The sequence below is a fragment of the Homo sapiens genome, chromosome 14 (genome assembly GCF_000001405.40).
Source record: "Homo sapiens chromosome 14, GRCh38.p14 Primary Assembly".
Taxonomy (NCBI): domain Eukaryota; kingdom Metazoa; phylum Chordata; class Mammalia; order Primates; family Hominidae; genus Homo; species Homo sapiens.
Window position 1 is genome coordinate 35,508,162 of NC_000014.9, and position 561,988 is coordinate 36,070,149.

General features: G+C 38.1%; 3 protein-coding genes, 1 long non-coding RNA gene, 2 other non-coding genes and 6 pseudogenes across 32 annotated transcripts, besides 18 other annotated features; 6 read left to right on the forward strand and 6 right to left on the reverse strand.

Moving 5' to 3' along the window:
* KRT18P6 (keratin 18 pseudogene 6) lies at positions 3,606–4,974 on the reverse strand (annotated as a pseudogene).
* Positions 24,797–25,621: an enhancer, noted in NCBI's record as "H3K4me1 hESC enhancer chr14:36002164-36002988 (GRCh37/hg19 assembly coordinates)". NCBI's record gives its function as "activates a minimal SCP1, AML or CMV promoter by ChIP-STARR-seq in naive H9 embryonic stem cells {active_cell/tissue: H9 hESC(naive)}" and the evidence as "EXISTENCE:reporter gene assay evidence [ECO:0000049][PMID:30033119]".
* Positions 25,440–25,519: a silencer, noted in NCBI's record as "silent region_5677". NCBI's record gives its function as "represses an Ori minimal core promoter by ATAC-STARR-seq in GM12878 lymphoblastoid cells {active_cell/tissue: GM12878}" and the evidence as "EXISTENCE:reporter gene assay evidence [ECO:0000049][PMID:35858748]".
* Positions 25,620–25,989: a silencer, noted in NCBI's record as "silent region_5678". NCBI's record gives its function as "represses an Ori minimal core promoter by ATAC-STARR-seq in GM12878 lymphoblastoid cells {active_cell/tissue: GM12878}" and the evidence as "EXISTENCE:reporter gene assay evidence [ECO:0000049][PMID:35858748]".
* Positions 25,620–26,445: a biological region, named in NCBI's record as "H3K27ac-H3K4me1 hESC enhancer GRCh37_chr14:36002989-36003812".
* Positions 25,622–26,445: an enhancer, noted in NCBI's record as "H3K27ac-H3K4me1 hESC enhancer chr14:36002989-36003812 (GRCh37/hg19 assembly coordinates)". NCBI's record gives its function as "activates a minimal SCP1, AML or CMV promoter by ChIP-STARR-seq in naive H9 embryonic stem cells {active_cell/tissue: H9 hESC(naive)}" and the evidence as "EXISTENCE:reporter gene assay evidence [ECO:0000049][PMID:30033119]".
* Positions 26,003–28,893, forward strand: INSM2 (INSM transcriptional repressor 2). Its single transcript, NM_032594.4, has one exon. It carries the CDS (start codon positions 26,092–26,094, stop codon positions 27,790–27,792), a length of 1,701 nt encoding a protein of 566 aa, NP_115983.3. The 5' UTR covers positions 26,003–26,091; the 3' UTR covers positions 27,793–28,893.
* Positions 26,446–27,269: an enhancer, noted in NCBI's record as "H3K27ac-H3K4me1 hESC enhancer chr14:36003813-36004636 (GRCh37/hg19 assembly coordinates)". NCBI's record gives its function as "activates a minimal SCP1, AML or CMV promoter by ChIP-STARR-seq in naive H9 embryonic stem cells {active_cell/tissue: H9 hESC(naive)}" and the evidence as "EXISTENCE:reporter gene assay evidence [ECO:0000049][PMID:30033119]".
* Positions 26,950–27,099: an enhancer, noted in NCBI's record as "active region_8280". NCBI's record gives its function as "activates an Ori minimal core promoter by ATAC-STARR-seq in GM12878 lymphoblastoid cells {active_cell/tissue: GM12878}" and the evidence as "EXISTENCE:reporter gene assay evidence [ECO:0000049][PMID:35858748]".
* Positions 27,270–28,092: an enhancer, noted in NCBI's record as "H3K27ac-H3K4me1 hESC enhancer chr14:36004637-36005459 (GRCh37/hg19 assembly coordinates)". NCBI's record gives its function as "activates a minimal SCP1, AML or CMV promoter by ChIP-STARR-seq in naive and primed H9 embryonic stem cells {active_cell/tissue: H9 hESC(naive and primed)}" and the evidence as "EXISTENCE:reporter gene assay evidence [ECO:0000049][PMID:30033119]".
* On the reverse strand, positions 30,195–301,134 carry RALGAPA1 (Ral GTPase activating protein catalytic subunit alpha 1). 24 transcript variants are annotated; one of them, NM_001346245.2, is made up of 43 exons: positions 300,569–301,134; positions 267,474–267,584; positions 266,845–266,894; positions 262,781–262,838; positions 254,549–254,592; positions 252,668–252,845; positions 248,632–248,747; positions 243,863–244,001; positions 242,321–242,529; positions 240,424–240,663; positions 234,207–234,404; positions 230,352–230,489; positions 220,201–220,349; positions 216,863–216,992; positions 214,866–215,103; positions 213,527–213,688; positions 192,001–192,141; positions 181,675–181,842; positions 178,381–178,505; positions 176,768–176,984; positions 175,648–175,824; positions 169,789–169,941; positions 166,355–166,548; positions 166,019–166,117; positions 164,706–164,861; positions 163,228–163,356; positions 156,481–156,606; positions 150,977–151,035; positions 147,646–147,754; positions 146,206–146,316; positions 143,644–143,712; positions 127,303–127,437; positions 126,413–126,596; positions 118,929–119,790; positions 117,200–117,271; positions 97,425–97,548; positions 87,473–87,628; positions 64,399–64,557; positions 62,456–62,583; positions 40,949–41,073; positions 40,347–40,377; positions 33,866–33,868; positions 30,195–31,529 (listed from the first exon to the last, which is right to left on the reverse strand). In NM_001346245.2, the coding sequence occupies exons 1-41, from the start codon at positions 300,672–300,674 to the stop codon at positions 40,370–40,372; spliced, it is 6,252 nt and encodes a 2,083-aa protein (NP_001333174.1). In that variant the 5' UTR covers positions 300,675–301,134; the 3' UTR covers positions 30,195–31,529; positions 33,866–33,868; positions 40,347–40,369. The 24 variants fall into 24 exon arrangements, 23 of the variants coding, with proteins under 23 accessions (NP_001333174.1, XP_006720164.1, NP_001333172.1 ...); XM_006720101.4 differs by having other exon boundaries at positions 180,298–181,842; NM_001346243.2 differs by lacking the exon at positions 192,001–192,141.
* Positions 42,657–43,631: an enhancer, noted in NCBI's record as "VISTA enhancer hs348". NCBI's record gives its function as "enhancer in: forebrain[6/9]" and the evidence as "EXISTENCE:transgenic organism evidence [ECO:0001131][PMID:17130149]".
* Positions 248,166–248,302, forward strand: LOC124900348 (uncharacterized; annotated as a pseudogene).
* SNORA101B (small nucleolar RNA, H/ACA box 101B) lies at positions 254,639–254,770 on the reverse strand. Its single transcript, NR_135620.2, has one exon. It is a non-coding gene; the product is annotated as a small nucleolar RNA, H/ACA box 101B (small nucleolar RNA).
* QRSL1P3 (QRSL1 pseudogene 3) lies at positions 257,650–258,994 on the forward strand (annotated as a pseudogene).
* LOC124903425 (small nucleolar RNA U13) lies at positions 278,698–278,801 on the reverse strand. The gene has a single exon (XR_007064408.1). It is a non-coding gene; the product is annotated as a small nucleolar RNA U13 (small nucleolar RNA).
* Positions 300,784–301,344: an enhancer, noted in NCBI's record as "H3K27ac hESC enhancer chr14:36278151-36278711 (GRCh37/hg19 assembly coordinates)". NCBI's record gives its function as "activates a minimal SCP1, AML or CMV promoter by ChIP-STARR-seq in naive H9 embryonic stem cells {active_cell/tissue: H9 hESC(naive)}" and the evidence as "EXISTENCE:reporter gene assay evidence [ECO:0000049][PMID:30033119]".
* Positions 300,861–301,100: a silencer, noted in NCBI's record as "silent region_5679". NCBI's record gives its function as "represses an Ori minimal core promoter by ATAC-STARR-seq in GM12878 lymphoblastoid cells {active_cell/tissue: GM12878}" and the evidence as "EXISTENCE:reporter gene assay evidence [ECO:0000049][PMID:35858748]".
* Positions 301,181–301,280: an enhancer, noted in NCBI's record as "active region_8281". NCBI's record gives its function as "activates an Ori minimal core promoter by ATAC-STARR-seq in GM12878 lymphoblastoid cells {active_cell/tissue: GM12878}" and the evidence as "EXISTENCE:reporter gene assay evidence [ECO:0000049][PMID:35858748]".
* Positions 311,174–311,675: an enhancer, noted in NCBI's record as "H3K4me1 hESC enhancer chr14:36288541-36289042 (GRCh37/hg19 assembly coordinates)". NCBI's record gives its function as "activates a minimal SCP1, AML or CMV promoter by ChIP-STARR-seq in naive H9 embryonic stem cells {active_cell/tissue: H9 hESC(naive)}" and the evidence as "EXISTENCE:reporter gene assay evidence [ECO:0000049][PMID:30033119]".
* On the forward strand, positions 311,597–312,453 carry NUTF2P2 (nuclear transport factor 2 pseudogene 2; annotated as a pseudogene).
* BRMS1L (BRMS1 like transcriptional repressor) lies at positions 318,177–363,802 on the forward strand. 4 transcript variants are annotated; one of them, XM_047431806.1, is made up of 12 exons: positions 318,177–318,497; positions 321,634–321,746; positions 322,520–322,619; positions 323,249–323,339; positions 324,817–324,944; positions 326,683–326,762; positions 354,429–354,525; positions 355,709–355,792; positions 356,774–356,838; positions 357,561–357,600; positions 359,724–359,871; positions 362,199–363,802. In XM_047431806.1, the coding sequence occupies exons 4-12, from the start codon at positions 323,251–323,253 to the stop codon at positions 362,314–362,316; spliced, it is 849 nt and encodes a 282-aa protein (XP_047287762.1). In that variant the 5' UTR covers positions 318,177–318,497; positions 321,634–321,746; positions 322,520–322,619; positions 323,249–323,250; the 3' UTR covers positions 362,317–363,802. The 4 variants fall into 4 exon arrangements, with proteins under 4 accessions (XP_047287762.1, XP_005268185.1, NP_115728.2 ...); XM_005268128.2 differs by lacking the exons at positions 321,634–321,746; positions 322,520–322,619; NM_032352.4 differs by lacking the exons at positions 321,634–321,746; positions 322,520–322,619 and having other exon boundaries at positions 359,745–359,871.
* Positions 318,218–318,317: a silencer, noted in NCBI's record as "silent region_5680". NCBI's record gives its function as "represses an Ori minimal core promoter by ATAC-STARR-seq in GM12878 lymphoblastoid cells {active_cell/tissue: GM12878}" and the evidence as "EXISTENCE:reporter gene assay evidence [ECO:0000049][PMID:35858748]".
* Positions 318,568–318,737: a silencer, noted in NCBI's record as "silent region_5681". NCBI's record gives its function as "represses an Ori minimal core promoter by ATAC-STARR-seq in GM12878 lymphoblastoid cells {active_cell/tissue: GM12878}" and the evidence as "EXISTENCE:reporter gene assay evidence [ECO:0000049][PMID:35858748]".
* Positions 372,795–373,558, forward strand: EWSR1P2 (EWSR1 pseudogene 2; annotated as a pseudogene).
* Positions 424,851–424,910: a silencer, noted in NCBI's record as "silent region_5682". NCBI's record gives its function as "represses an Ori minimal core promoter by ATAC-STARR-seq in GM12878 lymphoblastoid cells {active_cell/tissue: GM12878}" and the evidence as "EXISTENCE:reporter gene assay evidence [ECO:0000049][PMID:35858748]".
* Positions 439,613–440,812: an enhancer, noted in NCBI's record as "CDK7 strongly-dependent group 2 enhancer chr14:36416980-36418179 (GRCh37/hg19 assembly coordinates)". NCBI's record gives its function as "activates an origin of replication core promoter dependent on BRD2, BRD4, P300/CBP, MED14 and CDK7 cofactors, with strong dependence on CDK7, by STARR-seq in HCT116 cells {active_cell/tissue: HCT116}" and the evidence as "EXISTENCE:reporter gene assay evidence [ECO:0000049][PMID:35650434]".
* Positions 467,935–468,589: an enhancer, noted in NCBI's record as "NANOG-H3K27ac hESC enhancer chr14:36445302-36445956 (GRCh37/hg19 assembly coordinates)". NCBI's record gives its function as "activates a minimal SCP1, AML or CMV promoter by ChIP-STARR-seq in primed H9 embryonic stem cells {active_cell/tissue: H9 hESC(primed)}" and the evidence as "EXISTENCE:reporter gene assay evidence [ECO:0000049][PMID:30033119]".
* Positions 537,971–559,568, reverse strand: LOC105370452 (uncharacterized). Its single transcript, XR_943752.3, has 3 exons — positions 558,827–559,568; positions 540,569–540,811; positions 537,971–539,783 (listed from the first exon to the last, which is right to left on the reverse strand). It is a non-coding gene; the product is annotated as an uncharacterized LOC105370452 (long non-coding RNA).
* Positions 545,665–547,230, reverse strand: ILF2P2 (interleukin enhancer binding factor 2 pseudogene 2; annotated as a pseudogene).
* Positions 559,569–561,988: the final 2,420 nt, after the last annotated feature.

Here is a 561,988-nt window from a genome sequence, read left to right on the forward strand (position 1 = left end):
TTCAGGCGATTCTCATGCTTCAGCTTCCCGAGTGGCTGGGATTACAGGCGCCCACTACCATGCCTGGCTAATTTTTGTATTTTTAGTAGAGATAGGGTTTTGCCATGTTGGCCAGGCTGGTCTCGAACACCTGACCTCAGGTGATCGACCCGCCTTGGCCTCCCAAATACTTTCTCTCTTTCTCTCCAAGTATATATGTTGTCTCTAATTGTGTAAAGAAAGGATAAAAGGCATTTTACTTTTAAATTTCAACACTACAGGCCAGGCATGGTGGCACATTCCTGTAATCCCAGCACTTTGGGAGGCTGAGGTGGAAGGATCACTTCAGGTCAGGAGTTCCAGGCCAGCCTGGGTAACAGAGGGAGATCCCATCTCTATAAAACATAGAAAAAATTAGCCTGGCATGGTGGTGCACGCTTATAGTCCTAGCTACTTGGAAGGCTGATGCAGGAAGATCACTTGAGCCCAGGAGTTAGAGGCTATAGTGAGCTATGATCATGCCACTGTACCCTAGCATGGGTGACAGAGTGAGACCTTGTCTCAAAAAAAAAAAAAAATTCAATACTATATGTCTTTATAGCAGGGATGATTTATAATTATGAAATGGAGATATAATTATGAAATGAAACATAAGATTTTCAGCTTTAATTGATAGCACCAATTTGTAGATCCTTGTAAATAACACAAAAAGTTATTTGTGTGGTACTCTTAATTTTAAGATGAACATTTGACGTTAGAGAATATATAACTGTCCCTGTGTAAAACTGGCTTGTTTTCAAACTTACCTTTTGTTTCAATTATTAGTTGTGGTAAATCTCCCAAATGATTTGTAAATAGCATGTATTAAGTGGTAAAATGCACTGAGCTAGGATCTGCTCAAGGCTAAATCTCTCCCTGTTCATTTCGAATAACACAAAACAAAAAACAAAACAAAACATACCAAGTAGAAAGACCAGGAGCGGTGGCTCATGTCTGTGATCCCAGCACTTTGGGAAGCCTAGGTGGGCGGATCCGTTGAGCTCAAGAGTTGAAGACCAGCCCAGTCAACAAGGTGAAACCCCATCTCTACCAAAACCAAAACAAAAACAAAAAACTCCACAAATATTAGCCAGACGTGGTGATGCACGCCTGCAGTCCCAGCTACTGGGGGGCTGAGATGGGAGGATCACCTGAACCCTGAGAGGTTGAGGCTGCAGTGAACCGTGATTGCACCACCACACTCCAGCCTGGGTGACAGAGTGAGACTGTGTCTCAAAAGAAAAAAAAAAAAAGAGAGAGAGAGGAAGATACAACTACTTAAAGAACATCCCAGCAAGAGATATATTTGACCTGTTCTGTTAAAGAGATCCAACGGATTTGGGAGTGGATAGGACAATCAAATAATTTTCAAAATCAGCCTTTAATGTCATTTTAATACATTTATTTCTATTGGTATAATCCCAGACGTTCTTTAATTCTGTTTCAAACAGGTGTCTGTTAGTGTACTTTCTTCCGTTTAGGACCTACCATAAACTTAAAAATTGAGCTGTTTTGTCAATCAGCATCTGTTAAACTCAGGGTCTATATTTCAGTAAATGTGCTTCTGTTTAACTATCTTTTTACGGTCATAAGAGAAATAAACATATAAAATAAATGCATGTCAATGCATAGCTGTGCAGGAGTACAGATGTTTTATTAATGAAAATGAATCCAGCTTTTTGTAAGTCATGGCAGCAATATAACATTTCATTGTTTGCTTCTGTGCTAGACAGTCCCTGCTGTTTCCACATAGAAATTCCTGTAATGCTTAATGGACATCTGGAAGAATTCAGCCAATTAATCGAATTCATGTAGGAACTAGGCTAATGGCTGTCTGAAAGGCAGATTACATTAAATCAAACTTGCAATATGAATGAAAGCACTTAATCATACATGCAACATTCATTAGATGCGACACAGCAAGTGTTTTGATTACTTTAATGAAAGATCAGGTAAAGTGCATCAGCTGAACAGATTGAAAAGACAGCATGCTTACAAATGTTTGATTATGCTGAATATCAACAGAAACAGTGCCAGTAATTTATAGCAAAACATATTTGTAAGTGTCTAGAGCTGGTGAACTCAGTGAAATTCAAAGCCCATGCTCAAAACAATAATTAATAGCCATATATGATAAAACTTTAATCGGATGTCAGGAAAAGAGACAGATTGCCAGAAGTTTAGTAATTTATAGTCACTGGGTGCCTTCATATTTTGAATGGCTTGAAATATCTTTGAACCTCAATTTCATTTACTTTGAGGTACACAGTTCTTGAGTCATAAGGTGTTATTATACTAAAAACACTGTACTAAAAGAGGAATTAAATTTGTATGTTGGGCTTTAAAACCTCATGCCAGGAATTAAAATGCTATTCTTAATAGTTGTTTCTGCCTATTTCATGAATATTTCCACTTTTTCCTTTTTAATTATCTCATCGATTTTTCCCTAATATTCTACAGAAAGAAAGGCTAAAAAGTACATTTTCTAGATAATAGTATTATAAGTCTTGTAATATATTATAGCAAATGCTATTTGCAGCTTTTTGGATAAAATAAAAAAGATACAGCAGTGGTCCCCAACTTTTTTGGCACAAGGGACTGGTTACATAGAAGACAATTTTTCCATGGACAGGGGTGGGGGTGGGAATGGTTTTGAGATGAAACTGTTCCACCTCAGATCATCAGGCATTAGATTCTCATAAGGAGCACCAACCTAGATCTCTCACAGGTGCAGTTCACAACAGGGTTCGTGTGCCTACGTGAATTTAATGCTGCTGCTGATCTGAAAGGAGACAGAGCTCAGGTGGTAATGCTCGCTTTCCTGCCACTCAATTCCTGCTATGTGGCCTGGGTCCATGGCCCTGGGGTTGGGGACCCCTAAGATAAAGGATATATGTATCCTTTTATATTTCATATATTAAATAATTATTTTATAATTAATAAAATTATGAAATGTATATTTTACATAATTTTCCATATATATATATATAAAATTTCCTTTCGGTTCTCTTTTTTTTTTTTCCCCAGAGATGGGGTTGGTCTCATTATGTTCCTTAGGCTGGTCTTGAATTCCTAACCTCAAGTGATCCTCCTGCCTCAGCCTCCTGAGTAGCTGGGATTACAGGTGCCAGCCATCACACCCAGCTTTCTTTCTTTTTTTCTTTTTTTTGAGATGCAGTCTTACTCTGTTGTCCAGGGACCGGTAGTTGGTAAAGAAGGTGGTGGAGCAAGTGGAGAGCACAGTGGCACAGCCTCTGCTCACTGCAGCCTCCACCTCCCAGGTTCAAGTGATCCTTCTGCCTCAGCCTCCCCAGTAGCTGGGACTACAGGCGTGCACCATCACACCCGGGCTAATTTTTATATTTTTAGTAGAGACAGGGTTTCACCATGTTGGCCAGGCAGGTCTTGAACTCCTGACTTCAAGTGATCCACCTGCCTCAGCTTCCCGAAGTGTTGGGATTACAGGTGTGAGCCACCATGCCTGGACACCCAGCTTTCTGTAAGTACTTTTAATACTAGACAGGACTGACTTTAAAGGTGGTGGAAACCACTTTTTTTTGGGTTTAACAGAAGGACTTTTTTTTAACCTCTGAACTTTTTATTGGCTTCCTGTTCCCCAAAGGGTATCCTGCTTCTGCTGGCTCAGTGTCTCAGAACTTCTGTGTCATTGGTCTCAGACACTACTTTGCCATCCACTATCCTGCAGGTGGTGGTCTTGTGGATGGTTTGCATGGAGTTGCTGCTGTCCAGGGCATCATCAAGATTGAAGTCCTCCCTGTCTTCCAGCAGGCGGTGGTAGGTGGTGATCTCAGCCTCCAGCTTAGCTTTGATGTTCAGCAGGGCCTCATACTTCTGGGCCTGGTGCTGCCCCTCTGCCCGTGTGTGCCAGCAAGATCCCATTGAGCTGCTCCATCTACATGGGTAACGTGTCTCTACCTCTCTCAGGCTGTTCTGCAAGCTGAGCTTCAGATTTCTCATTGGGTCCAGGTCGATCTCCAAGGACTGGACTGTATGTCTCAGCTCCGTGAGTGTATTCTCAGCAGCTCCAATCTCGGCGAACTGCGTGGTGACCACTGTGGTGCTCTTTTCAAACTGCTGGGACCAGTAGTCTAGCTCCCCTCAGTTCTTTTGAGCCAGCTTGTCATATTGGGCCCAGGTGTCTGCCATGATCTTGCTGAGGTCCTGAGATTTAGGCGCATCTACCTCCCCAGTCAACCCAGAGCTGGCAATCTGGGCTTGTAGGCCTTTTACTTCCTCTTTGTGGTTCTTCATGAAGAGCAGCTTCTCCTTGAGAACCTCCATCTCTGTCTCCAGCTGCAGCTGAGTGACATTGGTGTCATCAGTGATCTTGTGGAGCCCATGGATGTCGCTCTCCACAGACTGGCGCATGACCATTCTGTCTCATAGTTGACTCTAAAGTCATCAGCAGCAAGATGGGCACTGTCAATCTGCAGAACGATGCAGGCATGGCTCACAGTATTTGCAAAGATCTGAGCCCTCAGATCCTTGATGTTCTTGAAGTAATGCCCCCAATCTCTGACCTGGGGTCCCTTCTTCTGCAGGTGCTCCTGCATTTTGCTCTCCAGCTTCCATTTCTTGGTCTCCAGACTCCTCACTCTGTCCAGGCAGTAGGCCAGGGAGTCGTTCAGGCCTTGCATGGTCTCCTTCTCATTCTGGATGCCCTCCACTCCTGCCAGACCCCTGGCCATCCCCACAGCCAGGCCCCCAGACCCCAAGTTGCCCCAGAAACTGGTGGAGTGGGACATGGAGATCTGGGAGCCCAAGCCCCCAGCACCTGCATAGATGTTGGCCATGCTGCTGACTGGCAGGGCGCCATAGCTTGGCGGCTTGATAGAGCCAAGGGACTGGTAGTTAGTAGAGAACATGGTGGACCAAGTGGTGAAGCTCATGCTATCCAGGGAGGAAAGCGAGAGGGCAGGACTCAGGTTTTGCTGAGGTCCAGAAGGACTGGTTTTTATCTCTCTAGAGTGATATAAGTGTGATTCTGAAAACAGGGAAATGGACATAGGATCTTTCAAGTCCTTTTTAGATATTTTCTTCAACTCAAGCCAATGAATATGCATTAAGCACTCAACTGTTTTAGGTGCTATGGGTTATATCAAGATGTGAGATAGATCGTTGTGGCTATAAGGAGTTTATAATACTCTATTCACCAAAACAACACAAAGAAAAATTAAAGCAACAGCAAAAACAAACAAGAGAACAACACACCGTAGAATATATTCAAGAAGTAGAATGTGAAGTGCAGATTTATAAATTTTGTAGAAAATTAAAGAAGAGCTAAAATAATGAGGAAGTTTGCATTTGAGCTGCTTAATTTACTTGATAAGAGATATAATTTCAAAGAATTAAAATTTCATTATTCTAGAATTGTCTTAGTCTGTTTGGCTGCTATAACAAAATGCCATGCACCGGGTAGCTTTCAAAAAACAGAATTCTTTTTTGTCACACTTCTGGAAGCTGGGAAATCCAAGATCGACTCCAGTAGACTCAGTATCCACTGAGGCCCCACTTTCTGGTTCACAGATGGAGATGGTGTCTTTTAGCTGTATCCTCACAAGATGGAAGGGATAAATGAGTTCCCTTAGGCCTATTTTATAAGGGTACTAATCCCATTAAAAGGCTCCACCCTCATGACCTAATCACGTCCTAAAAGGCCTTACCTCCTAATACCATCACCTGAGGGGTAAACATTCAGATAGAAAAATCTATGAATACTGTTTTGTTTTCTTACAGAGATTTAAAACATTGAGTGTTTCTCCAAGCACTTTTCAAACATCAAATTGTACAACATATTTTTAGGTTAAATGAGTTGACTGTTTTTACAACAGGCTAGAAATTCTTTCTCTTAATTTCCTCTCATTATACACACATTCACAGAAAGGGAAAGAAGAACTCACTGGCTCAGAATATGACCATTGTTTATAGTTTACCTACCAAATAATTCTTTTTCTACCTATGACCTCTTGAACCCTAGTAACATACTAAGAATATAACTAAAAGGAAAGCCTCATGCAATGCTACTTAAGCCTTCCTAAAACATTTAGCTCAGTTACTTCAAAATGTCCACATTGTTAGTTACTTAAACTATATAATCACACATCATATAACATATTTTTAGTCAATGGACCACATATACAATGGTGATCTCATAAGCTTATAATACCATATTTTTACCGTACCCTTTCTATGTTTAGATTGCCTACAGTATTCAGTACAGTAACATGCTGTCCAGGTTTGTAGACTAGGGACAATAAGGTATACTATATAGTCTAGATGTGTAATAGGCTATACCATCTAAGTTTGTGCACAAAGATGAAATTGCCTAACAATGCATTTTTCAGAATGTATGCACTTCGTTAAGTGATACATGACTGTAAAGTAAAAAACAGCAGCCCAGCGTGGTGGCTCACACTTGTAATCCCAGCACTTTGGGAGGCTGAGGCAGGAGGATCAAGACCACCCTGGGCAACATAGTGAGACCTCATCACTACAAAAAATAAATAAAATTAGCTAGGTGCAGTGGTCTACACCTGTAGTCCTAGCTACTCAGATGGCTGAGGTGGGATGATCGCTTGAGCTCAGAAGTTTGAGGCTGCAGTGAGCTATGATAATGCCACGGGACTCCAGCCTGGGCAACAGAGCAAGACCCTGCCTCTAACACTAACAGAAAAACAAAAGAAATGGCATTGTTGTTCTGAACTCTCTGCTCTGTCCCATTTATTTGTCCCATCTCTTATTATAAATGGTTAAATAATCTCAGAATTTCAAGTTGTTAATGTTCTGTTTGGAAATGTAATAATTATTTGTATTAGCTCAAGTAGGTAGAAATAAACTAAAAGACTTTATATTTCTCTCCACTGGCAAACCCTCACCTATTTCTTTGTCTGATTGATCAAGAACTGTCTCTTCAAATATGTTTTTAATCTCTTTTGGAGCATAAAGTTTGACGTCATTCACCATGGAGAAACCTCCTATAATGGGATTTCACTAATAATAATTCCTATATGTCAGTTTATTAGTCTTCCTATCTATCCAGTTATCTATTTGTCTGTATCTTTAATTTTTCTAAGATGTCTTCTATGAATTTTTTCCTCAAGTAGTTTACTGGGAAAAAGTAGCTGTATGTATCTACTCCCGTTTGGATTTGTGATTATCTTTTCCAGAAATTTGTGATCATATGTAAGATGCCTGAAAGACTTTTTCCATCTAAAATATAGTCTTTTATATTCCTCCAATTATTATTATTATTTTTTGAGATGGAGTCTCGCTGTGTCGCCCAGGCTGGAGTGCAGTGGCGCAATCTCGGCTCACTGCAAGCTCCGCCTTCCGGGTTCACGCCACTCTGCCTCAGCCTCCCGAGTAGCTGGGACTACAGGCGCCCGCCACCACGCCCGGCTAATTTTTTGTATTTTTAGTAGAGACGGGGTTTCACCGTGTTAACCAGGATGGTCTCAATCTCCTGACCTCATGATCTGCCCGCCTTGGCTTCCCAAAGTGCTGGGACTACAGGTGTGAGCCACCGCGCCCGGCCCAATTTTTTTTTCAAAAAGAGAATCTCAGGGTGAAGAGGCAGAGTTACTATGCATCCTTTCATCTGTGTCTAAGGACTCCCCATTTTTCCAGATTTCTGAAATAAAACATTACTCCAGTGTAGAGTGTATCATTTAGTACTAATTCCTACATAGAACCTACAGGAATAAGGTGGGGATTTTGTAATCAGATCAAATGTTTGCCTCATTGCACTCTTTCTTATTTAAACTGGCTAGATAATCCAAGGACTTGTGATATCTAGAGATCCTCTTTCTCAAAGAGCATCTCTATGACAAAAGTGGAAGGCATTTTATTTCAAACTCAGTGATCTTATTATTCTTGATTTATAATTCTTTGACCAAAGGTTTCACCCTCAAGAGTGAGATAGGATAGAGAAAGTTGTCATTTCCTGCCTAGGCAATGAAAAGACTCCTTGTTGTTCAATATATGAGGCTTTCCCTTGGGCTATTTTCAGTAGTGTTTCATCTTTATTTTGGTTAACGTAACTCTTCAGTTGCTCATTTTCAAAAATTTCCATGATGTGTTTTCTAATAATAATAATACCTTTTATTGAGGTATTATCTACATTGGGCCAGGCATGTGTAGTATTATTTACAGTAAATGATCTTCACAACTTTCCAAGGAGAGTTTTTCTTTAAGGATGAGGATGTAGAGGTTCAGAAAGGTTAGGTAAACCACTCCATGTAACACAGCTAGCAAGTTGCCCAGCCAGCTGGATCTGTCTAGCTTTAAGGCCTCTAGCTAACTAATTTACTCAACATCATCCTTTTATTGTATACTTTGTGTATTCCTTTATTTAATTTGAATTGTGTGCTTTCATTATGTACTTTGATGCTTCTAAGAGTACCTTTCTGAAGAAATAGTTGTATAATAGCAAAGGGGCTCATATCTTTAAATCTTACAATGGAATCCTCTATTAGCGCTCCAGAGAGAAGGGTTCAGTCAAGATTTGGCTTGCAGATAATAAAAATGATCCAGATTAACTTCTAGGGCCTTGTCAGGCAATTCTCAATATTGAAATTACTTTAAATTTGGAAATAATGGGCAGCAGCATATTTAGGCTCAGTTCAATTTGGCTCCAATGATTTCTGCAGTACAGCTATCTTAGAAAGTATATTTAGTTTTATTTAATTACTTTGAATCATGTATTCAATACTTACTATAACTAAAACATTTTGTTGTCCTAGTGTGGTGGCTCACACCTGTAATTCCAGCACTTTGGGAGGCCAAGGCAGGGGGATCATAAGATCAGGAGTTCAAGACCAGCCTGGCCAAGATAGTGAAAACCCATCTCTACTAAAAATACAAAAATTAGCCAAGTGTGGTGGTGGATGCCTGTAATCCTAGCTACTATGGAGGCTGAGGCAGGGAAAATTGCTTGAACCCGGGAGGTGGAGCTTGCAGTGAGCCGAGATGGCAACACTGCACTCCAGCCTGGGTTACAGAACGAGACTCCAACTAAAAAAAAAACAAAAAACAAATAACAAAACCCCCAAAAACCAACAACATTGTGCTAGGTACTTTGTGGATAGACCCAGTCACTTCTCTCAAGGGTGTTCACAATTTAATGAGAGAGAATATATTCATTAATACAAATATGTAACTGGGGGACAGAGAACATAAATATAAGGTCACAGAGTGGCATATGGTGGCAATAGTGTTCAGTAATGCCCTATGAAGTCTTAAATTATGAATTAGTATTTGGGAGGCTCCTTGGCTGTAAGATTAGACTATGTCCAGGTGTGTTACCTATAAAACAGATCATTCATGACTCAGTTCATGGAAGCAATGATTCTATGGTAGTGAAACCAAAAGGGGCTCACAAAGAAATAAAAATAGAAGAAGTTGAAGGAAATAAAACTAAATTTCAACTTTCAATAGCATAATATTTCTCCTTAACATCCAAACGATAGCAACAAAACAAAAAAGAAAATGGCCAATTTGAAAGGAACTGGAAGAATAGATGACAATACAGTTTTTATTTCCATTAACCCTCACATCTAAGGTTTCTAAAGTACTTTACAGAAGATTATACCTCACAATATCTTGATGAGTGAGGCAAGTGTTATTATCTCCATATAAAGGTGGGAAAAAGAAGGCACAGAGGTTTGCTTCTTTTATGCCAAGTGAGGCCAAATATTTTGTGGAGTATTTGAAATGAAACTTGAAAATAGAGAAGCAAAGAGAGAAGGCTGGAAGAATTTGTAATTGAGGGGCATAATTTCACACCACATAAGTGTCTAGAGAACGTTAATATAGCGAATCTTCATTTCCAGTGAAGTGGAATGAAAGCCTTGAATTGCTTCAATGCACCATGTCGTGCAAATAGCAATTTCAGTTTCAGAAAATCCTCCACTCATGGTAAAGTTGTTCAGTGAAAATGGTCATGATGAGGCTTTCTCACATAATTGTCCAATATATGTTCGTAGTTGTACCCTACACACACACACACACACACACACACACACACACCCTTACTTGAAATATTAAATATTTATGGGCATTGTGTAGACTCTTGAAATACACTAATGGATATCTAATATGTTTTACGTCCACTATGTTACTCATTCACAGATTTCTTTTTCTTCCCCCAACTTGCCTTTTTATCTACTGCTTTTCCGTGTTCTCTTTTGTTGTCACTTTCTTTAGGGGGTTCTGCCCAGGGAAGATAGATATAATAGCTTATAAGAATAAATATTGTAGTCCTAGTTTCTTATTTACTTATTTAGACAGGGTCTTGCTCCCATCACCCAGGCCGGAGTGCAGTGGCCTGATCACAACTCACTGCAGCTTGGACTTCCGCAGCTCAGGTGATTTTCCCACCTCAGCCTCCTGAGTAGCTTGGACCACAGGCATGTGCCACCATGCCCAGATAATTTTTTGCACTTTCAGTAGAGATGGGGTTTCACCACGTTGCCCAGGCGGCTGGTCTCAAACTCCTGGCCTCAAGCGATCTGCCTGCCTTGGCCTCCCAAAGTGCTGGGATTACAGGCGTGAGCCACCGCACCCGGCCCTAGTTTTTTATTTATTAAAAATCCTATTAATACATATTGATTTCCTTTAAGTAAAGACTTTAATTCCCAGTGAAAAACGTGGTGCTTATAGTTATTTGTTCTTTCACATATATCTATTTTTTTTCAAGATGGGGTCTCACTCTGTCACCCAGGCTAGAGTGCAGTGGCACGATCATAGCTCACTGCAGCCTCAATTTCCTGGGCTCAAGCTATCCTTCTGCCTCAGCCTCAGGAGTAGCTGGGACTACAGGAGCATACCACCTTCCCAGGTTTTTTTTTTTTTTTTTTTTTTTTTTTTTTTTTTGAGGCAGGGTCTCACTTTGTCACCCAGGCTGGAGTGCAGTAGTACCATGATCACAACTTACTCCAGTCTCAACCTCGCAGGCTCAAGAGATCCTCGTGCCTCAGCCTCCTGAGTAGCTGGGATCACAGACGTGCACCACCATGCCTGGCTTATTTTCATTATAATTATTTGTAGAGACGAGGTCTCCCTATTTTACCCAGGCTGTTTTTGCTGTTGTTGTTTAGCAGAGATGAGGTCTCACTATGTTGCCTGGGCTTGTTCTTATATTTTTTCAATCAAGTGGTTGAAGTTGAAACCTTTAAAAAGTTAGGTTGTCTATCAATAAGCTGCTGACCAAACTAGGAAAAACCTATTGATTTTGACAGCAAGTTAGGACTTTTTAAGCAGTAGAAATGAATTGAATGTTAATGAATATACCATGTGGCTTTTGTCTTAATTAACTAGCACTCTAATTCTTGATCCATAAAAGATTTGAGATAACAATGCTGCTTTAATTGTTAAACAAGTTTCAAAGGTTAATCACAATTAACCTTTTCAGGGAGCAAATCAGTTTCTTTATTCATAATAGATTTTATAAGAATAATAGAAATTATCAAAGCTGCATACATAAGTTTCAACTATATTTTGAAGTTACAATGTACTATTTAAGGAATTATGTTTAAATATAGTGGTAAGTCTTTCTTGACTGGTTTTGGGGAAAATTAAGTCCTGGTACTTTTAGGAATCCATTGTGTATAACAAACGAACTTCTCTCCTGTGTATCTAGAATGGTACTAGTTATGTGCCATCCTTGGGAGAAGTGAGAAAATAGTCGAGTAATTTTCTGTGTACTGTAGTTCAGATGAGAAATCTTGGTTTAGAATGTTAAAGTTTTAAGGTTCTCTTGGTTTAGCCTTCTTGGTTTTCTACTGTCTCTTAACAACCTCCTCTACCTAGCAAAACATCAACAACAAATAAGCTTTTGGGGAAATCTGCTTATTGTAAAGCATAACACCCTTTACATATGAGCACCACAGATACAATGTAGCAAGGCAGGAAAAGGTTTTATTACTGACAGGCAACTCTGTTAGACAATAACAACCAGGCTAATATTCTAATTACCCCATGTGAGGTCCCCAGAGAAATATAAAGGAAGTAAAGGAAATGTAGCCGAGATTTTCAATCTTGCTCTCTCACAATAATACTGTCCTCTTTAATAATCATTTCCAACACACCCCCGCCAAAATACTGTACTTAATGTCTTCCACTAAATTAGCATGGTTGATATTTAAGCAGAAAAAATAAAAGAACAAGAAATATGTTACAATTTATTCTATGAGCTATCACATCCTTAATTAAAAAAAAGAATTTACCAACAAAAACAGTTAAGATTAGAGGATACAATGATTTAATGTTATAGATAATTTCCTCTAGTCTGCTCATGTTTCTCCTGGGTTTTGATTCATTCATTACTGGATAGAGAAACTAACTATTAGTAAAGGAGATACTTGTAGTGAGTAAATAATGACAGTCTTTTTGAAGTTATTCTATTTATGCTGCCTTGTAGTATCCTCTCTCAAGTTACTGTTTCGTGAACTATGTGCATTTGGTGCTACAAATGCTGATCAAAATGGCTCCCAAGCAAAAAATTTACACATACATTCTCCCAGTGGGCAAATTATTCCCTGGGTATTATAACTGAGTGCTAAATCTGGGTTGGTTTGGTTGTTTTAAACATTTATAACAAAAGTTGAACATCGGGGAAACTGTATATGTCAGTTTAGGCTGAGCCTGGTTGAAATTAAAACATAGGAATATCATCAAGGTTATAGTGAGCTGTGATCATGCTACTGCACTCCATCCTGGGCGACAGAGCAAGACCCTATCTCTTAAAAAATGGAAAAAAAAAAAAGATACAGGAATACCAAAGGGAAGTAGGTTGTTCATCTCTCCTGGAAATAATGCTTTGTAAATCCATTAAATTTGTTAGCTAGTTAGTTAGCCTAGGGCCTTTTTGATTTTCCCAAAGTTAACATACAGTTTAAGGCAAATGTTACTTATGGAAATAAGCCACAGACTACAGAAGCCCTCATTTAAATGTAAAAGAAATAGCATCAACAAATTTACCCATTTTGTGTAATGATACGGTAAGCAATGAATAGAGTTTTTGTTCATTTACCTTGAAATACAGAACAACTATCATTTTTCTTGGATGAAGCACAATGATCATTCTGGTGTAGTATAATATATAACAATTTTTCTAATGAAATAATTTCACATCCAGTGTATCTCATTATTAATTTCTGATATAATACTCAATTTTAACTAAATCTAACTATGTAGCATGGAATCCAGTGTTAATGTGTCCTATAAGTACATATGAAAGAAATATTCTTTGTTTTGACCTACATTTCCTATTGATGTAACAAAACACTACTTATGACACCCAGTATAATGATTTAGGTAATAATGTCACCAGTTAAAACTATGACATTGATATAATACATAGTTTCAGTTAGTTATCAGATACAAATCTTCAGGAAACTAGGCTTTATTGGTTCAGATACTTGCCTGCTTGCTTCACAGAACACTTTGTTAAGTGAAAGGAAAAATAATGTCTCCATTTGAAAAACAGAGGGAGTTTGGGGCTGGCAGAATGCAATTGCCCAAGTTAGAGGGAACCAAATTGATCTGAAATCATTTAGATAACAATGTGATGGGCAGAGGACAGCATTTGTTTATGAAGACAAATCATGCCAGGCAAATCTGATTTATTTGGTCTTATAAAATTACTCAACAAGTTTGTGGATAAAGAAAACTCCATGGACAAACAATATATCTAAATGTTTGTAAAAGCCTTTGATGTGGGTCTGCGTGAGATTAAGATAATTGAAATGCTGGGAAGATATTGCCTGGATAACAATGCAATGGTGTGGTTATCAGATTTAAAACAGAATAATCATAAAAATAGATCATAATATTTAACTGATATATTTGGCAGAAGACTATAAAAGAGCTAGTATCTTTATAGGTCAATATGGAAAGCAAGTATGAAAATGACTTAGTCCAAAAAATTAGCTTATTCTTTCTTCAGGAGGTACACATATCATAAGCAAAAATTATTTCAAAATGTTTTACTACTTGTCCAAAATGAACTATTACTTTATTTTGGCCTTTACTGATATTAATAAAATTTGGAATCTATGATGTCTGCTAAAAGCATTAAAATAGATAAGTTTGATAAATGTGTAAAGCATAGCAAAATTCAATGAAAAGCTTACATAGGTTTGTGAATAAATTCCTTTGTAGATTTTTAAGAACTGAGAGATAATTTAAAAGAAAATAGCTAGAGTAGTAGTAATAGTTTTGGGAGAGAGAGCAACTAATTATAAGTAAAAATTAAGAAAAGAGAATTTGGAAGGAAAAAGGAATACAGTTTGATGCATTTAAAAGTCTTACTGGCTAGGCACAGTGGCTCACGTCTGTGATCCCAGCACTTTGGGAGGTGGGAGGATCGCTTGAGCCTAGGAGTTTGAGACCAGCCTGGGCAAGATAGGGAGACCCCATCTTTATAAAAAAAAAAATTTAAAAATTAGCCAGGTGTGGTGGCTCGCCCCTGTGGTCCCAGCTACTGGGGAGGCTAAGGTGGAAGGATCACTTGAGCCTGAGAAGTCAAGGCTTCATTGAGCCATGATTGTGCCACTACACTCCAGCCTGGGTGACAGGGTAAGACTCTTTCTCAATCAATCAGTCAGTCAGTCAGTCAGTCAATTGTCAAATGGGAAAAATACTTTATGTATCCACAGGGGTTATGTTAAAATATTTAACAATATTATGAAATGGTTACTATCCAATCAGAACTGATAATGGCCATAGAGCTGGAGCAGGGCCCTAGAGCCCCATTGGTATATTGGGCGTTAACTCTTTAGCTGATGGATAATGGGGAGGTGGGTAGTGAAGAGGCTACAATAACTGACCAGAGTCAAGGGGAAGAGCATTTGGAAAGGTAGTGGTTATTTGCTAATGTTATGGAAGTATTTTAATATTTTAATAACTGAAATGGTTTTTTCTGGTGGAACCAGCTATATAATAAACAAAGGACTCTGAGAAAAATAAACAGAAAATTTGAATAGGTTAAATTACAAAGAGTAAAATTACAATTTCAATAAATAGATTATAAGATGTTAAACTTCATTAATAATAAAATACAAGTTTATTTTCGCAAAACAACACTTTTATTTATTTATTTTTTTGAGATGAGTCTCACTCTGTCACCCAGGCTGGAGTGCAGTGGCGCGACCTCGGCTCACTACAACCTCCTCCTCCCGGTTTCAAGCAATTCTCCTGCTTCAGCCTCCCGAGTAGCCGGGACTACAGGCGAGCGCCACCATGCCCAGCTAATTTTTGTAGTTTTTGTAGAGACTGGTTTCACCATGTTGGCCAGGCTGGTCTTGAACTCCTGACCTCGAGTGATCTGCCTGCCTTGGCCTCCCAAAGTACTGGGATTACAGGCGTGAGCCACCGTGACCGGCTACACTTTTTACTTATCTTACTGGCAATATTTTTTCTCATGTTTGACAGAACATAGTTGAGAGAACAGGAAAAGTGGCACTCCTATGCCTGCTGACAGAAGTATAAATAGGCACAATCATTGTGAAGGATAGCTTTGTAATAATTACCAAAAACTTTTAAAATGTTGTTCTGATTTAATGGTTCTGGTAATGTTAGGCTAAATTAAGCAGATAAATCCTCCTAGTGAAAATAACTAACAGAGCTGGATTTTAAAAATATTCTTAAAGCATAAAAGAGTATGAAACACAGTAAGGAATTACTAAAGGTGAAGGAAAAATGGGAACCCATATGTGGAGACTGTTCTGCCCTGAGGAAATTTTCTGACTCATGACAATTAGAATCTTCATTCTGGTAGACTTGCAGGGCAAGGGAGACAGAAAGAAAAACCCAGGATGTGTATAAGATAGAAAATCTAATAGAAGATCCTCCCCAACAAGATACTGGGACTCCAAAGCCCTTGAGAATTTACTGCTTGTATTCAAATTGCCTGGGTCAGTGAATTTTAAGCCTTGAACTTGGGTTAAAGTAATTCTAAATTGGTAGTGCCAGAAGCAAATATAAATCCTCTTTGAAGCAAGACACCTTTATTATAGGCCTAAAATCATTTCTAGAAATAATTCTTCAAATGTAATGTTCAGCACCTAATAAAAAAATAACAGATACATAAGGAAACTAGATTAAACGGGCAAGTATCAGTAGAGACAACAGACAATAAAAACAGACTCACAAATAACTCAAATATTGAATTTATCAGACTCAGACTATAAAATAAGACTACAAAACAATTATGAAGAGTATGTTTAAAGACAAAAGACCAACTTGATGCTGTCTACAGAGAACAGAAAACCACAAAGAGTAACGCAGCAGGTTTGACTTTGAAAAAAGAATCATATAGAATTTTATTGTGATTTTAAATATATTTTTATTTTATAAATAAAAATAAATTTTATAGCTAATTTTTAAAATACAAATTTAAAATCCAGGGCCAGGTGCCGTGGCTCATGCCTGTAATCCCAGCACTTTGGGAGGCCAAGGCAGGCAGATCACGAGGTCAGGAGATCGAGATCATCCTGGTCAACATGGTGAAACCCCGTCTCTACTAAAAATACACAAATTAGCTGGGTATGGTGGTGCACACCTGTAATCCCAGTTACTCGGGAGGCTGAGGCAGGAGAATCGCTTGAACCTAGGAGGTGGAGATTGCGGTGAGCCAAGATTGCACCACTGCACTCCAGCCTGGCGACAAAGCGAGACTCCGTCTCAAACAAATAAATAAATAAATAAATAATAAAATCCAACAGATTTTAAGTGTATACTACATTAGACATACTTCAAGATTTAGTAAACCTGAAGAACATCAGAAGAAATATTCCAGAGGCAAGAAAAGAAAAGAAAAAAATATATATAAGAAGGAAAAAGACACAGAAGGTACAGTGACAATGTCTAACATAGGTTTGGCCAGGGTTCTAGAAGGAGAAAAAAAGATAAGACAAAATAGAAGCAATTATCTGAAAAGTTAACTGCTGAGGATTTTTCAAACTGACATTACTTCAAAGCACTGATTTTTTTTTTTTTTTTTTTGAGATGGAGTCTCGCTCTGTTGCCCAGGCTGGAGTGCAGTGGCGCGATCTTGGCTCACTGCAAGCTCCGCCTCCCAGGTTCACGCCATTCTCCTGCCTCAACCTCCCGAGTAGCTGGGACTAGAGGCACCTGCCACCACGCTCAGCTAATTTTTTGTATTTTTAGTAGAGACGGGGTTTCATCGTGTTAGCCAGGATGGTCTCGATCTCATGACCTCATGATCTGCCTGCCTTGGCCTCCCAAATTGCTGGGATTACAGGCGTGAGCCACCACGCCCGGCCCAAAGCACTGATTTTAACAAGTCTTACAAACTGAAAGAATAATAAATGAAAAGAAATTCATACCTAAGTGTACTAAAGTGAAACTTCTTAAGACTGAAGACTAAAAACAAATATTAAAATAACCTAGGCCAGGCGTGGTGGCTCACGCCTGTAATCCTAGCACTTTGGGAGGCTGAGGCAGGCAGATCACCTGAGGTTAGGAGTTCAAGACCAGCCGGGCCAACACAGCAAAACCTTGTCTCTACTAAAAATACAAAAATTAGCTGGTCATGGGTGCCTGTAATCCCAGCTACTCAGGAGGCTGAGGCATGACAATCACTTGAACCCAGGAGGCGCAGGTTGCAGTGAGCTGAGATGCCCCTGCACTCCAGCCTGGGCGACAAGAGCAAAACTCCATTTCAAAAAAAAGAAAACAAAAAACAAAAAAAAAAGAATCCAGAGAAAAGAAAATTACTTTCAAAAGAGTCCTAATATACTAACAGCTGACTTTCCACTAGTAAAAATGGGAAAGAAGAGACAGTGGAATATTATTTTCAATGTGCTGAAACAAAACAGTTACCATAAAATAATGACATTTGAGATATACTAGAGGAGACATATTTTGCCACTATCAAATCTACAATGAAGGAAATTTTAAAGCATGTATTTCAGGTAGGAGGAGAATGATCTCACATGAAAAGTCTTAGATACAAGGAATTAAGAGCAAAGAAAATGGAAAATGTTTAAGTAAATCCAGTGTTTAAGTGTATAAAACAATAATAATAGTCTTGTGGACTTTCAAAAATACAAAATTAAAATACACAACAATAGCATACAAATCAGGAAAGAATATATGGAGTTCAAGTGTTCTGACTTCCTTATATTATTAAATTTTGACAAATTAAAAATGTGTAATATAATTTTAAAAGTAATCAATAAAATAATACAAAGAATATAATTTTAAACTGGTAAAGAGGAGGATTTGATACATAAAAATCAGATATCCATCTAAAAGAGGACAAAAAGGAGAGAAGAAGAAATGTAATAGATCAGACAAATGAAAGCACTTTGGAAGATGGCATATTTAATTCTAAATATAGTAGCAAGAAATGTAAAAGGACTAAATGGTTCAGTTAAAAGCTAAAGATTGACTGTTAAAAAAAATCCAACAGCTAATAGGAGACACATTTGAAACATAATAATAAAGAAAGGTTGAAATTAAAAGGAAAATACATACCTTGTAAACACCAACGAAAAGAAAGCTGATATGTCTAGAGGAAAACATCAGACAAAACACTTTAAGGCAGAAAGCATTAGTACAGATAAAGAGGGATACTTTATACTTATGAGAGGTTTCAATTAACCAAACGGATATTGTTTTTCATTCATATGAATCTTAAGACTATGAGAAAGTCTCAAGATTTTATATAGCAAAAGTTGAGAGACTATAAAGAGAAATAACATAAATTACCATATATATGTGGAGGGGTGGGCATAATATAAAACTTGGTATGTACAACTGCAAAATATACATTCTTTTCAAGCATGTGAATGGAATCTTAAATATAAATATATAGATATAGATAAAAGTTGACATGGCTTTTTCCCCGTCCAGCCAGGTAGCAATTTTCATTATTCCCAAGTGTTTATTTGGAACACATATAACACATTATTTGTGTACATAAAAGCAGGTTAGATAGGCTCTACCCTTATTACAAGCAATGCAAACACACCAATGTTGAGCACTTGGTAAGAGCCAGCTCTGTAGAGGATACTAGTTTATCTCCTTTAATTTAACTCTCATCCTATTATGTCGGTATTATTATGCCTAATGTGGGGAAAAGAACTAAGACACAGAGAGATTGAGCAAAAATTTTAAGATCAGCCCCCACTTTTTTTTTTTTTTTTTTTGAGATGAAGTCTCACTCTGTTGCCTAGGCTGGAGTGCAGTGGAGTGATCTCGACTCACTGCAACCTCCGCCTCCTGAGTTCAAGTGATTCTCCTGCCTCAGCCTCCTGGGTAGCTGGGATTACAGGCAAGTGCCACCAGGCCTGGGTAATTTTTGTATTTTTTGTAGAGATGGGGTTTCACCATGTTGGCCAGGCTGGTCTCGAACTCCTGACCTCAGGTGATCTGCCCACCTCGGCCTCCCAAAGCACTGGGATTACAGGCATAAGCCACCGCGCCCAGCCGAAGATCACCTCTTTAGTAAATGACAGTGCTAGGATTCGAATCTACTCTTTATTAGCAATGAGCCAGCTCCAGAAAATACTTATTCGTTTAAGGCTGGAAGTAGGGAGGTAAGCATTCCTATCGGAGGATCTCTAATAATATTAGGAAGCTATCTTTGTACAACATTGACAAACGTTTAAGTGTCTGCAATATAGTAGAATTACATATTGAGCCAAAGAAGTGGCTAAAATAGTTTGATGAGAGAGCTGTCTTAGAAGACACAGTTAGTGCTAGTGATTTGGAATGTGAGAATGGCTGAGAGTAAAGAACTATCATGTACCCAGCATAAAGAAATTAAAAAGCCTCTTCTATTTGACATCTTATGCTATTGAAAATCCTTTCCTTCTAGTTCAAGTTCACTATTTTCCCATTGCTTATACGTCCTGAAGTGAATTTCAATCTCAACAGTCTTTCATGACCAAATGAAAGTCGTTATAAATTCCCTCTGCTTTCAAGTTTTTAGAATGTGTATTATCTATTTTACTGCTCAATACAGGGAGGAAAACATAGATAAGTATAATTATAGAGTGTATCAGTCAATTATTTAAATCTATTCAATATTTGAATAATTAGGCCCACTTCATCTTCTATCAACTGTTTTAATATTTGTTCAGCTGAGCTTCACGCCTCAAGTCTCATCCCACTTTCTTACCTTCTCCACATCTTTCCCTCAGCCTCACAGCTGCATTGCTCCAACATAGCCATACAGTTTTCTTTTCAAAGCAAATATTTGATTATATCATTTAAATGCTTTAAAAAAAAGCAGTAGCTTTCACTTAAAAATATCCGCACTCAATTTAGTGTGGTTATAATGGGCTTTGCAATCTTGCCCCAGTTTATCTTTCCAGTCTCAGCTTCTCCACTCCTTACACCCTCTTAGGACAAAAATAACAGACTGATGGCCCATTTATGGAAAATACTGTACTGTGTTGTCATGCCTATGTGACAAGAAACTGAAGCCAGAGAGGTTAAACAGCCTGTTTAAGTCACGCAATAAGAAAATGGCAGAGCCGAGATTCAAACTCAGATCTGACTGACTCCAACTCATGGGCATAACCCAGTACACTACATTGCCTTCTTTTGTCTTTTACATCTTTTGTGAATTTTGTTTTAACCACATGAAACAAAATTAATTTTGAGCACATTAAATGGTGTGCATAATCACTACTGTCTTGCATCATAATTGGGTATAAAATATCAGCCAGTCACACAAGAAATTATTGTTATTTCTGAAGAATTTAGGGTTGCCATTAGTGTCAATAGTCTTCCTTCGCCTCAGACACTTAATAACACCCTCTTTTCATTTAAGACTCACTATGTGCCATGCATTGTGATAAGTATTTTATAAACACAATAACATGTAATGCCCAAAGTACCCTGTGAGATAATTATTTCTATTTCCATTTGTGATGAGGAAACTGAGGGTTAAAAAGGCTAAATTGCTTAAGATTAAACAGCTAGTAGTGGAGCTGGAACTCTACTAAACTCAAACTGTCTAACTTTAAAGCCTGTGCCCTCAACTAACTACCCTATACAACCTCCCTTTAAATGTCCTAGATTGAACTTCTCAATAAACTGGATCCTATCCTGTACATCTTATTTTTGCCTAAAATTCCCTGTTTCCTAAACATGTAGTTTTCTCTTGCCAGTCTTATCTTTCCTACTAAGTAGCTGACCGCTTCTTTCTGCTCCCATTCTTCTAGTATCCTGGGTACTAAACAGCTTAAAATAAGAGGCTCCTGTCATGAATTGGGGTTTATTTTCCCTATAGGTAATGGCTTCAGAGGAAGAAAATGGTGGTGATCTAAGCCATGGGTCAAGTGGCTGAGGTGGGAGGAAAAGACTTCCAAGGGCATATGATACAAGAAAGACTTTCCTATTCCTTTCATTTGTCTGGACTAAGATTCCCAAATGCCTAGGATCTAGAACTCCTTATGACTTTGTATACTTTCTTTTGTACTCAGTCAGGGTGGGCTTCAGGCCTGTGGGTTGCAGTAACAAGAAACTGTGATGCTTTTTTTTTGAACCTGGTAGCTTATGATTTTAGACATCAATTCATTTATATATGTCAGGCATTGATCTAGATACCAGATGAAAACGAAGCTGAGAACAAAACAAAGAACCTACCGTCCTGGATTTTATAGAGACAACAGACAATTAACAAATACATAATACAGTGGCAAATAGTGATAAATGCTATGAAGAAAAAGTAAAGGGACAGAAAATGATGAAGATATCCTTCAGGCAGTAGAGAAAAAGAAGAAAATGATGAAGGGTGATGGTGGGTTAGGGCTGTTATTTTAGTTTGGGTGGTCAGGGAAGATCTTTCTCAGGTGGTATTATTTGAGTAAAGATCCACAAATGAAGTTAAGAAACAAGATGTGAACATATCTGAAGAAAAAACATTCTGGCAGAATAAACAGCCTTGAGGTGGAAGTGTGCTTGTCATGTTTGAGGAAAATAAGGTGTCCACTTAGATGGAGCAGACTGAATGAGGAAAAGAGGAGTGGGAGATGTGGTTTAAGAATATCCAGGGACCAAGCAGAGCTTTGGATTTTATTCTAAATGTGTTGGGAAGCCACTTGAAGATTTTGAACAAAAGAGTGAAAGAATCAGATTTATATTCTAATAGGATACAACTTGCTGCTGAATAAAGTATACACTATAAGGAGGCAAGGATGGAAGCAAGAGACCAAATAGAGTAACAGTGGTAGAGAATTTGAGAAGATTCAGATTCAGGAAATGCTTTGAAAATAGAGCTGATAAGAACTGCTAATGGATTGAATATGGGGTGTTTAGCTTTAACCCAAAGTCTTTGGGTTTTGGCTGAGGCAACTAATTGAATGAAGGTGCCATTTACTGGGATGAGGAAAACTGAGATGGGGATTAAGTTTAGGAGAGGAAATCAAGAGTTTGGTTTTAGATTTGTGAGAGACTGTTTGACTTTCAAGTTCCTAGGGACAATGGGCCTGTAGTAGCTGCAGCTGGTGTTAACCTTTTACAGGGACATGTCTAAGTGGAGGTGAGGGGGCAGAGAAACAGAAGAAATAAAGTTCCTTCTGAGTAATCTCCCAGATATTCAAGTGATAAAAAGCAGGTTAGTCATCTGAGCCTGTCTTATACACACTGATTTCAGGGCAAGAAGAAGTCTCCTCTCTCTTCAAAAAATGTTCCGATTTCTATTGTCTCAAAATTTCTGAATTTAAATTAAATGTATCCCGCAATTAGAGAAAGCAGAAAATGTAAATAGCTTGAGAGATAATCCAGTGCGTATGAGTTTTTACCAAAGTATAACTGAGAGCAGATGAAGGTCCTGAATGTTTAATCTTTTTGTGAAGAGAAAGGAGGTAGATATTAAATAAAACAAAGATTTTATAATCTTGCTTTGGCAATGCCCTATTTATCGTAATTTTTAAGTGAGAAACTACAGAAAGAGTGTTTGTATCTTGAAGGATCATCTAAGTTTATACCCAAGGGGGGATTACGCATTTAAATTCTTTCTCTTCCCCACATTTTAATCCTTTCTATCTTTTAACCCTTAGTCTTTTCCCAAAAGTGTTCTTCAACTAGAAGGCCTGTGGCATGATTGAGGCTTGTCAACTCTCTTCTAGGGCCAGATTTCAAACAGATGGCCCTGGAGAATGCTACTTATCTGTACAGTTCTCCATTTGATGTTGCAGTGTGCTAGTATCCTAGGGGAAGGGTACCACATTTAACTCCAGAAAGGATTTAAGGCAGTTTTGCAATTTTTTTTTTTCTGATTATCAGAGTAATATACGATTATTGCAAAATATTTTAACAAAAAAGTTAAAAAAAGACTATTTGAATTCCTACTTACTAGAGGCAATCCCAACAACATTTTGGCATATTTCCTTCCACTGTCTTATATGCATTTCGTTTTTTTCATAACTGAGCTCTTTATTGTACAAGCAACTTTTGCTGCCTGCTGTTTTTGCTTAGTTATGGTATATATGTTTGTCTCTATCATTACATTTTTAAAGCTACGTAATCATCTATAACACGGCTATACTATAGTTTACTCAAGATGGTTTCTGATTATTTATAATTACAAATAACACTGTGATAAACAGCTTTGTGCATAAATCTTCGCTCTTCTTTTGGATGACTTACTAAAGGAGGAATTGGTAGATTAAATGTATACATACTTTTTAAAGCTTCTGATGTAAATTGTTACAATGATTTCCAGAAAGGATGTTATTAAATTACACTTGGGAAGGGAAGGAGAGAGCTATTGGAACTATCGGATCTGGTAGAAAATATCTGACAGCAATTCTTACAAAGTACTATGCCCCTGGGGAAGAGTCCTTTCTCTCTCTGGAAAAGGGGTTATCTTAAAGTATTAAAATTATTACATCAGATTTTCCACACCACACAATATGTATGGATCATGAGGAGGAAAGGAGAATTGAGAATTTGAGTTAGAAGTCACATATAAGCTGACATGTCAGAAATGACCAATTTGGGAAACTAAGTTTACCAACACTGCTAAAGGACTCAAATATTTTAAACAGTGGTTCAGATATTGTGATTATGCAGTATCAGGTTTATTTAATTTTGTATCATTTCATGCTATTTAATGAGACAATATAATGAGTGTTTTTCAAACTGTGGGTCCTAATCCATTTGTAAATTATGAAATCAATGTATTTTCTATGACTGCTATTTTTAAGAAACAAAATACAATACAATGAAAAATATGAGAATGCACTGCAAACATTTCAATGTATGATTTCATAATTTACAAATAGATTAGGACCCACAGTATTATTTTGTGAGACTTTTGTTTCAGTTACATGTGTGTATATACTATAGAACACATTTATTATTGTGGGATGTGATTAAGGAAAAAAATAGTTTGAAGCCATTGGTGTAGTGGAAAGAGTCTGGGCTTTGGAATTAGCCAGAACAAGTTTGAATCTGAGCTCTGCTTGGCTTTTACCCATTATCTAACTAAATGGCTCAATCACCACATTGAAAAAAGAGAGAAATAATATCTCCTTTTTGGTTTGTGTGTGTACATGTTGTGTGCGTGTGTATGAAGATTAGAGATTACTTAAGCAGAATGCCTATAACATAGTCAATGATTAATATATAATTACTTCCAAATCTTTCTCAAAATAATGTTCTCCCTGTAAAAATACTTCACTGAAGAAAGACAATGTGTTTTATTGATGACTACATCTGTTATGCTATCGTGTACTTTTAAAACACCTCTGTCAGTCTTTTTCTCCAATTTGGTTTAGTAAGGAGACTTGTGCACATAGTCTTTCCCCTTCCTGTTCTCACACTTTATTTACCTATATTATGGATCTTGGCACTTTATATCTGTCATAGATGGTCTAATTGTTGCCTAGTTCAATTACTACTAAACACTTTCAAACCTCTTCTAGTTCTCAAAATAGTGGTGGGAGCATTGCAGGGTGCCAGATGAAAATCTGTTGAGTTTGCTCTACAGCACACCTTTTGCAAAGTATCACTTGTGGTGTACGGGGAAGCAGCTGTAATGCTGATTCCGCCGGCATTTCTCACTCAATCTACTCCATGCTAAACAGGCCGGTTAGGAATTAAGTCATACTCTGGGTAGTACAAGTGGAAAGTGTGAACAGAGAAACCACTTTATGCGAGGACAGTGGAAAATGAGATCCTCCTTTCCTCTCCCTACTCCTGCTCCTATCGAGAAGCACTTAAGAGCGCAGACGCCCAGGACCCAGCCGCGCTCGGGCGTCCCGACTCGGAGGCTGGCGGCGGGCAGGCACGCTCTCCCGCGCTGAGAGCCCTTCTGCGGAGATGAACTCTCGAGTGTCGCCGCCGCGCGCGGGCCCGATCGATACCGGCGGGCGGACGTGCTCCCGCCGCCGACAGCAGCCACAGGGCGGTGCAGTCAGCTGTCCGGCCGCTCGGTCGCACTTCTCATCAGCTCAATACCCGCAGAGGACGTGCACCGGTTCCCTCCCGGACACCCACCCCGTGGTCTCCGCCGCACCTTCTGCCCACCGCCCCTTCCGCTCGGCCGTCCGGCGCAGAGCGGGAGCTTTTCAGCCAGACGCCCTCGCGTTGGGGGCAGCCGGGTCCCGGCCCGAGCGGAGGGCGTCGTGAGGTGGCCTTTTCGCCCGGCTCCCCAGTGGGACGCTCCGCGGAGGCAGCCAAGGCGGGGAGTGTCGAGCTCCCTCACACTCTGGACCTTACCTTCTGGCGTCTTCGCCCGGGAGGCTGCAGGGGGAGGCGGACCCAGCCGGCCACAGGGGCAGGTTCGCGGCGCTGTGAGGCGGGGCTGGGCGTGCGCCGCCGCCGCCGCCAGATTCGTCTACTCCAGTGAATCGGCACGGGAGAAAGCCCCGCCCCCGGCGCCCGCTCCCACTCCTGATTGGCCGGGCCAGCCCGGGGAGGCCCGGCGGGACCCCGGCCCGCGTCTCAGCTATAAAGATAGCCCCGGCATGACAGCCGCGGCGAAGCTCTTCTAGTTCATCTGCTGGCCGGCTCTCAGTCCCCGTGGCGCCCCCTTTCCTCTTGTCCCAGAGCGCTCTCGACTCCACCATGCCAAGGGGATTCCTGGTGAAGCGAACTAAACGGACAGGCGGCTTGTACCGAGTTCGCCTTGCGGAGCGTGTCTTCCCTCTGCTGGGGCCCCAGGGGGCGCCGCCCTTCTTGGAGGAGGCTCCCAGCGCCTCCTTGCCCGGCGCGGAGCGGGCGACACCCCCCACCCGAGAGGAACCAGGAAAGGGGTTGACGGCGGAGGCGGCCCGGGAACAGTCGGGGTCGCCATGTCGGGCGGCTGGGGTGAGCCCGGGGACGGGCGGGCGGGAAGGCGCGGAGTGGCGGGCGGGTGGCAGGGAAGGTCCCGGGCCCAGCCCCAGCCCCAGCCCCAGTCCAGCGAAGCCGGCAGGCGCAGAGCTGCGTCGGGCGTTCCTGGAGCGCTGCCTCAGCTCGCCCGTCTCCGCCGAGTCTTTCCCCGGGGGCGCCGCCGCCGTGGCCGCTTTCTCCTGCTCCGTGGCGCCAGCAGCCGCACCGACCCCGGGGGAGCAGTTTCTGCTGCCGCTTCGGGCGCCGTTCCCAGAGCCCGCGCTTCAGCCGGACCCTGCGCCCCTCTCGGCCGCCCTTCAGAGTCTGAAGCGGGCGGCCGGCGGCGAGCGCCGCGGCAAGGCACCCACGGACTGCGCGTCTGGACCCGCGGCCGCGGGAATCAAGAAGCCAAAGGCCATGAGGAAGTTGAGCTTTGCCGATGAGGTGACCACATCCCCTGTCCTGGGCCTGAAGATCAAGGAGGAGGAGCCCGGAGCGCCGTCCCGGGGCTTGGGGGGCAGCCGCACGCCACTGGGGGAGTTCATCTGCCAGCTGTGCAAGGAGCAGTACGCAGACCCCTTCGCGCTGGCCCAGCACCGCTGCTCCCGCATCGTGCGCGTAGAGTACCGCTGCCCTGAGTGCGACAAGGTGTTCAGCTGTCCTGCGAACCTGGCCTCCCATCGCCGCTGGCATAAGCCGCGTCCTGCGGCTGCAAACGCCGCCACAGTCTCCTCCGCCGACGGGAAGCCGCCTTCTTCGTCGTCTTCGTCCTCCCGGGACTCCGGGGCCATTGCATCTTTTCTGGCGGAGGGAAAGGAGAACAGCCGAATAGAGCGGACTGCGGATCAGCACCCGCAGGCCAGGGACAGCTCCGGGGCGGATCAGCACCCGGACAGCGCCCCGAGGCAGGGCCTCCAGGTGCTGACGCATCCAGAGCCACCGCTGCCTCAGGGCCCCTACACGGAGGGGGTGTTGGGGCGCCGGGTACCTGTGCCGGGCAGTACCAGTGGTGGCAGGGGATCCGAGATTTTCGTGTGCCCATATTGCCACAAAAAGTTTCGTCGCCAAGCCTATCTGCGCAAGCACCTGAGCACTCACGAGGCGGGCTCGGCCCGTGCGCTAGCGCCGGGCTTTGGCTCCGAACGCGGTGCCCCACTTGCCTTCGCTTGCCCATTGTGCGGAGCGCACTTCCCTACAGCAGATATCAGGGAGAAGCACCGGCTGTGGCATGCTGTCCGCGAGGAGCTGCTCCTGCCCGCTCTGGCGGGGGCTCCTCCCGAAACGTCGGGCCCTAGCGGGCCATCTGACGGGAGTGCCCAGCAAATTTTCTCGTGCAAGCACTGCCCGTCCACTTTTTTTAGCTCTCCAGGGCTGACCCGGCACATCAATAAGTGCCACCCCTCAGAAAGCCGGCAAGTGCTGCTGCTGCAGATGCCACTGCGGCCTGGCTGCTGAGGGACGAGAGACCAGGATGATTTCGAGGTTGGCCTTAGAGGAAACAGATCATGGGAATTTCTGTGGGGCTTTCTTCAACTTGCAAGTTTACTTTCATTCCTTCCTATGTTTTAATCCCCTAAAATTCTCCCTGTAGTCAATGTTCCACCAGAGGAGCGGACAGTGAAATGTAATATCCCTCTCTAGAGCAGGTATGTATATGGTATAAACCTTGAGATCAAAGACTGTCAGCTTTAAATCCTTCTCACTTTCCCCACTAAAATAGGATTTTTCCCCTTAAAACTCTGGAGACCCTAACGAATCCTATATGATTTGTAATTCCTATGGAAAGTCGCGGTGAATGCGTGCATGTCTCAATGTCCACAAAGGATTCTGGCTACCCTTTGGTAGCCAATGTTTTTTTTGTCTTGTCATCACAGGCGCCTATACAGCTTCTGTCTCAATAGGGTCAGATATTTTGCACTGTATATTCTGTGAATTAAAAGTTATGTGATTGGTGTCAAACTTAAGGAGATTCAAGACCTGGCAGAAAATGTAAGAGGATTTTTGCTGCTTTTGGGGTGCATGGGGATCTCCCCTGTAAACTTTCCTTTGCCCAATTATATGTACATGTCCATTCTTAAGTTGGTGTTTGGAGGTGGGGAGGATGCTACTTTACTGGAGTTGAGACACCCCCTAAAATTCTCACCCTCAGCTATTTTGTGGGCAGTATTCAGGAAGAGCTACTTCAAACCTTTCTTTAAATGGCTTTTTGGAAATACAGAAGTCGTTTCCTCAAGTTTGACTGTTTTAATGGGGTTTCACCCAAATTGTTTAATGCTTCTGCTGTAAATGTCATACTGTGTATTCATTATGAAAATATGTACAGCTTAAGGAAGATGTTAACACCTGTAATCCACTAAGGAACTGAATGGCAATTTGCTCAATATTCAGTATTTTCTTTTCAGCGGCAACTTGTTTTTGATTTTTTTAAAAAACCATTTCAGTGTACATTGTGTACTAATTCCCTACTAGCCAGTTTGGGACATTGGCTGAGCACTGCCTGACAGAAAGCCCGTATTTGTAAGATGCTTACCACCAAATAAATGTACATAGACTGTGCTTTTGTTGTGTTCTGTGTTTGTCTTAAGAATCCTGTTGAACACAGCCTATTTTCAAAGCCACATTTCTTATCTCCCCAATGTCGGTATCCTGTTTTAGAATGTTAGTGACCCATTTGGACAGAATACAAAGACGGAAATATTTTGCAAATGAATGTGATGGTGCAGGAATGCAATGAAAAATTTTCCTTTGAAGTATGGCTGCAAAGACTGAGCTGCAAAAAGCAAGGAATATGCACTAGTCTTTGAATCTAAAAAAGACATCCCCCCCAAGAAATGTCAACCGAAAACATATTTTAAATATATATATATATATATTTCAAGCTAGTGAACAGTGTTACCTGAAGATGAAAAGAAGTATTTTAATGGTGCTAATTAATTTCATTATTTCAGGTTTGTATTTTTACTCCATATTGTTATATATCATCAATCCATTAGATTTTTTATAGCACTTTAGAAACATGTATGCAGTTACTCTGATTTTCCTTTTTGTAATTCTTCACCTTGGCTGTAGGAAATTGTCTACATTGTTCAATCTTCTTCCCAAGGACTCTATCCATTTGTTTATCTTCTACATCAGCTTACATAGGACTTTTAGTTTTCATTTATAAGAAAATGAAATTGGGTGCACAGAATTTCTGAAAGATTGTCTTAGAAACTTGTTAGTACGAAGTTTTATTGCTGAAAGTATATTATAAAACAAAGTAAAATTTAAGAATCAAAAAAACATGAAGCTGTAATCCCAGCACTTTGGGAGGCCGAGGTGGGCGGATCACGAGGTCAGGAGATGGAGACCATCCTGGCTAACACGGTGAAACCCCGTTTCTACTAAAAAACAAAAAACAAAAAACAAAACAAAACAAAAAAATTAGCCGGGCGTGGTGGCACACGCCTATAGTTCCAGCTACTCAGGAGGCTGAGGTAGGAGAACTGCTTGAACCTGGGAGGCGGAGGTTGCAGTGAGCCGAGATCGCGCCAGCCTGGGTGACAGGGAGACTCCGTCTCAAAAAGCAAAACAAAACAAAACAAAAACATGAAGCTGAGATAAACTAACAATCTAACCAACTGCATTGGGTGAATTTCTGGCCAGCCTTTATGAAGACAGAAAATTTCCTGTGTTTTTAACGACTGTGGTAGGATCTGTGAGAAATAAGTTGGAATGTATCTTGAAAAGGGAATTCAAGTTTATTTTTGATGATTAGCTAAGATAATCTAGGTTCATGCTTTAAATCTCCTCACTACTCATATAGCCCTGCTTATTGAAAATATATGAAACATAGAAGACAAATCAACACTCATGGATAGGAAGTGATAAGAATATTTTTATTGTATTATTAAATACCATGTCATCTTTCCCCCCCACTGTTACAAATTATAGATACTACATGAATGATGATACATAATTTATATTTTACGGTTTGCCAGTATGATGTATTTACACATGCAGTTAGTACCAATGTCATGCTACATTTCCTCAGGAGATGCCCATTCAAAACAAAATGTGAGCAGCTTATCTACTGTAAGAAAATACTTCTAGAGGGTGGAATGTATACCAACCTGGACCTGCAAGTTCAGTATTAACAATATTAGATTTAACTTAGACTCCTGGGTTATGTTCCTTTTTCTTTTTTAAATAATACTCATAATTTGAACAACATATTTATATCAGAAAATTTTCCTTCTTTTCTTCCCCATCTTCTTTTTGGTGCTTAAAAAAGAACATAGAAACACCAGGATCTAGCAGCCAATAATAAAAGGCCACAATCTGAAAACAAATGGCATTTAACAGTGATACCACTTGAAATGCAAAACATTAGAAAAATACTTGGAAGCTAAACATAAAAGTTCAGCACAGTGATTTTTCTAGTTATTGGATATAACATGGCATCACCTGCACAGCCAAGAAATGAGACATTGCTTTGGGAAGAAGAGTTAATACTAAAATGATTTCAGTTGGAATTTGAGATGCTAAAGACCATTTATTTTGAGTGTTTTATTGTCATAACAAATAATCTGTACACATTCTGTGTATTAACAGGTACATCTTTTGCTGTAACTTTACAAATGCTTAAATGTAAAATTTTACATTTGTAAAAAATTATATATTTATTGAACCATAAAGTTGCAATGGGGCACAATAAATAATGAGACTAATTGTCCAATTGTATTTTGGCTCACAGTTAACCATGAAATTAAAGATAAAACTACTTAGACATAATTATCTAGGAAGGTAAAGGGTGTAGAATAAAACTCCCCCTGCCCTCAAAATATGGCAGCTTGGATTGTGGGAAAAAAAATGAAACAATAAATAACTTAAATCTTTAATATTAAGCTACAAATTATTTAAAATTATTTAAATCCAGTGTTTTCTCAAATAAATGTACAGGAAGAAACATGCATGTTATGGCAGACATGAAGGCCTGAAAGGGTTAACCCTATGTTCGTGCTAAGGTGGCTACTGCTGATCACTGCTGGGCTGCTTGTCTCCTTAGGATTTATTGGCTGAGCCAGAGGAACGACGCAGCTTCATGGACATGCGGCTTTTGCTAGTTCGAGGAGACATTGGAGAGGCCAGGTCAGCCCCATCTACCTGCGTTGCTGTGGGAGTTTCACTGGGTAGAATCTCTGGGTAGGAGCCTGTAGGAAACAGCAAGAGCATTACTACAGTTATCCAGCCTCTCATCCCCTGAGAAATAATCTTTCTGCTACTAATCTGCAGCAAGGATCCCATCCCTTAATAAGATCTTTCGAGGGAAAAAGCAAGCCCCAAACTTGCTTGTTACAATAGCCTACTAATGTATTTAAAACCCAGCAATCTGGTGGCTCATGTCATTATATTAGCAAGAAAGCGCCAATCATCATTCCCAGGGCTAGAACCCTGGAAAAAGCAGTGGGAAGCAAAATCTTTGAGCCAGAAAGAACAGGGATCCAAAGCACCATCAGCATGCAGGGAAGGGGTCAAGAAGCAGGTGAGAAGGACCAATTCCTATCTCTAGGATTCAGGGTACAACCAAGAAAAGAGCCTTCACTACTCAAACTTGAAAAACAGCACCAAACAGTTCCAAACAGTTTTGGAACCACGGGTTTCAAAAAGGAAGTCAGTTTCACTAGATGCCCTTATAAACAAAACAAAACAAAAAAAGGAACTCAGCACTATGAGATCATATACATGCTAGGTATTTAAAGACGGCTTTAAGAAGGAGCAAGATAAATTTGTGGATGAGGGGAGGACAAGAATTCTCCTCTGAATGTCAGTTAAAAAAAGGCAAACTGACTCCCCCAAAATGTCTTAATTTAAAAGACATAAACAATGCTTTTGTTTTCATTAACTTAAACTTTTGCAGGTATCTTATTCAATCATAAGCAAGCAGGTAACCAGTAGAATTAGTAGATATACAATTTTAGAAGTAAAACAAAATCAAATAGGAAAGTTCTTTGTGTCATTTATAAAGTAGTTTTTCATCTCTGTGCTTTATTTCTATAAATTATCATTCTCTAATATGCAGCAATACTACAGAACCTTGCACACTGTAGGCTTTCAAATATTTCCTAAACAAAATGAGTAATTAATTAAAATCACATTAAAAATAAAAGTCCTTCAGAAAAAAAAATCTGAAAACAATAACAGCAAGAGATTCTGGATATTTTAAGGCATTTTAATCCAGATTTTCTGGGTCTTAAGTACATGAAAATTTTCTTTATGTGTTTTACAAACAAAAACACCACACAGGTTGCAGGTTTAACTGTACACATACATGTCCTTACTTTACAGGGAGACTTTCAGCATATTTGTTAGCCAATGTAGCACCTCATTGATACTTCAAACTAGGAAATAATTATGCTAGCACTTTCATATCTATGAAATGTTTTGTGCTTAAACTGAAGTTACTGAATGTTTATAAACAAAAACAAAAAGTTCAGTAAGGGGTGAAGATCCTATTGAGATGTCTTAAGCAATTAAGAATATGTCTTTGCAGAACACTTCAATTTTTTTTTTTTTTTTTTTTTTTTGAGACGGAGTCTCACTCTGTCGCCAGGCTGGAGTGCAGTGGCACGATCTTGGCTCACTGCAATCTCCACTGCCCGGGTTCAAGCGATTCCCCTGCCTCAGCCTCTTGAGTAGCTGGGACCACAGGTGCGCACCACCACGCCCGGCTAATTTTTTTGTATTTTAGTAGAGATGGAGTTTCACCATGTTGGCCAGGATGGTCTCAATCTCCTGATCTCATGATCCACCCTCCTGGGCCTCCCAAAGTGCTGGGATTGCAGGCGTGAGCCACCGCACCCGGCCTTCAAAAAGTTTTTAAGACCAAATGTTAGAGTTATACTTAAGAAAAAATATATGTTTCCAAGGAAAAATATTCTGTCACTCATAATCCAGGTCAATTGCCCTTCTTCTCAAAGTAACTTTTCCAGCATTATTTTCTAATTGAAATAAGACTGGCCTTCAAAATACAAGGAGAAGGAAACATATTTCTGTTCACCTTTACTCTTCCTGAAGATCTGAATTGGTTCATAGCAGACCCATACTGGAAAATTTATGGGAGAATATGAATCCATGACCCCCTTTAGGGAAGCACTGCAGATGGATGGCAGAAGGAAAGTGAAGAGCAGTAGTAGCTCATGCTTTTCTGGTAATGCATATCATTCCCGGCCATCACGAGAGGCCCTCCCATTGCTGTTTACCTTGAGATGGCCAATGTTTTCTAGCGGAGGTTTTGGGAGGAAGAGAACTATCACTGCATTTCTTTCTTTGTTGTGAATGAAGAAATGGAGTAGCAAGCAGAAGTGAGAAAGCAAAAGAGAAGATAGATAACAGATATGAGAGACACAGTGCAGAATTTTCTAGGTGTTAACTGAGGAGCAGAGAGAGAGGAATCAAGGTTTTTATTATGAAATATAATTGGGCATGCAATGCATTAGGGTGATGGTTCACAATGACAATGCTTTGTAAATTCAAATGTTATACTTACCAACTAACAAAACAAGTTCAAATAGGAAAAAAGAAAAGAAGAAAAAAGGTCTATGAGAGATTCTGTAAATATCTACCTTTTAAAGTGTTCACTGTACTGTTGGCATGTTATCCTAATCACTCAGACATAAAATCTCTAGAGCTGCATTGTCCAATGTGGTAGCCACAGCCACATTAAGTTTAAATTTATTGAATTAAAATGAATTAAATAAAAATTCAGTTCCTCAGTACACTAGCCACATTTCAATTGTTCAACAGCCACATGTAGTTAGCGGCTTCCACATTAGACAGTGCAGATATAGAACATTTCCATCACCATAGAAGGAGGGCTTTATCAGAGAGCATTGCTCTACATTATGGCAAACTCAAATAATATTTTCCTCAAAAACAATTCTTCCATGTCTTCCTCACTGCCTTTAAAGTGAAATCTCCCTTCACTCAACAGAGTCAAATAAGGATTTTTAGTGTGTGTGGTGTATAGTTATCAGTACTTCCTAACAATTTAGCAAATTACATTTGTGGTATATATTCAACATTCCCAAACTCTATAAATAATTTACAGTAGAAAGACCTCAATTTTAGATGTAAAAAATGTAGTAACAACCTACATTTCATTTCACATCCTACTCTACCTATTGATTTATACTACTTGAGTCATAAAGAATGCTGATTTATTTCTATTATTAATATATCCTCAAGGATGAGGTTTTAAAAGTACACATGAGCTCCTATGTTTGTGCATACCGTATCTGTTACTAACATTCTTACAGTGCTCACACAGACTGTGTAATCTGATGGGATAAATTGATTCATATATTGCACATTGATTACAATAAACTATTATTACAATTAACATAATGGATATGACTTTTGGGATATATAGGGATTATAAGAGGGAGCTCAAAAGATCATTTTTTATTGTGGTTTCGTTTGTACTGTTTGGTGACAGGTATGACTGGTTTAAAGCTGCTAATTATTGGGCAGATATAGCCCTATAAAATATTATATCTTTAAAAGCAATTTCAATTAATACTGAACTCCAGCGACGATGTGATTTGTTAGAAAGAACATGGGCATAGGTTAGACAGTCCTAGATTAAATGCCGACTCTGTCACTTTACCAGCTGTTTGATCTTGGGCAAACTGACTTGAGACATTTTTGTATTCGTAAAATGGAGCTAATACTTGCAATTTTGTCAAGTCATCCCAGGGATTAAGATTACATATGCAAAGATATTGGCACATAGTAGGAGCACAGTAAGTATAGCTACATAATAATGCTATTAAACAGAGAAAAATAAAAGCTGATACATTTTGAATCAGAACAGATGAGGATTAGAAACGAAGGGATAGAAATGAGGAACATTTTTGAAGAAAATGACCACCTATACAAAATATTATTGTTCAAATGTGAAAAGCACAACATACCATTAAATTTAGTTTGAAGGAAATTTATCCTCTCTTATGTTGATAGTCCTATAAAATATAACCTTATATTAAAGGTTAAAGGCTACCCAAATAACCTTGCTTTTAATATTTTTAAAGGAGTTGATAAGTTATTAAGATTAGCATGGATGGCACTGAATATCATAAAGGAAATAACACAATTTATTTTTTATTTTTATTTCTTTATTTTGAGAGGGAGTCTCACTCTGTTACCCAGGCTGGAGTGCAGTGGCGCGATTTCAGCTCACTGCAGCCTCTGCCTCCCGGGTTCAAGTGATTCTCCTGCCTCAGCCTCCTGAGTAGCTGGGATTATAGGCGCATGCCATCATGCCCAGCTAATTTTTGTGTTTTTAGTAGAGAAGGGTTTTGCCATGTTGGCCAGGCTGGTCTTGAACTCTTGGCCTCAAGTGATCTGCCTGCCTCAGCCTCCCAAAGGGTTGGGATTACAGGCGTGAGCCACCATGCCTGGCCAGGAAATAACATAATTTAAAATAGTAGAGAAATAAAGGCAAACATGTGGTTTCATTTTAAGATACATTCAAGAACTACTAGTATTTTAGATTTAGAACAAATCAGGCCAAGCTTGTCATATTTTACCTCCTCCTTACAAAGGAAAAAATTGGGAGAATTGATTAATTTGCATTTATATGGATAACAACTGGCAGAACTAGGATTTAAATCCAGATTAGTTTGATTCCAAAGCTCATACTTCTCCCCTGGCAACCTTAAAGATATATGGGGGAAAAGAGATTTTTCAATGGGTGGGAAAGTAAAACCCTTAAAATAAAAATCTTTAACAATTTATAATTTGTAAATATGACAGGTTATTGGGCAATATCTCTCTATCAACAGCAGGAAGGGGATGAAAATATTTAGACTAAATGGGTAACTGTAATAGTTAAGATCATGCCCTCTGAAATCAGATCAGTCTAGGTTGAAATACTAGCTTGACAAAGTACCAGGTGACTCTGGGTAAGCATTTTTTAATTTCATAATGTATGTACAGTACCGAGCACAGTGTCTGGCACTCAGTAATAGCACAATTATTATTTTATTATTTTCATTACAAAAATTTCACATCTCAGTGAATGTTCTATGTGGAAACTGAACCAGCAGTTATCACAAAAGGTTAGTGGGTCTTATTTAAGATTATTACTTGCCTCTTGGTCAACAACATATAAGCCAAATTTCCAAGTTCAAAGTATCAAATAGAACATATCTGGCTGCCTATAATTTCAGGCTAATCTAATGATAAATTAATATGCGTAGGAATCTGTTTTTAAAAACATTAATTAGCCAGGTATGGTGACTCAAATCTGTAACCGCAGCAATTTGGGAGGCTGAGGTGGGTGGATTACCTGAGGTCAGGAGTTTGAGATCAGCCTGGCCAACATGGTGAAATCCTGTCTTTACCAAAAATACAAAAATCAGCCAGGAGTGGTGGCATGGGCCTGTAATCCCAGCTACTTGAGAGGCTGAGGCAGGAGAATTGCTTGAACCCGGGAGGTGGAGGTTGCAGTGAGCCAAGATTGCGCCACTGCACTCCAGCCTCTGTCTCAAAAAAAACAAAAACAAAAACCAAACCATTAAATAAACAGATTTATAGCTTATGTTACATATTGCAGGCAACTAATTCTTCTGTTGGCACTTACTAATATTTAAGATATTTATAAAATAACTATCTTCTAAGGAGCTAAAATATTTTATTTCAGATCATTTCAAAGCCTGAGTAGTTTAAATAACTTTTAAAGGACATTGAGCTAAAAAAGGTTACCTAAAGCAATGGCTAAATTTTGATGATCCATCCCACTCAAAGATTCAAAGAAATAGATCTGACCATCATAAATTCCATCCTATCTACATATGGGAATATAGATTTTGCAAATTAACAGCACAACTGAGGTTAGAAGGCAGACTAGATACTACTCTAGGTTTTCATAGTCACTCTTGATTATCTCTGAATTTGGTATCATAAAAATTATATTTGAATTTTATTAATTTTATAATATTGCTTTAAATAGGAACCCCTATATTCTCCAAAAGTAATTATAAAAAGTGTTATGTATGTATAGATATATGTTTGTGTATGTATATATATGTATATGAATACAGAAAGACAGAAACACCTATCAACACTTTAACTGTAAATAACTAAAATCTGTAACTTAAAGACATAATACTCCAAAAAATTATGAGTATATTTTTAATGTTGAAATTGAGAAAGTTAAACCAATTAATATTTACTATACACTTTCAGCAAAACAGGATCCTGTTTCTTGTTGTCATTCTAGAATTTCTCTTATTACAAAATAAAAAAAGATAATATTGAAAAGACAATATAACATTGGGAGAAACATGTACATATGAACAAACAGTGTAATCTGGCCAAGAAGAGCAGTAATTTCATTTTAAAGTTTATAATTAAAGGAGAGGTATTTGTAAATATGAAAAAACTTTAAGAAGTCACTAAAAACTTTTGATATTTTCCACACACATGCCTGACAAAGATAAAGGGATTTTTTCCTGTAATTTTTTAAAAATAAAAGACAAGAAAAATCTAATAATATTTTAACGTAGTTATGAAAGATCAACAAAGTGTGACATCACGATATTTCCCTCAATGACCTTAGGGATAAAAATAATTTCCCTTAAGTATCAGTCTACTGCCACAGACAGTACATTTTGAGAAAATACAGTTATGAAATTTATGGATCAACTATGATGCACCAAAATCTTTCATATCTATTTTAATAATACTGAAAGTAATACGGAAAAATGTTTTCTCGGATTTAAATGTCACCACAGTTGATTTGCACGTTACCGCTAACCAGAAAGTGGGCTTTAGATAATCTTGAACCAAATTAAGAAATCTTAAAAAAATAATGCTAAATGACGAGTTAATGGGTGCAGCACACCAGCATGGCACATGTATACATATGTAACTAACCTGCACATTGTGCACATGTACCCTAAAATTTAAAGTGTAATAATAATAATAATAATAAATATTATTTTTCTATACTATTCCACTGAATATAATTATGTTATAGGGTTGGTTAGACAGAATATAATCACCATTTTGGCATTTCTTTAAAATTTAATTTCAAATGACCATATTAGTATTGATTAGTACTATTTTATATACATAGGGTGTGCACAGGATATCTAAAGTTGATTTTTCAATTGCAATTATGAATCCATTTTTTCAATGTGGTGAACACATTTTATACTTCTGCTAGGAAAAAGATTAAAAACTTTACACTATTATGTCATTTTTGCAAACCAGCAGTCAGGTCCAAACTGCTATTATACAGCTTATTTTATGTCTTCTCTGTCCACTTTGACTTATAACTTTAAAGGGAGCTCTATATGTATGGGACTTATGACAGAAAAGTTAAGATTTGAGATAACTGGAAAAAAATTATTTTTCAGATTCTATGTTTTTGCTACTCTTAAGAGTAAATATTTCATTTTTATTTTGTGTTGAACTGAGAACCACTCTGATAAAAATTTATGTCATAACTATTAAAGTCTGCAAAAACTTATATAGAAACGTATTCAGTAATACTGGCACAAGTTATTTACAAGCAAAAACACCCTTTTGAAAATCAGAGTGCATATTAAAATTAGAGGATGGTTCTTAAATGCAGTGACAACTCTTAAAAATTAACTGAAAAAATCTGTAGCACAATATTAGGTTTATGTTCAAATTCACATTTTTACTACTATTTAGACAATCATAAGTGTTATTTTAAACAACTTACACAATAATTTTGTAAGACACATTAAAAATGAAGCCAACAGAACCCTGACTTGGCTGCTGTAGCATCCTTTAATGTCTCAGAAGTGAGATACTACTCACTTCCACAATACCTGGCCAAATGTGCAGGATAACATGCAAAATATGGGGAGAACATTAAGATGACAAATACGAAAGAGTACAGCTGGTAAACAACGACACATGAGAACTGAACAGCCTTTATCAATCTAAGGGGGAAAGTTAGTCCAAGTGTGGTTCTATTATCAATATTTTTCACTTGTGAAATTTATGGCTTGACTATAGGATACACAAGTGTTATTCATATCTCTTTTAATATAATCTGACATTTTATCGGACATTCTCCATTATTAAACAAGAAAATTGCCAGATATACTTAATTAGTTATTTTGCTGTTCATTAATTTAATATTTCTCTTTTACCATCTTTTTTAATGCCAAACTGGGTAATTTTGGATAGTGTCAATCCATTAAAGTGAATCTTAGACTTTTTATCTCTTTCAAAAGATTCAACCTGGTTTAATACGGTTTTGTCTTTGCTAGGTCTTTTATACTATCTGAAAGCGATCTAAATTTTTTGTAAAATTATTTTTCTAATAGCAATTTAATGATGACAGGAATGGAAACTTTAATTTCACTAACTAAATCTCAATTGAGAATTACAGTAACTTTTTCCAAATAAATTAGGCTAGAAAAGAAGTGTTGTGCCTTTTGAATTTATTTAATATAAAGAAAACTTATTTAATATAAAGAGATTTGAAGGTTTATTATGATAAACTTCAAGCATATTATGTCCTCTTTTCCTGCTTCCCTTGAATACCATTACAACAGTCATCTTTGTATTTCAGGTGCCTAGTGAAGTGCAAGGCACACAGAGAGTTATCATTTGATGAGTTAGGATATCCAATAACAATGCAACACATCACAAAATACAAAGACACACTACTTCAGTTCAATAGTACTACTTTTTCATGCTGAGAAACAGAAAAAAAAGGTCAATATAACAAGGTGTAACTAATTTCAACCAAGGGATTCTATTATTAGTTATTTTTATCCCCAAACCATGTTAGTGTTTCATGCAGACCTGGGTTAGTCAGTATAATACTGGAAAAAATTTAGTGACAATTTCTGAAATGTTTAGTATGAACCGGACAGTGTTAAGTTTACTTATTGTTTAAGTTACAAGCTTAGAGCCTGCTAATTTTGAAAAAAGGAAATGGGAGAAGAACAGAGGGTGTTTTGGTTGACACTTTGTCTTACCTTCAGATAAACAGAACTGATATTTAATGATCTAAAGAGGGAAAATAAATGAAACAATCATAAGGAGAGCAAGATATTACAGAATAGGAAGGCCACGAGTCATTTATTTTCTTACTGATTTCTTCAAAATTAATCATAAAATGCAGTACCCTCTTACACTCTTTAATTATTGTAACATAAATTACAGTATTAAGTACTTCTAAATCTAGACCAGTTATATTAGCTTTAGCTGTAAAATCAGAGATGATGGGGTGATATTCTTGGCCACAAAATTTGATCCTCTGAAGTTCAGAGTGCATGCTTAATTTGTATTTCTTTTGCAGATACTTCAGAAATGATTCCAGAAGATGCAAGAGTCATTGAATATTAGCTCATATAAAATGTGGTACATGTACTTTTATGAAGATAGTTGACTTTTTAAGGAACTGCATTTAGGTAAAAGAAACCATAAATCAAATTTATAGGCCAAATTCAAATATTAAATAGTGATTAAAAATTCATATTTCAATGATTAGAATTTTTTTCAAGCAAGTTTTTAGAACAAAAGGGTACTGCATTTCAAGTTCCAATAACAAGTAACTAATACTCGCTTTTAATCTTACCGGCATCAGATGGTAAATGGTGGTAGGGAGCTGGAGAAAAAACCTGTGCTGCAAAATCTTCAAATGTTGTTGGTTCTAAGTGGTGCTGGACAATTGTTTGCAGGTATCGTGCTCTCTCCTCATAGCTGATTTCCTTTGGTTAAGGATAAACTTAAGTGCAGCTTATACTGGAAAAAAAATCTTATCAAAAAGGACTGCTATGATTGCTAAGCCATTACTTCTTAATAAATAGAATTATTCACTAATTATTCTTATATATTGTTAACAGTATGGCTTTTTAAAGTGCAAAAATATAGTTTTTAATGTATGTTTACTCTTCATGATCCCAGTATAAATGACAACTTAACAGGGAGACATTTATTAGATAATAATTACAATAATACTAAACTACTGAAATGAAGGAAGTTAACAGTTTACTTGAGAAAGGATTCAATTTCTATCAGGAGTCTAGGCTGAAATTTATATCGGCCTAGGCTCATCTTATCTTGTTAATCAGCTTCCATCTGCAGATTTACTCTCAAAAGCCACGCAAGAAACATTGTAATGTTGCTTAAGATACTACGTCCAAAATTCTGTTTTTCATTTGTAAAGATTTATTGTGAAAAATTCCTACATATCTTCTTCTTTTTCTAAAATCCCTGCATTTTCTCAACAATTGTTCTCATTTTGAATGGAAGATTACTGTTGCTGTAATCCTCGAATAACTCCATGTGGTTAAGATAAATACATAGCTGAATCTGTATGCTGGGAAAAAATACCTAGTCAATTATAACACTGAAACAAGCAGGAATATTTGCAAAGAGTCCACAGGACTCCTAAATACTGTCTAACAAAGCATCTCCAGGGCACTGACACTGACAGAAAAATACTGTAGTTCCTTTTCACCACATTTTCTTCTCTGATATTATTGACAAGCAACCAGTACCTTGAAGCGTTGTTGCTTTTGAACAACCCACTCCAGGCTTCCTGTTTCAGCAGGCCTGATTGTGCTGTTAGCACAGAGAGGGCGAGAAAGAGAGAGAATATTTCTGTTGTTCACGAAAGCAACTATGGAAATGGCTGTCAAAATGTAGAGCAGCAGGCAGCAACATACAATTATCAGGAAAAACTCACATGCTGACTTCATGTCATATAGTTCCTGAACTGAGAAATCAGTTAACCTTTCTTTTAAAACTTTTAAAAGTTTCCCTGTGGTACTCAGTGTGCTATGCTGACAGGCTTTACATAAGACATTTAAATAAGGATAATAAAAATTTGTCTACTTGTTCTTCTTTTTTTCCACTGAATTTTTCCCCAAAGTCCACTTTAATATTTTCCCTCAAAATTCCTTATTTTTTAAAAAAATGCAATTTAATTATTATATAGTTCTAAAACTCTAGAAATTGTAGACTAAGCCAAGACCCAAAAAAATAATTTGAGAGGAAGATAATTTTAAATAATTCAATGGGAGATACCATGGCCAGTTAGTTATATTTACAAGTTCACTGAGTAAGAAGAGAAAAAAAAAGTATAAGAGTTAAAGGCAAGACTATATTCATTATGCACTTGACTTTGATTGTGGTAACTTTTGCTAAGTGGCTTTCATATTACAATTTATCTGCTTCTATTACAATTTATCTTATGTATCAAATATTAAAATAACCTTGAATCCCAATTCTATTACCTTCCATTCTGTACACTGGGGGTGAACTTCAAAAGAATTTTACTTTTGAGGTGGGAAGCAATAGGACAAGATGCATATTAAAATGATCAGCATCAAGGATTTTACATGAGGATAATACGGACATTTTTGAGTCTTAACATAAACAAGTAATATGGCACACTTTTAAAGGGGGTATATGGTTATAAATAGAAGAGGATGAAACTGATGGTACAATCTAAATAATACCACATATCTCACAACTTGTTGGAAAGTACTTTTTTCATTGGGGGAGATTCACAGCTGCCGAATTTTCTGCAGTTAATAGAGTCCTTTGATTCACAGCAGTGCCCCTTGTACAAAAAATACTGGCCTTTGTGTATTACCAGAAACTAATTTTCTATTTGGCTGAAAAGGGAAAAATGGGGTTATTGCTTCTCCCTCCTACAGAGCTTTTCATTATGCCTGATGCACTCAACTTCTAAGCTCTTCTGAGAAAAAAAATAACTGAAGAGGCAAGAGGTAGAAAAATGAGCTTGTTAGCACATTAGAAGTGAAGTATCTTGGTGGGCCCTAGAAATTCCCAGTGGTGTGTTAACTTATCACTCTATGCATGCTGGCACTGATAGTCTTCCAATTGATCACTCTCTTTTCGCACCAAAGGTGCTGCCAGGAAGCAAAGGCTGAAGGCCCACAGGAGAACAGTCTGCTATCAAAACAAGCTGTTTTTAAAAGTCTGCTTGAATGGGTAAAATGCTTCATGAAAAGTAGGGTGGAGACACCTACCTGCTTTTAAAAATGTTCTACTTTCAGAGGGCCTATAAATGAAATATTTTACATTATATTTAGAATTTATATAAAAATTAGGCAGAAAGAAAGCAAATGTTAATATTTCTAAAGCAGGGGAGGATATTTCCAATGTAGTAAATTCATCAAAGCAAGAAAATGATTATCTAGCTAAAATACATTTTGCAGACTAATTCTACTTCCTTATACAAAGAGGCTTATAAAATGGAAAAAATCCTAATACACAGCTGCACAAAACTAAAATTATCCAGATATAACATACTCATTTTGTATAAAAAATATATTTAATACATTTACAATAAATTAATTAAATTTCATTAATGAAAACAATGCTTTCTAAAATTATTTTAAAAGTTCAAGTCAGGATGGCAGAGTGAAGGGAAGCAATCATTAACGGTTGAATTTAAATGAAAAAACTACAGTGCTCATCACTTATTAGGTAAGTTTCCTTTTTGGGGGGTCAAACACTGTTAGCTTGGTAAAATAACTATATCTAAGGTAAATCACTTTCTAAAAGCTAAATGATCTTTATAAGTTTCCCAGTTTGATGTAGCCAAATAAATAAATAACAACATGAAAACAAGCCAACCCAATCTACAGGACTTACATCCCCCCCCGGCCCCCGCTTTTTTTACTTCTGAAAACATGTATTAAGGAAATATAATAAACTCTAAGCACTTAGACCACAGTTCTGAGTCCACAACGAGGTGCTTTTTGTGATTGAGATGATTAAAGTTCCAAACAGTGCTGTTAGAATCTGCAATTGTAATCATCCAAAGCAGTTAATTCCTATATCTCATTATAATAGGTTAGACACTTACTCCATAAAAGGCATCTCTCTAGGGAAGAGTTATTAGTACATATACATTGAGTGGCACACAAACTCCACAGCTGGCAACAACAGGACAACTCAAGCTATCGTTTTATATGGTGAGTGCCTGTTGCCATTGGCATTGAAATTAAAAAACCGAAATGGATAAGATGATAAAAAGGTGAAGGTAAATAAAAAAATTCAGAACAAAAATTTAAAGTACAAATCTAAGTTGAAGTAAGCAGATTTTGGTTGTAAATTTAAAACAACTCAAGCCAAAATTAGCTAATAAAAACCATTTGATGAGGGAGACTTTTAGCTAGTAGGAATCTTTAATACAGAACTAGCCAATCAAAAAAAAAAAAAAAATAACACACAGGTGCTGCAATCACAGCAATATAATTATCCACTAATCCTCCTTCCGCTTTCTACAAAAGGAAAAAAGGGGGGAAGGAATATTATTATTCTAAAAATAAGGGAACAAAATGTCTATAGCGTAAAGAAACAGTTTAAATGTAATCTGTAATTCATTAATATTAAGTTAACATCATTACATATTTTAAATTATTACTCTTGATTTTAAGCTTCAAGACCAGCTATTAAGAAACTGGGTTCAATTTCAGACTGATCCTGGAAAGATAAGCATAAATTTTCTGTGCCATAATTTATCTGTATGTTAAATGGGGATACATCTGTAAGTTAAGTGGGGATACCATCACCTGCTCACTTCATAGGGTGTTGAAGATAAAGGATACAAATACGGGGTAACACAAAAGTGCCCTGACACCTGTCCTGAAATACTTTATTTTGACCTTTGGCTCACATCTTTGTAAACAGCAGGTGCTGTCTCTAGGAGGGCAATTTTTGATGTCAGTTTAAGAAATATACCTGTATTCATGTGCAAGAACTCTTTGATAATACTACTACTATTTCTTGTTTGCGGCACGTACAGAGAGGGAATTTTGACTTATTCTGATGCAAGGAAACTGATTTCTCATGGAGGAAAAGGACAAAAGATACTGCAGAAGGTTATGCAGTATCAAGTATTTCAACTTTATTAACACATAAAAGAATAGATAAAGGTAGATTTGGTTTTAAAGAAGCAACACCTTTCGTTCTCCACAATAATTTTATTAATCTGGTAATTGTGAACTGCTTGTAATGTTAGAAAAGGGAAAGCTTTCAGTTTTGTAATTCCATGGCACAACCAGTAGGCTGTATAAACATTCAGTTCAAATCTAATTTGTGACTAGTCTGAAAGAAATGGAAATGTGTGTGTGTGTGTATATATGTATGCGTATACATATGTTATACACAAGAATGAATATAAGGTATAATTTTCACAAAAAGGAATTATAAAAATTACAACTTGTAAGCAGATATCAAAAATCTGTATAATTGCTTATTTTCCTCTTAAGTTCAGGTTTCATGTTTTATTTCCTAAACAAGAAAAAACGATTGGCTCATTTTAAAATAAAGGCAAGTATAAAGTGTTTATATCTGTGCTCAATGGCATAGTCTCAGGGATTTAAGGCCCATTCTGAAATTCTTAATTTAGTAAGCACTTCCCTACACTCATATATTTCTATGGCTTCTTTGCAGTTTCAGCACTTAGGAATTTTATCTCCCTTCTCTAGACAGAAGATTCCAAAAATAGTAAGCACAGGAAGAGGGAGTGTTCCAATAGTTACTTAGAAATGTTGCCTACTGATTTAAAAAAAATTTTTGGTGAGTACAACTTAAATCATATTTGAGTTGTAACTTAAAGTAGCTGAAATCTGAGTACTACTTAAGTTGAGCAGATTAGAGTAAATTATTCAATACTCATAAAGTTTGTAAGGTTGGTAGCCTGAAATTGGCTATGGTGAGTTTCCACATCATACATCTTGAAGATTGCTGCAAAACGCCCACCTGCCAGGTCCCCTTTAGAGAACTCTTTCCTTAGGCTTGTTCTTCTACTAAATACACTTTCTTTTTTTTTTTTTTTTTTTTTTTTTTGAGACGGAGTCTCACTCTGTCGCCCAGGCTGGAGTGCAGTGGCGGGATCTCGGCTCACTGCAAGCTCCGCCTCCCGGGTTCACGCCATTCTCCTGCCTCAGCCTCCCAAGTAGCTGGGACTACAGGCGCCCGCCACTACGCCCGGCTAATTTTTTGTATTTTTAGTAGAGACGGGGTTTCACCGTTTTAGCCGGGATGGTCTCGATCTCCTGACCTCGTGATCCGCCCGCCTCGGCCTCCCAAAGTGCTGGGATTACAGGCGTGAGCCACCGCGCCCGGCCTAAATACACTTTCTTAAGAAATAGTTTTTATACCCGATTCTTGGGGGCAGATTTGGTGGTTCTTCAATGTTACTTCTTCACTTTAGAGACTACTAATCCAGCCATTCTACTTATGTTATTGAAATTTTTATGATCCATTTTGTGGTTACAGATAGTGGTGAGACCAACGCCATGGGGACAGAGACCTTGTCTTCTTATATTTATGTCTTCAACACCCAACACAGGGCCTGGTAGTATTCAATGACTGTTTACAACTTCTAGAAGGAATGAATAAAGTTGGTTTGATAGTAGATTAGGAGATGTCTGTTATGCTGACAGCCCCTTTCCTCTAATCCCCATATGGCTCTGTAAAGGCAAACCTTTTAGGGGGAAATATAGTTGGAACTTTCCTAGAACTGGATTTAGACTTTGAATCTTTCTTGTGAGAAAGATTTTGGTTCTACCATGCCCCTTGATCTTGCTGGCCCTCTCTGGAACCAAAAAAAAGTAAATAAAGCACAATGTATAAATATGTAAAGTATTACATTAAGAGAAAAGAAAACTGATAATTACTTCTTTAAATCCTCATAATCTTAAAGAAGGATTTTTTCTTTAGGCAATGTAATTATAACTCATAATTTAGCATTGAAATAAACATTTCCCCCATTGGTTGTGATAATTGTTTAAATTTTTTTCATAAATTCTACAATGGCATGAGAAATGAATTTAGTCAAACTAATTCTATTTGCTTAAGTGGCCATTTATAGAGAAGGGAAAAAAAGGGAAGAATGAGAAAATCTTTACAGAGAAAATTAAATGAAGGGTAATTTCAAATCATTTTAGGCAGATTTCCAAAACTGCTCTGTATACCATAAGAATAGAAGTAATAATACCCTTGAAAAACAACACTTGAAAAATGTTAAATATTTAGGTTTTTAAAAAGGCCACCTTGAAAGAGGTTATCCCAAGACAAGGCATCATTTATCGAGAATATTTAGGACAGTTTGAACTAGAGGAAGGATACATCCATCAACATTACTTCCAGGAAGCTTGGTAAAATTAGTTTATTTTACTAATGTTTATAGGCAGCAATAAGGCTTGCCTGAATGGAGAGTACAGAGATTTGCTTGGATAAACAAAGCTGCTGATGGATAGAGCTGGGACTAGAATCTTGGTCTTTTAATTAATAGTCCAATGCTCTCTCTACATCCAATCTCAATGACCTAGGTGTTGTGCGGTGAAAAAGCAAAGGTATATTAGGCCTTTTAGTTATGTCAAAATAATGAATATTAGCTTAAATTCTAAGACTGGCAATTTTTGAAAGATGTTTGTTTACATATTAGTAGAGTAAAATACTATTTGCTATACTATAGTTTACTATACATTAGTGACTATACTACAGTAAAACCCCTTGCATGTTCTAAAATAAAAATTTGAAAACAAACCACATTTGGCACTTCAGTTTTAAAAGGCCTTGAAATATCTTTAAACATTCTGAGGCAATATCATTACACAGGGTCTTGAAAAAAGAATGAAAAATAAGAATTTTATTGAGACATAGCATATGGGTAGACATATTTTGCAAGTACATCTCAAGGATCTCATGGTTATTATCGGTAGTAAAGTAGCAAATTTTCCGAAATACACCGGGTAATTAGTATCTCATGGACTAATATATAATATACACTGTTCATTTATAAGATGAAAGCAAACTATACTGCTTACCTTATAAAGCAAGATCTGATAAATTAAGATCTGGCAGAGGGAAAGATATTCCATTTCTTTCCTACTGTAACTAATTTTTTCCAGAAACATGCAGTCTAGTTCACATGTAGTAAAAAATAAAATTCCCCTAAACAAATTGCATGAATCTTGTTATTAATATTGCTTATACTATGTTAATAAAAATTCTTCTGAAAGTCTGCAACAGGTTATGACAAATTATTGTCTATTTTTATGATGCCTTATATTCATGAAATTCTTTAGTAGTTGATACTATCTACACCATGAAGGAAAAGCTGTGATTTGTCAGAGCAGACAAAGCTGGGCTTTAATCCATCCTTTTAACCATATTGCCAAGTCTATATTGTTTTCACTGCGTCTCAATTAGGAGACAGGCAGGACACCTGGTACTTCTTTATCTAAGTCCCATGGGCTGCCAGATGACTCAAAATCCATAACAGGTGCTAAGGCAGTGTGAGGATAGCCCTATTATTGAAAGCTGGAGTTGAATAAAATTTGGACCACATATAATTGCTCATAAATCAGTCAATTACTAAATGAAAACATTAAGTAAAAAGTTGATAAGCCCAATTCCACCAAAGTTTGTGTAAATACATTTAAAAAGATTAACCTTAAATAAATAGGCTTAAAAATTTAAACCTACCTAAAGGCTCTGAAAATCCTTCCTGATTTAATAATCCAGTAATCATTGGTGGGTTTCAAAAAGCACTAATATGATTATCCAATATGTATGTGTGTGTGTGTGTGTGTGTGTGTGTGTGTGTGTGTGTATATATATTCTATTTTCATGAAAGTTGTACGAAGCAAAACAAAAACTAGGGTATCTGGATTTCAAATTTAGTGAAATTATAATGTCCTCTCATTTAATGAAATTATAATGTCCTCTCATTCTTGGAAAGATCTACTTGGACCCTGTCAGAAGACTGCAAAAAGAAAAAAAAAAAAAACCCAAATAAGTGAAATTTTACAGTGTACAATTACTTAAGTGTTATCTCTACTTAAATGTGCACTAATTTAATTAAGATTTTATTTAAGTGCTATAATTATTGGGAATACAAAAAAAGTGATTTTATTATCATAGTAAGTAGAAACAAAGTACAGTAAACTGTCATTTAAGACAGTGTCATAGAATCTATGATAAGCAGTACATTGGCTTAAACTAATGCACTATATGCCCCCAGGGAATGATAGGCATAGACACTGGACTTTAACATCAAAATCTATCCATTAATCTTGACTTAAATACAATCTATTCTGCAGTAAAAGGAAGAATGGGCATTCAATGAATTACTGTTTTTGAAATACTGCACTGGTGCCCATTTACTAAAATTACTTAAGAGAACACAGGATATGGAATAGTAGTAAATTTTACAGATTTACTGATTTTACAAAACATGCATTTGAATTTCCCCAAATCTAGCAAGAGCATCCCATTAAAAAAATTTACAGATTTAAAAGGTTTCTTAAAATATCTCTTCCTTATCCTATTTAAGAACATGCTGCATAAATTATAATACTGCAATATAATTTAGTCAACTTCATTTCAGCTGAAAAGAAAGAATCATCTATGGGGTCAGAATCCCTGGAGTCTGAAAATAAGCATTAATTTTTTTTTCAGGTTGTAGATCATTGTTTCTTTGCAACAAAACTACACAACTGCTTGCTGATAAAGCTGACCAAGAAAACAGAAAGGCCAAGGAGTGTTTATATAAATATCAGCGCATACAATATTTCATAAAAAAGGAAACAACCCTCACATTAAAAAAAATCCAACCAGAGGGAATTCAATGAGTGAGATAATCATACACGACTGAAATAGTTATGAGCTACTCACTTAAATGATAAATCTGGCATTTAACCTTAAGATGTGCTGACTAATTTATCTTTAGTGGATTATTTTAGCACTTGTGTTATGCAGAAAGTTAATTTACATTTCTATACTAATATCGTTTATATGTATTCAGATGGTATTTGGGAATCCTAAAAAGCAAAGTGTAAATTAAACCAAATTTATAACCTTATCTGACATGTGAATTGTGACGATTTTATCCACTTCACCTCAATTAAATTATGAAGATAAAAAATTCCTTATTTTCATCTAATAAAAAAATAAGGCAAAACTGACTTTTGCTCTGCAATAATCTGATGGGCTAAAAATAGATAATGGCATGTTAATAAGGAATTACTACAGGTGGTTGCTTATATTCATTTGCCTTCTTTTTTGATAGTAGTTACATGCTAAATAAGTCAACATTCTTAGCAAGAGAGTAAGTAAATGTAGAAACATCAGTTCTGCAACAGCTATTTTTGCTTCTTCTCTTTTCTGAACAGCAATTAGTAAAGCAACCCCTTCCCCTCCTCCCTAGTGCTGTCAAGCTGTTCAGAGCAGTTTGCAACTCGACAATGGTACCATTGTGAATGCTCTCTGGGCTTCCTTCCCACAGAGAGTTAAATGGGCAGTTCCTGCTGCCCATGATTGGTGTCCAGTGAAATAATACTCAAGAGCCAGGTTTTATCAGCTTCACGCCAAAGAAGTGAAGCCAGGGAACCCAAGCCTTCATATCATACTGGACCATATGCCAACCCTGATGGCCCCAAAGGTTTATCACTAAGAATCAGGATCCATCATGTCCCTTGTGAAATTTCACTTCACATACCTTATGTGAAATGCAAAGCTTCACTAAAAACTGAACCTTCTTTACAATTGGCATGAACAGATGGGCGGTAACAGTGGTTTGGCAAGCAAAAGTTAAGATTTAAATAGGCTCTATTCTAGTGTTTGAGAGGAATAGCAGTTAGAAGAAAATGGATAGATTTGTGACCCATACTTTAATTTTAATTCCATTATTATTAAAAATTTAATATCAAAAGGCCTATGTTTAGTCAATGAAAAGAATGAATGAAAACCACTTCAATTCCTATGTCAAATATGTTTAAAGACTAATTTCTGCTTTACATCCTTTCTTCTTTGCTCTTTGAAATCCCGAAATAGCATCTGAATCTACAGTTGTTTTCATATTTAAAGAGTAGAATAAAAGTTGTACATTATGTAGTAGGTGTGGTGAACAATAATGTGAGTGGAGCAGTGCACAGTCATCACAAACTGCAACATCATAGGGTTTTAATACAGGAAAAAAAAAAATCCCTATTCCAGCACAGGTGAGAAGTTGATAAAGATAGAAGCAAACTTCAAGTTTCGTTGTTTTTAGGGAATACTGTACTTTGTCCGTGCCCTGATGGAGTTCTCTTTCTTCTCGTGCACTGTGATATGACCCAACTGTCCAGATTGGCATATGTGGACCATACTGTTACACTAAATTTGACAAAACAGATAAGATGGTGGTAATGCTTTCTTTTGGTATTTTTGTCGTTGTTGCCATGAAGTCAATGTATTATAAGACTAGGACAAAAGTACTTTATTCATCAATAACGTGTAAAAGTGTAATAATGTGTAAAAACTCAATAATTGTATAAAAGTATCTCATAGGAAAAGTGTAAAGGATTGTTGTGCAAGAATGAAGAGTATCATGAGTCTATCATAAGAAATATGAAAATCTCAGATGCTCTTTTAAAAATGATACATATGTATAAATACTATCAAACATTTAGAGATCTTAGTCTCATTGAGAAAATGCAATACTGGCTATTAGCCTGGCAATTATTGCTCAACTAATTATCATAAAAAAGACTTTATGAAAATAACGATCAATAAACATTTTGGAAAGGCTTCGCTAGAAAATGAAAAATAAGAAATTCAAGCTGTAATTGTTTCGCTAGTCAACGGGTAAAAAACACACAATAGCAGAAGGAACTGTTACCTTAGACACTGGCTGCCATAAAACAATCAGTAGCATTAGAAAACCACATTTATGTTTATTTTCTTTCTGCTTGACTGTATTATCTGGTTTTGACCTACTTCTTGATCTTTATCTGCCACTGCTCTTCCCTTTATATCATCCAGCAGTACTGAACACCTTTTATCTCTTGACCATATCACATTTTTATGCCTCCATGTCCACTTCTTACCCTTAAAAAATTCTTCCCTGACCATATCTGTCTAGAAAAGTTCCATGTGTCTCTGAAATATTAGCAGAATTCTTCCATAGTAAAGCCATTCCTCTAATTTCCATCCCATCCTCTCACCCTATCCTCTCCCACTTAAAATTAATCACCTTTACCATCCTACTTGGTCTATATCACTATTGCTGAATGACCCCAAATTGCTTAAGTTTATCATTAGTGCATTAAGTTCTTGGTAGAAGATAAAAATTGAAAATATCTCTAGAATTAAAACAATGTTAACAGAAATGGAAGTTGGCCATATACTGAAGTCATTTTTGTGAGCTCCCACAGTTTAACTGTAAGTAATTATTGGTCAATATTAGTAAAACCTTAAAGACTGTCTCTAGAGACCATTAAGAGACAATGCTATTTTCAGACAGAATAAACTTTCTTTACTATTATCACAAAGTTATTACATATCAGAGATTCACATTTATTGCTTTTTGAAAGGACAAGGATTTGCTAGACCAAAACTACCATCTTTAAAGGTATGCAGTACTTTTAAAATACGGTAACATCGCAGGGCGTGGTGGCTCACACCTGTAATCCCAGCACTTTGGGAGGCCGAGGCAGATGGATCACGAGGTCAGGAGTTTGAGACCAGCCTGGCCAACATGGTGAAACCCTGTCACTACTAAAAATACAAAATTAGCTGGGCGTGGTGGCAGGCACCTGTAATCCCAGCTACTTGGGAGGCTGAGGCAGGAGAAACGCTTGAAACTGGAAAGTGGAGGTTGCAGTGAGCCGAGATGGCGCCACTGCACTCCAGCCTGGGGGAAACAGCAAAACTCTGTCTCAAAAAAAAAAAAAAAAAAAAAAAAAATACAGTAACATCATCAACAGGCATATACTGCCATTTTTGAAAAGAATAGCTAAATAAATTAAAACTGACATAATCAAAAATATACTAGAGTCACTGTAGAAGTGTGGCACATATATGGGGCCCCTGTTTAAATAATTACTCTGTATACACAGACTACAAAGACTACAAGACTTGGCAGCAAAATCCATGACAAGGGGATGTGTAAGCACAGCAAAAAATTCTTTAATTGTAATGCCATGTCTTTAATATAGGAGTTTTTTTTTTTTTTTTTTTTTTTTTTGAGACAGAGTCTTACACTGTTGCCCAGGCTGGAGTGCAGTGGTGCAATCTGGGCTCACTGCAACCTCTGGGTTCAAGCAATTCTCATCCCTCAAGCCTCCTGAGTAGCTGGGATTACAGGCGTGTGCCATCATGCCTGGCTAATTTTTTGTATTTTTAGTAGAGACAGGGTTTCACTATATAGCCCAGGCTCGTCTTGAACTCCTGGCCTCAAGTGATCTGCCCACCTTGACCTCCCAAAGTGCTGGTATTACAGGTGTGTACCTGTAATACCTAGTTACAGCCACCGCGGCTGGCTGAATACAGGAGATTTAAATCCTTCAATTATGGAGCAGATTGTTAGGTAAAGAAGAATGTTTGTCTGCTCTTGGAGAGATCCTACTACAATGGTTAGTACCAGTAGCACAATGGCTGTGAGCTTTTCAAAGACCACAAAACCTGGATCACTTAGCTGGTAAGACATTTTATTTGAAGAATTATCTTCTCTTCTTTTGAAGAGAATGACCATAACTATACATCTTAGTTAAAAATCAATTTGACTTAACAACTAATCAATTTGATTTAACAACTAATCAATTTGTCCATGATATTTAAGACCTTCATAGAAAGCATGAAGAACAAATGGCACAAAATTTTGAGAGCTCCTAATGGACTCAGTAACATAGGTGGTACAAATGTTAAAGCAGCAAAATTGGAAACCTCATCAGCGTCTAGACTCCCATTGCTTCCCCCTACTGCTCTCCTGTTGCTACCACTTTCCTTGCCTTACAGCAGGAAGTGTGAGCCTTCAGGGCTCAGCCTCATGCTGCCTCCTCCTTGGAGGGGACACCAAGATGTGTCCTCCCCAAGTCATCTGCCACTGCCATCAAGTCAGAGATGTCTTAGCTCATTTTTCTCCCTAAGAGATCTCCCAACCCCAAATGAAGTGAAAACCCTCATTAATGAATGACGTCTGAAAATTATCTTCAGTAAACTATAATGGGCTCTAATAAAAATATACTACTGATTAAGTAGTCAAAATAAAAAACCCTTGTATGTGTGCTAGCCTGGCTTATTGATGTATCAGAGGCAATTTTCACTGATCCTAGGTTTCCTCTTCTTACCTACCCAGTAAACTCTTAAGAGTTGTAGCCTAGTCTAATACAAATCACAAACTATAAGTTACTACAAAAAATATTTGGGGCTTTTCCATTCTTAAAAGAATCCATGGCCGGGCGTGGTGGCTCACACCTGTAATCCCAGCACTTTGGGAGGCTGAGGTGGGCGGATCACGAGTTCAGGAGATCGAGACCATCCTGGCTAACACGGTGAAACCCCATCTCTACTAAAAATACAAAAAATTAGCTGGGCGTGGTGGCATGCACCTGTAGTCCCAGCGACTCGGGAGGCTGAGGCAGGAGAACTGCTTGAACCCAGGAGGTGGAGCTTGCAGTGAGCTGAGATAGCACCACTGTACTCCAGCCTGGGCAACAGAGCGAGAGTCCGTCTCAAAAAAAAAAAAAAAAAAAAAAAAAAAAGAATCCATGCTAAATCTAAACTTCAAAAAGATAGATAATAAATACATCCACCTTGTTCTAATTAGAATAAATTACTAGCCATCTACCATAGGCTAGGCACTGTGCTGGAAGTTAGTGAAACAAGGAGGGTAAGTAAGACTTGCTAATATATACACACACAGTAAGTACTATAACAAAATGTTTTGAGGCAGTGTAAATAATAGTTTTACATAGTAAAGGAGGTTTTTTTTCTTTTAAAACAAAGGATATTTGGGTCATGAATAATAAATATGTTAGGTAGAAAAAGTAGAGATGGGCATTACTGGGGTAACAACATGGGCCTGAAAAAGAAGAGCATTCAGGAATAATGAATATGACTTAGCTGGACACATAAGGTGCCCTGGGCGTCAGTGTGGTAGGAGATGAGGGTAAAGATGGGGGATGGAGCTGGGGAGGAGTACAGGTATATTGGACAAAACTGCAGTGAGAAACATAAGGGTAGGGAGGGTAAGGTAAAAATAATTGCTTCCAGGTCATCAAAAAATTTACACTTGTTTCAATAAGCAGTTAAGAGCCATCTTAAGTCTTTTAGTATACAGATGTTTCTTGACTTACAATGGGCTTACATTCCAAAATACTCATCATAAATTGAAAATGCATTTAATACACCTAACTTACTGAACATTATAACTTACCCGAATTATAAGGAATATAACTTATCGTCCACTTTAAATGTTCTTGGAACACTTACACTAGCCTGCAGTTGGGTAAAATCATCTAATGCAAAGCCTATATTTTCTTGAGATGGAGTTTCTCTCTTGTCGCCCAGGCTGGAGTGCAATGGTATGATCTCGGCTCAGTGCAACCTCTGCCTCCCAGGTTCAAGCAATTCTCCTGAATTTTGAATCAAAATTCAAAATTCTAAGTACGATTTCTACTGAACAGTGTATTGCTTTTGTACCATCATAAAGCTGAACCATCCTAAACTGAGGACTGTCTGTACTTAGGTTTGCATTTTAGAAGAATATCCCAAGTGTCAATGTAGATGATAATAACGATAGCATCATTAACTCCCATGTAGCTACCATTTTCTGAACTCTTGCTACATGACAGATAGGTTACCTAGTGCTTCATGTGGATAATTTTACTTAATCCTTACATCATCCTGAATTTGGTACTATTATCCTCTTTTTACACATTAAATTAAGGATAACCCATACTTATTGATGTTATCTTCTGAGAAAATAATCTACAAAAGACAGTAGATACATAAAATTACATAGTTTCTCAATAAACTCATTTTCTTCTAACGTGAAATGGCAACAATACTGACAGACCCCCCCAAAAGGTTTTATAATGTTTTATTATAACGAAAGGCAACTGCATTAGCAGAACCAATCAATTCATCAATTCCATTCCACTTAGTTTTGGCTTTCCTACTTTGCAACAGGTACTGGACATTTGAGTAGCAGAGCTTGAGGGAGAATAAACTGTAACTAATTGAAGAATAATCACTGACTTCTGGTAATCTCCCTGATCAAGTTAAATAGAAACCCAATTCTGGTATTTAAGAAAAAGTCAAATCTAAACAGATTAGAAGAAATCAAACGATACTAGTTGTGGTAGGAAAGAATATTCTAAATCGAGGAATAAAGTATTCTTTTAAAATGCCATTTAATTATATAATATCCCCCATACTGTATATTTCAGAATATTATACTTCTATAATATACATATATGCATACAAAACCTTAGGACTATAAATTACAAGAATTAAAACAGACATGTTGCATTCCATCTACTCAAACCCCACCTTCTGAGGCCCAGATTTTCTAAACACTCTTTCCTGATCTTCTTACTCCAAAGTAATTTCTTCACCCTTGGAACTCTTATAGCATTTTATCTATAACCCTACCAGGACATTTTCATTTAGTCTTCTATTATAATTAGTAATTACATATTATTCTCTCCTTGTTAAATTATAAGCTTATGAGGACAGGATTACTATCTGATTTGTCTTTGTATCCCTCTCAAAATCTTTACTGTGTAAGTGATCAATAAATATTTTTGAAGGAAGAAAAACTACAATTCTATTTCTTGACTTGTTGATAGTTAAACTGTAATAATTCATTACCTAGTACATTTATGATTTATGTATTTTCTCAAATTATAATTTGTAATAAGGATAAAAAGAAAAGAAAAACAGGATATGTTGGTTAATTTTATGTAAACTTGGCTGGGTCATGGGACCCAGTTTTTGGTCAAACATCAGTCTAGATGCTACTGTTATATTTTATAATATTAATATAATATATAACATATATTATACTCTTAATTACTGTACAATACTGTTATATTTATACTGTTACAGTTATATTTTAGATTTGATTACCATTTAAATCAGTAGACTTTGGGTAAAGCAGATTACCCTCTATAATGTGGGTGGGCCTCATCCAATCAGTTAAATACTTTAAGAGAAAACACTGAGGTCCCCTGAGGAAGGAGAGAATTCTGCCTTCAGACTCAGACTGCAACATCAACTCTTCCCCGAGTCTCCTACAGATTTCGAACTTGCCAGCGCCCACAACTACATGAACAAATTCCTTAAAACAAATCTCTTTTCTCTCTCTTTATATATACATCCTATTGGTTCTGTTTCTCTGAGAACCCTCACTACTACAACATGATTATATATTGTAAATTCTGCAAATTTCTATGTATAATAAATCTCACTAAAAGAAGAAACAGTATTTACCTAAAAGTATCATATTTAACATTTGTATATTCAGAAGTCATAGTCAAAATGTCTTTAGGATCAAAAGAAATAATTGCTTTAAAATTTTTATTTAAGGAATAGAATCATGATGGCTGAGGTCATGAAATTAATAATTTGGGATTATGATTCCCACTGAAAAAACAGAAACAAAAAAACCATGAACACTCTTTCAATAGGTAACTAATAAACGATGGCTAGGATTAAAGCTGAAATACCTCTCTGGTCCAATGGTTACACAGAATCTGCTTGGTTTTCCTCCACAGTGTTGCATTTCAATTCTAATTGCATGATTAAACTAACAAATTGAGCTCCAGACCCCTCCCCTGCCTGAAAAAAAAAGTACCTAGCTGACAAAATCAGAAGTTGTAAGAAAATGCTTTTCCAGTACAAGTAATGTAAGAAACAAGTGCAGCGAAGGAGAGGTTTCAGCTTGAAAGACAGTCATCAATACGGACAGATTACTGTAATTCTGGCTGCTGGTATGATCGATTTGGGTAGCATATGACAATCAATACTGTCCCCATTTAGTGAACAACATTAGATTCATGGTTTCAGAACATGTTCCTAGGATAAAATTTAAACTGTATTTAATGATCATAAATAGCACAATTTATGCTTTGGAATCTTAGTGAGTACTTTTATTGGGCATAAAATAACTGACACAGCAGTACAATTATCCAAATATAATCAAGCTTATTATTTTTTATCCCTTCATTTCTTTTATGAAGAGTAAAGGATTAACTGGTGGTTTCCAAAGCCTACCTGTATCTCAATTTCTGTTGTAATTTATGTTAACTAAATTGTTGACCAATTTTAAAATGCTTGATTTTTTCCTTAATGAGAACGTAATCTGATATTTCAAAAAGGTACATCTTAAAATTTAATACATTATGTTTCTGAAATAAGTATTTATTTAAAATTAAGACAGATGTACCTGTATTTCAATATCTTAAAATACAAATGTCTAGTTGTAGTTTATTATATAAATGTTCATTTGAAAATCAAGTAATCCACCTGTATGAAGTCATTTCCCCCCAACATTTAGAATATAGAACTTTGTACATTATATATATATATATATTTGTACTATATATATATATATTTGTACTATATATATATGCATATGTATGTATGTATTAAGTAGAGATACTATACTACTAGCCTTTGCTGCATGTATATACATACTACACTAGGTATATATACTACACTCAGGTAGCATAGGAAAACAACTTCCTGTAGTTTCTAAACTCAAGATTCCAAGTCAAGAAAAATTTGTTTGATCTACCTGATTTAATGTATTTACTCTGTGTCCCAGAAGTAATTTTGCTGGTAGAAAACTTCAGATTTTCTGTTTAAATAAAGTATTCATGTTTACTATTTTCATCAATTTTCTCCAATGTGGTATCTATTAACATCTTAGCAAGATTGGCTATTAAAAACATGATGAAGTAGGCCTGAAAAATCCAACCCAATCGATCAACCTACCAATCAACCAAACATAAAAATCCAATTAGGCAATTCCTTGGTGTTGGGTAGACTTGTTTTATATTGACTGTAATCTTTACACATAACAGGATTAATCATTGCACAAAATAATGTAACTTATTATTATATCTACTAAGTACATCCAAGTTCATTATCTCATTTAATCTTTACAACAATTCTGAGATGGTTATTAGCATCTTTTTTACTGCTGAAGAAAGTGAGGTTCAGAGATTCTGTGACTTGGCCAAGATCACAAGGCAGAGCTTGAGTTAAAAATTAATGCTTTCTAACTGCAAAGCCAGCTTTTATATACCTTTAGTGTAACATGAAGTCTGAAATAGAAGACTATGAACAGGGATGTAGAAAAAAAAATTAAGCCATATTCCCAAAACTCTTGAGTTTGCATTTTAAAACTACTTGGTAAGGAGTGCATCTTAAATGTTGTTGTACCTCATGTCAGAAAGTTTGTGCTTGCTCAATAAGTTGAGTTCCTATTTTATGACACAAGAGGCAAATAGAGTTTTGCATTACAATCTAATTGATCTCACCACTTTCCAAAAAGACCTAAGACATTTATTTACACAAGAAAGTACAAACTCTTCCATATCTACCTCTATGCTCCACTTTCAATTGCACCTTTAATGAAATGACAGAGGACACTCTCAGAATGGACATTAGGATATAGTGAACTGTGAAAGAGGCAAAGGTCAGAGAGTAAACATCCTTGATGAAGCTAACAGAGTGGATAAAATTTATGGGTAATAACCTGTATATTACATGTTAGATTAGCTACTGTTCTAGAGATATTCAGGAGACAACAAACTGAAAAGTATATGCCAATAAACAGATTAAAACTACAAAGCTTTTATGGAAGTACAGGTTGAGTATCCCTAAGCTGAAAATCTGAAATCTAAAATGCTCCAAAATCTGAAACTTTTGAGCTCTGACATGACACTCAAAGGAAACATTCATTGAAGAATTTCAGATTTCAGGTATTCAGATTAGAAATGTTCAATTAATTGGTAAGTATAATGAAATTTTCCAAAATCCAAAAAAATCTGAAATCTGAAACATTTCTGGTCTCAAGAATTTCAGAGAAGGGATATTCAACCTGTATTACAATGAGATAAAAATCAGAATAATAAAAATTTAGAAAAAGTAGACTAGGAAAGTGAGAATTTGTCAGTAAGCATCTTGTTTTGTTTAAAGGAAAAAGATACTGTATCTAGGGAATGAAGCCGTAATTCCTAAAAAAGGCACATGGTATGTGTGGACCTTATAAATGGTAAGCTGTGAGTATGGGTTTCACAAATCATTCTCCCCATAGTTTATTCACATCTGGGGAAAAGACTCAAGATTCCAGGCCCCAAAGGTAAAGGAAATGAAACTGATTGCTGGCTGAGCTCAGCAGGGTTCACAAAAACTCAAGGGTCTTCTTGAATAGTTCCTCCTAATGCTTCAAACAATCAACAGACAATATAGTCTTCAAAACAATCTTCAGAAACAATCAACAGACTGTATAGTCAAAGACAAGTGACTTAGAAATAAACTCGCCATGTCCATACTACTCACTGAACTTGCCTACCGAAATTTCTTTTCAATTGATAAATCTCTACTTAGTGGATGTCTCCAAATTATACTTTTGTTAACAATTCAAGGCTCATTTTAGTCATTATGATTTCACTAAAATGACTACTTCAAATATGAGTTTTCAGTTTAAAGTAAGTGAAGATATAAATGCTATGAAAAAGAAATACTACAGAAATGTCATTAAGCTTAATCAATGTAACATACCATGATCCACCTGCAATTCCATTTCACTGTGTCAGAATACATGAGAAATTACAGAGTAATCAGATAGCTTAAGTCAATTTTCGTCAAAAGAAGAAAATGTACGTGGTAAACTACCAAGTTAAGATAATAAATCTATTTCATGTGGACTGGAACATAAGATATTTTTAAAAACTTTCCTTTAAAGCTTATCATTTACAGTTTATTATATAAAAAATAAAATGTTTTAAATCATATAGAAAAATTATATGAAAAACATAAATTTATTTTAGAAAGGAATATCAGAAAACAATTTAAATTTAAAACTTTGTGTATGTTGTGTGCCAGGCACTGTTTTAAGAGCTTTACACATATTGACTCATTATTAGTTGTCATAACACCATGAGCTAGATATTATTATCATTCTCATTTTATAGACAAGAAAACTCAGGCTCAAAAAGGTTAAATAATTTTCCCAAGTCTACACAGCTAAGAAAGCATGGCCAGCATTTGAGTTTAGGCAATCTGGCTCTGGAAGTTATGCTCTTAAACATTCCCCATCTTCTCATACCTCCATGTCTCTGATTATGTTGTTCCCTCTGCTTGGAAGGCTCTTTGGCTCTTCCACCTGATTAACTCTTATTTGTCCTTCAAAATTGGTTCAATCCTCACTGTTTCAGAAGTGTTTCCTGACAACACCACTCCATCCAGGTGAGTGAGAGACCCCTTGTTACTATATTTCTGGAATACCTGCCCATATCTCTATTAACAACATGTACGCTGAATACAGTATGTTTCCCCAACTAGATTGAATTATTTGCAATGACTATTTTGATTACTTCTGCAACTCCAGAGTCGTAGAGTACCTGACACATAATGGGACTCTAATTAACCAAAAGATTAGTACTGATTAAAAGTATATAAAAGAGGGCTGGGTGCAGTGGCTCAGGTCTGTAATCCCAGCACTTTGGGAGGCCGAGGCGGGCGGATCACCCGAGGTCAGGAGTTCGAGACCAGCCTGGCCAACATGGTAAAACCCTGTCTCTACTAAAAATACAAAAATTAGCTGGGTGTGGTGGTGGATGCCTGTAATCCCAGCTAATTGGGAAGCTGAGGCAGAAGAATTGCTTGAACCCCAGAGTCGGAGGTTGCAGTGAGCTGAGATCGTGCCACTGCACTCCAGCCTGGGTGACAAAAGTGAGACTCCATCTCAAAAAAAAAAAAAAAGCATGTGAAAGAAAATATATCATTCAAATATAACTGCTCCAACACTGGGGAGGAACTGAACCATCTATACATCAATAAACAGGGAATCAGGCTGGGTGCAGTGGCTCACACCTGTAATCTCAGCACTTTAGGAGGCTGACCAAGGTGGGACAATCATTTGAGCCCAGGAGTTTGAGACAATCCCGGGAAACATAATGATACTCCATTTCTACAAAAAATAATAATTAAAAAAACCCTAGAAAATAAAAGGCTTTAACAATATATAAGAAATATTTACCTTTGTGAGTAGACATACGTTAGAGTAGAAACCATTACATTAAAAAAAGGATACAAGTTTTGATACAATGGAATCAGAGATTTCAGAGCACGGCTTGCATTTATAGCTGTTGCTCTAACCATAATGGGTAGAACCTTTCCATTCACAATAGCACCATCAAAAAGGGGACCAAAGAAGGGAACCTGATTGAGAAATCAGAACATAATTTTACATTCAAATTACAGACAGATTGTAAATAAGAGCAATCAAGACACTTTGCATCCAAAAGTATTTCTGCTGCTTCTTTAGTTCTTCCTTCAGTAAAAATACTATTTGAATTCAATTCTTTTCTGTGATGGGTCACTCATACTAGGACAATAAAAATGTCAAAGGTTTATAGGGTGTCTATTCAAAAGAACTATGTGCTTCATGTAACTGAGTAAATAATTTACACACTTAGCCAATTTCCAAATTTTACTAGTTTCAATTGTATACAAAAAGCCAACACTAGAAGTAAATTTCCTTTTCTCCATTGAGTGAACAAAAGAAAAATATATACTTATAGGCAAGAAGTTAGTTTTTCATTATTTTTGTGACACTAGCTTTACTACAGAACCTAAAACCCTTATTACACAGTTTATTAGAAAAAATATCTATGTTTTGATAATTAAATGTTATTTTTTTGAGGTGACTCACTCATGGTTTCAAAACTTAGAAATTCTGTTTGAATAAGGTTGGCATAAATGGCAGCTGAAGGCAAGGAGGTAAGCTCTGGATAAGATGGTAAATATTTTAGATTTTGTGGTCACATGTTCTCTCTGTTGTATATTCTTCAATTTTTTTTTTTTTTAATTCTTTAAGGCTGGGCGTGGTGGCTCATGCCTGTAATCCCAGCACTTTGGGAGGCCAGATCACCTGAAGTCAAGAGTTCGAGACCAGCCTGACCAAGATGGTGAAAACCTGTCTCTACTAAAAATAGAAAAATCAGCTGGGCATGGCGGCAGGCACCTGTAGTACCAGCTACTCGGGAGGCTGAGACAGGGAATTGCTTGAACCCGGGAGGCGGAGGTTGCAGTGAGCCGAGATTGCGCCACCGCACTCCAGCCTGGGTGACAGAGCGAGAGCCAGACTCCGTCTCAAAAAAACCAAAAACCAAAACAAAACCACCACCACCACCACCACCACCAACAAAATGTCTTTTTAAAAATGTAAAAAAACCCAAAACCAAAACCGAAATATTCTTAGCTTGTGGGTTGTATGAAACCAGGCTATGGGCCACAGTCTGCTGGCCTCTGGTTTAGGTGAACCCTGAAGAAACCTAAATTCACACATAAGAAATTCATACATGAGAAACTTAATCTAATTCAAGGAATTCTGAAGATTCTTAATCAATTGTCAAATGTAGGTTTTCTAGAAACTGAAGAATTCAGTTTAAAAAAGGGAAGGAACACACCAAAAATACTACCAAACTTTTATTATCCTGGAAGAAAATATTTCTGCAATAGTGTGTTTGAATTCTATGGTGTATATATAAGACATCCAACTATAGGATAGGTGACTGAACCATTTGGCTTATTTTTTTTCAATTTGTAGAATCCTCATTTATTGACATGACTAATAATCATGCAATCTTAATAAGATATATCAACTAAAAATATAGGAATCATATAGTCCTATTATAAAGTAAATGATTACTTCTTACTGTGATTTTTAGGAAATTGTAATTGTTCTCTTAATAAAAGGTAAGTCCTTTTTGAGCTTGGTACACAGGAACTTTCACTCTGGCACTACCTAGCCAAATCCTCCATTTAAACACAGTTTCTTGCTATTTATTCTGTTTTAGCTCCTTCTGAACCAGGCTTAGGCAATCCATGTAGCTACCAGGGTCTATGTAACATTTACCCTCAGTTTCACAACTTGATGCCTACTCCAAATTTTATTCTGTAACATGGAAAGAAACCCATGAACCCCTATAGAACCAAAATCTATTACTAAAATGGAAGATAAGGAGTTCTTACCTCTGGTTTTTTCATTATCTGAATACTGAACATGTGATTTTTCATTGGATATATTACAATAAGGACATCACCAAATTCTGTGGGAATAATTCCTCTCCTGTAGTCTCTAGTATGCTCTGACCAAACAATGTGCACTTCATCATTTCCCAAATGTCTCAACTGGAAAGACAAGAAAACAATTTATACTGCTTTAAAAGCTCTTTGAGTACAGTCATACAGTCACATACAACATAAAAAGGGGAAAAACGAAATTAAAAAATTGTTAAATTGCACTTGATCAGTTTTACATATGAAACACAAACACTCAAAAACATCAGGAGACACTGCAGAAGACCAGACAATTTCAATTGTCAATAATCAATGGGTAACAGAGAACTTAGATTTAAAAAGATTCACATATAGCCCAAATACTCTCCTTAACCAGCAACTGCACCAATTCTCCACTAACAGATCTTTTAAAAGATTGTTTTAAAAAAAGAAGTAAGTAACTCATAAATTGGATAATCCCCAGTTGAGTAAGAGAAAGTTGATTATGTTTCGTTTAACGAATTTATTTCCAGGTTTTCTTTGCCCATGAAACTCAAAAATTCTTCCAAATAGATGTCTTGAGAATTGTTAGACCCTCAAGACGTTATTTAAATGTTTGTGGGGTTTGCTTACAAAGGTGTTTCTGGCAATCAGAGAGAGTTAACATTATGATAATTAAAACTGTAAAAACACAAAACATTCAGAAGTTGGATTTCTAATAAGGTGTTAAAAAAATGAACTTAATGCCCTTTAGTCTTAAGTTTTCTTCATAGAGACTGCTATAATGCATTTTATTATAAAATTTCATTATACTAGTACGTTTATTGATTCTGCCACTGTGAGCATTTGAGTTGACTTTTAGTGCAGATCTTACATGGGATTTCCATTAGTTTCAGATAACTAGACACACGGCAGGTGGAAAGGTTTAGAAGAGTAAACCTGGGATAACTGTCATCAATATTTACGCTATCAGCTAACATACGGGCAATTTCTATCTCAGAAATATGTCATTTATTTTGGCTTAAGGATGAACATAGGGTAGGAAAAAGAACTTAATATCTGATTTAAACAAAGAAAGGAGTTAAGTCCAATTAGTGAAAGCCTCTCTTCTGTCACTCCTTAATCCTGGAGTAACTCCTTATATGCATACACAAGTTGAATAATATAAATGTGTGGGACTTGGGCTTTGTGACATTTTTAAAAAGCAAAAAAGATTACACAACTCAGAAAAGCCATGGCTTCATAATTTCATTTTTTAATCAAAATACTTTAAAAATATCCTTCCTATACAGCCATCCCCATGTGTCAGCTTCCCTAATAGGTTTATGTTAACTGAATACAAAAGAAATGTGAAATAAATTTAACCAGGAGGGATGATCCAATCTAATTTTGATACATTAATGTCATATGCTGTACATGTTACAATAGCAGCCAGATCTAATACTAAGCTCCAGGCTATACTGAGATTTCCAAATGGCAGATTGTTCTAAGTGATATCAAGTATAATTGAAGTAATAAACGATAGTAAAAGCTGAGCACACTGTCAGGAAGAATTTAGGTATTTACTTTTTAAAATTAAATGAGTTAGGTAAGGAAAGACAAGACAACTGAAATAATGCAGGTCTCAATTTACAGAAAATTCCTTTTATTTATCTGCTACATTAACCCTTGAACTCTTGCCAAAACTATCTATAATTTCTAGTGCCCACTTATCTAAAGAAACGAGAAAAAAGGGCAAGTATACTTTTATTTTATAACTGAAGCTTGTTCAAATATCTTCTGTATAGTATTAAAAGTCTGTTAAATAAGTTTAATGGAAAAGAACAACATATTTTTGCCAAGCTGTTGTAATGAAGATTTCTGGCACAGAACCATGTACATAACAAAGTCATTCTAAACATGTTCAAACATTTTAAGCGAAAAGCTTCATGAAATCCCTTATCATTTACATTCAAATGCTAAATAAGTAATTATTTTAGGCTGTCATAATGAGATATGACATTATGATATATCTTCTTCAAGATATGTTTTTATATCTTTAAAATCTCTTACATAGTAATTAGACACAAATTGAGAAATTGCTAATCATTGCTATGTGTCTTGGGAATTTTTGAAAGACTACTGAAAAAATCAATTTTTAATGGTTAAGCATTAATAGAAATTTCAGGCATATGTATGTTTGACAAACTTTATATATTATTTAATATTGATTTTATTTATTCCTTATCTCTATGGACTTACAAGATTGTGTCCTATGGAGCAGGGTGTGGTGGCTCACACTTGCAATCCGAGCACTCTGGGAGGCTAAGGCGGGCGAATCACCTGAGGTCAGGAGTTTTGAGACTAGCCTGGCCAACATGGTGAAACCCCATCTCTACTAAAAATACAAAAATTAGACAGGTGTGGTGGCATACACCTGTAATCCCAGCTACTCAGGAGGCTGAGGAGGGAGGATTCCTTGAACCTGGGAGGCAGAAGTTGCAGAGACCTGAGATCATGCCACTGCACTCCAGCCTGTGCGACACAGTGAGACTCCATCTCAAAGAAAAAAAAAAAAAGATTGTATAACCAGTAGGTTTTGCTATACTCTAAAACCACCAAAGAAGTTCCTATCTACATGTTTATTGACCCAGATGCTAATTCATTTCTGAAATAGAGTAGAAGACTTCTGTACATGGGATAGGTCTGTTAAAACGATTGGCAACCAAACTACTCTTCTAAATTTCTTTCAACTGCTACTGAAGTCATTTTGGAACTCAAGGTATATAACATAGGCTACAGATGACTATTATTACTTGAAGAAGACAAAGCAGCTAAATGAAATTTAACATGTGTACAAGTGAAGTCCTCAAATACACTAGAATGTTAATACTGGAAGAGACCTTAAAGTTCTAATTTCCCACCTGATACAGGAGCTTGTGCCACCATATGCCTGATAAGTAGACATCCTGCCTCGGCTTGAATACTTCTAAGGTTGGGGATTTTATGAATTCACAAATCAACCCATTTCTTATTTATTTATTTTGAGATGGAGTTTTGCTCTTGTTGCCCAGGCTGGAGTGCAATGGTGCAACCTTGGCTCACTGCAACCTCCGCCTCCCAGGTTCAAGCGATTATCTTGCCTCAGCTTCCCAAGTAGCTGGGATTACAGGCTCCCACCCCCACGCCCAGCTAATTTTTTATTTTTAGTAGAGATGGGGTTTCACCATGTTGGCCAGGCTGGTCTCGAACTCCTGACCTCAGGTGATCCACCTGCCTCAGCCTCCCAAAGTGCTGGGATTACAGGCGTGAGCCACCGTGCCTGGCCCCCATTTCATTTTTAAAGAGCTACAATCATTAGAACATCTTAATACTAAGCTAAAAACTGCCTTCTGGATGCTAGCTCTTCCAAAATGAGCCTTACCAAATAAATCCAATCTGTATTCTATATATTTTCTGTTATCTGAAGATCAGTCTAATATATATCTTACCTTTCCTTTTCCAGGTTAAAAGTGTTCTTCTTAGCTCCTCTTACAGTTTACAAACATATTCATTATCTTGGGTTATTGTCTCAGTTTACTAATATTTCTATTAAACTTGTGTATGGAATAGAATTACAGTATCAACACATGCTCTGGATAATACAGCAAACCCACAGTGGGGCTGTTTCTTCCTTCAGTCTGTTCAATAAATTACTTTCTGCATTTTAAAAATGATGGCTCAAATGGAACTTGTAGTCAGTTCAAGTTGCTAAGTCTTTTTCTTACAAAGTTCTTTTAAGCAGGTACAATTGACTGCTAGAACTAAAGAAGGGATTTCATAATTTTCCCTTGCCAGGTTCAGATTATCTTTAAGCTTATGAAGGTCTATTGTTAGCCTGACTATGCTATTCATGTGCTGGCTCTCTGCCAGATTTGGGCTATCCTTAAGTTCAAATTCCAGTGTCTTCATTTACATTTTGGACAAAAATGTCAAATGGGACAGGCTTGGTTAAGAGCCTTACAGCAAGTCATTACAGACTTTCCTCCTGGTTAAAAAAATCCACAAAACCCTATATTTATTAAAGGTATTTATTAAGTGCTTACTGCTTACTGTTTGTGACAATTCATTAAATTTCCACAACAACACTATGAAGTAGTAATAATTATTATTATCCCTATTTTTACAGGAGAGGAATTGAAGCTTAAAAGGATGAAGTAACTCGCCTAAGGTCATACAAATAGTAAGTGGCAGAGCCAGGATTCAAACCAAGGCAGGCTGGTTCTAGAACCTATACTGTAACCACCTCCCTATATTGTTTCTTGTTAAATAATTAATTTATGTGCTATGAATATGATTATACAATCACTCATGAATATACTTATCAAACTCTTATTAAGACCACATTTCTTCAACTTGTCCACAACAAGCAACTTAGTTAAATGCTTTATTGCAGTCTATGGTTTTCCCTAATCTAGTAATCCTATTAAAACAAATTAAGTTATTTTGATGTGATTTGTTATGGTGAACTCATGGTGGCTCCTAGTGATCACTACACTTCATTATCTAAGTGCTCACAAACCATCTGTTTAATAATCCTATTTTGCCAGGCACTGACATGAAGCTCACGAATGTTGGTTAATTTCTATAGTCTATGGCCTGCTCCATGTTCTTCTGTGAAAATCAGATGTTCACCCATTGCTACAGACTGAATGTTTGCATCCCATCCACCCCCCAAATTCATATTGTGAAATCCTAACCCCCCAGTGTGTTGGTATCGGAAGGTAGGGAACTCTGGGAGGTGATTATGTTATGCGGGCTCCTTTATAAGGGATTAATGTCCTTATAAAAGAGACCCCAGAGAGCTTACTTGACTCTTCTGCTATTATATATAAGGTTACAATGAGAAGATGGTCATCTGTGAACAAGGGAGTGGTCCCTCATCAGACAATGAATCTGTCAGCATCTTGATCTTAGATTTCTCAGCCCCCAGAACTGTGAGAAATAAATTTCTGTGGTTTATAAGCCATTCAGTCTATGGTATTTTTGTTATATCAGCCTGAATGGACTAAGACATTCATCTTATGGCAATGCACTCATTCTCCATGATTACCAACAGGAATTCCAGAGTCAATTCTAGATTTCCTCAGTGCCATATAATATCACTTATCTGGGGCTGGAGACTAGAATTCTTATAAAGTAACTGTATTATGTCTCTCACTAAATCAATTTATCTTCCTGACTTCTCCATTTCTGTTAAAAGTACCTAACAACTAATTATAATCACTCAGGATTAAAACCTGATTGTCTTTTAGTCTTTTTTGATTACTCTGTTTTCCTTACTACATTGCTAATGAGCTCTTCATTTTTTTAAAAAAGTATATTCCTTTTCTGTACTTTCCTTCCTATTCCTCTACTGCTGTCCTAGATCACATGCTACTCATCCTACATACCACACATACTAATTCATGAGGTCTTAAAAGTCTTTTTTCTCTTCCTTCCCTCCTCCATATCCACCTTCTTTCATTCATAACCAAATATTGAGAGCTGACCAAATGCTAGCTTTTGCAGATGCAACAATGAGTAAAAACAGACATGGTCTCTGCTAGCAAAGCTTTGTGTACAGTGGAGGAGACAGAGTAAAATAACCATACAATAAATAAATAAATAATTTAAAAATACAAATGATGCTCTAAATATACTTTTCTCAATACAAATAACAAAGGACATGGATCTATAATAGCTCTTGAACTAAAAGCTGAAGAACACACAGAAGTTAATTAGGTTACGCAATTACTTCAGGAGATAGGGGTATACGTGTAGAAACTGTAACTTAGTATTCTTACTGCCCCAAGTTCCCATTCTTTCCCCCATCTTTCAGGCACTCACACTTAGTAAAAAACACTCTATGATATAACCCTCAATCATGTGAGAAAACATGCTTTAATATACCTTCTAATAGTCACACATATTTTCCTACATTCACTTGCTGTTTAGATTATTCATTTTTAGCAATCAGGAAAAGTTTCTTGAAAACAACAGGCACAGCATCCAATACTATGCCTTAGCAGAGTGGGCATTCAATAAATACTGGTGACTATTAAAAAGATAATATAACAATACTTATCTTGCATTTTTTTCCTATCATTACCCAGTACATAGCATAAAAATAGAATTATCTGCAGTTATGGCATTTATTTAAATATGTCACTTTGATAAAGACAAAGGTGTCTATAGATAGTTCTTTTGATTTGTGGCTATGGTAGCTGTGGTAATTCACTGAAAAAACATTTGTTAAATGCCAACAGGCCTGGTACTAGGTGCTGGAGATACAGCAGTAAGCAAAAGAGACAAAGTCCTTGTTCTCATGACCTTGATATTCTAGTGGGAGGAGTCAGATAAACATATACAAAAATAAACAAGGTAAACTTACATGCTGATAAATCTATAAAGAAAATAATATAGGGTAATGTGATAAAGTTCCTGAGTAGAAAGGGGCTTATTTAGCTAGGATGGTCTAAAAAGGTCTTTCTGAGAAACTGTCATGTGAGTTTAAGAACAGAAGAATTAGAATGAGGAAGCCTGATAATGTGGAGAAAAAACATTTCAAACTGAGAGAGTAGTAAGTGTACACAGCCCTTAAGATGTGAATGAGTTTGACATGTTGGAAGGTCAGAATGTCAGTCAGTGAGGCCAGATTATGGTAAATGAAAAGGAAAAAGACAGGAGATGAGATCTAGAGGTAGGCAGGCTGGTGGGGCCAAATCACGTAGTGCCATAGTGAGGAATTAGAATTTTATTCCCGGCCGGGCACAGTGGCTCACGCCTGTGATCCCAGCACTTTGGGAGGCTGAGGCGGGCAGATCATGAGGTCAAGAGATCGAGACCATCCTGGCAAACATGGTGAAACCTTGTCTCTACTAAAAGGTGGTGCACGCCTGTAGTCCCAGCTACTCGGGAGGCTGAGTCAGGAGAATCGCTTGAACCCAGGAGGTGGAGGTTGCAGTGAAAAGAGATCGCGCCATTGCACTCCAGTGTGGCAACATAGTGAGACTCCGTCTCAAAAAAAAAAAAAAAAGAATTTTATTCCCTATACAATGAGAGGCCTCTGCTATCTCACCCACATAACATTTACTGTGGTAAGATAAACTTGCATTGAACCATTTATATTTTCTGTTTTCTCAATCCTCTATTCTTGTCATCAGGAGTATATATGTAAAAACTGGAGTTATGGGCAGAGTTTCTTCTATAAGATTGTTATATTTAGGACTCAAACAATGAGTATAATTTCACAGCACTTATTAACTATAATCCTAACTTCACTTTTACTAAAATAATGAAAAAATTTAAAAATTATTCCTTAAATTTATTTTTTAACAAATTCATTTTTCAGACTATATTTAGCATATAGTTCTTTGGAAAGTATCTTATATTTCTGTATAAAATAAAGAAAAACAGATTTAAAATAAAAAATCAGACCAAGCAGCACTACAAGGTTCATTTATTTGCACAACTATTGTGAGTAAATTTCAAGACAGAAAATGAAACACTTTCCATTACACTAATAGTATTTCAGAGGAAATGGACTTAAATAAAGTGCTTCTTTCCCCCTATTTTGGGGGGTCCAGGAAATGAAACATAGACTAGAGAGTTCAACTAAGTATGTTACAATTATCTCAACTTGATCTTCATCAAACTTCTAAAAGGATGATTCAGCTACCTATGAAGCAGAGTATCAGCAAGTGGCTAGAACAAGGAGACAGAGGAAATGAGAGAGGCTCCTATGAACACTTTATACCAATGCTTGCAGCACTTTTGATTTTTAGGGGTGAATACACTCAGTTAAGTGGAAATTATTTTTAACCATTTTCCATCAATCTTCCTCAGGAAGAGATAATTTATAGAACAGATTGCTTGGACTGGGGTTATATCAGGATTTTTATATGGTGGTGCAACATTTCTAAGAGAAACTTAGCTAAACTGAATGTTTGGCTAATTTGCTCAAGAAGTATAGTCTATGTTGTAAATATTCTGCTGCTACTGTCTTGAGCCTTGAAAAAGCTTCTCTTCACAAGAAATATAAATGCTACATTTAAATAGGTCCAAGGATATTTACTTCTCATTCTGAGAAAATAAAATGTTTGAAAATAATTTACAAATCACATATTTTAAATAAAAAATCAGAACTAAAATTAGTTTCTATAAAATGGATATAAATGATTTTACCCTACCAAGTTTAAAGCAAAGGACCAGAGTCATAAATAATTCTAGCTTGCCAGAGGCATGGCTATTTCTTTATACTGACTGTCGACTATCTAATTTAATTAGAGGTATTAAACTCCTTGCTGAGGTCAACAAGCCTTACTTCCTCCAATATTACACTTCAACCCGTGCTCATTAATGTGTCTACTGAATGGATTAACACACCTAAAGATATATGTACAAAGGATAGGGGGGACAACCTAATGATATCCAATTGTTCATTTATAATAGGACACATGTTCTAGCCTCAACTTATTACCACTAATGTGGAATTTATTAAATTCAGGAGAAAAAATACCAATACAGAAAGTGATTTTTTATCAGGGACAACTGGTATAAGACAACTGGCTTCTACGATTAAGTTTAAACATTTAACCTATCAAAAATAAAGTGATACTAAAATAAAACTAAAATATAAGCCTGCTACTTAGAAAAATCTTATATACTAGAACTCTGAGGAAAAGATTAAGGCAACAGTCATTAGGTATAGGGAAACGGGAAACATCAGTATATAGAGAAATCAATGTTTATAAGGTTTTAAAAAATTTCTACGAAAAGAAAGTTTAAGCTAATTACACTGAATTATGAGATCAAATAAAAATTCCCTTTCTGTTGGACTTAAAAGCTGCTATTGTTTCTTGGAGAATCGCAGTATCAGGACGTATATGACCACATTGTTCATACATATAGAGCTGAAACATTGCTTTAATTTAGTTTGACGCTGACAAAGTAAATTTTACTTAAATTGATTTAAATTACTACTAGAGAAAATAAGACATTTCTCCAAAGAGTATATACAAATAGGCAATAAGCACATGAAAAGATGCTCAATATCATTAGAAGGGAAATACAAGTCAAAAGCACAACGAAATATCATTTCACACCTACTACTATGGCTATAATTATTTTTTTAAAACAGAAAATAACAAGTGTTGGCAAAGATGTGGAAAAATTGCAACCCTTAAGCATTCCTGGTGGAAATATAAAATGATGCAGCTGCTGTAGAAAACATCCTGACAATTTCTCAGAAAGCTACATATACAATTACCATATGATCCCAGCAATTCCACTCCTAGCTATATAGCTAAATTGAAAACAGGGATTCAAATAGATATTTGTATGCCAATGTTCACTGCAACATTGTTTACAAGAACCAAAAGGTGGAAACAACCCAATTTCCAGCCACAGATGAATGGGTAAACAAAATGAGGTATATACTTGCAACAGATTATTATTCAGCTTTAAAAAGGAATGAAATTCTGATGTATGCTACAACATGAATGGATCTTGAAAACATGCTAAGTAAAACAGGCACAAAAGGACACATATTTTATGATTCCACTTATTCGAGGTTCCTAGAACTGGCAAATTCATAGAGGAAGTGGATTAGAGGTTACCAGGGGTAGTGGAAGGAGGAATGGGGAATTACTGTTTAATGGGTACAAAGTTGCTGTTTGAAAATTTAAAAAAGTTCTGGAACAAAAACAAAAAACAAAAAACAACAAAACAAGTTCTGGGTCTTCCAGTTTCTGGTGCAGCATATAAAGGTTTGGAATCACCACTTTGATCTAACAACAAATAAAATGCCGAACAAACTGAAAATCAACAATTCTTTTTAGCATCATCAGAGACATGAAGTCACAGGAAAAATGCTCCCCTCCCCATTCCTGGTGTCCCACTGGAGAGAGACAGATAATTACAGCTGACTGATGGAATCTAGTGCCAGTGTAGGAAAACCTGAACTAAAATTGAACTGCTGGAAGCTCAGTGTGGACAAGTCTAAGAGTTAGCAACTCCAGGAGAAACCAGTCTTATGGGGAACTTCCCTACTTTTGTGAGTTTTATTTCCAAGAGCTCTACCAGGTCCTCACAGTGAATAATAGAGAAAAATATCCTCTTGCTTTATGGAGGGGGAGGGGAAAAACAATTATTTGAAACACACCAAAACATTCTGTTCTTCTTTAAAAGGCCTGCCCTCAGTAGAAACTATTTTACCAAAGCCTAATCTACCTGGGAGAAGAAAAATAGCCAACTCTGGCTCCTTGGAAGGTCATACTGTCCCACCTAAGGGAAGAGACTGAAAAACACTAGTGAAGTTCACAATCCAGGGCCACAGGCTCAGCAAAATACTGAAACCTAATGATGGGACAATGGAGTGCCTCCCCTTCCCCCACACCTTACCACCATACCACTAAAGGCCTATTTACCAGAGTTCCTTTTACTGAGCATATGTTCAGATTTCAACAAAAAATTACAAGACAAAAAACATAGTCTAAAGAGACTGAACAAGCATCAGAACAGAATAAGCACCAGAGTCAGATGTGGCAGAGATGCTAGAATTATCAGACCAGGAATTTAAAACAACTATGGTTAACATGCTATGGGGCTCTAATGGAAAAAGTAGACAACATTTAAGAACAGATGGACAATGTATGTAGAGAGATGGAAATTCTAGGAAAAAATAATCAAGAAAAAATGCTAGAGTTAAAAAAACACTGGAACAGAAATTTTAAAATGTCTTTGATAGGCTCATTCACAGACAAGACACAGCTGAGGAAAGAATCTCTGAGCTTCAGGATATCTCAATAGAAACCTCCAAAACAGAAAAGCAAAGAGAAAAAAGATTTATATTCAAACAGAATATGCAAAAACTGTGGGACTACCATGAAAGATGTAAATACATGTAATGGGAACTCCAAAAGAAGAAGAAAGAGAAAAAGGAACAGAAGCAATATTTGAAGCAATAATAACAGAATTTCCCCAACTTAATGTCAGTCATAAACCCAGATCCAGGAAGCTCAGTGAACACCACGCAGGGTAAATGTCAAAAAACTACACCTAGGTGCATCACATTTAAACTTGGAAAATCAAGGGGAAAGAAAAATTCTTCAAAGAAACCAGAGGAAAAAAAATCTTACCTATAGAGTAGCAAAGATAAAAATTACTTCTGATGTCTCAGAAATTACATAAGCAAGAAGAGAGTAGAGTGAAATATTTAAAGTATTGAGAGAGGAAAAAAAATACCACACACCTAGAATTCTGTACCCTGTGAAATTACCCTTCAGAAGTGAAAAAGAAATAAGACTTTCTCAGGCAAACAAAAATTGAGGGAATTTGCAGCCTGTAGACCTACCTTTCAAGAAATGTTAAAACAAGTTCTTCAGAGAGAAGAAAAACATATGTGTCATAAACTTGGATCTACATGATGAAAGGAAGAGTATGCAGAATGAATAAGTGAGGGTAAATTAAAACTTTTATTTTTCTTAGTCATAATTGGTTTAACAGAATATAGTTTAATAATAGCAGCAATGTATTTGAATATGTATGCTCATATTCATATATATATATAGGTTTATATATACCTAAAACAAGCGAAATGAATGACAGCAATGATACAAGGGATGGAAAGGAGGGATTAGGAATACTTTGTTATTGCAAGCAGTAATATATAAGCAGTATAGAATAATTTTTTTTTTGAGACAGATCTCACTTTGTCACTCAAGCTGGAGTGCAGTGGTGCAATCATGGCCCACTGCAGCCTCAACTTCCCCAAGCTCAGGTGATCCTCTCACCTCAGCCTCCCAAGTCGCTGGGACCATGGGGATACACCATCATGCCTGGCTAACTTTTGTGTTTCTTGTATAAACAAGGTTTCACCATGTTGCCCAGGCTGGTCTTGAACTCCTGGGCTCAACAGATCTGCCAGCCTCTGCCTTCCAAAGTGCTGGGATTACAGGTGTTAGCCACTGCACCCGGTTGGTATAGTGTAATTTGAAAGTGGACTTGTAACTTGGATTAACTACAAATGTATAGTGTAAACTCTACAGCAATCACTAAAAAGTTAAAAAGTTAAAAAAAGAAGCATAATTGATATGTTAAGAAAGGAGAGAGAAGGGAATCATATAAAATGCTCAATTAAAACCAGAAAAGGCAGAAAAAGTATAAAAGACAAAAACAGGAACAAAGAACAAGGGCAAAAATAGAAAACAGAATACAGCAGACAAAAATAGAAAACAGTAAAGAATATAGTAGATATTAATTCAACTATATTAATAATCACTTTAAGAATTAATGTTATAAATAAACCAATTAAAAGAGATTGTCAGAGTGGAGCTAAAAACATATATATTGTCTACAAGAAAGCCACTATAAAGACAAATATAGACTAAAAGTAAAAAGATATACCATGCTAACACTAATCAAAAGAAAGCAGGAGTAACTATATTAATTTCAGACAGAACAGACTTCAGAGCAAGAAAGTTATCAGCGATAAAGAGAAGCCTCATATAACAAAGGAGTCAATACTAGAAGATGACATAGCAATCTGTACATGTAGGTGCCTAACAACAAAGCATCAAAATGCATCAAGCAAAAACTGACATAACTTCAAACTCACAAGGAATATTCACCAAGACAGACCATATTCTGGGCCATCAAATACACCTTCGGAAATTCAAAAGAACAGAAATCATAAAATGTCTGCTCTTGAACAATGGAATTAAATTAGAAATCAGTAACAGAAAGATAGTTGGAAAACCCCAAAATACCTGGAGATTAAACAACATACTTCTTAAAAACACATGGGTCAAATAATATATCTCAAGAGAAATTAAGAAATATTTTGAAACAAATGAAAATGCAAAAGTTCTGTAAGAGACAGTGGTGATGGTTGCAAAGCACTGTGAGACTACTTAAAGCCAATGAATTAGTTAAAAATGGTTTAAAAAATAGTTAAAATGAACTTATTCTCTAATAAATCTAGTGCATAAAAGTTTCATCGTTTCAGAGTACAACTTTAATTAAAACTCAATCTTTTTTTGTATAAGGTTTAAGGAAGGGATCCAGTTTCAGCTTTCTACATATGGCTAGCCAGTTTCCCCAGCACCATTTATTAAATAGGGAATCCTTTCCCCATTTCTTGTTTTTGTCAGGTGTGTCAAAGATCAGATGGTTGTAGATGTGTGGTTTTATTTCTGAGGGCTCTGCTCTGTTCCATTGGTCTATATCTCTGTTTTGGTACCAGTACCATCCTGTTTTGGTTACTGTAGCCTTGTAGTATAGTTTGAAGTCAGGTAGCGTGATGCCTCCAGCTTTGTTCTTTTTGCTTAGGATTGTCTTGGCAATGCGGGCTCTTTTTTGGTTCCACGTGAACTTTAAAGTAGTTTTTTCCAATTCTGTGAAGAAAGTCATTTGTAGCTTGATGGGGATGGCATTGAATCTATAAATTACCTTGGGCAGTATGGCCATTTTCACAATACTGATTCTTCCTATCCATGAGCATGGAATGTTCTTCTATTTGTTTGTGTCCTCTTTTAGTTAGTTGAGCAGTGGTTTGTAGTTCTCCTTCAAGAGGTCCTTCACATCCATTGTAAGTTGGATTCCTAAGGTATTTTATTCTCTTTGAAGCAATAGTGAATGGGAGTTCACTTATGATTTGGCTGTTTGTCTATTATTGGTGTATAGGAATGCTTGTGATTTTTGCACATTGATTTTGTATCCTGAGACTTTGCCGAAGTTGCTTGTCAGCTTAAGGAGATTTTGGGCTGAGACAATGGGGTTTTCTAAATATACAATCATGTCATCTGCAAACAGGGACAAGTTGACTTCCTCTTTTCCTAATTGAACACCCTTTATTTCTTTCTCCTGCCTGATTGCCCTGGCCAGAACTTCCAACACTATGTTGAACAGGAGTGGTGAGAGAGGGCATCCTTGTCTTGTACCAGTTTTCAAAGGGAATACTTCCAGTTTTTGCCCATTCAGTATGACATTGGCTGTGGGTTTGTCATAAACAGCTCTTACTATTTTGAGATAAGTCCCATCAATACCTAGTTTATTGAGAGTTTTTAGCATGAAGAGCTGTTGAATTTTGTCGAAGGCCTTTTCTGCATCTATTGAGATAATCATGGATAATCATGTGGTTTTTGTCTTTGGTTCTGTTTCTATGCTGGATTACGTTCATTGATTTGTGTATGTTGAACCAGCCTTGCATCCCAGGCATGAAGCCAACCTGATTGTGGTACATAAGCTTTTTGTTGTGCTGCTGGATTTGGTTTGCCAGTATTTTATTGAAGATTTTGGCATTGATGTTTATCAGGGATATTGGTCTAAAATTCTCCTTTTTGTGTATGTGTATCTGCCAGGCTTTGGTATCAGGATGATGCTGGCCTCATAAAATGAGTTAGGGAGGATTCCCTCTTTTTCTATTGATTGGAATAGTTTCAGAAGGAATGGTACCAGCTCCTCTTTGTACCTCTGGTAGAATTCGGCTGTGAATCCGTCTGGTCCTGGACTGTTGTTGGTTTGTAGGCTACTAATTATTGCCTCAATTTCAGAGCCTGTTATTGGTCTATTCAGGGATTTAACTTCTTCCTGGTTTAGTCTTGGGAGGGTGTATGTGTCCAGGAATTTATCCATTTCTTCTAGATTTTCTAGTTTATTTGCGTAGAGGTGTTTATAGTCTCTGATGGTAGTAAACTAGTTCAACCATTGTGGAAGACAGTGTGGCGATTCCTCAAGGATCTAGAACTAGAAATACCATTTGACCCAGCCATCCCATTACTGGGTGTATACCCAAAGAAGTATAAATCATGCTGCTGTAAAAACACATGCATACGTATGTCTACTGCAGCACTATTCACAATAGCAAAGACTTGGGACCAACCCAAATGTCCATCAATGATAGACTGGAGTAAGAAAATGTGGCACATATACACCATGGAATACTATGCAGCCATAAAAAAGGATGAGTTCATGTCCTTTGCAGGGACATGGATGAAGCTGGAAACCATCATTTTGAGCAAACTATTGCAAGGACAGAAAACCAAACACCGCATGTTCTCACTCATAGGTGAGAATTGAACAATGAGAACCTTGGACACAGGGTGGGGAACATTACACACTGGGGCCTGTCGTGGGGTGGGGGGAAGGGGTAGGGATAGCATTAGGAGATATACCTAATGTAAATGATGAGTTGATGGGTGCAGCACACCAACATGGCACATGTATACATATGTAACAAAGCTGCACGTTGTGCACATGTACTCTAGAACTTAAAGTATAATTTAAAAAAATTAAAAAATAAAACTCAATCATTTAACAACCCTTTTATTTTATTTTTTTGAGACAGAGTCTCACTCTATCACCAGGCTGGAGTGCAGTGGTGTGATCTCAGCTTACTGCAACCTCCGCCTCCTGGGTTCAAGCAATTCTCCTGCCTCAGCCTCCCGAGTAGCTGGGACTACAGGCACGTGCCACCACGCCCAGCTAGTTTTTGAATTTTTAGTAAAGACGGGGTTTCACCATGTTGGCCAGGATGCTCTCAATTTCTTGACCTCATGATCCATCAATCTCTTGACCTCACGTTCCGCCCGCCTCAGCCTCCCAAAGTGCTGGGATTACAGGCGTGAGCCATCGCTCCCGGCCAACAACTCTTAAATGGTGCTATCATGCCTAAAATTTGTCTTATTTGCTATGATAAAGGATTATTAAACATCCATTTCAGATGCTTCTTTTAAAATAATTAAGGGCCCTTGTGACTACTTTGAGGGAAACAGGCATCTTATTTGACATTTCTACAAAGGTCACAGGAATAAACTATCAAGTGCCATATAATTAGCAAGTTTAATACAGTGAAGTAAAAATATCCTGACATAGTTTTCTTTAACAAAAAAGTCATTTTAATAGAAAATAATCTACTTTGTTCCACTTTTAGGTTTGCAATCTAAGATACTATTAATTTTTACAAATAAAACCATGATGAGATATCCTATTAGAATGACTATTATCAAAAAGACAAAATGTAACGGCAAGGATGTGGAAAAAAGAGGACTTTGTTACATAGGTAGTGGGAATTTAAATTAGTACAGGCATTACGGAAAACAGTATGGGGGTTCTTCAAAAAATTAAAAATTAGAACTATCATTATGATCCAGCAATCCCCCTACTGGGTATATATCCAGAGAAAATGAAATCAGTATGTCAAAGAGATTATCTGCACACTCACGTTCAGTGCAGCCTTATTCACAATAACCAGGATATGGAATCAATCTAAGAGTCCATCAATTGATGAATGGATAAAGAAAATGTGGTATATATATAAAATGGAACACTATTCAACCTTACAAATGAAGGAAATCCTGTCATTTATAAAAACACGGATTAACCTGAAGGACTTTATGTTAGGTAAATTAAGCCAGGCACAAAAAGACAAACCATGATCTCACTTTTAAGTGGAATCTAAAAAAGTTGAATTCATAGAAAGATGGAGTACAGTAAGTCCTCACAATGTCATCAATAGGTTCTTGGAAACTGCAACTTTAAGCAAAACAACATATAGCAGGCCTTCAAATAATGTCATATCCTTCATAATTTCATTATAAATTTGATGATAAAATACAATTGGTTTCATTATATGCCATTTTCCTTAAACGGAGAGAGTCATCACTTATGGGGAAGAGTTTGAAAATGGAGAGAAGCTGGTCAAGGGACACAAAATTTAAGTTAGGAGGAATGAGTTAAAGAGAGCTATTGTACAACATAATGACTATAGTTAAGAACAACATGCTGTATACTTGAAAATTGCTAAGAGAATAGATTTTAAGTGTTCTCAACATGAAAAACTGGTATGTGAGGTAATGCATATTTTAATTAGCTTGATTTAGCTATTCCACAGTGTTTACATATATCAAAATGTGTTGTATATCATAAATATATACAATTTCAATTTATCAATTAAAAAAGTAAATGTTTAAAAAAGAAATATATGAGAAATATACTTAAAACAGTCACTATTGTAGGACAGCAGAATAGTAATATATTATTAATTTTAAACTCTGCATTGGGGTTTAAAAATTATGCCCATGGAGCCCTGATTAAATTTATGTATGTATTTATTTATTTATTTATTTATTTTTGAGACAGTGTTTCACTCTGTCACTGAGGCTGTAGTGCAGTGGTGCAATCTTGGCTCATTGCAGCCTCAAGCTCCTGGACTCAAGCAATCTTCCCACCTCAGCCTCCAAATAGCTGGGACTACAGGCATGCACCACTATGCCTGGCTAATTTTTTTTGTAAGGACAGGGTGTCACTATGTTACCCAGACTGATATCGAACTCCTGAGCTTGAGCAATCCTCCCACCTTAGCCTCCCAAAGTGCTGGGATTACAAGTGTGAGCCACTGTGCCTGGCTTATTTATCTTTTTACACTATACTTATAACTGTGTCTACTTTGGGTATAATTTATTTTCATAGAGATTTAAGATAAATTCCTGGAACAAATGGTTTATGTGAAGTTTTAACAAATCTTTATTCCAATCCTATTTAACATCATATACTATTATCAGTATTGATGTCTTATCTTGTACTTCTAAAAAGCATATGCCAAAAAATTCTGTAACAAACTTTTCACTGAATATGCTTTCATAGACTTATTAATTACCTCTACCCCACCACTCATTGCAATCTAATTAGTACCCATATATTAGTTTTCCTAGCTATTATCCATTTATTAGGCAATTTCTAACAATATTCTAAAATGTAAACAAAAGGCATAAAAGGTAGTTGATATAGTTTGCCTTTGTGTCCCCAACCAAATCTCATCTTGAATTGTAATCACTGGGTATTGAGAGAGGAACCTGGTGGGAGGTGATTGGATCATGGTGGCAGTTTTCCCTATGCTGTTCTAGTGGTAGTGAGTTCTCATGAAAGCTGATGGTTTTATAAGGGTTTGACAGTTACTCCTTCACATGCTCACACTCCGTGGCCTGCCGCCATGTAAGATGTGCCTGATTCCCCTTCTACCATGATTTTAAGTCTCCTGAGCCCTCCCCAGCCATATGGAACTGTGAGTCAATTAAACCTCTTTTCTTTATAAATTACCCAGTCTCAGTATTCTTTATAGCAATGTGAAAACAGACCAATACAGTAGTCAATCAAATCTTATAAAAGATTTGTAAAGAGTCCTAAACTTCCTTTTAAAAACAGTATGTTAATAACCCTGTTTCAAAGCTTATTAGTGAAGTGCGAAGAGCTTTGATATCAGGCAACAGAGTATCAAGTGAAATGGCTGATCATGTTCAGTTGGTTACATTTAGTAATAGTTTTGGATAAACTGAGGATAGGATTTTCAATAGAAACCCTGGGGCAAAAACAAACAAACTGAGAAGAAAGAGGAGAAGGAAGAGGTAAAGGAGAAATGTTGGATAAAGTTTTACTTTTAAAAATGTTTCTCACAAAACCAAATATGAGTTGAATACATAAAACTGTACTCTGAGGTATCTCTGTAGCTACAATGACTTTTCCATGGCTGTGTGAGATACAGCAAAATGGTGGTGTAAATTTTAACAGTTGTGGACCATCAATATCATTCTATGATACCCCTTACAGATTCTAAGGTAGCAAGATTTATTTCAATTAAGTAACACTTATTTGTTACATTAGTTTTAGCTCAAATGTATAGGATACAGCATGTTATATTTTAAGTGCTATGTATGTATGTATGTATGTATGTATGTATGTATGTGTTTTTCTGAGTCAGGGTCTCACTTGGTCATCTAGGTTGGAGTGTAGTGGTGTGACCATGGCACACTGTAGCCTGGACATCCCAGGCTCAAGCAATCCTCCCACAGTAGCCTCCTGAGTAATTGGGACTATAGGCACATGCTACCATGCCTGGCTAATTTTTAAATTTTTGGCAGGGGGTCTTGCTATGTTACTCAGGTTGGTCTCAAACTCTTGGGCTGAAGCAATCCTTCCACCTTGGCCTCCCAAAGTGCTGGGATTACAGGCATAAGCAAGCCACCACACCTGGCCTGGAATAATTTCTGTTTTATTTTTTCCTCTCCCTCAATCAATATAAACATTGTATCAGAGTCCATGTACTAAGGGCCTTGAAATATAATTTTACCAATGTAAACAAACACAGAAATCTTTCAATTTGTTATATCCCTTGATACAGTTTGGCTCTGTGTCTCCAACTAAATCTCATCTCAAATTGTAATCCACATGTGTCAAGGGAGGAACCTGGTGGGAGGTGACTGGATTATGGGGAAGGTTTCACCTGTACTGTTCTTGTGATAGAGAATGAGTTCTCATGAGAGCTGATGGTTTTAAAGTGTGGCACTTCCCCTTTGTTCGCTCTCTTGCCTGCAGCCATGTAAGATGTACCTTGCTTCCCCTTTGCCTTTTGCCACGATTGTAAGTTTCCTGAGGCCTCTCCAGCCTTGTGGAACTGTGAGTCAATTACACCTCTTTTGTTTATAAATCACCCAGTCTCAGGCAGTTTCTTTATAGCAGTGTGAAAACAGACTAATATATCCCTATTTTCTTGAAGGTAAATCCTTTGTTAAGACTGTAACCAATCAGAAATGAAAGTGAAGACATTACAACAGGCACTTCAGAAATAAGAAGGATTATAAAGGACTATTATAAACAACTGTATGCCAACAAATTGGATAACCTAGAGGAAATGGATAAGTTTCTAGAATAAAACAGCCTACCAAAATTGAATCAGGAAGAAATGGAAAGTCTGAACAGACCAATAACAAAGAGATTGAAGAATTAATTAGAAACCTTTAACAAAAAGCCCAGAACTAGACAGCTTCACAGCTGAATTCTACCAAACATTCAAAGAATTATTACCAATATTTAAACTCTTCCAAAAAACAGAGTGAAGGGGAATACTTCCAAACATTTTATAAAGCCAGCATCCCCTCGATCCCTAAGCTAGACAGACACCAGAAGGAAAGAAAACTACAGGTCAATTTCTCTGATGAACACTGATGCAAAAATCCTCAATAAAATATTAGCAAACTGAACCAATCCAACAACATATCAAAAAGATTATACACCCAGACGAAGTGGGACTTATCCCTGGCATGCGAGGCTGATTTAACACACACAAATCAATTGATGTGATACACCACATTAACAGAATAACAGTTAAAAACTATGTGATCATCTCAATTGACGTAGAAAAAGCATTCAACTAAGTCCAATATCATTTATTGAGTAAAACTCTTGACAGTTTAGGTATAGAAGGAAAGTTCTTCAACACAATAAAGGTAACTTATGAAAAACTCATCACTAACATTATAACCAATGAGGAAAAATCGAAAGCTTTTCTATTAACATCTGATACAGGGAAAGGATGCCCACTTTTGCTGCACCTATTCAAGATAGTACTGGAAGTACTAGCAAGAACAACCAGAGAAGAAAAAGAAATATAAGGCATCCAAATCAGAACAGAAAAAGTGAAATTATCTTTATTTGCAGATGACATGATATGCTATGTAGAAAGCCCCTGAGATTCCACAAAAACAGTGTTACAACTAACATATGAATTCAGTAATGGTGCAGGATACAAAATCAACATACAAAAATTGCTAGCATTTCTATATACAAATTATGACTTAGCTGAAAAATCAAGAAAACAATCCTATTTATGATACCATAAACATACTTAGAAATAAATTAACCAAGGAGGTGAAAGATTTATACTCTGAAAACTATAAAACATTGATGATAGAAATTTAAAACACAATGAAATGGAAAGATATCTTGGATTGAAATAATTAATATTGTTAAAATGTTCATACTACCCAAAGAAATATATAAATTTAATGGAATCCCCATAAAAACTCCAATGGCATTTTTCACAGAAATAGAAAAATCAATTCTAAAATTCGTATGGAACCACAAAAAACCCTCAAATGGCCAAAGCTAAACTGAGAAAAAAACACAAAGGGGCATCATATTCCCTGATTTAAAATTATATTACAGGCTGGGCACAGTGGCTTACACCTATAATCCCAGCATTATAGGCTGAAGAGGGATTGCTTGAGCTCAAAAGTTTGAGACCAGCCTGGGAAACATGGCAAAACCCCATCTCTTCCAAAAATAAATAAATTAGTCAGCGTGGTGGCGAGTGCCTATAGTTACAGCTACTCAGGAAGCTGAGGGAGAATCACTTGAGCCCAGAAGTTGAGGCTACAGTGAACTGTGATTGCACCACTGCATTCCAGCCTGGGTGAAAGAGTGAGACCCTGTCTCAAAAATAAATAAATAAAATATTATATTATATTATATTACAAAGCTACAGTCATCAGAATGGTACGGTACTGGCGTAAAAACAGAAGCATATACCAGTGGAACAAAACAGAGATCCCAGAAATAAATCCAAACATATACAGTAAACTAATTTTTCACAAGGGCACCAAGATCAACAGGGAAAGGATAGTCTCTTCAACATGGTCTTGGGAAAATGGCATTTCCACACGGAAAAGAATAAAACTGAATCCTTATCTTACACCATACACAAAAATCAACTTAAAATGGGGAAAAGACCAAAATATAAGACATGAAACCTAGAAGAGGACATAGAAGAAAAGCTCCTTGATACTGGCCTTGGCAATGATTTTTTGGACATCACACCAAAAGCTCAGGCTACAAATACAAAAATAAATAAATGGTACTACATAAAACTAAAAAGCTTCTGCAGAACAAAGGTAACAGTCAACAAAACGAAAAGGCACCCTACAGAGGGAAAACATATTTGCAAACCGCTTATCTATTAAGGGATTAATATCTAAAATTTATAAGGGTCTTATAAGTCAATAGCAGAAAAGCAAATAAACGGATTAAAAACTGGACCTAAACAGACATTTATTCAAAAACATAAAAACATTATTGAGGACCTAAACAGACATTTATTCAAAAATGGTGAACTGGTATATGAAAAGGCTCAACAATCTCATTAATCATCACAGAAATGCAAATTAAAACCACTATGAGATATCACTTTATACTCATTAGAATGCTATTGCCAAAAAGGTAAGAGATAACAAACATCGGTAAGGATGTGGAGAAAGGGGAACACTAGTACACTGTTGGTAGAAATGTAGACTGTACAGCAATTATGAAAAAAAAAAAAAAAGTACGGAGGTTCTTAAAGAAATTAAACATAGAACTACCATATGACCTAGCAAACCTTTTTCTGGGCATATACTCAAAGGAAATGAAATCACCACCTCCTCAGGATATCTGCATTCCTATGTTCACTGCAGTATTATTCACAATAACCAAGATATGCAAAACTGTCCATCAATGTACAAATTGATAAACTGTGGTATATATGCATACAATGTAATATTATTCAACCTTAAAAAAGGAGATTCTGCCACTTGCTACACATGAATGGACTTGGAGGACACTATGTGTCCTAAGTGAAATAAGCCAGACAAAGAAAGAAAAAATATTGCATGGTATCACTTATATGTGGAATCTAAAAAAAAAAAACAAAGGAGAAAATATACAGAGATAGAGAATAACACAGTGGTTACCAGGGGTGGAGTGGGGTATGAAATTGGGACAAGGAGCTCAAAGGATACAAAGTAGCAGATATGTAGGATGAACAAGTCTAGAGATTTAACGCACAATAAAAATTGTATGGTATTTGGAATTTTGTAGATTTTAGCTGTTCTTGTCATACACACATAAAAAAACTAGATGAGATGATAGATATGTTAATTTGCTTCAATATAGTAACCGTTTTATTATCTATATGTATCCCACAACATTTCATGTTGTAAACCCTAAATATACACAATAAACTTTATTTTAAAAAAAGACTGCAACCTTTAACCATATCATTGTTTCTTAAAGAAAACATAGTTTGCTGTACAACCACCCTATTTTCAAGACAGCACTGGGTGGAGTGGTGTACTACAACCAGAAACAGTGCTTGATCAATTCGATTTCTTACTTACGTATTTTCTGTATTAACTGTCTCAATTATGAGCATTTTAATTTGAAAGCACTTCTCAGCACTTACTTTTTTGGTCAAAGAATCATCAGAATCAGAAGGCATTCTTGTTGACACGTGAAATATTACCTCTACTGTAGAGGTAGCAAAATATGGAGTGGTCAATCCAGTGCTTTTGTTTTTTTGTAGTCCTCCCATAAAACCACAATGGTTTGTAAGATTTACCTAGAAGTAATGAAGAGTCACATAAATTAATTAAACAAAACCCAAATACACTACAGAGAAAGACTCAAACTTCTTGCTTAAGAAAAAAATTGGGAACAAAGTCTTTTGCATGTTATCAACCAATATTTAATCTAGAATTGTTAGAATTGATTTGTTTGTACTGGTACTTTTTAAGTATTTGAGGATTTCTAATTAGTAGGAGTTAACCAGGAAAGGTATCAACTGCTGTGTACTATGCATCTTTTGTTAGCCTACTAGGTGTTAATGGTAAATTATAAAGGCTGTCAGAGCACACCAAGGCCAGGGAGAAAAAGATCAAGTATGGAAATAGTTTGGGGAAAAGTTAAAATGGTAATATCAGTTTGACAAAATGATTAATTTGGTGTGTTGTATTTACTCATAAAACTGGCTTCCTGATTTGTTAGTACTTATTACAGTCCACAACAAAAATTAGAAATGCAGAACTTAATTACAGTTTAGTTACATTTAAAAAACAACAAGGTGACCTGTAAAAAGATTTTAAACAATTTTTATTTTCTGATTATAAATATAATACATGTTAATATCAGGGTTGTTGCATTGGATGATATTCCCCGGACCTGTGTGATGTACAGAAGCCAAGAATTTGTGTTCATTACAGAAAATTAGGGAAATACAGGAGAATAAAAAAAAATTGAAAATCGCCAGTATTTCCCTACTTAGAGAAAACCATTTATATATATGCTTTGCAATTAAAAAATGAGAATAACAGGTAAAATGGAGAATTACAAAAAAAATCCCTGCACCATATGAACTGAACACATGTCAAATATCAGTGTCAGTTACTAATGGCTGAATACATATATGATTGTTAGATTTTTGTGCCATTACTGTAAGATTACCTCAATCTCTTCCAGTTTAAAATTTATTTTTAACTCAGTAATACATTTACATAATTAAAAATTTTAAAGCATTAAAAAAGCACACCAAAATTCTTCCTTTCATGTCTCTCGCCTGCAACTACTCAGTTACCTTCTCAGAAAGCAATTTAAGTATCTTTAGAAAAATATTATCTGCATATATAATCAAATTCTTATATGTTTGTATGCACACATCCATTCACGTTAGTGTGCACATACACACAGTACATGCATATAAAACATTCTGCATCTTGCTTTTGGAATTAATATACCTTGAAAAACACTCCTTATTAGTAAGTAAAGAGATTCCTCATTTTTGGTTCCTGGCTTCACAGAAGTTCATTTTACTGAGGTACAATCATTTAGTCCCCTACTTGAAGGACATTTAGGTTGTTTTCTGTCTTTTGCTATCACAGTCAATGCTGCAGCAAATAACACTGAACTCATATCATGCTCCATTTGTGAAAGTACAGCTACGGACAAATAGTTAAACGTGAAACTTTAAGTCAAAGGGCATGTGGACTTCTAATTTCAAAACACACTACCAAGTTGCCCTCCACAGATGCCACCAACAATGTATGAGAATGCCCGTTTCCCTCATAGCCTTTGAAATATAGTATATTATCACACTTTATGATCTTTGCTAATCTGATAGGTGACAAATGGTATCTCCAGGTAGATTTTTTGTTTTGTTTTACTTTAGTTCAGAAAGTTACTTATTTTCAAGTCAATTCTCTGATAATGTAAAGGAGAAAGTCTCAGTTTAGTGTTCCTTTGCTGTAAACACTTCACATTTGCTGATCTCTATTGTTTAAATTAAACATCTGGAGAGTCATATGAAGAAATGAAAAAAATAAAAAGAAATCCCATGTACACTTTACCCAGAGCCCCCCAGTGCAAAACTCTATCACCACCAGGATACTGACGACATTGATATAGTTAAGAGAGCATGTTCAAAAATTCAAGAATCCCCCATATTGCCCTCTTATGTGAGCCATACCCACTTCACTCCTACTCTATCCCCTCCTTAACCCCTGGCAATCACTCACTCATCTGTTCTTCACTTCTATAACTATCATTTCAAGAATGTTGTACGAATTAAAGGACATAGGATGTAACCTTTTCAAGTGTTTGGAGATTTTCCTGTTATCTTTTTGTTAATGATTTCAAGTTTGATTCCATTGGGGTTCAAGGACATACTCTATTATTTCAATGCTTTTAAATTTGTTGAGGCTTGTTTTATGGCCCAGGATATGATCTGTCTTGGTATATGTTCTGTGGGAACTTGAAAATAACGTATATTCTGCCATTGTTGGGTGGAATATTTTACATATGTAGATTAGATCTTGTTGGTAGCTGCTGTTGTTGAATTCCTCCATATACTTGCTGATTTTGTCTAGTTTTCCTCTTAACTGTTGAGGAGTGAAGTCTCCAACCATAATTGTGAATTTCTCTATTTCTTCTTTCAGTTCTATCAGCTTTAGTGTCACATATTTTGTAGCTCTGTTATTTGGTGCACATGTATTTAGCATTGCTATGTCTTCTTGGTGAACTGATCCTTCTATAATTATATAATGTCCTTCTGGTCTCCAGTAATTCTCTTTGCTCTAAAGTTGATCTGATATTAATGCAGTCACTCTGGCTTTTCTTTGATTGATGTTTGCACAATATAACTTTTTCTATCCTTTTACTTTCTGCCAGTCTATATTGTTTTATATATATATATTTTATTTATTTATTTATTTTTTGAGATGGAGTCTCGCTCTTGTCACCCAGGCTGGAGTGCAGTGGCGTGATCTTGGCTCACTGCAACCTCCGCCTCCTGGGTTCAAGCAATTCTCCTGCCTCAGCCTCCTGAGTAGCTGGGATTACAGGTGTCTGCCACCACGCCCGGCTAATTTTTGCACTTTTAGTAGAGAGGGGGTTTCGCCATGTTGGCCAGGCTGGTCTCGAACTCCTGGCCTCAGGTGATCTGCCCACCTTGGCCTCCCAAAGTGTTGGGATTACAAGCATGAGCCACCGTGCCCAGCCTATATTCTTATATTTCAAGTGAGTTTCTTTTAGGTAACACATAGGTGGGTCATATTTTTTAATCCACTCTGCTAATCTCTGTCTTTTAATTGGTACATTTAGATCATTTATATTTCATGTAATTATTGACAGGTTAGGGCTTAAGCTTGCCATCTTATTTTCTGTTTTCTGTTTTTCATTTCTCTGTTTTATTTTTCCTGCCTCCTGTGGCTAACTTGAACATTTTCTAGAACTCTGTTTTTAACTATCATTCTTTTGAGTGTACACTGTTGTACAGTTTTGTAGTGGTTGCTCTATGTCTTACATTATATATACATAACTTATCACAGCCTACTAGTGTTGTCATTTTACCAGTTTAAGTAAAGTAACCCTACCTTACTATATGTTCCTTTACCATCCCTGTTTGAAATATAGTTGTCATAAATATTTCCTCTACATATATTTGAAAACACATTAGACAGTGTTATAATTTTTGCTTCAACAGTCAAAAATAATTAAGACAACTCAAGATGAGAAAGCACAGTGATTGTATCTATCCATTTTTTTCTTGCCATGGTCTGCCTTCCTGATGTTTCAAAATTCCTCCTTTTATCATTTCCTTTCTATTAATAAAACTGCTTTCAGTGATTGTTTTAGGGTAGGTCTGCTAGTAACAAGTTCTCTAAGTTTCTCTTCATTTGAGAATGTTTTGACCTTCTCTTCATTCCTGAAGGATATGTTTGCAAGCTATCAGATTCTGGGTCTGCTGGGCACAGTGGCTCATGCCTGTAATCCCAGCACTTTGGGAGGGGGAGGTGGGAGGATTGCCTGAGAACAGGAGTTTGAGACCAGCCTGGCCAACATGTTGAAACCCTGTCTCTACCAAAATTACAAAAAAAATTAGCTGGGTGTGGTGGCGCATGACTGTAATCCCAGCTTCGTCGGGAGGCTGAGGCACAAGAATCACTTGAACTCAGGAGGTGGTGGAGGTTGCAATGAGCCGAGATCATGCCACTGCACTCCAGCCTGAATGACAGAGTGAGACTCCACCTCAAAACAAACAGACAAAATAAACAAACAAAAAACAGATTCTGAGTTGACAGTTCTTTTTTCTTTCAGCACCTGGCTCCCACAGTTTCTGATAAGAAATTTGCTATCTCTTTAATAGTTTCCCCCCACAGATAAGGTACACTTTTTCTCTGGATGCTTTCAAGAATTTTTGTCTTTAGCTTTCAGAAATTAAATTATGATGTGTGTTACTATAGATTTCTTTTGATTTATCCTGTTTGGGTTTCACCGACCTTTTTGAATCTACAGCTTTATGTCTCTCACCAAATTTAGGAAGTTTTCAGCACTTTCTTCAAGTATTTCCAGTACTTTTTCAGACCCAGGCTCTTTCTCCTCTCCTTCTTGGACTCAGATAACAGAATGCTAGACTTTTTTTTTTTTTTGTTAATGTCCCTCAGGTCCCTGATGCTCTGTTCATTATTTTTAGGTTTCTTTTCTTTTCCTTTTTTTTCTTTTTCTTTTTTTCTTTTTTTTTTTTTTTTTGAGACAGGGTCTGCTCTATCACCCAGGCTGGAGAGCAGTGACATGATCTTTACTCACTGTAACCTCCACCTCCGGGACTCAAGCAATCCTCCCATCTCATCTTCTCAAGTAGCTGGGATCACAGTTGCCTGCCACCACACCTGGTTAATTTTTGTATATTTTTGGAGAGATGGGATCTCACTATGTTGCCCAGGCTGGTCTCAAAACTCCTGGCTCAAGCAATCTCCAGCTTCAGCCTCACAAAATGCTAGGGTTACAGGTGTAAGCCACCATGCCCAGCCTAAGTTTGTTTTCTGTGCTGTTTAGGCTGTTTCTACTGTTTTATCTTCCAGTTTACTGATTCTTCTGTACCCCCATTCCCACTCCACTTGGTTGTTGGGTACAACTACATAGCCTTTTATTTCAGTTATTACATTTTTCACTCTAAAACTTTCATTTGGTTGTTCTTTACATTTTCTATTTCTTTGCTGAGACTATTTTTCATTTGTTTCAATTGTGTTACCAATTACTTACTGAAGCATTTCTATCAAGGTTGTTTTAAATATTTGTAATCTTGGTGTGGGCATCTGCTGTCTTTTTTTAAAATTCATTTTGAGATTTTCCTGGTTCTGGATATGATGTGTAATTTTTTATTGAAATGTACACATTTTCATAAGACTCTGGATCTTATTTAAAATTCCTGTTTTAGCTGGTTGTTTGAAGACTCTGCTGTATGCGGGAAAAGAGCAGAGAATCAGGTGAAAGTGCTGACTTGTTTCTGTCAGGTGGAGGTAAAATTATATGTTCCCTACTCAATCTCTGTTGACACCTGGGAAACAGGGAAGATCCTCATTACTGATATGTGGAAGCAGGAGTTCTGGCTTCCTATGTGATGTTCACTGACACAGTCGTAAGGGTGACCTCACTACTGCTGGGTGATGGTAAAAGTCCCAATTCTCCATGAGGCCTCCTCTGAAATGACTCCAGTGGACAGCAGGTGCCTCAGTAATATTGGTGGCGATGGAATTCTACATTTCCCATGTAGTCTCCACTGACTCTTGGGTGTGAATGGGAGACTCATTACCAACTGGTAGACATGAAAGTCTTGGATTTCTACTTGGCCTTCTCTGGCACTATTTGATACTAGCCCAGTGTGGTGTTGGGGGCACCTCATTACAGCCTCATGAAGATGGAAGTCTAGGCTCCTTACCTGACCTTTGCTGTGAGGTTGGGGATGGGGTCAAGGAATTGTCTGTGGTGTTTGGCTACAGTAGTGCAGTTATTATCTAAATGTTTTTCTGTCTTTTTAGGTTGCTCCTTTCCTGGTCCTTTGGCTAGGAAGAGCAGGCTTTGGTTGGTGCTTTTTGTTTGCACCCATTGGTGTTTCTAGGTTGCTGACTTATTCAGCTCCAAGTCTGGGATATATGAGGCAAAAAAGAAAACCCAGAAAATGCGCCACTATGTCATTCTTCCGTCCTAAAGTCCCTAGTTATTCTGTCTTTTCTCCATCTTTCAGAGTCTTCTTATGCTTGTTTTATATGTAATGTCTTATGCTTATTGTACTCAGTAGGAAGAATACAGAAAGTATATCTATTTGACTTTCCCAGAAGTGGAAATCTCCTCTGTACAATTTAATGGATTTCAGGATATTCACAGTTAAGTGCAATCATCACTACAGTCAATTATAGAACATCTTCATCATTTCCCAAAGAAACCCCATATCTTTTAGTTGTCACCCCCCTCCTCCCTCATGCCCTTAACTAGCCCTAAGCAACCATTAACCTACTTTCTGTCTCTATAAATACACCTATTGTGGATATTACATATAAATGGACCATTAATATGTGATCTTGATGATTGGTTTCTTTCATTTAGCACAATGTTTTCAAGGTACATTCATGCTGTAGCACATAATCACTTTCTTCCTTTTTATGACCGAATAATATTCCCTTTTATTGGATACACCACAGTTTAGCCATTCATCCATTGATGGACATCTGGGTTGTTTCTACCGTTTTGCTAGAGTAAATAATGCTGCCAAGAACATTCATGGCCAGGCTTTTGCATGGACATATGCTTTCATTTCCCTTGGGTATATACTTTGGGGGTAGAACTGTTTGGTCACATGGCAACTCAACATTTAACTGTTTGATGAACTGCCAGAATGTTTTCCACAGTGGCTGCACATTTTACATACCTACTAGCAGTGTATGAGGGTTCAGATTGCTCCTAATCCTAGCCAACAGTTGTTATTACCTGACTTTCTGATTATAGTTATCTTAATGGGTGTGAAATGATACCTACTATGGTTTTGATTTGCATTTCTCTGACAGCAAAGGATGTTGAGCACCTTTTCATGTGCTTATTGGTCATATATCTTTTCTGGCGAAATGTCTATTAGGTCCTTTGATCATTTTTTAGTTGGGTATCTTCTAATCATTGATTTGTACAACTAGTTTGTATATTCTAGATACTAGTCTCTTATCAGACTTCACCTTGAAGCACAAAAATTTTAATTTTAATAAAGTACAATTATCTGGTTTTGTCTTTGTTGCTCATGATTTGTGTCTTATCTAAAAATCCTTTGCAAAATCCAAGATAATGAGGATTTATTCCTATATTTTCTTCTAAAGTTTTAAAATTCTAGGTCTTAACATTTAGGTCTGTGATCCATTTGGAGTTAATTTTTGTATATGGTATGGGGTAAGAGTCTGGTTTCATTCTTTGCATATGGCTCATGGTCTCAGCACCATTTGTTGAAAAGACTATTCTTTCTCCATTGGATGGTTGTGGCACCCTTGTCAAAAACGGCTGACCACAAATATGGGGTCTATTTGTGGACTCTCAGTTCTATTCCACTGATCTATATGTCTATCCTTGTACCAGCAGTACCACACTATCTTCTTTTTCTTTTTCCTAAGTTCTGCCCCAGGATCTATCCACACTACCTTGATTAGCATTGCTGTGTAGTAAGTTTTGAAATCAAGAAGTGTAAATCTTCCTAACTTGTTCTTTTTCATGTCTCCCTTACTTTTACTAATACTTTTATGGTATTTTACTTTTTTTAACAGAAAATCTACTTAGGATGTTTTTTATACTTTTCAAAGCATTTTCACATACATAAGCTCAATTGAACTTCACATCATCTCTGTTGGGTAAAAAAGTATACTACACGTTTGACAAATAACCAAAGAGGCAAAAAGAGCTTAAATAACTCACTTAAGGTAAAACAGCAGGTTAATATCATCCATCAATTCCACTACTGGGTATTTATTCAAAGAAAAGGAAATCAGTATATCAAACAGATACCTGCACTGCCATATTTATTGCAGCTTTATTCACAACAGCCAAGATATGGAAATAACGTAAATATCCATCAACAGATGAATGAATAAAGAAAATGTGGTATGCATACACAATGCAATACTATTCAGCCATAAAAAGGAATGGAATCCTATCATTTGCAGAAGCATGGATAGAATTGGAGGTCATTATAAGACAAATAAACCAGACACAGAAAGACAAACATAACATGTTCTCACTCATATGTGGGAGCTAAAAAAGTTGATTTCATGGAGGTAAAGAATAGAATGACAGTTACCAGAGGCAGGTGAAGGTGGTGGTTGTGGTGTGGAGATGAAGATAGGCTGGCTAATGAATACGAAACATATAGTGAGATAGAAGGAATAAGTCCTACTGTTCAATAGCACATTAGCATGACTGTAGTTAACAATAATATATTATGTCAGAATAGCTAGAAGAGGAGATTTGAAATGTTCCCAACACAAACAAATGATAAATGTTTGAAGTGATGGGTATCCTAAATACCCTGAACTGATCACTACACATTGTATGCACTTACCAAAATTATATGTTCCACATAAATATGTACAATTATTATGTAGCAATAAAAATTTTTAAAAGAAATGAAGTCAGTAAAAACATACTGATCTAAATACTACCAACAACCACCTTGACCTAATTGACATACCTAGTTCATTACACTCAATAACGACAGAGTATACACATTGTTTTCAAGGGAACAGGGTACCTATACTGGGTTATATTATATTTCAAAATACTGATATCTTACAGAGTATATTCTGTGATCACAATGGTATAGAATTAGGTATCAATAACGATATCTAGAAAAAACTCACATATTTTGAAATTAAACTACACATTTATAAATAAGCTATGTATCCCAAGGAAAAAATAATAAAAAAATAGGTTAGATTAGCCATAAAAATCTATATAAAACACTAAAGGCTGACATATCAGACACTGTGAAAGGCACTGAGAATTAAAAAAAAAAATCACTGAGATGAAAATGCCTGCCCTCTAGAAGCTTATAGTCTAATGCAGTGCTCTTTAACAATTTTGCTCATATACTCTCTATAGCAATTTTGGAAAACTATTAAATTGAAAACTGTAATAATAATTTTTATCAAAAGTTTAAATGGTAGCCAAGGATACAATTTCCAGTGTACTATATAATAAATATATGTGCTTTAAGTGTATTTTCATCAAAATCTTGGAGCTACAGATTTGGCTGATTCAATATATGTAAAATGTCTGGTATTAAACTGATCACAAGCCAATTACCCACATCAGATTTACTTTCTGTTAGAACATGTCTGGTACTTCATTTTTCAATTCAAATAAACATACTTATACAAATCCTTATGACAAATACCCACCTTCTGAGTTATAATTCTAAGACAGACAGATTTGGTACAGGAACCTTGACATGGGTTGGTTTCTTGAATGACATAAAGTATAATACCTTTCAATATTTCTTGCTTTGCTGACAGGGACTTTCTCCTAAAAGTATACCCACTAGAACTGTCTATTTTGTTGGTGCTAAAACCCTCTGGGACAATGTAGGATTTGGGATGGGTAAGCAGTATGCTTTTCTTTTACAAAGTAAATGAGAGACAAGAGACTGTAGAAGGGTTTTCTGGCATTAGTTTTGGTAAACTTGAGGATCTGGAAGCTAATTTCCTCAAAACTGTGTATACCCACACATTCCTGGAAAGCCTTTGTGTAGCCATTAGGTCCTAGTTTGAAGACCACCAGTCCAGTGGTCACAGCTGTAAGGAAAATCCAGATCTTATAAACCTATGAGTTTAGTACTCTTTCACAATATACTGTCTCATAAAATAGTCAACATCTTTCCTTTCAAAGTCCCAACTGCTGCTGTATGTGCAGACAAAATGGAAGGCAGAAACAATAACAAACTAGTTGTTAAGTTGTTGTATCTCCTAAAATAATACTTCTATAATAAGCTAGGAAAAAAAAGAAAAATAAGCTTATGCTTCCAAATATAAATATTTCGTATAATTTAAAAATAATACCTCCCAACCAAGACCAGCTACAAAATCTTCATATGCTTGACTTCCTCCTGTATTGGTGAGAATGGAGTGTTTGTCTTCTTGTCCTTCAGCAACATAAAATACTGCAATCTTGTGTGTCTCTCGGCTATAAAACAAAAGATTACACCATTAATTTAATCACTATTTTATCTACTCATTCATCCAACAATTAAGTTCTATGTACAAAGTATGTAGCAATAAAAAGATGAAAAAGAATTAGATCTTATAGTCTACAGAAGGAGATATAAATGCAATGTAAGTAAAAAATTACTACAAAATTGCCATTAGAATAAAAGACAGGCACGATCACTTTTGACTGCAAAAACAGAAACTTAAAGGAGAAGATAAAATTGAGTTAGATGAAGGTAAGAAAGATTTGACAAATGAAGAGAAAGAGCATCAGGAAGGACACATAGGTGTGAATACATAAGCATCTTAAGAGTTGTCTGTTTTGCAATGTAGCCGAATCCCATGGTTGAAGGGACTGCATTTTAGAACTAAGTAGGAGTACAGAGATGAGTGAGAAAGGACCCAATCCTTCAAAGTACTTACGAGGTAGAAGAAGAAACACACACAGTTATGTGTTGCTTAACAACAGGGATAAATTCTGAGAAATGTGTCTTTAGGCAATTCTGTTATTGTGTGAACATTATAGATGTACTCACATAAACCTAGATGGTACAGCCTACTACACAACCTTGGCTATCAGGTATATCCTATTGTTGCTAAGCTACAAATCTGTACAACATGTTACTGTAGGAATACTGTAGGCAATTATGACATACTGTTAAGTATGTGTGTGTGTAAATACACCTAAACAGAAAGGGTGCAGCAAAAATAAGGTATTATAATCTTATGAGACTACTGTCATATATGTGGTCCATTGTTGATGAAAGCATAGTTATGCAGCTTGGTTTACAAATATAAAACTGTATGGAGTAATAGCCAAGTTCTTAGACATTTTATTTTTAGTCCTCTCTAAAATTAAAAATGTTTATAAAAGCACATTTCTTGTTTGAAATTTAGCTTTGAAATTTGGCTTTCCAAGCTAACTAAGTCATGCTACATTTACTTTAGGTTGATTTAACAAAGCTTGGGTTAAAAAACTTTAAGACCATTAGTAAAGTTTTCACTACTATACCATGTAGGAATTAAAAAAAAAAAAAACCCTGCAACAACAAGTAAATAAGGATTAAAGTTCTTTAAAGAATTTAGTCTGACAACCAAATTTTCCCACACGTCTGGAGTAAGTTACCAAATCATGATAGTGGGTTGAATATCAGCAAGAAAGATGTTTTAGCTGCTTTCAATAATGGAATATTTTACTTTAGGTGATGAGCACATAGGCAAACTTTCAGTGCGTCAGATGTATCAGTAGGATATGCTAGTGTAAGCAGTAAAATATGATTTGGGGTTGGGTAGACTTCCAAAGCTGCAGAATAAGGGTCTACACAGCCTCTCTCCCAAGCAAAACACAGCTTATCTGCTGAAAAAATTTAAAACATTATTTAAAGTCCCTGTATATTGTCCTAAAGTCATAGAGCAAACAGGGAAATATTCATTCAAGGAAACTCACTAAATCTCAGTAACAACACAGAGCTTTTGATATATGAATTACAACTTGTTTCCTTGCCCCACTCCCTCAGCTCAATGTTGCAGAAGTTTTGCCCTGGGCATTCTACTCAGGCCTAGAAGACAGAGGTTCCCTCTCTCTCCAGCTTCCAATCTGGAGCTATGGCTTCATCAGGGAAGAGACAGGTTACTAGAGGCATTTCTCATCCTTCTCTAGCCCCATGTTACAGAAGATCTATTTTAGATAGGTGTGGCTGAAAGAACCAGGTCTGCTCTCCCTCCCTCCCTCTCTTAGGGCAGAAGCTCCAGGAACAAAACGTTGAGAGTCTCAATCTTCCCCATTCTAGCTTGCTCATAGGGTAGAGATTCTGCCAGAAGAGCGAGCTAAGACCAGGGACTGCCAACTCCTCCCAAGTGCTGACTTGTAGAGTGACACTGCCACTCCAGGAAAAGCTGGTCCGTGACCCCAGGTCAGGTTGTAGTGAGAGATAGGTTTTGCCTAAGGTGAAAAGCAGGTTATAAGGACAAAGAACTCTGTAGCAGTTCTGCCTGAAAGGGCTGACATTATTTGCAACAGAGCTTGGAGGAAAGCAATTAAGAGAAGCTGGCAGCCCTATGACAAGCAAAACAGACAGAACTTTAATAGAATCAGGAAACGAGACAGCCAAGAAGGACCCTTTGGGGATCACAGTCAATTTTGGAGTTCAAAAACCCTGTGCACATACACTAGGCTGCACCCAATAAGGAACAATTAGAGTAAGATGTAGGACGGACAGACATGAAAGCATTCCCAAAGTCACACAGAGACTTATCAAAACAAGGTAAATCCTCACTGGCACTGAATAACCTGAACTCAGGGTCGACTCCTGGGAAGCTAAGACTTAAAAATAACATCCAGTCATTCCTTGCAGTCTGGAAGACCGTGTGCATACCCAAGGATGTACCCTCTTTAGAGTAATCAGGAGTGAACCTTCAAGCTATTAGTCTCCTGGTGCATGTGGGACAAAAAAAACATAAACACTCTAAACTGTGATAGTAGCCTCCAAGCCACACACATCCAACAGTAAATGATAAAAATCAAATGGTAAGGGGAAAAAAATCATACTGGTAAGGGGACTAAGCACAAACTTTGACCAATAAGTACGTGATAACCCAGGGAAGACCCCTCATTAGCCAGGCTAAAAGAAAAACAATTTTTAAAAAATCTGAGCATGGAGATCAGAGGCTAATTACTGGGGGGAAACCAAGTTGTTAGAAAATAAACAAATGACCAAGCAAACACCAACCAACAATATATTTTTGGATTCAAAGACACAGATAAAGTTGAAGTCAAAGGAATGGAAACAAGTACCATAAAATAGAAACCAACAGAGCTACAGTGGCTATACTAATGTAAGACTTTAGAACAAAAAATGTTAGAGATAGAGATATTTCATAATGATACAATGTCAACCTAACAGGAAAATATGAAAATTACAAATATATATGCACCCAAAAACAGAGCCCCAAAATACATGATGCAAAACAAAGACAGAGCTGAAGGCAGAAACAGACATTTCCTCAATAATAGTTGAAGATTTTAATATCCCACTTTCAATAATGGACAGAACAACTAGAAAATATCAACAAGGAAACAGAAGACTTGAACAATAATATGACAACCGGACCTACCTGACATCTACAGAATACTCTATCCTACAGTAGCAAAAAATACATTCTTCTCAAGCATATGTGAAACAACTTACAGGATAGACCATAAAACAAGCCTTGGCCAGGTGCGATGGCTTACGCCTGTAATCCCAGCACTTTGGGAGGCTGAGGCGGGTGGATCACGAGGTCAGGAGATCGAGATCATCCTGGCTAACACGGTGTAACCCCGTCTCTACTAAAAATACAAAAAATTAGCCAGGCGTCGGTGGGGGGTGCCTGTAGTCCCAGCTACTTGGGAGGCTGAGGCAGGAGAATGGCGTGAACTTGGGAGGCAGAGGTTGCAGTGAGCCAAGACCGCGCCACTGCACTCCAGCCTAGGCGACAGAGCGACACTCCGTCTCAAAAAAAAAAAACCAAAAAACAAAAAAAAACAAGTCTTGATAAATTTAAACGATTTGAAATCATGCAAGGTATATTTTTTATCCACAATGGAATGAAAGTAGAAATCAATGAAAGAAAATTTGGGTAATTCACAAATGTGTGAAAATGTAACAATTTACTCCTAAATTACCAGTGGGTCAAAGAATAAATCTCAAGGGAAATGAGAAAATACTTAGAGATGAATGAAAATAAAAAATGAAAATAAAAAGAGAGAATGAATGAAAATATGGCCTGTAAGTAAAGAAGTGCTCATTGGGAAATTTACAGATCTAAATGCCTCTATTAAAAAAGATTTCATTCACCTCCTTTCAGAATGAAAGAACAAAAAGTTTTAAAAAAGATTTCATACCAATAACCAAACCTTCCACCTTACAAAACTGGCACAGTGGTTCATACCTGTAATCCCAGTACTTGGGGAGGCCAAGGTAGAAGAACTGCTTGAGCCCAGGAGTTCGAGACCAGCCTGGGCAACACAGAGAGACCCCATCTCTACAAAAAGAAAAAAACCAGCTGGGTGTGATGGTGCACACCAGTGGTCCCAGGGCCCCTACTTGGGGAGGCTAAGATGGGAGGATCACTTGAGCCTGGGAGTTCCAGGCTGCAGTGACCCATGATTGTGCCACTGCACTCCAGCCTGGGTGACACGGTGAGACCCTGTCTCCAAAAAAAAAAAAAAAGAAAAAAAGAAAGCACAATTAAATTCAAAGCAAGCAGAAGAAAGAAAAGAAAATAATAAAGACTACAGTGGAAATAAATAAAATAGAAGAGAAAAACAATAGAGAAAAAAATCAATGAACCCAAAAGTTGGCTCTTTAAGATGATCAACAAAATTAACCATCTTTAGCTAGACTAAGCAATAAAAAAAGACTCAAAATGACTACAGTCAGGAATGAAAGAAGGGACACCACTATATATTTTACAGAAATAAAAAATATTATAAGGAAATGCTATAAGCATTTGTATGCCAACAAATTAAATTAGATAAAATGATCAAATTCCTAGAAAGACACAATTTTTTTCTTTTTTTTTTTTTTGAGATGGAGTCTCGCTCTCTCGCCCAGGCTGGAGTGCAGTGGTGTGATCTCTGCTCACTGCAAGCTCCGCCTCCCGGGTTCACACCATTCTCCTGCCTCAGTCTCCCAAGTGGCTGGGACTACAGGTGCCCACCACCACGCCCGGCTAATTTTTTGTATTTTTAGTACAGATGGGGTTTCACCGTGTTAGCCAGGATGGTTTTGATCTCCTGACCTTGTGATCCGCCCTCCTCCGTCTCCCAAAGTGCTGGGATTACAGATGTGAGCCACTGCGCCTGGCCAAAAGACACAATTTCTAAAACCAACCTTAAAAAGAAACAGAATACCCGAATAGACCTATAACAAATGAAGACATTGAATTAATAATTTGATTAGAAAGGAAGAAGCAAAAATATCTGACTTGCACATGAGGTGACTTTTTATATAGAAAATCCTAAGGAATCCGCTAAAAAGGCTATTAGAGCTAATAAACAAGTTCAGCAAGGCTGCAAGATATAAGATCAAATACACAAAAACTGATGTTCCATACACTAGCAATAAACAAGCCAAAAACAAAAAACAAAATTTTAAAAATTCTTTTATAATAGCACCCAAAAGAATAATACTTGGGTATAAATTTACTGTGAAGTGCAAAACTTATATTTTGAAAATTATAAAACATTGTTGAAAGAAATTAAAGATCTACATTAAAAAAAAGTCATGTTCATGGGCCTAAAGACTTAATATTGTTAAGATGATAGCATCCCCCAAACTGATCTACAGATTTAATGTAATCCCTATCAAAATCCCAGCTGCCTTTGAAATAGAAATTGGCAAGCTTGGCTGAGTGTGGTCACTCATGCCTGTAATCCCAACACTTTGTGAGGCTGAGGCAGGAGGACTACTTGAGGCCAAGAGTTTAAGACCAGCCTGGGGCCGGGCATGGTGGTTCATGCCTATAATCCCAGCACTTAGGGAGGCCAAGGCGGGTGGATCATGAGGTCAAGAGATAGAGGGGGCGAGACCATTCTGGCCAACATGGTGAAACCTCATCTCTACTAAAAATACAAAAATCAGCTGGGTGTGGTTGCGTGCGCTTGTAGTCCCAGCTACTCGGGAGGCTGAGGCAGGAGAATCACTTGAACCTGGGAGGTGGAGGATGCAGTGAGCTGAGATCATGCCACTGCACTCCAGCCTAGTGACAGCGAGACTCCATCTCAAAAAAGAAAAAAAAAAAAGGAAAAAGAAAAACACCCAGCCTGGGCAACACAGTGAGACCCCGTCTCTACAAAAAAAAAAAATTGGCTGGGCATGGTGGCACATGCCTGTAGTCCTAGCTACTGGGGAGGATGAGGTGAGGTGGGAGGATCACTTGAGCCCAGGAGTTCCAGGCTGCAGTGAGCTCTGATCATGCCATTGCACTCTAGGCTGGGCAAAAGAGTGAGACTCTATCTCCACAAAAAAGAAAAAGAGAAAACAGGAAAAAAACCCTCTGAAATTGACTAGCTCATCCTAAAATTCACAGGAAAATGTAATAGACCCAAAATGGCCAAAACAATCTTGAAAAAGAATAGAATTGGAGAACTCATACTTCTTGATTTCAAAACTTGCTACAAAAGTCATCAAAGCACTCATAGTAATGATGTAAGATGAGACATACAAATCAGTGGAACAGAATCATGTGACCAGAAATAAACTCATATTTATAGTTAATTGCTTTTTGATAATGGTATCAAGACATTTCAATGAATAGTGTTTTCAACAAATGGTACTGGGACAACGAGATATCTACATGAAAAAGAATGAAGTTGGGGCCAGGCACAATGGCTCATGCCTGTAATCCCAGCACTTTGGGAGGCTGTTAGGAAGACTGCTAGAGCTCAGGAGTTCAAGACCAGCCTAGACAACATAGTGAGACCTCATCTCTACAAAAATTTAAAAATTGGCCAGGCGTGGTGGCATGCGTCTGCAGTCCCAGCTACCTGGGAGGCTGATGCAGGAAGATCACTTGAGCCCAGGAAGTTGAGGTTGCAGTGAGCTGTGACTGCATCACTGTACCCCAGCCTGGGTGACAGAATGAAACTCTGTTTCAAAAAAAAAAAAAAAAAAAAAGAAGTCAGACTCTTCCACCATATAAAAAATTGAATCAAATGACTCATAAATCAAAAATGTAAGGGCGGAAACTATAAAACTCATTAAAACAAAAAATAAAAAACAACAAAGGATCTTACATTAGGCGAGGTCTTCTTCTTCTTCTTCTTCTTTTTTTTTTTTTTTGAGACAGAGTCTTGCTCTGTCGCCCAGGCTGGAGTGCAGTGGCGCAATCTCGGCTCACTGCAAGCTCCGCTTCCCAGGTTCATGCCACTCTCCTGCCTCAGCCTCCTGAGTGGCTGGGACTACAGGCGCCCGCCACCACGCCCCGCTAATTTTTTGTATTTTTAGTAGAGATGGGGTTTCACCATGTTAGCCAGGATGGTCTCGATCTCCTGACCTCGTGATCCGCCCTCCTTGGCCTCCTAAAGTGCGGGGATTACAGGTGTGAGCCACCGTGCCCGGCCTAGGCAAGGTCTTTTTAAATACAACACAAAAACACAAGTGACAAAATAAAAATAGGTAAACTGAACTTTGTCAAAATTAAATTTTTTGTGCTATGAGTGATGCCATCATGAAAGTGAAATGACAATTTACAGAATGAGAAAAAAATTGCAAATCATATATCTGATAAAGAACTTGTATCTAGAACATACATATAAAGAACTTTAAAGTCAATAGTAAAAGACCAATTTTATTTTATTTTGTATTTTATTCTTTTTTTTTTTTGAGATGGAGTCTCCCTCTGTCATCCAGGCTGGAGGGCAGTGGCACGATGTTGGCTCACTGCAGCCTCTGCTTCCTGGGTTCAAGCGATTCTAGTGTCTCAGCCTCCTGAGTAACAGGGATTACAGGTGTGCACCACCATGCTTGGCTAATTTTTGTATTTTTAGTAGAGACGGGGTTTCACTATGTTGGCCAGGCTGGTCTTGAACTCCTGACCTCATGTGATCCACCTGCCTTGGCCTCCCAAAGTGCTGGGATTACAGGTGTGAGCCTCCACGCCCAGTCACATAACCCAATTTAAAAAATAGGCAAAGACGTTTATATTATTTTCCTAGGGTTTCTGTAACAAATTACACAAACTAGGTTGCTTTCAACAAAAAATATTTATTCTCTCACAGTGCTGTATGCTAAAAGTCAGAAATCAAGGCATAGACAGGGCCATGCACCTTCCAAAGGTTCTAGGGGAGCATCCTTCCTTGCCTCTTCTAAGATTCTAGCTGTTGCTGACAATTCTTCAGCATTTCTTGGCTTGTGGCTGTATGACTACAATTTCTGCTTCCATCTCTACATACCCATCTTTCCCGTGTATGCAGAAGTGTTTCTTCACGTGGCTTTCTTATAAGGACACAAGTAATCAGATTTAGGGTCAAATCTAGTGCAGTGTGACCTCATCATAACTCTGAAAACTCTACTTCCAAATTGCACTCTGAGTTTCAGGGTGGACATGAGATTCTGAGAGAATACAATTCAACCCAGTACACATTTAAATAGGCATTTTTTCAAAGAACATATATATAGTCAATTATCATAGCAATGAAAAATACTCATGATAAGTCATTAGGGAAATGCAAATCAAAATCATGAGATATTTTAGGCTGATCAAAGCTGTACAGGAAAAAGCAATACTAAAAAAATCTCACAAACTCACAAGATTCCACTTTATATCCACTAAGACGAGTATAATAAAAAAGAATGACAATAACGAGTGTAGGCTAGGGCATGGAGAGTATGTAACACTCATACACCATCGGTGGGAAGGTAAAATGGTACAGCTGGTGTGTAAAACAGTTTGCAGTTCCTCCAATGGTGAAACAGAGAGTTATCATATCATCCAGCAATTCTACTCCTAGGTATATATTCAAAACATGTCCACACAAAAAACTGTACATGAATGTTCACAGCAGCATTATTCATATTCGCCCAAAAGTGAAACCAACTGAAATGTCCATCGACTGATGAATGGATAAACAAATATTTATCAATATAATGAGATATTTTCTGGTAATAAAAAGAAATAAAGTAGAAACATGCTGCATCGTGAATGAACTTTGAAATCATCATGCTAAGTAAAAAAAAAGCTGCCACAAAAACCCACATATTATTTGATTCCATTTATATGAAATTTCCAGAATAGGCAAATTTATAGAGACAGAAAGTAGATATGTGTTATCTAAGGCTGGGGGGAAAGAAAGGCTGGTGGGTAATGGATACCAGGTTTCTTTTCAGAGGGACTAAAATAATCTAAAAATGAGATTGGGGTGATAGTTGTACAACCCTGTGAATATACTAAAAATATGTACACTTTAAATGAATTAACTGTATTGCATGTAAAATATGTCTCAGTCAAGATATTAAAATTTTAATTTGAAAGCATCTATTAAGTGTAAATTCTAATTGTGAAAGAAAAAAAACTCAGTGTTTTTGCTTCTTCAGGTAAAGGGCTATCAATTAGAGCTCATAAATAATAATTTATAAAATTGAGAAGAGCTGGATAGAAATCTTCATCTAATACTATATAAATTTAAAAGGTGAGAGAAGTATATGTGCCATATAGGAAAAAAACAGAAAATAAATCTTTAAAATGCAATAAAAGAGAAGCAGAGTTCAGCTGCCCTTTATGTCAATTAATCTTTCACTACTCCTTCTTATTTTTCTCCTTACTAACTATGGCTGCTAAAATGTTTTATATTGTCATTAGATTAATATGCACCACAATAGTGAATAATGAGGCAAATGTATTAGAAAAAATAGTTAAAATTAGTGAACTTGCAACTACAAATGTTCTATAAGAATATGTATAGTACTGGCAAAATATTATTAGCTCACTACTGGAAAACTCAAAGTGACATCTGTCAAGTTTTAAGCATTTCTAAATCCCTGTATATACCTTGCAATAAAATAATAATACATATCATTTTGTGATTTGAAATTTAAAACTCTGGTGGTTCAACCACAAGGAATAGGAAACAATTAGTCTAGGCAAAGAAAATAAAGAATCTATAAATGGTCTAGTGAGGTAAGTCTGTTAACAAAGTAATCTTTCATTTTCTCCCGCCCTAGTCCTCCCTAGACAAGTAATCAGGTTTGTTTCCAGGTTTCCTGGTTTAAGAGGAAAGCTCAAAAATTGTCTTACTGTCATGTAATTAGAATGAATTCTTACTTGAGCTCATTGTATTGAAAAAACTATGTAGTTTTCTTTAAAATTATTTTTAAAAAGCAAACAAATAAATGTCATGCATTCATTTAATGTAGTGTATAAAAAAATGTATGCTGACTCAAGGCAATGTCTCCCCTTCAAGGTATGCATGAGAATGGAGGTTTGTATGAGAATTGAGGTATGTATTCATACCACAATTCATTCAAGGTATGTATGAGAACGGAGGCAGTTTAGCAGGAGCCAAGAAATAAAAAAGCATAAGGTAATTTAAATAAACTGAATAGCCAAGATGGCTGGTATGGGTTGAGCTCTAGACTGAAGAGTCTGGCCAGGCATTATTACGGAGTCACTAAGGAGTGTTCTCATTAACATCAAATTTTAACATTAGAAAGATTATGTTAGTGGTCAGGATTGTCTAGATGGGGAAGAGTCAGGAGATGAGATCCCACAGAGTACTTAGACAGTTGTTAAAACTGTCTTGGAAAGAAGTGATAAGGACATGAATCAATGAGTTGGGAGCGGTAAAGGCAAGAAGAGACAGAGTTGAGAGATAAAAAGAAGAATGGACATCATGATTATGAAAACCTAAAGGCAAGGGAAAGGGAAATGGTCAAATTTGGGTAACTCTGAAAGGGTACTTCTAAACATAAATATGACCATCAGGAGGAAGATCCGATTTTGAAAAGAAATGTGACCTAGAAATGATAGTAGAGAGGCAGGTAAAAGAAAAATGAGGGAGATACCTATGTTATGAAGGTAAGAAACAGAAAATGAACCAGTGAAGACCTGGAATAATTAGAGAATTAGGAGTTGAACTGAGTAATTTTAGTGTCATAGAAGTTGGGGCAGAGGACTTTAAAATGATCAGAGAGAATTTTAAAAAGACAAAATAGATAACAATATTAGATATTTAATATAGGGGATTTAATATACAATAGATTTTTAGAGCAGTGAAACTATTCTGTGTGATACGCTAATGGTAGATACATGTCAGTACACATTTATCAAAACCAATAGAAAGAATGAGCCCTAATGTAAACTTTGGACTTCAGACACTAATGTAAGATGTAAATAATAGGGGAAACTCTACAGGGGGAATGGAGAATATATGGAAACTCTGTACTTTCCTATCAGTTCTTTTGTAAATCGAAAACTGCTCTAGTTTTAAAACACACCTATGAAGTTAAATTTAAATTTAATCAGATAAATTAATGAGGCTGGTGAGGACTAAAAGAACTTTAGACTTGATGGTCAGGATGCTAACCTTCAGAAAGACAGTTTCAGTATAGCAGTAGAGGTAGGAGCTAGGTAGTTCTGAGGTAAGCAAGACAGAAAAAGTGGTATGATTCCTGTTCCCAAGGACTTGACCATCTAGTACCAAGATATATTGTTATGGAGAACAATCAGAATTGAGAACCCACAGACTACTTAGAGAGTTCTTATAACCGTCTTGGAAAGAATAAGAATAGCTAAACAATAATGATAATAATAACTATGCTATATGATAAATGCTATGACAGGGACATGCTACAGGGTTCTGTGAAAGCATATGGAAGGAGATTCAAACATAGTCTGGGAAGGAAGGTGAAGCATAGGAGTAGATTAAGGTAAAGCTTTCCATATAAAGTGATGTTTAAGCTGAGACTTCAGGAGTGGACAGGAGGGGGACTGGGAATGGTGGTTCACACCTGTAATCCCAGCACTTTGGGAGGCTGAGGCGGGTGGATCACCTAAGGCGAGGAGTTACAGATCAGTCTGGCCAACATGGTGAAACCCCGTCTCTACTAAAAATACAAAAATTAGGCTGGGCACAGTGGCGCATGCCTGTAATCCCAGCACTTTGGGAGGCTGAGGCAGGCAGATCGCTTGAGGTCAGGAGTTCGAGACCAGCTTGGCCAATATGGTGAAACCCCATTTCTACTAAAAATACAAAAATTAGCTGGGCGTGGTGGCGCATGCCTGTAATCCCAGCTACTCAGGAGTCTGAGGCAGGAGAATCACTTGAACCCCGAAGGCGGAGGTTGCAGTGAGCCGTTATCATGTCATTGAACTCCAGCCTGGGTGACAACAGCAAAACTCCATCCTGTGTGTGTGTGTGTGGGGTGGGGGGGGGGGGGGGAAGGGGGTGAATTTACAGCCTAAGATTATTTCATTGTTAAATAATAAAGTATGAAACAAAGATAAATAGAAATCAATTCCAGATATAAGAAAAAGGAAATAAACTTTATAAAAAAGAAAATAATGAAACAGAAAATAATGAGTTAGAAACAGAACATAACAGAATGTAACAAATTAGGACCTGTTTCTTTGAAAAGACTGAGCAGATTGTCTGCATCAAGAAAATTTTAAAAAACCACAAAAAACTAAAATGAAAAAGAAAATTTAATAAAAATTATAACACCATGTATGAATCTCTACTAGTATCTATTTAGAAGTCTCAATGAAATGGATTTTTAGAAAATAGAAAACAAAACAAAACAAAAAGTAAAATTTTCCCAAGAGCTAAAACCTGGAAAGAGTAATAAGGATGAAACAAACTGAAAGAAAAATTAGAAATGTTATGATTTCTTCCAAAACTTTAAGCAACAGATAATATTCATGTTATGAAGCTGGGTATAACCTCAATTCTAAAAACATAACAGGAACAGGACAAAAAATAACTACATAATCTGCTAATAGTGGACTATAACCGAACTCAAAATGAAATTCTGGTAAATCTAACACAACGAGAAGCCAAAAGATCAGGCAGGGTTTAGCTCAAAAATGCAAATATCATTTGATATTAGCAGTCTAGTGATATTAAAATACAATATACACCAATTAGTTAAAAAATCAAAACTATATGAAAATTTGAATAGATGCTGAAAATAATTTTGATATAATTTAACATCCTTTCCATATAAGAACTCCTAGAAAACAGGGTACTTTTTCAGCACAATAAAAATTATCTTTTTAAAACTAATAACTAATATCTTCCTTAATGATGAAACAGAAGAGTTGTTTTCATCAGAATCAGGAAAGACAAGGATGTCCACTGTTACTATACTATTAAACACTATCCTGCAAGTTCTGGTCAGTGCAATAAGACGTGATATAAGCAAAGACAAGCATAACTACTAGAAAGGAGATTATCTGTAGATAATGATTATATATCTAGACAAATCCTGAGACAGACAATAAAATGCTTAAAATCAATAAGAGAATTCACTTCAGTGTTTGTAAACAAAGTAAATATTAAAAAGAGAAAAACCTAGAAAACGTAATGGGGGAAAAATCCTATTCAGAATATCAATAAAACAATAAAACACCTAGAAATATACAAACAAGAAATGTCTGGGTCTCAGAATAAATGAAAACATACTATAATTACTAATGGGAAGAATGATGATTATGATGGTGCTTTGCTTTTTCTACATGAGAGTTTTATTGAATATCCAATCAAATACCAATGGGATTTTTTTTTCTGAAAAACAACAGCATAATTTTAAATGTATCTGGAAGAATAAGTAGGTGAGACTATCAAAGAAAAGAGGAATAATGTGTGTGGGTGCAGTGAGGAAGAAGACTTGGCCTATCAGATATTAAAATATATTATAAAGCTATATTAAAGTGTAATATTTACACAAAAATGATAGACAAATCTAACCAGAAGACTGTAAGTGTTAGAAGGAGCAAGATTACATGAAAAAAGATAAATAAATAAAAGAGTACAACTAGAATGTAACAAAAAGAATGAATACCCCATTTTCCATGATGTGATTTATTACACACTGCATGTCTGTATCAAAACATCTTATGTACCCCATTAAATATATACACCTACAGGGAAATTTATAGCACTAAATGCCCACAAGAGAAAGCAGGAAAGATCTAAAATCGACACCCTAACATCACGATTAAAAGAACTAGAGAAGCAAGAGCAAACAAATTCAAAAGCTAGCAGAAGGCAAGAAATAACTAAGATCAGAGCAGAACTGAAAGAGATAAGAGACACAAAAAACCCTTCAAATAAATCAATGAATCCAGGAGCTGGTTTTTTGAAAAGATCAACAAAATTCATAGACTGCTAGCAAGACTAATAAAGAAGAAAAGAGAAGAATCAAATAGACACAATAAAAAATGACAAAGGGGGTATCACCACCAATCCCACAGAAGTACAAACTATCATCAGAGAATACTTAAACACCTCTAAGCAAATAAACTAGAAAATCTAGAAGAAATGGATAAAGTCCTGGACACATACACCCTCCCAGGACTAAACCAGGAAGAAGTTGAATCTCCGAATAGACCAATAACAGGCTCTGAAATTAAGGCAATAATTAATAGCCTACAAACCAAAAACAGTCCAGGACTACAAACCAAAAACAGTCCAGGACCAGACGGATTCACAGCCAAATTCTACCAGAGGTACAAAGAAGAGCTGGTACCATTCCTTCTGAAACTATTCCAATCAATAGAAAAAGAGGGAATCCTCCCTAACTCATTTTATGAGGCCAACATCATCCTGATATCAAAGCCTGGCAGACACAACAAAAAAAGAGAATATTACATCAATATCCCTGATGCAAAAATCCTCAATGAAATACTGGCAAACCAAATCCAGCAGCACGTCAAAAAGCTTATTCACCACGATCAAGTCGGCTTCATCCCTGGGATGCAAGGATGGTCCAACATACGCAAATCAATAAACGTCATCCATCATATAAACAGAACCAATGACAAAAACCACATGATTATCTTAATAGATGCAGAAAAGGCCTTTGACAAAATTCAACAGCTCTTCATGCTAAAAACTCTCAATAAACTAGGTACTGATGCAACGTATCTCAAAATAACTAGAGCTATTTTATGACAAACCCACAGCCAATATCATACTGAATGGGCAAAAACTGGAAGCATTCCCTTTGAAAACTGGTACAAGACAAGGATGCCCTCTCTCACCACTCCTATTCAACATAGTGTTGGAAGTTCTGGCCAGGGCAATCAAGCAGGAGAAAGAAATAAAGGGTATTCAATTAGGAAATGAGGAAGTCAAATTGTTCCTATTTGCAGATGACATGATCGTATATTTAGAAAACCCCATCGTCTCAGCCCAAAATCTCCTTAAGCTGACAAGCAACTTCGGCAAAGTCTCAGGATACAAAATCAATGTGCAAAAATCACAAGCATTCCTATACATCATTAACAGACAAACAAGAGAGTCAAATCATGAGTGAACTCCCATTCACAATTGCTACAAAGAGAATAAAATACCTAGGAATCCAACTTACAATGGATGTGAAGTTCTCGTCAAGGAGAACTACAAACCACTGCTCAACAAAATAAAAGAGGACACAAACAAATGGAAGAATGCTCATGCTCATGGAGAGGAAGAATCAATATCATGAAAATGGCCATACTGCCCAAGGTAATTTATAGATTCAATGCCATCCCCATCAAGCTACCAGTGACTTTCTTCACAGAATTGGAAAAAAACTGCTTTAAAGTTCATATGGAACCAAAAAAGAGCCCACATTGTCAAGACAATCCTAAGCAAAAAGAACAAAGCTGGAGGCATCATGCTACCTGACTTCAAACATACTACAAGGCTACAGTAACCAAAACAGCATGGTACTGGTACCAAAACAGATATATAGACCAACAGAACAGAACAGAGCCCTCAGAAATAATACCACACATCTACGACCATCTAATCTTTGACAAACCTGACAAAAACAAGAAATAGGGGAAAGGATTCCCTATTTAATAAATGGTGCTGGGAAAACTGGTTAGCCATATGTAGAAAGCTGAAACTGGATCCCTTCCTTACACCTTATACAAAAATTAATTCAAGATGGATTAAAGACTTAATTATTAGACCTAAAACCATCAAAACCCTAGAAGAAAACCTAGGAAATACCATTCAGGACATAGGCATGCGCGAGGACTTCATGACTAAAACACCAAAATCAATGGCAACAAAAGCCAAAATTGACAAATGGGATCTGATTAAACTAAAGAGCTTCTGCACAACAAAAGAAACTGTCATCAGAGTGAACAGGCAACCTACAGAATGGAAGAAAATTTTTGCAATCTACCCTTCTGACAAAGGGCTAATACCCAGAATCTACAATGAACTCAAACAAATTTACAAGAAAAAAACAAACAACGCCATCAAAAAGTGGGCAAAGGATATGAACAGACACTTCTCAAAAGAAGACATCTATGCAACCAACAGACACATGAAAAAATGCTCATCATCACTGGTCATTAGAGAAATGCAAATCAAAACCACAATGAGATACCATCTCACAACAGTTAGAATGGCAATCATTAAAAAGTCAGGAAACAACAGATGCTGGAGAGGATGTGGAGAAACAGGAACGCTTTTACACTGTTGGTGGGAGTGTAAATTAATTCAACCATTGTGGAAGACAGTGTGGCGATTCCTCAAGGATCTAGAACTAGAATTACCATTTGACCCAGCAATACCGTTACTGGGTATATACCCAAAGGATTATAAATCATGCTACTATAAAGACACATGTACACATATGTTTACTGCGGCACTATTCACAATAGCAAAGACTTGGAACCAACCCAAATGTCCATCAATGATAGACTGAATTAAGAAACTGTGGCACATATACACCACGGAATACTATGCAGCCATAAAAAAGGATGAGTTAATGTCCTTTGCAGGGACATGGACGAAGCTAGAAACCATCATTCTCAGCAAACTATCACAAGGATAGAAAACCAAACACCACATGTGCTCATCCATAGGTGGGAATTGAACAATGAGATCACTTGGACATAGGGTGGGGAATATCACACATTGGGGCCTGTTGGGGGATTGGGGGCTGGGGTAGGGATAGAATTAGGAGAAATACCTAATGTAAATGATGAGTTGATGGGTGCAGAAAACCAACATGGCACATGTATACGTATGTAACAAACCTGCACGTTGTGCACATGTACCCTAAAACTTAAAGTATAATACAAAAAAAGTAAATAAATATATACACTTACAATGTGCCCACAAAAATAAAACATAAAATAAAAATGATAGACAAAGCAACAGAAATAAACAGCTGTGAAGCAGAGAGCTTAATATTTAATAAAGGAAGCATCAAATCAATGGCAAAGGTATAGTTTATTCAACAAATTATTAAAATAGACTGTTTTTCAACATTCAAACTAGTTCCAGTTATCATTCCACAAATCAGAATATATTTCAAAATGAATAAAGAATTAAATGTAAAATAATTACCACCTCAATGAAATAAAGATCTAGAAGGACAGGCTGGGCACAATGGCTCATGCCTATAATCCCAGCACTTTGGGAGGCTGAGGCAGGTGAATCACTTGAGGCTAGGTGTTCAAGGCCAGCCTGGCCAACATGGCAAAACCCTGTCTCTTATACTAAAAGTACAAAATTAGCCAGGTGTGATGTGTGGTCAGAAGGCTGAGGCACATGAATCACTTGAACCTGGGAGGTAGAGACTGCAGTGAGCTGAAGTTGTGCCATTGCACTTCCAGCCTGGGCAACAGAGGAAGACTCTGTCTCAAAAAAAAAAAAAAAAAAATCTAGAGAGAAATAAGGAAATGTACTAGAATATTTAACTGATTTCAAGACAGAACTGTTTAAGCACAACAAATAATTCAAGAAATCCAAAGAAAAAAATTGAGAGAAATGATACATAAAACGAAAAAATATGTAGGTTAAATGATCTGAAGTTGACAACTGAAAACTAAACAACCAGGAAAGCTCCCACGAATAGCACGAAAGTTAATCTCTCTCTCTCTCTCACACACACAGACATACACACACACAGACACACAGACATACACACACACACGGAGAGTTCTTACAATTAAGAAAAATTCCTAAATAGATAACTAGAAAAAGAACACCAACAGAGAATTTGAAAACAGATGAAAATTTCCTACAAATATGTGGAAAATATTAACATCACTAGCAGAAGAGAAAAAAAAATTAAAGAGGTACCATGATCTGCTTCTCAAGCTATAAAGGTTAAAAAAGGGTGATTAGTATCTGGTGATGGCCAGGTTGAAGTTATATAGGTGTTGTTACAAAATGTTGGTGAAATTACAAATTATTACTTAATAGAAGCAATTTCCCAATATACATGGCATGAAATATCCTGATACGATTTGACCTAAATAATTCTATTCCTGGGACTCTATCCTGCGGCAAGAAATTAAAAACAACTTAAATGTCCAACAATCATAAAACCTGGCATCATAAAAGATTATTTTTAGGCCGGGCGCGGTGGCTCACGCCTGTAATCCCAGCACTTTGGGAGGCCAAGGCGGGTGGATCACGAGGTCAGGCGATCGAGACCATTCTGGCTAACATGGTGAAACCCTGTTTCTACTAAAAATACAAAAACAAAATTAGCTGGGCGTGGTGGCGGGCAAGTGCCTGTAGTCCCAGCTACTCTGAAGGCTGAGACAGGAGACTGGCGTGAACCCGGGAGGCGGAGGTTGCAGTGAGCCGAGATCGCACCACTGCACTCCAGCCTGAGCGACACAGCAAGACTCCATCTCAAAAAAAAAAAAAGTTATCTTTGAAGAGTATCTAAATGACTGAGGAAATGCTCACAATATAATACAACGCAAAAAAAAAAAAAAAAAACAACTTGGTAATATCCCTATGATTCCAGTTCCGTAAAAAAAAAAAAAAAAAAAAGGAGTCCAGTGTTATATAGATTATATTTTTGTTTTATATTTTCTGTAATAACCAAATAATTATTTTTAAGATCATTTTGAGAAAAGCTAAAAACAACAACCAAAACCAGTTAGAAATTACAGGAAGTGAGTAAAGATCATATTTCTCCATAAATTTGGTAGTAAAAGGAATGAGAGATCTGGATAGGACTATAGCTTGAAAGTAGAGTAACTGAGGAAAGTTTTGTTTTATGCTTTGTTTTGTTTAAAGGCAGATAACAAACAAGTTTATTAAGAGGAACACGAAGAAATATAACATAAAGAGGAGATAACTTTTTGAAGACGATCCTGAAGCAGGCAGAGATGGCAGAAAGCAGAAGTACAAATAGAAAAAAAAAAAGGCTTTTCTCAAACTGAAGGTGAGCAAGAAACGATGGCTCAATACAGAAATTTTAAAGAAGAGAGGAAGATATAGAATTGTTTGATGTGGGAATGGTCTGAATCATCTTACTCACTATGCATTCCTATGGGTAGCTTTTTTCAAACTTGCTTCCCAATCTGTCAGAATCACTGGATTTAATTAATGAGAGATGTGACTAAGGTTTGCTTAAACATGGGAAAAACCAAAGGCTATTTTACAGGTCCAGTTAGTTTTCTGTGATTCAAAAGATGATTCTGAAATGCATAAAAAAGGCATAAACAAGCCAGGCGCGGTGGCTCACGCCTGTAATCCCAGCACTTTGGGAGGCCGAGGCGGGCAGATCACAAGGTCAGGAGATCGAAACCATTCTGGTTCACTCAGTGAAACCCCATCTCTACTAAAAAATACAAAAAAAAGTTAGCCGGGTGTGGTGGTGGGTGCCTGTAGTCCCAGCTACTCCGGAGGCTGAGCGGAGATCATGCCACTGCACTCAAGCCTGGGTGACAGTGGGAGACTCTGTCTCAAAAAAAAAAAAAAAAAAAAAAAGGCATAAACAATTCAAAGACACCCAACATTCTATGCAGTCCTAAATTTTCCTTAAAAAACTTTTGCTCAGAAAGTTATAAATCAATAACACAGTATTATATACTATTTAAAATATTATTCACAGTATTATTCTAAAAGAGAAATACCTGAGAGTTGCTAGTTATGTGAAGATTTTCCAACAACTTACCACTGCCTTGAATCCAAGTTCCTAAGTTCTCTAAGTAGCTTTTCATTTTTCTTCAGGAGATGAAAGCTCCTCCTAAATAGAGAGATTTATAAACATTTTCATCACCTTTGCAGTGAATGACAAGACAGTCCCGGAAATACTTTCCACTCTACTCATGCAACTTTTCTACTTTTCTTGCCTTTTCATACTTCTAACACAAAGGAGAACAGACCCTAAAAAAAATGTAAAGAATATACGTCATTATTTCCACCAGGTGTTCATACATTTCTGCTAGTGGATCATATCAATTGGCCACTTGAATCTTTCCTTGCAGATGTTGTGAGCCTCCTAAACTCATATCCAGGAAAATGGATAAAAGTACTTTGTATTTCTTTTCAAGAGTCTCATAAAAATATGTGAGAAAGTTGTATCTCATGAGAAATAAAATATTCACAGAATCTATATCATTATCAAGTAAGCAAGTGTAATCCAGATGGAATTTTCTTTCTTCCTTGTTTTATAATTTTTAGACTACAAAGCAGTGAATAATTTTACCAAATCCCTTCCATGGGTGCTAAATATGTACAAATTATTTTCATAAAATCAATGCTTGCTGAAGTAAAATACAGCTTCTCATCTTTAATTTTTCCCAAGGGACAACATACGGACCATTCTACAGCAAAAGAGAGTAGAATGCATTTATACCATAACTGACATAACTGAGTGGCAATTACCTATATTTGGTCATACCATATGGCAAACTGTTCCTGAGATATAACATTTCCTATAAGGCAGAGGATATTCTCTTCTAATAAACGGCTTTCCTATATTCCTTATTCCCTTCTAATAAGAGGCTTTCCTATAAGGCAGAGGATATTCCCTTCTAATAAGCGGAAGAGTTTTAAATCAAGTAAGAGTATAAACACTAAGCAAACAAGCAGATCTCTATTTCAATGCTTGACATACATTTGAATTACTTTAAGATTTGTTCGTTCACTGATATCTGAGCTTCCCCTCCTACCATAAATTGACAGAGACAATACATTACCCCTCCTTCCACTACCTACAGGGTTTCATGACATAGGAATTAAAACCTAAATGTATATTAATAATGCTTTACATTAGTGTACAATGCCAGTGTTTTATATACATTATCTGATTTAATTCTTCCCAGTATGTGAGGTGGGTACTACTCTCAATTTGTAGACTGTAGCCTGAGGCTCAAAAGTTAAGTAACTTTAAGCTAGGTCTTCTGATTTAAGCCCATTGTTCTTTTCATTTAGCTCCTACCTAACTTACTTGAATACCTCATGAGTTTATTGTAAGTTTTTAATAAGGTTTTGTAACATGCATCAGAAAACAAAATAATTTTTAAAACTTCAGATTCTTTTTTTGATTTGACCTTGAATCCTGAGTTAATTTCCCTGATTCAAACCGGAAATAATCATATTGCAGTTTCTAAAAAAAAAATTATTAGGCTTACATGAAGGTTGAAAAATGAGCTATAATTTCTAAGTCAAATAGTTCCAGTAGTTATTTTGAAAATATTGATAATTTGCTGGATTATTTTATTCCCCTGAATCCCAATATAACTCAGTGGTCTCAAAAAAAAATCTGCAAAAAAATGAGTCAAAGAACTAATTGGTAGATAAAATTTAGTGAGGAAAAGAACAGAAAATAAAATGCTTTATCAGAAGATGAATAAGACCGAAAAAAAAAAAAAAAGAAAAAATTTCTCCCTTATGCTTACCGTTTGTCCCAGGAATTCATTCCCAATATACTAAGAAGCAATCTGCAATAATAAAATGCTGACTGAGGTTTTTGAGGTATTGGTTCATCTTGTTCCACAGCTTTCATGTTTAAGTCATTAAAGTGCTTCTCAACAAATTCTTTTTCTTCTGTATGTTGCTTAAGGATAGCATTAATAACATCATTTTCTTGTTTTTCAGAAATGCACACAGGTTGTGGAGCAGGAATATTAAGTGAGATTCCAGTTCTCTGTAAGCATTCAGGACTAGTAACACCCAAATACTGCAAGAGCTCATCAAGAACATCTTCTTCATCTCTTATTGTATCCCAAGTTGGTACAGTTTCTCTAAATCTTTTAAACTGGAGAGAAAGTCCATCTTTTACGGTTATATCTTCTAAGCATTCATTAGATGTCGGAGGCTCTTCTGGCTTCTCTTGGTGAGACAATGAAAGCATGAAAGATGTAGGTTCTGACAAGCCACTTACAGGAGGTGGGCCATACAGTATAGCAGAATCCCATGAATATTTTCCAGAGAGATCACGTACTATGATTCTGACATTTGAATTGGCTGATGCAAGGCCAGCAGATAAACCTCCTCCAGGCATATTCTCTTCTGATCTGATCTGGATACAGGACACTAAGGTTGTATTATTTAACACAAAGAACTGGATATTTGGACTCTCAAAGAGTTCAGGAGAAAGTTCAGTACTTTCACTGTAATGATTGTCGTGATTTTCACACACCTGACTTGTTAGCATAGCAGGACCACCGCTCATTGGATAATGGCCCAGGTGATTTACCAGATGTGTAATAACAGTGCGGGCTGCTATAGAGATTAATCCATGCTGCATTTGAGTTTTCACTGGAAATAAAAAATATAAATGAATGGGAATATTGCTGCTTCCTAGGGAATCATATGACAATGAAATATTAGACAACAAATAGGGATTTTATCACATTGTTAATATTTCCAGTTTAGATTCCATAATACAGTAATGATGGCAAAAAAGGAGGAAAACCATTCTTTGATGAAGTTTTGTTTATAAGGAAGACCTTTCTGAAATTTTTGCTAATGGGTCCATAATTTAAACCAAGGCCTTTATATATAGATCACTTTGAAGAATCAGAAGTATTATAAATCAATCATGAAATCACTAATGCACATTAAAAAGCCAAAGACGGCCAGGTGCTGTAACACATCTGAAATCTCAGCACTTTGGGAGGCTGAGGCGGGAGGATTGCTTGAGACCAGTCTGGGCAACATAGGGAGACTATGTCTCTATAAATAAAAATAATAATAGTAATACTAAAATTAGCCCAGTGTGGTGGCCACTGTACTCCAGCCCAGGTGTCAGAGCAAGACCATGTCTCCCACAACAACAAAACAAAATAAAACAAAAAACAAAAACAAAAACATAATGAAATCTGTTCAACTGATAAGTTTCTTATCTCCATTAATAGATTCCAGATTCAGAGACAGTTTGTAGATGCCTTAAATGTCATTTAAATCTGGCTTTTACAGATAATGTAAAAATGTTTCAGAAAAGGTGACATTCCAAGTAAACTCCGGGAATCAGAATAAATTTAAACAGCAAGTCAGTATAGCTAGTACCTGTATGCAAAAGAGATTTTATTTTAAAAGCAAAAATATTTGCTGGATCTACTTATATTTTTCTAAGGTATTCTTCAGGTCAATGTGGTACAGTCTAGCAGTCAGTTGTATGCAAGAAATATTTTTTTCCCTCAAGTACAATACAGAGGAAAACAGGTAAGAAGCATATTCATACGAGTAACTAAAAAAATCATAGGAAACAGTCAAAAGAGAAAACTCAAAGAATATAGTAGTTTAAGAGGCCTGGAAAGGCAAGATGCCCAATGTCAGAATCTGAAGGAGGAGGAAAAGGGAGGGGAGGGGGAGAAGGAAGAAGGGAACACAGAGACAGTAACGAGGTAAAGGAGAAAGGAGACAGACAATAATTTGTCAAAGCCAACTAGTTAAAGACCGCCATTCTAAGGAGGGCTAAAGACTGTGATTCTGAGGGGTGTTGATGTGGAAGCCAGTTTGGGATTGAGTGGTGTCAGGAAGTAGGGACAACTAGCTGACTGTTATCTTAATGCGTTTCATCTAAGAGGTAGGAGGAGAGTTGTTTTTGGTAAAGAAGCATTAGTCATTCATGTTAGGATGTTTAGGGGGTGTGTGTGTGTGTGTGTGTGTGTGTGTGTTTAAAACATTCTTGTCTCTACTTAATTTTAGACATAATTACAGAGTGATTGTGTTTCTGTATTATTCTACCACAGTAACAGAGTGATCTTGTCTTGAGTATTTATATTCTCTGACAGTTAATTAGTTGGGAACACCAGGGCCTGTCAGAACAACTAAGGATTTGTCAGAATAAATACAAATTTATTTATTTATTTATTTTTTTATTTTTGAGATGGAGTCTCGCTCTGTCTCCCAGGCTGGAGTGCAGTGGCGCAATCTTGGCTCACTGCAACCTCCACCTCCCGTGTTCAAGCGATTCTCCTGCCTCAGCCTCCCAAACAGCTGGGGACTACAGGCGCGCACCGCCACGCCCAGCTATTGTATTTTTAGTAGAGACTGCGTTTCACCATATTGGCCAGGCTGGTCTTGAACTCTTGACCTTGTGATCCACCCACCTAGGCCTCCCAAAGGGTTGGGATTACAGGCGTGAGCCACTGTGCTGAGCCAAATACAGATTTAAGAATGTTCTGATTTACATACATGCCCAATTTTATGTGTTTAGTTTGATGACTTTTGGTAATTATATATAATTGTGTAACCACCAACATAATCAATATAAAAAATTCCCTCATCAAAAAAGAATATTTTATTTTATGTAAACTATACCTCAATAAACCTAACTTTAAAAAAAAAGGGAGACCAGTTTGTGCACTGATGGTATAATCACTTTAAAAGAGGCAAGAGAAAAGAATAGTGTTACATTTTCAAGGCTTTAGCCTTCAAGATTCAGAACCAATACCACTGGGTATAGGCAAACCAACCAACCAGCTGCTATGCCATTGATGTTAATACCATCTTCTCCAATTCCAAAAAAGAATAGTTTCCTTTGGGCTTTGGTTGATTTTAAAATGTTGCTGAGTATCAAAATTTTAATTTCCCATTATCAGCCAAGTTATGTCTACATAAATGTAAATATAAACATTTCTTAGCTTATTTACTGGTTTTTTTTTTTTGGGACAGAGTCTTGCTGTGTCACCCAGGCTGGAGTGCAGTGGCACGATCTTGGCTCACTGCAGCCTCTGCCTCCCGAGTTCAAGCAATTCTCCTGCCTCAGCTTCCCAAATAGCTGGTATTACAAGCATGTGCCACCACGCCTGGCTAATTTTTACATTAGAGAAGAGGCTTCACCATGTTGGTCAGGCTGGTCTTGAACTCTTGACCCCAAGTGATCCACCAGCCAGGGCCTCCCAAAGTGCTGGGATTACAAGTGTGAGTGACTGCACCCACCCAACATTTCTTAGTCTAAAAGTTCCAATTAATGGCTGGGTGTGGTGGCTCACACTTGTAATCCCAGCACTTTGGGAAGCTGAGGCGGGCCAATCACCTGAGGTCAGTAGTTCGAGACCAGCCTGGCCAACATGGCGAAACCGTGTCTCTACCAAAAAATACAAAAATTAGCTGGGTGTGCCTCAGGAGGCTGAGGCAGGAGAATCACTTGAACCTGGCAGGCGGAGGTTGCAGTGAACTGAGATCGCGCCACTGCACTTCAGCCTGGGTAACAAGAGTGAGGCTCTGTCTTAAAAAAATAAAAAAGAAAATAAATAAATAAAAGTTCCAATTATATTGAAATTTTTAAAAGTTATTTTTATGATTATTACTAATAACCAGCCATTCAATACTAGATTAATAACACTAAATGATTAACTTTAATTCAATCCTTCATTTTTAAGAATGTAAGGAAAGTAAAAAGTATTTTGAGCTATATGACAAGAAATAGGTAGCTTGAATCTAGTGTTTGCTTTCCCTTCCCTAATTATAACCTAGAATATAATAAATGTTCACACTATAAGGGGATAATCTAGCTGGTATTCCTCATTTTGCACATGAGGACAAATGGGTTCGCAAAGTTAAGTGATTTGCCTGCCATAGGAGATGTCTTTTGCTTCCCAGCTCAGTGTTATTTCCCTCTTTACCACAGCTCTAATTTCCATACTTTTTTCTCTTTTGTTAAACTGTCTTTTTCTTTATGAGATATGGAAACAATGAATTCAAAATTTATTTTTCTCTCTGTATAAGAACTTCAAAAAAGTATTACTTAGGATAAATTACTAAATAAAAAGCAAAGATCAATGGAAAAAAATCAAGACTAAACCGAATTTTAAATGGTAACAAAAATTAAAATTAGTCATTTTAAAATTTTTGATATAGAAAAAGATTTTTCTATTCTTCACTCTCCCTTTTGAGTGACATACTTAAATAGATGACTCATTCTAAGCATTAAATCCTCTTTGCATAACATAGAAGTTTACACTCTGAAGAAGGGAAAGAGTATAATTGAAAAGAAACCACCATAGAAAAGAGAAGAATCCCTGGCTTTGGCTTGCTCTGTGATTCATGATCACAAATACATAAGATTCCTTAAACTCCATTTTTCTGTAAGAATTGCATACTTATTTGTAAAGATGAGTTAAAAACTTTTACATACAAAACTGGATATAACAGAAACAATAAAAAATCATTCAATTTAAAGAGCATTATAAGTAACATAGGTCTTATGAGTTTCTTTTTCAAACCTACTTATAAATAAACTCCAAGAATGAGCCAGGTCTTTCCCTAAAACATAAACCTCGAAGCTCAGGTACCAGAGTATCCCATATGTCTTCTTCCCAAAGGTAGAGACAATGAGAATGCAGTTTAAATGAGCTTGTTCACAAGTCTGTCATAATTACTCACATTGAAAACACGTAAAGAATAAATTTAAATCTCAGATGTAGGTAAAGCATTTTCTGCCCTAAGTTGCTTCTCTAAATTCAGGATATATGTCTGTATATAAAAGGATAAAAATCTCTCAAATTGTTTATTGGGCAATAAATTTATTTATACTTATTTTTGAGCTATAAACTATAGAACATACATATCTCTCTTCTACTTATCTACTAAAATACAAAGAAGACATGAAATTCTCTAGTTTAGATATTTAAAATAAAATTCTAAAATAACCAGTCTTGTGAGAAAATGTAAAATGGAGATATCGATGCTTCTAAGGCTTTGTGTAACTAGCATTCATTTAAATAACTCTATTCAGGGTTGTCTCTTCAGATTGTCAGATTAAACAAATCCTACAGCATTTGCAGCAAACCCATAATTACAGATTATTATGGCGTACAAAAGCAGCAAGACATAAAAAGCTGCTGCAATTCACTGCACTGTAATAGAACATGCAGAGGAAGTTAATTTTGGCAAATGCTTTAAATATTAGCTTTGCATAATAAGTATAGGTGAAACTATAATTAGGACAGAATGAATCCTTTGGAGCCTCCTTTCACTCTGACCCGGCAAATGATGACTTTTTGCTAATAAGACTACTGCCATTTGACAAAAAGCCAACTTCACTACCTTGCTTTATTCTTTAGTAAATTTAATAATTACAGCCACTCCTGACAATAGTTCTCAAATCAGACTTGTTCAATCCAGTACTGAGCTTATTAGGGACACTCAATGTTTAGAATTCTTTGGCCAAAAAAGTACTTGAAGATGATGAAACATGCCTTAGACAAGGGCACAATGATCACTCATTTTCACCACATTAAAAAACACCCAGAGCATGTAGTCACTACAGACCAGAGAATCATGTGCTGTTAGCTCACAGCTGTTCCTAAAAGGTTCTGCATTTATCTGGTCCTTAAAACCTTTGAGGAAGTCCAAAGGGAACAACTTGATACGTTTAGAGAAGGGTACTGCACAGAGTATTTGATATCAATATTAAGCTAATCTATTTACATCTTTTCCTTTGCTTCTTTTACAGTGACTGATATTGGCACAGTAAATTTTGTACAAAATCTAAAATTAAAACTTCCTTTGAAATAAGCAAACTCTATTGCTTTGTTCAAGAAACATACTATATTGTCTTGAATAAAAACTGCCATTTTATACCTTAAATGTGCAAAGGTCAACTATTATTTTCACATAACCATATTTTTAAGTAAAATAAACATGGTATCTTATTACGTCAAATCTAAAAATATAATTTTAAATTGCTTATATAAATTTTGTCTAATTGTTTTTTGCTTTATACTGCTTGTTATACCTCTTTTATATTTGAGAAACAATTTAAATCTTAAATTCCTATTTCAATAGTGTATTTATGTTCTAGACAACCTATCTGTACCTTCTGGGTTAACTGGCCAAATCAATCTAATATACCAGGAGTCAGTACACTTTTTCTATGAAGGGCCAAATAATAAATACTTTTGGTTTTGTGAGCCACGCAATCTCTACTGTTACTCAATACTGCTGTTGTTATACAAAAGTAACCATAATGACAATATGGATGTATCACAATAAAATTATAAAAACAGGCGGTAGCAATGGGCCATAATTTACCAACTCCTATAAAATACTATTATCAAAAGTGCTCTTAATATAAATTGTATCCTCTATCTCCCTTTCTTAAAACCTTCAGCAATTGCTGGGTTCCTCTACTTTACCTCTATATCTTATATATACTTCTATTGTTACACTCCTATTACATTATAAGGTTATTTGCTTCTATTACATCTTTCTCTTCTATCAGAGAGAGAATGCTCTGAATGCAGAAACGTGGCTTAAAAATGTTACTGAGTTAACTATGTACTAAGTAAGGATTGTACAAAGGGCTTTACATATATTATCTTACTTAGTACTTAAAAAAACCTTAGAGGAAACTAATATTTGCATTTTACAAATAAGAAAACAGATATTTAGCAATTGAGAGTCAAAATTCAGGTCAGACTCCAAAGCTATATTTTTTATTCTATATAAATTCCATTATATATAAAATATCAAAAAGAACTTCTAAGAATAATTTAGCCAGAAGTACATGTTGAGTATCCCTAATCTGAAAATCTGAAATCCAAAAATTTTGAGTGTTGGCATGATGCTCAAAGGAAATGCTCATTGGAGCATTTCAGATTTTGGATTTTCAGATTAGGGATGCTCAACTGGTAAGTATAATGCAAATATTCCAAAAGGTGAAAAAATCCAAAATCTTTAACACTTCTGGTCCCATGCATTTCAGATAAGGAATACTGAATTTGCATAAAAGCAATGTCAACATATAATATTAGTAATTGTGCATGTGAAGTTATTTCTTTAATTAATAATGAACTTGTGCTATACATACATGGTTAAACAACTACAAAGTAAGACATACTCTCCTTCTCCAATATTTCCACCCATGGCCTCAAGTTATACCTTGAGAGAACCCAAGCAACAATATTGTCCTGAACAGAATTCATGTTACCTTCTGTTACTGGCTGGAGTTTAGAAGATCGTTCTGAGTCAGGAGAGTGCAGAGGCTCAGGCTCTTTCAGACTTTCCAAATGCATAAAAGGATCATAATCTACAGATGCCAAATCAGAGAGGCTCATGGGAAAATACCTTGGATTGCTAAAACACTGAGCTCCATAAACACACCCATGTAAAACCTGAAAATACAGGGGGAAACACCCAGTTTTACTTAAAAAATAAATAAATAAATAAAAGTTAAAGGAGGATAAAAATCAACTGGTAACACAAGAGCCTGGCAAAGATTTTAAATATTTTAAAACATCAGGCCTGGCACAGTGGCTCATGCCTGTAATCCCAGCAGGGATTACAGGGAGGCCCAGCCAGGTGGATCACTTGAGATCAGGAGTTCCAGACCAGCCTGGCAACATGGCGAAACGCTGTGTCTACTAAAAATACAAAAATTAGCCAGGTGTGGTGGTGGGCGCCTGTTATCCCAGCTACTCAGGAGACTGAGGCAAGAGAATTGCTTGAATCCAGGAGACGGAGGTTGCAGTGAGCCGAGATTGAGCCATTGCACTCCAGCCTGGGTAACAAGAGTGAAACTCCGTTTCAATAAAAGAAAAAAAAAAATCAAGGTAAAATTCAATACCTCTTACAAAGAATGACTAAAATTAAATTATACTCATATGTAACAATGATCTAATTCCTCTCAAAATTTTGCAATGAAACAACGGTGTCTTGTAGGAAGCACTTTTAAATTACCCTTAGGCACTGTAAGCTAAATATGTGTTCTTAGAAATTTTCTAGCTCTAAAAGAATAAAAATGTTATACTGAGAAATGTTATTTCTCTAGGTTTTAAAAACTCTTGGTTACCAAATAAATAATAAAGCAAGGAAGTTTACCTTATAAATGCAATTGAGAACAGATTTTTCTGTTTTATCGCTTTCTGCTCCCGTAGCATGAAATGGTTGGAGCAGTGTCTTTAGAGGTAAGGCCATGATCCAGTCCAGAAGGCAGAGAAGTAAAGATACTACCAACTGTAACAACAATAGAATCATTATAATTGTACATTCATAAAATATATGCTTCTTAAAAATTCATTTTCTTATTCTTGAGTTTCCAAAATTTGTTTCTGGAATCATCAACCCTAAGTTCCACTATTAATATTTACCCAGATCTAACTGATTTTAAGATATTGTATATGAACATTATTGTGGGTTTCTCTTTCATATGTCAGGGCAAGCATAATGAAACAGTAAGCATAATAAAAACAGAAATGTTAAAATTAATATAAAAACAGCAAGCTTAAAAGACAACACATATCAATTAACTATACTTATTCCATTGCACAAGGAATGGAACACAAATGGAAGTCCATATATATTATAATCACTTCCACTTTCCTTTTCTAACTTAACAACATCTCACTGAATAGCCTGCCAGTAAGACTACCTTAAGTACTTTTTGAAATTGTTACTCATTTTACTAAATGAATCCACTGAACACGCTTTTTTGTTTTTGTTTTTTTTCAAAGAGAGGGAGTCTTGCTATATTGCCCAGGCTGGCCTTGAACTCTTGGGCTCAGGCAATATTCCAGCCTCAGACTTCCAAATAGCTGGGACTACAAGGTGCACACCATCATGCCTGGATGGACACTTTTAAACTAATGAATGCTATAAACAGGTCACTTTTTATACAAAATGTAGAATACAATAGCAGAATTCATTGTATTAAAGAATCACAAATAGTGCCATGAAACTGACAATGAAATAGCAACAAGAGACTTGCTAATCTTTAAAAACGAACTCTCCAACTCAAGTAATTCTGGTCTACATCTCCCAACATATCTTCCAAAAAATAAATAAAATAAGGAACAATAAGAAGGCCCAATAAAACCTCACAAAACAACAGCTTCCATATTATCAGAAGACAAAGAACATCCAAACTTCAAATTATCTATTTTTTTAATTTTTATTTTTGAGACAGTCTTGCTCTGTCACCCAGGCTGGAGTGCAGTGGCATGATCTCAGCTCATTGCAACCTTCACTTCCTGGGTTCAAGTGATTCTTGCACCTCAGCCACCTAAGTAACTGGGATTACAGGCATGTGCCACTGTGCCCGGCTAAGTTTTGTATTTTTAGGAGAGACGAGGTTTTGCCACGTTGGCCAGGCTGGTCTTGAACTCCTAGCCTCAAGTGATCTGTCTGCCTTGGCCTCTCAAAGTGCTCAGATTACAGGCATGAGCCACTGCACCGAGCCTCGAATTATCTGTAAGTAGAAAAATATGCAGCAAATCCCAGCATCTTTCTCCCATTCTCCCACTGCAGGTTTTCATGAAAAGCAAGGGTAGTTTGGGAAAAACTGTGAAAGAGAGAAGATGGGAACTTGCTGTGAATCTAAGACTGATCTAAAACCATGCCAGAAAGAAAAAGTCCACCTTAAGTGTGAGAATATTAAAAAAGTATACTGGTAGATCAGAGTAGTGAGTAAAAAGAAAGGATGTAGAAGTACACATAGGAAAGGTAATGCTTAGGGGGAGAAGACAAACAAACCCAGACTGCGAAGACTATGATAAATACCTAACTCTTCAATGCCCACACACCAATGAACATCAACAAACATCAAGACCATCCAGGAAAACATGACCTCACCAAATGAATTAAATAAGGCACCAATGACCAATCCCAGAGAGACAGAGATGTCACCTGACAGAGAATTCAAAACAGCTGTTTTGAAGAAGCTCAATGAAATTCAAGATAACACAGAGAAGAAATTCAGAATCCTATGAGATAAATTTAACAAAGAGATTGAAATAACTAAAAAGAACCAAGTAGAAATTCTGGAGCTGAAAAATGCAACTAGTGTACTGAAGAATGCATCAGAGTTCTTTTAATGGCAGAACGGATAATGCAGAAAAAAGAATTGGTGAGGCTGAAGACAAGCTATTTGAAAATACACAGTCAGAGGCGACAAAAGAAAAAAGAAGAAAAAAGAATAAAACACACCTATAAGAACTAGAAAAGAGCATCAAAAGGGTAAATCTAGAGTTATTGGCTTTAAAGAGGAGATAGATTGGGATATAAAGTTTATTAAGAAGGATAAAAACATAGAACTTCCCAAACCCAGAGAAAGATATGAACACTCAAGTACAAGTAGGTTATAGAACACTAAGCAGATTTTATCCAAATATGACTACCTTAAGACATTTAATAATCAAACTCTCAAAGGTCAAGGATAAAAGGATTATAAAAGCAGCAAGATAAAAGAAACAAATAACATACAATGGAGCTCCAATACATTTGGAAGCAGACTTCTCAGTAGAAATCTTACAGGCCAGGAGAGAATGGCATGACATATTTAAAGTGCTAAAGGAAAAAAAACTTATTCTAAAATAATATATCCAGTGAAAATATCCTTCGAACATGGAGAAGAAATACAGACTTTCCCAGACAAACAAAAGCTGAGGGATTTCATCAACACCAAATCTGTCCCACAAGAAATGCTAAAGGGATTTCTTCAGTCTGAAAGAAAAGAATGTTAATGAGCAGTAAGAAATTATCTGAAGGTCCAAAACTCACTGGTGATAGTAAGTAAACAGAAAACCACAGAATACTATAACGCTGTAATTGTGGTGTGTAAACTACTCATATTGAAGTAGAAAGATGAAAAGATGAACCAATAAAAAATAATAACAACAACTTTTCAAGACATGGACAGTACAATAAGATATAAATAGAAAGAATAAAAAGTTAAAAAGCAGGGGGATTAAGTTAATATGTAGAGTTGTTATTAATTTTCTTTTTGCTTGTTGTTTATGCAGTCAGTGTCAAGTTGGCATTAGTTTAAAATAATGGGTTATAAGATATTACTTGCAAGCCTTATGGTAACCTCCAATATAAACACATACAATGGATATAAAAAAAATAAAAAGCAAGAAACAAAACCATAATACCAGAGAAAATCACCTTCACTAAAAGGAAAACAGGAAGGAAGGAAAGAAGGATGAGAAGCCTGAAAAACAACAAGAAAATAAATAATAAAGTGGAAGGAGTAAGTACCTACTTATCAATAATACCACTGAGGCTGGGCACGGCGGCTCACACCTGTAATCCCAACACTCTGGGAGGCTGAGGTAAGCAGATCACCTGAGGTCACGAGTTTGAGACCAGCCTGGCCTGCATGGTGAAATCCTATCTCTACTAAAAAACCAAAAAATTAGCTGGGTGTGGTGGTGTGTGCTTGTAGTCCCAGCTAGTTGGAAGGCTGAGGCAGGTGAATCGTTTGAACCCAGGAGGTAGAGGTTGCAGTGAGCTGAGATTGCGCCGCTGCACTCCAGCCTGGGTGACAGAGCAAGACTCTGTCTCAAAAAGAAAGAAAGAAAAAAAAAGAATAAAAAATAAAAACCACTGAATGTAAATAGACTAAACTCAATCAAAAGAGAGAGTGGCTGAACAGATTAAAAAAATAAAACCCAACGATCTGTTGCCTACAAGAAACACACTTTGCCTATAAAGACACACATATAGTGAAAATAAAGGGATGAAGATGTTCTATGCAAATGGAAACCAAAAAAAGCAGAAGTAGTTACACTTGCATCAGACAAAATAGATTTCAAGACAAAAAAGGTCATTATGTGATGATAAAGGGATTAATTCAGCAAGAGGATAAAACAATTATAAATATATATGCACTCAACACTGGAGCACCCTGATATATAAAGCAAATATTATTAGAGCTAAAGAGAGAGATATATGCCAATACAATAATAGCTGAAGACTTAAACACCACACTTTCAGCATTGGACATTTCATCCAGACAGAAAATCAACAGAGACATTGGACTTAATGTGCAGTATGGACCAAATGGATATTTACAGAACATTTCATCCAATGGCTGTGGAATGCACATTTTTCTCCTCAGCATCTGTAACATTCTAAAGGACAGACCATATGTTAGGCCAAAAAATAAGTCTTAACATATTTTTAAAAATTGAAATAATATTAAGTATCTTCTCTGACCCCAATGGAATAAAACTAGAAATAAAAAATAAGAGGAATTTTGGAAACTATACAAACACTTAGGAATTAAACAATATTGGCCAGGTGCGGTGGCTCGTGCCTGTAATCCCAGCACTTTCGGAGGCCGAGGTGGGCGGATCATGAGGTCAGGAGATTGAGACCATCCTGGCTAAGACGGTGAAACCCCGTCTCTACTAAAAATACAAAAAATTAGTCGGGCGTGGTGGCGGGCACCTGTAGTCCCAGCTACTCGGGAGGCTGAGGCAGGAGAATGGTGTGAACCTGGGAGGCAGAGCTTGCAGTGAGTCAAGATTGCACCACTGCAGTTCAGCCTGGGCGAGAGGCTGAGACTCTGTCTCAAAAGAAAAAAAAAAAAAAGAAATTAAACAATATCTTCCTGAATGATCTGTGGGTCAATGAAGAGATTAAGAAAAAAACTGAAAGTTTCTGGAAACAAATGATAATGGAAACACAACATACCCAAACCTATAGGATACAGTGAAAGCAGTACTAAGAGGGAAGTTTATAGCTATAAGCACCTACATCAAAAAAGCAGAAAAACGTCAAGTAAACAACCTAACAATGCATCTTAAAGAACCAGAAAAGCAAGAGCAAACCAAACCCAAAGTAAGCAGAATAAAAATAATAAAGATCAGAGCAGAAATGAATAAAACTGAAATGGCAAAAATACAAAAGATCAATGAAATGAAAAATTGGCACATGAAACAAAAAATTGATTTTTTAAAAAAGATAAAATTGACAAACCTTTGGCCACTAAGAAAAAAAGAAACAAGACTCAAATAAAATCAGAAATGAAAGAGGAGACATTAAAAACCGATACAGCAGAAATTAAAAGATCAACAGAGCGGCTACTATGAACAACTATATGCCAATAAACTGGAAAACCTAGAAGAAACGGATAAACTCCTAGACACATAAAATCTATTAAGATTTAATCATGAAGAAATGCAAAACCTGAACAGACCAGTAACATATAACAAGAATAAAGCTGTAATAAAAAGTCTGTCACCAAAGAAAGGCCCAGGACCCAATGGCTTCATTGCTAAATTCTACCAAACATTTAAAGAACTAATACCAATCCTTCTGAAACTATTCTGAAAAACAGAGGAGGAAGTATTTCCAAACTCATTCTATGAGGCCAATATTACCCTAATATCAAAATAAAAGACATCAACAAAAAGAAAACTACAGGCCAATATTCCTGATGAACATTGATGCAAAAATCCTCGACAAAATACTAGCAAACCAAATTCAACAATGCATTAGAAATATCACTCACCATGACCAAGGGAGATTTATCCCAGGGATTCAAGGATGATTCAACATACACAAATCAATCAATGTGATACATTTTTGTCAACAAAATAAAGGACAAAAACCTTTGTGATAATTTCAGTTGCTGCTGAAAAAGCATCTGATGAAATTCAACATCCCTTCATGATGAACACCTCCTCCCCTCCCCCCACAAAAAAACTGGGAAGGAACACACCTCAACATAATAAAAGCCATATTAGGACAGACCCACAGGTAGTATCATTCTGAATGCAGAGAAACTGAAATCCTTTTCTCTAAGATCTAGAACAAGACAAAGGTGTCCACTTCCACCACTATCATTTGACACAGTACTGGAGGTCCTAGCTAGAGCAAGCAGACAAGAGAGAGAAATAAAGGGTATGCAAATTGGAAAGGAAGACATCAAATTATCCTTGTTTGCTGACGATATGATCTTATATTTGGAAAGACCTAAAGACTCTATCAAATAACTATTAGAACTGATAAACAACGTCAAATTCAGTAAAGCTGCAGGATACAAAATCAACATACAAAAATTAGTAGCATTTCTATGTGCCAACAGTGAACAATCTGAAAAAGAAATCAAGAAAGTAATGCCATTTCCAATAGCTACAAATGAAATTAAATAGTTCGGAATTAATCTAAGAAGTGAAAGATTTCTACAATAAAAACTGTAAAACACTGATGAAAGAAATTGAAAAAGACACGAAACAATGGAAAGCTATTCCATGTTCATGTATTGAAAGAATCATTATTTTCAATAATCATGTCCATACTACCCAAATCAATCTATAGGTTCAATGCAATCCCTATCAAAATGCCAATGACATTCTTTATAGAAACAGAACAAACAATCCTAAAATTTATATGCAACAATAAAAGACCCAAAACAGTCAAAGCTATCCTGAGCAAAATGAACAAAACTGGAAGAATCACATTATCTGATTTCAAATAATACTACAGAGCCATAATTATCAAAACAGTATGGAACTGGCATAAAAACTGACACATAGACCAATGGAACAGTATAGAGAACCCAGAAACAAATTGTACATCTACAGTGAAGTCATTTTAAACAAAGGTAAATAATATATATTATGGAAAGGACAGTCTCTTCAATATATGGTGCTGAGATAACTGGTTATCCACATGCAGAGGAACAAAACTAGATCCCTAACTCCTGCCATATATAAAAATCAAATCAAAACGCATTAGAGACTTAAATCTAAGACCTCAAATTATGAAACTACTACAAGAAAACATTGAGGAAACTCTTGAGGGCATTGGACTGGGCAGATTTCTGGAGTAATACCCTACAAGCACAGGCAACCAAAACAAAAATGAACAAATAGGATCACATAAAGTTAAAAAGATTCTGCACGGCAAAGTAAATGGTCAACAAAGTGAAGAGACAACCCACAGAAGGGGAGAAAATATTTACAAAATAATATGACAAGCTATTAATAACCAGAATATACAAGGAACTCAAACAACACTACAGAAAAAATTCTAACAATTTGATTTAAAATGGGCTGAAGATCTGAACAGACATTTCTCAAAAGAAGACATAAAAAAGGAAAACAAGTTAATATGTTCATATGACTATATGAAAACAAGTTCATATGAACACATATGAACTTATGAAAAGATGCTCAACATCATCAGAGAAATGCAAATCAAAACTACTAAATACAATGAGATATCATCTCACCTCAGTTAAAACGGGTTTTATCCCACAATGAGATACCATCTCACACCAGTTAGAATGGTGATCATTAAAAAGTCAGGAAACAACAGGTGCTGGAGAGGATGTGGAGAAACAGGAACACTTTTACATGGTTGGAGTGTAAACTAGTTCAACCATTGTGGAAGACAGTGTGGCAATTCCTCAAGGATCTAGAACTAGAAATACCATTTGACCCAGCCATCTAATTACTGGGTATATACCCAAAGGATTATAAGTCATGCTGCTATAAGGACATATGCACGTGTATGTTTACTGTGGCACTATTCACGATAGCAAAGACTTGGAACCAACTCAAGTGTCCATCAATGATAGACTAGATTAAGAAAATGTGGCAAATATACACCATGGAATACTATGCAGCCATAAAAAGGATGAGTTCATGTCCTTTGTAGGGACATGGATAAAGCTGGAAACCATCATTCTGAGCAAACTGTCGCAAGGACAGAAAACCAAACACCGCAAGTTCTCATTCATAGGTGGGAATTGAACAATGAGAACACTTAGACACAGGATGGGAAACATCACACACCAGGGCCTTTCGAGGGGTGGGGGGAGGCGGGAGGGATAGCATTAGGAAATATACCTAATGTAAATGACGAGTTAATGGGTGCAGCACACTAACATGGCACATGTATACATATGTAACAAACCTGCACATTGTGCACATGTACCCTAGAACTTAAAGTATAATAATAATAATAAAATAAATAAAATAAAATGGGTTTATCCAAAAGACAGGCAATAAATGCTGGCGAGGATGTGGAGAAAAGGGAACCCTCATACACTGTTGGTGGGAATTTATGTTAGTACAACCACTATGGAGAACAGTTTCGAGGTTCCTCAAAAAACTAACAAAGATAACTACTATATGATCCAGTAATCCTACTGCTAGGTATATACCCAAATGAAAGGAAATCAGCATATCTAAGAGATACCTACATTCCCATGTTTACTGCAGTATTATTTACAATAGCCAAAATTTGGGACCAACCTAAGTGTCCATCAACAGATGAATGGATAAAGAAAAGTGGTACATATATGCAAGGGAGTACTATTCAGCCATAAAGAAGAATGAGATCTTGTCATTTGCAACAAGATAGATGGAACTGGAAGTCATTATGTTAAGTGAAATAAGCCAGGCACAGAAAGACAAACATTGCATGCTCTCACTTATCTGTGGGAGATAAATATGAAAACAACTGAACTCATGGAGACAGAGAATAGAATGATGGTTACCAGAGACTGGGAAGGGCAGTGGGGAGTATGGGGTAAGTGGGGATGGTTAATGGGTTCTAAAAAATAGAAAGAATGAATAAAATATAATATTTGCTAGCAAAACAGAGTGACTATAGTAAAAAATAACTGAATTGTACATTTAAAAATAACTAAAAACATATAATTGGATTATTTTGTAACACACAGAAAGGATAAGTGCTTGAGGGGAAGGATACCCCATTTATCCTGACATATTATGCACTGTATGTCTCTGTCAAAATATCCCATGCACTCCATAAATATATACACCTACTATGTACCCAGAACAATTTTCAATAAATAAAAAGATGGGGAAGATCTCTATGAACTTACGTATTAAGGATTTCCAAGATACACTGTCAAGTGAAAAATCCAAAGCAAAGACTATCTAGGCTATGTGTAACAAACAAGGAATAAAAGACGATATACATGCATCTGTTCATTTGTGAAAAAACAATCATAGGATGGATGAACCATAGACTAAAAAAATTAAAACAACAGAGATGGGACAAAGACCCTAAAACTGCATACAAACAGAAAAAAGTGACCTGAACTGAATTTCAAGGTAATTATATAACCATACTGAAGTGGGAAAGGGGGACTACGAAGTAACCCAAATAACTTATGAACACATTTTTCAAACAATAATCTCTCTTGGTAAAGACAAGCACTCTTAACTATAAAGAGGCATAAGTTAATAATTTAAAAAAATAGAACAGCACAAAGAAGTAAACATATCCAGATAAATAATCAATATGGAAACCAGATTTTTCATTGCTGGAGCAGGGAGTTACAAATAAGGAAAACGGGGAAGGATGGACTGAATCTCGTGGTGTTGGATTAGACGTGGAGGTGTCAGACTGGGGCCTGTTGGTGGGGGAAGGTGAGGGAGAGCATCAGGACAAACAGCTAATGCATGTGGTGACGGGTTGACAGGTGCAGCAAAACACCATGGCACTTGTCTACCCATGTAACAAACCTGCACATTCTGCACATGTATCCTGGAACTTAAAGTAAAATAAAATAAAATAAGAATTGGAGGTGTCAGTGTGAACTCAAGGTTTTTAATACTTATAATTAGATACCATCTTATTCTGTCTGTGCTGGCATTACAAATACTTTACACTGGGTGGCTTAAACAAGAGAAATTTATTCCTCACAGTTCTGAAAGCTAGAAAGTTGAAGATCAAGGTGGCAGCCAATTCAGTATATGTGAGGGTCCTCTTTCTGGCTTGTTAGATGACCACCTTCTAGTGTATCTTCACACGGTGGATATTAGTTCATCTCTCTTCTTATAAGGGCACTAATCCCATTGATGAGGGCTTCATCCTCACGACCTAATTACCTCTCAAAGGCCCCACCTCCAAATCCCATGACACTGGGCATTAGGATTTCCATATATGAACTTCGGGAGAGACACAAACATTCAGTCTATAGCAGATATAGAGATGGGTGTGTGTGTGTGTGTGTGTGTGTGTGTGTGTGTGTGTGTGTGTATATGTTATGTATTTCCTAGCTGTATCTGCCAAAGAGGACTTAAGAAACGATACCCCAGGCCGGGCGCAATGGCTCACGCCTGTAATCCCACCACTTTGGGAGGCTGAGACAGGCAGATCACGAGGTCAGGAGATCGAGACCATCCTGGCTAACACGGTGAAACCCCGTCTCTACTAAAAATACAAAAAAATTAGCCAGGCGTGGTGGCGGGCGCCTGTAGTCCCAGCTACTCGGGAGGCTGGGCAGGAGAATGGCGTGAACCCGGGAGGCGGAGCTTGCAGTGAGCCGAGATCGCGCCGGGGCACTCCAGCCTGGGCGACAGAGCGAGACTCCATCTCCAAAAAAAAAAAAAAAAAAGATATCCCAGTAGCAATGTGCATGCCTAGTTCTTAGATACTGATTTCTAAACACCATTTGCCACTTAACGGAAGCAGGGTTTCTTGGAGAAATGGGTAATTTCAGGGCTGGGACAGGGAAAGCACAAAGTGAGTCTGGAAAATTGTGTGCTGACAGAAATTAAAAGCATGCCCCCAAAATAATGGGGATTTATGAAAAAGAAGCCACTTTGAAGGGGCTCCCACTGGCTAAGTATGAGACATTTTGAGCACCAAAATAAATAATAGTTAAGGATTACAAATCATTGCATAAAATCAGAATCATGAGCCCACATTGAAATAAGATGAATAAGAAAGAAAGGAAAGCTCTTCCTTATACGTAGAAAGCTAACTAATGAATGTAGAAAAAATGATGAATTAGGAAATCATCATTTGGCAGCTACTGTAACAATAATTGTTTCTGGTAAGAGTCATTAATGATTAGCAAAACCAGTTAGTGGAAATTTAAGGAGTCAAATATTTATATAGTATAGTCTCAAAGTATTGTCTTACAAATACTAATTCATTGAAAAGGATTAAACAGTAGCTTTACAGTGGGAACACCTGGCAGACACAACCTTAATCATTTGACTGAAGTTAGCACCAATCAGTAATGAAACAAACTGACATCTGTGACACCTGATATAATGTATTAAGAGGTGCACAAAATCTTCTGAGGTATTCCTGCCAAATACGCCTAATTTAAATCCAATAATAACAAACCTAATCATGATGAAACACAAAGCCAAAACGCAGGACATTTTATACAGTAACTAGACTGTATTCTTTAAAATGTCAAGGTCAAGAAATATAGAAAGATTAAGAACCTGTTCCATACTATAGAAGGCTAAAGAGACATTATGACTGCATGTAAGGCATAATTTGGGAATTTCTTTTGCCCTACAGGATGTTAGTGAGACAACTAGTGAAATATCTATAGATTAGATAATACAAATGTATCACTAATACTAATGCTAATTTCCTCATGTTGACAACTATTTTGTGGTTATATAAGAGAATTGCTTGATTTTAGGAAAAACACAATAAAGTAGTCAGCAGTATACACATTTATTTCTCTCTCTATTTCATACTACATACAAAGGGATAAAGCAAATGTGGTGAACCAATATAAATAATTCTTTGTACTACCCTTTCAATGTTTCTATAAACTTGAAATTATGTTAAAAGAAAACAATTCCACCATAAAACTCAAATGGAAGCTCTCAATTGATGTTTCTAACTAAAAACAGTATGGACTTTGGCATCTATCTGTCAATCACAGATTCCAGTCTTGGCTCTGATATTTAGTAACAATTTTGTGACCTTGGGCAACTTAACCTTTCTAAGGCTCAATTCTCTATGAAGAATAGGGATTAAAAAATATTTATCAAGATTATAAAGTTGTTTTGATGTTGAAATAATGCATATAAAGTACACACTGCTGGCACGTGATTTTAAAAAAAAATCACTATATAAATGTTCTTTTTGCTTTATTTTTATTGAATTTATCTTTTAAAACCTGTTAGCCCAAGCCCATATTCACCAATGACAATGAGCCGTTTGAGAAGTCTAAAAACTCCTGGCCCATATACAGTTTATTCAAGTTCTTAAACATTTGAGGTTAAGGAGCAGCAATCTGAATATCATACATGAGAAATGCCTCCCTATACTGGTGGCTTGCATGAGATTAAGAGTTCCTAGAGAAATAATAACATAATTAAAATGATTCAATATATCTATTTGTCCATATGTAGTGTGCCAGCTTCTAATAAAAGATAATAAAAACCCAATTCAAAAAAATTAGAAGATACTGGAATGCAACATAGTGGAGAAGAACCAGTGGATTTAGGTAATATTCTGATGTTCATCACACAGAGAGGAATGTATAATTATAAAGAGGTTTAAGGGCAGGTGTGGTGGCTCACGCCTGTAATCCCAGCACTTTGGGAGGTCCAGGCAGGTGGATCACCTGAGGTCAGGAATTTGAGACCAGCCTGGCCAATATGGTGAAACCCCATCTCCACTAAAAATACAAAAATTAGCATAGTGGTGTGTGCTTGTAGCCCCAGCTACTAGGGAGGCTGAGGCAGGAGAATTGCTTGAACCTGGGAGGCGGAGGTTGCAGTGAGCTGAGATCACGCCACTGCACTCCAGCCTGGGTGACACAGCGAAACTCCGTCTCTAAATAAATAAATAAATAAATAAGATGTTTAAGATAAAGCATATTTGAGGCTGGGTGGGAAGGCTCACGCCTGTAAACCCAGCACTTTGGGAGGTCGGGCGGGTGGATCACCAGGTCAGGAGTTCACGACTAGCCTGGCCCATACGGTGAAATCCCATCTCTACTGAAAAAAACAAAAAAAAAAACCAACCAAAAAAAAACTAGCAAGGTGTGGTGGCATGTGTCTGTAGTTCCAGCTACTTGGGAGGCTGAGGCAGAAGAATCACTTGAACCCAGGAGACGGAGGTTGCAATGAGCCGAGATTGTGCCACTACATGCCAGCCTGGGCAATAGAGGGAGACTCCTGTCTCAAAAAAAAGAAAAAAAAAATTAGTTGGGCATGGTGGCGCACGCCTGTAATCCCAGCTACTCAGGAGGCTGAGGCAGGAGAATCACTTGAACCTAGGAGGCGGAGATTGCAGTGAGCCGAGACTGCACCACAGTATTCCAGCTTGGGCAACAGAGCAAAACTCCATCTCAAAAAAAAAAAAAAGAAGAAGAAGAGTGAATGATAGGCTGGGCACAGTGACTCACATCTGTAATCCCAGCACTTAGGGAGGCCAAGGCGGGCGGTTCACTTCAGCTCAAGCTCCTGAGCTGAAGTGACCAGCTCCTGACCAGCCTAGGCAACATAGCAAAACCCCATCTCTACTAAAAATACAATAATTAGCTGGGCATGGTGGCGTACGCCTGTGGTCCCATTTTGGGGGCTGAGGTGGGAGGATCACTTGAGTGTGGGAGGTGGAGGTTGCAGTGAGTCTAGATTGCGCCACTGTACTCCAGCCTGGGTGACAGAGTGAGACCCTGTCTCAAAAAAAACAGTGAATAAAGTCTGAGATCAAAAAAGCATTTTCGGGATGATTTGATTGTCTTCTATGTGATTACTCTCTCCTAGACCTGGTGTTCTTCCTACCTTTCCTACTAGTCCTTTCAGTCACTTTTACTGAATCATCTTCTCTGCCTTCTCCTTAACTGTTATTCTTTAATGTGCTATACTTTGCTAACTCATCTTACTCTACTATATCGCCTTAAGTGATTTCATATATTCTCACAATGTTAATACTACTCATGTACTGACAATGCCAATAATTTTATTTCCAGCATCAAATTTTCTAATCAGGTATATAATTGCCTTGCTGGTGGTCTCCACCTGGAGATTACTTTTTATATGCAACAAACTGAGAACTGAAACTCACTGCTCCAACAAAGCTGCTCTTTCCTGTATTCCTCACCTTGGCTGTGGGTTCTACTTTGTGAGTATCTATTCTCTATTCCTTTAGCCTTAGCTCAGAACGTCATCAATTCTTATAAAGATGATTTTAATAATAATCACCATATTTTGACTTTTAAGTCAACTTTCACATTTTCTCAAGTGATTTTTCACAAATCTGGTCATATTTTATCCTACATAAAAACCTTTCAAAAAAGTCACTTTCACAGAAGTACCACGTTCATAGTGTGGCATCCAAGGCCCTTTATAATCTGGCCCCTTCCTATCTTAGAAACTTTATTTTCCCAACTCTTAACTGTCCACTTCACATTCTAAAATATGGAACTGCCTAGTTGTTTCTCCAAAACAAACCATACTATTTTATAGTCCCCAGATTTACACATGCTATTCATACCACTTGGAATAATTTTCTGATTCTACTGTTTGTCTCTATTTATGTCTCTATTTAACTTTAAAAGAATTTTTCCTAAATATGCCTTTCCCCAATAGTTAATTACTTCTTTCTCTATTCTACCTTGTATCTCATACATTTTTCTACTTTTTATACTATTTATTATATTGTGTTGCCTCATTTGTGTCTCTAATTTTTAAATTCCATGAGAACAGGGAGTATCATGTTTACCTCTGTTTAGTGCCTAGCAGAACGCCACACTCATATTTTATGATAAATAAATGTTTAATAAATTTAGTGGGCAAGAAAACAAAAACTTAGAAGTATAGCTTTTTCATATTAATAGCTAGACTTCTGGAAGACAAAGATGATATAGAAAAAGATGAACAAGTAGTTATCCAGAAATTATTCATAAACTGGATTTGGAATTCTACACCATAGCCTGCGACACTAAAGCGAAGGATTCTTGGCTAAAAATGGAGGCCGGATGAGGTAGCTCACGCCTGTAATCCCAGCACTTTGGGAGGCCGAGGCAGGTGGATCACTTGGGGCCAGGAGTTTGAGACCGGCCTGGCCAAGATGATGAGACCCCCCCGCCCCCGACACATCTCTACTAAAAATAAAAAATTAGCCAGGCATGGTGGTGTACACCTGTAATCCCAGTTACTTGAATGGCTGAAGCACGAGAACCGCTTGAACCTGGGAGGCAGAGGTTGCAGTGAGCCGAGACTGTGCCACAGTACTCCAGCTTGGGTGACAGAGTGAGATGACTCCGCCTCAAAAAAATGTTAAAAATTTAAAATAAAAAAAATAAAAATGAAGTATATGTCTCTTTTAAAGATGAAGATGATGATGATAAAGTATTTATCAAGAGCTAAACAATCTGTTCAAATGGTGTTTAAACTGAATATGAAGGGAAAGAATAAAAAGTTTTGAGGTAAACACATGAAATCAGTAAGAAATGATAATGGCAGACAGTAGGAAAAGAAAAAACTATGAAAGCCTCATGTATGCCACACAAGAAAATAACTGGGAATAGGTCCAGAAACATAACTATAGCTTCAGATTTCTGTAAATTAATAAGAACATAAGCAGTAAATAAAACATACTTGAGATTTCAAAACAATATGGTTAAGGGGAGACCTGGAGAATAGAACTCAAGATTGAGATATGACAAGGGAAGAGATGAGAATAATTCTCAGAGGAAACTAATAGAATCTAGAGCAGCCTTGTCTAACAGAACTTTGTGCCTTGTCTAACAGAACTTTGTGCAATGATGAAAATGGTCTATATTTGCCCATATGGCTATTGAGCACTTGATATTTGCAAACGAGGAATTACATTTTTCATGTGAACTTTAAACTAAATTTAGTGTCAACTGAAAGCAATACACAGTTAGTAGCTACCATAGTGAGCAGCACCGACCTAGAGTCTCTACAACATTTATGTATAATGTCAGGCATATAATTAAAAAATAGACATAATAACAGGAAAATGAAACTCATAGTCAAAAGAAAAAAACTCAATAGAAACGGAGTTAGTGATGACCCAGATACTGGATTTAGTAGTCAAGGACTCTATTTTAATTATTATAAATATGTTAAAGTATCTATAAGAGAAGATGTATATAATTGATGAAGAAATGCAGAATTTCAGATAAGATATGGAAACTTAAAAACAAAACAAAAAGTAACTCTAGAACTGGTAAATACAATATCTGAAAAAATTAAAGAACCCTCATAATGAATTTACTGAGGTAAATGTCACCTAGTAGAATGTTTTCGCAGACACAGGAGATGTCTTCTTTTAAATGACGTATCTCTATATATTTTATCTTTACTTTCTATCTATACAAAAACAAGTGGCTGCCTTTAGAGGTGATTAACTCCTCAGAATTAACAATCTTCAGGCAAAGGTAAGAACACAATTTGGCAGAATGTAATGAAATAGAGGTGGACAGAATGTCCTCTAAGGTTCCTTACAATCTTGAGACTCAAAGATTTTATCAAATGGCAATGAAATGTGAACCAAAATATAATTTAGTTATACTTAAATAACAGAAAGGCATTTCACATTATAGTAGATTCTGAACAAGGATAAATTTTTACCATGTAAATATACATACCTTTAAAGTTTTGAAATGCAAATATTTTACTAAATAACCACATACTAATCATCAAACAAAATTTAAATTACCCTCTTGTCCATTTCATAAGATGAAGCCTCTGTACTTGGTAAAAGATGGGTGATGGTAGCTATTAGGATCTGTAAGCAAAAAAAAATTTTTTTAAAAGCTCTATATATGTCAAATTAATGGTACATCCTAAAACTTGATTGTTAAATGCTGAAGTGATACAAAACCTACTACTGCAAATTTATTCTAAACACATTAACACTGTTATTTCAAAGTAATGTTTAATAGGTAAGCTTTTCAAGTATAGTTAACTATCAATTATTTATAATCCTCATGTACAGAACCAAAATTATACATATTCTGTCAACCATAAATGGATTTCTTCCCAATTCAAGGGGGTAAATCACTATGTACAAACACACAGAAAATATATGTTCATTATAGAAAAATTAAAAGACACAGATAAGAAAAAGACTAATAAAAACCATCATAGGCTGGGCACGGTGGCTCAAACCCACTTTGGGAGCTTGGGCGACAGAGACCCTGTCTCAAAACAACAAAAAACCACTGTAATCCTATCACCTGAAGAAATCTACTCTATTGCCTTTCCAGGCCTTTTGTTTATATATATATATATATATACACACACACATATAAGGCTTTTTTAAAAATGTGACTTTTTATTTATTTATTTTTTTGAGATGGAGTCTCACTCAGCCACCCAGGCTGGAGTGCAGTGGAGCAATCTCAGCTCTGGGTTCAAGTGATTCTCTTGCCTCAGCCTCCTGAGTAGCTGGGATTACAGGTGTGGGCCACCACGCCCAGCTAATTTTTGTATTTTTAGTAGAGACGGAGTTTCAACATGTTGGCCAGGCTGGTCTCGAACTCCTAACCTCAGGTGATCCGCCCACCTCAGCCTCCCAAAGTGCTGGGATTACAGGCATGAGCCACCGTGCCCAGCCAAATGTGGCTTTTTAAATTAACATATATTATACACTGAATATTATTTGAATAAATATAAAGTACAGAATACAAAGTAAATGAAAAAGACATTATTTAAAAAAAGGCAAAATCTTCATATACAGTGTTATCATTTACCCTGGAAATCATTTAGTCTTATTTAATTTTTTATGTGCATGTTAAAAATGTATAGGTATATATTTATTGTATTTTTATTTTAGCTGTATTGTATGCTATTACATTTTTTAGAAATTATTGCCTCAATGTAGTAAGTAGAAAAATTCCTCTAAATATACTTTATACAGAAAAAGGCTTTACTCACTAGTGCGATACTTACTACATTTAGTGCTGTAATAGAGTCTGGTAAGATGACTGAGTGGGAAAAGCATGAACTTTGGAATCTTACAGACCTGGGTCTGAGTCCTGTTCTCTTGGCTTATGACTCTTATGTAGTTATTAAATCCTCAGTTCTCTCATCTTAAATAAGGAGGGGAGATTGGGGACAGGGAAGGGAATAATCTATCTCAAAAAACTTCTAAGAATTAAATGAGATATCATATGAAAAGGTGACTGGTACATAGTAGGTGTTTAATAAATATTAGTTCCCATCTGTCCTAAAAATGTTATAAAGATAGGAAGATAAGAATGATAAATTCTGGTTAGGGAGAGCAGATAGCGATTTTTATTTTTTGAGGAGATGGTATTTAAGCCAATCACTGAAAGATGAGGGCACTAGAGAAGAGAAGCAAAGCATTTCAGCTAGGAGGAAGAAAGCCAGGGGTATGTTTAAGTGATGACAAGCAGACTCAGTTGCCTGAACAACATGGCATTTCAAAGGAATCTGTACATGATTCTTAAAAAACCAGTTGGGTTCTCCTGTGAAGGCCCTGAATTCACAGCTAAAGAATTTGGGCTTTATTTTATAGCCAAAGGAAAATCAGAGATTTTTTTTTTTTGTGGGGGTATGTGATATGGTAAGAGCCATGTAAATGTGAATGATGACTTTAAGAGCAAGACCACACAAACCAGGAGAAGGCAACAGCAATATCTCAAGAAAGAAATAATGAAGGAATGAAATACGTCAGGTGTTGCAGGAAGCACAGGAGACACCGAATTAGAATGAACAAAAATTCACAAATGACTGGCTAAAGAGGAAAGAAAAAAAATAATGACCTGATTGTGGTAACTGGATGGTATGTTTTCCCTACTTAAGAGGGAATAAAGCAACATACATGTTTATAAAGACGATGACATAAGTTTACACATAGCATTTAATTTTCACTACAACTAATAAATTGTTTTTTGTTTAACTGTTTGTTGAGCCAGGGTCTTGCTATGTTACCTAGGCTGGTCTCTAAGTCCTGGCCTCAATCGATCCTTTCAACTTAGTCTCCCAAAGTGCCTGGATTACAGGCATAAGCCACCAGGCTGGCCTAATAAATTGTTTCTAGTGCTTTTACTTTGTCCAAAACCAGGAATGCAATCTTCTAACATAAAAGACAAGGGAACTATCATGAACTTTGATACCACAAAAAAGCATGATGGGTAGCCATTATTTAGCTATGCAAAAAAATTTTAAAACTATTAAATAATTTTACAATTCAAAGTATCCAAATCTAAAAAAATTTAACAAGGTCATAATAAATAAATGAGAAATTACTTACTTGAATAATTTTCAAGGGAGAATCAGGCTGGTAAATCTGAAGTCTAGGTACATAATGAACCAGCATGTGAAGCATGTTACAAGCTACGTGGGCTACTGTTTTATTAGTAAACTGCAATAATAAAAAAAAAGTTTTAAAAATTTTCATGATGAACTTTTCATCAATGTATTATCTGCTGAAAATTTTTACATTTCATACATTTGTAGGATTATAAATCCTACATTTATAGGTGATTAAGATAAATCTCTAGCTGCAAAATAAAAAAAATCACAACACATTCCAAAGACACATACAACTTTAATTTTCCTTTGTAATGTTTGACTGTCCTCATTAAAGTTTTGTTGCATTTTCTCTTATGTGGATTTATGCAGTGGCCTCTAAACCACTATTCTTTTTATCAATCTTTGCCCTGTTCCAATCAACTATTCACCACACTTCCAAATTAATCTTCTATAGCACTGTTATGATCCTGACATTATGCTTAAAACTCAGAGGACTCCCCAATGGCATAAAGACAAACTTTTCATGCTTCTCTACGTCCACATTTCACCCACACTTCAAACCCCAATGTGTCTCCTCTTTTCCAGTCTTCTCTGATAACTAAGTCAAAATGATTTCTGTTTCTTCCAAACTGAATCAGCAGTTTATATTATACACGCAGTTTATATTATATACCCATTTAGTACTCTCAGGTTTTTATGTTTTATTATTCTCATTTTAATCTTTTTCAGCTATTATTAATATCTTGAAGCTAGTATTTACAATTTTTTCCTATTGTTATCCCTCACTGTCTAGCAATGTGCCTCATAGTAAATATTTAGAAATATCTGTCATGTAACTATTATTTAAAAATATTTATTAGCTACTTTGTATGTTTAGAGTCTTATACAGGTGCTGTGGGTTTTACAAGTCTTAAAACAACAATAATATCATGCATCCTTTCATAAACAAAAAGTACTCATTTATTCATTCAGACTCTCCAAATAATTACATTATTACTACTGAAAAAATCTTGTCTGTCTACAAAGAAGGCACATAACTTGAAAAGATAAAGCAAAAAAACTGAACAGCTCAAGAATTCAGGGAGTGGTAATAAAGATCAAAGAACAGTAAGTTACAAAAATACTAGTTAAAAAAAAACCAGAAAAACCCTATATATGTTTTAAATGGTGGGTTTCCTTTTTTAGATGTCTACCATATATAGTTTAGGGACAAAGCTAAAATACATAAAAAGTTGAGATAAAAATGGGTCACCATAAAGATACCCTAAATTCAAGAAACAGAACAATTTTTAAGGAATGAGTCAGGATCAAGAAAATAATAGAATAATAAAGTAATGAAAACATTTACTAAATGTTACACAAGATACCATTAATATTTGGAGAAAAAAATATGCATTCTCTCCTATCTTAATATATTTCACTAAACAGTTTTCTTTACCTTTAAGGAAACACAAATCACATTCAGAGCTTCCTTAATTTGAGGATGATGAGACTCATGGACTAGTTCTTCACAAATCCAAATACCTAAACTACAAAGTGCTACACATCTGCAAAAAAGGCAAACAACAACGGTTACATAAAATGAAACCACCACCACAAACATGACCCACAATCAACTGACACAGAATGAACATGCACTATTTTAAATGAATTAATGAATTTGTTACTCTATACATTAACTGGTAACCAAAGAAGAGAAAGTATGAAGAAAGCAGAATCCCAAAACTTCTGAGCCTAATTTTCTATTATAATTTACTAAGAAGACTACAGGCTGGGATACCACACAACATGTTTTTTAAAAATCCATGTTAGTCTGTTAGACTGACATTGCTATCAAGCTTCCTAAACAAAATGTAACCTGCTTTCAAAATGGAAAGTGTAATTTTATTGACTGATAACAGCAAAATGAACTTAAGTAAAAACATGAAGCTGATGGAATATGTTAAATATTTTTCTATCTTTTAAATTTAACACACCTAGCTACAAATTGTTTTAAAACAAATTGAGAACATAAAATTTATGTAACTTATTTTAAAATCCAACAGAAACAGAACTTGTAGAATTTTTATCCTGTTCCCCAATGTATTGCAAAGCTTCATTTCTGTAGCAATATAATTTCAGCTGGGTGTCAGCTTGAAGAGAGTTATTTTATGATTAGAATCAGTAAGGATTCTATTAGTGTGTTCAAGTTTAAGCTTCTGATAAAATGTATAATGGTTCTAAGTATCAAAACAGTCACCTTCTTCTAGTATCCTGTTATATATGCCATGTCCCGATACTGATATTCTTAATTTTAGTGGAATGCTAAACTTCAGAAAAATTCAATGCAGATTCTTCTTCCTTAACACAGCAGATCAGAAGGTCTTAAGTCTCTTCTTTCAGTCTAGAGTGTTAAGGCTACCAAACTGTTTACTATGAAAATTACCTGAAAGTCTTCTAGATGAACTCTACTACTTTATTTTTTCCCTATTGTTGTTCACCCATAAATCCTAGGTAATATTTGTAGCACTAAATAACCAAGCTTCGGGTTTAGCTATGGAAACATCTATAATCCTAAAGCAACAATAAACTCTCAAGTGAAGCAAAGCTCTCCGTGGATGCAGCTAACTAAAGGCAGAGACTTAGAACACAAATGCTGAACAATTTTTATTGTAGCAAGAGGAGATAAGAAAGGATATATATATTTTTTTCTTGCATGTAGAGTTTCCTACACCCCCCCTCCACAAGATGTCAAAATAATCTAGATTATTCCCAGCATATAGCTCAACTCTCTGCTCCTGTGCAGACTGGGGGTATTAAGTTTCTTTTTTCTTTTTCTTTTTTCTTTTTTTTTTTTGAGACAGAGTCTCACTCTGTCTTGCCCAGGCTGGAGTGCAGTGGCGCGATCTCGGCTCACTGCAACCTCCACCTCCTCGGTTCAAGCAATTCTCCTGCCTCAGCTTCCTGAGTAGCTGGGACTACAGGGGCACGCTACGACACCTGGCTAATTTTTTGTATTTTTAGTAGAGACGTGGTTTCACCATGTTGGCCAGGCTGGTCTCGAACTCCTGACCTCAGGTGATCCACTCTCCTCGGCCTCCCAAAGTGCTGGGATTCCAGGCACGAGCCACCACGCCTGGCCTGGGAGTATGTTTCTAAAAAAACATATACTAAAAAGGTATAGAAAAACAAGTTGAGACAATGCTTATATTCAACTTCTGGGGTTTTTCCATATTCTCCATAACACAAGCTGTTGTGTTAATGATTTCCAGGTCTACCTCTAGACAGCTACGTTTTAGGCTTCCACATTCTTCCACTTGAGAAGCAACATATATATATATATTTTTTTTTTTTTTTGGTAAAAAAAAGCAAAAGATCTACAGTCTTAAGCACTAAGGTCAAACTTGGTATTGCCACTTATTAATTGTGCATCTAAAAAGCCTCTGAAGACAAACTGCCAGGGTTCTGTCATATCTAGATGACAGGGCAGATTATTGAAATTCCCTGGGTTCTAGTTTTCTTTTCTATTAAAAGGTGGATGAAAATTATACCTGTCTCATAGAGGTATCACAAAATTCAATGAGATAATAAATATAAGGCACTTAGAACAGTGCCTAGCAAGCACATACAAAGGGCTTTAAAAATGTTAGCTAGCTTGCCTACATCCCCCGTCCCACCAGCTATGCATTATCAGAGACTTACTGTTAACTTTCTAAGCATCAGTATCTGGCTAGCAAAACTGGAAGAAGAGGGTGATTCTATTAAACTCTCAAAATCGTGATGAGAATTAAATGAAACAATATTATACGAAAATCCTTGTAAACTTAATTGGGATTAGCGTAAAAGAACAATTTTCTCAAATATATTTGTTTTTAGTTAGCTTGGCTATTGAGAAAAATATACAATTAAATTTTTAAAAACTGGAGCTATGTCTTAATTTAAACAAATGGTTCACTGTACATTATTTTCATTTGCTGGAAAAAGATTTAAATTAGAATAAGAATCCAAATAGTCAAAGCCATGATCTGTAACTTTTGAACTTTGGGTCAAAAAATGTGTAGATGATTGGAAAACAGGAGCTTTGCAGAGATGTAGATCTGAGGAGTAGTAGCACAGACCAATATTGTAGCAAATGACGTACTATTAGAATTAGCATCAAGAATATAAAATATGACTTAATGTTATTTTGGGGAAGAGAAGAAACATGGTGTGCTACTAGCAACCTGCTAATTAAAATCTCAATCTTTTTTTGGAAAGGTTTTGTAAAACAGAGAAAATGTCAGCTTTTATTTCTTAAGACATTTAGAAAAAAATCTAAAACTATGACATATTCTATTTTTAAAAATCTTGATCAAATATTTATAAATATTAAAATATACTATTTTCTTAGATATATTACTTTCTATAATAAAATATTTTATTTTAATTCAATTTAACAAAAATTCATTGGGTACCTGCTACTGCATTTCAAGGTACTGCATAAAAGACATTGACAAATATAACTGAACAATAAACAAAATGTACTTAAATAAAATAAAATTAAAACAAATCATTTTAGAGATAAAGAGTGAAGTTACTGAAAAAGGTGACTAGGATTCTGTTTATGAAGAAAGGTTAGTATTTAAATCATGAAAAAAAGTAAGAATACTTAATTATTCAAGTAACTTAAAATTGTAATTCAGAATGGCTTTTATGTATCTAAAACAATCTGGGCTGCTATAAAAATTCAGTCAACTTCTAAACTTCCAAACACAAAATAGTTATACTCAGTCTAAGAATATCCGACCTACCGTGCAGGACCAGAGGGCTCATCTCTTGCCGAGCTTAATACAGTTTTGATTATAAGTTCCTAAAATAAGGGGGAAATAGTTAACGGCAATGACTGAGATTTCACTCATTCATTCTACAAATATTTATTAAGTGGTTATTAAAGCAGTCTTTGTTCTCATGTATGTACTTTCAATAAAGAGACCAATATTATTTATAAAAGTAGCTAAATAAATAAAAGTTTCTGAAATTTATAGCCAAAAGCATACGTTCAAAAAATAACATTTCTTCCTGATTAGAAGAGTGATAAAGGCAGGTAATTAAAGTAGAATTAATAGCTCATAGGTATGAAGATTTTTAAGATTTTGAGAAATATCATTAAAAGTCAGAACCAGATGGCTTCACCAGTGAATTCTACAAAATATTTCAAATAAAGAATTTAAGAAGAATCTTTCTCAAACATTTCCAAAATATTGAAGATGAGTGAATACTTCAAAACTCATTTTAAGAGGCCAGCACTACCCTGACATCAAAGTCAGACAAAGGCATTACCAGAAAAAAAAAATTAATTACAGGCCAATATCCTTGATGAATATAGATGCAAAAATCCTCAATAAAATACTAACAAACCAAATTCATCAGCACATTAAAAAGGTCACATGCCATAATTAAGTAGGATTTATCACTGTGATGCAAGGATGGTTCAACATATAGAAAGCAATAAAACTAATACATCATATTAACAGAACAAAGGATAAAAATCTTAATAGGTGAAGAAAAAGCACTTAAGTAGAATACATAGCTCAAAGGTATGAATATCCTTTCATAATAAAATATAAAATTTTTTTGCATGAAAAATACGACATCCTTTCATGATAAAAACTCAACAAATGAGGTTGTAACTCAACAAATGAAGTTGTATCGAAACATAACAAGCCCATAGATAACATCATAATCAACAGCGAAAAGCTGAAAGGTTTTACTTTAAGATTAGGAACAAGATAAAGATGCTCACTCTCGCCACTTCTATTCAACATAGTATTGGAAGTCCTAGCCAGAGCAATTAGGCAGAAAAAAGAAAAGGCATCCATTCTTCCTTTTACAACTGTCTCTGTCTACTGATGACATAATCTAATATATAAAAAACCCTACAGACTCCACCAAAAAACTGTTAGAACTAATAAAGTCAGTAGAGTAGCAGGAAACAAAACATACAAAAATCAGTTGTGTTTCTATACACTAACAGTGAACTATCTGAAAAAGAAACTAAGAAAATAATCCGATTTAACAATAGCATCGAAAACATCAAAATACTTAGGAATACGTATAACAAAAGAGGTAAAAGACCTGTACGCGGAAAACTATAAAACACTGAGGAAAGAAACAGAAAAAGACAGAAATAAATAGAAACATATCTGTGTCCACAGATTACAGAATTATTAAAATGTCCATATAATCCAAAGCAATCCTACTTCTGGGTATATATATCCAAAGGAAATGAAATTAGCATGTCAAAGAGATAAGTGTACTCCTATGTTCATTGCAGAATTATTTACAATAGCCAAGACATGGAAAAAACCTAAGTGTCCCTTGAAGGACTAATGGATAAAGAAAATGTGACACACCCACACACGTACATGAATACACATAAAATAGAATACCACTCAGCCTTTAAAAAGAAGGAAATCTTGTCATTTGTGACAATATGAATCAACCTGGAGGGCATGATGCTATGTGAAATATGTGAGGCACAGAAAGACAAATACTGCATGTTCTCACCTACATGTGGAATATAAAAAGTTGAAGTCTTGGAAGCAGAGAGTAGAACGGTAGTTAGCAGGGGCTAGGGAGTGGGTGAAACAGGAAAATAAGTAAAGGGTACAAAGTTTCAAATACGCAGGATGACTAAATTCTGGAGACTTAATGTACAGCATGGTGACTACAATTAACAGTGATTACAGGTACTGGTACTGTACACTTGAAACCTGCTAAGACAGTAGATCTTGGTTTCTTTTACTCCCTCTCACCAAAAAAAGATAGCCATGTGAGGTGATGGATATGTTATTTGGATTGATCTTTACCACACTGTATACGTGTTATCAAGACATCATATTGTACACCTTAAATATGTGAAATTTTTGTCAATTTTACCTCAATAAAGCTAAGGGAGAATATTCATCCTTAATAATTTGTAAAATATGACAATGAATTTTGAAACAAGTTAAAATATTAGTTAAAATTATGTAAATGAATAAAATATTCAAAGGGGAGAAAACGAAGAACAAATACAAGGGTAAAATATTGAAGTGGATGTATGTTTAGCAAACAGAGAAAACAAAATTAGTCTATTAAGGAGTCAGAATACTTAGGCAAGAAGTAAATCAAGATAGATTTGTGCAATAAAAGATAAAGAGACATTCAGAAAAGGACAGAAACATCAACAGGGTCAAATATTATAATGGCTCAGGAGAACAAGAATGCCATTAGATTTGATGATTAAGAATTTTGTTCATTGGTTTAAAAAATCATTCATACATTCATTCAATAAGCATTTGTCAGTCATACAACGTAAGTTCCTTAAGTCATATACAATGTAAGTTCCTTAAGAGGATCAACCTTCAACTTTGTAAACTCAGCACCTAGTCCAATTGATAGGAATTTGAGCTTTCTATGTAATATAGTCTGTCTTAAGGGCTGGAGACAAGAAGTTAGCTAAGACACTGTACTTATCCTTAAGAAGTTTACAGTCCAGGGAGAGAGAGAGATTTGTAAACAAACAATTAAAATACAGGATCATGTAATATAAAATATGCAGGCAAATCCATAAAGACAGAACATAAATCTGAGTTACCAAGAGTTTGGGGTAGGGAGATGTATACGAGCGTTTCTTTGGTGATGACGAAAATGTTCTAATATTGACTGTGATGATGGTTGCACAATTCTGTGACTATACTAAACATTATTAAATGAGTGAACTGTAAAAACAAAAAAATCAAACAAGGTGATATGTACAAAGTTCTGTGTGAGCAAACAGCTCATCTGAGAAGTCATAAAAGACTTCACAAAGGGGTCTTAGATAAACAGGATTTTGAAAGACAAAGTCAGGAATTATATTCTATGTGTTTGGGGTGATAAAGAGAGGCAAGAAGAGGAGAGCAGAATTATACATACATGACACTTTAGTAGGAGAAAATAGTTTTTCCAAAGCATAGAACCAAGAAACACCATGGTAAGTTCCATGTGGCTGTAGTTTATAGAGTATATGGAATCTGATTTTGGTGAAAATGTAAAAATCGAATGATAACCATGGTGTGTAACTTCCCCTTTAAATCTTCATTTTCTGACTAAGAACAGTGATTACTTTTTGCTTTCTTCATTATTATTAGAATTGGCCCTAATTTTGGAGATTTGTTTTTCATACAAAAAAATTTATCTTACTTTGGAGATTTGTTGTTGTTTTTAATCACTTCTGCCATTACTGCCTACACAAGGGCCAACAGAGAACAAGGCCACTCTGAAATGCAGATGCGGATAGTATATAGTAGGCGAGGCTAACCCCTAACTCACTCAAAACTGCATTAATAAATTAAAACTACAACTCATCCTTGGCCTTCAAAATCTCCTGAATAAAAGAAACCATAGCTGCTGATGTGCTGATGTACCTTCAGAACAGTAAAAAACAAAACAAAACAAAAAAAGCCATAGCTATTACATCTTTGAAGGGCAAGGGTCAATTTATATAGTTTTTTGTGTGTCACTGGAAATTTGCATTGATTTTATATGTAAGTCAAGTTCACTTGTTTAACAAATGATTTCCTTTTTTGGGGGGGGGGTGGGACAAGGTCTTGCTCTGTCACGCAGGCTGGAGTGCGGTGGCACAACCATGGCATAAGTGCTCTTCCCACCTCAGCCTCCCAGTAGCTGGGACCACAGGTGTGTGCAACCATGCCCAGCTAATTTTTTATTTTTTGTAGAGACAAGGTCTCCCTATGTTTCCCAGGCTGGTCTTGAACTCCTGGACTCAAGCAATCCTCCCACCTTGGCTAGGATTAAAGGCATGAGCCACCATACCTGGCCTAAAAATTGATTTCTGAGTATATACCAGGTATCAAACAGTATGTTAGGGTACGATGATATAGCAAAAAGACCTTGTGGTATATATATATCTAAAGTAGAAGTCAGACATTGAACACGTAATTACAAGTATAATAAACGTAACAAAGAGATATATGGATGCTATAGAAAGTGTATGCAACATTCCTAACATAAACTGGACTTTTTAAAACTTGAGAAAAAGCAAGTTTTAAAAAAAACAAAAACAAAAAAAAAAACACATCTGCTTAGCCCCTGAGGAGCTATGTCTCCTCTCTCTCAACACTTCTAATTCTAGGGACCAATTCAGGTCACATACAAAGACCATCTGGCAATTACTGTGACAAGCACAACTTCTCAGGACTGTTAAACCCTTGGGAATTTTTTTTTTTTTTTTTTTTGAGACGGAGTCTCGCTCTGTTACCCAGGCTGGAGTGCAGTGGCGCAATCTCGGCTCACTGCAAGCTCCACCTCCTGGGTTCACGCCATTCTCCTGCCTCAGCCTCCCGAGTAGCTGGGACTACACGCGCCCGCCACCATGCCCGGCTAATTTTTTTTGTATTTTTAGTAGAGATAGGGTTTCACCGTGTTAGCCAGGATGGTCTCAATCTCCTGACCTCGTGATCTGCCCGCCTCGGCCTCCCAAAGTGCTGGGATTACAGGTGTGAGCCACTGCGCCCAGCTGGGAATTTATCATACATAGGCATTCAGTTAAGTAAGGACAGGTCTCAGTAAGACACAGGTCTTAACTTATTGATGGAATTATTTATCAACAGGCACCTTGCTGGGCTCAGAGCACTGACTGCTTTTCTACCAGAAAACATTTTGAAGACTTATAAACAACAAGGGTGATCTGGTATGTCTTCTCCTAACTGGACACAATTGTCTTTTTTTTAAGGATTAATATCTGTGGTAAGTTCCACTGGCAACTGTATAGTCACATTTATTTTGCACCATCTACTGTTCAAGCCCCTAAATGCCTCTGGTACATGGGATCTCCATCCCAACTCCATAGTTTCCTAGAGCAGTACAGAGTTTTCCATTACTATGTTTGACTCATCACACTGAGAAACTGGGAGAAGGAGAGAGTCTAATATGCAGGTTTACTTTACCATCTTAATCTCAGAAGCTTTACATTAGTAGCATAGTATCTGGCTCATGGGGTATTTCAATAAATGTTCAGTAAGTGAATGAATCCTAACAGGTAGACATGTGAGTAGGTTCAATAACAAGAAAAAGGTTCTAAAGCAGTTTTAAACACAAAAAAGGATATGCTCCAAATGAACATTCAAGCCTTTGTGTCTGGAGGATATGGCTAATGTTCTTTAACAATTGTGTGGATTTCAAAAAGAAAAGAAAGAATACAAATTTTATTGCATATACTTTATGATTATAAAATCATTTAAGTGCTAAAAATTAGCATCTCATTTCTTACCTTAACATCTGTAAACTGAGACACAGCAACATCAGGAATGTTGGGATGAAGAGAAGGCAGTTCACAATATAAGTTGGGAAAGCAAACCAAAGATCCCAGAAGAACTTGTGCTTCTACTCTTGGTGCCTATGTATCACATTTTTAAAAAGTTTAAAAATATATTGGTGTTATGAAATTATCAGAAAAGTTGCTTTGTTATCCAACTACATTAGACAGGGAAGTGATACATAAAACAAAATTTAAAAAGGAAAGGGAAAACACAAAAAGATTTAAGTTTCCATTTATACTTTCCACATAAACTACTGTTATTGTTAATAAATGCAATAAACAAGTAGCAGAGCTTTCCTCAAATCAGCCACAGTTAATAAGACTGTAAAAACAAATATACCTTATCTACAAGCATCAATTCACCCTAATAAGTAAAAATATAAATAATTTTAAAGGTAACTCACACATTGTGACATATTGTTCTAATAAGCTGATGACTTAATTTCACTAGATTATATTTATTACCAAGGATGAATAAAGAAGAAAAAGCATTAACTATATGAAAGAGGAACCAATCTAGATGGCTTTTATGATATTATGCACATAAGAAAAGCATTGCCTATACCACTTACTAGAAGCAACATTAGAATTTGTCTGGACTGCCAATGAAGGTAACTTTTCATCTTTTTTCCTTAGCTGTATTTAGCCATTTCTGAAGTATCAACACTGAACATTTCTTTTTTCTCTTCTGCCTTCTTACATGCCCACCAAACATCAACATCTTCCTACTAATATATTGTTTTATTTACTAAAACATCTGCAAATTGATTTATATGTTTAATAATACCTAACAAAAATGCTAAGCACAAATCTATTAGAAATATAATACTTCTATTCACATAAATTAAGAACCAACCTCCAAGAGGATTTCCACATCTGAATAAATACTGTAATAGAGGCAATGGTGTAATACTCTATTATATGATTTTCAACAAAACAACTCATTTCCAGATTTAAAAACAATGTGGATTTAAAGATACAAGGCAGCAGTATAAAAGGGCAGGGTGAACTCATATCTACCGTTCCAATTTAAAATAAAAATTATTGTATAAAAATGAAACTGATCTTAAAAATCAGTATTTAATGAAAGAGATTAGCTGAGAGTTTTTCTGTATAGGTAGATGAGGTAACTGGGAATATTCAGGTATGTGCACATAATGGGAGCAGACCTGGAATGTGATCATAATTAAGAAAGGCAAAACCAAATCAATTATTCTATTATCTGCTTAAGGAGGTGGGGGGCAGACGGCATTAACAGAAGGGAGATGATATGAATGAAATCTAAAATAAGAATACAACGAGCAAGAATTGGACTAGGTGTTTCCTCCTTTTTTTTTTTTTCTTGAGAAGGAGTTTCACTCTGTCGTGCAGGCTGGAGTACAGTGGCACAATCTCAGCTCACTGCAACCTCCACCTCCCAGGGTCAAATGATCCTCCCATCTCTCCCATCTCAGACTCCTGAGTAGCTGGGATTACAGGTGCGTGCCACCACTACCAGAAAAAATTTTAAAGACTTATAAACAACAAGGGTCATCTAGCATGTCTGCTCCTAACTGGACACAATTATCTTTTTTTTTTAAGGATTAATATCTGTGGTAGGTTCCACTGGCAACTGTATAGTCACATTTATTCTGCACCATCTACTGTTCAAGCCCCTTAATGTCTCAGGTACATGGGATCTCTATCCCAACTTCATAGTTAATTTTTGTATTTGTAGTAGAGATGGAGTTTCACCATGTTGGCCAGGCTGGTCTCAAACTCCTGACCTCAAGTGATCTGCCTGTGTCAGTCTCCCAAAGTGTTGGGATTACAGGTGTGAGCCACCATGCCCAGCCTGGACTGGGTATTTCCAACACCATCAGAGGAAATGACTTGTTTTAACCTTATTGTGGAGATATGTTAGGCTTGATTCTTGCAATGATTTGGTTTCCTATGCAGCCTTTCTCAACAGGTATCCCTCATATGAACCAGAAAATGCAAAAAATGACTATATTCTACATTTTCTCAAGGATGTTACATAATGCATAGTATTAGATACACAAAGGAGAAATTAGTCATTTCAAATGGATTAGTTACATAAAATAGATGCCTTATGACATTAGGGCTTAATTCTCTTACAGAATCTTGAAAAAAGCTGCAGGAAATGTGCTGACTAGTCATCTGGAATACCCCATTGAACAGTAATAGTTTTCACAGTAAATTAATAAAAAATGACATTGGTTTATATATTGGAATCTTCTGAATTCTATCAACTTTTGCTAGTATCCAAGAGATTTATAGTCTAAGTACTCTGATTGTACTATAACCCTGTGACTTGTTTACCATCTCTAGTTTGTCTTCCATTAATTTACTCCCAGATTAATACTTATTTAATGATCTCAAAGGATGGATTCAATCATTTCTCTAACTACTTTAAAAAAACTTAACTGTGGCCAGGCGCGGTGGCTCATGCCGGTAATTCCAGCACTTTGGGAGGCTGAGGCGGGCGGATCACGAGATCAACAGTTCGAGACCATCCTGGCCAACATGGTAAAACCCCAACTCTAGTAAAAATACAAAAATTAACTGGGCATGGTGGCGCACCTGTAGTCCCAGCTACTCGGGAGGCTGAGGCAGGAGAATCGCTTGAACCCGGGAGGCGGAAGTTACAGTGAGCTGAGATCGTGCCACTGAACTCCAGTCTAGCGACAGAGCGAGACTCCATCTCAAACAACAACAACAACAACAAAACTTAACTGTTTATCTAATATAGCATTATAATCTGATTCCTGGCATTCAAGGCCTTTCCAAAACGTAGTCTAAAGCAGTGCTTCTCAATCTTTAATGATTTTGCCACTTACTTGTGATCTAGTTAAAATGCAGATTCTGATTCAGTAAGTAGGTCCAGGATGGGGTCTGAGATTCTGCATTACTAATAAGCACCCAGATCATGCCAAAAGTTTCTGGTGTGCAGATCACACTTTGGGTAGCAAAGATCTAAAGTACCTTTCTAAGGGGACCTTCACACACTGTTGGTGGGAATGTAAATTAGTATAGCTGCTATGGAGAACAGTAAGGAGGTTCCTCGAAAAATCAAAAATAGAACTTCCATATGATCCAGCAATTCCACAATTGGATATACATACAAAGGAAAGGAAATCAAGATATCAAAAAGATACCTGCACTCTTGTGTTTACCACACACTATTCACAACAGCCAAGACATGGACTCAACCTACATGCCCATCAACAAATGAATGGATAAAGAAAATGTGGTACTTATACACAATGAAACATTAGCCATGAAAAAGAACAAAATCCTGTCATCTGCAGCAACATGGGTAGAACTGGAGAACATTATGTTAACTGAAATAAGCCAAGCACAGAAAGACAAATGCCACATGTTCTCTTTCATATGTGGGAGCTAAAGTGGATTTCATGAAGATAATAGATTGGTGGTTACCAGAGGCCCGGAAGCAGGGAAAGGAGGAAAGAAGGGGGAAAAAAATAATACAAATGTATTTAAAATGTAAGGCTGGGCATGGTGGCTCACGCCTGTAATCCTAGGACTTTGGGAGGCTGAGGTGGGCAGATCACCTAAGGTCAGGAGTTCAAGACCAGCCTGGCCAAAATGGTGAAACCTCGTCTCTGCCAAAAATACAAAAATTAGCCTGGCATGATGGCGCGGGCCTGTAGCCCCAGCTATTCGGGAGGCTGAGGCAAAAGAATCACTTGAACCTGGGAGGCAGAGATTGCAGTGAGCCAAGATCGCATTACTGCACTCCAGTCCGAGTGACAGAGACAGATTTTGTCTCAAAAAAAAAAAAAATGTACATTAAAAAATGATAGCTCAGGTGCTCATGACTGTAATCCCAGCACCTTACAAGGCCAAGGCAGGGAGGATTACTTGAGCCCAGGAATTCAAGACCAGCCTGGGCAACATGGTGAGACCCTGTTTCTACAAAAAGTTAAAAACATTACCAGATATGGTGCCTGGGACTCTAGGTGTGTGCCTATAGTCTCAGCTACTTGGGATCTGTTGTGGGAGGATTGCTTAAGCCCAGGAGGTAAAGGCTGCAGTGAGCCTCGATTGTGCCACTGCACTCCAATCTGTGCTACAGAGCAAGACCCTGATATCTCAAAAACAAAACAAAACAAAACAAAATAAAAATTGAAATGATAAAAATGGTAAATTAGATATGTATACTTTATCTCAATGATTTTTTTTTTAAATAAAGTACCTTTCAATTCTTTTTGCCTATTACACTCTTACAGATTAACTAGCTCCTAAACAAAATGGATTATTTGTCATTCCTTGAACACATCTCACTCATGCCTGTTTACCTCTGCCTGGAACACTGTCTCTCATCTCCATTTTTACTTAAACAAATACTACTAATCTTTCAGGGACATATTTATGTATATTTTCCATGAAACCTCCATGATATCCCTAAACAAATAAGATCTCTCCATTCTCTGAATCACCAAATAATTTTAACAAACTCTTACATTGCACATATAACGTGTCACATAGTGTTCCAACCATGTTACAAATCCTTATAAAATAATCCTATACGGCAGGTTATCTTTCTTTATTTTTTTTTGAGACTGAGTTTCGCTCTTGTTGCCCAGGCTGGAGTGCAATGGTGCGATCTCGGCTCACTGCAAACTCTGCCTCCTGGGTTCAAGCGATTCTCCTGTGTCAGCCTCCCCAGTAGCTGGGATTACAGGCATGTGCCACCAGGCCCAGCTAATTTTGTATTTTTAGTAGAGATGGGGTTTCTCCATGTTGGTCAGACTAGTCTTGAACTCCTGACCTCAGGTGATCCACCCGCCTCAGCCTCCCAAAGTGCTGGGAGTACAGGTGTGAACCACCATGCCTGGCCATCTTTATTTTATAGATGAAGAAACTGAGACACAGAGACATTCAGTAACTTGCCCAAGGTCACACAGCTAATAAGTGGCAGAGCCAGGATTTGAACCCAAGCAGGTCAGCTCTAGACAATGCTTTTAACTACTATGATGTGCTCCTCCTATTGGTATCTATTTGATGCCCAACATTCTGTAGTTGTTAATATACTTCTCCAAATCCCCAGCAGTAGACATTATGTTGCTTGAGCACAAAGTATTATCCAGTTTATTCTATATCCCTCTGTATTCCACCTACAAAAACATTCTGTACGCAAGGGGAGGGGGAAGTTTAATAACCACAAAAGGGCTCAGTACAATGTTGAGTAGTACTAGGTGCTAAATGAACACATATTCAATAACTGACCAAGCATGGTGCTATGCTAGGCTCCGGAGATACCAAGATGAGTAAGACATGATTACTGTTCTCAGGGAACTGGAAAAACAGGGTTATACAGCTATAAATACCGCTGCTGCTTTGTCTGTTTACACTAGGTGACTGTATCCACTTTCATGGCTTTAAATATCATCTATAAGCTAATGTTGCCCAGCTTTTATTTTCAGTCCTGACATGTCCCTTGAGTATATGCAATTATTCTTCTGACATCTTCCTCATGGATGTCTAATACACATCTTACTAGGCCCCAAATAGAACTCCTTCTATTCACTATTGATCTTTCACTCTTGCAGCTAAACAATGAAATAAGGTATGTTAAACTGCTCTTCAAGTTATACAGTACTAGACAAGTATGTTTTTCTCACAAAAACTCTTAGTTTTTTACAGTAGACTTCCAGTTAATTATTATTTTTCATTTACACTTTGCTCCAGAGTGATCCTTCCAAAATATGAATTTGATCATGTCACTCCTTGCTTAAAATCCTTCAATGGTTACTCATTCCTTCCTTAGGCTTCTATCTAATGTTTTCAGCATTATTGCCTTCCTCTCTAGCTCACCTCTGCCATTTATGGATGAACATATTCCATTTATACTGATTTACTTAGCATTGTCTCACAGTTCCACGACCATATGAAAAAATCTTCACATGCAATTTGAGAGTTTACTCCTGGCTGGGCACGGTGGCTCACGCCTGTAATCCCAGCACTTTGGGAGGCTGAGGCGGGCAGATCACAAGGTCAGGAGTTCGAGACCAGCCTGACCAACATGGTGAAACCCCGTCACTACTAAAAATAGAAAAATTAGCTGGGTGTGGTGGTGCCTGCCTGTAATCCCAGCTATTGAAGAGGCTGAGGCAGGAGAATCACTTGGACCTGTGAGGCGGAGGCTGCAGTGAGCCAAGATCGCACCACTGCACTCCAGCCTGGGCGACAGAGTAAGACTTCCATCTCAAAAAAAAAAAAAGAGAGAGAGAGAGTTTGCTCCTAGGACATATGTCCTTCTATGGTGGATGCCTTACCAAGTTTCTTTTTTTTAATTTTTAAATATATAATTGTTAAAGACAATATATATTCAGGGTGTACAACACGATGATTTGATACACACATACACTGTGTAATGATGACTCACCATTGTTTCTTACCTCTTGCTATAGCCCATTGCTCTTTCTTTGCTTTCTTCCCTCCGTTTCTTTAGATTTCCTCAACTTTAAATCCTGTTCTGCTTATCAGATTTTACTGATTTTAGTGCTTTCTTATATTTCAGATTTCTTGCTTACTTTTTTTAATGTAGGAGAAGCAATCAATTCCAATTAAATTGCAAAATTTCCTGATTATCAGCTTGTTATGTTTTATCAACTTTGTTAGTTGAATCCTGGCTAAAGTTTGTTATATGATAAGGAACAGGAAATGACTTACATTGAGAAAAGCTGAAGAAGCCACTCTACCAGCTGCTACAATAAAATCCATAATAAGCATTGTGGCACCAGGCAAACCAAGTGAAAAAAATTGAGGTGAGCAGTGTTTGATGATTGTATTGACAATATCCTTAGAATAAGGAAAGAAGGAAAAAAGAATATCACATATGTAATCTTGAGTATCAGCTAATCAGTATCATTAAAAATAGATAACATATGAAATAATAAAAAAGGTAATTACTGTACATTGGCTAACTGGAAAGACTAATTTCAATTCTTCCAAATAATCCATGCTTAATATTATATTCTATCAATGGAAAGTAAACTGAAAATACATTCATTTAACTGGCATAAATAACAGCATTTTTTTCACACTAGAGATTAAGGAAGGCTCTTTGCTTCACAAGGTTAAAAGTACAAGGCCCACACAATGTAAAACTAAACTGCATAGCAGTTTTCTCCTGTCACCTAGTTGCTTCTGTGCAATAACTCTCATTTCTGAATCCACATGACCCGTTACGTGACAATTGGAAAGATTCTCTTTTTAAAATAAACTGAAGTCCTTTAATGATAGGTATCAAGCCTCAGAAATCTAGACCTAGGCACTTTTAAGGGAATGTTCCTAACTTCATTATTCATTTACTTTGCCTTTGGAATTTACTATGAGGATACAGTGTATTCAGTTGTATTATTCATTACAACTTATCTTAAACAAAAGCTCTCTTCTTCTAATAATTAAGAGAGTCATTTTACTTGAGACATGTTTACAAGGTAGCACACTAATTTTAAATTAATGCAAAAATTTTACATTTTTCAGAAAGATATTATCTTTTAATATTAATATACTCTGTAAATGACCTACGAGTTCATCATATTAGGATAAACATATTTACATTATTCTGACTTGCAACCTCCTACACTTGTTAGTTTATGGCCAATATCAAGACTCCCAAAGTAATTCTAAGGTTATATTTATGACTATTTAATGATTATACCTCATATAATTATCAAATCAATGTAACTGTCACTATGCCAATATAATTGACAGTAATAAGAAAATGTGATGTGCTGATTCTTAGATTGAAAAAAACCTGACTGTTGCATAACTAGATAAACGAATCCATATGCCTCAAGTATCAGTCACAAAATGCCTAAGAGTAGGTACATTAGAATATTATTAAAGAAAGGTATCAGCCTAAGCAAAGGATGGTTTAATTGCTTCAAAAAGTGAACTGGTTGGTACAACATTAAAGATGGAGAACTACTCAAGTCAATCCTCTACCTACAATAATAGCTTGATTTTCAACCATGTTTCAAGAACAAATAAGGTCATAAAATTGAAGTAAATTGTATATAAATCACTAAATAAGGGGGAGAGTTTAACTTCTAGACCTTAAAAAGCAAGAGTTAAACAGAATCAAGAATCAAAGATAATATGATATAAACTACTTCTTAGATGATACATATATATATAGTTACCTGGTCAATATGAAGTAATCCACAATGCATTATATTGTAGAAATGTGTTAGAAAATCTCTATTTGGAGAAACATCTTGTCTTCTTTTCATTGTATTACAAATAAGTTTATATGCATGTAATTTACCTTGTTTATATTTATCAGTCAACATGGTTGCCTAAAATTAAAAGATCAGTTTTAATGTTCAAAAAGAAATACTATTTGCTAAATAACTTAAGCAACTGAATATAGCAAACGATGTATATAATCTCATTTATTTCCATGTTGGCCCAATTTCTTTAATGAACTAAAATTCAGGATTAGTGAAATTATCATCATCCAAAATGATACAATGTAGGTATAACCATAAACTGTTCCACTTAGGAAAATGTACCAAACATATCAATACTTAAAATAATTAAATCTTTTGGCTGGGCACAGTGGCTTAAGCCTGTAATCCCAGCACTTTGGAAGACCAAGGCAGAAGGGTCTCTTGAGGCCAGGAGTTTGAGACCAGCCTGGGCAACATAGAGAAACTCTGTCTTTACAAAAAAATAAAAAATTAGCCAGGCACGGTGGCACACGCCTGTAGTAGTCTCAGCTACTTGGAAGGCTGAAGTGGGAGGATTGCTTGAGCCCAGGAGTTCAAGGCTGCAGTGAGCTGTGATCATGCCACTGCACTCCAAGTCTGGGTGACTGAGTGAGGCCCTGTCTTTTAAAAAACAAACAAAAAAGAATTAAAATTTTTTTTTTGAGACGGAGTTTCGCTCTCATCACACAGGCTGGAGTGCAATGGCGCCATCTCAGCTCACTGCAACCTCCGCCTCCTATGTTCAAGCGATTCTCCTGCCTCAGCCTCTCGAGTAGCTGGGATTACAGGTGCCCACCACCATGCCCAGCTAATTTTTTGTATTTTTAGTAGAGACAGGGTTTCACCATGTTGGCCAGGCTGGTCTCAAACTCCTGACCTCATGTGATCCACCCGGCTCAGCCTCCCAAAGTGCTGCGATTACAGGTGTGAGTCACCTCACCCGGTCACAACTTTTAATACACAGCATATTCTGTGATACAACTCAAAGTTTATACTTCAGTTAAATACAATACAGACATACCTCTCTATATTCACTTTTGTTTTATGAAATAATCAAAAGCAATAAATCCCGAGTAATTTTAGTATGCACATTCTCTTCTCTATATAATGCCTAATGACTTCCTAAGGATACTGGTTAAAAACTAAGTGCTCTAGAAGTCTATATAATAGCCAAAATCTCTATAAAAAGTTTAAGATTTAGTAAATGAGAAGTTTTAAACTAATATTTTATATATTAAGCTTACCTTAAAAAGCCAAGGTGTAAGAATTCTCAGTGGAGGAATTAAAACTGGTGGAGAAGGGGAGGTCAGGTTATCAGTTGAAATGCCAAGGTTATCTCTAATCTGTAATTTTCAAATAAAAAGCAACAAACCTAAGAAAACTGTTATCTCTTCCAGTTTACCTTAAACTGAATTTCAAATCCAGTTTCTACACTTACTATTTAATTACAATTAAGTGACTTTGCCATGCAGGGTACCAGTTTATAGTCAAAAAGGGTGTCACAAATGTTTTCTAAGGCTTCTTCTATTTTTAAATATTTTTATTTTCTTCTCCACTTATATCCGCTATTTCTTTTTTACCTTAGCTAGATTCTGCCAAAGTTCACAGAGGTAATCAAAAACTTGAGCATGTATTTCAGGATCCATGATTGAATTTACATCTCCCAAAATGCCTAGCATTCTTCGCCACATTACAGTAGCAACATCAGCATGCCATCCAGTCAGAGTACCTCCTGCCATCACACTACAACATTCTGATGGAAATTCACTAATTTCTATAGAAAAAAATATATAGTGTCAGCCATTTTTCAGTGAACTGAACATAAAACCCCCCAAGAAACCAAGCTAAATTAACAATCTTAAATATCTACAGAAATGAATAAAAGAAATGTCAACATACATTATTTTTTCCCGATAAGGTCAAAACCTCACTTATTATTATGAGATAATAATAAGGAATTATTGTAAGCATTATGTTAACTAGCTATTCAATAGTGATTCTATGTAACTACTACTCACTCTGCAGATAGAGAAATTTCTATCTATGCAGATAGAGAAATCTGTTTGATAAAAACATCAAATTTATAAGCACATACTCTCACTTTTATCTAATAGCAACTTCAGGTTATATCATCAAATTAATGGAAAACCTCAGGCTAAAGGCAGATGGTGTAGGAAGTCTTCCTAAGCCTTTTCTTTGTAGCTACATCCCAGACCAGCATTAAGAGTTAGCATAATGGCATGAAAAATAAACTTTTTGAGATGGAGTCTTGCACTCTCTCCCAGGCTGGAGTGCAATGGCGTGATCTTGACTTACTGCAACCTCTGTCTGCTGGGTTCACGCAATTCTCCTGCCTCAGCCTCCCAAGTAGCTGGGATTACAGGCTCACACCACCACATCCGGCTAATTTTTTTGTATTTTTAGTTTAAACAGGGTTTCACTATGTTGGCCAGACTGGTCTCAAACTCCTGACCTCATGATCCGCCCACCTTGGCCTCCCAAAGTGTCGGGATTACAGGCGTGAGCCACCGCACCCGACCGAAAAATAAACATTTTAACTAAAATTTAAACATAATCAAAATTACCATAATTGTATTTTGCCTACGAATACTGGCAAGATTATAAGAAACATAGGTAATCTTAGTTCTAGTCTCTTTCTGCTACTAATTATGTGTTATAAAAGTTATTTAATAACCTCTCTAAGGATACATGTCCTAATCTGTAAAATAGATGGTTTTGCTAGATATCATTATAGGTTGCCTCCAGCTTTAAAAAAAAATCCATTATTCTACTCAATGTATATAATGGAAAAGGCTATAGAAAATAATTAAAAAGACAATAAAGATATCTATGCATCTAAAGAACTTTGGGAACTAAAAATTTTGTAGACTGAAAGAACCATAAAGTTATGATTTCTCACACTTGAAAACATTCCAACATATTGAGAATTTATAATCACTTCTTAGTACATGTACATTCTTTACTCCTAATGGTTAACTTTTTTCTCTTTACATATAAAGTATATAACTGACTGTATTATTAAAAAGGTACTAGTCTTTCTCCATTACAAGAAAAAAAAAAGGTTTCTTGTGTAAAGCCACTAAAACAAACAAAACACACTGAAGTGTTAACCATTATTGCTAATGCCTCCCTACTCCAGAGCACCTTCAAAATACAATGATAAATCAGCCGATTTGCCTCTAACTTACCCTTTTCAAAGCTAACAAAATTTTAAATGATTAAAAAGCAAGCAACAATGTGTGGTCTTTGATTAAATTCTTTTTTTTTTTTTTGAGACAGTCTCACTCTGTTACCCAGGTTGGAGTACAGTGGCAGCACGACCTCAGTTCACTGCAACCTCCACATCCCAGGTTTAAGTAATTTTCCTGCCTCAGCCTACCGAGTAGCTGGGATGACAGGCGTGTGCCACCATGATCAGCTAATTTTTGTATTTTTAGTAGAGACAGGGTTTCACCATGTTGACCAGACTGGTCTCGAACTCCTGACCTCAGGTGATCCACCTGCCTTTGCCTCCCAAAGTGCTGGGATGACAGGCGTGAGCCACGGTGCCCAGCCTGATTAAATTCTTTATTGGATTGCTGACGGTGTGGGGTAGCTATAAAGGGCATTATTGGGACAATTGAGGACTTACGACTATAGACTAAAATAACAGCAATGTATCTATGTTAAATATCATGAATATGGCCATTATATTGTGGTTACGCAGAAAACATACACTTATTAGGACATATCCACTGACATGTTTAGGTCTGAAGGATCTGATATTTGCAATTTCCTCTTACATGCCTCAGCAAAAATAAAAGGTTAGGGAGACATGTGGGAAGGGCAGGCTATTTTGTGCATATATGTGCTGTGTGTAAATATAGACAAAGTGGCAAAATATTAATTGATGAATTTATATAAAGGGTTTATGTGCATTCATTTTACTAGCCTTGAAACACTTCTATAACTGAAGTTTTTTTCCAAATGTTGGGGAAATAACTGTAAACAAATAAACAACTGCAGATCAAAGGAGAAAAAGAAAAGGTCAGAAATAATCCACAAACCAGAAAATTAGGGCTATATAATTACAAGGCAATTGCAAGTTAACGAATGGGTCCCTTGGGCCGGGTGTGGTGGCTCACACCCGTAATCTTGGGAGGCCGAGGCAGGCGGGTCACTTGAGCTCAGAAGCTTAAGACCAGCCTGGGCAACATGGTGAAACCTCACCTCTACAGTTAGTTTTAAAATAAACGGGTTTCTTAAAAGAAGTTTAGAAGTTATATAGTTTTAAATTTCTTCCTTTCGTCAGAGAATAAATGTGCTACCTTATCAATGAAAACTAGCTTTTCATTCATTGTAAATATCTCATTAACTGTGTCTTTGACCAATTTATGGCATATTTGCATATGCCATAAATGTGCATATTTGTCTGATGTTTGTTACATTATACAAAATCTAGCAAAAATAACTTTAAAAAAAACTTGGCAGTTACTTAGGTTTCCCAAGTCACTTTTTAACATTTACTTGAAAATATTCATTTGGACCTCTACTTTTAAATTAAATTTAGTTGACAAATTTGCTGAATCAAAATAAAAAAAATGGTTTGATAAACTGTTTCACTGAAAGCTTGATTAACAAGTGATAATGTTACTACGTTCTCCTGTGAGTTACTAGGTTCTTTAGGTATAAAACTAAGAATAAGGATGCCAAATTATGTATTTCCTGTTTTAGGAAACACTACCAATATCAATAAATGATAATACAATACTTGAAAATAATGCAATAACTAATTTGAGGACTCTAATCAACTATAATAAAATGAATAAAACTCAGACAACAAATATCTTTAAGAACAAGAAAAAAGTTACATTAACAAATTTCCAAAGGACTTAGAAAAGTCCAAAATATTTACAATAATCATATATAATCAAATGTAAGATGCCTTATTTATGATCTCCTGACACTGACGCCCTAAAAGAAAAAAGGTAAATATCTAATTTTGAAATATTGCCTAGATCATCTGGTGTCTGAAGAACAGAGTGGTGGAGCTTCTCGTCGAGCTGCAGATCCTTCTGTTCCATGTGATCTATATTCAATGTAGAAGGGGAAGGAGTCTGTGACCTGGAGCCCAGAGGTGAGTGGACTGGGGAAGCACTTTCTGAACCTGTAAATATAATTTCATAAAATTACCATAAAGAGTATTCAATATCCTACCTAAGATGTAATGCTTAACACCCTAAATAAAAGAAATTTTAAACACCAAAAGATAAAACCAGTTATAAACTGGCCAGGGAGGTCAAGAAAATCATAATATTATACAAGCTTTTATATCTAGGAGTCTCCTCTCATGTCTACCATGGGACTATTAATAGTATAGAATCAAAACTGGATGTACCAAATGACAGGAGCCATTAGTGAAACTAAGAATATCTACTCCCATTTCTGGCCCAGCTATAGAAACTCTAGTACCTACTGTCATTCTATTTCACTTAAATCAGACTTGGGGCAATTTAAGAACTGAGGCACTTGCTCACTGCTGCTCTATATGCAACTATCAATGCTTGGTTTACAGTGGTTCCCAGCCTTCAGTCTCTCCCACATCCTGACTTCCCCCTCCCAATCCATTCTCCATAAGTCAGCAAAAAGATCTAAAAATCTAATTTGATCCTGTCACTTCCTCATTTAAAATCCTTCAGTGGCCCCTCACTGGCCTCAGCATAAGCCCTAACTTCCTAGTATGGTTCTCAAGTCTCTCTATAACTTTCTTGCCTCCCCACAACCCACCTAGAACTTCTATGTCTAGTCATAGAAAGTAAACTACTTGTATTTATTAGAGTATTATTGCATCATACCTCTGGCTTTTTCCTTTGCATGGAGCCCTAATCCTCTTTTCGGCCTGGTTAACTCCTATTTATTTTCCAGGTCTCTGCTTCCTTGAGAAGCCTACTCCTGATTCTGCCAAGTATGATTACAGAGTCTCTGCTAGATGCTCTCACTGAACCCTGCACCTCTCTATTATACCACTTATCACACTGACTTGAAACTGCCCATTCAATTTTAAATATTCCCCAGCAGAGTATAAACTTTGTAAGAACAGAAATTCTGTTATATACTGTAGTAGTGCTAGTGCCTGGGTATAGTACCTGGTGCATAGCAGGTACTTTTGTTAACTTAAATAAAGTATAGCACAAATTAATGCTGTATTGAACAACTTGTGGTGGTTATAATATAGTGCCGCTACTACCAAGCAAGTTGTTAAAACAGTAGGTCTTTTTATTTTAAGCTTCTTTGTAGCAGAAAAATATCAATATTCTGAACTCAGTACCTGTAAACCTCTGCCCTCATTACCTCTTTCTACACAGTAAAGCAAAAAACCAATATAAATTAAATACATACAGATGCTCCTTGACTTATGATGGGGTTACACCCCAAGAAACTCACTGTAAATTGAAAATATGGTAAGTCAAAATTGTACCTAATACACCTAATCAACTGAACATCATAGCTTAGCCTAGCCTACCCTAAACATGCTCAGAACACTTAAATTAGCTTACAGTTGGGCAAAATCATCTAATGCAAAGCCTGTTTTGTAATAAAGTATTGACTATCTCATGTAATTTACTGACTACTGTACTGAAAGTGAAAAACAGAATGGTTGTATGAGTATTTGAAGTAAGGTTTCTACTGAATGAGAATTGCTTTCACACCACTGTAAAGTTGAAAAATTGTAAGTTGTTAATTATAGTAAGTCAAGGACGATCTACATTTATATTATTTTAATTCTATAAAAGTGCAATTCCACATATCATACAGGCATTTTTTTTAAGTAGTAGCACAGTAAGTAAGTGCCTAAAAAAGTACATATAGAACTGGATTGTGATATCAGGTGTTATCACAATAATCATATAATCATATGATAATCATATATCAAATGAGTAATCATATGACCCTATCTAGGCTCAATTATGTTACATAGTAGGTGAAAAGTTTCCTTTCCTTTATTTGAGATTTGGAGTAAATTCATATGGCACAAAAATCATATGTTAAAGGACAGTTACAGAAACTTAAGTATTCTATATCTTAGGACAAACACATACTGCTGAAGGCATAATGAAAATTATAACCTTAATGTTTACCAAAAACTTTTAAGTACATGCCAAAGAGACATCAGCCTTTGGTCAAATGCTTTGAAATATAAACCTTTTTATCTCCATGTATTGTTTTGATCCATAAAAATCGAATTCATTTTTAAGAACTAGATTTTATTTTATTATCATTATTTTTTCTGAGATGGAGTCTCGCTCTGTTGCTCAGGGTGGAATGCAGCGGCATGATCGTGGCTCACTGCAACCTCTGCCTCCTGGGTTCAAGCAATTCTCCTGCCTCAGCCTCCCAAGTAGCTGGGATTACAGGTGTCCACCACCATGCCTGGCTAATTTTTTGTATCTTTAGTAGAGAGGGAAGTTTCACTGTGTTGGCCAGGCTGGTCTCGAACTCCTGACCTCAGGTGATTCAACTGCCTCAGCCTCCCAAAGTACTGGGATTACAGGCATGAGCCACCACACCAAGCCAAGAACTAAGATTTTAAATACTTTTATATCAGCTATCACAGAATCACCAGAGAATCACTACTGCCTTTAATTTTATTTATTTATTTATTTATTTATTTATTTTTTGCTTTTTTGTTTTTGTTTGAGACAGAGTCTCGCTTTGTCCCCCAGGCTGGAGTGCAGTGGTGCAATCTCAGCTCACTGCAAGCTCTGCCTCCCGGGTTCACACTATTCTCCTGCCTCAGCCTCCCGAGTAGCTAGGACTACAGGTGCCCACCACCACGCCCGGCTAATTTTTTGTATTTTTAGTAGAGACGGGGTTTCACCGTGTTAGCCAGGATGGTCTCAATCTCCTGACCTCGTGATCCACCCGCCTCGGCCTTCCAAAGTGCTGGGATTACAGGTGTGAGCCACCACGCCCGGCCTATTTTATTTTTAAAAATCTATAATGGCTCACTTACTTAAGAGGCTTTTTCCTCTTGAACGGTTTTTTTAAAGCAATAAAACTATTCCTATAATGATATTCATGACCTAAAAAGAGGTTATCTAATTTTCATTCTTGTTTCCTATACTAGATTTCTTTCGTAGTTTCTGAAAACTTCTATGTTATAGGAAAATAGATGATTTCAGGACTACTAACATCCCTTTCATAAAGTACTATTGCGTTAGTAGTATGATAATGTATGCAAACTTCACTCTTGGAAAATACTGTACTGAATCATTTATACATTGTGTATATGGAGTTTTATCTTTGTTGAATTTTGTGCCTTCTAAACAGAAACAAATACAACTGCCTTAGTTTCTTAAACACCTCTGTGCTGTTACTAATGGTACTGATTAAGATTAGAATGCCTAATAAAACTTCCCAGGAGAGACCTAAAAATAGTCACTACATAGAGTAAATATAGGTTACATAAATATTAAAATTTCTTAGAAGTTAATTATCCAAAAAACATAAAGGCAAAAGACCTAAAACAGGTTCTCCATATACATCATTTTATTTTTAGAACTTTTGTTTGGAACTTTATTTTTGATAACTACAGAGAATTAAGAAATAAAAAATATCTTTTTCTTCTGTATATGGAAATCTTTTGGAAACACAACAGTCTGATTAATAGCTTAAAGTTTTGATAGTATTAAAATTTGTTTTACAGAACATAAAGCCTACATTTTTTTTAAACACACCCACCTTTAAGTATACAGTTATTTGAAAAATGGCAACTGCACATGGTCTTGTAACCAACATCACAAACAAAATATAAAACAGTTCCATCACCATAAAGTTTTCTTATGCCCATCTGTAGTCGATCCCCTCAACTGACACCTATCCTTCCCAAGTAAGTGGTGATTTACTTTGTCACTACAGTTTTTTCTTTTTTAGAATGTTATACACATAGAATAATAACGTATAATTATGGAGTATTTTGTATTTGACTTCTTTCATTTAGCACATTTTCAAGATTCACTTATGTTTTTGCATATATTAATATTTAATTCTGTTTCATTACTGAGTATTATTTCAGTGAATATTCAATAAATGAATATACTACAATTTATTTATCCACTCACCAATTGATGGACATTTGGTTTGTTTTCAATTTTTAACTACTGTGAATAAAGCTGCCATGATCTTTTGCGTACAACTGTCCAAGGAAAATACATACCTAAAAATGGTCACATAATAAACGTATGTTTAACTTTAAAAGTTACTGCCATATTTTCCCAGAGTGACTTGATCAGTTTACATTCTTACTAGCAATGTATGCGATTCTAGTTGCTCCACACTCATTTCAACACTTTGGATTGTCAGTGTGTGGTTTTTTTTTTTTTGAGACGGAGTCTTGCTCTGTTGCCCAGGCTGGAGTGCAGTGGTGTGATCTTGGCTCACTGCAAGCTCTGCCTCCCGGGTTCATGCCATTCTCCTGCCTCAGCCTCCCGAGTAGCTGGGACTATACGCGCCCGCCACCACGCCTGGCTAATTTTTGTTTTTTGTATTTTTAGTAGAGATGGGGTTTCACCCTATTAGCCAGGATGGTCTCGATCTCCTGACCTTGTGATCTGCCCGCCTCGGCTCCCCAAAGTGCTGGGATTACAGGTGTGAGCCACCATGCCCGGCCGTCAGTGTTTTTAACTTGAACAATTTCAGTATGCGTAGTAGGGTCTCATTGTAGTTTTTATTTGCATTCTCTGGTTACTATCAATGTTAAGTATCTTTTCATTTACATTTAAAAACAACTAAAGTAAGAGGTATTCATTATAAAATAAGAATTTTCTCTAGTATTCCACTTTGAGTAATTTAAATCCTATAATGATGGAACTGTAGCTCTAACCCAATTGGTTCCCATTCTCCACTAGGGCCATATTCTGCAATGGGGCTGCTAAAGTTCTTGCCATCTGGGAAAAAAGGAGGCAGGATATGAAAACAGAGAATGGATTTCTAACTTTTAGAATTCCCCTGGCTCAAATTACCTCTGTCTGGGCTGGCTGAGGAAATATGCTTGACTAGTTTAGAGATGCAGAAATCACTGCGCCAGTCTTGCAAGTTCCAGCCAACCACAAGATGCAAAATCACCCCATGGATAATTAAGCTGGAGTGGATAACCACTCATCAAGGGGCAAACTGTAGCCGGAACCACAGTGAGGTTGGATTATAGAGTGGAACCCCCAAGAACTATGGTCTACTAGCTGCTCAGGCTCATTCTAATCACTTCACTAACATTGCAATAATGTGACTCTGCATTTAACATGATTGAAGACTCCACTTATCACATTATGGTTGGGTTTGACTACATGTAAAAAGTTTCCAAAAAGCACAAACTACTATCTAAACACAGAATATTAGTATATTGACAAACAGGCCTTCTATTAAGCAGTGTGCTTTATATTTTCTATAATAAATACTTTGCTAAAGAAATCATAAAAATCTAGGCTAACTCTGAATGACAAAGACAGTCCACTACTTTTAACTTTTTTATTTATTTTAAAAATCACTCCAACTATCTCATGTACTCCATATACATATACATCTATTATGTTCCCATTAAAATTTTTTTTTAATCCTGCAGAAAATGTTCTAGTGCATATATATACAAAATATTGCATAAAATACTACAAGTTCACAGAGTCCTCTGAAGCTTAACCCAGTGGACCTCAGGTCAAGAAACTAATGTCTTTTCTCCCCTTCATTGTTACATAAAGATGAATGAAAAAATATACTTAAATAGTAATAAGTAATACTTAAAATCTCTCAAAATTTTAATCAAATTCTTTGAAGGCTTAAAAAATACATTTAAGAAACACATTCCCATGAATAACTTTACCAGTAATAGTTGCAACTTCAGCAGAGAAAGCTTGCTGATTAAGACTGCTTGTTTCAGAATCTATATGAAGAGTAGTTAGACTAGCCACTTCCTGCTCTTCAGCACTCTGATGATGGCCAGAACCTGAATCCACATCAGCAGAGGACGTAACCCCAGTGTCGGTTCCAAAGCCAAAATCTATAGGAAGAAGAAATGTTATTATATGAGTCCCAATTACAAAGTAAAAATATTTACGAGAGCTAAATCAGCAAAATGATCAAACATAAACATTCCCCGTACATCTATTCTGTTTACATATCACTCAGACAAGTGTAAATAATCTTAATACTCTGAAGATTATAAGTAGATCGGGATAGTGTACAAGCCATGAAGGGAGGAAACATGTAATTCTCCAATGCATATCCCAGCTCTTCACAAACTTAGTTCCCAAGGTTTTGACTTCTTTTTTAAAAATTTGGTGCCCTTCACTGACTGCCAAGTGCAATATAGAATTATAGCTGAATAACTAAGTGGTAATAATATAGCACCAAATAATATTACTGATGTTATTGTAACAAGGGGCAATTATTCAAAGGAAGTTCTGGGTACTGTAGCATTGAACATAATCCAAATATTTGGTTCTCAAATATGAGTGTGTGAAACAGTGGCAACTCATAATCATGACTGGCTTTTTAGTAACAGGTCTATCCTAAATTATTTTCCTTTCTACAGTTTTGGTCTTAAAAATGTCATTTCTTTTAAGAAGGGATCACATTTTTTGTTTTTTAAATGCTCTTAATTTGGCAACATAAAGTAGCTTCAACTTAAGGTGATTCCCTAAAACTTCCTTTGAAATTTCACTGAAAATTGAAATAAAAATAAGTGGGGCCAAGAATGATGCCTTGCACCTGTAATCCCAGCTACTCGGAAGGCTGACGCAGGAGGACTGCTTCAGGCCAGGAGTTCAAGACTAGCCCAGACAACATAGCAAGACCAAATATCTAATTTTTTTTTTTCTAACGTGGGAGCCACTGCCTAAGTAACACTGGAGAGGAAGGTGATGGCTACATAATCCGTAAGTCAGTCTTGAACAGAAGACAATCAACATAAAACATAGTATTCAAATAGAAAAGATACTTGCTGTCAAATTTTCGGCCATCATATTGGAAAGCGCTGAAAGAATCCGAATGACTATCTGAGCTGATAAGATCACTGCTCCCTGCACTGGCAGGAGAAGTCCATTCTGAGGGCACACCTGGGTCATCAATAGGGCGCATCTGGTTCTGCTTGTTTAGAATATCAGGGAGGTCTTTGGGAATTTCCAGGCTGCCTGGACTACTTCCTCTTCTTGTCATAGTCTAAACGTTCAAGAAATATTTTACCATTAAGAAAAAGCTTTTATTCTCTTTAACCATCTGAAACCTTTAATTTCCAAACCATCACAATAAATGCTGAGATTTAGAGGCTGAAGTAGGAGTGGAGAACACACTCACCAAACAATCTATGTAACTGAATGGAGCTAGAGCCTGACCTATTGTTGGTCTGCCTAAAGACCCAAATATCACATGATGCTGGGCCTGTGACTCTTAAGCCTCAGCAGGATCCATGCAGTGAATATAAATTAAAACAGCAGAAAGAGTATTTAGTGGAAAAAAAGCAGCAAATAAAAAAGACAGTGGAAGAGTGGAAAGAATGACAGCAAAGATGTCATTCAATGATTTTTATCCACTCAAGGGAAAAAAGTAAGCCTAAAAAGAAAGGGGCGGGGTATATAATGGAGTTATAGAGAAGTCAAACCCAAATGAAATATGACAGTTTAAAAAAAGCAATTCCAGGTCCAGCACAGTGGCTCACTCTGGTAATCCCAGCACTTTGGGAGGCTGAGGTGGGCAGATCACCTGAGGTCAGGAGTTCGAGACCAGTCTGGCCAACATGGTGAAACCCTGTCTCTACTAAAAATAGAACAATTATCCAGGCATGGTGGTGTGCACCTGTAATCCTAGCTACTCAGGGGGCTCAGGCAGGAGGATTGCTGGAACCCGGGAGACGGAGGCTGCAGTGAGCACTGCACTCCACCCTGGGCGACAAAGCGACACTCTGTCTCAAAAGAAACTAGTTCCATATATATTTATCCTTCCCTAACAATTAAGCATTATTAGGGATAAAAGAGCTTCTGCTTTCATGTTGCCATACTCCTAACATTCAAGATAAAGATAACTTTTAAGTCTCTTCCAAAGTTATCTAAAATGGTTAAGCAGTATTTGTGCTAGCAAAACTATGGGAGCTGGTTCACAAGCAGATCTTGAGACAAAAATAAAAATTATATATGTATTTTTATTTTAAATTATATATTAGATTATATTTATTTATTTATATAACTACGGGAGCTGGGGCAGAAGACCTCCATTGCTATCTTTCCCATTGAGGGCTTGCAGCTGGCACCAGGGTAACCTACGAGCAAAGACAAAAAAAGGGGAGACTAGGAAGGTAGTTGCTTATACCTGTGTATTTGTGCACAGGTACCTGTCTGATCTTTCACCCTGGTGAAAATTATGAGGCTGTTTATGTCTTTAGATAAAAAATGTTATAAAAATGTAATTCAAAAATCTTAATTCATAAAAAGGGTTATATTTTGAGGAAAGGTTATTTTGAATAAAAATTCCCATATATAAATTGACATATATGTACATAGGTATATATCTGTTAGTTTTTCTACCCTCCTCTATAAAACCAAATATATAAAATAAAACTTACCGAGGCATTACCACTTCGAAGTCGTTCTGCTATAAACTCATCCATCAGATCAGGAACATTAGCACTGCTGCCGCCAATATCACTATTAAGAGGAGGCAGTTTTTGGCTCATGTCCTCTTTATTGACTAAAAATAAATAAATAACTATATATAGTGAGGAAAAACTTAACTGCATTTTCTAACTTTGAAACAAACAACAACCCAAAACAAAGTACCTTTGCCAATTATTTGCCAAACATGCATTTATGAATAATTTCCCTTCTTTCAGATTTAATTTTAAGAATTAGTAAATTGATATTTACTTTATTTAACTAAGCAGATGTTAGTCAATCTTCAGTGTAACTTTAAACAGCAAGAAAGCTTATAGATAAGCACTAGCTGAAGTTAGGTTAATATTGCCTATAAAGAAACTGGTATATTTATCTTTTTTCCTGACTCAATGTTTCTTTTTAGAGCCTTAACAATTTATAATTCCGTATTTCCCCCAAAGAACGTTTGCAGGGAATACATCCTTTGAATCTATGCAAAACTCAGTGGGATACAAATGCATTTGAGTATTTATAAATACAAATTCTATGGTTTTGATATACTGCTGTTTCTATCCACTATAAAATCTAATTTTAATGCTTTAAGAATAAAAAGTTGACTTCCACAAATGTTTTTCTTACCAAAAAAACCCAAAATAGTTATTTTGATTTTTTTATCACTACATTATTATTATTTTTACCATTTACATTAACAAGAAAGTTTTAGACTTGGGAAACTAACTTATAGAAAATAATATGGTATCTATGTCACTACTATGCTATTGAAAAGTTGATTTCTCTGCAATGAAAGGAAAATGAGCACTGTTTATATTCCTAATAAACTACAAAGTATTTCAGATTAAAAAAACACACTGGTCAGAAGCTCACTGTGAAATACCATTATCTTTATATTACTGGCCAGGCTTTGCTAAGCTGTCAAATACTGCCCTCAGGTGGCATTAATGGCTCAATGCAAGATGCATTATACAGCGTTGTTAATCATGCTAACAAAACCATGTTAAAACAAATAAAATCAAAACCAACCTTACTGCTGAAAGTTAATAGTCTATATATGTAAAGTTATTTTAACTTTGACTCAAGATAGAGAAAACAGTTACCATAATCTTGCTTTCTGTTATCTGTCCATAGAGGTTCCATATTTAAATCATGAGTGGCTACTGTGAAACCTTTATGCACATTTAAAATCTCAGAAAAAAACAAAGTAATTAAAGTGTTTCAAGGACATAACTTGCATTCTATATAAATGAATGCAAAACTAAAAGCCTACAGCATGTTTGGAAATGGCTTAAATGAAAAGTGATTAAATTCACTTTGAGATTTAAGAAATAATTTCCTCATCACTGATAGTTAACTATAATGTTGGTGCTGGCTGTAGGACCTTGATTTCTATTATGTTAGTTGTCAAAATAATTTCTATCAAGAAAAAATACAAAACCAAATAGATCAGCAGTAAAAATAAGTGAAATCAGTTAGATATATCTGGTGCCCTTTTAAACTATAGTGGGGTGGGGAAGAAAGCATAGTAACTCCTTGATAATCTTAATTTCCATACTTGTGGTATACACTCAGAAAAATACTTGATTTAGGTAGTCTTTGATAGGTTATTGAAATTTTCCTATATATCCACTTTCCTATGTTGTTGTTCAGCAGCAAAGAGGTTTAACTAAATGCCTTATAAGGGAAATTAGTAATTTAAATAAACATTCTATGCTGGGAAAAATACAGCTGGGAAAAGGCGCATGCATAACCAAACAGAGAGAAAGCAGTGACCATCCCAAAGCTTTTTGATTGCTTATAGCTTGCTTCAGTTGCATTAAGCCAAACTGGTGCTGTCTTTCTCCTTTTGCGCTCTGCACACTGTTAGTGCTCACCTGCAGCTTTCCTTCCAAAATAGCCCATTACATGACTGTACAGATCCCTCAGTGGAGCCTCTGGTGGCATTCTGTTCTGCCTCTGTGGGGAAACATTTGCCTTCGGCTTCGAAAGAGCATGTACAACAGTTTTATAAACGCCACCCAGGGAGCCCTGCTGTAGTCCTGCCTCATGACTTGATGACCTAAGAGTACTACGACTACCTAATTGACTACTTGCAATTCCTTCTTTTTGTAATATGGTGGTGGGAATCTCTGTGGATTCCTTCACTGTTTTGCTGCTTACTGATGCAGTACCAAGTGTATCTAGAGGTCTGTACACACCAGGTTTTACTAGCTCTGTAGCACTATTTGTGCTGGTATGGGTGTTGCTAGTGCTGCTATTGCTGCTACCACTACTAAAGCCACCGAGCTTCCGCAGTCTCATCTTCCATGGAGCCTCTTTGTTTTCCAGAGGATTATAAAACTGAACGGACTCAGTGGATGGCCTAAAAGTAACATGAACACTATTTCGTTTTTTAGTAGCAATTTTCATGATTTTGGCTCTATGAGTTACTGTTTCAGACAAGCTCCTTTTAGTTGGAGAAAGTTTGCTAGTACTTGTAACATGAGGCATTCTGCGGTTAACAGGTGCTTTTAGTGTTGCTTTCTTGGCACGCATAACATGTGGGACAGTGATTTTTTCATTAATTTGCACACTCTTAAGCTTTTCAACTAGTGTTACATCAACACAAGCATCTAATTCTGTGGCTGCTTGTCTGTACAGATGTTTCCTTTTTTCTTTATCACAAGGGCTATCTAAACTAGGCTCTGATGGCTGTTTATCAGTGTTTAGTTGCTTAGATTTTTCAGAAGTTTGTGTTCTAAAAAAACTGTCTGACTGGTTAGGTGCGATATTACTCATGAAGACAGCTGAGTTTGGTTCTTTCTGAAACTGTAGGTTTTCAGGAGTCCCAACAAAAGAGGTGATATTTTCTGATTCAGTTTCCTGATCTGTGCATTCTAATTTATCTAAGGATAATCTTTCACCCCTATTTACTGCAATAGTCACTTCCTGAGAAGCTGGGTCTTTCCCTGTCTCATTTTTACTATGATTTTCCTGGTTTTCCTTAAAATATTCTTTCAGGGTGGAAAGAAGATCATCATCTCCTTCAAGGTCAATGTACTGGATTTGTTCAAAAGCTGAATCTGCAAGTTCTACTGGACCTATTAAATGACAAAGATGGTCATATATGCTATCACCAACTTCCAGAGAAGACTCTCTACTATGAGTATCAGTGATGTGGCTTTCAGTGGATCTAGTTATTGAAGAAGCCTCTGTGGAACTCTGCAAGCTTGGTGCATGACGGGATGAACTGTCAATGACAGGAACTGCACCTTTGGCTCGTTCAACAGTGAATGGTTCCAAGATGTCAGAAGTGCTGCTACTTCGAGGCAATGGCTGCTCCTCATTCAAAGCACCAAAAACTTCATTTCCAGTTTCTTCACTTTGTGAAAAATGTCTGACTCTAGTTGAGCGGGGAAGTATTTGAGCATCATCAATATCTGTAAAAGAAAAAAAAATTATGTAGAGAAGAACTACACAAATATAAAAAATAATTATTAATTTCAATAATGCTCTAAAGCATATGCTTTAAAAAAAATCTGAGTTTTTGTAAGCTCAATGAAAAAAAAATCAAAATACAAATCTGCTTTTTTAAAAAAATGATGGGCACAAGCCAATATAGCATGTAGTGTCAATGAATTAGAAAACTACCAAAACACATTTTAAAATGTTAACATGCATAGAAACAGACAGTGAGGTGATGAAACATTTGGAAGTGCAGATAAAGATAGAGCTGTGCCAATAAATCAAGCAACTCAAATGCTATTAAATTTTTCCTACTTATTTACGTTCCAAGCAGAAAAAATACACCTTAACACAGAAAGCCGATCCAAGTATCCCACTGTAGACTCTTATAGGGTCTAATAAATTCTCCAGCTTCCTTCCCAAAAAGGCAAGAGGCATCTTTTCTTCAAATTTTGCTTCTCTGTTTGATTACATATTAGAAATGAAAGTCTCTACCCTCTTCCTAAATTTCTCTTTGTCAGGAAACTGTTCTCCCCAGGTGTTTTACTTTATTACGTATTAAAATCTTATTCACTGACATCAAATAAAGTCAATATATTTTTTAAAAAATCAATTGTATTCTTTTGTTTTTGGCAAAAACACCACTTAAATCTGCTAGGAAGAAACTTTACCTGCCTGTTATTGGCCCTTTCCATTAAACAGCCATCAAGCTCTAAAAACTATATTTCTGGCTTCTTACATCTCTTTTTAAGAATTATAGGCTGGGCGCGGTGGCTCACACCTATAATCCCAGCACTCTGGGAGGCTGAGGTGGGCAGATCACCTGAGGTCGGGAGTTCAAGACCAGCCTGACCAACATGGAGAAACCCCATCTCTATTAAAAACACAAAACTAGCCGGGCGTGGTGGTGCATGCCTGTAATTCCAGCTACTTGGGAGGCTGAGGCAGGAGAACTGCTTGAACCCATGAGGCAGAGGCTGCGGTGAGCCGAAATAATGCCACTGCACTCCAGCCTGGGCAACAAGAGCAAAACTCCGTCTCAAATAATAATAATAATAATAATTATTATTATTATTATAGATGGACATTCAGAGATTATCTAATTTAACTATCTCACAGATGAGAAAATTGAAGCCCAGAGAGGTTAAGTTACTTTATCAAATTTACAATAAAAAAGTTTGAGAAACAGGCTTAGTGTTGCATATCACTGCATTATTTTCACTGCCTTCAGTGTCAGGATGAAATAACCATTTAACTGTTCAGATATATACAAATTCTCAACAGGAATTGTGGAAGCAAAATACAATGTCTATGAATCCATCATGGTCTGTAAGTTACCTAGAAATAACAAAAAAAAATTGTTTTCAGAAGTCAGCAAAATATAATGAAGAAAGGACAGAGTCAAAAAGTCAGCTGTTGCTACTTATTAGGCTTCTTGCACAAAAGTTAAATGCAACAGAACTATAACTGAACAATCAAAATGAGAAAATTTAGATCCAGAAGCAAAGCAGTGACTTGTCCAAGATTACAAAATAATTTGTTGATTCTTACTCTAGATTTTGAGACTAGTTTCCTCATTTATAAAATGGAGATAGTCATTCAAAGTATTTTTGGGATCCATGCTACTATGGCTGAAAAAAGGCTAGTCCCTCTGCAATTTCATTCATATCACCCTATTTGTATGAGGTCCAAATGGACCTACTTTATACTAAATTGAGATCAACATAGGTTTGTATTATGCCAAGATTCTAGTATATTCCTAGTGATATACTAGTAGGCTCTCAACATAGGTTAAATATATAGTATCTCCTGAAGCTGAAACAATTAACTTTTTGTCCTTAAACTGAGGGGAATGTGCAACTTTAAAAAATGACATTGTTTTTCTTCCTCATGCACTCCACTGAGAAATTTTTCTAAGTGAAAAGCGAAACATTTCCTTACAAACTTCACTTTGATGCACTTATACTCATTAAGCGTTTGTTAATACAGCAGATAACTAACTCATATCTGTGCATCTTGACAAACATAAATATTTCGGTTTTTTACATCTGCCATAAGAGATCATAAGAACTTCTGCCTCAATGACAGAGATTATATTCAGCATGCACTCTAAATTTCTTTCCACACAATATTCTAAAGAACTCAGCAAAGGATAAAGACTGTATAGCTGTTCTATAAGAATTCTTACGAATTTTATAGCTTGGAATTTATTTTACCAAAGGTCAAAATCAAGATTTCAAAACATTAAAATCATAAAAACATTATGACACTAGCAAATGTACAAATGTCAGAAAAAAATAAAATATTAGTTTTAATTTTTAATTTCTTTTATAGATATTTCACAATTTTTCCATTCTAAAGAAGCCAGGAAAGATTATTATGATGTTCTGTGTTTAGGAATTCCTTCCCAAACTCAGCCCTCACTCCTTGTATATTAGAAAACGTAACCATTATTTCAGCCTATGTTTTTTTTTTTTCCTAAAACTTGTTACCATATATGACTATCTAAAACTTCTGTGCAAGCTTAAGAGGGAAAGAGCTTTAAAAAAAAAAAATGTAACTGGTTTTTTTCTACCAATATTGTAGTACCGGAGAATTTAAATTTAAACAATGTTTTTAAAAATTCTTAAGATTTAAATATAGTTCTTTCATGGCACATAATAATACTAACTACATAAAATCAAAGAAGAAAATAACACTGACAGGAAACCAACTTTATGCTAAATTCAGATCAAGAGGGCTGAATTATGTCAATACAAATGGCACTTGAATTGAGCATAATTGACTCTAATAAGCCTTACATTAGTTGAGCAAATATATACAGCTGAACTTTACTGAGAAAAAGACTAAATAATAACTAAACTATATATAGTATTTTCCACATGCCAGGTATTGTTGTAAGCATCTGACATATCATTCATTTAATCCTCACAACAACCCCATGAAGTAGGTGCTATGCCTATTTTATAAATGAAGAAACTCTTTAAGTGACTTGTCCAAAATTACACAACTACAAAGTGAGGAGTTGTGGTGTCAAGTAAGGCAGAAATTAATCTTTACTCTTAATCTCTTGAATAATACATCATATATGTTTTGTACTCATGAAATAATTTATTAATTTTTAAATAAAACTTGGTAAAAATTAATTGTATTATTAAAAAACCATAAAGCCAGGCTTTAGTTATATCTCAATATAAACAAAAAAGAATTTTAAAAAAACCACAGAGCAGCATAGTGATTTATCTCTATAAAGATAAGAATGTTAGAAATAAAAATCTAACTAAAACAAATGTTAGTAAATTATACAGAAGGAACCAATAAAAAAACTTTGAATTGCTAAAAATAATGGTGGCATCAGGTTTAAATAAAAATGCCCTCAAAACAATTTAATTATGCTTCTTATATTTTAACTTAAAAAATGAAAGCTTTTAAATAAAATTTTATATATTTTTCTCTTTCTTTTCTTTTTCTTAAGGGAAACCAACTGTGTCCTCTTACTCTCCCAGAGGAAGAGAAGAACGATCACCCATGTTCAGAGAAACTCCTCTACTAACATACCTTAGAAATTATGCTTGAAAGTATAGTCTTTTCAATTAAATGTTAATCTAAAGCATTAGAAACCACTTAATGAGTGAAACAATAAAAACGTTGTTTTCAAGAGATTTACACAAACTGCTTTTGAACATTGAGAAAATGCTTTGGTAAAATAAATTTAAATTTAGAGTTTAAAAACTCTATAAAGTTACAGAAATGTCAAGTTTTATCTCTGGGTTTCCTTAATACTGTTTAGCATTAAAATGGGTCAATTATTTCTAGATTAAAAAACCGGTTTTTTCCCGGAAATATTTTGTTCAAAAAGTTTCCTGTGTTAGTTTGAAAGGAAAGCTGTACATTAAAGTATACTGTCAGCTTATAAAATGTTAAGAAAAAAGTACTCCTTTCCACTAGATTTAAGTCTCTTGAGGATTTTTGTTTTGTTCATTGCAATATCTCTATTGATTGAAAGAGGACCTGTCACATAAGTATGGGCTTAATAAATACTGGTAGAAGAAAAGCTCGCCTTAAAAAAAAAAAGTAGCTGCTTATTGGTAAAAAGCAAGTTAGTTACTCACAAACTCTTCAGTTAAAATACTAACATATCACTAGAAATTTTAATAATTTCTGAAATGAATCATAGAATCAAGGGCCAAAATCCCCTTTACTAAAGTTAAATTATTTTACTGGTCAAGCACGAACGTTAGCTATCAGTAATATTTTTATGGTCCCTAAATTCATAATATCATTTAAACTAGTTTACATAGAAATTGATGCCATTTTGAAACTCAGTTTTTTTCTGCTAATTACCTAAGTTTTTGTCTATTTGGGCAACAACGGCAATGTACTTCAAGGTAAGTAAAAACGATAGAGCATCTATGTTTCAAATATTATTAACAGAGGCTATTAAAATTCTATCTTTTTAAGATTAGATGTTCAATTTGCAGGTAATTCAAAGCAGTTTTTACATTATTGTAATCATATGAAAAGACTTAAAAGCAACAAATCAAGCTCAATAGTTTTCATTTAAACCACTAAAATTTAGCCCAGTCGACTATCTTCTCTTTTATTCTAATATTGTTTTCCTGATTTTAAAATTTTGAACATAAACTACCAATACATTTTTTATGTTAAGAAAAGTATAGTGTTTTGCTTATGATTATGCTATATAATGTCATGTTTAAGTTAGCTTCACATTTTTCTTGAGATGTTCTTTTTAAAAAATTAATGCAGGCCAGGCGCAATGGCTCACACTTATAATTCCAGCACTTTGGGAGGCCCAGGTGGGTGGACCACCTGAGGTCAAGAGTTCGAGATCAGCCTGGCCAACATGGTGAAACCCCATCTCTACCAAAAATTAAAAAAAAATTAGCTAGGCATGGTGGCGGACTTCTGTAGTCCCAGCTACTCGGGAGGCTGAGGCACAAGAATTGCTTGAACCCAGGAAGTGGAGGTTGCAGTGAGCCAAGATTGCACCGCTGCATTCTAGGCTGGGCGACACAGCAAGACTGTGTCTCAAAAAAATTAACGTAAATTATTCCAGGAAAAAAAAATTAATTTGCCAGGAGGCTGAGGTGGGAGGAATGCTGGAGCCCAGGAGTTCCAGGCTGCAGTAAGCTAGGATGGCACCACAGCAATCAAGCCTGGGCAACACAATGAGACCCTATCTCTTAAAAAAAAAAAATCTAATTGGAATTATGCTATAATCAGCAGATTACAAGTGGAAAATATGTAAAATATTAATATCCTATTCTACACTGATGACAGGAAAAAATTCTTGATTGTATAAAGAAGGGCCTACTTCTTTGATGAGATGAAAAATTCTCCTTATTGGGCAGAATTTAGGAAAAGGATAGGCCTGTGAGACATACTATTTTATTTTTCATTGACAGTCACAAAACAGAAGTATAAAGAGCTCAATTCAAATAATAACATATCGTTAATAAAAAGAGATCAGTCCCCAACATTAGCAGTCTACATACTATAGCCTAGATAGACCAGAGTCCAATAGCAACAAAAATGACAAATCAGTTTTGGGAACTGGTTGAAAGAAACTGGGTCTGTAAGCTTAATTTCAGGATGAGAAACTCATAGTACTTGATTAGAAAATACTAAATAAGAAACATTTGTGGAAGTATACACAAAGCTGCCTACCATGTTTATATACTTTTATATTCCTTTTTTCACTAAAGTGTTACTTTTGGCAGTAAAAGTAATTTGCTTAAGAACGATGATTCAGATTTCTGGCTTCTCTCTTATCTGTTTATCAGGAAAATAATGACTGTCAGGCTGGGTTACCAAATGTCTACAATCTAGTGCAGTAATGATAAGTAATTATCAAAGGCCAATGAGAGAGAAGCCAAGGAGTGTACTTGCCCAGACACCAGAATAAATTATATTAGATGTTTGTGCAAGCCAACATATTGTATCAAATTTGATACATATTTTTCAAACTGTTATAGATGAGTCTGATGTTAAGAAACAGTGCATTGACATAGTGCTAATGCCCACAAACTGGTCCCCAGAGCTTAAGAAAAACTCTTTAAGGGCTGGGTGTGGTGGCTCACGCCTGTAATCCCAGCATTTTGGGAGGCCAAGGTGTGGAGGATCACTTGAGCCCAGGAGTTTAAGACCAGCCTGGGCAACTTTATGTTCAGAATTTCCCTGGGCAACAACCCTGTCTCTACAAAAAAATAAAAAAATTAGCCGGATGTGGTGGCACGTGCCTATGATCCCAGCTACATGGGAGGCTGAGGCAGGGAAGTCAAGGCTGCAGTGAGTCATGTTTGCACCACTGCACTCCAGCCTAGGCAACAGAGCAAATTAAAAAAAAAATTTTTTTTTTTAACTCTTCAAGAATACTCAACTATTCAACTAGGTTAGTCTATAGCTGTATATAAAGCTATATCATATAGCATCATACTTACAACAATGCAGGTAGTATGGACAGTTAGAACAAGAACACTGGAGGAGGAAAAATGGGCTGGGAACAAATAAGGTACTTAGAAAACTGATGGTCCTTTCTCATAGATTTTGGTACGTTAAAAAAAAAAAAGGATTTAAAGGACTTCCCTTTACCTCCCCAATTATCCAAAAGTATCAGATAAATATTTTTCTAACAAATTCTACTTCTAACCATAAACTAGAGGTAGATTGTCTATGAGTCGTTTCATTGAGGTTTTTTTTTGGTGAAGTAGTTGAAGAAACCTCATTTCCTGATTTCAGAGATAGACTCAGGAAATATTTTATGAGTTCGTTTAAGCTAATTCACATGAGGGAGAGCTACAAAAGCATGAAAAACCATTTACTTTTTCCCCTTCATACAGTTCACTTTCTTATTAATTCTCTGCACATTAAACTATTCTAAAGTAAAATTTAGTCAAACCTTGGAAGAAACATCAGCAATTAAAAAGTATGATTGGTTGATGATCTAAGATTTTGGTGATTGTTTTTTAATTTAGCACTATTTTTACAACTCTCTATTCTTATAACTCATACATTTTCTCTTATCTCTTCCACTCTCCTTCGCTCTACACCTAACACCTGAGGAATCAAATTCCAAGTCTTTAATTTGCTTCCAAGAATCGCAGAGGCAAAGACCAATCCAATAATTTAGATTTCTACAATGTAAACTGGTAGAAGATTAATCCTGCTTAATTTTCATATTGGTTCTCTCTGGAACCTTAATGGCACAGGATATCAATATGTGTACTTGGAAAGGTGTTCTGTGCTTAAATAAGTCTGAGACATATTCAATTATAAACAGTGTTTTTTTTTGTTTTGTTTTGTTTTGTTTTTTTTTGAGACGGAGTCTTGCTCTGTCGCCCAGGCTGGAGTGCAGTGGGCGATCTCGGCTCACTGCAAGCTCCACCTCCTGGGTTCATGCCATTCTCCTGCCTCAGCCTACTGAGCAGCTGGGACTACAGGCGCCTGCCACCAAGCCTGGCTAGTTTTTTTGTATTTTTAGTAGAGATGGGGTTTCATCGCGTTAGCCAGGATGGTCTCAAACTCCTGACCTCATGATCTGCCTGCCTCAGCCTCCCAAAGTTGCTGGGGGTACAGGTGTGAGCCACTGTGCCTGGCCAACAGTTTTGTTTTTTTTTTTAACAGGTTTTCTAAGGGCCTTTGGTATGTTGATTTGCACTATGAATCTTTAATCTTTTCCTCTACACACCTATTTGCATCTCCTGGAAAGTGTTCTAAATTTACGTATCAGCTTGAAAAATCCTGACTTCATTTGCAATCAGGAAAGGAGGGATTTTGCTATTTTAAAGTGACAGGTTCCTTGCCTCTTTCAAATTCTAAGAGAAAAAAATGATTTTTAATTCAAAATAACTGTAATTATGCTTTTATATTTTAAATGTACACAAGCATAAAAAACTGGCAGTAAAAGCATCTGAAGTTGTCAATAAATTATCACTGGTTTTGGAGGATTATGTGTATTTTTGCATATGCTTTTCCATATAATCCATGTTTTCTAAAATGAACATTATTTTGATAATCAGATATAAAGTTTGTTTTGTTTTAGTGACTGATGTCTCAACACCATCTAAATCTTTAAATTTATCATAGAAGGCATATTACCCCAGATAGGGAAAAGGAATACAACAAATAAAATTGCCATTTAGAAAATTCCTTTCCAACAGTGCTCATAAATGTTTAAATCATAAAATCATTAAAAAGGTAAACTTTCTGAATTATGTATTTACAGCAAAGCAAGAATTCTGAAATAGGAACTTCTCATCCTGGGTATGGCACCACTCTAAAATATTTTGAAAGGAACAACCTTATCTTTGTTTTAGCTATTCAAAAATGTTTTAGCACTTAACATGAATATTTGCCAATATATTAAGTTGCAGATGAGAAATTCTGTAAATCCCTTAAGATGTGGAGAAAAAAATAAATCTTTCTGACAGTTTTTTTAAAACAGTAGAGGAATGGCTAATCCAATCAAACTTTTAAGAATTAGTGGCCAAGAGAATTCAAATTCTGTACTCGATATAAATAAATAAATAAATAGAATAAAATAATAATGGAAGTGTTCAAAGCTCATTTTAATTTTTCTAAACATGTCAAGAATGGTTTGCATTAAATGCTCTAAGTGTGTCTTTTATAAAAGCTAGGAGCAAAAAATGTATCCAAGAGAAGTTTACAACAAACTCAGAGTTTCTTTTAGCTGTATCTAATTCAGTTTTAAGAACAGAAACATTGTTTGCCAACTTAAGTAGATTATAATTTGATGTAAGCAACCAAAATCTGTGCTACTTACATAAGGAGGTACAGTGCTTAAATGGTGCACTAAAGAGACAAAAATATCCTAATTCTTTATTTGTAGCTAAGCATCATACGTAACAAAATTGTGTGCCATTTTCTACCATCTATTAAAATTTATATTATTACATCTACATATTTTTAAATCTTACTAATTTTCTGTACTGGTAGCTTAAAATATTCAGGTTGCCTAATTTCACTGATGTAAAATACGTCCATTCATTCATCAATACTTACTGGATATTAAGGTTTGAATTGAGGCCAATTTTTCTATTATTGTCATCAATTAAAAAATCAACTCCAATTTCTTATAAACCATTTCTAATTAATTATATTATGGTTCCAAAGTTAACAAAACAAGTAGGTTTCTTTGAGCTAGCACAGTATGCACAATCATTTTATTTATGCCAAAAAAATTTTTTTTAAACAAAACTGATCTATGGTGATGAACAGCAAAAAGTTGTATTTGCGTGGAGGGGAGGAGTGTGTGGTGATTGACTCAAAAAGGTCACTGGGAAACTTTTTGAGGTAGTGGAAGTGTCCTATAATTTGTTTGTGGTGATGGTTAATAGGGGTATGTACAATTTTCAAAAATCATTCAGTTGAGTCTATGGATCTATGCATTTTATTACATGTTAATTAAAGCTTAATAGAAGAGCAGACCGTGCCAGTACTGGGGACCAACGACCTGAGGCAGAACTGGAAAGCTAAGCAGGTTTTGAAGCTCCTTGGAAGTTAGGGCTTCACAGAATGGTTTAAAAATGAGTGAATCCTTAGAATTCTATATATGATTATATGTAATATAAATACAAAGATTTATTCCAAAGCAACTTTTAGATTATATACTTTTCCCAAATACTGATTACCCTTACTTAGTTCCATTACTATAGATAATGCAGAATAAATTATTCAAGATTTACGATATTATTAGTCAAAACAATGGGAAATTAAAAGTCAATGCTCTGATTATCTTCCTAAGTCATCTTTTACAAGACTTCTATTATATAAATGTATACTACTACTTCTTTTAACCACCTGAGAGGAAGAAAAAAATCAAACAGCAAAAAAAAAAAAAAAAAAATTGGCCATTTACAACAAAAAATACTGGACATTGGCACAGCACTAAACTTAGCACTTCCAGAATGAACTGCAAGGACAGGATTAGAGTTCAAATAACTCAAAATGTTGATTTCTCAATCACTTTCCCACTTTCCCACACCTCCCCCAAAGAAATTAACTTTAAAGAGTTTATTTGATTAAGCAAAATTTGAAAGCAGAGGATTAAAAAGTGAAAAAGGTGGTGCAGAAATTAGCAGAGGTGGCACTACCTGAAAGCTCATCAGAAAGGGGAGTGAGAACAATATCAGGCAAGAAGGGTTTGGAAGTATGGATCAGAACAGGAGCACTTTTAGCACTGCGTATATAGGCCGATGGCAGAGCACATTCACCAATGGATCGGCTTCTCATGGCTTTAAAAAAGGAAAAGAAAGAAGTGGGGAAGGAAAAAAGAAGAGTGACTATAATGAAAGGCTCGTGTCACAGAAAAAGCAGCAACAGAGAAAACTAAAAGGTACAAAGGAAGGAAATTATAAATTAAAACATTTCAGCACGGCAAATACTGGCAAGCTGTAAGAAAAGAAATCAGAGAACACACACAACATTTTGAATATAATTTTTTTATATAAAGCAGAAAAATGCTATTATTATTAGCAGTTACAATGGAATAGCATTAAACAACAGCAGACACTTTAATTAGCATTATGTTCTCAAAACCAAGGGTTGAGAAATTCACTGAATGAAAACATTGAAAATAACTCAATATTAATAGTTCAAAGTAACTTTTGGAACAATATTTGGGCATTTCTCTAGGCAATCCTGAGCCATTCTTACTAACGAGGCTGAATTATAAGAATAAATCATTCCTACTTTCATACTCTTTACCAAATAAAGTTTTCTAAATCACTCACAGGTCTTTCTTAGAAATTTTTAGGTAATTCATAGTCAAAAGGATTTAATCTCATGTCTAGTATGTGTTTCTGGTAAGAGGATGCTAATCAAATCAGTATCTTTTATAATAAAGTATAGGAGTATAATTAAAATTTTTACATAGAAACAGAAAACAATTTGCAGAGCATGAAAAATTGGGTTCTTGACAAAAATAGATAATTTTGTGCTTATTCAAATCATAAACATAAAAACTTAAAATTGTTTTCAAAGAAAGCTTTAAACTGGATTACTTTTTAAAAATTGCATTTGTAGTTGCATTTGATAATTTCTTAGGAGAGTCCCTAGTTCACAAAAATTAAAGATAAATTATAGTTCACTTAGAAATAAATAATCAAGTTTACTCTTCCCAGAGATTTTTAAAAAAACATTTATTTCAAGGATTCTTAATTAAGTTATAGGTATTGTTACACATGAATCAAGGACTTAAAAGAAACAATACTGCATAATATCCAGTGTAATAGTAATGGTGGCAAAATAAATAGTTTGAATATTAACATCAATTCAAATTGCTGAGTTTCCTTGATTACTGGACAGACTTGGTTCCCTGAAGTCTAAATTCCTTAGATTATCACACAACTCACACAAGGCCTTTACGACTTGCCTACAATCTACCACTCAGTAAGACTTTTCTTTTACTGTCCTCCCGTGCTGCCGCCACTCAGAATTTTATAATGTTCCTTAAAATTTTCATTCTCTTTCATCATCACATCATGACTTTGTATGTTGCTAATTTCCTTGGTCTCTTTTTCTTCCTGATATACTCCTTCATACTTGAAGTATCATCTCACCTGAAAAACTTTTTTTTCTTTTTCTTTTTTTGAGACAGGGTCTTACTCTGTTGTCCAGGCGGGAGTACAGTGGCATGATCATAGCTTGCTGCAACCCTGAACTCCTGGACTCAAGCCAATTCTCCCACCTTAGGCTCCAGAGTAGCTGGGACCACAGGCATATGTCACCATGCTTGGCTAATTTTTTTTTCTCTATTTTTAGTGGAAACAAGGTCTCGCTATGGTATCCAGGCTGGTGTCGAACTCCTGTGCTCAAGCGACCCTCTCACATTGGTCTCCCAAAGTACTGAGATTACATGAATAAGTCACCATGGCCAGTCCCTGAGAGGTTTTTCTAACTCTCCCAAACAATTATTTACTGGCAACACAGCAATAAACAAAAACAAACAAGAATTCCCACTTTTGCAAAACTTACAATCTATTTTTAGTGGACTGTATGTTTTTAGGTCAGCCTCCTCAACTTTTCGAATGCAAGAACCATATCCCCTGATCTTTGAATCCCTACTCCCTACCACGTATAAGTGCAATAATTTTTTACTTTTACTGAATATCTATATTTGAGCAGGAGTCCAGCTTAACCATTTGAAAAACAATTTCAGGCTGTGAAGATACAGAGGAGAAAGTAAAAACAAACATTAAGCAAAAACTAAATGCATTTCATAGTTTATAACTGGAAAAAGATAATCATAGATTTAAAAAATGTATGAATGCCAGCAAAATTAAGGATTCTTTAAGAACAATCTGTAGGTAAAAAATATAGAAGCATGGAATATGCTAAGATAATGGCAACAATTTGTCTTTAGTGTATGGCTTACCATGCTGTGTATTAAAGATCAAGTGTATTTTAAAAACAACCCATATACAAAATGTCAGAATCTCACCCTATTCCAGTTTTCCCGCTAGCTTCTTCCCTTCTTGAGAAAGTAACCAACAATTTTATAATCTAATTTGAAACAAAAGTTACGTTGACTCCAACACAATCACTCATTAAAATTGGTCAGAGCAAAGACACAAATACATATGCAAATCTTAAAGTGTTGTTACACAGAGGGTGAAACATCATCTATAGTTGTAATCACCTTTAATTAAAAAAAAAAAATATATATATATATACATTTTTTTTTTTTTTGAGACGGAGTCTCGCTATGTCACCCAGGCTGGAGTGCAGTGGCGCGATCTCGGCTCACTGCAAGCTCTGCCTCCTGGTTTCATGCCATTCTCCTGCCTCAGCCTCCTGAGTAGCTGGGACTACAGGCGCCTGCTACCACGCCAGGCTAATTTTTGTATTTTTAGTAGAGACAGGGTTTCACTGTGTTAGCCAGAATTTTTAAATATATTTTTTAAAAACCTGAATTGAGTTTTTGATTCCACAGATAAATTATAAGTTTTTCTTTTTTCCCCTAGGGGATAATTTCTGGGAAATAACAACTCCTTTTTTTCTTTCTTTCCCAACACAGACTTGAAGGAAGAGCTTGGGCATTTCCCTTGGAACTTTTTCCATATTTGCAGTGGAATAAATTTATGTTGTGATTCTGAATGAATTCTTTAAAAATGTACCCCTTGGCTGGTGTGGTAGCTCACACCTGTAATCCCAGCACTTTGGGAGGCCAAGGCAGGAGGATGGCTTGAGCCCAAGAGTTTGAGACCTGCCTGGGCAACTGAGGGAGACCCCATCTCTACAAAAAACAAAAACTAAAACATTAGCTGGGTGTGGTGGTGCCTCCCTGTGGTCCCAGCTACTCCGATGGCTGGAGGTGAGAGGATCACTTGAGCCCAGGAGGTCAACGCTACAATGAGCCATGTTTGTGCCACTGTACTCCAGCCTGGGCAACAAAGTTAAGACTCTGCCTCAAAAACAAATTTAAAAACCCTAAAAAATGAAGCAAAAATGGTCACCTCCTTTTGTTGTTGTTTTTGTTTTAACTAAAAACTCTTAAGTCTTTAGGCATACCTAGAAGTCTGTCAAGGGCTTCACAGCTATGCAACCCTCACTATAGAAAATTATTTACAATGAATTAGCTATTGAGATCTTTTGGGATTTACTAACCTAAACACTTAGTTACTGACATTTCTATTAGCACATACATTCCTAAGACACATACATCAGTGATCATAAATCTATAATATGCTTAATGGGCAGTATGAAAAATATAACATCAAAAAGTAAAAACAGATTTTCAAATTACGAGCATGACAATTTTTGAAGGCTTCCTATCTTTTCCCCTCTCAAAAAAAAAAAATGCATTCCCATAAATTCACCTTGGACCATACAGACTATATAAAAAACTGTAACTTGCACTCTAGAGTTTCCGTATAGCATAAGAAATTCATGGACCGCAAATGTGATGGACCCTTAACAGCATATAAATACAAAAAATAAACATGAGGAAGGCAACTCCAGAATTTTCTCATTTCCAAAATATGATACATTTTCCTCCTTATTTATTAAAATTCACATTATGTATACATTCCTATCCATTGGCAGAAATACCTGTTAAAGTCCCCAAATGTAGGCCTATTATCATAATACACATAAATGAAAAGCAAAATCCGAAAACAAAACAGTGATATATATGCTCCAAAAGTTGAACACCAGGTCCTAAATCATAAATGCAAGCAAGTTACACTGCTTATGAGTATGTTCAAAAATAATTCTTAAATTCATTGCAATCTCTCTTATTTGTTAGCATAAGCAAAACCACAGACATACTCTCCACATTTTTTACATTTTAAACTTAACTATTAATAACAAAATTTATCTTAAAGCCATCTTGAGTATTCTAAGATAAAAGGATTATATCATGCTTAATATCTTTTAAATGCAGGTAAGTTCCCTTTCTGTTTATTAAGTGAACAATAATGAATAAATTCTCTTAGACTTTCAAAGAAAAAACAAAAAAATTCTCTTACAATTTCTATCTGAAAATTCTAGAAAGCAACCAGTAAAATAAGTCTTCGAAACATCATGTGACAAAACTGTTACTTTGCAAATTTCAACATAGACTATACTAGTGTCTTCATGAATTGTAAGGACATAAGGTCCTTACATCAGTTTAGATCACCAGCATAAAGAAAGCTGTTTAAGTTAGTCAGAAAAAGTTAAATATTGTATCACTCTATCAGGTAATTCAAAGTCATAGGAAAAAATACAGTTTAACAAGAGAAGAACCAGGTTTGTTATTAAAGGAAATAATTCATAAAAGAGAAATGTAAATCAATGTCAGAAATAAAATTTGTTTCTCCCAATGCAAGTCAGAAAGTAAATAAATGGAGAATGACACAAACTAAAAAATGAATTAAAAATTTTAAAGATAAATCTGTGGTTATTTCAAATGTCTAAATTATTTTCTATTCCAAAAAATACATTTTTTTAAATATACATTTTTCAAAACAGTTTTAGGTTTACAGATAAAAAATGAGTGTCAACTACAAAGAGTTTCCATACATCCCTTTCCCCCTCCCTACCAGTTTCCCCAATTATTAACATCTTGTATTAGCATGGTACATTTGCTACAATTAACAAGCTCATATTGATACAGTATTGCTAAAGTCCATAGTTTACATTAGGGATCACTGTTTATGTAGTACCTTCTATGGGTTTTGAGAAAGTATAGTGACACATATATACCATTACAAGTATCATACAGAATAGTTTCACATCTTTATTCTCTGTGCTTGCTTCTACCTATTCATCCCTTCTTCTAGCCCCACCCCCCTATTCCTAGTGCCTGGAAACCAGTCATCTTTTTACTGTTGACAAAAGTTTGCCTTTTCCACAATGTCATATATTTGAAATCATACAGTATGTAGCCTTTTCAGATTAGCTTCTTTTACTCAGCAATACTCATTCAGTTTCTTCATGTTTTTTTTTTCATGGTCTGAAAGCTCATTTCTTTTTATCATGGAATAATATTCCATTTTATGGATGTACAACAGTTTGTCCATTCACCTACTGAAGAATATCTTAGACAATTACAACTAAAGCTGCTATAAATATTCATGTGCAGATGTTTGCGTGGACATGTTTTCAACTAATATAGGTAAATACAAAGAGTGCTATGGCTGGATCCTACAGTAAGACTATGTTTAGGTTTGAAAGAAACTACCTGTCTCCCAGTGTGATGATATAATCTTGTATTTCCACCACCAGTGAGAGTTCCCATTGCTACACTTCCCTGCCAGCATTTGGTGTTGTCAGTGTTTTGGATTTTAGCCATTCTTTTAGGTGTGTAGTGGTATCTTGTCTTAATTTGCAATAGTCTAATGACATACGATGTTGAGTATCTTTTCATATGCTTAGTTGCCATCTCTGTATCTTCTTTGGTGAGATGTTTGTTCACATCTTTTGCCCATTTTTCAGGTTGTTCTCTTCCTGTTGAATATTAAGAGCTCTTTGTATATTTTAGAACCAGTCTTTTATCAGGCATGTGTTTTGCAGATTTTCTCCCCATCTGTGACTTGTCGTTTCATTCCCTTAACAATGTCTCTCACAAAGCAGAAGTTTTAAATTTAATAAAGTCCAACTTAGCAATTTTTTCTTTCATGAATTTTATTGTTGGTATTGTATTATAAAACTCATTGCCAAACCCAAGGTGTCCTAGACTTTCTCCTATGTTGTCTTCTAGGTGTTTTATACTTTTGTACATCACATTTAGGTCTATGATCTGAGTTAATTTTTGTGAAAGATGTAAGGTGTCTAGATTCATCTTTTTTTGGCATGTGGATGTCCAATTGTTACAGCACCATGTTGAAAAGACCATCCTTTCTCCATTGAATTGCCTTTGCTCCTTTTTGAAAGATCAGTGGACTCTAGTTGTGTGGGTCTTTCTGGAATCTCTATTTTATTCCATCTATTTGTCTATTCTCTCACCCATACCATACTTTCTTGATTACTATATTAAATTTTGAAGTCAGGTTCTGTCCCTTCTCTGAATTCATTCTTTTCCTTCAATATTGTGTTGACTCTTCTGGCTCTTTTGCCTTTCCTTTTTTTTTTTTTTTTTTTCTGATACAAGATCTTGCTGTGTTACCCAGGCTAGAGAGTGCAGGGGCACAATCATGGCTCACTGCAGCCTTGACCTCCTGAACTTAAGCAATCCTCCCATCTCAGGCTCCCAAGTAGCTGGGACTACAGGCACATGACACCACATCCAACTAGTTTTTGTATTTTTTGTAGAGACAGGTTTTGCCATGTTGCTCATGCTCTGCCTTTCTATATAAATTTTAGATTCTGTCAATATCCACAAAATAACTTGTTAAGAACAAAATCAACTGAGATTGTGTTGAATCTACAGATTAAGTAGGGAAAAAATGACATCTTGCCAATAGTGAGTTTTTCTATCCATGTACATGAACTAGACCTCTCAACTTATTTATTCTTTGATTTCTTTCATCAAAGTTTCATAGTTTTCCTCATATAGATCTTGTAAATATTTTGCTAGATTTATACCTAATTGTTTTGGAGATTTTTGATGCTAATGTAAATGGTACTGTGCTTTCAGTTTCACATTCCAGTTGTTCATTGCTGGTATGGAAGGAGCGACTGACTTTTATATATTAATCTGGCATCCTATAACCTTGCTATAATTGCTTATTAGTTTCAGGAGGTTGTCACTTTGAAATTTTCCACATAAATAATCATGTCATCTACAAAGATAGCTTTATTTATTTCTTCTCAATCTGTAGACCTTTTATTTCCTTTTCCTGTCTTACAGGAATAGTGAGATATCCTTGCCTTGTTGTGGATCTCAGCAGAAAAAAACCTAGTTTCTCACCATTAAGTATGATGCTAGAGGTAAGTTGTCCTGTGTTTTTATTTTTTAATAGATTTATCAAGTTGAGGAAGTTCTCCTTATTCCTACTTTGCTGAGAGTTTTTATCCTAAATGGGTGTTGGATTTTGCCAAATGTTTTTTCTGCATCTATTGATGTGATCATATGGCTTTTCTTCATTAGCCTGTGGATGAGATGAATTGCATTAGGGTAATGCAGTAGTCCTCAAAAGAATTAGGAAGTATTCGTTCTGCTTCTATTTTTTGAGAAAAGTTATGGAGAATTATTTCTTTCTTAAATATTCAGTAGACTTCACCATCTGGGCCTGGTGCTTTCTAATTTGGAAGGTTGTTAGTTATTGATTCAATTTCATTAATACATACCAGGCTGTTCAGATTATCTAGTTCTTCTTGTATGAGTTTTGGTAGATTGTACCTTTCAAGTAATTGGTCTATTTCTTTTAGGTTATCAAATTTAATTCTTTTATCAGTAAATAAAAGGATCACAAAAACAGACACACAGACCAATAGAACAGAACAGAGAACCCAGAAATAAATCTACACATCTACAGTGAACTCATTTTCAATAAAAATGCCAAGAACATACACTGGGGAAAGGACAGTATCTTCAATAAATGGTGCTGGGATAACTGGATACCCATATGCAGAAGAATGAAACTAGATCCCTTTCTCCATATAGAGAAATCAAACAAAAATGGATTAAAGACTTAAATCTAAGATCTCAAACTATGACATTATTGAAAGAAAACTTTGGGGAAACTCTCCAGGACAATGAAGCAGGCAAAGACTTCTTAAATAATATCCCCAGGCAACCAAAGCAAAAATGGACAAATGAGATGACATCATGTTAAAAACCTTCTGCACAGCAAAGTAAATCATCAACAAAGTAAAGAGATGACCCACAGAATGGGAAAAAATATTTGCAAAGTATCCATCTGACAAGGGATTAATAACTAGAATACACAAGGAGCTCAAACAACTCTACAGGAAAAAAATTAATAATCCAATTAAAAATGGACAAAAGATCGATAGACATTTCTCAAGAGACGACATACAAATGACAAACAGGTATGCGAAAAGGTGCTCTACATCACTGATAATCAGAGAAATGCAAATCAAAACTACAATGAGATAGCCCACCCCAGCTAAAATGGCTTTTATCCAAAAGACAGGCAATAACAAATGCTGGCCAGGATGTGAAGAAAAGGGAACCCTCACATACTGTTGGTAAGAATGTAAGTTAGTACAACCACTATGGAGAACAGTTTGGAGATTTCTCAAAAAACTAGAAATAGAGCTACCAATCCAGCAATCCCACTCCTGGGTATACACCCAAAAGAAAGGAAATCAGTTTATCTAAGAGATATCTGCACTCCCATGTTTATTGCCAACACTATTCACAATAGCCAAGATATGGAAGCAACCTAAGTGTCCATCAACACATGAACAGATAAAGGATATGTGGTATATATACGCAATGAAGTATTATTCAACCATAAAAAAGAATGAGATCCTGACATGAGGTCATTATGTTAAGCAAAATAAGCCAGGCACAGAAAGACAAACATCACATGCTCTCACTTATCTGTGGGAGCTAAAAATTAAAACAATTGAAATCATGGAGATAGAGAGTAGAAGGATAGTTACTAGAGGCTCAGAAGTACAGTGGGGGAAAGGGTAAGTGCAGATGGTTAATGGGTACAAAAAAAAATTAGAATGAATAAGACCTAGTATTTGCTAGTACAACAGGGTGACTATAGCAAAAAATAATTTAATTGTGAATTTAAAAATAACTAAAAGAATATAATTGGATGGTTTGAAACACAAAGAATAAATGTTTGAGGTAATGAATACCCCATTTACACTGATGTGATTAATACGCATTGTACTCCTGTATCAAAATATCTCATGTACCCCATAAATATATATACCTACTATATACCCACAAAAATTAAAAATAAAAGAAATAATAAAAGGATCACTGGTAATGGTTCTTCTTTCATTTCTGGTATTAATAATTGATATCTTCTTATTTTCTTATTTAACTTAGCTACAGATTTATTGGTTTTGTTGATATTTTCTAAGACCCAACTTTCGGTTTTGTTGATTTTTCTCTAGTGATTTCCTATTTTCAACTTCCTTGTTTTCTGCTTTAATTCTTATTATTTCTTTTCTTCTACTTACTTTGGATTTTTTTTCTCTAGTTTCCTATGGTGGAAGCTTAGATTACTGGTTTTAGATCTTTCTTCTTTAGTAATATATATTTTCAATTCTGTACATTTTCCTCTAAGCACAGCTTTCACTGCCCACAAATTTTGATTTTATATTTTCATTTAGTTCAAAATATTCTACAATTTATCTTGAAACATCTTTGAACTGTGCGTTATTTAGAAGTGTGTCGTTTAATCTCCAAGTATTTTAGAGTTTTCCAATTTTTTCCATCGATTTATAGTTAAATCCATTGCAGTCAGAGGGTATATTATGTACGATTTCTATTCCTAAAAATGTTTAAGGCATGTTTTATGACCCAGAATGTGGTCTTGGTGAATGTTTTGCATGAGTTTGAGAAGAATGAGTATAATCTCTGCTGGATTAAGCAATTTACAGATGTCATAATTAGATCCAGTTGACTGACAGTGCTATTCACTTCATTTATGTCCTCACTGATTTTCTGCCTGCTGGATCTGTCAATTACTGATAGAAAGATGTTAAATATCCAACCACAGTACCACTACTTCTTCTATTTCTCTGGGCAGGTTTATCTGTTTTTGCCTCATGTATTTTGATACCCTGTTGTTACTGAACACACATTAAGGATTATTACGTCTTCTTGGAGAATTAATCATCTTTTTTTTTCTTTGAAATGGAGTCTTGCTCTGTTGCCCAGACTGGAGTGCAGTGGCACGATCTCAGCTCACTGCAACCTCTGCCTCTCGGGCTCAAGCAATTCTCCTGTCTCCCAAGTAGCTGGGACAACGGGCATGTGCCAACAAGCCCGGCTAATTTTTTTGTATTTTTAGTAGAGACAGGGTTTCACCATGTTGGCCAGGCTGGTCTCAAACTCCTGACCTCAGGTGATCTGCCCTCCTTGGCCTCCCAAAGTACTGGGATTACAGGCATGAGCCACTATGCCTGGCCAGAATTAATCATCTTTATGTAATACCCCTCTTTATTCTTGATAATTCTCCTTGCTCTAAAGTCTGCTTTGTCATGCACTGCATAATGATGTTTCGGTCACCAACAGACCGCATGTATGATGGTGGTCCTTATGGATTATAAAACTCAATTTTTACTGTAGATTTTACATTTATAATACTCTATTTTAGCTGTAGGGATTATAATACTTTATTTTTACTGTACCATTTCTATGTTTAGATATGCTTACACAAATATTTACCATTGTATTATAATTGCCTACAATATTCAGTACAGTTACATATTGCACACGTTTGCAGCCTAGAAGCAACAGGCTACACCATACAGCCTAGGTATGTAGTAGACTATGTCACCTAGGTTTCTGTAATACATTCTACGATGTTCGCACACTGAAGAAATCTCCTACTGATGTATGTCTCAGAATATATCCCCATTTGTTAAATGACACGACTGCATAATTAGCTTCACTTTCTTTTGATTAATGTTAGCATAGTATACCTTTTGCCATCTCTTCATTTTTAATCTGTCTAATCTATGTATCTTTATATTTTAAAGGGACTTCTTATAGTCAACATATAGTTGAGGCTTGTTCCTTTATCTGTTGAGACAGTCTTTGTCTTTTAATTGGTTTATTTAGACAGCTAATGTTTAAAGTGATTACTGCTATAGTTAACACTGTACCACATTTGTTCCGGTTTTCTATTCAGTGCCTTTCTTTTTTTATATTCCACTCTTTACTGCCTCCTCTGGTTCTGAGTATTTTACATGATTCTATTTTTCTCCCCTCCTAGCATATGAATTACACTACATTTTAAAAAAACCTTTTTTAGTGGTTGCCCCTGAGTTTGCAATATACATTAACAACTAATCCAAGTCTTCTTTTTCTTTTTAAGACAGGGTCACATTCTGTCACCCAAGTGGGAGTGCGGTGGCATAATCTCCGCTCACTGCAGTGTCAACTTCCTGGGCTCAAGAGATCCTCCTACCTCAGCCTCCTGAGTAGCCGGGAGTACAGATGTGAGCCACCACACCTGACTAATTTTTTGATTTTTTTTGTAGAGACAGAGTTTCACCATGTTACGTAGGCTGGTCTTGAACTAGGCTCAAGCAACTCCAGCCACCTGGCCTCCCACCTGAACTCCAACCACCCTGGCCTCCCAAAGTGCTGTAATTACAGGCATGAGCCACTGTACCCCACCCAAGTCCTCTTTTTAAAACAATGCTGTACCACTTTCCAGCTAGACATACTTAAAAGGATTCCCAATTCCTCCTTCTCATCCCTTAAAATACTGCTGTCAATCATTTCACTATCCACAAGCTATAATCACCTAATATGTTTTCGGTTTGTTGAACAAATCATTAGCTGTTAGATTAATTAAGAATAAAAAAGGCTGGGCGCGGTGGCTCACGCCTATAATCCCAGCACTTTGGGAGGCCAAGGTGGGTGGATCACTTGAGGTCAGGACTTTGAGACCAGCCTGGCCAACATGGTGAAACGCCATCTCTACTAAAAATACAAAAATTAGCTGGGCATGGTGGTGCACACCTGTAATCCTAGCTACTCAGGAGGCTGAGGCAGGAAAATTGCTTGAACCTGGGAGGCGAAGGTTGCAATGAGGCCAGATCACGCCAAGGCACTCCAGCCTGGGTGACAGAGCATGTCTCAAAAAAAAAAAAAAAAAAGGAAAGAAAAAGAAAATATTTTATTTTATTTTACTTTCTTTTCCAGTGTTGGTGGTAAGTAAATATTTTACTTTCATTCATTACTTCTCTAACACTCTTCCATTATTTATGTAGTTTCTGACCTCTATCACTTTCATTCTTTATAAATAATTTCTTTTAACATTTCTTGCAAAGCAAGTATACTGGCAACAGATTCTTTCCATCTTTGTTCATCTGACAGTCTTTATTTCTCCTTCATTTTTAAATTTGTTATATTTATTATTTTTCTTAGACTGGAACTTGCTCTGTCACCCAGGCTGGAGGGCAGTGGTGCAATCATAGCTCACTGTGGCTTCAAACTCTTGGGCTCAAGCAATCATCTCACCTCATTCTCCTGACAAGCTGACTACAGGCACGCGCCACTGCACCCAGCACATTTTAAAAATTTTTGTAGAGACAGGGTCTCACTATGTTGCTCAGGCTAGCCTCCAACTCCTGGCCTCAAGCAATCCTCCCACCACCTCAGTCTAAAGTGCTAAGATTACAAAGTGCTAAGATTACAAAGTGCTAAGATTACAGGCGTGAGTTAATGCACCCAGCCTCTACTTCACTTTTGAAGGACAAATAAGCTGGATCTAAAACTCCAGGTTGGTTCATTTTCTTCTCTCACTTCTTTAATAAATGAAGTCTAGTAATGTGGAAAGTAGAGAGCAAAGGAGAAAGGAATAAAATGAGACTGGAAAAGTGGGCAGAGGCCTAATCATGCAGGGCCTTATAAAAATCATGGTAAGATTTTCAATTTTATCCCAAGAGCAATAAAAGACCACTGAAAAATATAAGCAAATAAGTTACATCAATTTGAAATTATTCTCAATATCACTATGACAAGAAGGTAGAAAACGGATCTGGAGGTTGTGAAAAACTGATGCAGGGAAGTTAGGAAATTCTTGCAGCAATGTAGATGTAGTGGTGTACTGGACCAAGATAGCAGCAGTGAAAATGTAAAGAAGTGAAGAAAGGTGAGAGATACTTAGCTCAAGATACAATCATCAGGATATGATGATTCAATCAGAGTTTGGGGATATAGGAGAGAGAGAAGAGTTGAAGCTAACTCCCAGACTTCTAGCTTGAGCAACTTGGTTATTCTCTATCCCCACTGTTTGTCCTTCATCCCTGGTCCTGACTTTACATTAATAAAGCTACCCACTTCAGGTTCCATTAGTGTCTTCTTAAACTCACAGTACTCAACATTTCCAAATTAATTCTAAAAACAGTTTTATTAGGTTACTCCCCTTCTCAATGATGAGGAGGAATCCAAAGTTTTTTGTGTTTACAGGATTATTCAGTAGTTCTTTTTCAGCTTTTACATGTAATAAGCAAAAGGGAAAAGTGAGAAATTATACCAGAAAAATCCATTAAAATAAATCAGATTGGTCCCAATACTATAGTAATACTAGAGCATATGGACATGAATTTGTCAGTCTCAGAAGGTCATGAAATTCTTGAGAATAGGAAATAAACTGCACTTTAGACTAAAAATGATTTTGGCAACAAGTATATAAAATTGATGTGAGCGGGCCAGGTGCGGTGGCTCACGCTTATAATCCCAGCACTTTGGGAGGCCCAGGCGGGTGGACTACTTGAGGCCAGGAGTTCGAGACCAGCCTGGCCAACGTGGTGAAATCCCATCTCTACTAAAAAACAAAAATTAGCCAGGCGTGGTGGCAGGCGCCTGTAATCCCTGCTACTCGAGAAGCTGAGGCAGGAGAATTGCTTGAACCCAGGAGGCAGAGGTTGCAGTGAGCTGAGATCATGCCACTGCACTCTAGCCTGGGTGACAGAGCAAGACTCCGTCTAAAAAAAAAAAAAAAAAATTGATGAGAGCAGCCACTCTTCAAGTCTCTTGGATATATACCTGTGAATGGGATTGCTGGGTCATATAATTTTAACTTTAAAGGAACTGATTTCGAGAGTGTTTTTCAAAGTAGCCGTACCATTTTACACTCCCACTAGCAATATATAAGGACTCCAATTTCTCCACATCCTCACCAACACTTAATATTCGTATTTTGATAAACAATAGCCATCCTAGTGGGTGGGTGTAATGTGGCATCTTACTGTGATTTTCATTTGCATTTCTCTGATAGCTAGTGTTTCTGAGCATGTGCTTATTGGCCATTTGTGTATCTTCTTTAGAGAAATGTCCATTCAAATCCTTTGTCCATTTTTAATTGGGTTGTCTTTTTACCTTATATTTTTAAAGTCTAAAGTTAATGCAATAACACCAGCTCTCTACCTCACCCTGAACAAGATAAGGATTTGCGAATATTTATACTCTCACCAAACTCTTCCTGAACTATATGTTATGAATGCCCTGTATTTAAATTCTACCCTTCATTTTAATTCCAAAATTACTATATTCAGATAATATCTCTTTAGATTTACCTACACATTTACGACTTTCTTTGATCATTTATCCTTCTTGCATCTCGGACTTTAATTCTGGGGTAATTTTTTTTCCTGACATATTCTTTTAGAAGTTATTTCATGAAGGTCAATCCATAGCAAAGTATTTTAAGCTTTTGTCTTTGTTTTACCCTCCATTTGAAAGTTTGGTCAGTACACAATTCTATAATGATAGTTATTTTTCCTTAGCACTTTGAAGATATTATCATGCTGTTCAGTCTTCCATTGTCAGTGCTGAGAACACTGTTTTCAGCATAACTGTTTTTCTCTGGCAGATTATGCATTTTTTCTCTTTGCAGTCTTTATGCTCTTTTCTTTGTCTTTCCATTCTGCTATGTCACTGCAGTGTGTTTAAGTACGGGCTTCTACTTACTCATTTGGTATATTATGTTCTTCTGTTTCTATAGACTCATAGCTTTAATAAATTCTCTGTCATTCTTGAAATACTGCCTCTCCTTCATTCTCTCCTTCTGGTATTCCAACTAGACACATCAGACCCTCTCATCCTGTTCTACAAATTTCTTACCCTCTCCTTCACATTTCCCGTCTCAATGTCCTGGGTAATTTCCTCAAATTTCTAATCCAAGTCACTGATTCTCTCTTTATTTATATCTTATGTGTTGCTTAATATTGTTTTTTTTTCTTTCAGGAATTATGTTTTTATTTCTCAAAGTTCTATTTGATTCTTTTTAATCATTTTAATGAGCTTATCATTTTCCTCTTCAAACATTTCAAACATGGTTATTTTATAGTCTGGTTATTTATTTATTTATTCCATAATATTTATTCCAATATTAGGGATTAAAATCTTAAGGAATCTAAATTTTCTCTCTCTTTTTTGCTAACTCATTTACATAATTTGTTTCCATGTTTACTGAATAATCTTTGTGAACTCATATTTGGTTGATTCTAATCTGTGGAATTTCTGGAGGCCTAACTGAGAGTGAATTACTCCAGAGGTAATTTGTGTTTGCTTGTACAACTGTCAGGAAGCATTACTGACCTGAAATTAACTTGTATCCTTCTCAAGATAACCAATTTAACATGGAAGTCTTCAATTCAGTCATCCAACCTTGAAGCTTGCTCAAGTCTCAGTCTGAATCCCAGAAGTGATTATCAGCAATTTGCTTCAAGATCATCCCACTTTTCCAGTGTGCTTACTGCTCATCACTCCATTTTCCACTCATAGTTTTATTTTGGTCAAGGAAATGAGTAAGAAGAGTCTTAGAGGTTTCTCTATTTGCAAACCAGTGGTACGACGAAATGCTAGCAAGAATATCTAATAGCTCCAGAATATCAAGTTCACTATGTTGCTGGCAATACGAGTCATGTAATGACTTTTTAAAAAGCCCCTTTCTTCCCAATTTTTTATTAAGAAAATTTTCAAATGTAGAAAAAATTAAAAGATGGTGAGGCATGGTGGCTCATGCCTATAATCCCAGCACTTTGGGAGGCCGAGGAGGGTGGATCACTTGAGGTCAGGAGTTCAAGACCAGCCTGGTCAACATGGTGAAACCCCTTCTCACTAAAAATACAAAAATTAGCTAGGCGTGGTGGTGTGCGCCTATAGTCCCAGCTACTCTACTTGGGAGGCTGAGGCAGGAGAATCACTTGAACCCAGGAGGCGGAGGTTGCAGTGAGCTGAGATCGCACCACTGCACTCCAGCCTGGGTGACAGAGTGAGACTCCGTCTCAAAAAAAAAAAAAAAAAAAAAAAGACTATTGCAATGTAAACAGGTATACCTCCCCTAAATATTTCAGGATTCATCTACAGGTAAGATCATCCTTCTATATACCATTATCACACCTAAGAAAATTATATACCATTATATACCTATATACCATTATCACACCTAAGAAAATTAACAAAAATTCCATAATATCATCTGATATTCAATCCATATTCAAAGTTACCAAGATATCCCCAAAATAATTTTTATGTTTTTCAAACCAGGATTCCATGGGAGTTCATATATTGCATTTGGTTATTGTCTCTTGAGCCTAAAACAGACCCCACCTCAACTTTTTAAAAATGATACTGTGTTTTTGAAGAGGCTAGACCAGTTGTCTCATAATATGTACTACCTTCTAATTTTAATTATTTTCTCTTGGGGTCATTTAATTTGTTCTTCTATCTCCTATATATACTATAAACTAGAAGTTAGGTATATAGGCTTGATTCCAGGTCCCTCCATTGTAAAGGTATATTTACCCTTTGCAAATATAAATAATCTGTAAGAGAATCCTTGGCAACAAGTGAATATCCTCTTCCCAAGCAATCCTTTACACATTAATGTTTTTGATATCTACTAATGATCCTTGCTTAAATCTATTAAGGCTACAAAGGTTCCTCTCTTTAGAGGGCAAATTAATTTCATATCCTACAGACTTAACCTATAGATATACTTGCATATATGCACAAAATATAGAAGAATACATAAGTATATTCTATACCATTTTTTTTGAGACGGAGTTTCGCTCTTGTTGCCCAAGCTGGAGTGCAATGGTGCGATCTCGGCCCACTGCAACCTCTGCCTCCCGGGTTCAAGCTATTCTCCTGCCTCAGCCTCCCGAGTAGCTGGGATTACAGGCACAGGCTACCACGCTGGCTAATTTTTTGTATTTTTAGTAGAAATGGGATTTCACCATATTAGCCAGATGGTCTTGAACACCTGACCTCAGGTGATCCGCCCGCCTCGGCCTCCCAAAGTTCTGGGATTACAGGCGTGAGCCACTGCGCCCAGCCTATTCTACACCATTTTTAATAGCACAAAATTATAAAATGTATATTCATCTTCAGGACATAGGTTAAATTTTATAGTACTTCCACGTAATTATGATACAGGAAGTTCCAACTTATTTTATTTTTTTTTTGGAGACAAGAGTCTCGCTCTGCCTAGTGCAGTGGTACAATCTTGGCTCACTGCAACCTCCACCTCCTGGTTCAAGCAAATCTTGTACCTCAGCCTCCTGAGTAGCTGGGACTAGGGACTACAGGCGTGTACTACAACGGTCAGCTAATTTTTGTATTTTTAGTAGAGACGGGGTTTTACCATGTTGTCCAGGCTGGTCTCAAACCCCTGGCCTCAAGTGATCCTCCTGCCTTGGCCTCCCAAAATGCTGGGATTACAGGTGTGAGCCACTGTGCCTGGCCAACATTTTTTTGATATATAATAATCTTTAAGATATATCACTATAGCTTGACTTTATCTCCTAACGCTCTCTTCTTTCCTTACTCCTCCTCAAACACTCAAAAGCCCTAGAGCATATTCCTAGCTCTGGGACTTTTATTTTTCCTTCTGCCTGGAATGCGCTTTCTCCATTCAGGTCTTTGTTCTTATAGGATAGAATAAGCTTTCCCTGACCTCCCTACTTAAAACAGTCGTCCTATGTCCTTAGCTCTAACACTTTCTATTCCTTTAACCTGATTGACTTTTCTTCATACCTTTACTAACTCCTGACATGTTTATTGGTTTATTTGCTTATTATATTTCTTCCCCAACACTAGAATTGTCAGCTCCAGTGGAATTTACTTGCTTTGTTCACAACTATATCCTTAATGCATAGAACAGCAATTCCATAGTGAGTACTTAAAGGAATTTTTTTTCATTCACATATGTAAAGCCATGATTCACAAGATTTTATATGTTATGCTATAAGCCTGTATCGACATAAAGTATCTTTAGGATTCTCAAGAAACTGGTAATAATGGTTGCCTCTAGTGAGGTGAAATGGGAAGGTGGGGAATAGTGATGAGGGAGACTTACTACAATGTATACACTTAATCACAGTCTAAATTTTTAACCATGTACGTTCATGAAAAACATAAAGGCTGGGCACAGAGGCTCACACCTGTAATCCTAGTACTTTGGGAGGCCGAGGTGGGCGGATCACCTAAAGTCAGGAGTTCGACACCAGCCTGGCCAACATGGTGAAACTCCGTGTCCACTAAAAATACAAAAATTAGCCAGGCGTGGTGGCATGTGTCTGTAGTCCCAGCTACTTGGGAGGCTGAGGCAGGAGAATTGCCTGAACCTAGAAGTGGAGGTTGCAGTGAGCTGAGATCATGCCAGCCTGGACAACAGAGCAAGACTCCATCTCAAAAAATAAATAAATAAATAACTATAAAAAAATGGATTTTTTTTTTTTTTTTGGAAACAGGGTCTCACTTTGTCATCCAGGCTGAAGTGCAGTGGTGTGATCTCAGCTTACTGCTGCCTCAACCTCCTGGGCTCAAGAGATCTTCCCACCTCAGTCCTCCAAGTAGCTGGCACTACGGGCATGCGCCACCACACCCAGCTAATTTTTTTGTATTTTTTTGGTAGAGACAGAGTTTCACCATGTTGCCCAGGCTGGAAAAATTAATGTTAAACCCAGCACTTTGGGAGGCCAAGGTGGGTGGATCACTTGAGGTCAGGAGCTCAAGACAAGCCTGGCCAACAGGGTGAAATCCCATCTCTACTAAAAATACAAAATTAGCTGGGTGTGGTGGCATATGCCTGTAATCCCAGCTACTGGAGGCTGAGTCAGGAGAATCACTTGAACCCAGGAGGCAGAGGTTACAGTGAGCTGGGATTGCACCTCTGCACTCTAGTTTGGGTGACTGTCTCAGAAAGAAAAAAAAGTAATGTTAAAAAATTTTAAAAATATGCCCAAAGAACATCCTAATTTAATCTGCTGCCCCTTTTTATAACTCCATGCAGCTACCTTTCTTAACAAATTTTTAAGGATTTAACTTTGATAGGCTTGTTCGGTTCAGACAAAACTGTTTTGACATTAGTACAACTAGAAAGTAATCACTATGAGCTATGAAGTCAGCATGAATATTTTACTCATTACATGCTATGTAAAAGACTACAAAGATACACGCCAACATGTTAACAATGATTACTTCTCATTAGACAGCTAATGGGTCTTTATGCTTCCCTAAATGTAACTTTCCACACTAAGCATAAATTACTTCTATAATCAGAAAAAAATGTACTTTTAAAAAAAGATTTGATTTAAATAAAATAAAAATTTAGACTTAAAAGAACAATTTCTTCTTTTTTTTTGAGACAGAGTCGCCCTCTGTCGCTCCCTCTGTCGCTCCCTCTGTCGCTCCAGGCTTGATCTCTGCCCACTGCAACCTCTGCCGCCTGGGTTCAAGCGATTCTCCTGCCTCAGCCTCCCGAGCAGCTGGGATTACAGGCACATGCCACCATGCCTGGCTAATTTTTTTTGTATTTTTACTACAGACGGGGTTTCAGCATGTTGGTCAGGCTGGTCTCGAACTCCTGACCTTGTGATCTGCCCGCCTTGGCCTCCCAAAGTGCTGGGATTACAGGCGTAAGCCACCGCGCCCGGCCAACAATTCTTAATACACAAATATTTTCTATAATTGTGACATTAATATAAAGTGAAGGAAGGCATTTCAAATATAATCATTTTCCTTAGGATTCCAAAAAGTAATTTTATAGTAAAATTCCCATTATATTCATTTTAATACTACAATAACTTTTTCCCTTATATCTTGTCTTATTCTTCTAGCTTGGAATATACAATTAATGTAATTCTATGCTTATTTTAAAAGCATAAGACAATTCTGAATATGTGATCCTTTTAAAGGATTTTACATTAACCATGTATTTTAATTCTTTTAAAATCTTTAATCTCTTATTTTCTTTCTAGTTGTTTCTTCCTTTCAAACCATAATTCTTAACACTTTAGAACCTAATTTTTTATACAAGATGTATCCTTACAATAATGGCTTTACATTTCTTTAAAATTAATAGTGTTTTTCACTGATTACCATTAAATACGGATACATTCCCATGGAAAATTCTCTTTTCATAGAAGCATTGATTGTAAACCTTGGAATAACTTCAGGCAATTTTGTTTCAGGAATGAGCAGTATTATCATTCCCACTACACAGATGAAGTACTTAAAAAGCCTAGAAAAGGCTGGGTGCCATGGCTCACACCTGTGATCTCAGCACTTTGAGAGGCCAAAGTGGGAGGACTGCTTAAGGCCAGGAACTGAAGACCAGCCTGGGCAACATAGCAAGACCCTGTCTCTATGAAAAATAAAGTTAGCCTGGCATGGTGGCAGGCGCCTGTAGTCCTAGCTACTCAAGAGGCTCAGGGGAGGCTGAGGTAGGATCACTTTGAGCCCAGGAGTCCAGGGCTGCAGTGAGCTATGATCCAACAAAGGCAACAGAGCGAGATCTCTCTTTTAAAAAAAGCCTAGAAACGTTTGGTAGACTGTCCAAGGTTACCTACCTATTTAGTGATCAAAGAGAGTAAGAAAAGAGATTAGGAAAAAGCCCTCCTTATTTCTCATTGCAGTGCTTTTTCTACTATAATTCAGCCAAGTTTATAAACCTCTGAGAAAAAGGAATGAGATGGTAGCTAATTCCACAGTACACTGTGCGATTTTATGCCCAGAAATTGTTCCCAACGTTGTTCCTTTGCTGCTATTTCCCAGGTTATAGAACTTTCTTCCATTTTTTGTTAAAAGCAGCAAGAAACTCAGTAACAGACTCCATGTTGGCCTTAGCTGTCTGCCAGCAGAGAAAATGAGATTCTTGTTGGAAGTCTGTGAAACTAATCTACTATATAATTGTAGCACAGGAAATTAGCTACCCTAATTTTCCATATTTGTGAGTAAATTCCTTCAATGAAACCACATCAGTTAATGCTTGAGTTCTGTAAAGTGAATCACAGTTCTACTTCTTCAATTCCGTAAAATAACATTTTAATATTAGGGCTCTCTACAGTAAAATAAACCACATAAAAATAATGTCCAATAAATCTTAATAGCATAAAGGGATAACAGCCTATCACTAGACTCTGAGTACTTCTGGAAAAAAGGCTTTGCTATAGCAGTTTTTCATTTCACAACAATAATCAACTGGTAAGAAAAATTTATATTGATATAAATTGTTACCAAGGACTATAAATGTAGTGCCCTGTACCATTCTCATGATTTTCAAGAGTACATACCGACAGTTTTTTGCCGTACTATACTCCTCGCCTTTTCGGTTCCTGGAGAACCAGTGGTTGTTGCACTCCTCTGTCTCATTGGGGCTTGGCCAGGCTGATCACGACTCCATCCTCTAGAAAATGACTTGTCAACTGAAACTTTCTGAAATTCATGTCCAACTCCTGGAAATGTAGATTTTCAATCTCAATATACTGTTACTTGATCAATAATATCTTCAAGTTATGCGTGCTACCTTGCCTCAGAGTCTTAGGTTTGCTCACATAAATTATAAAGTAATAAGACAAAACGCTGTGTACTGTAAGGCTTTTATGAGCTTCACTTTATGTATAAATCATATTCCAAAACTGATGCGCAATTTTAAAATTACACCATTAGCAATAAGCTATTAGAAATTCTCTGCCACCCACTTGCTTTGGAATAAAAATGAAACATTTAGACAAGAAAAAAAAGACAGGAAAGGTGCTAAACAAAACCCATCCTGTGGTGATGATTACTAAATCTCTAATCTGCCAATAATAGCCACTTGGGAAATATAGTCCAGGAAAAAGTAGTTTGAGTACATAATACCCTGGACAAAAGTATGAAATGTGACTTAGATGTAAACTCTAGCTAGCAACTAATATTTAACAATGCAAAATACTGGCTGGGAGTAGTAACTCACACCTGTAATCCCAGCACTTTGGGAGGTGGAGGTGGGCAGATTGTTTGAGCCCAGGAGTTCAAGACTAGCCTGGGCAACATGGTGAAACCATGTCTCTATAAGAAATACAAACAAAAAAATTTAGCTGAGCATGGTGGCCTGTAGTCCCAGCTACTTGGGAAGCTGAAGGTGGGGATCCCTTGAGCCTGGGAGGTCGAGGCTGCAGTGAGCCATGACTGTGCTACTATACTCTAGCCTAGGAAACAGAGTGAGGCCCTGTCTCAGAAAAAAAAAAAAAGCAAAATCCTAACTAACTGAGGATTTTAAAAACATATATTAATGATATAATCATTAGGCTACTGCCCCACTCCCTTTTAACATTAGACAGATACATATTTCATGTCTAGGGAATGTTTGCTTTTAGTTAAAACTAAGTAAGTGCTTTCAAAAACAATTTTTAAAATAATTATTGTACACATTTTAAATAGAGTAACATTAAACCACCTTCTCAGTTCTAAGAAAAAATTGCTTACGATAAAAAGGAATGGTATTTTATACATTTTCATTTTGTTTAATTCTTAAAAATAAAATATTTAAGATTCTACTTATTTCACCCTCACCCCTCTCCCTGGAATGGTTTTCCCTGACTCAATTATTTAAACAAATTTATATAGAGCATCTCTATGAACAATTCTTACCTTTCCCTTTGTGCTTTTTTTGTTTCTGTTCACTCAGCTTATCCAATGGTAAATCACTGAGATCCAAACTATATAAATTCCTAGCTAAAACTTTAGTTAATGTCTCCATAGTCAGTGACCACTCAGTGGCCAACTCTTCCCAATAGGTCAGCGATGACAATACTGACAGTAAGTCATCCCAAAGTTCTCGGGAGATGTACACATTTAGGTTTGCTTTGATCCAGGCAACTATAAGGGTCTATAAAGACAAATATCAGAAATAACAATAAAATGTGTTTAGTGTGTGACTTCAAAATCAGACATTCAATTCTTAAAAAAATTACTTAAAAACAAGCAACATTTAAAATCGCATGCTTTTTTTAATAGATAATACTACTTGTAAAAGCAATTCATGCAATCATTAGAATCTACTATAAATTTCATTTCAACAACTGCCAACTCCCAACACCCAGCAATCTAAAAAGAAATCTCCCTAAATTTATAACTGTCTCTTATGCTGCATTATATTAATGTTAAATAAATGCTATTTAAAAAATAGTCTCCATACTTTTAAGTGTTGAAAATGTTGAGTTACTGAACTAAAAAGCCAAAACCTACATTCCCAAATTAAGGATGGAAATCACTAACTACAACTCGAAAATGTTTTTTAATAATATAAAGAAACAACATACTAGAGACATATTTAACTTAATGAAATGTAGTTTTGAAAATGTATACATAAACTAAAGGTTGAAATTAAATATTTTTAAACACAACAAATTAAAAGCATTCTGTAATAAATCTGATCACAGGATAAAAAAATTCATAAAAGGACAGAAATGGATTAGCCAGTAAGTACCCCCTGAGATTTTGTGGATTTCTACTAAAGATATGTCCTCTGATTGAAGAAACAAGTCATAAAATAACGATTCTCAAAAGCTTAATTCTACAACATTTAGAAAGGAATTCACATAAATTTATACCTGAAATGTAAAGATGAAAATGAACAGAGTTTAGGTACAGAACTATAGTAACTACTGACCTCCCAATCTATCTTTAATTTAATACAAAAAAAAGACTACTTTAATACTCAGACTATAAAAAAGTTGTTTCACATAGCAAGATAAAATTTTATCTTCCTGTAGCTCCCATCATCGGGTTAGCTCTAACAATGGAGAAACCTGAATGAAAAAACAAAAAATGGCTAATGAAGTTAAGAGGAGTTTAGATGATACATGTAGCTGGTTTTAAAGGACTGTTCAACACCAGCATATAATTTTAGGTAAATGGCTAATATATGAAAAAAAACTCCAACCAATTTAAATGGCTACTCTTGGCCAAGAATTAGATCTGAGACAGCTTTTACCCTTGACATTAAGAATCATGTATTTGTATTTCATGTATCATCTTAAAAAAATTTTTTGTTTTCTTTTTTTCAAAGAATCCATAATACATTTAAAGTCAGCACTCTATCCTCAGATTTAAAAAACACAATATAGAATTCCTGTGTAATCAAACTACCACCAACTGAGAAGGGAGGATAATAAAGTCTTATTAAAAAAAAGCATGATAAGAATCAATCTTAATTATTTATTACTTTTTCATTATTACAGAATAACATAAAAAGACAGTTTTTCCTAGCAGTCCCAGAGATACGGAAACTCATAAAGCAGTCAGGTCATTATCCCTAAAACACTGCCAGGTTTTTGCAACCACATATTATGTATACTACACAAGAGATAAAATAAATATCATTAGCCTGTTTGTTCACAGACCTGATATTACCTCCACTCTTATACTAGGTTTTATGTATGGCAAATAGCTTATTTAGATGAGCAACTTTTAAGTTAGCTCTACAAAAGATCCCTTAATAAATAAGAAATAATCTCTAATTTAAAACTTTTTTTTCTGGTAACAAGTTCAGGGTTCAATGAATTTTAAAAAACAAACAAACAACAAAACAAAACAAAACAACCCATATCTATCCAGCTATTCATCTATTTATTTATTTTTATTGCCTGGAAAAGTGGTCCTGCAAGTCGACCTGCCAAGGTCATATTTTTTTTCCCTTGGAACTGTAGAAAAGCTTGTGATGGCATCTTCAGTACAGATTCCGTGACTCTGAGCAACACAAGCAGCATCTGTTCCCTTAAAATAAAAAGACTGATTAATGTTTCCTTCTTGCATATGTTTGCATTTGGTTAATAGTTAACTTTCAAATACATACTTCTTATAAAAATTCAAATATTAAACATCTTTGAAAGACAATTTCAAATGTTTAGAGTTCCTTAAATATTAAAAATTAAAATTACATTTTATGTATCTACATCAATCATTTAAAATCATTTATCGGCCACAATATCCTCTCATCAAATAAAAACCTATTCAAAAGCTGAGGAACTGGAAGTGATAATGTGGAGAATGCTCCCGTCTCCGCAACCACAAATTAAGTAGTGACCTTAAGGAGCTATCTGAAGAACACTCATCTACACAATATAGTTCTACCCAGATGGAATCCAATCAAATCCATCTTTATAATATGGAGAATAACTATATCAAATCAATCAAATCCATCTTTATAATATGTTGAGTAACTACATATTGAGAATCATACCAATCTCAATTTCAGAAATTATATGACATCTTAATTAATAGATCACAAAGAAGCCTGGGCAACACAGCAAGCCTTGTCTCTCAAAAAAAAAAAAAAATTAGCTGGGTGTGGTGGCACATGCCTATAGTCTCAGCTACTCAGGAGGCTGAGGTGGGCGAATCACTTAAGCCTAGGAGTTTGAGTCTGCAGTGAGCTTGATAATTAATCAAGGGCCATTACTCTATTGTTTCTTTCCACTCTTTTCATTATGCAGTTTTTTAATCTTTTTTTGTCTGTACTGCAAGTTAAACCAATTCTATTATTATCCTTACCTTGCCTCCTTCTCTTAGATGCTTATTATTAAAACCATAAAACTACCTTATTTACACTGATACTTCAAAACTTGATTCAACCACATATGAAAAAGAGGCTAAAGGGACTTTCAGTTGGGTGTATCAGCCCAATTCTCTATCACAGCCTCCTCCCCTCTGGTTATTTTGCAAGTCCATTCCAGGCATAGCGATACGTGGAACAGTCACTGTGAGAAATGTGGCAGGGGCGGCAACAGATCCTAGATCTAGATGTCATGGTTCTTCTGAGAAGTCAGAGTAGAATCAAACAGAAAACTATCACTACATTAAAAATATCCTGGACGTATTAGCAAACAAATGCATGCATTTATTCACGGAATAAAAATCAAAGGTGCCACATTTGTAACCTTATGCTTCTAGCTTAGCTACATGAAATAAAAAGCTATTTGAAATCAACTACAAATGCAATAAAGCATAGATTTTCCAAATAAATCTTATTTGCTGTCAAACCATAACTCACTCATAAATCATACAATATTTTCACTTTGTAATACAATAAAAATGATTTTAATTAATAAAGTTTTATAAATTCTGGCCAGGTGTGGTGGCTCACACCTGTAATCCCAGTACTTTGGGAGGTGGTCAAGGCAGGTGGATCGCTTCAGCCCAGGAGCTCAAGAACAGCCTGGGCAACAAGGCGAAACATCTCTCTCTATATAAAAATTCAATGTAAAATATATGAAAAACCTCCCAAAATGCTATTACTTCAAGGGAAGTTTAAAAATTAAGAAAAAAATTCTAAAATTGTTTTCTACATAGCAAGTCAGTCACTATAATCTGGCTCATCAATGATTCAAAGTATACAGAAAGAAAAAAAAGGACTAACAAGATAATTGTCCAATGTAGTTATTGGCTAATAATAACTTGGGCTCTGAAGTCAGAAAAACCGTAGTTCAAATCTCTGTCCACTGCTTAACAGCTGTGTGAACAAGGACAAGTTACTTAACTTCCCAGTATTATCTGTATCATAGGGTGCTGTAAGAATTAAGTAAGAAAATATGTGTAAAGTGCTTAGAAAGCTATGTGGCACAAATAAGTGTCCCAAATGTGTTAATAATAATAACTACATCTATATGCCATTCTATTAATACTGTTAGTAAAGAATCTTTTCAAAATATAAAGCCATTTTATACATAAATTAGGCATATGCTTTGACTAAGTAGTCTTCTTTCTTAAAAAAAATTAGGAGTACTTAGTCAAAGCATATACCTAATTTATGTTTTGCCACATGTAGAGGAAAATAAAATACATATAAGAATGTTCATTGTCCTCTCTTTGCCTCAAAACAGAGAGAAATAACTACATGTCCATCAGTACAGGACTGGTTAAGAAAATTATGGCATATATATATATATATATATATATATATATATATATAGTATAATACTATATAACTGTGTGTGTGGTTTGATGAGCTAGATATTCACCAAAGGACAAACATCACTACTATCTCTAGAGAGTGAACCTTTGAGCTTTTTTCTTTTTTAAACTTTTCTTTGTTTGAATTTTATGATAAACATTTCATTTTTACAAAAACTGCAGAACCACTTTCCCATCTCCCCAAAAGGTCTATTTTTCCAATCAATTAGACAACTATTTATAGAGCACCAATGATATATAATGTACTATACTAAGAAATGTAGGAAATATAAAAATAAGAAAACCAGTAAATACCTTCTAGGGGTTCTCAGTTCTATGGTGGTAAACAGATATTTACACAAGTATTTTAGGGATCAAGACAGTTTTCACAAGAACTATACAGAAGTACAAATATAGAATGGAAACAAGTGAAGAAAAAATTTAAGTAAGGATATGTAGAAACAGGAAGGTGAATCTAAGGGACAGTTACGGTGACAACAGGAAAAACAGCAGAATTAGACATTCTAAAGGAAAGTTCAGAAGGTGCCCAGGGAAGAACAACTTGATAAAGCTGGGAAGCAGGATCTTATCCTGAAAGCTGGAGGTTAGACTTCAGACAGGAAAAGTAGGCAGGGCCTGACGGTATACAGCTCTGAATGCCAGATTAAGGATTCAGGCATTCACATATTCAGTCAATCATCAACTTATTCATTAACTCATTCACACACAAGTAAACTTCATTTACTCATATACATTTGTATGCATGTATTCTTTCCTTAGGGGTTGAGGAGGATGAGGCCATTATATGCTCACTTCAGGAAGACAGTCCAAGGGGTCTTGCGGAAGTCCGAACAAAGTTTCAGATAAGCTGAAAGGAACTATTGCCACTATGATTAATTTTATATTTATTCAATAATAGGAGCCTCTATAATACTGTAAACAAACCCTCTTCACAGACACTATTTCTCTAAAAATTACTATACCTGTGTACACAATAAAAACACATAGACATAAAGGATAAAAATTTTTTTACCAAGTCTTTTTGTCCATTGATACTTGTACAACCATGTACCGATAAATGTTAAGAATGCGTTTACACATATCTGTGTGTTCATCCAGAAGATTTTTTATTTCATTTGCAGGTTCAAGAAGAAATATATTTGATGAGTTTATAATAAACACCTAAGACAAAAGAAATCATTAGCTATTCACAAAGGAATTTCAATGGCAAATTTCTTATTCAAAGAGAAACAGACACTGATCACACTGTGGGTAAATTCTACAAGCTTAATAACTGAAACATAAACTCATTAAACCTACCTATTTTTATGTTTACCTAGACAAATATAAAGTTAATAGTAGGTACCCAAAGAAAATAAACCAAGTGCAAACAACAGTATTTCTTTCTTTTTTTTTTTTTTCGAGACAGAGTCTTGTTTAGTCACCCAGGCTGGAATGCAGCGGTATGATTTCGGCTCACTGCAACCTCTGCCTCCTAGGTTCAACAGATTCTCTTGCCTCAGCCTCCCAAGTAGCTGGGATTACAGGCATGTGTGCCACCATGCCAGGCTAATTTTTGTATTTTTACTAGAGGTAGGGTTTCACTATACTGGCCAGGCTGGTCTCAAACTCCTGGCCTCAAGTGATCTGCCCACCTTGGCTTCCCAAATTGCTGCGATTACAGGTGTGAGCCACTGCACCTGGCCTAAAACACAGTACTTCTAAACTGAGAAGCTTTAATAACTCTATTGCTATAATAAATTGAAAAAAAAATAAATACACATAGTTTAGAATAAAAGATGACACCTAAATCAGGAAGAATTTTCTGAATGAGTTGTTCAAAACATTTTATCCTCTTTTTCTTATTTATTTTTATGTTTGTATATCTGTTTTGGTGACAGAAGATTCCATTAGAAAAATTACTATATCCCATCAAAATATTAAAATGGAAAAAACTGATTATCACTATGTATGCAGAAAAAGCATTCAACACTTATGACTGAAAACAATTTTTAGCAAACTAAGAAAAAAGCACACATTCATTGAAATAAAAAAGAGCATTTATAAAAAAGTATAAAAAAAAGTATATACATAGTAATAGAACTTGAGAAATACCACAAAAAGCCAAGAATAAGACAAGGGTGCTCACTCTCATCCCATGGATCTGAGGGGCCCAGTAAGCATAAAAGGAAGAGTGGGTGGTAGAGAATAAGTATCAGCAAACTGAAAAGGAAAAGACAAATGGAGCTACGTTCCTGTCTAGGAGAATAGTATTTCAGAAAAAGAGGAAAATCAAGTTTAAAGGACCTGAGGTGAGAGCCTGCCTAACATGCTTGAGGAACGGCAAGGAGTACAGAGTGAAGTAAACCAGGGGAAAAGCAGTGGAAGATGATGCTGAAAAACAGCCAGAGTATGTGGAGCAGAGATTCTCACACTACCTGTAGTGAAAGAACAGGTCTTCCCCAGCCCCAAACTTTTGCAGATCAATCCTATTTTAAAATACAATGAAAAATGAACAGAGATTGGGAGAGAGATCATCATGGCTGACGGGAAGCAGAACTAAATTGCAGCTCCGACTTGGACAGACAGAGCAGCGTGTGGAGGCTCATATCATGAATTTTACCTCCAGAACAACTGCAAGAACAAACACCAGGAATCCCAAAAGGACCCACAGACCTCTGAAGGAAGCAAACTGCTCCTGCAGGACCCAGGAGACACTCCAAATGCTGTGAGTGCCCAAACGGCAGAAGTGGGAAATGGAGATCCTTCTCTCCCGAAAACACACACCCATTGGGGAAACTGAAGGTCTAGTTTGTGGGAGAAATTTCCGACCTTACCTGGAGCGGAGTAAATTTAGAGAGCCGAGGGAAATACAGGGGTAGAGGAAGCAGTAGGAAATGCCCTGGGAGCTTGCTGGGTCCCCAGGCAGGCCATTCCTGCCTGGCACCACAGGGATCCTTTGGGAGGGTGGCCAGAGGCGTGTGGAAAATGCCACAGGGAGAAGGAAGTCTCCAGATGAACTTTGTAAAAATTTGAACCAGGCAAGAAGCCTCCTGGCCAGAACTCAAAGGAGGGTGTGAATCCGGTGTGCAGACTCCACAGGCAGGGGAAGAACCAAAGCCCATTTCTTTCACAGCTGGGAGGAAGGTAGCCCAGGGAAAGTTCTCAAACCCTGCTCGCCCACTGCCTGGAAACAGACTCAGTGTTGTTAGGGCGGGCATGGTGGGAGACAGACTGGCCCTTCAGATTGCTTGGGAGGTGGGTAAGGCCTGTGACTGCCGGCTTTCCCTGAGTTCCCTGACAACCTGCATAACTCAGCAGAGGCAGCCATAATCCTCGTAGGTACACAACTCCATTGACCTGGGAACCTCACCCCCATCCCTCACAGCAGCTGTAGCAAGACCCACCCAAGGAGAGTCTGAGCTCAGACACACCTAGCCCTGCCCCCACCTGATGGGCCTTCCCTACTCATCCTGGTAACTGAAGACAAAGGACATATGCTCTTGGAAGATCTAGGGCCCCATCCACTGCCAGTTCCTTTCCATACTACCACAGCTGATGCTCTCTGGAATGTGCCACCTCCCGGCAAGAGGCCAACCACCACAAAAACAGAGAATTAAACCACCAAAGCTAAGAAACCTCACAGACTTCATTTCACCTGCTGCCACCTCCACTAGAACAGTTGCTGGTATCCATGGCCGAGACAACCACAGACAGTTCACATCACATGACTCTGTGCAGACAAACTCCACTACCAGCCTGGAGCCGGGGAGACTAGCTGGGTGGCTAGACACAGAAGAGAGACAACAATCACTGCGGTTCAGCTCACAGGAAGCCACATCCATAGGAAAAGGGGGAGAGTACTACATCAGAAGAACACTCTATGGGACAAAAGAATCTTAACAACAGCCTTCAGCCTTAGACCTTCCCTCTGACAGAGCCTACCCAAATGAGAAGGAACCAGAAAACCAACTCTGGTAATATGACAAAACAAGGCTCTTTAACACCCCCAAGAATCACATTAGCTCACGAGCAATGGATCCAAACCAGGAATAAATCCCTGATTTACCTGAAAAAGAATTCAGGAGGTTAGTTATTAAGCTAATCAGGGACACACCAGAGAAAGGCAAAGCCCAGTGCAAGGAAATCCAGAAAATGATACAAGAAGTGAAGGGACAAATATTCAAGGAATTAAATAGCTTAAAGAAAAAGCAATCAAAAATTCAGGAAACACTGGACATACTTATAGAAATGCAAAATGCTCTGGAAAGTCTCAGCAATAAAATTGAACAAGTAGAAGAAAGAAATTCAGAGCTGGAAGACATGGTCTTCAAATTAACCCAACACAACAAAGACAAAGAAAAAAGAATAAGAAAATATGAACAAAGCCTCCAAGAAGTCTGGGATTATGTTAAACAACCAAATCTAAGAATAATTGGTGTTCCTGAGGAAGAAGAGAAATCTAAAAGTTGGAAAACATATTTAGGGGAATAATCAAGGAAAGCTTCCCTGGCCTTGATAGAGACCTACACATCCAAATACAAGAAGCACAAAGAACACCTGGGAAATTCACTGCAAAAAGATCATCACCTAGGCACATTGTCATCAGGTTATCTAAAGTTAAGATGAAGGAAAGACTCTTAAGAACTGTGAGACAAAACTACCAGGTAACCCACAAAGGAAAACCTGTCAGATTAACAGAGATTTTTCAGCAGAAACCCTACAGGCTAGAAGGGATTGGAGCCTTATCCTCAGCCTCCTCAAACAAAACAATTATCAGCCAAGATATTTTGTATCCAGCAAAACTAAGCATCATATATGAAGGAAAGATACAGTCTTTTTCAGATAAACAAATGCTGAGAGAATTTGCCAATACCAAGCCACCACTAAAAGAACTGCTAAAAGGTGCTTTAAATCTTGAAACCATCCTAGAAACATATCAAAACAGAACCTTTTTAAAGCATAAATCACACAGGGCCTATAAAACAAAAATACGATTTAAAAATCGAAAACAAAAAAAAAAAACCAAGGTACACAGGCAACAAATAGCACAATGAATGGAATGGTACCTCACATCTCAATACTAACATTGAATGTAAATGGTCTAAATGCTCCACTTAAAAGATAGAGAACTGTAGAATGGATAAGAACTCACCAACCAACCATCTGCTGCTTTCAGGAGACTCAACAAACACAGAAGGACTCGCATAAGTAAAGGGGTGGAAAAAGGCATTTCATGCAAATGGACACCAAAAGCGAACAGGGGTAGCAATTCTTGTATCAGACAAAACAAACTTCAAAGCAACAGCAGTTAAAAGAGACAAAGAGGGACATTATATAATGGTAAAAGGCCTTGTCCAACAGGAAAATATCATAATCCTAAACATATATGCACCTAACACTGCAGCTCCCAAATTTATAAAACAATTATTAATAGACCTAAGAAATGAGATAGACAGCAACACAATAATAGTGGGGGACTTCAATTCTCCACTGACAGCACTAGACAGGTCAAGACAGAAAGACAACAAAGAAACAATGGATTTAAACCATACCTTGGAACAAATGGACTTAACAGATATATACAGAACATTTCATCCAACAACTGCAGAATACACATTCTATTCAACAGTGCATGGAACTTTCTCCAAGATAGGCCATATGATAAACCACAAAATGAGCCTCAATAAATTTTAAAAAATTGAAATTATATCGAAGCACTCTCTCAGACCACAATGGAATAAAACTGGAAATCAACTCCAAAGGGAACCTTCAAAACCATGCAAATATATGGAAATTAAATAACCTGCTCCTGAATGAGCATTGAGTCAAAAACAAAATCAAGATGGAAATTTAAAAATTCTTCTGGCTGGGCACGGTGGCTCACACCTGTAATCCCAGCGCTTTGGGAGGCTGAGGCGGGCGGATCACCTGAGTGTGGGAGTTCAAGACCAGCTTGACCAACATGGAGAAACCCCGTCTCTACTAAAAATACAAAATTAGCCAGGCATGGTGGTGCATGCCTGTAATCCCAGCTACTCAGGAGGCTGAAGCAGGAGAATTGCTTGAACCCGGGAGGTGGAGTATGCAGTGAGTTGAGATCGCACCACTGCACTCCAGCCTGGGCAACAAGAGTGAAACTCTGTCTCAAAAACAAACAAATAAGCAAACGAACCAAAAAATTCTCCAAACTGAACGACAATAATGACACAATCTATCAAAACCTCTATGATACAGCAAAGGTGGTGCTAAGAGGAAAGTTCATAGCCCTAAAAACCTACATCAAAAAGACTGAAACAGCACAAACTGACAGTCTAAGGTCATACCTCAAGGAACTAGAGAAACAAGAACAAACCAAACCCAAACCCAGCAGAAGAAAGGAAATAACCAAGATCAGAGCAGAACTAAATTAAAACAACAAACAAAATACAAAAGATAAATGAAAGAAAAAGCTAGTTCTTTGAAAAGATAAATAAAATTGATAGACCCTTAGAAAGATTAACCAAGAAGAGAGAAAATTCAAATAAGCTCATTAAGAAACAAAACAGGAGATACACCAACAGCAACCAAGCAGAGAATCAAATCAAGAACTCAACCCCTTTTATTATAGCTGCAAATAAACAAATAAATAAATAAATAAATAAAATACTTAGGAATATACCTAACCAAGGAGGCGAAAGACCTCTACAAGGAAAACTACGAAACACTGCTGAAAGAAATCGCAGATGACACAAACAAATGCAAACACATCCCATGCTCATGGATGGGTAAAATCAATATTGTGAAAATGACCATACTGCCAAAAGTGATCTACAAATTCAATGCAATCTCTATCAAAATGCCACTATAATTCTTCACAGAATTAGAAAAAACAATTCTAAAATTCATATGGAACCAAAAAAGGACCCACATAGCCAAAGCAAGACTAAGCAAAAACAACAAATCTGGAGGTATCACACTACCTGATTTCAAACTATACTGTAAGGCCATGGTCACCAAAACAGCATGGTACTGGTATAAAAACAGGCACAGAGACCAATGAAACAGAATAGAAAACCCAGAAATAAACCCAAATACTTACAGCCAACTGATCTTCGACAGAGCAAACAAAAACATAAAGTGGGGAAAGGACACCTTTTCAATAAATGGTGCTGGGATGATAGGTTAGCCACATGTAGCAGAACAAAACTGGATCCTCATCTCTAATCTTATACAAAAATCAACTCAAGATGGATTAAGGACTTAAATCTAAGACCTGAAACAATGAAAATTCTAGAAGATAACATTGGAAAAATCCCTCTAGACATTGGCTTAGGCAAGGATTTCATGACCAAGAACCCAAAAGCAGTATAAAAACAAAGATAAACAGCTGGGACTTAATTAAACTAAAGAGCTTTTATACAGCAAAAGGAATAGTCAGCAGAGTAAAGAGAAAACCCACAGAGTAGGGGAAAATCTTCACAATCTAGACATCTGACAAAGGACTAATATCCAGAATCTACAATGAATTCAAATAAATCAGTAAGAAAAAAAACAAACGATCCCATCAAAAAGTGGGCTAAGGACATGAACAGACAATTCTCAAAAGAAGATATGCAAATGGCCAACAAACATGAAAAAATGCTCAAAATCATTAATGATCAGGGAAATGCAAATCAAAACCACAATGCGATACCATCTGACTCCTGCAAGAATGGCCATAATAATAAAAAAAAAAAAAAATCAAAAAACACTAGATGCTGGCATGGATGTGGTCATCAGGGAACACTTTTACATTGCTGGTGGGGATGTGAACTAGTACAGCCACTATGGAAAATGGTGTGGAGATTCTTTAAAGAACTAAAAGTAGAACTGTCATTTTAATCCAGCAATCCCACTACTGGGTATCTACCCAGAGGAAAACAAGTCATTATATGAAAAAGATACTTGCACACACGTTTATAGCAGCACAACTTGCAACTGCAAATTGTGGTACCAACCCAAATACCCATCAATCAACGAGTGGATAAAGAAACTGTGGTACATATAGACAATGGAATACTATTCAGCCATAAAAAGGAATGAATTAACGGCATTTGCAGCAACCTGGGTGAGACTGGGGACTATTATTCTAAGTGAAGTAACTCAGGAATAGAAAACCAAACATCATATGTTCTCACTGATATGTGGGAGCTAAGCTATGAGGACACAAAGGCATGAGAATGATACAAGGGACTTTGGGGACTTGTGGGAAGGGTAGTAGGGGGGCAAGGGATAAAAGACTGCAAATAGGGTGCAGTGTATACTGCTCAGGTGATGGGTGCACCAAAATCTCATATCACCACTAAAGAACTTACTCATGTAACCAAATACCACTGGTACCCCAATAACCCATGGAATAATAAAAAATAAAAATAAAGACTATCAACTGGGGGAAAAATGAATAGAAAAAAGGAAATGAAAAAAGAGTAAGACAAAATTCAAATGCAAATTTTTTAACAGAATCAAGAGATATTAAATTATTTCATTTCTAAAGTTTTACTCTGTTTTGCAGTTATGCTGTGGGCCAGCCCTAGTCTATGCACCACACTCTGAGGAGCAATGATGGCCTTATAGACCATTATAAAGACTTCTGCATTGCTGCCTAGTGATAATGGAAAGTCACTGGAGGGTTCTGAGCAGAAAAATGACATAATCTGACTTACATTTTACAGGATCCCTCTGGCCAGAGCAGAGTGACAGGTGGGCAGGGCAGAAGCAGGGAGACTAATTAGAAATTTACTACAATATTACAGATGAAAGATTAGAGAGAGAAACTTAGACACAAGAGGTAGTGTGTGTGCTGAGCAGTAGTCAGATTCTGTACACATTATGAAGGGAGAGCTGACAGGATTTGTCATCAAATTAGACAAACGTTAAGGGAAATGGAAAACAGAGTTGCCAGTAAATGAAACAAGGAAGACTGCAGGAAAAGCACTCAAATTTGAGATACTTATTAGATAGCCAAGTGAAAATGACAATTTGATATTTGAATATTTTAGTTAAGGATTCACAGAATTCAGATGAGAGATCCTAGACTACATATAAAAATCTGAAGCTGTAGCATACAGATGATATTTAAAGCCATCTATATGTATGAGACAAGAGAATAAGAGATTCAAGAACTGATTCCTGGGCACTTCAACATGAAAAGGTCAGGGCTTTACAGAAAAATCAGTGAAAGAATCTGTTTTAAGAAGTGGACAATGAAGTGAGAAGAAACAGGAGGATATGCTATTCTGGAGGCCAAGCAAAGAAGCATTTCAATGGGGAAGGAATGATCTACTCTGTAAATGCTTCTGATAAATCAAGCAGGATTAGGAATGAAAAAATGTACATCTGATTTAACAATGTAGAGGTCACATGTGGCCTTGACAAGGACATTTTGATTTAAAAAGTGAATGATTGGCCAGGCACAGTGGCTCATGCCTATAATCCCAACACTTTGGGAGGCTGAGGCAGGCAGATCACTTGAGGTCAGGGGTTTAAGACCAGCCTGGCCAACATGGCAAAAACCCATCTCTACTAAAAATACAAAAGTTAGCCAGGCATGGTGGCGTGTGCCTGTAATCCCAACTACTCAGGAGGCTGAGGCAGGAGAATTGGTTGAACCTGGGAGGCAGAGGTTGCAGTGAGCTGAGATTGTGCCACTGCACTCTAGCCTGGGTGACAGACCGAGGCTCCATCTCAAAAAAAAAAAAAAAAAAGTGAATGAATATAATGAACTCCTACAAACCATTAAGAGAAAGACCAACACCCAAAATAATGGAAAAGCATATGAATTCATAGATAAGAAAAGATGCTCAAATTCAGTACTGATGAAGGAAAAGCAAATTAAAATGGAAAAACACAAACTTTTTTTTAAAAATGAGACAATATTTCACATATAAAGGACCAGCAAAAAATTAAAATCTGACAGTACAAGTAATAGGGAGAACATAAGGAAATGAGAACTCCCAAACACTACTAGAGGGAATGTAAATTATTCTGACAAAGTGGAGAACAATTGGGCGATAATAGTAAAGTTATTAATGTACAAATCCTACAACTCAGTAATGCCACTTTTGGTATATAACCTAGGGAAATTTTCCCAGCTGCATATAAAAATACATGTATAAGAATGTTCACAGTTGGGCGTGGTGGCTCATGCCTATAATCACAGCAATTTGGGAGGCCAAGGCAGGTGGATTACCTGAGGTCAGGAGTTTGAGACCAGCTTGGCCAACATGACGAAACCCCATCTCTACTGAAAATACAAAAAAATTAGCCAGGCGTGGTGGCGGGCACCTGTAATCCCAGCTTCTTGGGAGGCTGAGGCAGGAGAATCATTTGAACCCAGGAGGCAGAGGTTGCAGTGAGCCGAGATCGTGCCATTGCACTCCAACCTGGGCAACAACAGTGAAAATCCATCTCAAAAAAAAAAAAAAAAAAAAAAAAAAAAAAAAAAAGAATGTTCACAGCCAGGCATGGTGGCTCACACCTATAATCCCAGCACTTTGGGAGGCTGAAGCGGGTGGATCACCTGAGGTCAGGAGGTTCGAGACCAACCTGGCCAACATGGTGAAACCTTGTCTCCACTAAAAATACAAAAATTAGCTGAGCATAGTGGCACGCGCCTGTAATCCCAGCTACTTGGGAGGCTGAGGCAGGAGAAGCATTTGAACCCTGGAGGCAGAGGTTGCAGTGGGCCAAGATCGCACCATTGCACTCCAGCCTGGGCAACAAGAGCGAAAACTCCATCTCAAAAAAAAAAAAAAGTTCACTGTAGTACTATTTGGAATAGTGAAAAACTGGAAACAAAAGACCATCAACAGAAAAATGAATAAGTCAAATGTGAAATAAAGTACAATACCACAAAATAGTTAAAATGAATTATGGCTGTATAGTAACAACAAATCTCATAAACAGAATGGCTAATAAAAAAAATCAGTTGCAGATGACAGTACACCATAACATAATTTATATAACATTTAAAATTATCTAGAATAATATGTAATGTTTATTAATATATATATTAAGTGATGAAAGGAAAAAATAAAATATGGCATAATGATAAATATAGGTGGTGAATTTATTATATTGTGAAAAGTATACTGTATACTGAAATACTGAACAGAAATATTTAATGATTATTTTATTTTTAAAAATAGCCATAAAGTGATCCACCTGCAAAACTGCCTGGGTACCAGCTCGTATGTTTTGTTCTGTGGCTTCTTCAGAGGCGTTATGAAGAGCACCTTGGTAGGAGCCGTTTTTTGCCCAACTGGAATTTCGAACATGATCAGCAGTATTGGTCCCATTTTCCTGAAGCAAAATATCAAGTTTTTAATATTTCATTACTAAGAATGCTGCAACTAGTCAGTTAAGTTGAAAAGGTAAATGAAATTGTTAGGTCCCACTGCTAAACAGGTTTCTTTCTCTCAAAATAGATGATGTCTTATCCAAATCCAAAAACAATGTATATTCACTGTAAAAAAGGATTCTCAATGACAAAAATATAAAGTAAAAAACAACAACAAAACCCATAATGAGCAGCCAGAGATTATATCATTCCAGAGAGTATTCTTCTATAGGTCTAATGTATAAACCTCCCTTTCATACTCTCACACACTCAAGAATGGGATTATACTACCTATAGCTTTGTAAAAAGATGAATTCTGTTCTAAATTAAATGCCAGAATTCAAATAAATGACAAAAAAAAAAAGGCTTATGTTTATCCTACTTAGGAGTACTAAAATTCTCATTATTCAAAGAATACTGAAACTTCAAATCACTGAGACTACAGCTTTCTGCCTGCATTTTAGCTGTAACAAGTCTTACAGACAAGGGAGTTCCCTCAGTTAAAAAGTACAAACAGAAATGCCACTCTGCAGTTCTCTTTTTAAAGTGTCCCTCCATTTTCTTCCTTCTTGTCATTCACCAATATCTTTAAATAGTTAAGTTTTACAAAAATATTTTGTATAGGGTTTGTAATATGCAAAAGGTTTAGTCCAATACAAACAGTTCTGCCATTACCAGAAACAGTACTGGAACCCTGCCCTGAGTAGCCAATAAAACATGCCATGGTCTAGTCTAGCCTTTCTCTTAAGCTCCATGTCCCTGTAATCAAGTGTCTTCTGAAGAGCCCTTCCTGAATGACCCACAAGCATCTCAAACTTCAGATATTTTAAAATAAGTTTATTAATCAGATTCCCCCCAATTCCTGCCAACCCAATCCCTCCAGCTGCCTTAGCCATCACCAAACTTGAGCTGTTTAAAATTCCCATCCATGTGTGAATGGCAACTACTCTGGTTGCAAAAGAAAGAAACTTGCGACACCTCCCCATTCCTCAAAAACACTAGTATATCTGTCCTCTCCCTTATATTTCCACTGCAACTACCGCTGTCCTAGATCAGGTACTTATCATCTCACTTCCAAACTTTGCTAATCCTTCCTAACTGGTCTCCTTGCCTACAGACTGACCTACAATCTATCCTCCATTCTGGGCCTGGTATGACCTTCTCAAGTATGTAACTGTTCATGCTACTCTCTTATTCAAAGGCTTTCCAGTTTCTAGAATGTAATTAAAGCCTACTAACATGGCATACAAGTTACTGAACAGAATCTAGTCCTGTCTATCTCATATTTCCTGCTGTTCTGTCTCATCTACTCTACGCTGCAGCCAAATAAAAATATTTTCAAGGTTTCTCATACATTTGCAGGTGCTATTCACACGGTGTGTTACCTTTCCCATTTGTCTACCTGTTCTTTTATCTTATACTATCTCTTCCATGAAGCATTCCCTGATTTCCCCAAGCAGAGTTAGGTGTTCTCTCTTTCATGCTCTAGGATCATAGCAGTAACACTGTTTTATAATAATACTTATTTTGTATGTTTGTCTTCCAGCTAAACCAGAAGTTATGTGAAGGTAGAAATAATGTCTGCTCATGTTTCTACCTCCAACACTTGTTCTCAATGTGGGCAACCAAAAGCTTTGTATGGTATTTTGAAATTTGTGAGTGTTTTCTTGTCACAATAAATAAAAGATACCACTGGAATTTAATGAAATAGGACAGAGAATGCTAAGCATCCTACACAGCACATGACAGTCCTACACACAAAAAAGAAACTGTCTTGTATTCTGTATGTCTTTCAAATGTCTCACAGATGCTATGAGAATTTTAAAAGCCCACTTAGGTCAGGGGCTGTGGCTCCCGCCTGTCATCCCCAGCACTTTGGGAGGCTGAGGTGGGCAGGTCACTTGAGCTCAGGAGTTCAAGACCAGCTGGGAAACATGGTGAAACCCTGTCTCTATTAAAAATACAAAAAAATTAGCCAGGCATGGTGGCGAGTGCCTGTAGTCCCAGCTACTTGGGTGGCTGAGGCTGGATGATGGCTTGAACCCGGGAGGTGGAGGTTACAGTGAGCTGAGCTCATGCCACTGCATTCCAACCAGGGCGACAGAGGAAAACCTTGTTTCAAAATAATAATAATAATAAATAAAATTAAAAACCCATTTACAATTATCTGAATTTATAACATAATTCCACTTTATAACTGTAACACCAAAAATTTAAATGACTCCCTTATATATTGAATTTATCAGAAATGTAAACCAGAACATTATACCTTTTGGGTTTGGTCCACACCATTTGCAAGAGTCGCTGGCACTTCGAAAAACCACATCTCTAATGGCAGCCAGTGCTGGTTACACTACTTGAGTAACGAATAGAACAAACCTACACAACATACCTAACATCACCAATCTACCCTTTCCTCTCTCCTTTCATTCCTTCCATTGTTTGTTTTTCAATTATGTATGTAGATAGTTTATATTATCCATCATTCTTATTTAAGAATAGTAAATGATGTGGGGTAGGCTCATTATATATGGCACATCATGACTAAAAAAGTCAGAGAAAACAAATTCTTTTTAAACTCATAGGTTTATTTTCCAGCATAAAAATATCAATAAATTTGATATTTTTCATTGGTGTGTAAGAATTAGGACTGTAGATATTATTTCATAATTCATATGGTTAATTTTATTTACTTCAATTATATTTCTCAGTTACATTTTTCCCTTTCTTAGAAGGGGGGAGGGTGCTCTATGTTTGTGTGTATATATACATATACACGTATACACACACACACACACACGCTCAGGCTCATCAAATCCCTACAGAACTGGCCTATTCATCCACACATTAGTATCCTGACTAAATTCCACTGATGAGGTTAGATTAACCACTAAAGTGAATAAGCATTACTCAATCATTCCTATCTAGATTTAGCAAGATATGTATCAATCGCAGACAACTTTATGGTGAAAGGCAAATCAGACAAAACAGATAAATCACTTTCAATAAACTTTCTGCACTCCTAACTCCATCTTAGCATCTGCTGTTGGAGAGTCTGACCTGTGACAAAGGTTGAACAATCAAAGGAATAAATGGAACCCCAGGAACCCAAATGCCACCTCTACTACTCTCTCTTTTCTCATCTTTTCCCTGCTGTGAGTAAACTCTAGTCTTTCTTATCACAGAATAACTTATTTTACCAAGTCAAGAAGTTTCACATTCTGAAATCAGCTCTAGTGCAAAAGATTCCAAGGAGGGGGCACAAACACTGTAGCTTATGCTGGGTAGCCACTCCTAAATAGTTACTCCTTCCAGGAAAGGAGGAACTGTGGTTTGGTAATAACAACCCCCTGAAAGTATGTATTTTAAAATCCATTTTGATGTAGTACCACAGTTTGAAATATTATACCTTTATAACAGTACCTAATTTTTATCTAGACAATGGCTTAAAGAATCAGTATACAACCTCAATACTAATTTTTAAAAGTTGTGGTATCACAGGGCTTTGCTATACGGTACTGAGATGACTACTTATATTACCTAAATTGTTGCAAAATATACTGAAAGATATCTTTATCTTCCCATTTAATAAGTATATTTGTGTTAACCCATTATTATGTTTCTGCAAAACTCTTAATCTATTAGACTAACACTAAAATATATAAATCTTATAACTTCACCTCTTCTCTTTTTTCTCCTTCTTCCATTGAAATATCATGGTCTGTGACATTTTCAATGCAAGGGAGGTCTGAAGAAGTGATCACAATTTCTTCAGGCTCTTGCATGAACAAAGGTTTTTCCTCTTGTTGGATCCATTCTTGATATACTTTTACCACTTTTCTCATAGCTGCTGCTTCACAAATTGGTAATAAAAATGCCTAGGGAAAAAAAGGAGAATCAAGATAATGATACTTTTTCCTTTGCCACAAACCACTAACGCAGTAATGTTTTTCACATCACATCATAGATTCTTGGAAACTGCAACTTTAAGCAAAACAATGACATAAAACAAAACTCATTTTGCCATAAGCTAATTGATATAAATAAGAGTTAAGTTCCTAAGGTATATTTCTAGTAAAAAAAAAAAAAAAAATCACCAAACTTCTAAATAGAGACCACAACACTTACAATATTAAACACTGAAATAAATGTGAGCTATATGTACACTTAAGAAAGATTAATAAAAATAAGTAAGACAATTAATTACCCAAATATTCTAATTCAGGGTCACTGGTGGCCAGTGTATCCCAGCAGCTCAGGGGCAAGACAGGAACCCAGTCCTGGACAGGATGCCATTCCATTGTGGGGTGCAATCACATACACCCCAACACTCACCCGGACTGAGACCATTTAGACACACCAATTCACCTAATGTGTACAGTTTTGGGATATGGGAAGAAACTGTAGTACCTAGAGAAAACCCACATAGACATGGGGAGACCATGCAAACTCCACACAGACAGTGGCCCCTGCTGGGAATCTATTTTTTTTTTTTGCCATCAACATTATAGTTAAACAATGTTCTTAAAGATCTGCTGTACATTTATTTATCGTATTATAAAATGTGAGATAAAAAACAACTTTTAAAAGTTAACCAATTCATTGTCGTAAAAAGCCTATTGTCTCCAAATTAATTTGCACACTGATATAGGAATGTTTGTGGTAGATAGGCACTGACTTCAAGTAGAAGAAATAAAGATTAGTTGAAATTGTATTACTCAGAATGGTGATATTCCTTGCTTCCTGAAATAATTGAGCTCTTACAAAGGTCAATATAAATACGACTTTTCATAAGTTACACTTTTTTGTAACTCACATTATTGTGGTTTTTAAATTTTTTATTATTTTAGGGACAGGGTCTTGCTATGTTACCCAGGCTAGACTGAACTGGCCTCAAGTGGTTCTCCTGCCTCTGTCTCCTGAGTAGCTTGAACTACAGGCACACACCACCACACCCAGTCATCATTGTCTTTTTGAGAACTATTTCTTTTAAAATAGATTTTGATTTTAAAATAAAAATTAAATTTGCCTCCAGAAACTAATAAAAATCATATGTAATAAGGTACCTCACCTTTTCTAAGCATACAAAGAAAAAAATTAAGGCTTGCATATTTCATTTTATGTATAATCAAGTTCTATAGTTTAACAATAAGGCAAAATTTAAAAGAAAAATCTCATTGTTATTCTTTTCTTCCAGTATTTTCTGGGATCTTAAAAAAAATATTTTCCTTATCACAAATACACATTTTCATAGAAAAAAAATTTACACAATCCAGACAGGGAAAAATAAAACAGCAAAAATACGCTTAATCTCATCACCCAAAGTCTTTTCCTTGTGTGTGTTTGTGTTTATGGGTTAATATTTTTACTTTACTTTTTAGGTGCAAATAGAATTAAATTGCTGCCGGGCGCGGTGGCTCACGCCTGTAATCCTAGCACTTTGGGAAGCCAAGGCTGGCAGATCACCTGAGGGCGGGAGTTCAAGACCAGCCTGACCAACATGGAGAAAGTCCGTCTCTACTAAAAATACAAAATTAGCCGGGTGTGGTGGCGCATGCCTGTAATACCAGCTACTTGAGAGGCTGAGGCAGGAGAATCGCTTGAACCCGAGAGATGGAAGTTGCGGTAAGCTGAGATCACGCCACTGCACTCCAGCCTGGGCAACAAGAACAAGACTCCATCTCAAAAAAAAAAAAAAGAATTAAATTGCTTTTACTTTTTATTTTTTTATGATACTACCTGTTAATATCAACCTTAAAAATCACAAACCCTTTATCTAAAATCTGCCACTTTCTATTATAGAGTTATCAGTAGATGTATTAAATAATAATCACGTGGTCAAATGAACTTATCTTATCGGAATGAAATCAGCAAAAAAGTCAGCTCCCAAGATGATGATGGAAAGTTAAGGTGCAATATCAACAGAATATTTATTGTTGTTTGTTAAACCTTTTATTTGCTATTATTAATTCCTTAGTAAACTACTTTGTTATTTTCTTTAATCAACTCATTCCTAAATTATCACTCTCATATTCTAGCAGCTTAATGGTCAAATGGCAAGATTTTGATCATCACTGCCTGCTTTAAGAATATTTATTTTACAGTTGTAGCAACAGCTCAGCCTTCCTTAAAAAGATTCACAATAAAATTTAAAACATTAAAATAGTTAAAATGATCCCAAAGAAATTCTAAGATACAGAAAAATTAGTATGTACTTCCCACTCAATTTTGCTGTCAATCTAAAACACTGAAAAATAAAATTTAATAATCTTAAAAAATTAATATCATCCAGAGCTAAAATATTACACAAGTTGTCAGACTACAACCTAGCAGCTTGAATTTACTATAGACCAGAGACCTATGTCCTTGCAGGTTCCAAAATATGATTTTGCCAACATGCTAAATATGAATTGTGAGGAAAGACTGTTATTAGCCATAGCTAAAAACTGATGTATAAAACCAGAGTGATAATTTATCAATTTACAATGAGAACTAACTGTCAAAGAAATCAGAATATTCAAGTTCATAAATCAGCAGTTAATTCGTCTATGAAGAAGCAACAAAAGACCTGGAATAATCTTGACAAGGAGAACAAAGCAGGAGGTACCCACATGTCTTGATTTCAAAATACATTACTAAACAGTAATCAAAACAGTATGGTACCAGCATAAAAAACAGACATATAGAGCAATGGAACAGACAGCCAGAAATACACATACACAGACACACAGACAGACACACACACACACACACACACACACACAGTATTATCCAGCCTTTAAAAAGCAGAAAATCTGGCCGGGCACAGTGGCTCATGCCTGTAATCCCAACACTTTGAGAGGTTGAGGCGGGCAGATCACGAGGTCAGGAGTTCGAGACCAGCCTGATCAACATGGTGAAACCCCATCTCTACCAAAAATACAAAAATTAGCTGGGCATGGTGGCGCATGCCTGTAATCCCAGCTACCCAAGAGGCTGAGGCAGAAGAACTACTTGAACCCGGGAGGCAGAGTCTGCAGTGAGCCGAGATAGTGCCACTGTACTCCAGCCTGGGTGACAGCACGAGACTCCATCTCAAAAAAAAAAAAAAAAAAAAAAAAGGCAGAAAATCCTAGGGCCAGGCACAGTGGCTCATGCCTTCAATCCCAGCACGCTGGGAGGCCGACGAGAGAGGATGGCTTTAGGCAAGGACTTAGAGACCAGCCTGGGCAATATTATAGCGAGAACCCCTCTCTACAAAATAACTTTTAAAAATTAGGTAGGCATGGTGGTGTGCACCTGTAGTCCCAGCTACTCAGGAGGCTGAGGCATAGGTATCAGTTGAGCAGTGAGTTGTGATCACACCACTGTACTCCAGCCTGGGAAATGGAGTGAGGCCCTGTTTCAAAAAAACAAAAAGAGGGAAATCCCACATTTGCAACAACATGGATTAATCCAGCAGACATTATTCTAAGTGAAATAAACTAGACACAGAAAGACAACTTACTGTATAATCTCACTTAAATTTGCAATATAAAAAATCAAACTTATAAAAACAGAGTAGAATGGTAGTGACTAAGGGCTGAGCAGCAGGCAAAATGGGAGATGCTGATCAAAATGTACAAAGGTTCAGTTATGTGGGATGAACAGGTTCTGGATATCTAGCATGGTGACTATAGTTAATAATCCCATATTTTACACTTGAAATTTGCTAGAAGATTTTATCATAAGTGTTCTTACCATATGCAAGCAAATGAAATTTTATCTATGTAAGGCCATGATTATGTTAACCAGATTGATTGTAGTAATCATCCGCAATGTACAGGTATATCAAAACATCACAATGTACACCTTAAATATATAGAATTTTTATTTGTCGGGTATACCTCAATAAAGTTGGGAAAACCCCATAAAATTAGAAGTGTTTGATACCAACATACATCCACTAAAGTAATTTCTAAATGACGAACTTCAAGCAGAGGAAAGTGATTCTAAATAGAAGATCTGAAAGGGAAGAAATCATGATAAAATAAAGTGGCAAATATATAACAAATACACACCAACACAAAAAATAGAACTAAATTACTTGATAGTAATATATATGTTGGGGGGAAAATCAGACTAGTAGGGTTCTAAGGTCCTTGTATTGATTAGGAAGAGGGTAAAAAAATAACTTTAGAACTTGAAAAGTGAAGTATACATGTTAAAACTTATACGATAACCACTAAAGGAAAAGGAATGGGGGCTGGGGGGAAAAGATAGAAAAAGACAGAAAGAAAAGACTAATAAAACTGACAAATCTCTGGCAAGAATCATCATTAAAAAAAAGAAAAAAAGAAAGAGAGAAAAACAAACAAGGGATAGGGCCAGGCACAGTGGCTCATGTCTATAATCCCAGCACTTTGGGAGGCCCAAGGCAGGAGGATTGCTTGAGGCCAGGAGTTCAAGACCAGCCTGGACAACAGAGCAAGACCCCACTCTACAAAAAAAATTTAAAAATCACCAGGCAATTAAATACTGCATTTATGGGAATGAAAAGGAGAAACATGACTATAAATGCTTCAGAGGTTAAAAGGATTATAAGAGGATGTGATAAGCTTTGTCAACAAATTTGAAAACAAACACAAGAAGAAATGCCTAGAAAAATAAACTTATTTAAACTGACTCAACAACTGGAAAGCCTGAATAGTTCTACAAGCTTTAAAATTCCCCATGAGTATTCCAACATAATTTGTCAAATGTCTTTCCTTTCCCAATTGTTACATATTCTGTAAACACAAACCTTAAATCTGGCTGGAACCACTGCCAACACTGGACAAAAATGAAAATGAGTTTGTTTCTTTAACTTAGGCTGACAAGGCTAATGCTGTCTCATGCTTTGTTTTACACATCAATAAGTATGTGTGGAGATCAAGATTATTTGCTTTGCCTAGAGAGCTCCCTGGAATGTGAATGCAGTGTGGCACTGAATAAAGAGCACTGACATGGGAACCAGGATGTGGGCATTTTATTTGAAGATCTACCACTTACTTGCTGAGACACCTGAATGATCCCCCTCAGCTGCAAAACTCAATGTTGTTTACCTGTAAAAGTTAAGTGCCTTTGCCATCAAGAGCAAATAGTAGTTTTCATAAGGTTTCTCTTCCACAAAATTTCTACATATTTGAGAACATGCACTTAGGGATTTCCAGCTGTTTCATGTGAAATAGCTTTTTGTTCTTTTATTTTCCCTTTTTTTTTTCTATACTTTCCTTAAGAAATATCTGTCTTAATCAACTTTGACTTCAGAATGCCTTAGAGGACAAAACTAAGCCTTGAGGGTAAAAGCAATAAAAACCTCCCTTCTTATATCATAAACCATTTACTGATGATAGAGTGGAAGATAAAATAATTTTACCATAGTTTATTAATCAAATGATAGAAGAGTTTCAATCTATAATGAGTAATTTAAAAAATTATTCTAGTAACAGGAGTATAAGGGGAAAATAATTATTACGCTAAAAGTATCACAAACTAAAATATATAAAGAATAGAAAATACTAGAGGATTAGATGTAAATTATATAAACTAAGTATAAACTTAGTTTAATAATTACTTAGTTTAAAATTCTTAAACTAAGAATTACTACTAAGAATTACTTAAATTAGTTTAAAAATCTACATGAAGAATATATTTTAAATAGCTAATAATCAGTAATTTCTCTCTCTCGCTCTTTTTTTTTTTTTTTTTAAGAGATGCGGTCTCTCCATGTTGTCCAAAGTGGCCTCAAACTCCTGGGCTCAAGCGATTCTCCCACCTCAGCCTCCTGAACAACTACAACTAAAGGTACACACCACTGTTCCCAGCTAAAAATCAGTATGTTTAATATTAAAGATAAAAGCCTTCCTTATAAATTAAAAATACTGAGAGGTATGTTACCTGACGAAATATCTCTGTCACAAAGTTTACATTACTCCTTTTAGAAGAAAAAACTCTGCGAACTATTTCAATGTCTGTGAGATGTTCTTCATCAATACTACAGAGACTAGATGAGCTAGGTTCTCGCTCCGTGAGAGTGCTTGTATTGGAATGAGACTGTTCGGGTTCTGTAGTTCTGTCTGTTTTATCAGCATTATCATTTTTGCTTTCTTCTCTGGATACTAAACTAGCAGCTGCTCTCTAAAATACAAAAAAAAAAAAAAAAGAGAGAAACAATATCATAATCATTTAACTATGTATTTTGTCTTTTAATAGGTAATACTGACAAAATCCAAAACATTTCCCAAGTAATTTATACCACTGCTTAAACTCCGGGCATAGAGTTTCATTTAAAAGCCATTCTAAATAATTAAGTGGCAATGCAAGTAACTCAACATCTAAGTGACAGATACTCCAAAATGTGTGGTAATTAATCATCTACCCACCTATAGTTATATATTCTTCTCAGTAAGTTTGCAGTTCAAACAAGTTATTAATCAAAGCTGGGTGGATGAATAATGGAATTAGAGACAGCTCAGACCTTCAAGAATAAGTAAATAACTTAACATCAGAATGTTTACCTAATAAAAACTTAATGTTTAAAATTATCTCTATTTTACTGTGGACAAAAATTTAGACAAGTAAAAGTTTCCTAAACAAAACAAAAAACAAAGGAACAAAATTTATGACAGAAGTAGGAACAAAACTAACAGAAAATATTAGAAAACTTGAGAGAAAATTCTATAATTCTAATAATGGAATTTTCACCAAGTCTGAAGATCAAGCCTAACCAGATAGGGAAAAATTAAGTCTTAAGGTGGTGATAAGCAAATTACTATATGGTAAAAGTAGCACTATTCTGTGGTATAAATTACTTTCTGTTAAGTTATTCAATTTTTGGCCTCAGTTTTGTCATCCATAAAATAACAGAGCTTAAATAAATGACCTCAAATATACCTTTCCAACCAAAAACATTTATGATTTTCATCCATTACATTCTAGGATCAGAAAGCAGATAGTTCTGCTTGAGAATTTTCGCACTTAATAGTTCTTAATACAGAAGTTAGAGCAAAGTTTTGGAGGAAGACACACAATACAGTTTGCTAAAGATAAATAAACTAAGAGGAATAAAAGTCAAATTTTCTGAATTCTGATGAACTAAACACACGTTATACCTTTATCCTACTTATAAAAGATTTAAGGTGTTATAGAAAAAACACACATAGTTTAAGATTTTAAAAACTAAGAAAATCTGAGGAGAGGAAAATAAAAGTAGTAAAAATACTGTAATATAGACATGTTTAGAAAAATGTACGAGGGAAAATAGAAGATAAAAAAGAAGTATGAGGGAAAAAAGTAAACTGTTAAATCCAAAACAACAGTTTGAAATATTAGTTCCTCTACTGTATTGCTTTGTAATTTTATATCACATTTCTAGACTTGGCGTCTTTGTTGAAAAAGGGGGGAAGGGGGTGTGAACAGGTCTTTTAATCTGCATTTTGTGAATGCCCCCAAATTAAAAAGGGCCATCAAGGTTCTACCATTTGATCACAGTTCTTTTCACTTGTAAGATTTATCTGTACAATAAAGAATATTTTTAGTATTGTATAATTAAAATACAGAAATAAGAAGCTGAGACTGACATACTAATGAAATTATCTTCTATACTTCCCGTTTCATTTCTTTATTAAGAAACTTATTAATTCTATAATTAAAATTTGCATTTACAAAATATATTTATACAAATAAAATAGCACTATTATTTAAGTGTACGCTCCACCTAAGGCAACTGAACTCAATGGACTAAATCTCAAAAGCCATTTCTAACTTTAACAGGCCTGCCTCATTTGTGCATTACCTGAATATTCTTTGGCAAGACTTCACCTTCCATCCCAGGAATATGAGGTCCTGTATGTGGTTTTGGCTCCAGCCAGAAAGAAACCAGCCAACGAATGACAATAACACGAGCCTTAATGAAAGGCTCCTTTGTACAATAGATTGCTTCATTGGTTTCAGCATCTTTCTTTATCACGACATAATGTGGCTTTGGTCTCATCTGCGGGATGTCTGTGCAAAATAAAAGGAAGATGAAAACCAAAATAAGAAAGAAATTATGTTTAGAAAAAACCTACATTTTTAAATACTTGAGAAAATATTGTTATGCTACTCTGGTTTCAGAAGTAGCTTTAGCACAGAAATGACATTTCAAAATTTGCCAGATGTTTGCATGGAACTCAGAAGAGTGAACCATATATACCAGGATGATATGTGGAAACATGTATTTTTACAAAATATCAAAAAGTTCAGTGAACCTACCTAAGTACAAAGAAGCTTCCAGAACCATTTAAAATAAATAAGAGCTCACACTTCAATTAACCTACCACTGAAACACATAGTTTGAAGTCATACAAAATATGAGGTTTTACCTGAGCCTGTTAGTTGCCTAAACTTGGTATTAGGAACATCTTTCTGGGAAAGAGACAATTTACCTACGGACTACCAATACCTTCTATATATGGCAGAGATATGCTTCTAACCCAGGATTTGTACACAAGGCTCTAGGCTCAAGGTTCCAAGAGATATGTTGGCACAATAATTATTAAAAGTAATTGCAAAAACTGCCATTACTTTTGCACCAATCTATATAAATACTGGATGAAACATGGCTATGTAATTATTCACACAGAATTTGAATAAGACTAACACTTGATTGAACCCCCATATGGGGGGACCTTAAAAAGAAAATTTATAATATAGTCTAAGGATCATGCCAAACAAGAATTCAGTTTAATTTACAATCGCAAATATTTCTGGTGGGCTAACTTTTATAATTGATAAGATCCAGAGAACAAGTGTTTTTAAAAATCTGTTCATTGTTGGCTGGGTGTGGTGGCTCATGCTTATAATCCCAGCACTTTGGGAGGCTAAGGCAGGAGGATCACTTGAAGCCAGGAGTTCAAGACCAGCCTGGGCAACATAGGGAGATCCCATCTCTAAAAAAAAAATAATTAGCCAGATGTGGTGGTGCATGACTGTTGTCCTAGCTACTGGGGAGGCTGAGATGGGAGGACTGCCTGAGCTCAGCAGTTCAAGGCTGCAGTGAGCTATAATTATGCCATTGCACTCCAGCCTCCTGGGTGACAGAGTGAGTCCCTGTCTCTTAAAAAAAACAACAACAACAACAACAACAAAAAAAAACAAAAAAAGAAAAACTCATCCTCATTGAAAATTTCCTATTAATATAAATTTGCTTTCAGTATGAATCTAGGTATCATATCTATACCAACCAATACAAGTATTAAATATGATCAGTTTCCTGCAGTAACAAATGCCAACTTTACAGTAAGAGATTATTTTACTCTTAAGTGTGATCTTTCAGAAAATTTCAAACATTACCTACCAAGTATAGGATGATATAAACTGTTTTCCTTACAGATGTTTGGAAAAATATAAGGCAAGTAATATTTCTTAAAATGTGAAAACAAAAATGAAAATCCCCTTTCTTGGTTTTCTTTGTTCTTCCATTCTAAACTTTTTACCTAAAAATAAATTATATAATTAGAATCATTCCAGAAGAAAGAATCTCTTAAATGCAAGTATTAGCAATTATAAACAAGCTTGTAAAAGGTTGCAATACACTGAACTGTTAACACTAAAGATCATGATACATAGCATAAGGACAAATCTTTTAAATTGGTCTAATGTCAAACAAGTACATTATGTATATGTTTAAAAAACCTTAGAAGTATGCTTCAAAAGACTATGAAAATTACACAAAAGTGGCCCTACTAATGACAAAAATATTAAAGTTCTTTCCCTTTTGCCCCTTCCTGAATAATTCAGCCTAAAAAACCATACAAAATACATAAGCATATGTGGCAGGGGTGTGTGTATGTAAGCAGTAGCAGCAGTCAAGTGCAGACGATCAGAGCCTGACACAGGACGCAGGGCATCCATAAAGGGGGTACAGTAACCCAGTGGTGACTCACAGTCTGAGAGGAGTGAGGAGGGTGTCCATGAAGTGGAAGAAGTGAGGACAGAAAGAGATACAGCAGTATAATATAGGGTATGAGAACTCTAAGAAGGTGACGAAGACATCCAAGCAGGTGGTTGGCAAAGGCCCAGAGTGGGGTACTGGAACCCAATCAAGTTAAGGAGAATGTCTGCAGAGGAGGGCAATGGTGGCAACGGGAGATTGATTATACACAAGGGGGACTGATTAAATAAGTATATATACTAAGAATAATATGAGCCACATTTCTCATTGACAGGTAAGAGTTATAAATATGGAAAGGAAGAAACCAGAATGAACCCTGTGGTACTAGACTAAAATCTGGAAAATGGGTATGAATTAACATTAAGATAGATAGATAAACAGACAGACAGGCAGAAACATGGATTTGTGTGTGTCTGTGTCTGTGAATACAATTCTTCATTAAAATGAATGACAGCTCCTTAGAGAAGCAGCAGATTCCAGAGTGGACAAGGAAGGTACGAGATGAGCTTGGAACATCTTGTGGTGCCAGGAAGTAAGGAAGTGCTTAGACAATGACGGAAACAATTCAAAGGCATAGGATTCAGCTTGAAGGAACTTCCACTAGACAAATTTAGGACAACCTGAGCATCAAAATTGGTAACTGTAGTAAACATTAACACATGAATTCACAGGAATGCATAAATCCGTCTTGAGATAAATAAGTAAGTAAACAAATGGGGAGGGGAGAAAGCTTTTTCCTACAGTATGTAGCCAACTCTTGAATGTAGAAGTAATGATGGAATTAATATCACCAGTTGGCCAAAAAGTAGAAACAACTCAAATACTCATCGGCTGATGAAGAGATAAACAAAATACTGTATATGTATACAATATAATATTATTCACCGCAATAAAAATGAAGTATCGATACGTGCTACAACATGGATACACCTTGAAAACATTTGCTAAGTAAAAGAAGCTAGTCAATAAAGACTACATATTGTATGATCCTATTAACATGAAATGTCCAGAATAGGCAAATATATAGAGACAGAAAATCAATTCATGTTTGCCATAGGGGTGGGGATGAAAGGGTTGAGGGTAAGAGGACTGACTCCTAATGGGTATGAGGTTTCTTATTAGCACTAAAATTATACTGTGATGGCTGTGTAACCCTGTGAATACACTTAAAACACACTGAACTGTACGTTTTAAGTGAGTGAACTATATAAAATGTGCATCATATCTCAATAAAGCTGTTTTTTAAAAATTACCATTTGGTAACCCGCGTAATTACAAAGTCAAAAGCCTTCAATGGATCCTAAAACATGTGAAATTTCTGTAAGAAAGGGGATATTTAGGTAGTTACACAGTACTTCCCCACAAAATACTTGTTGATTTTCCAGTGTAATACTTACTGATATTACACTGGAAAAGCCTGGCAGACGCTACCTTAATCAAAGGATTAAAGTCAACATTGCTCATACATCAGAATTAGCTTAAAATGGACCACAGACCTTAATGTAAAACATAAAACTATAAAACTTCAAGAACAAAACGTAGGAGAATATCTTTGTGACATTTGATTAGGCAAAGATTAGAAACAATTCCAAAAGTCAGATCCATTAAAAAAGTGGTATAGTGGACTTCATCAAAATAAAAAGCTTCTAAAAAGACTGCTATGAAAACGGAAAGACGAGCTACTGGGAGAAAATATTTGCAAAACATACATCTGACTAAGGACTTCTTTCTAAAACATATAAAAAGCTTAAACTTAATAAGACAAGCCAATTTAAAAATGGGCAAAAAAAGTGAACAGACACTTCACCCAAGATATATGGATGAAAAATAAGCACATAAAAAGATATTCAACATACCATTAGCTGTTAGGGAAATACAAATTAAAATCATAATGAGATACCACTACACATTCACTAGAATGGCTAAAATTACAAATTGACCGTACCAACTGTTGGTGAGGATGTGAAGCAATTGTATAAGTCTTACATATTGCTGGTGGAATGTAAAAAGGTACAGTCATTTGGAAAACAGCTTGGTAGTTTCTTAAATAGTCAATATATACCCCTACTATTTGACCCAGCCATTCTACTGTTATTATGTCCACACAAAAACTTGTTTACCAATATTCACAGCAGTTTTACTTTAAATAGCCAAAAATTAGAGACCATTCAAATAACCATAAACAAATAACTGAATAAACTGGTGCATCCCCTACAATGGAATGCTATAAAAGGAGCAAACTGCTGACACATACAAGAAGATAGACAATTCTCAAAATAATCAAACAGAAAACAAAGCAAGACCAAAAAAACTATGTACCCTATGATTATATTTACATAAAACTATGGAAAACAAACTATTCTATAATGACAAAAAACAGATCAATGGATGTCTAAAGATAAAATGGTGGTGTGAGAATTCAAGGGGATGAATTACAAAGGGATCCAAGGGGCATGGTGGCTCACGCCTATAATCACAGCATTTTGGGAGGCCAAGGTGGGAGGATCACTTGAGCTCAGGAGTTTGAGACCAGCCTGGGCAACACAGTGAGACCTTATCTCTCTCTAACAAAAAAAAAAAAAGTTTTAGTTCGCCAGGCTCAGTGGTCTGTAGTCCCAGCTACTTGGGAGGTTGAGGTGTCAGGATCACTTGGGCCCAGGAGGTTGAGGCTGCCGTAAGCCATAACTGGGCCACTGTACTCCAGCCTGGGTTACAGAGCAAGACCTTGTCTCAAACAAACAAAAAAACAAAGCAAACAAAGATCCAAGAAAATGCCTAGAGGTGATAAATATATACATTATCTTAATTGTAAAGGTTTCATGGATGTATACACATAATAAAATTCATTAAACTGTAAATTTCAAATATTGCAGTTTATTGTGTATCAATTATAGCTCAATAAATCAGTAAAGCAATCTTTAAAATCTATATGAAGTACAAAAGTATTTTTAAAGAAAAATTAGTAATAACAATGATGATCATAACACCTGCCCACTACAGAACACTTATGGCATGCTATGCATTATTTTATTCTAAGCACTGTGCACTATTTAGGCCTCATACACCAAAATGGTATTATTTTTATCTCTATTTCACAAATAAGGACACAGAAACACTAAGTGGTTATTAAGTAATTTGCCAATAGCCACACTATTAGTAAAATGTGGAATCAGGGTTCAAACTCTGGCAATCTAGTTTAGGGTCCAAATTAACTTTATAATGTTTGTTTCTGAGGTATGAGGAATTTTTGTGTTTGGAGCCATTATAAGAAATGTGTGAATAAAAGCGTTTTCATCAGTCAATCAGGGTATGCACATTTTATATCTAAAGGTGAATAGGTTACCTTGCAAAATACATGCACCTAGAAATTCAAAAGGTACAAACAGGTTTAAGTGTAAATTACATTTCTCCTAATCATTATCCTGCAGCCTACCTCCCTAGTTGTTACATATTGGCAGATTGATTCCTAAATCAAACAATTTTCAGCTTTTCATTTGAAGTATCACAACTGCTGATCACAAATGAAAGGATTAGAAAATAAGCACAACTGTCTCACATAAGAAGGTATACGCAAAGAGTCTACAAAATTGTCCCTCTCTAGATTCCTAAGAGTGTCATCATCCCTCCAGTGATTTGAGAAAGAGATATTAACATATTTTCAATAGCAAAAATTTGTCACTTCTTCTTCGAGAAAATAAGCAACTATATGCATCTACTATGTGACAGACCTGGAGCAGTTCCTGTCTGCTGCTAAGGTTTCCACTACAGATGCAAGAAAAACATGTCCTTGTACTTTCTGTCTTTTTTATTGTGGCAGCCAAGGATGAATAGAGGGATACAGGGAAAAAACACGAAGAGGGAATTTTTTTAACTAAGGGATACCCTTCTAAAGAGTGAAGAGTCTATTTTTACTCCAAAGAAGAATCTAAAACTTGAGTTTACATGAGAAGTGTAGGAAATATCCCCTACCACCATCACTTGGTTGATTACACTTGTAAAAGCTTAAAAGCTAAAGCTAATTAAAAGCAAGCCATTGACCCTTCCCCTCCAACCTCCCTGACAAAAAGAAAATAAGCAAATATCTACTATGACAGAATAATGGTAAGAGACAGAAAAGGGAATCACCCACATAGGATAGTAAGGAGTGTGATATCAAAGAAGATAACAAGTACCTGAATGACTATGTATTTTAGAAGTGCTTCAAGAAAATAGCTTGTGAGATCTTCTTGCCCTTTATCTCCTGATTGTGGGGGGACAAGAGGAGTGATTTCTTCTATAGTGACTTGAGCTATCCAAAGACAAAAGAATAGTATATAGTTACAAAACAAATTTAATAAAACAATAATATAACCAAATAAACTTTAACTGCAAAATGAGTATGCAATGAAAATTGCTTGAAAACTTTCTAATGACTGATCCTTGAAATAAATCTTAAGATCATCCCTGATAGTTGATCACAAAAATAAATTTTATTTATTTATTTATTATTATTATTATTATTTTTTTTTTTTTTTTGAGACGGAGTCTCACTCTGTTACCCTGGCTGGAGTGCAATGAATGGCACGATCTCGGCTCACTGCAACCTCCGCCTCCCAGGTTCAAGCAATTCTCCTGCCTCAGCTTCCCAAGTAGCTGGGATTACAGGCTCCTGCCACCATGCCCAGCTAATTTTTGTATTTTTAGTAGACGGGGTTTCACCATGTTGGCCAGGCTGGTCTCAAATTCCTGATCTCAGGTGATCTGCCCGCCTCGGCCTCCCAAAGTGCTAGGATTACAGGTGTGAGCCACCGTGCCTGGCCACAAATTTTAACAATCAGCTGTTCTGTGAACCCTTGATTGAGAGAATGTGACAAAGGGATGGACAGACAAATAACACAGTGATTACAAGTATGTAACATCTCAGTTGAGAAAGAACTTCTGGTAATTTCAAATTCACATGAAAACTGCCCATTACAAAAATTCCATAAGATGACAAACATTAGTAATAATGCACTTATTTATCAAAGTACCAATCTGTTAACACTTACAAAATAAGAAAGTTCTATATTGTTTACTTTTCAGATGTTCAGAAAAATTCATTATAACAAATGCAAATGCAAGAAAGTCAACCCACAACTAGCTGAATTCTCTTAAATATTTCCTAAGCTGAACAATTAGTACCTGGTAAACATATGTAGGTCCCTAAACCTGACTCCCAATAAATATCAACCAACAAGCTCACAACAGAGGTAGATTTCAGTTTTTAAATAATACATGGTATGTTATTCTGCCACTCATTTTAAAAATTATTCTTTAAATTATTCTAAAAAGTATTTTAAAAATTATTCTTTAAAAATACAAACTTTAGGCTGGGCGCAGTGGCTCACGCCTATAATCCCAACACTTTGGGAGGCCGAGGCGAGTGGATCATCTGAGGTCAGGAGTTTGAGATCAGCCTTGGCCAACATGGTAAAACCCCATCTCTACTAAAAATACAAAAAATTTAGCCTGGCGTGGTGGCACACGCCTGTAATCTCAGCTACTTTGGAGCACGAGAATCGCTTGAACTGGGTGGTGGAGGTTGCAGTGAGCCGAGATCGCACCACTGCACTCCAGCCTGGGCGACAGAGCAAGACTCTGTCTCAAAAAAAAAAAAAAAAAAAAAAACAAACCGAAAAGAAAAGAAGTAAGAAAATACAAACTTTATCATCTGTACTCTGGACTTCCTGGACCACTGTCATCATACAGAAGAACACACTTTATGAAAGCTTTATTTTGTGAAGCTATAAAAACCCCCTTAAAATCCACTGTTCCCATAAAGACGTCTTAGTCTCTGCCGGGGAGTATACAGAGACTCCATATTTTCCACATCTTACAGACTAAAAAGCAAAACTTCTATTCTTAAAAAGAGAAGGGGCAGAAGTCAGTCACAAATATATTTAAAATAAATAATAATTATTTTTAAAGTCATCCACAAAAACACTGATAAAAGAGTTGGTGTGGTGGTGTGCATCTGCAGTCCCAGCTACTTGGGAAGGCTGAGGCTGGAGGATTGTTTGAGCCCAAGAGTTCAAGGCTACAGTGCATTATGATCGCACCTGTGAATAGCCACTGCACTCTAATCTGGGCAACATAGCTTTGAGACCTTATCTCTTAAAAAAGAGTGATGAAAGAAAACCTCTCTATAATGAGAGGCAGAGAAAAAAAATGCTTATAGAACATCTGTTAAGTAGACCAGACATAGTGGCTGACACCTGTGATCCCAACATTTTGGGAGGTTAAGGTGGGAGGACTGCTTGACTTTAGGAGTTTAAGACCAGCCAGGCAACATAGCAAGACCCCATCTCTACAAAAAATTTTAAAATTAGCCAGGTGTGGTGAGTGGCATGTGCCTGTAGTCCCAGCTACTGACTTGAGCCCAAGAGTTTGAGGTCACAGTGAGCTGATCATGGGACTGCGCTACAGCATAGGCAACAAAGCAGGACCCTGTCTCACTCAAAAACAAAACGCAACAAAACAAAAAACTTCAAAATAACACATAATGTAAATAAGCATGCATATGTAGCCTATTTGAACTGGTTCATTAATACATTTTATGCCAGCTTGGTACTGTTTCTAAAATTTTGTTCTACAAACATAGTTTTGCTTTACCACAAAACCTAAATTTATAGAAATAAAAATTATAAATAAGAGGTAGTACCTAACAGAGTACTTGCTCTGGATTGAACTATGTACCCTGAAAATTCATATGTTGAAAACCTAACCCCCAGTGTGGTTGCACTTGGAGAGAGGGCCTTTAAGGAGGTAAAGTTACATGAGATCATGTGAATGGGCCCAATTGGCTGTTAATTAAGCCACCCAGTCTGGTTATTGCAGCCTTGGCTGACTAATGTAGCACTGTATATGACAATGTTTGCTCATGAAAGAATAAAGAAATAACTTTAACTTATTTAAATAACAGGATTCGTACACGAAGATGAGAATTAAAGAAGTAAAAAAAAAAAAAAAAGTGAATGTTAGAAAAATCTGGTCGGGTGTAGTGGCTCATGTCTGTAATCCCAGCACTTTGGGAGTCCGAGGCGGACCAATCACTTGAGGTCAGGAGTTCGAGACCAGCTTGGCCAACATGGCGAAACCCTGTCTCTACTAAAAATACAAAAAAATTAGCTGGGCATGGTGGCACACACCTGTAGTCCCAGCTACTCGGGAGGCTGAGGCAGAAGAATTGCTTGAACCCAGGAGGCAGAGGTTGCAGTGAGCCAAGGCCATGCCACTGCACTCCAGCCTGGGTGACAGAGTGAGATTCTATCTCAAAAAAAAAAAAAAAAAGAAAGGAATATTAGAAAAAGTTAAGGTAAACCACAAAGACTCACTAATGAATGAAAGCAAAAATTAAACATTACTGAAATTATACATTTTTAAATAGCAGTACTATTTATGAAAATTTATAAAAATTCAATTTACATATAACATTTTCACAGTCATCTAATGGACAAAATAAAACACACTTGTACTTCAATGTACATCCAAATTAACTCCAGGATACAAGGTGATATGTAATAATTAATGAAAAATGTTAAATGATCTGTATTAACCATAGGTTTTTGATGCTTATACCTCTGGGGCTTTACTGACTCTAGAGTGAATATGTCCTTCCCAGGGCTAGCCAGTTCCTAGAGACAGTAAGTGACTAGCCTGTGAGCATGCCTTTCATATTCAAACCAACCAGTCCAGAGCCCACACCGCTACCACCTCCTCCACACTCACATTCAGGGTGACTGCTCCTCTGTCCTAATTACAAAGGGGCTGGGTACCAGACAACTAGGGACAACTCTTAACAATCTACAGCCCACTGGAATTATTCAAACTAGCTAATCCTAAACTTGCTTAATCTGGGTTGCCTGTTTCTTCCCATAGAAACCATAATAAAGACTCTTGCCCATGTTTTCCCCTGTTCTCTCTGCCTCCTGACCAACTCTGGTGCTTCCCCCACATAGCCCTTGTGGCATGGCATGCCCCTTCCTCTTGGGAACTGTGAGTAACAAACTATTATTTCAACAGCTTTCTTGATCTGCTGACTTCACCATACCTGAATAATAATAAAAGCTATGTTTTAAAGCATTGCCTTGGATTACCCAGTTAATGAATGCACAGACATTTGAAAAAATACACTAAGAGACTACATAGAGAGCTTAAACCTACTGACGGATAACATCCCATGAATCTTACTTTCTTGAAGGTTGAGTGGAGGATTAATGAGATTATCTAAAGTTCGAGGTCCATGTTCAGACTGTGGTGCTGAAAATCCAGGGATTAAGCATGAAAACATCCAGAGCTGTTCTTTGCTACAGTTATTCTGAAGAGCTTGCAACCATAGTAAGAAAAGACGAACACCTTCCCGCCTAATCTAAAATAAAATGAAAATAGACAGTATTTTTATTTATAATGGAAATATTTTCTTCCTTTGAAAAACAAAGTTCTCTAGATGATGACAACAGAATGATACTTTCGAGAGGCAGGGTAGGGAAGGAAGGGGAAGTTGAGGAGAAGAGAGACAGCATCTATTGAAATCATTATTTAGAAATACAAATGCATGGATTTTTAACAAGTATAGAATGAACTTGTTCTCTATTTAAAGCCATCAGGTAATTTTTATTCTGTAAGTTCCATTTATAAAAATTAGAAAATCTTTTCCTTCTTGTCTACTTCCCTCCTTGCCTACCTCCCATCACCACTAGTCTAAACCAAGAAGCGAGAGAGAGCAATGACTGTTAGTGGTGAGAATGAGTTTGGTAAAAGGAGGAATGGTTATGGGGATCCTGGCACACTGCGAATTCAATGTTCTTGCCCCTGAAAAGTTCTGAAATTATTAAAATTATTAAGTTACAATTAAATTATTAAAAATAAAATGATTTAATTTAAATAAAAATTATTTAAAACCTCTCTGCAATTATCTCATGTACTTATTATTTGATTCTAAGCTCCAAGATACCAACTTTGTTCTACTCTATTAAAGCATCTAAAACAATACCCTGTACACAGAAGACAATAAATATTTTAACTGATTAATGAACATTCTCTCAGCATAAAAACAGTAAAAGAGAAATAGAGGAAAATTCAATCTCTGACAAGCAAAACACTTAGTCTTCCACTAACCTAACCTCACTGATAGCTTTGTAAATTACCTTACCAGAGCTTGTTCATGGCCACTGTCAAAGGTATTCAACTGCTGTTACTTTCATGGTTCAGCCAGATAACAGGAGAAAAGCTACAGGAAGGCTTATTCCTTTGTACTTTTATACCCAAGCCATGATGCCAAAAGCACCTGTAATAATGTTACTTTACCTAACCTACAGCAAGATATTTTCGGAATGGGCAGCTTCTCTTACTACAGTACAATGGCATAATGAAAAAGAAACAAAAATGTTTATATATATATGTGTATCTCCCCTACTTCCCTCTACATCTAATAGTGGCTATGGTGGAATGAAGAATAATCTGTTGAATGACTAAACAATGTTTTCCTTCTGGGGACCATAAAGAGGAAAGATTGCTGGTGAATGAGTCCATTGAGTGGCAAAGTACAACAGTTTTTTCAATGTCCCCAGTCAACCTAGAATGGTTTGTCAAACAAACTCTTGCTACGTTTTTTTTTTGTTTTTGTTTTTGTTTTTAAGATACAGTCTCACTCTGTCGCCCAGGCTGGAGTGCATCGGCTTGATCTCAGCTCACTGCAACCTCTGCCTCCAGGGTTCAAGCAATTCTCCTGCTTCAGCTGCCCAAGTAGCTGTGAGTACAGGCACGTGCCACCACGCCCGGCTAATTTTTGTATTTTTAGTAGAGACAGGGTTTCACTATGTTGGCCAGGCTGGTCTCAAACTCCTGGCTTCAAGTGGTCCACCCACCTCAGCCTCCCAAAGTGCAGAGATTACAGGCGTGAGCCACTGCACCCAGCCTCTTGCTACATTTTAAGGGAACTCACTTCAATTAAATAAACTGAAGACAATTCAGAGATCTTTAGGAAAAAGCTTAGGTAGGAAAAGTGTTAACAGGTGGGATGTATGTTCTACTCAGTATTTTTAAAGTCATGGAAAGTAAACATAGTTGTACCTTTAAGGAGTTTCCTGTGTGAAGTAGCTTCTTTAAAATCAATCCTGAAAAGAAAATATGATTTTAAATATTCACATCTTATCTATTTGTAAATGTCAGAGTTCTCGGTCGGACTTGAAAACACTTTTAAATAAGTCCTTGGCAACCTCCAAATTATTCTTGGTGACCTTTATATCCTTCTGCCATACTTGGGATCAGAAGGGCATATAAAAAGAATCACCTTTTCAACACATGCTTTATTGCAATTAAACATGATTTATTTTATTAACAAAACCTAGGCCCGAAATTGCATTTAACACAACAATCTATTATAAATCTCTTATTTAGACTAAGAATAAAATAAAATACTTTTATCACTATCCAAATGAAATCCACTATAGAAAATTTTCATTTAGTTAACCACATGAACATCCTTAACTGTAATATTTCCTAATGAATATTTCCATTATACTAATTTTCTAAGTTTTGAAAAGTCATTAATATTTCCTTTTTTCTTTTAAATTATGAAATATTTCAAACCTATAATAAAATACTGAAAATAACATGAACAAACCTGCAGAGGACCACCACTCAGTATGAATAAATCTACACGTAGTTCCATGTTTATTTCACTTACCTGCATTATCTCCAATGTTTTACTTAACTGTACAGGTATCACTGAGGCCCAAATCATATTGTTCCTTTCTTCCCCAGAGGAAACCATTATCTAGGCTTTGGTATTAATCATTTCAAAAAATATTTTTATATTATTACTACACATTTATAAATCCATAAAAAATAATATAAACTGTTTCATATAACTCATTTATTTTTTTAAAAAGTTATTTATATGTTACTTTTCACATCCAACATTAGCTTAAGAAATTTATCTATACTTATCTATGTAGCTCTAGTTAATACATTTTAAGAGGTGCATACTATTCCACCGTATGAACATACCAAAATTTATTTATCGTCTTTATATTAAGACATTTGGTTTTTTTCAAATTTTTGCTATTCCAAGAGTACCGTAATAAATAGTTATTGTTCATGATTCCCTGTACACACCTGAGTTTCCCCGGGGTGTGTATATATATATATATATAGAGAGAGAGAGAGAGAGGAATAAAATTACTTTCAGCTTTACCAAATATTAGATAATTTTCTCCAAAGTAGTTGTAACAATTAACAGTACTACCAGCCGTATATGGGAGGGCTCTAGTACCATATTGTTGGCAGCACAAAACATTGACAGATGCTCTAATATTTGATAATCTGATGTATGTTAACTATCTTAATGTTGCTTTCATTTGATATTTCCTAGTGACACTGAACATCTTTTAATTTGGCTATTCAAGGTTTCCTTGTTTTATCCTTTGCACAATTTTCAATTTAGTTGTTCTTTTTTTTTTTTTTTAAAGAGATGGGGTCTTGTTCTGTTGTTCAGGCTGGAAAATAGTGGTGCAATCATAGATCACTGCAGCCTCAAACTCCTGGGTTCAAGTGATCCTCCCACTTCAGCCTCCTGAGTAGCTGGGACTACAGATGTGCACCACCAGGTCTGGCTAATTTTTGTAATTTTTGTAGAGGGCTTCATTATGTTGCCAAGGCTGGTCTGGAACTCCTGGCCTCAAGGATCCTCCCACCTTGGCCTCCCAAAGTGCTGGGATTACACGTGTGGGCCACTACACCTGGCCTTCTTTATATACATATATATATATGGAGTTCCTTCTGTATTACTAATTCTGTGTCTATTTCTATGAATTGAAAATACATTATCCCAAACAATTCAATCATGTTTTTGTTGGGTGGGGAGGTGGTATCTTCTGATGCAGATAAGTTTTATTTATTTATTTATTTATTTATTATCATTTTGAGACAGGTTCTCACTCTGTCACCCAGGCTAGAGTGCAGTGGCATGATCATGGCTCATTGTAGCCTTGACCTCCTGAGCTCAAGTAATCCTCTCGCCTCAGCCCCCAGATAGCTGGGACTAAAGGCACATGCCACCATGCCTGGATAATTTTTGTATTTTTTGTAGAGATGGGGTTTTGTCATGTTGCCCAGGCTGGTCTCAAACTCTTGAGCTCAAGTGATCTGCCCACCTTGGCCTCCCATCCCAAAGTGCTGAGATTACAGGCATAAGACACCATGCCTGGCCTTAAATTTTAATATAATCAATTTGCCAGTGTTTTTCTTTCTTATGTGTTCTTTGTATGTCTAAAGAAATCCTTCCTTACATTAAAATTATAAACCAAATACTCACTTCAAAAAGTTGTTATGTGTTGCTTTTCACATGTAGGTCCTGAAACCTATCAGAAAATTATTTCCTTGTGGGTGGAACAGAATTTGTTTTTTCACAAATGGAAAACCAAGTGTAGTACTATTTCGGGATTTATGATGTTCAAATGAACTAAAATGCCATCTCAATCATATTTCAAGTTTCCATACATAAGCTTAGGTCTTTGGCTGATCTCCATGTTCCTTTTCATTCATCCATTTGTCCATCCCTACATCAGTAACAGTGCCTTTGTTAGTATAACTTTATAATTTATCTTGTTATCAGGCATGAAAATAGCCAACACCACCACCCTCTTGGTCCGATTTGTTATTCTTCCAAATTGCTTTGGCTTTTATTTTACATATAAACTTTAAGATATATTTGTTAGGCTACATTTAAAAATCCCTATAGGAATGTTAAGAATTGTTATATGTGTGTGTACATACATATATATGATATATATTTGATATACATGGTATATATATTTAATATTGATAAATATTGTGTGATATTGATATTTATATATATACTTAACAAATTTATTTGTTTGAGACAGGTTCTTGCTCTGTCACCCAGGCTGGAGTGCAGTGGCACAATCATGGCCTACTGCAGCCTTGGCCTCTTGGTCTCAAGTTATCCTCTCACCTCCCCAGTAGCTGGGAACACAGGTGCACACTACCACACCCAGCTAATTTTTGTATTTTTTTGTAGAGTTGGGGTACTGCCATGTTACCCAGGCTGGTCTCAAACTCCTGGGCTCAGGTGATCCACCCACCTTGGCCTCTCAAAGGGCTGGGATTACAGGCGTGAGCCACTACAGCCAGCCAAAAATTACTGTCTTACATGTGCATCAAATATGCTGAAAGGTAATGCTATAGTAGTTCCGAAATTGTTGGATTAGGGAGCTCTACTAATGGAAAAACAAATTTAGATGAGTTTGCTATGAGATCTGGAAATGCAGAAGGCGTATTTGGACCAGTTAAAAACCCCTGGAGTTATTCAAAACAATATAGAGAAAAGAGGAAGCAGAATCTCCACTTTGAGAATGAAGATTCAGACTGGCTGATAACTGGAGGAAGCTCAGGTGGGAGTGCAGTTGCCATATCGGCATTCACATGCTATGCGGCTTTAGGATCAGATACTGGAGGGCTGACCAGAAATCCTGCTGCCTACTGTGGGCTTGTTGGTTTCAAACCAAACTATGGCTTAGTTTCCCATCATGGTCTCATTTCCCTGGAGGATTTGATGGAAGTGCAAGGAATCTTAACCAGATGTGTGGATGATGCAGCAATTGTCTTGGGTGTACTGGCTGAACATGACCCTACGGATTCTACCACAGCACAGGATCCTGTTAAACCATTCATGATTCCCAGTTTGACAAATGTGAGCAAACTATGTATAGGTATTCCAGAGGAATATCTTGTACTGGAATTATCAAGTGAAGTACAGTCTCTTTGGTCCAAAGCTGCTGACCTCTTTGAGTCTGAGGGGGCCAAAGCAATTGAAGTATCCTTTTCTCACATTACTTATTCAATTGTCTGCTACCATCTATTGTGCACATCAGAAGCAGCATCGAGTATAGCAAGATCTGATGGGCTACAATATGGTCACAGATGTGACACTGATGTATCTACTGAAGCCATGTATGCTGCAACCAGACGAGAAGGGTTCAATGATTTTGTAAGAGGAAGAATTCTCTCAGGAAATGTTTTCTTGTTAAAATAAAAATATGAAAATTATTTCATCAAAGCACAGAAAGTGAGATGCCTCATTGCTAATGATTTTGTGAATGCTTTTAACTCTGGAGTATGCTAACTCCCACCACCTTGAGTAAGGCAGTACCATACCTGGAATTCATCAAAGAAGACCACAGAACAGGAAGTGCCCAGGATGATATTTTTACACAGGCTGTAAACATGGCAGGACTGTCAGCAGTGAGTAACCCTGTTGCACTCTCAAACCAAGCGTTGCCCACAGGGCTGCCGTTTACTGGACATGCATTTTGTGACTAGCAGCTTCTTACAGTAGCCAGATGGCTTGAAAAACAAGTAAAGTTTCCTGTTATTCAACTTCAAGAACTTATGGATGATTGTTCATCAATCCTTGAAAATGAAAAGTTAGTCTCTGTCTCTCTAACACAGTAGAGATAAATATATCATGCAAAATTTTTAAAAATTATTGCCTTTATACTATCAAGTTTATTTCCTATGAATATTGCATAAAATTCTGTTTATTCAAGTCCTTTCTTGTTCTTCAATGATCACATAATTGCCATACATTAATAATTTTTATTGAATATACAACATGCTAAAATTTATGGGATGGATATAAGGCAAAGCTTAGAGGGAAATTTATAGTTTTAAATACCTATATCAGAAAAGAAGAAAGCTATCAGATTAATATTCTATGGTTACATCTTAAAAAAACTAGAAACAGGGCCAGGCGCAGTGACTCACACCTGTAATCCTAGCACTTTGGGAGGCTGAGGTGGGTGGATCACGAGGTCAGGAGATCGAGACCATCCTGGCCAACATGGTGAAACCCTGTCTCTACTAAAAATACAAAAATTAGCCGGGCGTGGTGGCATGTGCCTGTATAGTCCCAGCTACTCAGGAGGCTGAGGCAGGAGAATTGCTTGAACCCAGGAGGCAGAGGTTGCAGTGAGCCAAGACAGCGTCACTGCACTCCAGTCTGGGCGACAGAGCAAGATTCCATCTCAAAAAAACAAACAAATAAACAAAAACCTAGAAACAGAAGAGTAAATTAAACCCAAAGGAAGCAGAATTTCTCTCTTTTTTAATTAAAATTTTTTTTTATTGTTGAGACAGGGTATCATTTTTTTACTCAGGCTAAAAGTGCAGTGGCATGATCTTGGCTTGCTGCAGTCTTGACCTCACCAAGTTCAGATGATCTTCCCAAATCAGCCTCCCAAGGAGCTGGGACGACATGAAGGAGTCATCACGTCTGGATAATTTTTGTATTTTTTTCCTAGATGGGGTTTCACCATGTTGCCCAGGCTGGTCTCGAACTCCCATGCTCAAGCGATCCACCTGCCTCAGGCTCTCAAAGTGCTGGGATTATAGGCATGAGCCACCACATCTGTCCTTATTTTCATGTTTTAGAGATTGTGTCTCATTCTGTCACCCCAATTGGAGTGTAGCAGTGTGATCACAGCTTACTGCACCCTTGAATTTCTGGACTTAAGTGATCCTCCTGCCTCAGCCTCCTGAGTAGCAGGGACTACAGGCACATACCAACAAGTGAGGCTAGCTTAAAAAAATTTCTTTTGTCTTTAAAGACAGAGTCTCACTATGTTGCTCAAGCTGGTCTCAAACTCCTGGCCTCAAGTGATCATCCTCTTTCAGCCTCTGCCAAGTGCTGAGATGACAGGCATGGGGCATCATGCCTGCCACAGAATGTTTTATAAAATATAAAAGAGGTTGAGTATGATGGCTCACACCTGTAATCCCAGCACTTTGGGAGGTTGGGGTAGGAGGATGGCTTGAAGCCGGAGGTTTGAGACCAGCCTGGGCAACAAAGCAAGACCCCGTCTCTACAAAAAATAATTTTAAAAAGTGAGCTGGGCCTGGTGGTGTACACCTGTGGTCCCAGCTACTTAAGAGGCTGAGTAGGGGGATGGCTTAAGCCCATTTCAAGGCTTCAGTGAACCATGATCAATCATGGCACTGCACTTCAGCCTGGTGACTGAATAAGATCCTGTCTCTTAAAAAAAATACAGTACTACAAAAAATAAATAGGTAGGGCACAGTGGCTCACGTCTTTAATCCCAGCACTTTGGGAGGCCGAGGTGGGCGGATCACCCGAGGTCGGGAGTTCATGACCAGCCTGACCAACATGCAGAAACCCCATCTCTACTAAAAATACAAAATAAGCCGGGTGTGGTGGTGCATGCCTGTAATCCCAGCTACTCGGGAGGCTGAGGCAGGAAGATCGCTTGAATCTGGGAGGCGGAGGTTGTGGTGAGCCGAGATAGTGCCACTGTACTCCAGCCTGGGCAACAAGGGCGAAACTCCGTCTCAAAAAAAAAAAAAAAAAAAAAAAAAAAATATATATATATATATATATATATATATATACACACACATAAAATATCAAAGACTAGAATGGAAAACAAGAAAATAGAAAGCAGAAAAAGTATAAAGAAAATCAATGATATCAAAAGTTTGTTCTTTGAAAAGATCAACAAATATGACAAATAGTTAGACTGGCCAATAAAATAGGAGAGAAGACATAAATTAACAAAATCAAGGATGAAAGCGGATATAGCCATTAAAAAGAATGAAATCATGTCCGGTGCAGCAACATTTAGCAACATGGATACAGCTGGAGGCCATTATTCTAAAGCAAATTAACATGGGAACAGAAAATCAAATATCATATACTCTCATTTGTAAGTGGGAGCTAAACACTGGGTACTCATGGACGTAAAAATGGCAATAATAGACATTGGGAAGTACTAGAGGGACAAGGGTTGAAAAACAGTTAGGTACTATGTTCACCACCTGGGTGACAGGATCAGTCATACCCTAAACCTCAGCATCATGAGATATACACATGTAACAAACCTGCATATGCATCCCCTGAATCTAAAAATAAAGTTGAAACCATTAAAGAATAAATAAAAAGTTTATGTAATATTAAAAAAAAAGAATGAAAGGGGACATCACTATTGACCCTATAGGAATCGAAAGGATTACTCTAAGGAATAACTTGAACAACTTTCTACTAACAAATTTGTTCCTAGAAAGAAACAAATTATCAAACTGACTCAGAGAGATATATAAAATCTGAATAAACCTATAACAAGAAATTGAAGTAATAATTACAAATATCACAAAGAAAAGTCCAAGTACAAATGGTCTCACTTTTGAATTTTATCAACTATTTAAAGAAGAAAATGTTACCTACCACTCATTCACAAACTGTTTCAGAAAACAAGAGGGACCACTTCTAAACTTCTATAGCTATCTTAATAGTAAAGCCAAATAAAGATTGACAAACTACAATACAATATTCCTCATAAACAGAGAGGCAAACTGAAGTAAGCAACAAATAAAAAGGACTATAAATAGTGAGTAAATAGGATTTACCTCAGGTATGGAAAGTTGGTTTAACATTTGAAAATCAATTAGTAAAATACATAATATTAATAGAATAAATGACAAAAGCACCAATGACACTGATAATGATCGCATCAATAGATGGAGAAAAAGCATTTGGCAAACTACAATGCACATTTATGATTAAAAACTCTCAAACTAGAAACAGAACTTCTTCAACTGGATAAAAGGCATCTACAAAAACACTACAGCTAAAATCACATATAATGGTGAAGACTGACCATTATCTTTCTCCCTGAAATCAGGAATAATGCAAGAATGTCTGCTCTTTCTTGCCACTTTTATTTAATATTGTACTGGAGGCACAATAAACAGAAAAGAAAGAAAGAAGAAATCAAAGGCATCTGATTAAAAAAAAAAGTAACTGTACTCATTCACAGATGATATAACCCTACAGTAGAAAATCCAAAGGAATATACAATAAAACAAATAGAACTAGCAAACAATAAGTAAATAAACTAGAAACAACACAAATGTCCATTCTATTTAGCACTTTGCATTTTTCTTCCATCTCTGATTCATAGAGATTTCTGATATCAGGAGATATTTGTCTTGATGCTAATCTTGCTTTTTTGTTTTATAGTTTTATCATCAATGTTAATGTATCAGAATAAAGGAAGCAGTGGATCCAAAAATTTCCTATGGCATTTTGACTGCAAATCCTTCATCTATAATTTTTCTTATATTCCTAGTCAATCTGTTCTTGTATTCTTTATTTTCTTTTTATTAAAGCATCACCTATTAATTCATTTCAACTAACAACCCATTAAAGAACATTTTTCATATATTATCCTTTGTTTCAAATATGAAATACATATTTGAATTACTTACCAATACTATGAAACTGCCATCGCTGATGAATTCTTTCTGGAAGAAGTTGTAAAATTTTCTAAAAATCAATATAAAGAGAAAAAAAGAAAAGAATAAAACCAAGTAATGAGTTCACATCCTGCAAAATGTGAAAAATTAAAGGGCTCACTAAGTATAACAAATACAAAATAGGCCGGGCACGGTGGCTCACACCTGTAATCCTAGCGCTTTGGGAAGCTGAGGTGGGTGGATCACCTGAGGTCAGGAGTTCGAGACCAGCCTGGCCAACATGGTGAAACCCTGTCTCTACTAAAAATACAAAAATTAGCCAAGTGTGGTGGCAGGCGCTTGTAATCCCAGCTACTCAGGAGGCTGAGGCAGGAGAATCGCTTGAACCCAAGAGGCAGAGGTTACCGTGAGCCGAGATCACGCCACTGCCCTCCAGCCTGGTCAATAAGAGCAAAACTCCGTCTCGAAACAAAACAAAACAAAACAAACAAACAAACAAAAAACTACAAAATAGTCCCTGAGCTAATTTGATAGTATTGACATTATTTTAGCACTGGCATGTTGATCACTATTTGAAAGCCTCAAAAAACAACAAGCAATACTAACCAGTACTTAGAACAAGAAATTAACAAAATACATCTTTTACAATAATATAGAAGGTATATGTTTTCCTAATGATTAAATGCTAATTCTAATATATTTAAAATGCTTATTTACTATTTCTAGATTTTCTTTTTTTTCCCCCTTTAGAGACAGAGTCTTGCTATGTTGCACAGGCTGGAGTGCACTGGCTATTCAGAAGCATGATCATAGTGCATCACAGCCTTAACTCCCAGACTCAAGCAATCCTCCTGCCTCAGTCTCCCAACAAGGTGGGAATACAGGCACACACCACTATGTCTAGCAATTCCTAGAATTTCTATATTGTGGATATCACTGATGAGTTTCAATTCTTTCAGATATTAATATTTGTGACATTTTCTCTTTCTTCTAATGGTTCTTTCTCCTATCTTGATAATCCTAGAGAAAGTATTTTGATTTCATGAGAACCCCATCAAATATTTATACTGAGTTAATCATGTGAAACTAGAGGTACTTAGATGCTATGATGGATATAGGTATGAGAGCAAATTTTTTTTTTAAGAGGTGGGGGTTTCACCCTTTCACCCTGGCTGGAGTGCAGTGGTGTAATCATAACTCACCACAGCCACAAACTCAAGGGTTCAAGTGATCCACTCGTCTCAGCCTCCCAAATAGGACTACAAGTGTGTGCCACCATGCCCAGCTAAATTTTTTTTACTATTTTTGTGGAGATGGAGTATTACTATGTTGTCCAGGCTGCGCCCAAGCTTCAGGCCTCAAGCAATCCTCCTGCCTTGGCCTTCAAAAGTGCTGGGATTACAAGCATGAGCCACTGCACCCGGACAGAGAGCAGGATTTAAAATTTTAGGAGCCCTGTAGTTAAGCTAACATATATAGGTTTCCATTAATTGGTAATAAAATCTTTACACAAATATGTTCAAAATTCTGCCTTTTATTTCCCTTAATATTATACCTGTTTGGATTATTCTCGATCAAGAGCTACCTTACTGCTAAACAGTGCTCTCAATACTCATCCACTTGCTGAATGACATTTTTGTGTGTTTGCTGTTATTGCTGTTCTTACTATTATTTAGAACTCCATTAAATGAATGCTAATAAGGGCCAAACACTAGGCACTTTATTATATATGTATATTAATTAATATACCTTGCATTAATCCTTGCAATCATTCCAAAAGGAGGGTTTATCTCATTCAACAAATGAAGAAATGGGTTAAGTAGTGCACTTAGGTTACAAAGCTAGAAAGTGAAAGAACAGAGGTTCCAAATTCAATACGCCTATTTCTAAAACCTCTGCCTTGATAATATACTGCTCAAATGATGACATGCATATTTTATATTTCCTTGTCTTCTCGTTGATATCATCTTCTTTAGTAAACCCCATATGAAAGGATGATAAAGAAATTTTAAAGTTCTACACAGATAAATGCTGGTCCCACATGAGACACATAAACTCTTTTACCTTTGTCCTCCCTATGTCTCCCACAGCTGGCCAACAACTGCATAATTATATTTATTTTTGTATAGAAAGAGATAAACTTATAGAAAAGTTGAAAAGACAAATTTGTAAACTATTCAAAAGCATTTCTAAATTACAACTAATAATTATACTTTAGATTTAGCCCCTTATATTTTTATATGGTAAATAAAAGATTAAAGAGATTACATGTGCCCTAAACTGCACAGAATATAAAACCTCTACCATATTATTAGTAACAACACATAATGATGCTTTTTATTCCAGAAGAAGGAAATCATTTTATTTCTGATTTCTTTTTCATCATCAGTTTCTAAAGGTAGAGGCCCCCTACTATAAGTAGAACGTCAGCACAAAAATCAAATGATTTTTTCAAAAGATGAAAACCTGGTATCTCAGATCTTTTTTCTAATAAAATTTAGTGATCCATTAAAGACAAACATTTCTATGTAAAGAATAAAAAATAATCAATATATATTACATATAGAAAAATAGTTATTTTTACATATAAGGAATACTCCAAAAGGGCTTCTATTAACTAATCAATCATCTCAGTTTCCTGAATCTAAGGCAAGCGTAAACATTTGAAGGAATACTTTCCAAGAATCATTAGCTTGCTTTCTCTGTGGATATTTTTATTCTTTCTCAAAGCAACTACGTTTCAATATTCCCCTTGTGAACAGTTCATGCAAACACTTCAGGAAGTAATATAATCAAATTCCTCAGGGGTCACGACTAATGAAAATTAACTGCAGAACAGATACTAACATCAGCGTTACTACTGTTTGGAACTCTTAAAAAAAATTCTTTTTTTCCCCCCTTAACTAAATCAACAGCTAAGAGACATATAAATGAGGTTGTTCAAATTCTAAATTACATCAAAATACTAAAGAGTGAATTATTATTATTATTATTATTATTATTTTTGAGACAGGGTCTCACTCTCTTGCCCAAGAGTGCAGTGGCACAATCACGGCTCACTATAGTTTCGACCTCCTGGGTTCAAGGGATCCTCCCACCTCAGCCTCCTGAGTCACTAGCACTACAAGCGCCTGCCACCACCATGCCTTGGCTAACTTTTTTGATTTTTAATAGAGACTAGGTCTTGCAGTGTTGCCCAGGCTGGTTTCTAACTCCTGAGCTCAAATGAACCTCCCACCTCAGCCTCCGAAAGTGCAGGGATTACTTTGAACCACCACATACAGCCAAGAGTGAATTATCTTTAATTAGCACCAGACAGAATAGCTCAATCTTCAGAAACTGATTTCCAAATTATTTTCTATGCATATTCCTGGCTTTCTACAGGTCTCGAAATTCTCAGTGAAGATCAGAATACTCCTATGACTGTTTATCTGTTTACTTTGAAAGACAATAAAGAGCAAGGAGTTATTTTAAAAGGGGAGTAAAAGGGTCTTAATTTTTAAGTGTGCTAAAAATTAAAAAAAAAAACTAGCAGAGCATCAAAATTTTGTTCATTTACCTATGAGCTATGTTTCCTGACTTTTATTTATAAAGACTTGCCCCATTTCCAATCTAATGTAAAATGACAATTTTTAAAATATTTAAGACTATTTTAAACAAGTTTGCAATGAAAAGCAGTGAACCAAGAAACAATAAATCCCTTAGGCACATAAAAGTTACAGGAATATACCTTCTTAGGTAAGAATGTTTTGGAGTTAAAACAAAATCAAATTTTCCATTTCAGTAAACCTTCGACAAATTAAAATCTTCATTGTTTGCAAACACACTGAATATCATACCAATTTTGTGGTGTCAAATGTATAAAAACATAATTATATCTGTACCAAAAAGTAATACATTGTACCTCAAAAAGTATAGGATTCAGTCAGGCATATTTAAAAAATTTAGATTTAGTTCTTAGAAAGGCTGGCAAATTCAGAGTGTTTCATTACATGTTTTATAATTTAAATATATTCCTTTGTATGTTCCAAAAATTATTTTTGAAAAAGGGAAAAGTTAGGTTCAGAAGCACTTACCTCAAAAATAAAAAGTATAGCATCCAATTCCTCTCTTTGAGACTTGTGACCTAAAACATTTTTATAAGAAAACATTTAAAACATATCATTTTGTCCTCATAATGAACTTAAAATATTTCAAGAATGAAGGTTTTTTTTTTCCCAGCAATTATTTAGTAAAATGTTTAAAGCATATTCCATTCATTGTGTAGACAATATCACAGTCACTCTCTTTACTCTTTTGAGTACTGTAATTAAATTTAGGTTCCACATATTTATGTCTAGAAACAAATCATGATATATTACAAAGAACTTCAAATAAGCTCTGAAAATGAAAATATGAAAATGACTGCTCAAATGTGACATATGCTCCTAGGGCAGAACCAAAGAAGGCACAATGAGGGAACAAATCAACCTGACCAGTGAAAAAGCAAATCTTCAAGCCATTGTAAAGTAATAAGGATAGTAATACTAACCCATCAGTTGTCTTTAAAATACAGGTCACTAGACCTATGATAGTAGTGTGAGAGGGAAAGCAAAAAGCTGTCCGACAAAAATAAGTGAAACAATATGTCCAACAGCCTTTAAGTTATGTTTATGACAATTATTAGAAATATTAACATACGCCAAGATATATGTTAGCATCTTACCTTTCTGTTTAAGACTAGCTTCAATAGTCACAAAATTTTCAAAGAACACATAGTATATATGTGAAAAATGTTGGTCGAAAAACTGTTTAAGATCAATAGATTCTGCATTCTCTGAAAAATAAAAAAAAATTACTGATTATTTACATGTATGTTAAATCAAGTTTAGCAAATATTCAGCGACAAGTTTCCTTCAAAGTCAAAGAACTGCTCCTAAAATTCTATTCTATTAAAATATTTACAATATATATTTCTATGTCTATATCCTCGTTCTTAAAACTTTAGTCTTTGCCGATTTTAGTTTTAATTTTAAAAACTGATCAAGAAAACAATAGCTCAGAAAAACTTATTCAAAATCATTAATCATACCAAAAAAAGAAGTTAAGTTCTATTTTCAATTCACAGCTACAGCTTTCCTAACTTCTCCCCAAGACAGTTGAAAATCAGAATAATAATTTATGATGTCTGAAGGCCAGGTATGGTGGCTCACGCCTGTAATCCCAACTTTGGGAGGCCAAGGTGGGCAGATACCTGAGGTCAGGAGTTCGAAACCAGCCTGGCCAACACAGTGAAACCTCATCTCTACTAAAAATACAAAAATCAGCTGGGTGTGGTGGCGTGCACCTGTAATCCCAGCTACTTGGGAGGCTGAGGCACGAGAATCACTTGAACCCAGGAGGTGGAGGCTACAGTGAGCCAAGATTGCGCCACTGCACTCTAGCCTGGGAAGACAGAGTGAGACTCCACCTTGGGGAAAAAAAAAAAAAAGAAGAATTTATAATGTCTGAAATATATTTATTCTGTAAATAGGTACCTAACAATAGGCTTTGTAAATAGGTACTTAGGGATTAAAAAGCTCAAACACAGACAGTACTGCTCTAAAGAAACTGTCAGTAAGAGCAGGGCATGCAAAATTAAATGAATAACTATATGAACAGTAGAAGTGTTAGTACTAAAAGTGAGATGTCAAAGTATATGGCAGTTTAGAAACACAAGAGTACTTTCAAAGCTCAATAAAGCACAAAGGTGGGGAAAGAAAAAAGGCCTGACAGAGTACATAATATCTGAAAAGACTTTTAAGGACAGGAAGAACACTAGACATAAAGTGGTGGAGTTGAATGGAAAGGGCATTCAAGGCATAAAAAATACATGGAGCAAGAAAAACGTGAGGTATGCATGTATACACATGTAACAAACCTGCACGTTGTGCACGTGTACCCTAGAACTTAGAGTATAATAAAAATTTTTTTTAAATTTACTATTTACTATGAAGCTTTAAAAAAAAAAAGTCAAAGTGGCCTGGTTCTCTCATAATCTCTGAGATCCAGATTGGAGAACTGTAGTTTCTGGGTCCCTCTTGGAAGAGATTAGCAAATGCATAATCAGCAATCTGTCTCAATCAGTGCTGTCTCCTAGAAATATAATGCAAGCCACAAATATTAGCTACATATGTGATTTTAAATTTCCTTGTAATCACATTTTAAGAAATAAAATGACACGGGGAAATTAATTGTAATAATATATTTTGTTAACAAAATATATTTAAGATACCATTTTTAAGTGCTACCAATAAGAACCTATTAACGAAAAACAAAAGAAAAGAAAAACGTGAGGTATGATAGTATCCAGAAAAATAATCCATTTTGGCTAAAGCTTAGAGCATTTTAATAAAAATAAACAAGTAGACTTGAGATATGCTTGCATGTACTTATGCATATGTATATGTATTTATGCATAGAAGATACCAAACAACTAGGCAGCGTTACCTCTAGGGAGCATGACTAGTTTTATTGTTGCTTAGCTCATTTTCAGTGTAAGTGAGAATGCTGGTGAAAAAGAGTGGAGAAATTCTACTTTATGTACTTCCTACTATTCCAAATTGTTTACAAAAAGCACATTACTTCTCTTACAATACAAAATAGAATTTTTTGTTTCTGTTTTATTTTTTTGAGATGGTGTCTTGCTCTGTGGCCCAGGCTGTAGTGTAGTGGTACAATCTCGGCTCCCTGCAACCTCCACCTCCAGGGTTCAAGCGATTCTCCTGCCTCAGACTCCCGAGTAGCTGGGATTACAGGTGCCCACTATCACACCTGGCTAATTTTTATATTTTCAGTAGAGATGGGGTCTCACTATGTTGGCCAGCCTGACCTCAAGTGATCCGCCCGCCTCAGTCTCCCAAAGTGCTGGGATTACAGGTGTGAGCCACTGTGTCCAGCCTCAAAACATAATTTTAAAAGGCAACTGAAAAAATAAAAGATTTTTGAAAGGAAACAAAGAAACCATTGTAAATAAACTCAAGTTAAAGGTAAACATCAATTAATTTCTTAGAATGCACTAAGGCTCAACATAAGATTTCAAAATAAAGTACAGTAACAACATATAGATAGCACTTTAAACTCTTTCATGTATTATCATATCCTACGAATATTCATTACAATTTTGGGGGGGAGACAGGGTCTCACTCTATCACCCAGGCTAGAGTGCTGTGGCATGATTACAACTCACTGCAGCCTCAACCTCTTGAGTTCAAGCAATCCTCCCACCTCAGCCTCCAAAAGTACCTGGGACCCAGGTCTCCCCACCACACCTAGCTAATTTTTGTAGAGATGGGGTCTTGTTATGTTGCCCAGGCTGTTCTCAAACTACTGGGCTGAAGCAATCCTCCTACCTTGGTCTCAAAGTGTTGAGATTACAGGCGATAGCCACAACACCTGGCATAGTAACTTTTTAGTGATGTCTTATCTATGTGATTTTCCAAGACTGTTTTTTGTTCTGCCATTCCAAAAGGAAAGGGATATATGCCTTTCCTCTCTATTCCCTTGGATTCTGTACATTTCTCTTTTATGGAAAGAACAATGTTTCAAATGTCTTATTGTCTTTCTTCCAGGACTAGTCTAGCATCTTTAGAATAGAAACTGTGTCTACCTCAGGATTTCTAAAAATTGGCACAATGCTGAGCAAACAATATGTACTCAAATGTGTTTTATTACTAACAAAATTAATTATTTTTACTTCATTATATTCAGTTCATACAATATGGAAATTTTTACCTTGGAAAAGACTGCATAACCTACTGACAGGCAAAATAGAACTGCCTCCTCTTGACTGGAATTAGAATACCCAGATTTCACTCCTGTCTGTAACACTTACTACCTATGTGACTTTTCACAGAACTAGACAAAATAATAATGTGTAACACAAAGCGAATGTTTTCTAAACAATGCACACTATTCTCAGCACTCCACAGAAACTAATTCCTATAATCTACATAGCAATACTATGAAATTAGTACCATTATTATCTCCATTTTACAGGTGAGAAAATTTAGGTACAGAGAGTCTAAGAAACTTAGCTCATAAGAAGTAGAGTCAGGATTTAAACAACAGGTAACCCTAGATCTATTCAGCCTCCAATGTAATACATCTGTAAAAAAAGAATACTAAATATTTATCTATTATCTGCCTATAAGAATAATAGTCATCAAATACTAGTTAAATATAGTTTATCAAATATCAAAATAAAAGCACATACAACTGAAATAAAGAGGAAAGGTGTTCTAGTTTTCCCACAGAGTAGTTTAAAGAATTATGAAATTAGAATAAAACAGGCTTGGGCTGGGCAAGGTGGTTGACATCTGTAATCCCAGTACTTTAGGAGGCTGAAGTGGGAGGGTTGTTTGAGGCCAGGAGTTTGAGATCAGCCTGGGCAACACATTGAGATTCCATTTCTACAAAACTAAAAAATCAGCCAAGCATGGTGGCATGTGCCTCTAGTCCCAGCAACTCTGGAGACTAAGGTGAGGGAATCCCTTGAGCCTAGGAATTTAAGTTAAGTTGCAGTGTGCTATGATTGAGCCAATGCACTCCAGTCTAGGCAACAAAGCGAGACCTTGTCACTAAATAATAATAATAATAATAATGAAATAATAATAAAGAAATAATAAATAATAATAAAGAAATAGGCTGCTACAATTACCTCTAAATTTCCTAAAATTAATGTTTCAAAGACACAATGTTCGAGGAAAAAAAAGAAAATGAGAACAATAACAAAGCAAACCAAAAAAACACAACAAAAGCAAACATGAATCAACTCAAGATTTTGCGACATATTAGGAGCCAAAGTATTCTCTCTCAATTTCCTTCCCATAAGGCATGCTAACAAAGTCTGGAAATTATTTACTTTCTAACGCTAATAAAAATGATCAAAATTAGGCTGGGCGCAGTGGCTCACGCCTATAATCCCAGCACTTTGGGAGGCTGAGGTGGGCGGATCATGAGGTTAAGAGATTGAGACCATCCTGGCCAACATGGTGAAACCCTGTCTCTACTAGCTGGGCGTGGTGGTGGGCGCCTGTAGTCCCAGCTACCAGGGAGGCTGAAGCAGCATAATCGCTTGAACCCAGGAGGTGGAGGTTGCAGTGAGTCAAGATCGCATCACTGCACTCCAGCCTGGGTAACAGAGCTAGACTGTCTCAAAAAAAAAAAAATTATTGCTAGAGAAGAAGGACATTTTATAATAGTTAAAGGGTTAATCTTTTAAGAAGATATAACAATTGTGAACATATATGCACTTAACAACAGAACTCCCAACCCCCAAAGCAGAAACTGAACAGAACTGAATTGAAGGAATATACACACAATTCAACAATGGTAATTTAAGAGTCAACACTCTACTTTCAATAATGAATAGAACTAGACAGAAGGGAAAATAGAAGACCTAAACAATACTATAATGCAGCCAGATCTAACAGACATCTATCGAATGCCCATCTAACAACAAAAGAATACAGTCTTTTCAAATGCACATGGTATACTATCCAAAATAGACCATATGTAAGGCCATAAAATAAACTTCAGTAATTTAAAAGGACTGAAGACAAAGTATGTTATCTGGCCACAGTGGAATGAAATTAGAAATCAATAACATAAGGAAATTAAGAAAACTCACAAATATGTGGAAATTTAGCAATACACAACTAAATAACCAATTGGTCAAAGAAAAATCACAGGAGAAGTTAGAAAATCTTTGAGATGAATGTAAATGAAAATACAACATACCAAAACTTATGGCATCCAGCTAATCCAGTGCTGACAGAAAAATCTATAGCTTTAAATTGCTATATGAGAAAGAAATCTGAAAATCGAACCATAATGTTCCACCTTAGGAAGTAAGACCATTGGCTGGGTGCGTTGGTTCACGCCTGTAATCCCAACCCTTTGGAAGGCCGAGGCAGGAGTCTCAATTGAGCCCAGCAGTTTACAACCAGCCCGGGCAACTTAGTGAGACTCCATTTCTACAAAGAAATTAAAAATAGCCAGGTGTGGTCATACATATATACGAAAATAAAGAGCAAACTAATCCTAAAGCACAAAGAAGGAAATAAAGATTAGAAAGGACATAAAAGAAATAGAGACCCCCCAAAAAAAATCATTAAACAAAAATTGGTTCTTTGAAACACTCAAAAAACTTGACAAACTGTCAGCTAGACTGTCCAAACTGAAAAAGACATAAGATTCAAATCACTAATCTGGACTGGAATATAATACATTACTACTAACCCTACAGAAATAAAAATTATAAGAGGATACTATGAGCAACTGTATGCTAGCAAATTACACAGCCTATATGAAATGAACAAATTACTAGAAAGTCACAAACCACCAAAACTGACTCAAGAAGAAATAGAAATTCTGAAACAACCTACAATGAATGAGAAGATTGAATTAGTGGGGGAAAAAAAACTACTTCAAAGAAAAGCTTGGACTCAAATGGCTTATGGGTGAATCCTACCAACTCTTCCAAAAAATAGAGTATATTTCCCACTCATTCTATGAGGCCAATATTCTCATATGAAAATCAGACAAAAACATTACAAGAAAAATACAGACCAATATCCTTTATGAATATGAATGTAAAAATCCTCAACAAAATACTAGAAAACTGAATCTATCTATCTATCTATCTATCTATCTATCTACACACACACATACACACACACTCACTATGACTAAGTGACATTCATCCCAGAAGGCAAGGTTGGTTCAACATATAAAAATCAATCACTGTAATACCTTATGTTAACATAAAGGTCAAAACTCACATGATAGTTTCAATAGACACAGAAAAAACATCTGACAAAACCCAATATAATTTCATCCTAAAGATACTCAAAAAGCTAGGAAAAGAAAAGTATTTCTTAACCTGATAACAGGTATCTATGAAACGGTCACAACTAACAACACACTTAGTGAAAAAAGACTGAAAGCTTTACCCCTAAAAGCATGAACAAGACATGGATGTCTTTTTGTTACTTTTATTTAATATTATACTGTAAATTCTAGCCAAGACAATTATGCATGAAAAAGAAATAAAAGCCACACACATTGTAAAGTCCAAAGCATTACTATCTCTACTCATAAATGACATGATCTTGGATATCGAAAATCCTAAGGAATCCACCAAAAAATCCTATCTGACTGACAAACAAGCTCAACTAGGTTGCAGAATACAAGATTAATAAGAAAAATCAACTGTATTTCTATACACTGGCAATGAACAATCTAAAAGTGAAATTAAGCAAACAATTCCATTTACAATAGTTTGAAATAGAATAAAATACTTAAATTTAACAAAAGAAGTACAAGACTTGTACACTGGAAACTACAAAACATTACTGAAAAAAATTAAAGACTAAAACAAATGGAGACATTCTGTGTTCATGAGTAAGACTGAATGCTGTTAAGATAGCAACAGCCCCCAAATATACCTAAAGATTCAATGTACTCTTTTTTTTCTTCTATTTTTTCTTTTTTTTGAGACAGAGTATCACTCTGTTGCCCAGGCAGGAGTGCAGTGGCTCAATCTCGATCTCGGCTCATTGCAACCTCCGCCTCTCAGGTTCAAGAGATTCTCCTGCCTCAGCATCCAGAGTAGCTGTGATTACATGCATGTGCCACCACACCCAGCTAATTTTTGTATTTTTAGTAGAGACGAGGTTGGCCAGGCTGGTCTTGAACTCCTAACCTAAGGTGATCCACCCGCCATGGCCTCCCAAAGTGCTGGGATTACAGACATGAGCCACCACACCCAGCCTCAATGTACTCTTTACCAAAATCCTAACATAGTTTTTTGCAAAAACTGACAAGCTAATCCTAAAATTCAAAAGAAAATGCAAGTGACCCAGAATAGTCAAAACAGTATTTTTTTTTTTTAAATGGAGTCTCGCTGTTACCTAGGCTGGAATGCAGTGGTGCAGTCACAGTTCACTGCAGCCTCAACCTCCCAGACTCAAGCAATCCTCCCACCTCAGCCTCCTGAGTCACTGGGACTACAAGTTTATGCCATTACACCTGGCTCATTTTTTAAATTTTTTGTAGAGACAGGCATTGCCACATGTTGCCCAGGCTGGTCTCAAACTCCCGGACTCAAGTGATCCTCTCACCTCTACTCCCAAAGTCCTGAGATTACAGGCATGAGCCACCAAGAACAATGCTGGAGAACTGACATTGTCTCATTTCAAAACTTACTACAAAGCTACACTAATCAACAGAGTGTAGTACCGGGATAAGGATAGACATATAGATGAATGGAACAATTGAGAGTTCAGAAATAAATCCTTACACTGATGATCAACTGATCATCGACAAGGGTACCAAACAACTCAAGGAGGAAAAGGAGGGAAAAAAAAAGTATTTTTAACAAATGGTTGACTTTTTTTTCCTCATTGAGTTGTTTGGTACCCTTCAAAAGTCTTTTCAACACACAGTTGAAAAGAATGAAGACTATACTTGAAAAATTAACTCAAAATGGATCAAAAACCAAAAACCTAAATGTAAAAACTAAAATTATAAAACTCAGAAGAAAACATGACCTTGAATCAGTCAATTCTTTCTTAGATATGACACTAAATGCACAAGCAATAAAAGAAAAAATAAATTTGACTTCATCAAAATTCAAAACCTTTTTGCTTCAGAGGACACTATCAAGAAAATGAGAAAATAACCTACAGAATGCAAGAAAATATTTGCAAATTATATACCTGATTTTAAAACATTAGTCTCCAGAATATAGAAAGAATTCTTATAATTCAATTGTAAAACAAAAATTTTTAATGGTCAAAGGATTTGAATATATATTTCTCCTAAGAAGATATACAAATAGCCAGTAAGCTCATGAAAAAACGTTTAACATCATTAGCCATCAGGGAAATGCAAAGCAAAACCACAATGAGATACTACTTCTAACCCACTATGATAGCTATAATCAGAAAGACAGACAATACCAAGTGTTGGCAATATGGGAAAATTTGAATCTTTGTACACTGCTGGTGGGAATATAAATGATGAAGCCACTCTGGAAAACAGTGTGGCAGGTCCCTAAAAAGTTTAATATAGAGTTATCATATGGCCCAGCAATTCCATTCCTAGAACATTACATACCCAAGAATTGAAAACATAAGATCAGGCTGGGCAACATGGCAAAAGTGTCTCATCTCTATCAAAAAAAAAAAGAAAAAGAAAGAAAATGTATGCCCACACAAATGTTTATAATGTTATTATTCATAATGGTCAAACAGTGGAAATAACCCAAATGTCCATCAATTGATGAATGGATAGACAAAATATGGTATAATCCATACAATGAATATTATCTAGCCGTAAAAAGCACGAAATAGTATTATAAGCTACAATGTGATGGACTTTGAAAAGATTATGCTAAGTGAAAGAAGCCAGACACAAAAGGCCATATATTTATTATTCTATTTATATGAAACATGCAGAAGAGTCAACCACAGAGATGGAAAGTATCTAATGGCTGGCAGGGGCAGGAAGTAAGGAGAAATGGGGAGTGATTGCTAAAAGGTATGAGTTTCCGTTTCTTTTCCTTTTTTGCTGATCTATTCCTTTTAGCTCATCTAATATTCAACCCCTTGACATCCTAATTTGTGAGATCTGCCAGACCCTACCTGGCTAACTGAATCTGAGAGCTATACCTTCTTGGCCAGGCTGAAAAGAATTAACCTAAAAAGAAGCTGAAGAGCTCATGGAGATCAGACTGAGAAAGGCAAATTTTTTTTTCCTAAGTCTAGATATTACAAACTGTTATATCATCAAGTTACTGATATTTATTGCAAGCAAAGCATTACCTTCACATTTATGCAGTTGAAGACTAGCTAGTTACTAGTATACCATTATTACAGAATACAAAATAATGTTATTTTTTAATTGAGTAGTCCGATGATAGGCGAGTAATCAAAATACAGTACTACTGGTCATGCATGGTGGTTCACATCCATAATCTCAACACTTTGGGAGGCTGAAGTGGGAGGATAGCTTGAGGCCAGGGGTTTGAAATTAGCCTGCCAATATAGCCAGACCCTATCTCTACAAGCAAATAAATAAATAAAAATGAAACAGTACTGCCAGTATTCTGTATCTAATTGTACATGTCCAAAACAGATAATTTCTTGATTCATTAAATCATTTCCCTAACACTCAAAGACATTATTTTGGATACTGAAAATAATTAAACATATGGTATCTGGAAATTTAAAATCTAAAGTGGCTAAAACAAATATAGGCAGACATTTTATAAACATTAAGTTTTTGCACAATGCAAATACTTTAAATTATAAAATGTGTTTAATAAAAATAATTACCCGTTCTTGCTTATATCTTGTTCCTTGAAATCTGAAAATGATGGATCTGATCTGATCTCTATCTGATCTGATCTTCACAGATAGCTTGAGAACCATTTGAATAAATAGATACAGTGCTTTGCAAATACTTTAAATTATAAAGAAGTAAAAAGAGGTTTTATATACTGGAAAATGCATTACACTGAATAAGGAAAATCCTATTATACTGGGAAGAGAAAATATACTTTGAAACAACAGAGGATAAAGGCAGAGGAAGTTAATTCTAAATGCACAGTATAGCTCGTGTTCTCAAACTGTCTGTGAAGGACCAGTTTTTTTGTTTTGGTTTTTAAATTCCAATTTGTCACAGACCAGTGCTTTACGACAAATGTATTACTAGAAAATAAGGTGAAAAGCACCAGGATTGGTCTACACCCCATTTCATAAGACAAGTCCACTAATCACATGCTTGGATATCACAGTACTGTCAAGCTGAGATGACCTTCTCAACACACTCAATTTCCATAATTAAGCTGTTGCAGAACTGTAATAACAGTCAGTAAACTAGTACCAGTTTGTGGACTACATTTTGAGTAGCAGTGGTTTTGACTATGGGAAGAAGGAATGGGCCAGGCACAGTGGCTTATGCCTGATACCAGCACTTTGGGAGGCTGAGGTGGGTGGATCACTTGTGCTTGCTCAAGAGTTCGAAACCATCTCTACAAAAAAATACAAAAAATTAGCTGGGCGTGGTAGTGCACACCTATGGTTCCAGCTACTCAGGAGGCTGAGCTGGGAGAATTGCTTGAGCCTGGGAGGCAGAGGTTGCAGTGAGCCGAGATTGTGCCACTGCACTCCAACCTGGGTGACAGAGTGAGACCTTGTCTCAAAAAGAAAAAAAAACATAAGAGAAGGAATGATACAGAGTTTCAGTGTGTAGGCTGAACAGCCTTGATAGTGGTGCTGGAGGTAAGAAATATGTTCCTGTTATAAATTCACCAGTAAAACAGGGTTTTAAAAAGTAGAGTGATACAGTCAGGGAAGTGGCATCATCTCCACTTCTGAAATCTTCATTAAAATCTGGTTACCAGCCAGGCGCGGTAGCTCAGGCCTGTAATCCCAGTATTTTGGGAGGCTGAGGCGGGCGGATCACGAGGTCACGAGGTCAGAAGATCGAGACCATCCCGGCTAACCCCGTCTCCATTAAAAAATACAAAAAATTAGCCGGGCGTGCTGGCAGGCGCCTGTAGTCCCAGCTACTCGGGAGGCTGAGGCAGGAGAATGGCGTGAACCCGGGAGGCAGAGGTTGCAGTGAGCCGGGATCACACCACTGCATTCCAGCACTCCGTCTCAAAAAAAAACAAAAAACAAAAAACTGGTTACCAAATCCATAAAGTATCTCTCCACAGTATCTCTCACAAACACTAGTTCTTTTCTATTTACCTTGCTATTAAATCGAAATTTTAAGGTCGAGGCCTAATATCTTTATTTTTAAAAGCTAGAAGGACCACTGCCTTCCACTTGCCTGCATTCATGTCTGTGCTCTTATCCTAACTGCTTTTCCTTCATGTCTTTTTTCAAAAAAAATCATATCAGACGAGTAATGTGCCAACATCATAAAAAGGTTTGTGGGACGTACATCTCATATATGAGTGTGAAAACCCAATCATCATGCTTATGAACTACAAAAGGCTCTCTTCCTTCACTTCTATCTATTGAAATTTTAATCATCATCTTCCAAGGCACAGATCAAATGTCCCTGCCCCATGAAGCCTTCTCTGAGCCACTCATTTAGATATGACTCTTCTCTCTTATACTCATAACATGTTTCATATTTGACACATGATTCTCTTTTACTATACCATTAACTCCTTTACTCCTTTAGTTACCCAAAATTTAGCAAAGCACTGTATCTATTTATTCAAATGGTTCTCACACTATCTGTGAAGATCAGATAGAGATCAGATCAGCTCCATCATTTTCAGATTTCAAAGAACAAGATATAAGCAAGAACGGGTAATTATTTTTATTAAACACATTTTATAAGAAATGGCATATTTACAGTAAGTGGCTTAGCCCTAAGAACAATTGATGGAAAAGGGAAGACGACTGGGAACCTTGAAGCTAACAATCTAAAAGAATTCACATTAAAACAACAAATTTTTGGTAACACAAACACACCTCTTATCCTAGTTATTCTATTTTAGGTTTGGGTGGAGAAGGAAAGAGTAATTGTTGCTAGGTGAATTCCTTGCATTTTTTGAAATAAATACCAACAAGAAATTTTATTTCCTTTCATTCATTTAATTCTCCTTTGTTTTCTAACACATAGCTTAAATAATTTTCTAATTTACCCATTTCTTTTTTTTTTGAGACAGGGTCTTGCTGCAGCTTCGACCTCTGGGCTCGTAATTCTCTCACCTCAGTCACCCAAGTAACTGGGACAACAGGTACATGTCACCACACCCAGCTAATTAAAAAAAAAAAAAAGTTGTAGAGATGGGGGTCTCACTATGTCGCCCAGGCTGGTCTCAAACTCCTGGGCTCAAGCAATCCTCCTGCCTTGGCCTCCCAAAGTGCTGGAATTGCAGTTGTAAGCCACTGCACCCAGACCCTAATTTACCCATTTCTAATAAAGACTGAGACAGAAGAACAGAATCTAAACCACATCAAGATCATTCAGGGATTTCTACTCAGTTTTTTATTTTATTTAATTTTTTTGAGATGGAGTCTCACACTGTTGCCCAGGCTGGAGTGCAGTGGTGTGATCTCAGCTCACTGCAACTTCTGCCTCCTGGATTCAAGCGATTCTCCTGCCTCAGCCTCCCGGGTAGCTGGGATTACAGGCACCCGCCACCATGCCCAGCTCATTTTTTGTATTTTTAGTAGAAACGGGATTTCATCATGTTGGCCAGCCTGGTCTCAAACTCCTGACCTCGTGATTTACCCACCTCGGCCTCCCAAAGTGCTAGGATTACAAGCTTCAGCCACTGCACCTGGTACTCAGTTTGTTTTTTTAAGAACAAATTCTACTTCTTAACATTAAGCAAGTCACAACATCCCTGATTCAATTTTATTTCCTTAAGGTTCCTATGAAAAGTCAAATGATGCTTGAATTTTTTCCATAAACTGTGGTTCAAATTCATTTTTTCATTCATATTTGAGGTGTTATTATTTTAATTTTATATACAGGTAAACTGAAGATCAAAAGTTTTAAATAAATAATATAGCTGAAGCCAGGCACAGTGGCTCATGCCTGTAATCCCAGTGCTTTAGGAGACTAAGGCAGGAGGATCACATGAGGCCAGGAGTTCAAGACCAGCTTCAGCAACATAGTGAGGGGTGGAGAAGCTACCCAATTCACAAATTCTTTGCTCAATTAAACTCTGTTAAACATAATTTGTCTAAAGTTTTTAACAAGGAAGATTATCTTATACCCTCTGCCATAATGTCATAAATATTTTTCAGTTAAAGTCCTGTTTTATATTTTTGTTTGTTTTTCTCTATTACATTATGGACCTTAGTTTATGAACCAAATTTCTTTGCACCAATACTTAAGACAACCCAAGGAATGCTGACTTTAATGTCTTTTCTATCATTGTCCATTGCTTGCTCATGAGTTGTTCACAAAACAGCAATTTTGCTCCCCTCAAACCTAGTATATTCATTCATGAACTAAATAATATTTACTGAACACTGATTATATGCCAGGCGCCATGCTAAGTCTAGGAATATGAACATGAAAAGATACACATCTGCCCTCAGGAAGGCAAGCAAATAAATAAATATGTTGTAATAAAAAAATCAAACTACTAGAGGGAAAGATGCTCAGTGTACAAAAAACTCCTATACCTACATGATAGGGAAGACTTCATAGAGGCTATCTATTGATTCTGCCCTGAGATTTTAAAGAAGACTAGAAGCTTTCAGATATAAGGGTGATGGGAAGGCAGTCTAGTATAAATATCATTAGCTACGGCACAGGTATCACAGACTATACATGTAAAGGATCTAGAATGCACCCTCCTTATAAGAATCTAATGCCTGATTGGTGGTGGCTCAGGCCTATAATCCCAGCACTTTGGGAGGCCGAGGTGGGTGGATCACTTGAGGTCAGGAGTTCAAGACCACCCTGGGCAACACGGTGAAATCCCATTTCTACTAAAAATACAAAATAGTCAGGGGTGGTGGCACACGCCTGTTGCCCCAGCTACTAGGGAGGCTGAGGCAGGAGAATCACTTGAACCTGGAAGGTGTAAGTTGCAGTGAGCCGAGATCGTGCCACTGCACTGCAGCCTGGGTGACAGAGCAAGACCCTGTCTCAAAAAAAAAATCAAATGCCTGAAGATCTTCTGAGGTGGAACAGTTTCATCCCGAAACCATTCCTCACCCCCACTGTCTGTAGAAAAACTGTCTTCTACGAAACTGGTCCCTGGTGTCAAAAAGTTTGGGGACCACTGATATAAAGAGTTAGAAGAAAAGAGATCTGGAGGACAGAACACCAGAAAATATCAACATTAAAGGTAGGATTTGGTTACATAAGAAAACTTTGGTCAACCACAAAACACCAGGGCTTGAATCACAGGAGCATAAGTGAAGCCACAAATTCCATTTCACAGCAGCTCTGGGCCCATGAAGTAGTCACCACGAGCAAAGCTCACCCTCCTGAGTTGAAAAAAATTTATAGACAAGAAGTCAGAATTGGCCGGGTGCAATGGTTCATGCCTGTAATCCCAGCACTTTGGGAGGCCAAGGAGGTGGATCTCTTGAAGCCGGGAGTTTGAGACCAGTCTAGCCAACATGGTGAAACCCCATCTCTACTAAAAATACAAAAATTAGCCAGGCATGGTGGCATGCACCTGTGGTCCCAGTTACTCCAAAGGCTGAGGCATGAGAATAGCTTGAACCCTGGAGGCAGTGGTTGCAGTGAGCCGAGATCTCACCACTGCACTCCAGCCTGGACGACAGAGTGAGACTCGTCTCAAAAAATAAACAAAAAACAAAAAAAAAGAAGTTAGAATTGAAGTTAAACTGTGGCAGACATGTTCAAAGAATTGTGGGGATCTTTGGGCAACAATGATATTGGAATGGTGGTAATATGAGGAAATAGTACCATAGTGTTAGAAACCTTGGAACAGGCCAAGCGCGGTAGCTCAGGCCTGTAATCCCAGCACTTTGAGAGGCCAAGGCGGGCGGATCACTTGAGGTCAGGAGTTTGTGACCAGCCTGGCCAACATGGTGAAACCCCATCTCTACTAAAAATACAAAAATTAGCCAGGTGTGCTAGCGGGTGCCTGTAATCCCAGCTACTCAGGAGGCTGAGGCGGGGGAATTGCTTGAACCGGGGAGGTGGAGACTGCAGTGAGCCTAGATCGCGCCACTGCACTCCAGCCTGGGTGACAAGAAGAGACTGTCTAAAAAAAAAAAAAAAAAAAGAAACCTTGGAACAAGTATAAATAATGATTGTTCAGCAGAGAAATTCAAGTCCCCTCTCCAAAGGGCCAATTTTATTATTACGTAAAAATCAGGTCATGTACATTTTCATATTAAACTTTTTGTTAAACTTTTGTAACAGAAGTCTGCAAAAGGGTAATCGCTTAAATGGAATAGTAGCGTAGTTATTTAAGTATATCAAATACAGTGAACATGAGAAGTTAAAAGAGCAATTTCATTATCTATTAAAAGTCCTTAAAATGGTAGCAACAGATGAAGCAGTCTTAAGATGATAAACCAGGTACTGAAGTCCTTGATAAACTTAATGAAGTGACCCAGGAGGTTGAGAAATAAGAGCAGCGACAAAGTTTGAAAGATGGTGTGCTCCAGCAGCATGCACCCCAAAACAAGAAGAATTTTCAGATGGGTGCTGAAGTATAATAGCAGCAACAGAGGCATAACAGTAGCAATATTACAATAGTAGGAAGGCTGACTTCTTCAGGCATGGGAGAATCCATCACTTATTAGAGCACGGATACAAGGAGATCTGCATCTTCAGAGGAGAATTAGAATTCAGATAAGGGCATATGCAACATATGTCTTTCACCTTAACTTAACGTGCAAAGTATTTACATTAAAAAGGTATAATCCCAGCACTTTGGGAGGCCAAGGCAGGTGGATCACCTTAATTCAGAAGTTCGAGACCAGCCTGGCCAACATGGCAAAACTCCGTCTCTACCAAAAATACAAAAAAATTAGCCGGGCATTGGTGGCAGGCGCCTGTAATCCCAGCAACTCGGGAGGCTGAGGCAGGAGAATTGCTTGAACCTGGGAGGCGGAGGTTGCAGTGAACTGAGATCGCGCTATTGCACCCTAGCCTGGGAGACAAGAGCGAAACTCTGTCTCAAAAAAAAAAAAGTATGGGCTGGGCACGGTGGCTCACACCTGTAATCCCAACACTTTGGGAGGCTGAGGTGGGCGGATCACGAGGTCAGGAGATCGAGACCATCCTGGCTAACATGGTGAAACCCCGTCTTTACTAAAAATACAAAAAATTAGCTCGGCGTGGTGGCGGGCGCCTGTAGTCCCAGCTACTCAGGAGGCTGAGGCAGAAGAATGGCGTGAACCCAGGAGGTGGAGCTTGCAGTGAGCCGAGATCTGCCACTGCACTCCAGCCTGGCCGACAGAGCGAGACTCTGTCTCAAAAAAAAAAAAAAAAAAAAAAAAAAAGCATGCATTTGCAACACTGTCACCTAAAAATTATTTATATAATAGACATCTTGAAGAATGTTATTACACTGCTTTGTTTTTTTATATAATTCAACTACTTCAACACTTAGCTGAAAAGGGAGGCTAGGATCAGATAACAGATTGCCTTAAATATTGGCCAAGGATTTTGTACTGTATCACATAGGCAAAGGAAAGCCATAGAGGGTTTTAGAGCAGTTAGTGACATGCTCTTTTGGTTTTTTTGAGACAGAGTCTTGCTCTGCTGCTCAGACTGGAGTGCAGTGGCACGATTTCAGCTCACTGGAACCTCTTCTTCCTGGGTTCAAGAGATTCTCCTGCCTCAGCCTCCTAGGTAGCTGGGATTACAGGCGCCTGCCACCACGCCCAGCTAATTTTTGTATTTTCAGTAGAGACGTGGTTTCACCATGTTGGCCAGGCTGGTCTCGAACTCCTGACCTCAAGCGATCCACCCGCCTCAGCCTCTCAAAGTGTTGGGATTATAGGCATGAACCACCATGCCAGCTAGTGACAAGCTCTTAATGTGCTTTAGAAAGATTGCTACAGGACCTGGCTGGGCATGGTGGCTCATGCCTGTAATCCTAGCACTTTGGGAGGCCAGGGCGGGTGGACTGTTTGAGGCCCAGAGTTCAAAACCAGCCTGGCCAACGTGGCGAAACCCCATCTCTATTAAAAATACCAAAACTAGCCGGGTATGGCGGTGCATGCCTGTAATCCCAGCTACTCAGGAGGCTGAGACATAAGAATTGCTTGAACCCGGCAAGTAGAGGTTGCAGTGAGCTCGTGCCACTGCACTCCAGCCTGGGCGACAGAGTGAGACCCTGTCTCAAAAAAAAAAAAAAAAAGAAAGAAAGAGAAAGAAAGAAAGAGAAAGAAAGAAAGAAAGAAAGAAAGATAGATTGTGACAAGGCCATGTAAGAGATTCAAGAGGGGAAAAAAAAAAAAAAAAGACCTGCATAGGGAGATCAACTAGTAAGCTGCTGCAAAAGTTCAAGCAAGAAACAATAAAAATTTAAACTAAAGAAATGATGGTAAGAACCGAGAAAAAAGGAACAGGTTCAAATATTATTATAAAGCCAGAAAAGAGCAGTAGTGGGCTAGGGAGATGTGAGGTTGCCCCATAGACATTTCAAACTCCAGCTGCAGTCCCAACATAAATTTATCTTTTTCTACCACATTGTTAAAGATGAAAGTTTCTTGTCTTAGTAACCTATGACAAGAGGATGGTGATGCCATTTATTAAAGTAGACGTATTCATCACCTATTCTGCTATTCTCTCCAAAGTCTACTTTTTTTTTTTTTTTTGAGACGGAATTTCACTCTTGTTGTCCAGGCTGGAGTGCAATGGCACAATCTCGGCTCACGACAACCTCCGCCTCCCAGGTTCAAGCAATTCTCCCACCTCAGCCTCCCGTGTAGCTGGGATTACAGGCATGCACCACCATGCCCGACTAATTTTGTATTTTTAGTAGAGACAGGGTTTCTCCATGTTGAGGCTGGTCTCGAACTCCTGACCTCAGCTGATCCACCCACCTCGGCCTCCCAAAGTGCTGGGATTACAGGCGTGAGCCACCGCGCCTGGCTCTCCAAGGTCTATTTCTATAATGTGTACCTTCAGTGAGAAGAGACATTAGATACACACACAAACACACACACACACACACAGTGAATTTAGAATTAAAAAAATGTTTTAACCAAACACAACAACAACAAAGGGATGCTTTCTTTTCTAAGATACTGAAAGCTTGTAACCCAACACATTTCTCTTTCCACCTTAGGTACCAGGAAATCTAAGAACCAAATTCAATGCCTTATGGCTGTAATCAGCTCATCTCTGAAAACTGATGTTTCCTTTAAGTGATGGCTATTCAGTTGTTGCTTGTTTTATCATTAATTGTTCTATTCCACATTTTATTCAATCCTATAAGCCACGTAAAATCCTTTAGATGCAATAAAATCCTTAATAAACAAAATGTTAATATAAAGATGATTACAATATTTGAAAAAGCTTGTTCTGTTAAGGTCAATCAGTAACACTTTATGTCAATAATCTGCAAAGTAAATCAATTCTTCATAAATATATAAAGTAGTTCAATGAGGTCAAGTTCATTTTTCAAATCAGACAGATTCAAATTAAAGAACATACATTACATTATATATAAATTAAAGAATTTAAAAGCATCTAATGTCATGTATACAGGATTACTAACACTGTATATCAAACTCTAAAAATAATCAAGTTTGGCTGCGCACAGTGGCTCATGCCTGTAATCCCAGCACTTTGGGAGGTCGAGGCGGTCAGATAACTTGAGCCCAGGAGTTTAAGACCAGTCAGGGCAACATAGGGAAACCCCCATCTCTATATAAATTTATTTTATATATATCTATATATATGCACACACACACGCATATACAGTTAGTTGGCTTACTTTTATAGGCAGGTTACAGTTCACACATTCTTAGATTTTCAGCCAAATCTGTTAATCCATACTATTTTTTTTGTTTTCTTTTTGTTTTTTTGTTTTGAGATGGAGTCTCCCTCCGTTGCCCAGGCTGGAGTGCAGTGGCGCAGTCTCGGCTCACTGCAAGCTCCGCCTCCTGGGTTCACGCCATTCTCCTGCCTCAGCCTCCCGAGTAGCTGGGACTACAGGCGCCCGCCACGGCGCCCGGCTAATTTTTTTGTATTTTTAGTAGAGACGGGGTTTCACCGTGTTAGCCAGGATGGTCTCATCTCCTGACCTCGTGATCCGCCCACCTCGGCCTCCCAAAGTGCTGGGATTAAGGCGTGAGCCACTGTGACCGGCCAATCCATACTCTTTTTAAGTCATTTATTTAATAAAATATACAATCTGTATTTATGTATTGCCATTTATACCTACTGAATACTTTGTAAGTAAAGATATTTTACTCAGAAAGATATTTCTTTGTGAACCCATAAATACATTCAGATTACAGAAAGACATTTTTTACTAATCAATTTATGATAACAAATTCCTTCTCTAAATATAAAAAAGTAAAAAATGGGGACCAAGTTGCTTGGTATAAAGCCAACTTTCAGTCTCATTCATTTAAGAGAACCTCTTATTATCAGCAACTGATGTCCAATGTCTTGAAAACTGTTGCTTCTCGTGTGTGTTATTTTAATTGTTTCAGCATGTATGGACATCAGGTGAGGAGAGTGATTTCTGAAAGATGGCAAACAAACAAGGTGTGTCCTATGACCACTCCAGCTTACTGACTTAGGAGAGCTTCTAAGTCGTAGTGAGGAGAAAGCAAATCCAGGTGGACCCAGCAAACTCCATGAATTAAGAAAGTGAAGCCAAGCACCCAGGAAGACCAAGGCAATCAGAGTTCACACGACACAGCACCAAGAAGGAGACAGCTACACACAGTGAGAATCCAGGAGACTAGAGAGGGTCCCCTTTAAGTATGATGATAGTATACTTATGAGGAAACTACCCAAGACAGAAGAAAGAACCATGCTGAAGTATTGGAGGGAACAGTACCAGGTGCTCACACAGAGCTGGGAAGAGTGCTTGTTCCCAAAAGCTGGACTATAAAAATAAAATCTCATAATTTGTGGGGCCTTGGGTCGAATACTCAGGAAGGTATTGCCTTATACTAGACAATAATTAACCCTAAATGGACCCACCCAACAAATCATAAAAGCAAGACCCAAAATAATAAAACTGTTTTCAAATAACTTGATTGTATCCCGGAAAAAAGCTCAAGAATTTATAGGTGGCCACACACGGTGGCTCACACCTGTAATCCCAGCACTTTGGGAGGCCAAGGTGGGCAGATCACTTGAGACCAGGAGCTTGAGGCCAGCCTGGGCAACATAGCAAAACCCCATTTCTCTACCAAAAAAAAAAAAAAAAAAATTAGCTGGGTGTGGTGGCATGCACCTGTAGTTCCCAGCTACTCGGGAAGCTGAGGTAGGAGGATTGCTTGAGCCCAGGAGGTTGTGACAGACTGAGACCCTGCCCCCAAAAACAGAACGAAACAAAAAAAGAATTTACAGATATAGGAAAATATCCAAAATATAAGAAAGTAAAATTCAGAATATCAGATAGCCAAAAGTTACCAGGCACACAAAGAATCAGGAAAACAACCCAGGATAAGAAAAGAGGATGATCAATTGAAATTCTAGAACTGAAAGAGATGTCACAATTAGCAGAGAAGTATATCATTTTAGCTGTATTCCATATGTTCAAAAAGTTAAGAAGACACATAGATGATATAAAACAAGACCCAAGATGAACTAGATAAAAACTACAGTTTCTGAGATTAAAAAATAAACTAGATAGAATGGCAGATTACATGTAGCAGAAGAAAAGATTAGTGAACTTGAAGACATAGCAATAGAAACTATCCAAGATGAAACACGCAGAGGAAAAAAATCAGTAAACTATGAGACCTTCCAATATACTAATAATACTTCTTACTAATCTAATATTAATATTCCCTAATACGGTAGTAAATGGAGTTCTAAACGTAAGGCGGGGAGAAAGAAGGGAAAATAATGACCAAAATTTTTCCAAGTTTGATGAAAACTATAAACCCACAAATCCAAGAAGCTCAATTAATCTTAAGCCAAGAAATATGAAAAATAACTAACCAAGGCATATGATAATCAGACTCCTCAACACCAGTGATGAAGAGGTCTTAAAAGCACCCAGAAAAGAAAATGACATTTTCCATAAAAAGTAAGATACAGATAATAACAGACTTCTTATCAGAAACAATACAAACAAGAATACAGTAGAGTAAAATCTTCAAAGAACAAAGGAAAAAAAAAGCCATCAACCTAGAATTCTAAACAGAACAAAAGTATCCTTTTTTTTTTGAGATGGAGTCTCGCTCTGTTGCCTAGGCTGGAGTGCAGTGGCACGATCTCGGATCTTGGCTCACTGCAACCTCTGCCTCCTGGGTTCAAGCAATTCTCCTGCCTCAGCCACCTGAGTAGCTGGGACTACAGGCGCGTGCCACCACACCGGGTTAATTTTTTGTATCTTTAGTAGAGACAGGGTTTCACCGTGTTAGCCAGGATGGTCTCGATCTCCTGACCTCGTGATCCGCCCACCTCAGCCTCCCGAAAGTATCTTTAAAAAAGAAGCCAAAGCCAGGCGCAGTGGCTCACGCCTGTAATCCCAGCACTCTGGGAGGCCGAGGCAGGCAGATCACAAGGCCAAGAGATCAAAACCATCCTGGCCAAAATGGTGAAACCCCATCTCTACTAAAAATACAAAAAATTAGCTGGGCGTGGTGGTGCGTGCCTGTAGTCCCAGCTACTAGGGGGCTGAAGCAGGAGAATCACTTGAACCTGAGAGGTGGAGGTTGCAGTGAGCTCAGATCATGCCACTGCACTCCAGCCTGGTGACAGAGCGAGACTCCGTCTCAAAAAAAAAAAAAAAAAGATGCCAAAGTAAAGACTTTTTCAGACAAACAAAAGCATAAAGAATCCATCACATACAGAGGAAGAGGAATAAAGAAAGGTTGGTTAATGCATATAAACATACAGCTAGTTAGAAGGAATAAGTTCTGTCATTTGATAACATGGTAGGGTGACAATAGTTAACAATATATTGTGTATCTCAAAGTAGCTAGAAGAGGCCGGGTGCAGTGGCTCACGCCTGTAATCCCAGCACTTTGAGAGGCCAAGGAGGGCGGATCACCTGAGGTCTGGAGTTCGAGACCAGCCTTACCAACACGGAGAAGCCCCGTGTCTACTTAAAATACAAAATTAGCCGGGAGTGGTGGCACCTGCCTGTAATCCCAGCTACTCAGGAGGCTGAGGCAGGAGAATTGCTTGAACCCGGGATACGGAGGTTGCAGTGAGCCGAGATCCTACCATTGCACTCTGGCCTGGGAAACGAGCAAAATTACATCTCAAAAAAAAAAAAAAATAGCTAAAAGAGACTTTTTTTTTCTTTTTTTGGAGACAGGGTCTTGCTCTGTTGTCCAGGCTAGAGTGCACTGACATGATCACAGCTCACTGCAGCCTCGACCTCCTGGGCTCAAGCAATCCTCCTGCCTCAGCCTCTCAAGTAGCTGGGATCACAGGCGGCTGCCACCACATCTGCATAATTTTTGTGCTTTTTGTAGAGGTGGGGTTTTGCCTTGTTGCCTAGGATGGTCTTGAACTCCTGGGCTCAATTAATCCACCAGCCTCAGCCTCCCAAAATGCTGGGATTACAGGTGCGAGCTAACACGCTCGGCTTTTTTTTTTTTTTCCCTAAAACCCGGTCTTGGACTGTCGCCCAGGCTAGTGTGCAGGGGCATGAACACGGCTGACTGTAGGCAGCCTCAATCTCCTGGGCTCAAGCAATCTCATCATCTCAGCTTCCTGAAACACTGGGACCACAGGTGCATGCCACAACACCTGGCTAATTTTTTAAATTTTCTGTAGAGACAGGGTCTTGCATTGTTGCCCAGGCTGGTCTCAAACTCCTGGGCTCAAGCAATTCTCCTGCCTTGATCTCCCAAAGTGCTGGAATTCCAGGCATGACCCGCCATGCCCAGCCTGTAAGAGAAGACTTGAAATGTTCCCAGCACAAATAAATAATAAATGTTCAAGGTGACGAATATCCTAAATACCTTGATTATCAAAATGTCACATGTATCCCATAAATATGTACAAATTATGTATCCAAAAACATTTTTTTAAGAATCCATTACCAGCAGATCATCATCACAGAAAAAAATGTTAAAGGCAGTCCTTCATGCAGAAACAAAATTATACTGAATAGAAATATCGGCTGGGCACAGTGGCTCATGCCTGTAATCCCAGCATTTTGGGAGGCCCAGGCACACGATCACTTGGGGCCAGGAGTTCGAAACCAGTCTGGCCAACAAGGCAAAACCCATCTCTACTAAAAATACTAAAAAAAGAAATTAGCCAGGCGTAGTGGTACATGCCTGTAATCCCAGCTATTTTGCAGACTGAGGCAAAAGAATCGCTTGAACCAAGGAGGTGGAAGTAGTAGTGAGCCAAGATTGCACCACTGCACTCCAGCCTGGGCAACACAGCTGTCTGTGTCAAAAAAAAAAAAAAAAAAGTACACAAAGAAATGAAGAGCACTGTAAATGGTACTACATGGGTATGAGACTTTTTATTACTTAAAAATCTTTAAAAGATCACTACTTGTTTAAACAAAATAATATAGTGTATGGCTGATAACATGATAAGTAAAATATATGACAACAAAAGCATAAAGGTTGGGTGAAGAAATGGAAGTAAATTCTTACAAGGTTCTTATACTACATGGGAAGTGGTATAGTATCACTTAAAGGTGTACACTCTGGCAAGTTAAAGATGTATACTATAGGCTGGGCACAGTGGCTCACCCATGTAATCCCAACACTTCAGGAGGCTGAGGCAGGTGGATCACCTGAGGTCAGAAGTTCGAGACCAGCCTGGCCAACATGGGGAAACCCTGTCTCTACTAAAAATACAAAAATAAGCTGGGCGTGGCAATGCGTGCCTGTAATCCCAGCTACTTGGGAAGCTGAGGCAGGAGAATCGCTCTAACCTGAGAGGCGGAGGTTGCAGTGAGCCAAGATCGTACCACTGCACTCCAGCCTGGGCAACAGAGCGAGACTCGGTCCCAGAAAAAAAAAAAAAGAAAAAAGGTATATACTATAAATCATAAAGCAGTCACTGAAATAATAAATCGAGGGAAAATAATCATAAAATTTACTCAACTAATTCAAAAGAAGGGAGAAAAAAGGGTACTAAGGAACAGACAGGCCAAACAGAAAACAAATAGAAAGATGACAAACTCAAACCTAACCATATCAACAATCATGTTAAATGTAACTATCCAAACATCTCAATTAAAAGGCATAGATAATTAGGTTAGATAAAAAAGACCCAACCATATGCTGCCAACAATATAAACCCACTTCACATATAAAAACACAAGTAGATTTAAAAGATGGGAATATATATATATCCTGCTAACACTAATCAAATGAAAAGTGGCAATGGCTATATTAATATCAAAGTAGATTCCAAAGCAAAGACTATTACCAGGGAGAAAGATATCATTTCAAAATGATAAAGAAGTCAATTCATCAAAAAGAAATAATCCTAAAGGTTTAGGCAGCTAATGACAGAGCTTCAAAACATATGAAGTAAATACTGATAGAAGTTCAAAAGAAAACAGACAAAACCCACAATTACAGTCAGAAACTTCAGCCCTCTTCTCTCAGTACTTGATGAAAACAGCTAGACAGAAATTCAGTAAGGACAGAGAAGACTTGAACAACACTAACAAGCAACTCGTCCTAATTGACATTTTTCGAACACCTAACCTACCAAGAGCAGAATATATATTCCTTTCAAGTGCATACAAGAAATTTATCAAGTTAAAATGTCTCTGGACCATCAAACAAATTTCATTAGCTTTTAAATAATTCAGGTTATAAAAAATAGTGTTTTCTAACTACAATGGAATTGAATTAGAAATCAACAACCAAAAGGTATCTGAATAATCCATAAATATGTGAAGCTAAAGAACAGACTTGTAAATAACCCATGGATTAAAAAAAATCAAAAGGAAAGTTGAAAGTATTTTGGAACTAAATGAAAATGAAAATACAAAATATTCTAAGTTGTGAGATGCTAGTTAGGGGAAAATTTTTTATCACCAAATGCCTACAGTAGAAAGAAGAACAGTTTCAAATCAATAATCACAGCTTCCCTTTATGAAACAACAAAAAGAGCAAATTAAACTAAACTAAGTAGAAGAAAGAAAGTAACAAAGACTGCCAGGCATGGTAGCTCACACCTGTAATCCCAGCACTTTGGGAGGCCCAGGCTGGTGGATCACTTGAGGTCAGGAGTTTGAGACCAGCCTGGCCAACAAGGTAACAACCTGTCTCTACTAAAAATACAAAAATTAGCCAGGCGGGGTGGCGCATGCCTGTAGTCCCAGCTACTCGGGAGGCTGAGGCAGAAGAACAGCTTGAACCTGGGAGGCGGAGGTTGCAGTGAGGCAAGATTGCGCCATTGCACTCCAGCCTGGGCGACGAGCGAAACTCTGTCTCCTGCGTCCCGCCTCCAAAAATAAAAAAGAAAATAGCAAAGACCAAAGCAGACATCAATTAAAAAAAAAAAAAAAACCACACACACACGGAAAAATCAATAAAACCAAAAGATAGTTCTTTTAGAAGATCAATAAAAGCGATAAGACTCTAGTCAGGCTGATCAGGAAAAGAAAGACAAATTATCAGACAAGAAACGAGAAGGATAACATTACCATGGGTCCTGCTATATATATATACACAGACACACACACACACACACACACACACACACACACACACATTTGAGATAGAGTCTCGCTCTGTTGCCCTGGCTGGAGTACAGTGGCATAATCTTGGCTCACTGCAACCTCTGCCTCCTGGGTTCAGGTGATTCTCCTGCCTCAGCCTCCCTAGTAGCTGGGACTACAAGCATGCGCCACAAGGTCCAGCTACTTTTGTATTTTTAGTTCACACAGGGTTTCAGTATGTTGGTCAGGCTGGTCTCGAACTCCTGACCTCTAGTGATCCACCCGCCTTGGCCTCCCAAAGTGCTGGGATTATAAGCATGAGCCACCATGCCTGGACATGAATCCTATAATATTAAAAGGATAATAAGAGAGTATAATCAACAATTTATACCTATAAATTTGACAACTTAGATGAAATCTTCTGTTTATACCAACAGAAACAGAAAAAGCATTCAATAAATCCAACATCCATTCCTGATAGAAACCCTCAGCCAACCAGGAATAGAATGAAACTCTCTAAATCTGATAAAGGGCATCTACAAAAAACCTACAGTTAGGATCATATTATACAGTGAAAAAAATCAATCGATTGCTTTACCCCTAAGATCAAGAACAAGACAAGACTGCCCACTCTCATTACTTCTAATCTATGTCACATTGGAGGTTCTAGTCACTTCAGTAAGGCAAGAAAAAGAAATAAAGGGCATCCAGATTAGAAAGGAAGAAGTAAAACTGTATTTGCAGACTGATTCTCTATGAAAAATATCCAAAAGAATCTACAAAAAACTAACAGAACTGGCTGGGTGCTGTGGCTCACACCTGTAATCCCAGGACTTTGGGAGGCCAAGGCAGGTGGCTCACGAGGTCAGGAGTTCGAGACCAGCCTTATCAACATGGTGAAACCCCGTCTCTACTACAAACACAAAAATCAGCCAGGCTCAGTGGTGTGTGCCTGTAATCCCAGCCACTCAGTAGGCTGAGGCAGGAGAATTGCTTGAACCTGGGAGGCGGAGGTTGCAGTGAGCTGAGATCATGCCACTGCACTCCAGCCTGGGCAACAGAGTGAGACTCTGTCTCAAAAAAATAAATAAATAACAGAACTAAGTCAGTTCAGCAGGTTTGTAGGACATAAGCTCACTATACATAAATCAGTGGTATTTCCTGATATGAGATCCAATCAGAAATAGATATAAAGGTAACATTTACAAAAGATCAAAGTAGAAAGTATTTAGGTATAAGTCTGACAAAAGATGTATAAGACCTGCACACTGAACTACAAAACACTGCTGAGAGAAATTAAAGAAGTCCTAAGTAGGTGGAGAAACGCCTTGTTCATGAATCAGTGTATTCAATATCGTCAATTTTCCCAAATTGATCTATAGATTCAACATAATCCCAACCAAAATCCCAATAGGTTTTTTGGTGGTGGTGGGTTTTTTTTTTTTTTAAGAAACTGACCTTTAAAAAAAAAAATACAGTGTCACTGTGTCACCCAGGCTGGAGTGCAGTGGTGCAATCATGGCTCATTGCAACCTCGACCTCCCAGGCCCAGGTGATCCTCTCACCTCAGCCTCCCAGGTGACTGGGATCCCAGGCACACACTACCATGCCCAGCTATTTCTTTTTTTTCTCTTTTTTGGAGAGATGGGGTTTCAGCATGTTGTCCAAGCTGGTCTCAAACTCCTGGGCTCAAGCAATCTGCCCACCTGAGCCTCCCAAAGTGCTGGGATTACAGGTGTGAGCCACCACACCAAGCTCAACTAATCTTTAGACTCATATGGAAATGTAAAGGACCTGGCATTTGGGAAAAAAAGAAACTTTGAAAAGGAAGAACAAAGTAGGAGGGACAACACTACTTGATTTCAAGATTTATTATAAAGTTACAGTAATCAAACACTGCGGTACTGGCACCAACAAAGATAAACAGATCACTGGAACAAAATAAGAGTCCAGAAATAGGCCCACACATATTTCTGGAAAACTAAATTTTGGCAAAAGTACAAAGGCAATTCAGTAAAGATAGCCTTTTTCAACAAACAGAGCTGGAACAACTGGATATTCACATGCAAAAACGTAAACTTCTAGCCACCTCATACCATAGTTAAAACTCAGATGAATCATAGAGGAAAATAGATCCTAAAACTGTAAAACTTCTAGAAAAAAGCATAGAAGAAAATCTTTGTGATCATGGGTTAGGCAAAGATTTTAGATACAAAATAAAAAAAATAAATTAAAAATTGATATATAGACAATAAAAATTAACCATTTCTGCTTCTTCAAAGAAACAACTTCTTCTTCAAAGAAAACTTTAAGAGAACGAAGAGACAGCCCAAAGACTGGGGAAAAAAAAATCTTTGCAAATCATGTGTCTCATACAGTATCTGTATCTAGAATATATAAAGAACTTTTTTTTTTTTTTTTGAGACAGTCTCACTCTGTTACCCAGGCTAGGGTGCAGTTGCACAATCTTGGCTCACTGCAAACCTCCACCTCCCAGGTTCAAGCAATTCTCCCATCTCAGCCTCCTGAATAGCTGGGATTACAGTCATGTGCTATCACACCTGGTTATTTTTAGTAGAGATGGGGTTTCACCATCTTGGCCAGGCTGGTCTCGAACTCCTGACCTCAAGTGAGCCACCTGCCTCAGCCTTCCAAAGTGCTGAGATTACAGGCATGAGCCACTGCACCTGGCCTAAAGAACTTTCAAAACTGAATTAAGAAAGCAAAAAAATTAAAAGACATGTAAAAGATTTAAACACAAACTCATCAAAGAAGTTATACAATGGTCTTGGGAGGCCGAGGTGGGTGGATCACCTGAGGTCAGGAGTTCAAGACCAGCCTGGCCAACATGGCGAAACCCCATCTCTATTTAAGTACAAAAATTAGCCAGGCATGGTGACACCCACCTGTAATCCCAGCTACTTGGGAGGCTGAGGCAGGAGAATCACTTGAACTGGGGAGGTGGACGTTGCAGTGAGCCAAGATCAAGCCACTGCACTCTAGCCTGGGCGACAGAGCGAGACTCCATCTCAAAAACAAACAAAAAATTGTGAATAACGGCTGGGCGCGGTGGCTCACACCTGTAATCCCAGCACTTTGGAAGGCTGAGGCTTGAGGATCACGAGGTCAGGAGTTCAAGACCAGCCTGGCCAACATGGTGAAACCCTGTCTCTACTAAAAATACAAAAATTAGCTGGGCCTGATGGTGCACACTTGTAATCCCAGCTACTTAGGAGGCTGAGGCAGGAGACTTGCTTGAACCCGGGAGGCAGAGATTGCAGTGAGCCGAGATCGTGCCATGGCACTCCAGCCTGGGTGACAGAGTGAGACTCCATCTCAAAAATAAATAAATAAATAAATAAATAAATAAATAAATAAATAAATAGTGAGTAACTATTCAGAAATAAAAAGAGATTAACAGTTAGGTACAGTGGCTCACACCTGTAATCCCAGAATACTTTGGGAGGCTGAGATGGGAGGATTGCTTGAGTCCAGGAGCTTGCAACCAGCCTGGGCAACATGAGACCCCATCTCTACAAAAAAAAATTTTTTTTAATTGGCCATACACGGTGGTGCATGTCCCAGCTACTAGGGAGGTAGAGGAAGGAGGATCGCTGGACCCTGAAAGGTCAAGGCTGCAATGAGCCACGTTTGCAACACGGTACTCCAGCCAGAGTGACAGAAGACCCTGTCACAAGAAAAAAAAGCAATGAACTATTAACATACCAGGATACAGATTAATTTCAAAATAATGAGGCTGAGAAAAAGAAACCAAGGCCAGGTGTGGTGGCTCACGCCTGTAATCCCAGCACTTTGGGAGGCTGAGGCAGGCGGATCACGAGGTCGCGAGTTCAAGACCAGCCTGACCAACATGGTGAAACCCCATCTCTATTAGGAATACAAAAAAAAAAGGCGGGGCGCCGTGGCTCATGCCTGTAATCCCAGCACTTTAGGAGGCTGAGGCGGGGGGACTGCCTGAGCTCAGGAGTTCGAAACCAGCCTGGGCAACACAGTGAAACCCTGTCTCTACTAAAATACAAAAGAAAAAAAAAAAAGAAAAAATTAGCCAGGCTTGGTGGCGTGCGCCTGTAATCCCAGCTACTCAAGAGGCTGAGGCAGGGGGATTGCTTGAACCCGGGAGGCGGAGGTTGCAGTGAGCCGAGATCGCGCCACTGCATTCCAGCCTGGGTGACAGAGTGAGACTCCGTGTCAAAAAAAAAAAAAAAAGAAATCAAACATAAAATGACCGTACTGCATAATTCCATTTTTATGCTGTATAATCCCATTTATATAAAACTCTAGATAATGCAAACTAATCTAGGGTGACAGCAGATTAGTGGTTGCTCAGGAAAGGTGGGAGGGTACAACTGAGGTGGGAGAAAGAGATTACAAAGGGGCATGAGAAAACTTTGGGAGGTTATACATACATACATATATATATTTTTTCTTTTTCTTTTTTTTTTTTTTTTCCTGAAACGGAGTCTCGCTCTGTTGCCCAGGCTGGAGTGCAGTAGCGTGATCTCGACTCACCACAACCTCTGCCTCCCAGGTTCACGCGATTCTCCTGCCTCAGCCTCCTGAGTAGCTGGGACTACAGGTGCACGCCACCATGCCTGGCTAATTTTTGTATTTTCAGTAGAGTAGAGACCCGGTTTCACTCTGTTGGCCAGGCTGGTCTTGAATTCCTGACCTCGTGATCCGCCCACCTCGGCCTCCCCAAGTCCTGGGATTACAGGCATGAGCTACCGCACCCAGCTGATTATACATATATTATCCTGATTGTCACTGTCTATATTTGTTATCTTGATTGGATATTTTAAATATTTGTTATGATGGTTTCAGGAGATATACATATGTAAAAATTATTCAATTATGTACTTTAAATATGTGCAGTTTATTGTGTGCCAATTATACCTCAATAAAGCTGTCAGAATTATTTAACAATAAATATTTTTAGCTAAATAAGCACTTTTTATTTTTATATCAAGAGGACTGAACTGTTAGCTGTAAAGTAGAACAAAACTAACACTAAGTCAATACCCACTATATGCCAAGCATTATGTTAGCCAATTTACATGTGCTAATTTATAATATCATTACCATTAGTTGTAAAATGGGGGGGAGGGGGTAGGTAGAAAGGATAACAGCTTTAGAAATCAGACAAGGCTTTTTTTTCTGTTTTAAGAAAACCCTGACTTCTAGTTTTTACAAATCAATTATGCAACAGTATCAATAAACATACCAGATTTAAATCTAAATCTTCAGAGTCAAGTTCTATAAATTTAACTTGGATTGTCCTACAGTGGGAACACATGCCAGGAAAAAAGTTTACAGCGGATGTTTAAATTATGATTATGTTCTCATACATATAGATGCACTGAATCCTCCCATAAGTACCCTGAGTGAATGGCAGTTCTGTTTGGTCCCATATGAACTATGAACTATGGGACCAAACAAAAATCAAAAGCCTGTGTAACTGGCAATGCCCAATTACTCTGCAAACTAGTTTCCTCATTGTGTTTACCTTATTTAAAGCCCGCACCTACTTCCAGAAAGGATTTTCCATCTGCAAAATCAAATACCTGATTGGCAGACCTCTAAAAGACACTAGTTTTTGTCATTCTACTTTCTCTCATTCATTTTCTTAGAAATTACATTAACTGTATTTCAAACAAAATAACGACAACAATAAAAGACTTGTTTTTGTTTTGTTTTGTTTTCAAACCAAGCAAGCTAAGTCCTACAAAATGCCTTATATGTGTGACCTCTCTCTTAATTTACCTTTTAATTTTCCATGTCTGCCAGATGGAAAAAAACTCTATGCCAAAAAAGTATATATAAATAATTCCTTAACCAGTCTATAAATAAAGTATGGCCTTTAATTTAGGAAATCTCGATACTTTATTGGAACTCAACTTTATAGCTGTGTCATTACCTAACCTACAGCTTATCCCAAGTAGGTGTCAAGCTCCATTAAGTGTTCAATTTCAAACTGCCATTACCTGTGAATCCCTCGCCTGCATTCACACATTAACTTACTGTGTCCTATTCTCGGCTAAATCTTTATTTCAATGGCTTAACTCTCAAGAAGAATGAAAACAAAAAGATCACAATCTCCACTATATTTAGAAGCTTTACATTTTCTTGAAAACTGAGCTTTTTATAGCGCTAAACTGGATTAACTGCTTTCTTACTACTCCACTGGAATAAATACAATTTACTTGTGACAAAGATTAGCTGTCATAAATGTAGAAAGAGTAAAAAAACAAACTAGAGACACAAAATCTGGGTTCCAATTCTGACTCAGCCTCCTGGTAGCTGGCTGACTACTCGATGTTCCCAAACTTCAGCTTTTTTGTTGGTAAAAAATGGAGAATAATATCATCTACCTATAGAGTTATTGCAAGGATTATCATAATTTACGTGAAATCACTGTAAACAGTAAAGCATCATAGAAATGTTGGGTAATATTGGTGGTATCCTGGTGGTATGAGTAAACAATAGACTAGAGAAACATGTACCTCAAATAAGGGACTTACTTTTTTCACTAAATAAACATCACTTTCCAAAACAAATACGCATCAGGAGGACAGCTCGAGATAAACTCTGAACTAGGATTCAGGCATCTGGATGAATGCATCTTCTTCAGCCAGTTCCACCATTAACTCTAAGTATCAACACAGGCGAAATAATTTTCCTTTTCATCTCAAATGTCTTCATCTAAAAAATCCAACTACTGGACCAGATGTTCCATAAGTATTATTACAGCCTTTATCAGCCTACCAAATGACTAAGTATTCAAAAGAGTCGATTAACATTATATTCAAAACTTAGAGCACTGTTTGGTCTACCAGCAAAACAGAACTTAAGGGCAGACGATAAAAAAAATATTTTTAATTAAAAATAGAATTATATACAATTCTCGAGAAGCAAAGGATGAGTTAAACTACCTATAATAGTTCTCCCTCTAAATGACTAGTGATGAACAAGGTGCATTAACAAAAGGGCGGGGCTCCTTCCCACAGCTTTTTGGGAACCGCCCACTTCCCAAAGAGGTGTAACTGCTACCTCCTTGTCTTCATCTGCCAAGAAACTTGAAAGATTAAGGTTTATATTGTCTGAGAGAGGATTTTATTTTTCTTTTTACTTGGGTGGGGTTGGCAGTAGTCATCTGGCAAACATATCCTATAAACACCATTATCCACAACGCCAGGTCTCCCCACAAAGTCTTAAAGATCTAAGTTTTTAGAGTAATACCAATTTTAAAAAATAAGTTCAGACTATTAACTCAAAATTAGATTACTGTGTTAACAGTAATCAGTGCTGCCAACTGCCAAGTTTTCGCTTCTCCGAATTATTCACCCTCCCGCGTCTCCGCAGAGGCTACGATTTGCCCTCTCCTGCACCGCGCCAGGTCCCGAGAGAGAGTCCGCAGGGGCTCCCAGGAGAGGGAAGGCCGGGCAACCCAGGCCTCGGCGCTGCCACCCCTCGCTCCTCACCGATGACGATGCGCAGGTGCTTGAGGCGAGTCAGTGCGTCCTTCTTGGTGTCTAGCACCTTCTGGGTGGACTTCTTCACGTCCCCGTGCGGCTTCTTGGAGAACATCCTGTCGCTGCCACTGCCACTGCCACTGCCACAGCCGGCTCCCAGCCGGGTCCCGGCGGCAGAAAGTGGAGGGAGTGGACGGGGAGGAGACTAGCCAGAGAGGCTCATTAGCTCCCCAGCCTTGCGGGCCAGGGCAGAGCCGACTCCTTCCCGATCCAGGCCAGGGCCGCCACCTCCACCCGCCTCGCGCCGCGGCTCCAAGGCACCTTCGGCCCCAGCTCCAATATGGCGGATCCCTCTCCCGGCCCTGCACGGAGCGAGGCAGACCCGGGCTGGCCGCCTGCCGCCGCCGCTCGTCTCCAGCGGCCGCCGCTCGCCGCCACAGGCCGGGGCCCCGGACCCAGAGCCACGAAGGTGGAGCTCTCGGCGGCAGGAGCACAACTCTCTCCCTGAGGCCCCCTTAAGGTTGAAGCTTCTTTAGCAGCTTACACCCTGCAGAGGCCGAAACGGAGACGAGTGTGGTAGTGATGGGGTTTCACGACTCTGCCGTCGGTGGCGAACGGTGTCCGTGGCAACCGCCTTCTGACGTCAAGAGTTCTTGACGTCATGCCAGCATGAGATCACCCGTGGCACTCCCCGCCTTGGTTTCCTGTGTAAGCAGCCAAAGGAGAATCTCAAGAAAGGCAAGGAAGGTAGTTACTGCGTGCTCCATTGTAAGCCAAATGATAGTAATAAGCAAAGAGAAGTAATCTTTATTAAATATGTCCATGATTTATCTTTGAAAATGTGCATAAGTTGTTGTGGCCACCAGATCCTCTAGCAGAAAGATAAACGAAGTTACAGTTGGGCAATTTATTCTGTCCTAAATCTATTACTAATAATATTTCCTGCACTATGTATGTGATTTCTTTCATATTTTTTCTATTTGCAATATCCCTGTTTTTTGCTGCAAACAACTTGACAACAGAAAGGCTTAAGCAGAGGTATCTAGGTTTTTTAAATAAAAGTAATCTTGCTTTCCTTTTCTATTGTGCTTTTAAAAATCTTTTCCCCATCTGCACCCCACATAAAGATGAATATATTGTCAGTTTTTCCTCTGCAAAGAAGAATTCAAGGTTCTTATTACATTGATGGAGTCATCTGAAGAATCTGCAATAGCTGAAAAAAATCCGTGAAATTCTGAATGACATAAATTGAAATTTTTATTGGAACCCTTTTTTTTTTTTTCCTTTTTCCTTTTCTTTCCAGACAGGGTCTCTGTGTCCCAGGCAGAAGTGCAGTGGTGTGATCTCAGCTCACTGAAGCCTCGAACTCCCAGGCTCAGGTGATGCTCCCACCTCAGCCTACCGAGTAGCTGGGACCACAGGTGCGCGCCACCACATCCAGCTAATTTTTGTGTTTTTTGTAGAGACGGGGTTTCGCCATTTTGCCCAAACTGGTCTAAAACTCCTAGACTCAAGTGATCCGCCCGCCTCAGCCTACCAAACTGCTGGGATTACAGGCGTGAGGCCACTGCGCCTGGCCAGGAACATTTCCTCCACAAAATAATTTGATAAAGAGTGAGTTTGCTTGTTTGAACTGTTTCCTTCTATGTTCTCACCCATAGCAATAGACTTGTCCAATGAAATATGTGATTAACATAGAAAAATAACAAAATCAGCAAAGAAGAGAGATGTAAGACATTTGCCAAAATTATGTTAAAATATAGTGCTTTGCTTAATGGTAGTTTGTTTCAACAACAATCCTATATTTTTTAAAGTACAAAAAATTTATTCAGTTTCTACATGTAGGGTTTGTTTGTATCATCAAACTTACAAGCCATACATGTTTTGAGGAAGCTTATAACATAATAGAAAAATAAGGGGATTGTTCAAGAGATTTTAGTTCTAGTTCCTCTCAGCATCAGTTTTCTTATTAATAAAATCAAAATAAGGTCTGTCCCTCACAGTTTCGTGAAATTTAGGCAATAATACAATGTTTTCAAGCATGATCTTTAGAATTACATAGACCTAAATTAGACATTCTGTTTTTCACTTGCAAGGACTTACTTGCTCTCGGGCCCTTGGCATGTAGTTCAGTCTCAGCCTGATTTTCCTCATTTGTAAACTACATCAGTGATTGTGATAATTAGGTGAGAAAAGTATTGAAAGTTACATCTATAATGACACATCTCATAACATTCCTTTCCTTCATAGAATTTAAATACAGTAATTTGTGTAACTGTTTACAGATTCTCTCTTTCATGAGACTGTAAACTCCCTGAGGACAGAGACTGTATAGATTGTCTAAAGTTGTATCCCAGTCTTCTTGCAAAGTGCTCTTTGCAAGATAGGCTCAATAAATCTGTGTCGAATAGAAGAACGAATGTCACTGTCCCTTCCTTTCTCTTGCGCAAGTACTCAGTAAATGTTTGGCAAATGAGTGACATAATTTTAGAGAATAAAAATGTAACATATCGTTAAAAATAATTATATGGCTGGTATACCTGAGAAAAAATGAAAACACCATTGCAAAACAAACTAGTATAATGTAATTTACATATGGCACACCCATCCCACTGCCTGGTTTTTCTCTTCCCATTGATTTAAATATTAAAATTCTTTGAAAGATAAGTCTTCCCCACAGCAGACATAATTATCATGGAAATAAAACCCAGAAATATACCTTTGAAATATTGCTTGTGAGGGCCAGGCACGGTGGCTCATGCCTGTAATCCCAGCACTTTGGGAGGCCGAGGCAGGCGGATCACAAGGTTAGGAGAGTTCAAGACCAGCCTGACCAACATGGTGAAACCCCGTCTCTACTAAAAATACAAAAAAATTAGCCAGGCGTGGTGGGGCACGCCTGTAATCCCAGCCACTCAGGAGACTGAGGCAGGAGAATTGCTTAAACCCAGGAGGCGGAGGTTGCAGTAAGCCAAGATTGCACCACTGAACTCCAGCCTGGTTGACAGAGTGAGACTCTGTCTCAAAAAAAAAAAAAAAAAAAAAAAAAAAAAAAAATATATATATATATATATATATATATATATTGCTTGTGAGAACTAGATTTTTTTTCTTTTAGTGACTGGGTCTTGCTCTGTCATCCAGGCTGGAATGCAGTGGTGCAGTCACAGCTCACTTTAGCCTTAACTTCCTGGACTCAAGCAATCCTCTCACCTCAGCCTCCCATGCAGTTGGTAACACAGGCAGGTGCCAAAAAGCCCAGCTAATTAAAAAAAAATTTAGTAGATGGCCAGGCGTGGTGGCTCACTCCTGTAATCCCAGCACTTTGGGAGGCCGAGGCAGGTGGATTACCTGAGGCCAGGATTTCAAGACCAGCCTGACCAATATGGAGAAACCCCTTCTCTATTAAAAATACAAAATTAGCCAGGAGTGGTGGCGCGTGCCCATAACCCCAGCTACTCGGGAGTCTGAGGCAGGAGAATCACTTGAACCTGGGAGGCGGAGGTTGCGGTGAACTGAGATCGTGCCATTGCACTCCAGCCTGGGCAACAAGAGCGAAACTCCATCTCACAAAAAAAAAAAAAAAAAAAAAAAAAAAAAATTTAGTAGAGACAAGGTCTCACTATTTTGCCCAGGCTGGTCTTTAACTCCTGGCCTCAAGGGATCCCCCTACCTCAGCCTCCCAAAGTGTTGGGGTTACAGATTACAGGCATGAACCACCACACCTGGCCTACACACAAATGTTTATAGCAATTTTATTCCTAACTCCAAAAACTAGAAGCAACCAAGATATCTTTCAGTAGTTAAATGAATAAACATACTGTGGTACATCCATACAATGGAATATTATTCAGCAATAAAAAGAAATGAGTTCTTGAGCCACAAAAAGACATGTATGACACTTAAATGCATATTGCTAAGTGAAAGAAGCCAGTCTGAAAATGCTACATACTGTATGATTCTAGTTATATGACATTCTGGAAAAGGCAATATTATAGCAATAGTAAAAAGATCAGTGGTTGCAAGAGGATTGAGGGGAGGGAGAAGAAGATTGAATAGGTGAAGGATGGGATATTTTTTAGGGTGGTGAAACTATTCTTTTTTTTTTTTTTTTTTTTTTTTTTTTTTTTTTTTTGAGACAGAGTCTCACTCTGTCACCCAGGCTGGAGTACAGTGGTGCAAACTTGGCTCACTGCAACCTCCGCCTCCTGGGGGCTCAACACCACACTCAGCTAATTTGTTTGACTTTTAGTAAAGATGGGATTTCACCATGTTGCCCAGGCTGGTCTTGAACTTCTGGGCTCAAGCGATCCGCCTGCCTTGGCCTTCTAAAGTGCTGGGATTACAGGTGTAAGCCACTGTGCCCCACCCCCACCCATATACTTCAAATCATCTCTAGATTCTTTAAAATACCTAATGCAATGTAAATGCTATGTAAATAGTTGGTATTCTGTATTGTTTAGGGAATAATGACAAGAAAAAAAAAGTCTGTGTGTGTTCAGTACAGATGTAACCATCCATTTTTTTCTGATTCCTAGTTGGTGGAATCCACAGATGCAGCACTCATGGATACAGAGGGCCAACTGCACACATATGTTTACTAGCACATCTATATACACATACCTATAAATATTTCTGTACATAACCATCTGTATCTGTATTAAGCTAAACATGAATTAATACCTATGTGGTGCCTCAACTCTAATCCATTACTAGATGAATCATTCTACCCTTCTCCCTTTACTTATTATAAACTCCCACTCCAACAATAAGATACTTGGTTCCCACCATATACCAAACATTTACTTATTTTATTGCAGTATACATGTATAACAGTATCAGAATTGTTAACCTACTTTCCCATGAGAAACAACTTTATTAACTAGAGTACCGTGCATATGTACATTTTCTTTTGTCTTTAGTCTTACAGATTCCACTCATTCCCAAATAAGTACCTTTTTCTACACCTTCTTTAGTGAGGTTGTTTCATACTTATAATACAGTTTGATTATTTTGTCACATTTTGTGTTCCAGTGGGATCCTCTGATTTCTTTTAATGTGCATACGTTAAGGTTCATTCTACATGCTATAAAATAGTTCTATGAGTATTGGCAAATGCATAGGGTCATGTATCCACAATTACAGTATCATATAGAATAGTTTCTGGCTGGGTGTGGTGGCTCATGCCTGTAATGCCAGCACTTTGGGAGGCCAAGACAGGCAGATCACTTGAGGTCAGGAGTTCAAGACCAGCCTGCCCAACATGGTGAAAACCAGCTACTCAGGAGGCTGAGGCAGGAGAATTGCTTGAACTTGGGAGGTGGAGGTTGCAGTGAGACGAGATCACGCCACTGCACTCCAGCCTGGGTGGCAGAGTGAGACTCCATCTCACTCAAAAAAAATCTATTTTTTATTTAAATTAAAAAAAATTTCCCTTAGACTACTCAGCAGAAAAAAAAATCTATTATTTTTTCTATCACAAAAAATATTTGGTGAGAAAAGTGTTATAGCTTATTTTTTTTTTTTGCAAATTTGCTTATAGTTTGGCTTAATTAAAGACAGCTGGATTCTTATATACACTATTCTCTTTTGGTTGAAGTATATGAAGGTAATCTGGCTTCATATGTATATGTAATTGGTAAAAAGAGTGTTTTAATATGTTTTTTAGATAATTGTTGACACTACAATAAAAGTCAACAAGTGGTAGTTTTTAAAATTTCAACTTTTATTTTAGATTCAGGGGGTACACGTGCAGGTTTGTTACATGGGTACAGTGCATGATGCTGAGGTTTAGGGTACAATTGAATCCATCACACAGGGAGTGAGCATAGTACCCAATAGTTTTTCAACCCTTTCTCTGCTCCCTGCTGCCCCCTTCTGGTAGTCTCCAGTGTCTGGCATAAAGATTATGTCCTTGTGTACCCAACGTCAAGCCCCCAACAAGAGGTAGTTTCTTAAAGATGAGTTGCAGTAAGGAATATGAAAGCCTATCAGTAAGAATTTTGTACTCCTTATATTAAAATCTTGTACTTTGAATAGATCTTTCACCTATACATAATTTTGTAACATTATGCATTCATCAAAATAATTGTTTGCTGACTTATACAGAGCTTTAAAATGCTAACACATTTCATTAAATAACATAAAAAAAAACCTCACATACATCAGAAAGCCTTTAAGTATTGGAAAGTTTTCATACTCACAATGGTTGGTAAAAGTTTTTCAAATTTCTTTTTTTTTTCAGAGACGGAGTCTTGCTCTGTCACCCAGGCTGGAGTGCAGTGGCACGATCTCAGCTCACTGCAAGCTCCACCTCCCAGGTTCACACCATTCTCCTGCTCCAGCCTCCCGAGTAGCTGGGACTACAGGCGCCTGCCACCACGACTGGCTAATTTTTTTTTTTTTGTATTTTTTTTAGTAGAGACGGGATTTCACTGTGTTAGCCAGGGTGGTCTCGATCTCCTGACCTTGTGATCTGCCCGCCTCGGCCTCCCAAAGTGCTGGGATTACAGGCGTGAGCCACCGCGCCCGGCCTCAAATTTCTAATTTTTACTTAGAAGCTTAAATTTTATCCTTGGCAACAAATAATGTCAATTGTTCTTCTAAAAATGACAGGCGCACTCTATTTATTTTTGCAAATATTTCAAATACCCATGTCTGAATTATTGTAGTTTGTTTATCACTTCTTTCATGTAAAAATGCCATTTTCTGAATAAAGTTGCTAGGTCAGTTCACAACTCAATTGCAGAAAATTTTTTTTATAAAGACCACCATTGTACTTTAGTATGCAGCATTAGTCCTTGCCCCTTATAAAGTTCTAAACATTAAGTACACATAGTTTTTGTATTTTCTGTGACAAAATGAGCATATAAAGAGCAACTGCTTCATCAAGGACAGTCTTAAGTGAAACTGGTTTTTCATTTTTACTGTGTGTGATAGTGAAGAATACAATGAATATCAGTACAGTTTGGTATCACTACCTTCATGCTAAGGGACCAGCTATTTCACCCATCATTGCTTTTGCACATCAGTTCCAATGTCAATATGTTTTGTAATATCTTTCTATGCACAATTCCTGGCTCACTGCAGCCTCAACCTCCCAGACTCAAGTGAATCTCCCACCTCAGCCTGCTTAGTAGCTGGTACTATGGGCATGCACTATCATACCTGGCTAATTTTTGTATTTTTTGTAGCGATGGGGTCTCACCATGCTGCCTAGGCTGGTCTTGAGCTCCTGGGTACTCAAGCCATCCACCTGCCTTGGCCTCCCGAAGTGCTGGCTACAGGTGTGAGCTGCCTGACCATATCTTTCTACTGTAATTTCATTGATCATGATTTATGGTGTTCAGTTATCTTTTGACATTTAATTTTTAAAGAAAGCAAGTAACATTCACAGACAAGTGAAGAAGCATTAAATGAAATATGATTTATTATGAACAGAGAGCTGAAAATCATACACAGTGAGCATAGAACTCAAGCAAAATATGTTAAGGAGATTTGTTGAAGCAATGACTGCTGATATTATTTAGTAGCATAAGGAAATGACTCAAATATGGAGACAAGTAAACTATATTTTAATCTTCTCTCTCATGCCCCAAATTTAATTTACTATCAAGTTTTGTCAGTCTTACCTCCCAAATATCTCAAATTTGTCTATTTTGTTTCCCCCACACAGCCTCTACCTGTCTAAACTGTCAGAATATTTTAACACAGTATCTGATTGATATTGAGATAAAGTATCATTTTCTACTAAGCAACCAGTGATCTTTTTATAAGAGCTAATCTCAAATCAATGTAATTTTATCACTAATCTCATCTTCTCTTCTCCTCTTACCAACTTCCCAGTAATAGCCACTGTATTTAGGATTTTAAAAAATCTAATTTCCTTACCATAATTTATCAAGCCTTTGCTTACCTCACCAAACACACCTTGTGTCTCTTTCATTCTTGAACATTAGTAACCATCCACAGTGGTCTCTTTATTCCTCAAACATGAATATGCCAAGTTTTTTTCTAGTTCAGGACCTTAACATACACTATTCTCTCAGCTTATAATGTCCCTCCTCTCATTCCGATCTGGGCTAACTCCTACTCATCTCTCAGGTCTTAGCTGAAATATTACTACTTTAGAGAGGTCTTACCTGCCGTCCACTCCCAATCTCAATTGGGTCTCTGTATTATACTCTCCTAACACCATCAGAGAGCATACCTCAGTTTGTCAAGCTGCTTAATATTTATCTCTCTACTTTTCCCTAAGTTCTATGAAGTCATAAGCTGTGTCTCATTTATTCACCAATGAATCTATTGAATCCAGAACAGTACTTCAGGTTAAATACAAATTATAGGAGGCTGTTGTTTTGGACTAAGTTCCTGCACTAGGCCCCCACAGATCAGACTGAAAGTCAAAATGGAGTCACCTGTGATAAAGTTTCACCTCACCAAACCTAAACTAGGTTGTTATCTTACCTTCCAAGAATTAAGAGAGAGATATGAGGGGGTCTTCAAAAAGTTCATGAAAAATGTGTATTATAAACAAACAAAAAAAACTGGCTGAGTGCAGTGGCTCACACCTATAGTCCCAACACTTTGGGAGGCCGAGGCAGGTGGATGGCTTGAGCCCAGGAGTCAAGACCAGCCTGGGCAACAGGGTGAGACATGTTGCCCATGGCTAATACAAAAATTAGCCAGGCATGGTGGCACGTGCCGGTAGTCCCAGCTACTCAGGAGGCTGAGGCGGGAAGATTGCTTGAGCTCGGAAGGCAGAGGTTGCAGTGAGCTGTGATCACACCACTGCACTCCAACCTAGGCGACAGAGGGAGAACTTGTCTCAACAAACAAAACAAAACAAAAATTCCAAAACTATAGATGTCAATTTTTTTTCAACAAAATAAGCTTATATTAACTTGTTATAACATGTCTGGACAGAATCCAATTTGAGGCACTGAGAAGAATAAAACATCAGTTTGTAAAGAGCCCCTATCAGAGCAATGTGAATTCTGCTTAAGTTGAAGCAAGAACAAACACCAAATTTATGATGAAGCTTGGATGGAAGGATAGTGAAATCACTGATGCTTTACAAGAAGTTTATGGGGATGATGCTCCAAATGAATCAGCAGTTTACAAATAGATAACTTATTTTAAGAAGGGACAAGATGATGTTGAAGATGAAGCCCACAGCTAGACCATCCACATCAATTTGGGAGGAAAAAGTTAATCTTGGTCATGCCCTGATTGAAGAGGACTGATGATTAACAGCACAAACAATAGCCAACACCATAAACATTTCAATTGGTTCAGCTTACAAATTTTTGAGACAGAGCCTTGCTCTGTCACCCAGGCTGGAGTGTGGTGGTGTGATCTTGGCTCACTACAACCTCTGCCTCTAAGGTTCAAGCAATTCTCATGCCTCCACCTCCCAAGTAGCTGGGACCACAGGCATGCGCCACCACGCTCAGCTACTTTTTGTATTTTTAGTAGAGACGGCATTTCACCATGTTGACCAGGCCGGTCTTAAACTCCTTGGCTCAAGTGATCTGCCCCCCTCAGCCTCCCAAAGTACTGGTTTTACAGGCGTGAGCCACTGAGCCTGGGGGATTGTTTCATTCTTAAGCAATTGGAATCACATTTTCACGTAGTTGGAATAATTATAAGTTGGTCTCATCTAGTTCTCAGTGTAGGTCCTAAAGCCCCTTTAGTTCGAATGATGAGAATATTTATCCTGATTCGATACTAGCTATTAGTAGCAGCTCTGGTGTCCTATCTTTGTTTTTCCAACTCCTAGCATTTGGCCTGAGTCAATCAGTAGACAAAGTTTACGGATTGTATAGCTGATGTCTCTGCCCCACCATGTGGTGGAGCCTGGAATTAAATTTGCTTTATTTCAGAAGCTGGATCTGCTGATTAAAAACAAACACAAGGAATATAATGAGGGTAAATCAGAGTAAAACCTGGAATTCTAACTGCTTCCTTATACCTACTTTATTCCAAACAAAGATGAAATTAAAAATTTTATAAATTTATATTTTAATATTTCCTTCCTGCCCCCCAGGATACAGTTCTCGAATACACTCCTCCCACTTTGGAGACACTGACCTAGAGAAATTCTCACACATATGCCTGAAGAAAAGGTGCATACAACAATGTTCATGCTGGGCACGGTGGCTCACCCCTGTAATCCCAGCACTTTGGGAGGCTGAGGTGGGCGGATCACCTGAGATCAGGAGTTCGAGACCAGCCTGACCAACATGGTGAAACCCTATTTCTACTAAAACCACAAAATTAGCCGGGCATGGTGGGGGGCGCCTGTAATCCCAGCCACTCCGGAGGCGGAGGCAGGAGAATTGCTTAAACCTGGGAGTCGGAGGTTGCAGTGAGCCAAGATGGTGCCATTGCACTCTAGCCTGGGCAACAAGAGGAAAACTCTGTCCAAAAAAAAGCAAACAAACAAACAAACAAACAAACAAATGCAATGTTCACGGAGGCAACTTTTTTTTTTTTTTTTTTAAAGACAGGGGCTTACTCTGTCTGTCACCCAGGCTGGAGTGAAGTGGCACAATCACAGCTCACTGAAGCCTGGACCTCCCAGGCTCAAGCCATCCTCCTACCTCAACCTCCCAAGTAGTTGGGACTACAGGCACGCACCACCACGCCCAGCTAATTTTTGTATTTTTTGTTGAGACGGGGTTTCGCCATGTTGCCCAGGCTGGTCTCCAACTCCCAATCTCAAGCGATCCGCCTGCCTCAGCCTGCCAAAGTGCTGGCACTACAGGCGTAAGCCACTGTGCTGGGTCTGAGACAAATGTTTTTAATAGTGAAAAAATTGGGAGCAGCCTCCCTGTCCATTAATAGGTAAATGGGTAAACTGTAATATTCATTCAATAGAATATATTTACTAAATGGAACATGTTATGGCAGGTAAAAATAACTGGATGAGAGCTACCTGAATCACAATGGGTAAATCTCAAAAACGTCACTAAGGAGAAAGTCAAGTTGTAGCATACGTAATGCATGAGACCACTTAAAAATATGAGCATTTTGAGACCGTGCTGGGTTGCCGCCGCCGCTGCAGCCATCGTGCCAGCCCCTCGGGTCTCCGCGAGGCCGGCTGACGGTCCAGAGTGGGAGACAAGCCAATTTGGGAGCAGATAGGATCCAGCTTCATTCCACATTACTACCAGTTATTTGATAACGATAGACCCCAACTAGGCGCAATTTACATTGACGCATCATGCCTTACGTGGGAAGGACAACAGTTCCAGGGGAAAGCTGCCATTGTGGAGAAGTTGTCTAGCCTTCGGTTCCAGAAAATCCAGCACAGCATCACCGCGCAGGACCATCAGCTCACGCCGCATAGCTGCATCATCAGCATGGTTGTGGGCCAGCTTAAGGCGGATGAAGACCGCCATCATGGGGTTCCACCAGATGTTCCTATTAAAGAACATCAACAATACTTGGGTTTGCACCAATGACATGTTCAGGCTCGCCCTGCACAACTTTGGCTGACCTCTCAGCAGGCACTCATGCTGTTTCTTGCTCCCTCCTCTCCCCAGTGCTATTCCCACTCCTCCAGATGCTCCAAATATCATGCACAAATGAGCAGGGCCGTGGCGGGAGTGGGTGCAGTGCGCTGCTGCCGCCGAGGTGTTGTGCATGATGTTTGGACGCTAGACTAGTTGCATCTGACGGGAGAAGTTTGTATTGTACCAGCGCATGCCTTGGAAAGACTTAAGTAATGCAAAAGATTGTCCTTTTTTTTCTTTTAATCTACTGACAAGTTGCTCTAGCAACCCAAAGAAGTGAAGAGAAAGAAGCTGCCTCACCGCCCAGACATTGATTTGTTCAGATGTTTCAATGCCTCATGATACAATAAAACCACAACATCTTCCTAAAATAAAAAATAATAAAAATAAATAATTAAAATAAAAATATGAGCACTTTAAACAGGCCAAACAATACTATATATTATTTTTGGATACATATACAAAAATAGTATGTATAGATGCATGGGTAACCAAAGCACATGGTAACCAAAAACAGGATACTAGTTACTCTGGAAAGGGAAGGAGAGAATTAGGATTGAGAAGCATCGGAAGCAAATGTAAAATGCTAACATTTGACAGAGCTGAGAGGTAGGTACTGTGTTACATATGCAATGTTCTGAATACCTTTCTCTGTGTTTAAATATTTATGACTTAAAATATTACACAAAACAGAATAGAAAAAAAGTATACCCCAAAGAAGATAGGGGAGGAAAACTAGAAGCAAAATGCCAAAATTACTATATGTCTACTTTGTACCAGAGCAAACCCAGCAGGAGACGGAGTGCTATGGGATTATCTACCAAGAATTATGATAGGCATGTTATTGGAGAGAATGACACTGAGCCAGGAGCTAAATTCTTCAAAACGTGAGAGGGAGTGACCCTGGGTTATATAGATGACACCCACATATATACTGTGTGGTATATCCTGATGACAAACTGGCAGATTTTAGGGAAGAGGGAAGCAGGAGCCTCTGGATGGAAGAAGGAGAACGAGGAGCATACCTACTCCATGACAAGGCTCAGGAGGAGGAGGAGGGTACAAAGGAAGCAAGGTCCTAAGGGAGAGCCATATTTCCTTTAGAACAAGAATGTTGAGGGAACAGTTCAGGGAAGAGAATGAAGATATAGGAGATTTTGATGATGACTAGCTATGAGTTTCAGAGCTCTACAAATATGTAAATATGAATGGATTAATAAAAAGTGAGACTTAAAATATATCTAATGTTTATATAGGCCCTATGCAAAATGTAAAGTGCTACATAAATGTAAGGCATCCTGGACCTCCCAACTGCATAATAATAATATAATAATAATAATCATTATTACCCTTTTAACTGCCTTGATTAAGGAAACTTCATTCTGCTTCCATGACTTTATTTTGTATTTTCTAAATCAACAAAATTATTTTTTAGCCTTATTAACTTTTCCCTATTATGGTTCTTCTCACATTCCCTACGCATCTTTTCTAAAATCTGTTTGAGAGGAGGTGAGAGAAACTCTTGCCTTAGGCAAAATACTCTCATGCAACTCTAATTGCATAATCTCCTATTATTCTGTCTGCCTTAAAATTAAACTTAATGATGACAGGAATTTTAGAGCTGGAAGAGAATTTAAAGTTAACACACTGCAAACTTCTTATTTTACAACGGATCAGAGATTATGTGGTTTGCCAAATTTTATCAGTTGGTTACTAGGAGAACAAGGCTAGAACCCATGCCTCCTCCTTTCCACCTTTCCTGTTTTTCCTGGAACAGCAGAAACAGAAAGCAACCACTAGAGGCGCACTGTATGCCAGTGGTTGCACACAGATTTTTATGTCAGACTACCCAAGTTCAAATCTTAGATCTGTTACGTAGTAGCTATGTGACTTTGGCCAAGTACTCTAACTGCTCTGTGCCTCGGTTTTTTCATCTATAAAATGGAGGGCATAATAGTATCGACTTCATAGGATTGTTATGAGGATTCAGTGAATTAATGTACTTAAAGCACATAACACACTTGGCACATTGAGTGACCAGAAATCTAATTGTTACGATTTAGCACACACTCTGATAGCTGCTGATATTTAGAGGCCAGGGATTTTACCCACAGCTGTTTTTGTTTGATCTGAAGTTTAAAGAACACAAACAAAACAAAACAAAAAACATCACTTGAGATAATGTTTATAGTTCTAGATATTTCACATAGAGATCCAAATTTCCGGTTTCTCTTTGAAATCAGAAGGTCTGACATCGGTAGGCCAAAATTCTCAGGTAGTAACAATTGGCTGGGGCCAAATGCAGCTGCCCCCTTTAATCCGTACCACTCATGTAAAGCTTACATCTTTTAACTTGACCTGCCTGACTACTGCATGCCTTTGCACTTGCATTTCAGCTTAAGACAACCTCTGCTCTCAAGGAACTCATAATCCAATAGGTGAGACGCATTTGCTAAACAGTTTACAATATATTGTCATAGGAACAAGTATAAACTTGCAAATTTCAAAATACAGCAGTCAACTGAAGGAACAGGAGTGCCCTGAATGGTAGAGGTGCTGACGGTGATATGTGTTGTCTAAAAAGTGGCTTTGAAAAAGAAAAGGAGAGGAACAGGGTTGTAAAGGAAATAGAATGTGCAAAGACACTGAAATGGGAAACAGCTTGTGTGTTTAGAAACTGTAAGGAGTTCAATTTTGGACAATACTGTAAAATGAGAAAGGGAGAAGTAGGCTGACACTAAATATAATACACATCCCTTATTTTGTATTTTACTCTGTAAGAGATAGGTAGCACTTAAAAGGTTTTCTGTCATTAAATTACAAATCTAGGTTGGGTACAGTGGCTCACATCTGGGAATCTCAGTGCTTTTGGGAGGCTTAGGTGGACAGATTGCTTGAGACTAGAGTTCGAGACCAGCCTGGGCTAGACCCTGTCACTAAAAAAAAACGAAAATATTAGCTGGGCATGGTGGCATGTGCCTGTGGTCTCAGGTGTTTGGAAGGCTGAGGCGAGATGATCGCTTGTGCCCAGAAGTTTGAGGTTGCTATTGCACTCCAGCTTGGGCGATAGAACGAGATCTTGTCTCTAAATAGATAGATAATTAAATAAAATTGCAAATTTAACTGCATATTTTTGGACCTTGTCTTTGAGAATGCAATGCTATACAATCCACAATATTCTATGAACTTTTTTTTTTTTCTCTTTGAGACAGGAGACAGGGTCTCACTCTGTCACCCAGGCTGGAGTGCAGTGGTGCAATGTCGGCTCACTGCAATCTTGACCTCTCAAGTTCAAGCAATTCTCTCACCTCAGCCTCTGGAGATTGGGTTTCACCATATTGGCCAGGCTGGTCTTGAACTCCTGACCTCAAGTGATCCACTCGCCTCGGCCTCCTAAAGTGTGGGGACTACAGGCGTTAGCCACCCTGCCGGCCTGTACTATCTTTCAATAGCAAATTGCCACTTCAAGAAGAAGAAACCCTGTCGTTATAAGGGGTAAAATATAGTTTTAAGATTGGTCTGCAAATGAAGTTTCCTTATCCGTAAAATGGGAATAACAATGGCACCTAACTCAGGGCTATTAAATTGAGAATTAAACTCACTAAACCCATGTAAAGGGCTTACCAAGATACCTGATACAGAGGATAAATGGTCACTTAATGAGTTATGATACCTATTGAGGCTTCCTTGTCTATGTACCCTTTATTTATTTATTTATTTATTTATTTATTTTTATTGATCATTCTTGGGTGTTTCTCGCAGAGGGGGATTTGGCAGGGTCATAGGACAATAGTGGAGGGAAGGTCAGCAGATAAACAAGTGAACAAAGGTCTCTGGTTTTCCTAGGCAGAGGACCCTGCGGCCTTCCGCAGTGTTTGTGTCCCTGGGTACCTGAGATTAGGGAGTGGTGATGACTCTTAACGAGCATGCTGCCTTCAAGCATCTGTTTAACAAAGCACATCTTGCACCGACCTTAATCCATTTAACCCTGAGTGGACACAGCACATGTTTCAGAGAGCACAGGGTTGGGGGTAAGGTCACAGATCAACAGGATCCCAAGGCAGAAGAAGTTTTCTTAGTACAGAACAAAATGACAAGTCTCCCATGTCTACTTCTTTCTACACAGACACGGCAACCATCCGATTTCTCAATCTTTTCCCCACCTTTCCCGCCTTTCTATTCCACAAAGCCGCCATTGTCATCCTGGCCCGTTCTCAATGAGCTGTTGGGCACACCTCCCAGACGGGGTGGTGGCCGGGCAGAGGGGCTCCTCACTTCCCAGTAGGGGCGGCCGGGCAGAGGCGCCCCTCACCTCCCGGGCGGGGCGGCTGGCCGGGCAGGGGGCTGACCCCCAACCTCCCTCCCAGAAGGGGCGGCTGGCCGGGCGGGGCGCTGACCCCCCCACCTCCCTCCCGGAAGGGGCGGCTGGCCGGGCGGGGCGCTGACCCCCCCACCTCCCTCCCGTCCGGGAGGCTGGCCTGGCGGGGGCTGACCCCCACCTCCCTCCCGGACGGGGTGGCTGCCGGGCGGAGACGCTCTTCACTTCCCAGACGGGGTGGCTGCCGGACGGAGGGGCTCCTCACTTCTCAGACGGGGCGGCTGCCGGGCGGAGGGGCTCCTCACTTCTCAGACGGGGCGGTTGCCGGGCAGAGGGTCTCCTCACTTCTCAGACGGGGTGGCCGGGCAGAGACGCTCCTCACCTCCCAGACGGGGTCGCGGCTGGGCAGAGGCGCTCCTCACATCCCAGACGGGGCGGCGGGGCAGAGGTGCTCCCCACATCCCAGACGATGGGCTGCCAGGCAGAGACGCTCCTCACTTCCTAGATGGGATGGCGGCCGGGCAGAGACGCTCCTCACTTTCCAGACTGGGCAGCCAGGTAGAGGGGCTCCTCACATCCCAGACGATGGGCGGCCAGGCAGAGACGCTCCTCACTTCCCAGACGGGGTGGCGGCCGGGCAGAGGCTGCAATCTCGGCTCTTTGGGAGGCCAAGGCAGGCGGCTGGGAGGTGGTTGTAGCGAGCCGAGATCACGCCACTGCACTCCAGCCTGGGCACCATTGAGCACTGAGTGAACGAGACTCCGTCTGCAATCCCGGCACCTCGGGAGGTCGGGGCTGGCGGATCATTCGCGGTTAGGAGCTGGAGACCAGCCCGGCCAACACAGCGAAACCGTCTCCACCAAAAAAATACGAAAACCAGTCAGGCGTGGCGGCACGCGCCTGCAATCGCAGGCACTCGGCAGGCTGAGGCAGGAGAATCAGGCAGGGAGGTTGCAGTGAGCCGAGATGGCAGCAGTACAGTCCAGCTTCGGCTCGGCATCAGTGGGAGACCGTGGAAAGAGAGGGAGAGGGAGACCGTGGAGAGGGCGAGGGCGAGGGCGAGGGCGAGGGAGAGGGAGAGGGAGCTATGTACCCTTTTTTTGAGAAAGTACATCTGGTTAAGTATGTATTTTTCATTGAAAACTAAAGTTAAATCAGGACTGATGGCATTTTCCGACTGCATTTGGTAAAAAATAAATGCCAAAAATATTAGATTGAAAATGCCAAGATAAAACTTCCTTACCTTCTGTATTGTAAAAGTTTCAAGAATAATTTAAAGATTTTTGCACAACACAGAAAGTGCAAGTTATCGTCTATAGTTAATAATTAAATAAAACAGTTTATTAATGGTAGGTAATAAAGGTGCTTAGTAAAACAGATGGTTCTCCAGTTCCCCAGGCTCAATGAGCAGGCAAAGATCCTTTTAGGCAAAAGACATTTTCACATCTAACAGTAACATCTCTGATGGTCAGGCAGGTCAAACAATCACTTGGCGGGAAATAGATAAATACAGACTAAATTCGCACAATCTGTTTCTGTTTAGTTTATAAACTGCGATCCAGAGTGTCAGCTTTCGTGCCTTGTGGGACTTGAAGTCCAGAAGGAAGAAGTGATCAGGGCTGCCGAGGGATGGAAGCGTGCAGCCCCTGCAGGTCTGAGACCTACGAACTACAACTCCCGGCAAGCATCGGAAGGCCGCGTCGTAATTGCGGGCAACCAATCGTACCAGAGCAGGGCAAGCCCCCGCCCTCTGGCTCGGTGGAAGGCCTCCGCCAATGGCAGAGCTCCCATCGCAGAGCCTGCGGGTTAGGTTGTGAGGCCCGGGCCGGGGGCGGGGAGGAGCCAAGGGGGCGAGCAAGCTCGGTGGCTGGGTGGGTTGGGGCGTTCCGCGCGCCCTTCATTGAAGCGGCGGTGGCCGGGCTGGGCGCCGGTAGTGGAAAGCGACGGCGCGGCTGGAAAATGCCAGTCCATTCCCGAGGGGATAAGAAGGAGACCAACCATCACGATGAGATGGAGGTGGACTACGCCGAAAATGAGGGGAGCAGCTCCGAGGACGAGGACACTGAGAGCTCGTCGGTCTCCGAGGATGGAGATAGCTCAGGTGCGCGACCCACTGCTGGGACCCTGAGTCCCCGCGCCCAGCGCGCGACAGGCCGCTCTCCGCACGCCAGGCGGCTGCGTCCTGCTGGGAAAGCGGGGCGGGGACAGAGGGAAGGGGCGGAGACTGGCTCTGGGCCCTGGGCTGCACCCTGACCGGTCGCTGGGCGCTGTCTGGCTCCTGATGGGTCCCGGCGGCGGGGCGGGGCGGGCCTGGGCTTGTCCAGCTCCCAAACGCGGCGTGGTCCTGCCCCCGGTGGTGCTCTGGAGCGACCAGCCCAGGCGGACAACTTCCCGCAGCAGACAAACTGGAAATGCCTCCTCTCCCCAGCCCACCGACCTCTTTCCCTATTTTCACCTTTGCAACCCTCACTTCTCAGCGCAAGTGAGTTGCCGGGACAGAGGGTCGGCTTAGTAATTAACCTCAGTTTGCAAGTCAACTTGCCGGTCAGCACTTTTACATCAGTGTCTTTTCGGGGGCTAACTTGAGAGCGGTCCCGTTCAGTAGCTCCCTGAAGTTTGCAAGACTGAGAGGAAGGGACCAACATTCGGGCTCATTTTGGATCTTCATATGCTTATAAATTGGCTGAGTTTTGGCAGCGTTGAAAATTCTCCAAGTCTTTTCTTCCCTTCAGTTTTTTCTAACTTTGGGCTGTTTTAAATTATTTTGGGTGGGGGAGGAGGGCAGATTAACACTACAAATAAATTTTGCAAACTTTTAGGAATGGTTATTCTAAAGTGAAATGGAATTTGTGATTACCGGGATTATTTTCTTTCGATTCAAATGATGGAGATGAGACTGACTTCTTTGTCTTGGCCTGATTTTGGTCATGTAAAGGAAGCATTGATGATAGGTTGATGACAGCCTAGTATCACCCAGATGCCCTCTTTTCATGTTTCCCTTGCAAAGCAAATCTCCATGGAAGGATATAATTTCAATCAGTAAATCAGCCATCCAAAAATATTTATGAGTGACTTCTTTGTGCAGCACTGGACAGTACTCAATATGAGGGATAAATAGTTATTATCTGGGCTCACTTAAAAAGCTATCATAAGTCACCACTTGATTAAATTGCCAAATGAATGCTTAACTAAATGTTGCTGTAGGAATTCAGAGGCAGAGGAAATCGTTTCAATATTGGGTGGTCACAAAGCCTAGCTGAAGAAGGTGGGATTACCTTAATTATCTTGAAGAATGAGTAGAATTTGGTTTGGGGTGGTGGGTATCCCTGCAGGGAGAGGGATGTAAGAAAAAGTACAAGGGCCAGAGTTTGGGGCTTATTCAAAAGAGCGTGAAAACCTTGGGAGAAGGAGTTGAGCTCGGAAAAGAACAGGAAAGTATAGATGTGAGTGATTTCAAAGAAAGCACAAAACAGGATTGATGAATGCAAGTTTAGGATTGAAGGTAAGAGAAAAACCAAGATACAAGGAGAGTGGCGGTAGCATCAACAGAAATAGAAAAGTGAAAGATTTGAGATGAAGGTGAAAGAAAAGAGTATTTCAGACATGTTGCTTTTTTTTTTCTTTTCTCTCTTTGAGATGGAGTCTCGCTCTGTTGCCCAGGCTGGAGTGTAATGGCGTGATCTTGGCTCACTGCAACCTCCGCCTCCTGGGTTCAAGCAATTCTCCTGCCTTAGCCTCCCGAGTAGCTGTGATTATAGGCGGGTGCCACCACACCAAGCTAATTTTTTGTATTTTTAGTAGAGACAGGGTTTCTCCATGTTGTCCAGGCTGGTCTCGAACTCCTGACCTCGTGATCCACCCACTTCAACCTCCCAATGTGCTGGGATTACAGGCATGAGCTACCATTCCCAGCCTTTTTTTTTTTTTTTTTTTGAGAAGGAGTTTTGCTCTTGGCACCCAGGCTGGAGTGCAATGGCATCATCTTGGCTCACTGCAACCTCCACCTCCAGGGTACAAGCAATTCTCCTGCCTCAGCCTCCCGAGTAGCTGGGATTACAGGCATGCGCCGCCACGCTCAGATAATTTTTGTGTTTCACCATGTTGGCCAGGATGGTCTTGAACTCCTGACCTCAGGTGATCTGCCTGCCTCGGCCTCCCCAAGTGTTAGGATTATAGGTGTGAGCCACCGTGCCTGGCCGACGTGTTGCTTTTGGAGTGATGGCAGTATGCTTAAGATTGCCCAACTGACAAATGGAAATGTGACATTGGAACCTGCCCGATATGGGAAGGGGAGAATAATTTGTAAGTCATCTGCCTTGCCATGAAAGTAGGTGAGATTTCAAAAGCGGGGAATATAGAGAAAGGAGACTGTATGGGAATATATTTCTTTTTTTTTTTTCTTTTTTTTGAGACAGTCTTGCTCTGTCACCCAGGCTGGAGTGCAGTGGCACGATCTTGGCTCGCTGCAACCTCTGCCTCCTGGATTAGATTCTCCAGCCTCAGCCTCCTGAGTAGCTGGGATTACAGGCATCCTCCAACACACCCGGCTAATTTTTGTGTTTTTAGTAGAGATGGGGTTTTGCCACGTTGGCCAGGCTGGTCTTGAACTCCTGACTTCAAGTGATCCACCCGACTCTGCCTCCCAAAGTGCTGGGATTACAGGCGGGAGCCACTGCACCTGGCCTGTTGGTGAATATGTTTCTTAGATCTATAAAGTATTTTGTCTTCAGATGTTCTTGCATTTATGATAGGAGCAAGGATCTCATAAAATTCTATTTGTTAAAATTCTCCCCCTATAATTTTTATGTTGACTCTTGTGATTTTTAACTTTTAAAAATTCCATCCCAAAAAATAATGAACAACTTAATTTTTGAAGAATGTGATAATAATTTGAACTACAAGTCAAAATTTTAAGTGCAAAGAAATTGTTTAAATAAATTTTGCAGTTTGCTTCTGTTAAAGCATCTCTGTTCTACCATATGTCTTTCATGTTAAACTTTCACAGTGTTTTCTTCTCAAATGTTGGTGCTGAGCAAATTCTAAGGCTACGGAAAAGCCTCTACTATCCAGAGAACTTGGATAGTGAGTCATCTTGAGGGACCAAGTTTTGAGTAGCCAAGAAGTAAGCAATCAAAAGCCAGAAGTATTTTTAATCTGTTTTAGAAAATGAGAAAAAAATGAGTCAGCCTTCCATGTTATATAAAAATAATTGAACATGATTTAACTCTTTCTCATAGTTTGACTTTTATTTGATGAAGATCAAGATGCAGATCATTTTGTGCTTCAGTTATTTTGATGAATGAATATATGTGATATGAACATAGAAAATGTGGACTATAGGACAGACCTGGTAATTAACAGTTGCTTTCCTTAAAAAGTTTGTATTTTCCTCCTCATTTGCCTCTTTCTCACTGATAGTAATATGGGTAGACGGAATAAGGGAACGTAGGAATGGCAGACCAGGAGAGCCTGTGGTAAACATAATAAGATTAGTTTTCCTTTTTCTTTTTCTTTTTTTTTCCTTTTTTTGAGATGGAGTTTCGCTCTTGTTGCCCAGGCTAGAGTGCAATGGCACGATCTTGGCTCACCACAACCTCCACCTCCTGGGTTCAAGCGATTCTCCTGCCTCAACCTCCCAGGTAGCTGGGATTACAGGCATGTGCCACCACGCCCAGCTAATTTTGTATTTTTAGTAGAGATGGGTTTTCTCCATGTTGGTCAGGCTGGTCTCGAACTCCTGACCTCAGGTGATCCGCCTGCCTCAGCCTCCCAAAGTGCTGGGATTACAGGAGTGAGCCACCATGCCTGGCCTTTCTTTCACTTTTTATTTTTGAGACAGGATCTCTGTTGCCCAGGCTGGCGCAATCTTGGCTCACTGCAACCTCTGCCTATCAAGTTCAAACGATCCTCCCACTTCGGTCTCTCGAGCAGTTGGGACTACAGGCATCCACCACTATGTCTGGCTAATTTTTGTATTTTTATTAGAGATGGGGTTTCACCATGTTGCCCAGGCTGGTCTTGAACGCTTGAGCTCGAGCAATCCTCCAGCCTCAGCCTCCCAAAGTGCTGGGATTACAGGCATGAGCCACCACACCCGGCCACTTTTCTTTTTTTATGTGACAGGCAAATCAGCCATGTGAGCAGTTCTGAAAGAAGAATCCCAAAAATGTTTTTGAGCAATGTTAGCCTTTAAAGGACACAGTCATTTTGGTGCTACATTCTGGTGAGTTGGTGGAAAACAAACCAAATGTGGGCTAATTACTTTATAGTTATAGCTTATAGTCAGTCCTTTAAAGTGATTTAAAAATGAATAAAAGTAAGAGGGTCTAGAGACCAGTATAGTTTTATATACTCATCTGTATTTTAGATTAAATCTATAGTGGATTTTTTTTTTTTTTTTTTTTAGACTAGGTCACTCTGTCACCCAGGGTGGAGTGCAGTGTCACAATCATGGCTTACTGCAGCCTCCAACTCCTGGGCTCAGGCGATCCTCCTGCCTCAGCCTCCTGGTAGGTGAGACTACAGGCTCATGGTACCGTGCCCAGCTAATATTTTTATATTTTGTAGAGATGGGGTCTTCCTCTGTTGCCCAGGCTGATCTTGAAGTCCTGGGCTCAATCTGTCCTCCTGACTTGGCCTTCCAAACTGCTGGAATTAGAGGCATGAGCCACTACGCCCAGCAGAAATTATTATTTTTGATAAATCTTGTTTATTTTCTTTTAAGGCTTAATATAGGTCTTCTCTTCATATTACAGTTTTTCTTCCTATTTGAATTACGTTCAGATATATTTGAGATGTTCAGATAAATTTGAAAATTAAGTTTATCTTTTATATTTGCCTTTTTATTAACAGAAATGGATGATGAAGACTGTGAAAGAAGAAGAATGGAATGTTTGGATGAAATGTCCAATCTTGAAAAACAGTTTACCGATCTCAAAGATCAGTAAGTAGTGACTTTAGAAGGCCATTGTCACTGAATCTCAACCTTGTCACTTGTATACTAGCACAAGAGCAACTAGATTCAGTCTCAGCTGTTTTGTATTTTATGCGACAGACCAATTTGAAAGAGGCTTCAACTATTGTTTGTCTACTAAAGACCTCATTAACTAAACTGAGGGTTTGGAGGCAGGGTTTTTTTGTGGGCTTGAACCCAGGAGTTGGAGACCAGCCTGGGCAACATCGGAAGACCTGGTCTCCATAAAATATTTAAAAATTAGCTGGATGTGGTGGTACGTGCCTGTGGTCCCAGCTACTTGGGAGGTTAAGGCAGGTGGATCAATTGAGCCCAGGAGGTCAAGGCTGCAAGTGAGCTGTGCTCGTGCCATTGCACTGCAGCCTGGGCGACAGAGTAAGACACTGTCTTAAAAAAAAAAAAAATTAGTTCTGTCCTGCAGGATTATTGCCAAAAATAAACACTGAGTTGTATCATACTCTAAAGGTATTGGTGACAGCTGGCAAATTAGAGTATTTGTAAGTGGCCTTATAAATAGGAGTAACAGGGACCTCCTGCCCCATTTTTGAGTTCCTTGTTCATTGAGCAACTAATTTTGTTATGGCTTCTTCATTTGTAGTTGAGACAAACTTAGTATGTCAGGTCATAAAAACATTGGTTTTACCTTCATTAGTCTACTTCCTCTTTGCTCTTTTAAAAAATTAAGTAGGCTGGGCCGGGCACGGTGGCTTACGCCTGTAATCCCAGCATTTTGGGAGGCTGAGGCGGGTGGATCACGTGGTCAGGAGATCGAGACCATCCTGGCTAACACGGTGAAACCCCGTCTCTACTAAAAAATACAAAAAAAAAAAAAAAAAAAATTAGCCGGGCGCCTGTAGTCCCAGCTACTCGGGAGGCTGAGGCAGGAGAATGGCGTGAACCCAGGAGGCGGAGCTTGAAGTGAGCGAGATTGCGCCACTGCACTCCAGCCTGGGTGACGGAGCGAGACTCCGTCTCAAAAAAAAAAAAAAATTAAGTAGGCTGAATACAGTAATACTGACTCCTTTTCAGGAACGGTAGAGAGAAGCCAAGTAATTATTTATTTTGACAACTGGTAATGTCTATTCAAAATGATTTCTTTGTTTCTTTTAAACTCAGTGTTTAAATGACCTTTTCTCTTAGAATTGGTTTTATTGTTCTGTGGTTAAAACAAAAACAAACATTAATAGTGCCAAAAAGTAGTTATTTCAATTTTATTTTTTTGTATTGGGAATTGACCATTAAAGAGTGATAGATAGATACCTGTTTTGTGATTATGTGCATAAAGTCAAATAATGTAACTGAGTTCTCTGCTTGAGATCAAGGCAAAATATATTTGATAGATTATTAGAATATAAATGATATTGGGAACAAATAATGTATAGAAATGGCAAATTGTTAGCCTTTGTTGAGATTTTTAAATTAACATATTAATTTTTGCTTTGTTAAGACTTTATAAAGAACGATTAAGTCAGGTGGATGCAAAACTACAAGAAGTCATAGCTGGAAAAGCACCAGAATACTTGGAACCGCTGGCAACTTTACAGGAAAATATGCAAATTCGTACAAAGGTAGCAGGTAGGAAAGTGAAGAATCTTTTCCATATATAGAATGTAAACTCTTCAGTAGCTTTAAAAGGTGTTTATCAAGTAAGTGTTTTATGTTGATGGGATTACAAGCATATTTACATCGACCAGAATATTTTACTTTTAGTTAGCCCACAGTTACTGTATTTATTGAATACCTCTTGCTTTGCTCTGCTGCTGTAGGGGATTAAAAAAAAAAAAAGCCCTCAAGTTGTTTACAGTGTTGTTGAGAAGATAGTTCCACATTTGGTGAAACAACTGGAAACCATGATACTTTCATTAAGAGAGACTGTTACTATCACATTTTAATTCCCTATTAGATAAAGTTTAAGTGTTCTAGGCATTTTTTTAATACGTAAAAGTGATAGGATTTTTTTTAATTTATAAAAAATTTTAAAAATGTTTGATCAGGATATTATAGAACAGGAAACTTGCCTTGAACTAGATGATTTAATTTTTCCTTTTTACTTTGATAAGTTTGGTTACTCATTTGTGGCTACAAATAAACAAAGATGCACTATATTTGTATGGTTACATTTCAGTCTTATGTTTGTAAATAGGATCCAGCCTCAGTATCATGTCCTGGCACTCATAATCAAGGGATATATATATGATTTTTCATAGTCAAAAACTAAACTTTAATTAGTGGAGATGCTGGTTGTTTTTCTCTTATGTGGCACTAATTGACCCTTATGTACCTGTTAGATAATACCTAAGGCATTGTTGATAATAAGTTCTTTTTACTAAACCCTCCTTTAACCAAATTTTATTTTTGAGTGCTTAATATTATGTAGATGATATGATACTCTTCACTGCTATCTTTACATATTGACAACATACCCTTAGAAGTAAAAATATCCCTAATTTTCTTTGTTCTTTTAGATTACATGGATGATCAGGAAATATTACTTGAGTCGATTATTTACTTTTCTACTCTGGCCTCTTTTATATTTTGATTTTGCAGAGTAGTGTGTGTGAATGTGTTGCTGATGACGTAGTTCCAGATATCTGTCTCTTGCCTTTACTATACAAAGAGAGATAATTACATTTCTAGGGCCAACTATGGCATAAAGCTTAGAATACATATCCAGAGCTCTTTGCGTGCCGTTTTTGTAGTGACATATTTGCATGGCCATGTTACCTATTTTATACTATTGTCCTGTTAGGGTCTAAGTTAAACTATCTTGGGTATCCATCCTCTAGATAAAGTCCTGTCAGGAGCACTCCAGACATAATTGATTTTGTTATATCAGTTTATATACATTTACTCCTCGTGGATTCTTTGGATTGAAAATGATAGTTAAAAAAAAAGTGGTTTTGGTGGGGTATAGTATCTAGCTGTTACTCTGAGTATATGTGATTGATGACACCAGAGTTTATTATCTCCATTTCTATTTTGAGAAACTTGAGAGATTGTTTTTCACAGGAAAAGAGTTTTATTTTCATTTTGATTATTCTGTATCAAACATTTAGGAGTAATCTTTAGAAGAATAGATTAAGAACAAAAACTAGCAGTACAGTTTCTTTCTAGCTCTTATAATTTCTAATCTTTTTGGATATATATTTTAAGTGAGCCTTTTATTTTTAGTCTTTAAAGACAAAGTTAGACTCACTTTTCAATTTTTTCTTGATCCATCTTATTAAATACAGTGAGGACAGAATTCCTGTAGGGAAGTGATAATGGAACTTCTCATTGCTAACATAATCAGAGTAATTGTGTTTGGTTGCAGGAATCTATAGAGAGCTCTGCTTAGAATCTGTAAAGAACAAATATGAATGTGAAATTCAAGCTTCTCGCCAGCATTGTGAGGTACTGTCATTTTGCATAACTTTTAAGCTAATTTCATCTCTTCAAGCCTTTTCTGAGTGTAGTAGTTAAAAAAGTAAACTAAGTAAAACAATATTAAATAGTACTTTAGCTCATCATTTGTGTGTGATTAAAAAAAAAAAAGAATAGAGTTGCATTGGAAGCTGTATTGGAGATAGGACACAAAGAAAGGACCATAGAAAAAAACTGAGATAATTTTAGAAGTTTTGCAGCTGTTACTTTAAAAAGACTTTGCAACGATTATGTCACCTGGCATTACTGAAAATATTAGTATAATTAGTATAATGTGGATTAGATTTGCGAAATATACACTCAATGGTGCAGTTAGGATGTTGGGCTATAGAATTAGTTTCTGTCTGTCTAGACCTATTTCCACATCTTTGGGCAGAATTCTCTATTTATGGGAAAAAAAATAGGTATATTTTTCTGTATATTCTGTTTATTTTGCATTTAACCCATTTATGCTGAAGGTTGCAATTTTTTTGTGTGTGTGAAAAATCAGATCTTGGTGATGACCTTGAGCAGTAGGATATAAATAACTCCCACAAGCTTAACATTCCAGTAATGGAACACTAGGCATAAATGGGTTAAAATATTTATAGCATTTAAAAAACATAGTGCCCAGGCATGGTGGCTCACACCTGTAATCCCAAGAGTTTAGGAGGCTGAGGCGAGAGGATTTCTTGAGCTCAGGAAGTCAAGACCAGTCTGGGCAACATAGTGAGACCCCCCACCTCTACAAAAAATAGAAAAATTAGCTGGGCATGGTGGCAGGTGGCTGTAGTCCTAGCTACTCAGGAGGCTGAGGTGAGGGGATTGCTTGACCTTCGGAGGTTGAGGCTGCAGTGAGCTGTGATTGTGCCACTGTTCTGCAGCCTGGGTAACAGAGTGTCACCCTGTCTCAGAAATAGCAACTACAACAACAACAAACAAAAAAACCCCATAGTGCCCGTTTTGCAGATAACTTTTTATCAAATCTAGACAAGATTATAGATATACAGGTAGAAATAAGAGGACAAGTTCTATAACGATTCTTCTGTCACTTTAATGTGCCGTAAACTAAGAGTAGTTAGGTATAAAAATGATAGAGCTCATTGTTTCATTTTCATAATTACAACTGAGATTGATTATCTTTTTGGCGTTTACTAGCTGCTTGGATATTTTTTCCTAAGAAGTGCCTATTTGTATTTCTTGCCTTTGTGTTGGCTTTTAGTCTTTCCCTCATTGACTATATAAGTTCTTTATATATTCTGGCTATAAATGCTTTGCTGGTTGTATGCTTTGCAAATCTTTTTGCCCAGGTGGTACGATGTTTTCACTCTTTCTGATGACTTGCTGCAAAGAAGTTTTACATTTTAATGTAGTTGAATTTATTATCTTTTTATTTATGGGATGTGTTTTGTTTTCTTTTGTTTTGAGACAGGGTGTCACTCTGTCACCCAGGCTGGAGTGCAGTGGCATGATCATGGCTCACTGCAGCCTCTACTCCCCTGGCCTCAAGCCATCCTCCTGCCTCAGCCTCCTGAGTAGCTGGGACTACAGATGCATGCCATCACACCCAGCTAATTTTTAAAATTTTTTGTAGAGAAGCGGTTCCACTATGTTGCCCAGGCTGGTCTCAAACACCTGGGCTCAAGCAGTCCTCCTGCCTTGGCCTCCTGAAGTGTTGAGATTACAGGTGTGAGCCAAGGATGTGCTTTTTGTGTCTTCCTATTTTGAGGTAAAAAGATGTATTTTCCTTTAAAAGTTGAAATTTTGCTTTCAATATTTAGATTGCAAAACTACCTTTAATTAGTTTTTGTGTATGGTATAAAGTATGGTTCTAGGCTGGGTGTGGTGGCTCATGCCTGTAATCCCAGCACTTTAGGAGGCCGAGGCGGGCAGATCACCTGATGGCCATTTTCACGATATCGATTCTTCCTATCCATGAGCATGGAATGTTTTTCCATTTGTTTGTGTCCTCTCTTATTTCCTTGAGCAGTGGTTTGTAGTTCTCCTTGAAGAGGTCCTTCATATCCCTTGTAAGTTGTATTCCTAGGTATTTTAATCTCTTTGTAGCAATTGTAAATGGGAGTTCACTCATGATTTGGCTATCTGTTTGTCAGGAGTTCAAGACCAGCCTGACCAATATGATGAAACCCTGTTTCTACTAAAAATACAAAAATTAGCTGGGTGTGGTGGCATGCGCCTGTAATCCCAGGTACTTGGGAGTCTGAGACAGGAGAATTGCTTGAACCCAGGAGGCGGGGGTTGCAGTGAGCTGAGATCGTGCCATTGCACTCCAGCCTGGGCAACAAGAGCAAAACTCCGGCTCAAAAAAAAAAAGAAAAAGTATGGTTCTAATTTTATTTTTTTGTGTATATGGATAGGTAATGTCAACACTATTTATTACATACACCCTTGTTTCCCCAGAACTCAGCAATTTTCTCTCTTTTGTATATCAAATGCCCATATATGAGCTGGCCTGTTAATAACCTTTTTCATTTATTCCATATGTTTCATTTGTTCTGTTTGGCTATTTCTGCACCAGTATCATAGTATCTTTTTCTATTGCTTTTAGTCTAGTAAGTCTTGATAACTCTGTGACTTGATACTCTTACTTTGCTCTTTTTCTTCTTCTTTTTTTTGAGGCAAGTTCTTACTCAGTTGTCCAGGCTGGAGTGCAGTGGTGTGATCCTGGCTCACTGCATCCTCTGCCTCCCGAGTTCAAGCGATTCTCCTGCCTCAGCCTCCCAAGCAGCTGGGACTAGGCATGTGCCACCATGCCTGGGTAATTTTCTTTTTTGTATTTTTAGTAGAGACGAGGTTTCACCATGTTGGCCAAGCTGCTGTCGAACTCCTGACCTCAGGTGATCCGCCTGCCTTGACCTAAAATGCTGGGATTACAGGCTTGAGCCACCATGTCTGGCCCCAATTTTAATTTAAAAAAATTACTTTTTAAAAAAATTATACTTCAAGTTCTAGGATACGTGTGCAGAATGTGCAGGTTTGTTACATAGGTATACATGTGCCATGGTGGTTTGCTGCATCCATCAACCCATCATCTACATTAGGTATTTCTCCTAATGCTATTCCTCCCCTAGCCCTCCACCCTCCCACAGGCCTCGGTGTGTGATGTTCCCCTCCCCGTGTCCATGTGTTCTCATTGTTCAACTCCCACTTATGAGTGAGAACACGCGGTGTTTTGTTTTCTGTTTCTGTGTTAGTTTGCTGAGTATGATGGTTTCCAGCTTCATCCATGTCCCTGCAAAGGACATGAACTCATCCTTTTCTATGGCTGCATAGTATTCCATGGTGTATATGTGCCACATTTTCTTTATCCAGTCTTTCATTGATAGACATTTGGGTTGGTTCCAAGTCTTTGTTATTGTGAACAGTGCCACAATAAACATACATGTGCATGTGTCTTTATAGTAGAATGATTTATAATCCTTTGGGTGTATACCCAGTATTGGGATTCCTGGGTCAAGTGGTATTTCTGGTTCTAGATGCTTGAGGAATTGCCATACTGTCTTCTACAATGTTTGAACTAATTTATACTCCCACCAACAGTGTAAAAGCTTTCCTATTTCTCCACATCCTCTCCAGCATCTGTTGTTTCCTGACTTTTTAATGATCACCATTCTAACTGGCGTGAGATGGTATCTCATTGTGGTTTTGATTTGCATGTCTCTAATGACCAGTGATGATGAGCTTTTTTTCATATGTTTGTTGGCTGCATAAATGTCTTCTTTTGAGAAGTGTCTGTTCATATCCTTTGCCCACTTTTTGATGGGGTTGTTTTTTTCTTGTAAATTTGTTTAAGTTGCTTGTAGATTCTGGATATTAGCCCTTTGTCAGATGGATAGATTGCAAAAATTTTCTCCCATTCTGTAGGTTGCCTGTTCACTCTGATGATAGTTTCTTTTGCTCTGCAGAAGCTCTTTAGTTTAATTAGATCCCATTTGTCAATTTTGGCTTTTGTTGCCATTGCTTTTGGTGTTTTCATCATGAAGTCTTTGCCCATGCCTATGTCCTGAATGGTATTTCCTAGGTTTTCTTCTAGGGTTTTTATGGTTTTAGGTCTTATGTTTAAGTCTTTAATCCATCTTGAGTTAATTTTTGTATAAGGTATAAGGAAGGGGTCCAGTTTCAGTTTTCTGCATATGGCTAGCCTGTTTTCCCAACACCATTTATTAAATAGGGAATCCTTTCCCCAATGCTTGTTTTTGTCAGGTTTGTCGAAGATCAGATGGTTGTAGGTGTGTGGCATTATTTCTGAGGCCTCTATTCTGTTCCATTGGCCTATATGTCTGTTTTGGTACCAGTACCATGCTGTTCTGGTTACTGTAGGCTTGTAATATAGTTTGAAGTCAGGTAGGATGATGCTTCCAGCTTTGTTCTTTTTGCTTAGGATTGTCTTGGCTATATGGGCTCTTTTTTGGTTCCGTATGAAATTTAAAGTATTTTTTTCTAACTCTTTGAAGAAAGTCAATGGTAGCTTGATCAGAATAGCATTGAATCTTTAAATTACTTTGGACACAATGGCCATTTTCACGATACTGATTCTTCCTATCCATGAACATGGAATGTTTTTCCATTTGTTTGTGTCCTCTCTTATTTCCTTGAGCAGTGGTTTGTAGTTCTCCTTTAAGAGGTCCTTCACATCCCTTACAAGTTAGATTCCTAGGTATTTTATTCTCTTTGTAGCAATTGTGAATGGGAGTTCACTCATGATTTGGGTCTCTGTTTGTCTATTATTGGTGTATAGGAATGCTTGTGATTTTTGCACATTGATTTTGTATCCTGAGACTTTCCTGAAGTTGCTTATCAGCTTAAGGAGATTTTGGGCTGAGACGATGGGGTTATCTAAATATACAATCGTGTCATCTGCAAACAGACAATTTGACTTCCCCTCTTCCTATTTGAATACCCTTTATTTCTTTCTCTTGCCGGATTGCCCTGGCCAGAACTTCCAATACTATGTCGAATACGAGTGGTGAGAGAGGACATCCTTGTCTTGTGCCGGTTTTCAAAGGGATTGCTTCCAGCTTTTGCCCATTCAGTATGATATTTGCTGTGGGTTTGTCATAAATAGCTCTTATTATTTTGAGATACATTCCATCAATACCTAGTTCATTGAGAGTTTTTAGCATGAAGTGGTGTTGAATTTTATCGAAGACATTTTCTGCATCTATTGAGATAATCATGTGGTTTTTGTCATTGGTCCTGTTTATGTGATGGATTACGTTTATTGATTTGTGTATGTTGAACCAGCCTTGCTTCCCAGGTATGAAGCCGACTTGATTATGGTGGATAAGCTTTTTGATGTGCTGCTGGATTCGGTTTGCCAGTATTTTATTGAGGATTTTCATATCGATGTTTATCAGGGATATTGCCCTGAAATTTTCTTTTTTGTTGTGTCTCTGCCAAATTTTGGTATCAGGATGATACTGGCCTCATAAAATGAGTTAGGGAGGATTCCCTCTTTTTCTATTGTTTAGAATAGTTTCAGAAGGAATGCTACCAGCTCCTCTTTGTACCTCTAGTAGAATTCGGCTGTGAATCCATCTGGTCCTGGGCTTTTTTTGGTTGGTAGGCTATTAATTAGTGCATCAGTTTCAGAACTTGTTATTGGTCTATTCAGGGATTCGACTTCTTCTTGATTTAGTGTTGGGAAGGTGTGTGTGTTCCGGAATTTATCCATTTCTTCTAGATTTTCTAGTTTATTTGCATAGAGATGTTTATAGTATTCTCTGATGGTAGTTTGTATTTCTGTGGGATCAGTGGTGATATCCCCTTTATAATTTTTTGTTCTATTTGATCCTTCTCTCTTTTCTTCTTTATTAGTCTGGCTAGTGGTCTATCTAAAACCAGCTCCTGGATTCATTGATTTTTTTTGAAGGGTTTTTTTGAGTCTCTTTCTCCTTCAGTTCTGCTCCAATCTTTGTTATTTCTTGTCTTCTGCTAGTTTTTTGAATTTGTTTGCTCTTGCTTCTCTAGTTCTTTTAATTGTGATGTTAGGGTGTCGATTTTAGCTCTTACCCGTTTTCTCCTGTGGGCATTCAGTGCTATAATTTTCCCTCTAAACACTGCTTTAGCTGTGTCCCAGAGATTCTGGTATGTTGTGTCTTTGTTCTCACTGGTTTCAAATAACTTATTTATTTCTGCCTTAATTTAGTGATTTACCCAGTAGTCATTCAGGAGCCGGTTGTACAGTTTCCATGTAGTTGTGCAGTTTTGAGTGAGTTTCTTAATCCTGAGTTCTAATTTAGCTGCACTGTGGTCTGAGAGACTATTATGATTTCTGTTTGGCATTTGCTGAGGAGTGTTTTACTTCCAATTATGTGGTCAATTTTATTTTTTATTTATTTTTTTAAATTTTATGTTATTTTATTTTATTTTTTTTTGAGATGGAGTCTTGCTCTGTCCCCCAGGCGCAATCTCGGCTCACTGCAAGCTCTGCCTCCTGGGTTCACGCCATTCTCCTGCCTCAGCCTCCCGAGTAGCTGGGACTACAGGTGCCTGCCACCACGCCAGCTAATCTTTTGTATTTTTAGTAGAGATGGGGTTTCACTGTGTTAGCCAGGATGGTCTCGATCTCCTGACCTCGTGATCTGCCCGCCTTGGCCTCCCAAACTGCTGGGATTACAGGCGTAAGCCACCGTGCCTGGGCTATGTGGTCAATTTTATAATAAGTATGATGTAGTGCTGAGAAGAACATACATCCTGTTGATTTGGGGTGGAGAGTTCTGTAGATGTCTGTTAGGTCTCCTTGGTCCAGAGCTGAGTTCAAGTCCTGAATATCCTTGTTAATTTTCTGTCTCATTGATCTGTCTAATATTGACAGTGGGATGTTAAAGTCTCTCACTATTACTGTGTGGGAGTCTCTTTGTAGGTCTCTAAGAGCTTCCTTTATGAATCTGCATGCTCCTGTATTGGTTGCATATATATTTAGGATAGTTAGTTTCTCTGGTTGCATTGATCTGTTTACCATTATGTAATGCCCTTCTTTGTCTTTTTTGATCTTTGTTGGTTTAAAGTCTGTTTTATCAGAGACTAGGATTGCAATCTCTGCTTTTTTTTTTTTTTTTTTGCTTTCCATTTGCTTGGTAAATATTCCTCCATCCCTTTATTTTGAGCTTATGTGTTTCTTTGCACGTGAGATGCGTCTCCTGAATACAGCATGCTGATGGGTCTTGACTATCCAGTTTGCCTGTCTGTGTCTTTTAATTGGGGCATTTAGCCCGTTTACATTTAAGGTTAATATTGTTATGTGTGAATTTGATCCTGTCATTATGATGCTGTCTGGTTATTTTGCCTGTTAGTTGATGCAGTTTCTTCATAGCGTTGATGGTCTTTACAATTTGGTATGTTTTTGCAGTGGCTGGTACCAGTTTTTCCTTTTCATATTTAGTGCTTCCTTCAGGAGCTCTTGTAAGGCAGGCCTAGTGGTGACAAAATCTCTCAGCATATGCTTGTCCATAAAGGATTTTATTTCTCCTTTGCTTATGGAGCTTAGTTTGGCTGGGTATGAAATTCTGGGTTGAAAATTCTTTTCTTTAAGAATATTGAATATTGGCCTCCACTCTATTCTGGCCTTTAGGGTTTCTGCAGAGAGATCCGCTGTTAGTCTGATGGGCTTCCCTTTGTGGGTAATCTGACCTTTCTCTCTGGCTGCCCTTAACATTTTTTCCTTCATTTCAACATTGGTGAATCTGATGATTATGTGTCTTGGGGTTGCTCTTCTCGAGGAGTATCTCTGTGGTGTTCTCTGTATTTCCTGAATTTGAATTTTGGCCTATCTTGCCAGGTTGGGGAAGTGCTCCTGGATAATATCCTGAAGAGTTTTTTCCACCTTGGTTCCATTCTCCCTGTCACTTTCAGGTATGCCAGTCAAACGTAGGTTTGGTCTTTTCACATAGTCCCATATTCCTTGGAGGGTTTGTTTGTTGCTCTTAATTCTTTTCTCTCTAATCTTGTCTTCATATTTTATTTCATTAAGTTGATCTTCAATCTCTGATATCCTTTCTCCTCTTTATCAATTCAGCTGTTGATACTTGTGGATGCTTCATGAAGTTCTCATGCTGTGTTTTTCAGCTCCATCAGGACATTTATGTTCTTCCCTTAACTAGTTATTCCAGTTAGCAGTTCCTGTAGCCTTTTATCAAGGTTCTTAGCTTCCTTGCATTGGGTTAGAACATGCTCCTTTAGCTTGGACGAGTTAGTTATTACCCACCTACTGAAGCCTACTTCTGCCAATTCGTCAAGCTCATTCTCTGTCCAGTTTTGTTCCCTTGCTGGTGAGGAGTTGTGATCCTTTGGAGGAGAAGAGGCGTTCTGGTTTTTGGAATTTTCAGCCTTTTTGCACTGGTTTTTCCTCATCTTCATGGGTTTATCTACCTTTGGTCTTTGATGTTGGTGACCTTTGGATGGGGTTTCTCTGTGGAGGTCCTTTTTGTTGATGTTGATGCTATTCCTTTCTGTTCGTTAGTTTTCCTTGTTAACAGTCAGGCCCCTCTGCTGCAGGTCTGCTGGAGTTTGCTGGAGGTCCACTCTAAACCCTGTTTGCCTGGTTATCACCAGTGGAGGCTGCAAAACAGCAAAGATTGCTGCCTGTTCCTTCCTCTGGAAGCTTCGTCCCAGAGGGGCACCTGCCAGATGCCAGCTGGAGCTCTCCTGTATGAGGTGTCTGTCCACCCCGGCTGGGAGGTGTCTCCCAGTCTGGAGGCACAGGGGTCAGGGACCCACTTGAGGAGGCAGTCTGTCCCTTAGCAGAGCTTGAGCGCTGTGCTGGGGGAAGATCTGCTGCTCTCTTTAGAGCTGGCAGGCAGGAATATTTATGTTTGCTGAAGCTGCGCCCATAGCCACGCCTTCCCCCAGGTGCTCTGTCCTAGGGAGATGGGAGTTTTATCTATAAGCCCCTGACTGGGGCTGCTGCCTTTCTTTCAGAGATGCCCTGCCCAGAGAGGAGGAATCTAGAGAGGCAGTCTGGCTACAATGGCTTTGTGGCACTGCCGTGGGCTCTGCCCAGTTGCAACTTCCTGGTGGCTTTGTTTACACTGTGAGGGGAAAACTGCCTACTCAAGTCTCAGTAATGGTGGACGCCCCTCCCCTCACCAAGCTCAAGTGTCCCAGGTCAACTTCAGACTGCTGTGCTGGCAGTGAGAATTTCAAGCCATTGGATCTTAGCTTGCTGGGCTTCATGGGGTTGGCATCTGCTGAGCAAGACCACTTGGCTCCATGGCTTCAGCCTCTTTTCGAGGGAAGTAAATGGTTCTTTCTCGCTGGTGTTCCAGGTACCACTGGGGTATGAAAAAAAGCTCCTACAGCTAGCCCGGTGTCTGCCCAAAAGGCTGCTCAGTTTTGTGCTTGAAACCCAGGGCCCTGGTGACGTAGGAACCCGAGGGAATCTCCTGGTCTGTGGGTTGTGAAGACCATGGGGAAAGCGTAGTATCAGGGGCAGAATGCACCATTCCTCACGGCGTGGTCCCTCATGGCTCCCCTTGGCTAGGGGAGGGAGTTTCCCAACACCTTATGCTTCCCAGGTGAGGTGATGCCCTACCCTGCTTTGGCTCGCCCTCTGTGGGCTGTACCCACTGTTTAACCAGTCTCAGTGAGATGAACCGGGTACCCTAGTTGGAAATGCAGAAATCACCCGCCTTCTGCGTTGATCTTGCTGGGAGCTGCCGACCCGAGCTGTTCCTATTTGGCCATCTTGCCAGCCACTGCCAAAAAATTACTTTCATGTGGTGATGCGCGCCTGTAGTTCTAGCTGCTTGAGTTGCTGAGGTGGGAAGATTGCTGAGTCCAAGAGTTCAAGACCAGCCTGGGCAACATAGCAAGACCCCATCACTAAAAAAATTACTTTTTATTTTTTGCTGCTATATCAAAAATAATTTTGTATATTGATATCATATCCAGCCAGCCACCTTACATACCTCTCTTTTTTAATTAATTAATTTTTTTTAAACTTTAGAGACATGGTCTCACTGTATCGCCCAGGCTGGAGTGCAGTGGCCTGATTATAGCTCACTGCAGCCTTGAACTCCTCTGCTTAAATGATCCTCCCACCTCAGGCTCGTAAGTAGTTAGGACTATAGGCATATGCCACCACACCTGGCTAAATAAAAATTTTTTTTTGTAGAGATGGGATCTCACATATTGCCCAGGGTGGACCTCTGTTCTTAATTCTAATAATTTGCATGCAGATTTTCTTATTTTCCATGTAGATAATAATGTCATTTGTGAATAATAGCAGTTTGTTTCTTTTATTCTCATCTTCCTCTTATTTGTTTTACTTGTTTTAATGGCACTGATAGGACCTCCAATACAAAGTGAAATGGAAGCAGTGAAAGCAATCATCGTTGTTATATTCTTGCTCTTAAGGGAATGCTTCTAACATTTTTCCAACAAGTATGATATTTTCTTTTGAGTTTTGGTAAATGCTTTTTGTCAAGTTAAGGAAATTTCCTCTTCTTTTTTTCTCAGAATTTTTACCAATAGTTAAATTTTAAATGCTTTGTCTGCATCTATTGAATTAGTCGTGGTTTTATTCTCATGATCTATTGCTGTGGTGACTTAGGTTGTTAATGGATTTCCTAATGTTAAACTATTCTTGGATTCCAGGAATGATTCTTTTTCTTCTGTGTTTGCAAGTGAGATTTAATTGTCAATTCTCATACTGTCTTTTATTTGATTACAAGATTCATAAACTGAGTTAAGAATATTCTGTATTTTTCTCTTCCATAGAAGTATATATTTAAGAGTGCAGTAGTTCCGTGAGTGTTTTGTACATCTTGTCTTTGTGATATACACATACACACACACACATTTTTTAGAATTGGGGGGTTTTACTGGGTTGCCCAGGCTGGAGTGCAGTGGCTGTTCACCAGCGTGATCATAGTGCACTGCAGCCTTGAATTCCTGGCCTCAAGCAGTCCTCCCATCTCAACCTCCCGAGTAGCTGGGACTATGCCACTGCACCTGGCTATGATATGGATTTTTAATAGTGTCATACTCAATAAGTTGTAAGAAAGTAGATAGAACTCATTTTGGTGAATTATTTGAGAGTGAGTTTACAGCATGATGCACTTTTACCCCTGAGTCCTTTAATGTATATTAGAAACAAATGAGGAACATTCTTTTACATAACCAAAGTATAGTCATCAAAGTCAGGAAATGCGTTGGGTGCAGTGGCTCATGCCTGTAGTCCCAGCGCTTTGGGAGCCTGAGGTGGGAGGACTGCTTGAGCTCAGGAGTTTGAGACTAGCCTGGGTAACAAAGCAAGACTCTGTCAAAACAAAACAAAACAAAACAAAAACAAAAAAACTGGGCATGGTGGCACACACCTGTAGTCCCAGCTACTCGGGAGGCTGAGGCAGAGGATTGCTTGAGACCAGGATGTTGAGGCTGCAGTGAGCCATGATCGTGCCACCACACCCTAGCCTTGGTGACAGAGTGAGATCCTGTCTAAAAAAAAAAAAAAAGAAAAAAAAATCAGACCACATGTTGTCATTGTCACTGCATTTAGTTTTCATGTCTTTTTAGTCTCCTTCAGTGTGAAACAATTCTTTAGTCTTTTCTAAACTTTCATGATCTTTACATTTTTGAAAATTTCAGGCCAGTTATTTTGTAGAATGTTCCTCAGTTTTGAGTTGGTCTGCTATTTCTTCATGATTAGAATCAGGTTTTGCAACTGGCAGAAAAATCCCAGCAGTGATGCTGTGTTCTTCTCATTTAATTCTGTCAAGCAGTACACAGTTTTGATATGTACTATTATTGGTGATATCCACTTTGATCACTTGATTTAAGTGATGTCTTCCAGTTTCCCCAGGTAAACTTACTTTTTTCCCATTGTGATAAATATTTTGAGGAGAAGGACTTTGAAACTATGCAAATACGTTGTTCCTCATAACACATTCAATTAATTTATATAAATATGGACTCCTTTTTTAAACTCATTTTTTGGTCTACTTTATCTTTCCCTTACTGAGGGAAACATGTCAGAATTTCTGTGATGGTGGATTTGTTTATATTGCTGTTTTTTTAAAAAAAAACACAAAAAAATAAAACGCAGGGTCTCCCTTTGTTGCCTAGGCTGGAGTGCAGTGGCGTGATCATAGCTCACTGCAACATCTGCCTCCTGAGTTCAAGCGATCTTCCCACCTCAGCATCTCCAGTAGCTGGGACTGCAGCCATGTGTCACCAGCCTGGCTACTTTTTATATTTATTTTTTTGTAGAGATGGGGTTTTGCCATGTTGCTCTGGCTGGTCTCGAACTCCTGGGCTCAAGCGATCTGCCACCTTGGCCTCCCAAAGTCCTCAAATTACAGGCTGAAGCCACTGCACCTGGCCATCTCTTTGTATTTTTATTTCAGTTCTTTTTCTTCTTTCTTTTTTTAGAAACAGGGTCTCTGTCATCCAGGCTTGAGTGCAGTGGCATGACCTAGCTCACTGAAGCCACAAACTCGAGCTCAAATGATCCTGCACCTCAGTCTCCCAAGTACCTGGGACTATAGGTGTGTGCCACTGTGCCCAGCTAATTTTTAAAAATATTTTGTAGAGATAGAGTCTCACTTTGTTGCCCAGGCTGAGTTTCCTTCTTTATTTCCTAAAAAGTCCAACGTATCATTCTCTTCAAAATAGTAAAGTCATTCACCATTTGAGATTTGGAGGCCAAAGGTACTAATGATGAGGTGCAATACAGTTAGCTATAGGCACAATGTTGTATGGCAGATCTCTGGAACTTAATCATCTGGCATACTGAAACTTTATACCTGTTGAATAGCAACTCCCCATTTCCCCCTCCGCCACACCTGGCAACCACCATTGTATTCTCTGCTTCTGTGTGTCTGACTAGTTTATATACCTCACACAAGTGGTATCATCCACTATTTTCCTCCGTGACTGGCTTATCTCACTTAGCATGATGTCAATATGCTGCTGATAATGATAGGATTTCCTTCTATTCTAAGGCTGAATAATATTCTATTGTATGTATTGACTACATTTTCTTTTCCCCATTCATCTGTCTGTGGGTATTTAGGTTGTTTCCACATCTTTGCTGTTATAAATGGTGCTGCAATGAATGTGGGAGTACAAATATTTCTTTGAGATCCCGATTTCAATTCTTTAGGTTTAATACCCAGAAGTGGGATTGCTGGATCATATGATATTTTTTTCAGGATGCTCCAGACTGTTTTCTTTTTAAAAAAGCAATTAATTTTAAATTGACAAATGTTAAAATTGTATATACTTAAGGTGTATAGCATGATGTTTTGATATATGTATATGTTGTGGAATGATTAAGTCGAGTTAATTAACATATCCGTCACCTCACGTACCATTTGTTTTGTGATGAGAACATTTAGAACCTACTCTCTTAGCAAGTTTCCAGTATACAATACATTATTATTATTATTAGTTTTTTTTATTTTTAGAGATGGGAGTCTTTCTCTGTTGCTATGTGAGTCTTTCTGTGTTGCTCAGGCTGGCCTTGAACTCTTGGCCTTAAGTGAGCCCATTGCCTCAGCCTTCCAAGTAGCTGGGACTACAGGTGTGCACCACTGCATCTGGCTACAATACGTTATTATTACCTTTCATAATATTATCCTGCACAGTAGATCTCCAGAGCTTATTCCCCCTGTCTAACTGAAATTTTGTACCCTTTGGTGAACATTTCCCATACCCTGCCCCACTGCCCACTCCCACATTTCCTGGTAACCACCATTCTACTCTTCTATGAGTTTGATTTTTTTTAGATCCTACATGTAAATGAGATCATATTTATCTTTCTATGCCTGACTTATTTAATGTTAGTAATGTCCTCTAGGTTCATTCATGTTGTCGCAAGTGACAGGATTTCCTTCTGTTTTAAGGCTGAATAGCATTCTGTTGTGTGTATATATATCAATTTTCTTTATCCATTCATCCATTGATGGACACTTAACATTTCATCAATGGATGAACTTCCATATCTTGGAGGTGAATAATGCTGTAGTGAACATGGGAGTGCAGATATCTTTGACGTACTGTTTCATTTCCTTTGGATATATACCTAGAAGTGGAATTGCTGGAAATTGTATTTTTTTTTCTTTTTCTTTTTCAATTTTTTATAGAGACAGAATCTCACTGTGTTGCCCAGGCTGGTCTCAACTCCTGGGCTCAAGTGATCCTCCCACCTTGGCCTCCCAAAGTGCTGGGATTACAGGCATGAGCCACTGTACCCTGGCCTGTAGTTGTATTTTTAAATTTTTGAAACCTCTGTACTGTTTTCCATAATGGCTGTACTAGTTTAAGTTCCCAACAGTGAACAAGGGCTCCTTTTTCTGCACATTCCTGCTACCAACACTTGTTATCTTTTGTCTTTTTGTTTGTTTGTTTTTGAGACAGTCTTGTTCTGTTGCCTAGGCTGGAGGGCAGTGACACGATCATAGCTTACTGCAGCCTCAAACTCCCAGGCTCAAGCAGCTCTCTCACCTCAGCCTCCCAAGTAGGTAGGACTATAGGCATGTGCCACCATACCTGGCTAGTTTTATTTTATTTTATTTTATTTTTGTGGAGATGGGGTCATGCTGTGTTGCCCAGGCTGGTCTCAAACTCCTGGCCTCAAGTGATCCTCCCAGCTTGGTCTCTCAAAATGTAGAAATTACAGGCATGAACCACTGCACCCAGCTTGTTACCTGTCTTTTTGATAATGGCCATTCTAACGGGTGTGGGATGATAAATCATTGTTGTTTTGATTTGCATTTCCCTGATGATTAATGATATTGAGCATCTTTTCATATACCTGTTGTCCACTGTATGTTTTTGGGGGAATGTCTATTCAAGTCTTTTGCCCATTTTAAAATCTGATCATTTGGGCTTTTGCTACGGAGTTGAATATTTTCTTTCTGTCTTTCTTTTTTTTTTTGTTGACACAGAGTGTCGTTCTGTCACCCAGGCTGGAGTGCAGTGGTGTGATCTCGGCTCACTGCAACTTCTGTCTCCCGGGATCAAGCGATTCTCGTGCCCCAGCCTCCCCAGTAGCTGGGGCTACAGGCATGTGCCACCAGGCCTGGCTAATATTTTTTGTATTTCTAGTAGAGACGGGGTTTCACCGTGTTGGCCAGGCTGGTCTTGAACTCCGATCTCAAGTGATCCACCCGCCTCGGCCTCCCAAAGTTCTGAGATTACAGGCGTGAGCCACTGTGCCCGGCTGAAGAATTTCTTATATATTTTGGATATTATTGCCTTTTCAGATATATGGTTTGCAAATATATTCTCCCATTTAGTAGGTTGCCTTTTCTTTTTTTTTTTTTTTGAGATGGAGTTTCGCTCTTGTTGCCCAAGCTGGAGTGCAATGGTGTGATCTCGGCTCACCCCAACCTCTGTCTCCTGGGTTCAAGCGATTCCCCTGCCTCAGCCTCCTGAGTAGCTGGGATTACAGGCATGCACCACCATGCCTGGCTAATTTTGTATTTTTAGTAGACATGGCATTTCTCCATGTTGTTCAAGCTGGTCTTGAATTCCGATCCACCTGCCTCAGCCTCCCAAACTGCTGGGATTACAGGCGTGAGCCACTGTGCCCGGCCTTCAGTAGGTTGCCTTTTCACTCTGTTGTTTTCATTGCTGTGCAGAAACTTTTTAGTTTTGGTAGTCTCACTTGTCTATTTTTGCTTTTGTTGACGTGCTTTTTGTGTCATATCAAAGAAAGCAGTGCCAAGACCAGTGTCATGAAGCTTATCTTCTACGTTTTATTCAAGGAGCTTTACAGTTTCAGTTTTATGTTTCAGCTTTTACATTCAGCTCTTACGTTTAAGTCTTTAATCTGCTTTGATTTTATTTTTGTGTGTGTTGTACAATAAGGGTCCAGTTTCATTCTTTTGCATGTGGATATCCAATTTTCCCAACGTCATTTTATTTTTGGATTTTAACATTGATTTAATAATCTTATTTAATATACAGTTCTTACAAAAGTTGTCCCCCAAAACGTCATTTAGTTTTGTTTTGTTCAGTTTTATTTTTCAACTAATCCTAGACCCACCCAAGGATCAAGCACAGAATTTGGTTTCTTGTATCTTTTGTTTCCTTCACTTCTTAGCTCCCTCTTATTTATTGCTTTGCCTTTCCTGGTCTTGACATTGTTGAAAAGTCCAGGAAGATTATCTTGGAGGTTTCACAGTCTGATTTGTCTTTTGCTTCCTCATGATTAGACACAGATTTAATATATTTGGCAAGAATAGTTTATGGATAATGTCCTGTACTTCCCATTACCATCTGGTGGATTTGTTTCATTACAAGTTATTATTTGATCCTTTGGTTAAGGTGAAACCGCACAGGTGTCAGTCTACAGGAGAAAGGTTGAATAAACTCTGCTACATTCCTGCAATGGAGTACCATGAGGATGTAAAAAGGAATGAGGAAGATTTCTATGAATTGACATGAAGTGATTTCCAGATGTCTAAACAAAAAAGCATGCCAAAAAAAAAAAAAGAGGTGTAGATACTATGCTACTCTTTAAAAAAGAGGGATGGAAATATAAATGCTTGTCTATATTGCTTGCTTATTTTTGTGAAAAGAAGTACAAAAAGCTAGTGAAAAAACCTACAGGAGACCTACAGGAGAGAGAGAGGAAGGGCAAGAAGACAGGAGGAGGATTAAGATTTCTTTTAAGAATTCCTTGGCATGTGGTTTTAATTTTTAAGCATACAAGTGTTTTTCATAGAAAATATAATAAATTGAGAGAAATAAGTGTTGGAAAGGATGTGGAGGAATGGAAACCCCTGTGTACTGTTGGTGGGAATGTCAATTGGTGCAGCCATTTTGGAAAACAGTATGGAGGTGCCTCAGAAAATTAAAAGTAGAACCACCGTATGAGCCAGCAACCCCTCTTCCAGGCATACATCTGAAGAAAACGAAAGCAGTAGCTCAAAGAGATATGTGCACTCCCTTGTTCATTGTAGCATTCCAACACCATCTTTTGAAAAGACTGTTTTTTTCCCGTTGTGTATTCTTGGCACCCTTGTTGAAGATCGCTTGACTATACATGGATGGGTTTATTTCAGGGCTCCCTATTCTGTTCCATTGGTCTGTATGACAGTACTATACTGTTTTGATTATTGTAGCTTTGTAATATATTTTGAAATGAAGTAATGTGATGGTTCCAGCTTTCTCTTGCTCAACATTATTTTGGCTATATGGAGTCCTTTGTGGTTCCATTATGAATTTGAGGATTGTTTTTTCTATTTCTGTAAAAAATGCCACTGTCACGACAGAACATGAACCAGAAAAAAGAAAAACCCACTGGTATTATTTTTTGATGAGACAATGTCTTGCTCTATCACTTAGGCTGGAATGTAGTATCATGGTCATACCCACTGTAGCCTTAAACTCGTGGACTCAAGTGATCCTCCCAAGTCAGTCTTCTAAGTATAATAGTTGGAATTACAGGCATGTGCCACCCTGCATAGCTCCAGTGGTATTTTGATAGGGGTTGTGTTGAATCCGTAAATCACTTTGAGTAGTATTGATATTGTAACAATATAAGTCTTCCAGTCCACGAACTCTGGTGTATTTCCATTTGTGTCTTCTTTAATTTCTTTTATTGATGTTTGTCGTTTTCAATATACAAGTCTTTCAGCTCTTAGGTTAAATTTATTCCTAATTGTTTTATTCCTAATTGTTTATTCCTAATTGTTTTATTGTTGTGGTTGTAAATGGGATTGTTTTCTTAAATTTCTAATATCGGCCAGGCGCGGTGGCTCACGCCTGTAATCCCAGCACTTTGGGAGGCCGAGGTGGGCAGGTCATGAGGTCAGGAGATCAAGACCATCTTGGCTAACATGGTGAAACCCCGTCTCTGCTAAAAATACAAAAAATCAGCCGGGCGCGGTGGCGGGCACCTGTAATCCCAGCTACTCAGGAGGCTGAGGCAGGAGAATGGCGTGAACCCGGGAGGCGAAGCTTGCAGTGAGCCGAGATAGTGTCACTGCTGTCCGGCCTGGGCGAAAGAGCGAGGCTCCGTCTCAAAAAAAAAAAAAATTTCTAATATCACCTTGTATTTCTATCAGTCTTTGCTTTATATCTGTATCTATCTATCTATCTATCTATCTATATATAGAGAGAGAGACTTATCATACTCACACATTTTAGAATTTTTATATCCTTCTAAAAAATGTAATATTTATCCTTTTTTAATGCTCTTCTGTCCATGTTTCAGAGACAGAAAAACATTAAAAAGGGATTTAAAAAGTCTATTTTGTCTGATAATTAAAACGGCCACCTTAGTTTTATTTGGCGTGGCATTTGTCTGATACAATTTTTTTTCATTTTTTTAAAACCTTTTTTTCTGGCCTTATATTTTATGTTATCACTTTTTAAATAGCATATATCTTGATGATTTTTTAAAAATCCATTCTAACTACTTCTATTTTAACTGGTAAATTTAGTCCAATTACATTTATAGTGATTATAGTGATTACTTTGATGATGATGTTAATGATGATGATGATGATGATAATGATGATTTTTTGAGACAGGGTCTCATTGTCTCTCAGCTGGAGTGCAGTGGTGTGATCGTGGCTCACTGCAGCCTGTAACTCCTGAGCTCAAGCAGTCCTCTTGCCCCAGCCTCCCAAGTAGCTGTGACTACAGGTGCAAACCATCACACCTGGCTAATTAAGAAAAAAAAAAAAAGTCTTTTTGTACAGGCACAGTCTCGCTATGTTGCCCAGGCTGGGTCTTGAGCTCCTGGGCTCAAGTGATCCTCCTGCCTCAGCCTCCCAAAGTGCTGGGATTATAGGCGTGAACCACTGTGCCCAACCCATATTTTGATATTTAATGCTAACGTATTTTGAGTTTTCCATTTGTTCTGATTTGTCCTTTTTAATTCCCTCATAACTTTTTTGGAGGGGCTAATTTATCAAGTTTTAAAAATAATGTCATAAAGTTATATCCTCTATTTCTGTTAGTGATTACCCCCATACCTTCCATTTCTATTATTTTAATAATTGCCTTAAATTTTCAGCATGCATATCTACATTAATAGAATCTAAAAATTATTAACTCTGCCCACCTTCTTACTATAAAGGACCTTAAACCCTCTAACTCCAGTTATTCCCTCCCAAATTATAATACAAGTTATAGTTGTTCAGTATTTTAGTTCCATCTTGCTTTTTACCCTTCAAACGAGACATTATTTTGGTCTCATATAGTTAGTTCTTTTTAGGTTTATCCATATTTTATTGGTTTCTTGCTCACTGTTTTTGAGTTACAGCCCTTCCATGCAGGCTCCTTTTTGCTTCTTAAAGAACATCCTAGGCATCCCTTCACTAAGAGTCTCTTAGTGGTAAACTCAGTTTTTATTCATCTGAAAATAGCTTTATTTAGAATAATTCTGGAAGGGAAGTTTAGGGGAATATAAGATTCTAGGATGACAGTTATTTTCTCTTAAAGTTTTTAGGATCTTACTTTCCACAGTCTGTGCTTAAGAGCAAGTCTGCAGTCATTCGTCGATAAGCTGGGTTTCCTTCTCACTGGCCGCATTTGAGCTCTTGGTTGATCTTTGGTTTTTCTGCTGTGTGTCCAATATAGATTATTTTTCTCTCTCCTGACTTGGGTTTGTTGTGCTTTGTGAACTCGTATTTTCCTTCAGTTCTGGAAATTTCTCAGCCATTATATTTTCTGATATTGTCTCTGTTCCATTTTCTCTACTTCCTTCTTCCAGAACTCCATTATCTCTTTATTCAGCAAATTATTATCTAAGGTTCTTTGCTGTCTAAGTCTACTGTTTTTTATTTCTTTCATATCTCACAGCTTATTTCCTATGTTATGATTCTGACCTAAGGCAGACTTTATTGGTAGGAATTCTGTGAGCACTGGTCAGAGGATGTAGCTCCTCAGTCTCTGCTTTTATTTCTGCTGGATTGTTTCAGCTAGACATCATGGTGTGCCACCAGCCAATGACTAATTTTGTGCTTGGGATTTCTTGGAAGGTGCAGGTAGTCTGTGTTTGAATTTCAAGTACATAGAGGTCATGCTTGAGAGGACATACTTTCAGGAAAAACTTTTCCCCCCCTCTTACTGCCTAGGCAGAGACAGACATATTTCCCTCAGGTGGATCTTTTTGGTTTACTTTTACATTGTAGTCCTTCGGGGCTTTGTGCAGAGATCCCAGTTCCAGTTCCCTATTCTGCTTAGACCCAGGACCTTTCTCTGTTTCCCAGATAGCCCTGAAAAGCATGCCTCTAGGTTATTGATACCAGCAGATTCCTTTAAGGAAGCCACAGCTTCATCAGGTTAACATGCTGGTTTCTAGCTCCTTGTTGATTTTGGGTCCTTGGGGATATCCCTTATTTTCTTATTTTTTTGTAGAGATGGGGGTCTTGCTATGTTGCCCAGGCTGGTCTTGAATTCCTGTTCTTCAACAATTCTCCCACCTCAGCGTCCCAAAGCATTAGGATTACAGGTGTGAGCCATGTGTCAAGCCACAACTTTATTTTCTTAGAGTTTAAGAATATCTTTAAAAGGGTGTTTGTGGCGTTTTATCCAGGAAATCTATCTAGGTGTGTTGGGTATCTAGTCCACTGTATTGTAAGAAGCAGAAGTCAACAAGTAGTATTTTTATTTAAACACATTGGTCTTCTTCTCTTCTATCATTTTTCAGCTTTGAAAGCCATAGAGATGCTAAATATTAACCGAAATTTCTTCTATTAATAGTTTAGTTGTGGCCTGACATTTTTATGTCTAACATGTTAATCTGACATTTTTATGTTTAACATGTTAATCTGTTTTAAATCATCTATTATATAATTAATCTGAAGATACCAGTAGTTCAAAGACATTCTAGATAGAGGAAATGAAGCAGGGTGAAAGCTAACCTATCTTTAAAATGCTATATATTTTGTATTTACTCTGTCATTGTAATCCTTTCAACAACATTATGGAATAGGAATTATCTTGATTTTATGAGTGGGTTAACTGAGGCTAATAGATGTTGAGTAATTTGCTCAGGGTCACACAATTAATGAGCAGCAGAACCAGGATTGAAATCCTTTGATCTTTCTACCCATTCATGCAGTTTACCATTTAATCTGAATGTCATTATTCAGGGCTTTTTATCTGCTTATTCTTTTGTTCTTACGTTAGACTCATATGGAAATAATTCTGCAAGGCAAGGGAAGCGGAAAGAAGGAAGATACCCTGCCAATTGTCAGAATAAAAGTTTGTTTAGCAGCAGATAGAGAGGAGGGGCAGGACCAGAGACTGGACATGTTCACACAGGCATGCATACAGAAAGTGTCCCCAAAACCACAGGGGCAAGAGGCAGCAGATGGTTTGTATCAAATTAAGGAAGGAAATCACATGTATAGAATATGACAATGTGCCAGACACTAAGACAGGTGGAGATGCTTTATTTAGGTTATCTCAGTTAAGCCTCACCACAGGGCTTGAGATATGACTATTAAGATCTGACGGCAGGTGGTAGCAAGGTCTCAGAATCCTTCAGTGTTCATGTTAGGATTCAGGTTCTCGAGAAAATTGCTGAAAACTATTCGGGGTTCTGATCTTTTCGTTGTTTATTCACTTAATTTTTTTCTGATTATGACATTAGTAAATGTCTGTCGAGAAATAAGTCTAAAGAAAGATAAAATCAACTATAATCTTCCAACCAGAGGTAATCACTGTTAATAAGTATGTACATTTTTTTGGGGGGGGGTTTGTTTTTGAGACAGAGTCTTGTTCTGTCACCCCGGGTGGAGTGTAGTGGCGCGATCTTAGCTCACTGCAAACTCTGCCTCCCAGGCTTAAGCTATTCTTGTGCCTCAACGTCCTGAGTAGCTGGGATTACAGCAGGCATCTGCCACCACACTGGCTAATTTTTTGTATATTTAGTAGATACAGGGTTTGCCATGTTGCCCAGGCTGGTCTCAAACTCCTGGCCTCAAGTGATCCTACCGCCCCAGCCTGGCCTATTTTTTAAAAAACTAGCTAGTATGATTTTGAATCTACTATTTTCATATCCTAACTTATTTTCTCTTTTAAAAAATTTGTTGTGGCCGGGCACGGTGGCTTATGCCTGTAATCCCAGCACTTTGGGAGGCCAAGGCGGGCAGATCACTTGAGGTCAGGAGTTTGTGACCAGCCTGGCCAATATGATGAAACCCCGTCTGTACCAAAAATAGAAAAATTAGCTGGGCGTGGTCACACTTGCCTGTAATCCCAGCTACTTGGGAGGCTGAGGCAGGAGAATTGCTTGAACCTGGGAGACGGAGGTTGCAGTGAGATGAGATCATGCCACTGCACTCCAGCCTGGGCGACAGAGCAAGACTCCGTCTCAAAAAAAAAAATATATATATATATGTATATATACATATATATGTGTGTGTGTGTGTGTGTGTATATATATATATGTTTGTTGTTAGTAGGTAATGTGTGTATATATTTTTGAAGGCATAGCCTTATAATTTATAATGAAAAACAGCAGTCTTCTGTCCTATTTTTAAATTCTGTATCCCAGTGGCAATTATATTTCTAACTTGTGTATCAGTTGCTTCTGGAATTTACCCTCATATTCCTTTCTTAAAAAAAAATTTTTTTATAGAGATGGGGGTCTTGCTATATTGCCCAGCTGGTTTTGAACCCCTGGCCTCAAGTGATCCTCCTGTTTTGGCCTCCCAAAGTGCTGGAATTATAAGTGTGAGCCACTGCGCCTGGCCCTCATATTTCTAAATAAAGCAGTTTTAGACATTATCTATTGGTTTCCTATTATGGAAGCTGAGGATTTTTCTGTTTCATTCTTCTAATACTGTTGTGTTACAGTTTTTGTTTTAAATTATAAATATTGTTTACTGAGTCAAGAGTTACATTATGTTTAAAATTTTTCTTGTGTATTTTTTTAAACTTTGGAATTAATAATTGCTTCATTTATTGTTTGTTAGTTTTCTCTGTGTTTATCAATTCTTCCTACAGACCTTAGCAGATCTATGAGGGCCTCCTAATGCTGTTTTTTTTTTTAATTAAGCTAAACATGTACAGTTGTATTGATTTTTCATGAAGCCTGAGTATTCCACAAAATAAAGAGCATGTTACCTAATGGACTCAAGAAAAGTAAAAAAAAAAAAAAAAGCACTGGACCTCTCATAAGTTTTCAACTGTATGAAGATTTAAACTCCTGTCCAGTAAAGGTCAAAACTGCTTCTCGTTTTAAAGTTAGGTGTAAACAGTGTCTTCTGATGACTTCTAGAATGACCTAGAAAACCCCCTCATATTTGCTTCTTTCAGACACTGAAGTCCTAACGCTGTTTTCTCTGCGATCAAACTTATCAGATAATCCATCAGCCTCATTTTCTTCTGAAGGGCTCCCTCCTGGAAGCAACCCCTCTATCCCTCGTGTCCCCTATCCTCCTGCTCCATCTTTCATTTGGAGGCCAGCTGCATCTGTCTTCTTGGGGCATCTCTTTACCAGCAACCTGGATGTCCCCTTCACCTCTCCTCTGCTAGCATCTTATTTTCTCCTTAAGTTTGGTAGAGTGTATCTTTCAGTAGCATCCTGACAAAGGATTTCTAGAAGTTAGTTTTTTGAGATTTCTTGTATTGCTTGTCTATTGCTTTATAATTAATTACTCCAAAACTTAGTGGCTTAACACAACAATAAACATTTATTATTTTGCAGTCTCAGTGGCCAGGAATTTGGGAGCAACTTAGCTGGATGGTTCTGGCTCAGGGAATCCCAAGAAGTTGCAGTGAAGATATCAGCCAGGGATGCAGTCATCTCAAGGCTTGATTGGAGGCTGGAGGATCCGCTTCTAAGGTGACTCACTCGCAGGCTGGCAAGTTGTTGCTGGTTCTTGGTGAGAAGCCTTAGAGAACCCATGTGAGAACATGGGCCTCTCCACAGGCTGATTGAGTGTCCTCATAACCTGGTACCCAGGTTCTTCCAGACTTAGTGATCCAAGATAGCAAGACAGAGGTGACTGTTTTTATGGCCTAGATTTCTGCCAGATTTTGTTCACTAGAAGTCAGTTGCTATATCTTACCCATTTTTTTTTTTTTTTTGAGATGGAGCCTTGCTTAGTCACCCAGGCTGGAGTGCAGTGGTGCAATCTCGGATCACTGCAACCTCCACCTCTTGGGTTCAAGTGATTCTCCTGCCTCAGCCTGCCGAGTAGCTGGGATTACAGGTTCCTGCACCACGCCCGGCTTATTTTTTCCTTTTTTGTAGTAGAGACTGGGTTTCACCATGTTGGCCAGGCTGGTCTTGAACTTGTGACCTCAAGTGATCCGCCAGCCTCAGCCTCCCAAAGTGCTGGGAGTATAGGCGTGAGCCACCGTGCCTGGCCCATCCTACCCGTATTCAAGAAAGAGTATTAGTCTCTACCATTTGAAATTAGGAGTATCAAAGGATTATTGGACATGTTTTAAAACCACCACATCTTTCCTGTCTGAAAACATCTTGACGCTCACACTTAAGAGTATGGAATTCTAGATAGAAATCATGTTTCCTCAGAATTTTGAAGGCATTGTTCCATTATCTTCTAGCTTCCAGCGTTGCTTTTGTAAAGTCTCTTACCATTTTGATTCCTGATCCTTTGTACATGACCTGTTTTCTTCCTGAATACTTTTAGGATCTTCTCTTTATTCTTGTCTTGGTATTGTGGGATTGTGAGATGATGTGCTTTGATGTGGTCTTTTTTCGTTCATTGTGCTGGATACCCAGAGGAACTTTTGATTTTATGTATTTATTTATTTGAATTTTTTTTTAAAGAGACAGAGTCTCGCTCTATTGCCCAGGCTTGAGTACAGTGGTGCAATCATAGCTCATTGCAGCCTCCAACTCCTGGGCTCAAGTAATCCTCCTGCCTCAGTTGCCTGAGTAGCTGGGACTACAGGCCCACGCTGCCATGCTTAGCTAATTTTAAAAAATATTTTGTAGAGATGGGGTCTCACTGTGTTGCCTAAGCTGGTCTCAAACTCCTGGGCTCAAGTGATCCTCCTGCCTCCGTATCCCAAAGTGCTGGAATATAGGTGTGTGCCATTGTGCCTGACCAGATGAACTGTTTAATAAAAAAATTCGTATCTTCAGTTCTGGGAAATTTCTTATATATTGTTTCTTTAATATTTTCTTTTAGCTTTCATTTTATAAATTTAATCCTTTAGTCCATTTACTTTTATGTGTAATGTAAATTGTATAATGTAAAGCAAAAAATATTCAGGATATAGTTAAAATCATTTTTCTTTTTTTTTGAGACAGAGTCTTGCTCTGTCACCCAGGCTGTAGTGTAGTGGCATGATCTCGGCTTACTGCAACCTCCACCTTCTGGGCTCAAGCGATTCTAGTGCCTCAGCCTCCTGAGTAGCTGGGATTACAGGTGTCTACCACCATGTCTGGATAATTTTTTTGTATTTCTGGTAGAGTAGACAACGAGGTTTCACCATGTTGGCCAGGCTGGTTTTGAACTCCTGACCTCAAGTGATCCACCTGCCTCAGCCTCCCAAAGTGCTAGGATTACAGGCATGAGCCACCGTGGCTGGCCTAAACTCATTTTTCTCTTGTCATTTATTGTCAGATTCCCAGATGATTTAAAAAGTCACCTTTGTCATTTCCGCATAGCCAGAGTCTGTTTCTAAGTTTTAAAATTCTACTCTGCATTTTTTTTATTCCAGTGCAGTATGCTTAAAAAAAAAAAAAAAAAACTATTGTAGCGTTTTAATGGGTCACTCTCTGATAATAGCCTATGAAAATCTTCCAGGGCTCCAGTCCTGATAGAAGTTGAGAATTGTGAGGTATGTTAAGTCAGGGAACTGCCAAAGAGGAGTTGGTTCTGAATACAGGTCAGTGTGAGGTCGGTACAATAATGGAAGCTTGGGGCCACTTTCCTGGGGCTTTTTAAAGCTCTCCTGATGAGAAACAGCATAGGCGTCAGCCTGGGAAAGGGGTTATTAGTGAGCAGGATCAGTAAGTCTAGATGTGAAGACTAGAGGGATGTGGGATCTTGAGACCAAACCTATACTTATGAGTAGTATTTTTTTAAAAACCAAAGTAACTATTGAACATAGAAAACTCCACAGCCACCAAAGCAAGAGAGTTAGCCCCCTTCTTTTCCAGGTATCTTCTAGCTGTTCCATTAGGGCTTCATTTTCCATTCAGGGGAGGTTTTTGAGTGTCTTGAGAAGCTGGAGAAAAGGGAGAGAACTTTCCAAGAAAAAGAAAGAGAAATAAGAATGAGAATGGATTCATGGCAGTTTAAAGTATACTTCTGATATTTTTAGAGATGCCTTCAATGCTTCAAACATTTCAGTTTCATTGTGGCTTTTTAAAAAATAATAAAGAATGATTAGTGGATTTTTAAAAGAATTTCTGCTTGGCCTAATTTGTCAATAGGAAGAAAAGAGAATACACCAATTAAATGTTCATATCCTTAACAGCAAAAGGCTTATCACTCCAGCTCTGTATTTAGAGTCATCTTTGGTTGGGGAGATTGGATCTATTTATAGCTGCTACCACGGTCTTGTGGAGGGGAACTGCTCTCCCTTTTTCTCTGATATTTTCCGAGTTTTGCAGCACAATATAGATAAAGCTGGAATATTTCATAAGACTTTACTAAAGGCAAGGGAACAAGCAAAAGGAAGTAAGCAGAGAGAACAGCATGCAATGAAACCATGTTTGATATGAAATCTAGTTTTAGTTTTCAGCTTTGCTTTCTCCTTAGCACCTGGCTTGCCTCAAGTTTGTAAGCCATCTTTTCCCTGACACTCAGGAAACCCTTCAAGCATGTATAATTTCTAAATTTCAGACTCAAGAGAGAGGGCTTCATGATTGACACCAGGAATGCAGCCTACATGGGTGTGGCCTGTGTTTTCTACATGTAGTCATATCCAACTATATCCCAATAGCTTCCGCAAGACAGTCATATCTGCTATATCCAATTATCTAATATCCTTCACTAGAGGTAAACATGTGGCCATAGGTTTTTTTGTGTAATTGATCTTTATATATTATGTACATTTTATGGCTTTTTAAATTAGGGCTACAGTATTATATAATTAAAAACATGGACTAGAGCTAGTAGACCTGGGTTCTAGTCTATTTGCCAGTCTTGTATGTTGTAGCAATTCAATCTGTCTATGGTTTTGTAGAAAGATTTGGATATGATTAGTCTGTAATTTTATAATTTAGACTATAATTGAATTATTTTAAATAATCATAAAATTTGTACTTGAATCTTTCTCTTTGCCTATTTTAATATGATGCTGAGATATTAGTGAGGCATAATGACCCAATTATTATTCCTGTGAGAAAATATGATCCATTTTATAATGATATACTTTATAGGATAAGTTTTCCATGATGGTGACAGATGGGACCTACTTAAATTTAAAAGGGGCCATAGGGGTTTGCTATGAGTTTTTTATAAAGTAAATATTTACCTCTAAATGTACATCAGACATAATTTAGATGCTCTTATACAGAATGTAATTGCATGTAGTTAAATCTATATATAGATTCTATATTTTCTAGTTTTATTTCTTTCATGTATTTGACATTTCTTCTTTAGAATTTTTAATTGAATTGAAAAAGCAAACCAAAGCATCATATATTAAAGTACTTTAAGTTATTTGGTACTCTTAGTTAAGATACACCAATTTTTTTCTTTCTACTTAAGTATAATCTGTTTTTCTCCCCAGAGCGAAAAGCTGTTGCTATATGATACAGTCCAGAGTGAACTAGAGGAGAAGATAAGAAGGCTTGAAGAGGATAGGCACAGCATTGATATTACCTCAGGTAAGGAGAATGATATGATTGTGATGTTTGAGTGGCACCAGACCTTTGGTTTACTGTAGTGTCATATCGTATCTCAGTCTTCTAATATTAATATTATGTAAATGAAATGTCCCAGCAAAGGAGAAAAGGGGAAGAACTCTAAAGTGATGGTGATTATATTGTTATTGTTATTTGAATTCACACTTTAGAAAGATGTAAAAAATGGAGCACACGACAAGGGACGAAACAGAAGTATGACAGGAACCTACTGGCAGAATAGTGTCAGGGCTGGATGTGGTGCTGCACATCTATATCTACAGTCCCAGCTATGCAGGAGACTGAGGCGGAAGCATCCTTTGATCCCAGGAGTTCGAGATTGCAATTGCAGTGAGCCATGATGGCGCCACTGCACTCCAGACTGGGCAATCTTGTCTCCAAAAAAAAAAAGAATAGTATTGGAAATTAGCTATAGTATATGTTTTTCCTTGTAAGTCTTGAAAGACTGTTATGTGGAAGAAGGAATGAAAACCTTTTTGACATCATACAAGGTAGGACAAACTGATAGAAGTTATAGGGAGGTAGATTTTTGTTTCAGAAAAAGGAATAACTTATTAATGATTAGATCAGTCCAGTGTGAAATTGGCTTTTTCAGGGTGTTACAGAAAGGTTTTTTGCATTGAGTGGAAGGTCTACTAGGTTATCCTACAGTTCTTGAGTATATATTACTTTATCTGTTATAAAGTTTAGTTCTCTATAGGGTAGGCATGGTGGAGTCAGATAAGCTGAGCTCTAGTGCCAGTGCTCCCTCACCTACTAGTCTGGTGACCATGGACAGTTACTTCACTTTTCTAAATCAATCTCCTTGTCTGTAAAAGGAAAGTAATAAGAATACCTACCTCAGTGGTAGCTTTGGGGATTAGGTGAGACAATGCATGTAATATACATTTTACAAAGTGCATGACAATATGGTAATCAGTTCTTAGTCATGAAGTGCCAAATTGATTTTTGCTTTAATAAAGGCAGAGCAAAACTTAAACACGTAGTGCTCATGAAATTATGTACAGCTTAATCTATATATACCCAGCTGCCAATGAAGTTTTTTACGTTTTTACATGTAACTAAATAGCCACCATAAAATTAGAGTCTTTTTTCCTCCTTTGTTCACCAGAAACCCACTAATACTTAATCTTTATTTACCTGCCAGAGCTGTGGAATGATGAGCTTCAGTCAAGAAAAAAGAGGAAGGATCCTTTCAGTCCTGACAAAAAGAAGCCAGTTGTTGTTTCAGATATCCTTTTCCAAATTTTCTGTTTTTTTTTCCTTGATGTGCGTTTTTCCATTGTGCATGCCTTTATAACTTTTATTTGTAAACACTGACTTTATTTGCATGATCCTGTAATAAGCAAAAGATGATTTATTTATAAAACCGATTGAAGACAGAGGATATAGTGTATACTTTAGGTCAGGAGAGGTGGCAGAGGAGAAGAAATTCAATCATGATCTCAACTTTGAAAATTAATGTGACTTGTCGTTCACCAAGGGCTTTGATGTGAAACAGTCGTTTAGTATACAGTATGATTGTTTAATTCTCATGTGTACTTTTTTTTTCTTTTTGAGACAGGGTCTCACTGTGCCACCTAGGCTGGAGTGCAGTGGCACAATCATGGCTCACCTTAGCCTCAACCTCTCGGGCTCAGGTGATCCTCCCACCTTAGCCTCCCAAGTAGCTGGGACTACAGGCACGTGCCACTCGCCTGGCTAATTTTTGTATTTTTTGTAGAGATGGGGTTTTGCCGTGTTGCCCAGGCTGGTCTTGAACTCCTGGGCTTAAGCCTGCATTGGCCTCCCAAAGTGCTAGGATTGCAGGCATGAGCCACTGTGCCTAGCCTCGTATACTTTTTAAAAACATTTTTAAATGTTTCCAAAATTGGAGTGTAAATTAATACGTATATTCAGTTTCGGCATTCTCTATGGTACCATCCCTCTACCCCCATCTTTTCCCCTCCACCTTAAAAACCAGTGATTGTGTTAGTGATGTATATTACAATCAATGATATCATGGAATTAAGGGCATGTAGTTATGACATCAGAAGTACTAGACTGTATTTATGCTGGTACTAAGTGGTTTGAAGAATAATTTGAAGTCAGAATTTAGGATGCCAAAGCATTATGCTCATAAATCATCGTTCCATTTTCTGAAATGTAGTACTTTGGAAATATAATTCAAAGTGTGATATTCTTACAGCTAAATTGACCTTGACTATTCAACGTCCATATATAGTTTATATGCTACAAGATCTTGATATTCTTGAAGACTGGACAACAATTAGGAAGGTATGATTAATGAGCAGTGGAACACAAGTATGTTTTTATAGTCTACTTTTTAAGATTCTATGTTTTTTTTGTTAGTACATCAAAATATTATTGTAAATATGCTTTGCTTTTGCAACATTTTTCTAAGGCAATTTAATACTATTACAGATAGCAGTGAACTACAAGGATATTTTAAGAGTTAGAGACATGTCAGCAGTTTGATTGTATTTTTTCTATAATAATGTAACTAATAATTTATGGAAAAGTCCAAAAAACATTTATTTAGTCTGCCCAAAAATAATAACATCACCATCTGTGCCTAGTCCTTTGGCTGGTCCTGGCTTATAGAAAACACTTGATAAATATTTGTTGAACAAAAGAACATTTGAACCCTTATGTGTCTTGCATCCTATCATTAAACATTCAAGAATCATAGGCTTTTCTTTTCTTGCCTGAAAGTGGAGGCTTGTTTTCCATATTACATTTTTTCATTTTTGTAAATTTCTTAGTTGAGAATTAGAGATTATTTCAGGTATTGAAAACACCTCTAGGAGAAATTGTTATCCCTCATATTCTTTATGGTCTTAGACATTAAAAATTTGTTAGAGCAGCTAATGGTTATACTTTACTGTCTTTGTTATGGAGTTAATCGGTAATATTGTATATATTAAATAGATACCAAAATATATTTTCAGTCTGAACTCAGACTTCTTTCTTCCTCTTTTTTTTTTTTTTTAATTAAGGCAATGGCTACATTGGGGCCACACAGAGTGAAAACGGAACGTAAGTCATTTAGTCTGAGTTGGGAAATATTCTCTTTGGAGACTTGTTGAATCAGGGTTGTTATCTACGTACTAAAGAACTCTTGAATCAGTGGTTTTATTTCATCAGTGAACACCGTGCCTGAAATTATGAGGAATTCTTCTGGAGTCATTGCTTCACGTAAAAGTTTCAAAATTTCTGAATGTGGTATAATTATTTCAGTGTTCAGCTACATTCTTATTGCTAATAATGGATCAGTAACTCAAAAAAGTATTTATGCAGTGTTTTTTATGGGCTCTGTCATTCTATAGGGGAGGTATTTGGAATTTGTGGATTGGCTTCAGAGATTCTGTGAATCCTCTGAAATTATGTGCAAAATTCTGCATGTGCATTTTCTGAGGAGAGAGATCAGAATGCTGATATGCCTTAGTAAAATTCATATCAAGTTACACTTCCTTGATTTTTTTTTTGGAAGTCTAAAATCACTGCCAAAATGTGATGGTGTTTAGGATAAGTTTCTCTGTTTCTGCCTTCTTTCACTATAGGTGAGATTTCCTAATCCTTCTAAGGACAATGAAGCTAGACTAAAAAGAAAAACATATTTGAAATACTTAGGAAAGGAATTTCTAGTCACATTTAAACAGCTTAAGTAATCGATAAGAGACCAATTTCTGTTTAGGCTGGGCATGGTGGCTCATGCCTAGCATGATCCCAGCAATTTGGGACGCTAAGGCAGGAGGATCACTTGAGCCCAGGAGTTTGAGATCTGCCTGGGCAAGATGGCAAGACCCCATCTCTACAAAAAAATACAAAAATTAGCCAGGCTTGGCGGTGTGTACTTGTAGTCTCAGCCTCTTGGGAGGCTGAGGTGGGAGGATCACCTGAGCCCTGGAGGTCGAGGCTCCAGTGAGCCATGATCACACCACTACACTGGGCAACAGAGCAGGATTCCATCTCTAAGAAAAAAAAAATTGCATTTTATTTTTAACCCCATGATTCCTTTAAACTTTTTATTTTGTGAGGAAATTGCAGCAGTATTTGCCCTGGGGAATTAACTGCCAGAGCAGCTGCCTAGACCTGTAGAGCAGTGGTTCTTAACATTTTTGGGTAATAGATTCCTTTTGAGAATCTCATTATCATAGTTGAGTGTGTCTCCCTCCCACTCTTATCTTCAGCATTGTATCCTATTAGTTTTACTCATAGCACTTCACTCAATTTGTACTTTTTAATTTTGTCTATCTCCTGACTGGATTGTAAGCTCCACAAAGGCTAGAACCATATCTCTTTTGGTCACAGTTTTTTCCCCAGCATACTTCCTTGTGTATAGGAAGTGTTCAGACAACATTTGTTGAATGAATGAATGAATGAATGAATGAATATACCCGATGGTATTTTAGGCCCTGAGAATACAATGGTAAAAGAAATATGGATCTCCTGGAGCCTCTTTAGGGGAGGTGGAATCATATATATGTAGATAAACAGTTAAGAAGATAGTTACAGATTATAATAATTACTCTAAAAGAACTGTGCAGTTGATATAACAATTAGCTGAGGAGTGGGTAGAGTAGTTAGGGAAGACCTCTCAGGAGCTGACATTTGAATGACTTCATGGTATGCTTTTGACACTGTGTTTCCATAAAAAAGATTTTTTTTTCCTGTATGAGTTATCTGACTAATGCCAGATGATTTCTGGAATTTAAAAATAGAAGTTGTACTTAGGACATTTCCTTTTTAGAATTAAAAGCCTGGGGAATGCTTGGAACATGTATTAAACTCTGCTTCTTTCGGTATATCAGATGCCCGCAGGGGAAAAAATAAAAAGTATAATTTTCAATTGAAATATGGCAATTGATATTTTAAATACTACTTAAAATTCACACTAGTAATTGATAACATACCTGCTTCCCCTTCTGGTACTTAATTAGTCAATTGATGATTTATTGTTCATTGTTTAGCTTTGTTTAGTAGTTATATTAAAAACTTAGTGATTATGTAAAAGAATGTAAGGAATAAATCTTTTTATTACATTTTAGGTTTGTTATTTAAGAAATATTTTTAGGCCTTTTTTACATATGCATGGATTGATGTTAATTGTTAATGTTCTGACCCTTTGTTCTTCTGACAGTGTTTTATTAATATAACAGTTTTTGAACTGATCCCTTTAGCACCTGTGAAACTGGAAAAACATCTGCACAGTGCTAGATCTGAAGAGGGAAGACTATATTATGATGGTGAATGGTATATACGTGGACAAACAATATGTATTGATAAAAAAGATGAATGTCCTACAAGGTAAAAAAGCCTTTGTTATTTCAGTGTTGCTCAGTATTGTCATTTACAACATCGTTGTCAGTGAAATATTTCCTGCCTCCATAGTGTGCCTATATCATTAGTTGCTTGTGGATCCTTTTTTCACTTGACATATGGCTTGATTACATGTGTGTACAGCAGTGTTAATATGTATGAACCAGACTTCATATTAAGTTTATGAACACAAACTTTAATGCAAGTAGAAATGTTGAAATTATTTAGCCAGGTAGCTGATCCTGTTTCTTAATTCTTTTAGTAGGTGAATCGTTAGGATCGTGCTATAATGACCCTTAAACCTGACTATTATGAATTTTTGGTGGACCTAATAATCTTTAACTTTTTTGGATGTGTTACAATATTTTAGATAAAAAGAATTTGTATCAATTAGAGTAGGAAATAAATGGAAAATTAATAAAACCCTTAAGATTAATAGTAATTAAAGTATAATCTAGGGCTGGGTGCAGTGGCTGACATCTGTAATTCCAGCACTTTGGGAAGCTGAGGCAGGATTGGGTGAGGCCAGGAGTTCAAGACTAGCTTGGACAACTTGGCAAGACCCTGTCTCTACAAAAAATAAAAAAATTAGCCAGGTGTGGAGGTGTGTGCTTATAGTCCTAGCTGCTTGGGCAGGAGGATCGCTTGAGCCCAAGAGTTTGAGGCTGCAGCAAGGTATCATTTCACCACACCATTGTACTCCAGGCTGGGCAACAGAGTGAGACCTTGTCTCTCTAACAACAACAACAACAAACAACAACAACAACACAGTGTAACTTGAAAACTGCCTTTTAAAAGTCCTAGTAATATGTCTAGGCTTAAATAAAGTTTATATAACTATTTGTATAGCCTTCTAAGTTTTATCTGGTTGTGACCTTTTGAAAATATTGTTAATCATCTTTCATTCTCCAGTAGTGTAGGATTTAATTCTCAGAGTAGTAAACTTCTGTGGTAACAAAATATGGTTTTGTAGGTGTCAGTGGTAAATAAAACAACTTGAGTTTAGTCTACAGTATGCATTTTCCAAATACAGTGGTTTTAATTGTAAGATAATTTTGTCTTTAAATTTTTAGGATTCCAGGAACATTGTGTATAATAACTTTTCTTATAGAAGCTCATTGAACTACTAGTTTATATATGATACTCCTGGATTCTTCTGTTTATGTTATTGTTTTTGAGATATTTTACTACTACTTAGCATAAAAGTTGTTTAAAAAGAGATGAGGCCAGGTACAATAGATCTTTCCTGTAGTAATTCCAGTACTTGGGAAGGCCAAGGCAGGAGAATCACTTGAGCCAAGGAGTTTGAGACCAGCCCTAGCTGGTCTCTTTGTAGAGAACCCCATCTCTACAAAGTAAAAAAATTATCCTTAGTCCCAACTACTCAGGTTGAGATGAGAAGATCACTTGAGCCTGAGAGGTTGAGCCCTGATTGTGGCCCTGCATTTTAACCTGGGTGACAGAGAAACCCAGTCTCAAAAAAAAAAAATTCCTATTCACTCTTTAAAAAATAAATAATTAGGCCGGGTGCAGTGGCTCACACCTGTAATCCCAACACTTTGGGAAGTCGAGGAGGGTGGATCACAAGGTCGGGAGTTCAAGACCAGCCTGGCCAATATTGTGAAACCCCGTCTCTAGTAAAAATACAAAAATTAGCCAGGCATGGTGGCACGTGCTTGTAGTCTCAGCTACTTGGGAGACTGAGGCAGGAGAATCACTTGAACCGGGGAGGTGGAGATTGCAGTGAACTGAGATTGCGCCACTGCATTCCAGCCTCGGCGACAGAGTGAGACTCTGTCTCAAAATAAATAAACAAAAAATAAATAATTAAAAAAAGAATAAAATACAAATCTATTTAAAGAATAGATCTTTTTATGTAAAGATTAGTAGTGTAAAAAAAATTGGTATAAGTACCGTAGATGGTTTGACATTAGGAATTAGAGATTAGCATTTGAAAGATACTGACATGAGTTACAAGTATAATACCATATACATAGCGCTTTTAGCTCCAGTTTTTTTTTTTTTTTTTAAAGAGGTGGGGTGGGGATGGAGTAGGAAGAATGTGCTTTTAATAGTTCTAATAGAAAGTAAATTTTACGAACTCTATTAAGAAAAGAAGGATGATCTGCTGTGTTGCTGAATGTGATATTTTTGGCAGCATGTACTGCTGATATGCAGCATTCTGGTAAATGACAATTATATACCTGAGTCTACTGTTGTAGGCCAGTTTATTTTGGTTTTATATAGGTAATAATCTAAAGTGAATTGAGGAGACATTGTAATTCATTCATTCATTCTTTTTTTTTTCTTTTTAGTGCTGTAATTACAACAATTAACCATGATGAAGTTTGGTTTAAGAGGCCTGATGGAAGCAAATCTAAGCTTTACATTTCACAGCTACAGAAAGGAAAATATTCAATTAAACATTCATAATCATGATTTAAGTGTTATCTAAATTTACCTTATTAGTGTTACCAAATGTAAGTGCCATGAGAGTAAAAAAATGTATTCAATAACTTAATATTCTCACTGAATCATGAGAGAATGTGTATTTGTAGGTAGTACTCTAAATAGATCTCATTGATATGTTATTAAAAGAAACAGTAATAAAAATTTTATCACGATCCTTACGTTGATTTGCCTCTTAGGTCCGATGACCAATAGGTATTCTGTATATGGTAGGGGTTTCTTTCTAAACATTTTTCTTTGGTTTTAAAAAAAGTTATGCAAATTTGTCTTATCTTTAGTAAACTATGACTACATTTATCTGCAATTTTTAAAATTTTCCATATCTTTGTCATTCATTGTGTGTTTGTAAATAAGGCCGATAGAATGTTTCCTATAAATGGTTTGTACTAGTACATTAGTGTTAAACCAGAACTGAAATTTAAACATATATATATATGAGGATGTATATATGGCATCATCAGCTTATTTAGAACTGATGGCCATACCTTACAATCTTGTTTTACCCAAAATTAAGCTATTGGGGTTGAAAGCTAAAAGGAGCACTTTTGTAGAATAGCAACTTTTCTTTTCCTCTTTCTTGATTGTATGGTGGGGTGGTGACCTATTTTTACAAATTATACCTAATGAGTAAAATTAGTGTAAAGTGATAACATGCTTCTACCTGTATTTCTAGTGACCCTTTAGCGGCAGGTATTTATACCTGGTATTTATGATGCAGTATATAAGTGGTGAACAATAACTGACAGTATTGTGCTTGCTGTACATGTCTGGTCTTTTGAAACAGATTTTAGTAAGCATTTTCCAGAGGTAAAACTGTGTCCTTATTCTAATTTTATTCCTAGGGCAAAGTAGACAGGGATTATTTCCTTGAATCTATTTCCAAATTAATATTTTTTTCTTTGGTATTTCTACACTTTAAGGCCATTTGGTGCAATTTAGAAAGTGTTGGCCTCCCTTCCGCTAGCCACATTCAAAATTAACTTCCAAAACCTCAGGAACAGTACAAAGAATTGAAACCCTCAATATGGCAGCACAGCCGGCTGTAGTGTATATTTAGGGTACACCAAATCAGGTATTCCTGGTGGTCTTGTGCACTTTAATTTCTGTTACAATGAGTTAAGAGGATGAGGAAGAAATCTACTTATTAACACTTACTGCAGAAATGTCTGCATTATTCCGTTTGTTTTCTTATTATTTTACCTCTCCAAACATCTTCCTGTGCAGATCACTACTTCATAGTTGCCAAATTTTAAAACACTTAACTGCTGAAATTCAGTGTCAGCAAAGTGATATTACGTTGTTCTGTTTCTAATTAACCTTAGCAAATGTACATAATGTCAAAACCCAATAGTATTTGACAGTACTTATGTATACAATGTTTGATAAGCATTTTTAATAAGATTTGTATTTTTAAATTTAGTATATAATAAAAAGATGTGTTTCAGTGTGATTTGTAGTGTCTTGGATTACTTATGTGTATTTAGTTCTTTTTATAACCTATCCACTTGTAAGAAAGATTTGAATTGGTTTACGTTAATAGATATGGAGTAGGCTGGGTGCAGTGGCTCATACCTGTAACCTCAGCACTTTCTGGGGTATATTTAGATGTTCAAGACAGCTAAGTTATACTTAATTTTAAAATATATGCATATGTGTTGTACTTTGATTAAAAGGTACTGTATAAGTTAATGAAATTCTAAATAGAAAATCTTTATTTTTTTATTTTTATTTTTTGAGATGGAGTCTTGCTCTGTCACCCAGGCTGGAGTGCAGTGGCACGATCTTGGCTCACTGCAACATCTGCCTCCCAGGCTCAAGTGATTCTCCTGCCTCAGCCTCCTGAGTAGCTGGGATTACAGGTGTGCACCATCACACCTGGCTAATTTGTATATTTTTAGTAGAGACAGGTTTTTGCCATGTTGGCCAGGCTGGTCTCAAACTCCTGACCTCAGGTGATCCGCACACCTTGGCCTCCCAAAGTGCTGGGATTATAGGCATGAGCCATCACACCTGGCCTAGGAAATCTTTATTTTAAAACTATGATTTAGTACATTTATTTTCAAAACTTTAGTATTTATATCTTATGTAGTATTCTACCATAATATTAAGATTCATAAAAGCATATGCTTATCTATGACTAAAATGCTATAAAATATATTGTCTTATTGGCAGTTTGCCATTAGTTGTCTGGTCATAAAGTTTAATTTAGGAAAATTATTAGAAACTCCAAAATGTGATGTAGTGGCTGCTGCTGCTCCTGTGTTTATGATCAGCTTCTGTCTCAGGATCATTTCTTGACCTTTATTGTCACAGCTCCTAGTTTTTCATGTTCAATCCATCCCCTCCTTGCTGTTTCCCATTTTTTAAAAAGAGATACTATCTAAGTATCACTAATGCAATTCTTCAACTAATAATTATTGGCAAATAGTAATGGCACACTCCTGATTTGTCCCCTTTTTCACTGTTCATATTGGTGGGCTGGACACAGTACTTTTTTGCAGCCTTCTTCATGTAAAAGTTGTTCTGATGTATGCATTACTTGGAACACCAGTTGCAGAACCATGTATGCCTCATTAATAATTATTTAAAAAGAAGAAAAACTTCCAAAGATTCAGGAACAGTAGAAAGAATTGAACCTTTAATATGGCAGCACAACTGGCTGTATATGTGTGTGTGTATATATATATATATATATATATATATATATATATATATATATAACATTTTTTTTCCCATGACATAGCCTCAGGAGGTCCTGAGGACATGTGCCCCATATTTAGGGTACAACCAAATCACATATTTTTGATGGTCTTGTGCACTTTAATTTCTGTTATGATAAGAGTTAAGAAGATGAGGAAAAAATCTACTTAACACCTAGAGGAGAAGTTATCTGTTTTTTCTTTTTGTTTTTGGACCCAGTAAATCCAGTACAATAAAACTGAACTAAAATGAATTTCTCTTATAAGAAAATGGATATAGGATAGGCCGGGCGTGGTGTCTTAACGCCTGTAATCCCAGCACTTTGGGAGGCTGAGGCGGGCAGATCACAAGGTCAAGAGATTGAGACCATCCTGGCCAACATGGTGAAACCCTGTCTCTATTAAAAATACAAAAATTACCTGGGTGTGGTGGCGCGCACCTGTAGTTCCAGCTACTTGGGAAGCTGAGGCAGGAGAATCGCTTGAACCTGGGAGGCGGAGGTTGCAGTGAGCTGAGATCATGCCACTGCATTCCAGTATTCCAGTCTGGTGACAGAGTGAGACTCTGTCTCAAAAAAAAAAAAAAAAAAAAAAAAAAAGGATGGATGTAGGATGAATTAATACATTACTTAGGATTTATGTAGTTTCTTGCTAAATTGGAATGCAAACGATTTTAGTTGCTAAAGATGAGGAAATTAAAATATTTTAAAAAGAACATGAGGCCGGGCGTGGTGGCTCACGCCTGTAATCCCAGCACTTTGGGAGGCCGAGGCGGGCGGATCACGAGGTCAGGAGATCGAGACCATCCTGGCTAGCACGGTGAAACCCCGTCTCTACTAAAAAATACAAAAAATTAGCCGGGCGAGGTGGCGGGCGCCTGTGGTCCCAGCTACTCGGGAGGCTGAGGCAGGAGAATGGCGTGAACCCCAGGAGGCGGAGCCTGCGGTGAGCCGAGATTGCGCCACTGCACTCCAGCCTGGGCGACAGCGAGACTCCGTCTCAAAAAAAAAAAAAAAAAAAAAAAAAAAGAACATGAATGCTCAGAATGGGGTTAGAGAAAAATGAATGTTCCTTATGTTGTCTATGGATGAAGTACAAGAGTTGTGGCTGGTGTGTCAGTTAGGGTTTAACAGGGATAGTTCCCTACTGGTCATTGTGGGCCAAAGTCTTGCTTTTTATTTCATAGGTACAGAAACTTGAACTTTATATGATCTGTTATGGGCTAAACTTTGTGCCCCCAGAATTCATATATATATATAATATTTATTTTATTTTTTTTATTTATTTACTTATTTATTTTTTGACACAGAGTCTTGCTCTGTTGCCCAGGCTGGAGTGCAGTGGTGTGATCTCGGCTCACTGCAACCTCCTCCTCCTGGGTTTAAGCCATTCTCCTGCCTCAGCCTCCTGAGTAGCTGGGATTACAGGTGCATGCCACCATGCCTGGCTTATTTTTGTATTTTTAATAGAGATGGGGCTTCACCATGTTGGTCAGGCTGGTCTCGAACTCCTGACCTCATGATCTGCCCTCCTCGGCCTCCCAAAGTGCTGGGATTACAGGCGTGAGCCACCACACCTGGCCCAAAATCATATATTGAAGCTTTACCCCCCAGTACCTCAGAATATGACTATATTTGATGATAGGGGCTTGAGAGAGGTGATGAAGTTAATCATGTCTTTGATCTTGGATTTCCAGCCTGCAGAACTGTGAGAAAATAAATTTCTGTTATTTAAGCCAGCTAGTCTGTGGTATTTTGTTATGTCAGGCCTAGCAAACTAATAGATGCCCCAAAGTGACAATTCTGGAAACATTAGACTGGTCAATTTACAGCGGATTAAAGTGTACACCAAGTGTCAGTTTAATAATTTACATTGGGATTACATTGGGATTATTTACTGGGATTCCAGGCGTGAGCCACTGCACTTGGCCCAAAATTTATAGGCTGGATGTTCTAAAACTGTTATGTTGCTACTCTTTCTGAAAAATATATCTGTTTAGTGGTAGAAGGCTAAAATTTCTTTGCTGTTTAACTTGAAGCTAATTTGTTCTCTTTCAAGACACATTTTATTAAAGGAAAGTGAAGAGAAGAAGTTATGTAGTAACAGTCTTTAGAGTCTATTTTTTTTCTTCCTTTTCTGTTTTCCCATTTTTTAATACAGGTTTGAGGTGGTGACCTTGCCAGAAGACTGTTGCATTCTCTTGAGAGAATTATCATAATTCTAGTTCAGAAGCAGGCCACGTGGTCACATTTTATCTCTGCTAGTAAAGGTTACAGAATGATGTTAAACTGCTGAGAAAACCAGACCCTTAAGCAGAGGCTAAATGACATCGGCTGTTAGAGGGATGTTGAAATAAGTATCATATTTCATTTATTATTGAAAGATTTTGAAAATGGCATTGTTAATAGCAGAGATAGTAAAGTGCTTGAACTTGTTTGAAGTTAAATGCATGATTTCAGTGTATTATGTTTAGGTACACCTATGGTTAATTGCACTTATTAAGGAAGACTTTTTTTTTTAAGACTTGAGCTACTGTTTAGATGATTCATTGACTAGTAGTTTTTGATTTGAACCTTACACTCCATGGTGTTAACTTATATTTTATAAATGTATTCATATATGTACATATAATAACAGATTATCCACTACACAAGGGCCAACTTGCTTTGGGTCTTTCCTGCACACATTTGAGCTATACTGTCTCTCAGGCCTAAATGCTCTATTGGGCATCTTGGGTTTCTCATAGAGAGGGGAGCCCAAGGGTGTGCACTCGCCCTTACCTTCCTTTAGAGCTTTTCTTTCCCTCCTCCCCTGTGCACCTGCCCAAGGAAATTCTCAGTACAGGTCATGGCTCATGCCCACTCTGTGCAAGGCTGCCAAGGGGTGAGACTCAAGAAGGTGAGGCTGCTGCCTGCCTGGTGCCTTCTGTGACCTCTCCTGGGTCTCTGGATTTGCTCTTTTTGTACCTCTATTCTGAAGATTTTAAAAGATTCTGTAAGATTCTATGTTTTATATTGGTTGTTTTTCTGCCGGGTAAGTAGAAAAGGGTACAGCAGGCCTATTATTTACACTAAAGGAACACTACATGTATTCTCCTATACCTCTGATATGGTTTGGCTGTATCCCCACCCAAATCTCATCTTGAATTAATTTTCTTGTGTCGTGGGAGGAATCTGGTGGGAAGTGATTGAATTATGGGGGAGGGTGTTTACTATGCTATTCTTGTGATAGTGAATGAGTCTTACGAGATCTGATGGTTTTAAAAACGAGAGTTCCCCTGCACAAGCTCTCTCTTTTTGCCTGCCGCCATCCACGTAAGATGTGACTTGCTCCTCTTTGCCTTCAGCCATGATTGTGAGGCCTCCCCAGCCATGTGGAACTGTAAGTCCTTAAACCCCTTTTTCCTGTATAAATTACCCAGTCTTGGGTATGTCTTTACCAGCAGCATGAAAATGAACTAATGTAATTTCTCTTTTTATTTCTTTTTAAACATATGTTGTTGGTTTTTTTTTTTCTTTTCCCCCCCATCACTGAATATTTCTAGTGCATGTTGATGATCTTTCCATAGAAGTTCCCAGAGATCTACTTTGTTCTTGTTAATGACCACATGGTATTTATTTTTATGGAATAACCACATAGAATTCTATGGTGTGGAATGCCAGCACAATACTAATGAACATTGAGGTTGCTGTTTTCCTTCCGTCTTTCCTCCCTCCTTCCCTTTCTTCCTTCTTATTAAACAAGGCTGCAGTGAACACTCTTATACATATATCTTTGATGCTAGGAAAGAGTATATTTGTAGCATAAATTTCCAGTAGAATTGCTGGGTCAAAAAATGGTAGGGAAAATTTGTATTTTATTAGATATTGCCAAACTTCCCTGCAAACAAATTGTACCAATTTGTGCTCCTACTAACAGCATATGATGATGCCTATTTCTCCTAATCATCAGAAACACTGGGTTAGTTAATTTCTAGGTCATTATTGAAGATCATTCTTCTACCTTCTCTTTGTTTTTCTCTGGGCTGCATGTTAGGCCATCATTCTACTCCTTTTAGAAGATTTCATTCACTCATTGGCTTCAGCTACCATTTAGGTCCTAACAAATTCTAAATTTAAGCCTCTACCCTTACCCGAGTTATATATTCAAGTTGCCCATTGGGCATTTCCATCTGTTACTCTTAACACATTTACAACTTAATATAAAGAAAACCAAATATTATCTCCTGTGCACATTCCTCTCCCAGTCTGGAATGTACTCTATTTGTGCTTCCACCCTTGATACACACAATGACTCACATAAATTCAGACCTTGGAGAGGTTGTGGCAGGTAGCTAAACTCATGAATTTTGGAGCCAGATTAGCTGGATGTGAACTCTACCATTTATCGGCTGTATGACCTTGGGTAACTTCTTTTTTTTTTCTTTTTCTTTTTTTGAGACAGAGTTTCGCTCTTGTTGCCCAGGCTGGAGTTCAATGGTGTGATCTCGGCTCACTGCAACCTCCACCTCCTGGGTTCAAGTGATTCTCCTGCCTCAGCCCCCCAAGTAGCTAGGATTACAGGTGCGCACCACCACGCCTGGCTAATTTTTGTATTTTTAGTAGAAACAGGGTTTCACCATGTTGTCCGGGCTGGTCTCGAACTCCTGACTTCTGGTGATCCACCTGCCTCGGCCTCCCAAGGTGCTGGAATTACAGGCATGAGCCACTGCACCCCGTCAACCTTGGGTAACTTTTTAACCTTTTTGTGCCTCAATTTCCCCATCTGAAAATGGAAATAATACTTCATAGGGTTGTGGTGAGGACTTAATGAATATATGTCAAGTGTGTAGAACAGGGCATGTTACATGATAAATCCTATGTAAGGGCTGTTGATGAATTTGACTTCTCCTCACATCTGTGGAATTAGCTAGTCCTGTAGATTCTAACTCTGAAACATTTCTAACTGAAAGCATTCTCTTTTCTCTATTCCCACTGGTGCTGCCCTAGTTCAAGCCTCTGGTATATTTTACTGAAATAATTGTGATGGCCTAACTGGGTCTCTCTCTTTTTATTTTATTTTAATTTTTCTCTTTATAGCAAATATTACATTTCTAGAACCCAGAACTGATTTTTTTTTCCTCCCAGCTTTAAATCTTTTTTTCAAATCTTTTGCTTACCCAGAACTTCAATTCTACTTTTTCCAGGAAATGCTTCTTCCCTGATCTGACTGTGTGGTTCTAATGAGAACACCTCTTTCTCTAATACTGCACAATTCTTGGTCCTAGTTGAGTGCACTAGGTGAACGTGTAACTCAGCCTGCCCCAATTAAAACCCTTCTCTTGGATCTCTTAAACTATAACTGCAGGAAAAAGTATCAGTCTCCCTCTTATGTTGGAACTGGGACAATAAAGTTTGGAAATTATAGGCAATGACATTTCCTGCCCTGTGGAGACAGCTGAGGAGATGAGAGGTGGATGGGGAGTTTCTTGGCATTTAGCCTCGTGCTATGAGCTGACTCATAGTCCATCTGCACTCCGGTCTTCCTTGTGTTATGTGGGTCTTCTAATAAATTCCCCTTTTTCCAAACGATTTTGAGCTGGATTTCACACCCTTGCAACATTTATGATGCATCCTTAGAGCTTCATATTCTGTTGATATCCACTTTGAAAATCATCACAAACTTTTATAATTTCAGCACAAAGTCAAGGAATTAAAAAAAAAAGGTATTCATGGAATTACAAATATATGCATGAGAAAGAGAAAAGCAGTCCCTGACAACTAGGAACTGCGTGATAGGCCTTGGTGTTCTGTTGAACATAAACAATCTCACGGAACACCAACATCACGGCCACTCTGTGACCGTGAGGAAGTGGGGTCAACGCCCACCCCAACAACATCTTGTCTAAATATAGACAAAAACAAAGTCAGTCTGCAAACCACAAAAAATGTGGAACATTCCCCTATTCTGGCTAATGTGAATGACTTCTGCTTCTTTACCAATTATAGCATTAGCCTCACTTCATTCCACCTGCTTTATAAGTAAAACTCATTAAGATACTAAATTATGGGATTGCCCCCACTTCCTGACAGCATTTTATCCAGAGCAAAGCCCACTTCCTCAAACCCTACCAAAAATCTCCCAATAAAAGCCCAAATCCTATAAGTCCCTTTTAACACCTTCTTACTCAGACATCCACAGTTCCCTATGGTGTGGTTTCTCCCTCCCTGAAATGAGCAAGAAACCCAACTTGTGCAACTGCCGGTGTGTTCCTGGTGGCCTTTGGCTGGAAGGCATTGACACGTGGAACATTTAAAACAGTTTGCTGTAATAGTTTTTTTTTTTTAACTAGATTTAGACAATGATACAAAGTACATTCTGGACACAGATCTGGGAACTTCTAGTATATAATTATAATGGCTGATAAAAAACAGACTTTAATTTTCAATTACACATTATTGAAAGAATCACAAAAGACAAAAAGACAAGGCGAAAGGCATTTCCTGAATGCATTTTGTACTGCAATCTAAATTAGATAGTAGTACTTTGCTTCTAAAGCCAGAAAATAATATTAATATTTCTACTATATTAACCAGGGACTATCATCTGGAAATGTAAAAGCTACAGTCCCAGTGCATTTTCATTAAAACCTGAAGGTGGCAGTAAATTCCTACAAGACTTAGGTGCCTAGGTTAGAATTTGTATTTTTCCTCCTAATTATTCAAAATGGTATAGTGAGACTTCAGTTGTATTTAATCCTGTTGCATACTAATTAAGAGATGTTTAGGAAGAAGATAAAGCTCTACACAAGGATTATATTATTATTACTCTTTATTAGCTGAAAAAAATTCACCATGTAAAGGGCTTAGGGACATTGCAACTGGTTATATGCTTTAGAGTTACTGTAGAAACAAAGTATGTAATTAAACAAAAGGGAACATGAGAGCTTGTAATACAGATCAAAGTGCTCTGAAGGGATGTGGCAGTAAATATAATCATCCATCAGTATCCTCAGGGGATTGGTTCCAGGATCCCTGCAAATACCAAAATCTACAGATGCTCAAGTCCCTTATATAATATGGTTATTTGCATATAACCTATGCACATCATCCTTTAATTCATCTCTAGATTACTTGTAATTCTCAATATGATGTTGTGTAAATACTTGTTATACTGTATTGTTTAGGAAATAATGACAAGAAAAAAAGGACTGTACATGTTCAGTACAGATGAAACTATTCTTTTTTTCTGAATATTTTCCATCTGTGGTTGGTTGAACCTAGCTGATGTGAAACCTACAGATATGGAGGACTAACTGCATAGTTTATATTTATCTATTAAATAATAACCATGTTGTAGATTTTTGCCCCACATTTCTCCCAATTTTGTCCTCAAAATTCTTAAAATAGAATTTTGTATGGTTGTGTTTTTACCTAATTATCTACTATAATCAATATAATCTCTGGAATATTATTAATCAGGGAAGGCTTAACTGATAATTTAATATAGACAATTTACAAATAGCAAGTTAATATTCATACTGGAAAATGAGTTACTTTGTTGATCTTTTATATAAAGATCTAGAACTAGATTGTTTCATAGTTTCTTTTCTTAGAGAGTAAACATTATCATTGGTCCACTGAATTATATCCAAAGTTATAGTAATGTTTTAATGACCTCAATATATAGGCATGAGATTATTAGAACTTTGAAAATTGGGAAGAATAGGATTTCTGTAATCTTTTTAGATAAAAGTTAAATGGGAGCGAGAAGGAGACGGATGTTGAGAGAACGAGGAGGAAGGAGAGAAAATGGCGTCAACGGATTACAGTATCTATAGCCAAGCTGCAGTGCAGCAGGGCTACAGTGCTTACGCTGCCCAGCCTGCTCAAGGATATGCACAGACCACCCAGGCATATGGGCAACAAAGCTATGGAACCTATGGACAGCCCACTGATGTCAGCTATACCCAGGCTCAGACCACTGCAACCTATGGGCTATGCAACTTCTTATGGACAGCCTCCCACTGGTTATGCTACTCCAACTGCCCCCCAGGCATACAGCCAGCCTGTCCAGGGGTGTGGCACTGGTGCTTATGATACCACCACTGCTACAGTCACCACCACCCAGGCCTCCAAGCTGCTCAGTCTGCATATGGCACTCAGCCTGCTTACCCAGCCTATGGGCAGCAGCCAGCAGCCACTGCACCTACAAGACCATAGGATGGTAACAAGCCCATTGAGACTAGTCAACCTCAATCTAGCACAGGGGTTACCAACCAGCCTGGCCTAAGATATGGACAGAGTAACTACAGTTATCCCCAGGTACCTGGGAGCTACCCCATGCAGCCAGTCACTGCACCTCCGTCCTACCCTCCTACCAGCTATGATCAGAGCAGTTACTCTCAGCAGAACACCTGTGGGAAACCGAGCAGTTATGGACAGCAGAGTAGCTATGGTCAACAAAGCAGCTATAGAAAGCACCCTCCCACTAGTTACCTACCCCAAACTGGATCCTGCAGCCAGGCTTCTACACTGGAGGAGACTTCTGCATCAAGTTTTGAACGACTGATGAGTAAGTGCTCACCAGGTGAGGAGGAGCTCAGGGAACAGTTGGTATAAAGGCTTAGAGGTATGTGGGAGTTGGGATGAGTTTGGGGAGCAGCAAATTACCTGGGGTGCAGGGAGGAAATGGTGAGAGATGAGAGTAAAATAAAAGTTGCTAGAATTGTGAAGGGGCTGTCTTCGTTGTAGATAGTGAACTAGGTGAATTTGGATTATTGTACATGTGTTGCTGAATATTCTTGGTGATAGTTTTCTCCCCTTGTTGATGTTGAAGCTGATAGTGATTGAAAAGATTTAGTTTGTTAAACTTAGTTAATAACTTTTTAAATTTAAAAAAAATTTTTTCAGAACAATTCGAACTTTTTTTTTTTTTTTTTTAAAGGAACAGGATCTCACTCTGTTGCCCAGGCTGGAGTGCAGTGGCATGATCATAGCTCGGTTGCAGCCTCTAACTCCTGGGCTTAAGCAAGTCTCCTGCCTTTGCCTCCTGAGTAGCTAGGACCACAGACAGGTGCCACCACACGTGGCTAATTAAAAAAAAAATAGTAGAGATGGAGTCTGGCTGTGTTGCCTAGGCTAGTCTCAAACTCCTGGGCTCAGGCGATCCTCCTGCCTCTACCTCTCCCTCCCAACGTGCTTGCTGGGATTACAGGGGTGAGCCACTGGCCAGGCAGACTTTTTTTTTTTTTTTAAATAATAGAAATGGGGTCACACTATGTTTGCCAGGCTGGTCTTGAACTCTTGGGCTCGAGTGATCCTCCAGCTTCAGCCTCTCAAAGTGCTGAAATTGTGGGTGTGATCCACTGCACCTGGCCGCAGAACATTTTTGATAAGTGTTTTATATCACATGTTTTGCACTTATACAGTGGTGAATGAATTGAACTCATATGTTCCTGGGGATTCTTGCAAAAAATTCTTTTAAAGTTATACTTGCTCACAAAATGTTAATTTTATAAATGTAGCACACTCTACTACTAATAACTTTTATTTTATTATTCTATTATTTTTTATTTTTTAAGTAAAACAGCTCAGTGACCAATGTCACTGGTGTGTCTATAGTGTTTGAACAACAATATAGAAGGTGGCACTTCTATGTACTTTTCCTATCATAAGAAAATTTCAATCTGAAATACACTGCACTGTAGTTGTATGCTTGTGTTTGTGTGTATGAGTATGAGTATGTGTGTCTATAGATGTGTTGTATTATTTTAGACATTTTAAAACATACAAAAAATTAGAGGGAATAGAATAGTGAACGCTGTGTGGCCATCATGCTCATTCAACAATTACCAACACTTCACTATGCATGTTTCATCCATCAGCTCTCCACTTGCTTATATTAGGAATATTTTAACATAGCAATAGTATCAGAAAGCTGACAATATCACAAAACTAACAAAAATTTTTTAAAATATTCACTCCATATCAAAAATATCCTAATTTACTTAGCTATATAAAATACTGTTTGGTAAAGTAAGGACTCAAAAGAGATTTATACCTTGAATTAAAGTTTCTTTAATTAAAGCTTCTTCAAAATGGATGGTATGACCTCAGCTCACTGCAACCTCCGCCTCCCAGGTTCAAGTGATTCTCCTGCCTCAGCCTCCCGAGTAGCTGGGATTACAGGTGCGAGCCATACAAAATATTAGCCCGGCTAATATTTTGTATTTTTAGTAGAGTGGGTTTTGCCATGTTGGCCAGGCTGGTCTCAAATTCCTGGCCTCAAGTGATCCACCCACCGCGGCCTCCCAAAGTGCTGGGATTACAGGCGTGAGCCATTGTGCCCGGCCAAAACAGTTAGTTTTAATATAACAATTATTCTCAATAATTTAAATGACCAGTCCATTTCATTTTCAATTAGTGTATAAATTTGTTTTGTTTGTAATACTTAAAATCATTTAGCAAAAGCTGTCTTTTAACAGTAGATTCTGTGTAACTTAGAGCTATTCTAACTTATGGGGTGCCATTTCCATGTTGTCAGTTGGAGAGCATAATAGTAAATATTAGCATAACTCCCTTTGTATCAGTTTAAAACTTAGTAGGTACCAATGAAGTCTGCATGATTTTGTAATTACAGACTAGTGGCGGTGAACACTGGCTGCCAGCAGAGGGCACTTTGAGGTTTTTATATGTTAGAATTTCACGCCAATGGTGGCCCAAGATTCTAGACTATTTGTCTCCAAACTGTTTTCCTAAAAGACATTTCTAACATTTATCAATTCCCCGTGATTTCCTGTCTCAATTTACAAACTCCTGTGCTCTCTGGGAAGGGATAAGGCCATCTAAAAACAAACAAACAAACAAATAAACAAAAACAAAAAACCCAGCCGCAGTTCCCAGCTGTCACCATGAAAAGGTGTGAGAGATGGTCCTGTGTGTTGAAATCAGAGAGGCTGCTAACTCCCTGGATTTCTTCTCCCAGCCGCATTCAACTCCAAGGCCACTGTTAGCAGTTTTGCCCTAGAGATCTGAAAGGAACCCAGGAATAAACACGTGCAGTTTTAAAATGGTCTAATTTAGTCGATAAAAAGGTCAACACCAAAGGAAAAAAATGAAGCTGAAGAGAGCCAATCGGCAACAAGGTAGCCTTCTGGATTACGCAGGGCAATATTTTTCAAAAACTTTTTGGCTGGGACATGTGTTTGAATACATACATGTGTATGTACACACACGTACACCATATATTCACATCTAAAACGAGTCTCTTAAAAATATTTACTCTAATGGTGTATGATAAAGGTATATATAACTTTAAATACTTAAATGAAATACAGAAAATAAATTTAAATTATAAAAACAAAAACATTTTAAAGTTCATGTGTGCATGCCTGATCACAAGTTTCACTGGGGTCTGGGACATATCAAGACAATCTATACATACATAAGTACATTATTGAGCCTGTTTATTTTTTGCCTCTTTTTTTTTAAAAAAAGATGGGACTCACTGCGTAAAAGTGAACTGATTAAAATCTTTGATCCAGGGTGCGGTATCATTACCATTGGTATATGTGTGATCTTTCATTTTTTTATTTTTATTTTTTTGAGACAGAATCTCGCTCTGTCGGCCAGGCTGGAGTGCAGTGGCGCGATCTCGGCTCACTGCAAGCTCCGCCTCCCGGGCTCACGCCATTCTCCTGCCTCAGCCTCCCAAGTAGCTGGGACTACAGGCGCCCGCCACCACGCCCGGCTAATCCTCCTGCCCGGGCGCGGTGGCTCACGCCTGTTATCCCAGCACTTTGGGAGGCCGAGGCGGGCGGATCACGAGGTCAGGAGATCGAGACCATCCTGGCCAACACGGTGAAATCCCGTCTCTACTAAAAAAAATACAAAAAATTAGCCGGGCGTAGTGGCGGGCGCCTGTAGTCCCAGCTACTTGGGAGGCTGAGGCAGGAGGATGGCGTGAGCCCGGGAGGCGGAGCTTGCAGTGAGCCGAGATCGCGCCACTGCACTCCAGCCTGGCCGACAGAGCGAGATTCTGTCTCAAAAAAATAAAAATAAAAAAATAAAAAAAGAAAGATTACACATATACCAATGGTAATGATACCGCACTCTGGATCAAAGATTTTAATCAGTTCACTTTTATGCAGTGAGTCCCATCTTTTTTTTAAAAAAGAGGCAAAAAATAAACAGGCTCAATAATGTACTTATGTATGTATAGATTGTCTTGATATGTCCCAGACCCCAATGAAACTTGTGATCAGGCATGCACACATGAACATTAAAATGCTTTTGTTTTTATAATTTAAATTTATTTTCTGTATTTCATTTAACTATTTCATGTTATATTAAAAGATTAAAAGATCTTTTAAATTTACTCATAATATAATAGATTTAAAGGAAACTTTTATCCAATTCAAATTTACTCATAATATAATAGATTTAAAGGAAACTTATCCAATTCAGGAATTAGAAAATTAACAATAACCTATATCTACTTTTACTTTCTTTCCCATTCTGTCCTCCTGCCTTCTTCCAGGAGGTAAACAACCAATTTTGTCTATTATTCTCTTTCTTTTTAAAAGTGTGTACACACTCATAAACTGTCTACATACACACAGATTCTGCATTTATATGTACATTACATATTTATATATGTCATATATGTACATCTATACATGTATTTCTTTGTGTATATATCCATGTATATATATTTAAATGTTTAAAAATAGTTTTTGAAGTTTTCAAAAAATATATATATATTTTTGCAACGGAGTCTTGCTCTGTCACCCAGGCTGGAGTGCAGTGGCAGGATCTCGGCTCACTGTATCCTCCGCCTCCTGGGTTCAAGCGATTCTCCTGCCTCCTGAGTAGCTGGGATTACAGGCATGTGCCACCAAGTCCAGCTAATTTTTGTATTTTTAGTAGAGACAGGATTTCACCATGGGCAACCAGGCTGGTCTTGAACTCCTTACCTCAGGTGATCTGCCCACTTCGGCCTCCCAAAGTGCTGGGGTTACAGGCATGAGCCATTGCACCTGGCCCATATTTACCTTTTTATATCATACTAATTGGCTGCCAAGAGGTAAAGTACTAAGCAGGATATATTAACTCTGCTTGAAAAGACTATTTTCAATAATATTGCTGGTTGGGTATCTGAGTTTCTCTTCTTTTTGTAAATGATTAAAAATGCTGCAAAATTATTTTTAAAAATCTTCCCAAAATATTGAAGAGCTGGCAAGATAGTAAAGGATTTACCAAAAAGTAAATTTATTTAATACAAATTTCTTCAAAAATATTTAATTGTCAAATAAAGACATATATTCAAGGTGTACAACATGATGATTTAATATACATATGCATTGTATAATGATTACCACAATCAAAGTAATTAACATATCTATCACCACTCATGCTGTACATTAGATCCCCAGAACATGTTCATCTTATATAATACATTTTATAAAGGTCTTCTAAAAATTCAAAGAAAACAAATAAATCTCCCATACAATGTATGGATAGGAAGACTCAATATCATAATATAAACTGCATCTCAAATTGTTGAAAAATTTTGATGCAGTTTCAACTAAAATTCTAACAGGGTTTTTCAAAGGAACTTAACCAACTTGATTTGGAAACGTATATGGAAGAACAAAGGACCAAGCACTTCCAAAAAAGAATAAGGTAAGGAGATATTTCTTTACCAGATATTAGAATTTTAATAAAGATTCATTTGTTAAAACAGTGAGATATTGTCACAGGAATAGGTGATTAAGCCAATGGAGAATGGAGAGTCCAGAAGCAAACTCATCACACTTGTTCATCTATGAACACTTGATGTACAACAGAGGCAGGATTGCAAAGCAATGACAGAGTAGACTTTTGGAAAAATAGTTATTATAGGGTTTTGGAAAAATAGTTATCCAGGTGGGAAAACATGGAAATTGGGCCTCTACCTTTATACAAAAATTAACTTTAGACAGAGAATTCTGGGGAGATGATGATGGCAGCAGCATAGTTTCAGTCTCTGTATTTCTCCACATAAGGTGGTTTTTCAGTCTCTTATTTTCTACATAAAAACTGTCAGATAAACTGAGAGACAAAACTAAAAACTCATGGACTCCATTTACAACACAACCAAATAGAAAGTTTCCCCCACAAACTCCAAACTACGAATGGGTGGGGCCCAAAACACCAGTAGCCATAAAATACAAATAGCAACTGTGCAGGAGAAAGAAGAAGGAAGAACAGAAAAAGAGCAGAACCCTAAAGTAGCCAACAAGTATTCACCGGAAAGCAAGGTTAGAGAAGAGCAGCTGAAACCTGGAGGGAGGGGTTTTGCTTTCTTCAGCACCAAGTGAGTGCAAGGGTTCTGCAGTAACGACTGAGAAAACTAGAGAAGTCTATCCCTGAGGAGTTCTCAAAACTGACCTGACAGTGGACCCTTCTGGGTAAGAGGTCCACACTGAGAAACTCATGGGAGTGGAATCAAAATTGAGCAGGATAGAAACAATAGAGATGGAAGGAAAGAGACGGTTCAGATTGAAGTGGAGTGTGGAAACAGAGCCAAGAAAGCTCAGAAAGCAAGCTACCATCTTATTGGGCATCAACCACACAAAGAGGGAACTCTGTGATGATAGAGGTTTCCTGTACCCTGCTTATTCTAGGTGTCCAGAAAAACTATTTTCACATGAACTAAGAAGTTAAAAAATGTTAAGGTCAAATCTCATACAAAGTTATTATAAGAAAAAGAGGCTGGGCGCGGTGACTCACGCCTGTAATCCCAGCACTTTGGGAGGCCAAGGCAGGCGGATCACGAGGTTCAGAGATTGAGACCATCCTGGCCAACATGGTGAAACCCCGTCTCTACTAAAACCACAAAAATTAGCTGGGCGTGGTGGTGCACGCCTGTAGTCACAGCTGCTCGAGAGGCTGAGGCAGGAGAATCACTTGAACCTGGGAGGCAGAGGTTGCAGTGAGCCGAGATGGCGCTACTCCAGCCTGGCGATAGAGCGAGATTCCATCTCAAAATATATAAATAAATAAAAATAAAATAAAAAATAAAAAAAGAAAAAGAATAAGAGGTACAGAGAATAATAATTCTATGACAGAAAGATCAAAACTATGACCTACTATTTCAAAACAACTAAAAGATATGAAGAAAATGTTAGACACGACAGAACAAATATATCACAATTAGAAAAACTCAGAAATGAGGTGGCAGAATTCAGCAAAGAATAAGAAACAAAAGAAAAAATAATTTCAAAAGTGAAGCCTAAACTAGAAGGAATATAAAAGTGAACAAACTCTATAAATACTGCCATAAAAGAAATAGAAGGTGCAAAATAGGAAAATTAAACATAAAAAATAAATGTGAAAAGACACTAAAGGGATTCAAAAGGAAGTGATAAATATTAAAGACAGGCAAAGACTATATTGACTACATGGATTATAGGGTCCCTGAAGAAGAAAACCAAAGTAAAGGAACAGAACAAATAATAAAAACTGGAATATAGAAAACTTTGCTGAAATAAAAAAAGATTCAAAATTATGTATTGAAAGTGTAACTGAGAATATTCAATCAGAAGGACCAATAACAAGACATATTCTAGTAAAATTACTAAACTTTAAGGAAAAAGAAAAAACGGGGTGAACATCTAGAAAAAAAGAGCATGTGACCTATAAGGAAAAGAAATAGAGATCATTGAATTTTTCACAGAATGCTTTATACTAGATAAGAATGGAGTACCCTATTTAAGATATGCAAGGAAAGAAAATGTGAGCTAAAGATTTTATATTCAGCAAAACTGACTTTCAGAGATGAAGACCACACATTGTTGTCAGCAAACAAAAACTCAGGTACCATATTGCAATGAATACTACCTAAAGAATCTACAAGAGAATGAGCTTCAGACAAACAGAATGACTAGAGACATCAGAATAAGGACTGGTAAGCATTAAATATATTAACTGTATAACTAAGACTAACTGAAGGGTAAGAGCAGCACTGTGTTTTTTTGTTTTGTTTTGTTTTGTTTTTTAGAAATGACGTATATTTTAAGTTGAAATACCTTGTTTTTCAGCCTGTACCTATAACTTTAGTGTGAGATGCTATTTTTTTGCAAAATCCACTAACAGTTTTAAAAATTATCTCTGCAATAATAGTGTCACAAATATCAGACTATGAATAAATGCATGACTATTACCTGATTCAGTAAAGAAGTTGCTCATGTCATTGATGAATGATTCCTTCTAACATGAATGTTGGTTGATATTTTTATGTTAATGAGTAAGACAAATGTGAAACAATGAAGATGTATATCAGAAGTTCACAAATTTGTCAAAGATATAAGGGACTTCTTTGATGTATTGGATAATAGTTTTTAAATATTTACTCATATTTTTGGATGCTATCTAAAATGTAATGGCTATATACACAATAGGCTTAAGTTTAATTTGTATTATTAATATTTTCTTTATCACTTTCTTAAGTCAAGACAATCATGAAAAACAATAAAACAAGTCCTGATTTGTAGCATTGGCTAATTTCTATGGTATAAATATTTCCACCATGGCTGATTTCAGGATAGCAACTTGATGTCACTGAATGCTGAGTTGAGAAGTGATGTGCTCACCACACCATTATATAGTAATATTTATACACCATATATAGTTATATAGTATATAATTTAATTTAAATAATGGATGTGCTTAACAACTAGCTTGCAAAGTTCCTGAAAATTTAACAATTGGCTTTCCTGAGCTGGTATGAACTGGCTGCAGCACACCACTGGTTAAGAGGGAGTGAGTAAGCCAGGTACAGCGGCTCACGCCTACACTCCCAGCATTTTGGGAGACTGAGGGAGGATTGCTTGAGCCCAGGAGTTCGAGACAAGCCTGGGTAACATAAGAAGACCCTGTTTCTATGAAAAATTAAAAAAAGTAGCTGGGTGTAGTGATGCACACCTTCCCAGCTACTCGGGAGGCTGAGATGGGAGGATCGCTTGCTTGAGTCAGGGACATCAAGGCTGCAGTGAGCTGTGATCATGCCACAGCACTCCAGCCTGGGTGTCAGAGCAAGACCCTGTCTCCAAAAAAAAAAAAAAAAAAAAAGAGGGAGAGAGTGTAGTATATAATGGTTCTGACAAAGTAAATATAGTACAACTATTTTCTCTTTTATTGATATATAATATTTTATATATTTATGGGTTAGACATGAGTGTTTGTTAGGTACATAGAATGTGTAATGATTAAGTCAGGGTAATTGGGGTATCCATCACCTTGAGTGTTTATTATTTTTATATGTTGTTATCACTTCAAGTCCTCTCTTCTAGTTGCTAAGTGTAATCACCCTAGTTTGCTATCAAACAATAGAACTTATTTCTCCTATCTAACTGTGTGTTTATACCCATAACCAACCTCTCTTCATCCCCTCCTCCTTCCCCCACCTACCCTTCCCAGTTACTGACCATCTATCTATCATTTAATTCTCTATGTCCATGAGATCAAGGTTTTAACTCCCATATATGGGTGAGAACATGTAGTATGTGTATTTCTGTGCTTGGCCTATTTTCTGCAACATACTGACCAGTTCCATACATCTTGCTGCAAATGACATGATTTCATTTTTTTTTCTTTGTGATGGAGTCTCACTCTGTCAACCAGGTTGGAGTGCAGTGGTACAGTCTCACCTCACTGCATTCTTCGCCTCCTGGATTCAAGCAATTCTTGTATGTTAGCTTTCCAAGTAACTGGGATTACAGGCGGGTGCTACCACACCCAGACAATTTTGTATTTTTAGTAGAGACAGGGTTTCACCATGTTGTCCAGGCTGGTCTCGAACTCCTGCTCCCAAGTGATCCACCTGCCTTGGCCTCCCAAATGGGAGGCCAAGTGCTGGGATTACAGGCATGAGTCACCAAGCCCGGCCATGAGTTCACTCTTTTTACGGCTGAATGAGTATTCCACTGTGTGTATATAGTACATTTTCTCTATCCATTCCTCCATCGATGGATACTTAGGTTGATGCCGTATCTTTGCTATTGTTTTATTTTGTTGTTTTTTGAGACGGAGTTTCGCACTTGTTGCCCAGATTGGAGTGCAATGGCGTGATCGTAGCTCACCACAAACTCTGTGTTCTGGGTTCAAGCGATTCTCCTGCCTCAGCCTCCTGAGTAGCTGGGATTACAGGCATGCACCACCACACCTGGCCAATTTTGTATTTTTAGTAGAGAGGGGTTTCAGCATGTTGGTCAGGCTGGCCTCGAACTTCCAACCTCAGGTGGTCCACCTGCCTCGGCCTCCCAAAGTGTTGGAATTACAGGCGTGAGCCACTGCGCCTGGCCATCTTTGCTATTGTTAATAGTGCTGTGAAAAACCTGCGAGCACAGGTATCACTTTGACATACTAATTTCTTTTCCTTTGGATAGATACCCAATATTGTGACTACTGAAACTAAAACTAATACTTTTAGTTTCCTGAGAAATCTGCATACTGTTTTTTATAGTAGTTGTACTAATTTACATTCCCATCAACTGTGTATAAAGACCTTTTTCTCCACATCCTCACCAGCATCTGTTATTTTTTGTCTTTTTAATAATAAATAGCCATTAGAACTGGGGTGAGACAATATCTCATTGTAGTTTTTATTTGCATTTCCCTCATGATTTAGTGATGTTGAGCATTTTTTCCATATACCTATAGGGCATTTGTATGTCTTCTTTCAGGAAATGTCAATTGATGGCCTTTGCTCATTTTTTTCCATGATCTGTGGTTTTCTTTTTAATTATCTTAAGTCTTATGATCATACATAATTTTAAAATTTGTGTATATCTCCTCTACTTTAATCCTTTTAAGTTGGCAAAAGCACCATTCCCAATCACAAATACACAGCAGTTTCTACAGTTTTATGTTTCTGAAGTCTGTTTAAAGACAATCCTAAATTATAACTTAGTTTGACTTAGATTTTAAAGAATTCAAGAGTGAAGTTTAACTTGCTACTATTTTAAAAGCATGTGACCTTATAGATCTATAAAATGTGAGAAGTGTTCAACAATCTTTGATATTACACATAAACCCCACACTAAAATGCCTTTCAATAAGTAAAATGAACCATTTTAAATACAGGGAATTCTAATTAGATTGGCATAGTTAAGGCCAAAAATATAAAGTAGACATTGCTCCCTTATTTATCTTCAACCCTTGCGTTTAAGAGGCAAATGAACACAAAACACAGGTGAATCTTGCTTTGTTCTGAGACAGTGAAGAAATTTCCCCAGTATTTAAATATATTTACATAAACAGTTATATAAATCTAAATAAAACCAATCTCCAATAAGTTTTAAGATGGCACTCACCATCTTTGTGGAAAGTTGAACGTTACTAACGAAGTCTAATCATATCTTTGGAAGGGGTAAACAGTAATAGCACTTACTGAATTGGAATTACTATTAAATTCACAAACTGAACATACTCATTTAGCCACAAGCCAGTCTTAGTTTTAAATCAGGACTGCCCAGCAAAATATTCTGTCAGTCATTCATGATCTGAATTCTAGTGTATGAGATCTATTAAAGTATGGTACATGTAGAAAAGTCATGAGACATTTCTGTTTTGTAGTAAATAAGGCCTTTGCCCATTTTTAAATGAAATTATTTTTTCCACTGTTGATTTGAGTTCCTTGTGTATTATGTATATTAGTCCCCTGTTTGAGGAGTAATTTGCAAATATTTTCTCCCATTCAAGAGGTTGTCTCTTTACTCCATTGGTTATTTCTTTTGCTGTGCAGAAGCTTTTTAGTTTAATATACTTCCATTTGTGTGTGTGTGTGTGTGTGTGTGTGTGTGTGTGTGTGTGTTTCTTTTTTTTCAGACAGGGTCTCATTCTGTTGCCCAGGCTGGAGTGCAGTGGTATGATCTTGGCTCACTGCAGCCTCTGCCTCCTTGGTTCAAGCGATCCTCCTACCTCAGCCTCCTGAGTAGCTGGGACTAAAGGTATGTGCCACAACACTTGGCTAATTTTTGTACTTTTTTTGGTAGAGATGGGTTTTTACCATGTTGCCCAGGCTGGTCTTGAACTCCTGGGATCAAGCAATCTGCCCACGTCGGCCTCCCAAAGTGCTGGGATTACAGGTGTGAGCCACCATGCCCAGCCTATTTTTGTTTTTATTGCCTGTGCTTTTGAGGTCTTAGCCATAAAAATCTTTGCCTAGACCAGTAAGTATCCTGAGGAGTTTTCCCTGTTTTATTCTAGTGGTTTTATAGTTTCGGGTCTTACGTTTAAGTATTTAATCCATTTTGAGTAGACTTTTGTACATGGTGAAAGATAGGGGTACAGTTTCATTCTTTTTTTTTTTTTTTTTTTTTTTTTTTACTTCAGGTTATGTATCTGATAGCCAGTTTCATTCTTCTCAGTATGGTTATCCACTTGCCTCAGCACCATTTATTGAAAAGGGTGTCATTTCTCCAATGTATGTTCTTGGTGGCTTTGTTGAAGATCAGTTGGCTATAAATATGTGGATTTATTTCTGGGTTCTCTATTCTATTAGATTGGTCTATTTGTCTATTTTCATTCCAACATCATGCTGTTTTGGTTACTTGTAGTCTGTTTTGAAGTCAGGTAGTGTGATACCTCCAGCTTGGTTCTTTTTGCTTAGTAATGCTTTGGCTATTTGTGTTCTTTCTTGGTTCCATACAAATTTTGGAATTTTTTTTTCTATTTCTGTGAAAAATGATATTAGTATTTTTGATAAGGATTGTATCAAATCTGTAGATTACTTTGGGCAGTATGGTCATTTTAATGATATGAATTCTTCCAATCCATGGGCACAAAATGTCTTTCCATTTATTCGTATCCTCTTCGATTTCTTTCATAGTGTTTTGTAGTTTTCCTTGTAGAGATCTTTCACCTCCTTGGTTAAATTTATTTCTAGGTATTTTTTTTTGGTAATGGGAACTGCCTTCTGGATTTCTTTTTTGCCTATTTCATTATTGGAGTATAGAAGTGCTACCAATTTTTGTGTTTTTGTATCCTGTAATTTTACTGAATTTATCAGTTCTAGGAGTTTTTTGGTGGCACCTTTTGTTTTTTCTAGATATAAAATTATGTCGTCTGCAAAGAAGGATCATTTGGCTTTCTCTTTTCCAAATTAGATGCCTTTTATTTCTTGTTCTTGTCTGATTGCTCTGGCTAGGACTTCCAGTACTATGTTGAATAGAAGCGGTGAAAGTGGGCATTCTTGACTTGTTCCAATTAATAGAGGAAAGGTTTTCACCATTCAGTATGATGATAGCTGTAGGTTTGTTCTAATATTGCCTTTATTATTTTGAGGTATGATTCTTCTATGCCTAATTTGTTGAGCATTTTTAATCCTGAAGCAGTGTTGAATTTTGTCAAATCTTTTTTCTGCATCTATTGAGATTAACATATGGTTTTGCCCTTCATTTTGTTGATGTGGTGTATCATGTTTATTGATTTGCATGTGCTGAACCATCCTTGCATTCCTAGTATAAATTTAAATTGATCATGGTGTATTATCTTTTTGATGTGCTGTTGCACTTAGTTTGCTAGTATTTTGTTGAGGGTTTTTGCATCTGTGTTAATCAGGGATATTGGCCTGTACTTTTCTTTTTTTGTTGTGTCCTTGTCTGGTTTTGGCATCAGAGTAATACTGGCCTTACAGAATGAGTAAGAGATGATTCCCTCCTTTTCAAGTTTTTGGAATAGTTTGAGGAGGATTGTTATTAATTTTTCTTTTTGCATTTGGTAAAATTCAGCTGTTATTCCATCTGGTCCTGGACTTTTCTTTGTTGAGAGGCTTTTTCTTACTGATTCAATCTTGCTACCTGTTATTGGTCTGTTCAGGTTTTTTATTTCATCCTGATTCAATCTTGGTGGGTTTTGTTTCCAGGAATTTATTCATTTCCTCTACATATTCCAGTTGGTTATCATATAGTTAGTTGTTCATAATGATCTCTGATGATCTTTTGTATTTCTGTGGTATCAGTTGTAATGTATCCTTTTTCATTTCTGACTTTGTTTATTTGGGTCTTCTCTCTTCTTGGTTAGTCTAGTGGTTTATAAACTTTATCTTTTCAAAGAGCATATATATATATTTGCTCTTTGAAATATTTGCTCTATTTCACCACTTCTCTGATCTTTGTGTTTTTTTCTTCTGTGAATTTTGGGTTTGTTCTTGCTCTTCCAGTTTCTTGGAGTGTATCATTAGATTGTTTATTTAAAATCTTTATTTTTGTTGATGTAGGCATTTATTGCTATACACTTCTCTCTTAGCATTGCTTTTGCTGTGTCCCACAGGTTTTGCATGTTATGTTTCTATTTTCAATTGTTTCAAGAAATTTTTGATTTTCATCTTAATGGTCATTCAAGAGCATGTTGTTTAATTTCCATGTATTTGTATAGTTTCCAAGTTCCTTCTGGTATTGATTTATATAGTTTTATTCCATTGTGGTCTGAGAAGATATTTGATATAATTTTGATTTTTGAAAATTTGTTGAGACATGCTTTCTGGCCTAACGTATAGTCAATCCTGGTGAATGTACCATGTCCTGATGAGAAGAATGTTTATTCTGCAGTTGTTGGATAAAATGTTCTGTAAATGTCTATTAGGTCCATTTGGTCTAAAGTCCAGTTTAAGTCTAATGCTTCTCTGGGAGTGGGGAGTTGAAGTCTCCCACTATTATTGTATCAGAGTCTAGCTCTTTCTTTAGATCTAGTAATATTTGACTTATGAATCTGGGTGCTCCAGTGTTGGGTGCATATGTATTTAAAATTATTGTATCCTCTTGCTGGATTTATCCCTTTCTCATTACATAATGACTGTCTTTGTCTTTTTTTAAAAACTGCTTTTGACTTAAAGTCTGTTTTATCTGATATAAGTATAACTGCTCCTGCTCACTTTTGATTTCTGTTTGTGTGGAATATCTTTTTCCAACCTTTTACTTTCAGTCTGTATCTGTCTTTACAGGTAAAGTGTGTTTCTTGTAGGCAGCATATAGTTGGTTCACTTTTTAAAAATTTCTTAAGTCAGTCTACATCTTTTAAGTGGAGAATTGAATCCATTTACATTCGAAGTAATTATTGATATATGAGGTTTTATTTGCTTTACTGTTAATTATTTTCTGATTGCTTCCTTTTTTTTTTCTCTCTTATTGTTTGTCCTTGTGGTTTGCTGTTCTCCTGTGGTGGTACCATTTGAGTCTTTTCTCTTCCTCATTTGTGTGTTTGCTTTATAGTGAGTTTTATAAGTTTGTGTATTTTCATGATGCTAACTGTCATCTTTTTGCTTTCGGGTTTCGGACTTTTTTGAGCATATATTGTAAGGTCAGTTCAGTAGTGATGAAATCCCTCAGCATTTGCTTGGGAAAGACTGTATTTCTCCTTCATTTATGAAGAATAATTTTGCTGGATGTAGTACCCTTGGGTAGGAGTAGTTTTTTCTTTCAGCACTTTGAATATATCATCCTATTCTCTCCTGGTGTGTAAAGTATCTGCTGAGAAGTCAACTGTTAGTCCAATAGGGGCTCCTTTATAAGTGACCAGATGCTTTTCTCTGGCTACTTTTAGAATCTTCTCTGTCATTGACAGAGAAAGCAGATCTAGCCTATCATTGAAGCTTTCAAGTATATTTTATCTTTCATTCCAGGAGTTCTCCAGTCCCAGAATTTCTATTTAGTCCTTTTTAATGATATTTATCTCTTTGTTACATGTCTCATTCATATTCTGAATTGTTTTTCTTATTTCTTTGTATCGTTTTTCAGAATTCTTTTGTATCTCACTGAGCTTATTTAGTATCACACTTTTGAATTCTGTTTTCAGAATTTCATGAATTTCTTTTTGATTGGCATCTGTTGCTGGGAAATTATTGTGTTCTTGAGGTGTCATATTTCCTTGCTTTTTCATGTTTCCTGCATCCTTAAATTGATATCTGTGCATCTGCTGTAGTAGTAATTTCTTTCAATTTTTAAAATTTGCTTTCATATGGGAGGACTTTTTCCTGAAGATGTATCAATAATGTTGCTTGGATAGGGCCCTTTGGGCTTTGATTCTGGGCGTGTGCAGTAGTGTAGTCTCTGCATGATTTCTTTGACTGTAGATGGCATGAATGATATCTGTGATTTCTTTGGTTGTTTAGGGTGCATTTATTAGTAGAGGCTGTGATGAAGTTTTGCTGAGGACAAAGCTGCCAGGTGGGCCAGTCTTCAGGCCTCAGTGGTGGCAGCAGTGGGCTGAGTATACTTGTTCTTAGCCCCAGGGTGACATTTGCTAGCACTGGTGTTAGTGGGACCAGGCAGGTCAATTCTTGAGCCTCCAGGTGGCTCACTCAAATACTGGCAGTGGCAGTGGTGGGCCAGGAGGGTGAATGAGTTCTGAGATACCTAGGCAGCTGGCGTGGTATGGGTGCTGGCAGTAGCAGTGGGAGGATGATTCTCTGGGTCTGAGTAGTGTGCACTGGTGTTGGCAGTGGCTGTGATATGAGGTCACCATCCACAGCCCCAGACATGTAGCTGACAGGCTTGCCTGCTCTTGGTGGCAGCAGCGCAGCAGCACCGCAGCACCACATAGAAGTGGGAAGGGACCCTGTCTTTTGCCCATAAGCCTGGGCATGAAAGCCACATTGCCAGTTGGGGCGTGGTTGCCACTCACAGCCCCAGACAGGCAGCCTTTTGTCTTGCCTGTCCTAGCTCCTGGTGGCAGCAGCAGTGGCTACAGCTGCAGCAGTGTGACAAAGGGGAGAGAAGGTCCTGCTGTCTATGGGCAAGCCTGAGCACAGAGGCTGCTCTGCTGGTGGGGGTGGGGTCACTTCTCTCAGCCCCAGACTGTCAGCTCTCAGGATTATCCACCTCGGCTCCTGGTTGCAGCAACTGCTGTGGCAGTATGTGGAGGTAGGGAGGGGTTCTCACTCTCTGCTTGTAAGCCTGAGCACAGAGTTTGTGCTGCTGCTGGGGGCAGGATTGCTTCTCACAGCCCCAGACAGGGAAGCTCTCAGGCTCTAGAAAGCATACACTTTATTTTCCTTTGTCCGGGGCTGCCTTTTTTGTGCAGTGCAATTTTCCAGGATTTCATGGATTTCTTTTTGATTGGGATCTGTTGTTGCGGAGTAGTACTCCCTGTGAGCTAGAGTACTGGGGACCCTACAGCACCTTTGGGGCCAGCCAGTGCTGTGCCACTGTAGCCCTCTGGGTGGACACTGGGGGATGTCAGTGAAGGCTCCTGGGATGTGGACAGATGGGAGCTGTAGTTCCCAGGGCAGGATGCAGTCTCATGATGGCTGTGCTCTCCCAGTAGTGCCCTGTTGCAGCTGCTTAGGTCTCAGGGGGTGTGAGTGACCCAGTATGAATTCCCTGTCAGTGTAATGTCCTTGCAGGGTCTGCAGGTCATTCCCCATGCTAGCATCAGGGTTTGTGTGGTTAGAGGAGCTTCCCATGGCTGGGGTTACAGTAGTTTGTTGTGGGGAGAATTGGACCACTGATGTTCTCTCACTTACCCTTCCCCACAATAGCGAGCACCTCTGGCTCCCAACTTCTCCTGACTGAGCTGGCCACTCGCTTCCTTCTCCTCTGTGCCTCAGGCGCTTGCTGAGACTTCTCTGTTGGACTCTAGTGCTCTCTCCTGGATGTTCTATTCGAGGTGTGCTTATCTCTTCATAATTTTGGGTCTTCTTTCTGGAGAGGGTGAGTGTCCAATGTCTCTAGTCAGCCATCTTGAACCTGAATCCTCAATAGAGTATTTCTATTTTAAGACTGGGGAGAGTATATGGATTTTAAGAACTTTTGCAGTAATCATATTGGTGGTAATATTAATATGATTATTCTGAGATTTGTGTGTGTGTAGTATGAGGTAAAAACAAGTGAGTAATTATGGAATATACTAATTCCATGATCCTCTGCATCTTTGAGAACCAGAATTCTCATATAGCAAAAGGAGATACAGATATAATAGAAAACAGGTTACATAAAATTGAGTTGAACTTGGAATGATCAATGTGGATGCATCAGGCATTTTATTTATATTTTCTAATTCTACCTACTGTATAGGCCTGAAAACAATGATCAACCCAGAAGGAATGAGTATCCTTTGTGCGTGCACAGATTGTGGAACAATCTACAATTCTCACCACAATTTCTCATTTACAAAAAAGGGCTTCTTAGAGAAATGGTTGATTCCAGGACTTAGGCAAGAAATGAATATGACAAGCCTGGAATGTCTTATATTATCAGAAAGAAAACTACTAGGGTCTCATTGTATATTACTAGGGGCATGTCAAAAGGATTCAGAGGACAGGTTTAAAGCACTTCTAAGCCAAAGATGGGACAATTTGAGCTCCAATAATGATAATAATTAAAACAGATTGAAGCCTATAAAAATGTTTATATTGAAAAGTTTATAATGATTATATGTGAGAGTGTGAGTGTGTGTGTGTGTGTGTCTGTGTGTCTGTGTGTGTGTATGTGAGACCTTTGGAGAATAACAAGGAAACAATTCATTATCTTGAAAACTGGTGAATAAAGGGAGGAAATCCAACACTTATCCTGCCTTTTCTATGTGAACTTGGTAACAAACAAGTAAATGAGAGTAAGTGTCTCCTTAGAAAGGTAATCCAACAAATAAATGAAAATAAAATGACAGAACTTTAACATCACCATTTGGCAATCTCTAGTTAATGGCTATAAGCATTAAACATCAATGGCTACTAAGATCATAAAAAGAAATAATTAGAAATCATATGCCTCATAGTCTTGAACCTAAGTCTGACTCAGTCTCTGGATCCAGCTGCCAATTTTCGGAAATTCAGAGGACAGATGAACTTCTTGGGTTGCACGAAGAATATGCGATTAGCAAAATCCAGAATGCGGGACACTCTATGGGTCAAATGGCCCAGGTTCTTTAACTGAAAAAGTATGAGGAAATGAGGGGATGGAGGAAGAACTTACAGAATAAGAGACATTTACAAGACATGTAATTTTTTTAACCAAGTAACACTAACAGATAATATGTAGGGATGCATATCTGAGTGACAAACTGCTTTTTTTTCTTTTTTTTTTTTTGAGACGGAGTCTCACTCTGTCACCCAGGCTGGAGTGCAGTGGCACAATCTCGGCTCACTGCAACCTCTGCCTCCCAGGTTCAAGCAATTCTCTGCCTCAGCCTCCAGAGTAGCTGGGATTACAGGCACCCACCACCACACCCAGCTAATTTTTGTATTTTTAGTAGAGTCTGGGTTTCACCATCTTGGCCAGGCTGGTCTTGAACTCCTGACCTCATGATCCACCCGCTTCGGCCTCCCAAAGTGCTGGGATTATAGGCATGAGACACCACGCCCGGCCGACAAAACTATTTTTAAAAAGCAAGAAAGTTATTATTATAAAAGCCAGATGGTGATTACTTATGTGGGAAGAGGAAGAGTTGTGACTGGGATGGGACACATGGAAGCAGCTTCTGGAGCTGCTGGCAATATCCTACTTCTTGACAAAGGTGGTGTTCACCTTATCATAATTTCTTGAGTTACAAATTTGTTCTAAGTGATTTTTCTGTCTTCATCTTTTGTTTTACAATAAAATAAGTTTAAATATTATTCCAGATGGATTTTTGGCTTGTATCAACTTTGCACCCCTAACCTATGTACTATTGTGTGCAATTCCTGACAGCTCTGCTCTCATAGTCCCTTGATGTCCCATGGTCAGGTGCTCAGTCTCTATTAAGGGCCAATAGCAAGCCAGAAGCTGCTTTTGAAACAATGTCTAATTCTCTGCTGTTGTTCTGGAACACTGGAGGTCCAGTTCTTCTACTGACACTTTCCAGAGACTGCGTAGCATCCCTCATCCACCACAGATACCTCTAGCACCACAGAATTTGCTGGCTTATAGCCTATGTGTCAGGGCTGCTTGTACCACAGCCTAAATCTGCTGCAGATCTCTTTCTCCGGACGCTGTTCAAAACTGGCAGTCTTTGGAGTCAAATGGATTGACAAATGGGTTGGATTCCCAAATTTGCATATTATCTAAAAATCTGAAGAGGGCTACCATTCACTGTGCCTCTTTCTTAGCAGTAGGATGTGCAAGGTGCAATAAATTGTTCTTTACCTTGGATAGGATGTCTCTGCATGACCGAGGCCAATGGGACCCTGATAATTTCATTGATGGGACAGGTCTCTGAATCATGCCACATGGTCTCTCTTTCACTTTCTGATGCACATCTATCTTGCCAGCACATTTAGAGTACTTACCATTTAGTGCCCCCATTTCCTACCACCAGTTTCATTAATAAGATGTCATCAATATAACTGACCAATATCATGTTTTGTGGAATGTCCACACAATCAAAGTCTCTTTGGACTACATTGCAACAGAGAGCAGGAGAGTTAATATAGCCCTACGACAAGACTGTTAATGTGTATTGATATCTGTTACAAATGAATATGAATTGCTTCTGATCTTTTTTCCTGGTAAGGATTTAAAAGACTGCTTTCAGCCTGTAATCCCAGCACTTTGGGAGACCGAGGCGGTGGATCACTTGAGGTCAGGAGTTTGAGACCAGCCAGGCCAACATGTTGAAACCCCGTCTCTACTGAAAATATAAAAAATTAGCCAGGCATGGTGGTACGTACCTGTAGTCCCAGCTTCTTAGAAGTGTGAGGCAGGAGAATCGCTTGAACTTGGGAGGCGGAGGTTGCAAGTGAGCCGAGATCGCGCCACTGCACTCCAGCCTGGGTGACAGAGTGAGACTCCATCTCAAAATAATAATAATAATAATAATAATAATAATAATAATAATAATAATAGTAAAAAAGACTGCACTCTCTAGATTAATAGCTACATACTATATGCCAGAAGTTGTCAGTCTATCCCATTAAAGATAGCAAATTGTGGTGCAGCAGCTCTGATTGGGGCTACCACTTAGTTAAATTCATAGCAGTCCACTGTTTTGCCATGATTTGTATGATTTTTTTCAGAGACTCAACTGGTACATCACATAAAGATGATGAGAGCACCACCCTGCATCTTTCATATTTTTGAGTATGTCACTACTCTCTACCATTTCTCCCAGGATGTAGTTATTACTTCTGATTTACAAATACTTTACTGATAAATTATTCTCTACCTTAATTTTCAAGTCATATGTATGTCCTATTGGAATTACTGTGAACAAAATCTATTCCAGGCTTTAACCACTCATAAACTTCTAAATATTCTGCAATACTGTAAGATTCAATGAGATTTTAAGAAACTAAAGGTATAGTTTAAGTTTATTGGTTCATTTACTATAAATAGTTGAACATGCCATATTCCACAGTTCTAGAAGAATTTGTTTTGGTACTTTGAACTATTCTCTTTTTTGCCACATATTATGATGTGATTGATAACTGTTTTTCTTTCTTGGAAAATATTTGAGTTGTTTAAAAGTGACTTACTTACCAACCTGGCCAACATGGCGAAACCCCAGCTCTACCAAAAATACAAAAAGTTAGCCAGGTGTGGTGGTGCACGCCTGTAATCCCAGCTACTCAGGAGGCTGAGGCATGAGAATTGCTTGAACCTGGGAGGTGGAGGTTGCAGTGAGCCGAAACGGTGCCACTGCATTCCAGCCTGGGCGACAGAGCGAGACTCTGTCTCAAAACAAAACAAAACATAAAACATAGTTTAAATGAAGTCCAAGATTACTGATTAGAGTGAATGCTACTCCTGATATTATTGCTATTTATCCCTCCAGATCCAGCATTTTTTGAATTTGAACACCTCAGAAACTTTTTATTCTATTATTCTTTTTTCTTCTAATAATAAGGCTATCCATTTTAAGAAAAATTTGTACCAGTTCTGTCATAGTGTTACAATTGTCATAATAGAAAAATGTCATGTTTCCTAACATCCCTTCTGAAAAGCACAGTGAAAGTTTTTAATGAAACTTCTTTGAAAGCCTTGAAAATCCTAATGTTCTTGCTAACAGTGGAAATGCTTCCAGAGTTCTCTTCATAACTTAAACCACAGAACGTTCAACATTAAATCTCCCATTACAGTGATCAGATTGACCATCACATTTCAAAAAATCAAAAAAGATGGCAGTGAACAAAATATTGAATAACTTTCTCAGCTAATGTGTGTGTTTATCACATCGCCCTCACTGTTTCTCTCAGACCATTCGCAGTAGTTGGCGTAGTCATTGCAATATGCACATTTCTTACTCAGAATTCTTGTTTTTCACTCTGAGATTTTCTGTTCTACCACAGTAGATGCCAGCTTCCAAGATGATCCCCAGTGGTTTTCACCTTTTGGTATTCACATTCTTGTGTAGTACCTCTCACATTGAATGGGACTGACTTGTCTAGCCAATAGGATATTACACAAATGAAGTGTGACTGCTGAGGCCAGCTCATAAAAAATAAAATAGCTTATATGCTAGTATCTCTTGGATCACTCACTTTGCCGGAAGCTGGCTGCTGTGTCACGCAGACACTCATGCAGGCCTATGGAAAGGTCCACATGGAGAGAAACTGAAATCTTCTGCCAAGAGGTCAACTTTTCAGTGTCGTGAGTGGGTCGTCTTGGAAGCGGATCCTCTAGACTCAGTCAAGTCTCCAGATGACTGCAGCCCAGTTACCACCTTTACTGCAACCCCACGAGAGACCTTAAGTCTGAACCATTCATTAAACTGCTTTAGAATTCCTGACTCACAGAAAATGTGTGAGAAAATACATACTCGTTTCTACTTTAAGAAGCTAAATTTGGAGGTGGCTTGTTACTCAGTGATAGATAACTAATACTGATTGTGGTGCCCAGAAGTGGGGAGCTGCTACACCGAAAACCTAAAATGTGGGAGTGGTTTTTAAACTAGGTTAACGGGTAGAAGCCAGGACTGTCGGGAGAGTTGTAGTGACATCTGAAATGATTTGAAAAGTTTGTTAGTATTTGCCCGATGACTTCTGAAAAAGCTAAGGGTGAGGAATTAAAGAAAAGTGAGAAGAACATTATTAGAAATTGGAGAGAAGGGGATTCTTGTTATATAGTGGCAGAAAGTTGAGTAATTGTTGTCTGTGGTAACATAAAGATTAGACAACTGACTGGACATGGTGTCTCATACCTGTAATCCCAGCATTTTTGGAGGCCGAGGTGGGAATATCACTTGAGTCCAGGAATTTGAGACTAGCCTGGGCAACATAGTGAGACCCTACCTTTAGAAAAAATAATAAAGATTAGTGGATATGGTGGTGTATGCCTTTAGTTCCAGCTTCTCTGGCTGAGGTGGGAGGATCACTTGAACCAGGGAGGCTGAGTCTGCAGGAGCCATGATTGTGTCCCTGCACTCCAGCCTGGGTGAGAGAGCAATACCCTGTCTAAAAAAATGAAAATAAATGAAATTAAAAATTGAAGAAGTAGAAAACTTGTCTAATGAACTGGGTGATCTAGTTAAGGAGATTTCTAGGGAGTGTTGAAGATACTTCTGGCTGCTTTTTGTTGCTTATAATAACAAGAGAAAGGACATAAGCTAAAGGAAGGAATATTAGATGTAAAGGAGCCCGGATTTGATGTCTCCAGCCTTTCCAAAAACAAATGGTACTAAAATTAAGAAATGGCTTCTGAACAAAGATAAAATCTATGGCACTACAGATAAAGCCATGGGTATAAGTTTAAAATCTTCTGTTAAGATCTCAGAAAGATCTAGAGAAGTGTCTCAGAGAATTCCAAGGAGCTTAAGGATTTGGTACTTCAGCAGTCTCAGGAGAAGCCCCAGGTAGAGAAAGCTCATCTTCAGAGACTTGTGGGCATAGCTTTGTCTAATAGAATGAATCCCACTAAGGCTTATAGGAGACCCACAAATATTTTAAGATAATTTTTTTTGACAGAAACACCTGAAAGAGGTAGAGACAGTACAAAAGGAAAAGAGGCCTTTGCACCCCAATTTCTATGACAAAAATCAATCTGAAGACATTTCAAATAGGGCTGTCTTTCACAGAAAGGAAGGATGAATCAGAAAGCCAAGCTAAGGTCTCAGAGAGCCAAGCCAGGACTTGAGAGTTATTCTCAGGCAGGAATGGGATTGAATCCTAATCACAGAACTCCAAATATTTGCTATGCTGGATTTTAGAATGGCTATGGACCAGTTATTTCCATGTGCTTCCCATTTTCTCCTTTTTTGGAACAGATGTGTCTATATCACTTTTGGTATGCCTGTCCCACAATTGTGTGTTAGGTGCATGCAGGGCAGATAACTTGACTCTCTAGATTGAGAAGAAGTATATTTGAGGAGCTGCACTAAAGGAACTACATCCAAAGATCCAAATTCTGGACTTCAGGTTGGTTCTTCAAAGTAATGAAGGACTGCTTAAAAAAATTAAACTGTTGATTTTGAGATTCACATTCTGTAGTAAGAAATAATACAGAGAGATCCTATGTACCCTTCACCAAGTTCCCCCAATGGTAACATCTTGCAAAACTATTGTATAGTATCACAACCACGATATTGATATTTTCATCGCTATAAGGATCCCTTAGATTGCCCTTTTAGAGCCATACTTCTTCTCTTTTTACTCCATCGTCTCTTTAGCCTCTGGCAACCACTAATCTGTTATCGGTTTCTATAATTTTGTCATTTCAAGAATGTTCTCTCTCTATATGTATATATAACTATATATATAACTATATATAACTATATATATAACTATATATAACTATATATATAACTATATATATAACTATATATATAACTATATATATAACTATATATATAACTATATATAACTATATATATAACTATATATATAACTATATATAACTGTATATATAACTATATATATAACTATATATATTTACTTTTTTTCTTTTTTTGAGATGAGTCTCACTCTGTTGCCCAGGCTGGAGTGCAATGGCGTGATCTGGGCTCATTGCAAACTCCCCTCCTGGGTTCAAACGATTCTCCTGCCTCAGCCTCCAGAGTAGCTGGGATTACAGGCACTTGCCACCATGCCTGCTAATTTTTGTATTTTTAGTAGAGACAGGTTTTCACCATGCTGGCCAAGCTGGTCTCGAACTCCCAACCTCAGGCGATCTGCCTGCCTCAGCCTCCCAAAGTGCTGGGATTACAGGTGTGAGCCACCGTGCCCAGCCCTAATTTTTGTATTTTTAGTAGAGATGGGGTTTCACCATAGGCTGGTCTCAAACTCCCGTCCTTAGGTGATCCGCCCACCTCAGCCTCTCAAAGTGCTGGGGTTACAGCTGTGAGCCACCTTGCCCAGCCAAGAATGTTACATAAATGGACTTATACAGTGTGTAACTTTTTGAGTTTGGCTTTTAAAACTCAGCATAGTTCTCTATACCTTCATCCAGGTTATTGTGTGTATTAATAACTTGTTTCTCTTTTAATTGCTGAGTAATATTTTATGGTATAGATCAGGCTTATCCAACAGGTGGCCTGCAGGCTGCATGTGGCCCAGGAAGGCTTTGAATGCTGCCTAACACAAATTTGTAAACTTTCTTAAAACATTATGAGATTTTTTTTGCGATTTTAAAAAACCTCATCAGTTGTTGTTAGTGTTAGTGTGTTTTACGTGCGGCCCAAGACAATTCTTCGTCTTCTAATGTGGCCCAAGGAGGACAAAAGATTGGACACCCCTGGTATAGATGTAACACAGTTAAAAAAATTATCTTATTGGTTATTGTGAAGAAAGCTGCTATGCATATTCATGTACAGGTTTTTGTGTGAATCTGAATTTCATTTCTCTGTGACAATGCCCAGGAGTGCAGTTCCTGGGTTGTATGGTGGTTGCATGTTTAGCTTTTTAAGAAATTGCCAAACTATTTCAGTGTCTCTACTATTTTACATTCTCACCAGCAATGTATCTGTGATCAGTTTCTCCACATTCTACTTGATGTTGTTTCTATTTTTATTTTAGCAATTCTGATAGACATGTAGTAATACTTAATTTTGGTTTTAATTTACATTTCCCTAATGACTGATGATATTGAAAAATAATTTTATTTATTTAAGATCTGTAAAATGTCTCTTCATGGGTTTTGCCCATTTTCTAATTGAATTGTTGTTTTCTTTCTTTCTTTTTTTTTTTTTTTGAGACAGAGTCTCCCTCTGTAGCCCAGGCTGGAGTGCAGTGGCATGATCTCGGTTCACCGCAACCTCCGCTTCTCTGGTTCAAGTGATTCTCCTGCCTCAGCCTCCTGAGTAGCTGGGACTACAGGCACGCGCCACCACCCCTGGATAGTTTTTGTATTTTTAGTAGAGACGGGGTTTCACTGTGATAGCTAGGATGGTCTCAATCTCCTGACATCGTCATCCGTCCACTTTGGCCTCCCAAAGTGCTGGGATTACAGGCGTGAGCCACTGCGCCGGCTGTTTTTGTTTTTTTTTTTTCCTTTACTGTTGAATTTTGAGATTTCTTTATATAGTCTGGGTATTAACTTGTCCCTTGTCTTATATGTGGTTTGCAAATACTTTCTACCACTGTGTAGGTTGTCTTTCATTTTCTTAATAGAGTCACAGAAGGAGAAAAGAAAAGAGGCTGGGCTGAACAAGTGCTCAAAGAAATAATGGCCAAAAACACACACCAAATTGGCAAGAGACTTAAACCTACAAATGCAAGAAGCTGGTATCCAAACAGGTTGGATCCAAAGAAATCCACAGCAAGATACATTATAATTAAAATTCTGAAAGCTTAAGACAAATAAAAAAATATCGAAAGCATTCACAGAAAAATGATAACTTACTTATTGGGGTAAGGGGAAGACAATTAGAATAACAGCAAAGGTCTCATCAGAAACCACGGAGGCCAGAAGAAAGCATCACAATATTTTTCAAGGGCTGAAATAAAATTACTGTCGACCCCTTAGGATACTGTCACTCAGTGAAAATATTTGTCAAGAGTGAAGGGGAAATGAAGATATTCTGAGATGAAGGAAAGCTATTTGTTGCCAACAGATTTACCCTAAACAGATTTACCCTAAAAGAAGGGCTAAAGAAAGTTCTCTAAATAGAAAGAAAATGATAAAAGAAGGACCATGGAACATCAGGAAGGAAGAAAGAGCATGGAAGAAAAAATATGGGGAAATAAAAGCCTTTCCTTCTCTTCTTGGTTTTTAAAATTATGCTTGATGGTTGAAGTAATAATTATAACACTTTCAAATGTGGTTCTAAATGTATATAGAGGAAATATTTAAGACAATTATAAATGGGGGAGGGTAAAGGGACATAAGGGAGGTAAGATTTTTCTTCAACACCAGTAGATTGGATATGTTATGTATATATAATGTAGTACTCAAGCAACCAGTAAAAAAAAAATCTATACAAAGAGGTACATTCCAAATATTATAGATAAATTAAAATGGAATTCTAAAAAAAGGTGTAACACATAGTAAATCAGGAAAAATAAAACAGAGAAATAAAGAACAAAGAGAACAATCAGAAAACAAAAATAAAATGGCAGACGTAAGCCCTAACATATAAATAATTATGTAAAATATAAATAGTTAAAATACACCAATTAAAAGACAGAGATTAGCAGAATGAATTACAAAACAGGACCCAATCTACTAAGCTTTTTATTTTGTTTATTTTTCGGTTCTAAAATTTCCATTTGAGGCCGGGCACGGTGGCTCACGCCTGTAATCCCAGCACTTTGGGAGGCTGAGGCAGGTGGATCACTTGAGGTCAAGAGTTAGAGACCAGCCTGGTCAACATGGTGAAACCCTGTCTCTACTAAAAATACAAAAATTAGCCAGGTATGGTGGTGCACACCTGTAATCCCAGCTACTCAGGAGGCTGAGGCAGGAGAATTGCTTGAACCCGGGAGGCAGAGGTTGCAGTAAGCCGAGACCACACCACTGCACTCCAGCCCGGGCAACAGAGCAAGACTCTGTCTCAAAATAAAATAAAATAAAATAAAATTTCCATTTGGTTCTTTATAACATCGATTTCTTTGCTGAGGCTCTTTTTTTTTTTTTTTTTTTTTTTTTTGAGACACAGTTTCACTCTTGTTGCCCAGGCTGGAGTGCAATGGTGTGATCTTGGCTCACTGCAACCTCCACCTCCCGGGTTCAAGCGATTCTCCTGACTCAGCCTCCCGAGTAGCTGGGATTACAGGCATGCGCCACCACGCCCGGCTAATTTTGTATTTTTAGTAGAGATGGGGTTTCTCCATGTTGGTCAGGCTGGTCTTGAACTCCCGACCTCGGGAGATCCGCCCACCTTGGCCTCCCAAAGTGTTGGGATTACAGGCGTGAGCCACCGCGCCTGGCCTGAGGCTATTTTTAAATTTGTTTCAAGTGTGTTTTTTAACTGGTCAGTGAGGCATTTTTATCATGGCTGCTTTAATCTTTGTCAGACAATTCTAACATCTCTGTATCTCAATGTGGGCATCTATTGGTTATCTTTTCTCATTCAGTCTGAGCTTTTCCTGATTATTGATATGATGAATGATTTTCTGTTGAAACCTGGACATTTTCATATTGTGTTATGACACTCTGGATCTTATTTAAACCTTTTATTTTAGCTGATTTATGATTATTATTTTTTTTTACTAACACTGCTCTGGCAGGGAAACACTGTGTTATTACTGCCATGTAGGGGTAGAAGTCCAAGTTTCCCACTTGGCGTTTGTTGACACTTGTGTGTGGGAACTCCTCATTACTGCTGGGCAAGGGTGGGAGTTATGGCTTCTTACATAGTTTGCACTATACCATGATAGGAGTGGCCTCATTAGTGCTGGGCGATGGTGGAAGACCTGACTCTCCACTAGGCCTCCTGTCACTCCATCCCTGTGGGAGTACTGAGGTGCTTTGTTACATTTTCTTTTCTTTCCTTTTTTTTTTGAGACAGTCTTGCCCGGTCACCCAGGCTGGAGTGCAGTGGCGTGCTCATGGCTCACTGCAGCCTCAAATTCCCGGGTTCAGGTGATCCTCTCACTCAGCCTCCCTAGTAGCTGGGACTATAAGCATGTGCCACCACACCCAACTAATTTTTTGTATTTTTTTGGTAGAGATGGCATTTCACTATTTTGGCCAGGCTGGTCTCAAACTTCTGGGCTCAAGCGATCTGCCCACCTTGGCCTCTCAAAGTGCTGGGATTACAGGTGTGAACCACCGCGCCTGGCCAGTTAAATTTTCTTGAGAATGGAAGTCTAGGCTTTTACTAGCATGGGTTGGGGTGAGGTTACAGCTTTTTCTGTGGTGTTTGGTTAAAGTAGAGCGGTTATGGTTTAAAGCTGTCTGTCTTGCTTGGCTGCCTTTTTGCTGGTCCTTTGGCAAGAGAGAGGTTTTTGTTGGGGCTTTTGTTATCTGTACCCATTGGCAATTGTGAGTTGCCAGTTTCTTCAGCTGCAAGTGTGGGATATGAGGCACAAAGGAAAACCCAAGAAATTCACCATCATGTTGCTCCTTAGATCCCAAGAACCTAGTCTGTCTTTTTTTTCCCACCTTTCAGAGTCATCTTATATTTGTTTTAGATCTAGTGTTTGAAGTTTTCAGTTGCAGTTAGTGGGAGGAATAGGAAAAATTACATCTACTCTAGCTTACTGGAAGTAGAAGTCTCCAGGGCTCTCTCTGAACTTCATGAAAGGAAAATGAGTTTTTATGATGCACCTTTATACATTTTTGTCTTTTTGGTTTGAATACTTTGGTTGCAATACAGAGCATGTTAACGTTTACTTATTTTCTCAATTCTTGCTATTCATTAAAACAGATAATAATAACTATAACTCAGTTAAAACAAGTAGGAATACACTAGTTCTTTGGATGATCCATGTTATTTCTGATTGTTTTAATATTTATTTGTATGGGTTCAGAGAAGAGGATGAGAGTGTCTGAGAGGTATACGCAGTCTCATTCTGGCTCCCAAGGTATTTTTAGGAATCTTACACCTAGCAAAAAGTCTTTTCCACCACTAAATTATATCCCCAAAGTCTTATCAAATATATTTTCTAATTGAAAAGTTTAACACAGGCTTCACCTTATGAATGACTAGCAGGTATTGGGAAACTCAGAGATACAGACAGTACAGGCAGCTTTTCTTTTTCTTTCTTTATTTTTTATTTTTTAATTTTTTTTGTTGAGACAGCATTTCTCTCTGTCACCCAGGCTGTTGTATGGGGATGTGATCACGGCTTACTGCAGCCTTGACCTCATGACCTCAAGTAAGTGATCTTCCTGGCTCAGCATCCTGAGTAGCTGGGACCAGAGGTGTACACCACCATGCCTGGCTAATTTAAAATATTTTTGTGAAGACGGTATCTGACTATGTTGCCTAGGCTCGTCTTGAACCCCAGGCCTCAAGCGATCCTCCCACTGTGATTTCCCAAAGTGTTGGGATTACAGGCGTGTGCCACCACATCCAGGCAACTTTTCTTAATTTTAGATAAAGTCTTCCAGTTCCATCCTGAATGGTGTATGAATAGGAGAGGATGCCTGAATTAGCACGGAGCCCAAACTGAACCAGTTTTTCATGCTTCACACAGGGTGTAGAGAAGCATTGCCCAAACTGTGCAATGAATTATTGTACAATCAGAAGTGCTCACTTTTAACTTAAAAACACATTCATGTTAAGCATAATTTCTTAGATCCTCAAAGTCAGTATTTTAATTTGATTCTCTTTTTGTCACATCTAAAAGAAAACAACATCAATGTTAACTGGGTTGTGGGCTTTTGCCCATAGTCATTTGAATATCATCAATGTCTCCTTCTTGCTTTTATCTTTATTGTCCAAAATATGAATGTTATTTTTGGTTGTAATTTTCTTTGATCTTTCTGTGCTTTCTATTCTTTTAATATCTTAAATTAAGAACACTTCAATGTATCTAATTTTCCGACCCCTACCTTTATCTTAATGAGCTTGCTTTCACAGTCACTAGCACTAGTGACCGTGACTTTTTATGCAGTCATTTGTCCCCAGAGCTATCTTCCTTCAGTAGTAACTGCAAAATAAGCCAAAGAACAAACTGTCCTTATTCTTCTAAGGTTCTTTTAGGGCTTTGGTTGCTAGTATTATTTTCTTCCACCTAGCCCATTTTCTTTCCCTTTTTTCTATTACATATGCATGTTTACCTCCCTTGATTATCAAGATATGTCACCCCTAGACCTATCTAGTATAACTTTGATCTCTTTGTTTCTACATCTTTGACTTTTTCATGGCAACTGTTACTTCAGATTCCCTTAGCTAAACTGATCTGTTTCCCATTTTAAGGCTTACTCAAGATCAAGATTCTGTATCTGATTCCTTAGACTCTTGGCTTAGCCTGGACCATCTACCTAAATTATCAGCTTTTGGACTCTTAGTTTCTGATCTTCACCCTAACACATATAATTGCATATGGCAACTTTGTGAAATGTTCCAGCTGTTTGGGCTGGTTCCAAGTCTTTGCTATTGTGAATAGTGCCTCGATAAACATGTGTGTGCATGTGTCTTTATAGCAGCATGATTTATAGTCCTTTGGGTATATACCCAGTAATGGGATGGCTGGGTCAAATGGTATTTCTAGTTCTAGATACTTGAGGAATCGCCACACTGTCTTCCACAATGGTTGAACTAGTTTACACGCAGCTGGTAATGTCTTTCTAAACTGAGCTGTGACTACTGCAGCAATCAGCAACCAGTCTGATTATTGGGATAAGTATACCTCCCTGTATCCAATAAGAATGATATGCCTTGGAATATTCTGCCTTTCTCCCCACATAACTGGAGTGACTGGTTCAACAGCAGCGATAATGCAACCCAGGTTCACTGGGGATTGCATCCACCTGGAGGCCTGATTACCAACTCAACGGAGACCCAACAACATGTGCCCTTATAGGCACTACCTGTTGCACCTATAACCCTGATGAAGAGAATAATGTCACTGATATAGTTTGGCTGTGTCCCCACCCAATATCTCATCTTGAATTGTAATCCCCATAATCCCCACATGTCAAGGGAAAGACCAAGTGGAAGTAATTGAATAATGCTGTTCTTGTGATCGTGAGTGAATTCTCATGAGATCTGATGGTTTTATAAGTGGTAGTTCCTCCTGGGTTCACTCTCCCTCCTGCTGCGTTGTGAAGAAGATGCCTTGCTTCCTCTTCACCTTCTGCCATGATTGTAAGTTTCCTGAGGCCTTCCCAGCCATGCGAACCTGTGAGTCAGTTAAGCCTCTTTCCTTTCTAAATGATCCAGTCTTGGGCAGTTCTTTATAGCAGTGCAATAACAGATTAATACAGTCACGGATGCTTTAAATCATTTTCCAACTCAGATCCATGATATAACCCAATCAGGTTTCTTTGAGTCATTCTCAAATTGGTTACACACCTTACCTACTTACTGGAGTTAGGTTTTGCTAATAGGCATCATAATTGTAGTTACTTTCTGCTTTATATGCTGTTTTGTATACTGTAGATGTGGCCAGTATGCACAGCCATGGTTATACATAACAGGCCCATAAACTTCTACCCCAATACCCCATTCAGGGACTCTTGTGCAAGATTGGTGGAAAGAGTGTAAGAGCTGGGGAACAAGGTGGATGGTAGTGTGACAAGTCCCCCACCAGGTTACTTAAGGGTGTATATCCACTGCCTGAACTCTGAAGGCTGGGTGGTGAGTCAAGTCCATGGTGCCCAGCCAAGGAACAGGTGTATCTAAGAACCCAAATATCCCAGAGAGTATCCAAGAACCTACTAAGAAAAACAGTCTCATCACTCAAACACAATAGCCAAAAAGTCAGAAAATTATCTTAAAGTCAGTTTAGAGACAGGAGGTGGCACAGATCTCTAGAGCTATCCTGCCGCTGTCCAGGAGTGCCCTGTATATAAGTCCTAATAAATTCATCTACTCATCAAGCTGGACTTGTCCAAGTCATTCTTTGGTCTCTTGGCTTCTTCCCTTTTCTGGGGACATGTTACAGTCTCAAGTTTTTCTCATAACAGATATCTTAACAATATAGAGTCTTCCTATCCTACACCTCTCCATTAATTTAGGTCTCTAATTTCTCTTAACAATGTTTTGCAATTTCCAGTATATAAGTTTTGCACATCTTTTGTCAAATTTATCCCTAAGTATTTCGTATTTTTAATGCTATGTAGATAGAATTATTTATTTCAATTTCTAATTGTTCATTTCTAGCATTCAGAAATATAATTTATTATAATATGATTATATATATATTATATATATATGACCCTCAGTGTAGGGATTAAGGGTTGAAAATTTATGTATAACTTTTCTTAATTTTTTTTTTAAAGACAGGGTCTTGCTCTGTCACCCAGGCTAGAATACAGTGGTGTGATCATAGCTTACTGCAACTTCCACCTCCTGGCTCAAGCAGTCCTCCCACCTCAGCCTCCCAAGTAGCTGGGACTACAGGCATGTGCCACCATGCCCAGGTAATTTTTTTTTATTTTTTGTAGAGATTGGGATCTTGCTATTTACCCTGGCTGGTCTCAAACTCTTGGCTTCAAGGAATCATCCTACCTTAGCCACCTAAAGTGCTGATATTACAGGCATAAGCCAACACGCCAGGCCTGTGTATAACTTTTAACTCCCTCAAAACTTAAGTACTAATAACCTGCTGTTGACTGGAAGCCTTACCTATAACATAAGCAGTCAATTAATACATATTTTATATGTTATATGTATTATATACTATATTATAATAAAGTAAGCTAGAAAAAAGAAAATGTTATTAAGAAAATCATAAGAAAAGAAAGTGTATTTACTATTTACTAAGTGGAAGCGTATTGTCATAAAAGTCTTCAGCCTCACTGCCTTCACACTGAGTGGACTGAGAAGGAAATGGAAGAGAGGTTAGTCTTCCTGTTTCAGGAGTGGCAGAGGAGGAAGAAAATCCACATAGAAGTGGACCTGTGCAGTTCAAACCCATGTTGTTTAAGAGTTAACTTCATAACATATAAAATATATAATTATAAGACAGTTGACTATCTTACATTCTGCAACATTGGTAAATTCATATTTCATATCATTTTTGTAAAATCCTTCAGATTTTCCACATCTTGCCTGATTGTACTGGCTAGTGCCTCCAATACAATGTTGAATAGAAACAGTGAAAAAGAAACATCCTTGCCTTTTTCCTGACCTTAGGGAAAGTGCATTGTATCTTTGCCCATCAAGCATGATGCTAACTCTAGATTTTTCACAGATGCACGTTATCAGGTTAAGGAAGTTCTTTCCTATTTCTAGCTTGCTGAGAGTTTTGTTGGTTTTGTTTTGGTTTGGTTTGGTTTTTGGTTTTGAGACAGTTTCGCTCTTATTGCCCAGGCTGGAGTGCAATGGTCTTGGCTCACTGCAACCTCCGCTTCCCGGGTTCAAGCAATTCTTCTAACTCTTGCTGAGAGTTTTTACCAGGAATGGATGTTGGGTTTTGTCCAATGCTGTTTATGCATCTATTGAGATGAATATATAATTTTTCTTTTTTAGTTTTTTAATATGCTGATTTTTATTAATTGATTTTCAAATGTTAAACCAATCTCATATCTCTGAGATAAGCTCTGTTGTTTCACAATGCATCCTTTTTATATATTGTTGATTTGATTTGTTCATAATAATCCTCTATTATCCTTTCAATAGCTGTAGAACCTATTGTGATTTTCTGTCATGCCTGATTTTGGTAATTTATGTCTTCTCTCTTTTTCTTCTTGGTCACTCTGGCTAGAGGTTTATCAATTTAATTGATCTCTTTAAAGAATCATAATTTTGTTTCGTTGATTTTTCTCTACCTTTTTTTCTATTTCATTGATTTCTACTCTGCTCTTTGTTTTTTTTTTCTTCTGTTTACTTTATGTATCATTTGCTCTCTTTTTCTAGTTTCCTAAGGTGTAAGCTTATGTCATTTATTTGAGGCCTTGTTTTTTTCCTAGTATGGTCATTTAGTGCTTTAAATTTCCCACTAAGTACTGCTTAGTATAGTAGCAGTATTCTACAAGTTTTGATGTGTTGTGTTTTCATTTCAATTCAGTTCAAAATGCTTTCTAATTTTTCTTTTGATTTCTTCTTTAACCCATGGGTTCTTTAGAGCTTAGAAATGCACTTTTCAGTTTCCAAATATTTAAGAATTTTCCAAAGATCTTTTGCTTATTGATTTCTAATTTAATTCCATTGTGACTGGAGAATGCACATGTTTATGTATAAATACCTTTAAACTTACAGAGACATATTTCATGTCCCCAAAATATGGTCTATCTTGTATTGTGTGCATGTGGAAAAAAATGTGCATTCTGCTGCTGTTGGAGTTTTCTAAAAAGGTCAATTAGATCAAGTTGGTTACTAGCGTTGTTCAAGTATTTTATACCATTGCTGATTTTCTGTCTAGTTCTCCTATCAGTCATTAAAAAAAGGTTTTTAAATCTCTGTAATTGTGGATTTGTCTATTCTGTACATTTGTGGTTTGTGTATTTTGAATCTCTGTTATTAGGTGCCCAAATGTTTTGGATTGTTTTTTGCTTATGATGAATTGACTGCTTTTTCATTATGATAACACGTTCTTCATCCCTGCTAATGTCATTTTGAAATCTGCTTTGTTTGCTATTAATAACTATTCTAGTTTTTGTTTAATTAATATTAGCATGGAATATCTTTTTCTATTCTGTTACTTTTTACCTGTTTGTGTCTTTACATTTAAAGTGTGTCTCTTGTAAACAGCATATAATTGGATTTTGCTTTTTTTTAATCCAATCTGATCAGCTGTGCCTTACAATTAGGGTATTCAGACTATTTGCATTTAATCTCATCACTGATATGGTTAGGTTTAGATCTATCATATGGCTATTTTTTATATCTTCATCTGTTCTTTTCCCTTTTTCAACTTTTTCTGCCTTCTTTGGGGTTCACTGAATAAAATAAATATATTCTTGCTGAGTACAGAATTCAAAATTAAAAATTTTTTTCACTGCTTGAAAGATGTTTCCTCTCTGCTTTCTCACTTACATTGTTTCAGATGGGAAATCTACGGTCATTGTTATCTTTGTTCCTTTATATATAACATGCATGTGGTAGGCAAAACAATTATCCATGCCTGGTTTAGATGATAAGATTTGAGACTTTTGAGTTAGTGAATAGTTCAGATTTTTGACTTTGCATTGATGCTGTAAGGGATGAGATCTTTGGAGATCTGGGGATGGGGTGAATGTATTTTGCATTCAAGACAGATAGGTAAATTTAGGGGCCAGAAGACAGACTATGCTAGGTGGAATAATGGCCTGCCAAAGATGCGCACATCCTAATTCCTGGAACCTGTGAAAAGGTTGGGTTACACGGCAAAAAGTAACTAAGACTGAAGATAGAATTAAGGTTGCTAATTACATTACCTTAAAATAGGGAGATTATCCTGGATTGTCTGGCTGGGTCCAGTGTAATTACAAGAGTCCTTAATGGAAGAGACAGACAAAAGAGAGTCAGGAAAAAAGATGTGACTATGGAAGCAGAATCAGAGAGATGCCTTACTGTTGGTTTTGAAGATGGAGGAAGGAATCCAGGTGGCTTCTAGAAATTGGAAAGAGCAGGGAAACACTTTCTTTCCTAGAGTGTCCAGGAAAGAATGAAGCCTTGATTCCTTTGAATCACTGCTCACACCTTGATTTTAGCACAGTGAGACCCAGGTCCTTCTTCTGACTTAGAGAATTGTAAGATAATAAATTTGTGTTTTAAGCTTCTATGTTTGAGATAATCTCTATGGCAGTGATAGGAAATTCATACATGTTTTTTTCTTCTCTGGCTACCTTTAAGATTTTCTTTTTATCATTGATTTTGATACATAGCATTTTTACATGCCATACACACATTGCCGTCTTTTCCCCAGAAAAAATACTAATAGAAAATACAATTTTAAAATGTTTTGTGCCACTAAAGGAAAAAGCAATAGCCCAGAAAAAGAAGAAGAAAGTTCAGCGATGCATATGTAGGTTATTTCACAAAGCAAACACTTTCTATTGAAGGCTGTAGATAGACCTTTAAAGGACCCTTCTCATCTCTTAGTTAAGTGTAGTCAATATAACATCATCTTCAGAATGATTATACATTATTATCGATAATCTAAGATTTCATAATAAAGGAAGAAAAAAGATATATATTAAAGCTGCTCCATGGAGAAGAAATGTTCACAAATCAGTAATAGAAATGTTTCTATATGTACACTCAAGGACATATGATAGGCTATTTACCTTAATCTGGTTTCATAATTTTATGTAAAGAAAATGCTATCTGTTAATCCAACTAAATTCTATATTTTAAATTCTACCAGGATTATAGAATGATATTGGGCTTTTAAAGCCCCTTTCTTCTGAGGAACTCAGAGTACTTGTGTTTATAATATGGCTTTAAATGGTCACAGTGGTCCCCAGAATTTTATCAAGGTAATAAATATTCCTAAATAAAGCCAATTCCCTACCCCACTCCCAAGTGCTAACATTGGTTGGAATTAGGAAAACTTCTTATTTTCTAAGTAAAGAAACCCTGAGGATATTTTTAAGTAAATAAGGATTAAAGGTTAGAAGAGGGCATTCAGCTGTGTAGACACAAAACAATTGAATTTTGGCAAAGCAAATTCATAATTTTCAGATAATTTGAGGCAAATTATTTCTATGGAAAAAAACTTTAACTTTTAAAAAATTACATGTCATATGTGTTCATTTTCAAAAATTAGAAGATGAAATTAAGGAAGAAAATATTAACCCAAAACCCCACTGTCAAGAATTACCTCCATTAACATGTTGTGTACATACATTGAGCTCGATATTTTCTGTTTGTCCCTTTAGTGCTAGTCCCAATCCTCTCCACCTTGCTCTGTGCCTTGGGAGACTAATTATATGGCCTTCATCAAAGAATCCCTTTGAGGTCTGACTTCTGGTAGGGCTTAGTCAATGAAGAACACCAGGGAGAGAGAAGGGGGAAGAAGGAGAGAGAGGCCAAGACATTTGTTTCCCAGCAACCATGCTGTAGAGTTTCTGTGAGAGGGCTACATCCTTTTACAAAAAGTCAGATGTCCTGTCAAAAGGCCCTCTCCCACATAAATCTTCCTGCCTAATTCCTCTGGCTCCTTCAGACAGGCTTAGACATGGTAAGAACATCCTATCCCCCACACTCATACAAACTTCAGGTTCTATACTATTCCTTGTTGTTTCTCTACATTTTGCCTATACCTTATAAATAGTCCCTATATTGAACCCTAGTCAAGTTATTCAATTTGAGTATGCTTCCTGTATCCTGCTGCTACTTTGGCTACTACCTCTATCCAGATTTGTTAGTGTATACACAAACACACACACACACACACCCCTCACATTCATTTTTTTAACAAGGTACCTGCAAAGTATGCCAGCTATTGTATAGCTGTATCAAAATATAAACAAATTAATATATTAGAAATTTAAATTGTTTCCTTTTTCTATTCTAAATAATGATGCAATGAATATCTATATACATATATATGTACCTTTTCCCTCTTGTTTATATTAGTGCCGTAAAATACATTCTTAGCAGGAGTATTTCTGAGACAAAGGACCTGTGCATATTTAAGGCTTTAGATATTGCCAACAGTCTTCCATACAGGTCATGATTATATTCACTTCCCCATGTAGTATACAAGAATGCCCAAACGCCCATCCACTCACTAACCCTCTGTATTAGTCCATTCTCACGCTGCTAATAAAGACATACTCGAGACTAGGTAATTTATAAAGGAAAGAGGTTTAATTGACTCAGTTCCACAGGGTAGGGGACGCTTCAGGAAACTTACAATCATGGCGGAAGAGGAAGCAAACATGTCCTTCTTCACATAGCAGCAGGAAGAAGAAGTGCTGGGCAAAAGGGGGAAAAGCTCCTTATAAAATCATCAGATCTTGGCTGGGTGCAGTGGCTAACACCTGTAATCCCAGCACTTTGGGAGGCCAAGGTGAGCAGATCACCTGAGGTCAGGAGTTCAAAACCAGCCTGGCTAACATGGAGAAACCCTGTCTCTACTAAAAAAAAAAAAAAAAAAAAAAAAAAAAAAAAAAAAATTAGCCAGGCGTGGTGCTGCATGCCTGTAGTCCCAACTACTCAGGAGGCTGAGGGAAGAGAATCACTTGAACCCAGGAGGTGGAGGTCACAGTGAACCAAGATTGTGCCACTGCACTCCAGCCTGGGCAACAGCATGAGACTCCATCTCAAAAAACAAAAAAACAAAAAAACCATCAGGTTTTGTGAGAACGCACTATCACGAGAACAGCAGCATGGGAGTAACCACTCCCATGATTCAACTGCTCACACCAGGTCCCTTCCATGACATGTGGGGATTATGGGAACTACAATTCAAGATAAGATTTTGGTGGGGACACAGCCAAACCATATCACCCTCCACCAAAACATTTTTGCAGAAAGAAAAATTAACCTTGTCACTTACATTGTATTCACACCACTTAGCACTGTATGCTAAAGCTCTACCTCAGGTCACCAAGTTGCTAGTTGAAAAACAACTCAAAAATCAGCTCTTAAGGCCAGTTTCAGACATCACAACATAGAGCTTCCTGATATGTCCTCCTTATCCCAAGTGTCCCCCAATAAGTACAGCCTTTTAACTCATGAAATATAATGTGTAAAAATGTTCATTTTTTTAGGGGTGGAAAAACACATACATATAAGTACTAAACTAAAAGAAAGTAGGGTGAATCTAATTAAATCCCCAGTTTCTTTTATAACATTCAAAATAAAATTATCACAAAATAATATTTAAGTCAATCCCATAATAATGAATTGAATCCCATGTTGTAGAAAACGTTCGAGTAAACTGCTATGGAAGATGCAGGGATGCGTGAAATGTGTTCCTTTCCACTAGGGCCTACTGTCTAATGTAGGAAGCAGACACACAGAGGAGCAATGCTAAAAGGTATCTTAAAAACAGTTAAATTGACAAATAAATCTAAAACCTGGTTCTCTGAAAATGAAAGTATATCCTGAACAAACCTCTAGCTAATCAAGAAAAAAGAACACGTATACATAGAAAGTAATGAATGAAATGGAAGCTATAGTCATAGATATGGCAGGGGTTTTTTCTTTACAAAATACTATCAGCAACCCTGCTAAAACTTTAAATATATATATCAAATACAGAATTTTCTGAAAAAAACATGAATTAAACATACCCATTAGATCGAAAACTATAGAAAAAATGGAAAAGTTATTAAAGCAGAATTGACTACATATTAAAAGCAGAGTCTTAAGTGCCCTTGTCCTATTGCCCTTCCAACCCTGGGTGACACCACCCTCTGCCTCATCCACTCATCCTCTGAGCTTTGCTGGAGAAAAATCAAACAGTCAAGTAGATGGAATCTAATACAATTTTACGGTCATCAACCTCAAATGGGCTCTCAGCCCTGAATTACAACTACAGAACTATGTTTTTCTAGTTATGGTACTTTCTTATTCTCTACATCTCTATTCTTCTCAAACTTTTGGATTCTGCCGCCTCCTATCCTGCCAAATCATTCAGCAGGCAATCTGAGGCAATCAGACTTCTGTTTTCAGAAGAGAAACAAAAGCCATCAGAACGACTCCCTCAAATTCCTGCCACCAGAACAATGACACAAACCTACTTATATATGAATCTTCTTGGCTTTCTTTCTTGTTTCAGAGGAACAAGTGACCTACCTCTTGTGCCTTCTCAAGTACCTTACTCTGTTCATGTTTCTTCTCTTTCCTGTATCTTCAAACTGCCTCTCTCTGCTGGTTCCTTCCCATTAGCCTTCCAACATCTCCCCTCCTACAGTCTCCTCCCTTTTCTGCTCCTCTTCTTTTCTTCATCTCTCTTTCATTTCACAATCCACCACATTCTGATTACTGGTCTCAACAAGACTTCTCTTGTCAAATTCACCCCTGACCTCCATGTTGTTAAATCAAACTGACACATTTCAGCTCTTCTCCTGCTTTTCCCTTAGACAGTATTTGGTACTGTTGACAATACTCTCCTCACCTTCCACCTTAGTAACAGGGTTTTTATTTTCCACTTAGCCCATATCTCCACAGATTGAATTTTCACTTTGTAATACAATTTGTAATGATATATTGGTGCACTTATTTAGTCAGTACCACAAGGTAAAAAGACCACATCCTGCCAAAGTAAGTCTCCTTCCCACTCTTGTGCCCCAGCTTCCCAATTTCCTTACCCGGAAGTCATGTGCCACAAGCACTGTGTAAGTCCGGAGCTGCACAGTGCCATCTTTCCCACCATAAAAAGACTCTGCTTGCTGAAGAGCAAAGGCTGCACAGAAGAAACAGAGCTGGAAACAACAGGTGCTGGAGAGGATGTGGAGAAATAGGAACACTTTTACACTGTTGGTGGGACGTAAACTAGTTCAACCATTGTGGAAGTCAGTGTGGCGATTCCTCAGGGATCTAGAACTAGAAATACCATTTGACCCAGCCATCCCATTACTGGATATATACCCAAAGGATTATAAATCATGCTGCTATAAAGACACATGCACACGTATCTTTACTGCGGCACTATTCACAATAGCAAAGACCAAAGACTTGGAACCAACCCAAATGTCCAACAATGATAGACTGGATTAAGAAAATGTGGCACATATACACCATGGAATACTATGCAGCCATAAAAAAGGATGAGTTCATGTCCTTTGTAGGGACATGGATGAAACTGGAAACCATCATTCTCAGCAAACTATCACAAGGACAAAAAACCAAACACCGCATGTTCTCACTCATTTGTGGGAATTGAACAATGAGAACACATGGACACAGGAAGTGGAACATCACACACGAGGGCCTGTCATGGGGTGGGGGATGGGGGAGGGATAGCATTGGGAGAAATACCTAATGTAAATGACGAGTTAATGGGTGCAGCACACCAACATGGCACGTGTATACATATGTAACAAACCTGCATGTTGTGCACATGTACCCTAGAACTTAAAGTATAATAAAAAATAAAAATAAAAAAAAAGAAAGACATTACCAGCTACCATGGGTAGCAGGAACAACAGCCTATGGGCATAAACACCTGTTTAGTAAGGACATTCATGAGTGCATTCATTATTTATACTGTTATTACCATTGTATCTTCTGCCATTGGCCGTATTAGGGAGGCAACAACAGGCTTCAGGCCTGGCTGACAGTACCACATATGGCTTCCTTTCCCAGGAGCAGGCATAATAGCCAATTGATAAGTTTCTGGCCTTGCCCATGCTTCCCACACTGTGATTGCTCCAGCAGGTATCGGTGCTGCTGTGTGTTGATGTCTAAGGCTCTTGGACCTCCATCAAGGAGCACAGCTGGGACCACCTCCCCTCCCGCAGTCTTCATGGCACTCTCTGGTGCTGTAAAACTGACCCAATATGGGGGCGCTTTCCAGCTCAACTTCATGTCCAGGTAGCCATCACTGCTTGGCAGATCCATGCGTGTTCTCAGGAGCACAGCCCGGCTGTCTGCTTCAGGACCATGTCTCAGTGTGTCAGCGGTAAACCTGAGAGTTTGTGGGGCCTGTTTTACAGGTCCTGCCAACCATTCATAGGGAGCGACGCCATGTGTGGCAGTGGCTGATTCATTTAAAGTTTGTATGGTGGCCGGGCTTGGTGGCTCACGCCTATAATCTCAGCACTTTGGGAGGTCAAGATGGGCGGATTACTTGAGGTCAGGAGTTCCAGACCAGCCTGGCCAACATGGTGGAACGCTGTCTCTACTAAAAATACAACAAAATTAGCTGGGTGTGGTGGCCCATGCCTGTGGATCCCAGCTACTCGGGGGGCTGAGGCAGGAGTATTGCTTGAACTTGGGGTGGGGGCAGAGGTTGCAGTGAGCTGAGACTGCGCCACTGCACTTCAGCCTGGGTGACAGAGTGAGACTCCATCCCCAAAAAAAAAAAAAAAAAATTGCATGTCTTCAGGGAGATTCTTACTCCAGGACCTTAACCATCTGTCCTGGGATAGTGCACATAATTGGGTTTTTTACAGGCCATTCTTTTTTTCTATGAGGCCTGCCCCTGTTGGGTTATAGGTAAATGGAACCACCATTTTATGTTTTGTTCTAATGCCCAGATACGTTTGCTAGGCCCCTCAGTGTACCAGGCCCCAGCAGATGTTGGTAGGGTCCCCTCATATATGGTGGTTTTGCCTGGGAGGTGGCTTTACGGTCATGTCAGCTCCTTCCACTTGTTCACAGTGGGTGGGTCTGAGCACCTCCTGCAGTGCCTGACTTTAAGGACTAGTGGACAGGACACCCCTCTGTGGTGGACAGGCATGCGTTTTCTGGAGGATGTGTGATTGTGCCATCCCAGAGGTGGGCTTGGCTAGGAGGCCTTTCATTCACCCTTTTATGGAGCAGATAGTTTTTATTGTGATGGTCTGTTTTGTGATGATGGCCTCTGCTTGTCGCAATGCCCTGTACATGGCCAATAGCTGTTGCTCTAGGACTCTGTAGTGGGATTCTGCCCCTTTCCATAATCAAGATGAAAGCCCTACAGGTACTATTCTTGTTGGTTGCTTTTGCCACAAACCCCATTCATCCCCAAGGCATCTCTGGCAACTTTTAATATAGAAAGGTGCTGTGGCAGTGGAGCTCTAGGGCTTGGGCTTGTTTCACTAATATTTTTATTTTGTCAAATGTCTCTTGCTCTATGTGTCCAGTCTCATTTTTTTTTTTTTTGAGATGGAGTTTCGCTCTTGTTGTCCAGGCTGGAGTGCAGTGCTGTGACCTCCGCCTCCCGGGTTCAAGCGATTCTCCTGCCTCAGCCTCCCGAGTAGCTGGAATTACAGGTGCCCACCACCATGCCTGGCTAGTTTTTTGTATTTTTAGTAGAGATGGGGTTTCACCATGTTGGCCAGGCTGGTCTTGAACTCCTGACCTCAGGTGATCCACCTGCCTTGGCCTCCCAAAGTGCTGGGATTACAGGTGTGAGCCACTGTACCTGGCCTTTTTTTTTTTTTAACCATTTTTTATTAGGGTGTATAATAGGTGGAAAGTTTGTGCCAAATGAGGAATGAATATCCTCCAGTAACCCAGTAAACCTGGGAAAACCTGAAGTTGCTTTTCTGTCTGGGGAACAGGCTGCTGTGCTATCTTATCGATGACAGTTCTAGGTATGTTTTGTGTCTTACCCAACCAGGTAACTCTCAGGAATTTGATGGCTATGCCAGGACCTTATTTCTTCTTGGAGTTGCCTTCCCATCTTCTGTCCTTTAGGACATCCACGATGGTTTGTAGAGCAGTGATATGGTTTGGCTCTGTGTTCCCCCAAATCTCATGTTGAACTGTAATTCCCAAAGTTGAGGGAAGGACCTGGTGGGAGGTGAGTGGATCCTGGAGGTGGATTTCCCCATCCTGTTCTCGTGATAGTGAGTGAGTTCTCACGAGATCTGATGGTTTAAAAGTATGTGGCACTTCCCCTCATTCTCTCTCTCTCCTGCCACCCTATGAAGAAGGCACTTGTTTCCCTTTTGCCTTCTGCCATGATTGTAAGTTTCCTGAGGCCTCCCAGTCATGATTCCTGTTAAGCCTGCAGAACTGTGAGTCAAACCTCTTTTCTTCATAAATTACCCAGTCTCAGGTAGTTCTTTATAGCAGTGTGGAAACAGACTAATATAAGCAGTCTCCAGATCTGCAAGAGACTCTGAGGTTAGCATGTTATCATTAGTATAGTGAAACAGGGAGCTTGGGACTGGCAAAGAGAGTCTAGATGGGCCCTGTGCAACCATACTGTGGCAGATGGTGGGGCTAGGCAGGTATCCTATGGTAGCACCTGGCAAGTCCATTGTTGGCCGTTCTAAATGAAGGCAAACTGGTCTTTTGAATCTTCTGCTAAAGGAACGCTGGAAAAGGCATTAGCCAAGTCAATCACAGCATGAATGTTCCTCAGCTTAAGGATCACTTAGTCTAGCAGGTGAGCAATATTGGCTACAGCTGCATGGATGGGGGCATCACTTTGTAATCTGCCATCATTTTCCAGGTGCCATCTGGCTTCTTCACAAGCCACATAGGGCTATTATAGGGACTCTGGGCTGGCCTATCTGTACCTTATTTAATTGCTGAGTTGTTTGGGTGACTTCAGAGTGTCCTCCTGGCAGGTGGTATTGCTTCACGTTCACTGCCTGCCTGGGCTGGGGCAGGTGTGCAGGCACCCATTTTGGCCCATCTTTTTGCTCCTTAATTTCTTTCTGGACTTTGTTCTTGTTCTTATCCAGCTCACTGAGGTCTGCCAATGCTTCCCTCATATCACAGATTTTATTTCCCATTAATGGACTCAGAAGTGTAATCAATGCCCCGCATCCTAGCCCTTTTTAAGTTGAAAATGACTCAGATATTTAATGAGTATCTAAAATAATTTTAAGATTTAAAACTACACAAAAAGTTTCCTACAAGCATTTACCTCATTTATATTTACACAGTTTATTCATTTTTAGTAGTTTATCTAAATTATTCATGAGAACCAAGACACTGGACAAAGCTAATTATCATTCTAAGTTACTTCCTTCTTAACCATTTTCAGAGCCTCTGAATATCAGGTGTTCATCTAAGCAAGAAACTTAAACACATGGGAAGTTTTGCTGATAACTCAGAAAATTTAGCTGTTTTCATTGAACCCACAATATTAAATTAGCCTTATTTGTCAAAAAAAGTACACAAACAGGCCGGACACAGTGGCTCACGCCTGTAATTCCAGCACTTTGGGAGGCCTGAGGCAGGTGGATCGCTTGAGGTCAGGAGTTCGAGACCAGCCTGGCCAACATGGTGAAACTTCATCTCTAATAAAAATACAAAAATTAGCTGGGTGTGGTGGCGCACGCCTGTAACCCCAACTAGCTACTCGGGAGGCTGAGGCAGGAGAATGGCTTGAACCCAGGGGGCTGAGGTTGCAGTGAACCGAGATTGCGCCACTGCACTCCAGCCTGGGTGACAAGAGCGAAACTCCTTCTCAAAAAATAGATAAATAAATAAATAAAATAATAATAAAAATGCACAAAGATCATCCCATATTAGGCTGGGTTTATCATCTTATAACTTTCACGTCAAGCCTTGATATCTTAAAATATTTTAGCAGAAGCAAAATATATTGCTGAAGAATATAGTTGCAGAAGAAAATATAAAACTCATCTAATCAGTAAACGCAGACAAAAATGCATGCTGACAATTCTGAAGACATTTCTATTTTTATTTTACCAATAATTTTAAAGGCAACTTACTTATGTTTTACATCTTAGCTAGAACTGACTGAACTGTATAGAAAAACAAAATCTCCAAATGGCCTTGAATTGGCAAGACCATAAACAGTGAGTTTTATCTCAATACCAGTATCTTAATAACAGGAGATTCAAAGCAGGCAGAAAAGAAAATAGAGAGCGTTAGAAGACTCGACTTAACTCTGTAGTGCAGGCTAACCATTTGAGCTCTGATTTTTTTTTTTTTTCTAATTTGCCTGCCAGTTTTAAAATGTGCAGAAGAAAGGGCCATAATACACAACCAGCTAGAGTTCTAGAAAACCTGGCATGGCTTTAAACTTCCTCAGGAGTTTCTACCCTTTCTCCCGTTTCTACTCTTAACGATTTCTTAGTACCCAGCCTTATTGCAACAATAGTGTGTTTGCTATCCTTATAGTACTTTAATGTCTTAGCTTCTTGGAGTACATGCTCAGTCCCACCAGTATTTTCTGAGTGTCCCTGTACTCATGTGGTAGCCCACGGGGTTGAGTAGTTGGGCAACTCCACCTGACATGCATGTTGCTAACTACCCTGGGGATTCTCCCTGCCGACACCCTTTCCTGACTCATCATTTGGTCTCCTGGATCCTGTTGGTGATACCAATAGTTATGAGAAAAATTTGGAACTGTAACATCTCCCCCAAACAGGGAAGGAGTCAAGAGACCAAAGAATGACTCAGACCTAAGTCCAGCTTGATGAGTAGATGAGTTTATTAGGACTTATATACAGGGCACTCCTGGACAGCGGCAGGACAGCTCTAGAGATCTGTGCCACCTCCTGTCTCTAAAATGCCTTTAAGCTAATTTTCTGGATTTTTGCATACTGTGTTTGAGTGATGAGACTGTTTTTCTTAGTAGGTTCTCAGATACTCTCTAGGATGTTTGGGTTCTCAGGGACACCTGCTCCTTGGCTGGGCACCATGGCCTTGGCTTGCTGCCCAGCCTTCAGGGTTCAAGCAGCGGACATACACCCTTAAGTAACCTGGTGGGGGACCTGTCACACTACAATATCAAATCTCCCCAAATTGATTTTTGAGTCAATGCAGTTGCTGTAAAAATCTCAGCATATCTTTTTATAAAAATTAACAAGTTAATCTTTAGGTTCATACGGAAATCAAAGGATATCGAATAACTAAAACAATTTTGGAGAAAAACCAAAGTCATGGGCTAATATGAACTTTGTTCAAGGCTTATTATAAAGCTGTAGTAATCAAGACAATATGGCTTTGGATAAAGATAGATAAATAGATCAAAGGAACAGAATAGAGTTCAGAAACATACACATACTTTCATAGATAACTGATTTTTGAGAAAAATCAGTGGAGAAAACTTTTTAACAAATGCTTCTGGAAAAATTAGATACCTATATGCAAAAAAATGAAATTTGATCAATACCTTGTATTGTAGATACAAATTAAATAAAGATGGATTAGAGATCTAATGTAAAACACATAATTAATAAAACTGCTAGGAAAATATATGAGAAAATTTTTGTGACCATGGCTTAGGCAAAGATTTCTTAGGTACAAAAACAAAAGCACAGTCTACAAAATAAAAACCTGATAAATTAGACTTCATCAAAATTTAAAACTTCTGCTCTTCAAAAAACACTGTGAGAGTATGAAAAGACAAGGTACAGGCTGGGGAATAATATCTGCAAAGCATGCATCTGATAAAGGATAAACAATCCAATTTAAAAACAGGCAAAGTATCTGATCTGAGACATCACCAAAAATGTATATACAGATAGCACATAAACACATGAAAAGATGCTCAATATCATTAGTAACTAAGGAACTGCAAATGAAAACCATAATGAGATATCACCCTACACCTTTTAGAATGGTTAAAATTACAAAGACTGACTCGTGTCAAGAGCTGTTGAGGATTTGGAAGAACTAGAACTCTCATATGTAAAATGAGAATGTAAACTGGTACAACCACTTGGAAAATAGTTTGGCAGTTACCGAAAGTGTGAAATGTACTTCTACCACATGGCTGAGACATTTTGTTTCTAGATATTTACACAAGAGAAACAAATGCTTATGTGTATACACAGACTCGTATAGGAATGTTCTCAGCAACTTTACTTGTGATAGCCCAAAACCTGGAAACAACCCAGCATCCATCAACAGGCGAATAGACAAAGAAATTCTGTTATATGCAGGCAGTGGAATACTACTTAGAAATAAAAAGAAATGATACATGCAACAAGACAGATGAATCCCAAAATAATTTTGCTAAGTGAAAAAACCAAAGCCACAAGTTGTACCACTTAGGTACAATTCTAGAAAATGCAGACTAAAGTGATACGACGTAGATCAGTGGTTGCCTGGGAATGGGGAAAGTAGGGCTGGGGAGAGACAGGAGAAGGGCATACAAAAGGGAATGAGGAAAGATTATGGTGGTGATTGCATGGCTATACGCATATATCAAAATTCACCAATTTTATACCTATATATAATCAGTTTATTGTATATTAATTATATCTTAATATTTTATTTTTCTAAAGATGTATATTCATTCTTCCTTGTTCAAATAGTAATGGGTTGTGATAGGAATGAAGAATCCCCAGAATATGTTTTTAAGCTAATTTTTATAGGTAAAATATTAGTTGGGGAGGCACAAAAGGTCAAGGTCATAAAACCATTTTTCCCCCAGTGCTTTCTTTTCAGTGATATGCTGCAGTGTTACTATGCAATTATCTTTTAGTTATTACCCAAGGAGTACTAATGAAGTGTTTGAGACCAACAACAAATTGCAAAATCTCCTTTTTCTTTCAATGTTGCATAAATAATAGTGATAAACATTTTCCAATGTTCACTTTTTTTTTTTGAGACAGAGTCTCACTCTGTTGCCCAGGCTGGAGTGCAGTGGTGCCATCTTGGCTCATTGCAACCTTCACCTCCTGGGTTCAAGCAATCCTCTCGCCTTAGCCTCCCAAGAAGTTGAAATTACAAGCATGTACCACCACGCCTGGCTAATTTTTTGTATTTTTAGTAGAGACAGGGTTTCACCATATTTGCCAGGCTGGTCTTGAACTCCTGACCTCAAGTGATCCACCTGCCTTGGCCTCCCAAAGTGCTGGTGTTATAGGCCTGAGCCACTGCACCTGGCTCAATGTTCACTTTGACAGAATGTGAAAACATCTGAGATTGTCTCATTATCCTCTGACTTCTTTCCTTGCAGATCCTTAGCAGGCAGTGTGCATGTCACACAATTCTAAAAAGCAGCACCTTGAGGTGGTATCTAGGCTGGTTGGGTTCTTGGCAGTATCACGAAGTTTTCATACATACAAAAAGTAAGCTTTTAGAAAGAAACTACAGGTTTGTTTCCTGTGGTATCATTAAATATGTTTTTCCCTTTGATGCGAATAACATGGCATTTTTTCCAAAGCTCAGGATGCAAAACATGTCTCTGGAAGAATAAATGTTTGGGAGCCTTAGAAATTCTGGATAGCAGAGATTCTTCATGAAATTTGTCTTTGAAGGATATTGAAAGTTTGGGAGGGGTTTTTTCCCCCTCTGGTTTTTACCCTTGAGTTAAAAAAGATTAGCCGAGAGACTGAGTCCTTAAAGATTGCTCCACAACTTTTCTACCAGAGCGTTTCAATCCTGAAGAGTGAAATCAGCCTCTTTTACAGTGTGTTTTATATCAATTTTTATCTGGTCTCTCTCAATTGCTAATTGCCTCTAATTTCAGCTCAACTTATATGGTGGCTGACATAGAATCTAAAATAATTGTATTGGTCACTTTTTATGTATTTTTTTTTTAGAGACAGGGTCTTGCTATGTTGCCCAGGCGGGATTCAAACTCCTGTGCTCAAATGATCCTCCCCCTCAGCCTCTGGAGTAGCTGGGACTACATGTGCGCTTGTCTTGTATTACATTTTAAGAATGCAGGCATTAAGGAAGTCTCTAAAGGTGAAGCAGGGTAATGGATACATCACTTTCTTTTTTTTCCCACCTTTAATCGATTATGGACATTTATGGCTGATAATGAGCACATGTGGCTGATATTTCTAGTTAGAACCAATTGAGGCAGGTGATTTGTCACTCTCCAAGAGAGCTGTTAAGTATCTCTGCTTTTCAGCCCTGACTGCAGTGCCCTTGGCTCAACTGATATCTCTACATTTGTTTGGTTTTCATTTCTCCAGAATTGGAGTTCAGATTATATGAGTAAAGGTCTTGCACAATACTTATTAATTATTTTATCCTTTAAAAACAAGACAAATATGTTTAACAAGCTAGTCTCTGTGTGTGTATACATAGATATAAAAACAATTGTTTTGATAGTAAGCTATACAAATGCAACATAAATTTTATCAACAAATTCTATTCTATGCCTTATTTTTCAGGTCATACAATGCTGCATATGTGTACCCTATTGGCGTCATTATGAAGTAATTAGTTTGCGTGTGTGAGTTGTGGCACAGGACTCAATGCTTGGCAAGCTGATATTCATATATTTTGTCTTATTTTAGCTCTTAGAATGAGCCAGATATTTGAAATATTTGTGGCACTTTTCTTTTTAAAGGTCAAAACATTTAAAACTATGTACTTTGAGTATCATGAATTTAGTTCTACAGATAAAGAACAAAACTGATAATTCTCGAAAGTTTTATTAAAGTCAATTTATATTTAAGTTATATGTATATCTCCTAAACATTGTGAATCTGTCTTAGTCCAGGATCTTATAACTTTTCGCCAGAACTATTGAAGTATTCTTTCAATTGGTTCCTGCTGTGGACAGACTAAATGGCTGTAGGATGACTCCAATTATTCTACCCCTGGTGGTCTGCCCTGTGTAACTCCCTCCCCTCAAATGTGTGCCAAGCCTGGGACTTGCTTCTCACCTACAGAATATGACAAAGATGAGGAGATTTTTCAGATATAATTAAGGTTCCAAATCAGTTTTTGAGTTAATTGAAAGATTATCCTGGGTGGGCCTTACTTGATCAGGTGACAGCCCTTCAAAGGCAGACTGGGCTTTCCCTGAGGTGACATTCTCTCTTTCTTGTTGGTTTTGAATAAATAAACTGTCATGAAGTAGGTGGCCTTATTGAAGAAGCCCATCTGGCAAAGAACTGTGAGTGACTTTTTAGGAGCTGAGAGTGGCCTCTAGCAAGGAACTGAAATCCTCAATCCTACAGCTGCAAGAAAGTGAATTCTGCCAATGACCTGAGGGAGCTTGGAAGATTTTTCCCCAGTCCAGTTAGCCTGAACTTTCTGCATGAAAATTTTGATTATATTTCTCCTCTGCTTAAAATGCTGCAGTAAGTTCCTGTGGTCAAAAAGATGAAGTCTAAACTTTCTGAGTGTGTTGAGTCTTCATGATTCGACACTTGCCTGCCTTTTCCTCTCCTCCCCACGCTTTTCTCCCCCGTGCATCCTGTGCTTTCATCATTGAAACCACCACGAACCACCTGCACCAAGCACATTTTCACTTTCATGCGTTTGCACGTGTCCTTTTTCCTGGGTTTACTTATCCTCTCCAATCCTTGGGAAGTGTTAGGGTGATTCCTCAGTATTCCTGCTCTTTGCCTTCTGCGTATATTGTAGAAAGGCACTGCCCTTCCCCATTAAAACTAGGTATGATCATGTGACTTGCTTTGGCAAATGAAAATGGTGCAGAAGTGACACGTGTCTTATAGATAGAGATGCAAAGAGCCAGTACACGATCCACCATTTCCCCTTTCCTTGCTATAGCCACCGGCGGTGCACCAGATGCTGGAGGCTCTGACACGGGCACCAGAGTTCCCACGCCAGCCTAACAGGTTTTGCAAGCAAACTTGGACATTTATTGTCATAAGCCATCAAGATTTGGGGATTTTTGGTTACTGTGGCAAAATTTATGTTATACAAGCTGATACATCACTCCCCTCTTGTTGACATAGTTATCCTACAGTACTCAGCTCAAATGTCTGACCTTTCTAGGCAAAATGAAGTGTTTTCTTCTTTGTGTTCCAATAGACTCTTAAATGTATCTTTTTAGTATCTATCTCATAGATTGCTGTGAGGATTACCTGAGTAAATATATAAAGTGCTTATTAACAATGACTAGCACACTATAAGTGCTACCTATTATTATGATTTTATAGCACTTCTCTTGTTTTATTGCAATGATCTATTAAATATTCATCTTCTTTTAGACTATGATTATTTGGATGGCAAGATCTATGTTGTCCTTCATCATTGTATCATAGACACCTGGCTCAGTGCCTAGAACATAGAAGTCACTTACTAAATATTTGCTAATAAACGTATATTTTACATATGCCAGAAATCTCTGTTCCTAAGTTTCTCCATGTAGAACTATAATCCCAATGTGTATTTTGTTACCATAATTTATAGACAGTGTTTAAGAGAAAGTTATGCTTTTCTTGTTTCATAGCTGTTAAGCAATGAGGAACAGTTACTAGACTATGATATTAAAGATTCTAGTAGGCTTGAATTCTGTATCTGTGACCTTGGACACAACAAGCTTCTTTTTCCTCATTTGCACAATGGATACTTACCTCGTGGTTTTTATAAGGAATTAATTAAAATCATTTTTGTGAAATAGCACAGTGCTTGACAGATGGAAAACATTTAGTCATTTATTATTTTTATACATTGGCTGTTATGTAAAAATAATTATTGGTTCTTATTTTACTTCGGGCTTTCCCCGGCTTGCTTGATCTACATGTTTTAGTGTCTGTTTACAAAACAAGGAGGCTGATCCTTTCTTTTTCATAAAAATGATGTAATTTATAATTTTTGCCACATGCCTTGAGTTTCATACTCTAATTGTAAGTAACATGAAATAGTATTGTATACCTATAACCATTTGAGCTAAAACCAAAACCAGACGTTGTTGTCATTGTATGAGGAATTCACTAATGTATTTAGCATTCTCAATATAGTAAAATCCTACAAATTATGCTTACCCTAGGAGAAAAGTGAAAAGCACATCTTACATATTTTTCCTGCCAATGTCACAATTACATTGTTTCTATCTCAAAAAAACAATCATTACCTGCATTAAATCTAGATGTACCACTTTATACAGATCCTTGCATCTTTTTTAAAAAAATTTAATTTAACTTAATTTTAAGTTCCAGGATACATGTGCAGGTTTGTAACATAGGTAAAGATCCTTGCATCTTTAAAGGTAGCTGCCAAAAATACTCTCGATGTGTAATCTTTAACTCATTCTAGAAAATCTGTCCAATTCTTTTCAAATGAAATTGCAATCTAGTCAAAACTAAGTATCCCTTTAGAAACAGAATAGAGGAGTAAAGAAGATTAAAAAAGAAAACGGTCCAAAATGTGACTCATTCCTCTGGTTTGAGGTTTTTAAAAAGACATGCAAGGAAGAGCAGAATATAGATTTTCATTTTGTGGTGAGTAAAAAATTACCTTAGTGGTAAAGTGGGTACCATTTTGCATGAAATACTGCAATTTCTTAAAAAAGTAATCTAAAAACTTATTTGGGTCATTGTTAGCAAAGTTCACACCAAGTTTCTTCAAAACATAGCTCCTAATCTTTTTCTAAACTTTTCAGAGTAACTACAATGGTAGAATGAAGAAAATATTTTGATATCAGAAAATGTTTCTCCAGCATTGTAATAAAATGCCCAGTTCATTATCTTAGCAAGACTTACATTACTATAGTTAATTTTTTAGTCCTTTTTTCTTTCATATACCATGTTCTAAAATTAATTACAATACTCTAAAATGTAAATTGTGGAAATGAGTATTTAGAATTCACCTTTTTTCCTGTAAAATGTTTTTAAATTTAGAAGTACCCTTCAATGGTTGGGCCAGATACATTTTTTTAAATTTACTTAACTTTTGGAAGAAATTAAAATATTTTGTTTCACGATGTATTAAGACCTTTCCTTGTCTCCTTGTGAAGTGGGAATAGAGCTCATCATTATTAAGATGAATGTTTGAAATATAGGATTCTTAGGTTCTTGCTCTGTCGCTCAGGCTGGAGTGCAGTGGCGTGATCATAGCTCACTGCAGCCTCAACCTCCTGGGCTCAAGTGATCCTCCCACCTCAGCCTCCTGGGCAGCTGGGACCGCAGGCATGCACCACCATGGCCAGCTATTCTTTTGTTTGTTTGTTTGTTTTTTATAGAGACGAGGGTCAGACTTTGTTGCCCAGGCTGGTCTTGAACAACTGGGCTCAAGTGGTCCTCCCACCTCCACTTCCCCGAAGTGCTGAGATTACAGGTGTGAGCCATTGCACCCAGCCTGAAAATATGATTCTTATAAATTCTTAACTAAAATAAAATTATTTAAGAAAATACTGTTTTATTTATATATCTGTTATTTCCATACCAGGAAAATTTCTAGATTAGAAAATTCATATGTAGAATTGGCAATTATGTATTTATTTGAATACAAAAATAATGTCACTCTCACCAGTATTTTCTGGTGTCATAAATGTTAATATTAAATATTTAGAAATCTGTTAACAAATCATGATGTGATTGGCTGGTGTATACAACACTTACTGCACTCATATGAACAATAAAATAAGAATAGAAGCAGTTTCTTCTAGGGTGTGATACTTCCTTTTTTACAAAAGTAAGTACTGAATAAGAAAAGCAATTTAGAAAAATCCTTTTATGAGCAAAATGTGCCGCATTTCAACTTTCTAATTCAGGACAACATGTGCATTTTTGAAGACATAAATTGTCAGTCATGATAAAACCACCACAGTCTAATCTGGGGAAAAAGACAGCATTATCGCCATAACAATCTCTTTTATAACACAGTGTGCATCATGTGCATGAGTTTGGAAGGCAGACAGACCTTGGCTTCTTCCCTGGTTTCTCCCTTTCCTGCTGCATAGCACAGTTAAGTGACTCAGTGTCTCTCATCGTCAGGTTTATCATTTATAAAATAGGGATAATAGCATCTATCTCCCAAGGTTATGTGAGGTTTAAATAAACCCTTGTAAAAAACCCTTGTTTCACACAGCTTGGTACAGGTAAGCACTTAATATCCATTACTATTATTATTGCAAGTGTAGTACTTTATTTCTTAAAATGTATTTTCACATAGACTCTCTCATTTGAGATAATAAACTCCTGGATGACAGCACAGCTTCTTTTTTTTTCTTTCTTTCTTTTTTTTTATTATTATTATACTTTAAGTTTTAGGGTACATGTGCACAATGTGCAGGTTAGTTACATATGTATACATGTGCCATGCTGGTGTGCTGCAGCCATTAACTCGTCATTTAGCATTAGGTGTATCTCCTAAAGCTATCCCTCCCCCCTCCCCCCACCCCACACCAGTCCCCAGAGTGTGATGTTCCCCTTCCTGTGTCCATGTGTTCTCATTGTTCAATTCCCACCTATGAGTGAGAATATGCGGTGTTTGGTTTTTTGTTCTTGCGATTCTTTACTGAGAATGATGATTTCCAATTTCATCCATGTCCCTACAAAGGACATGAACTCATCATTTTTTATGGCTGCATAGTATTCCATGGTGTATATGTGCCACATTTTCTTAATCCAGTCTATCACTGTTGGACATTTGGGTTGGTTCCAAGTCTTTGCTATTGGACAGCACAACTTTTATTACAGAAGTATATACAAGTATTTAATAAGTGTGATTTTTGCTGAATGTGTTCAGATGAAAAGACAGCAGATTACATTCCCTGTGCTTTCATGTAAGATCACAATGTGTTGAAGATAATATTTTTCTACTTGTAGTATATGACTTCAAAACCATTTAAAGACATTATTTCGTTTATTCACCCTTGTGAAGCTTTATCCCACAAATCCATCTTTTATTCCCACTTTACAGATGGGGAAGAGAAATGTGAAGTAACTTCCCTAAGGCCACTGGGCAATCAGCTCTATAATGAACCCTCTCTTTATGATGGAATGCTCAGAATGTGGTATCTTCTGTTCTGGATGTTGATAAATCCTGAAAATTCCAATCTTGTTTGTAAGTGTTTGAATGCAGAGAAGTGAAAAGAGGGCATTAATCAGTTGTGGTGTGAAGCCTTTGGTAGCAGTCTTGCCATCCAGTCATGGCTATTGATGCCTTTAATCTCTCAGTGACCAGCAAGTGTTAAATCCATTTTTAAAAGTACCTTGTAACCTCCAACCTTGAGAAGATGAAAAATGGTTTGGGGAGCAATTAAAAGCCCCATGATATGTGGAGTAATTTTTAAATGAGATTTCCTGCAAGTACTTACATTTTACCCAAAGGTTGAGAATTCTTTTCTCTCTTTGTCTGGATGGAGTTAGCTTCTTGCCAGGAGGAAGCAAGGTAATGTTGGTAATAGTCTCAAAATGACCTATGAGAACATTCTGCTTTAGGGTCTATTTCTAGGAGGCAAATGACAATTGCTGCCATTCTGTCACACCAAAACATGCTAGTGGTAGTGGGGACCAATTTGTATACTCAGCAAAGAGGTCTGGTTGCAATTGAGCTAATTGACAAATTTCAGTTTTTTTCTTGGGCACAAAACATGTTCTAAGAGCCTTGTGGGAAAAGGCGATATATGTGGAGCTCCTATTATTCCATTCTGATTTATGTGCATTGCTACTTATGAATGGCTTCCTTTTAATTAGGTGTTTAATTTAAAACAGAACCTGTGACTATAATAACCCCCAAAGCACAAACTTGGAACATTAACCATTTGGGGTTGGGGGGAGGTGGAAATTCAGAAAGCCATTCCATCACAAGGCTATAACTGATGTACAGCACATGAAAGAATTCTTTATTATTTTATAGGACCATTAAGAAAACATTATGGAAAACAGCTTACACTGCTAAATAAAATTTAATTTGTTTTCCAGAATTATGATTTTTGTAAAAAATTATGTCTCATTGAGTGTATTTCTTTTTAACTTTTGAGTAAAGTAGGTTGGAAAGGGTCTTTAATTTGGGTGTTTAACCAGAAAACCTATTCTGAAGAAAAACCTCTTTCTTAATTCCTTGTTGCTTTGCAGACAGTATGTAAATCCGAAGGCAGGATTTAGGATGAAAGCAAATGAAAAGGGACATTGAATAATTAATGGTCATAGGAAAGAAAGAGCACTCAATGGAGTCATCACTAAATTCCTGTAAGTCCAAGACTCTAACACCCTTAAGAAAACACACACACACACACACACACACACACACACACACACACACACACACACGGTAAACGAGGCTTTAAGAGTTTAACAATTCTATACCCAGCTGAAAATTAAACCAAAAGAGTTTCATGGAGTCATTCTGAGATGCTCATAGAAGTATTAGCAAAAAGGAACTAATCTGTTTTATACTTCATGTTCACATTTTAGAATAGCATTCTGTGATCATTTTTAATGGGAAAATAAAATATAGGTGACCTCTCCAGGAATCAATATCCTTTTTCTCCGTTCTTGGTATTTTGCAGGCTGATTAATTTGCAGAGGTTGGCTTTGATTGCTGCTGAAGTAGAAAGCATTATAGATTCTCTGTTATTCTACAATCCACTTGGATGAGATCTGTGGTTCTATCTCTATATATTTATCTACCTTTCCGCATGGTGCTTAGTACCGTAGCTCTGTGCCTCTCCTAAACACATTGTGAAAATCTATTGTGCTGAACTCTCAAGTCTCTTGCTGTGAATAGGTAACTACTCTTTTTTCCCTCCCCCAGGAGAGCTGTTCTGTTAGGTAAAGGTAAATGAGCCAGACAGAAACAGGCATTTAGAAAACAGCTTTGTGTGTGTATATGAAGGATGTTGCTGGCTAAGTTTGAAAGCAAAAAGGGAAGGCACTGAAGGTCAGAAGATTTATATAATTCATATAGCAATTAAAGAAATAATGACTGAGAGAAAATGTGCTCAACGTGGAATGTGGGGTATTCTCCAATGCTTTAATGGAAGAGTTCGATATTTCCAGTCTTTAACACCCATTGGTGTAGTGTCTTGGTTATGGTTTTTGGCCATCAGTCAATCCTGGATAAACCTTTTTTCAGTTTCTAATGAACAGTTAAAGGAACGGTATCATAAATAGTCTCTAAATCACCTCTTTTCAAAAGTTTGAGATAGAAATAAAGCATAAAGGTTTTTTTTAAGGTCTAGTCTAGCTAGGAATGTTTCTTATAGATTACATCTTTGAGCAAATATTTCTCTACATTTGAAATATTTCATCATTAAGTGGTAGAATTATTGTACACCCTTTGACTTTTAAAGTATAGGTATATTTGAAGTTGCTTAAATGTGTACATTGGGAAAAACTGGGTAAAGTTTGCATAGATCCAAAGTTTAGATTAGTTTAAATACACACTGAATCAAGTATTATAATGTAAAAATCTTTAAATATATTTGATCAATTTTTTAGTATTTGATGATAACATTATACAGCTTGTTCAAGTGACTGTCAAAACCATCTTAAAAATGCATTTAGAAGGATTATATAACCCAGTTATATGTTAAATATACTCCTTATGCAGAGATTTATGCTTTAATAATTATGGTGATCTTTAAATAATTAGTAGTTGTTGAAAATGTTATTTAATTCATTATATTTTCTGAAAAATCAATATAGCATTAAATACTTTTATGTGAAGCCTATGTAGAAAATAATCTGAATTCCTTCCCAGGAGCAAATCCAGAATCATATTGGCGAATAAACACCATTATTGCTACTGCAAACTGCTACTTAAGAAATTTGCTCCCAATTAACCTTATAGAAAAATGAAAAACCGTCTTCTAGAAATGAACGCATTTATTGCTGTGAATATGTAAATTCCTCCACATTTCTACAATGTCAAAATAAACTGTTTTTAATCTATATTTATAGATCAGAGTTGGGAGCAACTTCTCTGTCTTTTACAAACAGCCTTGACTTCCCACTCTGAGTTCAAAACTGCCTTAAAATGTGTATTTTTTGTATACAAAAGGCATTCTAAAATTGTATTATGCAGTTATTGTGCTGAAAGAATGACCCTTGCCATGCTTTGTTTACTGAATGTCAAATTTTCATTTGTATTACAGCTGTGTACCATAGCAGTTTCGGTTTTGTATGAAGGGCAACTAATGCACAAAACAGTCAAACCACAGAGCAGTAATTAGTCTGGAAAAGATCAAAGTGTGCTCTTCTAAATCCAGCCAATTTGCTCTGGGTGTGCAAAACCAATAGTCTTTCTTTCGCTAAGGTCTCTTATTAATTTTTGCTTTCGTTTGTTGCAGAGCAGCTGCTTTACTGTCAATCCAACATCCTGCTTTAAAAAAATCCATTTTGATGCCACAAATGCAATTTCAATGGGTTTAGGAATAATAACCAGCTTTTCCCCCACCCCACTTCTAGGAGATAGAAACTTGAAAGTTTTCGGCATCTGTAAAGTGCAAGAAAGCAACATAAAGCATAGCACTGTTTAGATTTGTTGCTCTAGAAAAGGCCGAAGAAGAGTGATTAGTAAATGTTTCTGCTGTTACACTGTATGTCTGTTGTTCTCTTTTCTTCTTAACATGAGTTATTTTTATCCTTACGGTCACATTGTTAATTTTCGTGGAAAAATTATTTAATGCTCCAAATTATTAATTAAATTCAATCCAGCTGAAAAAAACTTAAACCGACTAATACTTCACACATCTCAGGATAAATACAGTAAAATAAGTAGTATCACTTGCTATTTTCTTGCTGTAATTATTATTTTTGAGTGAGTATGAAAGTGGCATTTGAGGCTGATGAATAAACCTTATCACAGGAGGTAAGTGAATAAGACTGCAGAATGAGAAAAAGAGCATAATATCATCACTTTAAATTTCTTTATCCAAGCAATAAATATTAACATGTACTAGCTGAATAAATATGCTTTTTTTGTGTGTCTAGTGTTACAACAATTTTCTGGTTTCACAATAAACTATTTAAATTTGATTCTGAACTAGTATACTCCAAATGTGTGGCAAATCTTTGTTTTGGTGTCAATGTCACTAGCTAACCAGACACTAAAACACAGTTAAGAAAGCCAAAAAGAGTAATGATACGCACAGTTATTACAGCATAATGGAGCTAGCGCAGTGGCTTATACCTGTAATCCCAGCCCTTTGGGAGGCTGAGGCAGGAGGATTTCTTGAGCTCAGGGTTTCAAGACCAGCCCGGGCAACACAGGGAGACCCTGTCTTCACAAAAAATAAAAAATTAGCCTGGCGTGGTGACTCGTCCCTGTAGTCCCAGCTCCTTGGGAGGCTGAGGTGGGAGGATTGCTTAAGTCCAGGAGGCTGAGGCTGTAGTGAGCCATGATTGTGCCACTGTACTCTAGCCTGGGCAACAGAGACCCTATTTCAAAAAAAAAAAAGAATCAGCATAATGAAGAGAAGTCCATATAAGTAATTTGCAAAAATTTGTTCATATGCAAATGTGCAATGCCAATAAAATGACCAGATAGGTTTGTTCCTGAAACATTTTCAATTGAACAGGAATTAAGTGCTTTTGAAAAGTGACAAAGTGATCATACAGTGAAGTTAAGACATCTCTTTCTTTATGTAACTGGTATAAATCAGGTACTAACTCTTGATTTTACTCTGAATTAACCACGACATACTAAATGAACTTGGGCTTCAGGGTTCTTCATCTTCATATAATATTACATGGTGTCTTACTAAAATCTGTTAGCTCCTGTAACCCCTATGATGCATCGCATGCTTTTCCATTTATTATTATTTTAAGGGTCAACTCTGAAGACGATAGTAAATGTGATGGGAGTAAATCTATACTAAAAATGAAATAAAGATATATAACCTACATTTCAGCTACTATTACATAAAGTCTTGAGATTCAAATAAAATCTCATTGCTTACCTTTCTCCAGCATCATCTAGGCCTTAACCTGAATCTCCCTATAAGACAACTCAAAACATGGCATTTAGCATTTTAAATTGCCTCAGGAAATGCATACAAAAATTCTGAAAATGTTTGAACTGAGAATTTTTTAAAAAAGATATTGATGAAAACGAGAGCTCTTCGAAAATTCAATAGTCGTTTTTTTTTTTTCCAAAAAGAGAAGAGAAGCTAATTTGTAAACTGTAGGTTGGTAGTCTCATTATCAATTATTGAGAGAGTGGTTTGTAAATCCTTGCAAAAGTAATTTTCTCTGCCAATGCAGCAAGGCAAGAAAATATAGAAAAAGTGCAAGGACTGGAAGGTAAGAGACAGTATTGTCATTATTCTTAGACGATTTGACATTTGATTTTCACAGAAAACTTAAGACAAGTGACAGGCTATTAAAATTAATGAAGGAGTTCAGTGAGATTGCTAGAAGAATCCAATAATAACAACAAAAATATTAAGAAGAGTTCTACACTTTCACCAACCAATTAAAATATGCAATGGAAAATATGATGGCTTTTATTAGAGCAACAAAGCTTGAAGAATCTAGAAAGTGACCTGAAATGCAGACAATACTCATGGAAAAATATTAAAACTTGATAAAAAGATATAAAGAAGCTCTTAGAGTTTGGAACATGGTAGGCACTGAAGAAATATTTGTTGAATGAATGAATCTGAATAAATGGAGAGATACGGCTCTCTCTCTCTCTCTCTCTCTCTCTTTCTCCCCTCTTTGTTTTTTTTTGGAGACTGCCTCTCACTCTGTCATCCAAGCTGGAGTGCAGTGGAACGATCATTGCTCACTGTAACCTCAAACTCCTGGGCTCAAGCAATCCCCCCGCCTCGGTCTCCTAAAGAGCTGGGATTACAGGTGTGAGCCACTGGGCCTGGCTGGCATTCTCATAGATGGAAAAGTTAACATTGTACAGCCCTTATTATTTATTTGTTTTTTAATGTAGTTCCAATATGGTGGGAGAAAACGTAAGGGGAAGAAACAATATTGGGAATGTGGTATAAGGGGGAACAACAACAACAACAAAAAGTAAAAATAAAATAGGCCCAGGCGCGGTGGCTCCTGCCTGTGATCCCAGCACTTTGGGAGGCCGAGGCGGGTGGATCACCTGAGGTCAGGGGTTCGAGACCAGCCTGGCCAACATGGCGAAACCTCGTCTCTACTAAAAATGCAAAAATTAGTTGGATGTGGTGGCACGTGCCTGTAATTCCAGCTACGCGGGAGGCTAAGGCAGGAGAATTGCTTGAACCCAGGAGGCAGAGGTTGCAGCGAGCCAAGATCGCGCCACTGCACTCTAGCCTGGGCAACAGAGTGAGACTCTGTCTCAATAAAATAAATGAAATAAAATAAAATAAAACAATAAACTGATGATGATAGGGTGCCATGAGCCAATCAATTTCATAGCATGTGCCTGAGAACCAAGAGAGGCGAAAAGAAATAACACAAAACTTTTCAATTAACATAAGCTAGAAAGTTACAAAATAAAGCCAGAAGCTATGGCTGATGTGCTTGATGGTGATCATCATCCCAGGAGAGCTTGAAAAGTGAATCGTTGGGTTGACTTTAGCAAGATGAAATCAGATAGGTGCAAGGGTAAAGTCTTGTCCTTAGGTCCAAAAACTCAATGGCAAAAACAGAATATAGAGAGAAATGCCTTAACAATATCACATGGGAAAAAAATTTAAGAGTTTAAGCTGTGTGAATTAATCGGATGTAAAACTGACTTACCCCCCACCACAAAAAAAGGAAAATAATCTGCTTTTAAGCTGCATTGATAAAGTAATAAAGTGTTATATAAGCCAATAATGCTCAACTTTATATTTGTAAGCCCAGCCTTCTGACATCAATACTTATTTCCCACAAGCATCTCAGATACAGCAGATACATTAGCTTTTTCTCCTAAATGTTATTCTCTGTCAAGGTAGTTTCCCAACTCATCTGTTCCCAAACTTGCATGGCTATCTACTCTTCCTCTAGAATATACTAATATACTTTCCTTTTTTTTTTTTTGACGCAGTCTCACCCTGTTGTCCAGGCTGGAGAGCAATGGTGTGATCTTGGCTTACTGCAACCTCCGCCTCCCGGGTGTGTTGTTCCTCTCCTGTGTCCATGTGTTCTCACTGTTCAGCTCCCACTTATAAGTGAGAACATTGGTGTCAATGTTTTTTCATGCATGTCTTGCCTGTAATGATGTGGGGGATGAATTTCACTATGGTGCTAACTTTGTCACCATATCCTAGGGTCTCTTTTTTCTCCTTTTTAGTTAGTTTTTATACTCAGTATTTACTTAACATAGTGTTTTAATAGATAGTGATGAGAATATATGCTTACATTTTATTTTATTGGATCACAAAAAAGTTGCTCTTCAAGTATTTTATTATTGACACAGAGTCTAACAAACATAAAGAACAGATACTTGTTAGAAATATTTATAATTTGATCCAGCTATTTAGCAAAAATTGTAATATGTATTTCTTTGAATGTTGAGCTCTGTTTCACCTCCTCCTTCTTTCTAATACCTTTTAGTCACTGTTTTAGGTTGGGTTCCCAAAGAAGCAGATCCTGAGGCATGGATTCGAGTGTAAGAATTAATCATAGATTTGGGAGGAAGAGATCCAAGGAAGGGATGGCGGCAGTGAGAAAAGGCAGGAAATGAAGCTACCGCAGGGAATGTTCTCAAGCAGCTTTCTGCTGTGGGCAGCTCCCCCTGGGACCCTCTGGAGTCAGTACAGATTCTGAGTTGTGTCACATGGAAGGCAATACATCCCTCAGCTCTTATATGTTTGTCATTGGCTAGACACCAATAACCAAGCACTTCCGGCCTACCTATCTGCGGCCCCAGAGAGAGCCCTCAGGTGGAGAACACAGGTGTTGCGGCAAGATGCAGTTGTCTGGCATAGGGACAATCTGGACAAAAGGAATGTGGGCAGGGCCACTGCCTCCTGTGAGATGGTCACCACACCGCCCTCAGAATGTTGTTGACCATGCTTCCTAAGGCAGAAAGAACAGGTATTTTTAATTTGTACTTTTGAATAAAAATCCTGCAAAAGAGACTTTTTAATCTTTATCAAATTTAGTAAATTTTTGTAAGGTTTTCATAGCCTAGATATAAATCCATATTTTAAATAGGCTTCTTCATATTTATATGTGTGTGTGTATATATATATATATATATATATATATATATACACTATATATACACATACATACACACACAGACACACACACACACACACATATTTGTGGTCAATGAATTGTTAGTATTTTTATCTGGCAAAGATATTATACAAGGAATAGAAGGATCAGTTTTGCCTTTTTCTCAGTTTCTCTTGTGCTAACTCTATTAGAATTATCTTCAGTGTGGTGTTTCTTGGAAGAGATCTTTTAATTTATCTATTTTATGACAGTTATTTGCTTAAAACTAGGTAATATTCATAAATCTATTTAACTGGACACCATAAAATGCAACATGTTACAATAATTACAAAAAAGAATGATGAGGTGATGGTCCAACCCTTCATATTATGGGATTCCATTTTCCTGCAGGATGCTCTGCTCACTATATGATGTGTGACAGTTTGACATTCAGACCTATTGATTGTTAATTGAAATGAAATATTAGTGAAGCTTAACATTTTCCTAAATCTTGGAGTAAAAATAAGTTAGAAGTTCCCATAATTTACCCCAGTGGATCATCTTGTGTGTCCCCTGTGGTGTGTGCACCCCAGTTTTGAGACCCCTGGACTGTAGGAAACAGTTCAGATGCCTTAGTGTGGCACACACTGTCCTCCATTGCTTATGCTTCCAACCTCAGTTCTTGCCTGGTCATGCCTCATACCTTGCGTTTTGGTCAATATGAACTTTTTGAAGTTGAATTGATCATGTTGAAGCGTATGGCAGAACCTTCACTTATAATTGCTTCTGCTTGGAATGCTCTTTCTTTGGACTGTCCAGTAACACCTCCTCCATGAAACTTGCTGGTCCTTTCCCACGCCTGAGGGAGAACTGAAAACATCCTTTTTGGAACACTACAGTACTTTCCTCCTTAGACCTTAACCCTTCTGTTGGACATATTTGCTAACCTTCTTGGCTCCTTTTTTTTTTTTTTTTTTGAGATGGAGTCCTGCTCTGTCACCAGGCTGGAGTAGATAGTAGTGGCGTGATCTCGGCTCACTGCAACCTCCACCTCCTGGGTTCAAGCGATTCTTCTGCCTCAGCCTCCTGTGTAGCTGGGACTACAGGCGTGCGCCCCCATGCCCAGCTAATTTTTGTATTTTTAGTAGAGACGGGGTTTTAGCATATTGGTCAGGCTGGTCTCGAACTCCTGACCTCGTGATCCACCTGTCTTGGCCTCCCAAAGTGCTGGGATTACAGGCGTGAGCCATCACACCAAGCTGGCTCCACTTATAGACCTTCATCTCCTTAAAACCAAAGATATTGTCTAATTTATCTTCACATCTCGGGCATGTAGCCCTCAACAGGAACACAGTCATACTGTTGAATTAACTATGGAAGTGGCACTGCATTGGTCGACCAGAGTAGAGGACTGTGTTTAGCTCTGTGAGTGTCTTGAAGAAGGATTTGGAAAACTGATGTGTACCCAGAAGGAAAGAATTGCAAACAATCCCAGAGCAATTGTAGCCTGAGACCAAAGTATAGAATAGCAGAGAAGAGGGATTTGGTTCTAATATAAGGAAGAATTATTTAACAATTAGAGCTGCTTGAACATGGGATGAATAGCTTTGAAGTATGGTGAGTTTCTCACCGCTGAAGATGTTGAAATAGCCTGAATGGGTAACTTCCTTGAGCAGGCTGAACAAGGGCTTAAAGCATCTGGAGTGATCACAGTGAGTGAAGAAGAATTTAGATAATCTTTGGACTGCACAACAATCTAGCTGAGATTTGAACCCCTTTGATATGTCTAGTGATAGGTCTAAACTTTAATAGATACTGTTTGAAAGAAAAGCAGTGAGGATATTTTAAGTAAACAATCCCTCTGTCATTCTGAGTCTCTGGATCTAGGTGAGACACAATAGTAATGCTGTTTTGCTTTCTCATGAGTCAGGTGACACTGAAGGCTAAGAAAGTCTTTGAGCTTGTACCGATGCTCTTATTTTTCTTTGTAACTACAGACAACTAACTTGCTTCCTTTTTTCGTCTTAGAAGTAGTCTATCCTCACCCTGCCCAACCACGGATTTAAAATTTGTGGTCTGAGAATCCATAACAAAGTGATAAAGTCTCTTGGGTTTGGGAGCAGAGGCAGTTGTCTTAATCTTCCATATATTTAGGGCTGCCTGAGACAGAATTTTAAACTACAATATTGAATCGATTAAACTTAATTCAGGATATAAATAGTAAACATGGCCAGGTGCAGTGATTCATGCCTGTAATCTCAGCACTTTGGGAGGCTGAGGTGGGAGGATTGCTTGAGGCCAGGAGTTCAAGACCAGCCTGGGCAACATAGCGAAACCCCATTGCAAAATAAAAAAAAAATAGTAAATACATACCACAGGTTTAATAGACAGTATAAAATAATCCAATTATTACACATTTATGGGCATGAATCTTATCATATGGAAACAGAGGCTCAGTGAAGTTAAAGAGACTTATCTAAATACTGAACGACTAATTGGTTTCAGAACCTAGACCACAATTGTTTGAATCTAATTCCACTTCCATGGTTTCTTCATTGTATCACACTGCCTCAAAAGTAGAAGATGTGGTCGCTGCCCTGAAGGACTTTTGCAATCTCCTAAAGGGATAAGACATATCCATAAAACAATGATTGAATAACGAAAGTAAAATGAAGTGCAGTATATGTGTTACAGCTAAGGAATAGTTGGGAAGGTCAAGAAGGTGAGAAATCACAGGCTGGAGGATATGGAGAGTAATCACAGGCCAGAGGACACGGAGAGTAATCACAGGCCGGAGGACACGGAGGGTAATCACAGGCCGGAGGACACGGAGGGTAATCACAGGCCGGAGGACATGGAGAGAAATCACAGGCCGGAGGACACGGAGGGTAATCACAGGCCGGAGGACACGGAGGGTAATCACAGGCCGGAGGACACGGAGAGAAATCACAGGCCGGAGGATATGGAGAGTAATCACAGGCTGGAGGATATGCAGAGTAATCACAGGCCAGAGGATATGGAGGGTAATCACAGGCTGGAGGATATGGAGAGAAATCACAGGCCGGAGGACACGGAGGGTAATCACAGGCCGGAGGACACGGAGGGTAATCACAGGCCGGAGGACACGGAGGGTAATCACAGGCCGGAGGACACGGAGAGAAATCACAGGCCGGAGGATATGGAGAGAAATCACAGGCCGGAGGATATGGAGGGTAATCACAGGCCGGAGGATATGGAGAGAAATCACAGGCCGGAGGACACGGAGAGAAATCACAGGCCGGAGGATATGGAGAGAAATCACAGGCTGGAGGATATGGAGAGAAATCACAGGCCGGAGGACACGGAGAGTAATCACAGGCTGGAGGATATGGAGAGTAATCACAGGCTGGAGGATATGGAGAGTAATCACAGGCCGGAGGATATGGAGAGAAATCACAGGCCGGAGGACATGGAGAGAAATCACAGGCCGGAGGATATGGAGGGTAATCACAGGCTGGAGGATATGGAGAGAAATCACAGGCCGGAGGACACGGAGAGTAATCACAGGCTGGAGGATATGGAGAGTAATCACAGGCTGGAGGATATGGAGAGTAATCACAGGCTGGAGGATATGGAGAGTAATCACAGGCTGGAGGATATGGAGAGAAATCACAGGCTGGAGGATATGGAGAGAAATCACAGGCTGGAGGATATGGAGAGTAATCACAGGCTGGAGGATATGGAGAGAAATCACAGGCTGGAGGATATGGAGAGAAATCACAGGCTGGAGGATATGGAGAGTAATCACAGGCCGGAGGACACGGAGGGTAATCACAGGCTGGAGGATATGGAGAGTAATCACAGGCTGGAGGATATGGAGAGAAATCACAGGCTGGAGGATATGGAGAGTAATCACAGGCCGGAGGATATGGAGAGTAATCACAGGCTGGAGGATATGCAGAGTAATCACAGGCTGGAGGATATGGAGAGAAATCACAGGCTGGAGGATATGGAGAGTAATCACAGGCTGGAGGATATGGAGAGAAATCACAGGCTGGAGGATATGGAGAGTAATCACAGGCTGGAGGATATGGAGAGAAATCACAGGCTGGAGGATATGGAGAGAAATCACAGGCTGGGAGAGATGGAGAGAAATCACAGGCTGGGGGATATGGAGAGTAATCACAGGCTGGAGGATATGGAGAGAAATCACAGGCTGGAGGATATGGAGAGAAATCACAGGCTGGGAGAGATGGAGAGAAATCACAGGCTGGGGGATATGGAGAGTAATCACAGGCTGGAGGATATGGAGAGAAATCACAGGCTGGAGGATATGGAGAGAAATCACAGGCTGGGAGAGATGGAGAGAAATCACAGGCTGGGGGATATGGAGAGTAATCACAGGCTGGAGGATATGGAGAGAAATCACAGGCTGGAGGATATGGAGAGAAATCACAAGTGGGAGAGATGGAGAGAAATCACAGGCTGGGGGATATGGAGAGTAATCACAGGCTGGGAGAGATGGACATTTTTATTAAGAGCAACTGTGAAAACAGTTCTGAAAGATAAGTAGGCTTACAAAATTTTTCTTTGGTTGCCAAAGTGCCTGTTGGCTTTTTCCACATTCACCAGTGTCTTTTCTTCTCTTTTATTTCTTTTTAGTTTAAGAAAAGAAACTATCTGTGTCATACTGGCCAATAGTACACAAGCATCTAATTGTAGCAAATCCTTATACATTCCAAGTTACCCCCACAAAAAGAGGTCACCATGGTAACCAAACAAAAAGGGACTGGAAAACAGAAGCAGAGTATTTACTTAATGTCTGATGGGCTCTCTGCATGATTTTCATTAGACCTGCTGCTGGCTTTCTTTCAGGTTTGGGTGCCAGTCACTGTTTACTTTGTAAGTTGTTAAAAGATTAAAAACTTTATCGGGCCTTACAATATAGAAAATTGTACTGAGCAGTGAAGTCAGAGCTGTTGATTTTTAAATACATAAATCTTACTCAGATTTGTTAATTTATTACTTAGAGTTAACCCAGGAGCTATGTAGCTCTTGCCAGTGGAATTCAAGAGCACAGAAGGGTCATTTGATGATGGTAGAGTCTTTCAAGAATGCTACAAAGAAAGAAGGTGATAGATTTGAAATAATTTTGTTAAGGGCCCTACTATTTATTTTTGCCACCCCCATTAAAAAGGTGTAGAGAATTCTTCAGTTGATATAGAGAATTCATTGCTAAATATTTTATGTCAAAGTCTTCAATAGACCATATTAATAAATGCAATCCACTGTGCTCTAGCTAGTTTTAATCCTTTGGTGAGGAAGATTTTGATGATGAAATAGAAAGCCATGTAGGTTCATAAACTATGTCTGACATTTTCTGAATTGGGGAATAGGACCCACTCTCTTCATTCCTACTGTTGTCTTGGTACCTCTTTGAAGTGCAAAAACATTACAACTTCAAAAGCGGTCCAGGAAGATGGCGTCTGCAGCTTATGACAAGTGCTGGAAGTGTAGCCAAATATGCATCATGTCACTAGGTGGTAGGTTTGCTAGGGATCTTGACATAATTGACTTTCCTTCCTTAAAGACAATTAAAATTTGTGTACAATAAATTGTTTCAATTGACACTTGCTTTTAAAACTCAAACTCCATGTATGTCTTGCTGAAAAGTGATTCTACAATGCAAATGTCGTTCGTTGGAGAAGAAAAGAAAGCTGGATGCTTGTTTGGAAGCTTAGTAGGCAGGAGGGAGAAAAGTTATTCCATAAAGGAATAGATCTTCTATGGAATGTTTCTGCTCTGAGATATAGATCTGCCCATGTGCATATATGGAATTTGTTGTGTTGACCTAAAATACCTTCTATACATCTTTCTCAGCTAGTTCTCTTTATCTAGTAACTGAGTGTGGAATACTTGGAGCAAGATTTTCTTTCAATGAAGGGATTTGCCTCCTAGGAGTAGAGTGCACACAATGCCAGACTAATTCTGCACTAGGGTCAAAAAGAAGACAGGTAAAAAATAAATATGATTTTTTTTTTCATAAAAACAATATTTGTGGCTGGGTGTGGTGGCTCATGCCTGTAATCCCAGCACTTTGGGAGGCCGAGGCGGGTGGATCACGAGGTCAAGAGATCGAGAGCAGCCTGGCCAACGTGGTGAAACCCCATCTCTACTGAAAATACAAAAATTAGCTGGGCGTGGTGGTGCACGCCTGTAGTCCCAGCTACTCGGGAGGCTGAGGCAGAAGAATCACTTGAACCTGGGAGGTGGAGGTTGCAGTGAGTCGAGATCATGCCACTACACTCCAGCCTGGGCGACAGAGCAAGACTCCGTCTCAAACAAACAAACAAACAAAAAAACCCAAAACAATATCTGTAATAACAATAACAAAGTACACAGGAGAATGTTTACTATGTATATTTGTATTAATGCCTCAAATATGATCTATGCTATTTTTGTACTTTGGGATATATACTAATCCTTCTGCCTTCTAAATTGAGCTGTTCATGTGAAGGACAGTCATGCAGCCCTCACCAGTATCATCAACACCTTCCTCACCTTGTAACCGTAGAGGAAGAATTGGAACCAATGTAATGATTGATTCTTATTTGGAATGTTTCTGTCCCAGCCTCCCAATTTAGTCATTCTTTGGAAAGGAGGGGGTAGGTGTGAGTGAATTTTTGGAGTTAGGATCCAGTAAGAACAAGAGTTATTGAGTTTCAGCTTTAAAGTTAATGGAGGCAGATTTTGCTCTGAGGAGACGCGTTGGTGGATGTATTCCCATCCTTGAGTTCCTGCACATAAAATCTAGTCCATGCACAGAAAAGGCCACACTTTAAGGGCTTGAAAACAACACCAGAAGAATCTGGCAAAGAGTTCTTTACTGAAATTAGGGAAATTGGGAAAGTAACTTTGTCCTTTGTCTATCTTCAGGGAAAAACATAGGCTGGTGGGAAAAACAAGGGATTTCGGCTAAATCCTTTCTGATTCTTCCTACAATAGCATTTAAGTGCTTGCTTTCTAACCCTTATCAAATGATTGATATTGACTTTTCCTCGCTTAAGTAAAATTCATCCTTTGTTTAATTTCTGTCCAGTGAACAAAATGCTAGTAACTTTTTCTGGGTGTAGTCTCAACTAATAGTTTCAATTAGCCAAAAAATTTATTTAGAATCTTCAGTATGTGGCATATGCAAGATTTAAGAAATTAAATTACTCCCCTCTCCGATCTCCCTTATGAACCCCCCACCCAAAAGTCAGCACACTTTATTTCACTTGATTGCATAAAAGACCTAGCAGAACGACCTCAGCTGCTTTTTATTTTTTTAATTTGTGAGTTTGAGTCGGCTGAGCCTTGTCAATAATTCCCTTAAGTATCCAAAGGAACCCTTCTCTTTCTTTGGCTTCTTGTCTCCCACAGGGCCCATTATCTCTATTAGCCTGCCTTAGAGAAGGAAGAGACATTCACGACATGGTCTAACTTCTCTGAAGTCAAGGATGCCTTCAAAAGCAAAGTTTGGGCCACTGGGGGAGGGACTGCAGGAAAGGAGACCACAGGGAGGAGGGAAGGAATTATAAACAAAGGGACAGCTGTGTATTGGCCCATTCTTTCTGGACAATTGTGGAGCTTCTTTAGAGCCACTGAAGAAAGTAAAATCCAGAGGCACCTTTAAAAAAATGCCATTTAAGGTCTGACTTCTTAAGCTTATCTGCATAAAAAATAAGGATAAAAGAAATAATGCAAGCCAGGTGGCAAGATTCTAACCCAATCCGGTTTTCAGTTATGTTTATTTTGTAAAAAGCGACCATTACATTCTCTATTTGGCAATGATGGGGTTCAGGACATGGTACTCCAAAATATCGCACCTTGGCATTTGAGAAAACAGCAGAAGCAAGGAAGTCATTCTCACCCCGTCTGCGTTCTTCCCCTGAAGCAGGTAAGAAAACCTGGAAGGGTTTTCTGATTTTCCTCTGAAGAGGGTCATAAGACACTCATTTGAGAGGTGCCCTTCCTCTACCAGGAGGAAAGGAACATCCTTACCTCTGAAGACACAGGAACACAGAGAAGAATCTGAACAAACAGGTCTTGCTAAGTACTCCCCACCCCCATTTATTAAATTAGATCATACTTTTTATCCAATCATGTCTTCGTGACTCTCGACTTGTTTGTCAAACTTAAAAATTATAAAGGTTTACCACTTTCTTCTAGTCTTCATTTCCTTATGAAGGCTCCCGTGTTCTGCAAAAGTGATATTAAGTAAATGTGTATGCTTTTCTCTTGTTAATTCTTCTTTTGTTATGGGGGGACTCAGCCGTGATCATCGAATGGGTGAGGGAAAGATATTTCTCTTTCTCTACAGAAATATGCCAGAATAACCCAAATGGGTAAGCCAGGGCATCCCTTGGTTGCAGTTTCCTGGACCAAGACCTAAATACCCTCAGATGCTACCCCACTTAAATGATCTATGCTATTTTTGCACTTTAGAATACATACTAATCCTTCTGGCTTCTAAATTGAGCTGTTTATGTGAAGGATGGTCATGCAGCCTTCAGGTCCCACTAAGAAGCCATAGATTTAAAAACTTTAAGTTTAGGCTGGTGCTGTGGGTCAGGCCTATTATCCCAGCACTTTGGGAGGTTGTGGCAGGTGGATCCCTTGAGCTCAGGAGTTCCAGACCCGCCTGGGCAACATGGCGAAACCCTGTCTTTACAAAAAACTACAAAAATGAGCCAGGTAGGGAGGCGCCTGTAGTCCCAGCTACTCAGGAGGCTGAGGCAGGAGAATCGCTTGAGCCTGGGAGGTGAATGTTTCAGTGAGCTGAGATCGCATTACTGCACTCCAGCCTGGGCAACAAGCCAAACCCTGACTCAAATAAAATAAAATAAAATTTAAGTTTATAAAATCTTAAATAGCTTTGGGTGAAGTATGATTAATAAAGAAGGAAATTATGGAGAGAGAAAAAAGAATTTTTTTCCCTTGATTGTGTAATTTGGATTTTCTTTCCAAATAAATAGCTGCTTCCACTAGCCAGGTGGAAGCATCTACGTCTGTGACCACAATGAGGCGCTAGGAAGGTGGTGCACGCAGAGTGTGCCTTGCCCTCAGCATCTCTTCATTTAGCTGCTCCTGAGTTGTATCCTTCATAATAAACTGGTAAGAGTAAGTACAAAATAAAAATTAGCCAGTTGTTTCTCTTACTAACATGACATGAAAATATTTAATTTTCTTAGCGAATTGATGGCAAAATTCCATTTCTGAGGAGTGAAAGATCAAAGATTAACTTTATTATTTAAAAAATAACTTTTTCTAAGTATAAAATTAATTCATTTTCATTATGAAAAATTAGGGGAAAATGAATGTGACATTACATTAAAAATCACAAATAATTTATAAGACCTTCTTGCTTCATAATTAATCTAGCTTGAGGAAAATAGTAGGAAAAACTTACTAGAATTAGAAGGCGAGGAATAGTGAGGGAGAAACCTTCTTTTATATGCCTGCAAAAGAGAAAGAAAAAAAAAATTCTTAGGGCTAGTTAGTGGCTTTGGGGCACCTGTCTCTTTCCCTCTTGGGCCTAGAACTGCTGACCTGGAATATGATTCCCCATAAGACTTTAACATATGTGAGCGAGAGGATTGTGTGGAGACACCTTGGAGCTGAAGTCTTAAAAGGAAGCTCCTGTATGAGAGCTGCCCAGCACCAGCTGCTGGCTTGGTGACCAGATACAGTGAGGCACCAGGAGGGCCCCTGTGCAGGGTCAGATAGACGATGTGGGTCCCTGAGAATTCCCTCCATGAAAATCATTCGTCTTTAAACGAGATCAGAACAAGTTCTTGGGGCCTACTCTTTAGTTGGGAGTTCCCCAGTGTTATCATTCTGGAATATTTAAAAAATCATGGCTGGGCACTGTGGCTCACGCCTGTAATCTCAACTTTGGGAGGCCAAGGCGGGCAGAGCACGAGGTCAAGAGCTCAAAACCATGCTGACCAACATGGTGAAACCCCGTCTCTACTAAAAATATAAAAACTAGCCCGGCGTGGTGGCATGCACCTGTAGTCCCAGCTACTTGGGAGGCTGAGGCAGGAGGATCGCTTGAACCCAGGAGGCGGAGGTTGCAGTGAGCCAAGATCACGCCACTGCACTCCAGCCTGGGTGACAGAGTGAGACTCCATCTAAATAATAATAATAATAATAATAATAATAATCCATGTGGGTTGAGTTCATGTGTGTGTGTGTATGTACACTGTATGCTTTGGACTTTATCTTCCAGTAAAATTATAACTTTGAAAAGTTAGCTGAGGTGATAAGATATGCTATACTTTTTTTTGTATGCTATTTTTCATTTGGGAGTGGAGAAATGGTTTTCAAGGAGCTGAAGAACTAAAGTAGTATATTTTATATATTACTTCTGTATATTTTGACTTGTAGTGAGTAGCCAAGCAAAATCTTGGGCCCTCTGAGAAGGCTGAGGTTGTCATGCAAATGACCTTGCTCTGCAGACTCTCACCAGCAATTAAGGATTAGGAATCTGGGAGGCTTCAGTACTGGTTCGTCTTGATGTAAAGTTTGGATGATAGTGGGACTCTAATTTTGGGCTATTCTTCCATGTGAATGTGTGGGAATCATGTATATTTGTGAATAATTCAGAAACTCAGGGGTCTTAAAGTGAATTTTAAAATTATAAAAATCCTAACTTTTCAGTTCCTTTTATGTGTCTTCCCAGAAATATCTGTTTAGAAGGAAAACTTGGGAGCTGGTCCATCATCTTTTTTCTTTCATTTGCCGTGATTAGGGGAAGAGGGGCTACAGAATTGGTTTGGTCATCACCTCTTCATAATTTAGTTGTGATTCAAGATGTTCTCTTATGAGAAGTAGCAATATGCGGCCATAATGTGACATCTGTTTTGCACAATCAAAACATTCCTTTGCTGAGCTCAAATGCCCTTTTAGTGCTTCTGGGATAAGCCCCGAGAAAATGCTTTATCTGCTTCTGTACATCCATGAGGAAATAAACGGCTTTAAGAAAGCTTCTCAACTGGAGGTGTAACTCTAAGAAAAATTGGAACAAACGCTCACTTCATCTCTCACCCAAAATGTCTTCTGCAAACTTATTCAAAGAGCCTCAGAACCAGAAAGAGAAGGAGGCATATCTACACAATGTATCTGGAGATTGGAAGCTGGAGGCAGGATTGAATTGCCAGTGAACTTTGCACTGTGATTTCATATTGAAGTGGCTGCATCTGTGCCACCTGTGGATGGCATGATTGGAGCATTAGTCCTTGCTCAGCCTCCGCACCATTGATAACTCTGCTTAACATCGCCACAGCGGAAGCTTTGTTGGAAGCCGCAGTCACTTTGCTTCGGCAATGGTGTACATTGGTGCCCCATTCAACCTTTTTTTCTGACATTAGCACATTTGAATGGGCCACCAGTGAAGCCATTCAGCGAGAACATGCAACCGGGGTTTCTGGGTGGCCTAGAGCTGAGCTGAGAATTCTCATTAATGGACTGCAAGACTTAGCCTATTGAGGTACATGAACTCAGTGACCAAAGAAAAGTGAGACAAAGATGTCCCTCACAGGAACACGTAGGTCAGAAGTGGACAAAAGCAGACACGGACCAGTCAAAGCTATTTGATTACTGAGCTGAAAAGGGAACACCGACCGATCCCTGTGGTGGGGCAGCACAGCTGATTTGAGGGAAATCTCCAAATGCCCGCACACTCTGAGAGTGAGGCATTTACTAGAATTGCAGGTGGTGTGTGAAGTTATTTTTAAAATGTTTTTTCTTCCACTTGTCTTTGTGGTAATTTCCTATTTGACAGTACTTAGAAAAGGCCCCAAATAACTAGAATGAAAAGAAAGGGCAAAATTGAACTGGAAAAAGCATGCTTAAAAGTGAAAGGTGATCACGGGCAACATTCCCCCTACTGCTGGTCCTCTGAGCTACTTTCAAGCTCTTAGGGACTAGAAAATGTTCTTTGAGAGCCAGAACTTTTGCATGTTTAGGATTATAACTTTAATACATTAGCATAATTTCAAAACTTTTTTACTCTAAGATATAGGATAAAAAATGTAAGTATGAAATTTTGCAAAAAGATAAAGGAAAAGCATCACTGGAAAAGTTTAAGAAATCAGTTTGGGATCTATGAACATGGTCAGTAATAGCATGCTTAACTCGAATTAATCCCATGCTCTTGCTTGTTGAGGTATACATTTCTGTGGGAGATATATTAGTCCCTTGTACTCAATGTGATCTGTGCAAATATCCAGAGAGCTAATACTTAGATGCATATGAAGTTTGAAAAGCATTCTGCAATTTTTCCAAATGGCATTTAAATAACTATACTAATATTAGGTTGGTGCAAAAGTAATGGCAAAAATCGCAATTACTTTTGCACCAACCTAGTAATTCATTCCAAACCAAGTTTAATTATTAGGACTTGGTTAAAAACTTTACAGCTTCTTGAGATAGCAATATATTTTAAAATGTTCAAAATGTTGGCGTTATGAGATTTGGGGAACCTAAAAATACCTATAATCCAGTTCTTTTTATAAAAGGAAAAGGGAAGAAAATGTGTTTTTTATCCCATCATGCATAATGCAACTATTTTTTTGAGGAAGAGATACAATTTAAAAAGTGTGGCCGAGGGTAAAGGAAGAGACACGTTTTAACAAGAGTCATATCCATTTATATTGAAACAACTTCATGGAGGAGAGGACTTCAGGGTCCATTTAACCTAGCTCTTCTGTTGTATCCATAGTGTTATTGAAGCCTACAGAGGTTTAGCAGGCTGCCAATGGCCCACCCAGCACCTGGATTTAAAAGTAACACTTCATCTTGTTATGGGAATTGTTTCATTAGAGCAGTTATAAGTCGTTTCTCATTAAGGGGCTAGAATCCTTAAATTTATGATTTGTTCTGCATGTTAAATTTAATAAACGTAAAATAGATTTATATGCTGCATACATATCTGTTATGATACTTCTAGTAAATATTTCCCTAACTGTTTAAAGCTCTAGTAAAAGCTAACAAGAACAACATCAAAAGTGGCCGTTCCCCAAAAACAAACCTTTGAGACAATCTAGCTTTGCCTTTTTGAGAATTTTTTAAGTCAGTTCCCTTTCTCTTACCTTCATACTGTCAGAGGTGTTTGAACCAAAGTGACTCCATCTTTAATAGGGGCTGGGTAAAATGAGGCTGAGACCTGCTGGGTCGCATTCTAGGTGGTTAGGCATTCTTAGTCACAGGATGAGATAGGAGCTCCGCTCAAGATATAGGTCACAAAGACCTTGCTGATAAAACAGGATGCGATAAAGAAACCAGCCAAAAACACATGGTTACAAAACTGACCTATGGTCATCCTTGCTGCTCATTATATGCTAATTACAATGGATTAGCATGCTAAGCAACACTCCCACCAGTGCCATGCCAGTTTACAAATGCCATGGCAACACCCAGAAGTTACCCTATATGGTCTAAAATAGGGAGGGACCCTCAATTCCAGGAAATTCCTGCCGCTTTCCAGGAAAATTCATGAATAATCTACCCCTTGTTTAGCATATAATCAAGAAATATCCAGAAAAAAAATAACCAACCAGCAGCCCTTAGGGCCGCTCTGCCTATGGAGTAGCCATTCTTTTCTTCCTTTACTTTCCTGATAAATTTGCTTTCACTTTACCCTGTAGACTTGCCTGGAATTCTTTCTTGGATGAGATCCAAGAACCCTCTCTTGGGGTGTGGATTGGGACCACTTTCTGGTAATAATAAGAACTCTTTAATTTTCTTTTGGCATATCTTATCTAGTTCACTTCTAATATTTCTCCTTTAGGCTACTTCAAAATGTGTAGGCAAAATACTTTTTTCCACCTATGTTGTATTACTTAGAAGAATCTTCTCCTGGAAATTCTTCAACTTGAGGCTTCAGTTGTTTTTTAGTGAAGAGGTCCAGAATATGCCACACCCAAAAATACCACTTTGGCATAAGGATTACTTTAAGCTGAAGGCAACTGAAGAAACAGCAGACCCAGGAAAAGTTCTTTGCCCTCCCTGCTTCTGTCTAAAAGCAGGGCATAAATTTCTCTTTGTAAAGGTGACAGAAATTGCTATTTGTAAAAGCATTTCCCTCTCCCATTCCAGGAAGACCAGAGAGGGCACAGAGAAGAGTGTGCATAACAAACCTTTCTAAACAACCTTTATCCATCATATATTTCCTAGTCACCTTCCCACAATTTATTACACCACCCCTAGGAGCTCAAACCCACTTTCCTTTGTCTAGTCACTTCTCTATAATTTATTGCCTTTTCTTAAAATGGTATATAAGCCCCCTGTCTAACTGCTTCTTTGGGTTTTTACTTATTTTCTGTGAAGCCCCTCACACATAACATGTGAACTCAATAACTATTTATGCTTTTCTCCTGTTAATCTGTCTTTTGCCAGTTTAATTCATAGGCCCCCAAATAGTGAACCTGAGAGGGAAAAGTTTTTTCCTCCCCTACACTAGCTAATCACTAAATTATCACTCCTTTTGCTCCAATCAAGTCCATGTATGTTTTTTTACCTTCAGTTTCCAGCTGTTAGTGCATGGTGCTTCCATGTTGTCTTGCCCAATATGGTTTTATTTCATTTGAATTATTCTTTTTAGTTAAAAATTTACTTGCAAATGCTTTACTATTAGTCACACATGTGTTGGCAATGAGTGAAAATGGGCCCACTAGGAGACACTGTAACATCATCTTTGTTATTGTTTTTGGAGGGCATGGCTTAGGATTAGAAGAAATGAGAATTTGTTTATACAATTTGAAACTGTCTATTCAATAAGTAATTGAATCTTTAGGGTCTCTTTTAAGGACAATGACTTTAAATATCTAAATTTTGTTTGAAGATACTGCCAAAGCAAAGTTGGGATAAATCATCAGATTATTATCTACTGAAATTTTATCTAAATCTAAGCTTTTTATCATATAGATTAATGGAAATAGGAATTCACTTGGGCGTTCATATCTTTGTTTTATTTTTCCACCGAAGAATCTGCTGGGTTTGGATTTATTACTATATTAGAGATATAATAATAGTTTCCATTTAGCTAATAATACTATGTGTGAGAAACCATACTAAATATTTGACATGCATTCTCTAATCCTCATAACAACCCTATGAAGTAGGCACTTTACTATCTGTGTTTGACAGATGGGGAAACTTCAGCTTTGAAAAGCTAAGTAACTTGGCCATGGTTACTTGGTTATTAAGTAAGGAATTGGATAAAGAGTTCTTAGAAATGGTTTAGCCCTGGTTCCTTTAAAGAAACAAAGTCTTATTTATAATTGTATCTTTTTTATTTTTATTTTTTTTCTGAGACGGAGTCTCGCTCTGTCGCCCAGGCTGGAGTGCAGTGGTGTGATCTCAGCTCACTGCAACCTCTGCCTCCCTGGTTCAAGTGATTCTCCTGCCTCAGCCTCCTGAGTAGCTGGGATTACAGGCCCAGCTAATTTTTTGTATTTTTAGTAGAGACGAGGTTTCACCGTGTTAGCCAGGATGGGCTTGATCTCCTGACCTCAGGTGATCCACCCGCCTCGGCCTCCCAAAGTGCGGGGATTACAGGCATGAGCCACCACGCCGGGCCTATAATTATATCTTATTATGCCCTATGAGTGCCCTTTCTCTTTACTATATTAATGACACATGATGCTTTCCCAGTAGTTCAAGGTCAGTAAATGTACAGCCAAGGGCAGGGAAAATGTATATGGATATGTCAGACCACCAAGTTGTAGCTAAGACTCATGGTCACAGCGGCCTTCATGTGGAAGATGCAGGGAGGAGCGTGCTCAACTTTCAGCCCAGTGCCTGGGTACATTCATATTAGGAACTTGTTTGCCAACATTGGCAGCTGGCTAGATGGAGGTGATAAAACGCTCTTGTTCTCATTTCTTATTATGCTCACTGATTCTGACCTCTGGTCCCACAGATCTCCTTCTTTTATCCTTCAGGTGTTCTGCCCTCTGTTTTGATTTCTCTGGGACACAAATGAAATTATTTTCTGAATTGTGAAAGTCCACATTATCAACTAATGCACTGTTACTGTCACGTTTCTGCTGTTTGGATGCTTGTTCTATTGTGAAAACTTACCCAAACTTGGGGTTTAGGAAAAGGCCTTTTATAGTTTTCGTCAACTGAAGAAAGAGCAGCATTAGGTATAATTATACATTTTGATAAAGTAAAGCACAAACCTGTCATGTTTTATGTTAACAGCCTACATGATGGTGATCTTACAAATGGTCTGAAGTTAGCAGCTCATGGGAGAAGGCTGACATGTTAAAACACAAATTTACCTAATCTGACACTTCAGGTTACTCCAAGGCGGGTGGAAATTTGGCAGCAACGGCTTGTGCCATTGCCCTAAGGAGAAACAAAATATAAACCTTTTACAATCTCCCTGGGAATTTTTTTTAAAAACTTGAGGCCCAAGTCCTACCTCAGACCAACAAAATAAAAATGATCTGGGGATGGGGTTCAGGGATCGGACTTTTTAAAAGCCTCCCCAGGCAATTCTAATGTTCAGCCATAGTTGAGAAGTGCTGATCAGGCATAACGTACAGATGAAATATTATCATGTGTAACATTGTACAGGGTTCTTTGGGAGATATAGAAATCAGGAAAGACGTGGTTCTTGCCTTCAAGGAACTTTTGATTTGGATGAAAAGACTCTTGCCACAAAAATGGTTACTAATAATATAATGCAGTCACTCACTGTTAGTAAGTGATGTCATAGTTTTAGTGGAGACTGCTTTCCAGAGTGTGTAGCTTCCAATCCCTATCCTCCTACCATCAGTGATAATAATTGCCTCCTGAGATTTTATATGCCCCATTTAATCTTCTCAACTGCTTATCAGTTAGGTATTATTCCCATTTCACTGCAGAAAAACTAAACCTTAAAGATATTGTTGTTTGTATAAAGTCTGAGAGACAAGTTTTGAACCCAGGTCTGTTGGGAACAAATATCCACGCTTGCTAACCATTAGGTTATACCATTTGGTCTCGGTAGATGCATAGTCGATAATAGCTAGAGTGAACTGTAGGCCATAAAATGTTTCTGAGCACTTTAGTATAGTTATATTTCTTAATTATTTTTTTAAACTGCAAATTAAAAAAAATTAAATCACAGAAAAGTTGAAAGAATAATACATTGAACATTGTATACCCTTTACAACTACATCCATCAATTATTAACATTTCACTACCTCTGCTTTATTTTGCTCCCTATTTATTTATTTACTTATTTAGAGACAGGGTCTCACTCTGTCACCCAGGCTAGAGTGCAGTAGCGCAATCTTGGCTCGTTGAAACCTGCGCTGCCCCTGGGCTCAAGCAATCCTACCACCTCAGCCTTCTGAGTAGCTGGGACCACAGATGTGCACCACCACTCCCGGCTAATTTTTGTATTTTTAGTAGAGATGGGCTTTTACCATGTTGTCCAGGCTGATCTTGAACTCTTGAGCTCAAACGATCCACCTGCTTCGGCCTCCCAAAGTGCTGGGATTATAGGTGTGAGCAACTGTGCCTGGTCCCCATTTATTTATATATGTATATATGTATCCTTTTTCTGTTATTATTGAACCACTTGAAGTTGCAGACATTGTGATACTTCACCCAGTGATACTTTGGTTTGCGCTATCTAAGTGTAAAGACAATTTTCTATATACCCATTACACTGTTCATACCGAAGACAATTAATGTGAATTCAGTTTTGTCATCTAACATGCAGCCCATTAAAAATTTCCCCAGTTATACCCAATATATCTATTTAGGTGCTTTTGTTGACCCAAGATCCTATGAAAGTTGGTTAATTCTGTGGTTGTAATGTTTAGAAACTTTTAGTCTAGAAGGGGTCTACGACTTCTTTTATTTATGATATTGACTCTGTTTTAATGATCTAGGCCAGTTGCCTTGCAAAAATGTCTCCTCTTTGGGGATTTGTCTGATTGTTTTCTCACAGTTAGGCTCAGGTTAAACATTCTTTGCAAGACTATTGGATAGGTCATGTGTATTTCTTATTGGATCCACCAGGAGGCACACACCAGGCTGTCCTACTGTTGATGATGCTAAGTTTGATTGCTTGGTTAGGAAGGTAATGTCATGCCTAATTTCCCTATTGTAAAGTTAACCTATGTGGTCATATTTTAAAACCATAATCTTTGACCTAGTGGTTTTGGTATCCACTGATCATTTTTACATTGGTGGTTGAAAAATGGTGATTTTCTAACTCTATCATTTCCTCAATATTTTTTAGTTGGTGTATTAGTCTGCTTGGGCTGCCAAACGAAACACCACAATCTGGGTGGCGTAAATGGAAATTTATTTTCTCATAGTTCTGGAGGCTAGAAAGTCAAGATCAATGTGCTGCCAGGGTTGGTTTCTGGCGTGGCCTCTCTTCCTGGTTTATAGATGCCACCTTCTCACTTTGTCCTCACAGGATCTCTTCTCTGTGTATATGCATGGGGGGGAAGAGGGAGAGAGGGAGAGAGGGGGGAGAGAAGGGGGTAGAGAGAGAGAGAGAGAGAGAGAGAGAAAGCATGAGAGAGCCCTTTGGTGTGTTCTTCTTATAAGATACCAGTTCTGTTGAATTAGGGCCCAATCCTTAGGGCCTCGTTTAACCTTAATTACCTCCCTAAAGATCCTCTTTCCAAATACAGTCACATTGGGGGTTAAAGCTTTAACCTACAAATGTTGGTGGGGATGTAATTCAGCCCATAACAGTTGGTATTCTTCTGTAAAGCGGAGCTTTCTTTTATTTTTCCCTTACCTCCTCCTCCTTCTCTTTTCTCCCCATCTCTGCCGCCCTGTTTTCTTCTAAGTATTGCTATGGACTCATGCATTTATTTTTTATTTAATGTGATAATCTATCTCTGTCATTATTCATTTTAATGATCAAATTGTCCAAGATATGGACAGTGGGAGCTCCTTCAAATTAGTTCTTGTGTCCTTTTGACATGCCTCTATTAGTATGTAAGCACTTTCTTGCTTTCTTGAACAACAAGATATTCCAGGTTGCCTTGTATTTTCCCTATTCCAACCATTTTTGGAATCAGCCATTTCTCCAAGTAACCCTGGTTCCTTTTAGTGGGAAACGGTATTTAGAAACACAATCTGTGTGTTTGTTGTTACTAGTTATGATTACCCTCTAAACCAGTTATTTTTAATAAAGTTCTCTATATTATACCTATAGAACCTGTGCCAACGAAGGCTTTATTGAATTAGAGACTAACTCTTCAAGAGTACAATCAGGCATTTAATAAGCATTTGGAAAGCCTTTGATTGGCTTGGGACATAACATGCACTTAGTATATTGACAAAAGAAAGAAAGAATGAATGAATGGCCTTGGGTCATGGGTTTTTCTTGATCTGCTGGGAGGGTCTTCTAACTCCAGTGAATTCGCGCAGGCTGTGGTGAGTGGAGGAGATTGGGATCAATCCTAATGTATTATCTACATTTTCAGCATGTATCACTCTCTCCCATTATTGAGAAAAGTCCAGATTCCCATCTCCTGAGCCTCTATAAGCTCTTACGGCTGTTTTTCCAGGAAATGAATCTGTGGTGCCTCCAACTCTTCGTTTGTGTTTCTCAGTGCATCCCCTCAGGTTTCTAGGGCGATGAGCTGACTTATCTTGAAAGAAATACTTGAAATTTTTTCCCTAGTTTTACAAAGCAGATAGCTAAGGAATTTTTTTTCACAGATGAAGAGAATCCAGTTAAAATGAAGCAAGGAATACAGATTTCAGAGCACTTGAGAATCTCGTACATTTAATATCTATTCTGAGGAGCAAGGATTCAGTAGCAACCACTCTTTGAGGATCTATTTACTGTCAAAGTGTAATTGGATTTTGATATAGCAGTTCATTTTGATGGGGGTGGGGATGGGAAGGTGATTACAAAGTAACAAACAAAATGTAAGCGATGGGACCTTTGATTTATTTATCTTTTCTTGCTCCTGGATCTTTACAGATACTGGGAATAAACCCCTTATCCCCCACAGTGGTCTTAGAAAACAAGGCATACACTTCAACTACTTCTGCTGTGAATAATCCATTGAATCCAAACAGTATTATACTAGATTCATCAGTGTTCACACAAAGGTCATATCCTTACATATCTCTTTGAATTTGTGGGACACATATGGTGTACCACTTCTATAGAAGAAATATTTTCATTTTAGAATTCAACTTTTATAACCTTTGGCAACATGTAGTATCAATGGCTCTTTGTTGTTCAAAAAAAAAGTAAAACTGTAAGCTATCCCCAAGGATATTCAGGGCGTTGCTATAGCAACAGAATCTGCCTCCCAGCACCACAAGAGAAGCTATGAATAAAAGATGGTGTTCTAAGGACAACAGAATAGAAGAGGTTGTTTCGATCCTTCTAATACCTGATATTTGCTGTTATTTTGTTAAATGCAAAATAAAAATCTTGGGGAAAGGCCCAGTTTCAATATAGAAAAGGATGAATTTCTATATTGTACTTCAGATGTTGTGAGGAAAAAGACATGCTTTCTGAATAGTATCAGCCTGTGGTAGGAAGACCAGGGAAGGGCCAAAATATTTGATTTATATATTTTTCTGTTTAGTTTTGTACTTCAGGTGAAGAACCTCAAAGACAAATGTGTTAATCAGAAATACAAAAGAATGGGATTATTTTAAATTCTGACCCAAAATAGTTTCCTGATTCCATATTTAAACACAAGCATACTTTACATAAAGGTACCATAAAACAAAATGTTCTAATTTCAGCTTGCATTGTTTATTCTGAATCCAATTCTTTCATGTATACCTACTTGGTCATCGATTTTTAATGGTTTCAACATAGCTACCTATCTACCTACCAACCTAGCTATGTTTCATGATACTGGGTATTTTAGGACCCAAATCTGAAGGTGAAACACAAGGTTTCAGTTGATTCAGAAGTGAACGAACTTTGAACCTCTCTATTCCCTCCCTCCTCACCCACATGTACATATGTATATCTTGCCACTTGTGTCTTCATATCATGTTTAGTTTTTATGAAGCTTATTTTGTTGTATGAAGCTATTGGTAAAATGTTATTCAGAGAGGAGGTGAAGAACTTACCCCTCTGTAAGTGCTTATTTTCAAAATATTCAGAGCTACATAAAATTACTGCCAGAAAATATGACTATTAGAGCAAATGGAATGCTATAGACTAAATCGTATCCCTCAAAAATCATGTGACTAACCCCCAATGTGACTTTATGGACATATGGCCTTTATGGAAGTAATTATGACTAAATGAGGTCATAAGGGTAGGGCCCTGATCTGATAGGATTAGTGTCCTTGAAGAGTAGGACACCAGAGCTTGCTTTCTCTTCACTTGCAGACATGAAGAAAAGGCAATGTGAGGTTACATCAAGAAGGCGGCTGTCTATAAGCTAGGAAGGGAGCCCTCACTAGAAATTGACCATGCTGGCTTCCTAATATTGGACTTTCAGCCTCCAAAACTGTGAGAAAATAAATTTCTGTTGTTCAGGCCACACAGTTTATGGTATTTTGTGATGGCGGCCCAAGCTGACTAATACTCCTGTATTAAAATTATAATATTTTGTATAATTATTTTCTTAATTTTCCATCAAAGTATAGCTCTGTTTGTGGGGGAAACAGGCAGGTGCACAAATAATCTTAAAGTTTCTCTAGAACTTTTGTTTTGCTTTTATCACCTTGGCAACTTTACACAATTAGTAATCTAAAGGTTACTTAGTTATCAAATGTGTGTCTCAAAAACATAATTTTGGCTATGATATCTAGAAAATGTGACCTTTGTTTTGGTTGGAATAATTTTCCCACTGAATTCATGGATAAGTACAATTATAGGAGCTTAAGGAAAATGTAGCATTTTGTTTTTGAGCTTTATTTTAGTTTAGGTGTAGGTAGATAATGTTTGGGAAGGATGGACTTGTAGATTGTGTATTAGTACTAATCTTATAAGAATAAATTCTGGGTAAGCATTGTCCAAATTTCAGAGACTTCCCTTATTGTTGTTAATTCTCCTTGGATCCTTCCATCATTTAAAGTCTCCAGGGATATTTTGATTAGTAAGGAATCTATTCAATCGAGCTGATTATATGACTTGGCTGTTTCTCTGACTCTTAAAACTAGGCAATACACCAAAATGTTAATAATGTGTGGTGAGAACAGTGGTGGGAACATGGGCAATTTTCTCTCCTTACTTTTCCACTTATTGTCTAAATTTTGTATAAGCAGTCATTACTTTCATAATGGAAAAATAATAGAGTGAAAAAATACTAGATATTAGAAGAACTTAACAAAAATTTCATCTTCTTTCAAAAAGAATTTGAGGTAGTTTACAGTAAAAGACATTTGAGGTACCATAAAGCTAGACAAGCTAGAAATTAGAAATCTAAAATTATGAAAAGAGGAGGAAAGTAAATACTTCAATGAGATTTAATAATGGTAACTGAACATTTTAGTAACCGAATGTTGTAGTTAGCACTGAGCTTCCTGACAGTCAAGAAAAAGCGATACTGGATTAGAGAATTCTCACTATCCAATCAAAAGAAAGTATATAGTATTTTGTAGAAGAACATTTTTTCCTTGATAAACTCTTAAAAGGAATTTGCCATAGTATGTTCTTATTTGTGTAAAACATAAAAAGGATATATTTACATGCTTGTAAATTCAGAGAAAATGTCTGGAACCTAGTATGTTTATTGTGGCACTATTCACAATAGCAAAGACTTGGAACCAACCCAAATGTCCAACAATGATAGACTGGATTAAGAAAATGTGGCAGATACACTCCATGGAATACTATGCAGCCATAAAAAATGATGAGTTCATGTCCTTAGTAGGGACATGGATGAAGCTGGAAACCATAATTCTCAGCAAACTATCACAAGGACAAAAAACCAGACACCGCATGTTCTCACTCATAGGTGGGAATTGAACAATGAGAACACTTGGACACAGGAAGGGGAACATCACACACCGGGGACTGTTGTGGGGTGGGGGGAGGGGGGAGGGATAGAATTAGGAGATATACCTAATGTTAAATGACGAGTAAATGGGTGCAGCACACCAGCATGGCACACGTATACACATGTAACAAACCTGCACATTGTGCACATGTACCCTAGAACTTCAAGTATAATAAAAATATAAAAAAAAACTACTGACGATAATATAATGTCTTTAGTCACTTTTGCTGTTTAGCACAACTTCTTGCTTCTTTTGATGACAGTGTCCACCTTCCTTAAGGGAACTGCTTTTCTTCCATTCAGTCATGAGTTTCTGAGCACTGCCAACCACAATAGTTCTAATTGACCTAAACCAAGCCAATTAGAGCATGCCCCTGGAATTTTTCTAAGGGGGAAAAAAATCTCTTTTCCTGTTGGATGATGGTGATGGAAGGCTATGGTCCCCCATCACTGGAAGTCCTGTTCTCCTCCACCGGAGAAAAGTGAGAGAATGACTAACAGATCATAGAAGCAGAGATAAGAAGTTTACACCCCATGTTCCATTCCCTGTGGCCCTTGGGACTGCCCTTCCCATTCCTCTCTTGTATTCCACTTCAAGCTACAGGTCTTGCATTTGCAATGAAAAGAATCCTGACTCCTTGATTGCTTCTAGGGGTTAGAATTGTGTGGGTAGGAAAGAAGATAGATGTGGGAGCTTTTCTATTGCTTAAAAACATTTTTTGTAACAACATGCATAAATTACTTTTATAATAAAAATGCCAGTAGAAATAACAAGGAATTTATCGTGAGAAAATCTGTGCAAGGGACATTGAACAATATAGAGATCAGTACCTCAGAAAAGACTTTAAAGCAAATGCTCCAGGGTTTTGTTCATGTCTCTTTCTCATATTGGGCTTTGTTAAAATCTGAGAATAACACTGAAGAGGTACTCAGTGAAGGAACCAAGTTAATGTGGTAACTTATACTAGATTACATGGTAGAATATTTAGAGAAGTGGACAGAGAATAAATCTCAGGCTATCAACCTTTCAACTCAATGGCCTTCCACCAGAACTGGAGAGCAGTCAATCCCAGGTGAACTTTTCTGGTGAGAAGTAAGTGTGCATATACTGTTGAAGGTACAGTGATATGATTTGGATTAAAGATGAGCATATGGCAGGGGTGACATATTTGGTTCTGCTCTTACCTGAATGAAGGGTCACGTCACTTGCAAATGGAGGTGAGTCACTCAGGTGTTTATGGTGGGGTCACGTTTTTCTTCAAGAGGCAACTTCAGATCTGCTCAAATCCTTGTAAATATTTCCCTGAGACCACAGGGTAGCTTAAGATGGATACAGCACATCATAGAGAAAAGAGACTTGAACTCTACCCTTCTTCAGCGTGACTCCCTGATACCTATAACCTCAGCAACCTCCCAATGCATCTACAGATCCACAGATTTAACTGCTCTTTAGACAAATATGTTGGAAGTACTTCAAAGTCAACATTCTGAAGCTGAACTTATTAAATATTCCTGTAAACATGTCTATATTTTTTGTTCCTTCTCTGGTTGTAGGATATCTCTATCTATGCAGTCATCCTAGTCAGGAATCTGGGAACTAGTCTAAATTTCTCCTTTCCCCTCACTCTCAATGTATAATTGCCTCTTTGCTTAAAATATTTATAGATTTTTGTCTTCTCCTTTCCATCTCAACTATCTATTTTTGGTTCCACCTGGTAATTTTTCCTAAGATTAATTAATTGGTGAATCAATTAATTCAACAAGTACTTATTGAGCATCTGTTGTGTGTCAAGCACTGTGCTAGGCTCTGAGGATTCAGTGGTGAGCAAAACCGACTGACCCTGTCTTCATGAAGCTTGTAGTCTAGAGAGTTACTGCAATGCGTCTCAACTGGGCTCCCTGCCTCAAAAACACATGCTCAGTCTATCCCTCTTAGTACTGCTTGAGCTCTTTCTAAAATAAAACTCCAAAATGCAAATCTGAGCTAAGTGTATTACTTTCAGGATAAAATACAGACTTCATAGCCTGGCACACAAGTCAGTCATGACCTGGCTCTGCCTTTAGTCTCATTTTTTTTTTTTTTTTAACTATAGTAGCATAAAGAGTGATTAAAGAGTGAACCTTCCTCCAAAGCCATTGCTGAACATTACTCTCATTATTTATGCCAGGCCTCACAGTAGGGTAAAATCACTAGATAGTCTGTATAAGGATATGAAAAGAAATAATATTTCCTTTCCTCTCTGTTTTAAAACTTCATATTTTGTTTCCCAGCTCAGAAAGTAATGGACTCAGGTAGTTGATTTGGAAGTTCCTTTGCCCTTTATGAAGTACTCTCTTAAAGGAGGGTTTATAGGCTAGGCGCTAAGGCTCACACCTGTTATCTCAGAACTTTGGGAGGCTGAAGCGGGCAGATCACTTGAGGTCAGGAGTTCGAGACCAGCCTGGCTAACATGGTGAAACCCTGTTTCTACTAAAAAAACAAAAATTAGCCATGCATGGTTGCGTGTGCCTGTAGTCCCAGCTACTTGGGAAGCTGAGGCACGAGAATCGCTTGAACCTGGGAGGCAGAGGTTAAAATGAGCCGAGGTTGTGCCACTGCACTCCAGTCTGGGTGACAGAGTGAGACTCTGACTCAAAAAAAGAAAAAAGAAAAAAAGAGGGTTTGCAGATAAATTATTAGGCCTTATGAGAAATTTCAGCAATATTACTGGAAAAAGTTCAATATACAAAAAAAATAGAAAATATTAAAACAATGACATGTGCAATAGCAACAAAAAATGTAAGGTACTGAGAATATATTTACCAAAAGGTATGCAGCACTTTAAAGGAGTTAATTGTAAAACTTTACTAAGGAATATAAAATAGAACTAAGTAAATGGAGATATGTAGTAAGTTTACAGTAAGAAGACTCAGTATTGATGTAATTTTTTTCCAAAGTAACCCATAAAGTTGATTTCTCTATTAGGAGTTCCAGTCTTTTTTTCTTGAAACTTGACAAGTTGAAACTAAAATTAATATGGAATAATAAAATGCTAAGAAGAGCCAAAACAATTAAAAAAATAAGTGAGGGGAGGGTTATCTTATTGTATAACAAGATTTAATAAGAAGTGAGAGCAATTGGCCGAGTGCGGTGGCTCACGCCTGTAACCCCACCACTGTGGGAGGCCGAGGTGGGCAGATCACGAGGTCAGGAGATGGAGACCATCCTGGCTAACACGGTGAAACCCCGTCTCTACTAAAAAATACAAAAAGTTAGCCGGACGTGGTGGCGAGCGCCTGTAGTCCCAGCTACTCGGGAGGCTGAGGCAGGAGAATGGTGTGAACCCAGAAGGCGGAGCTTGCAGTGAGCCGAGATCACGCCACTGCACTCCAGCCTGGGCGACAGAGCGAGAGTCTGTTTCAAAAAAAAAAAAAAAAGGAAGTGATAGCAATTAAAATAGTGTGATATTGGCACAAACATAGGCAATTAGACTATAGATAGATGTGAGATGTTAGAATGTAACAGAGGTGCCAGTATAAATCAAGAAGAAAATTACAGACCATTTAATAAATGATGCTGGGACAATTGGCTATCTATATGGAAAAGAATTGGGTATTAGTTTCATACCACAAACAAAACTAAATTCTAGAAATATTAAAGACCTGGAAGAGAACTAAAACTAAAACTAAAACTTTAAAAACTTGAGGGCATCTTTAATCTCCAGGTTGGGAAGGAATTTTTTACATGAAAATCACAAGTCAGATAGGGAAAATAAATATGTTAACCATATTAAAATTTGCATGCAAAAGGCACCATAAAGTTAAAATTAGCCATTTTGAGAAGATATTTGCAATATATTATCTGAAACTGAATTCATGAACTGTTACTAAAAAATGTGCCTGAATTTCTTTCTCTTTCTTTTTGCTTCTTTTCTTTTTTCCCTCCCTCCCTCCTTCCCTTCTTCCTTCCTTCATTCCTTCCTTCCTTCCCTCCTTCCTTTCTTCCTTCCTTCCCTCTTTCCTTCCTTCCTTCCCCCCTCCTCCTCCCTCCCTTCCTTTCTTTCTTTCTCTCTTTTCTTTCTTTTTTACTTCTGCAGCTCCAACATGTATCTTTATTTTCTCTCTGTATGAAGAATACTATTATCTACTCAGTAATCCAAGCCAGTGACTAACATATGAAATAAATTAAGAGGCAAATCAAAAAACAGAACAATAAAAGGGCAAATGATATAAGAGGTCAAATCATAGAAGAAGAAATCCTCCTGGTTAATATATAAAAGATATTCAACTTCACCTTTGGTAAGGTAAATGCAAATTAACGCTATAAGGCATTACTTCATGCCCATGAGATTGGCAAATTTTTTAAGTCTGGTGATACCAAGCATTGGCAGGAATGTGCTGAAGGAGGAGATGTTTTATGATGAGGGAAAGCAATTTGGCAAGACCTGATAAAGTGGAAGATGTACAGTCTTTAGTGATTCCACTTTCATTTTGTTAGTGTATTTTTGTAATAGCAAAAACTTGTAACACCTGAAACTTCCTTGAGAGATGGAGTGGATGGATGCATTATTGTGTATTCACATATTTATTGTAATTACTAATATATTTAGGATATGTATGCTGTCTTATCCTTTACATTTGTCCCATGTTCTCTGTTCCCTTTTTTCCTCCTTATTTTTGTCTTTTTAATGAATTAAACTTTTTTTTTTTTTTTTTTTTTTGAGACAGAGTCTCACTCTGATGCCCAGGCTAGAATGTAATGGTGTGATCTTAGCTCACTGAAAGCTCCACCTCCCAGGTTCAAGTGATTCTCCTGCCTCAGCCCCCTGAGTAGCTGGTACTGCACGTGCACGCCACCATGCCCAGCTAATTTTTGTATTTTTAGTAGAGATAGGGTTTCACCATGTTGGCCAGTCTGGTCTCAAACTCCTGATCTCAAGTAATCCGCCCACCTCGGCCTCCCAAAGTGCTGGGATTACAGGTGTAAGCCATCGCACCCATCCTGAATTAAACATTTTAAAGATTTTATTTACTCCCTCTATTAGCTCATTAGTTTTGCCCTTGTGCTATTCTTTTATTGGTTAACCTTGAGATTACATGTGTCCTTGGCTAATTAGATCTACTACAAATTATATAGTAAGACATCGTAGTTTTTTTATTTCTATTTAATCTCATTCCTTTTTGTACCATTACTGTCATTTTTTTTTTTTTTTTTTGAGGTGGAGTCTCACTGTGGAGTGCAGTGGCGTGATCTTGGCTCACTGCAACCTCCGCCTCCTGGGTTCAAGCGATTCTCCTGCCTCAGCCTCCCCAGTAGCTGGGACCACAGGTATGCACCACCACACCTGGACAATTTTTGTATTTTTAGTAGAGATGGAGTTTCACCATGTTGGCCAGGCTGGTCTCCTGACCTCAAGTGATCCACCTGCCTCTGCCTTTCAAAGTGCTGGGATTACAGGCATGCACCGCGCCTGGCCTAATTAAACCATTACTTTAAATATATAAATTAGCAGAGTAAAACATATCAAAATGAGTAACACTGTTGGAATTTAACTTGCTCAGAAAACCATACCTGATTCCTGTTGTTAGATAGTTAAAGCACACTAGAATTATTTGTATTACTGTCTCTGAAATAAAGAATGAAGCTGTCTGTAGAAAACACATTCATAGATTTTTATAAAGCCATAAAACTCAGCAATGAGGAAGCCTGACTTGTAAACCTTTCCTCCATTGACGTCATTAACATTTTTTTTGGTCTGGAAATTATTAAAAATTCTTTTCTAGGATTTCCTAACTTCCATAGCTCTACTGGTGAATAATAGTTTCTTTATGGCCTGAACTCACTGAATCATGAAAATCTTACCTAGGGTTCAGGTAAGAATTTTCCTATACTAAACTCTCTCTATCCATTAACTCTGTAGTCTCACCAGTGTGGATTTTATAAAATGAAGAGTCAAGTTGAGTTAGTGGAAGGAACATGGAATAGGAGTTCAGATAGTTCAGATTTCTAGTTTCTAGTCTTACTCTGCTACTGACTGTGATTTGGATAATACAGACTTCTCTGGGCCTCTGTTTCCTTATGAAAGTAGGTAGATTTTATTTTCTAAAGATGGCGTACCAATGAATATATCCCATCTCACATTTTCTTCTTACAGTGTGACTGGCACTCTCCTGACTAAGAGGTGGGAGTCTGTGTTTTCTTCTCTTAATCTGGGCAGGAACTTGTAACTACTACTATTACAGCAGAAGTGATGCTATGTTACTTCTGAGGCTAGATCATTAAAAAAAAAAAAAAAAAAAAAAAAGCAGCTTCCATTTGGCTTTCTCTTTTGGGACACTTGCTCTTGGAACCCAGCAATTCTACTGTGAGGAATCCAAATTAGCCCATGCAGAGAGACCAGACAGAGAGTGATGAGACCCATATGGAGAGGAATTAGTTTTACCATTTCAGCTTCGATCTGTATTCTGCCTTCCAAATTCCTAGGTATTTCTGTAGAATTGATGTATATCTTGTTGGCTTTCCTTAATGCAGGCATTTAGTTTTTAACTTTCTCTGGTCTGCTAGGTTACTGACTATTCATCCTTCTTTTTTCCAGATTCCAAGATTTTCTTTGTCTTTATCTTTCATTCGCTGTTGTCTACTCTCCTGCACTCTTTATCCTTGAGACATCATGTCTTTTTATTTCTCTTAATTTGTTTAACAGTGTTAGGAATGAAACAGAGATAAAACTTTGTATTCTATCCTCCATGGTTAACTGGCAGTGCTGTCTTTCTCTTTCTGGATTTATTTTACAACTGTATTTTCTTCTTTGGCCTCGCACGATCTTTGAGAGTTCTGACTGTAACAACTAATCAAACTTCCTGCAGGGTCAGAGGTTTGCTATGATGTTTCTAGTGAAAGACACTGTTAGGTGCTTTGTTTTAGTAGCCCATGCAGAACAGAGTGGGAATTAAAAGGCAACAAGTGATCACATACATGATCACTTGATTTTTTTTACAAAGGTGCAAAGGTAATTCAGTGGAGAAAGAATATTCTTTTCAACGAATGGTACTGGAACAATTAGATACTTGTATGCAAAATAAATAATAAATAAATAATCAACAAAACCCAAAACTGACCACATAACAATTCATAACTTGTACCATATACAAATACGAGCTCAAAATGGATCATAGACCTAAATATAAAACCTAAAGCTGTAAAATATATAGACAAAAACATAGGCAAAAGCCTTTGTGACCTTGGATTAGGCAAAGATTTCTTAGGTGTAACACCAAAAATAAAAATCAGTAAGTTGGTCTTCGTTAAAATTAAGAACGTTTGCTCTTCAAAAAACACTGTGAAGAGAATGAAAATATAAGCCACAGACTGGGAGAAAATATTTGCAATCCACATACCTGATAAAGGACTTGTATTTAGAATATACAAAAATCTCTTAAAACACAACAATAAAAAAAATCAAAGGAATGAGTTGAAAATAGCCTTTTTGAACATCTATCAAAAAACAAAAACAAAGAATTGTTTTTTAAAAGTTGTTTTAAAAATATTTGAACAGACATGTCATCAAAGAAGATATGTAACGATAAATAAGTACATAAAAAATGCCCAACATCATTAGTTGTTAGGGAAATGGGAATGAAAACCACAACTGATACTATTATATTACATACATATTAGAATGTCTAACATTAAAAGGATCAACCATACCAAGTGTTGGTGAGGATATGGATCAACTGAGACTCTGTTACATTGCTGGTGGAAATGTAAAATGATGCAAACACTTTGAAAAACAGTTAAGCATATACCTACTCTATGATGCAGTCGTTCTACTCGTAGGTATTTATTTATTTATTTATTTATTTTTTTTTTTTTATTGATCATTCTTGGGTGTTTCTCGCAGAGGGGGATTTGGCAGGGTCATAGGACAATAGTGGAGGGAAGGTCAGCAGATAAACAAGTGAACAAAGGTCTCTGGTTTTCCTAGGCAGAGGACCCTGCGGCCTTCCGCAGTGTTTGTGTCCCTGGGTACTTGAGATTAGGGAGTGGTGATGACTCTTAACGAGCATGCTGCCTTCAAGCATCTGTTTAACAAAGCACATCTTGCACTGCCCTTAATCCATTTAACCCTGAGTGGACACAGCACATGTTTCAGAGAGCACAGGGTTGGGGATAAGGTCACAGATCAACAGGATCCCAAGGCAGAAGAATTTTTCTTAGTACAGAACAAAATGAAAAGTCTCCCATGTCTACTTCCCTATCCACACAGACCCGGCAACCATCTGATTTCTCAATTTTTTCCCCACCCTTCCCGCCTTTCTATTCCACAAAACCGCCATTGTCATCATGGCCCATCCCCAATGAGCCGCTGGGCACACCTCCCAGACGGGGTCGTGGCCGGGCAGAGGGGCTCCTCACTTCCCAGTAGGGGCGGCCGGGCAGAAGCGCTCCTCACCTCCCGGATGGGGCGGCTGGCCGGGCGGGGGGCTGACCCCCCCACCTCCCTCCCGGACAGGGCGGCTGGCCAGGCAGAGGGGTCCTCACTTCCCAGTAGGGGCGGCCGGGCAGAGGCGCCCCTCACCTCCCGGACGGGGCGGCTGGCCAGGCGGGGGGCTGATCCCCCCACCTCCCTCCCGGACGGGGCGGCTGGCCAGGCAGAGGGGCTCCTCACTTCCCAGTAGGGGCGGCCGGGCAGAGGCGCCCCTCACCTCCTGGATAGGGCGGCTGGCCGGGCGGGGGGCTGATCCCCCCACCTCCCTCCCGGACGGGGCGGCTGGCCGACCCCCCCCCCCCGCCTCCCTCCCGGACGGGGCGGCTGGCCAGGCAGAGGGGCTCCTCACTTCCCAGTAGGGGCGGCCGGGCAGAGGCGCCCCTCACCTCCTGGATAGGGCGGCTGGCCGGGCGGGGGGCTGATCCCCCCACCTCCCTCCCGGACGGGGCGGCTGGCCGACCCCCCCCCCCGCCTCCCTCCCGGACGGGGCGGCTGGCCAGGCAGAGGGGCTCCTCACTTCCCAGTAGGGGCGGCCGGGCAGAGGCGCCCCTCACCTCCTGGATAGGGCGGCTGGCCGGGCAGGGGGCTGACCCCCCCTCCCCCCTCCCGGACGGGGCGGCTGGCCGGGCGGGGGGCTGACCCCCCCACCTCCCTCCCGGATGGGGCGGCTGGCCAGGCGGGGGGCTGACCCCCCCACCTCCCTCCCGGACGGGGCGGCTGGCCGGGCAGAGGGGCTCCTCACTTCCCAGTAGGGGCGGCCGGGCAGAGGCACCCCTCACCTCCCGGACGGGGCGGCTGGCCCGGCTGGGGGCTGATCCCCCCACCTCCCTCCCGGACGGGGCGGCTGGCCGGGCGGGGGGCTGACCCCCCCACCTCCCTCCCGGACGGGGCGGCTGGCCGGGCAGAGGGGTCCTCACTTCCCAGTAGGGGCGGCCGGGCAGAGGCGCCCCTCACCTCCCGGACGGGGCGGCTGGCCCGGCTGGGGGCTGATCCCCCCACCTCCCTCCCGGACGGGGCGGCTGGCCGGGCAGGGGGCTGACCCCCCCACCTCCCTCCCGGATGGGGCGGCTGGCCGGGCGGAGACGCTCCTCACTTCCCAGACGGGGTGGCTGCCGGACGGAGGGGCTCCTCACTTCTCAGACGGGGCGGTTGCCAGGCAGAGGGTTTCCTCACTTCTCAGACGGGGCGGCCGGGCAGAGGCGCTCCTCACATCCGAGACAGGGCGGCGGGGCAGAGGTGCTCCCCACATCTCAGACGATGGGCGGCCGGGCAGAGACGCTCCTCACTTCCTAGATGGGATGGCGGCGGGGAAGAGGCGCTCCTCGCTTCCTAGATGGGATGGCGGCCGGGCAGAGACGCTCCTCACTTTCCAGACTGGGCAGCCAGGCAGAGGGGCTCCTCATATCCCAGACGATGGGCGGCCAGGCAGAGACGCTCCTCACTTCCCAGACGGGGTGGCGGCCGGGCAGAGGCTGCAATCTCGGCACTTTGGGAGGCCAAGGCAGGCGGCTGGGAGGTGGTTGTAGCCAGCCGAGATCACGCCACTGCACTCCAGCCTGGGCACCATTGAGCACTGAGTGAACGAGACTCCGTCTGCAATCCCGGCACCTCGGGAGGCCGAGGCTGGCGGATCACTCGTGGTTAGGAGCTGGAGACCAGCCCGGCCAACACAGCAAAACCCCGTCTCCACCAAAAAAAAACGAAAACCAGTCAGGCGTGGCGGCGCGCGCCTGCAATCGCAGGCACTCGTCAGGCTGAGGCAGGAGAAACAGGCAGGGAGGTTGCAGTGAGCCGAGATGGCAGCAGTACAGTCCAGCTTCGGCTCGGCATCAGAGGGAGACCGTGGAGGGAGGGGGAGGGGGAGGGGGAGGGGGAGGGGGAGGGGGAGGGGGAGGGGGAGGGAGAGGGCTACTCGTAGGTATTTACTCAAGAAAAAAATGAAAGCATGTGTCCATACAAAGACTTGTACACAAATGTTAATAGCAGTTAATAACCAAAAGCACCTGCAAATAACCCAAATTCACCTTCAACAGGTTAATAAATTGTCATAGATTCAAACAATGGAACTACTTACTTATATGAACGACATGAATAAATTTTTTTTTTTGAGACAGAGTCTCATTCTGTCACCCAGGCTGTAGTACAGTGGTGCAATCTCAGCTTACTGTACCCTCCATCTCTCAGGTTCAAGTGATTCTTCTGCCTCAGTCTCCCAAGTTGCTGGGATTAACAGGTGCGTGCCACAGGGCCCACCTAATTTTTTTTTTTCTGTATTTTTTGTTAGAGACAGGGTTTCACTGTGTTGCCCAGGTTGGTCTCAAATTCCTGATCTCAAGAGATTCTCCTGCCTTGGCCTCCCAAAGTGCTGGGATTACAGGTGTGGGCCACCATGCTCGGCTGAGCAACATGGATAAATATGAAAATAATTACTGAGAGTGAAAGAAGCCACACTAAAAAGAGTACATACTGTATGATTTTACTCATGTAAAGTTCTAGAAAATGTGAACTATAATGACAGAAAGCAGATTAGTGGTTGTCTGGGTATGGGTGAGGCAGGAGTAAGAAGGCAGGATTACAGCAGTGCAGGAAGAATCTTTTGGAAGTGAAGATTATGTTCATTATCTTGATATGGGCAATTTTTTCACCTATGTACACATGTTAAAACTTACCAAATTGTATGCTTTCAATATGTATGGTTTATTAAATGACAATTATACCTCAATAAAACTGTCAAAAAAGGGCAACTTAGTGAGAAATTCTGTCTCTGAAGAGTTAAAAGTTGTCATTAGAAAATGCTCCACTGACTTGAAGTGTTTCTTGGTTCTCATTTGGAAATATAAAATGATGACTAAAAGCTACTCAACATGCATGCCAAATTGAAGCTGATTAACCTCTGACCTTTCTACATCATTTAATGAGGCAGCATGCGCGCTGGCACGAAGAAGGTTCTGTCAAAATGCTGAGTTTGAGAGGATTCCTTTTCTGCAGCTCTTTGTTTTGCTCCCAGCCCACCTAATTTGACTCTTGTCGTGTTCATATGAGGCCGAGGGGCTTTCTGTGAATCCCAATCAGTCATAGTTGTTGGCAGAAGCAGCCTGGTAGAGAATGATAGTGTTGTGGTTTTTCGTGTATAAAAAGATGTGTGTGATCAACAGAAAATAAAATTTCCTTTTGTCTCTGGTCAGTACCATTTAACAATTATTATGGTATTTGAAGAAAACGTCAGCGTAGTCATTTTGTTTAGGTTATTTTGCATCCTGATGAACCAAGAAAAGAGAGTGAATGCAGAGATAGGTGTTGTGTGATAGAGAGCTGACTGAATTTTCTGTGCTGTACACAAAGACTGAAAACAAATTGCCCACAGATTGAAATAATTTCCATGGGGTCACACATGTCAACAACATCTTTCAGAATTGGTTTTCTTTCACGATGTCGTCCAGTTATGAAAACGAGCCTCACATGAAATATGCTCCAAGCCTTTTGAGGGCAACTTGGAGCTTTTAGGGATATGTCATTCTTTATATTATTTATTTCTATTACTGTTATCATCATGATTACTACCATCATTGGACATTTACTGATGTCACATGCAGAGATTAAAAAAACAGGTAAACTACACATTTAAAACAATGTGAAAATTAAGGCCCCTTTTTATAGCTTCATTTAATCATGTGATGTCTGTATATGATGAAGTATCTATAATTTTCACATAAGCAATGGAGACTTTTCTTTCTTTCTCTTTTTTTTTTTTTTTTTTGTTGAAGTGGGGTCTCACTCTGTCACCCAGGCTGGAGTGCAGTGGCACCATCTCGGCTCATTGCAGCCTTGACTTCTTTGGCTCAAGCAATTCTCCCACTGTAGCCTCTCGAGTAGCTGGGACTACAGGCACGTGCCACCATGCCTGGCTGATTTTTTATTTTATTTTATTTTATTATTATTATACTTTAAGTTTTAGGGTACATGTGCACAATGTGCAGGTTAGTTACATATGTATACATGTGTCATGCTGGTGTGCTGCACCCATTAACTCATCATTTAGCATTAGGTATATCTCCTAATGCTATCCCTCCCCACTCCTGCCACCCCGCAACAGTCCCCAGAGTGTGATGTTCCCCTTCCTGTGTCCATGTGTTCTCATTGTTCAATTCCCACCTGTGAGTGAGAACATGTGGTGTTTGGTTTTTTGTCCTTGCGATAGTTTACTGAGAATGATTTCCAATTTCATCCATGTCCCTACAAAGGACATGAACTCATCCTTTTTTATGGCTGCATAGTATTCCATGGTGTATATGTGCCACATTTTCTTAATCCAGTCTATCATTGTTGGACATTTGGGTTAGTTCCAAGTTTTTGCTATTGTGAATAGTGCCGCAATAAACATACGTGTGCATGTGTCTTTATAGCAGCATGATTTATAGTCCTTTGGGTATATACCCAGTAATGGGATGGCTGGGTCAAATGGTATTTCTAGTTCTAGATCCCTGAGGAATCGCCACACTGACTTCCACAATGGTTGAACTAGTTTACAGTCCCACCAACGGTGTAAAAGTGTTCCTATTTCTCCACATCCTCTCCAGCACCTGTTGTTTCCTGACTTTTTAATGATTGCCATTCTAACTGGTGTGAGATGGTATCTCATTGTGGTTTTGATTTGCATTTCTCTGATGGCCAGTGATGATGAGCATTTTTTCATGTGTTTTTTGGCTGCATAAATGTCTTCTTTTGCGAAGTGTCTGTTCATGTCCTTCGCCCACTTTTTGATGGGGTTGTTTGTTTTTTTCTTGTAAATTTGTTTGAGTTCATTGTAGATTCTGGATATTAGCCCTTTATCAGATGAATAGGTTGTGAAAACTTTCTCCCATTTTGTAGGTTGCCTGTTCACTCTGATGGTAGTTTCTTTTGCTGTGCAGAAGCTCTTTAGTTTAATCAGATCCCATTTGTCAATTTTGGCTTTTGTTGCCATTGCTTTTGGTGTTTTAGACATGAAGTCCTTGCCCATGCCTATGTCCTGAATGGTAATGCCTAGGTTTTCTTCCAGGGTTTTTATGGTTTTAGGTCTAACGTTTAAGTCTTTAATCCATCTTGAATTAATTTTTGTATAAGGTGTGAGGAAGGGATCCAGTTTCAGCTTTCTACATATGGCTAGCCTGGCTGATTTTTTGTATTTTTTGTAGAGACAGGGTTTCACCATGTTGCCCAAGCTGGTCTCAAACTCCTGGGCTCAAGCGATCTGCCCGCCTCAGCCTCCCAAGTGCTGAGATTTACAGATGTGAGCCACTGTGCCTGGTCAGCAATGGAAACATTCTAAAAATTAGTTTTTAAAAGGAATTTTAGTACAACAGGCTGGGTGTGGTGGCTCATGCATGTAATCCCAGCACTTTGGGAGGCCGAGGCAGAAGGATTACTTGAGCCCAGGAGTTAATAAACTAGCCTGGGCAACGTAGTGAGACCCTGTCTCTATTTTTAATTAAAAAAAAATTAGGCCAGCTCAGTGGCTCACACCTGTAATCGCAGCACTTTGGGAGGCTGAGGCAGGTGGATCACTTGAGGTCAGAAGTTCAAGACCAGCCTGACCAACATGGTGAAACCCCATCTCTACTAAAAATGCAAAATTAGCCAGGCATGGTGGTGCATGCCTGTAATCTCAGCTACTTGGGAGACTGAGGGAGGAGAATCACTTGAACCTGAGAGGCAGAGGTTGCAGTGAGCTGCGATTGCACCATTGCACTCCAGCCTGGGCAACAAGAGTGAAATTCTGTCTCAAAAAAAAAGTTAAAAAACTTAATGTTAGTACAACAGTTATTGGATAATGACAATTAGTATCAGGTTAAAGCAAATCCTTCTAGGATCTTCCTATCATTATTACATAAAGTTGTTTAAAGGACTATAAAGATTGTTATGGGGAAAGGCCATGATGTAAGGTGATTTTCTTACTCATGCGCATGAATGAGGTACAAAACATAAACTCTTAGCAAGAAAGGACCACTTTGCCATCTATCTCACCTCTTTTAGCATGCATGCATACATTGAATAATACTCATGGAGTAGCTACTATCTAGGAATACACATAGGTAATAAGCAATCACTTGGTAAGGAAATGGCAGCACGGAGGTATGACCTGGGTATTTGAAGGGGCACAGAGAAGACTCCTAACTTCATGTTGCAAAAGAGTGGTGGTGTTCAGAAAAGGCTTTCTGGATGTCTCAGCTAAGATCTGAAAGACAAATTGGTGTTACCAAGGTAGAAGGAGTTAGGAGGTAGAGGAAGATCGAGGCAGTGGCCAGCATGCATGAGCACTCAGAGGTTAGAAAGAGTGGCCTGACGTGTTTGTAGAGCTGAATGTAGTCCTGTCTAGTTGGGGCACAGAATCTATGGAGGAATGGTGGGGCATGCAAGTGGGGAGGTAAACAAGGGTCAGAGTAAGACCTGCCATAAAGGTCAATGTAGAGTCACTCAATGCAGTAGTTTAAGCAGGGGACTCACTTGTTCAGAATTTCATTCTAGGGAAGACTTAATGTTGTTTGTTAAGAAGAAAAACAATTAGATTTGAAAACAGATGGTTTATAAAATATTATAACATTTTGTTAAATATATGAATATTAGCAAGTGTGATTTATCTAGCTCTTTTTAGATACATGTTTTGGGTAGTTTTCATTCTATTTCATTGTAATATGGCTTTTGAAATAGACTCATGTTCATGTGACTATATAATTCAGAATTTAAAACCACAGTTGAAAGGCTATTTCCCTTGGACTTGAGGAGACAGAAGCCTCTCCCATTTTACTAAACTAAGAAAAAAAATCTTTATACATCAAACACATTAATAGTGTTCTCACAAACACAGATTTCATGAAAACCAACTAAAATGAAATAGAAAAGAGGGCAGAATGCTGTTATACTTACTTATTATGTTAGTTGAGTTTGTATTTTTTGACTTAATAAGGAAAACTCAGTATATTTGGGAAGTGGAAATTAAGATGTCTAATATCTGTGTGTGTGTGTGTGTGTGTATGTATATATATACACACACATATATATGTGTGTGTATATATATACACATATGTGTGTGTATATATATACATATATATGTGTATGTGTGTATATATATATATACACATATATATGTGTGTGTGTGTGTATATATATATATATATATATTTTTTTTTTTTTTTTTTTTTTTTTTTGTAAAGACAAGTTCATGCTATGTTGCCCAGGCTGGTCTAGAAACTCCTTGACTCAAGCAATCCTCCCGCCTTGGACTCCCAAAGTGGTAGGATTACAGGCATAAGCTACCATGCCCAGCCAAGTATCTGTATTTTGAGGTCATGGTTTTCTATATAGCTGTGCATGAACCCATGTATGAAGTAGTTAATTTATGTATTCAGCAAACATTTATAAGTGCAAATATACCAAGCATGTTGCCAGAAGTATGAATGAAACAGGCAGATACAGCCCCTGCTCTCATGAGCACATGGTCAGTGTGTGAGGAAGAGACACATTGACTAACCAGTTGCAGGGATGGTGGCCTGTCGTCACAGTCAGTGCAAAGCCTCCTGATGTCTAGGGGCAATAGTTAGCTTGAGTGCCAGGTATAGGAAGGCGATTTAGATATCTCTCTCCAGTCTCTGAAGAATCTCTGTAAATTCTCCAACCTATATTTATGTTCAATGAGCTCCTAGCTTTTATTCAGTCATCAGCACTTCAGTCCTTTCTGATGTGGCTTATTTGATCAAGTCCAGTTTTCTTAAAAATAATATTTTTTTCCCTTGTGAGGTAGGAGTTTTGCTGAAGAACCTCATCTTTGGAGTGGTAAGAGGGCTGGCTCAGAAGTCACTTGACCACTGTAGGACCAAGGAAGAGGCTGGAAAGGTGGAGTTTGAAACATGCTCTTTTTAGAGAAGCTGTGAAGCTTGGTCATGGCCTGCACACTCTAATTTTTGGTGGTTGTCAAGCCCTGCACTACGTTAAACAGAATAGTTTTTTCCTCAATTAAAAGTGCTTTTCAATGGTTATTATCATTTTTGCTTTACAAAACTCTCATAGGTTGAAGTCCATATTCTTTTAAAATTGTTGAGCAAGGTGGGATCCATGGAGCTTAAATTGAATGACAGGCTCTGTGGTTCTTGTATTTACCTTAAATAATTTCTTATTTGCCCGTGCTAAGTCATGGGATTGGTTTGATTGCAGAGTAGGCTCTTTAATTAAATGAGTGGGTGTGAAGCTGGGCCCATACTGGATTTACTCCACTAAGGCATAGTTAGGCCTGTATCTTTTTATTTACTTATTTATTCATTTTAAACCTGTATCTTAAAAGCATTTTATGCATCTTTGAATGGAGTCAAATAATCATAGCTGGTGAAACATCATAGAGGTGACTTGTTTTGATTTCTTTAGTTTTTATTTGGTAATGAGATTTGTTTGAAGGTACATCTAGATGTGGGAAAGCAAATCTGTAGCACTGATTTGAATGTTTTTCATTCATGTTTTCACTGTGTTTCTTTCTTTTATTTTTAGAAACAAGTCTCCTCTTCTTAATTCCTGTAGCACATTTCCAGAAAGTTTGCCCCCTTAGCTTCTGGGGCTCCCTGATAAAACAGTCACAGCCAGCCAATGGCATGTGTGCTTAGTTAGTTGATGTACTGCAAGAAAAAAAAAACCCATATATGTGGCATAAAGTTGGGTTCATAAGCTGCATGTCTGAACAACTAATCTTTTTCATAGAGAGAAAACTGTATTTCATATAATTATGTACCCTAACAATTCAAATCCATTTGTTCACTACTGTTGGTGCATGACTCGTTGAAATGGATTTTTTTCTGTCAGGCTGCACTGTGGGTATGTATACACATTGAAGACAGTCTTAAATGCTTCCAAAGTTTAATTAGTGGAACATTACAGACACACAAGAAACCCCCTTGTGGTAGAGTTCTCTATTATGCTGCTCGCTCGTGCCTGATTTGCTTCAAATGTGGTTTCTCCACTTTAGAGAGAAACTGGTATATAAGGTGGCTCTGGGAATTAGTGGAACCTCTTAACATTTACATAGAGATATAGGCACGGTATAACTAATACATAGATCCTGTTTGATTTAAAATATTGTCACTTTTGTTTCCTATTTTGCAAAACCCCAAAAAGTAATTTGGTGGACAGAGCCAAAGGGAGTCCACAAACCATAAGAACAAATCACCCCCATCTGATGGTATTGTAGTTACAGAGTATTTAACAATCCCATGTGACTCCTATATGCCAAAGCTCTTGTGATCTCAGAAACAATCAGTTGTTTATTTCAGTAAATTACTGGGCAGTGAGCTGTGGAAAACAATTCTGGCTTTGTTGCTGGGAAAAGCTGAGTTTAAGGCATGGATCTCTGCTCATTAGTTATGAGATCCTGAACACGTTTTTTTTTTTTCTTTCTTCACCTCTGTAAACTTTTGTTCATCTGTAACATGGGGCTAGCAATAGTACCCATCTGTGAGGGGGTTGTAAGGATTAAATGGAACAGTGTGGGTAAAATATTTAGAAGAGGCCCTGGCACATAGGCAGCGCTCAACAAATGTGGTTTTGCTTCTATCAGCCTCTCAGTTGCCTAACTGGGCCCTGAAGAAAGAGGACCTTCGCTGTAAATTTGCTTGTGGTTTTGCTTGTGCAGAAGTTTGCCTGCCTGAGAATGGAAAGCTGTGGCAGACATTAACCCATGTTCTCAGAGCAAGGGGGACCCTTAGGGGGAGCAGGATGTGGATGGAGAATGCTTTGCCAGGGATCAAAAGACATGGACTCTGGTCCAGGGTTCAAAACTATGTGACTTGAGATTTTCTGGGTTAGTTCCTCTCTCTCAGTGCCTAGCACACAGTAGGAATTTGTAAATATTTGTTGTCTAGATTAAAGAATTAATCCGTGAAATGAAGTGATTGGATGGAACCATTCAATCCATATCCTCTTACAGGGCTCCCCTTCCTAATGGAGAAAGTTCCTTAATGAATGGACATCTGCTGTCTGTCATGTAGAGCTTTCTATGGACACTTCCAGTTGCTCTGATTGTCAGGGGCTCCAGTTTTGGGTGGTAGCATGCTTCTGGGAATGGTAGTGGTTTAAGGAAGAAGTTTGAGAGGAGTAAAGAGATGGCTTTGTCAGAAGATGCTAAAAAAAGAAGTAGAATGCTTCCATAGGCAATCAGCCCTGTACTCTCCATTGTCCCCAAAGCACAGGCCTGCTCTATCTCCTTGGCATTCTCCATAGCTAGGACTTCTCCATAGTCCAATCAAACTCTCCCTTTTATGTTTATTTGAATCCTTTGGTAATTCTTTTTCTCTTCAGGATTGCCCTTGGAATTTTAACCCAACAGCACAAAACGTCTTCAACGAGGGCAAGTGTAGGGGAGGGGAGCAGTGAGATGATTTAACTTCATCATGAACTATTAGGAATGCATCTGGGCCCTAAGGAGTTTCCAGGGCTGATGGTGCTGCTTTCTTTCTACTCTTTTAGGGTTGCCCATAAGAGCAATTCATGAGAAGTTGTTCTCGTGTGCTGTGCTCCAGTGTAATTTGAGGTGGATTTCTTCCACACTCATTATACTTGGGTATGTGAGGTTGCCAGGATCATCACAGAACTTGAGCTGTCTCGTTCTTCAACTTTGGGCGACTGAGGAAAAAAGGAGCTAGAATGGTGAGAAATGAATTTTGGACAGGTCTGAGGAAGTCAGAAGTGAATTCACCTTTGCAAAAATTATAACTCAGAACATTATTACAGTGAAAGAGATCCGACTTAAATGACTCCATCTTGCTTCTGACCTTCAGGCTGCGCTTGTTCTTTCCTGGGTGTAGGTGAAATAACTTTTGGAGGAACTTAGTTTATAGTTTACCTTTGAAACAAAGTTACAGCTGACAATAACATCCCTTTCCCCAAACAAATCCTCTTCCTGCCTAGGGACTAGACAGCCTTTGCAGGATTAACAAATTAGCCACAAAATTTGAAATTATGGTTTAGGAGTCATGCAGCTGGAGGCTGCAAGATTCTGAACCTCCCCAAATTGCTCCTGGGAATAACATCACTATTGTAAAACCTAAGATTAGGGCTTGAGATATTTTGCAGACCTTGTACTCAGTGGGTCAGCTGGCACCACTCAGATCGATAAACTGGCTCATGTGGTCTTATGGCCCCCACTCAGGAACTGACTCAGCACAAGAGGACAGCTTTGGCTCCCTATAATTTCATCTCTGACCTGACCAATCAGCACTCCCCACTTTCCAACCCCCCTACCCACCAAATTATCCTTAAAAATCCCAATCTCTGAGTTTTGGGGGAAACTGATTTGTGTAATAATAAAACTCCATTCTCCCTTACAGCCGACTCTGCGTGAATTAAATCTTTCTCTATTTTTTTTTTTTTTTTTGTCTGTTTGTTTTGAGACAGAGTCTCACTCTGTCGCCCAGGCTGGAGTCTTGTTCTGTCTGCCAGGTTCAAGCGATTCTCCTGCCTCAGCCTCCCAAGTAGCTGGGATTACAGGCGCCTGCCAGCCACCACACCCAGCTTATTTTTGTATTTTTAGTAGAGATGGGGTTTCACCATGTTGGCCAGGCTGGTCTCTAACTTCTGACCTCAAGTGATCCACTCACCTCAGCCTCCCTAAGTGCTGGGATTACAGGTGTGAGCCACCGTGTCCGGCCTAAACTCTTTTGTATTGCAGTTCTCCTGTCTTGATAAATCAGCTTTGTCTAGGCAGCAAACAAAGAGAACCCATTGTGTGGTTAAAGCAGTTTAAGAAAATAAAGTTGAGATAAAACATAGCATGATATTTAAGACTTACTGTGTATCAGGTATTGTATAAGCTTCTAAAATACATCACTACTCTCAATCTTCAAATTATCTTATGACACGAGTAATGTAGATATCCTTATTTTACAGATGACAAAACTGAGGCACAGAGAGATGAAGTAAGTTGCCTAAGGTCACACGGGAAGTGGCAGAACTGGGATTTAAACTTAGAAAGTCTTGCTGCAGAACATGCGCTTTCGTACAGCTAGCATTTAGGGAAATGCCATAGCGATACTCTGGTTGCCTTCAGCTCGGGCAGCATAGGACCAAGTCTTGCAGGGTTCCTGCACCTTGAACAATATCCAGAATTATACAGAAACATTTGGACCTCCACGAGAGCCAAAAATAGACCAGCAAGGGCAAATGACTCCTGTATCTACTTCTGAATGCGTGGTGTCCCAGGCTGTCATTTCTATTAGAGATGTACTTGCCTTCCTAGGGTCATAGTGCGGTGCTTCAAGCCACACCTTCACTCTTCTACCCCGCTGCCCAACCACTGTCAGCTCCAGCCATCACCATTCTACGCCATTTCACTCCACAGCAGCTGGAATGGCTGACAGTGTTCCAATAATTGTCTTAGTTTTGGCGAGTGTTCCACACTCAAATACATCTGCTCTTTGTTCTCAGTGCCTCCCAGAAAATTCCACGATAGATAAAAATAATGTCTAGGTCCCCACTCTTGTTTGCCTCTAGGTGTGGCCATATGACTCATGCTTGCCAGCGGCATGTGAGCAGATGGGGTCTCCCAAGTCTGGGCCTTAGGACACTGAGCATGCACTCGTCCACATGCCGTCTTTCCCTTCTGGAGAGCTGGAATATAGAGGTGCCTATGACTCTGCTTTGATCAAGCAGGAAAGGGCAACACCCTAGGCTCCTCCTACTCAGAGTATGCTTCATATCCGGGCAGCCAGGCATCACCTGGGAGCTTGTTAGAAATGCAGACTCTTGCCAGGCGTGGTGGCTCATGCCTGTAAACTGAGCACTTTGGGAGGCTGAGGTGGGTGGATTGCTTAAGGTCAGGAGTTCAAGACAAGCCTGGCTGACATAGCAAAACCCTGTCTGTACCAAAATATACAAAAATTAGCCAGGCGTGGTGGTGCATGCCTGTAGTCCCAGCTACTCGGGAGGCTGAGGCGGGAGAATCACTTGAACCCGGGAGGTGGAGGTTGCAGTGAGCTGAGATAGCACCACTGCACTCCAGCCTGGGTGACAGAGCAACACTCCATCTCAAAAAAAATGCGGCCTCTCAAGCCCTATCCCAGACATCAAATCAGAACCTGCATTTTTAACAAGAGCTGGATGATTCACACGCACATTAAAATTTTATGAACCAACAGCGTAGAAAAATCCTGGTTCTCTGAGTGATCACATGGAGCATGGCTTCCCTGATGACTGTTCCTCTCATTTGAGGAGTGTTACAGCAAGAATAGCATAAGCCTCTGTGGTAAGCCACTCTAATGTGGGGTCTGTTTGTTACAATGGCTTAGCCCTCATCCTAAGTAATGCTGTATTGTTATCCTGGTTTTAAGGATGAGAAAAGTGAGATTTAGAATGTGTACCTTCAGGGCTCTGACAGGAAGCAGGATTCAACTTGAGTGGTTTGAACAGAGATTAAGGATGGAGGGCTGGTGTAAGGGCAGGGTTAAGGACAAAGTGCTCATGTAGGGTTTTTTTCCCAGGAAGCTTGGCAGTAAAGGGAAGGAAATCAACTGGTGGCTGAAAGTAGCCTGGGGGTCAGGAACCTGAATATATTGGTGGGCAGTGGGAAAGGAACCAGTAGAATGGAAAAGATCAATGTTAAGGGAGGGTTTGATGGGATCCTGAAGGAGGGGAAGAACAAAAGCATGGTCTAGGCCAGGCGTGGTGGCTCACACCTGTAATCCCAGCACTTTGGGAGGCTGAGGCGGGCAGATCACTTGAGGCCAGGAGTTCAAGACCAGCCTGGGCAACATGGTGAAACCCCGTCTCTACTAAAAATACAAAAATTACCAGTGCATGGTGGTGCACGCCTGTAGTCTCAGGTACTCTGGAGGCTGGGAGGCAGGAGAATCGCTTGAAGCCGGAGGCAGTGGGCTGAGATTGTGCCACTGCACTCTAGCCTGGGTGACGGAGTGAGGTTCCATCTCAAAAAAAAAAAAAAAAAAGCATGGCCTGAGGGGAGAGGATGTTTCCTCTGAGATGGGGGAAAGCGATAAAGATGTGTGTGGAGGTGGTCAGTGTGTGATGTGTGTGTGTGTGCATGCCTGTGTGAGTGTGTGTGCATGAGTATGACTAGGCTTGAGGGAACTCATATCTTCTCTGTGAAGTGGGAGACGAGGTCTTGTTCTGAGAGAGAAGGGGCCATTTCCTGCACTAGTTTGAGGAGACCCTGTGTGAATCAGTGAGGGAAAATGGTGAGTAGATGTGGGGCAGGGCTGTGTGTAGAGTGAACATCTTGACTGCTTTAAGTCTCTCTGCTTTGTTCCTGGGCACAAGGTGGTCAAATTGGAGAATCACTGTGGTCTGGTAGGAAGTTGTAGTTTTTGATGAGGAATATCCTATATTAGATACAGTTTGGTAAAGAACTTCCTTAGAGTAAAATCTGGACAATGGCATCATATCCTGAACAAGCACATAATATTTGAGGCAGTAAAATGGCATGATAATTTCTTTGTCCTTTGGTAGAAGCTGCACCCTGGACCCTGGGCTGAAGCCCACATGTTCCCCTGGTTGCTTTGAGAGAATGAGACCGTGTACAATAGAGTGTCCAGCTTTCGCTTCACTAACTCAAGCCCCTGTTCAGAATTCACATGTGGGAAAATTATTTGGAAGATGCCAATAAGGTTAGAGCTGACTGCCAACAGTTCTGTGTATTGTATGCCAGACAGCCTGGAAAGGTGGGGACTTGGCCTGGGGGACTCAAGGTGCTTGTCACCTACTCAGCAGGCTCTGGCTGGCAATGCCCAGGTCCCTGGGACATTGCCATCTGATAATCATCTCCACATTAGCTGGCTTTGCTGGCCAAACCATCAGGCCAGCTGGTGGCTTCTCTTTGGCAGCTGTTTCAAGAAAAGGATTTCTTTTACAGAGACAATGGATTTTTTCATCCATGTTTGAATGGATTTGGGGGTCTCTCCAAGAGTGCTGAATTGTCCAACTTAAAAAAAATAAGTGAACAGGGACACATAATTTTTGACCTGCCTATAACTTCTGACTCTACGTCTACAGAGTTAAAGTGCTCCACTTTGTACCTGCTGTATGTAACCATTTCTGAATGATTTTTTCATGTTGGGATATCATGTTGTATATAGGCAGGGGATGATTTTAGAAGCATTATTAAATGTTATCACAAGTTTCACAGAAAGATTTATATTCACATAAGATAATATGGTATAATGCATGAATTACTAGATATTTAATTACATAATTTTTTATATAAATTCATTAAATACTTTTATATAAAATTTTTAACATTTTTTTCTTAACTTGAGGAATAACCAGGCCTTCTTGGGAGAATAACCTGTTCTGAACACTGTTTCTTTTTAACAGAAAAAACAAACTTGATTATCTAATCATTTATTAAATAGAAAGAAAAAATTAAAATTTAGTTAATGGAACAATCATCTGCTTTAGGTTTGTCATATATTTCTGGCTAAGGTAGTATATTGATTTTGCTTTGGAAAAAACTTTATTAAATATATTTTCTAGTTATAGGCAAACATATAAAAAATAAGCATGCATGAAAAAAGTCCTCATAGATGTTGTTAAATGGAAAAAGCAAGTTATAAAATAATACATATCGTGTGATTCCCAAACTTATAAAACAAATAAGTAATATATCTACATACAGATATACAGAGATGCATTTGCATGTATCTAGGTGTGTAAAAAGTGATTGGAAGTAATGCTGAGATTTTCATTTCATTTATTACTGACTTTCTTGCATTTACTGTTTTCCTGGATACAGGTACTTCTCATGTGTGAGCAGATGGGCGTAGGTTCTTAAAAATAAAGAGCATGATGCTTCTCAGATGAGGGTGGTAACTGAGACCTCTTGATGAACTTAAAGTGCTGGATGTCACATTATTTTCCAGGAGGAGTTAATGACGCAAAATTGGAGGCCTGAAATAATTGAACCCTCTTGTTTTCCTCAAAATAAAAAAAATGTGTATGCAGGGTATTCATTTATTTCTAGTTGTTACACTGTCGGCACTATATATTTGAGGGTTGGATAAAATTTACATAATCAGAAAAAATTATTAAAAAGTAAAGGAAATTTCCAAGTGATGACTACAAACAATTTGTTAACCTATGGAAAATGTACCTGATTTTAAGTCAAACAAATCGCATTCACCGCATTAAGAGGTACTCTCATGAGATGATGGTTAAGGAAATAAAAATGGAGAGAGGCCAAGGATGAAACTGAACATGTGGCACACATTGCCACTGTGTGTCTCTGGCTGGTCTTACACCCATCACAAAGGTGCATGTCTTGGGGTGTGGCAAATTGTTACAGGGAAGATACTAAGTGCTGAACAGATTCTGCTTTATATAGCAAAGACATTTTATTACAGTCTTGGAGCCAATGTAGTCTGATTATTTGAAGACTTAAAAACACACCCACAATTTAAAGCAGGCCGGAGGGATGCATGTGGTGAGATATCAAGCCCAAGGCAATTTATTGGCAGAATTAAATTCTGGCTAATTTCCTTAGTGCCAGAGTGTCCAGTGCTCTCATTAACTGCACTAGTTAGCAATGGAAAATTCGTCTTTCAGTGCAAGGCACTTTGCTGAAGTGGAGCCAGCCTCCTGAGAAGTGCCTGGAAGATTGGTTTGGAGTATTCTGAAGTGGTTTGGGGCTGCCCAGAGTCTCATGGGCATGGTACAGTGACTCCTGTGAGGGACTCCTTTGGCCTCAGAGGTAGGTTCTGAAATGAGGCCTTGTGCTCATGCCAGGCCCTGTTGCTAAGACAGCTTCTGTGTGTTACTGTGTGGGAAAAGGAGGTTCAGCTCCATGGCCCACCTCCCAATCACTGGGAGAGGAATGTGAAAGGCAGAGCAGGGGACCTGGAGGAGGAATGCGCAGTGATGGAAGTGCAAAGGCAGGAGATGGGTCTGGGAAAGACTCCAGTCACGGTCACTTCCAGGGCAGAAGAAGCCATAGTCAAGGGTAATTGCAAGCCAGGGAGCATGCAATTTATTGAGTTCAGGCATTTTGGGAAAGCGTAAAGAAGTGAAGGATTGGGACATGAGGCAAAGATGCCAAGGTTTGCTGCAGTGAGATGCGGGAAGGGTAAGCTGGGGTGTAATGGTTGGGAGGTAAAATCAAAATGCCTTTGGATTTACAGGGTGAGTGGTTACCCATGCAATGCAAATTTTAGAATGTTCTCTGTGATGACTTCTGCATTTTTACCCAACAAACTCCCATTATCCTATTGTGTTTTCTGTTTGCTAATGTAATCAACAAAAGGAATGCCTTTATTAAGTGACACTGAAGTAAAGGAATGACCATATTTATCCTTCCTTCCTTCCTTCCTTCCTTCCTTCCTTTCTTTCTTTCTTTCTTTCTTTCTCTCTTTCTTTTTTTCTTTTCTGACGGTGTCTTGCTCAGGCTGGAGTGCAGTGGCATGATCTCGGCTCACTGCAATCTCTGCCTCCCAGGTTCAACCAATTCTTGTGCCTCAGGCTCCCAGGTAGCTGGGCATGCGCCTCCATGCCTGAGTAATTTTTGTATTTTTAGTAGAGATGGGTTTTCGCCATGTTGGCCAGGCTGATCTTCAACTCCTGACCTCTGGTGATTCACCTGCCTCAGCCTCCCAGAGTGGTGGGATTACGGGTGTGAGCCACCGCACCTGGCTTTAACTTCAGTCTCTAAATTGACTTAACAGCTTAATGCAATGAGATGGGGTGGAGATTAGGGGCTATGGACAACTGGACTTTGTCCATATTGGAGAACATGGCTGTCAAAGAGATATGCATATCTCACCCTTCCTGTATGCTATGGTCTGAATTATGTGTTCCTCCCAAATTCACATGTTGAAACCTAATTACCAAGGTGATAGTATAAAAGATGGGGCCTTTAGGAGGTGATTAATCATGAGAGGAATGCCCTCATGAATGGGATTAGTACCCTTTTAAAGGGCTTGAGGAAGGCAGTTTGGCCTCTTTTTTGTCCTCTTGCCCTTCTGCCCACTGCCTTTGAAGACACAGCGATAGGCACCATCTTGGAAGCAGAGAGCAGCCCTCACCAGACACTGAGTCGGCTGATGCCTTGATCTTGGACTTCCCAGACTCCAGAACTGTAAGGAATAAATTTATGCTGTTTATAAATTACCCAGCCTCAGATATTTTGTTATAGCAGCACAAATTGGACTAAGGCACTATGGTAAAACACATGGCAGAAACACTTTGGATTTATCCTGTAGGAGTTCACCTTGGGACTATGTTTATTTTCCTTTCAAGAAGTGTTTTTCCTGGCTGGGCGTGGTGGCTCATGCCTGTAATCCCAGCACTTTGGGAAGCCGAGGCAGGTGGATCACCTGAGGCCAGGAGTTTGAGACCAGCCTGGCCAACCTGATGAAACTCTGTCTCTACTAAAAATACAAAAATTAGCTGGGTGTGGTGGTACGCACCTGTAATCCCAGCTACACAGGAGTCTAAGGCAGGAGAATTGCTTGAACCCGGGAGGTAGAGGTTTCAGTGAGCTGAGATCATCCCACTGCACTCCAGCGATAGAGTGAGACTCAGTCTCAAAAAAATAAATAAATAAAATAAAATAAAAAAGTGTTTTTCCTTTTGAGAAAGGAGAGACTGTTTATGTATTACTTCAGGCATTGGGATGATGCCATCCTGGGATGCGAGAAACTCTGAGATGAAAGAACAAAATGGGTCAGGTGTGGTGTCTCACTCCAGTAATCCCAGCACTTTGGGAGGCTGAGGCGGGCAGATCACTCCAGGTCAGGAGTTCGAGACCAGCCTGGCCAACATGGTGAAACCCCATCTCTACAAAAAATACAAAAATTAGTTGGGTGTGGTGGCGTTTGCCTGCAGTTCCAGCTACTCAGGAGGGTGAGGCAGAAGAATCGCTTGAACCTGGGAGGCAGAGGTTGCTGTGAGCTGAGATTGCACCAGCCTGGGTGACAGAGCGAGACTCTGTCACACACACACACACACACACACACACACACACACACACACACACACACAAAATACAGGATGGTTTGAGACATGGGATATCGTTGGAGCTAACGAGAGAGAGTGTGATTAGAATACCTAGAGTACAACCAGAGAGTCACAAGAAGAGAAAAAAGAAAGGAAGATTTGGAAAAGTTAAAGATTCTGCTAGGAATTGTAGTGTAGCTGTGAGAAACTGAACAAGTTAGAGTAGACTTATCAGTAGATGTCTGGAGGAACCAAGTAGAATGATTTATTTTATATGCCTAAGAAAATGGCTGTAGAAAATAAATACAGGAAATAGGAGTCAGGATAGAATAGGGAGTCATCCTTCAAAGGATCCCCCAAGTCCACAAGTTACCAGAGAGAGCGATTTCATCTATTCTGATAGACATGCTGTTTTAGGATGAGAAATTCCCTTAGTGAATATGGCATGTAGTGAGCTATGAACAGCCAGATGGTAAAATTTTAATGTTTATATACTATTTACTTATTTACTCATGCTCTGTGGTTAAAGAGGCTCACATTCTCACTTACTTTTTGCTGTATGTTGCTTCTGTCTCTGTAATTCTTTGTGTGTTAAAATGCAACCTTTTTTCAAGATATCAGTGTCCTTGCCCCTCTAATAAGCTTCCCTAGCTCATAGGAAAGAAAGGGCAATCTTGTGGCTAGAGTTTTGTCTGATGCCATTGGAAAGTATAAACAACAGTTTGGGCAAAGTATTATGAGGAGTCTTTCAGTAACATCTAGTTTGCAGATTTAAATATAATAGGGAATTTTCTTTTTTAAATAAGATTCCCCCCAGCTCTATTAAGGTATAAATGACATGAAATTATATATATTTATTGTATACAATGTGATGTTTTCGTATATATATATGTTGTGAAATGATTAAATCAAGTTAATTAACACATACTTACATTTTTGTGGTAAGAACATTTAAGATCTACATTCTTAATTTTAAAGTTTGTATTATTATTAACTGCAGTCACCATACTGTACAAGAGATCTCCAAAACTTATTCATCCGACTTAACTAAAACTTTGTACCCTTTAACCAACATCTCTTCCCCACCCCCACCATCCCGGCCCTTTGCAACCACCATTCTACTCTCTGCTTCTATGACATTGACATTTTTAGATTCCACATATAAGTGAGATCACGCAGTATTTGTCTTGCTATGTCCAGCTCATTTCACTTATCATCGTGTCCTCCAGATTCATTATGATGTTGCAAATGGCAAGATTTTTTTTCCTTTTCAGGCTGAACCGTATTCCTATGTACATAAATGCCACATTTTCTTTATACATTCATCCTTTGATGGACTAGATTGATTGATTCCATATCCTGGCTATTGTGAATAATGCTGCAGTGAACCTGGGAGTGCAGATATCTCTTTGACATAACTGATCTCATTTCCTTTGGATAAATACCCAGAAGTGGGATTGCTGGATCATATGGTGGTTCTATTTTTAACTTTTTGAGGACCCTCCAAACTGTTTTCTATAATGGCTGTACTGATTTTCATTCCCGCCAACAGTGAACAAGGGCCCCCTTTTCTCCATATCCTTGCTAACAATTGTTATCTTTCATCTTTTGAATAATAGCTATTCTAACAGGTGTGAGCTGATATCTCATTGTGGTTTAGATTTGCATTTCCCTGATGATTAGTGATGTTGATAATTTTTTCATAGACCTGTTGGTCATTTGTATGTCTTCTTTTGAGAAGTATCTGATCAGATCCTTTGCCCATTTTTTGATCAAGGTGTTTTTTTCCTTGCTACTGAGTTATTTGAATTCATTATGTATAATTACTTTGGATATTAACCCCTTATCAGATATATGGTTGGCAAATTTGCAACATGTAACAAGCCATACAGGGCAAGGTGGCATCATTGAGTAGTTCTAGGCAAGAATCTTCTGACTCCTTAGCCTGTGTCAGAGTGTGGTTCTAGGACCATCTGCATGAGAATAACCTGTTAGAAGATATATTACACGTGAAAAGCCTTCTTAAAAATGCAGATCCCTAGACCCCAGTCCTGCTGAGCAAAAATTCTTGGGAGTGAGTCTCAGTAATCTGAGTTTGCGAACTTTCCAGATGATAATAATCCACAATAAAATGTGCAGATCCCCACCTTAAGGGAAGGAAGAGGATACAGAATACCTTGCCCCCACTTCTTATTGCAGCCGGGTCTGCTGTGAATTCTCTCGGTTTTGGAGACCACATTTTAAATTCTTGCTATCAAAGCATGGTCCGTGGACCAGCAGCATCGGCATTACCTAGGCATCTGTTAGAAATGTAGCATCGCAGGCCCCATCCCAGACATACTGAATCAGAATCTGCAGTTTAACAAGATTGCCAGGTGATGTGCATGCGCAATTAAAGTCTGATGAGCACTGCCCCGCGTTACGCTAATGTCAAACAGCAGGGAAAGGATTGAGCTGGCAGGTGTAAGGGCTGGGCCCAATAGGTAACTCTCTTTTCCCTCATCTCCCAACCAACTGACAGACCGACCCAGGAATCAGATAGATGGATGATAACAACTTATTATTATTATTTTTTTTAACTGAGAAAGGTTGTATTGGAGAACATGACTTAGAGTCAAGTACAGTTATTAACTCTTCCCGGAATTGAATGTAACCTCCCAAATATCTGGCCTCTTTGGCAGCTCTGCCGCACTAAGCTCTCTACATGGCCGAGGCACCAGACCAGAATGCGCCCTTTCGACAGGCAGAGAGAGCCAAAGGGGAAAAGAGCTGAGTCAAGGCTGCCAAGTTCCTGCTTCCAGCCCTACCAGCCGGTCACTCGCGCCTTGCAATGAGGAAACCAGGAGTCCTATCTAGGTAAGTTGTTCCGCCTGGAAACTCGAGGCCCGAGGAATGGCTGCTCTTTCCTAACATCAGAGGTAAAAACTCTGAGAGCTTTTGTCCCTTTGGAGACCACGGTCACATTAGGCAGGCAGCTCAGCTGGCTTCAGAGTCACTGTGACATAGGGTCTCTGATAATGTCTTATGGAGTCTGGGTGAGTAGCCCCTCTGTCCTACCCAGCGACCTCTTTCCATAACATGCGGGGTCCACAGCTGGCAGGGCTGGAGGACCCCATGGAAATCCAGGTGGTGGCTGCATCTGCAGATGAACTTCGGAAGGCAGGAGCCAATTGGTGAGGTGTACGTTTTTGAGGACAGAGAGCTGCATTTCATCCCTTGCTAAGATCTTGTTACTTTAGAATCTTCCTTCAGTCCATGAAGAAGCTGCTTTTCTTCCAGGTGCAGGTTTCTCACCTCTATTACAAGAAAATGACTCTGAGTTCAGACTGATGGCCTTAATGCCTGATAGTGTGTTGTTAGTGATATGTAAAACCAGGCATTGAACCCCAGTGTGTCTAGCATTGTCTAATCATTTAATTGGCCATAATGATTTTATTATCTGGGTTGTAAAATGGGACAATTGGCAATTTTTTCCAAGTGCTTCCAGGTTGATTATATATGTAAAGGGGAGGAGGTATATAATATCTATACACCCAGTAACTGCTTTTTCAAATTACATTCATTCCTCTTTATTTTATTTGAAAGTGTATGGAGTTCAACATAGTTCAAGGAAAGCATTGTGGTAAACAGCCAGCTTAAATGTGAGCAGTGTAAAGAGCAGCAGCTTGCAGAAATATTGCTATAGATACTAAGGCCGCATCCTGCCTCGATACGGACCACACATAATTGAATCATGTTCAATAGAAGGCCATTACAAAACCGAACATATTTGCAATGCTAATGTGGGGAAGACAGCTGTCACAGGGAATTAAATATGATCATTCAGAGCTTGAATAAATGAGGTGTCCATTATCTTCTGGCTGTGTTGCAGGCTGCTTGAAGAACACAAATAAATGATACTGTTGCAGTAACCAGCCCATGGTTTTGTGTTTTAGTCATAGAAATATGAGAGAGATGGAGGTGCGTGGCGGGGAGGGAGACAGGGATATAGAAAAAGGCTTGGCAGATAAATATAGGCAAGAGTTTTATGCCCCTTCCCCCAAGAAACCGTGAATGCACAGACATAAAACTCTACTTTTGATGCCTGAAATAGATTTTAATTCTATTAAACATTTTTGTCAAGATTCATCCTTTCTAAGACTCAAATCACAGCCAACTCACAAAGGAGGCTGAATGTTGAAAGGGTAGAGTGGGGAGTAAACAAAGCTAATCCTTTTGTCCCTTCCCCAAGGCCTTCCTTCCCATCCAAATGGATAATAAAGATAACAGAGAACTTCTTCATGGATAATCAATCTGCCAATGAACATAAAAGGTACTTGGATCAGTGCTGGTTTTAAAAATGCCATTAATTATCCAATTAACAGAAAGGGAGGCTTCCTTTGATTGGATCTGAGGAAACTATCTACAAATCAGTTTTCTTATGTTAATAACAGATACTAAGCTGTCATCTTTTGATGAACACGTAAGAAAGTTCGGAACAATCTTAAAAAAAAAGCACTTAAAGATATGACCATCCTTGTTTCCTGAGGAATATCTGATACACGTAATGCTAGAGCATGGTTTATTAGTCTGAAATTACATGACACTGTGATTGAGAGAGAAAACCCAACCCTCTATGAGCAGTGGTCTTTCTTTATGAAAGACAGCTACTGGTGCAAAATGATCCCTTGAAAATAAACAAGGTCTGTGGAAGGCTTGGGTTCTTGTCTTTTTGACTTTATTCTTCTCTGTAAATATCAGGAAACTTAGCAGTCATCCAAAATGCAAAAACAAAAAAAAAAAGAAAAAAGTGGTACTAAAAGAAAGAAATAGATTATGTGTGTTTGTATCTATTTTTGTATATCCCAAGAAACTTAGCATTGGATATTTTCTGTATTGTGGCATATAAATTACATTTATGCAGCATATAAATTCAATTCAAGAAGGTGTTATATTTTTAACTTCTAAGGGCTCTGGGTGTCTTAGTGCTGCTTGTCTGTAAATTCTAACAAGGTGGTTTCATGAGTTTATGTAATATTTTCGAAATGAAATGTGAAAACAACTGGAATTCCAAGAATTTGTAGTGTGACAGAGCTGTATATAAAGATTATTACTCCACACTCACAATATAACACTTCTTCTATCAGGGCTCATATATTTTTTAGGTGGTTAAAAATATATTCCTTTGAGGGAAGATTATTAGTAGGATAGTCATTGTGATGGGAAGAGAAAAAATAAATAGGATTTTGAAAAATTCTCTAGAACCATGGCTTGGAAGGAACTTTCAGGAGTGATGGCATTCATGCCTGGGCTGGAAGAGCTGCTACCTCAAACAGAAGTCATCCTGGATTCAGGATTTCTAATTTACTAGAAACTTGAATAATTTAGTAGGTGATTAAGTATATGTCTTGGCTGCAGCCTTAATTTTTTTTAAGAAATAGAATTTTCTGTCTGATTGTAAATATATATGTTTATAATAAAAACTTCAAACAGGACAGAAATGTATGAAATAGCAAGTAAAAGTTTCACATAATTTCAGCTTTCCAGAGATAATCTCTATGAACAGTCTTATTTCTACATTTTTCCCTGTGCATATACAAATCTCTTTTTTCTCAACAATATATGTATGGTTTTGTTTGCTTAGTTATATGTCAATAGGCATCTTTTCACATCTGTACATGTAGACCTACTTTTTTTATATCTGCATGTATAGATGTACTTAATTTTTAAAAATGAAATATTCTGCTGTGTATAATAATACTTATTATAATTTAAACCAAGTGTTGGCAAACTATAGCTTGCAGGCCACATCCTCACTTGTTCATGTAGATAAAGTTTTATTGGAACACAACCACACTCGTTTGTTTATTGTCTGTGGCTGCCTTAGCGTTACAGTGGGCAAGCTGAGAAGCTGCAATGCTGTATCGCCTTGAAAGCTGAAAGCTGTGCAGCTATGTTACTATATTGCCCATTTACAGAAAAAGTTTATCGGCTTCTGATTTAACCAATCATATGTGTTGAGTGTGTAAATTGATTCTTATATTGTACCATAAAAATAATATGGCGATAAATATATTTGTATATATAAATACTAAAACCCATGTTTGTGTATTTATTCACTATTTCCTTAGGATGGGTTCTGAGACAACTGCTGAGTCTTGCCTTAACTTCTGTGGCCCATTAGTCTTCTTCCACTTGATAAATTCCTTTGCTAAATGATGTTTCATAACAACCAATTTTTCGTGACATAGATTTTAGAATCAGGAAGACCTGAACTTTCTGCTTCTATAGTTATTAGCCATTTGATTGCACAGGTTTTTGGCTGCAAACAACAGAAATCAATTCTAGCTAATTAAAGCCAGGATCTTTATTGGATTTTGTGCAGTCAAGGGTTAACCCAGCAGGTGCAGATTGCTCAAGCCCTGAACATTCCAAAGAAAGGCCTGTCTTTAGGAGGACTGGCCCTTGACAGGTTCCTGGGAGACAGCCTCTGAGCCCTTGGAACATCCTGCTTGAGACGAGTGTTTTTGTACTCCTGAGGCCTTGTGTCATGTTGTACCGGTGTGATCTCTGGGGGCTGGACACTGGGTAGCGAAGTAGTGGTCACACAGGTGCTGCCTAGCTATCTGAGCGGCTGGCAATAGACACACCCTAGATGCCAAAAATTAGGTGAACTTCCATGGTTGGCAATGCTTCTCTTGTGTTGCCTCACATCACTGATGGGAGAGTTAAGTGCTGTCCATGCAACTCTGCTCAGAGAGACAACTAGAGACTTGTTCCTAGTTCCTCTTCGACTCCACCCTAGGAGTCTTTTACCTTTGCTGATTTTATTTTACTTTTAATTAATTAATTTATTTTTAAAGAAATAGTGTCTCACTCCGTTGCCCAGGGTGGAGTGCAGTGGCACAGTCACAGCCCACTGCAGCCTTGAACTCCTGGGCTCAGGCTATTCTCCTGCCACAGCCTCCCAAGTAACCGGGACTACAGGTGCCACCATGCCTGATTTAAAACTTTTTTTTTTTTTTGGTAGAGACAAAGTCTTGTTTTGTTGCCCAGGCTGGTCTTGAACTCCCGGCTTCAAGCATTTCTCCCGTCTCAGCCTCCCAAAGTGCTGGAATTACAGGTGTGAGCCACTGCACCTGGCTTCTTTGCTAATTCTGATCTTTATCCTTTTGCTGTAATAAACCATAACCATCAGTATACATAACAGTTTTTCAGAGTTCTGTGAGTCCTTCTAGTAAATCATCAAACCTGAGGGTGGGCTTGGGAACCCTGACATCTGCATATGTATGTGTATACATTGTAGTGAGTAGCTCATACATGTAATGAGAAGGCTAGAGAGTGAGGCTTGGAATCAAGACAGAACCTATACAAAAGCATGGTCCATTATATTTCTTGTCAGGTCAAGACTATTGAAATGATCAGGCGCTAACTTTTCTGTGTGGGACTCAAGAATCAAAGTTCTGGAGAGTGCTAGCTTAGGGCAGGTGCTGCCCTCCCTCTCTTGCTGCACAGGTGACGGGAGGGAACCTCTGAGGGAGAGAGCACGTGAGGCTGTAGGCCCCTTGCTGTGGTGGGAAAACAGTACACACACCTCAGTCAGCAAATACTTATAATCTACTATATACCTGTGTTATGAGCACTGAGGATATAGGTGAGAACAGGAAAACATCCTGCCCTTAGGGCGCTTGTGTTCTGCTAAAGTAATTCTTCAAAAGGGAATTGATGTGCTATTAGGAAGGAGTTGTGGATGCTGGATAGTCAAAAGATAGCAACCGTCTAGTTCAGTAGACAAGTTACTCAACCTTTGTAAGTCAGTTTCCTCATCTGCAAAATGGGGATCAATGATGATGTAATTAGACTATTGGCTGGGTTATCTTGAGATAACCTTTATGTTTGGCTTGATTCAAGAAATGATGTTTATTGTTGGAGGATGAGAGAGTTCTAAATTTTGAAATCAAACCTACATGGTTCACACTCCAGTAACTTTTTAGCTCTTGATCTTACAGAAGTTATTTAATGTCTGAGTTGGTGTGTCTTCATATGTGCGCAATCTGTGCAGTCACACACGTCCCTGAGCTTTGTTTAATACTCTGTTGCTGTCGTTTTGACATTCTTGGTAATTTTTGAACAAGAGGCCCTGCGTTTTCATTTTGTACTGGGCCCTGTAAATTATGTAGCTGTGGTCCCATCTCTGAGCTTTAGTGTCCTCATGTAAATGGAGATAGTAATACATACCGCATTATTTTTCAGTGGTCTCATTTTAAACTCTTGGTTTAAAAGTTTTACATGAAAAAGTTTATCCTTTTCCATTTGTCTCCCTTTCAGAGATAATAGTATCACATGGTGCTCATATGGGTCCATTTCATTTATTTTATGGAAAGAAAGCAAACCTCATTTCTTACAGGAAGATGAAATATTAATAAGCCCAAGGCATAGACAAGTTTCATGCTCTGCAATGAAGAATCATACCCTGAATGTTTCAACATCTTTCACAGACCACTCAGTGTTTTTATATGAGGAAATTGTTGAATTTAAAGCTGAAGATATAACAAAATGTAGAGCAATTCATAAACTTATATAACAGGAATATAGCTGGCCCTTGAAGGTTGGTGCTTTGATGTAGAGTGTGGTATAAAAGCAAACTTCAGTATTGTTAAATGCCCTCTTATAACTAATTCTTGCAATTTAGGTCCTTGCAGTCTAGGGCAGAAATAAATAAAGAACCATGTCGCCCTATACTGGAGAAAGTAAATTTGAATGAAAGGTTAAAGTAAAAGCAATAAACCATTTCAGAGTGCTTCAAGTATGATGGCATGGTTGTCTTTTAAAATATAGTACTTGTATTTAATTTGCACCCATCAGCAGGTAGAAAGAGAAATGGAAAAAAGAGAAAATAACTTTACAGATCAACAGAGGTCTATTGAGGTAATAAGAGGTCTAAGGTAAGCATATGTTCAAATCCTGGCAATTAAAAAAATTTATATTTGGATTTCTATCTTCAACAATAGTAAATTATGTGTTGGTGTGAAATCTAGCACAATTTGGAGCCCTGACCAAATTTCTTCGAAAACTTTGAGGCATCCAAATATGCCAGTAAGATGCATGCATGTATATGCATGTGGGTACACCTGTGTTTGTGTATAGTATGAAGGTAGGAAGTGTTTGAGACTGCCTCATGGTGAGGTGGAAGTACACTTTAGGTTTGCTTCTCTTGGTGGCTCTGTGAAGGCCTATATGTAAACAAACTAGGATTTTACAATTTGGCAACCAGGGGCTGTTTAAAAATTCAGAGAGAAGCTGTATTGAAAACAGAAAAATTTTTAACTGATTTTTTAAAATACCAGTGGAAAAATAGTTCGTCAAAAGGAAATAAACCTGAGTTGAGTTAAAAAATGAAATTATTGAAATTCATTGAATTAAAAAGTATTCCTACAGAAGGAGCAAAAATTGGATTAAAAACAACAAAAGTATTCCTCCTGTGATGGGTATGCTAATTACCCTGATTCGATCATTATAGATTGTATATGTGTATCTATCACAATATCATTCTGTACCCTATGAACATGAACAATTATTATGTGCCAAAAATAATTTAAACAATGGGATTTACAAAAAAAGAAGGAAAAAAGTATTCCTCCTAACTTCATGACTCTAGCAGTGAAGAAAGACAAGGAAGAACATGTATAATCCTACAAGCAGGCTCTGCAGTGTGGGGAGTGAGGGCGGTGTCAGCCGTGAAAATGGTGGACCCCTTCCATGAAGAGCTTTTAATTTTGCAATTAATAGAATGTCTGTTTTATTTTGCACCAAATTTAAGCTTACAATGCTACCCCCACTTGAACTTTAACCAATAAGAGGAAAATGAGCACTGGCCTGGGGTCCAGGGGATGGGAGAATGAGAAGAGCACGTGTTTTTAAAATTCATCATTCATTAGTTCATGTTTATAGGCTGAAAGCTTCTCTTCCAACCTCAAAGGTCAACAGTGTAATAATGCTCTTTATTACCATGATTATGATAAATAGTTACCTTTTGCCACTTTGACTGTGCCACTTTGAAAAATTACTTTTGAAAATAGTTTTTCTTCAGTCCTCCCCTCTCCCCCACCCCCTGAGAGTGGCGAAAGGGAATTACTGGTGTTGAATCATGCAGGGACTCGGAGGATACAGAAGTGGGTGGGCACAGGCCACACACAGTGCGCATGTCTGGGAGAGGGGTTAGTGAAGAGCAAGACAATATCAATGGTTTCCTTTCCTGCAGTGGGAAAGTGATTGGATTTCAATTTGGAGGCTTTGGGGTTGAGTCTGGAGTTCAGTAAAGCTGCTTGTAGAATGCGAGTGACAAATCCTTTTTGTGTGTTCATGTAAAGTATATATGTGTTGGGTTTTTTCAAGGACCCCAGAGATAACATAACTTGAATCCATGACATGGAGTTGGTCAAGTGTTAGGGAGAAGTGCAGCCGGGTTCTACAGCATAAATGGGAACTTAAGTTGGTAAAATAGTCTAGATTTTAGATTTAGCAACTTGTGTATTTTTTATTAAGCTTGAGAGAGCAATGAAGGGACTGACAAGAGTAAAAGAGGTTTTGGGAAACAACTTCTTTAAGATGTTCCTCAAGAAGGGTGTGTGAAACACCTTGTAATTGGTAGAGTTTGGGGAAAATCAGAAACATGAGGATAATACCTAAAAATGGAATGCCTCCTGGGCATGGGACCTGGACAATTTATAAGAGGAATATTATATTTTTAATGTTAATGAAACAATCTTGGATTAGAATGTAACTTCCTGTAATGTAATTAGGCAAATACGCTGCTGCCCTGCTAACAAGAAGGCATATTTCACTTTAGGCAGTTGTTAAGTTCTAGCCATGCTAGAATTTTTCTTACCTGATTTTGTCATTGAATGAGCAGAGAGATATCTTATACTCAGTGTTTCAACCTTGATGGTGCCATTCAAGTATGAACTACGATAAACTATCATAGTTGGCTAATTTATAAAGTGTTATATACCAGGACGATCTCCCAGACATAGTTGAGATTTAGGTGTTTGAAAGACACTCTGTAATACTTACAATCAAAATGAAAACCTCTCAACCACCTTTTTCTTCTGTTACTCACGGATTGATTCTCACGAATACCCAGTGTTTTCTTCTTACCTTATCTCTATCCTTAATAGAAATGAGTAATATTTTGACTTGAAAGATGCTGGGTGTTCCAACCAGATAAAAAGCACCAGCAAAGACACAGAGGGCTGGAGATTTAGGGGTGGTAGAGTTGCCCAGAGGTGTCTGGACATGCAGTGTGATGTTTTAGCAGGGACTCTAGGGTGAGAGGAGAGGTTGAAAGAGAACATTGTAAGATGGAACCAAAAGATAGATTGGGGTTAAATCGTAAGGACCATTACAATCTGTGATCGGTGATTTCAAAAAGTGACTCTGGTGGCAGTGTGGAAGCAGGATTAAAGTGGACTAAGTACAGTGAGGTCAGAAAACCAATTATGTTGTCACCTGATGAGAGATGATGAGGCAGACTCTGTCCATGTCTGCAGGAAGGGAAAAAGACAGTTATTTCCTGAGCAGAGTTGAAAGGATTTAGTGCAAGACAGATGAGATGGTGGAGGGAAAAGTGCAAATCAAAGGTGACCCAAGCTCAGGTGGCCGGGGAGATGACCTGGTGGTTCATAGTGAAGTGGGGAACTTCAACTTCCAGAGCTGTGCAGTGCAGCTCAGGGTGGGTGTGTTAGGCTGCCATAACGAAGTACCACAAATTGGCGTCAGGGGGTTCTGGAGGCTATAAGTCCATGACAAAAGTGTCAACATAGTTGGCTCCTTCCAAGGGCACTAAGGAAGGTTCTGTTCTAGGCCTGACTCCTAGCCTCTGGAAGTTCCTTGGCTTGTGGTAGCATAACTCTAAGCTTCACATGGTGTTCCCCTGCATGTGTGTCTGTGTACAAATTTTTCCTTTTTATAAGCACACCAGTCATACTGGATTAGGGGTTCACTCTATCCTGTGTGATCTCATCTTAACTAGTTAGATTTGCAACAACCTGTTTCAAAATAAGGCCACATTCTGAGATGCTGGGGGTTAAAACTTCAGCATATGAAGTATTTGGGGGCACACATTTAAATTCAACAGGGGTATGTGAAGTGATAACAATTAATTGGATGTGCTAAGTTTTAGGTTCCTGTGGGCCCAGCATCAGCTGGCTGATAGATACGGGGATATGAACTGTGTGCATAGATTTGGTCATCATCTACATATAGGGAACACTCATCTATTGAAGAATTGTCCATGGATTATTTCATAGCTGTGGGAGAGGAAGCATTTGCCTGAGGAAGAAGAAATAGAGGAGGAACATAAATTCATTGAGTACCTAGATGGGGCTGAGGACCTGTGGTCCCCAAATATGACACATTAGCATTTGAGAAGACAGCAGAAGCAGAAAGCCCCTTCTTGCCTTCTTCTCACTCTTCTTCCCTGCAGCAGGCCATGAGATCTTCATCTGAGAAGTGCCTGCCCTATACCTGGAGGAAGGGAGTGGAAAACGCAGAGATGCCCAAAGGAATCTAAGCAAACAGGCCTTGCCAAGTCCCCCCTGAGTTTACTACTTTTGGCTCATGCATCCTTTGTCCAATCACACTTCTCCATGGCTGTCCACCGCTTCATCAAGCCTACCATAAAAAATACAAAAATATACTTTCTTTGGGGCTTTTTTTTTTTTTTTTTTGAGACAGAGTCTTGCTCTGTCGCACAGGCTGGAGTGCAATGGTGCAGGCTAGGCTCACTGCAGCCTCTGCCTCCCAGGTTCAAGCAATTCTCCTGCCCCAGCCTCCTGAGTAGCTGGGATTACAGGCACGTGCCACCACGCCCGGCTAATTTTTGTGTTTTTAGTAGAGACGGGAGTTTCACCATGTTGGCCAGGGTGGTCTTGAACTCCTGTCCTCATGATCCGCCTGCCTCAGCCTCCCAAAGTGCTGGGATTAAAGGCGTAAGCCACCGCACCCAGCCCGGGACTACAGTTCTGAAGGCTCCTGTGTTACGTAAAACTTACCTTAAATACATGTATTTGCTTTTCTCTTGTTAATCTGTCTTTTGTCATAGGGGCCTCAGCCATGAACCTAAGTGGGAAGAAAGGATATTTCCTCCCCCACACAACCTGCCTATGATCGGGCTTTCTGTTCAGTGCTTAGATATCTGAACTCTCACTTGATCCTCATGGGGACCTCGTGAGGGAAGGTTTGAGTGGAAACTGAGGCCTGGGATTACATAACAGGTGGACGGTAAAACTGGGATTCGCATCCAGATGTTTTTGATTTTAGCGAAAGATGCCGCCTCTTCCTGTGGAGAGAGTATAGGATGAGAAAGAAAAGGGCTGGGTAGAAAACCCTGGAGGAACTTGTGTGCTTAAGGGGCAAGCAATGGGAGACAGTGAAGCGGAAGAGAGAAACGAGAACTAGAAAACACAGCCACTGGAAATCCAAAATAGAGTTTCAAGAGCAGGGGGAGAGCAACGGTATTAACCATTTTAGACAGGCTAAGGACCTAGAAGTATCTCTTTGCTTTAGTGCCCTCTCTGCTCTTTGAGCATCCATTTGATTAAGAAGTGAAATTATAACAAATTTTCGTCCACAGTGATTACAGGCAACAGATTCACTATAAAATAAAAAAGAGAATTACTGTCAATTTTATTCCAAGCTCACCACAGTCAATGTGCTCGTGGGGGAGAAACACCAATTCTGATAAATTGTTCTATCCGTGTATGTACATTGACCTAGTGATGGCTTTGGAGGCAGATTTTCTTCTTAAGTTCTGAGCATTGGGACCTGTTGCCAAGGTTGTGGGCACAGTGTATATGTGTGTGTGTGTGTGTGCGCGCGCGCACGTGTGCACGCGCTGTTGTGTGTCTGTTAAGAAATGCTTTGCTTTGTATAAGCATGGCATACAAGCTAGCAGGGAAATCTAATGAGGATATTTTAAAGGCTGGGTTAAGGCATTTGAGGACATGTGAGGCTATTCGGTGATAAATAAGCACTTCCTGACTTGTTGCCCATACCTGCTTTATATTCACTTCAAAGAAGCAAATTTTCATTAAAAACAAAGCAGTTAAAATGTCAAGGTGCCCATTCTCTTTTTTCAGATTCTCCTTTTTTACATGACAAAATAAGTGGATTGAGGGAAGCATAAACTGCAGCTAAATAAAGGCTTTTCTTGGCATTCCTTGGAGAAATCAAATCCAAGACCAGTGGTGAAAGGTGATTGTACTATATCCACTACACAGACTATTTCTTCTAATTATCAGCATGAATGTAATTACTTACAAGCATCTCAGGCTTCTATGATCATGTCCCTTAGAGCATTTCATCTTTAATGATTTTCCTTGATAGAAAGCCAGTTGGAAGCATTTGTTGCATAACATTGCTCAACCAGAAAGAAAAATACGTACTTCTCAAAAGAAAGATCTGTATGCTTTCTTCTCAATGGTACTTATATTCTGCCAGAATTTGATTAGGAGCTATCTTGGCACAAAGATTGCTAATGACCGAGTCAAATAACTTATATAGATTAAACAATTTCTTGGAAAAAAGTACAATGTAGTATGACATCCCTTTTCCAAGAATATTGAATTTCAGAATTGTAACCACTTAAGGTGAACTGTTAAATTCTCTAACTTCTGGGGGCAGAGAGTATGGGAAGAACAGCTTCCTGAGGGAATTTGTAGATTCTCAGGTGAGATAGTTTCAACGGAAGAAATTTCTGGGCCTGGGGTGAGACTAAAGTATAGACTTATACGATAGATTAAGAGTTTTAAAGCAATGTGGGATGTGAGAGGTTACCTAGACTCCCTCCTTCAAGAAATGAACGATCTATCCAGAGAAATTACAGTCCAAGTGCTTAGTAATTTGCCCCTTGTCGCACAGTTTGTTGGTGTTAGAGTCACACTAGTTGCCAGACCTCAAATTCCTTCCCAATTATTTTCATTGTCACTTTTTTCCCTAGGATTTAAACAAAAAATTACAAAAGACTTCGTTTATCTGGTATTGTTGAGAAACACGTTTTAAATGTTTTATATCAGCTTTCTGGATAGCTAAAGTTTACCCCTTAAAGCGTCCCTTTAACGTTTTTAATGAAACTGGTCTTCTTAAAGAGTATGCTGAACGTAGCTTTTCTTTGAGGAAGTAGTGTCGTTAGTATGAGCATCAGTTATTTTGCCATGATTGCATGGAATCCACAGTTGCCCTCTGGAGTAATTGAGGTGAAAGGACGATTGCTATTCAGTGGCCATTCAGTTGCTCAGCTGTGTTTTATTTTGATGTCTCTTTGTGTGTGTGTGTGTGTGTGTGTGTGTGTGTGTGTGTACACATTTAGTTTTATTGTAACAAAGCAACTTGTACATTTCCTTTCCAGTGAAACAAAAAGAAAATTTAAAAATAAACAGGAACAAAATTATAATAGAGAATGTCAATTCCAAATAAGATCCTACAGGTTCTGCTGATTCTCCCATTGAGTGGCAGGGCTCAAGTCATCATTAGGAGAATTCTAGCTTCTTTCCTCCTTTCTCTGTATATTTTGATGTCTCTTATCACCATTTTGCTACCTAGCAGGCCCTTCTCCCTCCACTCTCCAGCATGCTCTCCTAGCTGCTGGTGCTGCCTCTTGCTGAAGGTGACTGGAAGACTCGCTTGCGGGATCACTATGTGGTTAAGGATTTTTTTTAATTTAATTTTTTTTAAGTTTTTATTTCCATAGGTTTTTGGGGAACAGGTGGTATTTGGTTATGTAAGTTCTTTAGTGGTAATTTGTGAGATTTTGGTGCACCCATCATCCAAGCAGTATACATTGAACCCAATTTGTAGTCTTTTATCCCTCACCCCCTTCCCACCCTTTCCACACCAACTGAGTTCCCAAAGTTCATCGAATCATTCTTATGCCTTTGCAACCCATAGCTTAGCTCCCACTTATGAGTGAGAACATATGATATTTGGTTTTCCATTCCTGAGTTACTTCACTTAGAATAATGGTCTCCAATCCCATCCAGGTTGCTGCGAATGCCATTAATTCATTCCTTTCTATGCCTGAGCAGTATTCCATCATATATATATATTCCATCATATATATATATTCCATCATATATATATATATATTCCATCATATATATATATATATTCCATCATATATATATATTCCATCATATATATATATAGATAGATATATCTATATCCATATATATATATAGATAGATATATCTATATCTATATATATATCCTAATTTCTTTATCCACTCATTGATTGATGGGCATTTGGGCTGGTTTCACATTTTCTCAATTGCGAATTGTGCTGCTATAAACATGCATGTGCAAATATCCTTTTCGTATAATGACTTCTTTCCTCTGGGTAGATATCCAGTAGTGGGATTGCTGGATCAAACAGTAGTTCTACTTTTAGTTCTTTAAGGAATCTCCACACTGTTTTCCATAGTTGTACTAGTTTACATCCCCACCAGCAGTGTAGAAGTGTTCTCTTTTCACCACATCCCTGATAACATCTATTATTTTTCAATTTTTTTTGATAATGGCCATTCTTGGGGGAGTAAGGTGGGCAGTTAATGATTTTAGCTTTCTTTTTGCTTGAAAACTGAGTCTAATAAAATTAAATACCTTTTGTAATCTCTATAACCTTGATTTAATTGTTGAAAACAGGACGCTTACATAGGGGTTTCTTGTTTCCCTAAGTAACTCCTGATTGCTGACTCAGTAGCTCTCCTGCCTGCAGACTGTCTCTTGTTCCTGGGAGATGTTTTGGGGGTGATTCTTAAACTTCAGGAGGCATCAGATTCACCTGGAGGCTTGTTAAGTGGCAGATTGCTGGGTCTCACAGAGCTTCAGATTCAGTAGGTCTAGGATGGGCCTCGGGATTTGCATTCTTAACAAGTTGTCAGATCCCAGGGTCCGGGTCCAGCCCATGCTGAAGTCCGAAGGAATGGGTGGATGGGCAGAAAGAACACTTGGGGGCCCGTAGGCAGGTGAAATGTAGTTTTATTCAGCAGCTTTCTCATCCATAGTTTTCTCACTGTCCGCCCTGTCTCGGCTGCTTGAGCTGGCCACCCCCACACACAGGCTGACTCTCCCTTGCCTTCAGGGTCAGCAGCTTAACCCTTTCTCTCTCTGGGCATGAGCAAGCTGAGCTATATCCTGGCTCCCTCCTGTCTGTCTGCAAAGACAGACAGCTCTGGCACTCTCTCTCTCTCTCTGGGTGCCAGCGTGCCTGCCATGTTAAGCCATGTTGAGCCAAGTCGAGCCAAGCCACCAAGAGTCCCTGTACAGCGTCAGCAGGACAGTTACACCTTTTACAGATAATAGTTGCGTAGGGTCAAATATGAACTTACACAAACAGGTTATATACCAAGTGGAGGTGTGTGCTTACGTGCCAAACTCACTGAATCATGCAGGCCTGGATATCTGCCTCAGCCTATTCCTTGACCAAGGCACATCCGTGTACCTAATACTCTAGCCCCCAGGCCGAGGGAGACATAGGTTTTGGATACACAGGTTTGACACATACGCTTTGGGCATGCAGGCCTGGTATACATAAGCCTCGATAAACTGCCCAGCTATCGGCGCAGATTACCACAGGTGTCACCCTTTTGGTGATTATTATTCACACTGTCCTGAGTTTAGCTCATTAGCTACTCTGTTTACACCTGGTTTCAAACTGTATGGCGTCAATACAAGGCTGGACTGCGACAACAGTCCAGGCAGCAGTAGCACCCCAGCTAGACCTATCTGTATATTATGCCCTGTTAGGAATGGGGGCTGCCCTTCCTAACAGTGGAGGCTCAGGATCTAGGGGTGCTTCAGGTCCCATGGCCTTATCTTGCATTAGGACTGCAGGCCCCAAAACCTCTTGTAAATCTGCTCAGGGACTTGTACTCAGTGTACTTCACTGTTCTAAGTAGGTGCCCCACTTCACTAAAGTGGATGTCTGCACTCTGGGGGTTGTTACCCACGAACACACCCATCCTGCTACCGGGTAAGTTGTCTGCACAATGACTGTAACCATCCTGACATGCTTTTATGAGCCTGAAGGGCAGCATATGCAGTTACTAACTGCTTTCCCAGTCTTGGGGGTGGTTATCCATGAATGCACCCATCCCGCTATTACTAACTGCTTCTCTGTTAATGGACACTGGACCTCAACTCCCTTCCATAGTTGGGACCAAAAGCCTACTAGCATACTCAGGCACTCTGTGCACTGCTATAGGCCTTAACTGTAATTATCTGTGGTCGTATGCACATCTAGCTTAAATGGGCACCTCTGGTTGACTACTCATAGGATCTGTACCTGCTGAATAGCCTGCTTGGCTACCAGGAAGGCCGTCTCAGCTGCATTATCCCAATCCCAGGCAAGAGGGGTGCTGCCTCTTCTAAACCTGCAAGCAAATCAGAGGTTAATATAATATCATCAACAAAACCATGATATATGATGGGGCTATGCAAGCCCTGCAGCAACACTGAGAAAGCCCGTTGTCATCTTCCCACGAAGGCAAACTCTTTCTGGCTCTCAGTGGACTGTCCCGGTTCCATTGTCCAGGGGTCCATGAAGTCTGTGACGGCACAGCTGCCAAGCCGTGCAAAACATCCACCCCCAGAATGTCCTTAGGCATGGGAGAGACATACACAGTGCATAAGTGGAGAGCTCAGTGGCCAATGCCAAGATGCCAAGATGCAGTTTCACTTTCACTGACCGGTCTTCATAGCCGTCAATAAATGCAGCTCTGCCCGGAAACTTACCCGGGTGCAGGAACCAGTGGATTGCCAAGTCCACAGGTGGCTGTGGTCATCCAGTGCTCCCCATAAGCCGGGTATCTTGGCCAGTTTCTTATCAAACAGAAAAGGCTTTGCACTTCCACCAACTGCAGCAGGTACTCTTTGAACTGGAATGGTCCGGCGGGACCGGGCAGCACAGCAGTGTCCTCCTCCTGAATGACTTGGACTAAATCTTTACATGACTGCAGACATCATTTGCTTAACGGGGGCACAGGCACCATAGGAAATGTATTCCACCATGACGGGGGGTCTCTGGGCCCACCCTTGGGGCCCAACAGCTGCTCATGCTCTATTTTCTGGTGGATCACTGGGCGGGCCTGCAATGAAGGTTCTTCCTCCTCCCTGCGCTGCATCCTGCAGGGACTGGGCATGCAGTTCCCACAGCACAGTCACAAATGCCCCCCTGACTCTGCTGGTAAAGGCATGCTGCTTCTCAGTGCTGTGCACTTCCAGGTGCTTCAGCGCCTTCTCCACACTTGCGGGGCATATGTCCACTGCCTCCCGTGTTTCCACTAGGGCTCATCCAAGCAGCACGGCTGCCACTGGGTACCACAGCCCATGCTGCGGCCACATAGCTGACCCGGGAGCCCTGGAGGCTGAAGACCCACTCACTTCATCCCATCCTCATCGCCAATTGTCAGATCCCAGGGTCTGGGTCCAGCCCATGCTGAAGTCTGAGGGAGTAGGTGGATGGGCAGCAAGAACACTTAGGGGGCTGTAGGGAGGTGAAATGTAGTTTTATCCAGAAGCTGTCTCATCAACAGTTTTCTCACCGTCCGCCCTGTCTCGGCTGCTTGAGCTGGCCACCTCCATGCACAGCTGTGTGGCCAGCTCCCCCTGGCCTTCAGGGTCAGCAGCTTAACTCTTTCTCTCTGTGCATGAGCGAGTCGAGCTGTGTCCTGGCTCCCTTCTGTCTGTCTGCAAAGATGGACAGCTCTGGCTCACTCTCTCTCTGGGCATCAGCAGGCCTACCATGTTAAGCCATATTGAGCTGAGTCGAGCCAAGCCCCCAAGAACCCCTGTACAGCATCAGAAGGACAGTTATACCTTTTACAGACAATAGTGGCATAGAGCCAAGTATGAACTTACACAAACAGGTTTTATAACAAGTTGAGGTGTGCGCTTACGTGCCAAACTCACTGAGTCAAGCAGGCCTGGATATCTGCCTCGGCCTATTCCTTGACTAAAGCACATCCATGTACCTTACACAAGTTATAGGACATGTTGCTGGGCTTGGGACCATAATTTTGAGAGTCACTGAGAAAGTCATCATTCTCCATTACTCTCCAGAAAGAAAGTAACAATCAAGATGGACTGAGACTCTCTGGGCCTCCAGGCATCTATTACCAGAGGACATTGTCCAGAGCCACCTGTGTGTCCGTGGGGGCTGCTGTGTGGGACTCTGGTCAGTGGCTTCTCATATTGGAGAATAAAGAGTCTGCACTCATGTTATTGTTAATAAGTTCCTACCCTTTGACTTGAGAGTCATAAAAAGCTACACTATTACTGGTGTCTTTGGTAGCAGATGGGCTTTATTCTTGCTTTCCTATTCCAGAACATTTGTTATTTAACTGGATTTCTTACATACACATCTCTGGGGTTTCTTAATAACTTTCAAAATCAAAGCATGATAAACCCTTTAGCATTCACTTTAATATCCTCAGTCACAGAGAACTTGAGTATCTGGCTCACAGGCCTCTTTTCAACTCCCGCTATGTTGATCTTGGTCTTTGTTCTCCCTCACCTGCATGTGCATGTAAATGTGTGCATACATACACAAGTACACATGCATGCATATTCCACATAGAAATTTAGGCTGAGGACATCATCCTCAGGAACTTTAATATCCATATCATTGACTCTGCCAACCTCTTGAAGCATTGCCCCTAACCCTCTGTCTGCAGTTAAGAGGTCATGACTACATAAACAGTGACATTTGCCTCTTGACCTCCCCACCCCTAACCTTCCTGCTTAACCCTGCCCCCTTTTAAACTTACTGAGCCTGTGCTAGGAGACTGTGTGGCATAATAGAAAAAACAGGGGCTTTGGAGTTAAATGTGCACAGGTTTAAATCCTTTTCAGCCGTGTAACCTTGGGTTTTGATGTTCGTTGTGGAAGATAATACCTACATTACAAGGTTGTTGAGAGAGTTAAATTAGACAATGTATGTAAAGCACTTAGCACATAGCAGATAATGAACTAATGATATTCATTACCCTCCCTACACTTCAGCTGCTCACAGGGTTAATCACACCTTGGGCCTCACCTGTCACGCAGATTTGCTCTGCCTCCAAGACCTTGAATCTGGAGTTTCTGTCTAGATCCAGAACATACCATTGCGGGGCAGGATGGCATGAGATGCTGGAATCACAGCAACAGGAGGAGAGGAAGATGGCAGAGATGCTAAGCCGCTGGGTAGCTAGCCTTTATATCTCACCTTATTGTAAAGTTAGGGGGTTGATTCAGAATCTCTAAGGCCCTCTCTATCTCCAATATTATATTATTCTTCACCTCCAACTGAGTTTCCTCATTGCCATCACCATGACCTCCAGTTCTCTGTACTTTTGCAGCTCATTAGTTCTCTTCTCAGCAAACTTGCCTTCCATCAACCTTTCATTTAAGTCTTCTCTCTTCTATTTTTCTACCATAAATCATATGTTCTAGCCAAATGGAAATATCCTGGTTTATTTTTCTTCATGGTGTGCCTTTCTTTCTAATCTAATGTGTTATTTATTTTGCTTTCATATGTCTTCCTTACAAGGATGTAAGCTCATTGAAGGCAGAGACTTTTACTCATTGCTGTACCCCTGAACCTAGACTAATGCCTGGACATAGAAGGTGTAAAAGAAATATTTGTTGAATGAATTCCCTGCCTTCCCATCATGCTTCCAAACGTGTGTTACTTAAGGTTACTCCAGTTTCTAATTAACATAGGGACAGGAAATACATTGGAAATGTAAGGATGATGGATCCTAATCCTCCTGACTTGGAATCTAACCTGACCCTGCGTACCTTCCTTGGCAGTGACTGCCTGCCAGAGAGTACTTTGCTGCCAGTGGTAATGGTCCAAGTGTGTGCACCCATGACAGTAGGTGTTGGACTGCTGGCCACCTTCCTGGGGCTTTTGTGCCACTAAGACACACACTCTCTCTCTCCTCATTGGGCTTGTTGCTGAGGTACCTTAGGCCCTGGAATATTCCCATTATAATGACATTAAGTTTTGTTCAGGTCAAATCAGCTGGCTCCAGTGATGGAAAGGCTAGGCAGGTGAGAACCAGGAGGAAAGAATCCTGGTTCCAAGTGAATGTCTGACATTTGACTGTGGACAGAGATTTCCCAATGTAAGCCTGAAGACAGGTTCTGCTCTCTGAGAGATTGCAATCTGGTTGAGAGACAAGATACACTACATAAAACCTTTTATTTTGTCTCCAAAATATTTATCCAGTGTGTTTTCTTCTTACCATCTCCGTAATCTATACCCTAGTTTTCTCCATATCCAAACTCTGCACCCTGATTTGAGAGACCATCTCCTCTTGCCTGGACTACCACAGCTTCCTACCTCATTCCAGCATGTTCAATCTTGCTGCTTTTAGTCTATTCTCCCATAGAAGAATGACCTTTCAAAAATCTAAATCAGATCATGGTGCTTTCTTACTTGAAGCTTCCTGCTGGACTTTGAATTTAATTGAGTCCCTACCTTGACTTACTGGGGTCTGCTTGGTTCTTCTGTGCCCACCTCTCCTTATTCCTCTGGTGATGTCTCCACTTACCAACTTTGAGACAGTCACAAAGAACTTCTGGCACTTCCTTAAACACTTGATGTCTTTCCCACTTCAGGGCCTGCCTGTGCACATGCCATAGGTCTGCCTGAAATGCTCTGCTTCTCCACCATCCACACTGGTCTTCATATGGCCAGCTCCTCCTTATCACTGAAGTCTCAACTAAAAAGGAATCTTCTTGTAGGTCTTCTCTGAATCAAATATCCTGGTCATTCCACTGTGGGGCATTATACGTTTCCATCATAGACCTTATCACAGATTGCAATGATTTACCTGTTAATGTACTTGTCTGTCTGCATCACTAGACTGTAAGCTCCCTGAGGCCAGGGATTATGCCTTCTTCAGCATTCTACTCTTCTAACCTCAATACCTAGCACAGTACCTGATATGCAGTAAGCCCTCAATACATATTTTAACACTAAACAAATAATGAGTAGCTGCCAAACACGATGCTCCATGGAATGGCACTGTGTCTTTGTATAAGCTAGCAAATCAGTGAAAGATTTTGTTCATTGCATTTATGGTAACTGTGCTCTGTGCCAGTTGTCCTCAGGATACCTTTACATAATTAAAAACATTTAAAAGCTATTTAATAGTTAAAATCATGCAAAAATACTAAAAATAATGTAAACTGTATATTCTGCCATAATGGATATCTTGGGATTTGTCATGCAGGTAGTATATTTCAAGAACTTCTATCCATAATGTGTATCATGCTTGCTTCATTTAAAATCAGTACTGAGATGTAGTTTCCTTATCCTGAAAAACATCTTTAATAAAGACGATTGCACTTTGAGGGAGATGACCCTCCTTTCCTAAGGATTCCTTTCAGACTCTCCAGGAGTGGAGGGTAGCTCTCAGTTACAAATCCTTCTCTGGTAGGCCTTGGATTGTAACAGTCTCGTTGGAGGTTACAAAAGACAACTTTCTCTGTTGCATCAGCTTACAAAAGACAGTTATTCTAAAACAAGTACTGCAGATCGCTTAGTAAAATATCTGCCGGATGTGGTTGTAAGTCATCTTATGAACATGCTACATGTGGTACTGAGAACAGGGTATGTTTCTGAAAGAGCAGCTGCCTCTCATTTCATCTGACCCTATATTGATTCATCGTATTTACTGGATTCAATGGCCGGCTTAGTTGCATTGGAACATGGGCCTGATGCCTGCCTGTTGACAGCTCTGGCTGTCTGGGTGCCTTTCATTTTTATCCCTTTGATTATCAAGCAGTTTTGTGTTATTGATAAATTACAGGTATGGTACTCAGAGGGAGGATGGGGCCAGCTCAGAGTGAATGGCGGTGCCCTTGGGTCTGATGCTTACTTGGATTCCTCCATCTAGACAATTCTATGTAGTGGAAGGTGTGTTTATGGGATTAGTTATTAATCACAAAACAGGATAGGAGTTACTTGACTGCTAATTATAACATTGGATGAGCACATAAAAATCATCATCATAAATAATATCATCCCTGTAGAACCCTTCACATGAAATCAGTCCTGTCAGACAAACAGTTATTTACATAACACAAAATCTTTAAAAAATCCTAAAAAAAAACAACCAAACAAGCAAAATGTGTGTATAGAACCTAATAAAAATTAGTACCTTAAAAAAATCACTGCAAGCTATGTTTTCTGTAATTATATCAAACCCTAGAGTTCTAACCATGTAATAGTAATTTTTTAGTGTTTTTGCCGTTATTGTCCTTTTGATTTACTTAACTATGTCTAACTTGAACAAACAATGTTAAGTGGGGAAACAGATGCGATTAAATAGTCTGTAATTATGTTTTTAGTCAACTGCCACCATCACAGACTCCTCCTGCTCTTCGGACCAGAAAAAAAAAGTGACCTAACTGATTTCACCAACTGCTTTGCCAGGCCCTGATGCAGAATAGATGGCCTTATTAAGCAATCAAAAAATCAGCCATTACAGAGGAATGGTAATCAACAGTGTTTATACAGCCCACACACTAGCCCCACAATACACAATCAGGACCGTGAATTCTGCTAATTGGGTACCTTCTGTGTCCAGAGGTGCCTGCAAAGGGAAACAAAAGGGACTTGAAAATTAGTGTTTGTAGCAATTAGTTTCTGTCTAAAGGCTTAACCCAGTTCAGGGAAACCATGATTCAAACAGGGATTATTATAGCAACTCTGGTATTTAAATGTCTTCTGCCATTATTTGAGGTAGGATTTAGCTTTGGCAAAAGTAACGTCGATTCATCTTCTTTTTAAAATTTACTTAAAATGATTTTTGTTTTGAACTTTTCAAAAATCAAAACCATTAAGCCATTTGCTGCTTTAAATTTTCTGGCATTGAGTATTGTGTGTGTATGTGTGTGTGTGTTTATATCTTAGGATCTTGTTCAAGACCAGCTGAAAAGACTGTTAAATACATGTATTGTTGGGAAGCTCTGCTCCGAGGAATAAAATAGTCGAGTTTGTTGTGCCATTATTTCTCTCAGAATGATCTGTAGTTTAGTGGGAACCACAGGGTGTAATTCTTGGTGAGGGAAAAAGGGACAGCAAGTGTTTTATTTAGAAATGTATGTACGAATTCACATTCTAAGTAATAGCGCTAAAATAGTCCAGGAGGAGAATGTAGAGTCTCTGTGTGTATTTCATCTGAGTAAACTAGCAGGGCATTTCCAAATGGGCCCCACTGAAAGCCCAATGGATTTTATAAAATTGATTACAAAAAGCCTTTTGCCCTTTTCTTCCCTTTTAGTCTTTAGCATTTCTGACGTACTAATCAGATAGACAAATCTCCATGCTTTGCTTCTGTCTTTATAGACTCCCTGCTGTACATGCTCAAAGGGCAAATTAACAGTAGCACAATTCAAGGGACCTCTTCACCTCCCATAGACAGCATCAGCTGCAGGTTCTTGCTGTCCTGAAGCTCTCCACATGGTTATAGAAGGATCATAACAATGAAGAAAAATAAAAGATTAGGGAGGGGAAGGGGAAAACCTAATGATTCAGAAGAAAACCAAAAAAAAATCGGTGTTTCACTTTCTGTGATTTAAAGGCTACATGAGGAAATGGCAGTTTGTCTTTTTAAATTTATTAATCATTTGCTCTCTCTAGTTACTTAAATGATGGTTCACCATTGTGTCAATAAGTATAGTAAAAATTGTATTATTAACACCAAATTTCACATTATTAAGACAGAAATTATTGAAAGAATATTGGTACTTTGAAAACAATCAGAATGATAAGTATGATAGATTTGGAGACACTGTAACAACATTTTACTCCTGACTGATTACATTACATATTGATATTAGTGAGCATCAGTATGTAGTGCAATCAGTCAGGAGAAAATGAGTGAAATGTGAACTAATGAGAGCTAATTGTATCACATAATAGCAAGGACACAGAATTCTACCAATTAAATTAGTTTGAGATGAGACAAATATGAATATAATAATGTTTATAATAATGAAGCAATTAGAGCTAATGAAATAAACGTTAATAAAGACTAGGATCCCTAGCCCATTTCTGCCCTTCTCCTTCTAATTCCTCCAAACTTTGAGTTGTGTTGTATTCACTGGAATCTTTTCAGCCACTGATGCTTGTTTCTTTGTATGTTGGAAGCTATAGGGATGAATAGAAACCTTCGTTATCTGCATGTTTCTTGCTGTCAGCCCTGTAGAAGGCTCCTCATGGTCTGGTGTATTTCTTGGCAAGGTACCCCTTTCCCTCTGATGAATAAATCATGCCTTGTTCCAAAGAGCTTTTACTTTTACTTTCATATACTGTCTTTTCTTTACCTGGGTTAGAAAATTGGTACTTCTTGGTGTCAACATTGATCTCTCTTGACGTATTGGAGAGTTAACTGCTCAGGTCTAGTGCCTCTCCGTTGTGTAATTCAACTGGATTTTGCTTATTAGACACTTCTTTGGTGTCCTTAAGTCTTTGATGATCATGCTACTTAGTACCCAGATACAGAGAGTCTCAACTGGGATGGCAAAGCCTGTTTCTTAAATATCTGATTAGGAATGTACTCTCCAGGAGAAATTACACTGATGTCTCTCAGGAGATAGTTTTGGAGACCCAACTTCAGTCTGGCAGACTATTGAAATCAGCGAAACAATCAGGAACCATATTCTGTATTACAATTTAGATTTCAGCCTAAATGTCTATTTTGCTGAGCATCTTATAGAACAGTGGGTATGGGTATTAGGGAAGATGATACAGCGGTATATTTCTGATCAGCTTCGAAACTCGCCCATTTAGTGAAGACTACTACTTTCCAAGGAATGATGCATTAATACAAATTATGGATTAAGAAAAAAGTATTTTCTGTGGTGCATGCCTATTCTAATATGAACACTGCATTGGTAATTAATGGCAGTCTTGAAAGATTTTAGTAATTTCTTCTTGATTATCTATTTGGATGTTACTCTGGTTGGTGTATTTATATTTATTCTCAATCTAGGCTAGTTAGTAAATAACATTTGGCCATTAAATTAGGTGGTACTCTGTGCTGTGAAAGTTCCAACAAACTTTCTCATTTGGCTACCGTGTTTCTATCATGTATATTATTGTGTTTTTGCTTTTGCTTTTGTATTACATTAAAAAGACATCAGAACGAGCTGTGAGTTAATGTTTCACTTATAAAAGGTTATGGATTACTCTCAGCTGGTTTCTCAGGCTGACACAGAGTTCATGATTAGAAGAATGAAAACAAACATGAATTGAAAATGTCACTAACCTTTATTGGGCTCTGAGAATCCCGGAGTCTGCGTGACAGGAGGCTTTCCTGTTTTCAGCAGTATAAAGAAGATTGAAACAAAACAGCACGGATCCTGGCTATTTACATCTTTTAATGAATGCTCTTCACGTTTGGGTTCCTTTGTCTGTCTCCCAGTTTTCAAGGGTTTAGCTGTGAAAAGTGCGGATGGTATCACATACTCTTATAAACCATGGAGCAGACATCTGTCTAGGATGCTTTTTCCTCCAAATTACGCTCAGTGTAAAGGGCATATATACAGCTGTGCATGTATAAAGTAGCCAGTTATCCACTCTCAATGTTCACCAGCACTGAGATGGAAAGTATTTTCAAATACACTATTAGTAAAGCTGTGTGTTTATGTGGGTGTGTGGTGAAGGGATATTTAAGATGAAATCTATCTTACATATGATGGGCCCATTAGGTTTGAATCTGATAGTGCTGTCTTTAAAAACCTTTTACTAATGGTAAACCCTAAACCCCAGGACCTCATTAGACTAGAGAAAGTAAAATGAGCTGAAACAGTCTGTTTACATGAACCATTGAGTATCCAGAGATTAAACTGTGATACAAGAGATAATAAACACATTTGACCAGCAATAATTTGTTTGAGCTTTAAGTTTCTATTAAGAATCCCTGTCTTTGTTTCTATACAGTGATTTGGGCTTGGTTGTTCTTGACCTATATATGAATAACCTTACAGTATCTGAAACATATGTATATTTTTCTTTCCCCCTTAATTTCTCTCCCTGCTACCTCTTGATCTGGCATACCTTGTGACAAATTGTACTATATTTTTTGCTGATTTCATATGTAATTTGAGAAAATATTCTATGATGATCACTAAGGAGATCTCAAAGCATATTCCTTTAAACTGCAAATATATAGTGGGTGAGGAATTTTAGACTTTTACAAAGGCATTTACTTGTTCCCAAATTAAAGTGAGTTCTATAGCCCCATGCTTAGTCCAAAATTATTTCAAATACTGGTATTTCATGGTGTAACTTTGGCCTACAATACAGATTTAATGACATTCGTTGGTGGAGTATAAGTGTTTTGGAAACAAATCTATTCCTTTGTATTCTCAGTTTATCTAATTACATATTATTCTTTGAACCCAGAATTTGTTTTTCATTTTAAAAGAAGATTGAAGTAATCCTTTGGCCAGAATAAAATTTCATTTAAAAATATGGAGCATTTTCTGTTTTTATTTTATAATAGTCTTAGAAAAATTATATCTAATTAATAATAACATAATAAAGCAAAACTTATGCCCAAATATTGATTGTTAAGATTAACATTATTTTTTTTCTAAAGAGTTCAGTGTTTTTTAGAAAGATCACTTCTAGGTGATCACTTGGAAGATTTTCTCTTGATTTATTTTTATTTTTACAGGTACATAGTAGGCATATATATTTATAGGGTAGATTAGATACTTTGATATAGGCATACAATGTATAATAATCACATCAGGGTAAATGGGGTACCTATCACCTCAAGCATTTATCCTTACTTTGTGTTAAAATCATTCCAAATACACTCTTTTAGTTCTTTAAAAATGTACAATATTGTTGATTATAGTCACTCTGTTTTGCTAGCAAATGTTAGATCTTATTCATTCTACCTAGCTATATTTTTGTAACCACTAACCCTCCCCACTTCCCTGCCTTCTCCCTCCATTACCCTTCCAGCCTCTGGTAACCATCATTCTACTCTCTATCTCCATGAGTTCATTGTTTTAATTTTTAGCTCCCACAAATAAGTGAGAGCATGTGATGTTTGTTTTCTCATGCCTGGCTTATTTCACTTAACATAATGTCCTCCAGTTCCATCCATGTTGTTACAAATGTCAGGGTCTCATTCTTTTTTTATGACTGAATAGTACTCCCTTATGTATATGTCCTACATTTTCTTTATCTATTCATCTGTTGATGAACACTTGGGGTGCTTCCATATCCTGGCTATTGTGAATAGTGCTGCTATAAACATGGGAGTGTGGATATCTCTGATATACTGATTTCCTTTCTTTTGGGTATATACCTAGCAGTGGGATTGCTGGATCATATGGTAGATTATATTCTAGTTTTTGAGGAACCTCCAAACTGTTCTCCATAGTGGTTTTACCTAATTTACATTCCCATCAACATTATAAGAGGGTTCCCTTTTCTTCACACCATTGCCAGAGTTTGTTATTGCCTGTCTGTGGATACAAGCTTTTTTAATTGGGGTGAGATAATATCTCATTATAGTTTTGATTTGCATTTCTCTGATAATCAATGATGTGGAGCAACTTTTTATATGCCTGTTTACCATTCGTATGTCTTCTTTTGAGAAATGTCTATTCAGATTTTTTAAAATCCCATTATTAATCGGATTATTAAATTTTTCCTACAGCATTGTTTGAGTTCCTTATATATTCTGATTATTAACCCCTTGTCAGATGGGTCATTGGCAAACTACCCATTTTCTCTCATTCTGTGGGTTGTCCCTTCACTTTGTCAATTATTTCCTTTGCTGCACAGAAGCTTTTTAACTTGATGTCCATTTTTTCTTGGCTTGCTTGTGCTTGTTAGGTATTACTCAAGAAATCTTTGCTATTGTAGACCAATGTCCTGGATAATTTCTCCAATGTCTTTCTTTTAGTAGTTTCATAGTTTGAGGTTTTAGATGTAAGCCTTTAATCCATTTTGATTTGATTTTTGTATATGGAGAGAGATGGGGATCTAGTTTCATTCTTCTGCATGTGGATATCCAGTTATCCTAGCACCATTTATTTGAAGAGACTCTTTTCTACAATGTACGTCCTTGGCACCTTTGTTGAAATGAGTTCACTGTAGGTGTATGGATTAATTTCTAGGTTCTCTGTTCTGTTCCATTAGTCTATAAGATGAATATATATATATATATATATATATATTTTTTTTTTTTTTTGAGACGGAGTCTCACTCTGTCACCCAGGCTGGAGTGCAGTGGCGCGATCTTGGCTCACTGCAAGTTCTGCCTCCCGGGTTCACGCCATTCTCCTGCCTCAGCCTCCCAAGTAGCTGGGACTACAGGCGCCCGCCACCACGCCTGGCTAATTTTTTGTATTTTTAGTAGAGACGGGGTTTCACTGTGTTAGCCAGGATGGTCTTGATCTCCTGACCTCGTGATCCACCCGCCTTGGCCTCCCAAAGTGCTGGGATTACAGGCATGAGCCACCGCGCCCGGCCAAGATGAACATTATTTTTAAGCACGAAGTTAGAAAACTTGGTGAAAAGAAAGTTACTATTTTTGGTACTTGTTTGGCTCAAAAGTGAGAATTTTATTATTGCTTCAATTTAAAAGATTTATGTATACATATAATATTATCTTATTTTAGAACAATCAAATGAGCTTTTTCAATTTAAAATGTTTCCTACTTGGGAAAATATACAGGTTTTTCAGAGAAAGCAAATCACTCAGGCTTAAATTGGAAGGATTGTGGGTCAGGAACCTGGTTCCAGTTTTGATCTTGCCGCTCTTGATGATTTATGCAATGTTGAAAGTCACCTAAACTTGCTTTCTTCAAATTTCCTTTCCTTCTTTCTCTTCTTTCTTTCTTTCTTTCTTTTTTTTTGAAACAGAGTCTCACTTTCTTGCCTAGGCTGGAGTGCAATGGCGCGATCTCGGCTCCTGCAACCTCCGCTTCCCAAGTTCAAGCAATTCTCCTGCCTCAGCCTCCCAAGTAGCTGAGACTGCAGGCACCTGCCACCACGCCCGGCTAATTTTTTGTATTTTTAGTAGAGACGGGGTTTCACCAATTTGGCCAGGCTGGTCTTGAACTCCTGACCTCAAGTCATCCACCCACCTTGGCCTCCCAAAGTGCTGGGATTATAGGCGTGAGCCACCATGCCTGGCCCAGTGTTCACTTTGACAGAATGTGAAAACATCTCAAATTGAAGACATTATGAAATAAGCCAGTCACAAGACAACAAATATTGTATTAGTCCCCTTATATGAGGGACCTAGAGTAGTCAAATTTTATAAAGACAGAAAGTAGAATGGTGGTTGTCTGGGAGGGAATATGGAATTATTGTTTAATGGATACAGTGTTTTAGTTTGGGAAGATGAAGTTCTGGAGATAGAAGGTGGTAATTGTTGCACAACAATGTGAATGTATTTAATGCCATTAAATTGTTCACTTAAAAATGGTTAAAGCTGTGAATTTTATGATTTGTATATTTTACCACAGAATTCTTTTTATTGTCAACGTTACCAATGACCTGGAAGGTGTCAAATCCAATGCTCAGATTCACCACACTGAATCCCTCAGCATCATTTAACACGGAAAATCTTCCCCACTTCTTTAAGTATTTTCTTCATTTGGTTTCCAGAGAATCGTAGTGTCTTAGTTTTGTGGTTTCTTTCTTTCCCTGTCTCTTCCTTTCTTTCAGTGGCTGCTCCTTCCCAGTTCTCTTTGCCGTATCCTCCTCCTCTTAGTGATGCCAAATGCTTGGGAGGCCTCTTCTCTGCATATCTAAACTTGCTCTTCATGTGATCTGTCCAGTCTCATGACTTTAAATATCTACATGCAGATGACTCACATTTGTATCTTCAACCCCTGCTTTTCCCCTTATGTAGACACTATTTTAAACATCTTCATTTATATGTCTAATAGACATTTCATATTTAACATTTAAAACACAGGTTGATTTATTTTTTCTCCTAAACCTGCTTTTCACCCACTGTTTACCATCTCAATAGCTGGCAAAACTCTTTACCTGGTTTCACATGACAAAAATAAATAAATAAATAGATAAATCTGAGATCATTATGACTCTTCTCTTCTTTTACATCATGTATCTGTTCCATTAAAAAAAATCCTGTTGGTAGTGCTACCTTCAAAATAAATCCCAAATCTGATCACTTGTGACCATTTCTATTTCTGGTACACTGGTCTAAGCCACCCCTATCTTTTTCCTGGAACTTAGCATTGGTTTCCTAACTAGTCTCCCTGCTGCTTCTACTCTTGCTGCTTCTCCCTCCTTCAAGTCTCTTCTCTTCCTAGCACCTCTAGTGCTCCTATAAAAATCTAAATCTGATCATGGCAAATACTCTAATTCTTCCAATCCCACTTAGAGGAAACTGTAGGAATAAATATTTTGATTCTTTTAGAAAAATACTGATATTCCTCTTATCAAGCAGAGTTTGGTTAATGCTATGGCCTGAATGTGTCCCTGCCCCCACCCCCATATGTTGAAGCCTAAATTCATAATCAGGGAGTATTAAGAGGTGGAGCCTTTGGGAGGTGATTAGGTTATGAGGGCTCCGCCTTAATAAAAGAGGCTTGAGGGAGCCTGTTTGCCCCTTCTACCTTGTGAGGACAGGTGGAATGCGCCATCTAGGGGAGATGGGTTCTCACCAGACACCGGATTGGCTGGTGCCTTGATCTTGGACTTCCCAGCCTCCAGAACTGTGAGAAATAAATTTCTGTTGTTTATAAGCTGCTCAGTCTAAGGTATTTTGTTATAGCAGCCCAAATGGAGTAAGACAATCAAATTTGTTATATGATTCTTTTAGCCCACGTATTCTTTTTGTTGGGATATAATCCAGAATTTATAGAGAAGGAGTGTTTTGTTGATAAACAGTTTCTTACTATCTTTTCCTCAGATCACCCATTTCTCTTAAGTGGCCTGGTCATGTAGTGATGATAGTAAAACTGGTTAAAAAAAAATCATGCCCACGTCTCTTATCTTTCACTATTTTCAACACACTTACAAGATTAGAATGGAAATAAGGTGACATTTATATTAACTTTTTGCTTAGTGGTGCCAAATTAAAGAGTAGATTAATACGCTTACCTTGCTTTTTTGCCAATGATTTTTTTAAGCTTTTTTTGTTCTCCTAGTAGGTTCTTTTGACTCTTCAGTATTTTGGTTAGGCCTCTTTTTTTTTTTTTCAAATTTTCGTCCTGTACCATTATTTATTTCTTTTTCCATCCAGGTTACTAACAGTGAGTCTGAGTGATCCTGTTTTTCAACCTCTCTTAGATTCTGGGGCCTTGTACATCCACAACAACAGCCATACAGGTCTTAACGATGGGGTAGCAACATCTAAAGTATGGTCATTGGAAAGGACACTTATCTATCATGTTCTTTCCTGGGTTGTCATTTAAGGCTGCTTTCTGCAGCATACTTTCTGGTATTTGATTCCAATTTGTTTTAAGGATCCCATATAATTGGACCTCCATCCTTTGGGTAAAGAAAACAGCTCTTTCAGGGAGCAGTCAATTAACCACCCTCAGCCATGCATGGTGCCTTAATAGTGTGGGCAGGGAATTGAGTTACTCTCAACTACTCGCAGGAATATGCCCAACTTAGCCTAATAGTTCCTTGGTTGGTGCATAGTTTGTTAAATCTCCTATGGGAGGCAAAGACTTTATAATTTTTCTGATACTTAATAGAGTAGCTTCAGAGTAAATCTAGTGGTATTTTTCTGAAGTTGTACTCATATTTGAGCTGTTTAACAAGAGAGTAACGTCTCCTAATTTGTCCGGGTCGTGCTCTAGAGAGAAGCTCTTTTTCTTTACAGGATGTAAACTGGATTTCTTAAATCACAAAAAGCACTGACCTAATTTTTTTGTCTCAGTTTTTTTTTTTTTTTGAGCTCTTGTGACCTTGGGGTGATGAATTTTGGTGAGGTGGGAGCAAGGTGTGACAGCATTTGTGGAGGAAAAGGTAGAGCTGGCAGGTCTCAAATTGGCTTCTAAGAGTGTCCCAGTGTCCCAGCCTGACTCACAAGGTGCCTGCTGCAGTTCTGAAACTTTCAGCACCTTGAAATGGTGTTAATTATTTGGATATTGCTTGACTCCTTCCAACCCCTTTAGGTCTTAGAAAAAAGAAAAGATATGATTTTATTGGTGGTGAGGGTGGCTAAATATACACCACTAGAAAATGACATTTTCTATTTTCTCAGCCCAGGCAAGCAATTAACGAGCAAGCTTTCCTGTATGCTTTTCCCCATATTGGACCTGGTGAGACCATGTCTGGCCTCAGCTAAATAGCTTGTGATATGCCTGATTGATACTCTTGGAAAAGGGAAAAGTATTCCAGCAAGGAATCCAAATATAGCACACAGTTATTTAGACTAGCCTACGGCTATGCTAACTGTAACTCTAAACTTAGACATATTCTGGAACCACATGATGCTTTTGTTGGTGATTTTGGGGTGAGTGTTGTGCATTTTTATGTCTCTTCAGGTGGAGGTGCCTAGGCAAAAATGTACTAGACTAAGTCTAGTTTTCTGTGCTCTCATTATATATGTGATAATTGACTCATTTTTTTTACTTTTAATCTTATGAGGAATGCCCTTTGCTAATGTTTCATGAAAAGCTATGGCTGGCCGGGCATGGTGGCTCACGCCTGTAATGCCAGCACTTTGGGAGGCCGAGGTGGGCGGATCACCTGTGCTCAAGAGTCAGAGATCAGCCTGGGTAACGTGGTGAAACCCGGTCTCTACTAAAAAGACAAAATAATTAGCTGGACGTGGTGGCACACACTTGTAATCCTAGCTACTCAGGAGGCTGAGGCACAAGAATTGCTTGAACCTGGGAGTGGAGGTTGCAGTGAGCCGAGATCATGCCACTGCACTCCAGTCTTGGCGACAGAGCAAGACTCTGTCGAAAAGAAAAAAAAAGAAAAAAAGAAAAGCCATGGCTGAAATATAGAACTCACAAAGGTTTACTCTGTTGTTACTAAAGTGCTGAGCACTGATCTGTAAGCCTATGCAAAGACATTGTAGGATGGGCAGCTTATCCCTTTGCTGATTGCTGTAAATTTTACTGAACACCCTAGTAAATTGTACTTGCCACCAAACTAATTCTTGGTTATTGTTGCTGCAAATATCTCTGCTCTCATGGAGCTTATAATCTGGTGGGAAAATATACAACAAACAAACAATTGTATACATAGGTGATTCCCATTGTAATAAGTCTTTCTTCATATGGTGGTTTAGACTTTAAAAAATATTTTTCTCTCCAGATTTTCCAATTTCTTAATAAGACACAATTTTTTGAATTATTAAAAGAAATTCAATTTTTTTTTTGAGACAGTCTCACTCTGTTGCCCAGGATGGAGATTAGTGGTGTGATCTCAGCTCACTGCAATCTCTGCCTCCTGGGTTCAAGAGATTATCCTGCCTCAGACTCCCAAGTAGCTGGGATTACAGGTGTGCACCACCACGCCCAGCTAATTTTTGTATTTTTAGTAGAGACAGGGTTTCACCATGTTGGCCAGGCTGGTATCAAACTCCTGACCTCGTGATCCGCCCACCTTGGCCTCCCATAGTGCTGAGATTACAGGTGTGAGCCACCACGCCCAGCAGAAACTCTCTTCTTTTCAAGCAGTGTTTCTATATCCAAATTTGGCTTTTTTGATAAAATGAAACTAGGTGCTGACTCTGTACTTGTATGCTGTTGGAAATAAATATCAGAGATTTAGTGATATAATACAACTTGAGAATTGTTTGGTACTCCTCTGTATAAACTGAAAATCCTCTAAATCATTTAATAAATATTTATTGAGGGGTTTATTTATGCATGTCACTGTGCCAGGCCCTTTAGGGGATGCATAATGTATCTGCAAAGTGCTTCATATATAATAAGTGATATAAGACTTGTAAAAAATAACTATAGTATAAGGCAGTCTGTGACAAATGTCTTAAGAATGAAAAAAAAGAATAATAAATCAGATAAAAGAGATGTTTCCATTTGATTACATGAGTGATCAAGGAGGCTTTATGAATGGAGTCATGTTTCAATTGGCCTTGAAGGATGGATAGATTTAATTTAAAAATCCAATAGTAACAGCTCATTTAAAAACTTGGAACGTATATAAAACCATAAAGAAGAAAACAAAATTATCCATAATGACACAACTCAGACACAGACACTGTTCTCAGGTGTATCTTTTTCTAGTTTTTGTTGTACACAGACATACATAATTAGGAGTATATTATTCATATAGTTAGGTGACTTATTTTTTCATTTCAATTATATCTTAATCATTTCTTTATTATTAAACAGTTTTAGAAAATGTCATTTTAAACTTATACATAGTTTTCCATCCTATGCATTTCTGATGGACAGACTGAGTCGATGGATAAAGATATAGAAAATGTCATGCAGACTAAAGGAATGGTACTAGGGAGTTTAATGAAAGGATTTTGAGCAATAGAGTGACAGTCAACATGTGGAGAAGATGGTCCAGCAGCCACATTAGGATGGTTTGGAATGAACTGAGCCTGCAGCAGGGAGATGATGCTAGGGCTCAGTTACATTAGCCTGAGTGTCAATTTATGTGAGACTAAATGGAAGAACTAGAATGGAGATGTAAGAGAAGAGGAAGAAAGCATGGGAAATGCTGTGGCGGAAGATCTGAGAAGACGCAGTGACTTATGAAAGTAGAGGGAAAGGGGAAAGAAACAGTCCCAGAGAATCTCAAGGTTTCTAGCATATGGGGTTGGGAGAGGGATTGTACTATTATCAGAAATGTAGACTTCAGAAGGTGAGCTGCACTTGAGAAACTGAGAAATGCCATTTGCTGGAAATTTTCGTTTTATGCCCCTGGAATTTGATATGCCAAACAAAGAGATAAGAATATTTAGCTGGCAACTAAAATACAAGATTAAATCTTATGAGAGAAATGGGGATGAAAATAACTGGTAGTCATTCATTCATTTTTTTCATGTATGCATAAATGCTTTAATGAATGTTTATTGAGCATCGAGCATCATTTATTTCTCCCAGATTTTCTTTTTTTCTTTATTTTTTTTTGAGACAGAGTCTCGCTCTGTCACCCAGGCTGGAGCGCAGTGGCGCGATCCCGGCTGACTGCAAGCTCCGCCTCCCAGGTTCACACCATTCTCCTGCCTCAGCCTCCCGAGTAGCTGGGACTATAGGCGCCCACCCCCACGCCCGGCTAATTATTTTGTATTTTTTTTTAAGTAGAGATGGGGTTTCACTGTGTTAGCCAGGATGGTCTTGATCTCCTGACCTTGTGATCTACCCGCCTTGGCCTCCCAAAGTGCTGTATTTCTCCCAGATTTTCAAATCTGCTAAGTTTTAAACATTTCAACTACTGTATATTTTTTAATTTTCAAGAGCTGTTTAATTTCTGATTGTCCATTGTTCTTGCTTCACGGATACGTGTATTTTCTTAACTCTGTGAGGTATTATAATTTATTTGAAGTTATTTCCAGCTCTATATTTTGTCTATTTTTTTCAGCTTCTTTCTTTTTTACCTGTTTGTTTTGGTCTCTGAGGCTGTCTATTGTAAGAGCTAGTTAGACACCAGAAGGCTGATTGGAAGGGGTGTGTGTGTGTGTGTGTGTGTGTGTGTGTGTGTGTGTGTGTGTTGGTGGTGGTGGTGGTAAGGCTTGTTGGCTAGTGGGCTTCCCTGTGAGACTATTTGGTGATCTGAAGTTCTGGGTTTAGTTTTTTCCAGAGACAGGTGCTCCATGTTCTGCCCTGGGTGTGTGTTAGTTGGGACGGTAGATTTGGGCTTGGGGAGAAGAGGTAGAACTCTGGCTGTTGCTTTTCTGAGGTTCTGTGGGAGAAGAGAACTTGGGCGGAGGGTACCACCATTTTGTATGGAACCTTCATTAATTCTTTCATTTTCAGTTCTGGCTCTGTGTCTGGTGTCTCTCAGTCTGGAGCCTGAAGATAGTTTTTGATTTCCCTTTTGATTTCTTCTTTGACGCATGGGTTGTTCAGGAGTGTGCAGTTTTGTTTTAATGCATTTGTGAATTTTCCTCTTGTTACTGATTTCTGGTAAACATTTTGTTCAGAAAAGATACTCAATGATTTTAATATTCTTGAATTTGGTAAGCTTGTTTTTTGGCCTAACATATTGTCTGTCCTGAAGAATGTCCCATGCGTGCTTGAGAGGAGTGTGTATTTTGCTGCTATAGGATGGAATGTTCTGTATATGTCTGTTAGGTCCATTTAGTCTAATGTGTAGTCCAAGTCTAACATTTCCTTATCATCTGTCTGGATGATCTGTCCACTGCTGGAAGTAGGGTGTTGAAATCCCCTACTATTATTGTATTGCTTCTATCTTTCCCTTCAGATCTATTAATATTTGCTTTATACATTTATGTGTTCCAATGTTGAGTGTATATATATTATATATATATACACTCAATATAATATAATATATATCATGTATATTTATATATGATATATTATATATATATGTATTTTTTTTTTGAGATGGAGTCTCACTCTGTTGCCCAGGCTGGAGTGCAGTGGCACAGTCTTGGCTCAGTGCAACCTCTGCCGCCCGGGTTCAAGCAATTCTTCTGCCTCAGTCTCCTGAGTAGCTGGGATTACAGACACCTGCCACCGCACCTGGCTAATTTTGTATTTTTGGTAGAGACGGGGTTTCACCATCTTGGCCAGGCTGGTCTTGAACTCCTGACCTTGTGATCTACCTGCCTCGGCTTCCCAAAGTGCTGGGATTACAGGTGTGAGCCACTGTGCCAGGCCCAAGTGTATATATATATATATAAAATTGTTATATCCTCTGGTGAATTAGTCCCTTCATCATTATATGATGATCTTCTTTGTCTCTTGTGCCAGTTTTTGACCAAAAGTCTATTTTGTCTGGTGTAAACATAGCTATCCTGGCTTTCTTTTGGTTTTATTTGCATAAAATATCTTTTTCCATCCCTTCAATTTCAGTCTATGTGTATCCTTAAAGCTGAAATGAGTCTCTTGCTTGTAGGCAGCATATAGTTTGGCCTATTTTAAAAAATCCATTCAGCTCTTCTATGTCTTTTGATTGAAGAAGTTAATTCATTTACATTCAAGGTAACTACTGACTGGTGAGGACTAACTACTGCCATTTTGTTAACTGTTTTCTGGCTGTTTTGTACTTCTTTTGTTTCTCTCTTTCTTGCTGTCTTCAGATCAAAGCATACATATTAAATATATATATTATATATTATATATATATTTTGATATATATCAAAATATATAATCATATATATATTTGATTCCATTCTCTTTATCTTTTGTATATCTATTATAGATCTTTGCTCACGTTTATCATGAGGCTTACATACAATATCTTGTAGTTATAACAGTCTATGTTAAGCTGATAACTTTGATCACATACAAAAACTGTACTTTTACTTCTTCCCTCAACATTTATGTTTTTGAGATCACAATTTACATCTTTTTTTATTGTATATCCCTTAACAAATTATTGTAGCTATAGTTTTTTTAACGGTTTTGTAATTTAACCTTTATATAAACACATCTTATTTTATTGTGCTTCATTTTATTGTGCTTCACCGATATTGTGTTTTTTGCAAATGGGAGGTTTGTGGTAGCCCTTTGTCAAGCAAGTCTATTGGTGCCATTTTTCCAACAGCATGTGCTCACTTTGTGTCTCTGTGTCACATTTCAGTAATTCTTATAATATTTCAAAATTTTCATTATTATATCTATTATGGTGGTCTATGATCAGTGACTTTTGATATCACTGTTATAATTATTTTGTGGTACCACAAACTGCATCATATAAGATGGTGAATATAATAAATGTTGCATGTGTTCTGACTGCTTCACTCACTAGCCATTCCCTTTTCTCTCTCCCTCTCCTTGGGCCTCCCTATTCCCTGAGACACAGTAATATTGAAATTAGGCCAATTAATAACCCTACAATGCCCTCTTAAGTGCTCAAGTGAAAGGAAGAGTCACAAGTCTTTCACTTTAAGTCAAAAGCTATAAATGGTTAAGCTTAGTGAGGAAGGCATGTTGAAAGCTGAGACAGGCTGAAAGCTGGACCTCTTGTACCAAATGGCCAAGTTGTGAATGCAAAGAAAGTGTTCTTGAAGGAAATTAAAAGTGCTACTCCAGTGAGTATACAAATGATACGAAAGTGAAACAGCCTATTGCTGATATGGAGAAAGCTTTAGTAGTCTCCATAGAAGATCAAATCAACCGCAACATTCCCTTAAGCTAAATCCTAATGGAGAGCAAGGCCTTAACTCTCTTCAATTCTATGAAGGCTGACAGAGGTGAGGAAGCTACAGAAGAAAAATTGGAAGCTGGCCAGAGGTTGGTTCATGAGGTTTAAGGAAAAAGCCATTTCCATAACATAAAAGTATAACATGAAGCAGCAAGTGCTGATGGAGAAGGTGCCGCAAGTTGTCCAGAAGATCTAGCTGAGATCATTGATGAAGGCAGCTACACTAAACAACAGATTTTCCATGCAAATGAAACAGTTTTATATTGGGAGAAGTTGGCATCTAAGACTTTCGTAGCTGGAGAGGAGAAGTCAATGCCTGGCTTCAAAGCTTAAGGGACAGGCTGACTCTCATCTGCTAATACAGATGGTGATTTTAAGTTGAAGCTAATGCTCATTTAACATCCTGAAAATCCTAGGGCCTTTAAGAATTATGCTCAATCCACTCTGCCCGTGTTCTCTAAATGGAACAACAAGGCCTAGATGACAGTACATCTGTTTAGACATGGTTCACTGAATATTTTAAGCCCACTGTTGAGAACTTCTGTTCAGCAAAATGATTTGATTCAAAGTAATACTGCTCATTGATAATGCACCTGGTCACCCAAGAGCTCTGATGGAAATGTACAGGAAATCAATGTTATTTTCACGCCTGTTAACACGATATCCATTCTGCAGCCCATGGAACCAGGAGTAATTTCAACTTTCAAATCATATTATTTAAGAAATATATTTCATAAGGCTGCCATAGATAGTGATTCCCTTGATGGATCTGGGCAAAGTAAATTAAAAGCCTTCTGGAAAGGATTCATCCCTCTAGATGTCATTAACATTTGTGATTCATGGGAGGAGGTCAAAATATCAACTTTAACAGGAGTTTGGAAGAAATTGATTCAAACTCTCATGGATGACTTTGAGGAGTTCAAGACTTCAGTGGAAGAAGTCACTGCAGATATGGTAGAAATAGCAAGAGAACGCAAATGAGAAGTGGAGCCTACAGATCTGACTGAATTGTTACAACCTCATGATAAAACTTGAACAGATGAGGAATTACTTCTTATGGATGAGCAAAGAAGGTAGTTTCTTGAAATGAAAAGTACTCCTGATGAAGATGCTGTGAACATTGTTGAAATGACAACAAAGGATTTAGAATTATACATACACTTAGTTGATAATGCAGTGGCAAAGTTTGAGAGAATTGACTCCAATTTTGAAAGTTTTACTGTGTGTAAAATGCATCAAACAGCATCACATGCTACAGAGAAGTCTTTTGTGAAGAGTCAGTCAACGTGGCAAATCTTTTTGTCTTATTTTAAGAAATTGCCAGAAATACCCCAACTTTCAGTTAACTACTTCTCTGATCAGTCAGCAGCCATCAGCATTGAGGCAAGACTCTCCCTCCACCAGCAAAAAGAGGACAACCTGCTTAGTCTCAGGTGATTGTTAGCAATTTTTTTTTTTTAGCAATAAAGTACTTTTAAGGTCCGTACATTGTTTTTTTAGACATAGTGCTATTGCACACTTAATAAACACTACAACCTAATATAAATAATACTTTTTTATGTACTGGGAAACCAAAAAATTCATGTGACATGCTTTATTGAGATATTTGCTTTATTGTGGTGGTGTGGAACTAAACCTGCAATATCTCTGAGGTATGACTGTACTAGAGATAAGTAATTTACACACCACCATTACAGAATCAGAGTATTTTGAATTTGACTATGTACTTATTTTGACCAGTGAGTTTTATGTTTTCATACATTTTTATGTGAGTAATTAGTGTTCTTTCATTTCAGATTGGAGAATTCCCTTTAGCATTTATCGTAAAGCAGGTCTAGTGGTGACGACCTCCCTCAGCTTTTGTTTGTCTGGGACAGTCTTTAGATATTTAATTTATTTATTAACTTCTTATTTTATTCATATATTGTTTTCCTAATTTTGTTTTGGCATATGTGTTTTCTGGTAGTTCATTGAACTTTTAAAAGGATTATTCTGAATTCTTTGCTTGTCAATGTATAGATCTCTGTTTCTTTAGCGCTGACTCTTGGAACTTTGTTAGCTTCCTTTGGTGATGTCACACTCCCCTGATTCTTCATGATCTTTTTATCCTTGCATTGGTGTCTGTGCATTTGAGGAAGCAGTCCCTTCTTTCAGCCTTTACAGGTTTGCTTTGGTAGGGAAATACCTTCACCAGTTAGCCCCGCCTGGGGTTGTGGAACAGCCAGCTGATAGTGTCTGTGGGCCAGTGGGGCTTGCTCCTTGGGTCTCTGTTGGGTGTGGCTGCTGCCCATGCCCAAGGTAGGGTGAGGCTGCTGACTGGGCTCCCTGGTTGTATGGGGCTGCTGGCTGTGCTCTGTACTTAATCAGGGTTGCTGCTAGGCTCCTAGATTGACATGGCTGCAGTCTGGGCCTTGCAGTTAGGTGGGCTGTAGGCTGGGCTCCCTGGTCAGGCAGAGCTGCAGGCTGTGCTTTGCAGTTGGGTGTAGGCTGGCTGGGCTCTCTTGTTGGACAATGCTAATGGCAGGGACTTGGTGCCACCGTCAAGATCCTGACACTGGATGCTGTAAGTCCCACTCTCTCTCTTTATTTCTACCTAACTTTAGGTGGTCCAGCCCTGCCAATTCCCTTAGCATTCCCTGTGAGGTGGGATGGCAGTGGATCTCCTAGACTCCCTGGGCCCAGAATACTGGGAAAGCTGGATGTCTGCCTCAGGCTTTCTTTTCCCCACTGGAGAAACTGTAGGTCTAAAGAACTCTACTTGGTGTGGTGCTGTGTGGCCTCAGGGAGGGGTGACATAGTCAAAGCGAAGTTGACCTTTTCCTTCTAAGGTAGTTTTTCTGCATTTTTGAGCTCCACAGTGGATGCTTCAGCCACTTCATCCCTGGGTTCAGGGATTTTCACAAAGGCATTCATGTCTGTGAAGAGTTGCTAGTCAGTATTTTTGTGAGGTGGATTAGAGCCAGGAACTTCCTATTCCGCCATCTTGTTGATGTCCTCCACCTTGAAATTCTGAATCATTTTTCAATGAGGGGCCTTGCGTTTTTATTTTTCACTGAGCCTTACAAATTGTGCAGTCAGTCCTGTAACGGTTGAGTGGAAAAGGTGTAGAATCATTCGCTTCTAAGTGAGAATAGTGGCCATCGAACAGAAGCATCACAGCCAACCTCTTCCCAGGAGGACTAGGGGCAAGGAGGGAGTGCCTTTTGAGAGAATGCACAGTTCGAGGAGTAACAACCCTTTCCCCACTTTTCCCCTGTCTCAAGTGGTGACGGTCATCCCACTTGTCCTCCACCCCAAGAGAAATGGCAATTCTGGAATGGTTCCCTGCCTCACTAAGTTGGGGAATGGGAATCTGTTTTTGTTCAAATGTTGCCAACACAGCTGGGTAAGCATCTGGAAAAACTGGCTATGAGAGGGTGGGCCACGATTCCTCCCACACCAGGCCTTGGGAGGCAAGACTAGTCTGCACTAGGGAAGAAGGGGCAGAGAGCAGGCAAAAATGGTGTGGGGTAGCAGGGAAGTCTTAAAATGAAAATGGGAATGGAGTTTTATGATGAACAAGAGTGTTAAGAACCAGAATGAGAGTGTTTTGATAATCGAACAGTGAAAGCTTGAGGAATTGGGCATTTAAGTATCATTAAATGAACACACCACCCAGAGAGAAGCGGTGTTTAACAGAGCACTTCAAAAAAGAATATGGGTTAGGGGAAGCCGGGGGAAGAAGGTAGAAGAGTGAGGAGGAGAAAGGAAGTAGGAAGTACAGGTGAAATAAGGTTGGTTATAGGTTGATGGTTGTTGAGCAGGTGGGGTACATAAGTGCACCTTGCTGTTTTCTTTCCTTTTTTATATGTGAATGGTTTATAATAAAAAGTTAAAAATTTTTGGCCCCAAACGGATCACCTGAGGTCAGGAGTTTGAGACCAGCCTGGCCAACATGGTGAAACCCCGTCTCTACTAAAAATACAAAAATTAGCCGGGCATGGTAGCGCGTGCCTGTAATCCCAGCAACTCAGAAGTCTGAGGCAGGAGAATCTCTTGAACCCAGGAGGTGGAGGTTGCAGTGAGCTGAGGTCATGCCATTACACTCCAGCCTGGGCGACAGAGGGAGACCGTCTCAAAAAAAAAAAAAATTTGGCCCCAAAATGCTTTAAAAACCTGCTTTGGAATTTTTGTTGTTTGAATATATTTGACCCATTTTAATTTGTCTTGTTTTTTGATTTTTAAGGCATCATGATTTTATCTTTTAATATTCTTTTTGTTTGTTTGTTTTTGAGATTGAATCTCACTCTGTCTCCCAGGCCGGAGTGCAGTGGCGCGATCTGGGCTCACTGCAACCTCCGGCTTCCAGGTTCAAGTGATTCTCCTGCCTCAACCTTTGGAGTAGCTGGGATTACAGGTGTGCACCACCATGCCTGGCTAATGTTTGTATTTTTAGTGGAGACAGGGTTTCACCATGTTGGCCAGGCTGGTCTTGAATTCCTGACCTCAAGCAGTCCACCTGCCTTGGCCTCCCAAAGTGCTGGGATTACAGGTGTGAGCCACTGCACCCAGCCTATATCTATTCCTAGTTTTACCTTTAATTTTTTTATGCCTTTACATTAAAATACCTGTCACTTTTTAATATATTAGCAGAGTCCTAGTCTTACCATTTTACATTTCTGAGTTTCTTGTTCTCTCTTCTTGATATTTTAAAATATTTTTAACTTTTAAATAACTTTAAACCTTAAGTGTCCTTTTCTCTCTCTTTTTCTTTCTCAGCAGCACTAACCTCCCCCACTCTCCTTTAGAGTTTTCCAAAAATTATTTAGGCTAAAAGCACTTTAAAAAACCCTGCCAATCTTATTGTACAGATAGCACATTTTATTTGCTAAACATTATTATTTCTTATATCACACAACTGGTGTCTTCCTGTTTCTAAAATATGCAGTCCTACCACACCATCATTGGCAGCACATATCAGTATATAGGTATACACTAGCGGTTTGCTGTGTCTTGGACTCAAATACTTCGCCTTATATATCTTTTTGTAAAACTCATTTTGGAATATTTTTGCCATTCTGACCATAGCCAGCTCTTAGTTACTTGTAAGAATGGAAGTGTAGAAGTGAGGTTTTTTTTTGGGTTTTGTTTTGTTTTGTTTTGTTTTGTTTTGAGACAGGGTCTTGCTCTGTCGCCCAGGCTGGGGTGCAGTGGCGCAATCACATCTTGCTGCAGCCTTGACCTCCTGGGCTCAGGTGATCCACCTCAGCATCCCTGGTAGCTGGGACTACAGGTGTGTGTGACCAAGCTCAGTTAATTTTTGTATTTTTTGTAGAGACAGGGTTTTGCCATGTTGCCCAGTCTGGTCTCAAACTCCTGGACTCGAGCAATTCACCTGCCTTGGCCTCCAAAGTGCTGGAATTATACGCATGAGCCACTGCGCGCCCAGCTTTTTTGTTTGTTTGTTTGTATGGTTACATCTAATATTTTCTTCAAGCCATTCTAAGGAGACCTGATTCCGAAGGCTCTGAAAGTTCTCCTTTTTGCATTTTTTTCCACACTGCTTGCTTCTTTGTTACATTTTGCTGTCTCTATCCTGAAGTGGCTCTGCACTTTGAAGCAAGGATGATTATTCTGTTTTTGTTTCCATTAAGGGTCATAGAAGTCTAAAACTTCAACCAAACGAATAATTAGGTGCAAAGTATAGGTAAAGTAAATGAAATTTCTTTTAGACCCTGGCTTTACAGGGGGCTAACTGGGTTCTTTATAAAATTGCTGAAGTCTATCATGGTAGACCTTTTAAAATATTTAAATCAGTCTCCTACAAAAAATTAAATACTGTGCACATATGCATATGTGTAAGTGATTTATTCCCAGGATTATGTCAGTATACTAATAGTGGTTCAGTTTCTCGAGGAAAAAGTCATATTAACCAAACTGTTGATGGTTGTATAGATAGAATATTTAATAATCTGCATTAAGAAATCTAAGAGATGGGGAACACTCTTCGTGTAGAAGTATCTTGAAAGGTTTAAAGTCAGAAACTTGGAATTCGGTCAAGGAGGGCTCATAATTCTGTATAAGAGTGCCAGGGAGTCTGAAGAATGTGCAACCATAATAAAGAAATTTTTCTTTTAGGACTGGTCAAGTCCCTGAGTGGGCCATCCTTTTCCTTGGTCAAATGTGTGGATAAGCATTCATTTTTCTGTGTTCCAACCTAACCATTCTTCCTTCTGACCAACAGTTTCTTTCTTTAGGGATGTTATACCATTGATTTGCTCATAGTTATACTCCTACTTCTTCCTATTTCTGGCCCAGACATTCTTTTTTTTTTTTTTTTTTGAAGGTCTCACTGTGTCCTCCAGGCTGGAGTGCAGTGGCATGATGACAGCTCAAAGCAGCCTCAACCTCCCAGGCTCAAGTGATCCTCCTACCTCAGCCTCCTGAGTTCCTGAGTAGCTGGGACTGCAGGCAAGCACTACCATACCCCGCTAATTTTTTAAAAAAGTTTTTTGCCAGGCGCAGTGGCTCACGCCTGTAATCCCAGCACTTTGGGAGTCCAAGGTGGGCGGATCACGAGGTCAGGAGTTCGAGACCAGCCTGACCAACATGATGAAACCCCATCTCTACTAAAAATACAAAAATTAGCCAGGTGTGGTGGTGCGCACCTGTAATCTCAGCTACTCAGGAGGCAGAGGCAGGAGAATCACTTGAACCTGGGAGGCGGAGGTTGCAGAGAGCTGAGATTGCTCCACTGCACTCCAGCCTGGGCAAAGGAGTGAGACTCCGTCTCAAAAAAAAAAAAAAAAAAGTGCTGGGATTATAGGTATGAGTCACTGTGCCCAGCCTCTTCTCATTCTTGTACCCATGGTAGAACTGGCTTTCTCTCATCTTACCACCAGTTGCTTGGTTCCTCAATATTTTGTAGAGATGGGGTTTTTCTATGTTGCTCAGGATTGTGTTGAACTCCTGGAGATTAAGGCTGCAGCAAGATGTGATTGTGCCACTGCACCCCAGCCTGGGCGACAGAGCAAGACCCTGTCTCAAAAACAAACAAACAAAACAAAACTGAAAAATCCTTACTTCTACACTTCTATTCTTACAAGTAACTAAGAGCTGGCTATGGTCAGAATGGCAAAAATATTCCAAAATGAGTTTTACAAAAAGAGATATAAGGCGAAGTATTTGAGTCCAAGACAAGGCAAACCACTAGTGTACAACTGTATACTGATATGCGCTGCCAATGGTGTGTGGTAGAACTGCATATTTTAGAAACAGGAAGACACCAGTTGTGTGATATAAGAAATAACAATATTTAACAAATAAAATTTGCTATCTGTACAATAAGATTGGCCTACACATCTTGATCTCTCAAAGTGCTGGGATTATAAGCATGAGCCATCATGCCTGGCCCCAGGAAATGTTTTGTCTCAGTGATACTTATTGCATATATCTGATTCTTAGGTACTGATTTTTAGCTAATTCTCAAGAATCTTAACTATCACTTTAAGTATTGCCTACAATGAAACAAGTATGATACTATGCTTTGCAACAATATATAAAGTAACATATTTTATTTGATGCTAATAAATATGCTAAATAGAAAACTATGTAAAATTACATATATATGAAATTATATATATAAACATTTCTTTGCTCAGTGAGATAAATACTTTTAAACTTTCTTGATTTGGATGTCTTGAGGTCTGTTTTTGACAAATTCAGTTAAGAAAAAGATCCTGGAAACCACTTGTTGAGAGCATTAACAAATGATTGTACGCTTGACTAATGTGCAAATAATACTCGATGTATAGGTTGTAACACTCTGCATTGTGATTTAGGCTCTGGCACAGTTATGAAATCATTTAACAACCACTGATTATTTCACCACTTAAAATAGCAAGGTAACTCACTGACAATTAATGAGTGGATGTTTTCTAATTATGTAATAAAAAAAAGTACCGTTTGTATTTTAGAAATTGATAGTAAGGAAGTTTAAGGTGATAAAAATTGTATTAAATTACAACTGGGATCACAACTCTGCTTAGCACAGACTCATCGCATGCGGCAAAAGATACCAGGGCCCTCTCCGTAGAGTGTCGTACACCTCAGCTAAGCAGACATTATTTGCAACTGAATTATAATCAGGTCTAAAGTATAGTATCTTAAAATTTAAATGCCCTGCTATCTACACTTATTTTAATTAGTGAAAAAATTATTGCAAAGCACAGATTAAAGCCTGTATGTCTGAGATGGTCAATGAAGATTTGTTGATGGATTAGACAGATCATTGCACTTCATTTGTTCAATGTCAAGCATTAAAGAGGGCTCACATCCTTAGACACTAGCACATCTTGCTAAAAAGTCTGATGTTTGCTCCTGTTTCCAACATTTGAAAACTTTAGGGTTCTTCCCATTCTTGTGTTTGTTTGTTTGTTTGTTTGTTTGAGACTGAGTTTCACTCTTGTTGCCCAGGCTGGAGTGCAATGGCGCCATCTTGGCTCACTGCAACCTCCACCTCCTGGGTTCAAGGGATTCTCCTGCCTCAGCCTCCTGACTAGCTGGGATTACAGGCATGTGCCACCACACCTGGCTAATTTTGTATTTTTTGTAGAGATGGGGTTTCTCCATGTTGGTCAAGCTTGTCTCGAACTCCTGACCTCAGGTGATCCACCTGCCTCAGCCTCCCAGAGTGCTGGGATTATAGGTGTGAGTCACCGCGCCCAGCCTCTTCTCATTCTTGTACCCATAGTAGAACTTGCTTTCTCTCATCTTACCACCAGTTGCTTGGTTCCTGAATATTTTCTCTCCTCTTTCTAGCTGGAATCCCCCAACAGGAGCCCCACTCTCCCATGCCTAGGAATACGTACTCCAAAAATATTGAAACTTGTGTCCAGAGATGTGTCTGCTAGGACATTCAACAACCTAAATGTTCATCAAAAGGAAAATCATTAAATGAATGTATAGCCATGTACATCCATATAGATATTATTTGCATGATTATATTTATAAACCTTATATATATACATATCAATTGTGTATCTGGTACTAGAATGTTTTCAAAACATTTACACACTAAATTCTGAGCAATGGCTGTCCAAGAAAGTGGAGGAGGAGTTAGTTGAAGGATTGTGGCAGAATAGGTAAACTTTTACTTTTTATACTGTGTACTTCTGTATTTTTTGAAAAATGGCCAAATGAGCATCAAAAGATTGAATGATATACATAGGTTTCCTCTAGCTAATATTTTATCTAGATTTCATTTTTCTATGAATCAGAGATCTTTCCCATTTCTCTTTGCTTGTTCTGATGATAGATGATTCCATCTTGTGATTTCTCTGTCAATTTGTAAATTAATATGACTTTCTGAGTAAATAGTTTGGATGACATTTCTTTCTTGATATCAGCATTTCTGAAAGAGTGTAGACCACTAAAAACATAGTATGAGTTATTTGTCCTGCATTCCCTTGAGACATAATGTTGAGCTTGAAAGTAGGTTTAGTTTTTTGAATACACAGTTCTTGGTTTAATAGTTAAGTGTCAGGCCAGGTATGGTGTCTCATGCCTGTAATCCCAGTACTTTGGGAGGCAGAGGCAGGTAGATCACCTGAGGTCAGGAGTTTGAGACCACCCTGGCTAACATGGTGAAACCCCATCTCTACTAAACATACAAAAAAAAAAATTACCCGGGTGTGGTGGTGCATGCCTCTAGTCCCAGCTACTCAGGAGGCTGAGGCAGAATAACTGCTCGAACCTGGGAGATGGAGTTGTAGTGAGCCGCGATTGCACAACTATACTCCAGCCTGGGTGACAGAGCGAGACTCCATCTCAAAAAAAAAAAAAAAAAAAAAAAAGTTAAATGTCTGCAGAATGCTAGATACACAATCATATGTAGAATAGCATGTTGTGCATTCATTATTTCTACAATATGAACCAAAAAAATGCAAAAATGCGTACAGAATGAGGAACGAAAGAACAAGCAAGTGTATTTTATTTATTATGATAATCCTCCTCAAGTCCCCTCTTTGCGCTTTTGATCTAGGTGAAAGCAAGCTGGGAACCTAATTAAACCAGCGCTAGAGACGCCAGGAGATACAATGCACAAAAAACCCCGATTCTGATCAACCAGATTTTGAAGTTGAGGCTAATTAAGGCAATATACAAATAATCCCTGCAAGCAGTGACATTTAAAAATGCATGTTCGGTATTCTGAAGCAGTTATGTAAATTATCAAGAATAAGACTCCAGAGGAAACGTAAAAATGCAGGCTGAACTTTTAATACCTTTTGGTTAATGTTTTTATTAGACTTAATGTTTGCTGGGGGACCGTGTGTTTGGAGGTAATCTGACAACAAAAATGTAGCCCATGACATGAGGAGCCATGGAGGAGGGAAGCCACCAAGAGGGAGACCTGTAGTTAAGGGTCGATAATAACCATAAAAGTAAGAAAACTAATGACATTCTCTCTGGTTCTGTGGCAGTTTTGAGCCTGCCTGCAAGGTAAGAAGCAGAACCAAGATGCTGAGGTGTGGCCTTAGTGCTTATGAGGTTTACACCTTGGATAGAGTCTTAGAATGGGGATGACAAAAATTTTAACTGTGAAATTGTATCATATAAGTTACAAGTCGCATGGACTTTCAAAGAATTCTAGTTCAGAGATTTCTGTAGGACGAGTAGGTAATGTGGCAATTTCTGTTTTTACATATCTGGGAAAACAAATGCAGAATATTTAATATTTCTAAGATCATGCAGCTGGCCAGTGGCAAAATGGGGAACTGACCCCTGGGGTTCTCATTCTCCCTTCTATAAGATATCTGCAAATTCTGGGGGCAGTAACTTCTGGCACAGTTGCCTCTAGAAGCAATTCTATTAACACAGGATGTAATATCATCATGAATTTCTCCCTGCTCCCCTCCCAATTATGCTTCCCCATTCCTTCCATCTTTTTCTCCTATACCATTGGCATTGGCCAACCCTTTCTTAAGACCTTCTAACTTTTCTCCCCTCCATGGCATTTCATCTTTGTATATATGTTCAGAGATCATCCTAGACATTGTGAATTCTCTTGTATACTGTCAGTTCTATTCTGGTTGGGTGCTTCTTTTTCTCTTGGTAGGAGAGAAGAGGAGAAATTGTGCTGATCTATTTTATGTAGCTCAGAAATGAATTTCTAGAGCCTCAGAGACTTATTAGAACTGGAAATGTGCTCCACATTTTGCCTATCAACAAAGCCTAATCAAGAATACATTCTTTGCCAGCAACATTCAAAACGGAGATGATTCCAAGCTGTGGCTTGGAAATAAACTCCTTTTATTGCATTTCAATTTATAGTGTTCTTTGCTTTCATTTTGCATAAATATTCAGGGAATTTTCCCATGTCGAAGAACCTGATATACAAATTAAGATATTTCAAGTAATGTCATTTATGATCTGTGGAGAGATCATTTTGGGTTGATATGCGATACTATTCTGAGTTTCAGACAACCATCTATGTACTTAGAATGTGCTCCTACATACACTTCTCACAGGAAGACTAATTGTCTTGGGATTAACAACATAATTTAATGGGACTGGTGTATTATTCAGACCTCAATTTGCAAACCTGTGGGTGTTCTTTTGTTTTTGTTCTCCTTTTCTTTTTTTTTTTTTTTTTTAGCTTTTCTTTGATTTTCCTCCCCACAAGCTCTCTCACGGGACACAGCTTGCAGAGCTGCTCAAAATTAATTTAAGACCCCAAGACAAATCACCAGTTCTTTGATTGATTTGTAGTAGCAGAATCAGGTAACATTTAAGAGCAGGATAAACAATATGTGAAGTATTCATGGAGATGGAACTGTTGCTCAGGTTGAACAATTCAAAAGTTTGGAAACTGCTATTTGCAAATTCATCTTGTGGATCTTCTTGTTGGAATGCTGCTTCTAACTAAAAACAAGGAAGAAAAAAAATCAAGTGGAATAAATGTTTAAGTTCCCAGAACCAGAAAAAATAAAACAAATCTCAAATACTCACATTAAATTAACCCTGGATTTATCTTGCTAACATGGCAAGTCATTATATACTTAACACAATTGAGATACACGATTTTGATGAGCGGACCATTTCTTGAAACAATATTTTCACAGTACGTGAAATATAAGAGCTTGGGATAACACCAAATTAACCCTGAGGGAGACAGTCATTGACATGTTCATGATTTTATATGGGAAGCTGAGGAGAGTAAAGCTGAAAAATCCGATAGATAGACAAGTCTCAAGCTGTGAATACATGTGTTTTCAAAGTCCATTTAAAATTGGTAGTCTCTAACTTTTCAGCACATTTTCCTACAATGATAATAGTGAATTCTCAATAATGTTAGCTATGGGCTAGGCCCTTTCTAAGTGCTTATGTGAATTGTCTCATTTAATTCGTTCAAAAATCCTGTGACTTAGATTATAGTTAACCTAATTTTGCAGAAGAATCTGAGGCTCAGAGAGATTAAATTGTTCAAGGTGACACAGCTGGATTCCGGGCAGTTTGACTCTAGAACCTGTATTACTACCCACTTTGTACATAGAGTTGATGGTATTAATCATAATTAGATTCTGTTCTGATTATCTGTTATTGTATAACAATCTACCCTCTTCCGCCTGCCAAATTTTTTTTTGCTCACAATTTTATGGGTCAGGAATTTAGAAAGGGCACATCCGGGCAGTTTACATTTGTCCTACCTGGTGTCAGCTGTAGACTGAGGCTGGGGGATTCACTTCCAACAGGGCTCACATGGCTGGCAACTTGGTGTTGGCTGTCAGCTGGGAACCGGATGGAGGCTGTTGGCCACGGTCCTTGGTTCTTCTCGACAAGGGGCTTTCTGTGGGCCTGCTTAGGCTTCCTCACAGGATGGTGGCTGGATTCCATGAGTGAGTGTTCCAAGAGATATAAAGTCGAAGCTGCCAATTTCTTATGGTCTGGGCCTGGAAAACTAGTACAGTGTTATTTCTGTTTGTCAAAATTGTGATAGAGGCCATTTAGATCCAAGGAGAGGTGGTCTGCTTCTCAGTGGAAAGAGTGGCAAAGAATTTGCAGTCATCCTTAATCTACCACAGGTACCCCAAATAGACCATAAAAGCCCACTTATTTACCATGTGACCTAGATTAATGTTCCTCAAAACTTATGTTCCTCAAAACTCTTCCTATATCAGGTTAGTTTTAATTTAAATCTTACTTTTTCTTTTTAGAGATAGGGTGTTGCTCTGTTGCCCAGGCTGGAGCACAGGGGCATGATCATAGCTCACTGCAGCCTTGACCTCCTGGGTTCAAGCGATTCTCGTGCCTCAGCCTCCTGAGTAGCTGGGACTACAGGCGCTCACCACCATACTGGCTAATTTTTTTTTTTTTTTTCTGGTAGAGATGGGGTGTCACCATGTTGCCTAGACTGGTCTTGAACTCCTGGCCTCAAGCAATCTGCCAGCCTCAGCCTCCTAAAGTGTTGGGATGACAGGTGCGAGCCACCGCACCTGGCCAAAAGCTTAACTTTTAAAAAACGTTTTCTTTCAACTCTTATGGTTTATGATTCTTTGAGACAAGGGTGCATTATTTTAAAATATAAAATCCCTAGAACAGAGTTGGGATTCTATATATGTTTGTCATTTTTCCTTTTGCTCTAAGCAACCATAAGATTTAACAAACAAAGAATTAGGGCCAGGTGTGGTGGCTTACGCCTATAATCCCAGCATTTTAGGAGGCTGAGGCAGGAGGACCACTTAAGCAAAACCCGTCTCTACAAAAAATGTAAATATTAACCAGGCATGGTGGTGTGTGCCCATAGTCCCAGCTACTAGGGAGGCTAATGTGGGAGGATGGATTGAGCCTGGGAAGTTGAGGCTGCAGTGAGCCATGATTATGCCACTATACTCAAGTCTGGGTGCCTTAGTGAGATCCCTTCTCAAAAAAAAAAAAAAAAAAAAGAACAAAGAATTTGGCCAGGGGCAGTGGTTCATGCCTGTAACCTCAGTGCTTTGGAAGGCTGAGGTGGAAGGGTCCCTGGATCCCAGGAGCCCCAGGCTGCAGTGAGCTATGATTGGCCATAGCACTCCAGCCTGGACAACAAGGTAAGACCCTGTCTCTAAATAAATAAACAAATAAAACCCAGAAGAACAAAATGGATTGTTTCTAAGTGCAAATATTCTACTTTATCGGTTGGGCATGGTGGCTCATAGCTGTAATCCCAGCACTTTTGGAGGCCGAGGCAGGTGAATTGTTTGAGGTCAAGAGTTCAAGACCAGCCTGGCCAACATGGCAAAACTCCATCTCTACTAAAAATACAAAAATTAGCCAGGTGTGGTGGTATGTGCCTGTAATCTCAGCTACTTGGGAGGCTGATGCAGGAGAATTGCTTAAACCCAGGAGGTGGAGGTTGCAGTGAGCCGAGATCGTGCCCCAGCGTTCCAGCCTGGGCGATGGAGTAAGACTCCATCTCAAAAACAAAAACAAAAACAGAAAAACAATAAAACCCAAATAGTCTACTTTATCTTTTACAGCATAAACATTTCATTTTCCAAGTTGCATAGTAACATTTCCTTGTCTGTCATCAAACTCCATATCTGTGGGTTTTTTTAGTAGGGGCAGGGCCTATGTCTAATTCATCTCTTATACTGAATTCCCAGAGTAAATACAGTAACCTGGGAAATAGTAGGCACTCAAAAATGTTTCAGGAATGAAATTTAACAGGCAAGAAAACAACTTGAAAATCTAACGTGTTGATTCCTAACAAAGGAAAAAATGGATCAGGTGGTGTGACAGTTTAATACACGTGTTTTTCATTTTAAATGTTTTAACACAATTGTAAACAAGAGGCACACATCATCCTATTCTGATAAATTTAAAATATACAAAGTTAATATTAATGCACAATTATGAGGATGTATATCTACCAAGGGCTATTGATTGGCACCTCAAAAGGTAAGACCTCTTTGTCTTTCTAGTGAAAATGTATTTTAATCTAATTGTATGCCATCAGGCATTTTCCATTTAGCTAAAGTTAGCTAAAGTTAACACGAATATCAAATACTTGGCCTGAAGTTCCATCTACTTAGTTTGATTTAGAGCAGCCGTGTCCCACTTGCGGCCCACGGGCCACATGCAGTCCAACATGGCTTTGAATATGGCCCAACACAAATTAGTAAACTTTCTTATAACCTCAAGAATTTTTTTGTGATTTTTATTTTTATTTTTTAGCTCATCATCTATTGTTGGTGCTAGTGTATTTTATGTATGGCCTAAGACAATTCTTCTTCTTCCAATGTGGCTCGGAGAAGCCAAAAGATTGGACACCCCTGATTTAGAGTTTCTCTTTTGGTCTTTTATTTCTTTCTCAGAAATAAAGAATAAATAAGACTGAACATGCAGAGCACTAGTTAGCTTGAACATTGGCCTTTTAGGTACCAAGCATACATTTGGATTTCCTTCTGCCACCCAAGGCCTGTGAAATCATATTGTTAAGCTGCCTCATAACACATCTAGGGGCCTCTGAAATTCTGGTCTGAGAGTTCTGGGATTATTAAATCTTGCCTAAGTTCAGAAGTGCCACTCACTGTTCACATGTGGAGAAAAGGGTTTATAGAAATTATTTCCTTCAGCAGTAGATTAAAATATTTATTTTAAAAAAAGCAAAATCAAGGAAAAGAGGAGTAGACCACACTAATAATCCACTATATAAAGGTATGTTCTTAATCTTCAATTGAAACATTCATATGTGAATAGCTAATCTTCAGGACATTGGCTCTCACAATTTTTGATGATGAATAATCCAAATTCATTGCTTCTCTTCCTATTAAAATTTGTCCTGTTTAAATAAGTGCTCTAATTCCTGTTTTGCCCCAGGTAGCAATTTAGCAAACCCATGAGTAGAAAGGAAGTTCCAAAGAAGACTCTTAAATAAATGCATTTGGCTACTTATTTTGTACTTTAGTAACAGCTCACAGACTGAAAAATCAGAATTATTTGGTAAAAGTAAGTGTGAATATTTATTCTTTATAGATTTTATTAATGCTTGTGGTCTTTTCAATGACTGCTGTGAGTAATAAAGATTAGCCTTTTACGAGGTTGAAGACCTGTACATAAGAAGGACTAACATTGAGAGCACAAGATGTCAGATTAAAAGATAAAAAATATGCATAGAAATTCTTACCCTTAAACATTTAAGGAAGATAGTCTGCAAATAAGTAAAAATCAGGTCTTTTAAATGATGATGAGGATGATGATATGGTGATGATGATGATACATAAAGGTAATGACAATAAAAACCAAAATCCATACTCTGCACATACATTTGGAAAAGATAATAAAATAAAGTGGAAGAATTCAGAAAGGTGACTAGTCTGAGCCAGCTTCTCACCTCCTTTACATACTTCCCCAACTCCAATCAGAACACTCCAGTACTGAAATGGGAAATGATGAACCAGGGCATTTAAAAAACCTCACCTCTAATTTCATTAAGACCAATTGCAAATGACTTATCTCAGAGAAATGAAGCAACTTCATCCCAGCCATTTCAATGGGGCGTTGCGTTTCAGAAGCACACACAAAAAATTATGAAAATGAGTATGCATGAAGGTTTAATAGCTAATTTTCCAAGTTGATTATCTTGGCCAGTTCATTGGGATGCTCTTGCTTCTTTGCTAATTTAATTTGTTTCATCCTTTTTATTGTTTCCTTTAAATAGCAATTAGGGAAGATAGCACTCCATTTTGCCTCCTACTTGCCCTTTTGCTAAATCATGATTTCACCCTGTGCCAGATAGTTATGGGTGTATGAAAAGATGGCACTGGTGAAAGGCAGAGCGGTGAACACACTTGACTCAAGCCTGAGGAATCCAGGAAAAAGTTGCCAATGATGAAAATTGTGTGTGTGTGTGTGTGTGTGTGTGTGTGCGCGTCCACATGTGTGTGTAGTGAATACCTTAGAACAATTCCTTTATTCACATATTCAGAAGTGTAAAACATGCCTATTTGGAAGTACAGATTCACTTACATAATGTCTACCAGTGTGCTGCAGTTATTTAAAAGCTAGCTATCAACTTGGTAAGATATGGGAACTTTTCTATTTTGTACCTACTGTTTTAAAACTGCTGTATATATTTGTACACGTGACAAGCAGCTATTAAATGTTATAATGATTTTTTATTATACTGTCATTAAAAGGCATTTATCAAGTGCTTGTTTTAATGTAGCCCTATCTTAGGTGAGAGAAAAGAGGGCCTCCTTGATATGTAACACTCCACTGATAAAATTTGCAGTCTGTTCTTAAAACACTGTATATTCTGATGAGGAAAGTACAAAAGGTCTCAACATGTATTAATTTTATGCCTTTTTTTGTAGGCAAAAGAAGTAGGAAGAACAGTTTCTGTTCTCAGGCAGGTCTATTTGGGGATAAAAATAGAATATGAAATAGAATGCAATAAACAAATTACATAGCTATACTTTTTGAAGTCCAGGTCGGGCAGTGAGGTTAGGCTGGAAGACCTCTTAAGTTGTGAAAGCTTGGTTAAAGATAGGAGTTGACATGGCCTGAGTGTCAGCCAGTGGGGTTCTCTGTCACCAGATGGCTTTGTTAATTTGCAAAGTCCACAAAAAGTCATCAATAGTCATTGCTCTCTTTCTCTACCGAGTCCCTTAGTCTTCGGGCTCATTTCATCCAAATTAATGAAAGGAAAATCTATAAACAACAGCTTTATTGGGAGTTAAATCTCTAAGGAAAAAGCAGAAATTTGTAGATCTTCAAAGCAGTGTTTGCTCTCAGGTATCTCCTTTTATGTTTATTTATTTATGCCCTATTAGGAAGTATTTTCATTGTTTTTCTTAGAAAAAGTTTTCCAGACACTAACAGCTCACAACATTTCAACAGCAAAGTTATTAGTTGAGAGAAGGGTTTTCAGGAGTTGGGGATTCTAGAGTATGAGGAAGAAATGTTGGTATCCCGCTTCATTATAGATGGATGGCATAGGTCATAAATGGGAGACTCTGGCTGCTAAGCCAATATCAAAACCCACTGGACTGGCATTTCCTTCTACAGAGTTTATTTTCCTTCCTGTTGTCTTCCTGTCCCACGGAAATCCCTGCCACCATGTAAAGCCCACTGGCAGCTAGCTTAGGCTCCAGTCTTCCCCCTTGGGTAGGAAAGGGAGTGAAGGGAAGGTCACTCCTGAGTTTCCATGCTTTCCTCTTTCTCTCCTTGAGGTGGTTCTTCTGTCTTCTCCTTTTCTTCCTCTCCTCCCTGTTTCTCTGGCAGCTTCTCTTAAGCCTTTTCTGAAGGTGTTACTATCACTCCATCCCAGGTAGATATTTTGGAAGCAAGATGGCTGGCATCGTCCTCCTGGCCAAGGATCTTCCTAAAGCCACCAGAGGATTCAGACCAGAGTCAGAGCTGTGTGGCAGACCATGTCCTGCAGTTGCATGGTCATGACTGTGTGTACTCTCACAGGGGTCAGTGACACCCAGTGACCCTGGTGGGAACTGTCCTGCAGCCAGAATTTGCAAGCAATGCTCATATGCAACATTTAGGGCCAAAGGCTGTCTGGTGAGGTTGTTCATCACAGCAGAATGACCCAGTAGGTCAAGGATCCAGAATGTGAGTGGCTCAAAGCCAGGAAGACAAATCCTCAAGTCCTTGAGTAGTCTGATGAGAACTTTATGGACTGAGAGGCACTTCTCTCAATCCAGCAGGCAGGGCAGATGACTGCCAAGGCATTCTGCAATACCTTGCTATCCAAATAGACTTTGGGGTCCAGTTTTCCAAGATTGAGTGACACTATTGTAATGAGAATCTTCACTGGAGCATCAGAAGAACTGATTTCAAGCCAGTTTTGTTGGTCAGCACGGTCAAAACTTCAGAAGAATCTTGTGCTCTGAGGCTTTCCAAAGCTTTGTTCCCCAGGGCAGTAACAGCTTCCAGTGTTGGCAGAGTCTTTAGTATTATCACCAGGGCAGCTGCACTGTGGCCTGTAGCCATCTTTCTCTTTTAGTACGATCCCACCTGTCAGACTTCTTGAATTTGCACTTCAAATTAGAGCCACAATCAAATTATCAGTCACGTTGTTTATTTTTGTCACCAGAGAAAGGACAGAGTCCTGTTCAGCAGAGTTGGGAGCCAGGTACTGATCTCTCTTCAGCAAGGCCTCACTGAAGGACATTTCATCAGGTGCTGGCTTGACCCCTGGGAAGGCCATTTCACACAGATGGAAATCAAATGGGATATGTGGCACAAAGAGCCTGAACCCTCCTCTTGGGCCTCTTCTGGAACCAAAGCGCCCACCACGACCATGGCTTCTGTCATCTCTCATGGCACCTTAAATCCCCCACACTGGAGGCTGCACTAACCACCCCTTTCCTCTCAGATACCTCATTTTAAATCATGGTAGGCTTAAACTTTATAAGCCTTTAGCATTACACATTCCATTGTTTATCTTTCATTCTCTAGCATTTATGAAGGTAGAATTTTCCTCTCCAAATTGTAATGTGATGATGAAATAGCAGAAAAGATCTCACTTTTCTCCCCTTGGAAGAAATATGGAATTCAGAAATACAGTCTAGAATCTGTCCTCAGCTCAGCCATTCCTGATTCAGTGTTACAATTGTCCAGAGAGGGCAAATTGCCTTTGGAGCTGAGAGGGTCTGTTACAAGATTCTCTAGTTATTCCTGTAACTAGAATGCATTAGCCTTAGAAGAGGTGTTTGTATACTGGGCGAGGGATCCTAGTTTGAATGAATGAATGAATAAGTGAGGAATCTAAAAAGCCATTGGGAGGCTTAAAGAATGGCAGCTCCTTCTCTGGCTCTGCTGTGAGTCATCATTGGGAAAATAAGCAGCCTTCACTTTAGTAGAGGGCAAGGCAGCATCCTCAGTGGAAATCCTGCCATGCAGTTGGAGTTAGTGTTCTGGGAAAAGGCTGAGAGTTCAGCAGAGTTTATGAACTTGGGAGTTGGAATTCTAGAAGAGCAGCTATGGGAAGATGATTTGCTAAGGAAGAACGTAGAACCAAATTGGAGTGTGTGTGTGGGAGGGGTGGGATGACTAGAGAGGCTTATATTTTGGCAGCTTAGGAAGACCTGGGTGAAATGGAAGGTCAGATGAAACGATCTCAAGCTTCCATTGTGAAATTGTTTCCATTCTGCAGCTTCAGGGGTATGTGTGATCTTGTCATCTTTCCTCTGTCCTATAATCTCTCCACAAGGCCTGTGCTCCATACAGTCCAGCACATAGTAGGTGTTCAACAAAAATTTATGGATACCATGACTTCATTAAGAAGCATACAGACAGGAAATGCAGAATACAGGCTTAGGTCTTCATTGCTCCTAACTGCTAGACCTTCTGTGTCTCCAAATTATTTTTGTTAAGTTAGTTCAAATACTTGCAGTGCTTTCCTGTAGAAGACGGATTCAGCCAGTTCAAAACTACCTCTAAGGGCAGAACTGAGGACACTGGTAGAAGTTAGTGGGAAGTAGATTTTGGCTTAGAATTTTCTAATAACTAAATTTCAGAATTAAAAGGGTACTGTTTTTTAAAAAGTAGTGAGCCTCCTAACACAGGAAGCATGCAAGTAAAAAACTGCATGTCTATGTCTTAGGGATGTTTTAGAGAGGATCCCTTCCACCACCAAGAGTTTCGTATTATTTCTGTTATTGTGTTAAGTGATGGTCTAATATGATAAAATACAAGTAATCTATTTTGGAAAGGAGACATAGATACAATTATTGAAAAGCACAATAGAGAAAAAGATTGCATCTATATTATTGTTATATAACCATATGCCAATATGTCTAGTACATAGTATTAGAAAATGTGTCAGGGTGTAATAAGTAACTTTTTAGAATGCCCTATGCAGAATGTAGAAGCAAATCTGAATTAAAAATGCAGAAACTGAAGAGGACTGGAGTCATTAGGGAAGGCTTCATGGGCAGCTGGTTCTTTAACAGGGCCTTGGAAAAGGTTAGAATGAGGACAGGCAAAGGGGAAGTCCCTCCAGGGAGGACTGTGCAGGAGTATTAGTGGGAGGAGGTGTTGGGAGGAGGCAGGATGATTGGCCTCACTCAGGGTCTCTGTACGTATGTGCTTTGCACAGCGAAGATGGGAACAATCAATGGTCATTTGAGGAAATGACACACACTTAAATCCCTCTTGTCTGAAATCCTGCAGTATCCTGAGTTCCATTGGCCTGCGGGCTGAGAGACCTGGGAGTCCCAGCTGGGTTCCTAACTAGCTGTTTGGTCAGACACATCACTTAACCACCCTGAGCCTTATTTTTCTCAATTATAAGCCAAGACAGTTGGTTAAATCAGTGCTTCTTAAACTTTAATGTGCAAATGGAGAGATTGTTAAAATGTAGCTCTGATTTCATGGGTCGGGGCAGGGCTTGAGACTCTGCATTGCTAACAGGCTCAAAGGCGATGGCGATGGTAGGGTCAGCAGACCACCCTTTGAGCGGTAAGGGGTTGTATGACTTACGTGCCTCCGTGATATGAGCACTCTACAAACTAGTTTTAATTATGGTCTCATACTTTTTTTTTTTTTCATAGTTGTTTTCTTATTAGGTAATACGATTGAGAAGTATCTAGCACAGAGCTGAGTCCACAGTGGGTACTCAGTAACATTTGTTTATTCACGTCAAGTTTCTCCCTTGGATACTCTGCTTACCTTAGAAATGCAGTCGTTTTTGTTCAGTCCTGCATTTCAAACATGTAGTGCAGGTTCAGCAAATCTAATAAAACTCAAAGAAAAATCTCAGTGCTTTTTAGATCTCTTCTCTTATCTCATGACTCCTGTTTCTTCCAGTAGGAAAGGAAGTAATGTGCTGTCTAAATATCTGATTGTTGTGTTGCTTTAGGGAAAAACAATTAGATTGCCTTGCCATTTGCCAAATAGATGGAATGAAGGTTTCACTCCATTAACACTCATTCCATGAGTCATTCTAAATTCTTGACAGTATGCCAATAAACCCCAGTTAATTCACCAAAATTGCCGCTGGTAGCATTTTGCCTCTGCAGGTAACCAGCAGCACTGTAATCACTTACTCCACAAAGATAATGAGGTTGTATGGTTTTTATTTATGCTACCAATTTGTTTTAATATTGTTATTGTTCCTTTTATAGTAAGGCAGATTGGTCTCTGTCTTAAAGGACTGAGAAAGAAGGGATATTAAGGTTCCCAAACTGAATGTAAGTATTAATATTGAAAATAGTATTATTGTTTTTTGGACTGACAGTAGTAATTTAGAAGTGTTCTCAAGAGGTTGTATTGATTGAATATATACTTATTTGATTCTTCAAGATTTTTACCAGACTCCAGTTGGCTTCTAACAAAAGGTTTATACAGATAATGAGATTCCTTCCAGTTCTAAAACACTATAACCTCATGAAATATGACCAAGAGTAATGTACACACAGGACAATTTACACTTGGAAAATGAAGTCGAGCAAGTTGTTCCTGAGGTTTTTTGCTTGCCAACTAATGTAAGACAATATCATTGAAAAGAAAGAAGAGAAAATACAGATACAAGCATTTGTCCTTCAGGGTAATCTAATAACTCAGTAATAAGAATCTGTCACACAAATTTGGTATGAAATCTCTGCAAATTAGAGAAATCCATTACAACAATCAATCTAATAGAATATCAACATACCTCTGAATTTGTTTTGTAAAGAAATATGCTGTCTGTACCCAAGCCATATTTAAGGGTTATTCCATAGTTTATTTTGGTTGAGAAAAACTAATTTGAGTCACTAGACTTTAGATAAGTGTCAGAAGTCCATATTTAACTCGTTTAGGCAAAAGGGATATTTAATGGAAGGATCTTGGGGTAGCCGACATGACTGAAAGAAGAGTAGGATGACCAAGTCACCAGCCGGGCAGGAAGGAATGCAGTGGGGCCTCAGGAACCCTCAAACCAGGAACCAGCTTGTCAGGACTTTGTCTCTCTTTTTGGTTTTTACTTCTCTTGGTGCCGGCTCTATTTTCTCCCACTGCAGACCAGCTTTCTCCACTTGGCAGTTAATGGGGCTGTTGACACCTTGCATGGGAGTTCTTTTACAACTTCTTCTATCAGAGAGACAGACTGACTCTCCCAGATTAATTTTTTTAAAAGGCTAGGGGAGAACTCTGGGTGGCCGGGTCAGGTGGCTGCTCAGCCTTGGATGCCAGCTGTGTCTAGGAGGGCACGATCAGGTAAGAACATGCCACATTTTCCTGTAACCACATGGTTGGAGTTGGGAAGGGGGAAATTAATTGAACATGAGGGAGGAATACATTTGCTAAAAGATGGAGGCCAGTGGCTGGGCAAGGACTCCCAATGTGTTGGTCCATAAGATAGTTTGGAGTAGCACCCTATCCTTGCTTTAATTCTCCTTGCCCCTCTACTGCTTACAGCAGGTTGGGAATTCTATGCTAGGTGTTCTATAGTCCTATCATATAAGCTGCAGGGGTCTTGCACTGTCTACTCCTTAGAAAACAAAACTGCCTGTGTTTCCTGGGCCCCACAGTTGTCTATGTGGTGGGTCTATTACTGCTTTTGTAATCGATTAGCCTGAGTTACAGAAGAGGGAAAGGACAGGCTGACAGATGGTATTTGCAGTAGGTGCAGGAGAAGATTTGAGTGTCTCCTAATACAAGTCCCCTTCCTACTCCTCCCTCCTGTCTGCCCTCACCAGCCAAGGAACATGTGTGGTCCTCACAAGTAGACTGCAAGCCACCCAGGAGGCAAGAACAATAGCATGCATGCCTTTAAATCCTGGGAATCTCTGAATACGGTTCTTACACAGCATGAAAGTGTAACACATATTTATAGATCTGATGTTAAACCAAGTTTAACCTGTATAAAAATAAAAGAGATGTAGCTGAGTTACATTGTGATTTTTAAAGTTCCTCAAATGTGAGCATTTTGCATGCAGTATGCACATTGCTATTGTTTCCAAGTGTAAATAAGAGGGCAGAGTCCTATTTATTGGTAATTCTATTGTAGATCTATAATAGATGTATGATACTCTTCGTAAAGACACAGCTACAGCAGTTTTAATTATTCACCCATAATGAATGAACCTGGTCCCTACTTAAGAAATGCAAGATTTGTATGATTCAAGCATATTCTCTCTTACAGGCAGACACTAATGAATCCTATGAAGGTAATAGACTCTTATCATTGAACCAGAGCCTGAACAAATGTGTTCATTAGTCTTACTTGTCTTCTGATGATAGAAAAGCTGAATCTTGAGCTGGACACATGTCCAGATTTGAACTTCTTTAAAACATAGGGGTTATATTTTAACAGAAAACTTTATAATCAGTGGATTGTTATCATTTGTTGTAGAAAAGAATTTGCTTCTGATGCTTATCATGAAGATTCTTATGGATACTTTGCATTTTTTCCTAAATGGAAATCTTTTTATTATTTTTTCCTGATTTTATAAGTAACACATTCTCTTTGTAGGAAATTTAAACACTTCAGAGGTGAATATTAAATTTAAACAATTCAAAACTCCCATAATTATATTCATCAAAAAACACTTAACATTTTGATGCATATTTATTTATATTATTTAACAAGCTATTGTACAGCAATTTGTATACACTAAGCTCCTGTCCATCCACTTTACAATTGTGCTTCATTTACTCCTCTTGACAACCCTATGAGGTATTATTATTTCCCTATTTACAGAGAAGGAAATGGAGTCTCAGAGGCTTTAATAACTTGCGCAAAAGTACATGGTTATAAGTGGCAAAGTTGGGATTCCAACACAGACCCTCGGACTCCAGAGTCCCTGCTCTTAGTTATATACCAGGCCTCTATGCATCCTTCCATATCTCCATGCCTAAAATTTAAAAAAATATATCCCATGTTTCCAAGTTGACCTGCCTCCTGCAGTCAATTTTTCCTTTAATAGCCTCTTAAAATGGGTCGAGACCCCATCCACGGAAAGTGGGAAGTCCACTGTGCCTTTTCCCCAGTATTTCTGTGAATTCCAGGCTGTGTTGTGCTCTGGGACATTCTTCTGAATCCTACTCCCTCACAGCATCTTGTCCATTCATTTGCTGTCTTGTCTCTTTGTCTCTGGACACCTCCTCAATGTACCACTAACATAGATAAATTGGTTATATGTAGAGAACTTTTCCTGAAGATCTGAGGATAAGGAAGATAATTACAATTAGGAAAAAAATTAACACAGTGTTTGAAATGATTGTTCTTAGACCCTGAGGGAAAATTAAAATGTCAAAAATTTAAAAATAGTTCCTCTTTGGACACATTCCAACTCCCAATATTACTCTCCTATCTTGTGAGCTGCTTTGTCTCTGACTCCTCTCAATTACTTTTTTCCTTGTTTAATATTCTTAACCCCCACCCCTCCACTTTTTTTGAGACAGAGTCTCCCTCTGTTGCCCAGGCTGGAGTCCAGTGGTGCGATCTCAGCTCACTGCAACCTCCGCCTCCCGGGTTCAAGTGATTCTACTGCCTCAGCCTCCCAAGTAGCTGGAATTACAGGTGTCCGCCACTACTCTCGGCTTATTTTTGTATTTTTAGTAGAGGGGTTTTGCCATGTTGGCCAGGCCAGCCTCAAACTCTTGGCCTCAAGTGATCCGCCCTCCTTGGCCTCCCAAAGTGCTGGGATTACAGGAGGGGAGCCACCATGCTCAGTCCCCTTTTTACCTAGGTTATCACCCCCAAACCCCAGTCCTTTCTTCCTTTTTTATGCAAAATGACTTAGCTCTACTTCTCAATTTTAAAATCTGTTGTTTTTCCAGTGCTTCTCAATTGGTGGGTGGTGGTGTACGTATGAGTTTGCCTTTCAGAAGCTATTTTTGTTGTGATAACAAAGAATTATTCAGCTCTAAATGTCAATAGCACCGAGGCTGAAAAACCCCAATCTATAAAAACTGTTTATTTTGCTTTTGGGAACTGTTTTCCATCACTTGAATGGTATAATTTTGGGGGAGCCCAAATTACCTAGTAGTCATAGTATATACTATGTAAGTCATAGTGCCTACATAATACCTTCAGAGCAAACCACAGTACCTGCTCTCTGACTCTTACAGTGAGCACCCACAAGGCTGGGTCCAATTTTGGGGGACTCGGTATGGACATTTGGATCAAGTTGGACCAATCCTCACCTGGATTGTATTATTGTATTCTACAGATGCCTTCCTGCATGTGTGGAGGGAGGGAATTGACAGGGATATTCATTGCAACACCATTTATGATAGCAAAAGCTCAGTAACAACCCAAGTGCTCATCAATAGGTGACTGATTAAATTACGGTAAAGCCGTACAAAAAATACAAAGATACGGTAAAGCCGTATCATGGTCATTTGTACCAGTACCAGGTTAACTGGGTAAACTTAGAAGTACATTTCCCAGAACCCCTTTCCTGTAGGATTCTAAGTGATAATTGGCCAAAAGAGGAATTAGTGGGACATTTGAAAGGTGGAAGTGAACAGTACCTGTTTCTCTCTTAAAGGCATGGAGATTGGATGGGAGACAGACTCAGAGAGGCTGGTGGTTGCTGGCAAGCCCTCACTCTTCTTTGCCCCATGTTCAACTTCTCCTCCTGACTGGCACCTTGCTAGAGACCCACAGAGGAAACAGCCTCCCATAGATTCCCCCCAGCTTCCCCTTTGTTGATCCGCTTTGTGGCCTGAAGTACTGTAGGGGCTTCTCATATTGACTAGCAACTCTTCAGAAATGTCAAACTCTTCCCTCCCAGATCTTTACTTCCCCAGCTCCCCCAACACTTGTACAAGGTCTAATTTGTATACTATCTCTCTCAGCCCATAACTTTAAGTGGTTTTGCCTCCCTGATAAACTCTGGCTGATACAACTACATGACCTTAAAAAATAATGCAGCAGCTCCATATACCAATATAAATTCATCTCCTAGATAAAAGGGAAAAGAGCAAGCTGCTAAACTGATGAAAAATATTACAGATAAAGCTAGAGCCCCCTTTGACCAATACCTCTAATCCTGGTCCCCATTTCTTTCCCCCAGAGACTAATACTATTATTAGTTCTAACTAAATTCTTATGGTCTGAGGAAGAGTCCTTAGCAAATTGTAACTCCTGTAGGAGACATTTTGCTAAGATTCTTTTATTAACATATATATAAGTAACATACAATAAAATGCACAGATTTTAAGTGCTCACATGATGAGTTTTGATACCTGTGTAACATCACCCCTTAAAAAGATATGCAACATTTCCACCCTCCACCATTTTCCTTGTGCAATTTTCTAGAAAATTACCCTACTTCTGCAACCATGATCTCATTTCTAGCTCCATAGATTTGTTTACCTGTATTTGGCTTTCGTAGGAATGGAATTATATAATGAGTACTGTTATGAGTCTGGCTTCTTTCATTCAACATGATGTTTTTGAGATTTGTCCATGTTGTTTTATGTATTAGTAGTTCATACTTTTTATGCTTGAATATTCCATTGTATGAATCTACATTCCTGTTGATGGACATTTGTTTCCAGTTTGAGGCATTCTAAATTCCTGTAAGTTTTTTAATATAGCAAAGAGATTGTTGAGATTATGATTATTAGTATTTGAAAGACCGTGCAATCTCTAATTTTCCCAGAGAACTTTACCTCCTTCCACGAGGAATCACAAATTAGGTACAAAGTTATGATTTCTGTTTTTTTTCAGAGCCTTTCCATAGTTGTGGGAAAGAAGATGGGTAAAGTTATTGTTAATCTACAGAGGAAGGAATGATGCCAAGTTTTTCAAGGCTTCCAGAGTCACAGGAGGAGTCACTTGGTAAATCCAGGAGCAGAAACCAGGTACCAGTTGGAAGACCACAATGTGTTTGTTCAGACCTGTGGGCCTCCTGGATCCTTAGCAAAAGACCACACAGACAAGTGTTGAATGCAGCTTTTAAAAGTATGGAAGGGACAGTAAGACAGTTCTAAGCGTGGACTAGAATATAATTTAAGGTTTCTGTGACACGGTGTTAGGACTCTTTCCTAGAATTATGAGAGCTGAACTAACAGCTCCCAGATAACTGAAGCATAATAATTAATCTAGAAAAGCGGCCTCTTCTTTTCTGTGGTTGAACCTAAGTGTAGTTTTTACTTTTAACTAAAACTAGGTCAATTAAGACCATTGGAATTCTGTGACTGAGGATGTGTGGTGTTTATTGGGGATTTAAAATAAGATTTTTGTTCTTTTATAAATTTTAATATAAATAGATTGTTTTCCCTATAGTATTTAGTGTTAATTAATGGGGCTGACACAATTAATGGCATCAAGAACATATAATTATGTTTATTATACTAAGAAATTATGCAATTACGTAGTTGTTTAATAGGTTAAGTGATCTTATAGATATTTTTATCGTTTTTGCAACAGCTTTATCCTGATTTCTTTGTGAGAAAGCTTTTAATGTTTCAAAAATGTTGAGACAGACTTTTGTTAAATTAATCGCATGAAAAATAGTATATCTTTTTCAGTAACTGGGGATTTTCATAAAAGCCATCAAAGATATAATATTAGAAGATCTGCTGTTAAGATAGCTGTTGTCATAAAAAACTGTTGATGAATTTTGAATTTTGACTATTAACTGTCCATGCTAATCAGATATTCAGAGAACAATAAACAGCATTTGCTAAATTCATTTTTAAGGAAGTCTCAGTTAATATAACTGATTCTTTTATATCTCCTCCTAAAAGAAGGTATTTCTTTGAAATATGCTCTTGCTCAAAGTTTAAGATCTGTAACAATTTATCATGCTCTCAGAGTCTAGTCTTAAGCAATTTAATATCATTGTGACAGGTATTTATTTACCATTGAAGTAAGAATCATTATTTGCTGACACTTTTTTTGACACTTTATGATTTATCTTTAAGTAGTCCTATTAGATGTGATAGGAATGAATTAACTTAATTTTATCATGATGCTCATAACTTTATTTCCCCCACAGAGGCAGCAAAGCAGTCTTCGTGCATGCTACACATCTGATTTTTCTCTTCCCAATGCTGTTTTTTTCAGTTCGTGCTTCATTAGTAAAAATATGTGTCCTAATTTAAAACACACTCAATTCTGAACCCGGAATATTCCTTTAAGTAGATACATTTGAGTAGGTCTGTTCTCTTGAAAGATAGCTTTCACCCAAATGCAGTGTCTGTTTAGTATTTTTGTACCATAGAATAATATGTTTTGAATGTTGTTATTTACCTGTGAGTTCTTTACCCTTAGTTTTTTGCTCTGTCTGCAGGTTAAGTGACTAGCCTAAGGTAAGAGCCAGATTTGGAGCTTGGAATCTGATAGCCCTTAGGGTGCTTTATTCCCTGAGCCAATCCACACTTCTACCTCAGTAAAGGAATCAACTGAGGGCTCAGCTTTTCCTCTGCAAGAAACCTGCTCTCTGGGACAGTAAGTCACGACCCCTGTGAAAACATCTAAAAAACATATTCAACTTTGTTATTGCTTCATGGCCTCCTAACAGTACAGAGTGATAGCCTCTTCGTGAGGGAAGTCTATTGAAGGCAGGCTGCTGTGTAATGCCATGGATCTGATTTTTCTGTGGACCACTCTGTCTGTATTAATCATGTCGTTATACGGAGACCATAAGGCATGAATGACATCGCATGTGTGAAAAGAAAATATGAGTTTTGTGATTTGGCTGAATGGAAAAGTGCTGTGTCCAGTGTCACAATACCTTTTCTGACTTCAGCTGAATATTGCAGTCTAAATCACCACACAGTTCAGGTCTTATTTCCATATGGTGGCATCTGATACTGTTCATTTACTGTTTGGGTGTCAGTCTTGCCTCTCTCAGAACATACTGATCTGTTTGTGTTGGGGGATCAAGTCATATCATTAGTATCCCTTAGTACATCTGCTATGGTCTGAATGTTTGTGTCTCCTCCCCTACAAATTTATATCTGGAAATTCTGTCCCTCAAGGTGATAATATTAGGAGGTGGGGCCTTTCGGGAGGTGATTGGGTCATGAGGGTAGAACCCTTGTGAATGGGATTAACGATCTTATACAATAGGCCCAAGGGAGCTCATTCATCCCTTCCACCACGTGAGGATGTGGTGAGAATGTGCTATCTATGAACCAGGAAGCAGACCCTCAGCAGACACTGAATCTACCAGTCCCTTGACCTTGGACATCCTAACCTCCAGAACTGTGAGAAATTCCTGTTGTTATAAGCCAGCCCTTTTATAGTATTTTGTGATAGCAGCCTGAATGGACTAAAACAATGTCTAAGACATTTGGCTGATTTAATTGTTGACTGAAAGAACTTTTTTCAAGGATATGGTACATAATTATATGAATGTCCTTTATTGCCAGCAATACTGACTGTACAACTTATGAAGTATAATAGCATGATGATTAAGAGCTTGGTTTCTGGAATCTGACTATAACATTTCTTCTACTTGCTATCTTTGGAATCTGAGACACATTCCTTAACCTCTTTGGGTCTTAGTTTCCTCATCTGTAAATAATAATAATAAGGGTTACTACCCATAGTGTTGTTATGAGTTTTAGATGAGTTACTATTGGTAAAGCAGAGAACAGTGTCTGGCACATAAGAAGGGCTTGCTATTGCTATTTTAAGAAATAGTTAAGCCTATAGGGTCTTGACATCCAGGTTGGCTATGGTTTGTGGGTTCAGGAAACCTGAAGATTCTATTCACACCTGGCCTAGGATCTCTGTGAAAAGTTTTGAGTTATGACTCCAGAGCTGGCTCTGGAAAGTTTCCCATTGGTCAGATGAGTACATGTGAGAAATGGAATTGAGTACGAATATAGCCATTTGCAAAAATTTTGGCCTGAGGCTAAGATGAGTTACATTGATTGACTCAGAAGTCGTGGCAATAGTCTAGCCCTATGTACTAGAAGTTCTGTTATTTCAGCAAGAAATAGTTAAAGAAAATTCATCAGAGGATCCTAAGGCTCAATGAAATTCTGAATTCAAAATCTCTTTCAGAAAAGTCACTTACCGTTACAGTAGGTTCCAGTTAGTTGAAGTGTAGTCAACCCGAGCTTTGGTTAAATAATCATGTGGTTCTGAACCACGTGGAGCAAATGGTAATGGAGAATGTGGTCACTCATCTCCAAAGCTGGCCCACAGGGAAGTCTCCTTTCCAGCACTCACACTTGTTTGGTCTTCTCCCCATGAATCCAGGATGGTCCTCCAACTTGCTTTTGCCCCCACAGAGTGCAGGGGATGCAATGCTCTGTGGCTTCTGAGGCTAGGTCATAAGAAGGCTCACAGATTTTGCCTTTCTTCCTGGAAGGCTCTGGGGGAGGCTAGTCATGAGGCAAAAAGTCCAACTCTCTGGAAACAGCCATGCTGTGAGGAAGTGGTGTACCAAGGCTGGGGGCAGTGGGAATGGTCCACTTAAAAGTACAGAGATTAAAGGGATGCATTGTCTATAAAGAATTTAAAAAGTTTACTAAAACCAACTAAAAGTTGGTCTTCCTTTTCTTATCAGCATGCACAAGCAATTCTAAACAAGGCTCAGCGATAACATATCCCTTCCCATGAGTGGATCACTCCCACTGCCTCTTTCACACACCCTGCCTCCTGCAAGCCAATGCTGTGAAGCCCAACCTAGCCATGTGGCAAGGGAGATGTCTGCCCAGTCTCCAGCTGCTCCAGCCATCCCAGCTCAGGCACCAGTCACTTGAGGGAAGAAGCCATCTTGGATGTCCAGCCTAGTCTGGCTTTGAGAAGACTCTAGCTCCTGCTGCCATCTTACTGCAGTTTCATGAAGGATCAAATGTCATAGCCATCCAGCCGAGCCTTGGCAAACTACAGACTGTATAAGGAGTTTTTTTAGGGCACTCTGTTACGCAGCAATTGATAAACAAAAAAGAGAAGAGGCATGCAAGAAGAAGAGAGCCTCTTCTCTCTTAAAATAGCAACAAGTGTCCTTGGCTGTGTGGGGTCTCTAGAGATCAGCTAATCTTGATGTTGACAGAGGCCAAAAGTACTTGATTTCACTACCGGATGGAAATTATATCTGTGTAGATGTTGCTAAGCAACAAGAGATCAGAAACCTATAAGGAGTGACCATATAATGCAAAGCATTGAGTCAGCCAACTGAGTTCCTCCTGCACTTATTTTTTAGAACCTGCTTATAAAAGAAGCAATGTCCACAATGTGTGGGGGGAGGAAAGTCTCCTGGGACCTTAAGAGGAAAGCGTACACTTCATCATAATTTGCCTGCAATGATCAGCAAACGAAAAAGTCAATACACAACCTGAAAAATGGTCATTGTTTGTGATTTAAAAGAAGAGTAAGCTTTAGGAATAAATACTAACATCACTGGGAACTCTGTCTCATCCTCACATCCTTTGAAAAGGCATTTGTAAGTGTTAAAATCCTTTCCCCTTGAAATACCACAAAGCTGCAAATATTTATTAAAACATCCAAATCAGTAATGTCTTTCTGAGATTTACAAGGATATTATTAGGTGGTCAGTGAACTTGAGGGTTTTTTTGCAAGTCAGTGGGACCTAAAAACTTTTCCTTTGGCTGGTCAGAGAAGCAGGCTGAGAAAGGGGGACTCTTACTGAGGGTTTTGTGAATAGCCTAGTAGCAGGTGCACACGAAAACACTAATGGTCAGAATAAAGTCTACACCCCTTAACTGTTCCTCACCAGCAATCATTTTCATTATTTCTGCTCAGTGACCTTTCATTCCCTCCATTTTTCTCTGATAATTAGATTTCTTAAATTAAAAAAGGTAGGGGGAGAAATGATAAGCTCAATAGAAGACAAACAGGAATTGAATGGATGTATGCATTTATTTTTAATATGTTTTAGCAAAACCTGTATGTACCTGCCCCCCCCCCGCAACACATACACATCATTGGGCTTTAGAATCCTTGCTGAGATGTGGGTTTGAGGGAGATAACCACGTGTGGTGAGTTGCAGAGCCTGCCCTCCGCCTGCCACCGTTGCTGTGGGGAGCGCACTCTCTGTCGAGCGCTGCTGTAGCAGACCCACCAAATCCCATGTAAGTGGTCAGAGCACAAATGAGGTTGTCGGTGGGTAGTCCTACCCTATTCATGAGCTCTTTCAGAACAATTTTCATTACTTTTTTTAAATACTGTTTTTGGCAAACACTTGATACTTGAAATAAAAAATGCATGAGTCACCTACTGGGATAGGCACAGTGTGTGGTTCATTGAATTTAGCTAAATTGTGAGTCATCCATCAATAGTCCTCTTGGTGAACATACTTGTAATAATTTCACACATTACAAACAAAAATAGGTATGATTTTCAAGATTCTTGAAGCTGTTTCCCTTGGGGATTCTTTGGATTGTGTTTAGAGTTTTTTGTGTTGCTAGGTGGTGAGAAACTTGTCAGCTTTGTTTTCAGATGGATCCAAGGCTTGTGTCTCTGTCACGTGATAAAAGAACTTTGGTTTGGGAGGCTCAGGGGCAGAGTATGAAGCTGAGCGTCATGAAGTGGGGGGAAACAGGAATTAGCGATTAATATTTGTCCTTGTCAGATCATTGACTTTTAAGATTGATTTTGGCATCTGAAAAATGTTTGGCTCCACTCTCAGGACAGAGTCAGAGCAGTAAGAATATGCACCTGTGTCCCCCACCCCCTTTTTTCTGATAGGAGAGAGCTGAGCAGGGTGGTTATGTGTCTGTGCACTACTGCCCTCTGTTGGATGGCACTAGAATTTCTCTGTATCCACACCCCAGCTGAATGAGCGCTCCTGGTTGGCTGGCAGGTGACCCAGGCAAATATGTCATTATTGGACTAAGACCAATTAAAAAAAAATAGTTGGCCTGTATAAACTAAGAGAGACCTCTCTCTGGTGGAGAAATAAGAGTGTAGACTTTCTGACCTGTAGGGTTCTTCTATTCTGGTGGCTGCCGGGCAAGAGGCTGGCATCTGCTGCTGAATGACAGGACAGACTTTGTGATTAAACTGCTAGATCTTTGGCTTTTCAGGAAGTGAAAATAATCACAAGATAAAGTATCCTTACTTGCATTTTTCCCCTTTCATAAGTGCAATAGGGCATAAAAGGGCTTTGGCTTTTGGCTACAATCAGAGGTGAAAGTTTTTATATGGATATAAGAAGAGAAGTTAAAGCTCTTTGCAAACTATGGCTAAAGTGCCATGTCAGTAAGACGTA

Excerpts from the sequence above, each read along its gene's own strand:
- BRMS1L (XM_005268128.2), top strand. The coding sequence starts at position 318,356 with ATGCCAGTCCATTCCCGAGGGGATAAGAAGGAGACCAACCATCACGAT. Across the intron at positions 324,945-326,682 it reads AATTCGTACAAAGGTAGCAG|GAATCTATAGAGAGCTCTGC; the intron begins GTAGGAAAGTGA and ends GTTTGGTTGCAG. Across the intron at positions 355,793-356,773 it reads GAAGCCAGTTGTTGTTTCAG|GTCCATATATAGTTTATATG; the intron begins ATATCCTTTTCC and ends TGACTATTCAAC.
- INSM2 (NM_032594.4), top strand. The coding sequence starts at position 26,092 with ATGCCAAGGGGATTCCTGGTGAAGCGAACTAAACGGACAGGCGGCTTG.
- RALGAPA1 (XM_006720098.4), bottom strand. The coding sequence starts at position 300,674 with ATGTTCTCCAAGAAGCCGCACGGGGACGTGAAGAAGTCCACCCAGAAG. Across the intron at positions 216,993-220,200 it reads TCAATGGACAAAAAGACTTG|GGAACAGATGCTGCTTGTGT; the intron begins GTAAAAAAATTT and ends TTTTATTTTAAG. Across the intron at positions 169,942-175,647 it reads TGAAGTTGCAACTATTACTG|GTTCAGAAAGTGCTTCCCCA; the intron begins GTAAAGTTATTC and ends TTATATTTACAG.